Source organism: Tubulanus polymorphus, chromosome 3 (genome assembly GCF_964204645.1).
Source record: "Tubulanus polymorphus chromosome 3, tnTubPoly1.2, whole genome shotgun sequence".
NCBI lineage: Eukaryota > Metazoa > Nemertea > Palaeonemertea > Tubulaniformes > Tubulanidae > Tubulanus > Tubulanus polymorphus.
The window spans coordinates 18,830,096-19,398,849 of record NC_134027.1 but is presented as its reverse complement, the minus strand read 5'-3'; the positions used below and the strand labels follow the sequence as shown (position 1 = coordinate 19,398,849).

At 37.9% G+C, this 568,754-nt stretch overlaps 10 protein-coding genes, 2 long non-coding RNA genes and 39 other non-coding genes across 56 annotated transcripts; 44 read left to right on the top strand and 7 right to left on the bottom strand.

Moving 5' to 3' along the window:
* Positions 1-764: 764 nt before the first annotated feature.
* On the top strand, positions 765-13,581 carry LOC141902532 (ATP synthase subunit epsilon-like protein, mitochondrial). Its single transcript, XM_074790306.1, has 3 exons — positions 765-885; positions 6,613-6,755; positions 13,444-13,581. Exons 1-3 carry the CDS (start codon positions 854-856, stop codon positions 13,446-13,448), a joined length of 180 nt encoding a protein of 59 aa, XP_074646407.1. The 5' UTR covers positions 765-853; the 3' UTR covers positions 13,449-13,581.
* A 6,349-nt stretch (positions 13,582-19,930) lies between these two features.
* On the bottom strand, positions 19,931-187,105 carry LOC141902145 (voltage-dependent calcium channel subunit alpha-2/delta-3-like). The gene is made up of 39 exons (XM_074789785.1): positions 186,737-187,105; positions 185,717-185,798; positions 104,812-104,934; positions 100,584-100,664; positions 85,092-85,254; positions 84,568-84,699; positions 82,869-82,923; positions 78,794-78,944; positions 78,105-78,179; positions 76,301-76,393; positions 74,955-75,074; positions 73,346-73,480; positions 70,831-70,929; positions 64,732-64,821; positions 63,121-63,153; positions 62,078-62,134; positions 61,656-61,694; positions 61,173-61,253; positions 60,792-60,866; positions 60,620-60,697; positions 57,859-57,888; positions 55,703-55,777; positions 55,092-55,153; positions 54,924-54,994; positions 54,785-54,839; positions 46,707-46,834; positions 45,262-45,367; positions 44,894-44,977; positions 43,026-43,144; positions 41,036-41,208; positions 40,531-40,593; positions 40,373-40,443; positions 38,877-38,955; positions 38,595-38,647; positions 35,667-35,722; positions 28,470-28,686; positions 26,942-27,054; positions 25,254-25,339; positions 19,931-25,095 (listed from the first exon to the last, which is right to left on the bottom strand). The coding sequence occupies exons 1-39, from the start codon at positions 186,841-186,843 to the stop codon at positions 25,000-25,002; spliced, it is 3,606 nt and encodes a 1,201-aa protein (XP_074645886.1). The 5' UTR covers positions 186,844-187,105; the 3' UTR covers positions 19,931-24,999.
* A 4,440-nt stretch (positions 187,106-191,545) lies between these two features.
* Positions 191,546-194,384, bottom strand: LOC141902810 (uncharacterized). The gene is made up of 5 exons (XM_074790707.1): positions 194,225-194,384; positions 193,469-193,591; positions 193,136-193,210; positions 192,378-192,512; positions 191,546-191,870 (listed from the first exon to the last, which is right to left on the bottom strand). Exons 2-5 carry the CDS (start codon positions 193,475-193,477, stop codon positions 191,751-191,753), a joined length of 339 nt encoding a protein of 112 aa, XP_074646808.1. The 5' UTR covers positions 193,478-193,591; positions 194,225-194,384; the 3' UTR covers positions 191,546-191,750.
* A 4,777-nt stretch (positions 194,385-199,161) lies between these two features.
* On the bottom strand, positions 199,162-199,840 carry LOC141902940 (uncharacterized). Its single transcript, XR_012618982.1, has 3 exons — positions 199,754-199,840; positions 199,540-199,660; positions 199,162-199,226 (listed from the first exon to the last, which is right to left on the bottom strand). It is a non-coding gene; the product is annotated as an uncharacterized LOC141902940 (long non-coding RNA).
* Positions 199,841-217,330: 17,490 nt separating this feature from the next.
* On the top strand, positions 217,331-227,043 carry LOC141902757 (uncharacterized). Its single transcript, XR_012618939.1, has 3 exons — positions 217,331-217,483; positions 221,545-221,600; positions 226,988-227,043. It is a non-coding gene; the product is annotated as an uncharacterized LOC141902757 (long non-coding RNA).
* Positions 227,044-238,513: 11,470 nt separating this feature from the next.
* LOC141901706 (uncharacterized) lies at positions 238,514-247,801 on the bottom strand. The gene is made up of 3 exons (XM_074789127.1): positions 247,750-247,801; positions 244,027-244,104; positions 238,514-242,368 (listed from the first exon to the last, which is right to left on the bottom strand). Exons 2-3 carry the CDS (start codon positions 244,042-244,044, stop codon positions 240,500-240,502), a joined length of 1,887 nt encoding a protein of 628 aa, XP_074645228.1. The 5' UTR covers positions 244,045-244,104; positions 247,750-247,801; the 3' UTR covers positions 238,514-240,499.
* A 1,337-nt stretch (positions 247,802-249,138) lies between these two features.
* Positions 249,139-297,590, top strand: LOC141901690 (sodium/hydrogen exchanger 8-like). The gene is made up of 16 exons (XM_074789105.1): positions 249,139-249,711; positions 252,348-252,508; positions 259,581-259,661; positions 259,744-259,802; positions 260,493-260,576; positions 269,546-269,647; positions 272,228-272,406; positions 272,693-272,831; positions 273,191-273,296; positions 276,111-276,227; positions 280,519-280,601; positions 282,387-282,498; positions 286,099-286,241; positions 292,507-292,578; positions 293,154-293,297; positions 293,913-297,590. The coding sequence occupies exons 1-16, from the start codon at positions 249,458-249,460 to the stop codon at positions 294,054-294,056; spliced, it is 1,980 nt and encodes a 659-aa protein (XP_074645206.1). The 5' UTR covers positions 249,139-249,457; the 3' UTR covers positions 294,057-297,590.
* Positions 297,591-298,961: 1,371 nt separating this feature from the next.
* Positions 298,962-352,524, bottom strand: LOC141901127 (GPI-anchor transamidase component GPAA1-like). 3 transcript variants are annotated; one of them, XM_074788221.1, is made up of 13 exons: positions 352,438-352,524; positions 345,286-345,460; positions 342,848-342,932; positions 335,160-335,265; positions 333,844-334,003; positions 333,593-333,694; positions 328,540-328,736; positions 326,639-326,838; positions 325,315-325,468; positions 323,837-323,914; positions 310,628-310,824; positions 302,818-302,994; positions 298,962-302,527 (listed from the first exon to the last, which is right to left on the bottom strand). In XM_074788221.1, exons 2-13 carry the CDS (start codon positions 345,455-345,457, stop codon positions 302,257-302,259), a joined length of 1,899 nt encoding a protein of 632 aa, XP_074644322.1. In that variant the 5' UTR covers positions 345,458-345,460; positions 352,438-352,524; the 3' UTR covers positions 298,962-302,256. The 3 variants fall into 3 exon arrangements, with proteins under 3 accessions (XP_074644322.1, XP_074644323.1, XP_074644324.1); XM_074788222.1 differs by having other exon boundaries at positions 352,352-352,510; XM_074788223.1 differs by lacking the exons at positions 298,962-302,527; positions 302,818-302,994; positions 310,628-310,824 and adding an exon at positions 321,914-322,022.
* A 12,775-nt stretch (positions 352,525-365,299) lies between these two features.
* On the top strand, positions 365,300-365,418 carry LOC141902976 (5S ribosomal RNA). The gene has a single exon (XR_012619016.1). It is a non-coding gene; the product is annotated as a 5S ribosomal RNA (ribosomal RNA).
* A 506-nt stretch (positions 365,419-365,924) lies between these two features.
* LOC141902980 (5S ribosomal RNA) lies at positions 365,925-366,043 on the top strand. The gene has a single exon (XR_012619020.1). It is a non-coding gene; the product is annotated as a 5S ribosomal RNA (ribosomal RNA).
* A 508-nt stretch (positions 366,044-366,551) lies between these two features.
* On the top strand, positions 366,552-366,670 carry LOC141902970 (5S ribosomal RNA). The gene has a single exon (XR_012619011.1). It is a non-coding gene; the product is annotated as a 5S ribosomal RNA (ribosomal RNA).
* Positions 366,671-367,182: 512 nt separating this feature from the next.
* LOC141902986 (5S ribosomal RNA) lies at positions 367,183-367,302 on the top strand. Its single transcript, XR_012619026.1, has one exon. It is a non-coding gene; the product is annotated as a 5S ribosomal RNA (ribosomal RNA).
* Positions 367,303-368,312: 1,010 nt separating this feature from the next.
* Positions 368,313-368,431, top strand: LOC141902966 (5S ribosomal RNA). Its single transcript, XR_012619007.1, has one exon. It is a non-coding gene; the product is annotated as a 5S ribosomal RNA (ribosomal RNA).
* An 844-nt stretch (positions 368,432-369,275) lies between these two features.
* LOC141902977 (5S ribosomal RNA) lies at positions 369,276-369,394 on the top strand. The gene has a single exon (XR_012619017.1). It is a non-coding gene; the product is annotated as a 5S ribosomal RNA (ribosomal RNA).
* A 508-nt stretch (positions 369,395-369,902) lies between these two features.
* Positions 369,903-370,021, top strand: LOC141902975 (5S ribosomal RNA). The gene has a single exon (XR_012619015.1). It is a non-coding gene; the product is annotated as a 5S ribosomal RNA (ribosomal RNA).
* A 508-nt stretch (positions 370,022-370,529) lies between these two features.
* On the top strand, positions 370,530-370,648 carry LOC141902965 (5S ribosomal RNA). The gene has a single exon (XR_012619006.1). It is a non-coding gene; the product is annotated as a 5S ribosomal RNA (ribosomal RNA).
* Positions 370,649-371,156: 508 nt separating this feature from the next.
* Positions 371,157-371,275, top strand: LOC141902964 (5S ribosomal RNA). Its single transcript, XR_012619005.1, has one exon. It is a non-coding gene; the product is annotated as a 5S ribosomal RNA (ribosomal RNA).
* Positions 371,276-371,782: 507 nt separating this feature from the next.
* Positions 371,783-371,901, top strand: LOC141902963 (5S ribosomal RNA). Its single transcript, XR_012619004.1, has one exon. It is a non-coding gene; the product is annotated as a 5S ribosomal RNA (ribosomal RNA).
* A 512-nt stretch (positions 371,902-372,413) lies between these two features.
* On the top strand, positions 372,414-372,533 carry LOC141902989 (5S ribosomal RNA). Its single transcript, XR_012619028.1, has one exon. It is a non-coding gene; the product is annotated as a 5S ribosomal RNA (ribosomal RNA).
* Positions 372,534-373,038: 505 nt separating this feature from the next.
* Positions 373,039-373,157, top strand: LOC141902962 (5S ribosomal RNA). Its single transcript, XR_012619003.1, has one exon. It is a non-coding gene; the product is annotated as a 5S ribosomal RNA (ribosomal RNA).
* A 748-nt stretch (positions 373,158-373,905) lies between these two features.
* LOC141902960 (5S ribosomal RNA) lies at positions 373,906-374,024 on the top strand. Its single transcript, XR_012619001.1, has one exon. It is a non-coding gene; the product is annotated as a 5S ribosomal RNA (ribosomal RNA).
* Positions 374,025-374,532: 508 nt separating this feature from the next.
* Positions 374,533-374,652, top strand: LOC141902985 (5S ribosomal RNA). The gene has a single exon (XR_012619025.1). It is a non-coding gene; the product is annotated as a 5S ribosomal RNA (ribosomal RNA).
* Positions 374,653-375,159: 507 nt separating this feature from the next.
* Positions 375,160-375,278, top strand: LOC141902959 (5S ribosomal RNA). The gene has a single exon (XR_012619000.1). It is a non-coding gene; the product is annotated as a 5S ribosomal RNA (ribosomal RNA).
* Positions 375,279-377,858: 2,580 nt separating this feature from the next.
* Positions 377,859-377,977, top strand: LOC141902958 (5S ribosomal RNA). The gene has a single exon (XR_012618999.1). It is a non-coding gene; the product is annotated as a 5S ribosomal RNA (ribosomal RNA).
* A 508-nt stretch (positions 377,978-378,485) lies between these two features.
* Positions 378,486-378,604, top strand: LOC141902957 (5S ribosomal RNA). The gene has a single exon (XR_012618998.1). It is a non-coding gene; the product is annotated as a 5S ribosomal RNA (ribosomal RNA).
* Positions 378,605-379,112: 508 nt separating this feature from the next.
* LOC141902956 (5S ribosomal RNA) lies at positions 379,113-379,231 on the top strand. Its single transcript, XR_012618997.1, has one exon. It is a non-coding gene; the product is annotated as a 5S ribosomal RNA (ribosomal RNA).
* Positions 379,232-379,739: 508 nt separating this feature from the next.
* On the top strand, positions 379,740-379,858 carry LOC141902955 (5S ribosomal RNA). The gene has a single exon (XR_012618996.1). It is a non-coding gene; the product is annotated as a 5S ribosomal RNA (ribosomal RNA).
* A 512-nt stretch (positions 379,859-380,370) lies between these two features.
* LOC141902954 (5S ribosomal RNA) lies at positions 380,371-380,489 on the top strand. Its single transcript, XR_012618995.1, has one exon. It is a non-coding gene; the product is annotated as a 5S ribosomal RNA (ribosomal RNA).
* A 507-nt stretch (positions 380,490-380,996) lies between these two features.
* Positions 380,997-381,115, top strand: LOC141902953 (5S ribosomal RNA). Its single transcript, XR_012618994.1, has one exon. It is a non-coding gene; the product is annotated as a 5S ribosomal RNA (ribosomal RNA).
* Positions 381,116-381,627: 512 nt separating this feature from the next.
* Positions 381,628-381,747, top strand: LOC141902987 (5S ribosomal RNA). The gene has a single exon (XR_012619027.1). It is a non-coding gene; the product is annotated as a 5S ribosomal RNA (ribosomal RNA).
* A 505-nt stretch (positions 381,748-382,252) lies between these two features.
* On the top strand, positions 382,253-382,371 carry LOC141902952 (5S ribosomal RNA). The gene has a single exon (XR_012618993.1). It is a non-coding gene; the product is annotated as a 5S ribosomal RNA (ribosomal RNA).
* A 748-nt stretch (positions 382,372-383,119) lies between these two features.
* On the top strand, positions 383,120-383,238 carry LOC141902948 (5S ribosomal RNA). Its single transcript, XR_012618989.1, has one exon. It is a non-coding gene; the product is annotated as a 5S ribosomal RNA (ribosomal RNA).
* Positions 383,239-383,746: 508 nt separating this feature from the next.
* On the top strand, positions 383,747-383,866 carry LOC141902981 (5S ribosomal RNA). The gene has a single exon (XR_012619021.1). It is a non-coding gene; the product is annotated as a 5S ribosomal RNA (ribosomal RNA).
* Positions 383,867-384,375: 509 nt separating this feature from the next.
* On the top strand, positions 384,376-384,494 carry LOC141902996 (5S ribosomal RNA). The gene has a single exon (XR_012619035.1). It is a non-coding gene; the product is annotated as a 5S ribosomal RNA (ribosomal RNA).
* Positions 384,495-386,180: 1,686 nt separating this feature from the next.
* On the top strand, positions 386,181-386,299 carry LOC141902971 (5S ribosomal RNA). The gene has a single exon (XR_012619012.1). It is a non-coding gene; the product is annotated as a 5S ribosomal RNA (ribosomal RNA).
* Positions 386,300-386,807: 508 nt separating this feature from the next.
* LOC141902984 (5S ribosomal RNA) lies at positions 386,808-386,926 on the top strand. The gene has a single exon (XR_012619024.1). It is a non-coding gene; the product is annotated as a 5S ribosomal RNA (ribosomal RNA).
* A 748-nt stretch (positions 386,927-387,674) lies between these two features.
* LOC141902969 (5S ribosomal RNA) lies at positions 387,675-387,793 on the top strand. Its single transcript, XR_012619010.1, has one exon. It is a non-coding gene; the product is annotated as a 5S ribosomal RNA (ribosomal RNA).
* A 506-nt stretch (positions 387,794-388,299) lies between these two features.
* Positions 388,300-388,418, top strand: LOC141902974 (5S ribosomal RNA). The gene has a single exon (XR_012619014.1). It is a non-coding gene; the product is annotated as a 5S ribosomal RNA (ribosomal RNA).
* A 508-nt stretch (positions 388,419-388,926) lies between these two features.
* Positions 388,927-389,045, top strand: LOC141902973 (5S ribosomal RNA). The gene has a single exon (XR_012619013.1). It is a non-coding gene; the product is annotated as a 5S ribosomal RNA (ribosomal RNA).
* A 748-nt stretch (positions 389,046-389,793) lies between these two features.
* Positions 389,794-389,912, top strand: LOC141902968 (5S ribosomal RNA). The gene has a single exon (XR_012619009.1). It is a non-coding gene; the product is annotated as a 5S ribosomal RNA (ribosomal RNA).
* Positions 389,913-390,421: 509 nt separating this feature from the next.
* Positions 390,422-390,540, top strand: LOC141902961 (5S ribosomal RNA). The gene has a single exon (XR_012619002.1). It is a non-coding gene; the product is annotated as a 5S ribosomal RNA (ribosomal RNA).
* A 509-nt stretch (positions 390,541-391,049) lies between these two features.
* Positions 391,050-391,168, top strand: LOC141902978 (5S ribosomal RNA). Its single transcript, XR_012619018.1, has one exon. It is a non-coding gene; the product is annotated as a 5S ribosomal RNA (ribosomal RNA).
* A 509-nt stretch (positions 391,169-391,677) lies between these two features.
* On the top strand, positions 391,678-391,797 carry LOC141902983 (5S ribosomal RNA). Its single transcript, XR_012619023.1, has one exon. It is a non-coding gene; the product is annotated as a 5S ribosomal RNA (ribosomal RNA).
* A 509-nt stretch (positions 391,798-392,306) lies between these two features.
* LOC141902941 (5S ribosomal RNA) lies at positions 392,307-392,425 on the top strand. The gene has a single exon (XR_012618983.1). It is a non-coding gene; the product is annotated as a 5S ribosomal RNA (ribosomal RNA).
* Positions 392,426-392,933: 508 nt separating this feature from the next.
* Positions 392,934-393,052, top strand: LOC141902967 (5S ribosomal RNA). The gene has a single exon (XR_012619008.1). It is a non-coding gene; the product is annotated as a 5S ribosomal RNA (ribosomal RNA).
* A 511-nt stretch (positions 393,053-393,563) lies between these two features.
* Positions 393,564-393,682, top strand: LOC141902982 (5S ribosomal RNA). The gene has a single exon (XR_012619022.1). It is a non-coding gene; the product is annotated as a 5S ribosomal RNA (ribosomal RNA).
* Positions 393,683-394,190: 508 nt separating this feature from the next.
* On the top strand, positions 394,191-394,309 carry LOC141902979 (5S ribosomal RNA). Its single transcript, XR_012619019.1, has one exon. It is a non-coding gene; the product is annotated as a 5S ribosomal RNA (ribosomal RNA).
* A 1,629-nt stretch (positions 394,310-395,938) lies between these two features.
* LOC141902455 (uncharacterized) lies at positions 395,939-399,126 on the top strand. 2 transcript variants are annotated; one of them, XM_074790188.1, is made up of 3 exons: positions 395,939-396,062; positions 396,756-397,481; positions 397,563-399,126. In XM_074790188.1, the coding sequence occupies exons 2-3, from the start codon at positions 396,758-396,760 to the stop codon at positions 398,183-398,185; spliced, it is 1,347 nt and encodes a 448-aa protein (XP_074646289.1). In that variant the 5' UTR covers positions 395,939-396,062; positions 396,756-396,757; the 3' UTR covers positions 398,186-399,126. The 2 variants fall into 2 exon arrangements, with proteins under 2 accessions (XP_074646289.1, XP_074646288.1); XM_074790187.1 differs by having other exon boundaries at positions 396,756-399,126.
* Positions 399,127-402,849: 3,723 nt separating this feature from the next.
* On the bottom strand, positions 402,850-457,223 carry LOC141901587 (protein polybromo-1-like). 2 transcript variants are annotated; one of them, XM_074788917.1, is made up of 38 exons: positions 457,111-457,223; positions 451,806-451,924; positions 450,718-450,963; positions 449,615-449,788; positions 449,023-449,139; positions 448,780-448,947; positions 447,592-447,683; positions 442,023-442,274; positions 441,866-441,935; positions 441,647-441,748; positions 441,132-441,173; positions 439,730-439,798; positions 439,499-439,570; positions 433,093-433,287; positions 432,795-432,923; positions 432,217-432,416; positions 431,548-431,680; positions 427,071-427,238; positions 423,256-423,396; positions 422,985-423,079; positions 422,845-422,887; positions 422,230-422,748; positions 419,291-419,467; positions 418,746-418,913; positions 417,790-417,935; positions 416,416-416,588; positions 416,010-416,107; positions 415,856-415,927; positions 414,688-414,888; positions 413,233-413,376; positions 412,178-412,388; positions 411,672-411,866; positions 408,566-408,756; positions 408,056-408,272; positions 407,127-407,273; positions 405,115-405,223; positions 403,175-403,405; positions 402,850-403,100 (listed from the first exon to the last, which is right to left on the bottom strand). In XM_074788917.1, coding segments are annotated over exons 2-38 (5,607 nt in total). In that variant the 5' UTR covers positions 451,905-451,924; positions 457,111-457,223; the 3' UTR covers positions 402,850-403,099. The 2 variants fall into 2 exon arrangements, with proteins under 2 accessions (XP_074645018.1, XP_074645019.1); XM_074788918.1 differs by lacking the exon at positions 441,132-441,173.
* A 283-nt stretch (positions 457,224-457,506) lies between these two features.
* On the top strand, positions 457,507-484,040 carry LOC141901336 (guanine nucleotide-binding protein-like 3 homolog). The gene is made up of 16 exons (XM_074788520.1): positions 457,507-457,563; positions 462,130-462,182; positions 463,948-464,005; positions 464,080-464,159; positions 465,700-465,921; positions 468,699-468,834; positions 470,534-470,637; positions 474,465-474,609; positions 474,699-474,786; positions 475,015-475,126; positions 476,915-476,980; positions 478,604-478,746; positions 479,373-479,509; positions 483,185-483,342; positions 483,638-483,824; positions 483,911-484,040. The coding sequence occupies exons 1-16, from the start codon at positions 457,545-457,547 to the stop codon at positions 483,994-483,996; spliced, it is 1,794 nt and encodes a 597-aa protein (XP_074644621.1). The 5' UTR covers positions 457,507-457,544; the 3' UTR covers positions 483,997-484,040.
* Positions 484,041-488,868: 4,828 nt separating this feature from the next.
* Positions 488,869-513,860, bottom strand: LOC141901335 (uncharacterized). Of its 2 annotated transcripts, XM_074788518.1 has the most exons (10): positions 513,770-513,860; positions 504,431-504,480; positions 497,617-497,775; positions 495,755-495,923; positions 494,947-495,016; positions 494,277-494,409; positions 494,137-494,160; positions 493,360-493,442; positions 493,204-493,280; positions 488,869-492,905 (listed from the first exon to the last, which is right to left on the bottom strand). In XM_074788518.1, the coding sequence occupies exons 2-10, from the start codon at positions 504,451-504,453 to the stop codon at positions 491,745-491,747; spliced, it is 1,899 nt and encodes a 632-aa protein (XP_074644619.1). In that variant the 5' UTR covers positions 504,454-504,480; positions 513,770-513,860; the 3' UTR covers positions 488,869-491,744. The 2 variants fall into 2 exon arrangements, with proteins under 2 accessions (XP_074644619.1, XP_074644620.1); XM_074788519.1 differs by lacking the exon at positions 494,137-494,160.
* Positions 513,861-568,754: the final 54,894 nt, after the last annotated feature.

The following is a 568,754-nucleotide window of genomic DNA, read 5'->3' as shown; positions in this document are numbered from 1 at the left end:
GCTACCGGTACTGTCGATCGGTATTAAACAAACCTTTGATGACTGCGGTCTGTCCTATGTATGGATGCAACAATATATGCAAAGTTCTAGGGCGTTCTCAAGATATGTAAGACAAATTCTACGTGACCAGTATGCACAAGAGACTATTTTCAAAATCAATAATAATCCGTTATATATTAATTTCAGGGAATACAAAAACGATATTAAATTTGAGAATTATATTAACCAACTAGGTGATTTATTGTGTTTTTAGTTTTTTTCAGTTTAGAATAGGATCCCACCTATTACCTGTACATAGATTTTCTAATCTCCATATACCTAGAAACGAAAGAATGTGCCCAATCTGCAATGTTTTTGGGGATGAATTACATTTTCTCTTTGATTGTAAGATTCTTACCGAACTTCGCAATACCATTCCGAAGTTAGAAACATTTAGAAACTTTGATATATTAAAAACTCCAAATTTTCAATTAGCACAATTTATAAAAGATGGTTTAGATGTATATAGATCCCCCCTGTAGTCTGTCAATTGTAAATAGTACCCTGTATTTGTATATATTGTAAATACTCTTGTTATGTTTTTAAAATATTTTTTTTTTTCTCTCGATATGTAAATATTTGTAAACAAAATCTTTTTTTCCTCCACGTACCATGGAAATGGTTGGAGAGTAATAAATTATCTTATCTTATCTTATCTTATCGGACATTAGAAACTTTCTACCTTTTGCCCGTAACTTGGCCTAAGTCTTTATCGTTTTTTGTCGGTAAATAGCATGATATCCGCAAACCTTGACCTTTCGGCCATCTCGCATTCTCAATTATTTGGGCTAAATTTACGATTAAATTATCGAAAATGGTCGCATTCTGGCGTCAAGCTGGTCTCACGTAAGTTTATAATGTCAGATCTATCTTCAAACAGTTCATATGAATTATTTTCTCTGCTTTTAAAGAGTGTAGACTCCTTATTTTATTGCCGTTTTGCCGTTCTTTGCCCCTCTCTCTGACTCTGGCTGGCGTTGCCGTTGTAAAACCCGGAAATCAACCGAGTGAAGTAAAGCATAGGCGCTTAAAATGTTCAGTTCAGTTCAGAAAATGTTGCAGGATAACCCATGTGGGTCTTTAAAAAATTTATATATCACAGAAATAATGACGCTATTGCACTTTCATACCCCCCTACCAAAAATTTCCTGGCTGAAGCACAGGGGTAGGTAAATTCATGTCCGCGCGGGGCGCCACTATCGATTGGGACGACCATTATTGATTAGGAAAAGTGTGATGCGCGTTTTACTACGCGTTTTGACATGTCGTAGTAAAATCATTTATAAAACCTGTCTATCAATGCAAATGAGCTAAAATCTTTTGGAATCAACCAATAAGATCGATCTTTATCACTTGGGGGTTGGTTTACTTTAGTGTATAAATCCACATTTTAGTCGAAGAAAATAGAAATCGAAATATAGCCTTTTTCAAGAGCAAAATTTGTCAGCTTAGGACCCGGAATAAGCGACGAATCATCAGGAATCGGAAGGTTTAGGATCTTAAATTCAAATACTGAAGACCGCATGATTTTATTTCGTTTCGGGGCTGAGCGATCGCTGCCGGAAAAGTCGATGTCTAAGTTTTGCGTTGAAGCGAGCGATACAAATTGGCGGCCGGCACTTGTTATTGAATGACGATGCGCCGCGCTGCTCGTGATGAGATCAATATTCAACAATTATTCATCGGTCTAGCGGTGAATTATTGTATTTATTTTCCGATTCATAATTATTCATCACTATATTTCTGAATATTAGGACAGATTTAGCGAAATGATCGGCAAAAAAAATTTTTTTGCGCGCGGATCGCCACTACGCTCCCGTCGGTAAAGCGGCTGTTGAAAGAGGGAGGCGTCTAATGTGATGAATTGAGGCTTGTGACGGGCAAAAATAGAGGCGCGTGATGGGACAGTGAGGCTCCCGAGGAGATTTTCCAAAAGCAGCAAAATTTAAATATATATAAAATATTGTTGAAATTTAGCTCAGAACAAAACAAATGGATTATTATTTAGTTATTATTAGTAGTATTATTACTATTGCTTGGTTTATGTTTCTAAACTGATTGATTTTATTATGATATCATGAATATATTTCAAATTTCAGCGTTTTGAGCTAGGCCAAGCCTAATTTTCTGCTTTTCTTAATTAAAATTCATTTAGCAAATAGGCCTAATATATAAAATTGGTATATTTAAATCAATTTGCCATAGGAGCCTATGGCTATAGACCTAACTGACAGGCCTTGATAATCATGTTTATTCATTTCAAAAATTATGTAGCGAAAACAATAATTTCATCTGAAATCATATCAATATTTCTCAATATTTCAAATTTTTTCTTGCCGTTACCATGGAAACCTAATAATAATAATCTATATAATAATAGATATTCCTAGATAAACTTAGGGCAAACATAAACTATTGATAACTAGTTATTCTATCCCCTTTCTACATCATAACTTTTGATCTAACATCGATATTTTCATTATTTTACCATTTTTTGGCTGGTTTCCATGGAAACCATAGGCATTTGGAATCAGATACAAATTTTGGGTCTTTCAACTGTCACCTGAAAGTGCTATGAGTGTATTGCTCTTTAAATTTCTAGAGAAAAAGAGATATTGAAGTTTGTTTACATGAAATATTGCCTTCTTAGATCACAGTTTTTGTGTATTGAAACATGAAGACACTTTTCGCTCAAATTTTCAAATTTCAATTTGCGATATCTCGAAAACTACTGAAGATAATTCAAAAATTTAAAAAGCATATTGTTATTTGAGCCCTCCCCATTCCAACAAGCTCTCTTTCAGTAAGATTGGAGCTATTTGAATTTTTTATGGATATAGCTAACAGGGGCTCGTATCAGAGTTGTAGGTAATGTAAAAACGATAATCTGTTAATCCAATGTATATAGTATATATAAAATAACAAGGGGGCTAACGACGCTCACAAACTACTCAACTTCAGTCACTTACTTTTTCGTTATTTCTTATCCGATTTCTATAATCCAGGCATGATATGAAAGCTAATAGCTTCCTGCTTCCTGCTTCCTGCTTCCTGCTTCTAACGAAACTAATCCCGTTAACTTCCAATGAATAGTTCACGAATTATGTGTCTTTGAACGCGAAATTCGGACCGAAATCGCCTGGACCGAAAATGCTATGACGCCGGTTTTCGACGATTTTGTGCCATGGATACCAGCCTCCTGAAGGATTCAGGTGACTGGGTCAGGACAGCTGATGCCGGGAGAATATTCCATTGGGCTTTTGTTTTTGGAAAGAAAGAGTACTTGTAGCAGTCACGTGTTGCTCTTATGGTCATGAGACGGAGGGTTGGCCACGACCTGTAAGGCGCGTGGGTTGGGTCACATTCGCTGGTAGTGGGACTGCCACAAGGCCATAAACAATTTTATATATGAGTGTTAGGCGGCCTATAGCTCTGCTCTCTTCGAGGGTCGGCCAGCCGAGGGTGGCGAGCATGGCACTAACACTGGCTTGGGGGCTGTAATTGTAAAGGACCCACCGTGCAGCCCCGCGCTGTACTTGTTCAATGGTGCTGATTTGCGACTTGAGATAAGGGTCCCATGCAGCTGCAGCATACTCGCGCTGTGGGCGAACCAGGGCCTTGTAAGCAGTCTCTCTGATTTTGGGGTTTGGTGTTTTGCTGTTGCGTTTGATGAAACCTAGGGATTTGTTTGCAGTGTGGATATACGTGATACATGATGGTTCCACTTTAGCGAATGGTCGATGTCCACGTCTAGGTATCGTGCATGGTGCACCAACTGTAGTGTATGGCCATGTAGCATGTAGGATGTAGGGATGGGCTTTCGTGCAGTTATATGGATTACTTGGCATTTGGTGGGATTAAACTCCATATCCCATAGGTCCTCCCAGCCCTCAATCCTAAGGTAACAGTGAACCCTGTTTGCTGTTTAAGTTTGCAGAAACCATGATGTCAAACATAACCATCTGTTAAAATTACACATATGTTATCATTATTTTCATGTGTAGCTATTGATTTTAAGATGTTCTGAGGAAGGAAAGTTAAATGCCCAAAAACGAAATTTATTCAATTTAATTTATTGAGACATATATTTGTTCAGACATTTTCAGGTGGTAATTAGTGTGGCCGACATGTCGGTTAGAATCGATGAAATGGGCCCCAAATTATCAGAATTCTGACATGAAATATTTTTTTTTTTTGGTCAAAAGTAATTGGCAACAAACTGTGCGAGCTGTGATGCGGCGACGGCCCCCACGGCTAGGGCACTGATGATGATGATTAATTTATTTAGATTCTCCAGACCTTCCTGATTAATAATATGCAGAAATGAAAAATTTTTGGAGGGGGGTACGAAAGTGCAATAGTGCCAAAATAATAACTGGATATGGGCTTTGACTTAGTTGTTTGTGTGTTATAAAAATGATAGGTCATCTACGAACGAGACCCTTCTTTTATCGCTCAGGCTATTTTTACGTCATCGTAGACGGACGACAGCTATATTTACAATGTTTCATTCTGATTGGCTAATTGACTTGCGCGACTTAGAAAATGTGGAAGAAAGTGTGGAGAATGGAGGTTTTAGTTAGATGAAACTGAGCGGATGGAGCAAGACTCTAACCAGGGCCAGTAAATTACTAGCGCAGCATCATACCACTAGACCATCGAGCTCGCTGAAAACCAACCGAATGTTTCAACTACATATAGGCTAGCACCTAGGGGTAAAACTGGACCCACTTGTTACCCTCTTGACACTAATCCTCTCCCCTCTGGACCGTAATCCTAAATTAAATATAAGCCCTCGTAAGAATAGAATTTATGACGGCTTTATGACGTCGTAAAAATAGCCACTTCATTTCTTTATCCGTGATGTTGCAGTTCTGTTTTACCCACGATCCAATGTTCGCCTCGTTTATAAAGAGAGGCAGAAAATGCTCCTATCTCTATTAGGCTAATGAGCGTTCTGTAAGAGGTAATAATCAAAGGCCTCTTAGGATTCCTGTGTTGCCAGCTGTCTCAATAGCAGGGTCCGATCTGAGGAATGAAAGCCACTTGCCCGGGGGCCAGCATATCTGAAAATTTGCTTGCCCCCTGCAAAAAATACTTGCCCTTCGCAGGCAGTCCGATTGGTGGCACTGTCATCTGTTGTATCGAGTGGGAAAAAAGCTTTGTGACATAGAATTGCACTAGCCCGGCGGACAAGTGATGATGATTACCTACTTGCCCTGATGAGAATATATTTGTCCCGGGCAATCGGACAAGTGCTTAGATCGGACCCTGCAATAGCCTACTTGTTGGTAAATATTTAAGCATTATGGAGATAGGAGCGTTTCCTGTATTAGTATAGGTAGGCTAGTGGCACACTATGAATCATGGTAAAATCCATTATAAAACATGGCAGAAGATTGAAGTAGGAATAACATAATAAGCTGGTGAATTATTAAATATTTCTCCATCAAAGCCCCTATTCAAATGCCAGTGATAAAAGGCATAATTCGTTATGGGTGGGAAGATCTCATGTGGGTTCTTTGATCAGTCAATTTTTCTCCCCCTTGGCGGCCATCTTAGTCTCATCATCATGGATAGATATTGTAAGAGGTTTTTTAAGGAGAATAACTGATTTACACCTATACTGGGTGGTCACGATATTTGTTCACCCAGTGCTGAAAGTGGCCAGTTCACAGTGCTTCATATTCTCTGCGTACCGGTATGGTACGTACTATGTACATACAAATAGCTCGCGTGAACCACTCACCCAGTTGCGTAGTCGTTTTTTCATATCAAAATTGCCGACTGATGCTCAGTCGGCACTTTACTGCTCCTCAGTAACTACATGTAAGATTTAGATAAATTTATTTATTTTAATGTAGTTACTGTTATAATAACAGCAAGGTCAGCGTACAACATACACTGACCTTTCTGTTATCTTTTCATTTATTATTACACTTTGAAGATTATATTTGAAATTCAAGTGGCTAAAAATTGCCACCAAAAAATAATATTTTAGTTCCTCTAAAGTCTTTTACACGCGTGAATAAACCAATTCTGCTAATTTTAAGATGTTTTGTGTCATTCTCTCTCAGGAACTTTCGTAATTCTTTAAGGGAGCATTCATTTAGTATGTACGCATTGATTCATGGATTTTGGCCCCTTCCCCCTTTGATCAAGGTCAGCCATTTTTCCTGTGTCTTGGAGTGCTGGCCTCCTTGACCCCTCCCCTACATGTGTACATACTAAATGAACGACCCCACATTTATATAAGGCTAACTGATGTATTCTGCAAATTTATATCATATATTAGGGGATTATATTTTTTGCCCCTTCCTGCCATTTGTAATTTTGTAAATTTGAATGTGTGAACGTGTGATGTCTGATATGTGTTTTGAATGCGCGTGGGGGACGATAGGTGTCTCAAACCCGACAAGCAACCTTGCTTTAAATTAGCACCTACCACTGATATTGGAACATCCTTTATAAATATAAAATTTGTTACCATTCCTTGTGGAAATGAACTATATATCTTCGCTGCTTCGAAGTAGTCAAATTTTTTAAGGAATTCCTTATTGCATCGGATTTCAGTTATGTCCAGTTCTCATCAATCTGTGCTAGAGTTGTTCGTCAAAGTTTGAAACAACAATTTCAAGAGGCAAAGAAAGAAGGTGTGGCACATGTGAAAGTTACAAAATGGGAAGCCGGGAAACCTATAAAAAATGGGAACAATGGTAAGTGTGTTGTCACATAGGCACTAACTACTTTGCGATACAGCTCTGACACACAGACACTTGCATGAATACAATAATGAGTCCAAGTCTTTGAGTGAAGCGCCAGATGGCTTTTGCTTTCACGTTTCATCTCTCCTTAGACTGAATTTTGGAAAGTGTTCAATTGTATTGGGACAATTCCCTCCAGGACAATTGCCCCCAGTAAAATTACCCCCAGTGTATTTTGAAGTCACAATCAATAGCTAAGTTGTAGATCGCAATGCTTTCTTTGATTTGGTGATTTACTAGGTCATTGGCTTCCTCATACGTTCACCAGGGGGCACTGGAATAGTGAATTTGAAGGTCATTAGTTTCTGTATATGCTCACTAGGGGTCAATTCTATTATCACGTCCGGATATCAATCCAGATAATCCGCTGAAAAATTCGAGGAATTGGGGAGAACATCTGTGCCATCAGTTAATGGTCTGGTTGCGTGTCGAATTCCAAGTCTAGGCTGGTTGCCTGTCTAAATGCTTAAAAGCTTTGTTTTTTTTAGCCCACTTGGGACTTAAGTCCCAGCGGGCTATTGCGTTCACTTTTCGTCGGCCGTCTGTCCATCGGTAGATGGAATCCGATTATTTTGGGAAGTTTTGAAGACGCTTCGATGTAATGCCTTGATATTTGGGTTACACATGTATCTACCCTAGACACATCTTCAGCCCAAAAATTGGCCCTGACAGAATCAAGATGGCTGACTGGCAGCCATTGTTGTTCGCCAAAATCAGCACTTTTTACACATTTTTGAACTTTTTGAGGGAAATTTTGAAGACGTTTTGGTCAATTTACCTTGATCTTTCATATGTATTTGAATCCCCCAAGGGCCCATCAGCGTAAGAAAAATTGGGTCAATTGGACGCAAAATGTCCTGTGACCCTTTTTGTGCCCAATAATGTCAATTTTGGCCAGGATCCTGAGTCCTGTAGCTTCCTACTGGTTCGCCATTACTCATTGCAATTTTTGATGGGTATTCTTTGGAAAGGGGTGTTTTATACCCAGGGATCCCAATCTTCCGACTTAAAAAAAATGTTTATGGTCTCTGAGATCGATAAATTTGATAGCGTACATCTAGAAAATCGTTACTGTACTGCGTACTGAAGTACAGTATTGTAGGCGGCCACGTGCTGACACGATATGAATAAGAAAATAGTGGAACAATGTACGATAGCATTCATACATGCGCCTCACACTGCGTTAACGTGGGCTATTGATCAGCGCACAGCAGTAATGATCAGACTGACGTGCGCGTGATGCATACATATTGTCAATCAAAACTATTCAATAAATCAATACCAATGGATCCAAATTGTCGACTGCCCGTAAATGTATTTTTTTATATTCGAATAAAATTAATTTTAACTACTGAAAAATCTTTCTACCGAGAAAAATGGCTGCTGCTTCAAGGATTTGAACCCGCTTTCAATTGTTTGTTTGAAGATTTCAACCACCAATCCGAATCTTCGATACATCTTCGATGTTATAAATCAAACATGGCTTCCACATCAAACTGATATTAATTTTTGCTAGATTCGGACCCAAGATTTCTCGGATGCCCGGAATTGCCTCAAATTTCAAAAATTTTCGAAGGGTGGCTTCGCGCCTACGGCGCTTAGACGACAGAATGAGGCCAAATTGATTTCCAATTTTTTGGTAACTACTGTTGGGATCCCTGATACCTGAGATTTTCCACAGTTTTTCCACATTATATTGATACCTAAGCATATTGTGTTACCACAATCAATTGGAAAGTTGAAGCTCATAACGTGTTCTATGATTTTGGTGAGTTTCAAGGTCATTGGTTAATGTATATTGCCACCAGGGGCGTTGAATAATACAATTCTATTTCTATGTTATATTTGTACCTATGCATATTTTGTTACCACAATTAATTGCAAGTTTGTAGCTCATGACATCGTCTATGATTGTGGTGAGTTTTACGGACATGAGTTATTCCGTATGGTCACCAGGGGGCGTTGAATTGTAGAATAAACTCTGTATTTCCTTATTATATTAGTACCTAGGCATATTTTGTTACCATGATCAATTGCAAAGTTGTAGTTTATGACATATTCTATGATTGTGGTGAGTTACAAGGTTATTGGGTTTTAAATATGGTCACCAGGGGGCGTTGGATAGTAGAATAACTTTGCGTACAATTCGTAGACCGGACTGTCCTTGTATGTCGAAGTTGTTGTTATGTTATAGAATTTATAAATAGTGTAAATTTATGTGACAGTTATCCAAATGTAAATAGAGATATCGTTGGCTCGCATGTAAATTCTCATACGGTAGATACATACCCTGATGTAAATAGTAACAATCATGTACCTGATGTAACTCCTAACAATTTCATTTCTGATGTAAATAAGCGAAATGTTAACACTTCTGATTTAAATAAGCAAAATGTAACTAGTACAGCAAACGCAGCGAACATAAGTGAAATTCCTTGTATCAAATCATCATTAAAGTTTTCTACGCTGAATGTATGTGGCCTTATAGCTAAACTCGATATCCCAGAATTCTGTGAATTTATTAGCAATAATGACATCACATGTCTAACTGAAACTCACTTAGATGATTTAGACGGTAATTTAGGTTGTAGCTTGCCCGCCTCCCATATGGCGCACTTTAAAAATAGGAAAAAGTTTTCAAAAAAAGGATCAGGTGGCGTCGGTATCATATATAGGAAGTTCATGAAAAATAAAATAAAACCAATTTCGACTGACTCTCAGTTTGTATCTTGGTATTTATTAGATAAAGATTTATTTAATCGCGACAAACATGTACTTTTAGGTGTAATTTATATTCCTCCAGAAAATAGTCGTTATTATTCAGGAATAGCTATCAGAGAAATTGAAATAGAGTTATTGCAATTGAAAGTTGAGTATGATTTCAATGTGTTAATTTCTGGTGACTTTAATGCTCACACCGCTTGTATGCCAGACTTTTTGGAACCTGATAATCAGATAATTCAAGATGATAACTTAGACCCTATTGTTGACTCATTGATTAATTTAGGCGTTCCCACTACTAGAAATAATCAGGACAAAAGAAAGAATAATACAGGCTATCAACTAATAGATTTGTGTAAGAACCATTCACTAATTATCCTCAATGGCAGATGTGGCAATGATCAGACAGGTAATTATACTTTTAGGAACACTAGTGTCATCGATTATTTTGTGTGTGATTTAGAACTGTTTGGTTATGTTGAGGACTTTGAAATAATGCCTTTTGACCCATTATTATCTGATGGACATAATCCTATTAATCTGTGCGTGTATACGAATTCTAGGGACACCATTGCTAGTGATAATGAAAGGGGCAATGAACACTCGAACTTTAACACTTCAATTAGATGGGTCAGTACTAGATCAAATCAATTTTTTCCTGAATGTAGAATCAAGATTACGAGATAATGATTTAGATAAGTTACTGTTGGACGGGTTGCAAGATCTAGGAAATCAATCGCCAGATGACATTAATGGATAGATTACCGATAGATTTGTATCTTCTTTATTATCAAGTGTTGATGAGTGTAATTTGATGTACCATAGAAAAAGTAGGAAAAGTAATAACTGCAAAAAACCGGTCCGCAACAGATGGTTTGGCAGGGACTGTAGAGATGCACAGAAGAAATATAATTATATGAAAAAAAGATATAGGGGTTGCCCTACCCCTTCCAATTTTGAATCCCTTAAGAACTTGTCTAAAAACTATAAAAAGGTCATCCGAGGAAATAAGAAGAAACAAAAGGATGAATTTATTAAGGAATTGAGAGAATGCGAAATTAATAACCCAAATAAGTATTGGTCGATGCTAAAATCTGCGAGCGGAACAAAAAATAATGAGGCTAATATAGATATTGATATCTTTCTTGAACATTTTATGAGATTAAATGATTTGAATAATGTTAACAATGAAACCAATGACGGTGATGAGCCCCCAGACGTGGGTGACCATCCTGTCTATGACAATTATATTTTGAACAGTGATATAACCAGTGATGAGGTAATTAAGGCTATTTCTTTACTCAAAAACAATAAGGCCCCAGGCATTGATGGAATCACGAATGAGCTGTTGGGGTTTAGTCAGTATCCGTTTTTGGTTGATATATTACAAAAATTATTCAATTTAGTTCTTAAAACAGGATATGTTCCAGAGATGTGGTCTATAGGCGTCATCAAACCCATTTTCAAAAAGAATGGCGATCCCTCTAATCCTGATAATTATAGAGGTATTACCTTAGTTAGCTGTCTTGGTAAATTATTTACAAGTATCCTAAATCAAAGATTGTCAACATTCCTAGATACGAATCACATTATAAGTGAAGCCCAGGCTGGCTTTAGATCGAAATATTCCACCATTGATCATATTTACATGCTTAAAACAATCGTAGAGCTGTATCTTTGTCAGGGAAGAAGACTTTTTTGCGCCTTTGTTGATTTTAAGAAAGCTTTCGACTCGATTTGTAGGGTAACGTTATGGCGAAAATTAATTGCTAACAGTGTTAATGGAAACTTTTTCAATGTGGTCAAAAATATGTATAACTCCATAAAATCATGTGTTGAATTAAATGGTGGCACGTCACAATACTTTGCAGCTGATAGAGGCTTAAGACAAGGCCAAAATCTCTCACCTATCCTCTTTACGTTATTCTTAAACGACATTGAAGAATTTTTCATTGATCGTGGAAAACCGACTTTGTCATTTTATAGAAAAACTAAATTTGAATCGTGATCAGGATATTGATACTTTACTGAATTTATTCATAATACTGTACGCAGATGATACAGTTATTCTTGCTGAGGATGAGAAATCTCTTCAGCTACACTTAGATACCTTATTTGAATATTGCGCGGCTAATGGTCTCACTGTTAACTCAGAGAAAACTAAAGTACTAGTATTTGCGCGAAGTAAATCCCGGATATAAACGATTTCGAAATTTATGTTTGGTGATCAAGAGTTAGAGGTAGTTGAAGATTATGTTTATCTCGGAGTAAAATTCAATTGGAATGGTAACTTTGCTAAGGCAAAAAAGTATCTTTACGATAAAGCTATCAGAGCTATGTTTTCGATCGTTCAAAAAGGCAGATGTTTGAAATTGCCCATAGATGTTATGTTTAAATTATTTGATACGTGTGTTGCTCCAATAGCCATGTACGGGTGTGAGATCTGGGGATACGAAAATCTTGATTTATTAGAAAATATTCATTGCTTCTTCTGTAAAATCTTAATGAAAGTGACGAAATATTCACGCAACTTACAAGTTTTATCAGAGCTAGGACGTTACCCTTTGAATATAGATGTTAGACGCAGGATGATTAACTTTTGGGTGAAAACAGTATCTGGAAAGCAAACCAAACTTAATTCAATACTCTATAAAATATCTTTCAATTTATTTTTAAGGGATAAATTTAAGAGCCCTTGGTTATCATATATAAAGAAAACGTTTGATGACTGTGGTTTGTCCTGCATTTGGACGCAGCAATTCATGACTAACAGTAAATCTTTTTCAAAACGAATAAAACAGATACTCCGTGACCAGCACCTTCAAGGAACTGTATCTGCCATAAATACTAATCCGATATACACTAACTTTAGGCAATATAAAAATGATATTAGGTTAGAGAAGTATATAATAGAACTTGGTGATGACTTAGGAACTAGTTTATTTGAATTTAGGGTCGGGTCCTATATTTTACCTGTGAACAAATCTTCAAACCTTCATTTAGACAGAGCCGATAGAATATGCCCCACTTGTAATACTTTAGGTGACGAATCCCATTTTCTGTTTGACTGTACCTTACTTAACGAACAACGCAAAAACTTTTTGAATTTGAATACCTTTAATACCCTTGATATTCTGAAAAACCCAACGGTCAACTTAGCTAAATTCATTAAGACCGGCTTAGATGTATATAGATCCCTCCAATAGTATATATAGTATTGTAAATAGTTGATGTATATAATAGTATATATAGTATTGTAAATAGTTGATGTTTATATATATTTCGTTACGTTTTCATTCTCTAAATTTTAATCACTTCAGTGTTGTTTTGTAAATATTTGTATATACACGTGTAATAGTTTTCCTCCATATACCATGGAAATGGTTGGAGTGTAAATAAATCGTAATCGTACTTAGTATTTCCATATTGAATTGGTATTGAGGCATATTTTGTTATCACAATCAATTACAAAATTCGTAGCTGCTGATATATTCTATGATTTTGGTGAGTTTCAAGGTCATTTTTTTTTTGTATATGGTCACCAGGGGGCGCTGAATATTGAAATTGTTGAATTGTTGAGCATTTGAAACCACTTCCCAAGTGGGCATGGTGTCCCTGGACCCCTAGTTTATCATCTTAACCGCACGGCTCCACTCAGCAACTAAACCACCTCGCCAGAATGTCGAATCCTGAGACGTCCGGATGATCACTTGATCGATAAAAGAGTGAAATTGAACCGGATTTGTAATTTGTAATGGAGGCGACCCAAGGGGCATTGAATTTATAGATTATCAGATTGTCAAGCATTTCAGACCACTTTCCAAAGTCCCTGGACCCCTAATTTATGGAATTCTTTCCGACTACCTATGACTTAATTTGTTTCAAAATTATGAATTAATGATTATATTATATTTTATAGCCTAGAAGTTGCTGGTTGAGAATGATTCTACCGATCTTGGTGATAAATGATATAGTTTTTGGATTTGATTTGTTTCTAGTTGTTCAATTTTATAAATACGTGTAGTATAAAATAAAGCTGAAGTTTGTGTAACTGAAACTGTGGTTTTGGTATCTATATTTCTCACATATCATTCTACTGAAGACTTCCATTACTGGGGCGGATCAAGCCTACGACTTTTCCACTTGAGCAGAACTCATGGATGAACGAAGCTAAAATATGATAGGATTCCCTTATTCTAGATGTGTGAAAATTTAATTTTCCCACTAATGCTGAGATTACATTTGAGGTTGGCAAATTTCAAAATTTTCTCGGGCTTGGGGCTGCAATACTGGACTGAGCATTACTCCAGAACTGTGAGGCTGATTAATTGTCCGATTAGAACTATAAATGAAGTAACTTAATTTAACAGTTACTTATGCCCCTCGGCCAGATTTTTGCTATTGTTGGATTGTTGGATTCTTGCATTGAAGTTGATGATGGACAAGTGGATCAAAGTGGAAAACTTGCCTCTGATAAAGGTCTGTGACGCCAGTTTCTCTGCCGACCCACGCAAGAAAAAGACGCATTCATAAGTGAATCATGGTCCCGAACTTGTCATAATGAATATGGTCCAGTTATGGGCAGGGGCGGATCGGAGCTATAATCAACTACCTTCAAATTTCAGAAGGGCACTACATGTATTTATAATTATTAATAAAAGGGCAAGGATGTAACACAACCTGACGACAATGTCATATGAGCGGCATGGACGGCGAAACCAAATATTGGGGGTTTGGGGTCCTGAGATGCAATTTAACCCTATGTTAACCCGGGTTGCTAATTTGCAACAGCATTTTTGGGGTCGGTTGGTACCCTTTTTATTAATATGTGTCCATTATTAACCAATGTTGTAGAATCGCTTGATAATGGACAAGTGGATCAAAGTGGAAAACTTGCTACCTTTTTATTAATATGTGTCCATTATTAACCAATGTTGTAGAATCGCTTGATGATGGACAAGTGGATCAAAGTGGAAAACTTGCCTCTGATAAAGGTCTGTGACGCCAGTTTCTCTGCCGGCCCACACAAGAAAAAGACGCATTCATAAGTGAATCATGGTCCCGAACTTGTCATAATGAATATGGTCCAGTTATGGGCAGGGGCGGATCGGAGCTATAATCAACTACCTTCAAATTTCAGAAGGGCACTACATGTATTTATAATTATAATTATTAATAAAAGGGCAAGGATGTAACACAACCTGACGACAATGTCATATGAGCGGCATGGACGGCGAAACCAAATATTGGGGGTTTGGGGTCCTGAGATGCAATTTAACCCTATGTTAACCCGGGTTGCTAATTTGCAACAGCATCTTCGGGGTCGGTTGGTACCCTTTTTATTAATATGTGTCCATTATTAACCAATGTTGTAGAATCGCAACATAAAAGTAGTTCTTTTAAAGGGTAACTGACACTTTTTTTTAAATTTTAAAATATGATGTATTCTATTGATCTATACACTCATCTTCAACCGTTCTGTTCCAAAATGTTTAGTTAACGCGCAATTTGTGATTTTGTAACAAGATTTTTGACCTCATTTCGTTGTTTAAACATCGCTTACTGTTCAGCGTCGGCTAAATCAGCAGGTGCGCGCTGCAACGTCATTACAGGCAGAGCTGAGAAATAGCGTCCATAGAAATGCGTTGAATTTTGAGGAAACTGCGTGTATTTTCTGTTATATCTCAATGCCAGATTGTTTTACAGCTTTGAAACTGGCCAGGGAGGTAAAAGGATCTATTGTCTATTGCATAAACCTGTTTCAAAGAATCAATGAGTAATTTGAATAGGCTAAATCGATCAAATTGAAGATGCAGATTTCAATCCGCTGCTATGAAGCTATTTTAAAGTACACTATGCTAAGCTCTCAGCACTGTTACTGCTGCTCCATAGTTCACCAATAGTGCAGCACCACAAGCATACTACAGTGTCTTATTTGATCACGGATTTCGATCTCGCTAAAGAATAAATAGATTCATATTCGTTTACTATTTACTATTTTTCAAAGTCATTTAAGATAAGTAGGCCTAGTTTGAAAACTAACACTTCAAAACTCTACAAAAACTTTCATAAATTTCTACAGCTTTGACAACAAATATTCAAAGGATTAATGTTTTTCGATTAAAGTTACACGCTGCAGAAGAGTGTTGATAGATTACATCACAAATCTTTCACAAACATTATTTCTAAGTTTTAAAATAGGATGGATGAGGAAATATTCTTATTTTGTGACCAAAGCCGCTACCAATACGAGGTATATTTCAAGAAAAGAATTGGAAATTATTCTTGCGGCTAATTCTGTCTAAGTTTCATCATCAGTTCATAAGTGAAAATATTCTTAGATTGGAAATTATTCTTGCGGCTAATTCTCTCTAAGTTTCATCATCAGTTCATAAGTGAAAATATTCTTAGATCTAACCATGATCTTACTTACTATCACTAAATGATATTACAAAACGATGATTTAAACATCCATGTTCGCGGCCCTGCTGTCTACTAGAAAATGCCATGGATGGCTATTCAAATCCTATTTTTGCGCTTAGTTTGAACGGATATGGTCCGTTCAACAGCTAATTATAATCATAAATATGTAGACTTTCAAAATCAAGAGGCATTTTGTCTCAATTCGAATGCCAAATAGGTATAAAATTAAGTTGAATTGCTCTTGTAGCTTATTTCCTATTCATTTCTACAGACATCATTTCCGAGCCGTTACTTTAGTGACATAGTTCTATTAATAGACACAGTACCACGCGTTCAGCAGAAGCAAAGTATACACTGAACAGGTGCGCGAACATCAAAATCATCTATTCTGACTAGATTGAAAAGATTTTTCCAATTATGAAATCACCTAGCCTTATTGTATACTATAATATATCGTTTAGTGTAAAAAGTAGAAAATCTTTAAAAAAGTGTCAGTTACCCTTTAAGCCCCAAGAGATGACAGCACCTTACAATACCTTTCACTGGTTGGCATTGCACAATCACTGCCTCCATGACCTAAGTGTGTCAAATTTTTGAAGGCAAGTTCTGCTCGATTTTAAGCAAGAAGTTGTTGTTTCCTTGAAAAGATCAGATGTTGATATTGAAATATAAAGCCTAAAGAGTGCATATCTATTGAGTTCAATTTTCTTTACATTTGAAATCTGTAATGGTCCATGAATTTTGGTGTGCAAATTACAACATTGGGTGACGGGGTAAAATAAAATTTTTACCAATATATTTTTAATTGACGTTTCCCCCTTTAAATCTATTTCTATTGATTAGAGCCGTTTTATCCTTGCATTCACAGTACTTATTTATAAGATTTCATGATGAGGAGGTACGTTTTTCATGTGAGAATTTTTTTCATCGGTTCTCGGGTTACGACGTATAAACGATGCGATTGAAGACATGACGAACCTCCGTCGATGACATAATGGTCAACTTTGTTTAAATTCGACGAAAAACTGTTTTTGGCGGGAAAATTCTTTGCCCTTGCGCATAACCTCGCAATGACCTCGATCGAGGGCGTCGTCTCTACGAGCGAATGTGATTGGCTGTTTTTGGGATATACGTGGAATTCCGGCGCTACTAAAATAATTATGGGAAAGCCATTAATGGCGAACGTTTCATTGGACTGGTGCCGTATATGTGCGAATTTTAATGCTCCTTACTGGTGAGAATATAATTATTTCACATATCGCCAAAGGTATTGTTTCATTTTAATACCCGGTGATTGGTGATTGAGATTGAAGTGAAGCGAACGTTCACTACACAAGGCATCCACTTGCGCAAGAGTGCTTGCTAAACATTAAACTGTTGCACACACAAACACACGCTCGCTCATACAATTCAATTCAATTCAATCTTTATTCAGCATAAACATTAATGAAACATTGTTTGCAACTGATACAAATTCGGTAAAATCAAGTATATACATAATAGGAGATAAACCAATAATAAAATGAAGCATAATTAACACTAATTACAGATGAGTTAAAACATAATTGAAAATATACAGAACATTAATCGAAGAAATATTAGGACAATGGCAGACCGAGTTTAATAAATTTGGCTAGCTGAACAATGCTGGTTGTAGGGTTTAGGTTGTCGAAAGTGGAGATTAAACTATTAACGTCTAAGATAGCTATATTTAATTCCTTTCTCAGATTGGCAACTCTTTTACAATGGAACAAAAAGTGACATTCATCGTCCAACACATTACAAATATTGCACAAACGATTTTCCTTTTCTATACTGCGGTGTCTACCTTTTTCAATAATTAAGCTGTGAGTAGACGTCCGTAATTTAGCAACAGCATTTCTGAGGTTATAATCTTTTAGCACTAATAAATATTTTTCTAACTTAAAACTTACTTTAACTGCTTTATAAAAATTATAACGGGAATGATCACTTGATCTTATGTCCTTATGCCAGAGATCCACAAAGATAGCTGACAGACGCTTTCTAATACCCAGAATAATGCTATTCGAATAATGCCCCAAGTTGTTCCAAACATTTGAGTACCCTAAATTTGATAGAATTGATTTAACGGTAGATATATAATTGAATTTGCCCTCCCTGTCATCTTCATATTGTTCTAGAAAAGACAAGTAGATCAATGATTTGCTATTACCCGACGACATAACTGACCTCCAGTACTTCAAAGCTGACATAGTAATCTCAATATAAAGTGGAACCTCTCCCAAATCACCAAGAATAGGTAAAATTGGAGCCTTAGAATGAAGACCCATTATGAACCTAAAAAATCTTGACTGCAGCTTTTGCACTACCCATTTGTTATATGGTAAACCCATATCCGTGAGTGACCCATTTGGTTTCTTTAGAAATGACATATAGGGCACAACTCCCCAAACTTCACTACCATACATAACTATCAGTTTGAGTAAACTGTTAAAAAGCTGTAGTTGTTGTAGAATACATAAATCCTTGAAACCAGGCATTTTAGTTAGATTGAAAAGCCCTCTTAAACCCTTACTCAACAGTGAGTCTTGTAGCAGATTGAATTTGCCATTACAATGGATGTTGAAACCCAGATAGTTGCAACTTTTAACACAATCTATAACATCATCGTTAAAAATGTAGCTATTTGTGCAGTCTAATTTACCTGCTTTGTTAAATTCAACAATACACGATTTAGGAACATACAGACTACTATAATGGTGATGCTGTAGCGCTGCTTGGCTCGTGCACGTTTGGTATATGGGCGGCCATCCCCGCCAAAAAGACAAACTTCCTGTGTTCGTGAAAATGACATCAATGCGCCCATAATGATATGATAACAGGCTGAAAAATCGTCGTGGCAGAAGATGAGCGCTGTGTTTTCTGTTTGATAGAATTTGTAATAAATTGTAATTTCTTGTGACCTGAAAATACTAAGCAGCAAACTATAGGTATAGTTCGAGGTCTGAATATTGTAGTGGTAAATTCCAGGTTTTAAAACGATATAATACTGCCCCGGTGTTCTAGCTTCCGCGGCCATACATTGGAAGAGGTTTCGTTCCCAAGACTCAATATTCAGCCACCCTCTGATATGTGACATCATATAAATTTTATTTGAATATTTTTTCATACTGTGAAAAAATATTCTTTTGAAAATATAAAATAGTTTCCCTGCCGCGCCTGCCTGTACCCTACGAAATTTTGGACGTAGACCATAAACAAATGTTTATCTTTGGTCTTATTTGACTACAAAATAATACTGTAAGAAAGATAAAATACATTATAAACTTCTAGAACTTTGAAGTCACGAATTAATAATTTTCAAGCAATGCCCTTACTCCAAACAACCTCTAGCTTTCAAGGTAACCCACACTTTGCCCATGGGCAATTTATTAAAAATCTTGTCACAGTATCAGCCCAGAAAAAAAGTGTTCTTTTTAATTTGTGCCTTTTTAACTGGATATGGTGCGCCGTTTTATCTGTCTTCAATCTTCTTAAGAGAAAGATTTTTTTCATCAAAATCTACCACTTCCGATTTTTAAAGGCCATTTTGGAAATTTATATTGCCTTCCAGATGACATGGAAGGTATGCTGGATCAGCCAATGAGTTCTGCAGTTGTGAGTAAGGTGAGCGTTTAAATTAGTTTCTTATCAGCGAGTCAAATCTCAACTCATATACTGTGGAACTGGGTCCATAATCAATGTATTTTGTTTACCAACCGATATTTTGTATGCATCAATGAAAGTGAGTACATCAATCCTTTGAGTACCAATCATTGGACGATTACTCCAAGATTAATCGCAGATCATCGGGTAATCGAACGCAGCAAATCAATGTGTTGGCCAAGAATTAAACAAATATTACCTTTTATGCCGTAAAAGTGAACCAACGAATTTCCTTGTGTTTGGTTAAAATATAAATATTTTATTACGTTTTTATAAATAGAAACAAATTTGGATTTTGAAAACAAACATTCGCATTCACGCCAAAACAGAGCAACATTCTTCAAAGATTATATATTAAATATTAATGTATAACTTGATCTAGAAGATGAATTGACGACCATATAGAGATTTTAAAACTACAAGGAATATAGTGATAGCAGTTACTATAGATAAGGTAAAAGGTCAGGCACATAAAGAATGAGTGACATGCCTTGGAGGCAATTATTTGAGTACTATTCTGCTTTTTTGAAATAATGTACCATAGCTGGAAACTGATATCCACAGCACCATAACCAGACAGTTTCTAGACCTCCCCCTCCCAGAAAACAGATGTATGGAAAAGTAGGCAGTTTAAACCTTTCCAAGAGAATTTTATACTCGGATGTTGGTGGAAAATGCAAGCCTTATGATTTGTTGACAGAATGTTGAAGGGTGCCAAAATTTCCAGACCCTGTCTCGAGATAGGAAAATGTGATTTTGTACCCCTCGTAACGATATAAATCCTTGTATATAATCCCCCATCACAGAAATCATGAATGGTTCTCCTGATCCTATCCCACCACTCACTAGAAGAAACATGGTTCATGATTTTCCCTGCACATGATGCTCGAGATGCCATACAGTACTACCGGTAATTGGATCTCTTGGTATCTTGGGCATGAGCCACATGTTGAATATACATGGAGATTAGGCTACCATTTAGAATTGCTTTTATAAGCATCACATAAATGGTTGGTAAAGTTACAATCCATGCACAGTATAAAGTCTAAAAACTCTGCTTAATTCCCCGCCAGATTATGACATACCGGTAATTTAGTTGGCCAACATAACATCATGTGAAATTTTATCATAAATCCAGATTTCTAGTAAACTGGATGGATTCCACTGCTTCCAAATGACCCGGATTAAGCAAGTTCTCCGAATATAATTATTTCATTCTACACGGGCCCACTTTCAAATACAACTCTAATCTCATTCTTTCAAGTACCATTGAAGAAATTGTTGAGGTCTAACTTTGAAACAAAATATTTTATTCAGCTATTGTTTCAGATTGAACAAGTTAAAAAAAAACTTTCGTATAATTTGTCTCTGAATACCAATACAGTCAGCAATTGCCGCGATCACACTAGCGTCTTTTGCCCTGGCCTTGTAGGCCCGAGCCAACAGTTCACATGGGTGCTAAATGGGCCTGTACCTTTATGGCCCGACCAAAAACCTTGGACGAGGCCTGAGCTAAATTTTAGCATGAGTCAAATTACCGCTGTTGATTGCTACTGGTTCTGGAAGCAACTTACTAAATGCCCCGACAAAGCAAAGTATCGAGTGAGTGCTTTATGTGTGAACTCTTGATAAGTAATAGGCCAAGTTTTACTCGAGCCTGATCCTCATCGAATGGTCTCCATGTGATCACGGCTAATCTTTTAGCTTGTGACTACCCCCTACAATTCACCATTGTAGTGTAAAGTGGCCCATTTCTGGATATTGTGGTGATAAGTTACTAAAACATGTATCTGGTATTTACAATCTATTTCAACAAAATAGCATCAAAAATGGTGAGGCCCCAACTCTTGACCATCAAAAATTAGAATGAATGTAGAACTTGCTTAATTCGGATCTTTCAACCCAAATTTTCTCCTAATTTGGATAAAATATTTGGTCCACTTAACCTGTTAAGTTCATTATTCGGATTTTACTTTTAATTGGAACAAATCTGGGCAGTCCCTAATAATCCAATTAAGTGAGTTCTATTGTAATACATCAATTGTCTTGAAAGGGTGGGTCCAGGCCATAAATTAGTACATGTATTAGTAACTAGTTAAGTAAGTATTAAAACTGGAACTTATAATTTTCTTCTTGATTCTATAAAACAATTTCATACACAAACATGGAAACCTTCTATGTGACTGATATAAATTTCGATACTATCATTTAATTCGTTTACCTAAACATGTTATCATTGGCTGATTATAACCTTCTTTTTACAATGAAACAAATTCAAAACCATCAGCAGTGACATGCAATACTGCTAACAATATTCTATTCACATTGACATATAGGCAGTGATTTATTTTTATCTTGTAATGATAGGAATGTAAACGATGGGCTAGCAAATTGGCAGAACCAATGTTCATTTTCGCTGCGATGCAGAATCTATACATTTTAACAATCCAGCGGCATTTAAATTCAAGCTACAGTCTTTCAGAAACATTACAGCAACAGTATGGGCTGATAGTTCAATGTTCCTTTCAGGGAGTAGCGTCAAAGAAATCAATTTTCATGAGTAAATGAAAGATGAACACCCTTATGCACACAAAAACATGCAGTTTCAATTCACATAGTTTATAAAGTATATTTGAGAGTCACACTAACATTTACACACAATGTTGAGCAAATTCATTATAAGATAACATCAGAATTTGTGTTGTAATAAAATTTAGAAATTGAGGCAAAAATAGATTCGTTATAGGTTATGTTTCTTAAAATCCCTTTTGTCCTCAATCTTACAGGTCTAATTTGTGTACAATTCATAAGCCAAATAATAACATAGAATAATACACTAATAATACATGCCAGCATCAACACTCTTGTTTGATATCTACTGTGCTAGAGAGGACAAAGGTGGATTACTACAGTTATCAAATACTTTGGATGGTTGACTGCTGGTTAATTGCTGTATACCCATTGCTTCTTGCTTAAAATATCCCTAAACGCAACAAAGCCATTTCCATCAAAAATAAAATCATTCAGAAATAAGCAACTATATAAATTTGTACATCAATGACCTTCGCTACGATAAGTTTGAATATTAACGCTATTTATCATATGTGGTACAAATTCATTTGAATCTTGGCCGTGAAAGAATTCAAGTTGATTCAGAGAAGCTACAAACAAGCCAAATAATATTTATAATTTTACATCATAAGTTCAAGGTGGGATTAATATACATGTTACTATATACAATAAAATGAACTTTACAATATTAGAACTTTGTACTTTCACAAGCAACTCCGTCTTCTCACTCATTGCTAACTTTGACTAGCCAGGGGAAGAACCTATAATTTGAAAAAAAGACCATGCTGATTAATATTAGATTTTTCACAACCTTTTGAAAACGCTAGCTCTGATGTCCAGCAATGCCTACATGTATTTACACCGAAAGCTAAATATCCAGTTGGCAGCACAGCCATGAAATCATTTTGATCATACAAATACAAATGTACTTATTATGGGGAACCTACGACCTCCCGTGGCTATCGAGGAATCCACTTGTGGCAGGCAAGGACGCAACAGGTTTGCTAATAGTTACTGTCTTCCGTGTTCGATTTCTTCTATATTTCGATGAAAACTGAATGAACTTTTTCGTAAATAAGTCAATAATTAATCAAAACTACAACGAATTCATTGTATAATTGGTATGTCCTGTGATAATATATGCATTCGGGAGACTAAAAATTGAGTTCAAAGTTCATAGAAAATGAACTGCTTTAGATAACGTAAGACTGAGTGCACATCACGGCATCTGGTGGGATAGCTGGTGTCGTGGTTCCCCGTGGTGTAAGCCTTGGCTGCCAGCTCATTTTGAACGCTATAATAGCATTGTAGAAGATTTTCCTAAATCACAATACATAAAAAGTTTTCTTTACAGAGTTCACATTCTTCTGAGATTCTATTCATTTTGATTAATTTCTTAAACTTAACATATAATCACTGACTTGGCCGCGCAGCAGCAAGTCACTTAAGTTCATATTTTGATTCTTTTCATAACAAGCTTCGGAAGCTATGATAACACAGGAAGAGAACTCCCTACAAAAAGCACTCCGAGATAATGACATGACTACAACTTTTACATTCCCTCAACCGGAAAAAATTCCAACTCAGGAAAATGTTTCTCTCACTGTGTACCAAGATGATCATGCATGAGTGTGAAACGAACATGAAATCAGGACGTGAAACAATGAATATACAGCAGTGATTTATATAGAAAATATTGAGGTATTTACATACAAATGTGTGTTAAACTCTTGCTCGATTTCAGAAGCGATGATCTCGATTCGTCAGATGATCACCTTTCAACCAACTTAATAATGGTACAGCAAAGTACAGTACAGATATAGTAGTTTCACTAGGGCCAGCAAAAAATGATGCAGATGATATATTCACTGCAAATCACCGGTGTAGTCAGTCAACCCTGACATATCTCCATCCCTGCTATAGTGCCAGGTTTTTCTTGAACTAGTCAAGATGAACCCCCGATTCCACCAAAATTTCTAAATCACTGATGTAGGCGATATTGACAGCAGATATATCATACAATCTGAGGCGGGCCAAACATTTGATTTATCCAACCTACCATTAACATCCAACTTAAACAAATCATTCTATGAAAACAAAATATACATTTTTCGAAAATAATGATCTATCATGTTGACTACAGTACATAGTAACATACAAAAATTTTTTTCTTCAATCACAATATACAACAGGTTACATTTTCAGAGGCACTGATCTTAAGCTTTTGTCGAGTAGCACAATATATCTTCAGAAGCCAGTTCACAGTAAGGGGGCCAGTTTCATAGACATGGGTGAAACTTTGACCTCAGGGAAAACTGCAAATGTTCATGGTTTCACATTGTTGCTTAGGTGGTCATCCTTGTCCAAGCATTTGTCCCTAGGGATACCTTTGACACACACTCTGACACACATCTGAGTACAAGACTGAATCCAGTCACGAACAACTAGAACTGGTAACTAACTACCATTTCTATTGATGCAAAGTTTCTTTTTCAATAAAAATAGATAATACATTGAACCGATCACAGTCCAGCACTTCACACCAGATTTTATCTCGATCAAGTTGAGCAGGAAGCATTTTTATCCTCATTGGAATCATAACATAGCATCGACAACGCATTTTCAAAACATCTCTATCCGTAAAACTGTAAATTGTATTAGCTCATGTCGCATCTAACGCAGCTCATGTCTAAATTTTGAGGTCAAGTTATGATAATTTATACCCTGCATAGTTGATCAAAATAACATGATAGATAATACTATAGAATTAGACATTGTTCGTAGAAATTAGATATCAGTGAATGGACACCAAGGCAACGGCGATTGATAAATAAAAAACGGCTGCAGCAGCTGACAAATGGCTGCTCATACTGCATGGCGCTTGGGCCTCCTACAAAATAGAAAACAAGAATTAGTCAAAAATGAATTGTGTGGCATAAGGTTAGTTCGAGTGCACATCTAGCTCGAAAGTTTCTGTAAAATGAACAAATCTTAAGGAAATAACAGAATAATAGAATTCAAGAAAACTTTTGTCTTAAAAACACTTACATTATCATGAGATGCGTGGCATATTGCACTGGTTTTTTTGGTTAATAAATTCTCTTGTAATGTGTCACAAGCAGTAGCATTTACTAGTAATGATCAATTAAGGAGTTAACAAAATTCCACCTGTTTGCTAGCTGAAATGGTTTTCGCTGTCTGCCTAATAATGACTAGAATGCTAAGAATGACTATAATTCTCACAGAACTTTAGTAGCTACTAGGAAATATAGTTTTCATTACGACATATATGAAGCCACTTAACAATGGGTGGTGCCCATGGGTTGATCAATAGGGAATCAAATTCACAAAACTGGCATTTGTAGACTATTCCAAGTGGTTGGACATGGATTAAGTTAGGGCTTAGCCACCTGCCATTAGTGCATCAAAAGCATGCACAGAGTTGGGCTTTGGACAGAGTTCGTGTTATTTTGAATTCATAGATGAGATCCGTTCAATTAAGGCAATGGCCGATCCAGGGGATCGGTGCTCACCCCCTAAAAGTCACAGATGAAAAATCTGGATAAACCTTTCCACTAGAAATGTTTAAAAAATATATATTCGGCTTGTTAACCTTGGAAACTAGAGTTTATCGAAGAGCCCCAGGGTGTTTATGCATTAGCATATGCATTGCACACATGTAAATACTTGATACCCACCAATTATGTAACCTTTCGACCACGACAGTTTTAGTAGTATTCGTTTACACGGATTTTTTACAACATCTTAGAATGTCAGATACAGTTTGTATTTGGCGCACCAACTCGACAATGACCACCACATATTCTAAAAAGACTCCGTCTACTGATGAACGTCCTCCATCAACCGAGTCTTCACAAGATGATCACCACGAAAAATTCGAATATGTGAGTTATCATCCGATGAAGCGTGCGACATTGGATTATTCTGTGAACCTCATCAATTAGGAGACAATGAAAACTGTTAGTTATTTCATGAAAATTTCAAACACATTAAATCTTACAAATTTCAAATAACGATGTCAGAAGCAGTCTATTCGCCATAAAGCAATGGGGCCTACTGCGTATATACATCGAGCTTTGTTGGGAGAATATATCAATTTTTTCTTCCAGCTTCAATAGTGGTATTAAGTGTCATGAAATGCTAGGATATTGGCGACTTGCAGGCAGATGAAAAAGTTGACATACGGCTCACAAAATGCTTCAAAAATTCAAGATTTTCTTGGGAACGGCCCCCAAACCCCCCTTTGACGGCCGTACTTGGCGAAAATTTGTCTATGAAAAATCATCATTCCACTTGTGCTCACCCCCAGACGATGACCCTGGATCCGCCTGTAAGGGACCATAAATGTATCTGTTTTTATCAAGTTTCCCAATAAACGGGTTTCCATGATCCATACCATATAGACCATTGTATATTTGAAATTGGTAACCTTCCCAGCTACCTCATGCCCAGGGCTCCTGGTCTAATTACCCTAGGCAAATTTGTCTTTTAAACTCATGTGATAGATTTTGAAAATTGAGATGCTTTAAGAGTGTTTCCCTGCATTCTGGAATTGAATTATGTCATATAAAAAAAAATTCTATTTTGAGAGGGGACCTTAAGAGGGAGTTCGAAAAAGCTGGGTTTTTATGATAGTGAGATGAAATGTGAATTTCTAACCATAATGATCAAATTAAACACATAAATTAGATTTGTATCACTTAATAAAAGGATATTTTTCATTTCTTCTGGTTCTAAACTAAATTGGACTATAGCACATTCTGTACATACTGCATCCACCACAACTAAAAGAAGATTCGTGTTTGGCACTCTGTGCGAAATCCATGACCTATTACAAAAATGTAAATAAACAAACAAAAAACACAATTGTTAGACAAATACATCAGAACCAAACAAATAGCATAGTAGGTGCTAAATTTGATTCAATCCTTAAGGGATTTCAATTTGGTTTCAATCCCATGATTATTTCAAATGATTTTTAAATGATACAAGCTTACTCAATGATAAAAGCTGAATGTAATCATGATATAATGCCATTAGATAATGCCAATTTAGAAGTGATAAATAGTATAAAAGAGATAATACAATTAATCAGAAGTGGCTCCCCAAGGTAAGCTATTTTTTCACGGTGAAACCGCGCAGTTGAGCAGATCCGTTGACGTCACGAATCACAACTGTTCATCAAGAAATCAGAATGCATAAGGAATCCTGTTATGCTTTGTTTGTTATTCATAATAAAACTGATTTCAAGCATTTTATCTACTTCCATTAGATAAAGAGTAATTCTTGAATTCTGAATTTGATCCTTTTAATGTGTAAATGACTATTAAAATCTAAACAATCCCAAGCAGTTTTTGCATGTGAATATTTTGTCTTTGAACATGTACGAGTACGATATGGCCAGGCCCATACATGTGCATGTAACATGGATACAACAATTAGATACTTATCATCATCGGGCACATCTTTATATGTAAAGTTATTATCAATTGTGCGGTCACCATCGCTATTTATTTCAGAGTAAGAAGGCTCATGAGCAGCTGAGCAACTGTGAAAAAATTTAAGGAGAAATTCCATCAGCTCAAAGCATCATACAGGTATAGCATTCATTAAGACAGATCTCAAAACAGTTGTCTATGAACTTTGTCTAAATGTTTGACACTTTCAATGTTTCATGTGTGATTCACAGGGGAAATCTTGGTATTGTGATGATATTGAATTATAAAGCAAATTGGTTTCCATAACATGAATACGGGCAAATTACCCGTTGCGGGCATTTTTTATGGAACGCCATGCATGGTAGTACAGTACTACCAAGACTTTTTACTAGATGCAACGTCTTTATGGTTCTCTGATCATAAGAACTGGTAGTGGCATTACAACTCAACTCTAAAAGCCATTTTCATAATAGGCTTTTTTAAAAGATAGTTTTGAAAATGTAGTCACAATATTTCAAAACAATATAATTTCATTTTTCATTTCGCAAGACCAAGTTCTCACACAACTGTTAAAACCTATCATTATAATCTAAAGCCACCCAGATATTCAAGCAGCAATGAAAGCAAAAATCTCAACACAAGATTCTGGATAGTTATCAATATATATGTAGAGGCAATCATTTTCAAATTATAATTTAGCGGTGCATAGAATTATACTAAGAGGTGTTGTTAAATGATATTTTCAACGAAATGAAATCTTTTTAGAGATTTATCAGGATCTGAGTATCAACCATTCTTTACGTACTTATCACACCGTTCTCGGCAATCCATGATGTAACCTTCTTGTGTTTGCTTTTTGAATTTTTTACTATTATTTATTTTCACTAAATCTATGGTCGTAGTGCATGGTTTGCTGCCAATCAATTTTGGCGGATTTGGTTGCTCTTGGTAATTCGACCAGAATCTTGACTGTTCTTCCTCATAATCTAACCCAGTATCATTCGGTTCATAAAAGTCACCACCTTTAAATTTGAGAAAAACCACAAATAAAACATCCCATATTCCACAAACTACTGTACAAAGTTCATAATTTTCAGATGCCAAAAACACATCAATTTCATTGATGTATTGGTCAATCAATTTGATTTGAATGATCAATTGATTCGTGAATCAACATTTTCCATCAGTGATTTCATTTTTTTTTATTCCGAATGTTTTTATGGGGTCACCTTAAGCCACCAATATTAACATTCAAGTCAAGGTTTAACCAAAACTTAAGTCAATTCACACTATCTTATATCGAGTGCCAGAAATATTAAGACAATAATCTTCATAATAATCAAAACCTTGAAACCAATCAATGATCACATTATATCTTTTCCATTATGAACCAGTACAGATCACCAATTAATGAAAGAAAAGTAACCATTAACCAACACCAGCAATTCAGGTTTCACAAAGGTCACTTAAGATATTCTATCTTGGGATATCTCACATTTCAACAAAGGTTAACCATAAACTATAGCAAGTGCTCTTTATGAAACCGTGGAGCCTGAAGTGAAATTTAATGATTAATTCATTACTTAGAATAGTGCAAGATTTTCAACAAATACGTAAACGCCGAATACAACAAAAAACAACAACTAGCATGGAAGTGTGAAGAAACCTCCAGATTTAACCTTTTATTCGAAATTATTTGAAAAAAACTGACAACAATAACCAGATGATTTGAAAACTGATGATTTCAGCCATGACTTCATCCAGTAGCCAGTTTTTCACAATATTAAATCTTTTGGCTAAATCTAGTGGGAGTTTATAAGCCGGCTCTTAAGTCATGACTGTGCAACCACATAGGCACTAGGGTAACCATAGTTATAGATGCGGCAAAATTATATTGATTAGGTATGTTATTGACATTCATCTAATCAGTTACGATTGCCCAAAATCATCAAAGGGAAGGTGTATACAGCTCCATATTTTGACCCAATTCGACAAATACAAAAACCTGCCACCTATACCACCACCTGTCAGTAACATCCAGTACTGAAAGCATTACCTAGCTGTTTTATTACCGGCCCGGTCATTCGGAGGACTGGTGTCGTCAAACAGCGGCGTTAAATATGGCCCATTTTCATATGGAGTTGTTGCATTTTGTTCTAAGTATAGTGTTTCGTTCCAAGCGTACATATATCGTGTCATATTCTTGATACAAGAAACAGGGCCACGAATAACGTGCTCATGATGGTGACATCCAGCAGCCATTACTACAAATATGTGTCAGGAAAAATACATGCTACAACAGACATTACAGACAACATTCCACGGGACATTCACTAAATATATGAACACCTAAAAATTCCACATTTTCTGAAATTCCTGACATAGCTGAATCTGATGGTTTTGCAAAGCTGAGTTCTTGGAAACCCTTTTCATATGCTGTGTGATATTTCCACTCCAGAAATTAGATATTTTGAAACCAACAGTTTCACCCTCATTGATGTGTCTATGAGAATATCCTGGTTCGTTGGCTTTTGGTCATAGAATTAATTCTTCACTCATTGGATAACTCATAGCCAGGCCTTGTAGCAACCAGGAAAATAGGAACAGGAAAAGTCACCTGAAATGCTTGACAATCAGACAATATTTCAACATTCATTGTCCCCTGGTGAACGTATATGAAAACCAATGACCTTGAAACTTGCAAAAATCATAAAACATGTCATAAGCTACAACGTATGCAATTGATCGAGAATGTGGTGACTTAAAGGGCAAATGCCATCAAAATTGTACATTCCGCGATTTCTAAATCAGAAGAAACTTAAGTACACATATAACGACCTGAGATGTGACTTATTGATAAAAGGAGCACGAATTAGCCGTAATAGTTAGCGGAATAGTCATGTATTTATCCTTCAATCCGTACGTATAGTTCATATTTATGATGTTAACTATGACAATCAACACAAGCACATGTGCGGGCCAGTACGCGAAGCCTATGTATAATCGATAAAATAAACACCATTTGTTCACGTTATTCACTGACTTACAGCGCTACTCACTTATATACGATTATCATGTCATATACAACGGTAGCAACACTATACAATGGTAAGAGTTTATTAATTCAAATCACTCCCAAAACGATAAAATATCGCATGAAATGTCTAGTGAAATGACTGGAAGCCGTGAGCGTTTGTCAGAGATGACGTCATAAACACGCATCCGCCAAGATAAACAATAACAGTGAGCCCGCACTGAAATTGCCAATTTAATAGTCATATTTCTCAGTAATGGGTGAACTAAAATTCAAACCAATTCCATATTTGATATTTGTGAATACATCACATTTGAAAATGAATTTTACACAATATTCCATTTTGATGGCATATGCTCTTTGATATGCATATTCTGAATATAATAGGAAACTATTTATTGCCCCTGGTGAACAAATTATTGAACATCAAGATTATAAAGTTAAAACTGGTCGATATTTTCCTCTCAAGCACAGGGACTTGACGCAAAAGGAATTTGACCCCAGTATCCTAAGTACTATATATAAAAAGACAAGGGAGCCAACTCTCTGTCAGAACGGTCGATAGGTAGGCCTATGTCACTTCAACAGTTCGTAACTTCGTTATCAATAATCCAATCTGCTTCGAGTAAGATTAATCTTAAAGATAACGAATTTCTGCGTTAGACCGAGTGAACGAAAAAATCGGCAAAATCCGACTGTACCGCACCAGCCTGCAACTAAATATGACCATGATTTTTCAAAATGAACGGTGCTTTCGACCAAAAAATTCTGAACCGATTTTTATTAACGAGGACTTTTTGGAAAGATTTGACCCTGCACTAACTTCTGAATATCATTATTTCCGTTTTAATTGATAATCCTGTTCATAGGGAATATAAAACCGGGGCGAGATTGAAAAACGGCTCCTCTCATTACCGCGGTCGCCGCATGGTGGCGCCAGCTGATGAGTACCGTACTCAATGCTATAACACGATGCTTTCTCATCACATTTTTGCGCATTTTAGGAATAACCACAGTGTGCAACAAATATACTTAGATTAATTACATAAATGTAAGATATTTTGTCTAATTTGCGATGTGTTTCCGCATCAAAAGTTTTTGATTTGAATTCTCGATTTTCGTATTGAGCACGGTTCTATGATTAATGGCAGCCGTGTCACGATTTTGAAACCCATTTTCAATCTCAGTCACATTTTTCGTTCGCTACAGGCAGGATTATCATATGAATCAGAAATAACGATATGCAGAGGTAAGATCAGAGTCTAAGTCAGATATGAAATGAATTTTTTATTTAACATAAAGGTCACAAGGCAGCCATCTAGTTTCCAATTTAGCCAATCTCTAGGCCCAATCTAGGCCCAAGAGGGATACATATACAAACCAAACCTCAAGACAAATTTATTAAAGCGACTTCAAAAATTCTAATGAAAAAATGTGTGAAAGTGTTGTCAAATTAAAATGTCCCCAAGTTGGCCATCATGATTCCAATAAACTGAATTTTCTGACTTATCATGTTACTAGGAAATACTCTAGATACATGAACCAAATATCAAGGCCACACATCAAAGCGTGTTGAAATTCCTAAAAAATTCTATTCAATCTACAGACCAATGGAGAAATGACGAAAAGTGAACACAATAGCTGCTAGAGCTTCCCCTAAGTAGGCTAAAATGAGCATGGTAAACTGAGAAAATCCCGAGAAATGATTCAATGAATTGAATCTCGGGTAGCACTGCTCAAGAGAAAATGAAAAACATTATAAACTCAAAAATCTATCTATCAAATGAGGACGACACGTGCATTATTTTAGTTCAGTTTTCTATTATGCTTTTTTTTTTAATACATAGGTATATACATATCTATGTAGATCAGCGCTTCTATCAGTATATCATGAACTCTTTTCTCATTTTACCAGTATCTACAGGTATCAAAATCATATTCGTGCAGTGAAAATTTGTGACGAGTAGTTATTTTTTTCGCACAGTACACACAAATTTACCCAATCAGTCGTTTTATAGACAAGAACTAACTGAAATTTCTGTCTAGTTGCCATCAGTTGAAAACGATGAAAACTTGTATAGTAACTAGTCCCGTTAGTTATGTATCATAAGACCGCTTTTTCAAAATATCAAACTAGATACCAGCTATTTTCATGGTTTTTCATTTTCACAATGAATGAACAATTTCTGAGTTAAAACTGGTCAATGAAACATTTTCTACGGGCCAGATGGATTTAAGACCAGAACACACTTTCTCATTTTTTGCCGGATTGCTGAACTGACGATAGGATTAACGTGATGGGCGAAATATCAAACACTGTTGATATCATCCAACAAAACCAGCCAGACTTACTCAGTTTTGCCCAGTGATCAAACTAAAATTGAGAAAGTGTGATTTATGTGTATGTCACAACACTCAGGACGATACAGTTTACAAATCAACAGTTCAATTCATTTTACCGGTTTTACAGTTTTGACGTCCGATCTTCATACCGGTAAACTCAACGCTTGGTGGAGGGCAGGCTTAAAATGTGCAAAATTTCATAAATCATAATAATAATAATAATAATAATAATAATAATAATAATAATAATAATAATAATAATAATAGTAGTAACAATAATGAGACATGATAGTACGGAGCCCCCGAGGTGACACGGTGAGAAATAAGTTGGTTTTTTTTTTCATGGGAAACGTTGAACGAAATGTTTTCCATAGCCACGAAATAAAAAATATTCACTTCATACCATGTCTACCTTCAGGGCTCCGTATGATAGAGTACTATACGCATATCATTTCAAATATTGAAAATTTGCAGGCATCATAATATCTCACTGTCAAGAGTTTCAATTCCTAGGAAAAAATTATCAATCTTAAATTACAAGTATTTTGATGATCTAAAGTCTAGATGGAAGTAGACTATCAATGAACGATTCTTGATTGAATATTACGAATCTGGTGCCATGAGCAACCACAAATGTTGGACAAAATTAGTTTGGTCTGGAAAATAAACTTATCAATTTAACCTGGACGAGGTCTTGGACCATGAGGTTAGTTCACTGTGACTACAGCAACCATAAGTAAGTTGTGATCTTACGAGTAAACTACAACTTTCCATTGAAATCTTGTATCGTTAGATGGAGTAAAGTGAGTGAATAATATTGAATATTCCTTCCATGGATACATACAGGGAAAACCCCACTTCCCATACCAGGCATACAAACTACAAGCATTATAAGGCTGTCATGGTATATTGATCAAAATAGTCATCATTAGCCAGAAGTGTACCAGTACTATGAATAAATCATCTAACACTTCAGCAACAATTTGGAATATTTTAGGATAAGTTAATACGCCAATAGATTATTGAAAGCATTGTTAAAACAAATTCATTTTAGTGGGCTAAAATGTACTTTATTGCCTAGGTCAATGACGCTCAACAATTATCCTTGCTTAGATCTTATTTGTAGGGTGACTTTCTATAAGATATCAATAAACATAGAACAGGAAGTCAGTCTGAGTCCTGTTTGGATGGTTCTTAACCCTATACACTTAAGTGGAAGGGCTTAGTACTGTGGCAAAGCTTCGACGCCTGAGAGGTATAATGGTCTTCAATACAGTAATCTCAACAAAATAATGATTTTCTAATATTATCGAACTTGAAAGTACTCATGTGCTTTCTCCATGGACCCTAGAAACATTCTTACACTAGGTATGTACATTGAAACATACATGACAGTGAGATAATAAATTGAAATACAACTTGACCATATTTTCTAATGCTGTTCATGCTTCAAATGCTTAGCTCCCTGGGAGATTTGAGATAAGTAAACTTTTTACCTGAATTACATCTCCACCCACCTTCACTAACACCCTCGGCATTGTTTGACACGGGTGGACGACATGCTTTAAATAGTGGTCAGTATCAGTTTACATTATCTATCATTGTTAACTATACATCTAATCATAATCCTCCAACTGCCACCCATGTCCACTGATCATGATGTTTTGGCAAAAGTACTAAATATTTAAAAAACCTGCCTTGGGCCAATTCTCACAGAAAATATTGTAGCTATTGGTTATTTGGTGCATGAAATTAATCTGTTCAGCTCAAACATTTTCATGAGACTGGGCCATTAGATAGACAAAACAGCAGTCGAAGGATTAATTGAAAAGAAACCAACAGTCTTAACAATCATACATGTCATGTACTACAATTGATTTGGTTGCATCAATATCAATATGATTGGAAATACCATGTTATTTCAATGAACTCATACACACAAACCTTAAAACCCGTCACAATCCCAGACCTTGTGAAGAGCTACAATTTTGTAATCGCTGTCCAAAAATATACGACACATAGCAATATACAATATAAATTGAGAATTTGCATCATTTAAGTATTCAATGTCTACTGGTGAAGACAATAGACCTGTTAATCTCAATTGTGCTAGAGATGTTTTCCTTCGATGCACGCCTTAAATATAGATAGCCTTTTTTCATTAAAACATCGATGAACAGTGTCTGTTCAAACAACAACTTGTTGCTTAACCAGAGGACTGATCGAAAAACCTGTCCTTCCCTAAGTATACCTATCTCAAAAATCAGAACATGGGAAACCAGTAAGTTGTAACATGTCTCAAGGCAGGCTTTGATCAATATGTTACTGGTTGCATATAGGTGGTTAGTAACGTGATTGCCTGTGTGACAGGTGCGCAATAGGTCTGCCAATCGAGGCAGTGCCCTGCTGTTGAAGCACCATGGACTGCAACAACCAAGTGATCGTTGTGTTCCAAAATGTTATCACTGAAACTCACTGTTGTGGAACAAAAATTTTCAGATATTTTCAATACACTGTGGTAGGGACAGCTGTGGGAAAAATTTATTCACCTTAACTGAATCTAATCATATGCAATGCTATTTCTAATCAAGTTGGATTCAAGTGATATTATTTTTTGTTGCTTACCTGTAGTTTGTGTTCCGCTATTCCACCACGAATACAAATTAAACTCTAACAGTAATCTAAATAAGAAAAAGAACAAACACAAAAAATGTTTTTATGGGTTTATTTTTGTTTTTATGCCATTTTTTTACATCAGTTATATATATTTCCTTAGGATCTACAAAACAGTTAATTTTCTTTACAAGAAAGGGACACCGCGCCACTTGATGAAATGCCTGACAATCTGACATTTTCAATATTCAATCTCCTGATGAACAGATACAACTATCAATGAACTTGAAACTCACCACAATCATAAAACGTGTCCTCATTGATTGCGGTTACAAAATATGCACAGTATGTATGGGGCATTTTACCAATAGGAATTCATCTGATGTATATCCACCAAAAATTTAAATGAAAAATGGCAAACCATTGGTAAGTTACAGGCGTCGAAAATTTACATTTTTGGGCAAAAAATGAAGATTTGATCAATGTGTTTTCATAATTTCCTTTTAAAATGTCAGCGAACAATAATAGCGACCAGTTTGCCAGCTTGATTCTGTATCAAAGGTATAGCGCATTCGGCCATTAAATGTAAAAGATGTTTTCTAGTGGGACCAGTCAGCAGATTTGAAAATGCCAGTGAATGCAAAGTGTGGGTTTGAGGGATGCCAGTGATTTGGGATCAAAACCGGAAATAGAAAAGTAGAAAATTCTTTAATTTCAAGCGATTCCAGAGCATCTGGGTCTTGTCTCGTGGGACAAAGAGACAAAAATAAACCCACCATATTTCAACCAAAGTTAGCTCACCCCATCTGCAAAAACATCTAACCTCCGAAAATCATTTTGAATGAAATTTTCATATCATGAAAATGGACCTGCTTTTCAGTATATTTACCAAATTATGAATCCAGAGACACCATGCCCACTTGAGTAGTAAAAAATTCTCAATCTGAAAATTCTCAATATTCAATACCCCTGGTGAAGATATACCAAAACCAATGACCCTGAAATTCGCTTCTTTCAAGCGTTTTCAGAACATCTGGGTCTGTCTCATGGGACAAAGAGACAAAAATAAACCCACCACATTTCAACAAGGTCAGCTCGCCCCATCTGCAAAAACATCTAACCTTCAAAAATCATTTTGAATGAAATTTTCATATCATGAAAATGGACCTGCTTTTCAGTATATTTACCAAACTATGAATCCAGATACACCATGCCCACTTGAGTAGTTTAAAATTCTCAATCTGAAAATTCTCAATATTCAATGCCCCTGGTGAAGATATATCAAAACCAATGACCCTGAAACTCGCTACAAGTCAGTGGTAGTCAGCGGTAGATTAGAAACTCGTATTACTGATACCGGAAAGTGATAAATCACTAATAACTTAGGTCTTAACTGTGATATGACCAAAATCATTTTCTTTCAGCGGGAGTTTAAGAACATAATTCCTCTAGTCAGTCTTAATATCTGTGATAGTATTGTTTTAAAGAGCTATCAAAATAGAATATGGTGTAAAAGTTATTTTCAAATGTTATATATTCACAAATATCAAATATGCAACTGGTTTGAATTTTAGTTCAGCCATTTCTGAGAAATACGACTTTTAAATCGGCAATTTCAGCACGTGCTCACTGTTATTGTTTAGGTTAGCAGGTGCGCGTTTCTGATGTCATCTCTGACAGCGCTCACAGTTTCCAGTGATTTCACGAGACATTTTATAGGGTATTTAATAATCATTTCAGAAGTGTCTGAATTTTGTACTCTTACCATTGTATACTGTTGCTACTGTTGTATATGACATGATAAGCATATGTTAGTGAATGGGGCTGTAGGTCTGTGAATACGGTGAGCAAATGATGTTTATTGAATCGATTATACATCTAGCTAGCGCGCACAAGTGCTTGTGTTGTCATAGATAACATCATAAATAGCGCCACGGCGGGTATAGTTTGTTAACTATACGCACGACGTGAAGGGTAAATAAATGACTAATTTACAGCTCATTATAGATACTTTTTTTTTCCATCAGACAGATCTCAGGTCGTTATATATATATACTTAAGTTTCTTCTGGTTAAGAAATTGCGGAAAGTACAATTTGGTTAGCATTTGCACTTTAACCCTTTCAGTGCGTCTACACCGCAGTGCGGTGTACGAATCAGTGATGGATTTTGCAAGTACACTGCAGTGCGGTGTATTGATTTAATTAGTAATTACTAATTATCTCTCTTGAAAGATGGCAGCACCTGTCAAACATAGTGAAATATTAGTAACTAACGGTATACCGCGCCAGGGTGTAGACGCACTATAGTGCTATTCCCGTTATTCAACACACTAGGGTGGGATTTTTCAGAATTTTCAAATTATCTTCAGCACTATAGGGTATTAATTAGCCAGCACTGATGAAAGGGTTAACAAGCCTTTCAGTCGGAGATTTGGAGGTGTATCTTGACAATATTCTATCACATGGAATCACATGCTTCAAGTATTTGCCAGTCAGTTTCTTTTTCAATATATCGCCTAGGTAAAATTTGTAAATTCCTAGACCAGACAAGGACTGAACGTCTGATCCAAGCATTAGTTATGTCAGGTCTTAACTACTGTAACGGTTAACTAATTGTGGCAATTTTTTCTATTGTTTTAAAGAGGACATTTAGGAATGGGCTAACTAGTCTCTTACTTGTATCAAATGTTCAGAAATCTTACTTGAGAGTGGCCCGAGTAGTTTCATCTTTGGCGTTTAAATACACACTACTTTAAAGCCATCAGCAGCTTATCTCAAGTAAGATTTGTTAGTTTTGATCCTTGAATTTTGGGTTTAAACATCTAGTGTTCATGTAGATTTGGTCTTTACTGACTTGGGAGAAGTCAACTGTACATAATAATCTTGTGCATTGAAGACTAAATTACCGCGTAAATGATGAACACCATCAGAATACTTACATTCCCACTTCTTGCACCAGCCAGAACACTGATGAAAATAACTTTTTCAGTGGCTGAAAGTGAGCAGATAATCATCATACACCTTTTATGAATCAGTTGAAGCTCACAATATCCGTGATAAAACGCTGATAGTAAAATCCCATAATAAATGTTTGAAAATTCGAAATATTTCTAATTTTTTATAAACTTATTAAACATTTCTTCATTTTTGTGGGATTTTACTATCATATATCTTATGTGTTCTATGCAAATAGTTGACATTGAGGAAAGATCAAGACTTACATTCATAATGCGATTTGCAGAACCAGTTGATTCACTCTTATACATATAACACATTGCTTGGTAATCTTTCGCTCCAACACTGAATAAATAAGAACACAATGCTGGTGGATATAATATAAAACATCATTTATTCTTAAATGCAGAATTAGATCGACACGAATACTCTTAAATGGTGATCTTCTTACTGTCAAATGCAAATATCATGAACTACTATCTTGCAATTGACTGTGGTTACAAAATGTGCATGGCTGCTAATATTAATGTAAATATAGTAGACTCTGCCTAAACCGGTACAGTTGGGACTTTCGTTTTTCTACCGAATTAGGCAGTTACCGGTTTAAATAAAACGCAAAGATCAATGGATAAAAGTAGGGAATCACTGATCCTAACAGCGGTTAAATGGCATTACTTATTCATATGATCAGACTGTAGTGGATCACCAATGGTTTGCTTCTTTATATAATATACCAGACACTAGTCCTCACGTTTCTCTCAAATTCAGCGCACTTTCCTCAGTTTCGGTTCATTCATGATGCACTTGCGTAATGCAAAATATGGCCAATTGAGGTCGTGAGTGTACATTAATAGAATATAAGGCCTTATGTGAATATGTAGTATTGTATAATACGGTACTGTAGGTGAAGAGCTGTTACAGTTTACTGGTTAAGGCGCAAAATAAACGAATATTCTACCTGATAAGACCAATCACCAAATGGGAGCAATACCAGACAAGGCGATATTTATGTATGGGTATCGGCAAAAACCAGATGGCGCTACAATACATCCAGTTCTACGTAGTGAAAATTAGTTCATTTTCAATTAACTATGAACTGGATTTTTAGGCTCCCAAATGGAAATGTTGTCAAATAAGTCATCAAATAGATATAAGATTTACGTTCTCAATAAGTGTATGGTATAGTTTTATTAGAAATTGATTTACAGTACTAATGAGAGAAAAGTTGACTCAAATTTAATTGAAATGTAGAAGAAATTGAAGCGTGGTAACCAAGTAACCACTAGCGAACCTGGCAGATCCTCGCCTGCCATACGTGGAATCCTTGATTGCCACAGTAGCGGTGCAGGTACCCCATTGAAAAACAGTAGCTAACAGTAATCTTAATTTTCATTTTACAGAATAGAATGGATTACCGCTTAGACCATTACCAGTTTAGGCGGAGTCTACTATATCATGTTATTCCACTTTTCCAAACGCTAAGAATTCACACCAAAAATGAGACATCAAGATTATTGGTCAAAGTGTTTCAAATTTCTCTTGAAACTTCGAAATCCTAAGCATTCATTAAGTGCACCAGAGAAAAAGGATGGGGGATCTTCGCCATGTATTGCATAGTACACTTGCGGAGGGCCATTTAGGAAATCATAGGAAAGAGTAGAGTACTTAAATGAAAAATCATAATGATCAATTGAACCAAAATTTTTGAGTTTACTTTTCCACAGAAACTAGGTCTTGGCTCAAGAATTTGTTCTATTCTTACGTTTTGTAAACACCTTTTTCCATCATGCTCACCATCACATCACCTTGAGCTTGACCAAAAAAACTGCCAATCTATAAAAGGGATCTTCCATGAACAAGAAATGAACAGAACTTATACTTCAATTGATGATATTCTATTAATTGAATATAGAAACTTACACTCAGCAAATCAGTGGAAAATACAATATATCCATTTTCATCCAACAAATAACAGTTAATGAACTAAAATTTAGAAAATATCAAATTTTCTTTAGGAGAATTATACAAATAAACATTTAGAAAACATCAAAATCAATCAGCATATACAACAACAGATTTACAGATGATCAGTGTATTAATATATCACTAGAGACTGACGATAGGTCTTGGTGAAGATTCGAAATGTGAGATAAAAAATACCATAGATGTTTATCATCGTAATCATTTATACAAATAATGATGCCAATGTTAGTGTTAGAGTAGTATGCAGTGAAACATTTTCAACTGTTTATATCTTTTTGACTCGTTTCCACTGGTTCACAAATTTGTGTGTGGGTTTCATATATCGCAACCATCGTGTTATCAAGGAGCAAGTTTTTCTATCGAGTCTATAGAATGGTCTGGTAGAAAAATTTGTAAAAATTCACTTAAAGAGAGGCTTAATATTGATACAATTTCAACTTACGTTATTATTGATACAGTTTAGATTTACATCCGAAGAATAAGTAGTGCTTTGTCCAAATATCAAAGTCGAATTGGGTAACAGTGATTGTTGCATGCCAAAAACGCCAAATGGAGCTTTATCTGCCACCATTACAGGTATTGTTCCCATAATAACCAATGATTCTGTAGAACCTGCTATAATAGAAATTGTTAAGGTTGGAAAAGAAGAGATTCTTTGACTGTCTTCACTGATGTTCACAGTGCGGTAATCTTAATTGGTCACAACCTGCAGGCTTTGCACCACAAACAAATTTGCAAAATGTGCTAAAGAGGGAGCAAATCGATTTCCCCTGAAGCACAACAGTTTGCAAAATGACCCCATTTGGCGTCGTAAATGTCACTTGTCGATGCCTGGCTTGGTTCCCTCATTAAAAGCGGCAGGGGCAGATCCAGGCTCGAAGAAAGGGTGTTATCTTTGAATGCAAAGGGCACTTATTGGTCGTGGTTTGCATCCTAGCAAGCACCGAAGACGCGATGTGCTTTGAGGGGGGATGGGGCAATGTTACGAGGCCCTGCTGAAAACTTTGAAAATTTAGTTCATTTGTATGCAATTTTTGCATATTATCGTTTTAAACAGAACTGCAGACTTTTGTCACAGATCAACGTCGTATGGAATTTTTCACCTGTGATTTTCAAAAGGACATTTCATCAGAAAAGGGGGGTGATGGTTTGAATCCCCAAACTCTGGATCCGCCCCTGAGTGGCAGCCAGCTCTGAAAAGTCTACAACTGACAAGCATTATTGGACAATGGCCAGATGAGCAGATTTAGCCACTGACTGTTTTGGTGCAGACATAAATTTCTGACAGAAGCAATGGGAAGTTCGCAAGAACCCAGGGGCCGGTTCCATAGACAGGACTTAGACCAGTCTAAGACAAACTTAGTTCTATAGCCAATCTAACAACTTAAGACCAGTCTTAAGGTTTAAGACCACTTTTGGTCTTAAGTCTTGACTATGGAACCGGCCCCTGGGGTTCACGCACAGAAGGTTGAAAATTTGGAGAATCCATTTCTGAGCTGGCCAACATGGAAATCGGAATGATATTGTAATTGACTGATCTCTCTAGTCGATCTAACTGGCGTCAGAGGGAATGCATATGCCTGCATACGTGACTATTCCGGAGGGAAGGCATTGACCCTCCACACTTCTGAGTCCATAGATAGGGATACAAAAGTCTCTTATCTGATCGGCGATGCTCTGGAATAGAACCCATGTCATTGCCAATCCTAATGGGAAAATGCATCGGCTATCACATTATTTATTTTCCAGATGGGCCATTACCGGGGAAATGTCCTTCGTCCTTGGGTTTGGTCATTTAAAACCTTTGAATGTCCACATACAAATTGAAAGATGACAGATCTAAAAGACCATTGGCCCCCTGTGGCCTATGGGACCTTGAATATTCATGAAAACCAGGGCAGCCACGTGAGGTTTTGCAGGGGTTCTCTTGTGATCAGATGACACCCGACTTGGTCCGGAACGACAAACACAAAGGATGGTCGTCCCAGGCCCTGAAAAGATGCCCATATCCCTAGCCATCCTGATGTTGGTCCTAGCATTACATGAATCATACAAAAATAAAGATAAAATTCAATATGATATAATATACTTGTCAAATTCAATATTATGACTTTACAAGAAAACACCTTGGTACAACGCCAAGGAGTAACAGGATCGCTTACTATACACTAACAATGCTAATCGTACAACCTTGGATTAATCATTTGAGATCGCATGGATTGCTGTAAATATTTTTGGTAAAATTGAGTTGATGGAGCTGGGGGTTCATCCAATTGATTGAGGACTGCATGAGTAGGGAGAATGACAAGATCTAGCTTTATAGTAAAGATTTGAAGGCAAGTCTTGAAGCCAATTAGATTGAACCTAGGATTAACCTAATCTTGTTTATTCTTATATATAGTTTTCACTTGTAAAATTCCCATAATACCCACCAGGTGTCGGTTGTATCAGAGAATACGTTGCAGTGGGATTTCTTGGTTTTTCATTGTTGAGTATGGTTTTCTTATAATAAAGTTCATCAATAGTGTTCGAATGCGTTTTCATCCAAGTTCTGCAAAAAATATCCATAAATTCTCCATATAATACAAAGTAGTTTCATAGATCGAAACAATGTACTAAACTTAAGTTTGGCCTATCAGGAAACAACTGACCAACATACTCTATTTGTAGAAAGTTTTTTACAACCACTTTAGAGAAGTTTAATAGAAAGAGAAATCTTAACCATAGATTCCAAATAAATCACGGATATAGCCCCATACCCTGAACCCTAGGGTTAAGCAGGGCTATCTCCCACCTCTATGGTTAAAGTAGACATGGTTAGTCTGGCACAATTCATCAGAAGAGCATAGAAACAAAAATGGGTCCAAACCAAGCTTTGAATATGCATGACCCTAATCTCATTAACTAAGACTCCCAGTCCCCAGTAATCTGAGCCAATATTTGACTGTATCAAGTTGAGTAATTGAAAATGTTGACGCTACTGCTACCGCTCACGGCGTCCAAATCTAGTGGGAGAGCGAGCTCTATCCCCGGAGCGACGATCAGAATCAGACGATGAACGTACCGGATGTTTTGAACCGGACGACGTCTGGACCGGACCGGTGGCCGAACCGGACCGAACCGGACCGATGCCCGACCCGGACCGGACCGGTACCGACCGAACCGGTGCGGGCCGTTCGCGACTACCGCGGCGCGCGCTCGGTTCCATGTAGTCTGAACATGTAGTCTGAACCGGCCGAACCGGCCGAACCGGTGAACGACCAGAGACCGGTGAATGACCGGAGACCGGTGCCGGTGAACCAGCGTTCCTCCCCGGTGAACGGAGTTGGGAAGCCGATCGTACCTGAACGACCGGCGACCGCTCCGCTTTACGATAAGAAACAGGATTAGAAACGTCGGTTGGCACATCGGCCGAAACCGACGAATCCCTGCTAACTCGACGATGATCTCTAAGTTTAAGAGCCTTATCGGCCCGAAGCCAAAGGTCCTCGGACCACACGACGCAAATATTGCAAGGATTGCTCCTTGCACATATTTGACCGGATTTGCGCCTGCACGACGCACATGAATCGTGGTTGTCCCAGGCGCCAAACAAATGCCCGCATCCCTCCCCGCCACGATGCTGACCCTTAGGAGGGGGTGGCATAATTATCCTGTTACAAATCAAAACAATTCAATTCAATTCAATCAAATTATATTTGTAAATAAAATTCTTACGGAAAAAAAGAAATCAGGGATAACCCCCAAACCGAACGGACTCACCGTTACGAGAGTGAAAACTCCCTAATATCCTAATTCCCAGATTTTTACGGCGAAAAAATCCAACGCGTTCTACTGCGAGAACGCCAAGAAAAAAGATGGCGGATTTCGCCGGTGGCTAAATGCAATACCGCAGGGCCGGGTCGTATAAAAAAACCATTGGCGATAAATCCAAATTTAGAAAATATTGGCAAAAACCATAGGAAAGGGTACAGTACTCGATGGAAATATGAACTAATCCACCCGACGATGATCTCTAGGGTGAGATCGAAATGTTGTGTATTTTATATTTCAGATTGTTTGAATAAATAAATTCTCGATTTTAAAATTCTTTTAATTTGTACATAGCGGGTTTCTATCTTATGATCTAATTCATTTCTAGAGTCAAGTTTAACCAGGACTGTGTACCTGGTTCAAAGAAGGCAGGTTTCAATAACTTGAGTCTAACTATAGAGTCTATGACTTCAATTCCGATTAGATTTGGATCAATCATTTTATCAATTGCAGGTCATATTGTGACCACACTCCTGTGCTAACTTACGGTAAAGTTGATGTTTCGTTAATATAGTCATAGGTTCTCGTAACTCCAGCCCTAGTTGCAACAAAGACCCTCTCCACATTGTACCTGAAAAGATGAGAACCAATATTACAGTACTGCATACACATACACATTATTTCAACAAGAAACACAGACATTAGTTATAGAAATCAAATCATTACAGGGGATGGTCTTGCATAAAGTCAGCTAGTAAATCTATTTAATTAAATTTCTTCCATAATTTCATTCATGAAAATAAACTCTAAAACTGAAATACTTCATTATTTCAGTTAATCCGATTGCCTTAATTAATGGTGATCCTGTTACTGAAACAGGAACCAGGGGCATGACAGCCTTCAGTCGATATTTACTTTTCGGCTTCTACTTGATGACTTGGCCATTTACTTTCCATCGATTCAGTTGCGTACAAATCAAAGAGCATACTCTTAACCAAGTGCATTCCAGGGTAGCCAGTACCTGAAAATATACATTGTAAAGAAGATTTAGCATTATTTCATATTTCCTAGCTCCAGTTTGATCACATGAGAATTTTCATAGCTTCATCCATACAGATGTACATTTTAAATCATTTCATAGACATGTCATATGATATACGTAAATATATTAAGGATCAATAAGTGACCAGTCTAGATGCAATCTAGACGGAATAATGACATCCACTCGAAAAATCATATTCAAAAAGACATGAAAATTTATGAAATAGAAATTTAGAGGCACGAAAACAATTTTTTCACAAAATAAATGCCCATTGTATCAGTTGTTATTTAGAAAAGCCAATATTGATAAATAGTACCTCCTAAATAACGCATCCAGGAAGAAAGACACTCTAAATATTTGGATGGATATATGAAAGCTGTGGGTACTGGAGTGTGTAATGGGTAGTGTAGTGTGATCTGTGTGCATTTGTGGCCAGCACACGGATCACATTGTTCAATGGGGTTTGGTCCAGGACTCGCGAGATTTTCAACAACACGGAAGTAACGTGTAATAAATGATGACTTGAATTGCATGACAACCTACCACCCCTCATTATCGTTGGAAAACTAAACGTTCGGCACTGACTAAAAATTAGTAATAACATTTTAGAAATGGCCAGAATTTTAACTTAGGTTCTATCTCATTTTTATTTTACAATTGCGATTGGTATAATTTTTTTTTAAACGGCCGTTAAGGCTTCATGTTTCGTCTGCAATTCACTGCAAATAGTTACGCAACTACGCACATTTAAGTGTTTTTGGCAGCTGTACACTCAATCGGCACCGTTCGTGACTAGCTTCACTGCGGAATTATCATTAATTAACATCGCCATATCATATCATCAACTTATATTGTGCCTTAAAACCCTAACAGCCGAAATAATTGAAATGCACACACGATTTCTATCATTGAAAATTGAGAGAGTGGCCATGTTTGTGTTTGCTGCTTCGCGTAAATCCCGCGCGGTGGCGCAACCGCGCGGAGTGGGGCCGATACGTCTAGTTTTTCATGTAAATTTGGGATGTAATCTCGGGAGCATTAAAAAAAGCTTAAAACAATTCAGCTGTACAGTTACCCAATGGAACTCCAGTAGAATCTGCCTCTGGCAGCGTCGGGACTGTAAATAGTTCACCGATTGACTTTATATCAAGTTGAGAATCAGGAAAAAAGAAGTTTTTAAAATTTCAATGACTTGAGGAGTTTAGCAGAGGAGTGTGCTGTTCATTCTTACATGGAAAACAATTTGCAAAAACAAGCCTTGTGTCTTAGTATTTGTAAAATAAGGTTAAAAGATGCAAAATCTACAAAAAAAACTTACGGTTACATCTTTCGATTATGACATTATTATTTTTCTTGATTTCTTGGACATATTTTTTGAATACTTCAACATAATTGTTATTCGGATTACTGTGGAGTGTTTCTTTAAATTCCAGCTCACATGGCTCCCTGAATTCATAGAAATAAACATATATATATATATATACAGATTAATAATGGCTAAGCATAATGCCGAAACTTATTTTTTCAGAAGTGTGCAGTTACTGGTATCTTAACTGCTGAAAAATAATGGTTGACATCTCATCTGCCCCAATTCACACACCAAGTTTCGGAAAAAAATACATTAAGATTGAAAGCTTATACTGAATGGCCGCTTTTATTAGGGTTTTCTGTTACATCACAGAAAACCCTATTGACATTGGCGTGTTTCTTATTAGGGTTTCTGCTGCCTCGGCAGAAACCCTATTGGATTCCTGCTGATTATTATTTTAACATATTTTCCACTGAGTTTCATCACATAAAAATCATCTTCTATTAGATTTGACTACTAACAACTTTGAAACGAAATGTTAAACTCTGATAATAATATAACAGTCTCTTTCTGCGCGTAGTTTCTATGGATGTACTGTGCTTCCTATTTTAAACTTGAAGTTACTTGAAGATAAAACTGGTGGAAATAGCAATCATCAATCATGGCGCGCATACTGGCGCGAATCTGAAAGTTTGTGACGTCATTTCATAAATAAATAAAGAAGGAAGGCTCTGAGAATATCCAAATCACAGGTTACTGTGAATAACTGGGGTTCGACCATTCACAAGTTAAGAATGTACTTCCTTGTTTGTGAAGTAAGTTTATTCATACTGTTATTAAAAGCAGTTCCTTTTAAACAATCTATAATAGTATAGTTTTGTTGGTGGATATCAATACTTCGAAAAATCACCAGCGGTTTATTTATTTTCTGTACTGGTACGCGTTTTCTTAATTGAATTGAATTGGTTCGGTCCAAAAGGCGAGTCATACTAGTTAGCGTCAGAAAATGTCAGCGTCGGTGATACCTTGTTATCGTCGATATTAAACGGTCTAAAGTCAGTTTATACATCACATACATTACAAATTGGAGGTCCCTTGTACATGTACATCACATCGTGACGCAGCGGCGATGGTAATGTCATAGAAGAACAAAGTCAGTTGAAAATACCTACCCACTGCACCGATAAAGAATGATTGCTAGCCAGAGACCAGTGACAGTCAGTAATGGGGAGTGATGGTACCGTTCGTGATTATGTTTTTATAATGGTTATTGGACGTCAATTTCATATGTGAATTGTAGTCCCCATCTGATCGCTTGACTTGTCAGACTGACTTGTCACTCCTCTACTAAATAGTAACACTATAAGGCCTTCCCTCCTGCATGTTTACCCTATAGGCCAAATTTGTGCTTTGGGCCAAATTCGGTTTTCTTATTGTCCAAGGGAATGGTAAAAACACCGTAGCTTCGTTCTTCTCGATGTTATTTCCCTGAAAACCTGGCACATTAGTACTTTGCGCGTAGTAGCACATGTGGGTCAACATATCCATGTTGTGAGTTGACCCCTAGGTGGCACTCAAAAAAACGGAATGTAACGAACTGATTTTGGGTGAAATCTTTGCTCGCATCCCTGAACGACATTCTATCCAGAAAGGCAGAAACCTGTTATCGCTGCTTGCAGCTATATTTATTATTATTTTATGTCACACTATTTTCACTAAAAGAACAAAGGCTTTGTTACCTTGCCGCTGCTGTCGATACAATCCGTATGATATCGTTCAGCTCACTGAGATCTACAAATACTCCGCGTGTTTTTGCACAAATCATCGTTACAAAAGCACTGTCGGGCCTTAAACATCGACAATTTAGCCCCATTCAAAGAGCCGACATGTTTTTCAAAGTCGTCTTTCCGAAATCTACCGCACGTTTCTTATCACGTCGATCATCAATTCAAGCATAAATTAACAAATTTATTACCCAAAGATTGCACATTCAGTCGCAGTTTAAAAAAACTAATTTTAACAATAGCTCTTTTCCTCATCAAATCATATTACCATTACACAGGAAATTTACTACTTTAGATTTTAAAAGCACTGTCGAGCCATTAACATCGACGAATCAACTTGTGTCACTACATCGTCGTTCCCGGGATCAGCTGCGAGTTTCTCCTCATCATGAGAATCAAATCGAGTACAAATTAATTTATTACTACCAGTGATTTGGCCGCGGGCATCAAGCAGTAAGTTTAACAATACCTATTTTTCTTTACCAAATTAACCGTGTATTTACTAAGATAAATCATTCGAGTACCGGGGAGTCGTAGGCCTAAACTAAACACGCCGAAGAGATATAGCGGAGAAAAGCTGCTGTGTAGACGAGGTATCTAAATAAAAGAATATATTACTTTATTGGGCCGCGGGCTTCAACCATTTATCAATACTCTATATTTCCTACAGTACATACCGATCTTTGTCAAATGCACAAGGTATTTACAAAATACAAGTATATAACACACTCCTATCCGTAAGCCGGACTCACACTTGACATTCGGAGTAAGCATTCGCCGTGGGGAAAGGGAGTTCGCTGTGTCGCTTGAAGTGTTTATCGGGTTGTACGCGACTTTAAGGCTTTAGGCCTACTGGTACTGAGCTTTACTGTCTCAAACAAACACAGTATATTTGTTGCGTTTATTAACGGACTCATTGGATTGAACTTCAAAACAAAATTTACGATATATAGGAGGGTTGTAATTCAATAGGCCTACGACCAATCTGTCCGGATGTTAGGCCTAAGCATATACATAGGCCTACATAGGCTAGTAGCCTCTACAAGGTTGAGGCTAAGTTCACTGTAAAGGAGGAATCAGATTTATTAAAATGCATGTTAATTAGTGATTAACTGGTTCTGACTTGCAACGATCAATCACAATTATCAATTTTATTGGCAAAAATGAAATTTTTTTGAAAATTTCGTCTGAGCAGACAGCTTTATAAGCCAGAATTTTCATGTGTGTTTTTTCATCATAAATGAAACTGGTATTTCATTAATTCCTAATGACTAAAGCCGGGTGTAGGTCGGCCTTGCGACGGCTTGGGACTCACAGCGACCGCCAGCGACGATTGTGTCGCAACGACTCATCGACCTACGCCCTTGCGACGGGTTGCGACTGTCAGCAACGCCAGTCACAAGGAGTTGCACGTGTTCTACTTTCTACGACTGTCACAACCGACCTACGCGCTCTTGCGACTGGCAAAAACTAGTCGTATCGTAACCGACTTGCACCAAAACTTGCGGAGCCCAAGAAATATCTTCTTTTTTTTTTTGTTCAATAGAACTTTCGCTCGAAAATTCTTTCGTCGGAACAAAATTTTTTTCGTTCGAACCAATAATATTCGGTTCGATTGAACCAATTTGGAAAATCGTTAGAACAAAGTTGAACAAACTTTTTTTTGTCCAAACGAAAGGTCTTTCGTTTGAACAATCGTTCGATCGAACAGAATCGTTTTAATTTGAACAGAATTTCCTTGTCAGAACATTAAGTTTTTCGTTTGAACAAGTATATTGTAGAAAGTTTTTTCTCCGAATCAAAAGTATTAAGCATTTCGTTAACAACAACAGAATTGTTTTCATTCAAACATTCGTTTGAAAAAAATTGTTTTCGCTCAACCAAATTTTTTTGCCGGGACAAAAAGTTTTTCATTTCAACAATAACATAGCTTTTTATTCGAACACATTCTTTTGTCAGAATGAAGAAAGGTTTTGGTTCAAACAAAAAGCGTATTGTTCAATCAAACAGAATCGTTTTCTTTCGAACAAGATTTTCTTGTCGAAACATTAAGTTTTTTGTTCGAACAGATATATTGTTCGATCGAAGCATTTTTCGTTCCAAAAAGCTAAATTCTGGTGGAACTAAATAGTCTTTTTGTTACAATGAGTAATCTTTATTCGAACAAAATAATCTTCTCATTTGAACACAAAGGTATAATCTGAACATAGGTTTACTTTGTATCCAATATCCATATTATCCCATTCAGGTTGAAGCCCATCTTCCATGTTTCTGACCATGAACAGAACACAGCTTGCTTATGTCGTTTTGGAAATATACTCTGTCCGGTACATTTTGAATTTCTCTGTATATCATCTATCAGGAGAGCGAAGAGAAGACGACTGAGGATACTACCTTGCGTGACTCCACTAGTTAGACCGATTTATTCCAAGATGAGACAGTTTCGTTGAATTCGGCCACCTGTTTTCGTTCAGAGAAATATGCTGAGCCATTTAAGCGACCCATCATTGATACTGTTTCCAAATAGCTTATTTAGTAATCGCTGATGTTGGACCTTATCAAATGCCTTTTTGAAATCCATAAAGGTTAATTGAGGCCTAACAGTCCATTTTCCAGAGTCAAATAACCATCTGGTCCAGTCATCCATGGTTTCAAAGTAGGCCTCATTGACTGTTTGTCAACCGTCCTTTTATAAAACCGTTTTGACAGTTGAACAGGATTCTAACTTCCCTTCGATTTTTATGGCATGTTGCGGCTGCATCAGCTTACACGCGATCGTCGACACAATATTCAGACAAGATCAAGAATACTAACAAGGATGTGCAGAAAACCCGTTATCGCTGCTTTGCAGCTATATTTTGATTTGCTTTTTCCTGAATTTTCCCTGATTATTCCCTGACATGCACATCGCTTTCCCTGACATGATCAGCTGACAATCCAATCAATCAACAGAGCCAAACATGTAAAACATAGATGGAAACATGGTTTGATTTCATGCGCTATCTAGCAATCTAAACAGATATCCCTTACATTTTACCAATCTTTAGCTTCTTTACAAAATTCCCCGACTTTTTTAAAGAAAAGAAACTTCACTGACTTTCAGGTAAGTGGCCACCCTACTATCAATCACTTGCCGGTTCAGGCTGGTTGGAAGATTGTTTGAGTGAACTAAAATCGCAATTTCAAAATATAGCTGCAAAGCAGCAATAATGGGTTTTCTGCACATCCTTGTTTGTATTCTTGATCTTGTCTGGATAATGTGTCGACCACGATCGCGTGTACGCGATGCAGCGAAACCATGCCATGAAATTGAAGTCAATTAGGCCTACTTTGAAACCATGGATGACTGGACCAGATAGTTATTTGACTCTGGAAAATCGAATGTTAGGCCTATTAGTATTTTTGGATTTCGAAGAAGCATTTGATAAGGTACAAAATCAGCGATTACTAAACAAGCTATTCGGAAACGGTATCAATGATGGGTCGTTTAAATGGCTCAGCAGATTTCTCTGAATGAAAACAGGTGGCCGAAATTAAAGGAACTGTCTCATCTTGGAATAAATCGGTCTAGCTAGTGGAATCACACAAGGAAGTATCCTAAATCGTCTTCTCTTCACTATCCTGATAGATGATATACAGAGTAATCAAAAATGTACCGGACAGAATATATTTCCAAAACGATCTGAACAAGCTGTGTTCTATTCATGGTCAGATAGTCGGGCTTCTACCTGGAAGGCATGATATGGATATTGGATACAAAGAAAACCCAGGTTCAGATTATACCTTTGTGTTCGAATGAGAAGATTATTTTGTTCGAATTAAGATTATTTATGATAACGAAGAATATCTAGTTCCACCAAAATTTTGCTCTTAGGAACGAAATACGCTTCGAACAATATATCTGTTGGAACAAAAAACGTAATGTTGAAAATCTTGTTCGAATAAAAACTTTTTATAATATTCTTCTTCGAAAGAAAATCTTAATGTTCCGACAAGAAAATTTTGTCCGAATGGGAACGTTTCTGCCCGACCGAACAATTGTCTGAACAAAAAACCCTTCGTTTGGGCAAAAATGTTTTTTCGAACAAAGAAAAGAACTTTGTTTTAACGATTCTTTCAAATTGGTTCAATCGAAAAAACTTTTATTCCGACGAAAAAACTTTTCCAGCGAAAGGTCTTTTGAACGAAAAAAAAAAGATCTTTCTAGGGGTCCGCAGTAACTTGAGTCATTAGGAATTAATGAAATACCAGTTTCATTAATGATGAAAAAACTCAAATGAAAACTCTGGTTTATAAAGCTGTCTGCTCAGACGAAATTTTCCAAAAAATCTTAATTTTTGCCAATAAAATATCGTTGTTAATTGTGATTTATCATTGCAAGTCAGAACCAGTTAATCACTCATACATGGATTTTAATAAATCTGATTCCTCCTTTACGGTGAACTTAGCTTTAACCTAGTAGAGGCTACTAGTATAGCCTATGCAGAACTATGTATATGCGTAGGCCTAACAACCGGACAGATTGGTCTTAGGCCTATTAAATTTCAACCCTCCTAAACATCGTATTCCTACACCATATTTAACAGGGATAGGTCCATGGGGTATTCAATTCGTAAAATCGATTTCATTTTCGGATTATGAAGAAAGAAATCGTTTGTAGGCCTACTTCATGTCGCAGCAATGTTGCCGATTTTTTTATTGCAAATTTTGTTTAAAGTTCAATCCACGAGTCCGTAAATAGTCACAACAATTATACTATGCTTGCTTAAAACAGTAAAGCTCAGTAGGCCTCGAGGTCGCGTACAACTCAATAAACACTTCAAGCGACCTACTGTCTGTCACACCTACTGTCCATGCGACGTTTTGGTCCGTTTATAATTTTGTTAATAATCGGTTTATCTCTAAATATTATGCATCAATTTGTTCAGTAAGGAATTTGCATTCAGAAATAAATCATGAAGTGGCAGAGATTTCTTTGTATTTTCATCTATCAGCAATAGTTTACCTTGCATACACTCGCGTAATGCTGAAAAACGGCTTTTATGGCCCATCACGTGGCGCACCTACTGTATTTTGATATGCTAATGAGCAGGTGATGACGTCTCTCTAACGTTTCCGAGCGTCCGTGGAGCGGATTTTTCAGCATTACGAGAACGTATGCAGAGTAAAATATCGTTCATAAATGAAGACAAAAACAACTTCAGTAAAAATTGTTGTTTATTTCTGAATGCAGTTCTCACTGAACAAATTGATGCATAATGAAGGTAGATAAACTGTTTATTAACGAAATACGGACCAAAACGTCGCACGGAGAGCAGGTGTGACAGACAGTAGAAACGATCTCCTATCCACCGCGTATGTAAATGTACTGATGAAGAAAATGGGTAATTGTTAAAATTTACTGTTTGAAAACCGCGGCTGAATGTGACGTCTTGCGGCAATAAATTTGTTTATTTTACACTTGAATTAATAATCGAAGTGACGAGCAACCTCCGGTGGATTTCGGGATGACGACTCAGAAAAACATGTCGCCTCATGGGGCTCAATTTTCGATGTTTACGGCCCATGTTACACATTCATGTTAATACGCACGGAGTATTTGTAGATCGAAGTGAGCTGAAGGATATCATACGGATTGTATCCGCAACATTGGCAAGGTAACAAAGCCTATGTTCTTTTACTGAAAATAGTGTGACATAAAATAATAATAATAAGAAACACGTGAATCTCAATAGGGTTTTCTGTGAAGTAACAGAAAACCCTAATTATGTACTTCCATTAAATCAAAAAATGCTGTTATTTCAACCACCAATCACGCAACCATATCTCTACTTCAATTTCCGATTTCACAATCAAACCCCCTGTTTTGCTCCCAGCAGGTGTGGTGGGTTTGTAAGGGGCAACAATCAAGTCAAATCAAATCAAACGAACTCTACTATATCCTGCTGAAGAGAAATTTAAGGGCAATAAACCTCCATTCAATAGGGCTGAATATATCTCACCTGCCCCGATCATTACAAGTTTCATAGAAATTCATCAAGAACGGTAGGTATCATGCTAACAAGAAATTTAAGAGAGCACACTATGAAACTTTAATCAAATTCCTATATTTTCAAAAAGGGCACTCTTCAGAAGTGGGGTGGTTGAGGGGCGGTTGGGCTTGAGAACCACCCCCCTAGATCGGCCACTTATAAAATGACATTGATTTCAATAACATCACAATTACTAAGCATATAGCCATAAAAATACCATTCGTGGCTTTTATATAATACAATTAATGTTTCACTGGAACTTAAAACTTACCAGTCAGCCAGATAGATAAGGGACTGAGGATGAAAAGTTTTTAGCCAATTTTCGTCTGGAATACGATTTTGAAAAACTTTGAATGTATCATGAAAATAACTGATTTAAAATGACAAGAAAGCTTTTCTCTGTTCCTTACTGTAATCTGCTGTATTCTTTATGGCTTCAATAACATACTGTCCATATCCAACTGGTAAAGCTATTCCAATGCTATCAATAAAAAAAGGTACGTGAAGATCTGTCGGGTATTTCGTATAAGTTAGGCTGATTGTATCATCAGCTCAAATCAAATGAAATTTAAACATACCTAAATGGTGTGTCTTTAACTTTCTTATAGAAATATACATTCTTCTGAATCGTAATTCTTCGCTAAAGATAGAATGGCAAACTAACTTGAAATGAGAGGAAAGCTTTCCTTAAACTGGGTAAACGTTTGACGTTCAACCTGTGTGTTTATTCTGGGGATAACATTTCCACTTGAAAATACTCTCATTGTAGCAATTCAGTATACACTGAATAAGGATTTTATAATTCTAGGTCTGGGAATATCTAGCAATTATAATTTTCACTATGCTAATTGTCGTTCCTTACTGGCCCTAGTACACTTAGCTTTACTTCCATCATTGATTGGTCTTTTTCTGTAAGATTGCTTGCCTTTCTAATTGACCCAGCCAACTTCATCGTTGAAATAGTGCTAGTATTTAAAGTCATCATCACACTGGCAATTTTGGACCGAGTAAAACAGGCCAAGAACCAGAACCAATTAACAATCATAAGGAATAATTTAACCTGTGCAGACATTTGGCACTGGTCTGGTCTGACGTTTTCGATCAGGCTAAATTTGGCGCTTGGAAAAATGCTTGCTGGATTACATTGAAAAGCCTTATTAACGGAGATAATTACAAATTGTTGTAATACCTGATCATCATAAAGCAGTTTTATTCTTTGTGTCATTGATCTCACTGAAACTGCATCAAACATACTAGTGCGCAGCTGAAAAATAAATATTTGAACTAGAATTTTGCATTCACCTATCGAACACATCCCCCGGACATCCCCAAAATATCCTACCAAACCCCGTTCACATACACATTGTTTTTTATGAAACTTTACATGCAGTTATTTCATATCTCATCAATTAATCCCATGAGATATCACTGCTCTTTGCAAAAGAATTCACAGTTACAAGCAAACATATGTACACATTTTTGGAATCAAAGAATGACGAGTCAACCATCTTGGATGACATCGTGACTTACATACACCTACTGATACATAATGTTATACAGTCAGATCGGCTTTATCCGGATTTTTGTCTTATCTGAACAATATTTGCAGTCCATTTGTTCATTAATATACACAAACAAAAATGAATCTTATTACGGATTTCACGTAAACTGGATGAATTTTGTTGGTTCAAAATTATCTGCATTCAGTGGATTCTACTGTATTACATTCTCATGTAAAGAAGATTCGTGCAGGAGCCGTGTTAACCGGGTTTAGATTCACCTGATGAAGCTTCTATACATTAGTAGTGAAAGCTCATACGTCTAATAAATAGTTAACCTATATAGTACTACCGGTCTCATGGTACTACTACTCTGGTCAGCCATCGAATGCAATTGAATGCAATTACTGTGTATTAAGAGTTATTGCATAACTTTATAGTACTGCACACCATTTACATTATAATTGTGTAATTCAAACTAGGGGTCCAGGGACACCATGCCCACTTGGGAAGTGGTTTCAATTGCTCAACAATCCAACAATTTCAATATTCAACACCCCTGGTGACCATATACAAAAACCAATGACCTTGATACTCACCACAATCATAGAACATGTCAGCAGCTACAATTTTGTAATCGATTGTGATAACAAAATATGCCCCGTTACCAATTTAATATGGAGATATTGTTATTCTACTATTCTACACCCCGGGTGACCATATGCAAAACCCTTTGACCTTGAAACTCACCATAATCATAGTGAATGTCATGAACTACAATTTTGCAATTGATCATGGTAACAAAATATGCCTAGGTACCAATCTAATAAGAAAATACTAAGATATTCTACTATTTAACGCCCCTGGTGACCATATGCAAAACCCAATGACCTTGAAACTCACCCCGATCATAGAACATGTCATGAGCTACAACTTTGCAATTGATCATGGTAACAAAATATGCCTAGGTACAAATATAATAAGGAAATACTAAGTTATTCTACTATTCAACGCCCTCTGGTGGCCATTTACAAAAAACCAATGACCTTGAATATACAAATACCAATGGCTTAGGTATCAATATGTGGAAAAACTTTTTTCCCCCTACGAAAGAGTAGCCTACTGTTGACACCAAGATGGCCACCAATCGCATGATAATAGGCTGATCAAAAATACCTGTCTCATGTATTAAAGATCATTTTCCATAGAATACCCATCACAAATTGCAATGAAAAATGACAAGCCAGTAGGAAGCTACAGGACTCAGAATTCGGGCCAAAATTGCCATTTTTGGGTACAAAAAAGGTCATAGGACGGCCATCTTGGATCTGTTTGACCCAATTTTTCTTATGCTGATGGGCCCTTGGGGGAATAAAATACATACAAAAGATCAAAGTAATTGATCAATGCATCTTCAAAATTTCCCTCAAAAACGTGTAAAAAGTGCTGATTTTGGTGAACAACAATGGCTGTCAGTCGGCCACGGAAGATGTGTCTAGGCTAGATACATGTGTAACCAAAATATCAAGACATTTTATCGAGGCGTCTTCCCAAAATAACTGGATTCCGTCTACGGACAGACGAACGAACAAACGGACGAACCACAGACGAAAAGTGAACGGCATAGCCCTCTGGGGCCAGTTGCACACTCGTGACTTAAGTGTTGGTCTTAAGTGGTCTTAAATCCTAAGAATGGTCTTAAGTTGTTAGATTGGCTATAGAACCAAATTGGTCTTAAGTCTAAGCCATGACTATGCAACCGGCCCCTGGGACTTAAGTCCTAAGTGGGCTAAAAAGGAATTCAAAGGTTCAAACAAACAGTTCATAAACAAAAACATATACATACCGTCATGTTGTATTCAGGGAGGCCCTTTATCTGTAAGATATGTGACAAAAGTGTATTCTCGACAATTTTTACATAACAAAATAAGGGTTGTTGTGAAGGATCGGTTTTAACTTTAACCAGGGTTGAACTGTTATTAACTTATACTTGACTTAAGCCTTTTTAGTTTATGTTGGCCTATAACTCGGTGTGGGTCTAAAGACCATGCCAACTGGGTGAAATGCTTGAAAATCTGAGAATTTCATGGTAGACCTTGTCATCAGCTAGTATTTTGCAATTTATTGTGGTTACAAAATATGCAAAGGAGCAATGAACATTTTTACATTTCAATAATAAACTACCCTTGTGGGGAGAACAAACAAGTGGCCCACGGGCCTTAACTGATGGTATCGCTACACTCAGCCACGGCACGAACCCCTGCCATACTAGACCGGGTGCGGCACCAATCAGATTACTCGTATATCCGTTGAGGTAGACTTCACAGTTAGAACTATAAATGGGAAAACCCGCACTAAAATGAAATGAGATATCTGATTGGTTGATAATGACATCATCTAAGCTGTGGATGTAGCAGCACACTCGGTCTAGAGTGGCAGGGTTTCGTACCGTGGCAATCTCGATGCCATCAGGTTTGAGTCCCTGCTGAGGGAGAATGTACAAAGTCTAAGCGTCAGATCCGAGGATGTTGCTATTGATATTTCTTGTCCACTTCGGGCAAATCGCAGCTCACATAGCGTTTATAGAGGGCTCAATGACATAACTTATGAGCCATAACACAGCAGCCGTCTAGATGTGCGTATACATGTACACCTCACAGCAACTACTGCCGGCCATGCCAGTCCAGCTCACCGAATGATTATGAACTGAGAAAACAGTGTAAAACGTCACATCGCGGCTATATCATCGCGATTTGGTACCAGTCTAATCAAGAATGAACTGCAGCGAAGGCAGACACATTGTAAGTTAATAAAGTTGCAGTAAACTCCCTTGTTATATCTCGTTTATGATTATGCCAATTCCCTACTCCTAAGATACCAATTCAACACTACTGCCACGCCTGCAGCTAGTACAAAATATTGCTGCTCGTTTAATTACTAGGACCAGAAAGTCTGAGCATATCATGCCTGTTTTAATTGATCTTCACTGGGTTCTATACATCAGCGAATTGATTATAAAGTTTTACTTATGTTCTTAAATGTATGAACAATATTGCCCCATTTTATCAACACAAACTAATATTGCCGTACCAACCTACTAGATCTCTTCGATCAGCACAAGATTACACCAGACTCGCATGTTCCTTAACTCCTTTGCGGCTCTAGGGCTTTCAGGTTTTATGTACCTATCGTACAGCTTAGAATTAAATTAACATCATTAACGTTTATTTTCCGTTTCGTTAATGTTTAAAACGGAAATAGATTGGCGTTTTGGAAAGAAATTAAACGCGTACCGTACATTGTTGTATCGGTTTTAAAACGCTTTCAAATCGCGTGTACAACACGTTTCAATTGGAACGATAAACGAGAACGCTACACGTTCAACACGAAAACGATGCGCCATTCTCGTTAAGTTAATTCTATGCTGTACCGTACGTAGTCTATGGAATTCCCCTCCCGAGTCAATAACGGAATGCATATTGAGTCAATAAGGGAATGCATATCAGTTAATTTTTTCAAATCCAATCTCCATACTGATCTTTTTAGATTAGCTTATTTTTAAGCTATTTTTGCTGATTGTGTGGTTCGTTTGTTTTAAAAAATGTCTTTTTATTTTCTCATACTTAAGAAATCTGATCTATCTGTACAGTATTTGATTATGCAAATTGGCATAGCGCAGCGTTCATCCGCGCATCAAAAGAAAGTATTTTTCATCAATATAACCTCTGATATGCCCAAAATAATCATTTGAAATTCAAATATGTTAAATTGAATTTACCTTTTAATAGAATACCCACAAACATATGTAATTGCCTCGACGATAGTATGGTAAAGGTGCATTGTGCTAAAGACTCGTTGATCATGACAGTATAAGATTTCCCATGCCCAAGCCCACAAAATGAGGGCAAAAAAAGGTCACAGGATGGCCACCTCGTTTCCGATACACATATACATATGCAACATCAAGAAAATTGACTGAAGAGTCCTGGAAATTGATTTCAGTGAACAACAATGGCTAGCAGTCACCCATACTGAATCTGATCATGCCAGTCCTTGGGTAACAGATAAGTCAAGGGCAGATACATATTGATATACCAGTATTACAAAATTTGATTTCCCATATTGCACATCATAACTGAAATATGATACATGTGTTCACTGAAGCAACACTTACGACTCTAACACTATGAAGTAACACTGACGGTGCTCAATTAACCCATTAGCACTCAAGCCACCCGAATCCGCCTGGCAATTTTTTCGTATGCTGCACAAAAACAGTTATAGTGGGATTCGAACCCAATAGCTTATGATTAACTAGACACCTTAAGTCCTCGAAATACCGAACAGAAATCAACATCTTTCTATTTGAAAATTCTCGAGTATTTGGCGCAAGAACATGACAGATCTGAGTGCTCACTTTAAATCCAAGTAAGTTTGGATGAATTTTGGGGGCCAAAAAGACACGATTTTGGCCCACCTCATCTTATCTTATATCATATGAAAGCCTCAACTATTTACTACAAAAAACACAAACTTGTAGTGCATGAAAATAAACACAATGCCAACATGTTCAAATCAGAGACCGGTTTTATGAAAAATGGCCTTACACTATCGTATTGCAACCTCTGTTCAACTTCAGCTAAGTCAACGCTATTATAATTAGGCTTTGGTTTTCCATCTGCTTGCTAAAAATGCATACAAAAACATATAATTACACAACTTAAATGATGATTCAATTAAAGATATTTCAATTGCTGCTGTTGCAAATATTTAACTTACCAAAGGGCGAAAGTCAGGATGGAATAATACGTAGCCATTATTGGCTATGCCAAATGAATAAGCATTCACGCCCAACTAAAATGTTAATACGTGAACCATTAATATCAGCAACAAAACATAATATATATTCAATTAAAATTCAATGAAAGCACCTTATCAAGCAAATTTTTGTGCCATGTATAACCTTGTTGCGTATAAATCATTTGTATCATGTTTAAACCAAGGGAGCAACAATTTTGGTAAGATTTTGATGACTTAATTTGCATAATCTGAACCTATTCAAGTCCACTTAGTAAATTTGAAGCCTCCTGAATGAAATTGAATCATCTGGAATTTTCTATATTCTTGACTTTTATAAACACTATGAAAATTCATGAATACCTTGTAGTTAGGAAGCAGATTGCTGAATTTCTTTATTGGAACATCAGTACCGGTAACGCCCAACAAAATTCCAGGATTTATCTAAAAACAATGACGGAAAACATGTATACATGCCAATATTCTATCATACATCCTGGCAGATAACATCGCTCGATGTTATATCTTAGTACCATAAACAATGAATTTGTTAGCACAATGTAGAAACCCTACTCAGCACATGTTTGTACATACACATGTCCATACATGTGCATGTATGTAGGCCAGTTGAAACATGCAACAACATTTGAAAAAAAAATTCACAGACACCAAATACCAGTTCCGCAATAATATACTGATGTAATGATATATTTTTGACCGAGTCAACCCAGAACTGCGGAACTGGACCGTTAAGTTTCAAATAAATAAATGTTTACAATGTTTATAGATATATAGATATGAATATAAAACCGCAGCCCAGCCCGTTAAGCGCATTATTGTACGTACTTTAGGTGGTTTTGATTTCTCACAATCACAATAATATTTCTGATAGAGGAAAAATAAACAGCTAATTAAATTAAACACTATCAATACACTAAAGTATTACAAGCAAATTTTCCACCCTGCGTCAAAGGTAATGGTACCTGGCTTATGACTTGTGAGTGGAATTATTAGAAAATCAAACTCTTAATTAGAACTTTATAATGTGAATAGGATCCAGTCTCACAAAAAAGTAATAAAATCAAATTTTTGGTTTGATTCCTATTGCTTACTTCATGTATTCATTAAATGGTTTGTACTTAACCGTTCTAAGGTTATACTTTTTATGGAACTAGACCCTAAGTTCTGATAACATTAACTCAAAAGAATTTTCAAAATCTTTCTAAACCCTATGATTCAAGTTAATTTGATTTGATTTCAGTACTTACTGTTGTATTTTTGATATTAAAAACAGGCATAGCAACAGAGGTCATCAGACGTTTTGACTGTAAAAAAAGAACAAAAAGATATTTACAAAAAAGGCACGTGATATAATTTTGTCGCCATCAATTCTGTATGAACCAAATATTCCAAAATATAAGTCCACTTCGTGTTGCGGTCGCCCAAGAATTTTAGCCTAAGAATTCACCCCGGGATTATTTATGTAACCCGTCTAAAAGTGGACATCAGTTTTCAGTATCATATCTCAGAAAAACAAACAACAAGGAATCGGGACAACTATGTCAGTGAGCTAGTTGATTATGTTATTTCCTTGAAAGATGACACAAGCTGTCAGTCTAGCGATTAAACAATACTAGAGATGATTTGGTACTCTATGAAAAGCATAAGCAGGATAAATCATGAATAATATAGAAATCGATACAATTGTTCATAATCAAATCTCAGAAATAAGCCAGACTCTCAGCGACTGCCCCCACACCACACCACACACAGCGTGTGTAGGATTATGCTTGTATGCAAGAGGAGAGTAGGGTTAGCTGTAAAAATCCCTAATTCTTCAAAGTATCGGATATTCCGATATCATGGATTTCCCAAACACTGGAAATTTTGGCTATACCTGGGAAAAAGAGAACATCACCATTGGCCTCGTACTGTCTTAAGTAACGCTATCGAGAGTTTCTGCAATATTTGAATAGCCAAGTTCGCTTTTTTCTTAAGTAAAGTTCTAAGTAAATCAATATAATAAAAAAACCTAGACCTATAGCTTTGACAATGCAGTTTTAAATACACTATCGCCATAAAGACCAATACTCTTTTAGTTACTCCAAGTATCCTAGGTTCCATATAGAATCTTTGCAAAAGTTGTTTTTTAAATACAAAGTGGATGTACTGCCATTTTGAAATTATTGCAGATCAGCCAGCTACAATCATGTTGTGCATCCCCAGATTTTAGAGAACTAAATTTGTCAATGCATTTTGAACACTACTCTAGTATTCTCAATAACTTAAGAGTAACATCAAAGTAACTTGCCTTCAAGGAAGCTATCACTTCACTGGGAGTTTTCTGTAAATGAATGAATGAAAAAGAAATGTTTTCATTAATTATAAATGAGAAAGACATTGGTTATTTCTTTGAATCCAGTAAGTTGATTTTTTAGTAAGTTGATTTTCAGACAGAAGCAAAAGAAAGATAATAAAATACCAGTCAAAAACAAACCATTCTACCAAGAATTTTCAAGCAAGTAAAAAATGAGTTTGATTCAAGTCTCATTGGATCAAAAAAGATGGACGAGCAAAACAGCTCCACATAGAGTTTAGGGAATTCATTTTTGCAGTCAAAATATATGTAAGACAATAGCAACTCGAATCGAAGAACAGTGGCACAAAATAACTAACTTATGAGACAATGAGTCAAACCTCTAAATGAAAAAGAAAATAAACAAACACCTAGTTGTAATTCATTGTGTCCAGTTACATGTGTTATCCACTTTAAAATCATTTCCTCCAGTAAAGATCTAAAAACTTTGCCCATGAACATCAGCAGTCACTAATCTGAGAAAGAACAATTACCTTTCAAATTTGTGTTTCTTAGTAGAAAACAGTCAGGATTCAAAGTAGTAATGTTTGAGACACTCTCAAATAGTAAAAGTCGGCACTTTTTATTGGAAAAATTGACACATCATTGAAAACTTCCAGTCATTACCGGTACTTATGTTTTTGTCATTGTTCATATTTGTTAGATTCATATCTAAAACTCAAAGTATGGCAAGCTAAAGCCAAAACTGACATTCACCATTGTACAAGATTGCTAACTATATTTCAAAATAACATGATTTTTGTAAGTTTTAACAATTGCCACAATTGCCAGGGAACTAGGATTTTTAATACATAGCTAAATAAGGTTACTTGCAGATTTGACTATGGTCATCACCCTTGAAATAAAACTAAAAACTTGCTTAAAGGGCAAATGCCATCAAAATTGTACTTTCCGTGATTTCTTAACCAGAGTATACATATAACGACCTGAGATGTGACTTATTGAAAAAAGGAGCACGAATTAGCCTTAATAGTTAGCGGAATAGTCATCTATTTATCCTTCACTCTGTGCGTATAGTTCATATTCAACCCGCGGGTGGCGCTATTTATGATGTTAACTATGACAATCAACACAAGCACGTGTGCGCGCTAGTACGCGTAGCCTATGTATAATCGATAAAATAAACCCCATTTGTTCACCGTATTCACTGACGCTACATACTTATATACGATTATCATGTCATATACAACGGTAGCAACACTATACAATGGTAAGAGTTTATTAATTCAAATCACTCCAAAACGATAAAATGTCCCATGAAATGTCTAGTGAAATGATTGGAAGCCGTGAGCGTTTGTCAGAGATGACGTCAGAAACACCCACCTGCTAAGATAAACAATAACAGTGAGCACGTGCTGAAATTGCCGATTTAAAAGTCACATTTCTCAGTAATGGCTGAACTAAAATTCAAACCAGTTCCATCTTTGATATTTGTGAATACATCACATTTGAAAATGAATTTTACACAATATTCTATTTTGATGGCATATGCTCTTTAAAGTAAGTAATTAATGAATTTGCCAACTACTAACACATAGAAATTACCTCCACCAATATTGGACTATGGTAGGATTCAGCATATTCTGGAGGAGTTACTTCCTCTTCAGCACTTACCCCATCCGGTTTATCCATTATCTATAGAAAAAGAAAGTATAAAAAATTCATTAAAAACCTATATCATTAGAAACCTATTTCAACTTTCCATATTTCTTACTCAGTTCTTCTAATTGAAACTTATATACAATTGAATTGTTGTATCAAACGCAAATATTTGTACTGGCTGTTTTAAGGTCCGATTTGACACGTAAGTCTATTGTAACAAGAGCTTCAAGGGACACTACCATGGCCAGCCTGTATCTATCGCTTTGAATGAAATGATTAAATTTGTGGGATATAGTTGATGAAATACACTATCTTCTTCAATTTAATTTACAGAATCCAATCATATTTTTTCAAGTAATACCGTTGACAGGAATAGATATTTCAAATCAATTTGGTTTTTTTCCTTAGTCTCAATGATTTGTGTGATAAATGGTAGATAGAATTAAAGTTGGATTTGATGTTTTATGTTGAATATAATTGAAGTGAATTGGATTTTAAATTTTTTTCAATGATTTGTGTGATAAATGGCAGATAAAATTAAAGTTGGATTTGATGTTTTATGTTGAATATAATTGAAGTGAATTGGATTTTACATTTTTTTCTGCATAGAATAAAATTGAATTTGCAATCCAAGGGCATTTACGTAGCATATCAGTCATCCACGCCTAAGGCACTGACATGAGAAAAGTTGATTCACCAAACCCTTGAACAATTTTTGAAGATAGATTTTCTGTGATGCTAGTTAAAAAATCCTCCCAAAAACTAAATCAACAGAGGATTTTGACAGTAATCGAACTTGAAATACAATTTTCAATTGTAAAGGCACCAGCACACCAGTGCATTTTGCACACGCATTTTCTGCAGTTCTAGGTTCATACACATTTAGCTCTGATTATAGGCCCCACACATGACCTAAAAATGCGCTCAGCAAATGGTGCTGCGGTAAGTGAGCATGCACCATAACAACCATATTTACTACATATCAGCACCATTTAAAAGCTACTTTTCATCGTTCTTGTCAAAATCTATCTGGAAAAAACTAAAGGAGTTTTTCTGTTCTATCACATCTACATCAAGATTGAGGATCTTGCAAGCGGAAAACTATGATTTAATCAATTCAAGTAACCCCATATACATACAGTAAGTGATAGTCATGTTATGAATCACCAATTTTAGAACGTAATGCCATGTTAGATATTTGGCGAACAGCAAAATGCGCTGGAAAAATCACCCGAATGAAAACTGCGCTGCATAGTTTGCATCCAATCAGCATTATTCGGCTTGTATGCGGGGCAGTAAGACAAACTCAGAATTAAAACAGCAGACAAAGTTGTGGGTACACTACTTGAACACCTGCTTATATCTGAAGCTCACCCAATTCAGGTACATTCGTAGGGGAATAGGTTCATGTCGCAGAAACAACTGATAACAATCACTTCGTAGAAGCCATTACGTTCAAACTTTGACTAAGCAGCCGGTTCAACATCCATATCCAATCTCATTCATTTTTTGACTGATTTATTTTGATGGCAGAGTCAAAAATAGCCAGACATTGAAGAATTTTAAACCTTAGCTTTTCAACAGGTATTCATTGTAAACCAATCTCAATGTTCAATGCAAGCCATAATATTTTCACCTGAAATCGATCCTTACCTAAATTTAGAGAGACAACCTATTTCGAAACATTTATGACTTCAAAAAAGAGCAAAAACATGACAAATGAAAGATTTATAGCACACAGAGATAAAAATTATGAGTAAAGAGGAAGATTTTGAAAAATTACTTTTAACAAAATTAAAAACCTCTATTCAAGAAGTTGATTTGATTTGTTAACAGAATACAATGAGTTTATGGACCATAGAATCAACACTTTCTTTGTGTAGTCAGCATCTCAACGAGCTTTTCAAAAGAACTTTGATTTAGATCAACATTTACAAGACTCAACAATATATAAATGCTAGGAGAAACACTGAATTTTGTCTCATAGTTATAAAATAAAATAACACCAGCTAGATGATAGCTTTAGATTTATACCACAGAGAATCATTGAAAACTAACTTTCTGTGAGTTTATTGATCTTGCAGTGAATCCCTGTTAAAATAAAGATACAACGTTATTATTCACGATAATCCCAATAGCGAAACTTGCACGTGACATAATTGTCAAAATAAAAACTGAAAAACTGCAACTATTAAAGATCTGGTTGAGATATGAGGCATGATTCCTTAATTCCTCGGTAATGCTTTTTTTTAATTACCAGGAATAAGGATTTTTCAGGTAAAAGGAAAAATTGTAAAAAAAGAAAAAAGATTTGGTCACACACAATTATGGAAGGGAACAGAAAAAAAAGAAAGCAGTTTTCTATCTTAAGCATTTTCCACATATCGATATGATCTTGGAAGCACTATGAAGAAATTTTTGATGTATTTAAGATGGAGCGTTTTTGAGTAGATGGAAGCTAAGGCTGCGATCAGTGTTTTCTGCTACATTCACAGAAAAGTCTATTGCCATTCTATTGATAATTATTATTACGTTTTTGCGACTTTGGCAATGTGATCTATACTTCTTACAGCCTTAGTGATAATAGATAAAACATTTCCATAGAGTTTCAGTCGTCTTGACCACCTATATGACTTAGTGGGTATTGTTCCGCATGAAAATTGTTTAAAGTTAATGACCTCAACCAATAGCGGGCATTTAATACTGATAGCCAAAAACGGTTTCTATTTCGCCTTTCTCAATTTCTTATAATTCAACACGGCACTTTTAGACATTTGGCACAGTGGAGTAGTTTATTCAAAGAGTAAAACAATTCTCTGACGCCAGCTGCAATATATAACAAGACACCCATGGACATCCATGGAAAATATAGCTAACGTCAATTATATTTGTCTTGCTTTTTCATGAACTCTAAATATGACAAATATACATGTTACATCCACATTTATGATAAATGATTATTCAGAATTCACAGCTATACCCCGAGATTTTAAAAGTTGTCAAATTTGAAAAATAAAACTTTTATCTGTTACTTCGAGAGGTTTCAATTGTGATAGGAACATATTGCAATATGATGTTTTTAACACAGGAACCAAAACTTCAGTTTTTCCTTCAGCCTGGCAATAATAAACAAGATTTCTGAATAAAATCGATTAGTATGGAATTGAAAATCTTTATTTTTCGCTTTAAAAAATTGCATTGAATTGGAATTTCAGCGCATATAGATTTGATAAATTTACATTACATTGTGACAGTTCAAAGGCCTAATGATACCAGGTAGGTATGACTAGAGTAAATTCACTTGGAGTCAAATCAATACAAATTTATTGAGCGCACAATTATAAATTCCGGTCGTTATATTAGGTACAAATCACAATTGAAATTGAATTTCCTTCCACTAAGACACATGAAAAAATAAGAGGCTGCATAAGTAACAATCCGATGCAGGTAATTTAGATTAATTCAATTGAGTAATCTTGAGTACCACAGCGCAGGCTGGGCTTTGAATAACAGTATCATTTCTAATCGCTAATCATATTAATACGTATTAAGTTCCAGCCTTTGCCAGTTTTAGTTTATTGATTTCATATTCTGATGTGGCAGGTATGTTTCTACCATGAACGGCGTCCAAGGAATAAATGACCCGATTAATTTATTTGTTAAGAAGTTTTATAAAGAGCTGTCTAAAAAAATTTGCACTTCCTTAGAAATCATGGATGAAAAAGCAAAAATTGATTTGAATGATGGGAAACCACCTTTTGCTAGTCATGAAATAAAAAATTGAGTTTTCATGTATTTCTCGAAAAAGTTGTTACCCTGATTTTTTCAGAATTCGGGGTAGCATAATTGTGGAACTTGACCCTATTCATAGGATATGTATTTGATGCTAAGTAAATCGACTTGCAATTTGAATTATATTTCTAATGTTAAACATGATGAGCTGGCTTCTGGAGGTTTGACTCAAAAAATTAAATTTGCTTGCTTTGAGTTTAGTATTTGAGATATACTAGAAATGTACATATTAATGCTTCATGCAGTCATTACAGGTCATGAACAGAAAAAAAATTTTCCATACCAAACATATGAGTTGAAAGATAATTTCTGTGCAGTATAGAAACACAAATTTCAGAATATCATGATAAACTTAAAACATCACATTAGCAGGGATGTAATAAAGGGGGTTAAAGATAAGAACTCTCACATTTCTCAAAAAGATAAGGTTAGCCGGAAATGAAATATCCTGTCTTCAGATACAAAATTGCTGTGATGTGCTGCTTCTGAAGTGACTCCTTTAAGATGTGTGAAGTCCAAACAGGACACCAAAAATTCATTTGAGGACAATAATCAAACTGACAAATATGATATTTTCAATAATGGTCAAATGATTACATCATTGCCTAAAAATTTCCATAAGCTGTGAAATGCTTAAGTGCTTCTAGATACATGCCTGAATTAGAATGTGGCAATGCCAAATGTCTTCCAGGGGAAAGCAGATAGTAATGGAGCAAGACATTGAAGACAGGTGACACATTGTATACTTCACAGAAATGGCCGAGCTTGATTTATTGTACATAAACTAAGAATTGTCGGTTCGAGTTCAGCATCAGTACACCCATATACCAAGTTTCACTCGCGATTACAACCATAAGACAAGAATAAGAAATTCAAATAAGATGGCCAATAACCTCCATTTTTAATGGTGGTGAACATCTCACCTACCAAAAACCTCACACTTAATTTATAAAGAATTACAGACTGTATCGTGCTAACAAGAAATTCAAGATGGCCCTCCTTGTGGCCATATTAGATGGTCAGGGGCCAATAACCTAGATTTTCAATGTTGGTGGACATCTCACCGGCCCCACTCCGCACAATAACTTTTAGGGATATCGATCAAGAATTGCAGGCTTTATCATGGTAACAAGGTCTCAAACGGTCAAACGGTCAAAATAAGATGTCTCCCCACCTGGGAGATACAACAAATGCTGTCCATTACACTGCATCCTGTGATCAGGATGTATATGCTGACTACATCATACATTAATGCTCTCAAAACTCTGTGGTGTCTAATAACACATTGTTGAGTTCAACTTCGATTTTTGGACCCTCGGCAGGCCGACTTTATCTGCCATGAAATAATAATACTTATACACGCACTGATCGACATAATGAAAAACTAAACAATTCTGCTGTAACGATATCTCAAATTGAACCTAAATTTTGCTATTTTAGTTTGCCAATGTAGTTGGTTGAAATTTGTGATGACAGTTTCAGCATTGACGGAGAGATTGAAGTTTCTCCAGAAACATAGCCATGGATAGACAACTCATTATTTTGAGACAAAAAGCATTCCAAATTCATATTGGTTTAGATGCTACAAGTTACTTCATGTTTTCTTGAGCCTGCCACATACTAGCAACAAATAAAATTCACCTGGGCTAGGTTTCATGGACTGAGTATCGAAGTTTCCCCAAGGGGTAAACCTGAATTGGCTGACAACCACCATAGAAAGGATGAGAAACCATGGTTATAACTGACAAATTTCAAAATGCTCCCAGGTATTATTTTGCTTCCACTACGCTGCTATGAACCCAGCCCAGATGTGCAGGTAAAAATTTCAAGTGTATTTGTCATCAATGATGCCGATATCCAACATGCTAGATATTTTTTTCACAAAAACAACAAGTACAGTAACTGTGCAGTAATATCAGTGAACTGGATACCGGATTTAGTTTCAACGCACATGACATATTCGTTGATTGATTGATCACAATGCCCTATAATAGTTGCAGGTGCAGTATGCTAAGCCAAGTAGTTGTTGCTAGTATGTGGGAAACAAGTTTTCAGTGTTAATCTCACTGATAAATATTCTGGAGGATTTGTTGAGCAACTTTACCAAAAAATTTGGGTTATGCTTTGGGCTATGTAGTAAAACTGGCCCTGCACCTGAAATTTCAAAGCGAACAAAATTACCAATAAGAAAATAGAACAAAAAACTATTACCATTAGCCCTGCCACCATTGATCCACTAATCCATCTTACCTGTCTGAAAAATGGCAGGTCAGTCCATTTATGATATTTAACACTTTTATCTTTGGCGACTTGTCGTGCAAATGGAATGGCTAATCGTTGAAAGTAATACTGAAATTATTATCACAACAATGTGACAAATACAGACGGACAGTGACGAAACAGAGAGCAAGTAGACACGCAAAGTGTCAGACAAACACCAAGTTCCACGAATACATTCTGTGGAGCTGGGTGCAAATTTATTGAAATCTTCATTGACCGCAAATCCATCATATCTAAAACAGAGTGAATATTACTTGTATAGTAGCCCTATCATGCAGATTGCAAGATGCAAGAGACATGACCAGGCTTAGCTCGATGTAAACCAAATGAACAAGATGGATCTCGTAAACAGATCAGTTATAAGCCACGATCACATGAGTTTGACCCATGCCAATGATCACATGGCTGCCAAGCGGGTACGTCCCTGTCTGACACAGGCCAGGCTTGGCTCGACCAAAAACATCACACCTAACTCGTGCCAAATTATAGCGCGGGTCTAACCATTCCAAGTGAATGTTAACTGGTTCTTGAAGTAACTCTTCTTGAAGTGAACTACGTCCTCTCTGACAAAATCTAACTAAAATCTGGTAAAGGTCAGTCCAATCACGGCTTTAGAACCTTGAACAGCTTTGCCACATCTTTTGACTTGATATATTGTCAAGGATTTTTGTGTCATGTTGACAGCATTTAATACGAAACCCATCCCCACACTCAGCTGTGGGAAATTGCAGGCTTTAGTAGACGTCATAACGAAGCCACAAAAATACTATATCTAACTAGGAAAGCTTTTTATCTGCAGCTAAATCTTTTATAAAATCTAACGAAATTTTCCGACCAAAGAAGATTTCAATGTGAGGTGCTCATAATATATTCGTAAATAAAATAGCTATGTGGATTGAAAATGGTTAAATAAACAGGATTCAAATAGGAGGATTATGAGGATGCTAGGCACATAAATCAGAGAACATCAATGAAATGGGCTAGAATTCTTCAATTTGATAATGCGACGGGAAGAAAAACCATAAATTGAAATTGATTTTACTGTATATCCAGTTTTACAGCATTGTCAACCTGTTCATAATGCTAGGTTTAACAAGACTCGAGATCGAGTTTTATGTAAGGATGTAACTAAGACTCGTTTCACACTATGGGTTCAACTCTAATTCTAGATCCAGTTTCTTGGTTTTTGAAAATCAAATTCAAACCAGTTCATTTTTCAGTATTGTAAATGCTTAACGGGTTTTATTTCTGCAGCAGAGATTTTGATAAATGAGTACGTGAATTACAATGACTAGCTTCCTCACAGGAATAACAAGACAGACTACATGACAAATATAGATATTTGATCATGCTTATGCAAAATGTGCTGAAAGACAACAAGATACATTTGACAAGAAAATCTTACCACATTGTCAAAATAAACGTAGGTCCATTTCTGATCATGGCTACCGTGGATAACCATGGGCCTACTCATTACATGTATGTAATGCTATACATGGGAAATACAAATATATACATACATATATTGATGATTCTATACCATTTAGAATGTTATAAACACTACATGACCCATATGGGATATTCAACCCCATGATTAGTTACCTCAGATAGCTCTTGGCCATTAATGGCAGCCATATTACACAGGGGATAATACTGATTGGGATTATGTTTGGGTAGCAGATATGTCCAAATATCAACATACTACATCTAAAGACCGAAAAACTGGAAAGACACCAAATTTCAGTTTTTCACCAGAGTCAGACATTGCAAACTACACCAAAATGTTGCATGTTACTCAATAAACGAATTGAATTGTTGTTGATCTTTTCAGTTCAAAAATTCGTTACAGGCCCACCCCTGCTCAGCAAGGAAGGTTTCCCCTGATGCGAGAAAAGTTGAACATAGCTATCAAAAAATGCACTTATTGGGGACACTTTTTCATTAGTCCTTGTATGAAATCCAAAATACATGTATGCGCATTTTTTCAAACTTACTTGATTCGAGGCCAAATTGCAGGAACAGGCAAAACTTTGTTCTATTTTGATCCCAATATGCCAAAAGTTGTGAAATTGCTCCTCTTTGCTTATTTCAAACCCAGGAACGCCGACTAAAACTATGGGCCTTTGGCGTGCGCACCTTAGTCCACTTCAGTGAAAATCCAAAGAAATGGCTGGCTAAGGGCCTGTGTAAACAGACGGACTCAAGAGTTCATTGTTTTACATATAAGACCAGTTTTATAGACTCGTAATAACTTAAATCCAGTGATTAGGTTAAATGAAATTAAATTGATTAAATATCAGGGATTAAGTAACACCAGGGCCGGTTCTACAGTTGTGAGTTAAGAGTTAATTCTGAGTTAAAATCAGTTCATTTTCAATGAGTTTACTCTGAGTCAAATCTTAACTCAGAACTGTGGAACTGGATCCAGTTTATGAAATTGACTGGTGTATTTCTTATTCAGTCTATGAAATTATTAAGTACATACCTGAACATTCTCTTCCACATCTGCGAGTGTTGATATATGCGTATAGAAGCCTTTGTGTTTACAAGCCATCCATCTTACATTGCGAATATCAACAGCATTCACCTCACGTCCAATCAAATATGTAAACACACGGATCTAAAATAATCACACAACATTCTCACTATAGTAAAGCAGAAGTGTAAATCTATAAGTTCAATCTTCTCTAGTTTGGATGAAAAATGTCCTTCTATATCAGGATTCAGTGGTGAGTCCATGAGATCATGGACTTTTGATTTGACTCGGTGCACAGTTCAAAAGTTTTGGGTTTGATTTGGCTCTGAATTCAGTTCCACAGTTGTTAGTTCAATAAGAGTTTAGAACGTGGTCAATTATCCTCGACCAATCAGATCGGCATATTAGCTTATACTTCGTGTAGAAACTTCCATGAGCTCTGCCGGGTAGTAACAGCCCGGTTCTATTTCATGTAGAAATTGGTCATGTGACCAACCCCCTTCTCTGAAAATGATAGGAACACGTGGGTTTCGAGACTTCTAAAAACGTAATCAAAACCTACGCCTTTACCACCTGAGCTATGAAGGATTGATATAGCTATAGTTTTGGTTGGGTAGTCACCTAATCATTGCGTGTAATATCCGCTACATAAATGTAATTTCATATTTTTTCTAATAAACATGCATTATATATTCATTCTTACTCTCATTGATTTATCAACCACATTCACATCTTTTACTCACAACTATATTATGGATTACTTTAATCAAGTTTAATCACCTAATTAATTAGGGATTGATTAAATCAAGTTAAATCACCAAATCATACCTACATTGAATAACTATAACTACATTAGATTATTCTTGTTCTATCAGATGTTAATATTTCTATGATTATTATGATTATTTGATTATTTTATCATAACTATATTTAAGTTTGATCATTTAGTCAGATTATTAATCTATAACTATACAATAATCATAAATATATCGGGGATTCATTTCAGCAAGTTAAATCACCTGATCATTTTTTCAGAAGGCCAACAGTTTATCAAAAACTGAGTAAAGTATGCAATGGGGATATACATTTCAATATAGTAATAAGGCTATAATCATTTGATTGTTGTCATATTGAAATTTGATTTCCTAATCATAAGTATATTAGCGATTTATTTAATCAAGTTTAATCACAATATCATTTGACCATAAATCATCATGGCAAAATCATTGAGCAATGATATATTTTTCAGTAGGAATTAATAGGTTAGTGGTAGAAATAAAGATATACATTTCAATGGTAAGGCTGGTACGATGAATTATGATTTAAGCGTGTGATATATGTCTTGGCCGATTGACCGGGTTCTAAGCCAGTTAGAAACCTCAGTCACATTGCTACGTGAATAGAACATCTCGCGCTTGCGCGTTCGACTTGTTTTGCGACCTTGGTTTCTAACCTATATGTGGATCCAGTCCCAAAGTCAAAGGTTAACAGTTATTTGGCATTGGATGCAGTTTCAAATTTATAGGTTTAATTTCACTCTGGATGCAGTTTCATTGGGATCAATTTGTCTTGGATCCAAATTTTTCAAAAAATATCTGGTATTAAAAAATGAAGAGACCTTCTTATTTTCTGGCTTGTTCAGCGTATATTTTTCGAAAGTACTAGCGAAACTGTCTGGAGCTCCATCAGTAATGATCATAATGGCCTGATTACAGTTGGCACTGTCTGGTTTCCCTTTCTGAAACACAAGCATATCAATATAAAATAACTATTTACATCGTGCAAGAACATGTTTGTCTTTTAACATCAAACAAGTGACCTATACACGTATAATACATGTACAATGTAATAGCCAGGTGGGCAAGTTTCAGGCACGAAGCCACTTCCAAAGACCCTTCGAGTTAAACCATCGAAAATGAACTGGTCTTAACCCAAGAAATAACCCAAACTCTGGATTTGGTCCCACAGCTCTTGATTATATTTGAATCAAAATTAGAATCATTTAACAGTTAGAATGTAACACGTTCGCTGCCGGCTTGATAATATAGTGCCACCCTTGATTGCCGCACAAGTATACTCATAGTTTGTTCACATTGCCAGCCGATCAGGAACTGAGACAACCCCATGTGCTGTAGTGCAAACACTGTAAATAGGAAGAATCAGCTTCAAATATATTCGTAGTGGCACTGGTGACAGAACCGGATGAACGAATATATTCATAGCCGTCAGCAAATGTGTTTACCCTTTGAACACTATAAGCTCCCTCAACAATGTCTACCCAAGACGCTGGATGACTTTTTGTTTAATCCAGTTAATCACTGCTATCATTTTCAAATTCATACTCATCAGAATTCTTATTCTTAATTTGTCTCGTGACAGTTTCTCATATTTCATTTAATTTTTTATGTATTTTTGATTTGATGCAAATAATTTGGCTTGAAATACTCGAAAGATTTTTTACATAAATGATTTTCATGATGTGTGAGTGAAAACCAATGTTTTTCTTGTCTATTTAGAACAAAGATCGCTGATTGGTCGTAATGGACAAGCATCACATATGATTATAACAGGGGAATAGGTAGGTAGACCAGCTCATCCTGACTGACCATGAAAAATTTAAAAAATCAAATGCAAATCCTGTGCCTAGCAGAATAATCATCAGAAACGGCTACACAATGATAAAAGGGCATCTTTGATAAGGTGCATAGCTAACCCAATCAGAGGTACATAAATTTTCAAATTAACTTGGCAGTAAATTTGTTGGACTTCTTCATATAAAAAGCAGCCTTAGTTGAACTTCTTTATTGAATTGTAAAACCTCCATTCCTTTAACATCCGATTTAAAATGAAGTTACATATTCATTGTTGTATCTAGATTTCATTTGTTTGTACCAGCAGAATAATCAGCCTGTTGATTGAGGCTGGTTACCAGGGATCATCATCATTTCAATGAATAATACATACAGCAGCCATTAGAAGTTCATACGCCTGAGAAATAGCTTCCTCCCAGTTTGCCATATCACACGTCCAAATATTATCCAAATTTCCTTTAACTCTCTGTAAAAAGAAACAATGAGAATGAATATGTGAAATTAATAAGCACTCAACGTTCGACTATGGATGTGCCGTTTTTATCTGAGGTGAACCCGTTTCTTCGACTCTCTTTCTTCTCGGACAACAACACCCAGAATCTGACATTGAATTAAAACTCTACCAATAATTTCTCAAATTCTATTAAAGATAAGTACAAATTTCACCATACATGAACCCTAACGATCAATCTAAGTTGATCAAGAGCCATTATTTCCATAGTTGTCGAATAAACACTATAATCCGTGTATACTGTAGATAAATGAAGAAATCCCACACTTCGAATTTAAAATTATACGATCAAATTTATTATTATGAAACCACAACGTTTCGGCTGTTGACTAACAGCCATCATCAGGTGGAATGACCAGAAAAACAAGTAACAAAGCATATAAACTCACAGGATCTAAAACAGAAGCAGTGTGTCAAAACTAAAGATAAACAGACCAAGCAATAAATTTTTTTGCCTAATTTCTAATGTGGGGGGCTAGAAATCTAGATGAAGACTAAATTCAAACCACATCCAATATGCCGCATAACTGGTGGCAGAGGGTCCTCATTCTAGTTCGGCACATTGAGAAGCTGCCGAAATAACTGGAGCGAGCAAGCTAGCAGTTAAGATTGAGTTCATTTAAAGCTGGGCGCACACTAGGCGATTTCTCGGCGATTTCGACAAAATCGCCGAGAAATCGCGTAGTGTGCGGTCACTGGCAACCATTGTCGGCCGACAAATCGTCGCCGGCGACAAGATCGCTCAGTATCTGGCATGCTAGATATTCGGCTATAAGATCGCCGAGGATCGGCAGCGAATCGCGTAGTGTGTGGCTACTAGCGACGAATCACTTCGAATCCAATTGAAAACAGCCAATCATCGCCAAGATAGAAATCATGTGCATTCACAAAATGGCGAACCCCCAGAGCCAAAAATGAAATTCGGCCATTTTGTAATCATGTGGCACCACTTCACGACCTGTGATTCATCCTCGATTGTCAGGGTTAGATTTCCACTCGTCGGGGCTCACGTCAACAAAAACCCTGGCCGCGCACCCTTCATAATAATGGTTAAAAAGCCCAAGATTTCTTGGGCGGACAGGTTAACACTTATTGCCCTCCAGTCTATATATCTAGCCAAACAGATGCATTGATTTTTCCCGGCAGGTTTGTTCTATATAGTTACCACGCATCTGATTGGTGGACTGAAATATAGACTGGTGGACGCTGTCCAGCCAAGAAATGGGCAATGTAATATACTATAGATAATAAGGGTTTGCGGCCAGGGTTTGTGTTAGCGTGAGCTCCAGTGGACGGGAATCAAGCTCCGGCAAGTGAGGATGCCTGCGATTCGGTGATAAAAATCGTCTAATGTGCGGTCGCTGACGACGGAAGGCGATTTTCATAAAAATCGCCGACGATTTAAATCTTTCTACTGGTAACTAAAAATCGCCTAGTGTGCACCCGGCTTCATTTAAGTAGTACACTGATGCTACTTTCATTAAAGTTGAATCAATAACTAAAATAATTTTTTTCTGATAAATCTTCAAATTATGACTTGGAGCTGAAGCCAGTTTTAAAGGCAATTCTCTGACACAGTAAACATTTATCATGATAGTTTACTTAAATATTGCTTAAAAAAGTTGGGGGTTAGGCGAAAACTACCAACACTTCCCTTGTTACTTACCAGTTTATTATCCGGAGTTGCTGGTATAAGTCGATCTTTCGCACAGGGGTCGATATAATGATAAGTCTTATTGAACTAAATAAATAAATCCACATATCATTGTTAGAACATTTGAAGATGTCATCTTTAGAATTCATTTTCATGACCTCCACAATGTTTTTAGTAGGAGTTGATTTCTCTGTTAAGCAATTTGATTTTGAGAATATCTATCTTTGTTGAATATGAACTTGAAATTATTCTGCTTTCAAAGGTATCACCTGATGATATAGGTATTTTATGATTAAAAGGTCTAAGAAAGAGTAAGATCTACTCACAAATAGTAGTAGTCAGGTTTGAGGCACATTTGGTTAGAGCAAACCGATTAGGTTGTATTGCAAAAATCGATAGGGGAAGCCATTTTGCTTGAACCGCCACATTTTTTTCCGTAAACTTGAATAGTTTGAGTCAAACCACTAAACCTTCTGAGGAGCGGCTTTTTTGGAGTAGAGACTCAACCAAGATTACAGCAGATTCGAGCATACAGAGAACTAATAATTTACAATCTCACTATGCCAAAAATCTAAATCGTTGTATAAACGATTACCTTGCCTACACCAGTTTCAATGGCCTCTCAACTTAGTACACCGAAACCCAATTGGTTTATTCAAAAAAAAAGCGCCTCTGGTTACTTTTTGGATGATATATCTTACAGCAATGATATTAAAGTAGTCATTATCACTAAGTGTATCGAGAATTTTACGGACTGTGGCTTTTGCAATCTCCAAACGCAGTCCTGTCATACTACCACTTGAATCTACTATCAGCACAACATCCTTTGGTGAAGTTGCTGCCTCGATATACCTGCAAGATATCATTAGACTAGCAAGTAAATAAAAATATAGTTGCAAAGCAGCGATTACGGATTTTCTGCACTGCTAGTTGAAACGCCTGTACCATGAAGCATACAAAGTTTTGTGGCAATCAATCTTTAACAGTTCATAAAAATGGCTATTTTTGGGGGTACCACCTACGGGTAAAACATACATTAGATTTGTGGATCAATATGGGCTTCTATGTACAAAGTACTGATGTACATGCCAAGTTTATTCAAAATAGCTTTAAGGATACCGAAGATACGGTTCTTTCACTGCGAATTCCCCTAGTGGCAGCTGAATGAACTACGTATTTATGCCAGGTGGTATGTTGCACATATGCACTTGTACATATGTACCAATTTTTGATATATGTAATAAAAGCTACCGATTTTCACGCGAAAAACTGATGTGGAAATTTTTTTTACACATTTTATATTAGGAACATGTGTATAAATTTTCATTCTAATCCCTTTATCCAATTAGTAGATATAGACAAAAATCTGTTTTTTTCCACATTTTGTAGGCGGCACTACTGGAGAACTGTATAAGTAACACAGTCAAGCCATCAAGTGTCTAGTCAAGGGCCAATGAATGCAATTGGAACCACTATTCTATCTCTAATGGTTTAGGAGCTAGAAGCCAAATACCACCTTTGAACAAATTATGGTCGCCATATAGTTGACAGAGGCAATCATGAAGTGGGGGCCCACAAGGTGCCAGGCGGGTTCATCAGTGTGAATTCAAACAACAATGTCAGATTTATTATTGAATTCAATCAAAATACATCCAGGATCAAGGCTGGAAATAAGCCGTCGGTCATGGTTATTGACCAACAAAATTTTATTGAGATGTCACACAACAGTACTATGACATTGTGCATTGCTTCCATCATGTGTTCGCAGTGCATACTAATAGTTCCAACTGCAGTGCATGATGGGAGCAGAAATGGTCCCTGCATATAGTATATCATATCATTTATTACCTGAATAATTTATATCAACATAAAATGAATCACAATAATGATTATATTAATAGGATAAATTATGATTTTTTGTTTTATTTTTTATATGCTGCAATAAAATAACAGCAGGGGAGCCTGGAATAAAGGAAAGCTTGTAGATTTAGACACCCTAGTAAGGAAGAAAAGACATAACACACAAACGCACAGACCAACTCACACGCACAAACACACAATCAAAGCACGCCACTGACTACATAGTTTAGTGAATACTCAAGTGGAGAGATGTATAATGTATTCAATATAAGATTTGAATTAGATGCAAATTGATCATATGAAAATGGCGACTAAGTAAAGACAGAGATAATTCTACTGAAAATCGGTCAAAAGAGGTAAGATGATGTGATGTAATCTAACGAGCTTTAATGCAGGTCGATGGCCTCAATCTTTTCTATTGTTAAAATTTCAATTCAGTTTTGAGTTTATTTCAATAAAGAATTCATACATTATATTCCATGACTTCAATTTTATTAGTAAAAAACATCAATCTTATTAGTGAAATAAAGGACCATGGGTCCAGAGGCCAGTTGCACAGTCGTGAACGAAAGTGGTCTTATATCTTAAGACTGGTCTTAAGTTGTTAGATTGGCTATAGAATTAAGTTGGTTTAAGACTCGTCTTAAGTTGAAGCCATGATTATGCAACCGGCCCCTGAAGGATCAACTGAGAATATTTTACTTCTGAGCAAAAAAATCGATTTGTTCTCGGATTTACGATAAGGTATAAACAGCTAATAAAAATGAAATAATGAAATCATGGTGCGCTGTGAAGCATGTTCAACTTGGATGATATACATGGTAATGGGTTTTCCCTCTGACTCGCTAGCACATGGCAGAACAATCAATACTATGTTCTTGATGAGGATGTCCACTGGGAAAGCCCTTCTATAGGGCATTCCAAGTAATGCCTTTCGGAAGGGCTTTTCCTGTGATATCATCAAGAGAAAGGTTAAGCATTGAAATTTTGCACACTTTCTCCCAGTACTTCCAAACAGCTTAGAGCTGATGGATCCTAATAACAAAGGGATTTTATATCACCTTATTCCAATTTTTTTAGCTTTTCCTAATTTGACAGGCACTAAAATTCTATTGACCAGCACCGTCTGTTATATGGCACACACTCTGAAAAAGTTTTTTCCAGCCTTGTGTATCCATAATTTCTCAATGGATGATGAATGAAAATCATGTTTAATATGAATCCTAAACATGAGTTGCATGTGGGAGACTAAAAATCTAGATGAAAATAAACTGAATTTTAATCAGTTTGTCCTATTGTTACACACGCCATCTGTATCTGTTGGGATAGCTGGTGGCACAAGGTCCTCATAAGTAAGCTTAACAAAAACAGTCTTGGATCTTTTTCTTTTGGTCCTGTTGACAATCTGCACATTGGAGGATTGGCAGTGCCAAAAGATGCCTGAAACTCTGGACCAACTAACTATTCATGAAATATGAGAGAATCAAGTGACATGCAGCCAAAATCATTGAACAATACTTATGCATAAAGTCGGATCTTTTTTGCTTTGGTTAAAGCATTCTATCATGCATAAATCAAATTTGTTCTACTGGTATTCAAATTTCATCCACATCTTTCCATTCTTCCTATCTCCATATAACCCATTTCCTTCACAGCTAGCCATTCCTATCTCACCTCCTCTAAATTCATCTCCCTTACATTTCTGTCATCCTTTCTACCTTCCTCAGCTCTTCACTCTCCTCCCTTCCCTTCACCCACTCTCCCTCTTGCACTCTCTTGCTTTTGCTTACTGTCAAGTCCAATTACCGAAAGAATTCATATATGCAACCAATACGAGATATTAAATGAACATAAACTATATATAATAGCTGGACAGTAACCTCTAGTGTATACATCCCTGCATGCCATGAATCCGATGAGTCTAATTATCCCGACAGCGCGGAGAATACATCAACTAAATAATACTGCATCTACTAACACCAGCATCAGCAACCAACAACTAAATATATCACTTATGATACAAACAGAAAATTGCTTCCAATATCGTAAACAGAATTTCAGTAGTTATCAAGAGATTTGAATATGAATTGGACATTGTCGAAAATCGATTAGCCAAATTCAACCAAATAAGAGAGAATAGAATTAATGTACATGTATTTCTAGATTGGGAAAGTCCTGGAATAAATTTCACCTCCAGAATAGAGACTCAACCCCATTTACTCAGGGAATATTCAACTATGTATGTATCTTTCTGGAATTGCCATGTTTTGAGATGTCCAATTTATTCTAAAATGTGTTTTAGTGTGAACTTAATATTCACCTTTTCAACAGGAATTCAGAAAATTGTCAAGCTGTCAGGAACGTATAGCTTCCTCTGAATATAATCAACAATTCATAAAGACTTTATGGTAGTCTTTATGAATTTATGATATAATCTATCTTGGCTTTGACCTTTTTTCTTTTCTAGCTCTACATTTAATCTTTGTGATAATTTGCTTACAATAAATCAAATATTTGAGCAACTGGTCCCTGTTCACGCTTCTATTTTTGCTAAATCACAGCACATAAGACTACATTTGCTTGGCAACAAATTCATTTTCTGTCAAGGCTTGCTTGATAACAGATTTCATACATATTATGCCCAACAATAGATCAGATAACTGATAACAGCAAAATAGAATCTTCTTTTTCTGATCATCCCTGACAAAGTTACCCTGTGAAGAGCATGAAGTGCAAGATTATACATTGGAACATTAAAAAATATATACATATATCCATATACCAACAATATTGCCATACTTTTTTCAATATATCTTCTTGAAAATAGCAGGTGCAAACACTCCCTTTAACCACCACAACCTGAGGCACAACTAGAAAAAAGATACAACACCAAAAGTAGTTGATATGTTCACTTACCATGGCTGCATTCGGGCATCGTACAAATCAATATCAGCATAATGCCATTTCATTCCTGAATGATTCAGTCATTTAAAATAAAATTGTTTTCATTGTTAGTAGTAGGGACTAATATAACGGATCCGATATCTCATTTTGATGACAGAAAAAGAGCACACTCAGAAGGCACATCAGCCGATCGATTAAAGTAACAGGCATAGGTGTCTTGCTGGTTAGCTGGATAAGTCCACCAGGTAAAAATCCCACAGGTAATATTCCTAAGGGTAAAAATCGCCAAGGTAAAAAGACCCCATTCTTTAAAGTAGAAATCTCTCACCTTTTAAATGGAGTGCATATGGATGAGGTTAATTTATTGGTATTGATATATTCAATTTATTCATATTTTACTGTACGGTAATGTATCAGAATATCATGAACATAAAAAGTTTTTGTACAATTTGAATTGAAAACTACAAAACAAAGTTCATTAATACTCAAATTTATTGCACAGCTGAAAAATGTCACGAGTTAAATGTCACGAGTTCATCGCACGGTTCAATTGGCCTATTACAAGTGAAATGTTTCATTAATTCTAAAGATATATTACATCACACAGTGCAATATATCACCAAAGACAGGGTCAAAAAGAGTTCATCACACAGTCCAAATATATCACAGTTTGAATTTTAAAAAGTTCATTCACTCTACATTTCATTTGTTCTTAATTCTCACGATAGCAAAAGAGCCAGAAAAATACTAACATTATAATGAATAAATAGAATTAGAGAAATATTGTATTAATCTTGCCTTGATGTTCTTAAAAAATTGTCAAGTTGGGATTTTTACCTCTTTAATAAAGAATTGGGGATTTTTACCAAGGAGACCTACATTTGTCTTACATGGGGACAGCATGGTATCAAATGCAGGGCTTGAATCCCAAATTTTGGCATCCCCTAACTGGCATCTTTTGTACTTAGGTCAACAAAGTACTTGCCCACAACACTCCATAAATCGGATTTGTTTGAAATTCTGATGACCCTTGTTAAACAACACTTGTTTTTCAAAATAAACAATTCCATTAAGTATACATGTTTAGAATTGACGCCGAACAAGAAGCTACCAAATCAGTTTTAGAAGAGTAGACAATGATTTTCATAATAAAAAGCATACTTCGACCATTGGTAAAAAATATTCTTACTTTTTAGATCACAGTTGAAATTGATTGTCAAATTCTTAATTGAAAATGAATTGAATTCTGTCATTTCTAACAATAGCAAAAATGATAGTTGATGAAGCATTGATTTTAAATCCTCGAACAATTCGAAACAAAGCAAGACGGTATTTCATTTGGTACCCAGTGCTGAATTTTTGGGATGCGTTCAAGCTACAAAATTAGGAGTATCATCAAAATTAACTGAATTTTTTGAAAGTTTGAAACAAACTGATGAATAAAAGTCAATAAATCATTTTGGTTTGCATCACTAATCAATACAACAATTCTTCCTATTTGACATTTTCAAGTTTTTCGTTTTGGAATAATACCCCAAAATTAATTCAACCCCTGAGAGCCTTTCATATTTATGTAAACGAGTTTCAATAAGACGTATATATATATATATATATATATATATATATATATATATATATATATATATATATATATATATATATATATATATATATATATATATATATATATATATTCAAATTGGTTACATACCTGGATAAATACGGAAAAACCCTGATGCACTTCCAAAATATTGCCATGATAAACCGGGGTCATTTTTATAATTTTGGATAAACACGTTATTCAATCCATCTGTCCAATTTACACCATTTACCACAGGATCGGCTATAGAACGAAATAAAAATTCATTATAAGGTCAGTTACCATGGATATCTAAAATAGCCGCTATTATGCCGGCCGTGCACATAACTGGCAGACCCGCATGACGCGATCTCATCTCCCTGAAACATTCAGACTGAATAATATCGAAAAACACCTTCACGCGTTTTGCCATGAAAATGATTCTCCAAAGAACATTTCAAAATTTGTCATTTGTTTCCATGGTGTTTCATCTATGATAGTTATCACCTTAGCCTGTAGATATCCCCAGGGATGAGCGTGATACTGGCACAAATGAGAAGGCTTTCTTTGAGTGACAGTATATTGTTGTAAGGGTCCTACATTTGGTTGCCTGCATAGCCTGATTCAGTGACCAGGGCTTAGATAAGTGTACTTACATTTATCGTAGACATTAGTGGGTACATGAACGGTACTTTGGTTATCATTAGTTGGTATGTAGTCGAATTTTGGATTCTCAACAAGGTCCAATGCAAGGGAATCAGGCATCAGATCACCATTTTCACACCTATCGTTTATTTTCTTCGCGTTGTAGTAAATAAACTACAAAATAAAGAAAACACAAAATATTCGCATATTTTCATTACAGAACCATGACACATTTAAGCCCATAAGTCAGGCAAAATGGGGAAGTAGATTGGGGAACCCTAATGGGTGCCAGGTGAAATTCCATACATCCACGTTCACATGTTAAAATTTCTTATTGATAAAATGTAGAAGATGAAAGATCCACTTCCAGTTGAAATTCCTGCATACCAGGTATACCAGCATACAGCACCACTGACATGTCACAATCAAAATTAGTTCATCTTCAACTTGCTTTGATCAGAATTTTTGGCCGTCCAATCTAAAAATCTTTTATATAAACTCAGAATGATAATTAGGGTGCATGTAAGACACAAATTGATTGAGTTTAAGAAGTTAAGCAATGTGGCACAGTAAAATGGTGAATTTATCTCGCTTAAAAAGCCACATTACATGATAAGGATAGTTGGTGGTATACCCATTACGGAGTTGGCTGCAAGACCTCAATATCAGGTAACATGTCTCTGAGTCAAAACTGTGTATGACAAATGCGATGATATTTCAAGAAATGTGGTTCTTTATTTTTCTTACGCCATGTAAATCAACTTTTTACTAAGACCTTGACATTGATATGTACATTTTACTCCCTATCTTCTAAGTGCAGTTATTGAGTCTATCAATGAAATACTGTGTCTACTATAGCATTTAACTGTTGCCTATAAATAGTTCAGATCAATAGCAGGTTATTTGTCTTCTGGTCAAAACTGATATTTCATTTAACCCAGTCAGATGATGGAAACACAATTGATGATATTTCGAGTAATGATGTCCTTTATTTTTCTTATTCCATATAACTCCTTTATTTTTCTTATTCCATATAACTCAACCTTTTACCGAGACAATGAACTGAAATCTATACATCTCGTTATTCAGCTATGAGCTACTGAGAATATTACAACTAGCAAATGAAGTTCAAACTAGAGCATCGATTTGAAATCCTTCCCACATATCCGAAAGTCATGTATAAAACTTACAAATAATAATCTGTACCCAGTTTTAAAGACATGGGCAAAAATCATCATTACATGATTATATCTGTTCAGAATTGAGCCTCCTGAACTATTACAATACAATTCAATATTCATACATCATAAAATCTCACACGATTATGGGTGATATAAAATGTGTACTTAAAAAGGAAAATGTTTAAAATTTGTACATAATAAAATAATAATAATAACAATGAAAGAGAAAATTAGCATTAATGCAAGTAACCAAAATCAATTTTTACTCTAATTCTCTTTTAACTGGATTACCTGTCTCATTAATTAATGAATTGCAGATATTGCACTATTTTAAAACAACTCCACTGGCTTCTAGTTTATAAACGTATTGATTTCAAAATATTATTAATGACATACAAATGTCTAAATAATAAAGCACCTATTTATCTGAACTTTTAACTCCATACATTTCCCGTCGTCAACTACGCCCAAGTTTGGATAGGTCAATCCTCTGTAAACCATTTCCTCGGAGGAACATTGGCTTTAAATCTTTTAGTCATGCGAGTCCTACTTTATGGAACTCATTGCTGAAATCTATTCGTGATAGCGAGTCACTGTCAATTTTTAAAAAGAGGCTAAAAACTCACTTTTTTAATGAAACTTATGATTGAAATGTTGTTATGGCTCTGTATAATTTTATATTTTAATCCTCCCTATTACTTATCCTGTTTTATGTAAAGTATTACGAGTCTGTAATGAGAATAACACTATATAAGAATAAACATTATTATCATTATTATTATTATTAGAAGGTTAATATGGAATTACGTATTCAAGGCCTTAAACCCTCGAATAGAACTTTCATGTTTGCCTTGATGCATGAAATTAAATTCAGAATTCAAGAATAACTTCTATCTGATAGATTGAAGCATAAAAATACTTGAAATCTCTCTAATAAGAGTGATGATAGGATTTGGTATCCATTGATTCTAGGTCTAACACCATCCTCCACTAGTATCTGGGTCAACAGCACGATTCTTGACATCAACGGATCTATGCATGGTTGTAGTGAAAACATAGCTTACCACTTTGAATTGGCTATAGTCTCCCAGGGCGACAACATTTTTTGTTAACTGTGATTTCAAATGTTTTTTCTTTTAATGTGAATTTGTGCATAATTGAAAAGTTAAGGAAAAGTGCGGAAAAATTGTAGATTTTGAGGGGTCATGTGAACGTCAATTTTTCCATAAAACGATGTGAATCTATGATATGAGTGTCTATGATCAGTTAAATTGATGGCTGGTCGGCTGCCGAAGGCTTCGTAAATGTGAAATGTGTTTCTCAGATTTCTTGCATGAAACTCTGTGAATTTTTGCAGTATGCTGCGTGAAAATATGAATCAATAACCCCCCCCCCCTATTGTCTTCCCTGGTCTCATAGAAAATACCAATCATTTTGAAAATTGCTTCATTGGATAGCGATATAGACTGGGAAGAACTTTCATTGAATATTGATGGGTGTTATAGGCTGCTCTATTTACATGAACCCATTAAACCCAATGGCAACAGAATGAGATGTCTCGACGTGTGTGCAGACAGTCCCTACAGCAGATGCGTCAAATGTAGATCCGTCGACATCTTTGCTCAAGATATTGCAGTGACACCCCTATTAACGATGGAGAAAAATGGAACCAGCTGTCCGATTATTCAACATCTTCATATGAGAAACCTGTGGGGAGAAATACTTCAGTAGGTCAATCATCCTCCCCAGCACGGATTCAAACCTGATGGTATTGAGACTGCCACGGGCCGAAACCCTGCCCGATTAGCCCGAATGTGCAGCTCAGAAATCCAGGGCACTCAGGCTAGTGTGGCAGGATTTCGTGCCATGGCTGAGTCTAGAGATGCCATCAGGTTCAAATCCATGCCGAGGGAGGATGCAGGTTAACAGGAGTATATTAAACTGTTTAGTAGAAATTCTGAAAATTAATCCGATAATGACCTTTAATAACCTTTAGGCTGCATCATTGGTATACCCATAAACATTGTGCCTAGATCTATGATTATGATATGATTATAATTAAACGTAAATAGATATGATTGATCCGGCCCACACTTCTTGCGTTAAAAATGCTATTAGCCGCGTTCATACTACGTTTTTCTCAGTAAAAAAAAAACTAAGTCCATTCAAGAATGAACCAAACCATTTTTGAACGACCTAAAAAACAGATCGTCAGTTATAAATTTTAGACCGGGCAATCTCTTGTGTGAATAGAAACTTAGCTCTGATTGCCAATCAAATTGGTCTGTACCAGGTACAGGCTGGAGTAACTAGCGAGAATGTGGCTACTATCGATTCAATTCAATCGGAATTTTGTGTTAGTGCTTTTTCTTTGGCAACATTGTCAATTGCTCTAGAATATGTGGTTTCCATGTCATTGTTAACCCGGCCAAATTGGAAAATGCAAATCAGGTATGAATTTGTCGGGAAATGCACTGAGGATTCCTTCCAACAAGGGGTCCCCTTCATAACAACATTCAAATTATCAAGTGGGAACTTGATTTAATTCATTTGATGATTATAAAGTACAAACATAAATTCATAATAGGTTTATACACATAATACATTATATATGACAATTATAAGGACCTTGGAAATGATTACATGATTGTCAAGCCGATTACTCATTTCATTTTAGATTGGTTCTTTTTTCAAGGTCTTATCATCATCACTGAAGTCAAGGACGATATAAACTAGGAAGCGAAAAAACAAACGAATATTCCCATTTGACAATTTCCATAAATCTCAACCGGAATTGTCTCTCATATTCAGCCTCGCAACGGCTTTGATGATGATAGCGACGAAATTAATGAAGTGAAAACAATATGATATTCCAGTCTCTCTCTTTCTCCCCCTCTCCTCCCTCTCTCCCGCTCTCTCTCGCTCTCTCTCTGTGTGTGAAATGACAAGAGATGAGGAGGATAAGATTGAACATGTTATTTACATTAGACATGATACAGCTGATGAAATAACCCTCCTTGATAGACTTTGTCGACACACCTTGTGCATCCCCATGACATGTCTAAATGTCAGGAATGGTGTTTCAAGTTTCAAGAGATGTGAGGTGTAGCAAATTTTGAAAACTTTCATCAAACTCAGATGACTATTCACCATAGGCCTATCTGTAAATTTTCATTGGAATATGCCGCCAAAACTACCAAACATAACAGAAAAAGTCGATCCTGTATCTACTTTAATATTCAGTGACCAGCCAAAAAGTCTACTCTAAAAATGAAATGTCTATATATATATATATATATATATATATATATATATATATACATATACAGACTGCTATTTCGAAGTGGGTGATCAAAAATCAAATGCCAAGATATCGCCATTTTCAACTGCAATGTTGTTCTATCAACATATTATCTATTGATACGGTGAATTTTCAAAAATTGATTCTGCACAATCATATCTATTTCTGATCATAACTGTCACTACATTACTGAATATCTTTACCGGGCCAGGCCAAAATCGATCATGCTCTGATGTCATTCGCTGGCGTTTCGTTAAATTACAAATTCGATACCAAGAACTATTCTGAAAAAGAAAGCAGCGCATGAAAACGACACAATATCATTGAGTTTAGGCTTCACGAGAAATTTCACGCTGATCTATAGCACAAGCAGCTTTGAAAAATGTATCACGCTGAAACTTACGACGCTGCAAAAAAAAATTTTTCAGACTTAATTTGAAACAGCTTCAAAAGAAATTGGCATAGCTTCCGAGCAAATTTCTAGCCAATGCTCTAGACTGATGAGTTGATTTTTAACGGCTAACGAACTAATTAACCAGCTACCCGACGCTATCAAAATTGTGCCGGTATAAAATAATGGATCAGCTAATTCAATTATGAGCGTCGTTACTTTTATCGCTTGCTTTCATACGCCAAATGACTATTAAATTGAGCCTGCAGTCGATGACAAGTAGTAAAGTAGTAGCTTTATAACGGAGTGAACCTATGTTAGTGCCTGTTCAGAGTTCATCAACTAATACTCGAACATCCCTTTCTTTTCTAAAGAAAAAATTGGAGCCCATAAACCTGGCGACCGCTTGCACCACTTAGGGCTTAGATATAAGACCAGTCTAAGACCATCTTAGTTTTATACTGAATCTACCAACTTAAAGACTACTTTTGACTTAAGACACTACTTTGCAAGTGAAACATGAAAAGTCAAATAGTCATCTAGAAAAGCTATATTTTTTACTTTGAAGTCTATATAGCCACAGACGTGATGTGTATCTATATATTAGATAATTATGTTATTTCATTATCAATTATCTCATTTCAATCAAATCTCTAGTTACTTTCATCTGAGCGATGAAACCTGATATCAGTCTATAGGCCCTGATGTGAACCTTCTCGCATAGTAAAGCTCTACGTGTCTACTCTGAGGAGCCTGAAGTGAACTAACTGATCCGGTAGACTCATCAAAGTCCTAAGAAATCCATCATATTTGATTTAGAAGTTGTAAAACCCTTAAACTAAGGTTTCAGTGAAAAGTATTTCAGGGTGATTTACCTACATAGGTAAGAATAATTCAAATGCAAACAACTGAAAAATTGGACCTCGTACTAAGTAGGTTTTTCAACTCAAAAATGGAATGTCTTCATCTACCAATACGCAATATATAATTCTGTAATTTGATCATTTTATCTTTCCCTTCTGCAAAAATGAACAGGTTCTTTGAATTAATGAAGTAATGATGTTGTGAGGGCACTGATGTAAAAGTGGAAAACCAAATAATTTTCACAGAATGGAATCAGTTGCACAGTCAAGGCAATATCTTTAAATGTGTCCAATCTAACAAAACAACATAACACTTTAACCCTTTGACATCACATTCGGCAGGGGATATTAACTGATGGAAATATGCAGATGACTAGGCAAATATATGAATTCATTGATATTGAACATGTTATATTCATATTACCGGTACACTAGATTTGACATACCGAGCGCACAGTTTAGATATAACATGGTTCTAGATAATTGAAAATGAAAAGTGAATTAGAAATCTATCTTTAAAAAGTAAGACATAGGCAGTTAAAGCAAGAGCATATATACATGTATGTATTAACATTGGAAATGAAATTTATTTACACTAGGAGACACTTGGAAACAACATATTTCAAGATTACTGGACATTAGAAAATGATCGCGCAATTAGATAGAATATAGATCATTTGCTTGTTGTAATCTGAAATATCAAATCAAACAATTATATGAATAGTTTATGAGAAGCTTTTGACAAGCTAATTTTCTGCAAATTATAATATCAAATCAACAATGAAATGAATAGTTCACGAAGATTTGACACACTAGGTTCTTATAATTAATCGAACAAAAAGTTTGGTTGAAAGCATTAGATTCAAAATCTTGTTTTTGTTGTTATTATTTTGAATATGAATATACAAATATAGTACATATATCTTTCTGGCATTTTTACCTCTGGCATTATAACACCCCTGGCATTTTTACCTCTGGCATTTTCACTTCTGGCATTATTACCTATTGCATTTTACCTCTGGTATTATAACCTTGTACAGAATTAAGTCTGTTCTACTTCTACTTGTACATTCTACAAAATTGGTTTATCTAATAAGACAATTATATTGGATACAAAATATATGGTCTACATTATGGTAACCAAAATTGTATGGTCACTTAAGGAGCCTTTTTATGTCAAAATCACGTCTTCTATGGCTTAAGGTAGCCTAATTGGATCGCATGACCTTGCAAAGTGGCTCAAAAATTCAAGTAAATGGTAGACCATTACCAACAAGTGCATTATTCCTTTAGGCTCTTATGCCTGACAAAGAGCTTTCTCGATTAAAAGTGATGAAAACATCAAAATTGAATCATTGACCTGGCGTGGGTAAAGATAAGTTGTCAAAGGGTCAAGATTCTAAACCTGTTAGCATGGAGTGCAACTGTGCTGGTTATCAGTGAATTGAAGCTACTTACTATCAGAGCTGCCAACCTGGATTTTATCTTTTGCTGAGCAATGTCCAAGTTAATCAGTATTTTCAAAAATGTTCCAGTAGGTGTAAATTTTCAAACCAGAAGACATTTTAAAAATCAGTATTGAAATCTGTATTAGGGTAAGCCATGTCAAACTAAATTTTTGTTTCACAACTTCTGACACTATACTATTGCGCCATCTTCATCTTAGTGAAGATGGGACACTAGTACAGTGTCATATTGAGAGCATAATTTGAGTTGACAAGTATGATTCTGAAAGATTAGGAAAAACGATGCAATTTGCCATGGAAATTGATTTAGTTTATCTGTAACTTATCAAATTTTTTCAGTATTCTTAGATGAATAAAAATCCGTAACAATTTTCTAAAATCAGAATGCCGTATTTTCACATAAAGGTTATGGACAAATCGCAATGATTGGTAGCTCTGTATAATCATCGCCAAGTGATTGTGATAGACTTTGGTAGTCTTCATAGTGAAACTGAGCTTTACAAGGAAAGACAGAAGTCACAGCTTACCACGCATGAAAGCTTAGCAATTTGAATAAAATAAAAAACTTCATATAATTATTTATATTCAGTACAACTAAAATCGACATTCAGGGAGCTGCAATTAAAAAAGTGAGCACTCAAATTGCTGTACATTTGCCTGTATAGCGTTATAGATTTGATTGTGTGAAGTCATATTCTTATAGCTGAACACAACGGAAGTTGGTGGAAGTTGGTAAGAATAATGTTCTCAGTGCGGAGACTTTCAGCAGTATATTTATAGACGGTTTCTAAGCAAACAGGAAATCTATAAAATGATGAAAGTGGTTTTTTGTTTGTTCACATTCGGCATCAGTAATAATGCAACATTATCAATAACTTCTACGACAGATGGAAAGAGGAAAGAGAAAGCAGAGTGGAGCGAACATAAGAATGGGAAACTAACTAAGAGAAGCTGGAACAGCTAGGGAAAAACAGACCAAGAGGGTAGGGGAGGGAAAGGAGGGAAGAGACAGGGGATGGGAGGGGAGGGGAGGGACAGACAGAGAGACAGATGGAGAGAGAGACAGAGAGAGTGACAGCGATAGAGAGAAGAGGGTGAGATATGGTAACGTAGGAGGTTGACTGAAAAACACCATCTACTTATAACAATGAAAGGAGTGTTTAGATGAACAGGAAGGTGTTCATCATAGCAGGAAACACTAGGGAACAATAGCTAATGCATACAGCGAGAAAATGGACCGTGTTCTATCGAAAAAACAATGTGATAGATAGACTGAATTGGGCACATGAGAGACGGGAAGTGGACCAAAGTGACAATAAAACCACTAGGGAATCAAAAACTAAGGATCACTGTAGCGGCGGGAAAGATAACATTAGACACGTTGTCAGTAAATAACAGCCGCAGATAAAATGTCATCGGAACAAAGTAAGACACATCAACGATGACCTTTTCAGTAGTTACTGAACGCATTATAGTCGCAGCGATTGCAGCCATTTTCCTAATTGATGACTGTGAGAAGACATAATACTGGCTATATACAACATGGAGCTCTTCCCAATCTGCTTTTAGAAGGTAGATTCTAACCCTATCATAGTTACACCTAACTGGCTATTCAAGATTAAGGTTACTTATACATGTATTTGGAAATGAAAATTAAGGCCGGAGCTGCCAGGTTCACAGTTTATAGTAACTTCAATTTCTTCAATTTGCTCTTCATCTGGCTCAAGTGAAATTCATGAAAACTATACCAAACAGCAGAGTTGAAAGTGAAATATATATTGACGCTTCTAAAATCATAGATCTGCCCATGTTACATCTTTTTGCAGCTCACATATATACATTAGGAGAGCCTAAAATCCAGATCAAAGTTGAATGAAAATGATTTAATCTTTCACAAACGTGTGACACACCATATATATCACCCTATCTGGTGAGATAGGCTTATGCCGCAGTTCCCCATTTGTGTGCATTAATCATTATCACTGAATGAATTTACACATAAATTTCAGTGAACGCAAAGCTCTTATTGATCCGAGCGACACTGTTTTGAAAGTATTAGGAAGTGAAATGAAATGCAATCTTTTATCTATTTTTATTTCCTCAATTTTTCTTTCATTTCATTTTGAGCAAAGTCATCGCTTTTTATGAAAATTAGGAAAGATAGTGGGGAACTGCAATACCAGCTAGCCTACCAGATGGCAAGACAAGCATTCATCCTGGATCTTTAGACTCCAGAATGCATACATTACCACATGACCCATCAAATATAGTTCATCAAGTTCATTTTATTACTCAGTGATTGGTTAAGTTTTCATTAACAATTGATTTATTGAGAAAAGTCCCATTTGATCTTTTTTTTTTAATTTGGAAGGGATTAACTGACTTAGGGACTTGAGCCAATCTGGTGGATCTATAACCCTTCAAGTGTGTTTACACAGCAGTGCAGCGTATAAATTGTTGATGAAATTCACTAGTACGCCACATCATGGTGTACAAATAAGTTAAGTTATTAAAAGTTATTACATCTATTAAAAGATGGCAGCACCTATCAAACATGCTGAAATATACCAACAGTGTAGACGCATCTGAATAACAGCGGTATACCCATTATGCAAGGTACTGGGGGAGGAATACGTCTTAAATTCTTAACTTATCGTGACTTAAATTCTTAACATTTCTTGTAACTTGTCAACTGCAAAAAAGTTTGAATTGTTAATTTGTTTATGGGTACTTGTTTGTTCCCTCTTTTCAGTGTTGTTGTATTGTTTGTACCTGTAACTTTATTGACATATATAGCCTATTTGTTCTTGAAACTAGGAGTATCAATAAATAATGAATTGGTCAAATTTGTAAGTCAAGGTCGCTGGGACAGATAATTATTTTTGTTAAATGTATTGCAGGTACATTACTACATACCACACTGAAAATGTGTGCCAAGTTTCATCAAAATACGTAACGTAAGAATAGTTATCCATGCAAATATCACTACATACGAAGATGCCAAAATGGCTGCCAGTTAGCCTGTAAGGTCTTAGCCATCATACCTACTAAGTTTCTGGTAATTCCATCTCATTTATACAGTGTCTTACTGCACAAACAAAGATATTTGAGCAGTCTGCATGCTGGCCATTGTAAAAAAAAGAGGTAAACTTGATTCTACTGGAGCCTACCCATTATGCAGCGTTCAATGACAATCCCGTATCCCCACAAGTCGGGAAGTCGACACTAGACACCATTTTCATACTTGTCAGAATTGGACATTAAAGTGTTCATATCATAACCATGAACGACAGGTTTTCACTAGATCATAAAATCATCGAAGGTTAGGAATTGACACCTGGACATTGTTACACGAGATTCACCAGAGTTCCTCCGAGTAATTAAAGGATACCCTGGCAATAATTTTCATCATTCGGTGCAAGATAAAATAATCAATTGGTATCTTATAATTGTTATCATCGATTAAGATTAAGAGACGTTAAGAAAATTTATCATTTGGCAGAAAGTCGACATTGGTGAAAATTATGGTCGACAAAATTGCTATTGTCTGAAGTCGAATAGGTGTCTATATCTGACCGAAGGTAGAGAATTGTCATTGACTGCTGCATTACACCAACCAAGTGTCAAGAAAATTGCACATCATGAGAGGAAGAGCGAACTGATCCCGCTGTATAAAAACAAGAACTCCACCCCATCCTGCCGGGGCGAGACAAGAGATTAAGATTGGCTTATCATTTCTTCTCGCTTAACATTTTTCATTGCTTCTCGCTTAACATTTTTTTTTTTTAACCACCATGCTGGAAAAAATCGATACCTTTTTTTCTTTATTTTTTGCCAAAGAAAACGTGTCGAATGAGTCGCTCATTATGAGATCTTAATTGGTATTCATCGACCATAGGATGAAGAATTTTTTTTCTATCAGGAATCAAAGCCAGTGAAACGAAATACGAAGGAGAATCAATAGTAAGAAGCATGTGAATGGCTAGGCCACAAACAGAGACGCATACACAACAGAGAGTGAAAGAATATGTATTGATTACCATTACTGATACAAATAGATCAATAATTACACTGTCAGCCACTTTGAAACCATTTACACTCATGTTTCAACAGAGACAATTGAAAATGGATTCACACCAGTTCTAGAGTCACAGTTATATGCTCAATTTTATTCTAGAGATACATTTCAACACTGGCACGTATGAATATGGAACCCAGTTTGACTCCACATCCAGTTACATAGTATTGTTATTTATCTCTAGAAAGACCAGCTCCACAGTTGTAGGTTTCAATATTTGGCTATGGGTCTATTTCTAGAGCATTAAATGCACTCAAGAGTCAAGCACAACAATTTTGAGGTGAGTTGTGTGCATGAACAAAAAAGTTCTTGATTTCTCTCTAGTTAAAGAGAAATAGAATATGTTCTATTTCTCTCGAATCAGTAAAGAAATCGAGAGAAATCTAGGCAATTAACCTGCAGTATATTCGCACGCTTCTTTCTTTCTGATAAGAGAGGGCATATATTTCTGCTATAATAAAACAATAAACCTCTAATAGGATCTCATCAAATCGAATTTTAGTGACTCTCAACACAGGGGCTTGTAAACTGGCTTGGATTTTATTTCCGGGTTGTTGACAATCTCTTGAGAATGGTGCTAAATTTGAAATGCAAATAAATTCAAAATATCATGGAAATACCTTATGTTTATTTATTTATCCAACATTAAGTTCTGATAAACAATTGGTCCTTAAGGATCATTATCAGGCGGTCGCGATGCTGTGCTATATAAAAATAATTGGGGATGAAACGACTTCACTTTTGCCGCGACCGTATTGATGCGGCGGAAACCACTACGCATGCGCGGCAACTTTCCGAAGTCTATGATCAGTTCAGGTTTAATTGATTTATCTCAAAAACCTATGTCTAGCCAAGACAATCACACTTCCAAGGAAAGTATCAATTTTTGAATTGATGTAGAAAAGCTATAATATGTACTTTGACGTTATATTTGTCAAAATACAGTTCCAGCTCGATGACCATACCTATAATTTCCACATTACAATCGTGTTTTCATAAGTAGCACACACAGCGACTGGAGCTGGCAGAAACAAATACCTCAGATAAATCTTTTCCCTTGGTCTTATCGATTTGAATGCAGAATAGAATTGAATTTTCTGAAATTTGCTCGATAAAACATAATTGAATTGGATTTTATGTTTAATTTGTGCAATAAAGTAAAATTGAATTGGATTTGATATTTTTGCAAAATAAGATTTGATTGAATTTGCAATTCGTGCACATGGATAATTAGCATATAAAGGTCATCCATCCGATTTGAGAAAAGCTTTTTTCCCGGACTTTGCATAAATGTCAATGATATTTTCTGTAGTGCAAATGAAAATATCCCTTCCAAAAACCAAGTCAACTAAAGATTTCACAGAAACCGATCTTGAAATGCAATTTTAGATCTTAAAATAAAACCCGGAAGTAAAACGGTAGACGATACTGCAGGTTCACGTGAACACCTGCTGATCTCTGCAGCTAAGCCAATCACAGAGGAGTCTTTGCTTTCTGATTGGCTTTTCAAAACAGATATTTTTGCGTTTAGATTTTTGCGAAAAAGCCCATATATTTCAACGAGGCCCTTTTTTAAAATTCAGCTTCATAGGGGTTGGAGAATGTTGGATAATGCTCGAATGAATGATTTGTATGAATATATGTTCAGTTGCACAGTCAAAGAGCCTTTGCTCTGGAAACAATGTAATTTAGATTCGCTCCATTTGTATAGTAATAGGCTCAGCCTACCGCTGTCCTAGCAAAGTATTTCCGTGATATTTTGAATTTATTTGCATTTCAAATTTAGCACCATTCTGGCGAGATTATCAACAAACCGGAAATAAAATTCGAGCCAGTTTACAAGCAACTGTGCTCTCAAATAGTTGGTATATGAGACTGGAGATATATGAGCCATGGTGGAGTTGTCTTATCTTTTTCGTGATGTTCTTTTTTTATTGCTATTTCAATTATGCGTTCTTGTTCATCTACGTCCGGGTAAATGATCTGCTGTATCTCAGTCTGATCGAGTTGTGTAAATTATGTTGTATGTGTGTGAACAAGAATTTTGACAAAACCGTGTTTATTTTTGTAACTGGACCAAAAGTTGAGCGATCAAAAAGTTGAAAAGTTGTCTCAACTTCCCTTCAAAAAGTTGTTTGTGTAAACCTATCATAAAAGATAACATGTATCCAGCTGGTGCGTTTATGTTATTCAGGACAGTTTCAGTACCATTGCCCCAATGAACTATAGGTTCAGCACTGAAGTTTAAATTAACTACAATTTATTAATTGACAGCAACAATTCTGGCTTAGGTTATAGAAGTCACCTACTTTTATTCTACATAAGATTAGTCAACTTTTTCTTTAACCCCTCTGAGGGATGAGCTGAACTATTCTGAACCAGAAAAAGAAGCACGCTATTTCCGAGAACTGACAGCGCAGCCAGTCTGCTCATACAAAAATATGATTAAGGCAATTTCGACCATCTTAAGACATGGGCATACGATACACTTCTCGGCAGCGCTATAAAAATTTATCATTGATTCTCACAAATCTTACTAATATAAAGGGTGACCATCAATATAAAATACATTTGCCTCACAACCAATTATCATACACAGCGAAAGGCTGAAGCGTGAAGCATTTTCATGAACCAGTTCCATAATGTCTTAGCTTGAAGTTAAAACTTTTCGTTTCACAAGATAAACAATCTCTTTAGTCGAGTTACACTGAATTATTGAGGAAATGAAATTGATTTTAAGAATTCAGCCCTTTTAAACCCAGAGCCAGGTGTCACAAAAAAAGCTTTATCTTAAAATGGTTAGTGTTACTGGAGTCTTACCAACGAAGTTACCAATAGCCAGCAATAGCAACTTACCCAAATTCTTGTTCAACTATCATTTGAAATTCGATAAAGGCCATACATAAATTTATAGCTGATATATATAGCGGATCAATCTATATTCATGATGAAATTTAGAAACAATTTTCAGTGAAGTTGTCATAAACACTGTTTTTTGAGCGGGTCGTTATATCCTTAGGCAGTTGATGATTTTATGATGTTGAAAATGATACATCTTGCCAGCAGTGTGGAGCTGTTTGTAAGGATCAAATTATCATGCCGAGAATATACGACATATGAAACGGTGACATCTGAAAACGTCGCCCACATTTCCAGTAAATTATACAGAATTAAGTGATGAATTTTCTCTGAAATGTAAAACTTCGAAGACTGAAGGAGATACAAGCTTTCATATGCGAAAGTTCACGTTAGTGCCTGCTTGTCCGTGTGATCTTGGTGTGATCTTGGATCAGTTTCACTAATTTTGATGTTTTGTGCGCATAATGTTTTAGATGTTTTCTACGGACACTTGAAATCTATATCGAAACATTACGCAGTACATGACGTATTGTACGTACATTTTGTAAATCATGAAATGTGTTCGTGAAGGAGCTTCCTGACGGCAGGAGAAGAGTCTGCAAGATGTAAAAGGCCTTAGAAATTTTGTGTTTTGTTAGCCTTTATAGGCAGGTTTTATAGGCAATCTGTGTCAAACTGACCCACAGTTCACATTTGGCCCATGCCTTAGAGAGCATGTTCACACGTAAATCACTCAATCATCACCAAAATGCTATCATCATTGATGAAATGAGTTACTTTCAAGCCAGTTGGCATTCACACAGTTATTTGATCTATGCGAAAATTTGGCACGGACTTGCTCCTGGGACCAGGGTAAAAAACGCTATAACATGTTATCACATTAACACATTTGTACCTCCTTCTTAAAAATTCTACTTCAGCTTGTTATTTATCAGGTAAGTCTGGAGAACTAATTGGAACCAACCGGACCCAAAAACAAACAAAATTTTGTGCGAAAATTTTGATATTTTCATCCCGATTACATCAATTGAAATCAACCGTCAGGATAAGAGCATTCAACTTGTCCAACGAATAACCATCTCAAAATGTTTTGTACATTGTAGAAAAATATACTTCATCGCATTGAAAAATACAATTCGCATTCTCTTTAGATTTGGGCGAATAATAAAAACAAAGATTTTTACAGCTTAGAGAGCGAGAAACCGCTGAAAACCGAGAAATTCACTCCTATGGTTCAGTCACCTGAGCCAGTTTCAGTTCCACTGATATGTCGTCATCGATTTGATCTCATTTTGGCATTTGTTTTAGACAAATTAAAGATGATGGCAAAGTGCTGAAAGTAAAACAAGTGTTATGATACAAACCTTCTCTTTTAACTCAGGATTTTCGGTGAAATTTGTATTTTCATATGCTTTATGTAGTTTTTCTGCTTCAGTAACGATTCTCTGAAATGGATTTAAAGAATTCTATTTTACTAACTCAACTTTAAACTAGGGATCACGGGATGCCGTGCCCACTTTGGAAGTGGTAGAAAATGCTCAACAATCTGATTATTTGAATATTCAATGCAGCCTCCTCAACCATGAAACTGCAAAATCATGGAATACATCCTGGGATACAACTATGCAATCACAAAATATGCATAAGAGCCGATATGAAAGAACATAAATCTTATTTTAAGCTAAGCGTACATCGACAAAGTTGTGCCATGTGTTGTTGATTATGGAGCGCTCATATCAACAGATATGACAGCAACTGAGTACAACTAGTTGCTTAAAAGTAGAACATAGGCAACTGGCTGGAACTGGAGATAGATGGACGCTAACCAGGCGTAAGCTCGCTCACATCGACAAATTCGAGCAACTGATTTGTATCCAGCCAGTTCCTCTCATGTGCCGGAAATTGCCCGGCAACTAGTTGTCTCCAATCGCAATGTCGATGTACGCTAAGTTTTAGAATTCAATACCACCTGGTGATTCCGATTGGTAGAGTAGATACATCTAGGGTTGACAAAAATACAAATCAAATATAAAATCAAAGCATATTGAAACTTTGCGATATATGTTAATATCTTAATTCTGTCTACGGAAGGATAGCCGATGGACGATGGACGAAGATAGTACCCAATAGCCCTCAGGAGCCTTTGAGTGAGGTAAAAATCAACTATAATTGGTCATAATATAATTGAAATTATTCTAAGCAATATTTACACGCATTTGTGATTTACTTGTTACTCTATAATCAACAGCCGCAATCACATGGGAAAAATCCTTGACCTTGTCAAACTGGCCCCGTGCAGACCCTGCTTAATAAGAGAGCGCATTCACATGTCAATCACTCCTTACTTAAAATGATATCAGACGATTATTTCCACAACCAGTAAGCATTCATACGGAATAACTTAACAAATGCTAAAATTTTGCATAAACTGGTACCAATATTTTTTTTTGGCCATCACCAGTGCGAATGGTTTGGCCGAGCCAAATTTGGCCAGGGTAAAAAAAATGCTCATGTGACCACAGTTCTAATGATATTATCTGAGAAAAGAGGTTAGAATTGTAGAGTATGCTAAATCAATCACATATGCACGATTTCATACCCAAATATGCATTTGTTTTATGAACATCGAACTGAAACTGTAAAAACTAGACTTATGCCTTGTGGCCTGAAATATATGTGCAACACATGTTCACGATATTCAAATTTCAAATACTGCCATCAGTGACATCATTATCATCATATTCATATATCAGTTCAAAACTTTGCCAGGGAACGTATCATTCTACTGGCTACATCTCTCAAACACATCTCGATTGAAAAAAAACCAATAGGGGTGGATATCTGACCTGCCCCAATCCTAATACCAAGTTTCATGAAAATCAATGAAGAATTGTAGGTTGCATCGTTCTAACAAGAAAATTCAAGATGGCCACCCAGGCGGCAATATTTCAAGGCCGATGACCTTCATTTTCAATAGTGGCATACATCTATAGCATCTTGTTGTTTTGTTTAGAAATGTAATTGTTAGTCGTGTTTGTAAAGTAATTAGTCATATGTTCTTTCTGTCTTTGTTTATGGCATGTTGTTGCTCAAATTGTCTACTCACTGTCTGTCACCTTTGTTTTTCATACCTAAGTCTTTGTTACTATGCAGGATTATATATATATATATATATATATAGATATAAGAGTCAGTTGAAACAGAAGGAGGGACACAACGCACACTTTTGGTTGGCAGTTTGTACTGAGCAGTTGCCGACCAAGCATTTGAATAAAAGATATTTTATCAAGATGGAATTGATGACTTTGGATTTATTTTGACGAGCTAGTTCCCGAGTGCACTGAAAAATCCTAGTTGTTACACATCTCACCTCATTAACAGAATTCTATGAAAATACATCAAGAATTATAGACTGAATTGGACAAACTTGAAATTCAAGATGGCTGCCTTGGCAGCATCTTGAATTTCAAGAATTCAATCTTGAATGAAGCATCCAGGAAAACAAATATGGCCGCCAGTCGGCCATCTTCGAACCAACCACAAAATAAAATGTAGGGTGCACAAATAAAAACAAACATATGTTCAAAGTTAAAAGAAAAGAAACCAGTAGTTGAGTTCTCCGCACAGGATTGTGTTCACACACAGATGATAGATGATGGATGAGCTGGCTACTGTATACCCCCTACACTCCATTGCTGGGGGTATAAAAAGTTGTGACAAACGGAATGGCAGATAGGAAAGTCATTTAGGCCCCACATCTTTTTCATAGCTCATCCCACATCTATGGTTTTGCCTATGCTGCAGCTATGGGGGAAGGAAGAATGGGTAAGACAAGAATTATATTCACATCAAAGGCCTGCAAGTCACTTTGATATATAGTACTAACAAGTGTGTAATCACAAGTTCAATGATTATACCATTCATTTTCATGTAACATTGTTCAACAATTAATCAAGATAATTTGATCATTTTACAGTCGGTACGCACAAGTATTCAGTAGTTCAAATAATAGTCTAGACCAAGCTGAATGATGAACATAGATCTATGTTACTCAATCTCAGGTCGATCAATCTAAATCATTTATTCTATAGATTCCTTTCTCTACAGAGTGTTACATGAGGTTTGTTAGGATCCATCCAAAAATACCATTGCCAGATGAGATTAGAGATGTTTTCGGTAATTAGGGATACTGAATGTCTAGTCATGGCCCCAGTCACAAGTCATGTTTTGATTTAACTCACTTAGGCCTATAGGCCCATTTCCAATTTACTATATAACTCTTAACCTGGTTTGTGTGGATGTGTGGATGTGTCCTGGTGGTGCGAATGCAGAGACAGTGGTGGTCGATTATGGCGTTGTGTTACCACAAAATGGGTATGGGAGTTTTTGTAATCAATTAAAACAATGCTTTTCGTCAACATGATTTCTAGCTTTCTAAATACATAACCTCTTGCCACCCCAATCCGTAATTATCTTATCCCTAAAATTCTAACTCAATTAACCTATGAACCCTGCCAACATCAAAAGATGCCAACATCCACCATGCCTATTACTCAAGCCACCCAAATTCGCCCCGACTCTATCTGCAACACAAAACGGTTACAGTAGGATTTGAACCCATAAGGATAAACTTGATATCCAAACAGGGATGAATGCGGCCATATATATTCTTCTAAGATTTTAGAGTTAAAAGTCATGTCAACAAACAAAACACGGGAACAAGTTTTTCATTAGCTATATGTTGACAAGGACGAGCTGAAAAACTAAGATTTTAGCCACAGACCATATGCCACATTATGAAATACCTTATCAGGTAGGGCAGGATGGATTTCGGGGGCAAATGGTCACGATTCTGTTGGCCCACCATATCAAATCTTATGTCATAAAAGTCCTGCGTGGTCAATAGTAGGTAACGCTTTTAATAATAGAACATCAACTGGAAATGAGCTATGTTCATCCCCTGAATTGTCTGAGGAATAAGAGACACTGGGTCGTGAAATTCCCAGGTGCTAATGGGCTTATCTTTTTAATTTCTAAACTTTCAAAGCTAATTTTTTTCTAATCCCAAATTATATGAAGTGGGCTTTTATATATCATATTACCTGGTATTCCCAAAAAATCATGGAACTATGCTGCACAGGTAATGCGCAGGCACAGCAAAATGACCAATTAGAAAAAAATGCTCCTTCCACCATCAACTGCTCCGCAACTGCACCCACAACATGGAAACAGCTTTAAGGAAGTACTGTTGGACCTCATTACAAGGAACTTCAGGGGACCAAAAAGTATATTCGTTATAATCGATAGTTTGTTATATCCAGTATGAAATCATCAAAATTGTCCTATTTGTGATGACATTCTAAGTTTGTAATAACCCATAAATTGTTAATTCGAGGTCGTTCAAAAGAGGTTCATTCATCAGCATTGTTACATTTTGGATCTTTGTAATTCATCATTTTGGGTAATGGGTATCAGCTAGACTACAGCCTTGCCAATTGTCCTTTCCCCTTTTATCATCTAAACTACTGTATGAATTTATGAAAAAAATGTTACTGAAAAAGGAGATGCATATCATTATTATACAATACTAACCCTTATGGCTTGGACTTTCTTATCCAAGTCTTTATTCAACTCCTTTTCAGCAGTATCCACTAACACAGTGCCATCTATTCTGTTGACTTTTAACTCATTCCGATCTTTTAAATCTTGTAAGTGCTGAAATGATATAAGAAAGTTGCCATGATTTATCAATATCTCCCAACATTCTGAAACCCAGCCAGAACCCGAAGGTATGCCAGGCTATTTTAATTGCTTTTTAGAAAATAATGGTACAGTTTATTAGCTGGAGCCTGAATGGTTCTCACAGAAGCAAGCTTGAATGTCATCATGTCCGGCATAATTGAATCATATAATCAGAAAGGTTTCTAAAAAAAGTTTAACCCTTTCAGTGCGTCTACACCGCAGTGCAGTGTATGAATCGGTGATGGATTTTGCTAGTACACTGCAGTGCGGGGTATTGATGTAAATAGTAATTAGTTTTTATCTCTATTGAAAGATGGCAGCACTTGTCAAACATAGTGTAATATTAGTAACTAAGGATATACCGCACCGCGGTGTAGGCTATACGCATTATAGTGGTATTCCCGTTATTCAACACACTAGGGTGGGATTTTTCAAAATTTTAAAATTATCTCCAGCATTATAGGGTATTGATTAGTCAGCACTGAAAGGGTAAATTAAATGAAATTATATAAGGACCAGATACCTTCAAGTGGGATATAGTAATAATAACAATAATAAAATGTTCTTGTTATGCGCTTTTCCGCGTACACAAAGCGCTACCTTCGTGAAATACTTCAAAAACAGATGTGTCTTCATAGAGTTGGGAAATAATGAAAACAATGACATGAATTAGTTAAATTCTTAAATCAGCTGCATTCTTAACTAGGGTCCAGGGATACCACTTGGGATGTGGCAATGAAATGCACAACAATCTGACAATTTCATTATTCAAAGAGCTTGAAACTCGAATACAGAATACGTCATGGGCTACAACTTTTCAATCAATTGAAGATACGAAATATTCAGGTGTACCAATGTAAATTGAATTAAATATCATGAAATTACAATCCTCAATGCCCCTGGTTGACATACACAGAAACCACTGTCATTGAAACTGATCACAATTATAGAAAACTTCATTATCTACAACTTGCTGAATGCAACGGCATCATACCTGATTCCATTGTGCTACCGAGGCCCCTATGCAATTTTACTATTCACTGCCCCCTGGTGAACTTTCAGAAACCACTGCCCTCAAAGCTTACAACAATCATCGAACATGTCATGAACTTTGCAATTAAGGCCCCAACGAATGGATGGACAAAAAGAAAACGGATTAGCCAACCTTTTCTTATCATTCACTTCATTCGTGATTAAAATGGAGAAGAGATCCAGCACAGATGAATTTGAAGGTCCACTGAAGATTGTGCTTCTGCAAGATCATCGTTTACATTACAAGTGAAATTTTCAGTTGCCACACTAACATTGTCAGGACCTCATTGAAAATGTGAACAACATTTTGATCCGTAAACGACACAGCAAATTAACAATATTTTGGATGAGTAAGCTTATGATTACATCCAGGCCCAGTTCGATGAACAGTTTAAGCTTATAAGTGGCTTTAACTGTTATATATTTATCACCCTTTGCTTGTCTTTTTTAATGAAAAATTACAATTTACCAATAATGAAAAAATAATATTTGGGCTTACATGAATATTCTTCATAAACGTTAAATATCCTATTGAGTTAAGAGCCCATTTCAAATTGGTATTTAGATAACGTTTTTATGTAGTCTTCTATGGCGGAATCCATTATCCAATGTCAGAATTGGTTTCAGAGAAACTAGCTAGCGCGGCAGTAGAAATCTACTTGAAATCTATTGATTTCCGATTTGTTCCGGGTTAATGCAGCGAATGGAAATGTTAAAAATACCGGTCAATGGAATAAGCAACACACTAACAAGGTGATTTTACGTTACAACTCTCGAGCGAGTTAAAATCAATTACATATTGTAGTTATAATCAGAACAAATTACTCCAAGCTTAAACCTTCAATGATTCTTGGAGAAAGACTTTATTCTCGTGCCAAAACTAGTTGATGACAACATAAGATCTGCTGAGAGAAAAGATAACAGATATTACAATGCAGCAATCGAGCAAATCAGCACCGCTTTTATGAAGTGATCGCTACCATATTGATTGGATCTAGGGCAATCAAATATATCGAGTAAAGTCATGAGAATGAAAAGCCTAGAGCACATAGCAAGAAAAACCTTCAAACAAGAAACAAATTTTGTTTTCATGTGTTTCAATGATTTGGTTCGATTACTTTTGCAAACGAGAAACACCATAATAAACTCACAGCCCACCGCTAGTGATGAGAAAAGTAGTAATTGTATGACATTATCAAAATGGTGGTGATCAGATCAGCTCATTGTCATTGATTGGTTATTGTATGCCATTTTGTAAAGCTATTCTGGATCACAAACAGCAATCAAAGTATTGTTGTTTGTTTTAAGAAACTAGCAGTGTTTCACAAAAGTGTCTCTTGTTTTGGACCACAATCAAGAAAAGAAACATGCAAGAAAAAACAAATGAAATTGTGCTCTGCGCACTGGGTTTAAAGCCAAATGCCCAATGAGACATACTGAAACATGCAACAAAATGATTGATGTTCTCATTTGTTTCACCCAAATCCTTGAATATTTGGCAGTTAATGTGCATGCACAGAAAACGAACAGAAGTGAGCAGCGAGCAGTCATGTATCACATCAGTATTCTCCATTGTAATAAAATTCTCAGGGGCGGTATGTACGCGAAAACGAGCGCCGAAGGTATGAGCACTTATTAGGATAGAGGGGGTCAATTTCCTATTTGTAGTTCCTCAGATCGATTTTCCCAGCATTTGGGATCATAATCAGCTAGTGTAGATGGCGTTGGGTGAGCGCTGAAGTGCTGCTCCTCAGCTCTGCCCAAAGTTACAATTTCAAGGCCTCTCCAGGGCCCTTGACTCGGATGGATGTGTTTATTTGTGTAGTGAATATTCCAATACTGTGCTGGCTGAAAGACTTTACTGTTCTCATCACTGGAGAGTGTTTAAACTTATTTGGACTTTTTGGATTTTCAACATTCAGATAATTCTACTACCACCAAATTGGATTACATAGCCTTGTGATAATGGACAATTTACGTTCGATCACGCGATTACTTGACTATAGTCGACTTAATATATCAAACCAACTGGAACATAAACTTCGTTCACTTAATATCTACAGACGCATGTCAACGAGATTGAAAGTCAGAGGTTTAGGCTCTAAACCTTTTCATGGGACATTACCTGGACATTCAGTGGATAGTAAACAAACTTTGAGTGGATTCAAACTGGGTGTCTTCAATGCTCAATCTGTCAGGAATAAACATGATCAGATCCGCCTTGCTGTGACTGAATATGACATTGAACATCTGTGTCTGACTGAAACCTGGTTATCTACATCTGACAAGGATGCCTTCTTTGCCAGATCACTTACACCCCCCGGATATAACTTTGTGAATTTCCCACGTTCTGGAAATACTGGATATGGCAGTGTGGGTCTCCTTCTCAAACAAGGACCCACCATTCAGAGAAAGGAACTCTGCCTACCAGGCAACTCATTCCAAGCCTGTAGTATCAAGCTGTCAGCTGGATCTAGAGTTCTCCACATTGTCAATTTCTATCGACCACCACCCTCGCTTAAGAACAAATTTACTGTTACTGGATTTATCGACGAAGTATCACCACTTATGATTGAACTCAGTTCTAGCCCAGGAGAACTTGTACTTGTTGGAGATCTGAACTTTCACTTTGACGTACCAAATTCACCTGATACCATTCAGTTTATGGAGTTGATCCAGTCCCTTGATCTCAAGCAACATGTAGATTTCCCTACACACAGGTCGGGTCATACATTGGATGCTGTCATCACAGCCCAGACCAGTAACATCGTTCAGGCTTTGTCTCAGTGTGATATGTTATCTGATCATCTTTTGTTTGTTTGCGACATTGCATTTCCAAGAGCTCCACCAACCAGAAAGGTTATTTTGACCAGGAATATGCGCGCCATAAATTCCTTATCTCTAGGTATGGACATTGCTTCATTAGCACCACCTGCTGAAGGCATAGGGTTGTCTGAAGTGTGCCACTACTATCACACAGCCCTTGAAAACATACTAGACATGCCCCGCTCAAGAAGAAGGTCATCAATGTTAAGCCTTCTTATCCATGGTTCAACGATGAACTGCGTCATGCTCGTTCCACTAAAAGGGCAGCCGAACGGAGGTGGAAGGATACTCGACTTACGATACATTTTCAAACGTTTCATAGCGCGCGCAACCACTACAACATACTTATTGCCAAGGCTAAGCGTGACAACCTGAACAATAGAATAACTGATGCTGGTTCAGACACAAAAGCCATGCAACGCGTGTTCAATGAAATTCTTGTAAAGGACCGTACTTGTAGACTGCCAACGCATACTGACGATAAGGCCAAACTAACTGATGAATTTTCCGACTTCTTCATTGGCAAAGTCAAAGACATTCAGAATCGTTTTGATCAAATGCGCCCAGCAAGAGATGATCCACTATCATCCTGCCACCTTAATACACTTGATGAAGCTTCCGCAAGTGAAGTACGCAAAATCATAGTTTCTTCACCATCAAAGTCATGTGGTTTGGACATCTTGCCTACATGGCTAATTAAATATCCGGATGTCATACCTTCAATTGTAACAGTGTTTACCTCTATAATCAACCGCTCACTGTCTGATGGCTCTGTTCCAAAGTCATTAAAACTGGCTCTGATTACACCCATTCTCAAAAAGCCAACATTGGATGCTGATGTCTTTAAAAACTATCGTCCAGTAAGAAATCTTACGTTTTTGTCTAAAGTTATTGAGCGAGTGGTGGCTGCTAGATTATCTAGATACATGGAGGTGAACAACTTGCACGACCCCCTACAGTCAGCCTATAAGTGTAATTATAGCACCAAAACTGCAATACTCAGGGTTCAGAATGATCTCAGGTGTATGGTGGACAGTCATGGCTGTGCTCTACTTGTGCTCCTCGACTTAAGTGCTGCTTTCGACACTGTGGATCATGACATTCTCCTCACTCGCATGGAGAGTCTTCTTGGAATATCTGGTAGTGCACTTAGTTGGTTTCGATCCTATTTGAGTGAGCGCACACAAGCAGTGGTTATTGATGGTTGTCGATCAAACCCAAAGGTGCTGGACTGTGGTGTACCCCAGGGCTCGGTCCATGGCCCCCTTCTGTTCCTTGTCTATGTATTGCCGCATATGCATCTGTTTACTAGTGATATTGTAAAGCGACAAGGCTTTGCAGATGACAAACAAACGTATGTTGCCTTGTCTTGCAAATTTGATGCGGATCTATCCCAGCAGCTTAAAGAACTCAGGACACCTTGAACAGGGTTCATACATGGCTCTTTGAAAATAAACTCATGTGTAATCCAGATAAGTTCGAGGCCCTTCTCGTTGGAACTAAGCAGAGTTTGTTTATTCACATACGACCTCTAAATGTCGGCGGCGCCTTTATCCCAGTGCAGAAAGTACCGGTGAGAAACTTAGGTGTGATGTTTGATTCGTCCCCCATGGACAGCCAAGTCAAAAGTGTGGCTCGTTCCGCCTCGTTTCATCTTAGGATTATTGGTTCTGCTCGACGCTTCCTGACGTAAAACTCAGCAAAAATGTTAACGCAGTCTTTAGTTCTGTCGCGATTAGACTATTGCAATAGCTGCTTGTATGATATCAGTGATTATCTTCTTCATAGACTCCAACTTGTGCAAAATAGAGCTGCTAGGATTATTACACTCACTAAGTCATGTGATCACATCTCTCCGATTCTCCGTTCACTTCATTGGCTACCAGTACGCAAACGGATCTTATTTAATGTTGCTTTGCTGGTTTTTAAGTGCCTCCATAACTTGGCACCCTCTTACCTCTCCAGCCTGTTAACAGTTTACAGACCAGTCCGAACACTTCGTTCCGGGTCGCAGAACCTTTTGTTAGTCAGATCATGTCGTCTTAAATCATTCGGCGGACGTGCATTTGAGACATTTGCACCTACAGTGTGGAACTCCCTTCCGCAACCTCTCCGTGGTATTGACTCTCTGCCAGCATTCAAAGCACAGCTCAAGACATTTCTGTTCAAGTCACCATCTTCGTCTGGAGAGCGCCTTTGATAATAGCCCTGCTATTTACAAGGCGCGATTGAAATTTACAATCCTATCCTAATATCCTAGTTTAAGTTCGTTAATTTTCATATCCTTTGACTAGAAAGTGATCGTCGGCAGTTTGCTTGAAGCACTTGCCTGCCGGTAATTAGTAGTCTTACACGTGCATAAAATATTTTGATGTTCTTCCATGTATATAATTTAGATTTGTCAATAAAGCTCAGCAAGCATTGAATTTCTTTCCATTTGGTAACCTATTTTTAGAACTTGAAAAGTTGAGGCCGCTTTCGTATTCAGCGGCTGAGCGCTGCAGTGTCGGGACCTTCGCGCGCATTTTTCTTTTTTTTTAGCATGCTGGAAAATCCCAGTATACTTATAGGCCTACTTAAGCAGCGCCACGTGGCTTCGTGGCGAGCCATTTCTACAATTATTGAGGTATGTTTATATGGCGTGAAGCTTTGTCTGACTCGCTCTATTTTTTTACAGTTATTGACGTACCGGTAGTGTCTCAACTTATTGGGACACAGTAGATCAATTTTTTGTAGGGGCGCTTGACTTTTTTAGAAGGGCGGCAAAAAATAACAGGGGTGTTTTTGAATTTTCAAGGGGTGGCCCTCCCCTCAAAAACCCCTTATGGAGAACACTGCACATGACATCAAAATGGCACCCAATACATCAACCACAATTTTAAAGAACAAAATGATCCTGATGGAAATGGGTATTGTTTCTCCTTTCGGAGCAAAATCAGAAGCAGTGATGAAACAAGCCAGAAATACATTTTCTGTAAGTTCATGTATGTCATCACCCCAACCACTAAATCACAAAGAAGAGAAGATGGGACGACTCTTGAGATGTTGCCCGCACACAGTAAGCAGCCAACAGGACTCAAATCCGCTTGTCAATGTGAGCAGGGAAAATACGCACTTTCCATGATTTATCATATCGAGAAAACAAACTGTTTCCCCGTTTTATCACGCTGCCTGATTTCTGTAATTCTTTACATTCGCTGGAGTTGTCATAGGAATATTCACTGAATACAGAAAGCAACAGAATATATCATGTAATAAACTCACAGGTGCTTCAGTCTGAAACGTCAGTTCTGTTAATTATAAGACAGCCTGACACATTTTATTAGTTTTTATTACAGAACTTCAGGTAAAGATAATGCATCCATTCGGAACATAGTCAGCAGGCTTATTTGACAATCAGTAAATGTATGTATGTTGCAAATTCAAACCAGATTAGGAATGAAGAGAGCAACAAACTAATCATCGCCACCCATGAATCTACAACCCCGTTCTTTAGAATGGTATTAACTTTAACTCGATTGAGATAACCCATAAGTAAAAGTTATCAAAATGGGGTTTCTACATTGGACACTTGCAACGCTTCATGCAGGTAATTGAACCTCTGGCAATGTCACATCATCTATCCTACCAGGTCAAAAAGTTAATCTTCCAATGACTTTCATCTAAACTTCTAAACTTTCACCCCTGCATATCAATATATAAGAAAGATCTTAAGACCCAAGCATGTAGGGTGTCATTCGATGCTTATGCAGTTCATATTCATAATTTGTAACTATGGTAACAAACATGAAGTCTTTTTGATGATAATAATAAAAGCTTCAATAATTAGAAATTAGTTTACCATGATTGGATCAAAATTTTATACGAATACCGCAATAAGTTGGAAATCTATTAATATGATAATTATGTAGACTAGGTATGTAGTAATAACCCTAGTTTGCTTCATTCTTAATTTTCTAATTAATGTTTTCGTTCTTGGCATGTAATATTTTCGTTAACTCAGTATTCCTGAAGATGACCATTACTTCACCGTCCATTGAATTGTACTGTTTATGATATGGCCTTAGTTTTCGCCATTTTCTTTAGGATTTGACCCAGAATAGGATTGGGGCTGTTCTTTTAAAATTCTCAATCTAAATTATTTCAAATAGGTTCAAATTCAATGCATTTCTAGAGTATGTTATGGGCTACAACTTTTAATTGATTTCAGTTATAAATATGCATAGGAATGAAGACAAATTGAAATACCATATAATCATATTATTCAATGCCCCTGGGTCCAGTTGCACAGCCATGTTCCAGATATAAGACCAGTTTATCATTAAAGACCATCTTAGTTCTACAGCCACTCTAACAATTTATGACCAAATTCATTATTTGGAGTCAAGACTGTGCAACTGGGCCCTGGTGCGTTAATTTTGGCCACTGTTCCCGGGGCAATGAAATAATCCCTGGACCTAATTATTGCCTATACACATAATGTCATAAATACTCCCTGTATAGTTACAAAAATAGGGGACATAAAAAGTGCCAAAATGGCATTCTGGGGGGATAAAACTGAAGACAAATGTTAGGCTACATGCTGGGTTTTATCATTTTGATCATTAAAATCAGCATAAAAATACCAGTCGTTTCTAAAAAAAGTGAAAATATCTTTTCATTCCCCTGGGCAGCATCCAAATTGGGAAACTTCACAATTAAACTCATTTGACTCCACAAAAAAAATGGTAACTATGCAACCATGGCAACTAGACAACAAAGAAAGAATGGCAGCCTTGCTTTTCTGAAACTTCAAGGTTCCTACATTCTAAGATTCATGGGACCAAGCTTTAACTTTGTATGCACATTCAATTCCCAATATAGGCCTACTCCAGGGGCTGGTTTTATAGACACCAGTTTTAAAGACTGATAATCATGAATTGAGTTAGCCCCTGGGTTAGAGTTAATACCACTCTATAAAACTAGCCTTGGACTATAACCCGTATTGTTTTATTATTCTGCATGAGAAAAAATCTCAACAAATAATCACAATTTAGGAACCAATGCCATTCTATGCAATCCTCAAGCATTGAGCATTCGCCTTGATATATCAATGTTATGCTGAAATACGGGGTATAGTTAAGCAAGCATTATTTGTACCTGCTACCACCGCATACCTAGACTTATGTGTAGATGATTAAACACGTTGAATATCCCAATTTCAGCGGTTTATGAAACAAATTTCAGCATTATACACCGGTTCGCAAGAGGAGTCGGAAACAATATGGGGTCTTCCCAATTGGCCCCTGTCCCAATTCCCCCATTTCGCCTTTTGTCATAAAAGAAGAGAATGATGACTGAAGAAACCTCCGCCTACAGCCATACCGGTCTAATCGGTAATCTGTTCAAACCAGTAGAAAAAGATCTGTCCCTACTGCAAAAAATTTTGAAAAATCGGCAACAGTTACGCGACCACTATAGGCGGAGTCTACTGTATCAGTTAAACCTACTAGCGACTGGAAACAGCAATCACAGAGTAGTGGTACATGTTTCCCAATTTGTGATAAAAAAGCTAAAAATTGAACAACCATGATTACATTTTGTTCGATCAAAAGGACTTTCGCATTTTCAAAGGATCATGTTGATCCTAAAAAGGTAATAATCCAATAATTTGGCAATACAAATAAAGCAATTCAACATAACTCCATCATCAAAGTTTTTAGTAAAACAATAATCAACAACTTGGTACTCGCTCCCCAATTTGAGCCCTTTGGCTGCGTCAGGTTTTTTTCCACGCCACACGTCGCCATATTGGGTAAAATACAAATTAACTTTAATTTGTCCTAAGTCATCTAGGCCTATAAGAGGCTATCATCCAATGTAGCACTCACAAAATTCTCCAGACAATGAAAACTAGGTTACTGAAATCAACAAGTGTCTGCATCCAATTCAATACAAATTATTGCCTTATTGCTCAAAAATAATCAGACCGCCTACTTTACCGACAGATGCTGCCTTCTGGTGTAAAAATCAAATACTATACGATTCGTGTGCAACGCTTTAGTCAATTATGCATCGGAGTTTAGATGACGATGAACCAATGTATGACGGGAAGTGCCCATCAACCGCATGACAAATGTAAAATGTATGACGGGCGGCAGTAGCAGCGAAAGGGTTAAAAATGATGAAGATCTTAAGGTTGTTTTGAAGATATGCTTAGTTGAGTAGAACTGATTGAGTGATAAAATAAACATGACGTTTCAATAGATTGTGCGAACAAATTACACACGAACCCTGGAGTTCAATAAACATTACTTGACTTACAAATTGAAGTCACGGATGTGAAAACGTGTAGATGATCTAGTCAGCGCATGCCACACTTGACTCAAGTGACCCAACTAATTCAAATTTAATTAGATACGAATCATTACCACTCTTATCCCTCAGTTGGAGATTTGCAATTATCGGTTGTTCAAATTGAATTGGGTTGTTACGATCCCAAGCCAATATCGAATACCTCACTTAAATATCACTACATCGATTTCAATCAATACGTAAGTCCAGAGGAGAAAACATGTTTACCAATTATAAACAAACAAGTACTGGTATATATTCCTGGATATAGTTCATCATCTATTGGTTACTGACAAGTTGATTAGTGACACAACCCGTGCCTACAGAAAAATGAAACAAATATTTTATGAGATATTCCAGGGGCCAACTCTATTTCTGCCTGCAAAACCTCCAACGGGATTCTCTGGACATAGCGTTGTATCATGTGATCTCTACAAACAACCTCACCAAAATGAACATTTCAGAGGCCTCTAAAAGATTGTGTGACCAATATGAGTGCAATCTGATGCTCAGTAGCGTTGGAGGTACAGCGGCGAAAGCTGCGGCATTGATTTATTGAATGGCGTTTTTTTTCTTTGAATACCATGTTTTTGAAGATATTCAAGTAAATGCACTGCAGCAATACATCAGAACACATCAAAAATTGGCAATTGGCCGCGGCATTAAACAATTGCTTTCAACATGCCTGATGCTCCAGATATCCCATTCATAATGGAGTCTATCCCCAGACAGTTTGCACAAGTTTAAAAGGGGGCAGATTTACTTAAGAAATGAGCCAAAGAGGATCCATACGTTCCAATTAACCGTTTTATTTAGTATTCAAATTCAAACATTTTTCATTGTTTCTAAGCATACCATTTCATAGTAAAGAAACCCAGCCAATAATGCGCCTAATAATGATAACAATAATAAGCCTAATAATGATAATAATGAGATGCATAAGGACTGCCTATTCAATCATGTATGAAATGTATGTTCAAAGAAAGTTTGGATTTCCCAACAGAGGTTTCAACCCCCAATATTTCAAAGATAACAGGGCCTGGACTATCCCTTACTCAGAATCTAAATGACCACTTATAAGAGAACATGGATTTAAGGGCTCATGTCAAGAATATTAACCTGGTCAAATGAGTTCTGAATGTTTCATCCACTAAAAAACCTCAAATGACTTTCTATATCAAATTTGGAGCCAAAAGAGAAAAAACCCTGCAGCGAACCTCCACATGCAACATATGTTGTCACATAATATTTTGATAGCATTAGTAAATATAGTGATACAAGTTGACAGCATAAATTAGATCAGAGTTGAAAGGTTTCATAGGCCTAATCTTATTATCTTCACTTCGCTTTGAAGTCAACTTGAACTAATACATGGAATCCATACAAAATACAAGCCATATCGATGAGGACAATAACACGAAATGATCAGATCATACGACACAACGTGACAGAAATAAACCCACATAGCAAACAGGCTATCTGAAAAAACCGTTAAGGCTGTGCTTAGCATTTCTGATCCGTAAAAAGGAATTGAGAGGTTTAAAAGGGCAAGGCATCCCAGGTATATGGGTAAAGTAGATTGGACGGTTTGTTGGGGTAGAAATTAGAGGTATATAGATACCCAATACCCAGGGATATGGGGTCTAGTAGATTAGAAGAAAGGCTTGCTGACATCATAAGAGATAACCAGGTACATTGGGTACATGTAGTAGACGGTTAGCGGTAAAAATCATCTGGGTAAAAATCCCCTCAGTAAAAATCCCCAATTCTTCATAAGGTAAGAATCCCCTTATTTTGAAAGCAGTTTAAGTAGATACAATCTAAGGTCAATTAATTCATAATAGATTGTCAGGTTTCTAGATATACAGTTTCTAGATATCAAGTTTCCATAATAATATGAGAACTGAAAAATTTGAGTGTGGATTAGGAGACTATATGCGGAAGGCTGTACAATCTCAGGACTGAGACATCTCCATATTATACGGTAATGTATATGGGACAGCTCATTTGACAGGGCTTTGTTATATAGATGATATTCTGGCAGTTTGAAAGATCATTAGTGTGAATATGGATGTCACATGTAGTAAGATACGCAGATTATACATTGCGACCAAGCTTACTTTCAACACTTTCAACTCATGTTAATGATATGTTTTACCGGAACAATAAAGAGCATTCTTCCGCTGGAGACAACGACAATGACCTGCAGAATTACATACATACATACATACATACACAACTACCACAATGGAACCATTAGTTAATGAAATATGTAAATCGACAATGTGGTTTCAACATAGTTATTGTTCATTAGTTTTTACTGCGATAGCCCGTGCTGTGCATCATTATTAGACTTCACTGAAATTGCCCCGCCATTCATTAACTTTTTGGTGATAGACCCATTTACTGTTCACAATGTTTTTACCGTAATGGCCCCTTTACTGTTCATCAGTTTTTCTGAAATGGCCCCCTTCACTGTCCCCCAGTGCTGCTCGTTTATTTCTACAGCAATGCCCCCCTAAATTCCGCCATTAATTTTCACCTTATCAAATGAATAAACGCGTAACTGAAAGTGAACTCTCAGGCTCAATAAATTGCAGCGTTCTATGCTAAGTTCATTTACAGGCAGACATTTAATAGTCCATCAATCAATCATTGTGAAAATGTAGTGTTTTGGTATTTGCTGTATCACAGGACTATAGATCAATGCAGCTCGCTAGACACATGTATGTATATATGTAGACACATTGATGATGTTGTTGTGTTGAGTCAGCGATGAAAGAATGTTGAACATGATTGATTTCATAAAGTTTAATAATATACAGCATCATATCCGCCGATGAATTATAGTCACGTGACAGACAAAGAGAGCGAAAACGCAGAAATGATTTCACATAATGTCAAGGTTATAACAAAGGACACAGACTGATTAAGTGTCTCAACCTCCATCTCTTAAGGCTCATGAAGAATCCACAAATAAATTCAATTTAATTTCCAATGAATTATCAAAATAAGATACAAATTGAACCAAGACTAAGGAATTACTTCTTTAAAGAAATATATGGCAATGTTAATTCAGTTTGGCTGTTTTGTATCGTTAAAAGTTATTGGGGTACCAGCAAAGTAATTGAGGCTACCGAGGATTTTGCGGTGATTCGCATCAAGTTCAAATTTCATCGAAAATGAAATAATTTTCACAACAAATAACTGTATTATATCGCGCCATCTAGCGAATGCCGGTAGGCCTACCGTTACCCCATCGCCTATGAGACAAGTAGCCATCTTTGTTCAATTTTATCGCATGATAGAAGATTCAGTTTCCAGTGATTGTGGTCACCATAAGCAAGCAAGCAACTGCTAGGAGATGATACCCACCCAGCTAGTTGCACTCAGTTGCTGGAAATAAAGCACAGCTGACATAAGCCGTGCCATGATTGGTTTCTTCCAAGTCATATCTGCATCCGAGGCGTCCTACTCCACATAAAGCTAGCTATAAATCGTTCAGTTTCTCCTCTCAATTGTCTTTCCTGTTGCTACACGACCAACCTAGCTCCCGCTCATCTATCTCAAAATCTCATTAATTACCAGATCAAAAGAATTATACTTAAAAGAGTCCTTTAATCATCTTATAACATAACTACATGTACTTCCTATACGAAATATCCGCTGTTGTGACTAAATACAATTTATTAGCTAACAGCTATATCAGTTTACTGAGGAATTTAATAAGCTGGTATTTTTGTTTGTTAAGCTCACTTGAAGGGATCCGATTGATATCCGAACACATTAGCATTCAATGTTCAATTGTGGACACTGAAATGATGAGTCCATGCTTCAATATACCAGAAATCCGTCAGTCAAGTAGGCCGCACGCGCACATCTGATGTTCTCTAGTCGATTTGCAATCGCTTGGTTACGTATAGTATGCTCACCACGTGACTGATAGTTTTGAATCCTTAACAACAGTCGATGAAAAAAAACCAAGAATGGCATATTTTATGGGCGCCAACATTATAAGATTCTGGATGACAATTGTAGCCCCACGGTGCAGAGTGTAATTAGGTTGGTTTTGAGAAGTGCCAGTCGGGCAACAAATATCGACAAGAAACCATCAGATGATAGATTCACAGTGTCCCCGTTCATTGACTACGTAGATGAAAATGAACTTTATATCCCTCCTTTGAAATGAGGAATTTGGATTGACAGTAGGCTTCTTCATCCACGTCGCACTTTCTTTTCTGCGGATCAAGAAAAACAAAGTATCGTCTATACGAGTGAACAATGAAGGATTGATCAAGCAAGAAAAGGAACTTCAATCAACAAATTTACATCGAAAACAAGTAACACCCATGAGAGACGTTTAAGCATGAAACCAGTTAATAAGCAAGTTGTTTTGAATGAAACTATTTTCATTAGGTCAGTTGATATACGATTATTGCTCAAAAGATCCCCTAATGGAGGAACTGATCTGCAGATCCAACCACATCGTCTTCATCTTACAAACTGATGAATAAGGTGTCTACATTTTGAGATCCAATCTGCGGTATAACTGGGGCAGGTTTATGTTAACTGCAACTCAACACCTACTGACCCAACTGGCTTTATCAGCGACTAGCGGGAATGAGCGACCTTTGGTAGGACACCAGGTGCCGTCATATTCACTCGACACAAGCCAGCTTAAGACTTAACCCGTCGCCTACCAACTCGTTGACAGGGTGGCGTAAGTGTTGACTCCTAAACCCTGACTCCATAAGCTGCATTCAACTATGGCTAATCAGTCCATTCCAATTTTAGACGGTACCTCAAATGACCAATTTAGAATGATTAGTACCAGAGCTATATGTTCACATGTTTATAATCCACTGTTCCAATTGGTCCATGACAGGAAAATAAGATCAAAGATTTTCTATTCACACAAATAGAAATGGTCCATTCTAAAATTATGAGCAGATTTGTATTGGTCTAAATTGGGCTGTTGTAAAATGGAACGGACCAATTTAGCGCAGACTTTTTTCACTTGGTCCTTCTCAGCGACGTCGTCATTGGTCTGACTGGTCCGACGCTCCTTAGACTTATTTTCCAAAAAATGAAAAATAAAAATTTTGTTAAAATCCCTAAAACAGCAATGAAATTGAGACCATTTGACAAATGATTACTCTAGGACGAAGTGTTCTCTTCCAAATTGGAACGGACTGAATAGCAGTGTTCTGAATAGCAGAGATTTTGCAAGTGTTCCACAACGGAATTTGCCAAATCTAGACCGATCTAAAAAACGTAGCATGAATGCAGCTAATGTAGAACAGTCGAAATAATGTACGCAGTGTGAATGTTACTATTGCCTTGATTTCAATGGGGGGGGTCCTACGTATATCCCCTCATTGCAAGGTGTCTATACACAAGAGATCCAGTCTGCAGTGAGGTGTAACTGATTTCACGTATAACATGAGACTGTCAGCTGTTTAACTCTCACCACATGAAACCACTACTTCATCGATATTTCTTCCCTCCTTCCACTCATTATATCAACATCCGACAACTTTCAGGTCTGCGAAAAGCCGGCGAAATCACTCGACATTACTGACTCTATAGCCATTCTCATTAGATTGAGATTCTACTATGATCGAATCGTTCATTCGGCAACTGCTGCGAAAACGATGTCTTCGCATAAGGATATTCTCTCAAGAATGTCACAACCAGTCGGCGACGACAACAAAAGTACAAATTGAGCATTTTTGCGTCGGACAAGTAGTAGAGGAACATGAATACACGAGACGAAGTCAGTAAAAGTTTCTACGATTGAATTGCACGATGTGCTTCAATTCGATTCTGAAACTGATGATGCGAGTAAATTGAAAGTAAATATTGAGGAACACTCGATGTTCTCTACTGAGCAGAGTGGCAGAAATCTCAGAATAACTAGAGATAATATGAATTCGAGATATTATGATATTGCATAGGTTATACTTGTAGGTGTTCATCTGGGAGAGGATAGCCTCAAATTTTATGAATCAATCATGGGAGCAAATAAACGAGCCCCCTATAAATCCTACTTCATACGTATTTACTTCTTTTTTGCATAAATCCTAGCAGAATATTTTAAAAACAAGACTAGGAATAAGGTAAATAGAATATAACACATGCAGTTTGTTTTAATATAGTCTAACAGCGAGCAAAATAACTTAAAAGCTAAGCTTCTGGCATATATCACCAAACAGAAAAAATAATCATACAAGTAATACCATTCACACTCAAATTCACATAAAATCTACACAATTTCGAAAGATTTAAGCTTCAAGATGAAGAAAAAACCAAAATAGGAAGAAAAGCATTTTGTCCAAGTTAATCATCTTTCAAATCTTGATTTAGAGGCTGAATTTCTAATGTCCGGTTCAAGATTGGTCCGGGTTATTGGACCAATAATTTCAACAGTGAAATTCATGAATTCATGAGATGCAGATTCAAATGTTACCAGAAATATTCACCTCAGATAGCCTTATAGTTATAGCGAAATAATCTTTTGAAACATAACAAATAAATGAAAGATAATATCGGGTTCAAGATTGGTCCGGGTTATTGGACCAATAATTTCAACAGTGAAATTCATGAATAGAAATAAACTGAACAACCAAGCAAACTATGATTTTTGATTGGCTGATAATGATATCACGGCAATGCTGCACAAACGTACTGTCTATTCAGGGAGGGTTTTCTACATGGCAGAACCTAATGATGCCATCAGGTTCTAATCCCTGCTGAAGGAGGATAAACAATAAAAAATACACCATCCAGGCAACTCATTCATCTCTCAAAAAACTTGGACAGAAAAGATCGACCTGATTTCGGATATTTGCCAAAGACTAATGAATCACCCAAGCAAAAATAAAAGTGATCAATATATAAAACAGTTGACAAAACTAGTTGACCTTTATCCTACGCTTTTCAGCGAATAGCCATCTTGATATAGATGTCATATAGATGCCAAACATGCAGACATTGGCATGACTTTTAGTATTTCCGTTGATATTTTCTTTTTCCGAATTCAGTACATTTTTCCAGTAACGATTCCTTCGACAAAATTTTCAGTATCTTCACCAGTATTTTCTCATTTTTAACATGGTTTTTACTTTTCACGTTTTTAGTATTCAGTTCAGCAGATCAGTAATATTTTGTTAGTACAAAAATACATGAATAGATGATAGTGTCGGCGCATGGTAGGTCAAAAACCAGCAACGAGCAACTAGAGGGATGTGGCTTGCGACAAGTTGGTATGCATCGAGTTGTGTGGTAAGCCGACTTGTGTTGAGATATGATGACAACTGGCAGCGCGGCTACTAGCTGATGACCCCAGTTGCATCACTATCCGTCTTGTTGCAGCCCGACATAAGCTAGTCATAATGAAACCATTGCCAAATAGTACCATCAAACTAGACTGGACAATGCTACACTGTATGGACCATACCTGTAGACCAGTACACTCAGCAATGAGCAGAAAAGTTAGTCTGTTCTCTTGATGATTGACATTTTGATATGCACCATGGAAAAAACTCTGTTTGACCTGGCTGGACAATGTAATGGACTTTACCCTGCCTGTCTCATCTTTTGCTTTTTACCCTCAACCAGCTAAATGCCACTCAACGGTCATTAGCGGGTTCAATAATTCGGTTTTCCCAATAGAGGGTGGAGAGACCCGAGAAAAACCTTCAACAACAAAAAAGATTGTTCATTGTTTGTATTAGTCTTCAGAATAGCGTTTAAGCAAGTTCTAGTCCAAACAACATTAGTAGGGAATTAGTAGAGTATCAGCATAGAGACAAAATCTATATTGCATTATGACTAGTATCAGAGGATAGAAATGGAATACGGATGTCGGGCATTAAAGGAAGTGAAATGCTTCCAATACACTCCATCAAATCTTACACCCCTGATTAATTCCAGTCTAAGGACACAAATCCAATACTTTCAAGATCAGGTTGTATCTCTGTCGTATCCTCGCAAGCCGGAAACTTGAAAATTGTCCGTAAACGCGTCATTCACCGAGACTCAAATTCTACAATGTATATTCAGTATTTGTATCAGTGTCTTGTATTTTCTATATATTCAGTAAAGAAAATCAATAGCGCAGTCCACTTCCCCCCCCCCCTGAGTTTGAACGAACAAATATATCAATATTTGGTTTGAGGCCATTAAAATAATAAAACACCAATGAATAAAATCGATGTGAAAGACGATTGGCTGCGAGCAGAAATCAATAACGCGAAAGACGTATTGAAAGAAATAACGGTGACAGCGTATTATAGTTTTCAAAGTAATCCATACCGGCATAGAAATATAGAATATACCTACGATTATGTATTGAATAAAGGAAAGTCCTTAGATGCAGATTCAAATGTTACCAGAAATGTTCACCTCAGATAGCCTTGTAGTTATAGCGAAATAATCTTTTGAAACATAACAAATAAATGAAAGATCAGAAGTGTATGAAATGGTCCCCTAGCAAAATAATTGCAAAATAATTGCGTTTTATGTCAAATTAGCCTCAGAGAATACATTGAATTCTTATCAACAAATAATATCCGTTTTTTGTGATTTTTCTCATTCTTATTCTCCTATTTCATCATGTCACAATAAGATTTTTTATAATAACATTATGTCAACTCTTGAACATTGCATTTTCGAAACCTTAACGTATGAAATTCATTTAATGAAATGCATCATAACCATTATTATTACATTTTTTTCTATTTCCAAGAGACCAAGATCTTACCACGGGTTCATTTTCAAAATCGGTTAAAGTTACAACTAAATTATTCCTATCTTTTCACTTTATCCCAAATGAAAAAGGAGGAATATGAAACGTAGAGATACACCACAGTCTTGACATGATGCATTGTATCAACTATAAAACGCTCCAAACCAAACGATTAATTTCATTCATCCTAAATCATTTCAGGATTTACACAGCTTCACCACGAAAAGGAACAAATGCCTCGACACAATGTATTGATAAGTATTGTCAATCAGTTGAAATATTATACATGTATCTATGGTCTGAACAGAGACATATAATGTGCTCCCATGGACAAAAAAAACAGGTCGCAGATTGACGATAAAAAAGGCACTCCAATGATCAATAAAAAGAGAAAAGATCAAGCAATAAGATGCGAGAACACTGCTAATGTTGACAGTGTCTCCAAACCTTCATAAAGAACAGACGAAGAATGAATTCTATTATTTACAAAGATCTTCACGACTTGAATACGCAATGATAAGCCAGCACATATTGATCCGTAACAATGAGACACAGAGGGAGGGAGGGAGGGAGGGAGGGAGGGAGGGAGGGAGGGAGGGAGGGAGACTAGCGGGGAGAGAAAAAAACTATTCACCGAACAAAAACTGGGAAAAAACACGTAACCTAAAACCAATATTAATTCCATACCGTAGTGGCCACACATTTCCACAGCGCGCACACACAAGAGAACACAAACTTCTTTGATGACAAAACAAAAACAATCACGGAAAGAATGAAAATCGATAAAATACATCAGCAATGTTCGGTCTCACAGAGTCGACCAGATACAAGCGTATAGAAAATTGGCTGAGAAAAAACATCTTCTTTCGCTGGTAATAACCAGCTGGATTGTTTTTATACGAGAGCGATGGAACAGTTATGGATTATTGTCGCCGATCTGCGAGAAACAAAGACGGTAAAAACAATTGTGGGGTTTGAGTACAGTAAGGTCTAATGAGGGACTGGGTAAAAGAAGCTCTTGATCCCATACGGGTGCATACTCGAGACATGTACACCAGGGGATTTAAGGGCTTGTAGAATACTAAAAGCATCTTATCTAAGTTTCCATTCATCAGATTGCTCACAAAATGAAAAACTCTTGTCATCCCAGAATGATCAGCAATGTGGCCCGTGAAGTGATAATAGCGCAACGAAATACCCTCAACTTTGATATTATCAACATGGTACAATACCTCTTCTATATCTACAATTTTTTGGAGTTTTCAACAAGTTGGCAGAGTTAAGTGCTTTCAGGGGACAAACAGTTAAGTTTTGTTGGGCTACAACGTGATGGATACTGAGGCAATATTGGCACAAGGTGAAAACTGCCTATATACAGTATGACAGTATGCCACCTGTTGCCGTCATATCTTGCTGATCTAGTTGAGCTATAGCCAGTTGCATTGTCGCAGCTTAGATATTAAGACCAGTCTAAGACCATCCTATGTTTGTAGTCAATCTAACAAGTCAAGACCAGTCTTAAAATCTAAGACAACATTTGGACTTAATCACAACTGGGCCCTGAGTTTTAATCGTTTCCTAAATATCAATCTGGTTTAATCCGTTGATTTGCTTTTGCTATCACTAGCTGATGTTATCATACATTGTCTTGTTCATGCATTTTTCACACATATATTTCAGAAATATTCTAGATATATAGTTTAGGCACAATGAGTCTAAACTATGTATTAGTTGATATCAAGGTGAGCTACAATACCAATGGTCTTTTATTTCATATTTTTACTAGAATGGTGTAGGCCTTTTCGATGCTTTTGGCACAAGCAGCCTTCTTTGTTCTATGTCGTTAGGCTATTCAAACTATCACGTGACATTCTTCAGTCGATTCAGATAAAAGTGAATCTAGTGATCCACATAAGCGGGCGAAGCATATGGCTGAAGACATATCCAGCTAGTTGCATTCAGTCACTCCGAATGAAGCGCAGTCGACATACGCTCGGCTACGATCAGCTTTCTTCCTAGGTGCATCAGTTAACTGTTGCATTGTAGCCCGACATAAGCCTTCGTACTTAGAAATGAGTATCCCTTGAGGTACCAAAACGTTGATGGTATAGAAATGTCAAACTACCGAGTGGGCGGCCATGTTTATTCATGCCTTTAATTCGGTTCGAGATGTCAAAAGTTTCAGATGTTGGAGAGGTTGAAAATACAGGTTTAAATTCGATAACTTCGTTATTAAGCCATCATATTACTACAAGTCATCACTATTTCTTAGTCCCATTTAGTATTTACTATGTAGATAAGAAGTGTAAATGATTTAAGTCATTTGGATAAGTTATAAGCAAACTGATGGTCCCAGCTATGACGACTTAAGCAACTTTGAAAGTAATGTGAAAGTGGTCGGAATTGTCTTCCAGGGTTCTATTACCCAATGCATCCAAGGAATCATTTCTAATGAACAGCTTTCTAATCGCAATCAAGCTGATGTACGGTTTCTGTTGAAAATTCATCAGAGCCAGTTTTGAAGCAATAAATCCGTCGAAAACATAGAACTGTCGATGATTTGTTCAGAAGCGTATTGTACGTAGGAAGCATCGAAAAGGAAATCAAATGCTATACTAGCACTTTAAACTCGATGAGGCTATTTTGGATTTCTTGATCACACGAAGCCGAGGCAACGAAAGAACTTAATAAAGGTTAAGCTGGAGACACGCACATGATGCGCATAGGGGCAGACCTGCTAGGAAAGAAGTGTCACTATTAATGCATTCCTATATTGACTTTTGATCTGGCAAAAGGCAATGGTATGTATCTAGCTTTACTAAGTTATTCATCAGCAAGTGCTCGAATCAAGAATATGCATTCATACCATCATAGAACTTTTAGTAATATTCCCTAACAGATAGGCTTGTCCAATCGGATCATCCATCTGGCCACTAATTTCCTAACAAATGATTGAAACTCACTAACATTAGAACTGTCCTTCGAGTTTCTAACTGGGATTTCAAACCCGACATTTGAGGCCAAATTGAGACCAATCATGACATGTGATAATCAGAACAAACTGAGTTATAAACAATGAGTTATCTATCCAACCTGGTATCACATACTGTAGGTATACATGCAGAACTGGAATTATAGATTAATTGATTATATATTGATGTATTGATAGATGATTGGTGAATGTGGAAGCATTCAATTTCCTCCACATGAGTATAAACACAGTAATCAGTAAGAATACGCGCAGCTACCACAACTATTAACCTTGTCTGACTGACCTGTGAAGCAATACAAAGTCTAGCAGTCTGCACCATCATACCAGTACCCATGAACCTCATGGACCATTAAACTAGTACCAGTATAACAGTACCCATGTACCTCATGTACAATACCAGTATCCATGTATATCATGTACCAATATACCAGTACCCATGCACCTTAGCTACAATACCAATATCCATGTACATCAAGAACCAGTATACCAGTACCCATGTACGACAGATACAATACCAGTATCCATGTATGTCATACAGATTATTCCAGAACCCCTGTGCCTACGCCAAGACACTGCCCCTGCCCTTATACCAGTGCCCTTGCAAGCAGGTACCTCTGTAAGTCACATTTATCTTGAATAGCACATTCTACCTCTACATTATTAACAAATTAGCCGAGATCTAGTTTTGCAGAAAGGGAACTATTTTGACCATCTCGCAACAAATCAATAATTATGAACTACAGAACGATTATGTTGTAGGCCTACATTAATAGATCTACCACTCTGTAACGCCACCAGTACCATTATGTACTACATATCTGGGACTAGTACTATTGTACCACTCTTGTTGGTATGAAGCACGATCTGTCTCAGATCATGAAGTCGTCTTCCAATAGAAGATTGATTAGACCAGTACTGCTGGTACTGGCAGAACACTGCACAGTTTGCGTGTGTCTGTGTCTTATAATCCAACATGAACACCGTAGTGTTTGGCAACATGACACTAAGAGGATTTTCAGTCGGGGAAAACATTTCTCGTGTTGCTCGAGTGAAGGACGTACATGATAAATACTCTACAGTACCAATTAACACTAGTAATTACGTATATCGGAAATCAAGGGGAGACATAATGAGAATAAGGAAGTAAAGCTCATATACACATATCCTGGACTTACACATAATAATCCAGGGTGTAAAAACTGGTTATTTATGTAGTAATCGTACTACTTAACTGACTCTTCATTTTTCATTAGGTTTAGTCTTTTTGTTATCGGCAAACGACGTCGTTGTGCGACGTCGAATTTGATTTCGACGAACGCGTTTTTTAATGAGCGCCTAGCCGTCGCCGTTGTATCTGCGGAGAATCGTGCAACGCTTTTACGTTTTATTATTGATAATTAGCATTAGTAATTTGAACATCATCGAAGCCAATCGATTTGCCTACATACACGCACGCAGACATTGTCGGAGGCGATGATTTTGTTCGGCGAATGACATCTTTAAAATCGTCGCAATTTCTTCCTTGACTTGGCGTACGTGTCATTCATTAAACTGGATGTAACACACAGATGTAGAATATCGTCGATCCGCGGCCTATGTTATATCCTACATGACAAAATAAGAACACTCTACATGCGACAATCTAAGTTAATCCGATTTTGGTCATATCAAAGCTCTTACGGTCTTAGATCTCGTATGCAAAAGCAGTATTCATACAGGTCTATTTGATGTACTGTGTTAGTTAGGCATTCACTCGTTATTGTGCGTATCGCCCTGTTGCTATTGAAACCAATAATGGGCCTTGTTTCATCTTCAAAATGCCTTCATCTTAAATCTAGGGATTAATTCGGATAGTCCTGCATTTAACCCTGGCCACTAAAGGAGTATATTGGAAGTTCATTAATAAACCTTAGGTCATTTGGGCTCAAACACCAAATATCCAAACATCTAGAGTCCAGCGATATCAAACCTTAATTTACCCTCAATCTATGAATAAATAATTGAAAAAAAACCCTGATGTTATTCTATCCAGTAAATAAAATGAGTCACTGAATCCCCAACTTTATAGTCATTTACACCCAAATAATTACTCTGAGTCAATAAAGCTTGGAATGAAACATTGGAGCCATCGAAACTCGAATACCCTTACTTCGGGGACTCAATTTCTGCCATTGTGAGATTATGAGTCAAAACAAATCCTACATAAAACCTGACTGCGATTATTAAACCAAGCAGTAAATCTGACAGTAGTGATACTGACACTGTGTTGTATAAGCTATGAATCTCAGAGGGCTCGGGGTATATCATATGTTATAGTAGTAGTGGATAGATTCAACAAGACATTTGTAAGAATTATTGAAGTTCTCATTGATGTTCGCTATAAACAACATAGTGGATTACTGGACTTGTGGGAGATATGCATGCCGTCATCCTCCGTTACTCATAAATAATACATATTTCGTATTTTTTGCACTATGTGATTACCAGGGGACTGTTTTATACTTGAAATATTTACTGAACAATTCTGAACAACTATCGGCAGCAACCTTATTGTGGCGGATTCTGCGATGATTCACCAGGTATGCTAGTGGTTAATGGGTTACTGTGCTTTGATTTCTCTACATATCAATTAAATTCGAATCCACTTCCCTCATTAGTAAATCAATTAAAAGTGAAATCTTAACGATGCACGGAGAAAGCAAATCTTCTATCCGATCAATTGTTTGATCTTTTTCGCTTTAGGAAGCCTCAAAGTTCAGATCTAATTGAAAATGAACTAATTTTCGCCACGATTAACGCAACGAATTATTGCGCCATCTGGTTAGTGCTGGTAAATAATAAATTTGTTATAGAGAGTCCATAGTTAAACGGACAGAAACTTGGTCCTGGTGGAAATGCCCATGTCACATCAAATGATGTGAAAATAGATAATGAAGGACTCAGTGATATTTCATGACATACACCATATACTGCAATGCTACGAAGTTATTATCAAATACATTCAAAAAAATTCCGTCATGGGGATCTTGATGATGCGAGATAAGTAGAGGGAGTGGGGAGAGGGAGCTCGATCAGTAGATATCAATGGGAAAAAGTGTAATAGTGGGATTAATAAATGTCACGTAATAACATACATCTTGAGAGTAAGCCTAATTCCTTCAACATTACGCAGACACACTGGAAGAAAGCTACATGGAAATTAAATTCAAATTAATCTGTTATAAGCCCTTTTCATGTGTTCCTCCTACATTGACTATCAATACTGCTTCATTTTCTAAAGGTTTTTGGTTGGGTATCCAAACCTTATCTGTTGAATTGTCAAAAATCAAAAAGGAAGGAACTCAACGTGATAAAAAAATATCACTCAATGATTAGTAAAAATTCACAAATATGGTGATATTCATAACAACAAAATGCAAAGGATTTGAAATGGCCTCTTGGCAAACAACCAAATCAAAATCAATAAAGTAATAATAGTTGATGTTTCAAGCATAGAATTGAGTTGAAGGTAGATGCAAAATTTTCTATCCGTATCACTGAGACTCTTTTACGAAATGGACATTTCCACTTCTGGAACAGCAGACTAGTTTGTAAACAATTAACTCATGACCAAAGACCTTGCCAAATCATTCTAGTTTTGTCAAGGCCAGCGCACTCTAACAAATCACTATAGTTTTGTTATCACCAACCCTGAATTTTTTTCCAAGTAACACATATCTAAATTTTAAGTATTTTCAATAATTTCTAAGGAACCAACCGGTTCAACTGGTTTAACTGGTAGTTTTCATGAAAAATAAGTAGTTTCCTTAACTGAACACAAAAATCAAAATTTCATCTATCAAAATCAAATGATTTTTTGGTGGGACCTTCTTCTGTACGTTCTGTCTCAAGTTCAGAATCGTGTGTGTCCACTAGGCTCAGATTGAGATGATGGATTGAAGAAAACTCGGGATCAGACATGACAGAATTATCCTCACCAGACGCCATTTTCAATTCTACATAGATGGCAGTAGCTGCCAAAACTTCATAATAGCGAGTCACAAAGCAGTCAGTGTTCCGCCAAAGATCGTTGAAAATTTATTCTGGCGTGATTTACCGCAAAAGCAAGTAAATGAATCATATGACGACTTAGATTCGTGTAATAAATGATATCTATTCAATAATAATAATAATTTCACTTTCATTGACGTAACCATTCCGGGAAAAACAGAATGGTTGGCAGGTCTGGAAGAGTCCGGTAATGAACACGTAATCCACATTGAATATTCACCGATTATATGATCCGCTCCTCCACCAACGCGATTTACCAATCAACACTTAAATTTCCATACGAGATCTCCCAAGCATGTCCACTGATTATGCCGACGCGTTTGAACAAAAATCAGCGAAAAGTATTGAACATTTTTCATACTGGGGACGTGGCATAATCTATCAACCGAATGGATTCGTAGCTGAAACTTGCCGTCGGGAAGATCTGACATGGTAATGAAATCCACGACTGAATTCGCAATTCTTGGATAAATTTGCCTTGTGTCTCCCTGATGTGTTTCACCGGTAATAGTTAAAGGGATTTCCTAAACGCAATGTACATCAATTCACTCTTCTTCAGCACCGCATCTGAAACTTATTCCCTGTATATTAATCTGGAACCATTTCTGCGAAATTCCTTGAAATTCATTCCATTGGTTGGAATTAGCTCAATTCAGTTTAGCGTTCTAGTCGAGTCAAAATGGTTGATTCTTGAATATCTAACTCAACTTAGATTTTAAACCCAACTTGTTATCATTAAGATATTTTCATACACCCGCAAAGCTACTCTTTTGGCTGCAAAGTGACAACCATCATTATACCTCAATCTATTAATATCAACACAACCAACCCGCATAATCTGGATCACTTTAGAAGTATGAAATAAATCCGGTTTATGAAAAACCTGCATGTATAGGTGGACCGTGACTAAAATCCAGAATATATCAAAACGCAAATCAATTGAATCTGGATTAAGCAGCATCTACTCACAGCTGTGGAACTGGATTCTGTATTAGTACAAAACACTGCGAAATTTGCTACCGTCATCCTCAGGGATAGTCTACTGGTTGATGAGTTTGAAGCCCAGTGAATTAACTTTTGAATATAGTGGCCCAGTGGTTTGAATTATTGGCTGCTGGTCCCAACAATGCAGGGTTCGTGGGGTCGAATCCTAATGGCGACAGTGTCTACATTAAAGATTCTTCTCTGGTCTCTCTCTCTCTCGTTAATTGGGAAGATATAAACATCGAATAATGCTGTATGCGGGGGTTCAGTGGATTGAGGGTAAAAAGATGGAAACCAGGCTATTTGATCAGGGTCAATGGGTTTTCAAACCCTGCGAATGGTCAATAATTTAAACTGCTATCTCAAATGCCAGGCAACATACAATGTAAAAGATCCGTGTAATTGAGACGAATATAGCTACAGGTTTTTTCCAGACGCAGCACGGTGTCATATTCCTCCAACTAGCAATATCTTCAGGATGTGAAGTTGCCTAGTTATTTGGGTGAAGTAGAGCACATAAGGATTGAGTTCGACAATATAAAAGGCAGAATTATGAGCAGTTTCTGAATATCAGGTACAAGGAAATCTTGCCACAATGCAGGTAAATATCACTTTAAACAGATTGACCCAGGAAGAAAGACACTCTAAATATTTGGATGGATATATGAAAGCTGTGGGTACTGGAGTGTGTAATGGGTAGCATAGTGTGATCTGTGTGCATTTGTGGCCAGCACACAGATCACATTGTTCAATGGGGTTTGGTCCAGGACTCGCGAGATTTTCAACAACATGGAAGTAATGTGTAATAAATGATGACTTGAATTGCATGACTACCTACCACCCCTTATTATTGTTGGAAAACTAAACGTTCGGCACTGCCTAAAAATTAGTAATAACATTTTAGAAATGGCCAGAATTTTAACTTAGGTTCTACCTCATTTTTATTTTACAATTGCAATTGGTATAATTTTTTTTTAAACGGCCGTTAAGGCTTCATGTTTCGTCTGCAATTCACTGCAAATAGTTACGTAACTACGCACATTTTAGTGTTTTTGGCAGCTGTACACTCAATCGGCACCGTTCGTGACTAGCTTCACTGCGGAATTATCATTAATTAACATCGCCATATCACATCATCAACTTATATTGTGCCTTAAAACCCTAAAAGCCAAAATAATTGAAATGCACACACGATTTCTATCATTGAAAATTGAGAGAGTGGCCATGTTTGTGTTTGCTGCTTCGCGTAAATCCCGCGCGGTGGCGCAACCACGCAGAGTGGGGCCGATACGTCTAGAATTTAACCTCATGGGGCTTGCGAGATAAGCGGTAGGTGTGTATGATGAACTAGGGGACCAGGGACACCATGCCCATTTGGTGAAATGCCCGACAATCCTACGATCGCAATATTCAAACAATGAATTTATCAATCATAGAGCATGTCATGAGCTATAACTTTGCAATAGATTGGGGCTATGCACGGGCCAACATGAATGGAAATACCATGTGATTCCGCAATTCAATGCCCTCTGATGAAGATGAACAGAAACCAACAACCTTAAAACTTAGAACAATCATAGAACATGTCATGAGCTACAACTTGGAAATTGATTGCGGTTATGAAATATGCAGAGGCACCAATGTAAATAGACAAATTGTGTATAATGTAATATCTAACTCCTTATGGAAACAAGACCGAAACTTTCCGTATGGGCTTCACTCAACATTTCCAAATACACATATTCTGCCATTTTGATAGAAACTTCAGGATGTTTCTAATCCTACTTTAACTCCTTTAAGTTTTCAGAGATAAACCCTTCTGATATGACAAGCCGTTACACTACACAATATCAATACTATGCAAGTATCAATCTGCAATGACAGGACCATTTTATCCCAATTGGTTTATTCTTAACAAGAGCCATAGGGCTTCCACCAGCCTAAAGCCACGATCACACTTGCTTTTTTGCCCGTGTCAAATTTGGCTTGGATCAACAGTTACTATTCACATGAAAAACTGTTTGGGTGCCAAATGAGCCAAATCTAAGCACGGGTCAAATCATATTGCGTGTGAATTCGCATTGTTGGAGCACTGTTTAGTATCGAGTGAGTGGTTTACATGTGAACACACTCTCTAATTAGGCCTGATCCTTGCTAATTTGGTCTGGGCCAAATCGTCTTCGTGTGATCGCAGCTTATAGCTACTAGCACTACTAAGCACTACCGGTGAGTATTACCGTCTGTTTCTTTATGAAAACTGATGCCAATATTGTTCATAATTTACACTCGTGGTTTTAAGTAACAAGACAGTCGTGGTTGGCAGTAATGAATACTTCAGATCAATTTGTTGGTTCCCTTTAGTCGTCCCAATAGCTTGTATGATTTATGCCGAAGCTGTACCATCTATGATAAACTGGCTGATTATCAAATCTGTGATCCTTAAGTGGAAAAAATGAAGCTAAGGATAGGATTCTTCAACCGAAAAAACACACGAAAACAAATTTCAATAGTCCACTAGGGTAAAGTTGGGCTGAAACCAACAAAACTTTCATCAAAATGATACGTCTTAACCACAAAACAAAATTACGATTAGTTCTGATTATGATAACCTTCTCATTCTCAATCACTTCAACAAGTATGACACAAGGAGCTAGATTGAATAGTTAGCACGACATACATGTGAAAAAGACTTCTTAAAAAGAGTCAAGCAAACCCATGTATCAGCTCACACTATCAAGTATGGTAGGCACGGGTCAGTTCAAACTCTACACAGTGAAAAAGGGTGGGTCTACTATAAATCGCCAATACTTTTACCAGCTAGCTGGTCAGTCCCAACTCAAATAAAACTTTATCAATTTCTTATACAGTATCTGATCAACTCATCAGAATTTCTGAATTTAATTCATTTATATATTTGAAGATTTCGATGACGAAATTGAGAATTGGAAATTCTGAATTCATATTAGATTATTTGCTGAAGCATGACGCACTACGAGAGATGAGATATACACTTCATAGCATTTTACTGATTGCGTTTGCAGCGATGATCACTTCTGTCTATGCCTCTAGAGACAGAGCGGATATATCAGAATCCACTGCCATCCTTATCAAAGCAATATCAAGGGCTGAATGTATGTAAAGATTGTGCTTATGTCAACGCGGAGAAGCCTACAGCAATGTTCAGCATTGAGTGTTCCCTGAACTAATCTGTTTATTATTTAATAAAAGTCTCATTCGTCCAGTCACGACCCTTCAGTTACAAATTATCGACCAGGTGAGCTAAAGCTGTTCACCGTGTTTTCGGTCTTCGACCATGAAGCTCTGGCTGTCCATTTTTAAGGACATAATTGGTAGAGGTGAAGGTCGAAACCTTGCTCACGTAATCATATTTAACGTTGCAGTTCAGGGGCACGGTCCACAATCATTGGCTTAGATTTGAGGCCAGTCTAACCATAGCCAAACTAACAAAATAAGACCAGTTGTAAGATTAAAGACCACTGTCTTTTGGATATAATCATGACTGCGAAACAGGATCCAATGACGTACCACAAACTTATCTTGAACTGCGTATTTGGAAATTCCTACTGATCTGGAACTACAACTAAAAACTCTCTTGCTTTGCCAGGGTCATCTGTGTTGTCAGCAAGTATCTAACTTATTTATTGCCTACTTATATTACCATACTTGTATGGATGGATTTGAAATTATGTTTAGAAATGCATTAGGAAAAACTTCACCCGGGACAGAATTGATTGAAATGAGCTAACAAATGGAACACCCAACATTAGACATTATTCACCACACCTTCAAAAGCAATCTCTGAATACTCAGAAAAAACTTAATATCTGAGGGGTCGCAGATCAAGGCGACAAGTTGACATTCCATTCTAGAGATTATCAATAGCAGATAATGTAAGGCCAGGTAAAGGTCAGCCTTGCAACCTCGGTGCAATGCTGCTATCACCAATGACGAATATGTCCCAAAGACCAGTCAAACTCCTCAGTCGCAACTAGTCATACATGTTCTACTTGCTGCGACATGACGCAATCGCCTCTCCCAGTTGCAACTGACTGCGTTTCAGATGAGACTGACAGAGTCACACACCACTGCTGTGGATCGCATCATATTCCACCTAATTGCCAAGTTGCGTTACGTTATAAGCAATGAGGACTCTACGCACCCGCTTTAAGTACAAATTCTGTGGTTTCTTAGCTTTACCTGAATTAAATATCAAATTCATGACAAATCGAACTTGATGCCCGTTAGCCGTAGACAGGTGAAACTAATTTGGGACTTCGATACTGCAGTGTTAATAATCATTACTAGTTACGATCGTATTGATTTGAGCCGATTTATGAAGGAAAAATTTGATTTATTAGAAATGCAGCCAGACACTTTGACAATCAATCGTAATTTAGCCAAGCATATTAAATCAATGGCTACAGTTCATCAATTTCAGACCATATATCGATTCACTATGATATACCATAGAACCATACTGCGCGTGTATCATGCTGACTGAAAGCGGAGAGTACAACCAGATACAATTATATTCCTGACCTCGAAATCGTTCAATTAACAACTTCACACACTACGAAAGAAACTTAATCCTGAGCTGAAACCATTATCATGAATTCAACTTACCAATCAAAAAGCTTGTAGTACGATTAACTGCTATCTTTTTAACATTAATATTCATTTCATGAAGAGAAGATTTTTTGTAAAAATTACATGCGTCTTACAATTAACTGCTATAAAACCACTAGCCAAGTGCTGCTTACCACACTCGCCTGTGTACACGATCAGGTTTGATCCACTGTGAGAGCATGTTATTTGTTTCACTGTCACTTCTTAATCATTACAATTAAATGGTAGAATCACTGTCAGAAAGACTGATGGCAACATGTTGACCTTATTTGACAGGATAATAGCAGTTTTCAATAGAGGTAGGCCTCTCACCTGCCCCAGCTCATACAACTAGATTCAGTAAAATCATTTAAGTTTAAAGACTGTATCAACAGTGTTAATGAGAAATTCAAGATGGCCGCCATAGCGGCAGTATTGGATAGTGAATAGCTACCATCCTTAATAAGGTTGGACCTCTCAACTGGAGCGGCGAAAATGAAGTATGGCGCACACTGCCATTGATTTTCATAGAAGTGGAACTATTATCATAGTTATAGCCCAAAATGTACTTTTTTTAAATAGTCAGCCATCTTGTATGGCATTATAACCTAGATTCATATACCGGTATATAATGCCATGTTACATTCTCATGTGAAATATCAATGCTCTATATAAAATGCATTCAGTCATAGGCCAAATAATTGACATTTTTGGTACATAGATGGCTGCCAATCGGCCATCTTGGAGGGCATCATGACCTTGATGCAATACATAATGGCATCTAACATTCTCATGTGAAATATCAATGACCATCCAAGACGTGCCATAAACCTGGTAACAGAAAACAGGAGTAGACTAACATGCTTTTAATGATCTCTCTTAAGAGTCATAATCCAAGAGGATCAATGAACTATGAAGTATTTAGGGTGTATTAGTGGGTGGTTTTATGTATATTTGACCGATAATGACTCTTGGATAAGTCAAACTCAGGTCAGACATTCAGAATACTGATTACATAGTCCGGTATCCTGTCATCAATGGACTTAATACATATTAATACATATTGATTATGTTAAGGTACTTTGCTAATGATGATTAAGGAAGCGCTTCAGACCAGAATGTCGATTCAATTTATGGGTTCGGATTCACAAAAAGCTTCAAACATGAAACAAATTAGTTCTAATTGTTTTCCATCATCAGAAATATGATACAGAGGCAACAAAAATGTGAATTGAACTTAGAATAATGTTAATCCACTATCTCATGCACTTCAGCCACTATCTTTCACATTGCATTTCATGAGCAATAATCCTAGTGACCTTCACATAGGAAGTTAAAACACCTTCTTTGAATTTGTCTATAGCTGCGTTCACACTAGGATTTCAGTGCAGTACTAAGCGTTCACACTTTGAAATAATACGAGGCCAGTTCGCGGCTTTTTCAGTTCGATACTCAAATACACGGCTTATTAAGCGCGGAATGGGATTCGGTGTCGAAAACCCAATCTCAGTACGGCACTGAGCTGGTTGCGTAGTTTCTGTAGTGTGAACGCAGATTTGGCGCTTAGCTAGGTGCGTATTCTTCTACTGCTGCGTACATCTTCGTAGTACAATACACTAATTACACTCTGCTCTATCGGCACACCGTGTGACTACTATACTGGGCTTAAGATTTGGCCCAGGCCAATTTTGGCCCGACCAAAAACGTCGGACCAGGCCCGACCCTAATTTTAGTACAAGACAAATGATTTCGTTTGAATTGCAACTGGCACCGGAAATGATCCACTTCCCTTTGTTTGAGCATTGTTGTATCGAGTGAATGGTTTGCGTGTGAACGCGCTCTCTAATTGGGCACAGGCCAAATTTGGCACCAGCAAAGTACGGTACTCCATGAGCGCCGAATCTAGTGTGAACGCGGCTTATCAAACAAAACAGACAACTGTAGAAAAAATAATTGATTTACCTTCTATAAACAAGAGATACCAATGTCATTAAAAACACGAGTTACCAACGTGATTAAAAACACGGCATCAAAATTTCAATTAAAATTCAAATTTTGTACAACAGAGAATTTGTACATATTTAGAAAGTTTGTGGCAATGAATATCAAGGCACACTGAATCTATGCAGTCATGCTGTCCATATGCATAATTATCAGAGTGGACAGAAAGCTCATAAATATCCACTCAGGCAAGCGCTGACCTGATGCAAATTTCTCCTCGCAATTTTCTAAAATTAGTTAAGTAGGCTCAAATATGGAACATACCAAGCTTCCCACTGGCAAAAGTCTGTGCTAAACTGGCCCATTCGATTTTAAGTCATGATCTGACATGCTTAATTAGAGAGCAAGTTCATGCTTAGATCTTTTACTTGTTAGTAAAATGTTGTCAAGATGGCGTTGTGACAAGCAAGGTGATTCATTTGGCATTCACAGAGAATAAATTTGTACTGTGCTAAAATTTGACACAGGCCTAATCCGATGTTTTTGGTCAGGCCAAAATCATCCCGCATGAAACAGGCACATTTAGCACCACTATGAATGGTTGCTCGATCCGAAACTGGACTTAAATCAATTCCAGTGTTCAATATCGAAGACCAGGCTTGTAATTCTAAAACTTACACATAAAATTCAGACTGGCTTGCAAGTTTCAATCTGCATTAGGACCCTAACTCCTTGGCATTCGACACGCAAAAGTTTTCCCAGTTCTGTTCTATTCAGGCATAAGTGCCATAGTTAAAAGACACAACAAGAAATGAAGCCAATTGCGGAGATATCCCCCTGAGCATACACATCAATTCGCCTAGAACTTTCGACCTCCGTAGTAAGATTAAGTTTAATCTGGTCATATAATTATGGCAAGCCGATCACTACTGATAACCGCTATACACCGGAACCGGTGATGAGTTACCATACATCATTGATTCAGAATAAACTCATTACTGAGAGAATTTATCAAGTCATATTCAGGAGGTCAGTTGCGTGGCAGAGCAACTCTTCATAAATATTCAAGTGAAACACAAGACGCAAATTGTAACATGAAAAATTCTCACTGATCAAGGGCAAGGGGGTTTCCTTTGAACAACCGAAATTGCGGAAAATAGTGCCACATTTTTTATGCAAATCTCTTTGGGCTGTATTTTCATTATCTATGGGAGTCACAATCATCAGTTTAGAAGACTTTGATACATTTCAATCCTAGATAAAAGGTCCACTTCGAGGATGCCGCTTCAAATTTTATTATTATAGTTTACACATCTGTGGTCAGTTTTATAAAATCTTGAAATAGGGATTGATCCTGTAATTTATTTGTTCGGTAGATTTCATTTGTTTTGGTTGAGTATCTCTTGCAAACCCACCACACCTGCAAGTAGCGAAACACGGGAAATTACAGAAGTTTAATCAAAGTACATAATTGGAAATTCCGGTTCTGGTTCATTCAAACAATCTTCCAACCAGCCCGAACCGGCAAGTGACTGATTGGGGTTAACTTTGTTGGCTGCCGAATTGAATACGTTGAAATTTTTTGTGTTTAGTTTTAACCGCAAGTTGAACATATATACACATTCAAATATCAGTTATATTTTATTTCCATTACTGCTGTTAATATCAGATGCAGCAATCAGTTAGTTTCATGGTAGACAAACGCAATTATAAGTAAAAGATACACCACTTTGGGGAAACCGAGAGAAACATCATAAGTTATTATGAAAACGGAGCAGCATGTTGACACATTGGCAAATTGATATTCATTCGCAACTTCTTCCAAGCGAGATGGTTTATTTCACGCAGTCATTTCAATTCAAGCCAAACATTTTCGTTGAAGTTTCTACATTAGCGTAATTACTGCGATGGGCGAGTCTCGTGCTGAGAGACACTCACTGTACAGCGGTACCTGCTGCGATCTTATCTCGCGTGAAAACAAATTTACCTAAAACGTTTCGATTGAATAATAATTGGATGACTGATGAAAAAAGGGTTGACTTAAAAAGTAAGGTCGTCAGGCGTTGAAAGATTCGGCGATAACATAAATCAATAGTAATCAAATGTTTTGAATCTAGTCATATCACATTCCCCCTTTCATATATAGTTTTACTAAATTTGTACTAATTTGTACTAGAATTGTAGCCAAAGAGCACGTCACGGTGTAAGAGCCATGACTACACCGATACAATTTGGCCCGAGCCAAATTCGTACCGATCAGGTCCGAGTCAAATTTGGCCTGTGCTTGATTTGGTCCATTCTAAATTGTGCTCGTTCCTACAACAGGCCAATTCAGACTGGTCTAACTGGTGTCTGTGTGAATGCAGCAATACACTGAGATGTGACTGAACACAAGGATTCTTTTCGATGAATACTGCATCAGAGCTGGCGTAAATCCATCAAGTGATGCAGCACAGCATCATCAATGTAGATTCAATCGGTTAAATGTACTTGCAGCGCATTGAAAATCCCTGGAGAGATGCTCCACTGCCTCATCGCGTATCCTCATCACGTATACTGATAAACCTACTTACCTTCAGCAACTTACCAACAACAAACATACCCCAGGGCGTGACATTATTTACATTTCAGAGTTCGATTATAGCAAAAAATTAGCGCCATTCGACACGAGTCACGTACGTTCAATAGCTAACAAACGTGACGTTGATTTAATGGAACAACAAACAAAAATTCAGCTAACTACAGTCTATACCTGTCTCTACCACGCAATTATGTTCTATTGGTCTGAAATTATCAGTACCACAGAACAACTGATGCTACACCACGCATTTAAACGGGTTTAAAATGTTAAAACTGTATACACAGAGCATTAAAAACAAATAACGGAAAAATCATTTCTGTGTATTTAAGTGTGCGCCATTCGTCCCAAAAAATGTTCTGGCGTAGACAATGAAGTCAATGTTTATTCCGTGATATGTGCCAGGCTTAAAGAGCCCCACCAAGTGGTTGAAGGTGACCGACTATCAATTGTTGGAAGTTGATCCACGTGTAACAGTTATGACCAAACAAAGTAAGTGTATAGTGGTTACTTGGTAATTGTGCCTTAGACACATGGAAGTTTATGACACCAATCAGATTGTCTGTTGTGTAATTGCCAAGACAAATTATTCATGAATAATCAAAAATAGAATAACCCGAAATAGAAATAAAACATCATTTTTGATTGGCTGAACAGGCAGGGTTTGTTTCTGCGACAAAATCCCACAATGCAGTCCGGTTTGAATCCTTGCCGAGAAAGGACGACCCATGTCGAAACCAGCCTCTACTGAGACAGAGATGACTCCAATACGTAAATGTGAAACGGTATCCTCTGAACAACGGATTGATTAAAACACCGTACCCTCAACATTAACTACGATACGCAGCGTCATCGGCAAGAATTTTGATAAACATCTTTCCGTCGTCATCGCCATGTGAAATGATGCTGAACTTTCCTGCCGTGGCCGCGTTCATTTCTGAAAATATCGATCAATATTCCACTGGCGAGCGAGTTCAGCACTCGACGGGCAATAAAATCCCATCAACATACACGACAGTAAAAGACTATCTCTGCACATATCTTCCTTTTTAGACAAATTACTATGGACAGCAGCCCCAACTCGTACATAAAACATTGACACATCAAGAATGCTAAGTACTGAAAGAGCAGTTATTGGATGAGTCACCGTATATGTCGCAGTGTTTGTCAAGGTACATTAAGATTTATCAAGTGCGAATTGGTTTCCTAATCAGGTTTTTCTATCAACGAAAACGAGCCACATATTTATAAGACGAAGGTCTCCGAATTAATACATTTCAGCTAATAAACACTGGCTAATGAACAAATGCTCAATGCATTTTATTGATTTTCTAACTTGTCTATAAAGTATAATTAACCCAAAGCTATATCCAGTCGCGGCAAACGCGCAAGGGTTATTCAGTATGCCATCATCTCGTCTTTATTAGATATCGTTTAGATTCTGGATGGATCTGATCTGTAATGACCTATTCATGTCACTCCTAGTTCAAGATCTGCTCATACAGAGCTTGTCCAAATAGAACTTGTGGTGATTCGCTTTCCTCATGTGACCAAATCAGGCAATATGATTGGTCAGGACTTAGGTTCATAGCTTGCATCTAAATGGGTACACATCTAGAGGAAGTGAGTTTATTGTGTGTACATCTTAGCAAACCCAGAAATGTGCTGATTCTTAGGCATTTGACAGGCTACAATCAATAATCTAATTACTGAAGCCCATTTATAACAAAAATTGTAATTGGATAGCTCTGACTCGCTGTTCCATACCAACAATGATTCCGATTCGCTGGTTTAAAAAGCCAACCAGGAGCTCTTGATGATTGGCGGAATTGTCGCTGCCAAAAACACTTTGGATTACCAGCCTTCATATAGCTCATAGAGTTACTAATGGCTTTTGATGGAGCATGAAAAATGGTCCATCACCTGAAACACAGACTTTGCTGGACTCAAGTCAATTCTCAAAAGGGAATTGATGATGATTTAAATCAGTGAAACGCAGAAATTGGCTAACCCGAACATTTCCTACGTACCAACGGCATTTCGCACGCAACCATCAGAATATAAAAACTTAAATTTGCATCCAGCGTGCCATCCAAGCCTATTAGCGTTGTCTTCCTTAATCAATTTCCATCCAGAGGAAATGAAAGTGCTTTAGCTTTCTATACAAGTACCGCATAAATATATACCACGCCACTAATACGTAATGAACAATATTTGTCATTATTTTCAATTCGTATCATGGCTGTACAGATATAAAAACAATTTTCTTGTTTTTATTGCGTATAATGTTTATTGATGCACCGTTCATAAATCAATAGGAACGATAAGTCAGCAGTTAATGAGCTAGTGAAATAATCATTACCATCATAAACATAAATAGGCGAAAGATGATCTTGTTACTAAGGTGGTATTCAACATGATGACCCTAGAACCTACAGCAACCGATGAATAATTTTTATTAAGCTGCCTAAATCTCAGCTTCTTTGCATAATGGAAATTCCAATTCGAAGAAGACAATCTGCCCCCCCCCCCCACACCCTACTCCTAATACAAGGCTACTTAAACCCAGGCGACTTTAAGCCAAGACTAATGCTTATCATGTGTAGACGAATGTTATTGACATCTCGAGCGACAACAATACGGTCAAGAGTGTCTGCCTTTAATAACAACAAAAAGCTCCATTTGTCTTCGATTCCAGCAAGTACATTGCTATTAAGCCTTATATGGGTGGTGAAAAAAAATCGACTGCATTTACTTTACAAATTATATGCATGCGTACATATTCTTTCCGTTTTTTCGTGTTATACATGGAATGCTTAATTTCCTATCGGCGTAATATTCAACTGGCGTCAATAGCTGACGGATTTTTATCAGGAAATTAAATATAGACTTATTTCACACAACTGCGAGAATATAACAGGATCAGCGACAACTCCCGTGATAACCGGATCTCAGTGAAAATATCCATATCATATACAGCATCACATTTCACATTTTTTCAAGTAACAAGAGACATGGCGCCAAAAAAAGATTTAGATTTTTTTTCTAGTTTTCCAAGTCTTTTGGACGTCATGAGAAACTAAAACTAATGTGTGTAACCCGGGCCCAGTAGCATAGTCATGATTTAAGTCCAAAAGTGGTCTTAAATCTTAATACTGGTCATAAGCGGTTAGATTTGTTTTAGAACTGTCCTAAGGCTGGCTTATGTCGACAAGCAACACGACGCCTACCGACTCCTACCGACGTAACTGAGAGCAACCGCGATCGCAGCCCAGCTTATGTCGACTGCGCTCCGATTTGCAGCAACTGAGGCCGACTAGCGGGACATGAGATCCTCCCAGTTGCTTCCCTGCTTATGTCGGTTGCAATTACTAGCAACTGCAACAGCTCAAATGGTCACGTGATAAGCATTTTGAGAATAAATTTGAATTATTAGGAAATATATTTCTATTAGAAAGCTATTTCTTTAAGACTTTGGTCTTTCTGATTCTGTTTTGAATACAACGTGCTAGCGACATCATATAAAGATGGCCGCTCACACCATAATTCTACCAATTTCGTTTCTAGATCTTTGGTCCAGTCCTCTGCCGCGCTGAAGGTTTGGTTTACGTTTTGAACTAGTTGAATTTGAAAGTTTATGACTAACTATGAATGACGCTAACTAGCGTTGATAATTTGTACTATGTATATGCGGCTCTCATTGGCTGGAACCCCTGTGCTCAGTTTCGTCGCATTGCAGATGAGCTTATGTCGGCTGCGATCGACAGCAACTGTCCGCCTACCGTAGGCCAGAGTAGAACATGGGCAACTAGCCGGATACGGCTTGCGACGAGTCGCTAGGTGTCGGGTTGCCGTCGCAAGCCGGCTTATGTCAATTCAATTCAATTTAATTCAATAGATTTATTTGCATAGAATACAATATGTCGTCGAACCGATAGAGCAGCAACTGGCGGCCTCTCGTAGGCCGCTAGTTGCCGCTAATCGGCGATAAACCCAGTTGCGTCAGTAGGCGTCGCGTTGCTTGTCGACATAAGCCAGCCTTTAGACTGGTCTTCAATTGCAACTGGCCCTAGGGGTCAGTTTTTCTATTCAGTTCCACAGTTTGTGGTTTATATTTAATTCTCATGTAGTGATTCATTCATTGTCATTTATTTCAACTCTTCCAGCCGAATCTGAATTTAAAACGTCTCTTCACAGCTATCAATAATATAGATGAATTGATTACTTATTGTGGTTATATGTATTTCTACTGTTTTTAAATGCGTATACCATTTTCGCATAATCAAATGATTTCCATTCCACTGGTTTCATACCGAGCATTATTCTGTGGTGTCATCTGAATTGAATATAAATTGAATTAGCCCAAAGGCTAAGATTAGAAACTAGTCAATGAAACTGACCAGCCATGGATATTTTCGCAGATTTTTTCACGCTGTTTGCCGATAAAAATTGTTCTATGTGATCATTCCATTTGGATACAATAGAGATCATCCATACTAAATCCCATCGAGCTGGACTCGTGTTGACTGTAAAGTAACAAAACCCTGCATATCCCTAATCCTGCTTTTCATACGAAATATATAATTCCTCAGAGATGAAACTATGGCAGTTAAGAAATTAATGAACTTGCACGTAAGGATCAAAACGGAAGTGATCATGGCCCATGTTAAATTTGGCCCGGAATAACTGTTCACAAGGACACCAAATTTGGCCCGAGCCAAATTTTAGCACGGAACAAATGATTGCGCTAGAATCGCAACTTATTCCAGATACGACTCGTTTGAGTACAGTGCGCTCAGTCATTAACCACGGGCCAAGTTTGTGCCAGTCAAGAGGAAAACCTGGCGCAAGCTTAAAAACAATTCACGCTGGGTTTTCCGGAGTGGCGGACATTTTCCTTCCGAGTGAACGCCGCCCAATCAGGCGACTCGATCTAAAATCATTACCGCTTTTTGCGAGGACGATAAATGGGGCTGCGATACGAGGTGCTAAATGCAGAAATTGCGCATAAACCAAGCCAGTTAATAGCCGTGTATGAGAATTAACTAAACATGGAACCACCCTATGAATATACGCGGCAATAAATAGCGGTGTAAGCGAATCAACCTCGGAATCGACTTCACAATTTTCACATGATTGCTTCATTATTTAAGTGTCTCGCGGATCGTTTTCCAATTTTCAAAATTAACGTAGGCAAAGGCGATTACGCGAAATTCTACGATGAGAGGACTCCACCCACAATTCGGTATTGATCACATTTGTAAACCTGTTTGTCTAATCGGAAATGTACTATTATTCTCTATACAGACAGCATTCAGAAGCTAGCTCCACGACTTACGGTTAACTAAAGAGCTACACTAAATGAAAATTTCAACTTGTAGTTTAAATGAAAGCTCGATGTACACTTTTCAGCTACTGATATGCGATTTAAGCCTGCCCACTTAATATGGTGGGCGAAAACCACCAAAATATACCATACTTTGAAAGATGATGAAATGATGATGAAAAGATGATAATAAGACTTAAGATAAAAAGGCGAAACGATGAAATACAACTTACGAGATCATTGATCACAAGCTGATACTTTTTACACATTTAATGATTTGGTACATTTTCAAGCGCCTCCCCCCATAAACTTTGGGAGAGTACCCTTAATGCAAATAATATTGTCATAGGAAACTCATGGAGAAACTGCCCATCACCCCGATTCAAATGCTAGATAAGTCCATGAAAAGGTCATGGTGGGTATAAATTGGAGCCAGAGAACTGAGTCAGTCCCGGCCCATTGACACTCATCATGCAGGCAATCCATTCAGCTTCCATACACACTTGCGAGGTTAATTAATGCTGTATATTTGTGTAAAAAACAAAAAATGCATCATGACATGTGTCTCATATTTTGATATGAATAATGATGTGCCAGCATTGCTGGTTCAGCAAAACATCCTGGTTTCAAATACATCACACCACATTCGAGTTCTATGATAAGTTGTTGTCTCTATCACTTATTATATGTAACAACAAATATTGCTACATGCTGGTGCATCATAGCCTTTTAACTATCAACTTCCATCATTTTATCTTTTTATCATCAACTATTGGTCATTTCACCATTCCATCTTTTCACTTTTTTATCTTTTATCATATTACATCATTGTTGAACAATCTTTAGTCTTATTACCATCTTTTCATTATCAATTTATCATCATTTCACCATCTTTTCATCATCTTTCTGCTATATTTTGGTGGTTTTCGCCCACCGCAGCTTCAACCCCGATTAAAGGCAAACAAACATTCGGGCAAGTTGCTGCTGACTAAACCGGGCCCATGAAGTATCAAAAATATTTGATCTCCTACTCCATCTTATGACCACTAACTCCATCTTTTTCAGCGTATAATTGTCTGGTTTTGCCGCTTGATCTGGCAGTCATTATCAACTGGAAAATCTGAGTCTATACTGTACTTCGGAAATTCGTAGAAGCATAGCTGCTGCAGTAGCCTTCACTTATTTCGAGAGATGTATCTAAATTGTCCCGGGAGTGGCAGACATATAGAGCAGCAAATAAGCTCAGTCGTTTTTATAACTGTTATACTACTACTCAGTTGATTGCTGATATCCACTTTGCTTAGTTTCTGTATCAATAACATTCTCTCTCTCTCCTCACTCCTCTCTGCCTCTTTCTCCCCTCTCTGTATTCATCGCTTGCATTTTCATACATAATTCATTTAGAAATTTCGGACGCCGATGCATCAACATAACGGTCGAGCGCGTCAAGTCAACGGTCATTTCTATCATCAATAATAAATAAAAAATAGGATTGGCTCCTGCTTTTATACAACCGAACCCTCGGCGAAATAAAGAACCTATAACTGCAGGTGATACTGCACTGGTCTTAAACTGTTTCGTTCTCTTGAACAAAACCGAGTTTCAAAATTGTTATTTCGATTTTCAGACAGGCTTTATCCATTCCAGCCATAGGCCTATCGCCACCTTGACCTTCAAGAAAGCAATTGATTTCGTCATGTTCCACGGCTCCAAACGTGTAATATTTTCGTGTGGAAAACCCAGAGATTTTGGATTCCTTTATTGCGATACCTTTTTTCAGCAGGCCACACAAGTATGCTGCATCAATTTATTGGCGACAATGACGCTGAAAACTGTTTCCCGCATACAAGCAACAACTACACGGCTTCACACACTGCACCTGCCACAATTGTCGATCATAATATGTACTAAACGCATGCGCATTGATACTAAATCTTGTAAAAAATACAACTCCTGCCAAGTCATGAGCAGATCAGAATAGGCAGAAAGAAACAATGAAGTGCATAGACTGTCAAAGAGGCGAACAACTAACTTCCTTAAAAAACCTCCACACATAATGGAAATTCCAAAAATCGATTAAATTTCTTCATTAACTCAGTTCATGGTGAAACAATTTGAGAGTTGATCCTTTTAAAACAGGGCCCCAACGAGGAACCCAGCGTTGAGTTCAATTCAAACCTACGTTTGACCAAAAAATAATGAACCAACCCTTGTATTTCAGGACAAAAAGTAAAACATGCCCCAGAACACGCTATACCGAGAACATTTCTGCTAAATTGAATTTGTCCGCTGCAACGCGAACTTCACAACAGTAAATTAAACGTCGCTCTTTTCGTGAAGAGTTTCATCGATGGGAGGCAGCAAAAAACCAAGAACAAGAGAGATTGTGAGAGTGCGAGAGCCATTAGCGACTGGACAAGTGCTACATTCACTTGTACCATTACAATTGACTGCTTGCTATAGCCATCACGATATTAAGTGGTATAATAATAAAAACTGGATTTTGCAGCGAAGTTTCTCTGTATGTCATCGAGCTGATGCGTGCATGGTCAACACTCCGGGAACGTGGGCGTCAGTGTACAGCAGAAACAAGCAGCCATTTCACTGATCAAATACTGAACCACGTACCATATATTCAAACATTTGCTTTTTGTTGTAGGCCTATACATAAAACGATGCAATCGCAGCAATCTTCTTCTTCAATCTATAATCCTCATCATCATCATCATCATCATCATCATCATTCCATAGAAGAAAAATTTGTTTCTCTTCTATTCAAATAAACAGTCACTTGTGTAAGTCTATGTCTAGAAGCCATCCATGAACCATGATTTTCCCTTTTTGGTAGGGCCTTCGGGCAAAGGGGTATCCACAATTTATGTACATATACGATATATCAACTGGTGCTTCTCTAAGTACATACAGTGTTAAAATGCTCAGTGTAGAATCAAGGAATGTAACATTTCCTATATGTTCTAGTAACTAATAAACATGAAATGCTAAATAACGAAGATATCTACAATATCCCGGTTATCCACAAGCTGTGCTGCCTTCAGACACATGAACCTTAAAAACATATCTTGATACACATATTCCATGAAAAATCTTTTTACTAATTCGCGTGTAACCATTCATTAATCCACTGCGCCATATAACTAGTTTCTCTTGTAACTAAAATCATCAACCAAGTGAGATGAGGTCCGATGAATTACCCCCAATCTTCCCGAGCATTTTTCAGCAACTCTCCAATAGAATCTGAATAGTGAAAACTTTGTGAGGTTGAAATATCAGTCTTCTACTGTGTTCAGCGAATTTGATTTCTAATAAATCAAGATAAGGTCGGCAATATTTCATTTATGAATATGAAAAGTTGTTGTTGAAGAGAATAAACCCGGGTTTGATGAATTCTTCAACGATGCAAGTTAAGCGGATAGGTGGACAAAACGATATTCAATTGGAAACTTAGCCGAAGGAAAGAAGCTGTCCAGCGCACGATGATAAATTAGACTTACCAAGAGGGGATTTCAACATAACTCACCTTCGCCGGTTACGATACCCGGAGCTGTAAAGACGTGAGTTCATGATGAATGGGTCTCATAGGAACGAAACGAAAATGGAATCTAAAGGCAAGAATCGCTTAATGTAACAGAAACTCGTACCAGCTAGCGAATTAATTATATCAAAGAGGGAGGGAAGGAGAGGAAGAGAGCAAGGGATTGAGATAAGATTTGGAGAGAGATAAAATAGTGACAAAGGAGGGAGAAAGAAAATGAATTCTGCTGATCCAAATGTCGCAGATCGAAATTAAAACGACGATTGTAGTCGTCTTTCAGGGCAAATTCTATGATACAATCCACGAAAAATGTAGAATTTGCTGTATAAATTTATATGGAAAAACAATACTAGATATATATTACATGTGTGGCAAGCTTAAAGCATAAAATAGTATCAAGTCGATAACACAATAATATTCCCGTCTACCTACATAGGTGTTTTATTCACCACACCCATGGCAGACTGATGTCGTTTAATTGATAAAATCTGGAAGTCAATAATTGCAAAATTACCGCAACAATTCTAATCATTTCAATGCTGTCATACTAGATAAATCTGCTCGACTTTACCGGCATCCTCGTGACAAATTTAAAATCCATTAGTCGTACTGTTGTAACCCGAGGTGGATGAAAAATTCATCTTACACCATCTTACTCTGGCAAGCGGGGTGTCTTGAGTGACTTGTACAATAGTCAATTTTTTTTTCCATTAAGCAGAAATAGCAGCTGCAGTTTCTCTGCCGTATACTCCAAGATAGAAATATGAATTATACAGCAGTTAGTTTTTAACATGATCATACAAAAACTATTCGATATTTTGCTACAAGACGCCTTTTACTTACCCCCAGTATCCGATATATCATACATAATTTGGAAATCGATCTAAAGGCTGTATTTTGCGCATAATTACGAGATTCCGCGGGGTAATTAAAAATGTGCCAGGCGTGTAGTATCTAAGTAGTAATCAATATTGTGTCAGGCGTGTGTCCAGCAGAGTTGGAAGACTGGCCTTCGAATAATCAGGTTTAGACGAAAGGTCAGCCGTTGAATTGCAAACGAATTCAAATTTTCTGTAACCTTTCCTTACATCATTCATTTGTTTTATTCAGTCTTTATTGACACGATTTAGGTCAATAAAACACAACTCAAATAGAATTGTCAATCACTTGCGTCGCCATACCCTGCTTCCCTCTATAAAGTTCAAGTGTAGCCCATTCATAAAAATTCTTATCATGATCTTATTCAAAAGTGAAATGAAAAATGTAATTCTTTTGCTAAACGCACGCGTATGAAAAATGAATAACAGGCGCTCGAATTTTTTGACCGCGCTATTACCATTCGCTATGCATGTGACGTCACACGGGCTATACAGTGAATGCAACGTGCATTGAACACATGTTATCTGGGTAAGATTTTTCCTACTCGTGCCAAATGAATTCATGATTATGTATTGGTATCATCATTATTTTCATTAAAACTGTAATCATTTAAATATAATCAAGATAGGAAATAATTTTTCTACCATCAATAGGCGCAGTAGCGTGGTAGCCGGCAAGGTAAACGCGATGACGAGATTTTAAGAGTATCAGTAGTTTCCCTCTGAGAGACATACCGCAAGCTGATGAATGTACAATGCATAAAAAGCATCTTTTTAAGATGAACTGGGATAACTAAAATTTTGAATACCATAAATATCAACATTAAACTAGAAGTTCGCGCTGGCTTAAATGCAGCAAGTAGCCCTACGTCATCATCAGTATGATCTACATAGGTGTCAGATGAACTACACGGTGTGAAAGTTCCTTCAAATTTACACTTTTCAAACATTGATATTTCAGTAATCCATCACTCATTACAGCTAAAATTTCTCAAGAATGATTATCATGTGTTTATGTTACATTATCTATCGTTAAAAACTAAAGCTATTGTGGACTACACTTGATCATTAAGTGAAAATTGCTGGTCATCATAAAGAAATCTTTAACTAGCTCATCGAACAGTTGCATTCTCACAAGAATTCTAAATCCTTCAAAACTGCTATAACACCGTAGATATTTAACTAAATTTAGTCTAAATTAACAGAGCATTTTTAGGTCTAGTTATGAATTCTATTTCTTATTTTGCAAATATTGTCTTATTTTCATCGATGTTACTAAGGGGGCAGGATGGCAATCAGTTTTGGAGTGTTGGACTGTTTGTTTGTTTTAGAAATGTACTTGAAGTGTCAGTCAGTTTGTATTGTTTTGATAACTGCCTTCTGGTCTCTGCCACCCTTGATGTCTTATGTAATAGCATCCAGTTCAAAATGTGTTGAAAGAAATCAGAGATTCAGTTGTAGCTTTTGAGGGGGTTGGATGTCCAGCCTCGTCTCTCCGATATATTGAAGAAAATAAAGTAAAATTCACGGTTTGAAGTTTTAAGAACGTTTTCTCGTCGTTGGTTCCTGATCGTCGACTTAAGGATTTTTTACGTAGTTACCCTGGGCTTGCGAGGCGGAAATCTCAGGGTGCTATACTACTGTGTCTGAATTGGACTTTATCCAGTCATTTGAGAATTTTTTGACAAGACGACAGTAATCATAGTTCTTTACACAGGACTGTCCTAACAACAAAAGAAGATCAGGGGGATTTACAAACTTAGAGGGTCTGTCATGTAAATCACTAATTACATTGGACCACCAATATGGCGTAGTACCCTAAAAAAACCACATGGCTGCAAGATCTCTAAAGCACAAATTGAAAGGCCTCAAATATTTCTATCGCTACTTATCTAGCCCATAAAGAACTGATAAGAATCTACATTTTATTTAAGTTATTATCATTTACTTTGAAAATTTTCATTAACCCTCTTGTAATTCTGATATTAGAGACGTCTTTGCATATTCTGTTTTCGATGATAGTCACTATATTGCCGAGGCTGATTGGAGTTCAACCCCGGAAGTGAAAGTGAATCAAAAAGTTAATGATCCCCCAGTGGACCAACTACAGCCTATACTGAAAATGTTTACATCGTTTGAAAGGTTTATATAATCCCTATCAAAAATTGAATCACGCTATATTGAGCTGTAGCCATTGGAAAATGACTCCTATTTATACTGCAATTATGAGAACTTTGGGTCTGAGTGGTACATTGTTGAAAATTAATCCGACAACAAGAGGGTTTAGATCTATGATGAAAATATTCTAAATCAAGACTTTCCCATGCTGCGAAAATATCGTATATAGCCGGCTTTCTATTCAAAGTGAATGCAAAACACCCTGTTATATCTTGTCAAATAAGTAAATGACCCGGGGATTTTCTCTTTTTTTAAATATCTTATCCCCAGGCCAGACAGACTATCGATTATTGATATTGAGCAGGTAAAACTCTCTAATGTTGTAATGCTCTATTACACTTGTGCTTGTCTCTTGTAAAGCTTTTACTAGGAACATCATTTATCCGAGGATGTTACATTATAAAACCGATAAATTATGACTTCACAATCTTCGCGCAGCCTTTTAGTGTCAGCCGTTGAATGCGTTAAAATATAACGTTATTAAGTAATTCGATTTGTGCTTTTTTATTACTAATGTAGGAATATGATGACGATATCTTTGCCTTTCATCAGGCGACAACAATAACATCAATGCGTATAAGATTCATGACTATTTTGTGATCGTCATCGCTACATTCAGTAATGATCTATGAACATAAAACACTTTAGTATGGGGCCCCAGATTCAAGGAAACATATTTTTAATGTTTTGTCGGTAAAGTGCGCATAGCGAGCACTACCATAAACCAGCTACTTCCAAAACTGGGGTGAAATAATGCCCAGCGCTGGTTTCTCTGAAGGGCTGACATCGAGAATTGAATAACATCCATATGGGTTCAACCGAGCGAAATCATTGAAATGAACTATTCACGAATCAAAAACATTACTTAGATTCGATTCTCAGCTGTGAAAGTGGATCATTATTGGGGGATCCAGCGGTATGCGTTTCAAATTTGGCAATTTTCCAATCGTATGTACTATTTTAATGAGCTCGCAATGATGTATTCAGGCTTTAAATGTTACCTCAATCTTCTACACGATATTCTTGTTAAATGTTAAGAGCTTACCTGAAAAATATGAAATTAAAAACAATACATAAGTTTATAAATATATTTCATACAAAATCAATGTACAGTATAGGGCCTATATTACATGTATGTCAGGACTGAAGTTTGACTGGCTGAAACACAGATGTCATCCGACAATCCAATCAAATTGATGGAGAACTACATTCAGCATAGAAATTGCATAGGCCTATGTGTTGATGGTTTAACCAAAAGCCCAATGCATGAAACATAAACTTAACTGAAAATCATCACGTAAAGCACAAATAATTCCAATCAATAATTTCACTAACTTAAGTCCCCTAGCATCTTTGATGAGAACATAATAATCTTAAGACTAGTAAACAATTCAAAATAGAACTATTGAAATTTCATGGAAATATCTACGGTACCATCATATTCCCAAAATTCATGAAGCTGAATATATCGAATCCGCAACGAGAGAAACAAATAAAAGAAAAACATATCAAGCGCACATATATTCGAGCTGAAAAAAATGAGCTCATGGCGAAAACAGAACCGAGAAACATCAGTTGATAGAAGATTCTCGTCGAATCGGTTTGAAACATTCATATGTCAGCAGAGACAGAGGGAAGAACACAAACTGGTTTCAAAGTTCATACATTTATTCATTCACGAGTCATCGTCAACTGGGGACGAATTTAAATGTTCCTGCACTTAACCGAGTGAGACATTAAAGTGAGCCGGAATGTTTTATATGATTATCACGGGAATCACCGAATGTAAAGGGAAGGGCTGCATAAAATGACAGAGTAATAGCAACCCAGGGTCAATAGCTCAAAAGTTGGTTGGTACAAACATACTATCAGGAGCTAGTTACTAAAAAAATCGGTTAGAATGAACTGGTCAAATACCATGGTCTATGCAATTTCAATTGTACCTCAACGGTACAAAATAAATCTTATTTAGTTCGCTATGACTAAAAGAAGGGCTTAACGGCTCTTCACTAAAATTTCCACTAACGTCCTTCGATTTATACAAAAATTATGTTAATTGGACCGTCCATCCAACTATATCGGTAGTTCCCGATTTCAAAATCAAACTCCCCGTTTCGGCGGATAATCCCCAGTTTGCATCGGCGATTCGATACATAGTCTTCAATGAAACTCCTACACGCTCGTTATGAAATAAGCGATAACACACAGACATATTACCAGAGCGAATATTCAAGTGACATATAACACTAATTGTACATATGCACGGTAGTGAAACAGCGGCCTAATGAAAATCAATACATTCTACGCTCTTAAAATATTCAAATGAGCTACTTGAGATTTCGTTTTATCCGATATTTTATTGAATTATTCGCGAGTGTTTTTCGCAATATTTCGTCGCGTACAACACGGCCGAACCCGCAGGAGTTACGATTTTTGGTCGGAAAAATCCCTGTGGAGATGCGAAGCAAACTTAGAAGGCACTTTTTTCAGCGATACACAAGGCCCCCTTAGAGACCTTTTCAATTTACGTATTTTGAATGTCGTCGAGATAAAAATCAAGCAGACCAGTTTGCATTTCAATACTGGACATGGTGCTACATAGGCTACACCTAGGCCGCGTCCACATGACAACTGGTTGAACTGGTCTAAATGGAGTGTAAAATCTGAACGCAACACTAAATTGGCTACAGATTGGCTAAGATGTCGCCATAAGTATTTTACCGCAAAATCTATACCTAAATGATAGATTTATGAGTCCCTGGCAGTTTTTCATTTGAACAATTTTGATGATTGCAGTTTATCATACATCACTCAATATACATATCAATGTATGATAGACTCTAGGTAATTTTCAGAATAATTTAAACAGATATATATTCTGCGAGCAACACAAGCTGAGACAAAAGACAAACTACAATCCCTTAGCATACACATTAATTTCTAGACAATATAGAAATTATATACAAAAATTAAATCATTGCATTAATCAGCTTGATGACGAATTGGTGACAAATTTAATACAACTGAATTCATACCGCAAGAATAGGAATTTGACTAGTACCAGTTTCTGTCCACACACACACACACACACACACACACACAGATTTGTAGGTCCAAATTTTGGAACGGACCTACTTCGCTCTTTAAGGTCAGTCCAAATCAGACCGGTCTAGAATGGACGAGACCAAATTCTAAAACCTCTCTTTATTCTAATACCTCCAGTTTTTTGGTTGTTGGTATCACAAAGGTGAAAGCTATCCGTAGCTATCCGTATGTACGATAACAACAACTCGTTCACTCGGCCAATACAAATTCCTGAGTGGTTTCTATGGTGACTTGACTATAGCGGCGTTCACACGAGATTCTGGGCTTATGGAGGAGTGCCGTAGATGTGCAGTGCCAAATTTGCCAGAATACCACACTTACAGAACGAATCGCGTCCTCACTTGATTCAGCACTTTGTAAACCAGCTTTTGTTTATCTGTATTTACAATCCATTCTTAACCTGCTCTCCTGACTTCTGAATTGTCAATTCAGCAAACATCTACTATCAAGATCCTTGGTGATGCGAGCGAAATACATTTGGCACTGTATTTTTGTGGTAAACTAGTAAAGTGAGCATCAAATCATGGACGTACAACTCCCTATATATCTTTGTTCTTTTGAGGCAAAAATGATTAAAAACACTTCAACACTTAAATGAAGAAACAACACTCATCTTCGATTAGTGTAGCATACTACAGTATGTGGCTGGCTAAGCACCAAATCTATTTTCAAAATACAGCTCATTTGTATATGGCGATCAGATTTTCAGTACGGAATCACTTCCTGTACTTACTAAGCCCGATATTTCAGAAATGCATTGAATAACCCGTGAATTGGCCTTGAATAATTTAACCATGGGAACACTTAATACCAATGTACTGAAATCCTTGCACTTATGAATAAACTACGCAAATAAGTCAGGTTTTGGAACCTCTTAAAAATCCTATTCATCTGGAACACCATTTACAAAAGAGGTCTCCCCAAATTGTAACTAATCGTGTAGTTCATGGTTTTTTTTAATGGAAGATTTTGTCCCATCAAAATTATGCCTGAACCACAATAAGGGTAGCATTACGAACCAGATGGTCACGTAAATGAACACAATAGTTTATCTTCAATCAACATCAAACAGGAATATTTGGCTCCAATGAATCATTGTTGTTCAGTTTCATCGACAGGCAAAGAAAAATTGATTCATTTCAATCACTGACCTAATTTTCTAATAGCATGTTGACACCACGTTCAACTGTGACAATCGAGGATTCGGCTTGTGGCAAGCAAGAATCCACTAGGTGCGCATTCAGACAGGATACAGGATTTCCTCTCAGATATATCCGTAATTTCTCGAATTTTTCCAAAGATGAATAAAAAAATAAGCTATAAATGAATCATAAAGTCAAATCTGAGTTAATCAAGACATGATTTGCCTAATTTCTGATGTGAGCGGCATCGAACAGGATAGCTGTTGGCAATAACAATCCTCATTCGATGGCTCCCATCCGTTTTGTCCGCCATAAAAAGTTCTGGGTGAATTGACCGCAATTCGATGCCAAAAACGACTATCAATGAAAAATTAAGCCAACGGAAAAACAAATGCCAGCAGTGGCATATACGAGAATGTTCGAGAATGAGAAATAGCCTAATAGGGAAACGAGGTGACTGTGTGTATCAACAGAGGAATCAATTAGCAAGACTTAATCAAGATAACCAGGGGCAGAGGTAAATTGCGTTAGTGAAGTTATGGGTGACAGTAATTATTAGATCTGCCTTAAACCATTAGCAAATTACATGTAGCAAAGCAATCATTTCATAGATTCACTCCTCTCTAAGAAACCATATACAGTATGCGCGCTAAGTATGAATGGATAAGTGTTATCTCGGAATAACTGCAGCTGAGGCCAACAGATATTTCGATTTGAGTAATTTGGCCAAAAATTACTGCTCTTAGGTGCAAGGGCCCAGTTCATCTATAGTCCAATGTCTGTACTCAAAATAACCAAGGAAAAATGGCCAAGGTATTTGCCTTGGAAAAAATGGCCTTTCCTGAAATTATATGGTTTTCCACAATTGCAGGAAAAGCCACATGTCACGCAGGGAAGTATACGAAAGTAATATGCCATATGCCATCGTATGAGTAATTCAATAATTAAGTTCACAGTTAAAAATGAACTAGATTATTTCGATCGCGTATAACTGTATAAGCAACCACCTTTTAGTAGCAATTGTATCCCCGATAATGGTTCAGGAAAAATGTGATCGTATAAAATCATTCGTTGGAAAAAAAAAAACAAATTATCACTTTGAAAAATGCGCTGTGACATTCGAGACACAAGAACGAAATGGCAAAAATTAAAATCTCGTAGAAAATCAATTATAATCAGCTATTGGCTATAACTAACCCCATGCACTACTAGCATTGCAGCTTGATAACTTAGATCAGCATCGCCGAGTTGAAATCATTAATCTTACGTAGCCACAGGATATATGCTTGACACCACACTCTACTCCCTCCCCTCCCACTCTCACACTCCGTTTACACCCAATATCTATCAGCACAGCACAGCATAGTAAAAATAACCTCGGAATTGTCAGAATTTCAAGAAGAACCAGTTCAATCCGCGATTATGGAAATTATGTCCAGAGTCAAATCAAACCCACAACCATGGAACTAGATCTATAGTTAAATCAAACTCATAAGAAAATTGTTCCCAGACTATTGTACTCGAAATACTAATGTACAGTTTAATCGGATTCTCACGTCAACTAAGCTAGCTAAAGACTTTGGTCGTTTCTGCTAGGCGGGTTCAACAAGCCAAAATCATAATCCCAACGATCATTTATTGTAACCGTTTACCTCTAATACATGTGTGAAATCTGTAAATCTAAGTGATACTAGAAGTCTTGTTACAACAGTTATGTATACATATTTCTGTTTTCCTTCTCATTTCGTAATTCTTGTTGACTATAGTCATTTAATTTTGATTTAAAGACAATAAACATTAATTGGATTGAATTAACTGCAGAATATGCAATATCATAATAAATCCTCAGGAACTAGATCCACTGGCAAATTAAACCCACAAGTGAGTCCAGAAAATAAAACTGGCTAGAGAAAAAATAAGCCCTCAACCATGTAAGCGGAACGAGAGCTACATTGAACTGGGACCAGAGAGTCGAATTAAACCCACAAATGTGGGGAATTATGGAGTCAAGGTGAAAAAACCCAAGAGAAAACCTGCCAAATCAAGCACGCAATATGTGGATGTGGGTACAGACTCACTGCTGCAGCTTTTTGGTGGATGGAATTTATCTATGGATAAGAGCGTATTCAGAAAAATGTCAAAACGTATTTTCAACGAGACAATGCTCATTTGTGTTGGTAAATGGAATAAAGTAATTTGAAAAATTTTCCACTGATAATCTATTTGATCCAAAATGTCATCATCCTAATGATCAATAGTCGCGGTTGTGGCTCGGTGGCATTTATGCGATGCTGATGTTTGGGTTGCGCGATGCAGCCTGGTAATTTCAAGGTGAACTGCTCATCCGAAGTGTGCATCAATAAATAACGCGGAAGGTGATGATATCGGTTCATTGAACCAGTAGACGAAAACTGACTGGAAATCGTGGCAAGCCATGAATAAATTACGCGTCCCGCGAGAAATGAATAAACCCTGATGAAAGACCGGCCATACGGAAAATTCTGAGGGTTACTAAATTAAAGATCGCGCCATCGAAACGCCTGTCATCGACGCGCGAACCGACAGCCGATCAGTCAAAAGTTCAAAAATCACCGCGCTGATGCAGACAGCCGTGTTATAAGACCGCTGCAGTGGCACGCAAACGAAATCTATATCGATGACGGAACAAATTTCGTACTGTTGTCGCCGCAATTTGACAGAAATGTGTCAACAGATAATGTGTATATGTGGCATATTGTGGATGAGCTGATAGACAGCAATCCGCCGCTAAATGAGGTTTTTCACGATCGAAGCAATTCCAGAAACAAACAACCGGATAGTTTCGAAGACACATTATTAGCCGACACCTTTTCCAGTGGGTGGTTTCTAATAAAACAAAAGAAAATGGCTTCGTTCAGTGAAGTGAAATGGTGGTAGGCAGTGGGAGACCCCTTTTGCGCATAATCTCAAACTCAAGCGGGTACAGATCAGTTGTCAGGAAAGATATTCAAAAAAATTCAATGCAGGCTTAAACTGCAAATAACCCTCTTTAACCTCTGTGAAAATTGGAAATATAGCTTTAAGAGATAGGCCTACTTAGATATTTTAAAGTTAATAAATATTGCGATTTCTTTTACGCCCGGTTTAGATATGCGGTCCTTGGTTTCACATCGTCACTGTTCTCAATTGTTGCGTTCAAAAATTCCAAGAAACGTCAGCAAATATCTGCATTTCATTTCCTTTAAAATGGTGTATAAATTAATTTCGTCTTATGTTTTAAAAATGAGCGCAAATTATCGCAACAATGGGGACCTCGAGGGACTGCCACAAAATGGCGCCTAGAAACTGGAAACTTCTTTATTTGGCCAATGCCAAATCGTCTACGGTTGATCACGGCTTTAATCTTCAGAAATTGCATATCTGTTTTATCTCAACAGCATCAACTAGTACAGGCATGGCAAAAAAAAATTCAAAGTTGAATAACAATAGAATATCGCAAGTGCTGATACAGCACCAATGGCTAAATAATTTCATTAATATTACCAAGAGAATATAGGCCTAATGCGAAGAGCATTTTTTTTCGAAAAATTTCATAAACTATTTTTCTTTTATGCGGAGACGAAATTGTTTCCGAAAAAATTTCTAACCCAACGGCAACAAATAAGCACAATACATCAGAATGTTTTCAGTCTTGAATTTCACACTTCAATTCTCGGAAGTGAAATAAAACCAGCGCGCATCCATTTCGAACGCGAGCATTATTTATCCATTAATTGGCACAATTAGATAGACAAATAACAGAAGGGAATTCACTATTGGATCCCCCTCCCCGGAAAGCAAGTATTTATTTCACTCGCGGGATGAATATATTAACTATCTCTGTGGCATGTTAGAGCAAATTAATTGAAATGCGGCATTAAGTTAAGATAACGTGAATTCCACGATGCGAATAAAATTCCATTTGAATTGTATAAATTCATTAATTATCATTCACCGAAAAATGCCAAATCGTAATATGCGAAGCGAGGCAATGATTTGACACGTGGCAAGTTTATCGAGTACAGTAAGGGAAGTTTTTTCAGATGTTGTTGACACTTTCATTGCCAAAACTTCGGATATTCTCTCCCGTTGCTGATCTTCATAAAAGCATAAATTCTCCTTTTGTCAAATTGAGTATATAAATCGTTTTGTCTCCATTGTCCTGCCAGATGATTTCTAGTTGGGTTCTAGCCACTGCCAGATCTCTCAAGGAAGTGGCATCTAAAGGCTCCGGCACACAAGCCGAATAATAGCATTTTTGGCCCGGGACAACTTTTCACACAGGTGCCAAATGGGCCAGAGTGTTTGGCCAGGGCCAAATTTGGCCCGACCAAAAACATCAGACCAGACTGGAGCCAAATTCTAGCAGAGACGAATGATTGCGTTTGAATTGCAACTGGTACCGAAAATGACCCACTTCACTTTGTTTAAGCATTGTTTAGTATCGAGTGAGTGGTTTGTGTACGAGTGCGCTCTCTAACTAGGCACGGGTCAAATTTGGCACGAGCCTGATCCGTGCCAATTTGGCCCAGGCCAAATCGTCTCCGTGTGATCGCGGCTAATGTGGACGCAAAGTGTGCGCTACACAGTTCAGCTCGCATGCGGGTGATTTTTCCAGCGCATATTGTCATTCGCCAAATATCTAACATGTTTGATATTTTTCAACGCAGCGTAAAGTACGCTCTCGTGTGCGAACAACTCAGCGCATTTTGCGCTGAATTCATTATCAATGCGCATGCGTCATTACCCAAAAACTGATGATAGCAAATCGTGCATTAATTTCAGAATAGAAAATCCATGTTGATTTATTCCATGACTATCACTTCTGTATGATATGGGGTTACTTAAATTGATAGAAATACAATTTTCCCCAACAAGACCCTCAACAGATGAGTTTCTTTATATTTAACAGATTTGACAAGGATGATGAAAAATTGCGTGCAAAAGATGCAAGTAGTAAATATGGTTTTATGTTGCATGCACACTTGCCTCAGCTCTCATTGCTGAGTGCATTTTTGGCTCCTGTGCGGGGCCTATAGCCGTGTTCACTCGACAACTAGTTAGACGGGTCTAAGTCGGTCCATACCTGGTCCAGTCTAAATATAGACCAGACCAAATTTTGGTAAATGTTCACACGGCATTTTGACATGTGTTGATAAAATCGGCTGAAGTCTTGCTTCCAGATTCCAAGCACAGCAAGACATTCTTCATTTGCCAAATTCGATCCTCTGTCAGTCTAAACTAGACCGATCTAATTTAGAACGGTATTTTTGCCCGTGTGAACGCTTAACGGAGGTCTTAATTGGACCAGACGAAATTTAGACCGGTCTAAATTTCATTGAGTGAACGCGCCTTATATTTTGCGCTATATGCATACCGCAAAACGCATTCTATGCGGGCACATTAACATTGTACATATCTATAGCCGGGTTCACACTACTTTATTTAAAATATTTTAGAATGGTCTAAATTTGGCCTGTTTCAATTGGACCATCTATTTGTGTCTGGTTTGAGCCATTCTAAATTGGACAATTTCACTTACAGCCAAATTCTTACTTCTAGCCATGTACTTTCATCACAATGGTCTATGCCTATGACAGACCCTCGAAGTTTGTATAGCCGCGTCCACACTAGATTCGGCGCTTACGAAGTACCGTACTTCGCTGGTGCCGCGTTCACCAAAATACGGCTCTTATGAAGCCATTTACGTTCACACTACGAGTCGAGATTCAGCACTCAGTTAGCCCAGTATAGTAGTCACCCAGTGTGCCAATAGAGGGTAGTGTAATTAGTACTAAGTGTTTTGTACTACGAGAATGTGAATATGCGGCTAGCTAAGCGCCGAATCTGCGTTCACACTACAGAAAATACGCAGCCAGCTCAGTCCCATACTGAGATTGGGTTTTTCGGCGCGGAATCGCATTCCGCACTTAACAAGCCACTTATTTCAGTACGGAACTGAATAAGCCGCGAATAGGCCTCGAATAATTTCCTAGTGTGAACACTTAGTACCGTACTGAAATCCAAGTGTGAACGCAGCTTATGTAAATGGCAAGCTTTCAGCACAGACAGGCAAGCAAAATATGATGCCACCAGCAGCTTCTGCAGAGACAGTCCATATAACCAGGGAGGCTCTTTACAGCATGGACATACGTACATGTTTACAGCTAGTAGACAATAGCAAATATGGCAAATTGACCATAATCGTGTGGAGGATGAATTTCTTCTATTTACATAACCAATATTCCGTCACGAGTTCCTACCTCATTAATACGATTCCCAAGTTCATCCCAAAAGTTGTGATCATAATCAAGCAAATTATCTAGATGGACAAAAGGCCCCACCTGTGCCTGACCTATTTATCAATAATGCTGGGTGGATGATTGTCTACAACACAAACCCGCACTGAAATTTCCCATTACTTCTCAATTTAAACAAAAATGATGTAGATTCGAGTGACCATCAAACTACATGTGTGTATATCCATCTTTTGATTATCAATATCAAAATCAAAACCCGCATTTCATTACTGGCAGATATGCAGGATTTGTAAGGGATGCACCAAATGAGCATAATATCAAATCGTTCATTTGACTAAGAGGAACAACAATTCAAAGAAATCATTATATATTACATAAAAGAAATTATAGATGTATATCGTTTTGTCACAGAATACACGTGCTCATGTTTCATCATAGTGCATAATTCATAAAAACTACATGATGATGGCCTCGAGTACATAAAACCTGGTCCCGGAATATCTTACAATCAGCAAAATGAAGCATCTATAGGATTATGATGTTCGATCTGGCGGTTGTTGCTTATGGGCGATGATCAGCTGAGATTAATTTGCTGTCAGAAACATAGTTGACAATAATCGCTCAATTCTTAGAAAACAGCGCATGGCTCTACAACTCAACAGAACTCTAAAAAACCTGAGGCTGAGGCTAAGCTTCAGCCTTTAACCAAAATGAACAATTAAGATCCGACAGAATTAGGTGTACTAAACATCTAAAGCTCCATGTAAGCAACTGAACCCCGGGGGCAGAAATGAACAAGCATTACGTGAATACCCGCCATTTGTACCACTTCCACATATTTCAATAAACCACAATCGAGTTTACGAGACTGAAAAAGTGTAAGGTTAGATTCGACCGTAACATTGTCAAATACTTCTACGGCACTGTACGTATATATACCCATCCACGGGACGGGTTTAGATACGCGCTATAGCAACCAGAGTAACTCAGGGGTAACGTAGGGGTGCACAAAGCGAAGTGTTGGGTCTAGGAGTTGTCCCCAAATTTCTTTTTAATAAGATGCACCTGAGACGCATCTTGGGCATGGTTTGAGAGCATTACTTTTTCAACTCGTAAATTGAATAGCGATTTCACGCTTCTACCAAGGGAAACCAAAAATCAAGAGATTGTGAGGTGGTGCACATGCTGGATCCGTTGCTGATGGAAATAATTGTTGTTTCATTAATTCTGAAAGGAGCCAATTCTCCCACTGAACACGGGGTAGCCCTATCATAAAATAATCCGTAAAACCTTTTGATAATCCTTACTAAATATCGATAATTGATTGAACACTATGTAAATATCAGGCTTTCACAGTTACGTGATTAATTTGTTCAACGAAGGTTGAAGCTTTCAAAGATGTGAATTTGAAAAATTTGAAAATTTGAATTATGAAGGCTTATATAACGCCTACATTCTCCAGGCCAATCTCATTTATTAATCATATATTTTCAGAAATCCACTTCTATTTTTTTCCAAATCCCATATATACTAAATCTTATTATCTCCCATATCCCTGTATACGCTGTCAGGCCCGTAGCCAGACAAAATATATGTGGCTAGAATATCAAACTGCATCTTAAAATTTCTACACGTAAGGCACCTGTCGTTTACAGGGAACAATAAAAAAAGAGATTTTCATGTGAAAACTGATCTAAACTCAATTGACAAAACCAACACCGATAATAGAAATAAAACCAGCAAAAGGAACCAGTCGTGCTGTTAATGGGGAACCAGTCAACATTGAGATTGAATCGATGAAAGCAATCGGCGATAAAATTGACGTAGATTAACCCAATCTATTCTTTACCAATTTATTGGCAAATTTCTAATTTAACGAGAATTATTCGATGTGTGAAATCACTTTCTCTCTCCAGCTCTTTCTCTTTCTCTCGCTCTTCCTCTTTCTCGACGAGTGAGAGAGAGGCGATGAATTCAGTCAACGTCTTTAAAGAATTTGTATCCAATTAAGAGCGGCAATTTTATACACAGTATAGCTACCGCGGATTGGCTCTCGATGGAAACCGCGACGCAGTAAGAATTATCTGAATTCCTTCCATCGACAAATCTCTTTTCGCCGACTCTGAATATCTTTCGATCCGTGTTTTCCTTATATTTTCCGAACCGTCATCGGCCCTTAGAACTGCCACAGTAATCCGAGTAGTTGTCAGTTTTATAATAATGCGCATAGCGTACGAAACAGTCAAAACAAAGTCTCTGCAATACAGCAAAACTTGTTTCATTTTGCAAAATCATAAGACCCCTATGCGCATGATTGGCCCGATCACTGTGTGATCGTGGCTATTACCTCATCAATCGCTCCATGTGCAAAAACTAGCGATGTAAAGACTCTCTTTTGACAATGAAAAATTATGTAATTCTCATTTCAGTTCAAGATTTTTTTCTGTTTACAATTTTCTCATCTAAAAAGATTTGTATTCCTTTGAGGTTGCATATTATAAACAAGCAGTCTAACTGTCGGCTTGATACAGCTCGGCTGTGTTTTATTAACTTTATCATTCTTCATTTATCTAATGGCCCCCTATCGATAAGGGTACCCCCCAAGGGATTGGTTAAGGTATCCAGAAGAAGATTAGAGATGGGCACAACCCAGAAGGGCACCCCTGGGGGTCAAATCCCTAAACAAGGGGTCTAGAGCGTTTTAGTTTCATCCATTGAACATTAATATAAAATTCAGAAGAGATCCAATAAAAACTGTAGTATGAGTAATGATTCATAGTAACATAGACCCCACTCCAAGGACACCCCATAGGGTAAAAAAAAATGGCTCCATATTCCTGAGGCCCATGAACCATATCACATAGGCATGACAGAAAATTAAGTCGTGATCTGATAGAAAGCGCCTCCATATTGTTTTAGGTATTGACCCCTATATCAATGGGACAAAGTTTCATCCTGATTTAATAAAATCTGAAGGACTAATAGCAATTAATAGAGATTTAGGCCCCACACACTGTTGGACACTCCTTAAGAGATCAATTCCAAAAGCAACTCTTAGGCTTTGGTCCACAGATTATTGGTACAAAGTTTCATCGTTATGGAAAGATGAAATAGATGCAATTAGAGACATAGATGCATTTGGCACTAATGTTACAAATGATTGGACCTGTTGTTTTTCAGCGGTATATCAACTGTTTTTATCAATTGCATTTTCTTAGCGCGATGAAAGCAAATGTGATTGCTTCGTAAACCTGTCATGGATGCAATAAACAGAGCCACGGCGACCGAGTGGTTTGAGCCATTGGTCTTCTCCCAATTGTGTCTCATTAATCTAGGCATCATGGGTTCGAATATGGTGGCGGTAGAGTTCGCAAGCCAACAATGGTTCTTCTCTGACGTCGGAAAAAAAGAAACCCGAATCATGAAGGGGAATCGCATAGAGCGTCATGTCAAATCCACTACATGCTCCAATCTGGACGACTGGATTGGGATAATATATCTACTGACCAGATGGCAGTTTCTTTTTCATGAGAACAAAAACGCTGCAATTGTGTGTGTTTGAATAGGATGAATGAAATCAACTGACAGTAATTCATTTATAAATCTGCGGGAAATCAAATCAGACAGGTTAGATAGCAGCAGAAGAAGTGACAGTGAATAAGCGCTAATTGCCCAAGTCGTTGATACAACTCGTATGAATAGAGAAGTTACTCGAATGACAACACATGATGAACTCTCCTGTAACTAGCAGCGTTCACGCTAGATTCGGAGCTTATGAAGTACCGTACTTCTTCGCTGGTGCCAAATTCACCAAAATACGGCGCTTACACAGCCAGTTACGTTCACACATAGAGTCGGCAATTCGGCACTTAGTAAGCCCAGTATAGTAGTCACCCAGAGTGCCGATAGAGGGGAGTATAATTAGTGTTGAGTGTATTGTACTACGAAGATGTAAAAACGTGGCTAGCTAAGCGCCGAATCTGCGTTCACACTACAGATCGAGCTAGTGTAGACATGGTTAAACTGGCATGGCATCTTAGGATTTTCTTCGGCTGCTCAGAAATCTCTATTGCCTCCCTTGTTTTTATTACCATACATGTATTGTGCATGTTTCACCTTACCACGCTCATTATAAGTATGTAGAGTATGTAGATATCCATATGTGTATTTGTAAACTATGCAAGAAAACCATTAGTAATAACCATACATGAATTGGCTAGAAATACTGCAACCACATATACACTGCAACCACATATATTATATTTCATATCTTAATACTCATTAGCCACGTTCATACTGTGAGTATTGCTTTATTTATTTTGAGAATCAATTTGGCCACCAGGCAGCCATCTTGCATGCAAATACAACTGAAATTGATAAATCCTTTCGAAACAAGAGCCCAAAGGGGCACTATGGCCAGCCTGTCAGCTTTTCATAAAATGGCAAATGATGATGCATTTTGTGGGTTAAATTTGTCAAAATACACTCCCAGCTCAAGAGTCAATATCTAATAATTTACACAATACAATCGTAGAATACAAAAGTAGCACAGACAGCGACTGGATCTGGCAGGAACAAATACCTCAAATAAATCTTTTCCCTCGGTCTTATTGATTTTAATGCGGAATAGAATTAATTTTTTTAAATTTGCTCAATAAAACAAAATTGAATTGGATTTGATGTTTTAATTTGTTCAATTAAGTAATATTGAATTGGATTTGATATTTTTTGCGGAATAAAATTTGATTGAATTTGTAGTTTGAGCACATGACTAATAAGCATATCAAGGTCATCTATCCGATTTAAGAAAAAGCTATTTTTTCCCGGACGTTGCACAATGGTCAATGATATTTTCCGTAGTGCAAATAAAAATATTCCTCCCAAAAACCAAATCAACTAAAGCTTTCAGAGAAATCAATCTTGAAATACAATTCTAGATCTTAAAAAAAAACCCGGAAGTAAAATGGTAGACGATACCGCGGGTTCACCTGAACACCTGCTGATTCCTGCGGCTAAGCCAATCATAGAGGAGTCTTTGCTTTCTGATTGGCTTTTCAAAACCAATATTTCTGCGATCAAATATTCGCGAAAAAGCTCATATAAATTTTAACGAGGCCCTCTTTCAAAATTCAGCTACGTAGAGTTTGGAGAATGGATAATACTAATCAATATCTATATACATTTTTGTAACGGATTTTACTGTGTCAAAAAAGAAACCCTCTGCCTTCTAACAGATTCAGAATCTGCTTCAAAAGATTTTTACTTCACACCCATGGCACGAAGAAAGAGCGCATTTTCAATGACCACAAACCATAAATTTTTTATTTAGCTCGCAGTAAAAAAATCAGCGTTCAAAAATGCAAAGAAGCATTTGAAATATCCATACCTTATGCAGACGATGATATATATCATTATCGTTTTAACGTATACAATTATTGGCAACAGCAAAACCATAATTTAATAGAGTTGAAACTTTCATCAAGGCTGTAATTACTGGCATTTTCTTCTTAAATAAAACGTTTTTGTTTTTATGGGAGGAGCGGGATATGACCGGGGATTAATCAATCACCTAGAACAGCCTGCCTAAAACTGCTGACCGCTATATACCGACTGCGTATTGGTCTCTCTATAATTCACCATCGCTGTTATGAATAATGCTTATATTACGCAGTAGTAGACCGACGCTGTGGTTCTCTTGTGTCGTTCTCGAGTCGAATACGCCGCTTGAAAGGCGAGTTTCCGTCCTATTCAACGGCAGAAAATAAGGTGATGGTATTTTTTCGGTGCGCAAAATGCCATTTACGGCAGAAACATCTGAATGGACGTCTTATGGAAACTCAAATATATCACTCACACGCACACACAGCCTGTCGTGAACATAAATACGCTGCACACAATCAACTATTCCATTTACGCAACAAGGCCCCGTTTCATAACTTCTGACTTAAGCTGCGATCATTAAGCGCTTTTGGCCTATGTGCTAACTGTTCGCAACGGTGACAAAAACGTTGCACCAGGCCAGTCCTAAGTTTCAGTAAGGGTCAAATTATTCCGTGGTAATGGTTAACAGGATCAGGAAGTGACACATCTCACTTGCCACAGCATCGTTATGATATGATTTTAGTAATGAGTGAAAGACTTACAAAGACCAGTGTAACCGTGTCATAATATCAGCCGCGATCGCACAAGCATTTTTGGCATGGAACAGCAATTCACACGGATGCCAAATGTGCCCGAGCCTATTTGGCACGACCAAAAACGTCTGAGCCAAATCTTAGCACGAGACCGGAAGTACCGGAAATGACGCACTTCCCTTTGTTTCAGCATCGTTTAGTATCGAGTGAATGCGTGATTTGCGCATCAGCTCGCTCTCTAATTAGGCGTGGGCCAAATTTGGATCAAGTCTGATCTGTGCCAATAAAGAAGTTTCCAGTTTCTAGGCGCCATTTTGTGGCGGTCCCTCAAGGTCCCCATTGTTGCGATAATTTGTGCTCATTTTTAAAACATAAGTTTAGATTGAATATCACATAGTTCTGCAGTCCCTTTCTCGATGAACTAAATTTATACACCATTTTAAAGGAAATGAAATGCAGATATTTGTTGGCGATTCTTGGAATTTTTGAATGCAACAATTGAGAACAGTGACGATGTGAAACCAAGGACCGCATATCTTAACCGCGCGTAAAAGAAATCGCAATATTTATTGATTTTGAAATATCTAAGTATATCTTGAAGCTATATTTCCAATTTTCACAAAGGTTAAAGAGGGTTATTTGCAGTTTAAGCCTGCGTTGAATTTTTTTGAATATCTTTCCTGACGACTGATCTGTACCCGCTTGAGTTTGAGATTACGCGCAAAAGGGGTCTCCCACTGCGCACCGCCATTTCACTGAACACTGAGATTTGTGAAAAGAAATCTTTAAATGCAATTTGATTTCTTCACTTTTTCCATGGGGATATTTTGAGATTATAATCCGTATCTTGTTTGTACTGTATTTTGGCGGGGGCAATTAGTTTAGCTGGATTCGGGATCTGGTTTGTCCCGCTTTGAAGTTTGAACGGCCCAGTTGGGGAATTGTCGCCATGCAGCCCGTCCAGCCTAGCGCCGATTTTGTGTTCGGTGAAATCATGGGCCCAAAACGTTTTAGAGTCCATGGTGAAATGTGCCAGTCAATTTAAACGCTTAGGACATATTTCAACACATATCTCTCTCCGGTAATCCCTCATCCATGGGATCATACAATGAATTTACTGAATCTCAACCTTTTTGCTGGAAAACATCGACCAGATAACCTGACTGATATAAAATATCAATATTATATTTAAAAATGATCCTGTCCCCCATTTGATATTCTGTTTTAGGGGCTCAACGTCCAGTTGGGCTACTTAAAGCTGTGCCGCATATTCAAAAATATATAAAAACTTAGATTTTGTTCTAGTGTCCATCCATGAGTGGAACATTCTGTTGAAAAGCAAATTAGGCTCTCAACTAGGCCACCTATGCAACCAACACAGAACGTCCCCACTCTTACAAGAAATTCTTCAATTTCCCATCGCTACAAAACTCAAATTCCTCAAAGCACTCAAAGTCGATTTTTAAACATACGAAAAAAAAGGTAATATATAACCAGAAGAAGCAATATTAATGATATCAAACCAGTATAAAATCTTATTTTTGCGATTTCTTTTCGTAAATCTCAATGTTCGGTGAAATGGCGGTGCGCAGTGGGAGACCCCTTTTGCGCGTAATCTCAAACTCAAGCGGGTACAGATCAGTCCTCAGGAAAGATATTCAAAAAATTCTAAAGCAGGCCTAAACTGCAAATAACCCTCTTTAACCTCTGTGAAAATCGGAAATATAGCTTCAAGATATACTTAGATATTTCAAAATTAATGAATATCGCGATTTCATTTACGCGCGGTTAAGATATGCGGTCCTTGGTTTCATAGCGTTACTGTTCTCAATTGTTGCGTTCAAAAAATCCAAGAATTACCAACAAATATCTGCATTTCATTTCCTTTAAAATGGTGTATAAATTAAGTTAATCGAGCAAGGGACTGCAGAACTATGTGATATTTAATCGAAACTTATGTTTTGAAAATGAGCGCAAATTATCGCAACAATGGGGACCTCAAGGGACCGCCACAAAATGGCGCCTAGAAACTGGAAACTTCTTTATTTGGCCAGGGCCAAATTGTCTCCGTTTGATCACAGCTATTGACTCAGCGCCATCGTGGCTTATGAAAGCCTATTATACTCCCAGTCATACTTGGCCAGTCCTGCGGGACCTCCTACCCACAAGACTGCATCAGTGGAACGTTAATCTTATTCTACAAACAATCTACACACATGAAATCAGCCTCAGTAGCATACATATGCACAGTTGTCACACATTCACGATATATATACATATATATATATATATACATATATATATATACACACCATAAATCCCATCAGACTCGGCTGTGTATACGCATAACATACTATGTATGGTTAATGGCTCATAATATTTATTGCAATATGCATTTAGGACCTCTGTACGCATAATTATACCAACAATCCTGATCTATATATTAATGTAAGGCTAGAAAAATTGATACCTTGTTTCTCCACTTTGCTGAGCTTTTAAAGGTGACCCGGCCGGCCACCTATCTACCCTGTACATTATTTATTTTTAAATCGTGATCAATTTTACCATAACACCCCGCAGCTACAAAAATGAACTGATTACAATTTTTATTATATTTTACAAAAATTACCGGCCGCTGTGGAGAAACAAGGTATAATTTTTGTTAAGTGTAATGTGCACTATTCCACTGTAAGACAGCCACCCTTCTTCATAAGGACTAGCGAAATACACGTGCAAACCACAGGGATTTCATAGTCCAGAACTTCAACGATTTCACCCCAATGGCATTGCATGACTATGCTATGTTCCTTGCTGATACAAATTCAAACAGGTATCGCAAGAAACTCTAGCTACTGTATTTCCAACCAGTATGGTATCAGCAAGAATCTGCCACATTACTCCTCAAGACTGTCACAGCATAAACCCTGCCATTGTAAATCAACGCGCCGTTTGAACATCACCAATACGAAAGCGCTTTGCAATTAGTCGATAATTACCCTAAAGCAAAATTGATTGGGCTGAGGCAATTCACAATCACAAAGTACAATCCTTGAGAAGTGAGTAAAAGATTTTCATGTGTACATATTGCCTTAAGTTGAATATGGCATTAAAAATCAACAGGTTATCAAAATCAGCGTATTTCATTACCTTTTTGTTCGGCCGTATGCGCGCGCGAGTTCAATTTATTTCTTTTATTTTCTAATATCCTCAACCCACTGAGCGCTAGCGAGGCATTAATAGCATGTTCAATGTATCTTTTTTCCCAATTGAGAAGACCAAACAAGAAACTTCAACCAAGAAACTCCATCATCACCAGGATTCGAACCCATAAACCTGGATAGACGAGACCAATGACCAATGACCGCTTAAACCGCTCGGTCACTACGTCATGCGAGTTCAAAACCATAGTAGAGTTTTGTTTCAGTCCCTGCATTGGAATCTTCCTTAGACCAGTTTCAGCTCATTTTTCATAATGATTCAGTTAAACAGTTCTTGTTCAAGTTTGACTGACTCCTAACAGTTAAATGAGTTTCCATTCTAAACTAAACTATTGGACTAGAACCTAGCCCAAAGCCACAATTTTTCATATTCAACGCTTTTCTGCAAAAGATAACTATCCCGAGTCTACAAAACCGTGAGATGTCAAGTCTACTAGAACATAATTGGAAATCCTGGCAACTTATATAAAAAAGTTTTGTATTTTTATCAAAAGATTGATATACAGCCAATTTACAGTTTATATCTGCCGTTGTCAATCAATTGATGATTGATTAGCTGCGAGATTTGAATTCTAACTAATTACCATATTCTAATTAAGACTGCATGGAGGGAATATGAATTTGGAGTTATAGAATTTGACGCAATCGACTGCGCAACGTTCATGAAGGACTAGATGTGGCCAGAATTAAGGCAAGAATACCGATCGATAAAGTAAGAATAGATAAAGCCTTGATCACATGGAGATGATTTGGCCCGGATCAAACTGGCCCACACCAGACGTGAGTCAAATCAAACCCATGCCCAAATTAAAACGTTGCTTTGGTAAGCGAGGTGAGTCACTTCCAGAACTAATTACCATTCTTAGCAAATAATTTGACCACTGCTAGAATGAGGACTAAAATGGCATTTATGGTAAGACCAAATTTGGCCCTTCACGAACAGGCACTGACCTATTTACGTAGCAGTGATGTGAATGGTAAGCCTGAGCGTAATCTGGCAGGGCAAATTTTGACCACGTTTAAAAATGTTTGTGTGACCGCGGCTATAGTACCTATTAAGCCAAACAAGAGGGCTGGCTCAATACCAGGAACATTCTACAGTTCATAAACTTAAGCAGTTTTTTGCATCCGAAAATGAAAATCATTATTACTTTTTTCAATGTGTAGGCATATTGATTTCACCATGTTTCTAAAATCCAGGAAGAAAGACACTCTAAATATTTGGATGGATACATGAAAGCTGTGGGTACTGGAGTGTGTAATGGGTAGTGTAGTGTGATCTGTGTGCATTTGTGGCCAGCACACAGATCACATTGTTCAATGGGGTTTGGTCCAGGACTCGCAAGATTTTCAACAACACGGAAGTAACGTGTAATAAATGATGACTTGAATTGCATGACTACCTACCACCCCTCATTATGGTTGGAAAACTAAACGTTCGGCACTGACTAAAAATTAGTAATAACATTTTAGAAATGGCCAGAATTTTAACTTAGGTTCTATCTCATTTTTATTTTACAATTGCGATTGGTATAATTTTTTTTTAAACGGCCGTTAAGGCTTCATGTTTCATCTGCAATTCACTGCAAATAGTTACGCAACTACGCACATTTCAGTGTTTTTGGCAGCTGTACACCGTTCGTGACTAGCTTCACTGCGGAATTATCATTAATTAACATCGCCATATCACATCATCAACTTATATTGTGCCTTAAAACCTTAACAGCCGAAATAATTCAAATGCACACACGATTTCTATCATTGAAAATTGAGAGAGTGGCCATGTTTGTGTTTGCTGCTTCGCGTAAATCCCGCGCGGTGGCGCAACCTCACGGAGTGGGGCCGATACGTCTAGGTCACCAAGTGAGAACTGCTTATAGGCAGCCTTGAAATTTACGATGAAAACATCTGGTTGAATATCTATCAATAATAATATCGCGTATTAATGCATTGCGATATAATTTCTGAATACATGCTAATGTAATGGGCGCAATCCATTAGTAAGCATCATAGAATTTATGATCAGCTCATGCGCTGGATCCGGTTTCAAAGTAGCTGGATTCTAGTGGATTTAGGTCCGTTGTTCAGACTGCACAGCCCTGTTTGATAGCTGTGATTTCGTTGCCTGCTCACGGTCGTGAGGGTTCAATCAGGGCCTAGTACGACCAGTGTTCGAGCTTCACTGCATCGATGAACCACTAAATTAACTAAATCGCAGATGATAAGTTTTTTTCCTATTTCACTCATTTAGTTAAATCATCGTAATATAGGCCCTACTATTATATCAGTGGCACCATATTTGTTGGCAGTTAATACATTGAGAGCAATATCAATGTTAACAATACTTGAATTTGAATATGGATGCAGGCACCGATGGTGATATATACGACGAATCTCTTCCACAGAGACTGGCATGGTTACTGATACATAGTTTGGTAAATTCCTTTCAGAAGTGACTTAATTTTTTAAGTGACTCCATGACCCTCAGTACCTGCGATGATCGCCAAAGATCCTTACCGTAGTCCATCTGAAATTCTGAATAACTGAATCTGAATAACACCATACAAAAAAATTTCTTATAGCTAAATTCGATCAAAAATTTTAGCCCACCGCAGAAGATTTCTGTTGAATATGTAAATTTCTTATGGATTCCGCGTATTTTATAAAAAAATCAATGATTCAGCAAAATATTTTTCTAAATTCAGCAATTGAGTTATTGATTAATTCAAAGAAATTCTAATACCCCAGTTCGTCAGTGGCTTATGGGTGGCAAGGTATTAGGACGAGCAGGACATTCGATAAACTCCTGAAAAGATCTCTTCTATAAAGTTCTATCTACTGCCCTGTCCACTTCTTGCCGCAGCACCAGCAACAGCTCACTAAACAACAATTCCTGAGGAGATATATCGTCATCCGAATGGAATTAATCGAAAACTAATGACTACAAAAAACCCCGGATATGAGAGCCAACGTTACAACATTCTCATCAGTAATATTTTTCTCTAATCTGTTAGGCCTATACGCCAACCGCACAGTACTTAAACCTAAATTTCAAGCGCATTCAATATTGTAAATTGCTGTGTCATAAATTGACAAAAACTTTTATATAAAAAAAAACTATATGCTGTAATATCATATGTATTGACCTTTTTGGGCTAAAAGCAAAAAAATATTTACCTTGCCTTATCTCTTATTTGAACAATAAATTCATTCATTCAATAAAAATACGGTTCAATTAATTATGGTGGCCAAAATACAGACTGTTGATTAGTTCAAGTTCGAATAGCGAACAAGTTACAGCATGAGATTGGCCATGTAGAGAGAGAGAGATTACAGCTGCGAACATTATTGAAGTTTTGCGTCAATGGTCAGCTGGACTATTTAGTATTCTTCAGTGAATGCATCTCAGATCTCATCACACGGAACGACTCTCATAGCAAGGCTCAAGATGCAGGTCTATTTGCGGTAATGCTGTCAGAACCGTATGAGCTATTGTTGTAATGGAGATATGTCCTTTATTCTTTCAACTCATATATACGTAACGATGACCATATTCAAATGAGGGTATCTAACCAGGGATACGATGTCTTACTTTCATGGAGAATTTTTACAAAATCAATGAATAACAGTATGATATTGGTAATACTCTTGAGAAGACATTACTGGTGTTTTATAATATATATATACATATATATATATATATATATATATATATATATATATATATATATAGGCCTATGATGAAGGACTGTTTCGAAGCAACCGTTTATATAACAAAAATATGATTAATACATAAGAAAATAACAGATGAGAAAGCAGTCAATCCAAAGAAACGAGAGGCTGAGCTGCGCCATTACACTTACATATCCTGTTCCTCCTCTCTTAAAATTTCATTTCCATATATCACCTATCAAAATCGAACCAAAAAACGATTTCACATCGAAATTCCTACATTTTCCGCCCAATGGCCGCTAGGCTGTTGAGGTTGTTTTTCAGGTCGGCCCCTGGTAGCCATAATTTGAATCGAATCGACCCAATTTCAAATAGGGTTTTCGCCCAAGTGATACCCTACTTGTGTGCAAAGTTTGAAATAAATCAGTCAACAATTGCAGCCTCTAGGCTATTAACATCATTTTTCATGTCTGCCCCTGGTGGCCATTATGCAAATCGAGTCACCCCAATTCTAAATAGGATTCGGGGCAAAGTGATATACTACTTGTGTAGCAAGTTTGAAAACATTCGGTCAACAATTGCGGCCTCTAGGCTATTAAGGTCGAAACAGAATAAAAATATAAGGTAAAATGCAGTGTTTCAGTGATAAACTCGATTAATGGTGGTACGATACCTATAAGCCGAATACTGCTGAAGTCGCTTTGTGCAGCTGAATATTTACTGATGAACACATGCGATTGATGCTTGTTGACACACTGAGCCTGGTAAATACAACATTTTCAAGCGTAGAAATCCATCTCCATCATCACGTTTCAACATCACCGCATAAAACTCTATGAAATTCATTTATCAGATAGCGTTATACTGTTGGCTTAAGCCATGATCACGCGAGTGTTTTTTTTACCGAGTAGCACATACACCCTGGCGAAGCACTAATACCGGTGCCAAATGGGTGTGTGCCTGGTTTGAACCAACCAAAAATATCAGAATAGGCCTATGCCAAATTTAAGCGCAATCAAATTATTATATAGATCTGCAGGCGAACTCGTTCCAGAAGCGACTCACCTAGCTTGCCACAGCTTCGTTTGATAACATTTAAGTATTGGCACGAATCAGGCTTGAGCCATATTTTGCAAAGAGAGCATGCTAACACACAAACCACTCACTCGATATTTGCCAATGCTCAAATAAAGCGAAGCAAGTCATATCCGAAACCAGTTGCAATTCAAATGCAATCATATTTTGTCCCGTGCTAAAATTTGGTTCGGGTCTGGTTCAATCCTGCCAAATTTGGCACAGGCCTAACAGACTCGGGCCCATTTGGCACTTGTGTGAATAGGTGTTCCAGGCCAAAAACGGTTATGTCATCGCGACTTTTCTTGCAGAGGTAGAATGGATGTATCTCACCATCAAATACCCAAAACTACGAGCACCTATCTCATGAGCAGATTTTTCTGATCGTTCAAATTGGCCATCAATACAACTTACTCCTAATGATTCTAAAATATTGAGAACTCTCTGAAATATCGACTCCTGGCAGAGGGATAATGGATGTACCTCACAATCAAATACCCAAAACTACAAGCACCTATCTCATGAGCAGATTTTCCTGATCATTCAAATTAGCCGTCAACATAACTTCCTCCCAATGTTTCTTGAATATTGAGTCTCTCAAGTAATTTAACTTTTCATCTTATGTTCACGCATATTAAGAAACAACGTCTTAACACTAAAACATTCTTCGAACAACTGAACCGAACCAAATTACGTTCTTTTATATGAGGTGACCGTTCTACTGTGTATGAATCAAATCACGTTCTCCGCGAATTTTTATCAGTCATTTTCCACCGTCAGTTGACAGGTTGCTTCCTCGGTTAGCTCACCTACGTGCGCTGTTTATATCTACCTTCTATTACAAAGCGGAGGCGATTTTTTTTTTCGAAATCTCTACAACCTGAAACGTCGAGATTAGACACAGCGTGCAGTGATTGTAGAGCCGTTATAACGCAAAAACAAGAAAACTCAGTTGAAAGTTTATTGATGCCTTGAAAAATAACACGGATATATTGCGTAATATTGTCGAAAATAAATGATATAATCCAAATCATATAATATTAAGGATCAATGAAGTTATTTTGATTTGAATATATGAAATATATCTAATTTCAAAATAAAAGGCCAAAATTCACAATTGTAGGCCTATTTGTTATTTTGAAACGCCAATATTGATGACGTACCATACATCGACTAACATAATAACGCATACTAGGTATCAATGTATAGAAACATTATTGTATCGGTTTTTACAACGCCAAAAAAGTAGGGGGGTTTACTAAAACAGTAAGTGTTAGATCAATTACTTGGTAAGCACGATTACAGCAAAACTTTAATGACTAATGGTTATATAACGAAGGATTTAGTGGACCCAAAAGCCACAATCACATGGAGACAATTTTGCCCGAATTAAATATGGTCCGTGCCTAATAGGATGTCGGGTTCTGAGGGTTGTGAAGGGCGCTCAGTAATTCGCAGAACCAGAATAATTTGGCCGAAGAAAAGGAAAACCTGCCACCCATGGGTCTTTATCAACAGTTCAAAATAAAATGCTAAAGTTTATTTTCACACTCTTAACAGATTATGTCCTTAAGTATAATCGACCTCAACTGAAACCTCAGATGAAATACAAAGTAGCGAATCAATAGATATTATCTAAAAACCATCCAATGTGAATGAATCAGCTACCGAACATTGAGGAAACAAGACATTACACGCTATTAGACATTACTATAGGAACAACCCAACCGGTAACAACAAACTTTTTCGCTATTTCCGCCCTGTTCATCGGGAATGAGGTCACTCGGTATTTTCATCACGTTTTGGGGATATTACGTTATCGGACACTTTTTACGCATTTTGGACACATCGATAGCATTTGATTGTCTAACGGTACATTAAATGTCATTTCCTTAGTTATCTATTATACGACAGAAGAAGGGGGCCATTTCTCACAAGGGATAAGAGGTGTTTCATTGGTTGATAGTTCTCCCTGTGGTATGCGCTGGGTTAACTACCTAGTCGCCATGGTAGCGATTACACAGGGGACTACTGACAAAGAACATAAACCAAACAACTAATCTTCTCCTAAAATCAGCCTTATTCTCCCGGCTTTCATTTACGCAAATACTAAAGGTGATAACTATGACTGTCTGCTGATCAACCCTTTCAGTGCCAAGGACACCAACTGGTCATCCCTTTCAGTACTAGGGTCAGAAGTGTGAAAACCTGTTTATTGTCTATTGCTAACCTATTGAAAAGTAAGTACTAACGGACACACTGGTTAAGACAAATCAAAAACTTTACATTTTAAAAGCAGTTTGTCAGTAATATTTCACCTAAAATACACACTAGCTGGTATCCCAATAAAACCCATATTTCTTTGTTTATACCTGTGCCGATTGTTGGTAGATTGTATTAATTAAACTGTAAATCAGAATCAAACAATGCTAAGCAAAATATTGTATCAAACTGTAAATCAGAATCAAGGAATTCTAAGCAAAGTATTGCATCGAACTGTAAATCAGAATCAAGCAATTCTGAGCAATATCCTCCGAACCAAAACTTGCGACCCACAAATCAGAGTTTCTCAGTGGATGGTTCTTCTCCACAGCAGTTGGAAAAAGTTTTATCACAGAATTTCAACTAGAAGCCCTTGGGCTTTGACGCAACAGAAATATAAGCCGTTATTGCACGGGTCAAATTATTGCTTGTGGAAGCTAACTGGTTCTGAAATGACTCACTGCATCGAATGGTTTACGTGTAAAGGCGTCCACTAATTAGGCATGGGCCAAATTTGAATCGAGAATGATCCAGTGCCAAATCATCTTGCGATCGCGGCAACTGTCACCACAGAGGCAATGAAATATATAATAGAAGAGGTGACTATGCGCCTACTATCGTGCATAATCAGTCGAATGGATGGTAAAGTAAAGATAGATTAATGATTAGAATTGAATTTGTAGAGAATCCACGAGGGGAGGCTATTGCAAAAATCAAATCATACATCCGGCTTAACAGGTCATCGTAAAGCATCTAATCTTTCTACCTCATTAACACGGAAACCCTGCCTTAATTACTACACAATATGGCCATTAAACGTCATACTATACGTGACAATACCACAACAGTCCGTAAGCGAAGAGAATCACTCGAATTGTTCACCGCCAAGATTTATTTTCATTAATGACTAATACATCATCAATATGTTGATAATAATGAAAACCCCGCGCCAGGGAGAAGAGGCGAGGCGCTCAATTATATCCAGCAATGATGAATATATGTGAGAAAGTATGACATCGAATACTTTTGTCGCATTTGATCGTGCGGCAATTATTTGGCCCGGGCGAACAGGCACGGATCAGGCCTGAGTCAAATACGAGAGCGTGTTCACATGAAAAGCACTTCATTTGTTACTAAACAATGCTTGGACGGAGCGAAGTGAGTCATTTCCGGAACCAGTTGCAATTCATACGCAATGATTTGGCCCATGTTAAAATTTGGCTTGGGCCTAAACCAACATTTTGGTAGGGCCAAAAAGGCACAGACCGCAAGCCCCCTTAAAAAGCCCATGGGTTTTTCCATTTACAGTTTATCCATGAAATTTGCTTACAACAGGCAATCTGATTGGTGCCACAGGTTTTCATGCAGCCAATCTGAGCATGTACCCACACATTCGGGCTAGTATGGCAGGGTTTTGAGCCGTGTGCCGAGTCTAGCGATGCCATCTGGTATGAATCCCTGCCGAGGGATGATGGGGGGGAAGCATGTAGGAAAAAATGGCCAAGGTATTTGCCTAGAAAAAATGGCCACGGAAAAAAGGCCAAGGAACATTTATGAGAACTACTGACAATGTTAATCAATTCTAAGCTTTCAATTCAATGATATCATTTATTTTTCATGGGGCTAAAAACAATTAAAATCATAGCTTTTGAATTTGCCCTGTTAATAAAGCAAATACGCTTAGCCTATGTTTGATATTCTGGTAATGCAAATGTTAGTTATAACACAATATTCATAACACATATAACAATGGAAGATTTAACTAGTTTTGGCTCATTCTAAGTAGTTCTGAACCCTACAAACATTGTGGCTTGAACCCAGTACCCTTATTCCTTGAAATGGGAACACCCCTGAAATTGCCCGAAATGGTTTTAAACATATTTTGGCTAAACAGTCTTAAATTGCCGAAGCAGGCCATACAAGCTAGCACATAGGCCTACTTGATCTCATACCAGGCTACATGTCATGTGATCGTAAAGTCCACTTCAATGAACGATCACACGTGAAGTAAGAAAGCCCAGGCCAATATTCACATGCCACGAACACTAAATTCTGAAGCCAAATGCGTTACCACTGGAACGCAAACACTCCATGAGAATTGATTGTCAAATTGCGGTGTATGTATTGATAGCACTTGGATTGGAGCAAAAATATCCATCAGGCTATAATTATAGTAACAATTTCGATTAATCAGCAATGCAATATTGAAACTGCATCCAATATTGAAACTGCATCCTAAGTTATAATAAACCCAAAATAAGGTACTGGATCGAGAATAAGATTTTAACTGACAAATTGAAAAGTTAAATTAAAAATATAGCCACACCCGGCCCAAGGCCCGAGTGAAATTAGGCCCGTGCCTGATAAGAGAGCAAACCACTCACTAGAAACAAAACAATGCTCAAACAAAGCGAAGTGAGTCATTTCCACAAACAGCTGCAATTCAAATACAATCATTTGTACAAAACTAAAATTGGACCTGGTCCGATTTCGGTCATTGGAACAGTTGTTCCGGGCCAAAAATGCTGGTGTGATCGCGGCTTATGACTCTTGGATAAATCATTCAGTAAGCTACAACCACTGTTAGTGTTAGGCCTATATATAGCCTCAATAATGAGCTACACTTTCATCACAGAAAATGTGCCAAAAATTGGAGACGTCGTGCACGACTGTGTTTGATCGATTGAGCACATCGTTTTCTTAAAATATGCCCCGAGTATAGCTATTAAATGTTTATAATAACGACATTGCACGCCACGGCAAAGTTAAAATCGACACAATTTATTGCATACCTCAAAATCACGCGATACGTAAATCAATTCAAATTGAACATGATCCACCGAAATTTACAATAATCACCTTCATTACAGCATGAATTAAGTATCATTGCATGATTGGCTATATACCTATCGGTAAAATGAATCATTTGCCTTGATTTCTAATTCTAATTTTGCATTTAACAAACTTACGTACTTAACTCAAGCCATCTGTGCAAGTTAAACTATAGCCTTACGTAGCCAAGGCCTATTGCTTATGGTTGCAAATGACTGCTTGTTATCATCTTGACCTTGCATTTTTACAAGTTGACCTTGCATTTTTTACCGGTTAGGTACCTTGTAAGTAAGGCCTTTTTGATTGCTTATAGTACGGATCCACGGTCCAGATTTCTGCCAAGGAGACAAATTCGATTCTTTTAGTTGCATCCAGATTTCATAATGACTCTTGAAAATACTAAACTTTCTCTTGATGCCTAATTCACAAAATGCACAAAATCAAAACCCATTCTTGATGTTTAAGTTCGGAACCCTACGCCAGATCATACATCGAACTTTTATTTGAGAAATTCTGATTAAATATGTATACACACACACGCGCGCACACACACACACCGGAGAAACTGCTAAAAAACGATTATAAAAGGTGAATTAAGGTTTAGAAACTGAAAAATATATCACTTGAATAGATTTTCATAATTGAAAAGATGACACTGAAATCTTATGTGTAGGCTGAAGTAGGCCCTAATAAATTAATGATACCCGACAGAAAATCTACACTGTGCAGCAAAAACCATAAGATTCCCCTTCCCCCTCCCCAAGGCAATAATTAGACAACAGTTTTATGATCACCTTTATTCAACCTTAACCATTAGGCACGTTCACACGACGAAATTTAGACCGGTCTAAATTTGGTCCGGTCCAATTTAGACCAGACCAAGCGTTCACACGGTCAAAAATACCGTTCCAAATTAGACCGGTCTAGTTTAGACCGGTCTAATTTGGCACGGTCTAAAAGAGCAAACCAGGTCCGGACAAAATTTTGGACCGGTCTAAATATGTGTGTGTGGACAGAAACTGGTACCTGACAGAGGATCGAATAGGTCAAATGATGAATGTCTTGCTATACTTCGAATCTGGAAGCAAGACATCATCCAGGCGCAATTGATTATTTAGCAGATGGCGACATCTTGTGGGCCCGGTGACAATCGATTTTATCACCGCGTTTCAAAACGCCGCATGGACGTTCACCAAAATTTGGTCCGGACCAGGTACGGACCCATTTAGACCGGTCTAACTAGTTGTCGTGTGAACGCGGCTATGAAGTACCAGAATAAGCAGGGCACGGCGTATTTCATCCTAGAATATTTAAAGTCTCATTATTGCTGGATGAACAACATATAATAATACAATTGCATGATAGAATACGTAATGGGCAATAACCGAGATACTAAACATTGTTGTTTTATACTAAAACATTAACCTGCTGTCCGGTTGTTTAATGATGCAAAGATAATGTCGATTTGATGTATAGGCCCATACACACACACACACACACACTATATATATATATACACACACACACATGGCTATGTTACAAGGCATCTGATGATAATGGGCGCGGTCATTATATGTATCAGTATCTAGCTATAATAGGCGATCCATTGGTTAACACCTTATGTATAACATTTTAGGCTATATAGCCCAACATAGGCCCGTACATAGCTAAAACATATCCACTAAGACTAAAAGGCCTACGATGCGTCCTTCATTCAGCTAAAATCATTTATTGGAATTTTGATTTTTTTTTTGTTTTTAATGGCTACTTAAATTGCTATTTCCCAAAAACATGTAGAGTACCGATTATCGGAGAGAAAACCTGATAATTCATTCATTATTCATAAGCACACTCAAAACAATCATTGACATACTAAAATGTTAATAGATTTCATAATGATATGGTCTATTTAAACTGATTTAACAATCAGCACAGGACTTGACATCACTGATCACTGGATGGCTGCAGAGCAACTATTGAGTAACTCTGAACATAACTTGGCTCATTCAACTTGATCTTTTTTATCTTTCAACTACATTGTAACTGCTGATACCTTGAACTTTATTCAATAAAGGGGAAGCTCATTGAAGAGGTGGTCTGTGTATTCCCATATTAAAGCTGTGGACGGTCCGTTAAAACTAAACAGGCCCTATTAATAATTCTATAATTATATGACTCAAACTTTCCCTCGCGCTAAATATGACACTTCATATGAACTGAACAGTGGGAGGGTGAAGTGAAAATGAAGACTATGAATTATTAATAATGCCAGTTCGGTACATGGGACCATAGATTATGGTGTTATGTAGTAGTCAAGATAATAACACAGCAGATCTGCGCGCAAATGGTGTAGTGAACAATGAATTGATTCCATAATTTATAGCCTAAATTCAACTCGTAACAGACACAGGCAAACTTAAAATCAATAAACAGATTTTCAGGGACTGATCAAGCGCACTAGGTAGTCAAAATGAAAGTGCCCTAACCTTTTCCTATTTTGAGGTTGGATCAGGTTTGAAATCCCTCCTCATACATTTAGGTGATCCAAAGCATGAACCTTTACCTGCGTTCATAGCTACTACCATCATTCCTGGCATAGCCTATAAGCCTAAGCGGTTCTTATTTATTGCAATTTCCATATAGGCCTATATTAGCAAACATTTTAAAGGTGCTGCTCTATTAGCACTCCGATCAGGCCAGACATACAGACAGGAAAGGGTTAAATGTTAAATTAATTACACATTTTATTCCATCAATGCATCAGATACATCCTTAATTTAGTTATGTGCTTTGTAACTTAGGCCTATAAGGTTGTAATTTTCCATGAATAAAGAAGGAAAAGTAAGGAAAAGGAAAGAAAGAAAGAGAAATAATAAATTTCAACAATTCAGGGCCTGTGTCAATTGTCCAGTACGATAAGCCAACCTGTACAATGTACTCAGAGTAGGTAGGCTAGTTTTAATTGAGAAAATTTGTTTTTAATAAATCTTACCGTTTTAAGTGAGTCATAGCCAGTTAAAGTCTTTAGCCTTGTGTTCATTTCATTTCCGATCTTCTTCGCCCAATTTTGTATTCTGTAAAATGATTAATATCTTATAGGCCTAGCCAGCCTACTGCCAACATCCTAATTGACCCCAAAAAAATTAAAAATTCTTAAGTAAGCCTTCCCAAAATCAATTCAAGGTTTAGGATATTGCGAGGTTAGGTGACAATTTTGCAGATTTCAAGATTTCAAATTCTGTGCAAAGTGCAAGATTTCAAATTCTGACTTTGGCCCTAAAATCCATCAAAAAATTAAGCGTAGGCCTATTCTGCCAATTTGCCATTATTTTAGTATTATAGATAGACCCTAAATGCAAGATCTTGCCAATACCTAATTTCAAAAATCCTATCAAAATGAGCTAGGCTATAGGCTAAAGGCATCTAGGGCCTTAGGCCTATACAAAAATTATGGTAGCCTATTATTTTAAGCCTAAATTAGTAACAAAAAATTGTGATATTTGAACCCTGATGATCGGCACCACCTGCCAAAGGTTCCCTGCCACAGACATAGGTGCCTATTTCAATGTTCTAGGCCTACCACTCTGCCACTAGTCCATGGATGGTTCAACCACCAGGAACTTAACTATAGCTTTAACTGTAACCCTGGCTCTCATTGATTCATTATCAAAATATCATTTTTCCTTGTTAGCATTTGATAATCATCCACGTTTATCTTTTCAGCCAACAACACTCAATTAAATTGATGATCAACAACTAGGCCTAAATACCGGGTAGGCTACCGGTATCCTGGTTCTGGTATCATATCGTAGGCTTATTGAAATAGGCTAGGCTTATATTATAAATTCAACTTTTCAACTAAATAAATCAAAGCTTTACTTGAAAAATTAGCCTATTATTACTTAATTCCATTTATCTAATTTTCGTTTTACTGTTGTGATAAATTAGTAAGTGTAGGCTCTCTAAGACACGAGAGCGTACATGAATTGAATATTGACAAAAATAAACTTACTCCTTCCGAAAAGCTGCGTTGATGACCAACGGTTTGTTAGCGTACATCGCGCCAGGTAAAGTCACCAGTATTCCAAACAATATCGTAGTTATTACGGACACCTTCATCGTATTTTGAGTTGAGATCCAACAAGGCAAAATAAACTACACGCGCTAAGTAAAACTACTACTCTAAAAGATACAAGTGTCTCCGTTCTATCCCTCTGTCATATATTTATATGTATATATATATTCACCGATTTGGCGCAATGGAAATTGAGTATGTATATATAGCGGCGGGTTTATAATAGAGTATCGCGGCGTAATTCCATCTCTAAGCAGTGACACACAACAGCGTTGTGACAGCTGCTGCAGCTGCAGTACCACCGACCGTCACACCGTACCCGTTACACGCAGTAATAGGGGTGGCAGGCTGTATCGCACGCGCGCTGGGTTAAAATCCATTCTCCGGCGAGTAGGGGTGAGCAGGTGTTCAGCGGACTCGTTCGTCGCGTCAGGCGGATCCAGGGACACTGGACCGAGGGTAGCACAACTTATAACTTGAAGAATAACGTACTCTTAGTTTAAACTCATCTACCTCGTCTCGTAAAAATGCGACCTTTTTCTACTTTGGGCATCAAAAAAGGCACGAGATTTTCGCAACGGTAGCACGTGCCTACGTAGTCAGTAGGCCTAACCTGTCTGTGGTTTATTTTCACCACATCGGATATTTTCACAAACCACATATATTATGGTATAAGCCCATCCGATTATAAAAAGCTACCACCAACGATTAGATAACTAACAAGTGCCTACGCCACGGTCACGGGCGGATCCAGACCGTATTAGCCGTATTGCCCAATACGGTCTAGAATTTTTAAGTGCCCCTCGAAATTTCACCGGCATTATTTTTGACGGCATTATTTCAGCAACCGCTAATTCCGTGTCCGTAATCCGGGCATAATTATAAAATCAATCGGTATATACTGCTGCCGAGAAAGTGAGGAGAGATAATCATATTTGTAAAGCCTTTAATCATGATAAATTAAATAGGGCACTTTCCTTTTGCAAGGGGCACTCATGCTTTAGATGAGGGCACCTTGTCCTTGCCTTTTCAGGGAGGGCTAAAGGGGCACTCGTACTTTAGAAGAGGGCACTATACGCGGTAAAATGTTGAAGAAAAGGGCACTTTTTTGCCTAATTTTTAAAATTTTAGGGGCACTTTTGGTTTGGAAGATGGCACACGACATGAGGATAAATGTGAAGACGAGGCAATTTTTGCCGATTGTTAACAATGAAGGGGCACTTAGCCGTATTCTGTATAATTGCACTTTTAAAGATTATAGGGGCACTAGGCGAAGTTGGCGACAACCATTCTTTCATGGGTTCGCCAGCTTCATTTTTTATCCGCATCTGTTGAAATCTTGTCTCGAATTCGTTTATTCTGGATTGCTCTGCTAGACTCTAGAAGCCCTCTAAAAGCCTTTAAATGGTACCATATTTTCAAAATTTTCCGGGGGTGGGCCCCCAGACCCCCCTCTAAGGACTTCGAGCAAAATTGAAAAATATGTAACTAAAATAGTTTACTGTCGAAACTGAAATTAACAGATATCTATGGACATTCAGCATCATGAATGTCCCGGCGTACAAAATTGGCAGAATTTTCGAAAAATAGTTTACAGACAAAAAGAGTTAACCTTTGGTGGCTGATAAGGGCCAAATGCAATAATTTTTACACGACCTCGATTATAGAAAAACGCAAAACGAAGAGTAAAAACGAACGTTTTTATTGCGCCCTAGCAAAAACGAAATGCTCTATGATTTTTCATTTTTGCTCCATAATATTCGTTTTTGCTACTCCGCAAAAACGAAATATTATAGCGCAAAAACGGAAATATTCGTTTTTGCTCCATGATTTTTCGTTTTTGCTCTTATGAATTATTTGCATGTGACCTCGATTATAGAAAAATGCAAAACAAAAATCCAAAGAGCAGAAACGAAAGTTAGTTTTTGCTAGGGCGAATATTTTCGTTTTTGCGCTATAATATTTCGTTTTTGCGCGTTAAAGTTCGTTTTTGCGCGGTAGCAAAATCGAAAGTTCGTTTTTGCAAGGGCGCAGAAACGAATTTCATGGCGCAAAAACGAAAAAGCATAGAGCAAAAACGAAGTTTTAGTTTTTGCTCTGGTTTCGTTTTGCATTTTTCTATAATCGATTTTTTTCGTTCGACCTTTGAATTACACAAGGGTGCGGGATCCCATCGTACGATCGAATTGCCGATGAAAAACTCGCAGTACCGCGGAACCGGATTCTCGCAGAGAAGCGCGGAAACATCGCGGTAACAGATAGTTTTATGTGATTTATTCGGCGTTATTGATTCGTACAAATTCTAAAAAGTATAACTCAAATAGTTTACTGCCAAAAACTCAAAAGAATTATCAGGGTTTACAGATACCTGCTTGTGCGGTTCATTCAGCGAAATAAATTTTTTGTTTCAGTTTTTGAAAATCGCCCATAGAATTGGGTCGAAACGTCAAATTTTCATTCAGTTTTTTTCGATTATATGGAGGGTCTTTACTTCATTGATTTCAGATTAACCGTCATGGATACTGCTGCGTTCTCTTTGTAGTAAAATTATCGAACTATTTGAAGTAACTAACTCGAAAAATATGTGTACGGCATTCAGCGTCATAAAAGTTCCTGCGTATTGAATCTGGTAAAATTATCGAAAAAATATGTAAAACGAAGAGTTCACTGGAAAAAGAAATCTGCTTTTTCAGATATCTGTCCGAATACTCGATTTAGCGAGATAGATGTTATCTCTTCACGTGCAAAATTATCGAAAAAGGCCGATAATTTGCTGTCACAAACTCTGAGATTTTAGCATAAACTGTATACATGTACGAATATATATCCGTGTGGAACAGCCAGCGTTTCATTAGAGTTGTTGGGTACAAACTTCTAAGCATCGCAAAATTTTCATTAAAAAATCTATAAGTCAAACAATTAACTGTCAAAAACCCTGAAATTATCAGTATCAACAGATATCTGTCCATGTATAAAGGCTGGCTTATGTCGACAAGCAACGCCTACCGATGCAACTGGGTTTATCGCCGATTAGCGGCAACTAGCGGCCTACGAGAGGCCGCCGGTTGCTCCTCAATCGGTTCAACATAAGCCGGCTTGCGACGGCAACGCGGCGCCTACCGACTCGTCGCAAGCCGTATCCGGCTAGTCGCCCATGTTCTACTCCGGCCTACGGTAGACGGGCAGTTGCTTTCGATCGCAGCCGACATAAGCTAATCTGCGACGCGACGGCACTGAGCGCAGGGGTTCCAGCCAATGAGAAACCGCATATACATAGTACAAATTATCACCGCTAGTTAGCGTCATTCGTAATTAGTCATAAACTTTCAAATTCAAGTAGTTCAAAACGTAAACCAAACCTTCAGCACGGCAGAGGACTGGACCGAAGATCTAGAAACGAAATTGGTAGAATTATGGTGTGCGAGCGGCCATCTTTATGAATGTCGCTAGCACATTGTATTCAAAACAGAATCAGAAAGATCAAAGTCATAAAGAAATAGCTTTTCTAATAGAAATATATTTCCTAATAATTCAAATTTATTCTCAAAGTGCTTATCACGTGACCATTTGAGCCGTTGCAGTTGCTAGTAATCGTAACCGACATAAGCAGGGAAGCAACTGGGAGGATCTCGTATCCCGATAGTCGGCCTCAGTTGCTGCGAATCGGAGCGCAGTCGACATAAGCTGGGCTGCGATCGCGGTCGCTGTCAGTTGCGTCGGTAGGAGTCGGTAGGCGTCGCGTTGCTTGTCGACATAAGCCAGCCTTAATGTTCAGCGTCATAAACGTTGCTGCGTTCAAAATCTCTGCATGGTAGAATTATTGGAAAAATATATTACGTACTCAAATAGTTTACGGACAAAAACTCTCAAAATTACCAATATTAATAGTTCGTGCATGGTATTCATTCAGTGTGATAAATGTTGCTGCGTACAAGATCTCTTTTGTGTGGTAAGATTATCGAAAAATGTGAAACATAAATTTGAATTTCCACGTCATTCATGCTAAACGGGAATATCGATTGCTTGAGTTGCATCTACGTGCACACGTCTTCGTGAGTTGCTGTAACCGGCGATTATCGGTCGCCTATCTGCGCATGAGTTGGAAACACATGGGCGGCGTTAACAAAGGGGGGTCGGGGGATGTGAATGACCCCCTTTTTTACCCAAATTCCGTATATTTTATTCAAGCAATTTCAAGAATTCAGAAATGCTCATTTGCCTTCGGTGCTCGGCGAATACTGTACAAAGTATGACATCAAGTTCCGCTTAAATTGAAACAACATGAAAATTGAATCCAAATTTCGAAAAATCTGGACCCGATATTTTTCGCACTAACCTTTCGAAGGGTGCTTTTAAAAAAAAGGTGTTTGTTTGTTACCACTGAACCCCCACTCGGCACGGACCAGGCAACAGATGTACACTCGCAGTATGGGGTGAAGCCATCGATATTTGTTTTTAATGTTCTTCTTTTCTCTAGTTGTTTCCAACAGTTGACACCGAAACGATAAACATTTATCTTCACGCATATAAGGCGTTATCACAAGAGAAATCATCCGAGCTCAAAATACCAGCAGGTTGGTACGGCAAGATGTCCAACGCGCCCCTGAACTAGCTTGTGGAACTTACCAAATTAACATCAAATCAATGATTTATGAAACACCATTATCATCTATACTTTTATTTACATATATAAGATTCATATGCAATCGTTAGCTTGCATATATTGGTGCAATAACATCGCGCTAGATCCATGCCTACGTACTAGTGATATCTGAATACAGACAAAGTCTGACAAAGCATACACATAGTATCTACAATCGGCAAACCTGGTTTTTGTCGGTTGGCAAAATGCTAAATTAACATCAAATCAATGATTCATCGAATAACACATGATTCATATATACTTTAATTTACATATACATGTATATTCATAAGATCCACATTGAAACGCTTAGCTTGTATTGGTGCATGCACGAATGAGACTTTCAACGGTTTCACGTTTGTATCTGTTCCATTTAGTTTGTACTGATAAGTCGTTCTGTAATTGGTCCTCGCTCGGGTAGGGCGACACCTGAATAATGATAAAAATTACTTGAAAGTAGATTCATTTTGAATTTGAAGATTTCGACGTTTGAAATTAAATTGACCAGCATTATTAAGACACGAAAAATTATCTAATGAAAAATAGGAGTCATGAAATATACTTATTTACAAAATACACCCCAAAATTCACAATTGTACATTATTGTTGTTTTGAAACACCAATATTGAGGTCACATCGACTCACACAGTACCCCTTAAATAACGCATCATAGTGGCTATCAATGTATATAAACATTATTGTAACGCTTTTACGGCATCAAAAATAAATTAAACGACTGAATTTTGTATCAATCAGTAGGATGCATACTAGGCCCAACATCTTTATTTGGCCGGTCCCTTTAATTCAAGTCGCGCTGCTGTGCGTATCTGGTACACCATAACATGTCCGACAGTCGTTTTGATGTGTTTGTATTTGTCAATTCAACCAAGTGTCTTGAGGAATTCAGGCTGCAGAGATTGATAGAGCTGTCCTTACCTTTCTTCTTAAATCATAAAATGACTGCTGTTGACAGTGATTCTGGTAGAATTTCTTATCAATCAGTATGCATTCACATCCGTTACTAACCAACGATAAACTTGGCTGTTTGTCAAATAACATGCATTCTAAACCCTGAAAACCAGTCAGAATATAAAAAGCATAGATAAGCAACGGAGATGAAGCCAAATCCAGAAGCCCTATCACAATGATTGGAACCGAAGCAAGCCTGAAGCCAGGAATTGGTGAAGAGGGGTCGTTTTCGTGACAAACGGAACATTTTTGTCATCATCATTTTTTATTGAATTATAGAAAAAGTCCTAAGAAAATACAGATTGTAATACTCTAACACTTATCTCCCTATCTCAATATATTTTCATTCTAATTTTAGTGAAAGAGAAATTGAATGGAACATATTTCAAAGCCCGGTTCGTTCGAACAGATGAACCCCAGTTCACTGGCCACGGCTCAAGGTTCTGGCCTTTCCATGTGGACGCATTGCGTTCTCCACTTATTTGAAATGTAAATGCTAGATAAGGTGATTGAAAATGATTGAAATTACAATTTCAGTCATGCATAATTCATATATTCAGGGCAAATTGAAAGATAACGTTGATATTGGCCTTTCTTGGTCAGGAAAATGTTGAAAGATAGAGTTAAAAAGCTACAAGGTGATCCTACGATTTCCCACCATTAAAAACTTACTTTAAAAAAATTGGAAAAGTTGCATATATGCTGTCGAAGGTAGGCATACTTACGAATATGACCCCTTTGGTAAGAGTTTGAACCTTGACAAACTGTGGGTCCTTGTCTGCTGCTGTTTCTTTGTGATCCTTGAATTAAGGTAAGGAGAGATATAGTTAATAGATTCTTTTGAGACGGCGGTCCCTAGCGAGATTAGGTACGAATGATAGTTCGGATGAAAAACTAAAAATGAGTTTGATCGTCCTAACTTTCTTGGTTTTAATGCAATTCCTAGTCACCGTAATGGTGAAAATGTAGATTAGGAATACCTTCTTGTTTTGAAAGGCCCAATAAATCATCTAATTCGAAATGTCAGGTCATCTATCTATAGGTCGCAATGAACTTACTGTTGACATATAGGTCGCATCTATATCGTCTAAATACGTTCTCCGTTGACTCTGATCGTCTGCTATTAAACTAGCTGTGTGTAACACGTGTGAAATTTTACGTGAATTTTTCCTCTTCGGCACCTGAAATTAGAATATCGATCCTCAGTTTTCGCGGCTACACCTCTTTTTAAGTCCCCCTACACACTTTTTGCATTTTCACGGATGCTATGGCCCTTTCATTATTTCGCAGGTGTCCTCTTCACCTCGTCTCGCGAGCGAAGAAAGTATTCCTTTGCAAACTCCCAACAATAAGGCATTTTCGTCAAATCAAAAAATTTAAACTTATTTGGTTACGTAGAAAGATTTAAGCGTAGGCCTATCTGTCACGAGAATAGATTTATCGGTTTAGCAGTTATCAATCTTGCAATTGATTCTACATGTATTTCCATTTCAGGTAGCACAATTTCATCTAAGATGTTTAGTCTTACATCTTTAAACTCAATTTCCAACAGTCACCGGTTTAAACTCATACTACCAATCCGGCACTAACTTAAAGAATTAAAAAACAAAGGACTCAGACTTATATTAACTTTAACCTGGGGTTAACGATAACTCATTTCAAATGATGAAACTAACCCTGCGATCAATTAAAAACTACCACTTCCCGAAGATGGCGCATAGACTATTTCTGATTACAAGACTATTTCCAAGCCCTGCGGCAAAATCACGAATTGTGAGATACCAAACCCAGTAAATGTTAAGAAATAGTTAAACCTCTGAATCATTTTCAGTTTTGTTTTTGTTAGATTTCCGTGCGGTGTTCGCGCTCAGTGGACGTTGTTTGTTTTTAGTTCTAGGTGTGACATTATCTCGCGGTGAATTCGCAGCACTAGACGGTCTGATAATTGGATGCTGGAATCTATTCTGATGTTGATCTTTGTTATCCGCTGTTTTTTCATCATCGTGTCTGCTGCATGAAGAAAAGCTCTGACTGTTGACGTCATTACGTTTTGAAACGCGATTTATTCGATCGATTTCATCGGGATTTTTTTCGTGGATTTTGACAAGTTTTTTTAGTACGTCTATGCTGCCCTGGTGGAAATAAAAACATAAATCACAAAATGAGGTGCAAATATGTCGTAATACCACAACCTACATACAGTTCCACAATAGTTCTAGGTTTCATCAGATCAGTTATTAGTCATCAATCCAGTTTTTGATTTGACATTCAGATACAGTTCCACAGTGATTTGACTCTGGGGCACGTATCTGGTGAGTCTTATTGCTTAAGGTAAATCGCAAAAATATCGGATCACCTCATAAAAACGCCTCCGATTAAGAACTTTTCTGAAGCTTTTACAATGATAATCACCGATTTAACGATAAATATCCATTTTGAAATGTTTGTATCTCTTGCTAGCACGGACCCACGCCTGAAATAAAAATCACACAAGAAAAATGACACAATCACAGGCATTTAAAGGGTAACTGACACTTGGGATAAAAAAAACGATTCTACACAACGCAAAGCTCAATTTCTAATCATGACGTCTGGTACTATTCGCACACATATGAGTCTGATTATCGGTATCATCCGTTTGTCAAAATATCAGGCGCTTTATACCTACTTGAAATAGCTGAAGATGAAAGTTTTAGGGTCATCTTTCAACAGATGAATCGGCCAATTATCCAAAATAAACAAGCTCCTACATAAAAATGAAAATCGGTTTTCATAAAGCATTGGTAGTCATTGAAGTCCAAATTTCAATTAGCCTGGCATGGGCTAATATGGGCTTATAGCTGATGATAGTGTTATATGCTGGAATAAGGACTATTTCCAATAAGGATTCAACCTAGGGTTTGCGTAGGTACTCAGGATTCAGTTCCACATTCGTATGAAAATAAGTCTCTGAAATCAAATAATTGAAATAAACTTATTTGGGAGATAACTTCATTATGGAACTGACTCCATGCTCCACGCAATAAGCTAGACAGAGGTTATTCCTTACTTTAAGAATTCTTCGTGATCTGGATCATGAATGTTTCTAGTTCCTCCTGACATGAACACCCGTGCATACACCTAAAATTCGGTGAAAACTGATTTCAGGCATTTTTGTATTTTCATTTCACATTAATTTAATTCCACATGGTATGAAGATATGAGTGTCGAACCCACAATGAAAAAGAAACCCCTAAGTTTTAAAACATCTGAAAATCTATCAAAAACACAAAATTTCCTGTTTTTAAGTTATATACATTCATTCCTTAAAACGGTTTTATAGTATGGGGAGCTTTTGTTCTGAATTATGGGCATATGGGGTTGTTCAGTCGACTTCCCTGAACACGAAAATGACCGGTGCCCAATTTTCATTGTAACCGTCGTTTCCATGACAACCGTTTTCCTAAAAAATCGAAAATTCGGAGTTCGTAATATCTTTAAAATTTTTCAGACCTCCCCTCATCTCGTGTGGGGTTGACACTGATGCAATGCATTGCTATATATATATATATATATATATATATATATATATATATATATATATATATATATATATATATATATGTATATATATATATACATATATATATATATATATATATATATATATATATATATATATATATATATATATATAAGACCTACGTTATAACACATGGGCCCATGGGAAGTTTTAAGTGGAAGCTTAGAGTGGTGGGGTGCAGTTACCCCAATAGTGATTTTAATGTTTTGATATCTATCAAACAGCAATTGCGCGATTACATACGTCATCTGAAATACTGAGAAGTTCCGTGTATTCCCGGGTTATAACAGTAGACTGTCTATCGCTGTGATTCATTATAGCCAGTTCCTGAAATCAATGGCAAAGACAACTATATGAAATATCCGATAATGTGGCTCAGCTAAAAATTTCTGTTCTATTCACGACCCTCTTGCCAGAGTTCCCTTGGAACGTTGGTTGGCTTTTAGATATGTTTCGGAAAGGAAAATAAGGAAAACGCACAACTTTGTCGTGAAATTCAGAATCTTGTTACTCTATTTATCATTAAATCAAATTTGGGATACATAATGCTAAATGATTTTTCTTGTTATTTTCTAGTTATTGGGTGATTCCAAAACACAAAATGATTATTATTATCATTCGAAATAGGACATTGAATTGTATTCGAGCTGGTGAGTCGTATCATGACTTACCCCAAAACTTTGCCCTCGATACAGGAAACAGACTGTCTTTGCTTCGTTGTCTCCAGATTTCAGAACAGCGACTAAAACTGAAAATTAGACAGTAATCTGCGCTATCACTTCTATTTCTACGAAACATGTTCCCTTAGTTTCGCAGATCAGGACCAGTCACAACGCAGGCATTGGATTTGGAAATTCAACACTGGATCCAGTCAGTTCTGAAATTTTGATTTGTCTTTGCAGCTAGTTTTGTAGTCTTGGGTTTTATTTCACCTGGGACCCAGTTCCACAGTTATGAATTTGACTTAGATCTACACAGTTATGGGTCGGCTGAATTCAACTATGGATCCATGTACAGCGGGTTTCATGCATTTGAGAAAAATTTTTTCGTCATTCATTTAATGCGAGAGTCTAGACTGCTAAACTTCCAACTTCCAACAGTAGATTATGTATATCTGTATATAGATAATATATATGAAATGATACCTGATCCGTATAGGATGAAATAGAAGGCGTGAGGTGGATGTCCTTGACGTACAAGAATTCTTTTGGCATCGTAACTGAAAAATACGTGACAGGAGGTCAACAATTTTCTCCAAATCCCTAGCACAACTCGCAGTACACGGGAATCACGAAGATCAGTCAAGATTGTTCTTCGCGCATCCCATGATCTACAACTAAACGAGTGAAAGGGTTGTTTGTATACATCTTCAGGGAAATCGTGTACATCTTTATCATCCGGCATTGGGCTTGCTTGCCTCAATATCAACACGGAGTGAAAGAAATGACTTTGAAATTTCAAAAACTTTAAAATCAAATTTCTAATTATATATATTCAGACTGTTTGCGGAATGGAAACACGTACAAAATCCGACTTGAAATGACTAGGCGAATAGTCCAACGGTTCAGTACACGTTACCCAGAGAAATGCAGTTAAATCTCCATCAAATCCTTACCGCTTATAATAAATCCACAACTGTTCATGATTTATTCAAGACGCAAATAGAAATATTTTGTTTGCTTATTGATACCTGCGTGATAGCATATCGGGTTCGCGCAGTGTTTGAGTATAATTTAGTAAGAATATATCAGGGTCAGATTGATGAACCCTCGAATTTTCACATCGGCTTTTTCAGATTTAAGAATACGGGGATTTTTCACATTTTTACACATAGTACTACTAGATTTGTTTACATTTCATTCAGCGAAAGTGATTTCTGATCGCAATCCGGATACATTGAAATGAAATTTCCTAAAAGTGCATAAAATCTAGATATTAAATGGTTCCGGTATTAACTGTTTATCAAAACAAGAATTGAGATTGCACCAAGAACTGAACCCTAAATACATGCACCTAACAGACAAAATCGATCACATTTTGACAATTTTCTTGAATCGTTCACATTTTTTCAAGATAATTTCATAATTGTTTTAGCAGACATACTTCCTATACACCAATCTGACCCCCGAAGAAACTCACTGCAGATGACTCGCTTTTAACCACAAGGCTGACAAGGGCCATGAAAATATTTCCTGGCTAAAAAATAATTCTGATATGAAAAATATAAATTTTCATCGAAATATATGTGTGGGTAAAAATAATTCCGTTGTAAACAATAAATCGCCTTCTACGCATATACACACTTCTATAAATGTATATACGTACGAGTATTAATTTTTCACGACGGAATTCCGTTCTGAAAAAATCAATCACCTTCAAAATATATTTTTGAGGTGAAAATAATTCCGTCGTGAAAAATTAATTTCCATCGAAATATATTCCAAAGACTTGCTGCAGAAATAATTTCGGGGTGTTGTGATTTACATTTTTCATCGCAACAAAAATAATGCGGTATTGCGAACTATGAACAGTGCGCTGTAGTCACAATATTCTTATGGCCCTTATCAGCTACCAATATACAAGAGCACTAACTCGGCAAAAAAACCTTCAGCTTCGTTTTTTGAAACCGAGCCCAATATTTACCATTCAAACGTCCCATGTTTTGCCAGAGATTTTTGCATCCGTATTGGATAATCTGCTATAGCTGGAAGGTTCCTGAGAGCAATCATCGCCTGGAAGGAACAGTTTAGAAACGAGGATGACACGCAGTGTCATTGTCTGAAGGATTTAATCCAGTTCTTTCTGTGAAGATGATTATCCAACTAATCATCTTTTAATTGACATTTTCGGCTGCAGGTTGACACGGAAAACAATCATACAAGCAGATCATCTCGAAAAAATGTCACCGAAAAAAACCCCAGTTGTTTACCTCCTAAGGCAGCGAGCCAAATATTCATATTGCCGAAAATGTGAAAGATTTTTCATTCATGGAAGAGTCAATTTAATTACAAAATTCGTCTGTTAATCACTTGGATTGAAATTATCTTAACATCAAAATCACAGTATATCAATTCAACCCACAACCATGTCACCTACATCTATGGAACATGCCCTGTAAACCAGCAGCTTTATATTTTTGTAATCTATAATTTTCTGATTTTCACCATGAACCTACGTACGTAGTGCACATCTTCGCGTGTACGAAGTTCTGGGCGTTTCGTTAATATTCGTTTGGCTTCTTGTGACATTCTCATCTTAAAAGATAAAACAATCCTATTTTGCTTAATTATGTTCCTAAACCACTGCGTTTTGAAAAAATTGTTATTAGGCCCAACTTTCATTTTGCTTGTTTGTAAAAAGATAACAAAATTAGTGTTCCGCTAAAGACCCATCTAGAAAAGATTGACTGCCTTCATAGCTAAATCCTCCATGACATCTTTTTTGCAACAGTAGTGTCTAATCCATTGCCATTTTCACCTATGGACCGAATCACTGATTCATCATCAGGAGATTGTACAGGTGACGTTGTACTGTAGGGAGTTCTTTATATTATCACTTATTGGTTACCTGTGTCTTGGCTTTATAATCGGCCGGATCAAAGAACAACCCATCCTCCTTCTTGATACCCAATAACATCTTCTGATCAATTGAATCTATTTGCTTTTGATAAACTTTCTCGATATATTCCCTACACCATCGCGGATTGAAAAAAGTAAGAGTTAAGGTACTCACACGTCTGAGTTAGAAATTTACACCTGATCCAATTCTTAATAGAACTTACGGTCTTGATTGAAGAAATTCTTGGATAAATTTTGAAGCAGCTATAATCAATTTTGCAGCCAATCTAAATCTTGATAAGCATGACTCCTGTTGCGAGTATAAACAAAAAAGAAGACCTGATTATTACAATATTGACGAGGACTAGGAGTTCACATACGCAATCAACTCGGCAAATTAGTTGATGTCCATTTATAGCTTTAACCGGGTGTGAGCAAAAGCAAACTGGGCAATCTCGTAGTTTATTATTTCGTATCAACAGAATCAGGTGTTCAGATGGACATGGGAAACAGAGGGAGATGGAGTGAGAAGGGCGAAAAGAGAATATGGTATGTATAGAAAGTGGTAATACCACATATACCACTATATCAATTCTTAGACAGTGTTGTAAGGACGTATATTGTGTTTTTACGAAGAATCATGTCTAAGAAAATCTGTAGAAAATCATACGAAATCATTGCATAGTTTTTCACAGCGCGACAAATAAATCGAAATAAACTGAGTTGAAGGGGCAGAAGGAAGATATTGGAAGAGACGTGAGTGAAAATACACACTGATTCATGTGATTATTTGGTACGCGAATTTATCTGATGAACCTTCGCTCCGAATTCGCCGAAATGTACGTAGTTCTGAATAATACCTACTACGTTATATAAGTTAAGTAATAAGTCATTTGCCTTGTCTGTCAAAAACTTTAGGAAGAGTGCTATGCGGCAAACGGACGGGATAACGACGATGAGTCATCGGGTATATTTTGTCTCACAGTAATGTATCATAAGAAATATGTATAAGAAATATAATTGTCATGGAATAATCAACCACTTTATCTTCGGAACTATATTGACATAGTTGATTTTAAATCTCATCTGAAATCTAGCCTTTTTAGGGTTTTTTGGCTTATCTGTATTGTAAACCGCACTGAGACACAGTGTAGTGCGGTCTATGAATGCCTACTATTATCATCTAAAAAAATATCTTTCTGTGTTTATCTCAATCTGTCAAATTAGAGTAAACGTAACCGGCTGGTTTGTTGTATCGGCAGGCTGGCTGGGGACTAGCATTTACACCAGCGGTACAGGATTCCATCCACCAGGAACAACAAGGCATAGTCTTTATATACAGAATCATGAGTATAATGTGAGAACTAGGTGTCAGATAAGTTGTAGACATCAGGACTCACAAACTAACACCCAGGAAGAAAGCCACTAAATATTTGGATGGACATATGAAAGCTGTGGGTACTGGAGTGTGTAATGGGTAGTGTAGTGTGATCTGTGTGCATTTGTGGCCAGCACACAGATCACATTGTTCATTGGGGTTTAGTCCAGGACTCGCGAGATTTTCAACAACACGGAAGTAACGTGTAATAAATGATGACTTGAATTGCATGACTACCTACCACCCCTCATTATTGTTGGAAAACTAAACGTTCCGCACTGACTAAAAATTAGTAATAATAATTAATAACATTTTAGAAATGACCTGAATTTTAACTTAGGTTCTATCTCATTTTTATTTTACAATTGCGATTGGTATAATTTTCTTTTAAACGGCCGTTAAGGCTTCATGTTTCGTCTGCAATTCACTGCAAATAGTTACGCAACTACGCACATTTCAGTGTTTTTGGCAGCTGTACACTCAATCGGCACCGTTCGTACCTAGCTTCACTGCCATCTTCACCTGTCAAGGGATTCGAACCCACTACGCTAAAGCTGTTCCCTGAACCCCTTGACCTCACGAGTCGTTGGAGTCGTAACTAGCCGACCAGAATCCGGTCGTACCAATCACAGCGCTTGTAACAAACCGACAATAGACTCTGTTGGTTTTCCCGTTAAATGGACCAATCCGCGAACGTTTTACCGAACAAGGAAGTATTTCGCAAATCGATATATGACGTCATGCGCAACAGCGCCAGTAATGAAATCACGCTTCGTGAGGCCAGGGGGCTGGTGGAAGCGAGTTCGGGAGTGATACTGGACCCCTGGCAAGCGAGGATGCTTCACTGCGGAATTATCATTAATTAACATCGCCATATCACATCATCAACTTATATTGTGCCTTAAAACCCTAACAGCCGAAATAATTGAAATGCACACACGATTTCTAACATTGAAAATTGAGAGAGTGGCCGTGTTTGTGTTCTGCTGCTTCGCGTAAACCCCGCGGGGTGGCGCCACCGTGCGGAGTGGGGCCGATACGTCTAGTGACATGTTTGAGAGACGTAAATTAATTAATGATGAGCACTGACTAGAGCTAATTACTTTGAATTCATATTGAGTAGTCTGACATGTTGATTACGATAAAGCACATATTGATACTATATCCATATGTTATATTACATTATTAATACTATTATTATTATTATTATTATTATTATTATTATTATTATTATTATTATTATTATTATTATTATTATTATTATTATTATTATTATTATTATTATTATTATTATTATTATTATTATTATTATTATTATTATTATTATTATTATTATTATTATTATTATTATTATTATTATTATTATTAAGCATTTCATGTAGTAAGAGATGAAGAATGAAGTATTATGAACCATTCGATATGAAATTGTAAATATATGATTATGAAATATGTGACTTATATCAGAGTGACATAAATACGTTATTCAATAAGGCAATTTGATTCAACAATCTTGACAATATTGAACAAATTTGACTTCATTTTTCATCGGCAATAGATAATGAGAGGTGAATGAAAACCCATACGTTCAACATTATTATATATATTGATCGAACAATAATACATCATATTCATTAAAGTATCATGAATTCTACTGGGCGTCACCAGTTTGGACGGTCTTACAACAGCCATATCGCTCTGATGTCTCTCTCAAACAAGTCGGGGGTTTACCGTATGTTTTCACTGATATATTTGATCATCTTGTTTTTCCTGGGCGCCTTTGGAAATGCGAGTACTTTCCTGGTAATGATCAGTGGCAGATTTCGGGTGTTATCCTACGCAAACTATCTTATCGTTTTGTCTGTCTGCGATTTTGTGTTCAGCGTCAATTTCACACTAATGCCCGTGCTACAGTTTGCTTTCATGCGCATCGGACCAATGTTCGTTATCGATTCTCTGATCGGTTGTCAAATGTACGAATCGATTATGACGCTTGCAGGTTCCGGTAGTTCCTGGCTCATAGTTGCTATATCTTTAGAACGTGCGGCCGTTGTGCTCTTCCCTTTCTCGTCTCGTTTGATTTGTACACCTAGATTTGTTCGATGCGTTATCGTTTTTATTTTCATTATGAACGCATTAGTTATATACATCCTTCCTGCCGTAATGATGAGATTTTCAGATCGTTTTGGAGGTTGTTATTACGAATTATCTGACCAATTCCAATTATTTCTCATATTCGTTGTTCACGTTTACCTTTTGCCTCTAATGATTATCTTTATATCCAATTCTGTAATTACCGTGATATTGTTCAAAGGTTCAAATTTGGTTTCATCGGATAGGAAAACCGCAAAAGCAAAACGTACAACAATAATGCTTGTAACAGTTTCACTAGCGTTTGCCATGTTCACACTTCCATCTTCGATCCCCACATTTTTGCCCCTTTCTAAAGAACAAATCGAGTTCCTATTTGATATATCCACTCAGATACAAGTTTGGAACTACGTTATCAACTTTTACATATACCTTTTACTGGGACGAGAAATCCGGGAGTATTTCTGTAGGATTTCCACCTGCATTAAGTGAACTGAATTAGATCGTTTTGTCGTTTTGGTGTCAGCTTTTAGACGTTTTAGACGTCCTGACGTAACGTTTGTCGTGTGTATTTAATCTATTTTATCTATAGTAGCAGGTTTTCAAAGGAATGTATCTTTACATGCATGTATTGCATTTAGATTGCATATGTCCGATACAAAATGATTCGTTATTGCTATGGTTATAGTATCCAGTTTATTTGTCTATTTTTACCGGGTGGTTATCCCAATAATCGTCAATCAAATGAATTATGCCAAGAGAATGATTGACTCCCTTGCTTGAAGTTGATGTTGTTTTATAAAACTGACCCCGGAAATTTATCAAATGATTGTCACATATAAGACACTCCCCTGAAGGACATCCCCTGAAGATAATTTCTTCAAAACACTAGTCGGAGAAGTGAATTCAACGAAACACTTTGAAGTAGATTTTAAGTATTAGCTTGGCGATTACAAAAGATTTGTGTAACTAACTTTGTATGATTGTGCAAAAGACTGAGGTTAAGATATTTGGTATACACAGATACGCTTGGTTCAATGTCTGTCAACCTTCACCAATCGAAACTAATTTTTTTTTCAAATTATCAATTGTATTTGAATTCTGATAAAATTTCTCAATTTGATTGTTGATTGATAATTTTCTTCGTATGTAGAGCCCCTTCTTTTATTTCTTTTAGCCACACTTAATTGTGTTCATGACGAATTGTTAGTTAATCAAGTCATATCATTGACTTATTTGTCATATCATTGACCATAATAAGTTTGACTAATATTTATCTTTGAATCTATAAATCACTGGTCGTTCACTAATACGAGGGCTCGTGCTCACATGGTGGCGATTTATCACTTGATTTGATTCTGTGCAAGTGCGGTTACACAAGTCACGTGGAATGTCTAAATCAAAGAAATTACAGAAATGTATGGATTGGATTAGTTTTCTGTGTAGGAAGTGGTACATTTTGTTGATTTTCTTTTGCAGACCATTAATCTTCCATCGTCATGAATTTTCATCGACGGAATGGATTGCGATAACTTCCTGAACATGCTGCTTTCAACATAAGTAATCCACACGTCAGTAACCAGAATATTTGGCATGGAATTATCACGTAGAACATATTTTCATTTAATTAACATTCCTCAACAGAAATTAAATGGCCGTTAACGATAGAAAACCTTTATGATCACGGATATCATTCCATATCATTTCATATTCAATACTTCTAAACTGTTGTACATGTATTTTCTATTCAGGATAAGGACAAGCACCGCAATATGCCAGCTTGATTTCAAATTTCAGATTTTACAATAAAACGATTTTACTCGATTCATCGTAGGTTTAAGAAACATAAGTGAGAATTAATTAAATGAAAACGAAAATCAGTAATATGGCCAAATCTGATTCTTAATCAGTCCAGACGTATTTTGATTCGTGCAAACAATCAGAACATGTACGTACTTACCCTGTTACTGTTAGCCGAATTGTGACTACTGGTCTTTTCGAACCGCTTTCCGACTGGGTCCGGTCTCAGCCATCTTGTTGATGCCGAAACCGAATCACGCGAAGCCTGGGTTGTCCTACGTTTCAGACTTCCCCGCGACGATTCCGTTCTACCTTGAGAGGTTCGGGATTCACGCGAAGGTATCAGCGAACTTTGACGGCGGGTTATAAATCCCCCAGCAACTGGTCCATCTCCGGCCATAGTATTTTTCACCTCGGCTCGCGAGATTCTGGGCTGCTGTTTAGCAAATGTGTCTTCGACTTCGGAAATGCCCGCCGTCACCGTATCGTGTGCCTCGTGGGAAATTCCAGCAAACAAATCGACACCTAACCCTATAGCACTACGATCGACCGTGGCTATCTTACGTCTAGGCACTTCCTGTCTGGTATTTTCGTCTGAATTATTAGTCGCCGCCATCGTTTTACTTTGGAAATAATAATCAAATTTACAATTCGAATCTTAATGGTCAATTTTGAATTGTCTCAGTTCAAACAATAAATATTTAATGATTTATTCCACACATAACACGGCGAAGTACCGCTAGGAAGTGACCCGCGTCTTCAATTGTCAAGCGTTTTATTTGTCAGTGCGTATGCGCTTGTCCAAATACATCACTGTTAATGAATGTTTTATAGAGTTTCTGTGTAATCAAACTTATCAAATCCGTCTATCCGTACATACAGATGTTGAATAAACAAAATCAGGTTTTAGTTTGCTTTTTACCAGTACGTTGTCAAACACATAAAAAAATAAGTAATCAGCACCTATCAAATCTTATTCTCGCGGAACTGCATTTCATGGCTATATTTCATATAAGATCTTTAAGATCTGTTTTGCATCATACAACGTGATATAATTAAACTAAATAAGCCGATTGAAAGAACTAAATCCGACCGAAGCGAAGTTTCCCTTCGATGCATCAGTTTAGCAGTTGACAAACGCAATCCAAAATCAACCACTTTTATCTGTTCAAGCAGCTATTGCCATATCTTAACAATTGTAGGTTTTCTAGCTAAGCTTTAACATTCAAAATCACGTGAGTTCAATGGAGCCTTTTTCAACCAAAACAAAAAGTCGTTGGTAAAAAGTAAAACAAAATAATTGTTCATCAATATATTTTCGGGATAGTTTTGTATATATAATGCCTTTGCGTGGTATCGTGGTTTCTTTTATTAAGCTATTAAGATCATGCAAATTTACGCAGCGTACAAAATAAACTTTATTCTATTGAGGTCTTAGATAAAGACATTAAATACCACTGGTGTTAAACACATTAGTTCATAATAGCTTTTGTAAATGCGGAATATTATTTGTTTTCAATGAGACGTGGCTCTAACATGACAAGCCCCCTTCACTATCTTATTTTTCATTCACGAATAGGAAAAAGTCTAGATTCTATTTATTTTGGTCCTATTATATCAAACGCTTTCTCGATTTTTTTGTGTTCGAAAGAATTTTGGAATAGGTTTAAAGTCTGATACTGGGTCGTTAATGCGGTTTTATCAATAAGTATGTTTTACGTGGAACATAGTTTAAAGTGGACAATGAGCTCGTGTGTAGCCTGATGGATAGATAGATATTGCACATGACGTGGCATCTTCCCATGGCATGGATTCGAACTTGATGGCATCACTAGTCTCAGCCACGGCATGAAACCCAGTCACACAACACCGAGTGCGCAGCTACGTGCGCAGGTTTGTCGCAAGAACACTTGTAGCGCCAATCAGATTGCCCGTTGTATAATCGCTGAGGCAAATTTCGCGGAAAAACTACGAATGGAAAAACCCGGGCTAAAATAAAACTGGGTTTCTGAGTCATTGGTCAATGATGACATCATCTAACCCGCACGCTCAGTCTTATTGTGGCATGGGTTTCGTACCGTGTGGCAGTCTCGATGGCGTCATCGGGTTTCCGGGGAGGATGGTGATGTGATAGTTTGCCAAGCAACCTAATTAGGGGACTTGTAAACTTCAAGGGTATGTCATGTAAATCTCTTACCATGTTTGTGAATTATATTGTTGTCAAGTCGAAATAGCACATCTCTATAGGGATTTCCCCTATAAAGACATGTAGGGCTAGCAGTGCCTTCGCCCATTCTTCCAACATTTCAATCATCTGCATTTTGAGTAATACATTCCCCTGTGGACTAAAAAAGTCCATGGTTCCGTATTGCAAAAACTGTTAAGACTAGACCCGCATTATTTCCCGCGGAGCTGTAAGCGAATCGTGTAGTGATCTGATCTAATTTTAGAAATCTGGAAATCTGTGAAAACCTGTACCTTTTTAAACAACATTTTATTGAAATGTAATATGATAATGTGTATATCTTATGTAAACTGCTCTAAGACGCAGTGGAGTTAATATTATTAATATTATTAATATTATTATTTATTACATTTATTACTATTATTATTATTATTATTATTATTGTTGTTATTGTTATTGTTATTGTTATTGTTATTGTTATTGTTATTGTTATTGTTATTGTTATTGTTATTGTTATTGTTATTGTTTAGTTATAGTTATAGTTATAGTTATAGTTATAGTTATAGTTATTATTATAATTATCATTATCATTATCATTATCATTATTATTTAAATCATCGATGCATAATTTTAAGAAAAAATGAAAGAATGAATTTCAAATTTTCTATAAAGGACGTTGATAAGAGCCTCATATTAAACGACACGTTAATAGTCTGATTTTGATAATGTGGTACATACCCGCTAGGTCTCAGGGGAAACCCAAGGTAACGGTTGAAACTGCAACAGCTCAAAAGATCTTTACATCATCCGCAGGTGTGTGCTTGCAGTTAGATTCAAGAATTTGAAACTTACCCACAATTCTGTCCATGGAAAGTGACATACGTACAGAAGCGTTCATGCGACATTTGTAGGTTCGAGATTAAAACACCTGGTCTGGGTTCAACAGTTCTCAGTTAAAATTTGACTTACAGTTAAAACATTGAAAATGTCATCGCTAGGTTCGTACTTGACCGACAGCAAAGTATAACCGGGTCCCAGGTGTTATTAGAAATAACTAAGAAACTTATTCTAGGTTCGGTATTCGGTATTCTAGAAACGGTATTCTAGGTTCTCCCAAAAGTTGGTATTCTGGAAAGAAAAAACGGAGGCTAGGTTGCTAGTCCACAGTCGGATTACTCGATAATATCAGGGAGTTAGCCTATACTCTTGCTTTTAGATGGAATTGGTTAATATCTGTGAAATATTCAAATAGATTAATGGTTTAACATAATTGTCATCCAGTGCTTCAAAGAGGATATATAGTGCTATATATATATATATATATATATATATATATATATATATATATATATATATATATATATATATATATATATATATATATATATATATATATATATATATATATATATATATATATATATATATATATATATATATATATATCAATACAAAATGGAACTTCTAAAATAAGTAAATTCACATTACGCATATTATGTCTTCTTGATTTCGAACTGTTTTAGATAATGACTTGAAATAATGAATAAATAATTTCATATTGAGGTAGGCGCGTGGATATGAAATAATAGGTTTAACGTCTATCGATGTGAAAATTGTAAAAGAGTCCAACAGAATTAACCTTTCAAGAAACCCTTAGCAGTACGTTACCTTAGCAACGTTCAATCTTGGCCCGGCTAATGATGCCACATCCTCCCCCGCTAGGGATTCGAACCTGATGGCACCGCGATTGCCACGGTATGAATCCCTGACCCATTAGACCGACAGCGCGCTTAGGAGACGTCTATAGCCAGTCAGATATCTCGTTTTATTTCAGCCTGGGCTTCCCCATTTATAGTTCTTTCTTGATAAGCACAACGAGCAATCTGATTAATGTCGCAAGTTTTTGTGCGGCAAAGCTGCGCATACCGTACCTGCGCACTCGGTCTAGTGTGGCAGGGGTGAGTGTAGCGATGCTATCAGGTTCGAATCCCTGCCGAGGGAGGATGGTGTTGCCAGTTTACAAATCTGTCAACTTCAGATTCTTATCCTTCATTAAATCTAACGCACTTCTGTAGTCGGTGATGCCCCATTCTGTGCAGAAAGGTTTCGAAAGTGGAAGAAAACCCGACAAACGTCATCACGTAAAGCCGGGCGTAGGTCGGCCTTACTGTAATCAAATGAAGGCACCAGAACGCCAATACGCGAAGAATGCCGTATTTCCTAGAAAAAAATCTATTTTGGCGCACCAAAACAAAAGAATTTTCCAAACTTTCCGAACGGAAATGAATAAGAAAACAAGGAAATGAAAGATTGTTTCAGTTTATTAGTTCTGAGATAAGGTATAGAATATACGTAATAGGGAACGACAATGAAAATTGCATTTGTATGAGTAAAACTGAAACTCAAAATCGGTCATTGAAGAGAAGTAATGACACTTTTCACATGGGGTGGATAAAGCGCGTTTCATAATGTCCAATTCAAAATGAAGTTCGATTGAAGAAATCTTATGAGTAATAAAGACTGATATTCAGGGACGTAACCAGAAGAAAAAAAACAAACATTTTCGGCCCGGAAATATTCTTTAAATATTAAAGTGTACTGGCCTATAAGAAAATCTTTAAAAGACCTCCCCGATCATCCAACACCATCTCAATTCTCATGTTCCTTTTCCAAAACTAGGTGGTTACTCTGCTTCATCAAAAAGTAACCCCCGGTAGAAAGTCCTGGCTATGCCCTTTTTCAATACTTACCGTTACGGACTTTTACTATGAAACTTCCTCGTCCTTTGATGGTCCTTATGGAAGAAATATCAGACTTATGTAGTTTGCATGTGCCTCCGCCAGGCTTTCAATATGAGAGGCCGCAGTGCAACGTTTCAAGGCTAAACATTTTTTTCGCACAAAGATGAATGGAAAGTCTATGTTTTATAATCGTCGTATCCTTCACAGAGCCGATCTTATTCTGAAATTCTATGAATTTGTTTTTCAAAGTCTTCGGTATCGAAACCAATCGAAAATAAATAATGATTATAACAAAGTATTTTTCAGCCGACAAAATATTGTCTACGTATGGTCAATAAGTTTGATTTAGAATTTGATTATGTATCCTGATCCGTAGATGTATGTTCGACAATTTCATTATTGCTGATGGCGTTCTTTTTCATAGAAAGCATGGAAAACACAGCGGCATGCGATTTTCTGATCGGGACCAGTTACCTCGAGATTGCCACGAGGTTTCCCGCGGCAGTGATAAATCATTGGCAGCTCGTGTACTATCTAAGGATTTATTCTGACATGTCAATGCTATTCCACATCAAATCGTCATTTTTGATGTTACTCACGAGACATGTATCAAAATTCACTTGAATTAATTCCACAAACTTTCAATTCCAATCATTCTTATGGCATCAAATGTCCAATCATCTACGTAGCTGACTTCAGTTCAATTTAATTCAGTACAATCGGTAGTTCAAGACCTAATGCAAGACCTTAAAATGTCGGAGAATGAAATGAAACCTTTTGTCTTACTAATTGAATACACGTACCTACAATACAAATGACTGCTTAAACCACAAGGACAAGAATCCGACACATCTCCTTTTGTCGTATTCAGACCATAGATCCTTGTGAATTATTTTGGAGTTTATCGTGTCGTTGTTGCCTTCATATAATGTGGTTCCATTTCATATGCTTTGAAAAAACTTAAGTTTCTTTTTAAGCAATTCTATCTCAGGGGTATGGACAAATCAACAAAATTTGCGAAATCGGATTATTATTATAATATTACAGCGGTATACATCACAACGCAACTTCCTTTGTTATTCACTGCAGTTTGTGTCACCTTCAAGTGAAAGTGAAAATAAAAGTCATAGGGGACTTCCATATCATGATTGCAACAGCTAACGTCATATATTTCATTTTTGATTATGTCGTGTTATCAAGACCCAAAGCAATTAAGGGAGCATCCTCTAATTTCAATAGTTGCGTCAATTAGAATAACTGTCTAATTCTTTCTAACCCCCACCCATCCTCGCTTGCCAGGGGTCCGGTATCGCTCCCGAACTCGCTTCCACCAGCGGAGAACGGCTTTAACAGAGTGGGTTCGAATCCCTTGACGGGTGAAGATGACCCCTACCCCCCTTTGATTAGACACATGCCAAAGTTGGAACTATTGATTTTCATTCTGCATCTTCTATGTAACTCGTTCCTTTTGCTGCCTTTTGCGCCACCTGCATTCGCAGTCTCAGGACAGGTTTAACCGGTCCGCCATCTTCCGCGGAATATACGGATCCAATCAGATTTCGGTATTTCATCACGTGAACAATGTAACATGGCCGCCTTACAGAGTGTCTCGATTTACGTTCCATGGACCTCTTTAAAGTCATTTTTTATATCAAATGAACAGAGAAACTCCACTAAAACTGCCAGGTAACCTTCTACGGGCACCTGCACTGCGTGTGGTCCCGGAAATGTAGGTATACAATTCAGGATGTCTAAAACATACCCTTGCCTAAGGAACGGTTGTCAATCGACATGGGACTGAAAAAACGAAAAAAAAACACTATGCGATACGAGATACTAGTGACTGACTGACATCCTGAACTGAATCAGCCCATCTTCACCCATCAAGGGATTCGAACCCACTACGCTAAAGCTGTTCCCCGAAACCCTTGACCCCACGAGTCGTTGGAGTCGTTACTAGCCGACCAGAATCAGGTCGGGCCAATCACAGCGCTTGTTAAAAACGACATTAGGCATCTATGGAATTTCCCGGTAAATGGACCAATCAGCGAACACGTAGCGAACGCAGAAGTATTGTCGCGTGTTGATATATGACGTCATGCGCAAAAGCGCCAGTAATGAAATCGCGCGTCGTGAGGCCAGGGGGCTGGTGGAAGCGAGTTCGGAAGCGATACCGGACTCCTGGCAAGCGAGGATGGAATCAGCCAGGCAGCAAAGGCTACTTGTTTGTTCACTAAAGATGATTGATTGGTTATTCTGAATGTGACAATGGACAGCAGTCAATTCAGTGCTGTGAAAATATATAACACTAGGTAACTTCACTCTACAAAACTTGTCAACATTGTCATTGTAAGTGAATACTTATTTACAAATACTCAATCGATTGTCTATTGTAGATTATTGTGAGCGTTCTAATCAGAAGAGAGAAATGGAAGATACGCGTATCAAATTAGTTCAACGCACAGAATGAATTGTTATGCATGATGGTAAGTTTGAAAAACGGATGAGACATGAATTGAAAAGTCAATCCAGGTTTAATTGTTAGTGATATGTATATTGATTTAATTTCAGAAAGTAACGTCATGTAGTAATCAAAGAGAATAAAGAATCTAGCGCCCAGTTTAAAGATTTTGTGAATAACTGCACTAGTGAGGGTTCAATTTGAATTGCGATTGGATTTAGGCCCACTGTCAAGACTTGGTCTTTGTGATTCGAGTTAAGTTAGAGATATCGGTGTTATTCTGTTGTCACATAATTTGTAACGTCATACAATACGTATGTCACGCGCCTTGTCAGGGAGTCTGTATATTGGATAAGATTTTTTACTTGAAGTGGGCAATAAACATAGAATAGCAGTGAAAAAGAATTTGTTGTGATGGATTTCTAGCAAAAATCATGTTTGGTCCATGAGGAAAGGACAATATTGCGAATATCCAGTTGATCCGAATTACTGGTTTTACCCAAGTCTGTCCCAACTCACTGCCTGTATCGAGATTATAGGTAGAGATGTTGCGGTGGATCCAAATATCTGATCTCACAAAACACTGACAAGGAGTTCAACTATTGTAAACTTTATTCAGACTAGTCATTTTCACATCCTCATAAACATAACTATTCACTGAATATATTTCACATACGGTTGATAAAGAAAGTAAGTCCCCCTTCGCCAAGTTCCTTCGGAATGACTATCACAGCTGAGCCCTTTTTCTTACCTACAAAATGAATAAGTATCAATTGAGTAGTGGCTGTTTGAATTCGAGTAAATATCAGCGGATTAATTCGATACTTAAAATTTTAAATTTCCTTTTGTTTGCTTATTACATTTATGATTCATAGATTATCAGCTGATTTACTGTTCGATCATTCCAGTGCGATTTTGATATATTACTCCTAGTTTCGCTTATTCGATGAGACGCCATTTTAACCCGGAAGTAACTCGATACTGACATGTTTGACATGCATCGAAAATGTAAAATGGGGGATGGGATCAACCAGTCTATTTGCTGCCCTGCCTCTTCCTTATGTAAATATGATAATAACTACTAACACTTCTATCTGGTATGATCAAGCTTTTCTTTATTTTCTCTCTACTGCTTACACCATCTTGTTCAGCTTAATCTCCCCAACTCCTTTTTGTACTCTCTCTCATGTACTCTCTTTTGTACTCTCCCTGAACCAAAAACCTAAGACTTATGTACTAATATGTACATTCTTTACATTTCTATACCATGACCTCACCCGCTTCTAACCTTACCCTATTTTTCAATAGTTTGTTCTGACAAGGATCTTGCTCGTAAGTTTAAACTTAAACTCGATAAACCAGCAGATTCAGACGCTTGAAAATCGGATGAATTAGTTGCGAATCTTGTGGGAGAAACAATAGATCTTTCCTGCGAGACATAATGAATGAATGAATCATTACTCGTAGATACTAATCTTGGGTACCACGGTTGAATCTTAGATATGCATTTTGCAATTATACTGAACGGTGGAAAAGCATACCAAAACCAAGGTTTCCAAGAAAAGGTAAATGCATCAATCGCATAAGCCTCGGGGTCAGGATGCCAAAAAACAAATCTCTTGAGTTTGTTTATTAATGCGTGTAGCAAAAAGATCAATATCGGGAAGACCAAATTTCGAGACAATTTCCCTGGAAATCGCTTGGGTTAAGCATCCATTCTTTATTTGAAACCTTTTCTCGCGAGATTAAATCTGCATCAAAATTCTGCTAATATGAGTAGCAGTAATCCACCCCTTATTATTAACGACTAATTCCCAATCAAACGCGATAAATCATTAAGGACTAATGATTTCGTTCCACCTTGATTACTAATGCACGAAACAGTAGAGGAATTATCAGAATGAACAAGAATATGCTTACAAGTTCAGTCTTTTGAAAAACATTTCAGACCATATATAGCAGTATAAGCTCTAAAACATTAATATGAGATGAATTCTCAAGATCATTCCAATGACCTCCAGCACGTTTATCATCAAAAATTGTACCCCAGCCTGACTCTGAGGCATCTATAGTGAGTGTGACATCTGGTGGATGCCTTGAAATAGGGGCAAAAGAACCAGAAATATTGTTGATCCACCAAATCAATTCGTCTTTAGCTTGCAAAGATAAATACGTTTTGGCTGACAAATCACCAGCAAACATTTTCATTCCAACCACTTTATCTCTATCAAGATACCGATAATGTAAACGACCTAGTGGAACAGCTGGGAAAACTGAAACCTGGATACCAATTATTCTCGCAATTTGGTACAACATGGGTCTCAATGAATCAAGAAGTGATTGGCATTCACTCTGGATTTTCAAAACTTTATCAATTCCAATAAAAACTGACCAAGATAGCGAGTTAAGCCGAAAACCTAACCATTTCCTTTGGGTACTAGCTTCTTTTTCTGATTTTGTTTCATGTATCAAATATCCAGCATTTGTTAATTGAAGCTCAGTTTCTGAAGTATTAGCATTATTCTAATTGATCGAATTTCCTTTCAAATAGATATCATCAATATAATCTACTGAAATATGACCCTTTCTTCGAAGAGGTTCCAAAACCGGCTTTAAAAGCTTAGTAAAAAATCTGGGCGCCGAGGAAATGCCATTTGGTAAACAGGTATACTGATAGAGCACCCCTTTCCAATAAAACCGAAGATAAATCCTATCTTCATAACGAATTGGTATTGAATAATACGCATCTTTTAAATCTAGAGATGACATGAAACATCCATGCGTAAGGCTTAAACGTAGGAACAACACCTCACCGGCACTTGAAACTTCCCTAAAAATAAAGATACACAAGTCGAAGTCCTCCGCGCCAAAAACAAGTTAAAAGAGAACAAAAAATCCGAAGACACCTGGATACGGGGCGCCAAATCACACGTAGAGCGACTCCAAGAAATAGATACACGCAAGATCTTGGAGATGGTACCCAGAGGAAGAAAACTTTAAGTGGCCAGTAATGGTAGGCTTATCGACCGAAATGATAAACATGCCATGGTTAAAAAACGCTCAGATAACCCATTTACGTTTGGAGCTGAAAACCAAACCTTCGACGTACGAAGGGTGCCAAACGCCACAACTCCAGTAGGTACGAATGTATTCAGCGCCCGGCCTGTGAAAAGGCAGACGCGGAACGGAACAGGAAGAAGGCCCGATCAAAAAACGACCACGACTGTCATCCGGTGACACACAACAAAAGTACCGTTCACGCGCTCCGCATAGCGAGACTAATCGATTCGATCTATCAGCATCTTTAAGTTGGTCCGACAGAATATCACCAAACAAATCATTCCCAACCGGACTCGAATTGGTCCACATCGACTTGTACTTATTAATAAAATTCAGAGAATTAATATTCAGAGAATAATTAGCTTAAGCGAAAAGCATTAAGAAATCATACAACTTCGTACCTACTAATTTCCTGTCTAAAACAGATTTATCGGATAAAAGTTCAACAGCTTGGACAATAGCTGTCATGCCTCATGGCTATCGTTCTATAATCAATGCGAATTAATGCCAAGATGTCTATCAAACATCACAAACACATACTGGCTATTTTCTAAAATACGAAACTGTTATAGGCCTACAGAGTGTCCTGAAAAAATGTCACTCTGATTTGATTAGTTCAAACTAATATTATTAACAGATGAATTTGACAATTTGTTTCTAGAATGAAGCCATGGATGTTTTCATCATGCTTAAACTTTTCTTGGGAAATCCAATATGTCACCCTCTCAGTGGTGTTCCAGTTGTTGTTGTTGTTGTTGTTGTTGTGGTGCTTCTGAGACATGACGGGTTCAGGATCAGGGTGCCCAGTGCTGTGGTAGAATCTGGTCTGGTTCGACGTTTCGATCTCACCCTAGAGATCATCGTCACCTGACGATGATCTCTTCGTCACCTGACGATGATCTCTAGGGTGAGATCGAACGTCGTGTCTTTTATATATTTTAGATTGAATAAATAAATTTCTGGTTTTTAATTCTTTTAATCTGTAAATAGTGGGATTTTATCTTATTATCCGTTCACCACGTTTGAGTGTGGTTATCGTTCTAATCTGCATCTGATAGATTGGCTAATTTGGTTGCTGAGCGACAAACTGTCTGCCAAAGAAATCTTGGGCCGTAAAAGACCAATGAAGGGTCTGCGGCCAGGGTTTGTGTTGGCTATGAAATCCTGGCAAACGAGGATACATGTGAGAGATGGGCTTTTTGGCAATAACTTGATGGAAAACAACTCTTAAAATCATTAGCCAGGAACATAAAATCCCAAATCCTTCCAAAAACCTGCCACAGTTATTATCATTAGTTAAAAGTTAATGGCGTCAAAAGTCGCTTCTTTTTGGTTTTACTTGTTATAGAAATAAGGAAAGCTTTACAAAATCGGACATTATGTCGACTGGAAAGCACAACATCAAAATTGATGAATCAAAATAGACACGAAAATATTAGCGCGTGTGACTTAGTAGCGCGTGTGACTTAGTTTTTACGCGCTAAGAATATAATTACATGACCACGCAAAAACAAATCGTAGTTAACGCGCTAAAACAACTACTTCACGCGCAAAAACCGCCCTTGGTTTTTTGTCTGCGCTGGCCAGTGGGTTTAGAGATTTTTTTCGTTGTTGTGCGGGCGCAACAAGTAATCAACGCTAATTATTTGTTTTTCTGTTATCAATATTCAACTAGATTGTCAAATTAGTCACATGTAAACATTATTGCGACTGTTTAATACACGGCATAAAAAAATGTGTCCGCAATAATATCAATTTTATGTACAGTAATTTTGACATCCTCGCTTGCCAGGGGTCTGGGTATCGCTCCGCGAACTCGCTCCCACCTGTTCGGGGAACAGCTTTAGCGTAGTGGGTTCGAATCCTTTGACAGATGAAGACGTAATTTTGAATGATTTGAGAAATAAATTAGGGCTCGAAAATATCAAATCCAAGTAAAGCGTTATGGCATCGAAATGTTAAACGATGACCAGCGTGGATATAGAACCCTGGCAAGCGAGGGTAATTCTCAACAATTAATCAATACAGCCGCTACGCAATAGATTTGTTTACAAAGTTTGCCGACTGACCCACTTAGGGTGGTGTTGTAGCCTGCTGAATCGAACCGAAATATCTCACATGCGAATCCACTTGACCGATGAAGTCATCAAACTAATACGATAACGAAATAAATGACAGGTCAAACAACAAGTCGAACCGAAAGTTTAGGCACAGACGGACCTTTCGTAGAGAGAGAAGAAGGTAAGGTCAAAAGGATCGAAAGTCTTTGACTTTAGTTAGTTAAGAACTGTGGGGGGGGGAGGGTGGATTGATTTGAATTTAATTGATCGCGATTTACTTTTGAGTTTGATGCTGTTTAGTTTAGGGACCCTTTTTACTAGAATTCGAGGTGCACCTTAACTGTGCCTTGCACAACAAGCCAATCCTATTAAGCATAATCTTTTAGCTTCTTTTTTATTAATTGTTAACAAAGTTGTGTTGGAACCACTTTTTCTCTTGTACTGATAGATGGTGCATGTGTGTAATTGTAGGGTTTTGTTTTTCTCGGGGTGAGATTATTATCATTTCTAGCTGAATACGCATCCAATATCAGTAAACCTAGATATGTAGGCCTAATAGATGAAATCTAGGTGACAAACACTTCATCAAGGGCCAATTATTAAATTTTGTATTATGAAAGAAGAAAACGTGGGATTTTATTTTGTGTTTTCATCACAGTATGAAAGAGTCGAGGCATATGTTAATTTTGATATCATAGAATTAAAGTGTTTCAGTGTTTTAGCTTGGATTTTGTAGTTGATTGGCGTTGGAAGTGCAGCGGCGAAGGCCGCAGCAATTATATTCTGAATGACTTTTTCTTCTTTGAATAGCCTATAATGTTTTTGATGAATTTGAAGTAAGTTTGCCGCGGCAACATTGACCCACAGGGGTTTGGTGATGGGCTTGGATTTTATTCCCGGGTTGTTGATAATCTCGCGAGAATGGCGCTAAATATGAACTGCGAATAAATTCATAATATCACGGAAATACCTTGTGTTTATATTGTTTATTTATCCGCTATAAAGTTCCGATAAACAATTGGTCGTTAAGGATCATTATTAGATGGCCGTGACGCTCTATATAAAATCACAAGGGATGAAACACCTTCAAGTCGTGCCAGCCAGAAAGTTGGGACAGTCACATGACTTAACGCTTCTTATTTGACTGAATGCGAACCTGAAGCACGTAACTGTCCCAACAGCGGAGGACTGCATCCCTTGTGGTTTTATACAGCCTAGAGCGTCACGACCGTCTGATCCTTAACGACCAATTTTTTATCGGAACTTTATAGCGGATATATAAACACAAGGTATTTCCGTAATATTTTGAATTTATTCACAGTTCATATTAAGCGCCATTCTCACGAGATTATCAACAACCCGGAAATAGCCCATCGCCAAACCCCTGTGCATAGACCTACCGGTATGAGAACCAGTAAAAAATCAGCAATCGACCACTGCAATCAAAAATTGCTTCAAAAAATTGCAGTTCTTCGCAGTAATGCTGAGAACTGGCATATTAGTTAGCCTACAAAGAATTTGCTAATCAAAGGAATTTTGCAATTTTCAAGTCAGATGAACGATGCAGTTCAATCAAAGACTATTAAATTAATCAAACTAGCCTAAGACCCTGTAAAAATTACGAATTCAATCAATTCTAGAATCAGCGGAATTTATTTTGTTCAATATAGTAGTGGCGGTCTCTTTATGTCTTCAATAATGTAGAGGCCTATTGCCTGCACTTGCATTGCACTTTTCATAAATTGTCTCACATGCGTTTCTTAAAGGTTTACTTTGTGCGCACAGCAGGTGACATTTTGAAAACGTCATAAGCTGTAAAAGTGCTATAAGAGGTGTCGTGTGAGGGGTCTTGGCCTTTCTTCAATATTTTCAATATCGCCCTTGTTCAATATCGCCACATGTGTTCAATGTTTATGATGATATTTGCGTTGTGAACTTTCCATAGGGACCTACAATTATCGCATTGGCAAAACAAATTACGATAGGATATAGCGTAGCCTACGAAAGGATGATGTCTGATTCAAACAACGTTGGTCATTTGTTGGGAACTGAATTCAAGTAATATTGGCTGGCTAAATTCCAAAATCACACCTAGGTTTTTAGTCCACTTGGATCTTTAGTCCCTTGGCTATTGCATTCACTTTCTGTTTGAACATGGTGTTGTTTCGTCTTAAGGCTGAAACCAGGCTGGACAAGGCTGGTTACCGAATGGAGCGATAGTACTGGATTAGGCGAAATATACAATGGAACCTCGTTACAACGAACTTCATGGAACCAGATAATATGTGCGTTATAACTGAGAGTTCGTTATATCCAGTATGAAAATGATTGAATTGTCTTAAGCTTACTTGGGGAGTCACAATAATATTTGTAATATCTGATGAATCATTGTATCTGAGTTCGTTATAACGAGGTTGCACTGTATGTATTGAAAAACTCAGTAGTCCTAGCAAATGGAAATTTTGTATTTGTTTTACTGAATTGAACCTATTACCGGATAGACTGGTACCGTTGTAGGTGAAGTCGTTGTATCAATCGATTAAGCAATGGGTGGCTAGCTTATGTCTGGCTACAATACGACAGATACCGATGCGACTGGAGTTGAAATTAGCAAGTAGCCGCATACGGTATAGCCCACTGCTAGGTGCCATCATATTATCGTGACGCAAGTCGGCTTACAATGCAACTTGAGACACCCACACTCCTTTAGGGAGCATCTCAAAATTTTGACATCTGTTCCTATACGAGTAACTCTCTAAGTCCTGACGCACCCACCCCATGTCCATTCGTTGGACCCATATTTTGGAAGTGTTGATTCCGATGGTTGGATACAATCTAAGATAATAAAACATCGCGACATGTGGAAATATACTACATAATGACTCATAAACGTATTATCTTTATAAACTTTATTGACTAAAAGAAACGGAACTGTTACAACAAATAAATCCGTTTGAAACAATGTAATTTTCGCGTACGACAAAACTTCAAACCCGGTGGGTAATTGCCGAGTAATGACTCATTGCAATTCGCCACGACCTGTATGGAGATGCGGTTCGAATCCAACCGGTCGACAGTTCTACATTTAATTTCTTTTCGGGGTTGGTATCTACAGCCCACCCCTATAGGCGTGTTATTCGTATAGGAACATGTGTCGAAATTTTGAGATGCTCCCTTATCCTGCTAGTAACCCATCTTCCACTCCGAATGTTGGTAATAAATCCCTGTGTAATGCCTAATTCTTCGAAGTAGGTAAAAATCTGTGCTTGGCGATTTATAAAGAATATTTCAAAGCAATATATATCTCCGATGATAATTCCATTTCGGCCTATAATCATTTCTAGTGGGTTTCTTACTTTTTGCCATAATCATTACGGTAAAGAATCTGGATAAAATTTAGAATAGATTTACTTTTTATTTGGCATATTTTCAAGATTCGCGTTGTAATGTAGTAGAGTACGGAAAAGCGGGATACGCTTAACTCGAATGTGCGCACATGTCGGTCAATTTCTGAAGTCCTGGTCTATTTGGGAATAAGATAGTACAAAATGTATGATTAAGTCGGATTTCATAAGTCGGACTCGGATAAAATATCTCATCCAAATTAAGATATTGTAGTACATTTTCGTATGTATAGAAAATTTTAAGATCCGTCTTAAGTTAATGCGTGCCTTACTCATGTGGTCCATCCTTGTTAATCACTGTGTCGGTAAAACATAGAACTGACGAGTTACTTTTTACTGATATCATTTGCCAAGCAATTAGCTCGGTAGTACCATGGACTAAAAAACAAAGTCAATGGATTGGAAGTACTATGGATCGATCATCCTATTTGACCTTCCGATGCAGGAGTTGACATTTTTGCTGGTAGATTCACATGCGACGCTCACACGCACCGCTTGAAAAGGATTTTTCTCACGTGATAGGCTATGTAAATTAATAATTCTAAGAGAATTACGATTATTTATCCCAAGAGAAATGAAAATATATGGAATTCATCACATTTAAATATGCATTTCTTTATGGATGATGATGGGACCAAATCTTACAATATTGGAACACCGATACCTGCCTTGTAACGTACTGGGCCCAATTTATGATTACATTGCTCAAAATATCATTCTCATTTCCAATGAACTCAACAATTGAAAGTGATGGTAATTAGCTTTGTCAAACAGTAGTCCCGTGTTGTTTGGTTTTGATAAATCATTACTGACTCTAAATTCATATTTTCTCTTACAGTACTGTACGACTGGCGGTGTAATTCACTGGACGGAAAAGTGACAAGATGTTGTTAGGTAATGATCACATTTTATTGAAATTACACTGAGGCCATCCCAAAATAATGGTATCTTTGCACCGTAACCCAACTCGACTTCAAAAGTACCGAGTGAAAACTTTTTTCAGGGATTTATTGAAATCAATTTAATTTTTGACTATAGAACGGCCCACCGACCAACCCACTGCCGATGTATGCGCTACGTATGTTTGTAGCCAAGTGTGCATTGTGTGAAAACGTGCTTTGAAGTATGGCCGCCTAGTTTTCCAGGAAACTGGCTCTGGATAAAGTTAGAATTTTAAAATTATTCTTGAAATCTAGGCTATTAGTGATATTTCCCGTGCACAATGCCAATTTGTGATATTGTTTTCCATGTAAAAATGTGATGAATCATTTTTTCTTTGCCCTAAAATTTAGCCAAAAAAAATTCTTCCTAGCTACTGACTCATCCTGAAAACTTACAGTCAATTTTAGGGTCTACGGCAAGCTGACAATCAATTTGGGATGGCCTTATTAGCCATAATCACACATGCATTTTTGACCCTGGCCAAATTTGACCCGACTGAAAAATGTCTGATCAGGACCGTGTTTGATCTCGGCCAATATGACCCCAGGCAAAGTCGTCCCGGTGTGAATATAGATATTGATTCGAATTGGAGACATAGAGAAGCCATAGTCTTGAAACTTGTTTTTGATAGGTTTTTTCACGATGCAAAATTGGCATATATCGTCTGTCCATCTGTTGACAGATCTTTATTTGTAATGTTATTGTGACCGATTAAATGTCTTGGCCAATTCTTCCATCGTTCCGAGATGAGTAGTTAGTCGTCGCTGAACCATTCTCGCGTGCAAATCAGATGTTGCCGATAAATGACAACACGTTCTGGATTTAATTGACTTGCATTCGTTGAAGCAATGCCCCAAGACTTGCGGAGCTATTAATGTAAACATTTCAATCTAATTCAGAAGGGTCAACTGGAAAAATGGAATTTCGAATTAAAGAAGAGATATCTGATTTTATGTCAATGTAATAACTCAACATAAAATCGGCAACGCTTTATGTATAAATCAATTAATGTCAAGTTGAGATAATCATTGACAAAATCAAATTTTTAACCATTCATTTGCTATTCTGTCTGTCCGTAGATGTAAGCCAGTTATTTTGGGAAGTTATTTTTTGAAGACACTTCAATGGATTTTCGCAATATTTGGTTTACATATATCTACCCTAGACACATCTGTAGCTCAAAATCAAGATGGCCATCTGGTGGGGGTACTTTTAAAGTACATGTACGAAACAATGAAATTACGAAACAATGAAATTACGAAATATCAAACAAATTTACGAAATACAAAATGAAATTACGATATATGAAACGAATTTACGAAAAATGGCCATTCTTTTGCGGGTCCTGCTAAAGTATGAAATGAAATATGAAACGAAATTGTATTTTGCGAATCATGTTGTTGGATCCACGATGGAGGAAACGAAATAATGACCACATACTACAGATTCCGATGTTTATTTATCATATCAGGGAAGTGTTCAGGGAATTTATCATATCAGTCCCATTACACTTCCCTGATCATATCAACCTTGCCGGGGACCATCTCAAAATGTAAATAGGCTAAAAACCTTCCAGTTTAAGAACATATATTCTTGTGTAGTTTCAAAAGATTGTTTACATGTACCGCCAAAATTTTGACAGTCCGTGGTGTTATAACGAGCTTTAACTATAGTATGGTCGTGTTTGAAATGTGACCATTACGTTTCGTACTTCGTTTCATACTTCAGCACTACTCCCAAAAAAATTAACATCTAGTGATTTCGTTCCGCATTTCGTAGTTTCGTAATTTCGCTTCATGGTTTGTAATTTCGTTTCATATTTCGTGATTTCGTCTTTTCGAACTTTAGCGGGACCCATCTGGTGGCCATTGCTGTTCGCTGAAATGAGCACTTTTTACACATTTTGAAGTTTTCGAAGGAAATTTGTAAGACACTTCAATCAATTATCTTCATGTTGATCTGTCATATATGTGTACTCCATCATCCATCAGCCTAAGAAAATTGGGTCAGTCGGGCACAGGTCGCTGTCATGTGACCTTTCTGTGCTCGGAAATGTCATTTTGGCCTGAATTCTCAGACCTGTAGTTCCTAACGGTTTGCTGTTTTTCATTTGTAAATCGTAGTCTGAGCAACGCTGAAGATTATCTAACTAAATATAATTTACCATCATTAACAGGGTCCGTAGTGACCTGTAAACGCTTGAAAAAGCTCTGTTTGGTTTCAGCGGTGTGTATCGGATAGTTCAATTCTTTATTTAGTCGATTGTGTTTTTCATTCTCAAAATTCAATTGTGGTGTTATTTATTCTCCAAATGGCCTGAAATGTCCCTGATTAATTGAATTCATTTCTATGAATTTTCTCGTTCGAGGACCTTTTTGAAGCTATATCTAGCCATCTGTATTGGTTTATTTGATCTTACAATAGGGATTGTTCCCGTTATTTATTTGGCTGGTTAATTTCATTTAATGATTGAGTGTCCCTTACAGATCCACCTCACCTGCCGGGAGAAAAACAGGGTTTGATTTTGAAATCGAAAGTAAGAATATAGAAAATTGAAGTACAGATATGGTTGTGTGATTGGCGGTCGAATTAACAGAATTTTTTTGGTTTAAATCGAAGTACATAATTAACAGAATTTTTTTTGTTTAAATCGAAGTACATAATTGGAAATTTGGTTCCGGTTCATTCAAACAATCTTCCATTTAGTCTGAACCGGCAAGTGACTGATTGGGGTGAATTTTCTTGGCTGCCTAATTTAATACATCGAGATTTTGGAAATAGCTATATTACAAGGTTGAAGATCATTTTGTCCATTTGTATATTTTTTTTAATTAGTTTTTTATGTGTAAATAGTGCGATAGTTTACTGTAGTTTTTTCTCGGTTAGATGTTGATGTGGAAGTCCTCTAAGTTGATGATCCCGCGTGTTGACTAGATAGAAAGGAAGCACATTTCGAAACGCAAATTTTCCAGATGAGATTATGGTCCTGGGGTATCCGAAGCGTAATTGTATGACATCGACGGTGCAGCTCCGATGAGGATGGGTTTTTTCGTCGAGGGGTGCGCAGTTGGTACTTCACATCTGGTGCTGAATTTGCCTAAAAGTAAAAGTTTTACACTGGGAGCAGTTTTGTGTTTCTAATATACAGTGCATAGTTAGGTCTGTGGATGTATCACAATCAAACAGACAGTACCTAAGCTCATTGATAGACCGTCAGTAAGAAAGCGGCACAGGCACGTGAATATTAGATACATGTTTGTACTTACTTATATACAGTCTTGATCGGGTTATATTTACATTGTCAGGATTAGGTTTAGGTAGTGTTTAATGAGACCGATGTAATGAGGCCACCTTCCAGTCACCATTGCGCGCAGATAGACTGAGTTTACTATCCTGAGGCCAGAAACGGAGGCAGCGTTCCAGTTTGTTAACTGCCGAACAGTAAGATCAGTTGGCAGTGCAGTTTGTGACATGGTAGATATCGTCATAACATTCTATTCACCCTGCAAAGCAGAGCTGTGCAATATCGTAAACTGATTTGCACACTTAGCAGCAGTCAAGAGATATACAAAATAAAGAAATGCACGTTTGATGAAAAACTTAATTACTGCAAAAATATTTCCACAATACCAATTCAATACTTATTTCCACTCTCACGGAAGCGCATATACAGGAATTTCTCAGAACTCTAAAGGCTGGCTTATGTCGACAAGCAACGCGATGCCTACAGACTCCTACCAACGCAACTGAGAGCAACCGCGATCGCAGCCCAGCTTATGTCGACTGCGCTCCGATTCGCAGCAACTGACGCCGACTAGCGGGATATGAGATCCTCCCAGTTGCTTCCCTGCTTATGTCGGTTGCGATTACTAGCAACTGCAACGGCTCAAATGGTCACGTGATAAGCATTTTGAGAATAAAGTTGAATTATTAGGAAATATATGTCTATTAGAAAAGCTATTTCTTTAAGACTTTGATCTTTCTGATTCTGTTTTGAATACAACGTGCTAGCGACATTGTATAAAGATGGCCGCTCACACCATAATTCTACAAATTTCGTTTCTAGATTTTCGGTCCAGTCCTCTGCCGTGCTGAAGGTTTGGTTTACTTTTTGAACTACTTGAATTTGAAAGTTTATGACTAATTACCAATGACGCTAACTAGCGGTGATAATTTATACTATGTATATACGGTCTCTCATTGGCTGGAACCCCTGCACTCAGTTCCGTCGCATCGCAGGTGAGCTTATGTCGGCTGCGATCGAAAGCAACTGCCCGCCTACCGTAGGCCGGAGTAGAACATGGGCAACTAACCGCGTTGCCGTCGCAAGCTGGCTTATGTCGAACCGATTGAGGAGCAACTGGCAGCCTCTCGTAGGCCGCTAGTTGCCGCTAATCGGCGATAAACCCAGTTACGTCGGTAGGCGTCGCGTTGCTTGTCGACATAAGCCAGCCTTAAATTACTCAGGATGTTTCATAAAGTGCGAGGATGTTGGCATGTCAGGTTATATTGATGTAAAAAAGTTGTGGGTTTCGACGTGCCTACGATTGCTGCACTGTACTAATTTGCGTAATTGAACACCCAACAGATAGACCAGATTTCTTAAGAATAGAATAGAATAAATCTTTATTGATCTTTATTTAATAGCATTAATATACAACCAATATAGAAACATACAACAAATAGAATTAAAGATGCCGAGAATTCACACACACACAAGGTACAAAGAATGAACGATAAAAGTATCGAAACTGACTATATACTAGTAGTGTGTTCACACAAAATTGTGGCCTTACGAAGTACCGTACTGGTGTGGTACCGAATTTGCCAGAATACCGTGCTTACAGAGCGAGTTGCGTTCACATGTGATTCGACGCTCATTAAGCCCGCTTTAGTTATGCCGATAGTGAGAAAGATTTCAAGATGGCGTTACCACGTTATCATCGTTTAGGCCTACTGTTGTATATTTCAAATCCATTCTTAACCTTCTCTCTTGGGACCCTATTCACTAACGTTACGCTGCCATAAGCACTTGACCTGTGTCATGGTTCCCACAGAACAGGAGAAATGGGAAAGACTTGGGAATTTTGAAATGATAATTCCCAGTATGAAAATATTTGGGAGTATGAGAAATTTTCCTCAAATCAGGGAAATAGTTGGGAGAATCACTCAATGAAAAACTTGGGAATTTTGAATTCATGTAACTGGGAACGATGCCATGTGACAAGACACTTTCTTGCTTCCCAGTTAGTGCATTTTCCTTTTCAAAGAACCCAGGATGAGCATCCAGGAATTTGAATTACCCAGGTATATCTACATACGTTTGTTTTTGTTTTTAGAAGTGTCTGAGAATGCTGTTAGGAATTGTCTCATACATAATCTACATATAATCGATGACCTGATCGCTTATGCTGAAGAGGAGGTTTGGATTCGATGGCAAAAACGCAGAGTTTCGAGACCGGGTATGAATCCTTTATTAGCCTATATGTTCAAGAATGTTTGTATTATGAATCCTAACAAAACATATCCTTCGATGACAAATCAAAGAATGCTATTCATCAATGACTTGAGATTCCCATGAAGTGCAGTGTGGGGTCAATCAGTTTATTTTACTTGAGCATCGTTATTAGAGTGGATTTTTGTCGATTCAATGAGGACTTTACATTTGAATGTGGCAAGCGAGGGTCAAACTCAAACAATGATTTTCGGATTTCTTTGATTGATTTAAAATCTATCCATAATTTGTCAAAAACTAAGAATGATGAATAAAATTTGCGCTATGTATGAACCTTTACGATCAATGTGAGTTCATCTAGAGATATGATTTGCCTAAGTTCTGATGTGGGAGGCTAAGAAAATTTCGACCGAGGAGTCTAGCGGGATAGGTGGTGGTAAAGGGTCCTCATTGTCGAGAGATTCTGGGTTGATTCTTGCCAGAAGTGATAGATATAATTTTGTTATGTGATAGTTTGATGGATAGAATATGATAGTTTTTTGTGTGACCGGCAAATATATGTTATTTTAATTCTGACAACATATCTGGAATTTTGATTCATCAAAGTTCATCATTAGTTCTGACATTTCGTCTATGCTTGGAGTAATCATTTGAAATTGATTACTCCAAGGTCTATGATTAATGGCTACTGGGTTTTGATACATCTTTTGACTGGGAAAATAGGATGTGTTGACCAGTCAAATAGGCCTACAATAGTTAAAATAGGTAAAATACCGTAAAAATAATTTTGGTGGTTTACAAATATGAAATTTAGATTTCCATAGCATTTATTGAAATCAATATGTACTCAGTATATCTACGATTATTGGCTATTTAGTTTTGATAGCATATCCATGATCAGATTTTATGCATCAAAAATGTAGTTGTGATAGATAGATTTGATGTTTTCGTATTGCAAAATCTATGCGATACTTTTCATAAAAAATCCGAGATTTAATTTGTGGAACTAGACCCTGGTTCCAGTTTGATTTTTTTAAAATGAATTACCATAAGCAGTTGATAGTGGAATTTTTATAATTTTTTTCAGGCCAGTCGATGATTGTTGTAAATGAAGCGACGAAAAGGAGGTTAGAGGTAAGCATCCTAGATTGTTGTTTACAATTAGATTAGCAATAGTATTTCATTTGTATCATATAAAGTAAACCTTGTCATGTTCATTCAGACCTGCCAACCATTCTGTTTTTCCCGGAATCGTTAAGTAAATGAAAGTGAAATTACGGTGTTACTTTTTTTTTAAATGTTACGTATTTCAATTAGATTCAAAATCTGGGAAATATTTTTCCATAACGTTTTAATAAATATCATTTATTACGCGAATAAAAGTCGTCATATTCATTTACACGCTTTTGCGGTAAGTCACGCCAGAATAATTTTTTAACGATCTTTGGCGGAACTCTGACTGCTTTGTGACCCGCTATTGTGAAGGTCCGTCAGCTACCGCCATCTATGTAGAATCGAAAATGGCGTCTGGTGTGGATGATTCGCTCATGTCTGATGCCGAATTTTCTTCAGATCCATCATCTCAGTCTGAGCCTAGTGACACACACGATTCTGAACATGAGACAGAACGTACAGAAGAAGGTCCCGCCAAAAAAAACATTAGATTTTGATGGATGAAATTTTGATTTTTGTGTATAGTTAAGGAAGCTACTTACTTTTCATGAAAACTACCAGTTAAAAGGTTGGTTTCTGAAAATACTTAAAATTCAGATATGTGTTAATTGGAAGAAAATTTCAGGGTTGGCAGGTCTGCTTTTCGTTTCACTGATATTACCACCAGCAAATCCCATAGTATTAATTCCTGAATGAATCGAAAACATTAGATGCATTTGTATTATAAGTACATTACATTGTCTTTGATTGTGGTAAGTTTCATGTCATTGGGTTTTGGTCACCAGGGGGCGTTGAATAGCGGAATAACTTAGTATATCTATCAATATTCTGTTGGTACCTGGCATATTTTGTCACCACAATCTATTGCAAAATTGAAGCTCATGACATGTTCTGTAATTGTGGTGAGTTTCAAGGTCATTGGTTTCAGTATATGTTCACCAGAGGGTGTTGAATATTGAAGTAGTCAGATCGTTGAACATTCCAATGCACTTCCCAACCAATGCAGCCGTCAATGAAATGGATAACCTCCCCATTGAAGTGAAATCGAGTGGATGAGCTGGGGGGGGGGGGTTAATCCAATTCATTGATGGTTGCACAAGTGGGCATGGTGTCTCTCGACCCCTAGTTTTTTAAAAAAGTTCAAAATCCTCTCACCCACATAGCTGTACAATGTGCGGCAGCAGTCTTTGTCTGCGGGCATCTATGATCGTCTCAGTTTTGATTAAATGTGACAATATAGTGTGCTGTATTCTGTATTCATTGGGGTTGGCACCGTTAAGCTCAATTAGGAACAAACCATAATTTTCTCCAATGTGAACCCTAAAGCAGGGATGAGATGCATTTGTGAAAAATATGAACATTTCTGAAAAGTAAATTTTTGTACGAAAAATGTGAACATTTTGGTAATTATTTGAAATTTATGGACAATTTTGACATCAGAACATTTCTACGGTACAGCCTAGAAGTAACATAACTCATGACGCTTCCGGCCTTCGTCGGAGATCGTTGCGATTTCTTTTGTGATAAAACGAAATAGAAATGCTAATCAAACTAGTAACTACTGTGGTTCAAATTCAACTTGTATGGCACGCGCGCATCGAATGCACATATGTATTTATAGCAGCTCCCTTCTTTTCGAGTGCAACTTGTATTTGGATACCACATGATAAAATACATGGAGTTACATAAACGTCTATAATAGGAGCGTTCGAAGTTTCGTGGCTCCCATAAGTGTGCAGCGAAACGCATAATTCTGAAATGGATGTTCGTCCCTAACAAGTTGGAACGCGTTCGGAACTAATCGAAAACGAATTACAGAACGCGGTCTGAACGTTATAAAACTAAACGCAAACGAAAACGGAGTTAAGTTTCTTCTAGGCTGTATCGTATTTAGTTTTCCTTAAAGGCTGTATATGTTCTTTTATCTCTGGGCTCTGCTTTGACCCTAGATAGTACATGTGCGTGTTCATAGTCTAGTGTTAGTTGTTAATTTGTATACCCTTATTACAAAATTATTACATTCTTAGTTGCTGATTTGTATACCCTTATTACAAAATTATTACATTGTCTTAAACATGTTTAAACAGTATGTTCAATTAGTACGTACGAATGATAGGGAGAGAGGGGGTCAGAAAATGCAAGCAAATGCGTATGTGGGAGGGAGGGGTCTAAACAGTCCTAGTATGTACATGTAACAATATTATTTTACAATATGCTATAACTCAATACAACACTTGTTGTTGTTCTAATGACCACTATCATGGCCGCATCAATGGAATTTAGAAAAATTCAATGAGGATTCTGATCGTTCCAGTTCGACTCCCATTGCAGGGTCCAATCTTGGAAAATGAATGCCACTTGCCTGTGGGACAAGCATACCTGAAACTTCACTTTTGCCCCCTCAGAAATTGACTTGCCCTAGACAGGCAGTGTGACTGGCGGCACAATGATCCTTGTATTTTGAAAAAAGCTTTGAGACATAAAAATACACTAGCCTGATGGACAAGTGAAAATGATAAGCTACTTGCCATTTTGAGAATATCCTTGTCCCCTTCAATCAGCGAGTGCTTAGATCGGACCTTGCTATTGCATATTTCACTTGGTTTCATAGATAAAACGGCAGTTAACATAACATTAACAAGTTCCGTTTCTGAAAATTATAATGTGCAGGGGATGGTTAATAAAGTACTGTTCAGTACCAGTGAGGGGAAGGGGTTAAAAAATCAGTTATTTTTTTGTGTACGTACTAATTGAACAATCCATCAATGAAATCATGTTAGGTATATATCTCTTCGGGGTCATTCACTTATTATGTACGCATTAGGGGAGGGGTAAGTGCAATTGCATACTGTAATGCTTAATGTATACGGTATGAAAAAATGGTCGCTTTTGCGTACATGGGGGAGGGGGGTTGAAAAATTCAAATTTTATGCGTACGTAATAATGAATGATCCCTTAAGAAAGATTTGGGTCATAGAATTTTTGACACGAAAAAGATGTGAAAAATCCTGTATTTTGGGCTGAAAGGTGAAAATTTTAGAATCTTGCATCTCACCCTTGCTAAAGCTCAATCTGATTTATCTTAATGTGTAAATTTTACAATTTTTTGATAGGAAGGTCAAAAAATGTAGATCAAACTTATATAAAGATGAACTTATTTTGTCGTTTATACATCTGATAGTGCTGCCATCTGGCAGGATATCTCCTAGGTCAGTTCCCCATTGCTTCAATTTGTGAACATTTCAATAAGAATCAAAAATACTTTCTTCTGAAGTAAATCAATTATGAATAAAAACTATGTTATGCATCTATCTACACTGGGTAAAAAATCAATTTTGTATTATTTTGGAAGTTGGTATGGTAATACATGTATCTGAATGAAACTAAATGTAATTTTGACTACTGGTAGTTTCAACCAACTCGTTGGGCTGTTGGTTCATCATATACCTAATACCATGAGGTCTGGACCCATTGAATGCATTTACACTATAAGCTGGACTGATTCCAATAACTTTGGTTACCACGAGCATACCCATACTTTTTATTGGCTTCATATCCTCCGCAAATTAAGTTAGAATCACTTTTCATTTCAGAAAAATCCACAAGAATTGGGTGCTCACTTGTTATATCATAATAGGAATCCACCATTAATCGTTTGAGTAACTCTCTTGACATTATTTTTGCAGGAACTCAGTGGTGAAAAGCATTCAGTCACAAATGATTACAACAATTTTCCTATAGATCTTGGGGCTGTCCGCACCTCAGCGAATCTGGAAATTCATGTAGCCACGAGAGAAATAGTCGAATCAATGGAGAAAAATGATGAAAATAGTATTTCCGATGGTGCCATTGTTAGTGATGCATGTGGAAAAATTTCTGACACACTGAACACTGATGATATTTCATTGGAAACTGAACCCATGCCACCAGTAGAAAGTATTACGAAATCGAATGATTTTGCTAGTGATCAGTCATTCAACGATAGTGATTTGATGAGACCTGTTGTTCCACAAGAAAATAAATCAACCTGTACCCATGACAAACTTGCTACAGGGGGACACACTGGCATCGGCGATCATAATGATAGCGTGACCATGAATACATCAGAAGTTGAAATGACTATTGCTGAATCTGAGAAAAATGAAGGTATTGCCTTGATTGCAGAAGCTGAGATTAAAGAAGTGAATGCTGTTGATGGGGAGCCTATTTTTGAAAAAGCTGATTGCGTTGCAATGACTGGACCAGAAGTTGAAAAAATCAAATCTGTTGGTAGGGAGTTTACTTTTGAAGAGAATGATGTTGCCACGACTAAACTTGGAGTTAATGAAGTGATATCTGCTGATCAGGGGTCTTCTGTTAGGAATGATGTTGCCATATCTTCACCTACAATTGAACTGTCTGTTCAAAATGCAAAGGATGATGTTGCTATGACAACATCAGAACTAAATGGGTCTCTGGCTGAACCTGGTTGTGTAGAGCATACTCTAGAAAAGGATGATATTCCTGTTGAGATTGATCAAGATGATAGAATTGCTGTAGAGAAAAATGCATTCGAAATGATACCTGCAGCAAATGATGAACAAGAAAAGGATGGTGATTCTTCCCATGCTGTTTGTATAGCTAGCTGTTCAGTTAAGGGTTCAGTAGTTTGTAATGATAGTGATATTAACAATACTCAAGAAGATTCTGAGAAAGTTATTGATGAAGGAACAGAATTAAGCAAAAAAACTTTGTCGTCAGTAAGAAAAAGATGCAGAACATCGGAAGCTATCGAAGCCATCGTTACAACTGAAGGTGATGCAACCAATAGAATGGAACAAGAACAGCAGAATTCATCAAAGCTTTCTAGATTTTTAAGATCTGCAAAGGTTCGAATTGCAAATATGTCAACAACTGGGAAGTCTGATGTAATCCTTAAACCCCTTTTTTCAGACTCTGAAGAGATAACAGCAGCTCAGTCTAACGAATTATCTGCAGAGTTACCAGATATGTTTCAAAAATTGTCGGGCGAATTTTCTGAAAAGATGAATGATCAAAAACTTTCATCGGAGAATGAGGATGATTTAGAAGATGAAGAAGAAGAAATAGTACCAAAATTAGAATTATTCCCATGTGAATTTTGTGACCGAGCATTTACAAAGAAGAGATTAGCCGATAAACATGTACAACATCACAAAGATGGTACTATTTTGCCTATGTGGGTCAATAAATGTCCAAAGAAGGCTGGTGTTAACAATCCAATGCAAGGCAAAAGACAGCCTGCAAAAGGTAAACAAGAAAAAAAGGTTCCAAAAGTAGTGGCTCGAAAGAAAAAAGGAAGGCCATTTAGGAATTTGTTCACTAGGAAAAAAGAGACGAAACAGAAACCAGTGTCGACTGTGACTGGAATGAAGCGCAAACGTGGCCGTCCACCAAAAGAAAAGTTAGTAAAGAAATGTAAAGTGATGATTGAAGATGAAAAAACTCCATCAAATGATAACATGAATGATACTGAAGATTGGACGGATGCTGATTGTACCAATCTAAGTATTATGTCATCTGACTGTCCGGCGAGCCATGTTCAGGCAAAAACTGATGATTTCAACGAAACACCTTGTACTGATGTCACAGGAATTAAAAACACTGATGATGAAAGAGACATCATTACTGGTGATGTTTTAGCTAATAATGATTTTGTTAGAGCAAATATCGATGAGTGCAGAGCAGATAACAATGATATAAGACCATCTTTTATACACCTGAATACTGATGTCAATGCAGATAACAAAGATGTAAGAAACTCCACATTATGTGATGATGTCAGTCACAAAGATACCTATGATGTCGGTAACACTGATGTAAGAACTGCAGCATTATGTGACGATATTAGACATGTGAATACTGATTTAGTTAAGAACTCGGTTATGGACCATAATATCAGGGGGTCATTGAGTACTCATGATAATCTAGTCCAGTTAACAAATGTTGACCTAAGCAATGTAGTACAGCAGGCCGCCGATACTACTGTCAACGAGGCGACAACTAGTTACGAAGCAAGTAACGAAATTCAAAGACATCAGTGCAGTTTATGTGACAAACAGCTCTCATCATTCTTGGAGGTAATTGCACATTCTCTTCCCGGCGAAGATGAGAAGAACACCTGCGCTATCTGCAGGAAGAATTTCAGTTCAATCAGCGAGTTGAAAAAACATGCCAAATTATACTTCAAAAAGAAGAAGCCGAAAAAAGATGCGATGACCATATTGGAACAAGCTTCTCCAACCAGCGGAGGAAGCTCCTCTGCTTCGAGGAATTGCCCGTTGTGTATGCAGCGATGTTTGAATGTGCAAATGCACATCGATCAAAATCACACATGTAATGTGTGTCAAAGAGTCTTCGTTTGGAATTCTCAACTTCGTGATCATGTTATCATCACTCATAGCCACCAATATCCGCACGAGTGTCAAGTTTGTTTGAAAGGATTCCTTCGCAAAGGTTTAAAAGAGAAACACGAACAAGGATGTTGGGCTCGACAGTATAAAAGACAACTTATGCAAGCGAAGAAATGAGTCTCGCATGTATTTCATGTATATTTCAAATTGAAGTGTTACTTTTCGTAGTGTGGTTATGAAGTGGAACCTTATTAAAACAACCTCAGATGTCATGATTTGTACTCTATATCTGGTAAAAAGCTAGAATTTCATCCCAAAGTTTATTCATTCCATATTAGATAGAACAAACTACGGATTATGACCAAATGCATTTTCAAAATTTTCTGAAGTTCATTGTTGTGAGTATCCACCACGGCATTGCGAAGCCACATGTAGTTACCTAAAGCGTTCTGGGGCCAGTTGCTCAAACGTTGGTTAGGGCTTACCAGTGGATAGTTGACATGGTGACAATTGGAAGTCAATCGTTGCTATGGTATTTATCCACTGGTTATCTTTAACTTACATTTGAGCCACTGGCCCCAGTATGATATCTTACTTTTCGGGAAAGTGACCGGATCTCTTCACTTACATTCTCTCTCACAACCTCATGTGCCAATGGTGGGGGCCACACTTATTCTATCTATAGCTACAGTCAACCCTGCATAAGTCGTCATCGAATTAGACCTATCATCACATATCTCGTATGATTAATTTGGTCCCGATTTTCTTCTTTGTTAAACCTTATGAAATTAGGCTTATAACTCGTACTTCATAAGTCGTATTTTCACATAAGTCATATCAATTTTAGAAGCCAAATCATGTGATTCCATTCAAAATACCTCGTGTAAGTCGTAGCCCGATATGCCATAGCAGCGGATAGAAAATACGCTACAATATTGTCAGTGTAAGTGTTCAGACTGTTACAATCTAATTTTCATGTGACGTGGCGCACGTGGCTGCTTTAATTTAGTGATTGAGCGATGCTGGAATCTGAACGTCATATCGTATTTTCACAGGTTATTCGCGGAATTCGTATAAAACCATGACTTATAGATAACTCGTAAAAATACGACTTACACGTTACTCATACATCATGTAAGTCGTAGTAAAAGCGTCAGTCCTGAGGACTACGACTTATGCAGGGTTGACTGTATTGATATTCCATTGTTTTGTATTTCCACTGGATTGTATTTTATATATATATTATGGTCTTAGTGTCCTGTAGGTATCGATCTGTTCCTTCTTGGAGATGATTGAAGTCTGTACAGGGACCATCCATTTAGTACATACCGGTACGCAAAAATCTGCTGATTTTTGAACCCCCTTCCCTTGTACGCAGCTGTACTTTTTCTCTTAACCGCCCCCCTACTGTACATATGTGAACTGCTATTTTTGTATAAAGAATTTGACGTTTTTATATCATTGACTACAACACGTTTAGTTGTTTTCAGCGGATAGGCAGCGTCAACGGTACTGGGTATTATAATAAAGTGCAAATAAAATCATCATCAGTGTGCAAAAACGATTAATAGGTGCGTACGCAGAGCCATGTATCCCGCACCCTCCCCTGTACGGTTTTGTATGCATTTTCAACCCCTCCCCTATCGTGCATATGTATTAAATGGATGGTCCCACAATCTGCATAAATCCATTAACTAGTCGAACCTCGTCATACAACTGGGGGATTCGGTTTTTATTTCGATTCATTTTGAATTGCAGTATCAGTATCAGTATAATGGCTTTGATATTTCTAACGTAGTTTATGTCAGAGCTGGTTTCGGATAATACTAATATGAAGATACATTTGACTCAGCTCAAGTAGGATGTCTTAAACAATTGTGCAAGTATAACCTGGTATTAGAACCCAGGGCCCAGTTGCACAGTCGTGACTTAAGTCCAAAAGTGCTCTTAAATCTTAAGACTGGTCTTAAGTTGTTAGATTGGCTATAGAACTAAGTTGGTCTTAGATTTGTCTTAAGTCTAAGCCATGACTATGCAACGGGCCCCTGGTTACACAACAAACTTCAGAGGTTGTAACCTGTATGAAATCATACGTATGTTCATATTAGGAATGAAATGTTATGTTTTGACCCGTGCACAAGGGGGGTTGGGGATAACGAACAAACCGCCCAAAATTTTCAAAGTGCCCTTCAAAAGGTCAGATTTTTCGAAATTTGGATACAATTTTCATGTTTGTTTTTTAAAATGAAAAGTAATCCATTCTGAAGTGATTTATTCATGTACCTGGGTTCTTCACATTAAGATCTGTCTTTTTTTCAGTAGGAAAGTGCCCCTTATCACGGTGAAAAAGTGCCCTTTTATCTTGAAATAGAATTGCCCCTCAAAAAAGCTCAGCACGGGCCTACGTTCCATATATCTGAGATTGTTTCTACAGTGCAAACTCATTATATTGATTTATCTTACAAATGCGTACCCAAAATGAGAAAATTTGATTTCCTTCATACTGGATATAACTAAATTTTCCAATGAAGTTTTTTGTCCGGATGATCCCTATTTAAAAGTGTGCTGATAAAATCACTAATGTATGCCAATAGTAATTATTTGTAAGCGAGGGTCTGTGAACACTGGTGAAGCCTGGAAGATAGTCCTTTGGGATATAACAATAATATCTGCAAAAAGGGCACTTTTCCAAAGTTTCTGGGTAACTGTCCCCTACCCCTGCTGGGTACGGCTTTGGTTATGCGTAGACACAAATAAATGAAATCTATTGTATAGGCCTATAGCATATTAAGGCAACTGGTAATACATGTACCAGTTGTCCTGAAATGTAACCATATCCATGACCAATTATATTTTTATTCATTGAAGTCAATAATGAATCATGATAATTAAATTTAATTCAATCATAGTATCGTTTCATTGGCTACGAAACCTTTATTATCGACGATAATGTCATGTGAATTTGAAGAGTAGTATTAGACAAATTATTTTCGGCAACGGAATGAGTACTGCTACGTCGTATGAGAACACATATGCACGAGGGGAGGTTGGGTAAGGAAAAATGTATAAACTCTTCAAATGTCTAGCTAGTAGATTTATAGAAATGAAAATTGATATTACTACTGTATGGTGGACATCAGTGTATGCTAAATTTTATATAAACTTCAGATGATCATCATTACAGCAGGTTTAAATTGACTGATGCCTAGTCTGAATTCGACCATATATATTTGTTATTTTCGTTTAACACTACACGTATTCCGATATCAAGATGCTAGAATTGATAAGCTTTTTATGACATCATCTCAAAATACCTCTGTAGTGTAGTATATTCTGCTCGACTTGGTTAGGCATAGTCTCCAGTCTGATCATATTGCTAAGTATGATGATTTATTTGAAAATGTTTGCTTTTTATCCTATTGAGTTTTTACTGATTTACCCAGTTTGTCAGGGCGGATCCAGGAATTTGGCTTATTTGGTTCACACAATAGTCAAACGGATGTTGTTTGAAATGTTTTTTGAATTTGGCTTTCTGAGACGAATTCTGAGGTATCTTAAAAGTATTTACGATGGATTGCTGGCCTTTGTAATTTTTAAGTACTTCTTTCAAATTATCTTACCACAGCCTGGAAAGGTAGATTCCAAATCCAATTTTTTTCTGTAGGTTTTTATGGGGTGGGGGTTCACTGGCAAATAGTGAATACCTGGATCTGCTGCTATAGTTGGCAGTTTATTGATTTGACCAGAACTGCATATGTTGTTGACAGTTAACCATACATTTGTATAATGAGCGAGCATTTTATTGAAATACGGGTAAACTTTTAAAATAGACAATATACAATTGATTTTTCTTACGGATTGGACTGTGTATATGCATTTAAAATGATATGTATATATCGACATTTCATAAAGTTATTCAAACCGAGTGAACGCAATGTAAATAAACTACTTAAATAAATACTACAGTATTCCATTTATTAGAAACTTGACAATTTTTCTTTTTTGTACAAAAAAAATATATCCTGTTATTACATTTATGATAATCGACTGATGATATCATATAAGGAGAGAAACCTAATGATTATACATGTTTCTTTTATACGAGTATTTTGTTAATAAATTCACAAGGAAAGGCAAAAGTCATGAAAATATCTTCTTAATTAGTGTAATGCTGAGATAAGGTAATCCCGAAAAAGAATACCAGCAAACCTTTATACATGTAGCAGGACACACAGTGCAACCTCGTTATAACAGACTCGGATACAACGATTCATCGGATATAACAAATACAGTCTACCTCGGATGTAACGTAGCAGTCGCGACCAGATTATTTATACATTTTAACCGAAATACGGTATACGTACATGTATATACCATAGAAACTTCGTTATATCCGAATGCCATTAAAAAACCATGCATGCCTATGGTGTGCATAAAAAGCCTTCAATGTGTTGAATAATCAGAGAAGAAATAATTATTATTTGCCTCAAGTAATATCATACTTCTCTTGATAACTAAACACCTTTCTTTCAGAAGGCATCATGCTGCTTTAGAACACGCGCTACTGATTACAGCGTATTGTGTAGGGCTATGATACGCCTCTACATGTATGTAAGTGCTGTCATGGAAACTATCGATCACTCGGACATGGCACATGTGCGTATAGTAGGGCTATTGCAGTGTATTAACACTTTCGTTTTTATAAGTCGTATTTTTTCTCATTTTTTAATTTTTTCGATACGTTATATCCGAGGATAATTAAGGCTAAAAAAAAATTGATACCTTGTTTCTCAGCTCTGCTGAGCTTAAAACTTGACCAGGCCGGCCGCCTATCTACTCTGTACATTACTTTTTTTTAAAGTCGTGATCAATTTTACCATAACAGACCCGGCCGCTATAGAAATGAACTGTTTACAAAATTTATCATATTTTACAAAAATGACCCGGCCGCTGCGGAGAAACAAGGTATCATTTTTGTTAAGCCTAAGTTGATTTGACTAATTGGGACCAAATAATTTATACGATATAAGTGATCTACGTTATAAAAAATACGGTATATTCAAGGTTTTTCTAAAGCCTAATAGAAGGAAAAAATCGGGACCTGGGAAATAATATGATATAAGTGAATCTACGGTAAATCCAACGACGTTACATCCGAGGTAGACTGGATAGAATTTCGTCCCAAGTAAGGCAATTTAATTATTTTCATACTGGATATAACGAACTATCGGTTATTACGAATGTGTTATCAGGTCCCGTGGAGTTCGTTATAACGAGGTTCCACTGTAACAATATTTGCACTAAGGGCACTTTTCTAAAATTTCATTGGGGGCAATGGGGCAACTGAACCGACGAATAAATTCTGTGTACCAGTACACAAATAAACCCCAGTAATTCAATCACTGTAGACTTGTATATCTTAACAGGATGACTTTAGTAGGGGTAGGGTCCAGGGAAGTAAAAAGGGACCATATGAAATGTTACTGAAGGACAATGCAAGAAAAGACACATAACGATTTAGCCCTTATGGCCTTCGAAAATAGAAATGGTTTAAAATTTTGAGAAGAATTGGGTGGGATTTCCACGACGTTGAGCAATGAAATTAATCCAAAATCACAATACCATTGTATATCATTTTGCATGAGAAAATACCACTTCTGTTTGTTTTATATTTACCCACCTTTAGTGAAGAAGGTCACTTAGGATTTTTGAGGTAGACATTTGTAGGGAACAAATTTTGGGGGTCCTGACCCCCTTGGATCAGCCTCTAAATCTGCCCTGGATACCTGTTCTCCAATTGCTGCTAGATTGGAGAAGTTACAGGTTCAGGTCTACTCGGTTAACAAAAGGAATCATAGTATACTTAATATTTCAGCATTTACACCGCTTGCAGTCAATTTAATTTGATTTCTCTCGACTAGTGCCAGTATATCACTTTCTGTTATATCAGCTTTCTTCAGTTTATTTTGTAAACGTCGTTTTTCGATCCATTTTTTCTTGCTCTGAGCTGTGTTCGGTGGGTCGAGGCCCATGCGCGCACGACGGTTCCACGCTTTACCGGTCTGTTTGTGTTTGACAGTGCGCGTGTGTTTTTCGAGGTCATGTTTGAAGCCAGATTGGAACGAGCACAACGAACAACGAAACACAACGCCAGTCGGATGACAACGTTGTGTGTGCCCTTTCAAATTGGCCGCTACATTCGTGACATATTCGCACTGCGAGCACTTGTACTCATTTCCAATTACGTGGCGCTTTGCATGCACATTCAACGCGGACACTGTTTTGAATGTTTTCAGACATGTTTCGCAGACATGCGGACGCTCGGACGAATGTTTATTTTTGATGTGCATTTGCACGTAGTGTTCGACCAGAGATGTATAGGCACAGTTCGGACATTGATAAACAGTTTTTTCTGATGACAGAATCTTATGCTTCGCATACATGTGATATTCGAGATTTTTCTTATCGTGAGTCGAAAAATGACAGATTTTACATTTGATGACATGCTTCGCCTTTGGGTGAGCTTTAACTCTGTGCGTGCACAATTTCATTTTTGTCTCGAAAGTTTCTGAACAAACACCGCATGAGTGCTTGTGTGGCGTTGTGACTGAGTGCTTTTTCAATTTATGATATTTCAAAATCAACTGCCGATAACTCGTAAATTCCTCGCAAATTTCGCACGTAAGCAACTTTAGATTTGAAAATATGTCAGCATTGCAATTCTTTCCATGCGAGTCTTTCAGGTGATCGGCGTACACATCAATTTTCGCGTACGTTATTCCGCAGTATTCACAACGAAAATCATCGCACAAGTGAATGCGATGGACGTGATTTCGCAATGCAGTAACACTTTCCGCTCGGTATTGGCATACTTTGCAGAATAAACGCGATTCGGCTTCTGAAATTAAACCTTCGCAAACCGGCATTACAGTTTCACCATCGGTGAACAGATTCGCACACATTTTGCAATCTGAATCAACCTCTTGTAAATTCGCCGATGAGGATATATTCCTCTCGGCTGCTAGATTTTTTGTGATTTTTGTCGCTTTTTTACAACATTTACCGTTATGAGCTTTCCAGGCACGAAAAGAGGTGAACGAAGAGTCGCATTTCGCACACGCAAATCCGTTACTCGGAATATCTTCGCCGCTAACGACGTTTTCGATTACGCCAATATCTTGTCTGGGAAGCTTATGTTCAAGTCCTAAAGAATCTTTTGTTTCTATTAAGAGGCAGTTGGAATTGTTGACCAGAATCATCGGTTTTTCTATCAGATCCATTTCGGATATATCGTCATTGGCATCACTTTCATCGAGTTCATGAACGTCCATTTGGTTATTCTCAGTTTTACAGACATTTTCGAAAGATTTTTCACAAATTGACGAAAGATACGGGATTTTCAACTGAGCCGCTACATTCTGGAATACTAGAATATTTGTATGGTTTAGTTCTACATGTCCGGTGTAGAAAAATTCAACTAATTTCATCAACTGTTGTTGTGAAAGTCCACCAAGTTCAAATTTCATTTGTCCGTTCTTTTCGCAAGTCCGAAACTCACTCGCCAGTACATGACTCCACGCAGCTAGTAATACACGATGAACTTTTAATGCAAGGCCTGATGCAATCAGTTCTGCATCGCAGAGAAATCCAGTCCTGCGAAATTCATCGAAACATGACATCAAACCTTGAAGCTCATCATGATTGCATATGGCAGAATTAACCTGTGGAAAAAGTTAATTGATTAATTCCAGTTACATAAAGTAAATCCAACTTCCCACAGAGCTGACTATCAGATTATCACGTGCCCTGTACAAAATATTTGAAATTGTCCTACACTAATTTATGCGATCTCGACTAACTACAACTCTACCCATGAATTTGCTAGCCTTTATTCTGAGACAGAGCGACGAAATTTCGTCATTCAATGACTCAAGAGTAGGAAAATTTGTTTGCTGTACGCAATAATTTGAGGCAATCAGCTCCATGGCAAGCAGGGTCATCATGGCTTACTACAAATCAGCTTCCAGTTCCATAGTTGTGAGTTAAGATTTCACTCTAAGCAAATGATTGAAAATGAACTAACTTTACTCAGATTTTACTCTCTCACAACTGTGGAACTAGATCCAGCACAGACTACTTTCATTCTACACTCGCTAGTCAATCCCCCAAACCTCTGACTTAGTAAGTGAATTTTAGTCAGCAGAACCTATCAACAAGCACATTTAAATAGATTTTAAATACCGGGAAGACAAACTAGGGGTCCAGTTACACCATGCCCACTTGGGAAGATGTTTAAAATGCTAAAAAATCTAACAATTTCAATATTCAACGCCCCCTGGTGACCATATACAAAACCCAATGTCCTTGAAACTCACCACAATCATTGAACATGTCATGAGCTACAACTTCGCAATTGGTCATGGTGACAAAATATGCCTAGATACCAATATAATAAGGAAATACTCTTGCTCTTAAGTTATTCTACTATTCAACGCCCCCTAGTGACCATATAGAATAACTAATGTCCTTGAAACTCACCACAATCATAGACGATGTCATGAGCTACAACTTTGCAAGTGATTGTGCTAACAAAATATGCATTGGTACAAATATAATACAGAAATACTAAGATATTGTAATATTCAACGACCCCTGGTAGCAATATACAAAAACCAATGACCATGAAACTCACCACAATCATAGAACACGTTATAAGCTACAACTTTCTAATTCCTTGTGGTAACAAAATATGCTGAGGTATCAATAAAATGTCGAAAAACTTTTTCCCACCTACGAATGAGTACTGATGACACCAAGATGACCGCCAATTGCGTCATAATTGGCTGATCAAAAATACCAGTCCCAGGTATAAAACTTCCCTTTCCAATGAATACTTATCAGCAATTGCAATGAGAAATGGCAAACCAGTAGGAAGCTCCAGGACTCAGAATTCGGGCCAAAAATGACATATTCGGGCACTTAAAAGGTCATAGGACGGCCATCTTGAGTCCGATCGACCCAATTTTTCTTAAGCTGATGGGCCCTGGGGGATTCAAATATATACGAAAGATCAAGGTAATTGATCAAAGCGTCCCCAAAATTTCCCTCAAAAAGTTCAAAAATGTATAAAAAGTGCTGATTTTTGCGAACAACAATGGCTGCCAGTCAGCCATCTTGATACTGACAGGGCCAGTTTTTGGGCTGAAGATGTGTCTAGGGTAGATACATTGTAACCTAAATATCAAGACATTACATTGAAGCGTCTTCAAAACTTCCCAAAATAACTGGATTCCGTCTACGGACGGACGATGGATGAAAAGTGAACGCAATAGCCAGCTGGAACTAAAGTCCCAAGTGGACTAAAACATATCTTTCTCACCATCTTGTTCTTGTTCATATGATATTTTTCTCTAAATGATGCCTCCTCACTAACAAGTTTATATTTCCAGTCAGGATGCTGCATAAAAAATTGAACAAAATTAAATACCAAAGAGCCATCTAAGATCATCACTGTGTTTTTATGAGGTTGTTCTATTTATGCTATTGATGCATGTAGTTGACTATGATTAGTGATATAGGCCTAGCAAATAAATATCACATTTAGTATAAATAGGAGGGGCGCATGTTGGATCATGGCTTAATCTATTTCTAATGGCACCTTTTGTACTCTTTTGCACAAAAAATGCCCTAAATTCCAACAAATTGATAGCCGGCATCTCCTAGAAAGACATGGCCTGCGGAACTGGTATTGGCCGGACCAAAACTTTGCCGATCATGTTTCACTTTTTGACGTAAGCTACAGCAATGCCGATAATCACACTAAATTTTGCATAAAAACAAGTATCATCTTGCTGTGAATTTTGTCCCGATGTAAGGAAATTTATTTCAAATTTCTCGTGCCAGAATGTCATCAAAACGCATGTTCTGGTTATAAACATTTCAAGAGCTTTTTCAAAAAGAGGATCCCCAGATCCCCTACCAGGGCCGGACCAATGTGTTTCTCCTTCTAAGGCTCTAAATGCCCTAAAAAGGACACCATTTTCCTGTAAAATTCCAAAAAAGTCTCAACAAGAACTAAATAGTCACCTAAGCGCTGGTGGTAAGCTTTTCTAATCCGCCAGGCCTATACTAACGTTAAGGATAACAAGGGCCAAAACACGGTTGGAACTAGGAACACCACACGCAAATGTTAAAAATGTTCAATAAACAGAAAATTTCAATATTCAACGCCCCCTGGTGAATATATTAAGAAAGCAATGACCATAAAACTCACCACAATCATAGAACATGTCACTAGCTACATTTTGCAATTGATTGTGGTGACAAAATATGCCTAGACACCAATACAATATTAAAATACTAAGTTATTCAGTTATTCAATGCCCCTGGTGACCCTATACAAACTAGGGGTCCGGGGACACCATGCCCACTTGGGAAGTGGTTTCAGATATCAAAAATCTAACAATTTCAATATTCAATGCCCCATCCAATGACCTTGAAACTCACCACGATCATAGAACATGTCAGCAGCTACAATTTTGTAATCTATTGTGGTAACAAAATATGCTTAGTTACCAATATGATATGGAAATACGAAGTTATTCTACTATTCAATGCCCCCTGGTGACCATATGCGAAGCCCAATGACCTTGAAACTCACCATAATCATAGAACATGACATGAGCTACAACTTTGTAATGGTAAAAAAATATGCCTAGGTACCAATATAATAAGGAAATACTAAATTATTCTACTATTCAACGCCCCCTAGTGACTATATAGAATAACTAATGTCCTTGAAACTCACCACAATCGTAGACCATGTCATGAGCTACAACTTTCCAATTGATTGTGGTAACAAAATATGCATAGGTACGAATATAATAAAGAAATACTAAGTTATTGCATTGTAACGCCACCTGGTGGCCATATGCAAAAACCAATGACCTTGAAACTCACCACGATCATAGACCATGTCATGAGCTACACATTTCCAATTGATTGTGGTAGCAAAATATGCTTAAGTATCAATATAATGTGGAAAAACTTTTTCCACCTACGAATGAGTACTGATGACACCAAGATGGCCACCAATTGTGTTATAATTGCCTATTCAAATATTTCTGTCTCAGGTATAAAACATCCCTTTCCAAAGAATACCCACCACAAATGACAATGAAAAATGGCAAACCATTAGGAAGCTACAGGACTCAGAATTCAGGCCAAAATTGACATTTTTGGGCACAAAAAAGGTCAGGACACCCATCTTGAGTCTGATCGACCCAATCTTTCTCATGCTAATGGGCCCTTGGGGGATACAAATATCTATGAACAATCAAGGTAAATGATCAAAGCGTCTTCAAAATTTCCCTCGAAAACTTCGAAAATGTGTAAAAAGTGCTGATTTTGGCGAACAACAATGGCTGCCAGTCGGCCATCTTGAATCTAATAGGGCCAGTTTTTGGGCTGAAGATGTGCCCTAGGCCCTAACAGACTTACCCATGAAATATCTATATCATGATATCTCAAATTGAGGCTCAAGGAATGGCAGCCATCTTGTTTTGCGTGGATATTTCAACAGTAAGTCAATTTTAATAAAGTATCTAATTAAAGGTCTCCTTCTAGGCAAGTCATTCGAATGATTAAGAAAATTGATAATATGATCCTCTAGAATCTATTTGACTAACCATTGGTTGGTGGGTATTTTAGGCCTAGCAGCGGCAGTTATTTAACAAAAGGGTCAACTGGAATTGAAAAACCATGAACAAATGAATGACAACTGCTTTTCAGAGGGATATCCTAGTATTCAAGATGAGATATCAAAATATGAAATGACTACTTTATTTCCTAAAGGTGAAGCAGATTGGAAAAATAAAATTTCTTTTTAGCTCGACCGTCTGGTAGATTCTTAACAACCAATAGGCCTATTGTTTATCGGAACTTTAGAGCGGATAAATAAACAATATAAACACAAGGTCCGTGATATTTTGAATTTATTCGCAGTTTATATTTAGCGCCATTCTCGCGAGATTATCAACAACCCGGAAATAAAATCCAAGCCCATCGCCATCGCCAAACCCCTGTGGTAGTATGATACTTTAAATTAATATTTATTTAGGCCTAGGCCTAATGTCTATTTCAACCTGACTTGAGAGCATTCCGGGTGGCCTAGCTCACTCATTTTTGGGAGTACATACCTGATAAAGGTCTTAGTAGGACCAGCAGAATCAGAAAGGGCAGGCAGTCGACCTTAAACATCGTTTTTTAATCCACTTTAAACTGTATGAAGGATATCCAAAAAGTCTCGATTGAAAGGGGTTCATGAGAGAAAAGAGACTCCATGATTTGAAGTTTAACAATATGTCTCCGTACCTACCAACAGAAATTTGGTATGTAGGCATAGAAACATATTTTTAAACTTTCAAATCATGGAGTCAATTCTCTTCATTTAACCCCTTTCAGTGAAGACTTTTAGATATCCTTCAATACAGTTTCAAATGGATTAAAAAATGACGATTTAGGTTGACTGCCTGTCCTTTCTGGTCCTATTAAGACCTTTATCAGGTATGTACGTACTACCAAAAATGAGCGAGCTAGGCCCCCCAGAATGCTAACTGATCCTAAGGCGTTTTTACGAGCATCCGATTTTTGCGATCGATCGTAGGAACACATTTACGAGCACCGATTTTTGCGATCGATATCACGATCGGCATTTTTACGAACACGATTTTCCGATCGATTTTTGAAATCGACCAACTCGCTCGGCGAGCGATTTGGCGATTTGATTTCCAAGATGGCGGCACCGGGTAGTTCAAAAACATACATTTTTTTCCTCAACGTCGCCATATTTATGTCATGTGATTAGCCAAATCCATCGTCATTTTTACGAACGTTCGATCGAAGCAAATCGTTCACGAAATCGATCGCAAAAATCGGATGCTCGTAAAAACGCCTCTTAACCACTAGTCCCCTATTTTTGAATCTTACCCTCAAGTCAGGTTGAAATAGACATTACACGTAAAGCCGCCTGGGCGTCGTGGTGGAAAGAAAAGGTGAACAAAAATACATTTCGATGTCATACGGAAGACCTCAGACGACTTACGACATTATTAGATACAACGTGCGAGATAACATTTGATAAGAGTGTGCGTCCGTACGCGACCTACTACGCAGACTGGTTACCGATTGAAAGGGACAGGCAACCAGTCTAAGATATACATTGAGAAATGGATCGCTCCGAGAATATCCAAGTCAGGGAAAACATAATAGTACGATAACCACACCAACGGTGGTGAACCAAGATGATAAGATAAAAAACCGGGCCCTATGTACAAATTAAAAGAATTTTAATCTGCGATGAAACCTTCCATTCGGCTGAATTTGATCACATCTCCAACTCTCTCAAAAATAGGCTTACCCCGATCGTGAACATATTGGAAAATGCGAATTGTTAAATTTGTGAACAAAAAAATTTGAATCTTGAATCTTAATCGGTTTAGTGCGCCGCAAACCGATTTCAAACAAATGCTCATCAAATCCTGAGGCGCATTTCAGTGTTTGAAATCGGTTTGTATAAACCAGTTTATATCGGTTTATTACGTCACAAACCGGTTATAAATGCCGTTGAGTGAACAAATGCAACACTAGGAAAAGTCGGTTTGGGTCAGCTGCCGCAGAAATCTCATACGGCCAATGTTGAAACGTCGGTTTGATCATAGAACTATAACTTTCGTTCTTATAGTGGTTTGATGTAAACCGCTCGCAAAGCAGTTTAGTCGGTTTGCGCACAACGTTTAGGTTTATGCCTGAACAAAGACGCCGGTTTATGCAAACCGGTCTGTAAACCGGTATGAACAAAGACGACTCTTTTCCCACAAACCGCAAACCGTTCATCCTCGCTTGCCAGGGTCCGGTATCACTCCCGAACTCGCTTCCACCAGCCCCCTGGCCTCACGAAGCGTGATTTCATTACTGGCGCTGTTGCGCGTGACGTCATATATCGATTTGCGAAATACTTCCTTGTTCGGTAAAACGTTCGCTGATTGGTCAATTTAACGGGAAAACCAACAGAAGTCTACTGACGGTTTGTTACAAGCGCTGTGATTGGTATGACCGGATTCTGGTCGGCTAGTAACGACTCCAACGACTCGTGAGGTCAAGGGGTCGGGGAACAGCTTTAGCGTAGTGGTTTCGAATCCCTTGACGGGTGAAGATGCAAACCGTTTCGATTTGTGCAAACGTATCAAACGAATGCGCCTCTGGCAAGCGATGATGGGGCTAGCCTGATAGACTGGTTGCCGGTTAATATTGACGATATTCGAATTAGAAATAACTTGATTGTTACTGGAAATTATATCAAATTATTCATAGTCATGTGTGATCTTTCTTTAAGGCATCAACAATCTTTCAAGTTAAATTTCTTGTTGTATCAATAAATACAATAAATTGAATTTAACTGAACGGAATTGAAGGTCGCCGAGCGTGTAAGACACTTCCGGGTCTAGTGACAGCTCCGCAGTTTTGACTTCGAGTTTGGTAGAGTATTTGCGACGTATTTTCGCGTATGAACTCAAGAGTTGACGTATTTTCCGTGAATGAATTATAGTGTACGATGTCGGTATCTTTTTGTCGTTTCAATTAAACCGGTGAATTCCTGTCGATCTATTCTTAAATTTAGCCGTCCGTTGGCGTTGGCGTTGTCAAACTCGACTCAGAGTTAGTCAGAGTCATCGTCGTCGTCACGCACGTCGGCCCCCTCACAATTTCATAAAGAGACAAGTAAGAGAATTTTGATATTCCAATTATCAATCATGAGATTTGGATCTGCAATTTCCTTACGACGAGGTTTCGTTGTGATGATGGGGATCTTCGTAATTATCGAGCGACACAGATTATGTCACGTTAAAGCGGCGGCAGCTGCAACCAATGCTGCTGTCGGGGATACAAAAAAGAAACCACCGCTGCCGCCTGTGATGAAACCAGTTGCAAAGCATGAAAAGACTGGGCAAGTTTCTCAATCGGAAATCGCTGAGGCCTTATCTGACATCGATGGTGCGAATTCAAGGTAGGCAGGTGTCTTAATTACAGAATTGGGGTTCAGATTTTTTGCAAATTTTTCTTTCAATAACAGGATTCATAGTGGTCCTTGGAAATAGTGGAGTGGGAATGGGTCAAGTCAAAGGCCTTGAAAGTCATGGAGTAAGCCTATAGGCCACAGGAAACTGACAAAAAAAAATTTTGACCCCAGTATCCTAGTAGTCTAGTACCTAGCCGTTGTTCCTGAAACAACTTCTAGGGCGAAAGTGCTCATATAAGGTTAATTTTCGTCCCTCATTTTGAGGGACGTGGCTTTGAGCGTCTATTTCACCCCTTAAAACACCATCAACTTACCTCAAACTGACTGTTCTGTAATCAGATGGAAGTTAGGCTAACTATTGTTTGTGCATAAATTTGTAATCCTAAGTAGCTTTTGACAATCGTAGTAGCTCAAAACTTTTGACTAGTCGCCTCAAAAACAGTTGAAGTGAAGCAACATAACAAATATGGCGGCTTTTCGTGGTGCATGATGGGAGTGTAAATTACGGATTCGAACTTAAACTTGGTGCCAATGCAGATATTATTCTTGTTTCAAATTATTAAGGTTAAAATTGACAAAAATCTATGCATTTTATCAACAAAAAAATAACATTTAGAGTAATTTTAGAGAGACATATTGAATTTTCATATTTTATTAATTTAGTCCGTATTGGAAATCCCGATAGTGGCAATCAATTCAAATCAAATCAATAAATTCCCCGGTTCGCGATTTAAATCATCAAAAATTTATTATAAAACACGTTTTCAAAGTCAACAAGAAGGTAAATAATTTATTTATTTTCGTACAAAGGTTTGATTTGACACTGAAATCAGTTGTTGCATTGCAATTAACAGGAGTTAACCTCTATATGATACTTTAGCGTCAGACGTTGTACGGAACCGTAACAACGACTGGTATTCAGACTAAGTATCCTAGGTACTATTTATAACAAGACAAGGGACGGTCATCCTTATTACCGAGATGACGTATTTTACCGAGATGAACCGAGATCAACTGAGATGAAATGAAATAGCCTATAACATATTTATTTATTCCTTATCGATTTTAATAATTGAAATCATATTATATCAGTAATAAATGCCTGCTGGAGTGCATATTTTGTCGGATATTTTTGTAGAAAAATAACTTAACTTTACCGAGATGAGATCGTCGATCAATCAAATTCAATGAAATTTTATTGCTAACCGAGTTTACGTATTTGAAGTCAAAATTTTTTTTAATAAAAAAAAAATATGTAAAATATGACTCTAGAAGGTATTTATTACTGATATAACATAATTTCAAGTGTTGAAATCGATAAGGAATAAATAAATATGCTATATTTCATTTCATCTCGGTTCATCTCGGTAAAATACGTCATCTTGGTAATAAGGATGACCCACAAGGGAGCCAACTCTCCATCAGATCGGTCGATAGGTATGTCACTTCAACAATTCGTAACTTCGTTATTGATAATCCAATCCACTTCAAGTAAGATTATTCTTAAAGATAACGAATTTCTGCGTTAGACTGGGTGTTTGCATCCTCCCTTTGCAGGGACTCGAACCTGATGGCATCGCTACACTCAACCACGGCACGGACCCCTGCCATAAACGACCATGTGCGCAGTTACATGCGCACTATCCGAACAAAAACTGGCGGCACCAATCAGATTGCTCGTTGTATAATCGCTTTGGCAATCAATTCCAATATGGATTCCGTTTCGTCTCTGAGTAAATTCGAACTGCAAATATTTGAAGAAATCTGTCGTCGTTTCGGTTTGGAAAGTTTATCGAGTCATCAGATGTTGTGTTTGATAACTGTTTGATAACAAAGCACACGAGAACGAACAAACAAACCATGCTTCGACAACCCGGAAATCATATAAATGGGAAAACCCGGGCGGAAGTATGGACCAAATGAAACATGATTTCTGATTGGTTGACAATGACATCACGGTAAACCTGCGCATGTATCTGCGCACATGGTCGTTTATGGCAGGGTTTCGTGCCGTGGCAACCTCGATGCCATCAGGTTCGAGTCCCTGCTGGGGGAGGATGGGGTGTTTGAGAAAGATTTGAGTGCCTTTGAGATTGTTAAATCGTTCGATTAATCCCCAAAAATCAGCAAAATCCGTCTGTACCGCACCAGCCTGGAAGTAAATATGACCATGATTTTTTAAAACAAACAGCGCTTTCGACCAGAATTTCGGAGAATTCGGCCTAACTTATTATGAATGAAACTAGTAATATAAGGTAAACCCTTACTGAAAACTGCTGAAAAATGATCTCAGATGATGTGAAAAATCTAAATTTTCTGAGGGAGGGAAGACCACCCGACATTACTTCGTGCTTTTGGCGCTCAGCTGGCAGCTGGCACTGACAGTAACTTCACGCCTACGGCGTTTGTTATTTCTAAGTTATTAAGAGATTTAAGATTTTCTGACGTTTTAATGATGGCTTCTTATCATCCCTGCTAATACTAACCCTAAAATCTAAATCTAACCCTAAGTGTAAAATTTGATTTTTAGCCCACTTGGGGCTAGATCATCATATTGAGAGTATGACTGTCTCCGGTTGATTTTAGCATCAGCTAATGTCCATTATGGAAACATTGTTTTTCAGTTCATCATTGCCGGGTATTTCTGAAACAAACAATGTGTCAACTACACTAGTTCCAGTAACAACGAGCAGTGCTAAAGCTGATGTGGATTTACCGAAAAAAGGTTCTGCAGAAGCTGAACATCATTATACTATGAACCTATTCTTCATTTTACTTGTAGTTGGTAAGTTATTGTGAACCTTTGCTTTCTTTCTTAATAGCTTTGGGCTGTGATGCGATTGAAACCAATGCAACTGAGGAGAAAAATTGTCATGGTTGCGCTGGTGTCAGTTACCCTTGAATGATTTCAATTTGTGCTTGGTCACTAGTACTGAGTGCTGCTAGCTTGATCTAAACTCCTGCTTCTAGCTAGCTTCTGCACGTAACATTGGTCAATCACTTGGGACTGAAACGCGAAAATGATATTGAGGCCTACATTTGTTCCTTTTGGAGTTTTTTTGGACTTATACATTAGCAAAATCCATATTCAAAAATCAACTTAACGATTTGCGACGGTTCCACGTGAAGTGATTACAACGGGAGGTAAAATACTTGTAGCACCACCGTGGAGGTAATGGTTTGGCGTTATAGCCGTGAAATCATGAGGATCACTGCTGTTATAAGTCAAAGGACGGCTATTTATGACTGCCTCGACTTCTACCAAGGCTGTGCGCAATACTGATTCCTGTACGATCTGCCCCCCAAGTATTAACTTCAGGGCTTGCTTAGTGGTGCTCACCAATCTCTCCCAAGTACCACCGAAATGTGGGGCGTTAGGCGGGGGAAAATGCCAGCGGACCTCCTTCTGCAGAAGAAAATTATGTATTTGAGCTTGATTCCACCTACAGATACTGTCACGAAGCTCCTCCACCTCTATGAAATTAGAACCGTTATCACTGTGCAATTGTTTAGGAGGACCTGAACGACCAATGAAATGCCTGAGGAATAGAATAAAATCATCCGTCTTGAGAGAATCGGCCAAATCCAAATGAATGGCCCTAGTTGTGAGACAAGTGAACAAACATCCCCAACATTTGATCCTACTACAGCCGAGCTTCACACACATGGGGCCAAAATAATCTACACCTGTTGAAGCAAAGGCTGACAATATCGATAACTCGAGATGGTAAATCAGCCATCAACGGAATGGAATTAGGACAAGCGAATCTGCGAACGCAACACAAGGCCTTACAGGACCGGCAAACTGAGAGAGCCATGACGCGAGCCTTTATATGCTCAGGACCGCATTGTGCCAAATACTTGTGTATACTGGAAAGAATCAATCTAGTAACATGATAACCATAAGGCAAAAGAATCTGATGCTTAGTTTCGAACAGAATCTCTGCTTTAGGCAGACGACCACCTACGCTGATGAACTAACCATCAAAGAATGGCGTTAATGGCTGCAGAGAACTCTCCCTTGAAAGAGGCGATATCACTAGTGAACATTTGCGACTGCGCAAATCTCACAAGGTAGTCTTCGGCAACTCTTATCTCGGACGGCAGCAAATGTATACACGACGCACCTACAGGTATCCCAATACGGCGACCAGCCAATTTCCTAACAGCACGTAAAATCCAAGTGACGTGACGCTTCAACTCATACCAACCAGAGAACCTCTCCACATCAACAATTTCACCAAGATCCAAATGAGATAATGACTTAGGGTGACCTGTAGAAATGTGAACACACGTTTGAACATTTACGTGTTTACGAATATTCTCATCATCCTCGAAACAGAACCTGATATGATACTTTGATCTGGCCAACGACCGTCCCCATCTAAAAACATTGGACCGTTACCCCAGAACCGAGAACTGATAAGATCGCGAATGGAAAGTCCACGAGTACAAACATCTGCAGGATATATCTCCGATGGGACGTATTTCCACTGAACAGGGGACGAACAACTGTGAATCTCGACAAACGATTAGAGACAAACGTTTTAAACCTAGTATCGGAATTGTTGATGTATCTCAGCACAGTCTGACCAGAAAAGACACAATCCGCTGTCAAACTGGACAACTCATTTTTAAAAAGTTTATATAATCGAGTGGACAAAACTGCTCCCTCTAATACCAACTTAGGGATAGTAACGACTTGCTTAATTGGCGCAACATGAGACTTAGCAGCAATGAACGAATAGCCTACTTCATCATTGACACTAAATCGCAATTAACATACAGAAGCATAACCACGCTCAGAGGCGTCCGAAAACAAATGAAACTCCACAAATGATGGATTTGGAAGGAGACCAGGGTGATGCCTAGGAATTTGAAAACCTGACAAACCAACTCAGACAGCCAATTATTCCATCTATCCAACAATTCGCCGGATAACTGATCATCCCAATCCAGATTACACTTCCAAATCGCCTGAAGAAACCCTTGGCTATGAAGGTAAAAGGGGCAAGAAACCCAAACGGATCACAGATGGAAGAGACTACACTCAACACACAGCACTTCGTGGGGGTCCCTCCCTTTTGACGGGTCTAAAAACAAAACAAAACTCTGACTCTACACTCCACTTAATACCTAATGCCCTTTCAACAGGAAGTTCATCCAGAAACATATCTAACTTTGGATTTGTGCGCTCAGACTCATCAATCTGCGAAAGAATCTTCCTATCATTTGACAGCCATGAAATCCGCCTCTATCCAAATCCGAGTTACCTCATCAACCAAAGACAAAGCAATTCCAGCGTCCACTAATGATTTGAGAAAATCATCGACATAGAAATCATCTAAGACAGTTTGCATACATAATGAACTAAAATCATCAATATTGTCGTAAGCACAATGCTTAAAAGCGTAATTTGCACAGCAAGGACTATCTTTGGCTCCAAAAATATGCACAACCATTTTGTAAACATCCGGAGGTCTATCATTATTTAAATCATCCTGCCAGACAAACCTAAGACTATTGGAATCAGACTCAGGTACCCGAACCTGATGAAACATACATAGCTTTGATGTCCGAAACTATAGCAACCTCGTTAAACCTAAATGGCTGCAACACTCCAAATAGAGAATTAAGAAGATCTGTACCGTTCATCAACTGACTATTTAAAGAAATACCATTGCAAGTAGCAGCTGCATCAAACAAGACACGGGGCTTAGGCTAATGTGGATTTATCACACAGTGGTGAGGAAGGTACCAAGTTTTAGGACCTACTGCAGCGATCTCCAGAGGAGTTAACTTACGAGCAAAACCCTTACTAATATATCCGTTTATTACATCGCAATAACCAACCCTTAACCCAGGATTAGAATTCAACTTACACTTAAGGGTTTTGAACCTGCACTCGGCAATATGCCTATTATCAGGCATAGTTTCCTCAGGATCACGCCACAACATGCCCACTTCATACTGACCATCTACAAGTTTACGAGAAGAATCCAAAATTTTTCTAGACAATCTATCTTCGACGGAATCGCCCAACTTAGGATCATGTAAACCAGATGATTCGAACTTCCAAAATCTCTCTACCTGCGCATGAAGATCACTCCTCAGTGACGACAGTATTTAGCAATGAAATTAACAAACGAAGGATCATTCATGACAGAACAAACACCAACCTTCAACCAACAAGGGCTGAGAATCATCATCACTGGTTCAACTGGATATGGGCTTAGGAACGTTTGCACCAATCAAAAGTCTTACCATGGAAGGGTTAACCTCGGACAACGAAATGCCTTTTATGTGAGGGTAATCAAGATCAGCGATTTGAGCGGGACAATTCAACCCTCCACTGTGAGTCCATGCCTTTACCTCTATGGGACTCGAATTCGGATTGTAACCACGAACATTGAATGACACGAACTGCAATGTTTCTTTTTATCAGAACCCAATGTTTTAATTTTTAGCTTACAACGCTTACCTTTTAGCCCAAGATCCCGGGCTAATTCGCAATCAATCAAACTCGCAGAATCCAACATCGCATAAGATTCTATGATTCGGCCTTTATTACCGTGTATCACAACTGGGAGCAATTGAAAATTTACTTTCATATTGATCTCGCTTGAATATGTGTTACTATTTACGGGAGAAATATCATTTTCACCACTTTGTCTATGTGTAATTAACGACTGGGGTTTCGACTGTTCAGACTTGGAAGACCAACTACGATGGAGGGTGGAATGATGCTTCTTTCCACATGACGGCTCTTTGCATGTTGCTTGCGACAGATAACTTACAAGACGGTGACCTGGATAAAGACAATCAATACATAGATTAGCACTCTTGACAAAATTGAAGCGATCCATAACACTCTTTTCTAAATAACATTTGCACCTAGATAAGTGATGAGGCGATTGGTGACAAAATGAACAAGATTTAGTACCAGACTTAAGGTCTGTCTCTTTTCTAGACACTACAGTATTCATACTACTTGTCGACAGTCCAGAGTTACTACTACGCTTCTTGCAAGGAATGGCAAACGGACCGAAGTCAGAGTCTACACAATCTCGTAACCAGTTCATCATATCCATTAATGTGGGTTGATGTATACGTCTTACATAATCATTCTACTTACTACGTTTTTCCATGGGTATTCTACAAGACGCACGTTGAACAACTTCACCACTTCCCAATTCATACCAATGACCAAGACGATTCAAAGTAGTTACACAATCCCTTACAGAGATATAGAACTCTCGCAAGGCAAGTGAGTCATAAGAAGGGATTTGACTCCCATTGACATTAGCGTCAATTTACGCCCGTGCTATATGAATTCTATGGCCGAACGCAAACTTAAGCTCCTTGACACATTGAGCGTAATTAACTGAACTAAAACTAAGGCCCTCAATTAATCTCTTAGCTTCGCCCTTAACATGGGATTGTAACAGATCTAACCGCCTCACTGATTCCTGGGCAAGAATGGAACTGCTCTATGAATCTTGGCCACATAGGCCTAATTGGTGAACCATCAAATACGTGAACCTCAATTTTTGGCAAGTCTCTATCAACAATAAGCTTTGACATGCTGAATTCTAAACTTACTTTGGGTGCCAGTGGCAGGATCGTCTCTACTCCTAACTGCAACTCATCAATCCAGGGGTTGAATACTATCGACTGCTGCGGTTGATCATGTGTATCCATACTGGCTCCCATAGACTGCTGTGGTTGAGGACTCATCCTCCCTCTGCAGGGACTCGAACCTGATGGCATCGCTACACTCAGCCACGGCACGAACCCCTGCATCAGTAGACCGGGTGCGCAGTTACATGTGCAGCTTTCCGAACGAAAACTGGCTGCACCAATCAGATTGCTCGTTGTATAATCGTTGAGGCAAATTTCAAGGATGAACTATAAATGGGAAAACCCGGGCTAAAATAAAACGGGATTTCTGATTGGCTAAAAATCACATCATCTGAACTGCGCATGTATCTGTGCACATGGTCGATTATGGCAGGGTTTCGGGCCGTGGCAATCTCGATGCCATCAGGTTCGAATCCCTGCCGGTGGAGGATGTTGAGGACTAGGCGAATCCGGATGACTAGCCGAATCCGGATCCCCTGCATTCGCATTCAGCGGCGACGACGGTGATCTACTTACAAAAATTTTCTCTAACAACTCCACGGCGTCAGTAACTCTCTGCTGATAATCATCGAGCCAAGCTTCTTCGACTTCCGCATCGACGTCCAACCCTGCGGCCAGCTAATACTGCGAATGGGCTGACTGCAAAGTTTCAAACTGCGATAAGATTCTACTTCGCAGAATAGGTGCGGCTACAGCAGATGAGTCAGCAACTTTAGCTAGATTCCGAGTCAACCAGCCAGCATAACTGGAACTTGATTTTTTTTAGACTTTCTACCGACGACATGTTATTGGCGGTAAATTTCAACTCTTTGTCCGAGGACGAATCCAAAAACCATCAACGGAATACCAGACAATTTTTACTGGTTTATTAGAATATAATCATTAACTGCAATACAAATTACAAAACGTTAAGGTTTACAGAATATTGTTGTTATTTTCAAAAATCAATTAAATTGGACGGAAACAGAGGAAAACCAACCAACTAACAATTTATTCCACTTCTTCATATAACAAAACACTGCAGTGACCAAAACACTACGCAGTCACAAACCTAACTGAACAGAAATGCACGTACATAATGTTAAACCCGGAAAAACTCAAACCGCGAAATCAGAATCACAGCAGCGAAAAGAAACATATAACAATCCAAAAGCTCTGAAGCAACCAATAAACCCAAAGGTCCGAAACGGTAGAACGGTAGATCGTAGAATGACTTTTGAAATTTGATGACTGCTTAGCCGAAGGAGGTCGAAATTTCAATGTCACAATAGTGGCTTTTATGCTATTCAATTTCATAGTAATTTGTTAACTGATAACAAGGTTGGTTTTTGTACAAAATTTCGTCTTGCCTCAGGAAACCTGCCCAGACATAGGCTATCTTGCTCACAAAATGCAGTGTATCAGAACTCGTCTTCTGTGTCATACACTTGTGAGCTTTTTTTACGGCGCAAGATGTTTTCGTGATGATGTAATCAATATGGGATGTCTGAGCATGCACAGATAGCTCAACATGACAATCACATCTCTGAACTATTGATGCCCAATATATCATTCTCAAATATGATTATCACATTCTTAGAAAATCCAAAAAGATTTGAATCCATTATTATATTTAAGCACAAATGGCTGCTGTGTATAATTTTCAAAGCAAGAAAATTGACCTCAGCCGCGTATTTTCTGTAGTGTAAACGCAGATTCAGTGCTTAGCTAGCCCTTGATTTACATCCGCGTAGTACAATACACTCAACACTAATTACACTCCCCTCTATCGGCACACCTGGTGACTACTATACTTGGCTTACTAAGTGCCGAATTGCCGACTCGTGTGAATGTGATGACTGTGTAAGCACCGTATTATGGTTAATTTGGCACCAGCGAAGTACGGTACTTCATAAGCGCCGAATCTAGTGTGAACGCGGCTTTAGTTACATTGATTTTATTATCAATTAATGAAAACTCCTCCAATGAGGTAAAGACAATGCAACAGAGGATTCTGCGATGATCTGCAAGGTTTGCTTGTGGTTACTGCGCTTCAATTTCTTCCACATTTCAATTAGGGCCTGAGATGAATCAACTTTTCTCATTAATAAATCAATTTTCTGTTCGAGTCTCTCTAATGATTCTCAAATTCTGCACCATCAAAACACAAGTCAATTTTAAGAATTTTTAACTTGTTGAGGATATGTTCGTATAGGTTTTTATTTTCTAATTTGCAGCTCTGTGTATATTGTTAACACATCTATTGATCAAAACGAAATTCCAGTACCTTCCTGAAAGCATAGCTATTATATTATTAGGTAAGAAATAAGATTTCGGCTACCCATTTCATATCGGTAAAAATAGTTTTTTTACATAAATTTGTTTTGTTTTTCTTATTAGGTGCTTTCATTGGTCTGATATTACGACTTCTAACTAAGTTTGATCTTGGAAATTGGACGGTAATGAAATTCTCATTTTATGTCCATTTGTTGGGTTGTTTTTGGGAAGTCTTCAATTTTGTTTTGATGGATTATTTTGATATTTGGTTTATATATGCAACCTATCTGCGATCTATCTGCAGCCCAAATGTAGGTCATCGTCACAAGAAAAATAGGGTTTATCAGACACTAGATGGTCAAAACCTTTGCCCCTACAAAGCCTAGATTCAAAGACTTAGCTTCTAAATACAACATGCAGTTTGCCTTTGTTTTTAAACGTATCACAGGAGTTTTTGGATAAGTTATGCAATCATCGGCCATCTTAGTCATGTCAGTAATTGTTCTTAGATGGACAAGGTTTTTTGCGTAAGAATATCAATGGGTTTTAACTAGTAATTGGTGTCTTTGTATATCGACCAGGAGGTTGGATCAGGTTGGATGAATTCTGGAATTAGTTTCATAGTTCTCGTTAAAAGAGAGTAGAAGTAGTTCATTTCTAAAGTTCAAATGCTGAGTCAAATTATTAACAACTATGGACCTATTGGCTCAAGGGGTCAGTTGCACAGTGAAGGCTTGATTTTAGAGTAATCATGGCTCTCATAGTGGATATGATTACTAAAAACTCTTCTTATGGTTACTTTTTTGATTTTTTTATTATAAGAAAACTTATTGTTTTGTTTCTATTGATTTGTTATGCAATTTTTTTTCCAGAAAGAGGAAGCATTTTCCCCTACAATATTCTTCATTGTACTTCTGCCTCCAATTATATTTGAGTCTGGATATAATCTACATAAGGTAAGGCTATGAAACTGTAAATATGAATGCAGTAATGTGATTTCATTTCTCTGCAATATTGTCAGCTTTAACATGGACAGATCAGGCTCAGGCTAATCGTTCACAGTTCTCACAGATGCCAAATGGGTCCCTGTCTGGTTCACACAGGCAAGATATTGCCCAACCAAAAACATTGGACAATGTGCCAAATTTTAGCACAGGTCGAAATATTCCAAGTGAATGCTACATAACTATCGCCTTTTCTTACCACACCATCGTTTTGATAACAATTTACAGACATGAGGTTTTACTGAATAAACCGGGATTTCTGACTTCCTGGAGGAAAATTTCATTCTTCAATATAAATCGTGTAGAATCGCCCAATAAATTGGGAGTGACGGGGTGAACCACTCGGTATCATCGCAGTCATATCAGAAGATATGTATTGCAAAATCAAAATACACTTGCAGTGTAGAATTGTTTAGCGGAAGCGGTAATGATCATAGATGTGAGACTCCAATTTTTTTGACGGAATTCCGTTATTTTTTCATCTTCCTGGTAAAAAGAAATGCAGTGAAATTGTGTCTGAGAGCACTAAAAATTTGAAAAATTTCTCAATTTTTTCGGATATCAACTATTTTCCTTTTTTTTCCTTTGGCCACTTACATCTCTGAATAATGAAGTAACAATAAAGTTATGAATTGAATTAGAAGTGCAATGCGATATTCTATTGGGTCAGGTCTATCTGCTGCAAGGCGCATTACCACTTCTTGTTCCTGAATTTATTTTAGCTTGTTAGAAATATGGAATTTCGTCCAATCCTCTCCTGGTTGGGATTAAAACCTGTTGGCATCGAGACTCGCCACGGTATGAAGCCCTGCTACACTAGACATTATTAGCCAATCAGAAATCCTGTTTTATTTTAGCCTAGGTTTTCCCATTTATAGTTCTTCCATGAAATTTATCTCAGTGATTATACAGTGAGCAATCTGAGTGAGCAATCTGATCGGTGCCTCAAGTTTAATGTGGCAAGGGTTCGTGTCATGGCTGAGTGTAGCAATGCCATCAGGTTCAAATCCCTTCCCCAGGGAGGATGCCTATCTTCGATAAAAGGTCTAGGGACAAAGATAATTCTGTCCTTTTGTTATAATAATGGGACCACAGTTAAAGGAAAATGCACATTGGATGAATGCTGAGGTTCAGCTGAAACTTGGAACACGGAAGAAGTGATGCAAATAAATGAGTAGCAAAACTGCTGCTAAGTGGAGAGACGTTTATTCAATTCTCACTCTGAAAAAACCAATGGAGTTATCAAAGAAAAGAGCCAAAGCATTTACAAGATTTTACAACTCTTTTCTATGAAGTACGTTAGTTGTGTAGTTTGTTGGTGATGACAATTGAATAGCCAACTCATTAAAAAGAATGAAATGAAACTTTCTCTGAAGTACATTTGTAGTGTACATGAGTATTCCCGTCAAAAACGTTCCCTGTACTGACACGATTGCCAAGTTGCTTTAGCTCAGTGGCACCTGCAATAAACAACTTTTAGAGTAGGCTCAGCCATCAGCTGCGCCACCTACACTGACCATCTTTATGGCGTGTGGAAGATGCAATATTTGTCATCTTTGACTGTGATTATATAGATGCATGTTGCCATCTAGCGTTGCGGCCGAGAGGCTTCCACAAAAACCTTGTGGTCCTCTTGTTGTTACGTATTCATTGTCATCTAAAGAATACCGAATCTTTGAAATACTGCCTGTCTGTGCTACTGTGTTGCATCATGATTGCACTGTGTAAATTAAATTAAAACAGAAAATGCAGCAACAACTCAAAAATTGCATCAAATTCATGAAAAGCAAATTCTAAAAGGCTAGCCATCGTGTCCCTTGGGGCTCTTGTTTTTTAGTTGCAGCATTACCTTTCTTGCGAGCTCCCACTCTTCTAATGAATAACTCGAGGAATTTAATGATTGCACATTTAGTTTTAGGCCTAAATGAAAAGCGTTTTTTAATGTATTTAATAATAGGTCGGTCAAATAATGATTAGTTACAAATGATTTCTCAATTATTCAAAAGGGCCTAAATGCATTGAAATCATGATTTTGTCAACAACTTGTTAAAACTTTGAATTTTTTATTACTGGTATTTGATGATAATCTTCTCAATTTCATGGAACTGAAATTATGATTCATGTTCAATCATTTTGCCCCTTCGCATTATTGAAAGATACAATTGGTACAACATAGATTCGGTAGTATACATATGCTTCAGTCGAGTTTTGGGTTTCAAAGCTGTGATACACTTGGCGAATGGTGAAATTTCCGAAAATCCAAGCTTGCAACTAAAATCACCGATATCAAGCATATCAGAATTCGCTTTGCATATCAGCTCCAGCAACTAAATGGCCCCACAATCAACTTATGTGATTGAATATGATATTTTAATCATGTGATCAAACCAAATGGTAGCACCTAGACATGGGATAACAAAATACCAGGCATCCCGGTTAAAAAACTATTGTTAAAAAACTATTCCCAATCTAAAAAGAATTCGATTTCACAAAAGTGATCATTTATTTGTGTATTATATTAATTAATACAACTATAACTAATTATACTATAATAAATGATGATCACTGATCATCCTGGCAAAATTGTTAGCTATTTTTAGATGACAAAAATCGGCGCGGTTTGAGATGTAATCACCTAGTGTGTCCCCCAACATAACTGTCCGAGTCAAACATATTTCTGGACGAACGATTGAGCGAAGCAATTACTGAGTCTGGACAGACTATTATCATAGCAATATATGTAATGAAACATATATAACCATGAGGCGACCATAAATTATCTCTTCTATTGGCAATAATTATCATTTGGTCAGTCATTATTGCGAATCTTGGGAAAAGTCCTCATTGGGGATATCAATTATGCATGTTTGTCCGAATTAAGATACACCCTGGAGACAAATGTTTTTGTCGCAAATAATGTTAGATAGAATAGAACGATAACCACACTCAAACGTGGTGAACGGATAATAAGATAAAATCCCACTATTTACAGATTAAAAGAATTTAAAAACCAGAATTTATTCATTCAATCAAAAATATATAAAAGACACGACGTTTTGATCTCACCCTAGAGATCATCGTCAGGTGTGAGATTAAGATTAAAAACGGGGGTATATATACAGAGGAGGACAGGTTAATTGAGTAAATTGGTGAGTGAGTTAATAATTAGTGTTTGGCAAGGCATGAAGTAATATACTTAGAAAGAAGGGAATTATGCTTGGAACCAGTGTTCCAAACGTGATTGGCTATGCCACTAGCCGGTTTTTGATTTATTATATCCTTTTTGTGTTCCGAAATTCGAGTTTTTAAATCACGACTAGTTTCTCCAAAGTAAATTTTATCACAGCCAAAACAAGGAATTTTGTAAACTCCGCAGTCCAAAGGTTTAGATTGATTGTTTTTAACCAAAGTCTTACTAATTTTGTTTTCATACGTGAAAATGATTTGTTTATCCAATAAAGGGAGAGAGTGACGAAACTTTTCCAAAACAGGTACATACGGAACTACAATGAACTCTAAAATGTGTTTTTTATTTTCTGGAGGTTTAGAATTGAAGAAAGTACGTTTAGCCTTAGAAATAGCGATTTTCAAAATGTGATCAGGGTAAGCCAATTTTCTAAGAGAGTTGGATATATGTTCAAATTCAGCCTAACTGCGGAGTTTACAAAATTCAAGTTTGGAAATATTTGGGAATTTGAAAAATTTTTCCTCAAATCAGGGAATTAGTTGGGAAATTCATTACATTTCACATATTGCATTTGCCTAGGGTATCTTTCTTCAGCGATTCACCAGTCACCACTAAAATGTTGACTGTAGCATGACGATATGTGTTTATTTCCAATTGGTAAAATTGAAAAATCACCCATGAAATACTTTGGAAAAACCAAGGAACTTTGAATTCATTTAACTATGGGAACCATGTATCAAAAACAAAGGTGACACAGTCAGTGAGTACACTAAAAAAATATTCCGCGAAAAAGGGAAAATCACCAGCAGCTGGAGTTATCCCGTCGTATTTCCGATTTCTGCGGAATTAGATGTTTCTTGAAAAAACGTTAAAAACCGTTGGTTTAGATGATTTATAAGGGAAATTGACAGGACTTTTCAATCGTTGGTAATGACGTTCAGTTGACGATTTATTACGGTATATTCACGATAAAAATTGTTTTTCCCGCAAATACCCGGTAACAGTCCGATCTTTGAATTCCACTAGATCCAAATGCCACCATAGCCCAAAAGTTAAAATAAGAAAATGTTAAAATATATCTTAAAATCCGAATTTTCGGTTCTAAGAGGTAAACCAAAAATTCGAATTTAAAAATAAATTTCAACATTTTCATATTTTAACTTTTCGGTTTTCTGATTGTGGCACTTGGATCTATTATTCATTCACAACACAGTGTGAATCTCTACCTCGTCAATGAATTCCAATATTCTTCCTAAAGAGATTTGAACCTCTGATGACAAGTAAATAAGACATGAATGAAGAAGTCCCACGATATAGTTCTATACGATAAAATGCGTTAAAATGAAACCACAACATTTTGGCTGTCGACTTACCCCCATCATCAGACTTCTTTATTCATCTAGTTGCCACGGATAACTGTTTTATTTGGATTACAGGGATTACTTGTCAGCAGGTTCAGTTAAGCTACCTAAAAAAAGGAATCTAAAAGAATAACATCTATATACTAAGGGAGAAACAATTTATTTTCTTAGTTAAAACTTAAAAGATCAGAACAATCAAAAATACAATAAATCAATCCTTGTACCAGTTGAAATGGATTGGTTGCCTTGACCATCAACATCTTGAATTCTTAGCCACAGGTTTTCGACGAAGTCATTTCCGGTAGGTAATTGCTTTAATATCGATGCCAGAAGTTGCTACCCTGAATCCATAGTTGTGAGATTGAGTTAATTAGGGTTTTCTGTTTCTTCACAGAAAACCCTATTGAAATTCGCGTGATTATTATTATTTTTTTTTCCCTTTTCCACACAGTTTTTGTTAAAAGTGTAAAGGCTTCCTTACCTTACCGCTGTCGCCGATACAATCCGCATGATATCCTTCAGCTCACTTCAATCTCCAGATACTGCATGGGAATGTTGATAAATCCACGTTATAAAGGCACTGTCGAGCCGTAAACATCGGAAATTTGGCTCCGTTCAATTAGTAGCCATGTTGTGTTTTCTTTCAGAAATTTCTCTCTTCTTTATGAGGAAGAGCTATCGAAAAATTCCCTCTCTTCTCCACAATCAATTTCAAAGTCAATTTTATGAATTTATTGCTCAGCGGGTCCGAGTCCAAGAGTTTACGAGTCCGGCGTTCGCGTGTCTGATAGGTTTACGGGAATTTGTTTGTTACCTCTTTAATATTTTTGATTTCTTGTTATTCCGGTTATTTCATTTAAGTATATTGCTGATCAGTTCATGTAACCAAAAGCGTCAATAAACAGATTTTGAATTGATCAAGTTTAAATCAAGGTCGTTGAGTCGCTGAGGGCTATTAGAATTACGTTCGTCTCAGAGAGAAAACAAACGACAGAAAAGTATCAGGTGATTATCGATATCCTACTACGGTACACACAGTTGACAAACAGTGTTAGGCCTGTGCCGGTTGGTGCGTACTGGGAATAAATATACTGGTTGGTCAGTTGGTTCGGTTGTGAAGTGTGGAAGCTAAGAAAGCCTACCGCCACCGGTATTTATTTGTTTATAGGCCTATCATATAGTAGCCAATACCATTTTTTAAGTACGAAGTTGTTACGCGTACGTGACTGTACGGTGATATCCATAGGTTAACCGTACGTGAGTTCCCTAAAAACGCGGTACGTGAGTTCCTATAATCTGCAACAAGCATGCGTGAAAGAATAGAGTTTGGGTTAGGTGAGGCTAGGCTATTTGTAAATCAAATTTCATCCACCCTGCAGTTACGTTCTGTGGCACCGTGGTGGGTAAATCACTGGACTACAACTGGATTTTTTTTCGTTTGGTTTCGAATCCCAATATTGCAAGGCTGAGCGTCAACTCGCATACTCACATACGGCTAACCTGTAGAAATCACCGACCAGTCACGTTCAGGTAACAACAGCATTTTAAGTATTAAGTGAGTACGACAAGCCTACCATGCCTATGTACTACAAACAGAACTTTTTCCCTCTCTTCGGCCCTACAGTGATGTTACTATAACTGGTGCAATTATAACATGGATAGGATTTGGTCAGGACTAGCCTAAAGTCTAATTCAGTCTTTGTACTAATTCACTCGATAGGCCTATTTTTAAAACAATACAGTGAAGTATTCACACGCAGAAAGGCTAATTGATTTGAGCCATGTGATTAAATTTGGCCAGGCTTTCTCTGACCTACTGACATTAATAGTCAAACCAAAACGTTCATGTGGTCACGGCTTGTATACCAGAAATCATTGTAGGCCTGTACATTTTGCTGTTCGTAGGTTTGGTATACCGATTTCTCCATACTTGACTGATAAGTGCTACTGTACGCATTATGCAATTGTTCCAATGGGAATAGGGCCTATTTATTGGGCTTATTATTTCCTGCTTTAGAATACTGAAAGAAGCCCAACGTTCATTCAAATATCCAACATCGGTGAAAGTTTGATTACTGTATACATGTACTGTAGGTTTTCATGTATGAATATTTTGCAGTTCAAATGGGTATGATGCTGATTCCATGTCAAACGCATGAAGTTAGATGGTCAAGGACAGTCAACACCAAGATATCTCTCTTCGACCGATGTTGCACCATAGAAGATCTGATTCTTTCAACTCAAGGAAAGTGATTCAACATGATCGACATAACACTGGAATAGGTTTGCAGTAACTAACGGTTCATTTCATTTAGTCCTATGTCCTTTTTAGCCAATTTGGATTTGATTGTAATTGAAACTCTGGAACTGTTAACAAAAGACAAGTTGAAAAAACAGAAGTTATGCTTGATTCTCATGTTCAAATTTAATTCAAATTTAAATTTATTTTATTACATCAAATTTACAAAGCATATCATTGGTTCATACAGTAATAAAAATTAGGACAGAACAAATATTATTACAGAATTTCCAAAAAGGCAATGAATTTCTATAACTAAATGAACATTATTTTTCTAATAACTCGGATCAAGAGTGACTCTCCTGTTTATTAGGAAACACACGCAACTAGTGGAATAGGTTTGATTTACACACATGTTGCAGGTATCAATTGTTTATCACTATAGAATTTGTAATCTATAAAAGCCAAAATCAACATCAGCCGGAAACCCAGACCAGATCAATTCATAATTCAATGATTGAATCTACACTACAATATATGTATTTATTCAAATATTTCAATAAAAACATTAACTTCTTAAATCTATTCTAAATCATAGTACTTTCTTATCTGTAAATTCACTCAATCTATCGACTCAGCAGGTGCTTAAGATGAGTTCTTAATAGGACAGATCCATTTTTAAGGATGGTGATAATACAGTATCATGATGCCAAAATAAATGCCTGGTCAAATAAATTAATATTTGTGATTGTACGTCCGCGTATGTTCGGTTTCAAAGCTGAATCATATTTGACGTTTACACAGCATATTAGGTTCGAATCTGTCAATGCATTTTATTCTATGTATCGATATTTCAATTTACTACAATTCCCATCATTCTGAATGGCTTTGCAGAAAACCCGTCATCGCTGCTTGGCAGCTATATTTGTAAGTTGAAATCAGTTCATTTTCAATGGGTTAAATCTGAGTAAAGTTGTAACTCATATATAAGACCGTGAAACTGGATCCTGGGCCCCATTCCATCGATACAATTATCTGAGATAACACGATTGAAATTTATCCCCTTAGACTATTGCACATGCAGCATGTGTGGTAGTTTTCATATGCCCTTGCAAAATTTTTGTTTCGGGAAAAAAGTAAATAATAGGGCACACAATTTGTGCGCCATAATGCATTTCTGTACTAGGACTAAAGCAAAATGTGAATGAAAATAAATTGCCCAAAATCAAAAAAGACAATTTAAGGCATTTTCCCTTACTCAAAAGGGCACTTTTCTAAAGGAGACATTATTGTTGCTCTGTAGATTTAATCGAAAAAGGGCAAATTTCGCCAAAACTCTAAAAAAGGCACAAGCAAATTGAATGTGAAGGCAGATTTAGTGGCATGATAACAATAAATGTGCTGTAGTCACTGAATGGCCTTGGATCCGCGCATGCCCCTCAAAGGTCAAGAAGTATGTGTCCGGAAGTAGATTTAGATCTAGTGATGTTGGGAATTGTAGCAGCAATATTTTCTCATTTCCTAGTTCCAATTTAGATTGGAATACTGATATTATAAGTACGTATGATGATAATAAAGTACCCTCTTGTCTTTTGCAGCTGTTTCATCTACAATGAACTGTTTCATATACCAGTATATCAAATGTTTGCCATCTGAAATTGTTGTCAATATTTTATTGAGTATTGATTCATCCCAGTTTAGATCTTACTTTTACATTATCTTGTGATTTATGCCAGTGAAGCATTTTCAAAGTTATTCTGGACGTCAAACAGATTTTCTCTTTTCTTACATTAATTCTCGCCGCTGGTTGATAAAAGATTGTTTATGTACTTTGCGGGCTTAGTTCAGCCTTGTGATAGCATTCTCTGTGTGCTATCTGAATGACCTATCAATAAGCATTCAGTGTCCATCAGCAATCCTAGTTGCATTGTGTCTCATACTAGCTAAATTTACTTTCTCTGATCTAGTACCACATCTGTTGCATGGCAGTCAATGTGACTAGTTGCAACCAATCCTGTCATGTTGCAAGCAGTTGCAAGTTGATCTAAGCCTGCCTTTAATTCTTCTTTTCTATTTTGCTATTATATATTAGGCCTATCTCTAATAATTAAACTCTTGCAAATGCTCTTTTCAGGGAAACTTTTTCCAGAATATTGGTTCAATTTTGGTATTTGCTGTGTTTGGGACAATAATTTCTGCCTTGGTGGTTGGTGGAGGTGTTTTCCTTCTTGGCAAGGTAAGCCTGAATGAAAATTACACTACACATTGCCTAACCTGGTGCTGTATAACTTAATAAACCACTAGCTGGTGAAATTAATTGAAATTCATTTGGATATGCCGATTTCCATATCAACTCTGTATTCAGCCAACTATTAATGGTATGAACAGTAGGCCCTAAGGCAGTGTTGCTGTAATCGTACATAACTTAGAATGGTCTAGTATTTTAAAACATCACGTATTTTTTAGGGTAAAATTAATTCGAATAACCCCTTGAAAATACTACTACAGATTACAGATTTTTAATTTACACCTTAATTTCTTTGGGTTGGGCCCGGGTATCTTTAACTATGGCATGGATGGTATATACATACGCGCTACTGTGAAAATTAGTTTTAGCCCACTTGGGACTTTAGTCCAAGCGGGGCTATTGCCTTCACTTTTCTGCCGTTGTTCGTCTGTCCGTCCGTAGGCGGAATCCAGTTATTTTATGGATTATGGAAGACACTTCAATATGATGTCTTGATATTTGGTTTACACATGTATCTACCCTAGACACATCTTCAGCCCAAAAACTGGCCAGGTCAGAATCAAGATGGCCAACTGGCAGCCATTTTTGTTCACCAAAACCAGCACTTTTTACTCATTTGTCTTTTGTCATTTGTCATTTGTTTTTGAGTGAACTTTCATGACCCTTTGATCAATTACCTTGATCTTTTGTATATATCTGTTTACATCAAGCGCCTATCGGCATGAGAAAAATTGGGGGGATCGGACTAAAGATGGCCGTCCTGTGACCTTTTTTGTGCCCAAAAATGTTCATTTTGGCCCGAATTCTTCTGAGTCCTGTAGCTTCCTACTGGTTTGCAATATTTCATTGAAATGTGTGAATGTGTGATGGGTATTCTATGGAAAGAAATTTTTAATACATCAGACAGGTTGAAAATGAGCTAGAAAATTTTGAAAAACTCGTTATGGTAGGTGTTTATTATGCGAGGTTCTATATAATTTGTCATATTACATTACGATCTTATTTTAACATATCAGAGTGAGACAGGCTTTTGGATCGGTCAGATTTGATGCAGCCAGCATTCATCTTACGTAGTTTCATCAGTTCTCGTTCATATCTCCAGATATGAATGGTAATATCATGATATCAGTCATGCGCAGTGGGTACTCCTCCAGAATCTTGAAAGTAAAAAACATACTCATTGCGCATGCGGATGATTCGAACCCCATATATCAGTCAGAGCTCGTGTTCTTGTACGGGAAGGTTCGAATCCCGTATATCAGGACAGCTAACACTGCACATTAGACTTTGTATGAGAAGTATGTTTACCTGTCTTATATCACAAAACCCATGAACCAATCTTCAAAGAGAACGGAAAAGTGATTGAAAATCCAGTATCAAGAAATTGGAATACCGGTAAAAAACAAATGAAAGTTCCATTTGGATGAATATTGTTAAATTTCTTATTTTGTTGAAATGTTCTCGAATAAAAATTAACATGATGAAAATTTTTAATTGACGAGTGGATGGTCATTTGAACCCTACATGTATGCATTAGATAATTGAAAGCGAGTATAGAGATGATGACAACAATTTTACTCATCAGAAAAACCTTCTTTGTGGACATATTTATCGGAACACCCTAACAGACACCTAAAAAGAACCCTAATTTGTGCTTACTACCAAAAACTGTCTGAAGAATTTTTTACTGATATATGGGATTCAAACCACTGCAAGAAGTACGTAGAACATTATCGCCCTAATATATATGGGATTTGACCCATCCTATTAGTTCCTGTTGTAAATACCTGCACAATGAGGACGTTTTCCGACTTAGTCGATTTTCAAGATCCCACTGCGCATAACTGATATGGTGATATTTACTTTCGGGTGGAGATTTGTGTTTTTGTTCTTGTCACCCGGATTTGAGATTACCCTGTATCACCACCAGGGGAAGTTGAATGTTAAAACGTATTAGGCCTAAATGTTTTGGTTTATATTGGTACCTATGCATATTTTGTGATCACAAACGATAGCAAAGTTGTAGATCATGACACTTCCTTTGACTGAGGTGATTTTCAAGGTCATTAGGTTCTGCATATGTTCAGAATGCTGAAATTATGTAATATTTTGATTTATATTGGGATTATGCATATTTTGTTAACGCATTCAATTGCAAAGTTGCATACTCTACGATTGTGGCAAGTTTCGATCAAGGTTGTTGGTTTCTGTAATGTTCATTGATTTGAGGTTTTGCTACTTTGGTGCGTGATAAGTCGTTCATCGTGTTAAATGGTGCAACATCTGATTTGCTCAATGAAATCCAAAGCTATGTTCACACGTTTTAAGCAATTGTTCACCCTGCTGCCAAATGGGTCTGCCTATTTGCCAATTTTGACCAAACCTGCATCGCCTTAAACTGTGAAACTTCTTATTTGTTCTACAATATCTTAAAGTCCATGGATCTCTTTTTCCCATCCTCCAATATGAAAACACGCACGTTTGCCTGGCACATTTTCGAATACTCCAACTGAACCAGGATAAAAAAATACTGATTGCATGAATGCTGATAGTTGATTCTTATTTTAGGCGCAAGTTGCCTATCAGTTGGATTTGATTGAAAGTTTCGCATTTGGCTCATTGATATCTGCAGTAGATCCAGTTGCGACTTTGGCAATATTTCATGCAATGGACATCGAACCAGTATTATACATGTTGGTGTTTGGTGAAAGTGTTCTAAACGATGCAGTCTCCATTGTATTAACTACGTAAGATTTTTTTTCTTTTATAAGAAAGTAGTCGCTCAACTTTCTTAGGAAAATAATGACCATTCGGCAGAAAACATTATTCGAATTCTTGTGATTATCATTATCATTGAATGTTTTGGCTATGTTAGGAGACATACGGTTGAAACATACTTAAAAAATAACATATTTTGTACAATGTAATTGCATATTTTGCTTCATTTTGACATTTTATTGTGGACAATCTCAACATGTTAATGTCGGAAATGCATTTGAAAAATATTTTTTTGTGTTTTTTTATTCTTCCTAGTACTGTGATAGAGTCTGCTAGCCCCGCATTTGCTGATTTGAGCGGAGGAGCCTTGTTTTTTCAAGGTGTTGGTCGATTTTTATTGATGTTTTTTGGCTCGAGTGCAATTGGTGTGACATGTGGTTTGATCAGTGCTATGATATCCTTTTAAAGAAAAAGAGTTCCATGATCATTTCATCTGGTTTGTAAATTCAGTTTTAGACCCTTATGGTTAACTACCTAGTTCTCTGTAATAAGACGGTTTGCGATGACTTAAACATTTTTCACTGTCAAGTTTTTTCAGCTGTCTCTCATAAAGATTTTCAGAAAAGTCATGATTAGATTGAGTTCCATATTTTGAAGTTAGGTCATTTAATACTGTTGTCCTTTAGTTAAAAATGAACTGAATTCTACTCAACTAAATAACATCGAACTAAATTTGACTTTTAGTCAAATTCTATCCATCAACTATGGATCTGCATCCTGTTGTTAATATCTCTAAATCCTTAACTTCTGTACTTGTTAAAGTTTGCTGATTTACGAAAAACCCCGTCATTGGAGTTAGGAATGGTTCTTGTGTTCTCCTATGCTCCGTATGGTTTGGCTGAAGGATTGCATCTATCAGGTATCAGTATTTTTGTTTTTTTATAAATTAGGGTTTTCCTAACCATTTTTGTTATTCTCTCAGCTGCCAACTGTTCATGATTGTCAGTATTTCTTACTATTTTTATTCCGAGAAATACTGATTTGATGCATTCAGAAATTTGAAAGATGTTATTGAGGGTCTTAATGTTGATTACTAATTAATGAAACATTTTCATTCATATTTATGAAATGTTACTGAAAATGCTTCAGTTTCTTATTGATAGCCCTTTTCAGAGATTGGCAGCCCTGTTCTCTTGATTATTTATGTATGTATTTATTTATTATAGTGACATGCACATAATATCTGAATATGAATAGAAGTGAAGATATATGTAGTACCCAACCCTGATTTAAATTAATAAGTCACTTTATATGAAATGATTACCGGTACATTACACGAGTACACGTATTAAAACTTTTATATACCTTTCACATTCATTTCACTCAAGCGATAACCATTTTCGAATTCCTGGGTAGCAGAATTTTGGATACAATTTACAGGGTTTTTTTTTTCACAATGATCTGAACGCAAAAGTATCAGTTATAAATGGTTGTAGGTAAAAATCCCCTTGGTAAAAATCCCCTTAGTAAATATCCCCTGGGTAAAATCCTCTAGGTAAAAATCCCCAAATATTCGAAGTAGGTAAAAATCCGTCAAATTTGTAGTATGTTTTAATTGAAATAGTATATACTATAGTTGTATGCTCATGATATCCTTATGGTGTTCCACGGTAAAGTATAGATAAATTGGATATATGTATCAATAATATGAATTAATTGACCTTAAGATTGTATCTACTTACACTCCACTCAAAAGGAGGGGGATTTTTACCTACTCCGAAGAATTGGGGATTTTTACCTAGGGGATTTTTACCGCTAACTTTTATAAATGGCCAATCAGAGAGTCAGAGTCTCCTTTCTGATTGGGTTAGATGCAGTTACGTAAACCAAAGTAGTGTCTCTTGTATTTCTTCCTGTTTTTTTAATGATTATGAATAGGATAGTTTTTGGTGAACCGTAGGTTTGCCTATGCAAACGGTCTGGTGAAGCAGTTTTCATTGAAAATGAATAGAGTACTGGTGTGTCAACAAGGCACAGACATTGGCTGTGTAACCAATAGTGTTGATTTTTGGTGTCATGGTTTGGCTTAATGAGTTCTGAAGCCCACAAAAATTTCATAGTGATCGAGTTATTTTTAGGGGGCTTATTCTTGAAAAATACCTAAAAACCCTGCTTTTTAGCACTAAGTAATGGCACGTTTTCACATATGAGAATTGAAATATATAAAAGTTCAAACCTTCCTGGAAGTGTTGCCCTTTTTTGTGCGACTTATCTGGATTTACTTTTCGACCTACAGGCCCTCACTTTATAAACCCCCTAAATTTTCTCACTTCTATTTATCTGAGTTGACCTTGTTACCTGAGCTACATTGAATGTGATTGGCTGTTTGTTGGATATACAGGAAATTCCAGGAACTTCTGATGTAATTGGGAAAGCCCATTGGGAAAACCCAATGTGGAACCCAAAACAAAATGGCGAGCATTTCATTCGACTAGGTATTGTATGTTCGCTTATAATTTGTTCAAGTTTGATGTCTGTGAACTGTTTAGTTATTGGGAGGATATCTTATTTCCATCTCAGAAAATGTATCTTTGACATTTGTGCAAGGGTTGGGTGAAATAGCTTTTCTCAAATTGGCACCATCATCATGGGTGACTGTGATATGCTGATTCGATAAGCATGCACTTGAAATGCAAATTGAATCAAATTTTACTCAGACAAAAATATCAAATCTTATTTAATTTGAATCAACAAAATACATTAAAATACGATTTGATTTTATTCCGCATTCGCAAGGAAAAACAAATTGCTCCAAAATATTTGTGTTCTTGTCACCTGCCGGTCTGTGCTACTTTGCAAAATAGGTTGTTCTGTCTAAGTTACTTACAGAAAGTGTATTTTGTCACTTTTAACCCAAAAATCGTTAAGTGTCATTTCAAACAAGCCAGCCTATATTAACCCTTTTGCTACGTGTGACGTTTTGGAAACGTCATATGAGTGACACGTGCTGTGCGTATGACGTTGTAGAAACGTCATGCACCTATTGATTTATAACTCGAACGCGTACACAGCAAACAGTATGGAAACGCATGTAAGACAAGATAGTTAGCTTTCTAAACAACAGATGGCGAAAATGCGTCAGTAGTTGGTGCTGTCAGCCTGTTGAGCACATGGTAATTTGCGCGGGATTGAGATGGCTGCTCGAAAGAAAGTTTTCAGTGCTAATCAAGTTTTAGGCAAGATTTACGCCGACGACGACAGTGAAGATGACGATTTAGATGACGGGGGTGATTTCGGACTGGGCGGAGACGACTCTTGGGACGAACTGAAAAAAAAAAATTTCTAACCCATCCTGACCCCCCCCCAACACGCCCCCCCCCTACAGAAAAGGCTGTTGGTATGATTTTTTACTGATTTTCACTGAATAACATCATAATCTTCGATAAAAACGCGAAAAATCGGGGTTAAAAACAATTTGAAAAAAAATCGAATTTTTCGGAAAATACCTTACGTATGGGGCGGTGCAAGCGTGTACGAAGCGAAAGGGTTAAGGCTTACAAGACACATTGACATGTATGTAGTATGTCAATGTTAGATAGTACGATATAAAAGATTCATTTTTACTAAAATCAACTAGCTCTTTCGATGACGCTGGTTCAAGTAAGGATGTTTTCCTCAAGAAATGTGATTTTTTTTTTATGGTAACCTTCAAATGGTGTTCTTTAAATTTCAGGAATAATGGCTATTTTAATTACTGGTATAGTTATGTCACATTATACACATCAGAATCTGTCGCCGATGACACAAATCACTGTCCAGCAAACATTCCGAACTATAGCATTTATAGCCGGTGAGTTAAATGATTCTTAAGCAAGGAGTCCTTGATTTAATTAATACATTGGGGTTAAACCAAAATGAGGGCTTTTGATACATAGTAAACTCATGCAGAGAGGGTAATGTTGGAGATAGTGTATATGTTGAGATGAACTGAAAAAAATGAAGAAATTAATTAGATTTGAACCTTGAGCTGGCTCCTGGGGAAAAATTGACGGATTTATTCAATCTGCTTACTATCGGCCTTACTATAAAGAAAAGATACTGAAAGTCATCAAAGTTGCTCCGGACTTGTTACAGCTGTTAGGTAGTCAAGAGCACTTGACATGCCCCTTAACCTTACTCTATCCCTTATAGTGTAACAGGCCCCCAATTGAACTTTATTAGAATAGTAATACTTGTGCCATATATTGTATAGGTGGCCTGATCCGCAGTTTTATTGGCTCGCGTTAGCGAGCCTTTGTCAACGGTCCGGCGGATCGATAATCATTCATATGCTTAATACACTACGCCCAAAGCACACTCAAATGCAATTTCAGTGGTAGCCTGTAATTTCACTACTAATGGGCGAATTGAACGGATTAAGCAAAAACATATTTCATAATTTGTTTTTCTTTATGGTGCCCAAAGTTGAAAGCCGTGGATTTCATATTTTTTTGAGAAATTATCCAAAAAGTCTAAAAAATCGATTTATTTGAGCACGTTTTTTGGTTTACCTTTGTCATCAGTATGAGCTTGGCATTGAGCCAATTCATGTAAAATCGCGGTACGTTTTTTTATGTGAGCATTTTTTCATTGGTTCTCGGGTTAAACGACGTATAATCGATGCGATTGAAGACATGATGAACCTCCATCGATGACATGGTCAACTTTGTTAAAATTCGACAAATAAGTATTTTTGCTGGGAAAATTCTTAGTTCTTATATAATAATTGCGTATAAAATTGCAATGACGTCGATTGGGGGGCGTCGTCTCTAAGAGCGAATGTGATTGGCTGTTTTTGGGATATACGGGGAATTCCGGCCCTACTAAAATAATTATGGGAAAGCCATTAATGGCGAACGTTTCATTGGACTAGGTGCCTTATATGTGCGAATCTTAAATGCTCATTGCTGGTGAGAATATAATTATTTCACATATCGCCATAGGTATTGTTTCGTTTTTATACCCGGTGATTGTGTTGATAGAGATCGAAGTGAAGCGAACATTCACTACACAAGGCCTCCACGTGTGAGCAGGAGCGCTAACATTAGACTGTTGCACACACAAACACACGCTTATACACCCTACTATATGGTGATGCTGTAACGCTGCTTGGCGCGTGCACGTTTGGTATGATAACAGGCTGAATAATCGTTGTAGCAGAAGATGAGCGCTGTGTTTTCTGTTTGATAGAATTTGTAAAAAAATTGTAATTTCTTGTGACCTGAAAATACTAAGAAGCAAACTATAGGTATAGGTCTGAATATTGTAGTGGTCAATTCCAGGATTTAAAACGATCTAATGCTACGCCCCAGTGTTTTAGCTTCCGCGGCCATACATTGGAAGAGGTTTCGATTCCAAGACTCAATATTCAGCCACCCTCTGATATGTGACATCATATGAATTTTATTTGAATATTTTTTCATATGGTGAAAAATATTTTTTTGAAAATATAAAATAGTTTCCAATGCCGCGCCTACCTGAACCCTACAAAATTTTGGATGTAGACCATTAACAAATGTTTATCTTTGGTCTTATTTGACTACAAAATAATTCTTTAAGAAAGATAAAATACGATATAAACTTCTAGAACTTTGAAGTCACGAATTAAAAAGTTTTTTCAAGCAATGCCCTTACTCCAAACAACCTCTAGCTTTCAAGGTAAACCACACTTTGCCCATGGGCAATTTATTTATACAGTATCTTTAATTAACCAAATTCAATTATCCAAAATAACTTATGCGAAAATTCAATGCTCTATGTGTCTGAAGAACTTTATCTCGTCAAGATCCGATGCTTTGTTTGGTAGTTATGGGCTTTCAAAGACGAAACCCCCCCCAAAATCTCGGTTATGTATAATTTGTGTTGATCCGGTTTGAACTCCACCATGACGTCATAGCATTTGTTGAATATGTAAATGAGGTGGATCAGCAGGTGCTAAACAAAATGGCGGCCCAATTGAAGAGGTTCATATTCATCATTTCTAGCGTGAATACTGATGCTCAAGGCGTATGATATAACGATTCATTGTGTGCGATGTGTTCAATGATTCATCTAGTTTCGAAATCCCGTGCATAAGGTAACGTTGCATCAAGATATCTGACGAAATTCTGTTTTCAATTTGCGGAAATTTACTTCTGTGTTCGCCACACGGCTGATTCACTGATGATACTGATCAGCTGATAGCATTGACTTTTTTAAGATGAGTGTGATATATTTACACGACTGAAATAATTGTTTCATCATCATTAATTGAAGTGATTTTATTGACGTTCGCATTTAGGATCCTTTTTGGAGACTGATTATTTGTATAAGTTTGTTAATCGCAGCATAGTGATGAGCGTTTGCGTTGAAAACAGTCGTGCACAGTCGCATAGGCAATATCGCCTTATACTCTTCTGTTCACTGCCTGCATGTATCAGTTATAGATAAAGCGCGCCAAGGCGCAGGTCGCGAGTAACAACAATTCTGAGTAAAGATGTAAGCTTGCCTGCCTACTTAAAGCAATCCTATCGTGAAATTATTAAAAACCATGTCAGTCGTTAACATTGTCAGTAACCAGCACTGGCCTAAAATTTGCATAGACTTGGGAGGAGCCGTATGATAATGAAAAACCTCCGATGAAACCCAGGCTCTCACTTTGCCGGGTACTCATAGTTTTAGTTGTTTAATATGCCATTCTATGAATGTATAAGAACTATGAATATTATTTTGTTGAGACAAAAATTCCCAAGATCAATCAAGATTTCATTCTCGTTAAAAAGTCAGTTATCACTGACCAAAATTAAGTCCTTTTTGATATATTTTTCTTATTTAATTTTCAATGAAATAAATTTTGTTCGTTCTAGAAGCCTATACATGAAAAATTTTCAGGCCAGCCGTAGGCTGAGCCTATTACTATACAAATGGAGCGAATTTAAATGACATGGTTTCCAGAGTAAAGGCTGTTTGACTGTGCAACTGAGCATATATTCATACAAATCATTCATTAGAGCATAATCCATTCTCCAACCCCTATGAAGCTGAATTTTGAAAGAGGGCCTCATTAAAATTTATATGAGTTTTTTCGCGAAACCTGATCGCTAAAATATCTGTTTTAAAAAGCCAATCAGAAAGCAAAGACTCCTCTATGATTGGCTTAGCCGCAGAGATCAGCAGGTGTTCACGTAAACACGTGGTATCGTCTACCGTTTTACTTCCGGGTTTTATTTTAAGATCTAAAATTGTATTTCAATATCGATTTCTGTGAAATCTTTAGTTGATTTGGTTTTTTGGGAGGAATATTTTTATTTGCACTAAAGAAAATATCATTGACATTTGTGCAAAGTCCGGGAAAGAAAGCTTTTTCTCAAATCGGATTGATGACCTTGATATGATAATTAGCCATGTGCTCAAACTATAAATTCAATGAAATTTTATTCTGCAAAAAAAATATCAAATCCAATTCAATTTTACTTTATTGGACAAGGTTAAACAGCGAATCCAATTCAATTTTGTTTTATTGAGCAAATTTCAGAAAATTCAATCTATTCGGCATTCAAATCACTAAGACCAAGGGAAAAGATTTATCTGAGGTATTTGTTTTTTTGCCAGCTCCAGTTGCTGTCTGTGCTCTGAAAGCACAATTGAATTGTGTGAATTATTAGCCTGGGATTGACTAGTCTATCGAGCTGGGAGTGTATTTTGACAAATTTAACCCACAGAATGCATCATTTGCCATTTTATGAAAATTTTAAATTTCAAAAAATCTTATGAATGCATCATTTTATGAAAAGCTGACAGGCTGGCCATGGTGCCCCTTGGGGCTCTTGTTTACTTCACACTATGGTTTGGCGAGCCACTGGACCATTGGTCCTTCATGAAGGTTTTACGGATAAACAGCCTGTACATTATTAGGATATAAGAAGATTATTAAAGAATATTTATGAATCAGAGCAAAATTTTATGGGTGAATGCTTTTTTGCAATTCATCTGTTTTATCTCAACATGTCTCTTTTTTTAATGCTGGAGCTAGATTTGAAAGGGAATAGAAACTGGAATATCGTGGATCAGTGCCTGACAAAGTTATACCTACATCAAGTGTTTGTTGTGTTTTATTTTTACAGAAACTTGTGTGTTTGCCTATCTTGGATTGGCTATTTTTAGTTTCAAGCACATCGTAAAACCGTCATTTGTCATATGGAGCATAGTAAGTAATTGATCCGATGTAAAAAAATCTGGCCACAAATATTTTGCCACAGATGTTCACAACTATTGACAATCTCAGTGATCAGATCATTTTTATGGCTGGCTGGTACACCAGTTGTTTGATGGCTGACATGTTGCAAACCTGTTCAATTACTAAAATCGGCAAATGTTGATTGTAAAACACGGCTGTTACATTGCAACAACATATTGCTTTCTATAAGATTGCTAAGGGATCAATCATTTATTACGTACGCATAAAATCTTGATTTTCTAAACCTACTTTGTCAGTACCCCTGCTTTGCGTAACTACTATCCCCGAAAGGTTGGCCACTGACCGGGAAAACCAAGAAAAGTTAAGAAATCAGAAAAATCAGGAATAACCCAGGGAATTGAACAAATTTTGCAAAAAAAGAACTAGAAAATTCAGGATTTCAATGCGTTTCTGTATCGATGTTTATGTAATATTTAAAACAAAGAAATGTATCTATTCACTTACTGAGTCACTCATTCATACATCATATTACATTTTATGTATGCCTCACCTCTCTAACCCCTCCCCATGCAGACTACAGATATGTACACATTTGAACATAGTCTCCCTTCCAGGACCTCTCCCCATTCATGTGTTCATATGTAATCAATAGATGATCCTATTGAGTCAAAAATAATTGCTACATTGTATAGCGGTACACCGTATAGCATTTTTCATAATTTTGAATGCAATCAGCTCTGCTCAGTGTCTGTTGGACTGACCATTATACAGGGTTTGTAGCCTTGAAATCCTTGAATAGCCTTGAATACTACTATGTATATTCATGATGAATCATCATTCAGTTGTATGTTATTACTGCATGTATAGCGCTTTTCACGGAGATGGTGTCAATTGACTTGGACCATGGATCCCCCTCTGAAATCCCGCCAAAAAACATCTGCTTGGTGTTTACATCAGATTTGATTTTTGAAAAAATATTAACTTGATATTTCCATCTTAATTATTTGCAAAAAGTAAGTTTTCTCCCATCATTTGAATTCAACCCAATACAGTTTTCACACTTATTTTTTCCCCGTTATATTTCCAAGAAAGTCTGTACTTCAACCAATTAAAAAGTGATTAGTGTAGGCATTCAGTCACTGGCTCAAAATTATCAAATGTCTTGAAGTTGCTGTAGTTGGCCGTGTCAGTGAATATCAGTGAATTCGGGTCAGCTGTGGCGCAATGAACCCTGTTAAGGCTTTTTTTTGAATGGATGAAGCGAGTAAATATTGCCGTAAAGATGTTTTTCATGGTGGTAAAAAGCCTCGAATGTGCATCTCAAATGGCCTTGAATGGCCTTGAATTTTGGTTGGTCTTGAGGCTACGAACCCTGTTATATGGATAATCAAGACACTGCTTTTCATACAATACCTTTGTATGATACTACACCTGTAGAACTTTTTTAATACTGATAATTAACTTTTTTTAAACTGAAAGTTACCTGAAATGACTGGCCTTGAGGTTATGAACGCTGGCTCATTATTAGGCAACAACTCGGGTTAAGGTTTCAATATGTTCTAAGCCAATGGAGGAGAATTTGATCATTGCAACCTAGATTTTGATAGGAATGGTCATAAATATGATGAAGAATATAATATCCATAAGATTTCATTATTGAATAAATTAAATGTTCCTAGAAAAAATTTACATTGTATATGATTAGTAATGAGGCATAAATACGACACAGTCAATGATGATTTGCATGTCTGTAGTTTACTGTATTGTTCATTTTTCAGTATTGTCTTGTTTCAGGTGCTCATTCTAATCGGCCGAGCTATGAACATATTCCCGCTTTCGTTTGTTCTAAATTACTTCCGTGAACACAAAATTACGAGACGCAATCAGTTTATAATGTGGTTCAGTGGTGAGTGACTTTTCTATTTTTTTCGTAAAGATTTGTTCCATCCAGAGAATACCATTACCGTCCAATTGGCTTTTGGTGTGGTTTGGTGCTCTAATTGGCATTCGTGCAGTATCCTGTATTATGCTAATTAGCCATGCGTTTGGATTGTCAGAATAACAACATCATTTTCCCCTATAATCTGGCCACTTATGTTTCACAAACAAAATTATTGATTGCATTTATTGTAATCATTACCATCTGGCATCATCAATGCTTAGTGAAAAATGAAAGGTTTTTCAGTGCTGTACCAGGATGCCAATTCAATTGAATTATATTCAGTGGAAAATGATGGTTATTTGGAGATGTAACGGGGCCCCCGAATCAACTTTATTCTGACATGACGCAAATGAATGTGACAGAATGAAAATTCTGAAGTATTCATCATTTTCAATTCGTAGATATAACTGCAAAGCAACAATCACTGGTTTTCTAAACAAAATAAAACAAGTTTTATCATGGGCCTGCTACCAAGGCCATTATTGCTATCACCAACTGGACTTTTTAGCTTGGAAACATGATAACTTACGTAAGTTATGGACTTCGTAGGTTTCTCAAACTTTCAGAGATTATATACAGTTAAATCGGCAAGCTCCCTTTTATTTAGTCAGTAAATCGGTTGCTTTTTAGTGAAATAAGAAAAAAAAAAATCTGACTGTTTTTTCCATTTTTAATGGCCCGGTTCTTGTATCACTGCACTTAATACACCATTTGCGCAGTATCTTGTATTATACTGTCTAGCCATGTGTTTGTATTGTCACAATAACAAAATTATTCTCCCTCAAATCTGGCCACTGATCTTACAAAAACATAAATTGATGGTTGGATTTATTACAATCATACCCACCTGGTATCGTTTATGATCTTTGAACTATCACAATGTCGCTAAATTATTGTTAATCAAACATATTAGCAATTCTCACGAATTCTTACCAATTGCTACTTAGGGAGCATCTCACAATTTCAACACCTGTTCCTATACGAATAACTCTAAAAGTCCTGACGCACCCACCCACCCCATGTATTCAATGGACCTGTATTTTGGAAGTGTTGATTCTGATGGTTGGATACAATCAAAGATAAAACGTGACATGTGGAAATTTACTACATATTGACTCATAAATTTATAATATTTCAAAACTTTATTGAATTAGAGAAACAGAACTGTTAGAACAAAATCAAAACATTAACAAAATCTATATTTACAAATCCGTTTGAAACGACATAATTTTCGCGCAGTGCAACAAAACTTCAAACCCGGAAATACGGGTAATTGCCAGTTAAGGGTAATTGCCGGTTAAGGACTTCGCCGCTTTGCAATTTGCCACGAATCCTACTGGTCGACAGTTCTAAATTTGATTTCTTTTCGCAAGAGGTATTGACAGACCACCCCTATACGCGAGTTATTTGTATAGGAACAGGTGTCGAAATTTTGAGATGGTCCCTTACTCCAGTAACAAACCAACTAACTCTATAAACTCTATAAACCTGGTATATCGTAGTCCCTCACGCGGCTGAGCATATCAGCAAGCCTATGTTCTTTAGTTCTTGTTGGTTTACCTTTTCAGCAGTATGAGGTTGGCATTGAGCCAATTCATGTAAAATTGCGGTACGTTTTTTAATGTGAGCATTTTTTTCATTGGTTCTCGGGTAAAACGACATATAATCGATGCGATTGAAGACATGACGAACCTCCGTCGATGACGTGGTCAACTTTGCTTAAATTCGACGAAAACTGTTTTTGGCGGCAAAATTTATTTACCCTAAGAAATTTTGGACGTAGACCATAAACAAATGTTTATCTTTGGTCTTATTTGACTACAAAATAATTCTTTAAGAAAGATAGAATACAATATAAACTTCTAGAGCTTTGAAGTCACGAATTAAAAAGATTTTTCAAGCAATGCCCTTACTCCAAACAACCTCTAGCTTTCAAGGTAAACCACACTTTGCCCATGGGCAATTTATTTTTCAAATATGATTGTTTCCACTTATAAAATACTAAATTACATTTAAGCACAAATGTGTAACATGTATATTGTCATATTAACTCTTTGCCTCCCAGGCCTATTTTTCAGGAAATGCTGCGCTTTGGCGCTTTGCCAGGATTTCCGCATTTTTCAGAGATTCATAAAACAAAAACTAGAAGGGATATCTTCATCAAATTTGTTTTATTTTGTTCGTCTGGTCTTGCTTTTTCATGTAAAATAAGCAGCATTTCTACTAAGAGTGATAAAATCTGTAGCAATCACCAGTGCAGAGGGGGTATTTTGCAGAAAATATGCCCATTCATGCGTGTTCAGTTTAGATGACGGCACTAACACACTGCATAGAATGACCGATGATAGTCTGTTTTAGTAGTTAAAGGCATTAACCAACTGGTGTTGTGCGATGAATTCGCCATCTATCGTTAGAGTTAAGAAAGTCAACCGTACCAGTACGGTTTTGGCAGGCAATGAGTTAAGAGCTCATGAAAAAGCAAGAGAATTATAATTTAGCCACTCCACATTGTCTCAAGGTTCATGGACATGTTGCTTAAATACTTGGGTGTACAGATAATATAGGTGATTAGAGGGAACATTTTTTTTCAAAAGCTAGCAGATTAGCCCATTACACCTCCAAATAACCAGCATTTTCCACAATATAATTTAATTTAATTGGCATCCTGGTACAGCACTGAAAAACCTTTCATTTTTCACTAAATATTGATGATGCCAGATGGTAATGATTATAATAAATGTCAGTACAAGTCATCAGTGTAATGATGATCCCAGCTATAGTGACTTAACTGAATCTAACTATTGCTAGTTTAATCTAAATCTTCAGACATTCTTGTCTGCTAGTCTGTTTCTTTAGTGATCCATTAACATTCATAGGGACAGGGATGCCTTTTCAATAAATTTTTATCATTTCTCAGATCGATGCAAATCCGTTGAAAAAAATGGGGGAGGGGTGGATAATGGCATCTTAAGGATAGATTGGTATGACCATAAAAGCGTTTCTCGATCTATTTTTAAATGCGATCATTTCGTTAACGAAGTTTTATCTATCTGTTGCCCGGTCGTGTGTCTGTGGATATATGTATCTACATTATTGATTTTTTTAACGAGTGTTGCTCGCGTGTAGTGCTGAAAAACGGCTTTTGCGGCCCGTAACGGTGCGCCGCCTACATTGTTTTTCTTATGCAAATGAATAGATCAATTGATGATGAGCATTTTGACTTGTCTTGAAACTAGCAGTGTGTTAATGGTAAAACATCGGATGATGTTGTTTGATTCTCTGAGTGAAATTTCAATGTTAAAACTGCTGAAAAACGATCTGAGACGATGTGAAAAATCAAAATTTTCTGGGGGAGGACCACCAGACTCCCCGTTATAACTCCACGCCTATGGCGTTCATTATTTCTAAGTTATTACGAGACTTAAAATTTTCCGCCTTTTTTAATGATGCTCTGTTATCATCCCTGTAGGGAAGTCCTTTGAGCATCTTTTGTTTAATTGGTTTCGATACTATACATGTATGAATCTGGACATTTATTATAGAAAATATTAATATTAATTCCAGGATTGCGTGGTGCTATAGCATTTGCGTTGAGCTTACATTTAGAATTTGAAGCGGAGAAGCGGCATGTACTTGTAACATCTACTCTTATTATTGTTTTATTTACTGTCTTGTTTCTCGGTGGTTCAACTATGCCACTTATGAAGGTAAGTGTTTATTCTTTCTGTTACATTCTATTGTAGGGTATTTATTATGATTTGACTCTTTAATGAACTAATATTGAACTCAAAATCCCTTGCCTATGATAATTTGATTGACAGGCCAGTGTTGTTTCACTGCATATTTCCGAAAATGCAATGTATGTACATAACCATACTGGTACATATAACATAATAGCATGTTAAAGTATTTAATTATATTAATGATTGATTTTTAAGGGAAAAATATTGAAAATTTTTTAAACATTTTTCATTATATATTATATGCGATGCATGTACAAAATTGGCATAGGAAGTATGTACCGCATTTGACTAAGAAATTACTAAAATCTACTGGATACGTATGACTCGGAAAACAGAAATTGGACAAACATAACGGCTCCCAGTACATGTGTATTACAATAGCAATCGTTCAGAATTTGTCCACAAGCATTCAGGATTTTTCGCAAAAAATTACAAGGCATTTAGGAAGTTGAGGGAGTTTTCACCCTCGTAACGGTGAGTCCGTACGGTTTCGGGCTATCCCTCGTTTCTTTTATCGAAATAAGCTAATTTGATTAAATTAAATTAAATTAAATTTATTATTATTAATTGATTGAATAAATAATGCCGCCCCCTTCTAAAGGTCAGCATCATAGTGGGGAGGGATGTGGTCATTTATTCGGAGCCTGGGATGACCACGTTTCGTGTGCGGCGTGTAGGCATAAATCGGTGCAAATTTGCTCCAGGATTAATCCTTGCAAGACTTGCGAGGGTTAGTTCGAGGACCTTTGTATTCAGGCCGATAAGGCTCGGAAACTGAAAGATCTTCATCGCATTAATAGTAGAGATTCGTCGGTTTCGGTCGATGCGCCCATCAACGTCTTTAATTCTATTTCATATCGTATAGAAGAGCGGTCGCCGGCAGTACTTGCATGGTCGGCTTCCCAACTCCGTTCACCGGGGAGGATCGCTAGTTCCCCGGCACCGGTTCGGCCGGTTCGGCCGGTTCAGACTACAGGCTCTGAACCGAGCGCTCGTCGCGGTAGTCGAGATACTGGTAGCACAAGCCAGCCGGTCCGGCCGGCCGGCACCGGTCTGGTCCAGATGTCGCCCGGTTCTGAACTTCCGGTTCGAACATGTGCGTGCGTTTCGTCTGATTCTGACGGTATGAATCATAGTTATCGTCGCTCAGGGGATAGATCTCGCTCTCCCACCAGGTCCAGACGCCGTGATCGTAGTAAACGCGCAGGGTCTCCTTCACGCAGATCAGAATAAATTTTAAACCTGTAATCGTTGTCGCAACAAGTCGTTACTACAACTTCTACAACAGGTAAGCCCATTCCTGATTGTACGGTTAGAAGTTATTCGGAATTCTGACTCTGAATTCTTAGATGCTAGGGTAGGATCTGATTTTAATGAGGATCTGGTCCCAGAAGCGGCAATTTCTTCTGGTGTCGTTCCTGCCGCAAGCAATTTTTTGGTTGCCCCATACAAGGGAGACTTCCCTGGCTCGCAACGTATCTCCGTCCCTTTCAGTTTTATCCAAACCCGCAGGGGACATGCCATTTAGAGCAATGATCAGTGAGTTTTTTTTGTCGAACACGGAGCAACTCGCGCTAAGCCCACAGCAGCTCCTCTGGTTGGTGAGTCAATGGAAGCTTATCGCCCTCTGGACTCTGATCTTAATTTTTTAAGCGAATCGTCAGTGGTTTCAAGAGAATGGGCTCAATTATGTACGAAATTATGGTGTGAATGTTCCCCTGGAACGTTTTCTTTTCCCCCTCCAGAACGGGGTTTCAAATGTGGAAAATATTTGAGTTCAACCAATCCGCCTACAGGCGCATTTCGCTCAGCGTATTTACCAGGGTTGGTTCTTTTCAGGATATGGCAGTTGTTGACAGGCGAGCTTTGCAAAACTCTCGCCGCCGTCCATTGGGCCTCGGACCCAGAGTTAGTTGCCCTAAAACTAGAGGGAATGGACCAGATTATCCAATCTTTGGCTTGGTCTGTTTCACATGTCATTCCATTGTCGGTTCGGGGTCAGGCTAATCTTGTGTTAGCCTCCCATCAGTCAGTTATGGACTCCAGTTCCAAAGCTCGTCTACCAGATATGGTGTCCAATTCATTACTGAGAGCTCCATTGGGGACTTCTTCGCGTCTCTTCTCCAGTTGGTGTGCTCCTGTTTCTGCTGAGCTGAGGAAGATTCGAGAGGTCCAGACCAAGTCCACCATCTGAGCTCCATGGAAAAGCGTATCGCCCGGCGGCGCAAGGTTTCGGCACGGACTCAAACAGGATCAACTCAAACTTTTTCTCAGGCAGCTACAGATGCCGGTTGGGGAACTAGTGCATAGCTCTAACAATCCCGTCAAGCCTCGTCTGGTCATAACAGTTCCGATTCCTATCGGGGCAAGGGGAAGGCTCCAAAAAGGGGCTCTTACCTCTGGAAAAACTCTAAATGAATTCTCGGGACCAGTGGGAGGTTGTCTGCAGCAGGAGCCACCCACTGGTCTCCGTATCCTAAGGCGACCGTGCCTGATGAGGTCACCTCCCGACATGTGGCCAAAGCCAGGTCAGGAAGCTTTAATCTCTCCGGCTCTCAAGGAATTGGCCAAGAAGGAGCGATAGAACCAGTTTGCAACGGAACTTCTCCCGGCTGGTTTTCTCAAATATTCATGGTACCAAAGGCCACAGGGAGTCAACGGACGGTGATTGATCAGTCATCCCTCAATCGGCACCTAGACATTCCAAGGTTCTGGATGACCAAATCCAAGGACGTGATTCAAAGGCTCCGTCCGGGTCAATGGGCAGCTTTATTGGACCAGAAAGATGCTTATTTTCAGGTTCCAATTCACCCAAAATCTGGGTTATTTCTCAGGATAAAGTGGAAAGGCCGCCAGTTCCAGTTCAGGTCCCTTCCATTTGGCCTCAGTACGGCCCCGTGGGTTTTCACCAAGTTGGTCAAGTCCGTTCAGAAGGTACTTCAGTCCAGAGGTGTTCGACTGTTCGTTAACTTCGACGACTGGTAAATAGTCGCAAACTCAGCTCAAGAATGTCTAAAGGCAATGACCTCAGTCTTGGACTTAGTCCATCAGCTAGGGTTCTGCGTAAACAGGGAAAAATCTCAGTTGACACTGGCCCAACTGTTCACTTATCTAGGCATGGACTTTGATCTCCGAATCGGCAAAGTCCTTCCGTCCATGGCTTGAGTAGCCAAACTTCAAGTAACCATAGCGGGAGTTTCCACAACCCCGAGAACAGCTCTTTACTGGTCATGCCTTCTAGGCTCCATCAGCTCCATGGGTCTGGTGGTGCCCTTAGGCCGCCTCAGAAGCAGGCGCTTGCAACAATATGGGAAGGTCTTCTGGTCTCAGTCGAAGGGCAACTGGGAGACCTTGATTCCCGTACCTCCAACCGATCTAAGTCCAGATCTTCATTGGTGGGCGACAACCACGAATCTTTGTCACGGGGTTTCACTGGATCTGATAGAGGCCCCAGTTTGTGTATTCACAGATGCCAGTCACCAAGGGTGGGGGCGCATCTGGAGAACCGAGTCAAAGCCTGGAGCTGGTCTCGCTATAAGGCAACCAACCACATAGTTTCCTGGAACTGCTGGCGGTGTGGAAGGCCCTGAAGTTCTATCACAGGAGAGTGGAGGGTCACCACGTTTGGTTAGGTTTGGGCTTACCTTCAGAATCAAGGGGGCACTCACTCAAAAACCCTCACAGATCTGTCAGCCAAAATTCTTTGGTGCCAGGCAAAGGGCGTTTCCCTGACTGGCACATTTAGCAGGGAAAAGGAACGTGATGGCCAATGCTCTTTCTCGTTGAGGTCAGGCTATTGCGACAAAATGGGTTCTCCACCAAGAAGTAACCAATCGGGTCGAGACATGTTCGGCAAAAGATACGTACCCGCCCACAACAGTCCTCCCGCACTTGCTGGATCAAGTAGAGGGATCAGTCAATTGCAACATAGTTCTGGTAGCACCATGTTAGCCGGCTCAGAAATGGTTCCTACTACTTCTCAACCTACTGTGTGACAACCCCAGGATTCTTCCGAATTTCCCATCATTTCTGTCTCAGGGGAACTTTCGGCATCATCCGAACAGCCAGTGGTTAAATCTGCTCGTCTGGCCATTTTCCAGTGATCCTTGTTGGCTTCAGGCTATTCAGAACAGGCTGCCTCTTTTATCACAGGATCTAAACGGCCATCGACAAGTACCATTTACGATGCCAAATGGGGTCGGTTTGCAGATTGGTGTGCTACAGGGGAAATTGATCCATGCTCACCCTCTGTAGCTCAATTGGCAGATTTTCTACTGCATCTATTAGTAGTAAAAGGTCTGCAGGTTATAACTATTAAAGGTTACCGCTCTGCGATTTCCCATACATTGCGTGCTTCTGGACGGCCAAACGTAACAGCTGATCATCGGATATGCCAGCTTGTTGCAGGGTTTTCTGTTTCCCGGCCTCACGTACCGAAAATTGTTCCACCATGGGATCAGTCAGTAGTTTTGAAGAAGTTAATGGAGGCGCCATTTGAACCTCTTTCCGCAGCGTCATTAGCGAATTTGTCAAAAAAGACTGTAATCATGCTGTTCTTGGCTTGCTCGGCTCGTCATTCTGATATTCATGCACTTTCAATTCAACAAGGTCATATTGTCTTCGGGCCAGCGAAGGAATTTGTTTTGCTGCAGCCTTTGGAGTTTTTGGCAAAGAACCAACGGCCTAGCTCAGTCGGCCGTCAATGGCGAATTGAAGCCCTAAAACATCGAGTTGAACCAGGTCTTTGGGACAGGACATTATTTCCTGTATGGGCGTTGTGTTTTTATTTAGATCGCTCTGTTCCACAAAGTGATTCGCGGGAGGTTATTTATTCTGCTGCTGGATCACCTGGAGGGTGATATTTCTCGGGACACAGTGACCTGATGGGTCTCTTCACTGATCAAGGACATTTTATTGATGGAGAATCTTTCCTCAGAGGGAGTTGTTTCTAATCAAGTGAGGTCTATGGCTACTTCCTGCACAGCCTTTTCAGGTGCTCTGTTGGAAGAAGTCCGTCGGGCGCCTTTTAGAATTCTCCATCGACATTCACGTCCTTTTATTTACAGGATGTTTCAGGCCAGTTAGGCTCATTAGCGTCCTTGGTCCTGTTGTTATGGCTCAAGGTGTCAATTCTTTTGGATCGGACTCTTTAGCGTAGAATTTTTATGTTTCCATAATTAGGATCACAAGGGGTGTATCCATGTACATAGTTTGAGCTCATGTTCGCAAGTATTAATTTTGTAAAATTGGGGGGGGGGGAACTAAAATTTGTATTTCTGAGTAGTACTTACCCTTTCCTATCGTGGGAATCCCGCCCACCAGCCCCGCATAGCTGGATTTTTGGGTCTGCTATGGCATAAAAAGATGGCTGATTTCGCCGGTGGCTTAATGCAATACCGCAGGGCCGGATCATATAGAAAAACCATTGGCGCTCAATCCAAATTTAGAAAATATTGGCAGAAACCATAGGAAAGGGTAAGTATTACTCGGAAATACAAATTTTAGTAAAAAAAATTGTAATTTTAACATACTAGGGTGACACACGGCGTTATGTTTCTAGTTTCCACTTTCTAGTTTGTAAGATATCAAACTTAACCTAGTTGTCACTTTGTGGAAATACTGTAGCGCGGAAATAAGCTATGAATAGAATTCGGGAATGCCCCTTGGAAAATATCACTGAATACGTTGTCCAATGACCTGGTATCTCCATTGGAAAACCAATCACTATTCATAGTTATAGTGATGATTATTACTTATGAAATGTGTTCCCTGATTGAAAACACCAATGTTACGTAGCACATACCCCGCTAGTCCACTGGCGGACAAAATGGCATGCGTAATGCAACTTGAAATACTGGGATATGCTTAACCGCTGTGATATGTTGTGTGTCTTAATCAATCTGGCATTAATGCAAGCGAGCTACTGGGCCAAATGGTCCAATTTTGTCATTGCGTATGACATGCCCCAAATAGGATATCTCAAGTATAGTATTCTAGTATTTTCACTACGCAATGACAAATATGGAGGAGGGTACTCAAAATTGTGTAGGGAACTTCTCACAAACCACTATGTCTCTACAAATCTAAAGAATTCTAATGTAGTATACAGTATCCAGTAAAGTAGTCCAATAGTCATGACATTAAACTCAAGACTATCAAATTTGGTCCAGTATCTGAACCAGTTTAAATCATCATCTTTTTCTAATGTTATTTGATTTCTTTTATGTAGTTATGGAAGGCTGACAAAAGGAAAAAAGTCCGTCCAGGAAAGGAAGTATCTTTAAGTAAGACTAAAGAGATGGTAAGTGCATATGTTCACGTCATAATGCAAGACAAATTTATTATGTCATATATGAAATTGTTCCAACTATTCGTGGCTGAACCACCTGTTGAAAATTTACTTTGTTGATCCAGATGTTAGTCGCTCAACTTAAACACCTGCCTCTGAAAATCTTTTGAAAAATAGTCAGAGATACTATTTCTGAACATTAATTTTGCTTTATATTTTGATAGGTATCCTTATACCGTTTACATAATTCTATTCTCCCAGTTGCTTATAGATATACCATATTTAAAGATATCGTTATGTTTTAAGTCATAACTAATATTCATTTGAGTCAGTTTATGTATCTGATGAATATTTTTCTTGGAAGTTAATATATCTGATTGTGAATCTCAAATAGGCATTTTAAAATCCACTTTCCAGATTAAAGAGAAGATTTTTGAGATTTTCATGATGAAGTTGTGATTTAGTTCTTACCCCAGCCAGGAAAAATCAAAGAAATATCATCCATTGGTCTATAAATAAATCCATGTGTGTGATTGTTCGTGCGAGGTATTCTTAATATGATGTATTGGTATTTGTATTTTTGTCAGGGAGAAGCAGTTGATTCAGAATACTTGTCAGAACTAACCGAAGAAGAATATGAAGTGAATTTTGTGAAGCCGCAGTTGAAAGGGTTCATGAAATTTGACGTACAGTATTTAATTCCATTTTTTACTAGACGATTCACACAACAGGTTAGTTATCAATGAAGGGTTCAGCTGGACAAAATTTCAATTTTGCTTGAAAGTGTTCAATTGTATCGAGAGCCTTATTCAATTCACTATTGTGGAGCGGTGTGACCGAGTGGTGAGAGCGTTGGGCTCTGGGAAGCCAGGTCGTGGGTTCGAACCCCGTACATTACCGTAGTGTCCTCCGGCAAGACACTTATCCTCATTGCCTCTCTCCACCCAGGAGTAAATGGGTACCTGGCCTGATAGATGACTCCTGAGCGCTTGTTAGCAGTTCGGTGTTACTTCTCCCAGGGAGAGATGACTGACACATGTTAGAGTATAAAATTGGCCAGGGTAATAATACCGAAAAGGTATTATTATTATTATTATTATTATTATTATTATTATTATTGGATCCAATAGATCTTAACACATTTAAGTTGAATTGAATTAAACAACCATTTTTCAACTGCAGTCAAATCATTACTAGCACGCGATATTGAAGGTTCTGTTAAGAGTGTGGAGTGTGGGACTGAAAGGGTCATTGCTGTTAGAATTGAAGATGCATTGGGCTGTAGTATGTAATTCTAAAACTTGGTTTGAGTTCATACAATCATGTATTTTATGTTTGTATTACAGGAAGTAAGAGAAGGAAAAAGACAAATGAACAATTTAACAGACCAATGGTACAAAGATGTGAATGTACAATCTGATACGGATATCGAAGAAGAGATTGAAGTTGAGACAACTTGTTTAAATTCATCCAATCACAACGAAACGTGACAATCACCCCTATTGCTTTCGTAAAATTCTCATATCTCTACTCTAAAAGAATCAATGATATCTGAAGTTATTTTAACAATTGAATGTTGTACATATATATATTTTGATGGTGTTTTTACACAAAGCAAGTTCATTACACTGATATATCACTTTAAAGTTTTTTTTGTATTTATCCAAAGCAACCGGTCCCCTTACTCAAAGGTTAACACAAAGTCCCATAAAATGGTTCATAAGCTGCTTATCTTTGTTGTGGGTAAATTCTCCAGGGGCTTAAATGAAGTAGGGAGTATGGTTTGCAAAATGAATTGCCATTTGAAAAGAAATGCTTCATTCAGGGTGTTAAATGATTCAACAAAATTTGTGTTAAGTTAATGCATAAAAGATTCCTATCGATCAAAAAACAAATTTCAATGAACCCAGGTATGGGACCATTCATAAAGTGCATACTACTGATGGGAGGAGTCTGAAAAAAATCAACACAATTTGTGTTACTGAGCAAAGTAATGTTTCAGTAGTTAGTACGTACCTATTAACGTGTACTGTAAGTGTGATTTGAAGATAATCATGACAACAGCAGTGAATATACAGTATTAGGTCAACAGTGGTGTTGACCTTTTGCATTATTACCTACTTGTTGCTTGGTGTAAGTTCAGTGGTTTTCATAACTAAAGTCCGTGAAAATAATACTACTATTGCTATCAATGTACAATACCCAGGAATGAAGTTGGGAAGAGCCCATGAAGTGACGATATGTCCTCGATCAATTCTTTACTACCGTAAAAACTGGCATATAAGTCTACGCGAGCTTTTTAGTACGGATTCAGTGATTTACGGATATCAGTTCATCCGAGTACTATAAGTGCATAACCCATATGATATCCGATATAAATATTTATATTGCCTCTAAAAATCATGTGGCTAGAATTACGACAATAGGCAATACGAAACCAGGTACCATCATTTAACCCTTTCAGTGCGTCTACTGCAGTGTATGAATTGGCGATGGATTTTGCTAGTACACCAAACTGCGGTGTATTGATGTAATTAGTTTTTATCTCTATTGAAAGATGGTAGCACCTGTCAAACATAGTGAAATATTAGTCACTAACGATACACTGCGCTGTTGACGTACTATAGTGGTATTCCCGTTATTCAACACACTAGGGTGGAATTTTTAAAAATTTTCAAATTATCTCCAGCACTATAGGGTATTGATTAGTCAGCACTGAAAGGGTTTATGGAACAGCTTGAGACTATGACATTGATGGATCATTTAAGAATTTCTGACAGCTGATACGGATTACACAATAGGTTTACGTACAAATTGGACAACGGGACCATGTACTTGTCTACGGAATAAGTGAAATACGGATAAGTACAGATTAGGCACATCATTTTGAAGGGAATAACCGTGGTTAAAAACGGGACAAACTTATTTATACGAAATAAGCACTTATACGGTTTAACCGGGTATGGAATAACTGAGGTTGACTGTATCATGTATTTAGATTATTAAGAATTATTTATGATTATGAAGAATTATTGTAGACTGAACCTGTCAGAATTTAGGAGAGCATCCAAACCTTGAAAGCCCCTTAACCTGTGCTAGCATTGATGTTTTCTTCCACTCGGCTCATGTCATGTTCATTTATTGTGCAGGTTTGAAGGCAATTGGCTTGACCAGGGAGAATTAATTATCATAATTGTAAGATTGTTCTTCATTTCTTCAAATGAGTATGGTCGTGTAGTTTGTTACAGAAATTAACTCACATGACTGATTGATATTGCTGTTGTCCCAAAGGAAATTGTTGTTGAGGTTTCAATTGAACATGTAGGCACTGGATCTACTGGTAAATTTTCTGTTACCGGTATACTGTTGTGGAATGTTATTAGACCTTCTTCTTGCTCTTCAGTCGGTACAGTTTTTATTGTAAATTTCTCATAACCTTGTTTGTAGGTCATCCAAGATGGCTGCTACAATCATATTTGTCCATGAAATATGGATTTTCTAATGACTGTGTGTTGTATTTTGCTAACGGATGGAAAGATGAGGATCCAAAATGGCCATATTTGAGTGTAAAAATGCTTTTGAGTTTTTTAGGACCTTTCCTATGTGTGTGTGTGGATGTGTGTGAAATAGGTACTTCTAATGCTCTATAGTGTATGTATGATCTATAGTTTTTTTACTGGGTTTCTGATAACCTGAGCTGCAATCATGCGGAGATGATTTAGCCTGGGCCAAATAGCCACGGATCAGGCCTGTTTTAAATTCGGCCTGTGCCTAATAAGAGAGCGGGTTCACACGCAAACCACTCACTCGATACTAAATAATGCTTTAACAAAGTGAAGTGAGTCATTTCTGCAACCAGTTGCAATTCAAATGCAAAAATTTTACCTGTGCTGAAATTTAGCTCGGACCAGGTCCAATATGGTTTAGCCAACCTTTCTATGTGTGATTGCAGCTTTTGTATGTGGCATGTTGTTTCTTGCTTATGTAGGTCATCCAAGACAACATTTATGTGTGAAATAGAAATTTTGGACCTTGTTCCTACTCTACAATCTAAAGTTTGTGATAGGTTTTTCTATAACCTGGTATGCAAGTTATATGCAGGTGAATAATGCCCTATTATCATTTGCAGTCCCTACGAGGCATCAGCTTTTGCCGAGGCGTACTCCTTATGTATGTCCGGTTCAAATTCTTCAATCATTTCATTTAAAGAGATGCATGTTTATATGCGCCTTTACAAACGTTCCACCATTTAAAAAGTTGAAAAAATAGACAATCCTAGTTACGGTACATTGTGTCTAATCTAATTGCGTTGTCAGGTCATAACGTGAAAGTAAATAAACATGCATGATTGGTTAGAACCAAAGAAAGTATACAATGATATTCGAGAATAGGATCATGAAGTCGGATCTCTCCATGGAACATGGAATTTTGGGCAACTTAAGTTAAAATCTGATAAATGAAGGGAACAAATTCATCATTGCAAGTATAGAAAATGGTTCTAAACAGTACAACTTGCAGAAATTTAGCTTGAAAAAATCTGAAATGAGCTAGTTCTGCTATGATAACCTATAGTTTAATAGAAAAGTGGTTTTATTTCCAGATTTAACTAAAAATAAGGATTTGGCTACGTATCATTATTTTGTATGTTACAATTAGAGCGAGCTTTCATAATTCAGTGGTCATTAGAGCGAGGTTTCGTGTTAATCACAAGGGTTATTTAAGCCCACTTGGAGTGTGGCCCCTGGAATAATTTGCATCATAGGTAATGATTGACTTGTACTGAAAGATAATTTCATCATTCCAAAACTTGTAAAATAGAGCATAATATGCTTATTAACTTATCTCTAGTGTTTCTGCTATTCATCATTCCAATTGTATTCAACTTGTAAAAATAATTTTGGTGCCCAACGCCCGAGAAAAGTTTTTATATTCGAGAATTTTATCAATACTCTAATGTATTCTACTTGTAAATGTGAAATAGATAATGTTTTATCTTCTTGAGATGAATATTTATGTTAAATTGAATAAATGTCTGTGATGATAAATACATGAGCGTTCAAGTTTTGAATGAGGAAAGCAGTACTATGATGGTTGACTCCAGCTGATACAGCATTCCGATGTGTGGTGTGTATTCGGCGTGAATATTGATACTATGAAGAGTCAAAGGGTACCATAGAGAAAAATGTTGATTTGGAAAGATGTATTCTGATGGGCATCGTTTCTAGCAAAAATCCTGCCGTTCACCGAAAAAAACACTTGTAGTATTTCTACTGCCTTGGATATACTTGAATATACAGTCCCATAACACTACCATAGAGAACTGATAATCCGATAAAAATGCCCATAATGCGTTATTTTCTTGAATCTATTTCTAGCTGTGGCCATCTTAGAGTGCTCAATTTTCTTTAAATCTGGGGAAGGTTTGAGGCGACATACAGGTCTACCTGTCAGTATTTGGTTTCTTTCAGTTTTACTCGGCAATGAATAGCTGACCCCATCATTATCCTCGCAGCGTTCGGGACTGATTCATTTGAAAATAGCTCATAACAAAACCTCCCTGAAATTTCTGCTGACGCCTGTTGGAAATATTGTAATGCGTATTTCGATGATCATAGAAAGATTGCCACATGCATTTAACCATGTGGGCATAGTGTACCGGGCCTAGGGGCGGATCTAGCTTTTGGGAAAAGGGTTATTGCAAATATTCACAGGCGTTTGTCGCTCGTTATGATGCAGGCTTCACAGCAAATGCTGCAGGCGCCAACCACCAAAAGCATGGGGTTTTGGGTCCATCGCCAGAAAAGTTTGATACATTTGAGCACTTTCTTGGATGAAATATGCTCACAATTTTACCATTTTTCGGGAGGGGGAAAGTCTCTCAGCCAAAAATTATAAGTGGCCAAACACCTCCATGCTCTCCCCCGGGTCCGCCCCTGTGGACCCCTAGTTAAGTGTCAGATGTATCCAAGAAGATGCCTTGTAACAACATTGGTACAATCAAGTATTGAAGCATATCTAAGTTCTCTGAACCTACTGCAGCAAAATGGTGATTATGGAAATAATTAACCGATAGCTTAATATTCAATGAAGTTCATGGTTCAGGACGAGCAAAATGTTGCCAGTGGAGAGTAAAGATTGCCAGTACTCAGTATTTATTTATTATTTAAGACAAATAAATACCGGGTACTGGCAATCTTTTTAGTGTTCTCATCTGAATACCATATTTGGAGTTTCAATATTTTCATATTCCATACCAGTACTTTATGATTGAACTCATTGAAATCAAATGACACAGCCCTGGATAGAGTTGTAGGGCCACTTCTAAATTTTTGAGAAATAGAAATGATGTGAAATTGAAAATCCTCCAATAAACTCAATAAAAGCACACATCGATTCTAGTGATAAGCTTTTCTTCATTTATTTTGGAAAATTACAAACATTCACAAACTCTAAACATAAAACATGCTACCGTATGCATCCTGGAACCACTCCCGTGAGGCATTAACCATTGTTTCCCTCTTCTCAACTTTCACTTTCTGATAGAGTGATGCCAAAATGTTGTGTGATGTTTTAAAGCCCATTTGTTAAGTCAAGAAAAAGAATTAGAACGAGGGAAATTTTCCTTGGTACGAAAAATTGGATGAATGATGATAATGATATGAGGGATGGTTCAAGGCAGCAGATTGCTTTCTGCATGATCCTGACAAAGAATTTATGTGGCTTGTCTTAAATGTAAGCTGAGATTTCCTCTCACTTACATTTAGATGTAAGAAAGTGGACTGAAATGCCCTGTATCTGAATTTAAAACTGATACGGATTATTAAGATGATACAGTATACATGTTCATGTAATATATAGGAGTTAATAATGGTCAAGACTGTTCACTTGATAGAAACATTTCATACACATGATACAATAAATTGCCCATGGGCAAAGTGGTTCACCCTGAAAACTAGACCTTACTTGGCATCTCATCTTGTATTTTATCTATAAAAGTATTTTAGACTATTTGAAAAAATATTTTTCACAGTATGAAAAATTCCTTTTTCAAAATAAAGTCCATATGATATCACCAATCAGGGTGGCTGAACATCAAAAGCCTTGGCAACCTCTTCCGATGTAGAGCCGCAGAAGCTAACACCATCGGCATATGTAAGTGGATTGTTTTAAACCCCAGATTTTATCACTAAAATATTGACATCGACTTATACACCGAGTGAAATTATTTGCCGCTTAGTATTTTCAGGTCACACGAAATTACAATTCATAAAAAATGCTACTTAACAGAAAATACAGTGCTCATCTTCTGCTATAATTGTTTACATGATTATTCATGATAAATTATAAATATTCAATCAAAAAACTTTTATTTGAACACCACTTAATACACCACTTTCAACAGCACAGTATAAACCAACTATCAAGACATCAAAGCATACTGAGACTTGCCTTACGAAACTAGATTCCGACAACAGAAGAGTGAATGCAATAGCACCAATTGGACTTAAAATGTAACATTTACTCAGCCATGTGGCTTCGATTCCCCAATGAACTGATATGTTGCGTTGCTCAGGGAACAACCACAAGTTGACACAGAATGACAATGAATTTCAAAATCTTTAACTTGTAGTGAAGAATCATGCCACTGGGTACAGTTCCACAGTTGTGAGTTAAGATATAACTCATTGAAATGAACTTATTTTAACTCGGAGTTAACTATAACTGTGGAACCGGGCCCTGGTATTTACAAAGTTATAATGGTTTACCATGGTACCCAAACATTGTTGAACTTCACAGAACTTCAAAGATATTTTTGATGATGAGCTCATTCATCTATTACGTCCCCACTAAGGGAGGGGGAGCGGTAAGTGCAAATGCGCACTGTAATGCTTAATGTATACGAAAAAATTGCCTATTTTACGTTCAAATTTCATGTATAAATGAATGATCCGAATGGAAGTCATTTAACAAGAAAATTAATTTCAATAAATTATTTGACACCTGCGAAAAAATGTAGAATTTTTGGGATAAGCTAATGTGGAATTGCAAATTTGAAATCGAAGTTTTAAGAAATTTGGGGAATTGAGATTTGGCGATTGAGTAGATGATACAGGTCTTCCGACTGTAAGTAGTGGTTTAATCTCTTTATTGAAAATTGTCATTAATTGATAACTTGCGATAATTCATGTTTGCCTGTAAGCTGGTCTGCAACTTCATTGTCTCCATGGTTGAGGAAAGAGCTCTCTTGATGTCTGCTTTATCATGACTTTGGAGCATATAGTCCAGTGGCCTAGCCAGCCGGCCCGTCCCCGGTTTGGCTGTCACTCGATTCCTCTTGAGTCTGGGCTGAAGTAGACATTGTCATTTAAAATAACTTGTTTATGTTATTCTGTATGAATTACGCGTGTCTTGTATGTTGTATTTTCTTATTCTAAAATTTATAACTTTATTGAATTTAGGAATATGTAGGATCAAGGATCAATAAAGAATTGAATTGTCACCTAATACACATGCTATATGCGAACATATTTTCTAAAACATTTGAATATTAAAATTATATGTTAACACATTTTTATATTGACCGCTTGAAGCCGCCGATGAAATTCACGCCGGCCCTACACAGCTCGTAGATAGCTTCGTCATTCCACCAGCATCCCCATGTTAGAGTCTTACTTTTATATCAGACTTCCAAATCCTGTATACATCCGCCATTTTGACTGAATAATGCAATTTACTTTTCATTTCTATTTATGCCTGCCACTTCTGATATAATCATACATCCTTTGCTATAACAATACGCCTTCTAATGATATTCAATGCAATATTGAATTCGACGTTCACATAGAGCTCATTATATGGATCATAGGAAGCCATTCTACATCTTTGTCAATAATATTTTGCCAAATAGCTTGTATGTGTAAACATAGACCTGTGACTTTTTGCACATCGATTACGGTTGTCGTTTGTAAAATGACACTGAATGGTTAACATTGTTTAGGTTTCATAATAGTAAGGCGTCAAAAAAGAGAATATAGGAACATGGGTCTAGTAGGATCAACTGAGTACATTTTAGTTTTGAGCACAAAAATCCATCTGTTCTTGGATTTGCAATAATGTATGAACAGCTGATAAAGATGAAATCATGGTGCACGGTGTAAAGCATGCTCTACTTGGATGATATACATGGTAATGGGTTTTCCCTATGAGTCACATGTACATGGTAGAGCAGTTCTTGATAATGATGTTACTGTTATTTCCAAATGATGCCCTTCTGAAGGGCTTTCCTGGTGATGTCACGAAACAAGATCAAGCATCAATTAGAAGAATGAGGGAAAATTCATCGAAATTTCTATAAGGATCAACTCCTAATAATAATTCGCCGACCATCCCCTCCTAGTTTGAAGGCCCTCTAGTCAGTATGAAGATCAGATGGTCAAACAATATTCAATAAGAAATCTATTTCAAAAGACGTTTACTAGTCCCATTGTCCTATTAACTATAGACCCATTAGGGTTAGGGTGTAAGCGCTTGGCCCAGTTTTGAAACTTAGCGTGTTGAGGGGGTTTCTGATGTCATTTTCCCATTTTCAGATAGACCAGCCAATAATTGGACTAGGGGAATGTAACTTGTTTTAATTCTCGCTTCAAGAAACTGGTGGATCCTGACTCCAGCGCCACCACAATCTGCTCCTTAGTTACGATTTTCTTGCCACAATATACACCATAGTAACAGCCAGTTGGGAAATACGGCTAACGCTAGGTAAGAGTACAACCAGTTACCCAATAAATGAAAGTCAGTAACGCTCCAATATATCGAATGCTTCATTGTTATCCATGAATTCCCGATTAGTTCATTGAACGCAAATGTACTATAGATGGCGTTGTGTAGGAATGATGCGAAGAATATGATACTGATCGGTGAAATCAATAACAGCAGCATGCCTTGTACCGCTTTCAGGAATCTAAAATACAAGAAAGCTAGACTGAACAGTCATGAACATTGTCTTAATGAACTCGAATATAAATCGTTTACTAGGGCATGTCGAGACGGCAGTAACGGTAGTTCATACTACAATTGAGATATCCAAGATATATGCGGTCGAGATTTTTCCACCTTCTTCGTGCCATTGAAAGCCAGGGATGCTTCTATAAGACTGCATCACTGAGTGACTGATGAGTTAATATGTAGAGGATATTCAGGGTTTCCGAAAAACCTAGTAATGAATGGATATCAATTTACAGTTTTACTGACCTGTTTACATCTGGATTCAACAGTAAACTGACTGGTACCAATACAGCAGCTAGAAAGAATCCTAAAGATATATTCATCACTGCAACTCCGTATAGAATCAGTGCTTGATGTAGCAAAGCTAAGCATTTTAGTAATATCCAACTGTTTCTATACGTCTCGTCATCTAAGAACTTTTTCCTGAGTAGAAAATGAAAAAGAGACTACATTACTCAGAGCTTACAGAAATTCTACAGACTTCCATACATGAGAGACCAGATATTACTGATAGATGGCAGCACGTTCTTATTTCATTTGCATGTAATGGTTCACTTGGCACTCCGAGACTGAATTACCATTGAAATACTTTTGATGATTTTAATGGATCTTTTGGCCCAAAACTAGCTTGGAGACTGATCACAACACTTGTGGAATTATCCATGGATGACTTCAGTAGCAATGAAGCTATATTTCATATCAAATGGTATTGTAAGAAACTTTTAAATCAGATTGTAAACATTTCCAGACCACATGTACACATCTTAAGGTATAGCCAATATCAGAGTTTCAGTGGCGTTGGAACAGTAGCGACTTCAGCAGCGTAAATAATTTTTTTTTCTCTTTCTTTACCATTTTTACGACGAAATTTAAGTAAATTCACCGCAGCAATATTTGAACCTATCAAAATTTGCAATTGGCCGCGGCAATCAAAAATTTGGCTTCAAAAAGAGAGAAGGGCAGATCCAGGTCCAATTTTTTCTACATCACCGAAGAAAAGAAGGCACTTCCTCAAAATAAATTGCCCATGAGTGTGGTCTACCTTGAAAGCTAGAGGTTGTTTGGAGTGAGGGCATTGCTTGAAAAATCTTTTTAATTCGTGACTTCAAAGTTCTAGAAGTTTATATTGTATTTCAACTTTCTTTAAGAATTATTTTGTAGTCAAATAAGACCAAAGATAAACATTTGTTTATGGTCTACGTCCAAAATTTCTTAGGCTACAGGTAGGCGCCGCATTGGAAACTATTTTATATTTTCAAAGAAATATTTTTCACAATATGAAAAAATATTCAAATGAAATTCATATGATGTCACATATCAGAGGGTGGCTGAATATTGAGTCTTGGAAACGAAACCTTTTCCAATGTATGGCCGCGGAAGCTAAAACCGGGGCGTAGTATTAGATCGTTTTAAATCCTGGAATTTACCACTACAATATTCAGACCTCGACCTATACCTATAGTTTGCTGCTTAGTATTTTCAGGTCACAAGAAATTACAATTTATTACAAATTCTATCAAACAGAAAACACAGCGCTCATATTCGACGATTATTCAGCTTATCATACCAAACATGCACGCGCCAAGCAGGGTTACAAGCAGAGTGTGTTTGTGTGCGCAACATTCTAATGTTAGCACTCCCGCGCATGTGGAGGCCTTGTATAGTGAACGTTCACTTCAATCTCAATCCACACATTCACCGGGTATTAAAATGAAACAATACCTATGGCGATATGTGAAATAATTATATTCTCACCAGCAATGAGCATTTAAAATTTGCACATATACGGCACCTAGTCCAATGAAACGTTCGCCATTAATGGCTTTACCATAATTATTTTAGTAGCACCGGAATTCCCCGTATAATCCCAAAAACAGCCAATCACATTCGCTCGTAGAGACGACACCCCCCAATCGAGGTCATTGCAATTTTATACGCAAGAGCTAAGAATTTTCCCGCCAAAAATAGTTTTTAGAGGAATTTAAACAAAGTTGACCATGTCATCGACGGGGGTTCGTCATGTCTTCAATCGCATCAATTATACGTCGTTTAACCCGAGAACCAATGAAAAAAATGCTCACATAAAAAAAACGCACCGCGATTTTACATGAATTGGCTCAATGCCAACCTCATACTGCTGACAAAGGTAAACCAAAAAGGCAAATTATGGAAGTAAATCCAATTTCACAGTACAAGTCATTTTCAACCATTTTTATGGTTTTCTTATGAAACCGGACTACAGCGTGATGGATGTAATGAACTTTTAAATCCTATACAATAATGAAAATCTCAAAGTAACCTTGATATAGATATACACAGTCATTTGACATATGGATTACTTGTCTGGGGTCCCCTTATTTCTCGTGCACATGTAAATACTTTGACTAAACTCCAAAAGAAGGCAGTCCGAATAATAAGTAATGCTGCATATAACTTTCTCACATCAGGCCTCTTTAAAAAACTCAAAATTGATGAAATTGATATGATTAAACTTGATGCCCTTAAATTTGCCTATCAATACTATTATGAACAATTGCCTAATCCCATTCTCTTATTATTCTAAAAAAATGCGCAATCCCACAAATACGAAACTAGATCTAGTAATTTTCCCCGGACAGAGCCCCACAAATCAAAAAATGCCATTCGTTTTTAGCTGAAGTACCAATCTTGTGGCATAACACAAGTCCTAACCTTCGTAAGTTGAAGACACTTGAAGTGTTTATAACCTCCTATAACCGTGCTATAATCAATAAATACTAGAATTCACATATCAATCTATAGACTTCAATAAACATGCTTCTAGCACCCTGTCATGCATGTATCCAACCAGTGAGCAAGTATGCTTACATAAATAGTGTTACTCTGTAATTATCATTTCTAGTGATTATATATTATCTTATTATCACCACATATAATTCCGCATTATCAGGCTATTATTATTATTACTATTAACTTATTACTTCATTATCTATCTTTATTGTTATTATTATCATTATCATCATCATCACCATTATTATCATTTTATTATGGTTTTCTGTTACATCACAGAAAACCCTATTGAAATTCGCATGATTATTAGGGTTTTAGCTGCCTCGGCAGAAACCCTATTGGATTCCTGCTGATTATTATTTTAACATATTTTCCACTGAGTTTCATCACATAAAAATCATCTTCTATTAGATTTGACTACTAACAACTTTGAAACGAAATGTTAAACTCTGATAATAATATAACAGTCTCTTTCTGCACGTAGTTTCTATGGATGTACTGTGCTTCCTATTTTAAACTTGAAGTTACTGAAAGATAGCACCGGTGGAAATAGCAATCATCAATCATGGCGCGCATACTGGCGTGAATCTGAAAGTTTGTGACGTCATTTTATAAATAAATAAAGAAGGAAGGCTCCGAGAATATCCAAATCACAGGTTACTGTGAATAACTGGGGTTCGACCATTCACAAGTTAAAAATGTACTTCCTTGTTTGTGAAGTAAGTTTATTCATACTGTTATTAAAAGCAGTTCCTTTTAAACATTCTATAATAGTATAGTTTTGTTCGTGGATATCAGCGGTTTATTTATTTATTGTACCGGTACGCATTTTCTTAATTGAATTGAATTGGTCCAGTCAAAAAGACGGGTCATACTAGTTAGCGTCAGAAAATGGCAGCGTCGGTGATACCTTGTCATCGTTGATATTAAATGGTCTAAAGTCAGTTTACATTCAAATTGGAGGTCCCTTGTACATGTACATCACATCGTGACGCAGCGGCGATCGTAATGTCATAGAAGAACAAAGTCAGTTGAAAATACCTACCCACTGCACCGATAAAGAATGATTGCTAGCCAGAGACCAGTGACAGTCAGTAATGGGGAGTGATGGTACCGTTCATGATTATGTTTTTATAATGGTTATTGGACGTCAATTTCATATGTGAATTGTAGTCCCCATCTGATCGCTTGACTTGTCAGACTGACTTGTCACTCCTCTACTAATAGTAACACTATAAGGCCTTCCCTCCTGCATAGTTTACCCTATAGGCCAAATTTGTGCTTCGGCCAAATTCGGTTTTCTTATCTAGTCGACTTTTTTCCCAAACTAATAATAACCGAATATGCGCTTAAACTGTCACTAGGGAATGGTAAAAACACCGTAGCTTCATTCTTCTCGATGTTATTTCCCCCCAAACCTGGCACATTAGTACTTTGCGCGTAGTAGCACATGCGCATAGTAGCACATGTGGGTCAACATATCCATGTTGTGAGTTGACCCCTAGGTGGCACTCTTTCAAAAAAACGGAATGTAACGAACTGATTTCGGGTGAAATCTTTGCTCGCATCCCTGAACGACATTCTATCCAGAAAGGCAGAAACCCGTTATCGCTGCTTGCAGCTATATTTATTATTACTATTTTATGTCACCCTATTTTCACTATAAGAACAAAGGCTTTGTTACCTTGCCGCTGTTGTCGATACAATCTGTATGATATCGTTCAGCTCACTGAGATCTACAAATACTCAGCGTGTTTTTTCACGAATCATCGTTACAAAAGCACTGTCGGGCCGTAAACATCGAAAATTGAGCCCCAAAGAACCGACATGTTTTTCTAAGTCGTCTTTCCGAAATCTACCGCACGTTTCTTGTCACGTCGATTATCAATTCAAGCATAAATTAACAAATTTATTACCCAAGGATTGCACATTCAGTCGCGGTTTTTAAAAACTAATTTTAACAATAACCCTTTTTCCTCATCAAATCATATTACCGATACACAGGAAATTTACTACTTAAGATTTTAAAAGCACTGTCAAGCCGTAAACATAAGCCGTAATAGCCGTAATCGACGTGTGTCACTACATCGTCGTTCCGGGGATCAGCTGCGAGTTTCTCCTAAACATGAGAATCAAATCGAGTACATTTATTACTACCAGTGATTTGGCCGCGGGCTTCAAGCAGTTAGTTTAACAATACCTATTTTTCTCTACCAAATTAACCGTGTGTTTACTAAGATAAATCATTAGTGTACCGGGGAGTCGTAAGCCTAAACTAAACACGCCAAAGAGATATAGCGGAGAAAAGCTGTTGTGTCGACGAGGTATCAAAATAAAAGAATATATTACTTTATTCGGCCGCGGGCCTCAACCTCTATATCAATACCATCAATACTCTATATTTCCTACAGTACATACCGATCATTGTCAAATGCACAAGGTATTTACTAAATACAAGTATATAACACTCTCCTATCCGTATGAGAACTCACACTTGACATTCGGAGTAAGCGTTTGCTGTGGGGGAAAGGAGATCGTTCGCTGTGTCGCTTGAAGTGATTATCGAGTTTTACACGACCTTAATGCTTTAGGCCTACCGGCACTGAGCTTTACTGTCTCAAACAAACACAGCATAATTGTTGCGTTTATTAACGGATTCACCTTAATGCTTAAGGCCTACCGGCACTGAGCTTTACTGTCTCAAACAAACACAGCATAATTGTTGCGTTTATTAACGGACTCATTTGATTGAACTTCAAAACTAAATTTACGATATTTAGGAGGGTTGTTATTCCATAGGCCTACGACCAATCTGTCCGGATGTTAGGCCTACCCATACACATAGGTATACATAGGCTAGTAGCCTCTAGGAGGTAAAAGCTAAGCTCACTGTAAAGGAGGAATCAGATTTATTAAAATGCATGTTAATTAGTGATTAACTGGTTCTGACTTGCAACGATCAATCACAATTATCAATTTTATTGGCAAAAAAGAAGATTTTTTTGAAAATTTCGTCTCAGCAGACAGCTTTATAAGCCAGACTTTTCATTTGAGTTTTTCATCATAAATGAAACTGGTATTTCATTAATTCCTAATGACTTAAGCCGGGCGTAAGTCGGTCTTGCAACGGTTTGTGACTCACTGCAATACCATTCACTGCAACCGCCAGCGACGATTGTGTCGCAACGACTCATCGACCCACGCTCCCTTGGGACAGGTCGCGACTGTCAGCAACGCCAGTCACAAGGAGTCGCACTTGTTCTACTTTCTACGACGCAACACGACTGTCACAACCGACCTACGCACTCTTGCGACTGGCAGAAACTAGTCGCACACAGTCGCTGACAATCGTATCGCAACCGACTTGCACCGAAACTTGTTATGCAATGCGAGGATCGCATCGCGTAGCAAGGCCAACCTACGTTCGGCTTTAAGTTCATAAGACCTTTCGCTTGAACATTCATTTGTCGGAACAAAATTTATTTCGTTGGAACCATTAATATTCTGTTCGATTGAACCAATTTGAAAAAATCGTTAGAACAAAGTTGAACAAACTTTTTTTTGTCCAAACGAAAGGTTTTTCGTTTGAACAATCGTTCGATCGAACAGAATCGTTTTAATTTGAGCAGAATTTTTTTGTCAGAACATTAAGTTTTTCGTTCGACCAAGTATATTGTAAAAAGTTTTTTCTCCGAACCTAAAGTATTAAGTATTTCGTTCAATTGAACAGAATTTTTTTCATTCAAACATTCGTTCGAAAAAAATTGTTTTCGATCAACCAAATTTTTTTGCCGGGACAAAAAGTTTTTCATTTCAACAATAACATAGCTTTTTATTCGAACACATTTTTTGTCAGAATGAAGAAAAGTTTTGGTTCAAACAAAAAGCGTATTGTTCGATCAAACAGAATTGTTTTCATTCGAACAAGATTTTCTTGTCGGAACGTTAAGTTTTTTGGTCGAACGCGCGTGTTAAGGTCGTTTCGGAAATTTACTCGGTCTGGTATATTTTGGATTACTGTGTATGTCATTTGTCAGGACATTAAACAGAAGACGACTTAGGATACTACCTTGCGTGACTCCACTAGTTAGACCAACTTATTCCAAGATGAGGCGTTCCGTTGATTTCGGCTACAAGTTTTCGTTCAGAGATAACTGCTGAGCCATTTGAGCAACCTATGATTGATACTGTTTCCAAATAGCCTGTTTAGTAATGGCTGATGTTGTGCCTTATCAAATGCTTTGTCGAAATCCACCGTTGAACAGGATTCTAAGACTGTGCAGAAAACCCGTTATCGCTGCTTTGCAGCTATATTTATTACTATTATTTCTATAATTATTATTATTTTCATTTTTATATAATTATAATTATTACTCTGTTCTTGCACCCTGCACCCGAACGCACCATACACAGGGTCCAGTGCCTTAATCCTAAGCACAGCCAACTGGCTAGCACTGGATCCTTCATAACCATACAGTGCACAAAAAACCTGTCCAAATATGACATTGTATGTATGAATTATGAAAAATAAATACACTACTATACTACTATACTGTAGATTTCAACATATACTATACCCAGGGAGAAACACACTAGATAATAGGATGGTTATATCAAAGCTGTGGGTAGTTGGGTGTTGAATGGGTAGTATCTGTGTGTATTTGTGGCAGCACAAAGATCACAACGATCATAGTTAGTGTAGTTAATACCCAGTTTCAATGTTGCGCCATTCTCGCGAGATTTTCAACAACACGGAAGTAACATGTGGTAAATCATGACTTGAATTGAATTGTTCCGCACTGACTACAAATTAGTAATATAATTTTAGAAATGGCCATAATTTTAACTTAAGTTGTATATCATCATTATCTTTCAATTGTGTGCTATAATTTTTTTGTAAACGGCCATTAAGGCCTCATGTTTCGTCAGCAATTCACTGCAAATAGTTATATAACTACGCAAATATATGTTTTTGACCACTGTACACTCAATCGGGACAGTTTGTGACTAGCTTCACTGCCGCATTATTATTTATTAACATCGCCATATCACATCATCTCGTCATATTGTGCCTTGAAACCCTAACAGCTGAATTAATGGAAATTCATATACAATTTCTAACATTGAAAATTCAAAAGGTGGCAATGTTTGTTTCTGCTGCTTCGCGTAAATCCCGCACAGTGGCAGAGTGGAGTCAATGTTCCTCCAGAAATCCACAACCGTCTCATATATATGAACTACCTGCATTTGTTTGACATATGTGTGCAAAATAATTCAAAATAGTTACCTTTTAAACATCCACGGAAATAGAATACATGACAACCACAGTGCAATAATACCAAGAGTCAGCGCTTCAGAAATTTCCATCGAAAACGATTTGGCAGAAGTTGATAGGAATGACGGAATCATAAATGCCACCAATCCGTATAACTGACTCACTATCAGGTATGGAATGATGTTCAAAAATGGGTTTGGCTTCTGTTCCTAGAAATAAAATCCAATTATGACAAATAAAGTGCTGGTAACTAATCATTTATTAGAGAATTCTGGTCATGGATTTAAACCCTGTACATAACTACAATGTTGTTTTAGATATTTTGACTCTTCTTTCTACCTGAAAGCAATTGAGTAACTGCACATAGATTAATGATGGTAATTAGATGTTAATTTTGCTCTATACAGAGAGAGATGACTGTTAACCCTACCTCATTGATAATGCACACGAATATCACTGGTGTTGAGCAAAGATTGTAACAAGAGGCCCACGGGCCTTATAACTTCATGACGCAGTAGAAGAAGAATGAATCAGTATTCAAAGTTTTACAAAGTTTTACAAAGTTTAGATGGTATAGGCTACGTTGCAATAATGTTAATTTTCTGTTAATATATCCTTACATGAAAAGACAAGCCAATTTTAGCTGCCCCAAAGATCACACTACATGAAAAAATGCATCAAGAATTGGTGAAGGTATCGTGCTGAAAAGAAATCCAAGATGGATGGCAACCCTGGTGGCCATACTAGAACCCAATTTTCAATAAGGGGTAGACATCTAACCTACCAAAATTCTTAAACCTAGTATCATGAAAATGCATCAAGAATTGCAGGCCGTTTCGTACTAGAAATTCAAGATGGCTGACCTGGCGGCCATATTTGAAAGCCGATGACCTCCATTTACAAAATGCATGGACAGCTTACCTACCCTGATCCTCACACCAAATTTTGTGGAAATCCATCAAGAATTGAGGGCTGCATCGTACAAACAAGAAATTCAAGATGGCTACCCCAATGGCAGCCATATTTGATCACCAATGACATTTTTTTACAATAGGGGTGGACATCTCGCCAGACCCAATCTTCAGCTTTTTTTCAAAAAGATTCATCGCAAATTACAGGCGAATTACTGTGTCGAATGTATTCAATTCCATCGAACGTCTTCAACAGCTGATACAACCGCATCCGCGTCTGTCAATCATCATCTTAATTGATTCATATACTAAAATGCTCACTATGAAAAAATATGCGGTGAATCAATCCGGGATTTTTTAGTAGAATGTCAGACACTAGGTACCTTTGATTGTGTGATTTGAAGAAATGGAAGCTGCATACCTAGGGGTGCCCCCTTTTGGCCAAATCCAAAAAGGGCCCTGTACTTAGTAGGTATTGGTCCATAGAAGATTCATACCAAATTTCGACTTGATCTGATTAAAACTGTAGGACTAATAGCAATTTGAAGAAATAGAAACTCCACCCCCAGGGACGCCCCCTGGAGGACAAATCAAAAAAGTGGCTCTGTACCTTCATAGTCCCTGGTCCAAAGAACATTCACACCAAATTGATCCGATTAAAACTGTAGGACTAGTGGCAATTAGAATAGGAACTCAAACCCCAGAGGCGCCCCCTGGGGGATGAATCCAAAAAATGCTCCGTAATTTTATAGGCCTAGGTCCATATAACATTCATACTAAATTTGGAATTGATCTGATTAAAACTGTAGGACTAGTAGCGATTTGAAGAAATAGGAACTCCAACCCCAGGGGCGCCCCCTGGTGGACCAATCCAAAAAATGGCTCTGTAACTTTATAGGCCTATGTCCATAGAACATTCATACCAAATTTGGAATTGATCTGATTAAAACTGTATGACAAGTAGCGATTTGAAGAAATAGAAACTCCACCCCCAGGGGGCGCCCCTGGGGGACAAATCCAAAAAATGGCTCTATAACTTTAGAGGCTTAGGTCCATAGAACATTCATACCAAATTTGGCATTGATCCGATTAAAACTGTAGGACTAGTAGCGATTTGAAGAAATAGAAACTCCACCCAGGGGGCGCCCCTGAAGAAATAGAAACTCCACCCCCAGGGGGCGCCCCTGGGGGACAAATCCAAAAAATCGCTCAGTAACTTTGTAGGCCTTGGTCCATAGAACATTCATACCAAATTTGGAATTGATCCGATTAAAACTGTAGGACAAGTAGCGATTTGAAGGAAAAGTTGACGAACGAATGGACGGACAGCGACGGCTCACCCCCTAACCCATTAGGTCACTTCGGTCACAGCGGAGCTAAAAAGTTGATAAACCACCTCCAACTGTCTAATCATTTAAAAGTTTTACCTTCACGTGGAACTATTTCCGCCTTACCACAGGTACACTCTGCCGCCGTGATTCGCCCATTCAACGATAAAAACTTTCCTACGGTCTTACTATCGGCATTTTCTAATAATTTAGGGAAATCGAAAAAAGCAAAATTTCACACTCTGCATTAATAAGATTAAAGTATTTATTTGTTTGACAAATCTTCCTCTGAACTCCCACCAACAAGTCATAAGTGGCGACACGAAAATGACTTCATCGACTCACTACCATTTTATAACCTTCATGACTACATCATTAAGGCATAAATGAAGCAATATTCAACCCAAACATGTAGATGACTAGAAAGTGGCGTGACGCCATTTATGTCACCCGGTATGTTATAAGTTAAGTTTTCACACACAGTGAACAGTGAACAAGTACAATATACCAACAACATTTCAGAGAAAACTCGAATAATAACATGGCAAATTTCTGTAGGTGTGATCCTTAGACTGCTGACAAGAAAAATTTAACATAGCCACCACAATTTAAATGGTTAAGATAAATCGTTGCTATATTTATCAACTCATTCACTCCGAAATTAAAAATTGCGCGCAGCAGACGGAATTTTTGCCATTTGGGTTAACAAGGGATTCCCCTTCTGGTACTTCCCATGTTCAATAGTGTCTATGATGCGTTGCGTACGGGATTCCATGGGATTCCCTCACATAATTCATAATATTGTTTACTTGCAATCTGATTGGTTAAAATCACGTGTAGTTCAAATGGGGCAGTGTTTACATTTGTGACGTCATGAAAACCACTCTCAGCGGCTTTCCGTATGCAACGGTAAATACCGGCGAGCCGCTAACTGCGGCTTAACGTAGTCATTGAGTTAAAAGAATTAGAAGCTTGAGTATTATGGGGAAGTCTAATTCGAAATTAAAGATGTGCGTCTAGCCGCCATGGCAGCCATTTTGGGACCGTGAGAAAGCTGATTTGCAATTGATGTAATCGATGGACCTAGCAAATTATACCTACCAACTTTGAAGAAAATAGAACTACATTTGGTATTCAAATACCCACTGTGGCGGGCAAATTGGAAGAGCGAGGAACTTGAGAACCTCAATAGGTAGAATTAGTGGACGTACCAAATTTAAAAGAAATCACAGGTTATTTAATGGTCAAGAGTTCAGTGCCAACAAGAAATTCAAGATTCGTCTTGGCGGCCATATTGGAAGAGCGAGATAGCTTATTATCGGCAAATGTTGTCCACAGACCTACCCCATTACACACACCAAGTTTAAAAGCACATCACTTGATGCTTGGAATGAACCATATCAAAACTTGTGTTAAAACTTGTTCATATTTTCCTTTAAAAAAAACGTTTTTGATGGCCAACAAGACAAAACTATAGTGTGTTGGTTTATTTGCTATGACCACTAGTCGGCTAACTATGAAATTCAAAGTTCGCCCTTATTCTTACTTTCTCATATGAAGCTTCACCCAGAGTTGTTTAGCAAAACTATATGCCATTAACTGTTTGTTTTACTCAGTTAGTTGACAAATTAATAATTTGTCAGTTTGTAGTCATGTACATGTCTATGAGCAAAGTTCTGTCTAAAGCTAAGCATACATCGACAAAGCGACAGGAGACAACTAGTTGCTAGTGAGTTGCTCAGGGATGATAACAGACCAATGTTGAAAAGGCGGAAACGAGCGCCGTAGGCGCAAAGTAATTACGGGGGGTCCGGGGCCCTCTCCCAGAAAATTTTTTATTTTCACATCGTCTCAGGTCGTTTTTCAGCAGTTTTCCAGTTGAAATTTCACTCAGCAAAGCCAAAAAATCAAACAACATCGTCCATGTTTTACACAACACACTGCTAGTTCCAAGATGGCAGGGACATAATTGATGCAGAGACAACTATAATGTAACCAGGAAAAAAGACACTAAATATTTGGATGGATATATGAAAGCTGTGGGTACTGGAGTGTGTAATGGGTAGTGTAGTGTGATCTGTGTGCATTTGTGGCCAGCACACAGATCACATTGTTCATTGGGGTTTGGTGGAGGACTCGCAAGATTTTCAACAACACGGAAGTAACGTGTAATAAATGATGACTTGAATTGCATGACTACCTACCACCCCTCATTATTGTTGGAAAACTAAACGTTCCGCACTGACTAAAAATTAGAAAGAACATTTTAGAAATGGCCAGAATTGTAACTTAGGTTCTATTTCATTTTTATTTTACAATTTCGATTGGTATAATTTTTTTTCAAACGGCCATAAAGGCTTCATGTTTTGTCTGCAATTCAATGCAAATAGTTACGCAACTACGCACATTTCAGTGTTTTTGGCAGCTGTACACTCAATCGGCACCGTTCGTGACTAGCTTCACTGCGGAATTATCATTAATTAACATCGCCATATCACATCATCAACTTATATTGTGCCTTAAAACCCTAACAGCCGAAATAATTGAAATGCACACACGATTTCTATCATTGAAAATTGAGAGAGTGGCCATGTTTGTCTCTGCTGCTTCGCGTAAATCCCGCGTGGTGGCGCAACCGCGCGGAGTGGGGCCGATACGTCTAGTAGGTTCGAATCCCACATTGATCAATCTTCTTGAAAGCGACGAACACTTGCCCACGCAATAGATAATTGAATTAGACTTTATTTTCCAGCATCCTTTATTAATGAACTATTATCAGTACTGATATTACAACAAGCTAGATTTCCATAAAAAAAACTAAAATAGAACAGTGGGTTATCTTATGAATTTTCTAACGAAGTAAGGTTTGGAAAAATATTCTATAAAACACATGTATACATCATTACCAATCTAAACAAACTACATGTACCTAGTCAGTACAGTCAGTCGGCATCATTTTATTTAACAAAACACATAAATGTTTTTCCAATAGTGGACAAGCCAGAGATTACTTCATTTTTAATAGTCTTACAAGTTCCATCTGCTTATGTCTTTTAGCTTGTCGTTGTTTTGCACGCATAGCAGATACATGTGCCTCTCGGGCTTTCTTTGCAGCTGACATGCACTGTTCGCGGGATTTGCGTTTTGAAACTTTCTTAACCTCTTTAGCCTGAAGTTCCTCCATACAAGCCGCTTTCTTATCTTTTTCACCCTGCAATTCATCCTTGTATCGTTTAGCTGCAGTGTTCATATTTTTAACGAGATTTGGATACACAGGGTCATGAAGAATATCTTCTCTTTTGAAAAAGTCTACAGCTGACGTTTTGCCTAATCTGTATTTCACACTCTGGATTGCGCTGAAAGATTTGACATGAAGTCTATTGGTTGTGCTGTTCAGAATTTCGCCCATAATGCTAAACGAGCTCTCGACAACTGGGCAACTGAAACAGGTTAGTAAAGCAAATACCATGCGACAGAGGTATGGATATTTGCCCAAATCATGTACAGCAGCCCACCAGGAATCGATTCTAACTTGCTTTCCATCTTTATCAACTGCTGCTGGCAGACTGGACTCCGAGTGGAATTTATGCACTTCTAATTTATAACAGTTGATCTCCGTTTCATTAGCCAGAACATTCACGACTAATTGTGGGAGTTTTTTCATATATTTCAGTGCCGTTTCATGTCACTGGCATTTTGGGTCTATCGCCGAGATATACCGGAGAAGTTTATCGTCGATAGGCATTTTTTTAGCGAGGTACTGGGCAGTATTGAGATAGGCCCTCTCGACACGATCACGAAAGTCTTTGACAAACTGGGATGATTTATTTTCCCCCGCAATTATTTGGGATGCAGATTCGCCTATGAACATCTCAGTGGTTGGCAGGAGGTTTTCTGAGATTATCAGAGAAGACAACTTTCGATCCGATTCAGGAATCGCAGATGGTTTAACACAAAGGGAAATGAAATCCCTGAATAATTGACATTGCTCATCTTAGAGCTTGTGGACACATGGCTCTTCAACAGTTTGGAATAAGAGTACATATCTTTTTAGAACTGGCAATACCGCCGTGTAAAAATGCACATAAAGCTTAAGCTTTTTACGCTGAATGATGAGTTTATCGATAATTCGTAGCTTTCTTTCTTTTCCTTCCGCCGTCAGATTTTTCCATTTGGCGGCAGCAGCAACATATATTTTTTTAATCTCATCTTTCGTGGGTTCAGACAAGTTAAATTTGCGATATTCTACAGACCGCCAAATCTGAATATTAATAAGTTCGTAAAGGAATTTTCTACCATTTCAGATAAATTATCTAACTTTCATAGAGTGATTCTCATGGGAGACTTTAATATAAACATTTTGAACGACAAGTATATACCGACTAATAATTTTACTTCTTGTCTCTCCAGTGAAAATTTTGTTCCCCTTATAGATAAACAAACTCGTATTACGAGTACTTCTTCCACTCTGTTAGATAATATTTTTATAAACTTTAATTGTACTAGCAAATCAGGCATATTGATGTCGGACATTTCTGATCACATGCCAATATTCACTACTATTGATATGAAAATCACCCATGTGAAACCCAAATTTATCAGCTATAGGAATTATTGTGACAGAAATACAAACTTATTTAGAAGGCGGCTTATGACAGAAAATTGGCATGGGATATTACTCCAAAATGACACTGACCTAGCATATACCAATTTTATTGAAAAATTCAAACGGCTATATGATGACTGTTTTAATATTGAGCATAGAAAATTCAATATGTATAAAGACAGGAAAAATCCATGGATGACTAAAGGTCTCCTAGCATCTTTAAAACAAAAAAACTATTTGTACAGGAAATATATCCATAATAAGACCCCTGCATCTAGTTATCTTTACAAAAATTACCGTAATAAATTCAATAATTGTCTGAAAGAAGCAAAAAAAATATACTATATTCGAAAGTTCGAGGAATCGGCAAATGATCATAAGCAAACTTTAGAAACAACATAAGAAAACTATTAACTCTTGTGTGAATAAACAAAATACCAAAAATGAATATCCTGAGAAATTCAAAGATGTAGACGGGTTCTTAACAAATAATCAAGAAATGGACCAACAAAACTAATAATTTTTTTATAAATGTTGGTCCATGCTTGGCCAATGAAATACCTTTCACGGAAACAAAATTTGATTCTTTTTTAACCAACAGAATTTTCGAGAGTGCATTTTTAGTTCCAGTAACTACGAAAGAAATCGAAATGATTGTGAAGAACTTCAAATCCAAACATAGCTGCGGAATTGATGATATTAGTCAGAAAATCGTCAAAAACGTAATTGATCTTATATCAACTCCTCTAATGCATATTTTCAACTGTAGCTTAAACTCCGGAAAAATACCGGAGAGTATGAAAATGTCTGTTATCATCCCTATACATAAAAAAGATGATAAAGAACTATTCAACAATTATAGGCCCATATCTATACTACCCTGTATTTCAAAAATCCTGGAAAAAATAATGTACAACCGTATCAATCGTTTTCTACATCGACACAAAGTGTTAAGTGATTCTCAATTTGGATTTCGCCGAAACCATTCAACGGCAATGGCATTAACTTTTATAACTAATAAGATTATCGAAACGCTAGTTAGAGGAGAAACAACAGTTGGTATATTTCTAGATTTATCTAAAGCGTTTGATACGATTGACCACAAAATTATGTTATCCAAACTAGAACATTATGGCATTAGAGGAAGTGCTCTATTATGGTTTCAAAACTACTTAACTAATAGGCAGCAGTCTGTAAAATATAAAGATTGTATTTCTACCCCAAGAACTATAAGCTGTGGAATACCACAGGGCTCTATACTAGGACCCTTATTATTCATTCTTTATATAAATGATTGTACAAATGCTTCAGAAATTTTTAGATTTATCATGTTTGCGGATGATACCAACACTTTTGCTAGTCATAGAAACCCTGATATCCTTGAAAATATTGTGAATCAAGAATTAGGAAAGCTATTCATCTGGTTCTGTGCAAACAAATTATCACTTAATCTAGTAAAAACACATTATCTTATCTTCAGCAGAGCTAGAAAAAAACCTGACTTACATGTTTCTTTAAATGGTAACATCTTAAAAAAACTGCCTTACTCCAAATTTCTAGGTGTATATATTGACGAGGATCTCAATTGGAAACCACATATCCAGCAAACTTCTCAAAAAATCTCGAAACATGTTGGTATCATCCGCAGACTGGCAACATACTTGCCCACGAAGATTCTTATTGAACTATACTATACTATGATTTATCCACATATATACTATTGTAATATTGTGTGGGGAAACCACCACACTAACTTAAATAGGATTGTTCTTCTTCAAAAAAAGGTAATCAGAACTATAATTTAAATTCTAAAAGCAGATGACGTTAACAAATTACAAGTTGCCCAATTTATGTACATGTATGTATCAAACCTTTTACCAGATGTATTCAATGGCTTCTTCGAGTTAAACAGAAATCGCAGAACCCGCCACACAAACTATTTTGTACTACCCTTATGCCGAAATAACTTTAGCCGAAATTTCCTTAGTTACAATGGCCCAAAACTTTGGAATGAAATGAGTAATATTTTCAAATCATCACCTTCCCTAGAGATCTTTAAGTCAGCTTATAAGAAATTCAAAATTAGTAATTATTAATCATTATTAAGAAAAAACCCCAATGAATTAATCAAACAATGTAACTGTACCTATATCATCTTACTATTATATACCTATTTTTGTATGCCTGTAGCAGTAGAAAATCATGTGTGAATGCGAAAGTATGAATGTGTTGGTGAGAGTGAAGTGTGTATTTGGGTACCTGTTGCTACAAGTGAAAACTTTTAACAGGTTCACCCTGCTAATATATGTTAAAAAAAAAAAATTATGTAATTTATATTTAATTCATGTTTATGAGCAAAATAAAGAATGAATATATATATATGTCAACACAAAGAGCCAAATACACGATTTTGTCTTTCTGTATAAATGCATAGTACAGCAGAGTATATCCATCGATTTTGCGAATAAGGTCTGATGCCGCATCATGGACTGATAGCCATCGGGTTCCGACGTACCGCTCGGGCATCGAAAACCCAATGCCTAAGAGATCAAGGATAATTTGGAGCCAGTTTTCTATGTCATTAGAAAAATGCAAATCACTTGCAATATCGGTTATCAATTTCTCTATGAATCCATCAAATTCTTTTGTGAAATGTTTCGGAGCGTTGTGAGTGTGATGTATCGAATCACCGTCGATGTCAAGCAAATGCTGGGCCAAATTATCCTTTATTAACTTCTCCAAGCCAGTTTTACTACCTCTCATGACGTTACAGCTGTCGAGGAGGACAGACATTAATCGGTTATAATTTAAATCACGCTGCTGGAAAACCTCAACCAAAGCACTATAAACAGATGCGCTAGTGGTAGAAATAAGATTACATGAGGCCAAATGTCTGACAACAACTTGTCTCTCCTTCTCACTAAAGTAACTGACAAGGATCGACAGAACTTTTTTTGTGGATTGGCTTGTAGCCTCGTCGATGTTTAGTGAATAGAACGTATTTCTGAGTTCATCCGCTAACTGTTCTTAGGTGGTTTGCGCCAGACCCAGTCGCATCTTATATGAAGCCGCTAAACAACCCATAGACAATTTGCTTAATGCTGCCCGATCCATGGCAAGTATTTTTGCCAACTCAATCAATTTTGGAGACTGAGAAAACGGCAATGAGTTTTCAGCTAATATATGAAAGAACTAAAGCCTCCTGGCTTGCGACCTGGTCCGATATTGGGACTTTAGGTTTAGCGGTCGTCGTAACGGCCTGTTGTTCATTATTTGGATTTTGGAATATTGGGCAGATCCCTTAAGATCGTCCAACATCGGCTCCCGAACTACCTGAAAGTGAATGCAAATTCTAGTTCTTTATTCGGTTTGATTTTACACTTTAAGAAAAACTTGAAAATTGTCTAATTTTATTTACAAAAATAAACTTGTGTCGCATGTGAACGTAGGCCTACTTACCTGGAAGTACGTAATTAGATCTCCGTTCTTTGACGATGTCAACGTGTTTCTGTGTTTTAGCGTGGTTTTCAAGCGCAATTCGACCCTTACTTCTGTATTTTATTTCTGTTTGGCACCAGAGACAATAAGCTTTCCCCGGTATATCTATCTTCCTCACGAAGTCAGTGAGAGGAATCCCATCAACCGTTTTCTCCAGCCAATCCCACTTCCATTAGTTTTTTTAAAATTCTTTTTGGTCGATTGTCCTGGGGTCAATCGTCCCAACTCTCTCAACAATTTTCCACATGATTCTATATCGCAATGTCACACTACGCACACGTGTTTAAAATACAAGCATGTACGTATTAAAAACGACCACCACTCGGTGAAAAATCAATAATGTAGATACATGTACATATATCCAGACACGCGGTCGGCCAACCGACAGAGAAAACTTTGTTAGTATACAAATGCCGCTAAATGATCGCCTTTAAAAATAGATCGGGAAACGCTTTTATGGTCATGCCAATCTATCCCTACAATGCTGGACTAGAAAGAAACTTTAGAAGAGGACGTTCGTTTGTGAAACGCATGTAGACCCAGACACCTCCCACATTGATTGGAAAATTTGAATACCGGCTATTCAAGTGTCATCCTACTGCGTAATTCAAAAATTATTCTTTGGGATTCAAAAATCGAGGAATCAACCATAAATTCTGCCATAAGTTTTACATCTATTCAAAAAATTGAGTAGGAGGCCGGTGAAGGTTTTAACGTTTTAAGTTAGTTCTCATGAGACTGAATGCAAGTGGATTTAGGGGTTGGACTAGTCCTACCCTTCAGAATTTGAATGTGCCCGCCAAAAAGTATTTGAATAAATTTTCTAAGCAAAAATAAATCCAAATTGCATAAAATACCCCTTTTGGTCCTATATATTCGGAGGGCCAAAAGAACCCCACCAATGTTTGCCTTGTGATTAGATAACCATAAAATAAAAGTAGTCAGGAAGTATTAATGGCAAGAAAACTTGAGTAAAATATTTATTAAACACATTTTATAACAGGATATGATCTGTAGTCAAATGTGTGTCTGCCAGATGATGTTTCTTCTAGGCTGTTTATATCCTAAAAATAAAAAAAAAACAAAAACAACGACAATAGATATTTCAATACATGTCCCCTGGACAAGAATTATTTCAGAGAGAGTCTATAAAACGTGAATACTTGATTGTACAATCTAATGGCATAGCAGTTGGCTCCAGTTGAAAAATCATTGGACAAAAGAAAAAATCAAAAAAGTTTTGGCGCCATAAAATCTAATTTGTTGCCAGGTTTGTTTACACATGTGCGCGATGCACGAGGTTATATTATTGTTTACATCTGACGTCATCGGCAGATCGCAAGCCCCGCCCCACGTGTCAATCAAATGGCTTATAGGCAAAATGTTAAAAGAACCCTACTAAAAAAACTATGCAGTGTTACAATCCGGGATTTTCGGTACAGAATCCGACGCCAAATACCTTTCTCTTAAAGGTTTTTTGGTGTATATCGGATAAATAATAATTATGATATTCACTTCATAAAATTTGAAGTGGATTGCTTCTGATTCATGGCGGCTGTATTTAGTCACGTAGGTCAAACTGACAGCATGTGTGTACTGTAGTGTGTGCGTGTCGAGCGGACCATTGCGTATTCAATGCTGCGAATGTCTCTAGATTCTCACAGGGCCTCTATGCGCTCACAAAGAATTAAATTAAGTCACCATATATGTTGACACTCACCTTTAAAGAGACTTCGTACGGTCCTCTAAAGTTAACATCCACGATACAACGATTTTAAAAATGGCACTTCTGTCGATCACTATACCCTCTACGTCATAAGCAACACGTGATGTGTGATGTCACATAAACGGCGTGAAGAGCATTTTTTCAAGAGGGCACAGCAAAAACTAACCAACTATTTTTAACCAAATTCAATCCCTACTTGAAGACACCATTTCTGATGCGGAATTTGAGGAAATCTCTAACTAACTGGCTTTAAAAAGACCTTAAACGTCCGTCAACCAAATCGGAAGTGCGTCATCAACCGGCAAACCGATCACATAAGGACGTTCGTCTAACGAACGTCCTAAAAACCACAGTCATCATCCTAACCCCCCCCCCCCAATTTTTTCAACAAATATACATTGATCTGAGAAATGCATATCGCCGATCGGCGGAAAATTATCATCCCTTGTTGCTAGTGAGCGCATACCCCGCTCACATCGAAAAATCTAATGAAAACAGCAACTGCGTGGCTCATGCCAGTTGCTAGGTCCGTATCGCACACATCAACAGAAACTGAGATGTGTTATCTAGCAAATATTCTCGAGGGCATCTCAAGTCACGTGACAAATTGCTTTGTTTTTGTCAGTTGCAACCATGTGTTTTTGATTATGGAGTGCTCACATCGATGGATATGACAGTAACTGAGTACAACCAGTTGCTCAAAAGTAGAACACGGGCAACTGACTGGAACTGGAGATAGATGGACCAGTTGTACCAGTTGTAAGCTATCTCACATCGACACGTTCAAGCAAGTGATTATATCCAGCCAGTTCCTCTCATGCCCCGAAAACTGCCTGGCAAATAGTTGTCCAATTGCTGTGTCGATGTAGGCTAGGCTTAACACTAATTTGTGTATTTAACAGTTTCGTGAGAAATGTATAAATGTAACATCTTTAATGTAAGGGACAATCTGTGTTTGGACTTCTTACTAGCAGGACATTCAACCAACTGGGCAATATTCAACAAGTCGAAAGTAATGAGTATATCTCATGAACCAAAGCTTGACGAGTTGCTACGCGTTGTATTCTACGATCAACACTGAAATTAGCTTTGTGTTGCATTTATTGTTGTGAAAAACAAATCCAAGTGATAAATAGAATTTTATAGGTTTACCTTTTTTATATTCGTATCTCCACCAGCTTGATCATCTACTTCATCCTTACTCTCATCATTCAACCACAGAGACAATGCGTACTCACAGGTCAAGGAGAAAATCATTGAGTTTATTCAGTAAAAATTGCTTTATTTGGATTATTGGGATAAAAAAAATCATCATGTGTAAATCAATCCAGATGTCAGCGAAGACCATGCCCACTTCTGGTGGTCTGAAATGTTCGACAATCTGAAAATTTGATCGCCCCTCGTGAACATAAAGAAACTAATGCCCAAGAAACTTGCCACAATCATAGCACATGCCATAAACTACAACTTTGCATTTAAAAGTGGCAACAAGATATGCATAGACCCCTAAAATGTCTAAAAATCAAAATACTATGTAATTTCACCATTCAACGTCCCCCCAGCTGCAAGAAAATTGATCGAAGCTTCTTCAAAATTTCCAACAAAAACTTTAATAAAGGACCATGGGTCCAGTAGGATCAACTGAGTACGTTTTAGTTTTGAGCACAAAAATCGATTTGTTCTTGGATTTGCAATTACGTATAAACAGCTGATAAAGATGAAATCATCATGGTGCACTGTGTAGTAAGCATGTTCAACTGATATACATGGTAATGGGTTTTCCCTATGAGTCACAAGTACGTGGTAGGACAGTTCTCTATAATGATGTCACTGGGAAAGCCCTTCTAGAGGGATTCCCAAGTGATGCCCTTCTGAAGAGCTTTCCCTGTGATGTCATAAAACTAGGTCAAGCATCGATTAGTAGAATGGGAAAAAAATTATTGAAATTTTGCACATTTTCTCCCAGTGCTTCCAAACGGCTTTGAGCTGATGGACGAAACTGGCCATATCAATTCCACCATCTATTTTCCACCTATTGACAAAATATCAGCTGTGCATATCCAGTGGTTACAATTTGTGCCACCAAGAGCTAACAGAAAGTTACTCTCAGGACCATTCTATAAGGATCAACACTGTTGATCCTAAAAATGTGCAAAATTACTGATTTTGCCGAAAGACAATGGCCGTCACTCAACCACCTTGATTCTGCAGATGGTAGGGTAGATACATACACATACTTTAACATCTAGACCCTGAAAATATCTCAACCCTGCATCAAAGCTCATCCGACACTACACTAACTAGGTTCTGTCTAAAGACAGGTGGATGGACAACCGGACAGATGGACTGACTATGAATGCTCAGTTCTTTTAAGACTTGGGGCTTTAATAGAACTGCAGGGACAGACTTACATCAACACCATAGCGGCAGCCAAACGCATGGATTTCCATGAAAGATCTCTGAAGTTTCTAATCCTCACCTTTCATATTATTGTCATGTTAGCTCAGTCAGCGGATCCAATACATTAATAACAAAACAATAATAGCCAAATCAATAAGAATTTAAAGGCAGCCAAGTTAAAACTACTATACTGTTCGACTGATAAATGCGGAAGATCTGTAAAAGGATATTTTAAGTAATAGTCCAAGGGCCATCACACCAAATGGAGGCATGTAATTACCAATGGAAACATATCTATGAGTGGCCGGCAACAAGTAGAAAAAGAACGACTGGTGAAATCTTTCTAGTAAATTATTCAAACCTCGGAATATACCTTCGATCACCCTGAAAATATAAAACCATGACCTTCTGAGAGATGTTACTATTTAAAATCGACAATTACAGTACTATAAAAACTGCCATACAAGTCTATAAAAACTGCCATATAAGTCCCTTCTCTAAGAATAATTACCAGTGATGGTAATTGTTTCATGGAGTATTCGGGTCACAATCAGTTTGTTTTGATTGATGATTTATGTACTTCAGACAAAAACACGCCAACAGTCAGATTGGTACTGGAAACTATTTCAAGAATCATACACACATGCAATAGATAGCAAAAGTGGGCCGCACACTAGCATCAAAGCCGCAACAACAACTATGCCGTGGCATTGTGACATCCCCGCGGAAGATTTTTCCCACGCACTTGCAACAACGACGCAGCTGCAAGTGCGGCATCAGCCCCATTGTAGGTCTAGTGGTCAATCGATCAATTAATATCATCTCGACGCATGCACATTGAAACAAAATCCGGCTTAATCCTGCATGCGGTAAAAACGCCTGGAACTGTACCCAAAACCAGCAAAAATTATGTTTATCAATTTAAGATTTTACAGAAATCGAGCTCGAAATAAAATTTTCATAAATAAAACCCAGAAGTAAAACAATAGACGATACCAAATTCATGTGAACACCCGCTGATTTCTGTAGAGGAGGCTTTTTTCTTTGATTGGCTTTTTAAAACTGATATTTTTGTGTTCAGATTTTTGCGTAAAACCTTCTTTATATTTAAAAAGGCCCTTTTTCCAATTCTTTCTTCCTAGGAATTGGAAAAAGGATAACACTTTAATGCATGATTTGTATGAATACATGCTCAGTTGTTCAGTCAAAAAGCCTTTCATTTGGAAACCATGTCATTTATATTTGCTCCATTTGTATAGATAGCAATAGGCTCAAGCCCATGGCTGGCCAGATAATCGGAGGGTGAGTAACAAATCAAATCCACTGGTCCTCTGGGCCAGCTGAGGTTTTTCCTTAAATCTACCCCCGGTTACTGTATTAAAAGTTACTACAGTTACAAGTAGAACAAGGTGTATGAAAGTTCTAATCTAAAATCTTTTGTCAATGAAAACAAATCCAGCATATTTTGGTCAAACTCTTTCAGCAAAGATTCAAACGAAGGCATCATGAGGCACAGCAGCCTCGCCGAAGAACGATGATATTTCTTTTACTTACCTGCCCATAGGAGTGAAACCTTGTTTTGAAGTTGCCCGTCTACTTTTCACACCAGCTAATGTAACGGCTTCAATTCCGTAACGATGATATAAACCATGATTACCAGACACACTTCCTGATGCCTGGTGCCACATCATTGATAAATATGTCTTAAGTGAATGTTGAAATCCTTCTTTACTGTCCATGTTCCAATAATCACCCTGAAAATCATAATATTTCTGGGTTAGATTTGAAATATCTAATCCTTTTTTCATTTGATAACATAACTACAATCCAGAAATTTGGGCAGAATGTTTTAACTACAATCCAGAAATTTGGTCAGAATGTTTTGCATCAAACTTATGAAGTCAAATAAATAGCCTAAACTGAAATACGGGTCCAGTGACACTACGCCCACTTTGGGAGACGGCACTGAAAAATTCTTGATAATTTTACAATGAATCGACGTAGAAACCACTGAATTCAAGAACAGGTCATAGGCTTAAACTTTGCTAATCATTATGGTTATGTCATGACGACCCACCGCATTGTTTTGGTTATAGAATATGATAAGGTGCCAATGTAAATGGAAATACAGTATTATATCAATATTCAACTGGTAGGGCCTATAGGCCTACAGAAAAAAATTAAGTACATTGAAACTCAGCACAATCGTAGAATATGTCATGATCTACAACTTCGCAATTGATTGTATACCAAATATACCCAGATACCAATATAGATAGAGAAATTGAATGTATTTAGGGTCAACACTGAATTGTTATTTCCTTGACTTCTATTATTATGACACTTTTGCCGGGACACACTTTACTGACACAGCATTCTTTACGCTACTACGTATTTCCTACAATATCATCACATTATCCTCAAGATCACTATCTGTACTTGGAAGAATCAACGTTATAAAAGCATCGTCGAGCCGTATGTACAGACAAATATTAATTCTCTGAAATTCCCTCCATTTCGAATATGTATGCAGATTACATCTCCACATGGTGGTGAGAACAATGAACTAAGAAATTCCATTACTTGCAAACACACTTATATCCCCTGCACATCCCAGGTCCAACATTAACATTACTTTAATGAAAATTGCTAAGCAGTTATTTGGTATCTGATCAGTTATTTCCCGAAAATTAATGAAGACAATATCATAAGATATCATTGCTCTTTATGATTCAGTTACAAACCACCAGTCAGCCAACTTTGATGGTACTATGACCTAGTTCCATCTACCGATATATAATGTCATCTTACATTCTCATGTGAAAATCAATGTTCTACATAACATTAACATTTAACGATTTTATCTCAACTGGTTTTTGGGTTATTGCAAAAACACAAACCTCACATGACCACAGTAAAGCCAAAACCATAATACAGTACACTGCATAAACTAGTACAGTTGGGACCTACTGAATCAGGCGGTTACTGGTTTGAAGAACCACGAAAATCATAGGATAAAAATACGGAATTTTTTAGCGTAATGGTGGTCAAATGCCATTACTAATTTTATTCATCCTAACATAATATACCAGACATTAGTCCTTCAACAGACTTGACATTGCACGTTTCTTTTAAAATCTGCAACATTTTCCTTCTTTTCTGTTTACTCGTGGTGCCCTTGCGTAGTAAAAACTATAATGGCCAATTTAGGTCACCGGTGTGAAGTGGTAGTAACATAGGGCCTAATATGAAACACCAACATACATCGATTGTATAATACAGTACAGTAGGTGAAGAGCCGTTAGGGATTACCCGTTTAGGCGCAGAATGAATGGAAATGAAATCAAAATTCAACTGCACAAGGATAACTGAATAGAGCAATTCAATAATGCGAGAATAGCATCGAAAGAGTTGAAAAGTGGCTATAGTACTGTTTTACAAAGTGTTCTACTAACCCTGTGATGAAGTTTAGGTGTCATACGTTCTTTTTCGCACAACCTGACGCATAAATTTATGAGGTCTAAGTTTGGCAGCTGTCCGTTGAGTCCTTCACTTCGAATATCGAAATACCCAATATGAGAAGACTCAATTTCAATGTTAATGGCTGCCTGAATTGAACCAGCTCTGCCATTTATGTCTTCTGAATGAATATCTACAATTGACAGAGTGAAAATCAATAATGTACCAGTAAATCAACCTGACAATCCCTTAGTTCTCTGAGATGTGAAATAGAAAATATTCAATATTGAATTCAATCTAATTTTTTGGTGTTCTTGTGGAAAAGTTGTTTTTAAGAGAATTCCTTGGGTTGCTGAAAGAAATAACTAAGGGTCCAGGAACACCATGTCCATTTAGTTAGAGGTTTGAAATGCTCAACAATCATACAATTTCAATATCAAATGCCCAATGAAGAACAAATACAGAAACATTGAACTTAAACAAAATTTTCATGTGACCCGCATCGTATTTTAACTGAAAATAATCTTCTGTTGGCGTTCTGTCAGCTAGCGCCATCTGATAAACTTAAGAACTATCGCACAAATGGGAATGGCATGTCAACATCCAAGCACCTCAGTGAAGTAATAAGATGGGACCTTGTGTTCTGTCACCTCTCTAAATCAGTGCTCCATATTGGTTTATAATGGAGATTGCCGGATTTCTCTGGAGAACTGCACTGGCTTTATTTTTTTTGGTGTACCACTTTATTCCAAACACATATGATTATTTATCTTTTATGAACACCGAGAGGAAAAGCATATAGGCCCCATTCTAACTTATTTCAAAAAAGTGCCTGTTAATCATGAATATTTGAAAAATCATTTAATTTTGCCTCGGACAAATTAAGTTTTAATTCTGACTTCCTGAGCATTGTGATCAAGTACTCTATAAAGTCCAACACATTAATTAAATTTCTTCAAAGCGAAAATTATTTAGATTAATCATGCCGACTTCCATAAGCGAAATTTGGGTTAGTGCTGTACGTCAACTAAGTAAGACATCAAAGCGGATAAAAAATAGCTGGAAAGCCGTTAAAAGATCCGTAAATTGATGTTGAAGATGATAGATACGCAATTGAATTCCGATGGCAAGAATGGCTCTTGATATGGACAAAGGATAGGGATAATCTGTTTATGGAGGTATTGATGGACACTGATGGCAATTATTTTGATTTAGTAGACCTAGGGAGTACATTTAATCAATCAGAAATCAACAGTAACACCCTCAGTAACAGCTTTCATAATTCTGTATGCATCAAACAAATCTCTTGATATAAAATAGTAATAAATACTGATTATCAGGAACAGTTGGCAGCTCTGGAAGTACCCAGGATTCACCCAGACCCAATATCATGACACAAGTTTGTTGTTTCCATACCATATTTCTGTGAAATATATTGTTCAAATAAATTTCTTTTTTCATCATATCAATGAAAACCAAGGATCCAGGGACACCACGCTTGAGAAGTGGTTTGAGATGCTCAACAAACAGAAAATTTCAAAATTCAACACCCCTGGTGAACATATTAACCCTTTCGCTACGTGTGACGTTTTGGAAACGTCATATGAGTGACACGTGCTGTGCGTATGACGTTGTAGAAACGTCATGCACCTATTGATTTATAACTCGAACGCGTACACAGCAAACAGTATGGAAACGCATGTAAGACAAGATAGTTAGCTTTCTAAACAACAGATGGCGAAAATGCGTCAGTAGTTGGTGCTGTCAGCCTGTTGAGCACATGGTAATTTGCGCGGGATTGAGATGGCTCCCCACTTACGTACCTCTACCAGCGGAAAAGGATATCCCATATCAATTGAATTTCTTTCATCCACACCGTAGCATCAATCACCAAAGACTGAGATAGGCACTTGGGTGAAAAACTGAAAAAAAAAAATTTCTAACCCATCCTGACCCCCCCCCAACACGCCCCCCCTACAGAAAAGGCTGTTGGTATGATTTTTTACTGATTTTCACTAAATAACATCATAATCTTCGATAAAAACGCGAAAAATCGGGGTTAAAAACAATTTGAAAAAAATCGAATATTTCGGAAAATACCTTACGTACGGGGCGGTGCAAGCGTGTACGCAGCGAAAGGGTTAAGAAAGCAATGACCATAAAATTCACCACAATCATAGAACATGTCACTAGCTCCAATTTTGCGATTGATTGCGGTTATGAAATAAGCCTTGAGACCAATACAATATGAAAATACTAATTTATTCAGTTGTTCAATGCCCCCTGGTGACCATGTACAAAAACCAATGACCTTTAATTTCAACATATTCATAGAACATGCCACAGGCTACAATTTCGTAATTCATTGTAGTTACAAAATATGCCTAAAGACCAATACAATATGAAAATACAAATTCTTTCAGCTATTCAATGCACCCGGGTGACCTGAAATGTCGAGCTTTGACTGTGCAATTGTTTGTGGTAGCAAAATACAGTAAACCTCGCTTTAATCGCCACTTTAGGGACCAGCTTAAAAATGATGATTTATCCGATGAATTAAGTGCATTTGACTTTGTGACTCATATCACCAGTCTTGTGTCTATTTCTGGAAACGGCCTATGGATGTATTCGATGGGTTAGGTTATTTCCATACATTACCCATCATGAGGTGAAAATAAAAATTGGCGCATTTCATTTTGACTTTGTTACACGATACTTCGTTACTTTGGCTACGCATTGAAGTTAAGCCACATTGACGAAAGCTGTCAACTTTTCATTGGCAACCATTTTATTTCCATGGACGGTTTCTTTTTAATGAATTTCAAAATTTTTCACTTTCCTTTGCAAGTTTCTTACAAACTTTTTGGCGCCATTTTGTTGACCACTATACTGAGGCTCTAGTACTATGAACGTGTACGTGCGATGAGGAAAGTATAACAAGCATGTATGTATGTAACGATTTTTTGTGTATAGTTGCGTGCGTGATTAAACAGTGCTGTATCTGTTGTTGTATACATTCATTTGTGCAGTATTGACTGATGTTATTTTACGTATCAGCAACACTAACGGACCAGCAAAATAGTGACGATTTAAGCAAAACGATGACTTATATGAATTTATCAGTGCTCTAAGAAAAATGACAATTAAGCCAGAATGACGAATTACACGCTGACAGTTAGAGCGGGGTCAACTGTATGCCTAGCTACCAATCAAATATGAAAATACTAAGTTATTTTGCTATTCAACGCCCCCTGGTGACCATATGCAAGTACCAATGACTCAAAAACTCAATCAACATACAACGTCATAAGTAACAAATAAGCAAATTTTATATAATTCAATATTCCTGTCTATCATATTATTGGTTAACTTTTGTTCATTGACAGGCATAGGTGTAAGGATGTACGGTGGTCAAGTGTGTCACTCATATATCTGAATTGAAATCATGGCAAAATCAGAGTTAAACATAGTTTAAGTCCTCATTCGTAGTAGGGGGTACCTTTATTCTATGCAATAGGGGAACATTGCAGGCTGCCCTTAAAACAGACATGATTGTGTTATCATGTGCCGTTGCTCCAATGGAATCACGCGCAAAAAAGCACCCTACCCTTTTTTAATGCTCGATGAAGCACTGGGCAAACCATACGGAAGCTACAGGTGTCAGAATACAGGGAAAGAAATGACCTTTTTGGCCACAAAAAAGGTCACAGGACAGCCATCTCGTGTCCAGTCGACCAAACTTTCCTTATGCTGTTGCACCATAGGGGCTACAAACATATGTGAAAGATCAAGATAATTGATCGAAACGTTTTCAAAATTTCCCTTTAAAACTTGTAAAAAATGCCTATTTTGGCAAACACTGCCAGTCAGACATCTTGATTCTGACCAGTTTTCGGGCAGATGATGTATAAACCAAAGATCAAGACAATCCATTGAAGTGTCTTCGACACTTGCCAAAACTTGATTCTGTCTACAGACTAACGGATGACAGATCCCAAGTGGCTAACAAGTGTAGTTATCGATTGCAGTATGGAGTCAGATCGACTCTATTTCAGGGATGAGAATGCAGACCTGTAAAATCCGCGGGTTATTTTTCTTGAGTGACATACGCGAACCAGCTGACGGCGTAGCCGTCAGCACTAGCTAGCGCTGAAGGCGCGAAGCTATTTCGGGGGGGTTTGGGGGCCCTCCCCCAAGAAAATTTTAGAAATTAAATACGTTTTCCGAGCACTTAGAGCGATCTCGAACCCATGAACGACTATTATATTTTGGAAGGTAATGGCTAGTTCCAATGTGGTACATCCTCATTTGATGACATTCAGCATCTCATGCATTACGGGTCGAGCCCTGAATTATTGCAGTAAAAATGCGCCGATGAATGCTCACTAAAAATCATCACCAAGTAGTGTATAATATCCGAAAGCGTTCGCCACACACACGCAGCAACAGTAAGTAGACCTATATACGTTACTACTGTTGCTGTGCGTGCGTGTCTGCATAATCGATAAAATACATACAAACTCATCGTAGTACAAATGTACATACAAAATCACTGTGTTGCAATGAATATGCATTGAAATGCGATACTTTTACGTGACGATAAGTAAAACAGGCACTGAACGCTTTTACGGTTCACCTGATTACCGTTCGCGCCGGACCAATTGAGTGAGATCATCACCCCCCCCCCCCATACTTTTACATCATTTTTGGACTATTTGGAAAATTGATATTTTTCAATACTGAAATCCGCGGGAAACCGCGGATCCGCGGGGAATTCTCATCTCTGTCTATTTTGAGGATTACTATAGTCCTGAAATTTGCCTTGGCAATTTCAAATCTAAGATGGCCTGTATTGAATGTATGAATACACAATGAAAAGTATAAAATGTAGCCCTATATCATATCAAAAATTGAGTGTAGTTTGTTAATTTTTTATTTTAGGTTGAGTAGATTCTGAGAAATACAAAGTTAACTGGCGACACTAAATCGTCTCAGTAGTACAACACAAAAATGGCTAGTACTGAAAGGGTTAACGTCTATAATACATACATTTACTGTGAGTACTGTGGTATGCTTCCAGCCAGGCCTGTGTACCAATAGCCTCATGATCAGTCATCAGAAATATTATATCTTTTGCCCAGTACGTATGTTCTGAAATGACGAAAGCCATGCTTAAAATTTCCTATTCATTTAATGACAGACAAATATCAGATGCCAATCAAGATTACCGGTATACATATTGCTATTCAACTTTAACAAGACCTTTTGCTTATTAATTACTGTTTAACAAAGACTCTCACTCTTAAAGAATTTAGCCATAGCTAGAATTAAGCCAACGCCAGCCGCATTTGAAGGTAATGGCCCATCACTGTTTCTAATTACTGTACTCAAAACTACTGACTCCGTACTCGCCGATTTCGGTGCTCGTAAGATAGCGTAAATATTCTTCGCCGAAATAACCTGAGAATGAAAAAAAAAAACTTTCACTTTCATCAAATCTCTCGGATTAATCAATGCAGTTAGTGTAATGACGTATCAAAAAATATATCCTGCAGCAAGTTCTTAAATGTATTCTATTTCACCATCATTCATCATGATTTCTTAGCTATCACTTCTCAGCGATTTAAAAACATGACCTGAATGAAGATTCAATCAGTAAGAAGAAGGTGTTTTACAAATAATCTGTGCCCTGAATAGGTCACAAGAATTCTAATCGTAAATTTAATGGCGATAATGCGTTTTCAACCTTGATGGTTTTAAAACCGGTAGCCTACGATGAATCCTATGAAGTTTCCTTGAAAAATTCTTAAGTAGAGAGCCACTTAGAGATCATCACATGCGCTAGATACCGGTATTTAGATGGATTTGGAAAATGAGGTATCCGTGTGTCAAGTTTGGTGAAAATACAATGTAGCTCTAAGCATTATGAAAATAGTTCTTTCACTTTAGCGCACAGTTGCATTAGGATGCCGAAAAATTGCTAATTCAAACCCATAATACATTTTACCAAACAAATGTTTCATGAAACTAGGATTCGAACTCATGATCCTTGGATTAACCAATTAGGATTTATATGATAAGTATGCACGTCGGGAGGAGGGGGTTATGTCTGCTGTGTACAAGTCTGTACCGGGGAGATGGGTCAAATGATATGCAGTATATTCGCCGATATGTCTATTATCAATATAAAACTTACTGTGAATTTATCTGAAATCATGTTAAAATGAAATCAATCTTTTCTGCATCGTTACCTGCTTTTGATTTGTGCCTGAAGGTAGGCCTTCACGTACGTTGAACGCAACCCAGATGACACCGCATTTTTCTCAAGTGCGAATGGGGGTGGCTATGAACGTATGCTTGCGTATAGGAAAGGGGGGTTAAAAATCTTTTTTTTAAATATCATGCATACATTATGAATGAATTAATGGTGGATTCTAAAAACAAAGAGCAATCTGATGCTGGTTTCGGTCCAGTTTCTTCTTATTTTGGCTTTCGGGAGTGATGCCATGGCGCCGCGATTTAATGAGAAACAAGGTATTAACTTTGAAGAGCCTTATGCAGTGAAATGACATCACACCTATTTTTTTGATTAAATGAAGATCTTCGAAAAAATTACCTGATTTTCAGACAACTGAAGTGGGTAAACATAAGAATAATTATGTTCATAGACATCCAAACCAAACTGTCTGAGTTTATTGTGTATCCAATCAACTGGAACAGCACTGCAAATGTAAAATGTTTTGAAATGATTCAATCGGAATACAAGCAACTTGTCAATTTTTGAGTTTCAAGGTCTTATTTTTGTTTATGTTCACCCGGGGAAGTCAGCTGACTTTATTTTTGAATAATAATATTTTTGAAGATCGCCAATAAAGTGATTGATCAACCTGCATTTTTTATAATAAAGCGCCCAATTACTTTCCATGTGCAAATTTGTTATCACCTATGTACGTAGGGTTGTAGAATTTACAGTCAACCAATCGACAAGCCCGCTGCACTTGCATTGAGTATCAAGCACTGGATTTCACTAGTTTGTGATCTAGTGGTGTTACAGGAACTGCCACCAGAGTGGGTTAAAAACCTGTTCATTTCATTGTTGATTCTGGTGCCAAAATAATTGGTACATATCTTTGGGGATATACAATGTTTATTACATACCAAACCTCAATATGATTGATCAGAACATTTCAAAAATTTCCCATGAAAATTTCAAAAATTAGCAAATATGCCGATTTTGGCAAACCAGTCATAAGCAAGCCCAAGATAAAACAAGTACCGCTGCATAACAAAATGAACTGGGATGCCCTTAAAGCCCATTTTACTGTTTTCCAGGCGAGCTTCCTAAAGAACTGCGACAGAACAGTAGAAACCCTCTGGACTGACCTTAGAGCAAAAATCAGGAGGGCATCGGCAAAATTCATCCCAATGAAAATCCTAGGAACCCACCCCATGCTGGATAACCTGGATGATCCAACACATTAGACGTCTTATAAGCAAGAGAAATCTCTCAATCGTAGAGATAGAGAAATTAGGCAATAGCAAGCAACATAAAGACTTCACTAATCTAAGACATCAAATCCAGAGACTACTTAGACAGGCACATAATAAGTATGTCGCAAACCTCCTGAACTCAAGTGAGGAAAACACAACAATCTTTACACAAAAAAATTTTTCTCGTACCTGAAATCCCGTAAGCGAGACTCATTTGGAATCCCATCATTGAAAAAAAGATGGAAGGATGTTCAATGATAATATTGATAAAGCAGAAATCCTGAATAACCAGTTTCAATCAGTCTTTTCACCACGCTCACCAGCCAACCTGAAACAACTGTGCTCAGAAAGCCGCCCAAATAACTTTTCCACCATGCTGAGTATAACTTTCACAGTAAAGGGATTTGATCTCCAACACAGTTTCCGAGAGAAGATATCTTGCGAATCACAACTGATCTCCCTGATCGATGACCTTTCTCGTACCAACCAGGCCGGCAAACAGGTAGACCTACTAGACTTTAGTAAAGCCTTTGACAAAGTCAACCACTCCAAATTTCTCCACAAGCTCAGAAAACATGGTGTTGAACCCAAAACGGTCAACTGGATCAAAGGTTTCATTTCCCATCGCCTCCAAACAGTTGTAGTATCTGGTGACATTCCTCTCCTATTCTGGAAACATAAGGAGTTCCACGGGGCTCAGTCCTGGGCCCGATACTCTTCCTCATATACATTAATGACCCCCCGAACAAGCGAAGTGCAGTGTCTGTCCCTTTACGGATGACACTGCTCTTTATCTCACAATACTAAAGCCCATAGACCAGAACACACTACAGAGTGACCTTACAAAGCTTGATTGCTGGGAAGACCAATGGGACATGGAGTTTAATCCAACGAAATGCCAAGTAATCCATATAACTTCACATAAGCCCATCCCTACATCCAACACACTACATGGCCATTCACTTCAGTCGGTGCTCCACGCACGATACCTAGGCATAGACATCGACCACTCACTAAAGTGGAACGAACCATCATGTATCACATATATTCAGAACTGCAAACAAATCCCTCGGTTTCATCAAACGCAACAGCAAAACACCAAACCCCAAAATTTCCGCTGCATGGGATCCCTATCTCAAGTCCCAAATCAGCACCATTGCACAAATACAGTGCAGGGCTGCACATCACGGCCGTACGCTTGCAGTCATTTCTTTGAAAAACCAAGCAACGGGCACTGCGCGCATTGCCCGCACGCTTTTTCGTGGAGCGGGACCACTGACGCTTTGCCCCGCCCCATTTGCGCTGAGAACTCGTGCTTACAGGCCTTAAACACTAGCATTGAGTGTCGCTTATTCTCAGACCTTATTCCCAGTCAGGAGAGACAGGTTCTAAAGATCATAGAGTGCATCGCTAGAGGGTTTCCGATCCATATAATTGAGAGTCAAAATTGTGCATCACGCTTTGACGAAGAAATTAGTTCTAGGCTATAAATTGTGCGACTCGAATCATTTCTAAAAAAACTGCTTTTAGTTTGATGCAAAATGTCATTTGCTTTTAAAATGTGTAACTAGGCCAAATCAAAAGAATATTTCAAAAGCAAACTTTGCAGGGCAAAAAGCCATATTGGATTCAATTATTATTGCCAAACATTATACCTCTTCCATCATAACATTATTTATCCTATTTCAAGATCTAAGGCCTACAAGTAGAACGAGAGCCTACAATGGGTTCAAATCGGAATTTTAAGATTTAATTCATTTAATTCAAGGATTTCAATGTAGATTAAAAGACATGTGGCGTTGTAGGAGTTCATAGTTGTTTGATTATCCATCATTTGTAAGTAAAAGGCTATTTGAGGGATTCAAAACCAAAATTTGGTAAATTTTTCAGCTTTATTTCATTCAAATCCAGATGTTTACCATGACACGGTTCGTTTTGGGCGTTTGTCTGCGAGTTTGTAAACTGTCGGCAGAAGAAGTTTGATGATTCGTTTCATGTAAGTTAACTGCTATTTGAGGGATTTAAAACCGAAATTTAGTGAATTTTTTAGTTGTATTTTGTTTGATTCTAGGTGTTTTGTGTTGTTTTGTATCTTTAGCGAAATTATCTCGAAAAAGTCTCACGTCGAGGCAGGTGGTGGCCAGAAAAAGAAATATTCCTGGCAAATATTAAAAGACGCAAGGCAAACACATTTATTGTTCACTCTTTTTCCTATCCTTATTTTGAAATTGAAGTATCGTAATAAATAATTTATTTTTTGTCGATCAATTAATTTTGTTGTTTTCTTTCTTAATATACATTTGATTTGGAAGGTCATCTTGCTTAGGACTCAGTTTGTCATCGAAGCAATATGGTCAGGGCGGTCATTATATTGCGGACTTATCCAAATTACACTTACACAGCCCATCGTTTTTCAGGGTGTAAACTCCATCATACTCGGCATCATAGGGACACTGAGGAGTTGAGTTTAGCTATATGAGCCCTCGGCTTGATTCGGGCAAAAGACCCTAACTGACTTTGATTTTGAGTCTAGGATTTTCTAAATTGCTGAATGCTTTCTTTGGTTTTTAAGATCAATTCAAATTCAATCTTCAATACATAAAAATAAGTCAAATAAATTTTTAATTTATTGAAAGAAATTCTACTGAACACAGATTTTGAAATGACGGATATGTTGATTTATCCAGGCAAAAAAAATTAAAGCAAAATCAACTGATGATCATCAAGGTGAAGTTTTCATTTATCTTCAGATAATTTGTCTACTCCAGATGATTGAAGCAGGGTTCATAGCCTCCAGGCCCAACTTAATTCAAGTACTTTCAAGGACCTATTTCAACAAAATTCAAGTACTATTTTCTGAAAAATACCATATAAACATATCTAAGGCGAATTTATTGCAATGAAAATTCCTTTATTGCAGAAATTTTAAAGAAGTACAAACGCAAATCATCATAAAGAAACATCCACGCGTAGCAGAGCACTTGATAACTTTGGAATCTTTCAGCTTTATTTTAAGAAAGATTTACTACATGTATCAGAAATTAATAACTTTAAAACAAGAAATCTGTGGGCCTTTCAACGGAACTACAGGTAGACCTCGCCATCAAAAAGACATACTATCCAAAGCAAAAATAACAAAATTATACAAAATTAAATTACAGCTCATCGACCTATTTACAATCGATTAATTTGCTCCTTTTGAGTTTCGATGGCTGAAATTACATCGGCCAACTCATGTGACTTGTCTTTAGCCGAATTTCTCATGGTCACAGATTTTAAAATGAGCTCATGAGTTTCACTTTGTTTGCGAGATTTCACCTAGCTGCTGTTGAAATTGGTCTGCGTTGAATCCAACTTTTGTATGATTCATGCACCAACCAGGCGTCAGAGAAATGGCACTTTCCCATACTGGCCTATCTAATTTTGAATCCAACAAATTTCGATGACCGGCTTAAACGTCTAAATGATAACAGCTTAACGCTTAATCATGATCAGCTAGGGATACCCTGACATAAAAAAATCACTTTTCGATAGTTAATGCTCCAAAGATCGTCAAAATCAAGAACGGTCCTTATATTAATTTGAGGTCATTATTTACTACCAACTAGAAAGAAACTTTAAAAGAGGACGTTCGTTTGTGAAATGCATATAGACCTAGACACCTCCCACATTGATTGGAAAATTTGAATACCTACCCTTCAGAATTTGAATGTGCCCGCCAAAAAGTATTTGAATAAATTTTCTAAGCAAAAATAAATCGAAATGGCATAAAATACCCCTTTTGGTCCTATATATTCGGAGGGCCAAAGGAACCCCACCTATGTTTGCCTTGCGATTAGATAACCATAAAATAAAAGTAGTCAGGAAGTATTAATGGCAAGAAAACTTGAGTAAAATATTTATTAAACACATTTTATAACAGGATATGATCTGTAGTCAAATGTGTGTCTGCCAGATGATGTTTCTTCTAGGCTGTTTATATCCTAAAAATAAAAAAAAAAACAAAAACAACGACAATAGATATTTCAATACATGTCCCCTGGACAAGAATTATTTCAGAGAGAGTCTATAAAACGTGAATACTTGATTGTACAATCTAATGGCATAGCAGTTGGCTCCAGTTGAAAAATCATTGGACACAAGAAAAAATCAAAAAAGTTTTGGCGCCAAAAAATCTAATTTGTTGCCAGGTTTGTTTACACATGTGCGCGATGCACGTGGTTATATTATTGTTTACATCTGACGTCATCGGCAGATCGCAAGCCCCGCCCCACGTGTCAATCAAAGGGCTTATAGGCAAAATGTTAAAAGAACCCTACTAAAAAAACTATGCAGTGTAACAATCCGGGATTTTCGGTACAGAATCCGACGCCAAATACCTTTCTCTTAAAGGTTTTTTGGTGTATATCGGATAAATAATAATTATGATATTCACTTCATAAAATTTGAAGTGGATTGCTTCTGATTCATGGCGGCTGTATTTAGTCACGTAGGTCAAACTGACAGCATGTGTATGCGTGTCGAGCGGACCATTGCGTAATTTTCAATGCTGCGAACGTCTCTAGATTCTCACAGGGCCTCTGTGCGCTCACAAGGAATTAAGTTAAGTCACCATAGGGCCTATATGTTGACACTCACCTTTAAAGAGACTTCGTACGGTCCTCTAAAGTTAACATCCACGATACAACGATTTTAAAAATGGCACTTCTGTCGATCACTACGTCATAAGCAACATGTGATGTGTGATGTCACATAAACGGCGTGAAGAGCATTTTTTCAAGAGGGCACAGCAAAAACTAACCAACTATTTTTAACCAAATTCAATCCCAACTTGAAGACACCATTTCTGATGCGGAATTTGAGGAAATCTCTAACTAACTGGCTTTAAAACGACCTTAAACGTCTGTCAACCAAATCGGAAGTGCGTCATCAACCGGCAAACCGATCACATAAGGACGTTCGTCTAACGAACGTCCTAATAATCTATTTAGAATTATTTTGAAGTATTTTGTTTATTTCATCACAACGGCATTTGTATATACGCGGCGCGCGAATCGTAGTGCCGCCACGTGTCTACTAATAGATTTGTATACGCATTGTCAGCAGTGAGCCACGTGCCTAATACATTTGTACTGTATATATACACAAGTCAGCAGTGTATACGAGTCTATAGCATGCTAACAGCACAGAGTCACAGCACTCTCACACGTGGTTGGCAGTGCGCGGGCGTATTGAAATCAATACAACAAACTAATTGACAAAATTTGGACAACATTTAAAATTCAAGGACTTCCAATGATTTTTACTGAAATTTTGAAAATTCAAGCATTTTCAAGGCCTTGAAAATGCATTTTGTGATTCAAGCACTATTAAGCACTTTCCAGGATCGCTACGAACCCTGTGAAGCATTTTGGCTACACATTTTGAAACCTCAACGCTTGATCTACTCGCGCCAATTAGTCAGCCACAGTTGATTTTCATGCCATGTTACCTTTTTCCACCTGTAATTAAGCAATCAAATGTTAGCATCACTCAGTTAATATCACAGAGGAGCGAAATAAAGTATAGATATCTTATAAATCATGCGTTTGTTGTGAAAATCTATTACTACTGTCTCGTAGAGCATAGACACCTTCAAGCCATGAGGCATTGGTATTCTAAGGGCTATTCAGTTTACTCCAAAACAAGTCTATGATTAACATTAAAAAAGCTTCATATCAAGGGTATGTTGCAGGACACTTAACGCCCATGAATTATCATCCCATAATAACAATGGATCCAATTCTGCATGTACGTTAGCACCACTGATTACTAATCCAAATATTGTAAACATGGCATTAGAAAAAAACAATTAGGCAAAACGTCAAGTACTTACAGCATCTGAGACAGTTGCGCTTAAGTTAGTAGTTAGTTACGACTTTGACTGTCAATGTCGAAAAAGCCTGATTTGAAACGTACACTTGCGCAATGTAGTTTAAATATATTCCCACCAAATATATTCCTGCAAGAATCCGCAAAGGAATTGAAGATCGTAGTGACCAGTTCATTCCACGAATAATAGCTGGAAAGAATGTAATCAAAATAAATTGTCGCACACATGAGTGTAAACCAACCCATGTAGTTAGGCATTCCACTGACTGGCTCTACCACTATATTTAGGGCCTAAAGCTACTCTTGGCGAATCCCCAAAGCTAGGCCTTTAAGTAGGTAGCCAACAATCACCATTTCTTCACCGAGTACTCATTTGCTACCATATGTACTCATATTATTAAAGAAATCATGTTAAACATTCCCTGGTTAACGGATTCTCACCTTAAATTACATAAACTCTGCTGTCATTGTCATCGATCGGAGTTGTCAACTGAACGCGAAAGTAAAATCACGTATGAAAATTCCTACCATTTCTGTCCATATTACGTTGATTTGAACCAGAAATCATCAGGAAATGTAGCCAACGTAAATTGATTTACAAATAGAATTAATCAATTGTCTTATTTTAGGGATCATGGTTTCGTGAAATTCATTAAAGTCCTAAAACTCGTGACAAATTTAAGCCGAAAATGATTTCAACCATCCACCATGTCGTTTCATTAATAAAACAATTGTTGTACGCCGACTGTAGTTATTCCAGTTCAATTTCACGGTTGCTAAGGAGCGCATTAAAAATAATAGAGCTCATTAACCTAACGAATTGCTGAGTTGTACGGCCGTGACTAAAATCAATGGAAGTTAACTAATTTTAACACTTGAAATGTAATCTCAGAACAGGGACTAGGTCCTGGTAGATCAAATACGTAGGTTTTTCTATCTTACCCTTTTTGCTGTTTAAGAACACTAATGTATTCTTTAGTAAAACTGTCCGCATCAGCACCACCATAAAATTCCCCATCAACTATACCTACAATGACAGATTTCCCATTTTTATGAACATTCGAAGCTATGCCAATTCAGACAATTTCTAATCAGAGTGCTCACAATCAATTTTGATAACAAATTTCTTATTTTCACAGGTCTAAATGTTTTCATTGAGAATCTACTTATCAAATTGAACACGTGAATTTGTTTTTAGCACATAATTTAATCGAATTTTTCAAGGATGGTCAGGTTTTCTTGTTAACCCCCTCGCCCTTCTAGACATTGAAATTTTTGGATTCCCGCAAAAGAAAATTTAGTTCCGTTCACCAGGAAATGTTAAGCAGAAACATTTCACTTACAGCCGTTATTCAATATGTATATTGAATTTGTTCATTTACTTAGACCTTTGTTATCAGAAATCACTCAAGAGGCCATATCTGAACATCAAATTTTCATAATTTTCATGAGATAGGGCCCCAGACCAGTGTTCTGTTCCAAACAAATTAACTAGGGGTCCAGGGACACCATGCCCACTTGGGAAGTGGTTCCAAATGCTCAACAATCTAACAATTTCAATATTCAACGCCCCCTGGTGACCATATACAGAATCCAATGACCTTGAAACTCACCACAATCATAGAAAATGTCAGCAGCTATGATTTGGTAATTGATTGTGATAACAAAATATGCCTCGTTACCACTTTAATATGGAAATACTAAGTTATTCTACTATTCAACGCCTCCTAGTGACCATATTCAAAACCCAATGACCTTGAAACTCACCACAATCATAGAACATGTCACGAACTATAACTTTGTAATTGATCATGGTAACAAAATATGCCTAGGTACCAATATAATAAGGAAATACTAAGTTATTCTACTATTTAACGCCCCTGGTGACCATATAGAATAACTAATGGCCTTAAAACTTACCACAATCATAGATGATGTCATGAGCTACAACTTTGCAATTGATTGTGGTTACAAAATATGCATTGATACGAATATAATATAGAAATACTAAGATATTGCATTATTCAACGCCCCCTGGTGGCCATATACAAAAACCAATGACCTTGAAACTCACCACAATCATAGAACACGTTATGAGCTACAACTTTCTAAATGATTGTGGTAACAAAATACGCTTAGGTATCAATATAATGTGGAAAAACTTTTTCCCACTTACGAACGAGTACTGCTGACACCAAGATGGCCACCAATTGCGTCATAATTGGCTGATGAAAAATACCTGTCTCAGGTATAAAACATCCCTTTCCAAAGAATACCCATCACAAATTGCAATGAGAAATGATAAACCAGTAGGAAGCTACAGGACTCAGAATTTGGGCCAAAATTAACATTTTTGGGCACTAAAAAGGTCATAGGACGGCCATCTTGAGTCTGATCGACCCAATTTTTGTTATGCTGAAGGGCCCTGGGGGAATTCACATATATCCGAAAGATCAAGGTAATTGATCAAAGCGTCTTCAAAATTTCCCTCAAAAAGTTCAAAAATGTGTAAAAAATGCTGATTTTGGCGAACAACAATGGCTGCCAGTCGGCCATCTTGAATCTGACAGGGCCAGTTTTTGGGCTGAAGATGTGTCTAGGGTAGATACATGTGTAACCCAAATATCAAGACATTACCTTGAACCGTCTTCAACACTTCCCAAAATAACTGGATTCCGTCTATGGACGGACGGACGAACGCACGCACGGACGCCGGACGAAAAGTGAACGCAATGGCCCGCTGGGACTAAAGTCCCAAGTGGGCTAAAAACCAACCCACCAGCAAATTCTCCAGGCTACGGGCCTATATTGTATAAGTAAGAAGTTTTTATCATTGCATAGTTTTCAATACCCACTATGATGGAGCTACTGTTATTACCGATGATTCAATTTATCGATCATCTCTAACGTGGCATCATTCGATACAAGGGCATAGCCAAGAATAGATGTTTGTAGCCTTTGAACGAACACACCTAAGAAATCATAACTTCAGCCAAATTGTTGTTCGAGAATGGAGAATGCTCTGGCAGGCACTCAACATGAAAATCTCAGTCACCGAGTAAGCAGAGGACGCATAAACTCTAGTTTATACATGGTTGTACACATTTAAACTCCACCCTCATACATAGCTATAGCAGTGAGCTACCACTGTAAAACTTATTACTGTTGAGGAATTCTATATAAGGTGGGGAAGAAAAGCTGAGTGCATTACAACGTAGCCAGGACCCAGTTTCACAAAAAAGAAAGACTCATGCTTTTGATTAATTGGTATTGGTTACTTCATATTTTCAACAATTCTAACTAACATAAATGTTTTAAGCTTAAACTTTCCATGCAACTGAAGTCAGACCTTGTTTGGAGCTTTAATGATTTTCACTCACCTGGCAGCAAAGCATTTTCGGAGAAGTATGTACTGTTATTAAACGGCATATGAGCCATTAGTAGAAAAGCTACAAATCCTCCGATATAACAAACAGTACTCAATATACTATTATGATTATGCAGCAGTTCAGCCAATTTATGACGATTTTTTGTATCCGACAACAACCCCATTATCTGAAAACAAAATGGATTTCATGAATTTAGACATACTCTTTATTCATTATTCTCTCAATGGCAATACTGCAGGTGTTCCTGTGAAATATTAGGCCATTCCCTGCGATTATCATCCAAAAGTTTTTTTATGCATCACTTTGTTAGGGGTCCAGGGACACCATGCCAACTTGGGAAGTGCCACAATCATAGAACACGTCACGAGCTACAATTTTGCAACTGATTGAGGTAGCCTAACAAAGTATTCCTAAGAACCAATACAATATGAAAATATTAAGTTATTCAGCTATCCAATTCAACCTCACACATCCCCCAAATACGGTGACAATATACAAATTTTATTACAATTTCTGCCCGACAGAAAACACACACACATAGCTCATCTTCTGCTATAATAGTTTAAATGATTATTCATGATAAAAGAAGTAACTTAATCAAAAATCTAGGGGTCCAGGGAAACCATGCCCACATGGTTAGTGGTTTCAAATTCTCCATAATCTAACAATTTCAATATTCAACGCCCCCTGGTGACCATATACAAAAACCAATGACGTTGAAACTCCCCTCAATCATCGAACATGTCAGCAGCTACAATTTTGCAATTGATTGTGATAACAATACATGCCTCGGTACCAATATGGAAATACTAAGTTATTCAACTATTCAACGACACCTGGAGACCATATGCAAAACCCAATGACCTTGAAACTCACCACAATCACAGAACATGTCATGAGCTAAAATTTTGTAATTGATTAGGCCTATGGTAACAAAGTACGCCTAGGTACAATTATAATAAGAAGATATTAGATACTAAGAAACAATTATAATAAAAATAATACTATTCAATGCCCCCTGGTGACCATATAGAATAACTAATGACCTTGAAACTCACCAGAATCACAGAACAAGTCATGAGCTACAACTTTGCAATTGATTGTGATTACAAAATATGCATAGGTACCAATATAAATAGACAAATTGTAAATCATTCAATATTCAATGGCAAGAACAAAGAATCAGGCGATTTCAATTCCAATATGACAGTGCTAATGATAATCAAATATCAAGACTATAAGTAAAAACCTGTTAACTTTTTCCTATTAAAACTTTTTTCCACAAACGAATGAGTACTGATGACACTATGATGGCCACTATGATGCCTGATTATTGGCTGATCAAAAAGACATGTCTCATATACGTATTAAAGATCCCTTTCCACAGAATACCCATCACAAATTTCGATGAAAAGTGGCGAACCGGTAGGAAGCTACAGGACTCAGAATTCAGACCAAAATTTAAAATTTTGGACACTAAAAAGGTCACAAATATAGACAAAAGATCAAGGTAATTGATCAAAGCGTCTTCAAAATTTTCCTCAAAAATGTGTAAAATGTGCTGATTTTGGCGAACAACAATTGCTGCCAGTCGGCCATCTTGATTCTGACAGGGCCAGTTTTTGGGCTGAAGATGTCTCTAGGGTAGATACATGTGTATCTACCACTTGATTCTGTGGTGAGATTTTTTTTGTAGGCCTTTAATGATGGTTATCGTGGCTCATTGGAAGCAGAAAGTCTTCTAGCCCAGTTCGTATTGAAGCTAATTTCATATGAATCGGTTGAGAATTTTTGGAATTACAGTCAATTGAAATGGAGAGGTCATTCTTGGGTGGATGTAAAAATGAAAGGGGTGGCTTGGTTAAAGTGCAGATCCACGAGCTCTCGTGATTGAGGCAATCTACTGAATTACAAATCACTGTTCTAGCTTCAGAAAGTCTCACGGAATCCAATGCAGTGATTTATTTTATATCTTCACTAGACAGTAGATTTTTGGCCCGGTTTTTATATCAGAATCGTGACGATCTCTTAACCTTTTCAGCGCGTCTACACCGCAGTGCGGTGTATGAATCGGGTTGTGCTGTTATTAGTTAATGTTGATCTTCTTCTTGAAGCGTTTCTGTCGTCAAATACGCCGTCCATCACACATTGTTTATTTTACAATTCGAAGTGGATATTTACCGTAGGTCCTATACGGCAGAGTGTTTACATCCACTATTTTACTGTACATCATTGCTTTATATTATGATATTAACTAATAATAAAAGCAACTAAAAATTGCCCATGGCCAAAGTGTGGTTTACCCTGAAAAAGCTAGAGGTTGTTTGGAGCACGAGCATTACTTCTGAAAAATCTTTTTAATTCGTGACTTCAAAGTTCTATAAGTTTATATTGTATTTTATCTTTCTCAAAGAATTATTTTGTATTCCAATAAGACCAAAGATACACATTGTTTACGGTCCATGTACAACATTGAGTAGGCTACATATAGATGCGGTAAGGAAACTATTTTATATTTTGAAAAAATATTTTTCACAATATGAAAAAATATTTTTCACAATATGAAAAAATATTAGAATAAAATTCATATGATGTCACCAATCAGAGGGTGGCTGAATATTGAGTCTTGGAAATCTCTTCCAGTGTATGGCTGCAGAAGCTAAAATAGCGGTACGTAAAAAATCGGCGTATGTAAGTAGATTGTTATAAATCCTGGATTTTACCACTAAAATATTCAGACCTAAACCTACTTTGCTGTTTAGTATTTTCAGGTCACAAGAAATTACAATTTATTACAAATTCTATCAAACAGGAAACACAGCGCTCATCTTCTGCTATAAAAGTTTAAAGTATTATTCATTAGGCCATCCCAAAATAATGGTCTGTTTGCCCTAATCCGACCGACCCCACTTCAAAGGTGCCGAGTGAAAACTTTTCTCTGCGATTCATTGAAATAGATCTTATCTTTTATAAAAATGGCCGACCCACTGTCGATGTATGAGCTACGTATGTTTGAAGTGTGAAACTACGTATGTTTGAAGTGTGAAAACATGCCTTGACGTGTTGCCTAGTTTAAGTTTTTCAGGAAACTGGCAGTGTTCCAATTAGCTGCCACTCATTCTTAGTGACTACATTTAAGCTGGTAACGTAAAAGCGCGCATATATTCAATGTACTATTTCATTTTGAACACAGAGATGACTCTCTGGACGAAGTTATAATTTTAGAATTATTCTTAAAATCTAGGCTAAATACAAATTTCCCGTGCAAAATGCAGATTTGTGATATTGTTTCCATGTAAGAAAAGGTGATCAATTTATTTTTTTTGGCCAGAAATTTGGCAATTATTTGGGACGGCCTAAAGCGTATTTTCATGTCAAACGTGCACGCGCCAGCATGAAGCGGTACAGTATCACAATACCTATGGCGGATATGTGAAATAATTCTCACCAGCAATGAGCATTTGGAATTCGCACGTTTACGGCACCTGGTCCAATCAAACATTCGCCATTTATAGCTTTCCCATGGTTATTATAATAGCACCGGAATTCCCCGTATTATCCCAGAAACAGCCAATCACATTCGCTCGTAGAGACAACACCCCCCAATCGAGGTCATTGCAATTTTATACGCAAGATAAAGATTTTCCCGCCAAAAACAGTTTTTCGTCGAATTTAAACAAAGTTGACCATGTCATCGACGAAGGTTCGCTATGTCTTCAATCGCATCGATTATACGTCGTTTAGGCCGAGAACCAATTAAACATATGCTCACATTAAAAAAAACGTACCGCGATTTGAACTGGCTCAATGGCAACTTCATATCGCTGAAAAAGGTAAACCAATAAAAACATTTCAATGGGTTTAGGGTTAGGGTTCCGATGGGTTTAGGGTCCAGAGGGTTAGGTTAAGAGATAGAGGTTAGGGGAACCTATCAGAGAATCAATGTTTGTGTTTTCTTCAGGTTAAACCACCACAATTAATCGAGAGTAATCAATTGACATCCTAACAGAACCCCACTATGAAACTGGAAGCAGGAAAGCCAGATAACGCCACCTGTTGGAAGGTATTACAGTTATGGGAACCGAGAGGTTAGGGTTATGCCTGATTCATGTAGTTGAAACATTTGGTTGGTTTTCAGCTAGCTCGGTGGACTGGTGGTGTGATGATGCACTAGTAATTTACTGGCCCCAGGGGCGGATCCAGGGACCACTGTCAAGGGTAGCACAACTTATAACTAGGAGTCCAGGGACACCATGCCCACTTTGGAAGTGGTTTCAAATGCTCAACAATCAAGGTAGATACATCACATGTGTAATCCAAATAACAAGACATTACTTTGAAGCGTCTTCAAAACTTCCCAAAATAGCTGGATTCCGTCTACGGACGGAAGACAGACGAAAAGCGAATGCAATAGCCCGCTGGGACAAAAGTCCGAAGTGGGCTAAAAATGAATTAAACCTTAGATTTACAGTTTCATCTTCTTTTCTATCCACCCCTTAACTCTGGCATTAGTTTTCAATTTTCCAAGTTTTAACTAAATAAGACTTGATTTAATTTCTTTATTAATTCAATGCTATGGGCCCAAATCTACCGTACGATTTCAATATGAAATGAAAGTAGAGTTGATTTTCTTTCCAGTTTCATTGACAACACTGTGTTCCTTACTAATCACTAAGTCACTGACCATATTTTGAGTGTTTTCGTAACACCCGCACGTGAATGAGGTTGTTATCGAATCGCTAATGATTTCTTACTATGAAAAATTGAATCAAGCATTGACCATGGCGTCCGTCACTTATATATTTCATCTATCGAAGTGGATATTCATCTGTATACGGCAAAATGTCTTTTTTACCGTTTTACCGTACATCATTACTATATATTATAGTATCAACTAATGAAAGTAACAATTTCATTGGGTTTAGGGTTAGGGTTCCACAGGGATAGAATAAGTGTAAGGTACTATCTAGTTAAAACATTCACTTTGTTTTCAGCGAGCACAATGGTCTAGTGGCAAGACGCTGCGCTTGTAATTTACTGGCCCCGGTTCGAGTCTCGCTCTATCCGCTCTATTTTCTCTAACTCTGTTCCCCATACTTTCCTCAAATTTTTAAGTCGTGCATCTCCATGCACGAAGTAAATCACCCAATCAGTGACCATATAAACACTCTGGCGTATACGGTAAAATCGTTTTAGTCATGCATAGTTTTAGTTTTGCGTGTGTGGGTGTTACTAAAACTATACACTACTAAAACGAAGACTATGCACCCGAGAAAAATAATCGAACATTTTACGTTTCCTTATGTATGTTTATATCAAGTAGGTCCCTATTGCCTATACTCATCGACAGAGGTGGATGAATATACAGATAGCGCCCCTAGTTATGATTTCTAATGGTGCATAGGTTTTCGGTCTTCGTTTTAGTCATGCATAGTTTTAGTCTCGCAAAGCGCATAGGTCTTCGGTCTTCGTTTTAGTAGTGCATAGTTTTAGTAACACCCAAATTTTTGGGCAAAAAAACACGGTCATCCTTATTACCAAGATGATGTATTTTACCGAGATGAACCGAGATGAAATTAAATATAACATATTCATTTATTCCATATCGATTTTAACCATTGAAATCATATTATATCAATAATAAATGCCTGCTGGAGTCATATTTTACATATTTTGTCGGATACTTTTGTAGAAAAATAACTTTTAACTTTACCGAGATGAGATCGTCGATCAATCAAATCCAATGAAATTTTATTCCTAACCGAGTTTACGTATTTGAAGTCAAAATTTAAAAAAAAAAAAAAATATGTAAAATATGACTCTAGAAGGTATTTATTACTGATATAACATGATTTCAAGTGTTAAAATCGATAAGGAATAAATAAATATGTTATGCTGTGGTTTGTGAAAATAACCGATCGTGAAACTAAACCACAGACAGGTTAGGCCTACTGACTATCCATACGTGAACGAGGTTGTTTTAAAATGGCTATGATTTCTTAATCTTCGTCGTATGAAGAAAGCTGCAGAGACGAAATGTCCGTCACTTAGATTTCATCTATTACATATTATATGGTACTAAATTTAGGATACTGGGGGTCAAAATCCTTTTGTGTCAAGTCCCTGGACCCTTAGTCAGTAACCTGTCTGTGGTTTAGTTTCACAATCGGATATTTTCACAAACCACAGTCAGGAATGGGAAGGTCATTTTTGTATGAAATCTTCGTCAGCCAATTTGACTGACGAGTAATTTGCCTGGCATTTCATTGTCTCTTAAGATATCCGTCTAATTTTTGTTGTAATCGACGCACAACAGATTCGTAGTTTGTCTGATACCTATAACACCTCACCTGACGATCTTAATCCATGTGCAAATCGACCGTAAAGTGAGAGTAAATTTCCGTAGAGTCAACAGCTGCCATTTTGAAAATTACTGGAGGTGCTGGCACCTGTGGACTGAGGCCAGGACAACAGCACAAACTAACAAAGCGAAACGACGAAATTGAAAAATATTAAGAAATCAACACTTATTCACATTTTTCTTTTACCAGAATTTATTATTTAAATATTAATTAAGGAAAACACGAAGATTTGAAATATAGGTTGGAAAACCATCAAAAATAAAAATTGTCGTTTCGTCTTGGAAGTTTTATATAAATCCTTGTAGGTCCCCTTGTCTTATCATGCCACATGTGCAATACAGAGAAATGGCGGCCAATGGCGAAATTTGTGGAGAAATTAATCAATTTCTCAAAATAATGTTGATTAATCACTCGAAACATGCATAAAATTGGATTATTTCGAAAGGTACCTGTGTAAGTTTGTGAAATAAGCCATTAATTGTGGACTGAAGTGGATAGAAAGTATATTTTTGAAGTGTTACTTTTTTCAACCGTGTTTTGGCCCTTGTCATCCCTAACGTTGGTATAAGCCCATCCGATTATAAAAGCTTACCACCAACGATTAGGTAACTAACTACTGGACCCTGTGCCTGTGGTAAAGCCAACGGCGAACGTTGACGTTGTCGTTTCATTCAATTCATTTAGCCACGATATACCTCTACTAGCCGTCGTTCTCGAAACAACCGTTCTAGAGTAGAGGTAGGTAAGCCGTTCGATTATCTCAGATGGTATTCAGACAAACCTCAAACAGATTCGGCCTCCAGAGGGGAATTTTTGAATTAGCATTGCCCTTTTCACGCAGCCCTTTTCACAGACACCGGAAGTCAATTATTAAGACTCCACGCGACCTTTCAACAAAGTTCGTCATTATTTGTAAGACTGGTTACCGGTCTATCTTCTTCATAGACTGGTTACCGGTCTAGATTCCCGAAACCTGGACGATGCACTCCGGATGTCGTACGTTGGTTTAGATTAGATTAGATTAGATTAGATTCAACTTTTATTCTCCTGACTATGATAGTATAAGGAGGTTCATAGAATATAGGCTACATGTATATATAACAAAATATCAAAACATACAATAAGAAGTGAATAGATATAAATAGTATCGTTATTCTGGCAATAATTATGTGTTTTTCATTTACAATAAATAGGCTGTACGTAAAGAGAATCAATTAATATATTTCGTTTCGGATTCCGTTATATCGTTATTCAGATGTTGTTTCGTTCATCTGCGTTTTCGTTCTCCTATAATATATCGTTTTTCTCGTCGGCAGGCGCGGATCCAGACTATCGCACATGCAGCACGTGCGGTCGGTAGTCGCAGTTTTCAAATGCCCTTGAAAAATTTATGTTTCCGGAAAAAAGTAAATAAAAGGGCACACAATTTGTGCGTCATAAAAAAAATAATTGCCTTTCTGTACTAGGCCTAAAGCAAAATGTGAATGAAATAGATTGCCCAAAATCATAAACGGCAATCTAAGGCATTTTTTTGCTCAAAAGGGCACTATTCTAAAAAAGGAAATTATTATCGCTCTATAAATTTAATCGAAAAAGGCACAAGCGAATGTGAAGACAAATTTAGTGGCATGATACCAATGAATGGCACCCAAACTCAAACTCGCTCGTTGGGCATTAATACTGGCCCTTTTCAAAGTTGGTGCCCTTTTTTCACTGTGCTGTACTCTAGTCACTGTATGGCCCTGGATCAGCGCCTGGTCGACCGATGAACTTAAAGGCCGACTCAAATGGAGGTCCAAAAACGGCACCGGTTGGTACTTGAGATTTACAGTGCAGGCCATCTTCACCCGTCAAGGGATTCGGACCCACTACGCTAAAGCTGTTCCCCAAACCCCTTGACCTCACGAGTCGTTGGAGTCGTTACTAGCCGACCAGAATCCGGTCGAACCAATCACAGCGCTTGTAACAATCCGTCAGTAGACTTCTGTTGGTTTTCCCGTTAAATCAACCAATCAGCGAACGTTTTACCGAACAAGGAAGTATTTCGCAAATCGATATATGACGTCACGCGCAACAGCGCCAGTAATGAAATCACGCTTCGTGAGGCCAGGGGCTGGTGGAAGCGAGTTCGGGAGTGATACCGGACCCCTGGCAAGCGAGGATGAGTGCAGGCCACATCCCACTAGCGACTAGCAAGCGGTAGTTTGTTTAAAGTGTTTACTGGAACACATCTGGTTCACACCAGTATCACACAGTATCACAGTGACACATAAAGAAAAACTTTTTTCGTATATGTTTGATATCATTTGTAGATGTTTTTTGATAAGAATTCCTCCAGTAATAATGGAGTTGAACATAAAATCTGTAATTTCAATTTATTCAATTTTTGTCCGATTTTGATGAAATTTTCACACATTGTTACTGATGAGGAGTTAAGATGATATATAAATTTTCAGTTTGATACAACTTTCAGGTCAAAAGTTTTCTAACCCCCAAAATCACGCTCTAGAGAGCTGCAACTGTTTTGTTTATATAGGTTTATGACTACAGGTGACTGTGCTCTCTGTGGTGAGGTGAATAACTCCTCCCAGCTTGTCATTCAAAGATTTGAAAATTTGAAGTATGCACTAAGTAAATTGCTAATTTATGCATGAAGGAGGGCTTAAAATAAATTTTAAGCCATTGATATGACTATATTACATGTTTACACATATACCTGACAAAAAGGAGGGTCCAAATCGGTTAACTGACAGAGATATTAGGGAAATTCCAGTTTCAACGCTGGAGCTCTTGACTGCTCCATGGGTTCAGAGATACTGCCATGTCTGACCATGGACGTATAAACTAGATTTCCCATCTAAATTTTAGTTTATAAGTCCATGGTCTGACAGATGATGGGCCTTTTATACTTGAAGTCGGCCTTAATAACTGTACGTGACCTGCAGAGTTACAGTTGTGAGCCACCCTCACTTATAAACAAGATACTGTAGATAGTGGGAAGGCCGATCTCAATCTCAAGCATCCATACTCCTCGGCCTCACCTGGAAGGCTTACATGCATTAATTTCCCTACAATGCGTCGCGGTATGGTTCTGTCTTATAGGCCTAGATTTTGCTTCATACGCAGTATAGATTAGATCGTATGACAACTTTCTCCAATACAGGAACTCTTGGCAGCTTTATTCCGTTTTTGCTTCTTTCCGGTCAATATATCTTTCTGAGACTTCCTTTGACCATGGACGTATAAACTAGAGTAGTTAAACTAGTTTATACGTCCATGCTTTGACTCACAAGAACTAGAATAAAGTACGTAGTCCATTCTAATGAGAAATATTGGGAGTCTTTGCGGGCCCTTGAGATATTAGGGGACCAAACTGATCCTTATGAAGTTACAAAAGCCAATATTGTAATACGAATACCAAAGAAAGTCAATTTATTTCCACCGAAAAAAGTTGTTGTACATGTACGTTGTAAGTAATCAATAGGAACAGTTTTTATAGTTCTTTTCAGTATGGTACTTGTTGAAACAGTCATGGTGGTGCAGGCCTGGTTTATCAGCGCACGTACCACAGTAAAATTTTGTCTGTTTGCGAATGCCTACTGAGAAGTCTGAGCATACTCTACAAGATTTAGACGCTCTAGCCTCACACATAAGCCGATGGAATTTGCCGTTCAACCTTTCAAGAGGTGGTCCATGGGAGGGACGGCCTCTAGTCCGTGTTTCTGTCGCATCTTGGCGCGGAACGAGCTTTCCAACGAGATCTTCCCGAAATTTCAATATCGATTGATTTTTGTGGTCTTGGCCATTGTTTAGCTTCCACAGAATGTACGCGTTGGTAACAACGGACTCCAAAAGCCAGAAAAACACCTTTTTCCACCATTTTATGGATTTACGCGAACTGTCATAATATTTATTATACTGGTCATGCAGATCAACGCCTGACATGTGTTTGTTATAGTCTACTATAACACTCGGTTTCTGAACAGGTTCCTCGCGACCGCGCACATTTACTTCGACGCGTTCATCCCCCTTACTGTAAGTGGAAATTACCGAAACTACACGCTTATCATGCCAGTTGAGTACCAAAACATCTCCCTTGCGGCAAGCAACGGTGTCTCCTCGTTGCAAATGTCGCGAATTTTTTAGAGCTCGAGGAAGCCCCCTTCTATTCAACAAAATTGTACCAGTATAGTGGCATCCGTTTTCATACAATTTTTCAGCCAATTCGACACTACTATACAGCCGATCGCAGTAGATGTGGTGTCCGCGATGAAAAAACGGTCTCACGATATCCATGACTATTTGCGCGGTTCTAGATAGCCCCGGTTCGACTTTCAAGTTATCATCTCGGCCGCAGTATAAATTAATATTCAGCAGATAGCCTGTGTGCGGACAAGCCAGTGTTCTAGCAAGTAATCCCCATTTCGTGGGTTTTTTAGGGCAGTGTTGCTTAAATGCGACTCTACCCTTGTAACCGATCATCGATTCGTCCATTGAAACTTCTTGATACGGCACGTAATGACGTTGATATTTTTCGACGATTTTACGCAATAGCGGGGTAATCTTGTGTCCTCGTTCGCGATTTCGTTTCGGATCCGAATGACACACATGTAGCATTGTGTGATAGAGAATGAGAAAACGATCTCGCTGCATCGAATCGCGGAAAAATCTCACCGAATGTTGCCATTTTACGCTCCAGTACATCTGTACGGTCGGCAAACGCACTACACCCATTTGAAGCAAGATTCCTATGAACCTAAGGAATTCATCTAAGTTGATGTCACGCCATTTTTTGAGTCTGGAATGATTTTTCAGATTTCCGGCAGCTATCTTCTCGTTAGCGTATCGATTTATCTCGGTAACTATATCCTGTACAATTTCGTCCGTAAAAAACAGACGAAAATATTCAAGTGGGTCATCAACATCGACAATTGCATCGAGATTTGCGGGGCCACTCGGGCTTGGGGGTTTAAACAGCTTCAATGTTGGCCCTGGATCACTACCTGTAACTTGTATCCAATTATTTTCCTGAGAATCGGTATTCACGTTTCTAGCTCTGCCTACGCCTCTAGGGCGGCCACGCCCTTGTCTGCCCGGTGGATCTTGAACTTCGTCGCTTGATTCAGCATCAGCACTAGAGTATTCTGAAGAAGACTGCAGCATTTCGACTGGGTATTCATCATCTGATATGTCTGGAACTCCGTCGGTTGATTCAGCATCAGAACTAGAGTATTCTGAAGAAAGCTGCTGCATTTCGACTGGATATTCATCATCTGATTCGTCTGATACGTCTGATTCGCCCGCTAAGAATAAGCCGACATGTTTACGCGACGACATAGTGACTATGAATGATGCAAAGAAGGTCATTCAACGATGTACGGTATATTTGTTTACATGCGTTATCCTCGATGCATGATGCAGAGGTGTACTATACATGTGTGTTTGTTATCGATTAGTGGTGCCACGACGTACGTTCGTGGCGTTACAAAGTATCATTACTCACTCACATAGCAATTCGGCGAGCAATCGCTGTATGGTGCAGCCGATATAGGCTAAAATTAGGCGATTTTTTCACAAGAGAGTTTCCACCATCTTGTTCGCAGTGCGCACGCTCGACATTCTGGTAGTAAACACAATCCACGCGTGTGCACACTCGCTTTCTCTATGCATGGATAGTTCTAATTAGTTACTATGTTATTTTCTGTTTTTTCATTTTAACAAGTGTATTGTGTTATTGAATTTGTAACTTTTATACCGTGTTATACATCTGAAAATGTCCCTCTAGTACCTGTAATGGGTTCGAGTGTAAATAAAATAAATAAATAAAATAAATCATCAACATTCTACAAACAAATCGCGTCAAATATCGGTCAACCTTTTCTACGAGTTTTCATCTACATGATTAAATCAATTTCTGGTGACATATTTCGCATTTTTATTCGTGTATCAAGTGTACTTATCAGCAAACCGGGGGGGGGGGGATCTTTGAACATGATGAAAAAATTTTGAAATATTTTTGCCACCTCCATATTTCAACTCATACACTTTTTGAGGATTAGTCGTTAAGCAAAGAATGAACGCACGCGATTGGCCGCCCCGCTTGTGCTTGAAATGGGAAATTAGATCTCTTTCTATGATGAGTTGAGTTGAGAAAAAAGATGCAATCTAAATCATAATTCTTTCAATTATGGAAAATTGGAAAATGCCGTTTGGAAATAAACTGAAATTTTCATGCATTTAGTATTTCTCAAAAATTGATCTCTGCGGGGCAAATTTCCTTGATCGAGCAAGAAAACGCTACGTCTGGGTTTGATATGTCGGTTTTCCTTCTGACGAGTAGTACCGGGCCGTGCGCACGGGTAGGCCTATGTATCAGTGTAGTACACTTCTATTACGCGGGCACACGCGTACACTGGCCTACACTAAAACAGGGTTGATGTTAGTTAGTATAACCAAGATTAGATTAGATAAGATAAAACTTTTATGAAAGTATAAGGATCGAAGTTCATACAATATACATGTATATATAACAAAATATCAAAAGACACAATAAGAAATGAATAGATATAAATAGAATTCAAAGGAATCAATAATTATGTGTTTTTCATTTACAATAAATAGGCTGTAAAAGATTCAATTAATATATATTTACAATGATTAGTCTAGCAAAATCAAACAAATAACATCAACAGTTTCTACTTACAAAGCAAAATTTGAATCAATGATATGTACATATGTAACCAAGTAGCCTAGCCAGATTTAAATGACTTGGACGTTAAAGGACATCAATGGAGGTTCATACAAAATATTTTCCATATTATCAGTGAGGATATAACAATCGCGCTATGTTTCAAATTCTAATCAATTTATATATCACACTTGGACAAGAATCGTATATGGTGATGTTTTAAATCACCATCAGTGGCATTTGGCCAAAGCCTTGTATTTCAGAACATTTGGCGAACGCCAGAAAAAAGAGGGTATGTGTAACTTGCGTTCTTTTCGTTATGAATTGCATTCGAGTGAAACATGGAATTCATCACCTATATCTGCTATACCACATTTATTATCAAAATTCTCATATGTATACCGATCTACTTCCACAGGCAGCGTATGGTTATTTGAACGAAACGTCAGCAGGAATCTTCTACTTATATGCGGGAGTTCTATCAGATATTTTCCATATTATCAGTGAGGATATAACAATCGCACTATGCTTCAAATTTTAATCAATATATATATCACACTTAGACAAGAATCGTATAAGGTGATGTTTTAAATCACCATCAGTGGTATTTACCAAAGCCTTGTATTTCAGAACATTTGGCGAACGCCAGAAAAAAGAGGAAATGTGTAACTTGCGTTTAATGAATCCACTTACAGTGGTTTTGGTTCTGACCGTGTAGATGAGTTATTATTTCACACATTATTTTACTTATTTTACTTGGATTTAGATCGTTTAGGAGTCTGCACCAATAATTTACCATTTTAGTTTTCAATTCGATAATTCCACGACAAACGTAATATAAAACAAGATTTCGATAGGTTTCCGATCGAAATTTTGCGACTTTTTATCTATCACAACGGCGACAACTCGGAAAATTATACAGTACTCACTATCGCTATTGCCCTCCGGGACACAAACAGTGCGTAGATTCGTAGTATACGTTACCGAGCGGTATCGGCAGCTTGTCTCCTGGGCCGAGTGTCCGAGCGCGACGAGTCACATGATTGACTATTTTAGCCGGTTGTAGTTCCTCCGGATTCGAATAGGTAATTTCTAACGGCACTAATTTAGCTAGCGGCCTGTTTGTGATTCCGTTGGCGGTGCGTAGAGAAGCTTAAAATATCAGGATTCTCCCATACTTTAATATCGATGATAATTCCCATCTTCCACTTTACCCGGGGAGAATCATCACAAATATGTACAAAATTCCCCTTTTTAACCTTGATGCCATAATGAGCAACGGAACTTGTGAAGCGTTCACGCAGTGACGTAAGGTATTCCTTGCGCCATCTTGCCCATCTTCTCTTGTTGGAAAACAACACTCATGTGCTTCATGCGCGAGGCCTCAAACTTGCACTCGTCAGAAAGTCTGGATCAGATAAGTTTAATGCGGAAGTTTTTGGGATAAACCACCGCGGTTATAATCATGTTTTGTGATCCTGAAAATCCAATGAAAATACGAGTATAAATCTTTAATTGCAGATTAGGTTTATTCGATGAAACCCAAAGTCAGAATAACCAGGGAAGTGTGATGATCATCACACTTCCCTGGAATAACCCAGCTAGGCCTGAGCTGGACCTTGGTGACTCAGGATCCACCTACAAACCCAATCTAGCAAAGATTCATCTGATTGGAGAGGGGATCCTGGTACTTGGGCTCTGACAACGGATAGATGCCAGATTGCCAAGAAAACAAACTTTGTAATTAGTGTCACCATTAAGTATCTAGGCAAATGTAGCGGTTTGTTGACTTTAAGATACTATGAGAACAAAGCTTCTCAGACCAGAGTAACTAGGCTTGGCAGTCATAAATGGTAAAAAGAGAAACATGAAAATAATCTTAGATATAAAATGATTTTTAAAATGTTATTTTTCAAAAATGTAAATCTGATATTTGAAAAGCTATATTTATGGAGATCAAATCTATGTTACCATGACATAGTTATTCCAAAAATGAAACTGCCAAATCAAGAAAGTACATTTTGTAAAAATGAATATATTGGTTTGCTATATCAGTCATCTGATTCGAGTTCAACATGAGGTAGGTTTGCAATACGTCGACCGTAAATTAAATATGCAGGGGTTGTTCGGGGTCATCAAAATTTGACGACATGTATGTAAGAGGTCGATCGTTGACGACTGCTTCGATCTCTGTAAAAAAACACTGTTGATTGTTATCAATTCAGTGCTGGATACGCGTGCGCGACCTAAAACCTTCATCAGACAAGTCTTAACGATGCCAACTAGCTTTTCCCAATATCCTCCCATCTTTCCTGCATTCTGCAGGAATATAGATACGAACAAACTAACCCCTATGATTTCATGTACAACACTGAACTCAACTATTTTACGACTCAACATACACAATATAATGCCTGGTCAGGCATGAGGAGGCTTACAGAAATAAAGGCCAAATGTCGAGTTAATATCACATGCACATAAGCCAACCACAATTCAGGACACTCCTGGGGCCCAAAGATCAACACAAAAACACATAAAAGGCGATAAATCATATCATATCTTTAATTTTCTCATTAGCAATCACCGCAGCTTTCCTTAAAGTTCTAGAACGTAATGGCGTATTGACCTCGCGATTTTCAGATTTTCCGACAGGGGGCCTCCCACCACACACATTATGAATACTGTAAAAGTCAATCTCCAATGGATGAAGTTTATTTATCGGTCTATTCGTTACTCCAGAAGACGTATTAACAAAATGTGTAGATCTGCAGAAATATACCCCAATTCTCGAAGGGGAGTAAAACAGGCTTCAGAAGCTTGGTGAAAATTCTTGGAGCCGATGAAATTCTGTTTGGAAGGCAGGTATACTGAAAAAGTTGACCCTTCCAAATGAATCGAAGATATTTTCGATCACTACAAGCGATATTGACAGAATAATAGGCATCTTTCAAATCAAGAGAGGCCATGAAACAACCTGGAGTCATAACACTAAGAACTGATTTCAAAGAGTTCATTTTAAAATGATAATACTTGACATGTTTGTTTAAAAAAGTCAAATTCAAAATAAGTCTGAATGATCCATCTTTTTTTCGGAACGACGAAAATATTAGATAAACATTGACCCCTATCAGGTGAAGCCAATTCAATAATTCCATGACTCAAAAAATCTGATAATAGCGAGTCAATAGCAGAAGTTTCAACCTCATTAAATCTAATTGAACGCGGTGGAAAAAACTGAAAAGGAGGCATCGAATCCCATTCAATGTCTTAACCCAAAACCAAATTCAAAATTGATTTGTCAGAGGTTAAAGTCTCCCAAAAATGTTTAATTCGGCCAGCAACAGAAGATAACTGAGAACTTACTATTTTCTCTGATGTTGACCTCTTTTCCTATTTAGGGAGATTGAAAGAAGCATGCCTTCTATAAGGCTGGAATCTCCTCTTTCCATAACCTGTAGATCGATAGTTCCCACAACCTCGATCTACAATCTTCGTAACCATACGACTTGACCTCTCTATGTCTCGCAATTTGTCATCAAGATGATCCCCGAAATGTCTTTCCCAATAGAATTAGAGGGGAGCAAGATTGGCGCATAAACATCGTTAAATCCACGCTTCAATAGTTCCCGACGTCTTAAATTCTTTTCATAGTTGCTTTGCGCAAAGAGACTCAAGGAGTGATATAACGTCATACCTAAGGTCTTTTTGTCTAAAGGGTCTGGACCCGATAAAAGATACATTGCTTGTGTGATAGCAGTTATACCTCTTAGGTTATAATTCTGAATCTTCTGGCATTTTAAATCGAAAGCAGCCGACTCTTTATTTAACTTAGACCAAATTGGCTGATTTACTTAAGTGACGGCCAAACTCGGGATATTTTCAGGGCAAGCATACTGCCTAACGGATTTCTCCAATTTTTCAAACAAATCCTTCTTAATATCAGAATTTTCTCCACTAAACCCTGTCATCAGTTTATCAACGGCTTGTGCTAACTGTTGATTTTTTATCGGGGGTCCGACATTTTTAAGAACCTCAATCTCTGACCTGATACAGGTCATGAAGTCATTGTCCTCATGTAACTGAACGTTATTATTACGGTCTATATTTTGGGTAAAATAGCCGTAAATTGGTCAGACGTATTGAGCTCGTCACCCATATCACTGATTCTGTTGATCCACATCAAATCGATCATTATCATTTTGCAAATATTGAGACTCTAAAGCTTCAAGTCTTTTCCTCATCTTTAAAAACTCTGTCAAAACAGGATCGACATGACTTTCAGATAAAGTCTCTGGCTGAGCTGAACATGAGCTTTTTGACGTAAAAACTCGACGAGAAGTATTAGGAATTGCTTTCAATTTAGCAGCTTTGTCCTTATCTTTTTTATCAACACTTACAGCCTGAGTGTCCTTATTCGAAGACCCATAATAGTCAGACAGAAGGAGGAAAGACTGACTCCGTCCTTCATCACTAGCCTGTTGAACCGACATTTCGTCAGCCACGAGACCAGCAGAACAAGCTGACTCATCCTCATTGGCTACCGTAATGTCAGACCCAATGTCAAGCAACTAATTTATTGTAAGCCGCCATGGCAAAAACATACAAATTCAAAATACCTTACAACAGTAGGTAAAGAAAAAGTAAACAGATATAAAAAAAATAATATGTTTCACCTTACAACAGTAGATGACCACCGATAACGAACCGAAATAAATTTGATGAGAGCACTCTCAAATTACATCCATCACCCACAAGGAAGTTGGACCTCAGTGACTCCGGAAGTGATCTCTTCTCATGGAATCCCGAGCATTATGACGTAATGCTGGAGAATCAGGTCTATATATCGAATCGATAATGTCCGGTAGACGAGATTCAACTTCATGTTGTTCTGCTGTAGAAGTGTTGACTAAACACGTTTCGTTGTTCACTTCATTTTTGAATTCACCGGGTGTAGTTCGTTCTCGCTAATCCAACAGGACCGTTTAACCAGTCTTTACTGTTCATCAATTTAAACGCTGTTGTACCTCTAACCCGAACAACAGTAATTCCAATTAGCGATATTCGTTATTTTCCGAATTTCAGCAACGCGATTGGCTACAAATCTCGGTAGCGATTTCGCTGAATTCAACCAGGCTAGTACCACTTTACTGTCACTCCATAAGCGAACGTTCAGATCAGGAATTCATAATTATGCCACCACGTGACGACTGAGACGAGCAGCAACATGCGAAAAGTATTGACGCGGTACGGATAAACCAGAAATCTCCTGTATATCACGCGCGATGAAACTCCATTCGCAACATAAGTCCGGGGCCAAAACATTGTCCCAGTCTAGATCTAACTTACAAAGCTTCTGAATGAAGAGTTTCTGTGGTAGGCACAAAAGTAGTTGCTTGTAGTTGGTTTTAATAAATTCGTCGGTTCAGCTGCCAACTATCGTCCAGCTCGTGGCGCCATCTCTGCGAGTAGCAAATTATGAGTTTGACAGCTGTGATTTAAATCAGTGTCATTCTCTAGTTTTCATTCGGCCTAATCGGACGATGATCTGCTGAATCAACAATATATTTATTATATTCATTATCTAAATATATTTTCTCTTTATTTATCGCGTGGTGAGTGGCGAGTTAACCATATTTAATCTTTAGTCTAAAAGAGACACACTTCTTGGGCTGGATCTGTGGTAAAATTACCTTGTCGTTGTTATTTATAACGATGTGTTTTTGAGTTGTCCTCGGTCAAAATGGCTGGGGGTTTGATTCAATTCCCTTCCGGAAGTAAGGTAATTTTTGCGGGAAATTGTGATTAATCTGTGTATTTTATAATTTAATTGATTGATATGTCCACTACATCTATGTTAAACTCTGATTTAGATCTTAGTAATGAATAGTAATCAAATTATCGGAATGGTAATAATTTATCAATAATGTATGTTCCAACAATCTGTTATGTGATTTAATTGAGTGTCATTCTCTAGTTTTCATTCGTAAATATATTTTCTCTTTATTTATCCCAGTGGTCTCAGTCGGTGAGTTTTCCCATCGTCAGTCGTTGCCCCCAAGACAGAACCAAATAACTGATACAGTTTAAAGAGGAGTCAGCTATCACATTTCGCCTTGATTATTACCGGGGTCGTGAAACCCAACGGATCGAATATCTTCGACGCTTGCCGTAATACAATACGCTTGGTAACGCCATTATCTAATTCCGCGGTTTGAACTGGTTTTAATGCCAGATATTCCGTTTCAGTGTTCCAATGTAGACCTAACACATTCGTTTCTGTAACGGATTCTGCCACTCCGTCATTTGACGCAAGTTCTTTAATATGCCCATCATTACTGTTACAGCACCGTAGGTTAAATCCTCCATCACTCATTACACCGAACGAGACTTGAAGCAAAACTCTTCAGCCATATATCGATCTCAGACCGAAACTATAATGTTATCCACGTAAATATTCTTCATGATTATATCAGCTACCCGTGACGAGTGTAGCATCAAGTGTTTATAGATACTTGCATTTGAAATAAATGGCGAACTGCTGGCTCCGAACAAAACTACTCTGAATCAATATGTAATTAACTCGCTTGTAGGATCATTAGAATCTTTGAGCCACAGAAAACGCGTAAAATCCCTATCTGCTTCTGGCAACAAAATTTGTAAGAACGCTTTCTCAATGTCTGATGTTATAGCTGTACTGTGTAGACGAAAACGCATCAATATCGCTGTGATGTCGTTTTGCATACGAGGACCCGGTCCAGACAATCGTTTAAAGCGCATCGCAAAGAGCTAATCATTGTTTGTTTGCACTTTCAGCTAAATGCAGTAGCTATCAAAATTTCGTCGTCGGAAATATTCAAAAATCATTACTTTCTTTCAGCAGATTGGCTATTTTGTGGAAATATGACGTCATAGATTGAGTTGCTAAGTAGCTTAAGTAAGTAGTAGTAAGTTAATTGTCTACGGCTATATCACGTTGAAAGCACCGGTTCTCGTCCGATCACCGAAGTTAAGCAACGTCGGGCCTGGTTAGTACTTGGATGGGTGACCGCCTGGGAATACCGGGTACTGTAGACTTTTTTCGAATTTTCCTCGATTTATTTCGAAAATTAAAGCGCATCGTAAAGAGCTATTTCATTATTTGTTTGCGCTTTTAGCTGAATGTAGTAGCTATCAAAATTTCGTCGTCGGAAATATTCACAAATCAATACTATCTATCATCATATTGGCTATTTTGTGGAAATGTGACGTCATAGATTGAGTTGCTAAGTAGCTGTTCTCATAGTTTCCTCAACCTCATTTACCGTCAATCAATGAGCGACCGACTCTCGCATAAGGGAAAGGCGACACGCGTTCCTGAGGCATCTTTCAATGGAGCGAATTGAAAATACTCCGAGTATTTTCTCTCGGAGTGGCTGATGACCGATAGTAAATAAACCTTTTTATTTATTTATTCACCGACGGACCTCGGCAGGATCGCAATAAAACTGCGTTAAAACAAAGATTTAAAGTACATTGTCTCGCTATCTTGGCGATCCGATGGAGGAGGTATTATCAAAACGGTTAGATTTTTACGTTTAATTGTCTACGGCCATACCACGTTGAAAGCACCGGTTCTCGTCCGATCACCGAAGTTAAGCGACGTCGGGCCCGGTTAGTGCTTGGATGGGTGATCGCTTGGGAATACCGGGTGCTGTAGACTTTTTTTCGAATTTTCCTCGATTTATTTCGAAAATTAAAGCGCATCGCAAAGAGCTATTTCATTATTTGTTTGCGCTTTTAACTGAATGTAGTAGCTATCAAAATTTCGTCGTCGGAAATATTCACAAATCATTACTTTCTTTCAGCAGATTGCCTATTTTTTGGAAATGTGACGTCATAGATTGAGTTGCTAAGTAGCTGTTCTCATAGTTTCCTCACCTTCATTTACCGTCAATCATTGAGCGACCGACTCTCGCATAAGGGAAAGGCGACACGCGTTGCTGAGGCATCTTTCGGTGGAGCGAATTGAAAATTCTCCGAGTATTTTCTCTCGGAGTGGCTGATGACCGATAGTAAATAAACCTTTAATTTATTCAATCACCGACGTACCTCGGCAGGATCGCGATAAAACTGCGTTAAAACAACGAAATAAAGTATACATTGTCTCGCTATCTTGGCGATCCGATGGAGGAGGTATTATCAAAACGGTTAGATTTTTACGTTTTGTTGTCTACGGCCATACCACGTTGAAAGCACCGGTTCTCGTCCGATCACCGACGTTAAGCAACGTCGGGCCCGGTTAGTACTTGGATGGGTGACCGCCTGGGAATACCGGGTGCTGTAGACTTTTTTCGAATTTTCCTCGACTTATTTGGAAAATTAAAAGCGCATCGCAAAGAGCTATTTCATTGTTTGTTTGCGCTTTAAATTAGCTGAATGTAGTAGCTATCAAAATTTCGTCGTCGGAAATATTCACAAATCATTACTTTCTTTCAGCAGATTGCCTATTTTGTGGAAATGTGACGTCATATATTGAGTTGCTAAGTAGCTGTTCTCATAGTTTCCTCACCCTCATTTACCGTCAATCATTGAGCGACCGACTCTCGCATAAGGGAAAGGCGACACGCGTTGCTGAGGCATCTTTCGGTGGAGCGAATTGAAAATTCTTCGAGTATTTTCTGTCGGAGTGGCTGATGACCGATAGTAAATAAACTTTTAATGTATTCAATCACCGACGTACCACGGCAGGATTGCGATAAAACTGCATTAAAACAAAGAAATAAAGTATACATTGTCTCGCTATCTTGGCGATCCGATGGAAGAGGTATTATCAAAACGGTTAGATTTTTACGTTTAATTGTGTACGGCCATACCACGTTGGGAAGCACCGGTTCTCGTTCGATCACCGAAGTTAAGCAACGTCGGGCCCGGATAGTACTTGGATGACTGACCGCCTGGGAATACCGGGTGCTGTAGACTTTTTTCGAATTTTCCTCGATTTATTTCGAAAATTAAAGCGCATCGCAAAGACCTATTTCATTATTTGTTTGCGCTTTTAACTGAATGTAGTAGCTATCAAAATTTCGTCGTTGGAAATATTCACAAATCATTACTTTCTTCCAGCAGATTGGCTATTTTGTAGAAATGTGACGTCATAGATTGAGTTGCTAAGTAGCTTTTCTCATAGTTTCCTCAACCTCATTACCGTCAATCATTGAGCGACCGACTCTCGCATAAGGGAAAGGCGAAACGCGTTGCTGAGGCATCGTTGGGTGGAGCGAATTGAAAATTATCCCGGTATTTTCTGTCGGAGTGGCTGATGACTACGGAAGCCCCTAGGTGACATATGAGATAATTTTTTTCATAATTTCGACTTATTAAGTCGAATTTCGACATAATAAGTCGGAATTCGACATAATAAGTCGAATTTCGTGTTATTAAGTCGAATTTCGACTTAATAAGTCGAATTTCGTGTTAATTAAGTCGAATTTCGACTTAATAAGTCGAAATTCGACATGAAAATAAAACTCGAAATTCGACTTAATTAACACGAAATTCGACTTGTTATGTCGGAATTCGACTTAATAAGTCGAATTTCGACATAATAAGTCGAATTTCGACATAATAAGTCGAATTTCGTGTTAATCAAGTCGAATTTCGACTTAATAAGTCGAAATTCGACATGAAAATAAAACTCGAAATTCGACTTAATTAACTCGAAATTCGACTTAATTAACACGAAATTCGACTTGTTATGTCGAAATTCGACTTAATAAGTCGAAATTGTGAAAAATTTTCTCGTATGTCACCTAGGGGCTTCCGTAGATGACCGATAGTAAATAAACTTTTAATTTATTCAATCACCGACGTACCTCGGCTGGATCACGATAAAACTGCGTTAAAACAAAGATTTAAAGTACATTGTCTCGCTATCTTGGCGTTCCGATGGAGGAGGTATTATCAAAACGGTTAGATTTTTACGTTTTGTTGTCTACGGCCATACCACGTTGAAAGCACCGGTTCTCGTCCGATCACCGAAGTTAAGCAACGTCGGGCCCGGTTAGTACTTAGATGGGTGACCGCCTGGGAATACCGGGTGCTGTAGACTTTTTTCACATTTTCCTCGACTTATTTGGAAAATTAAAAGCGCATCGCAAAGAGCTATTTCATTGTTTGTTTGCGCTTTAAATTAGCTGAATGTAGTAGCTATCCAAATTTCGTCGTCGGAAATATTCACAAATCATTACTTTCTTACAGCAGATTGGCTATTTTGTGGAAATGTGACGTCATAGATTGAGTTGCTAAGTAGCTGTTCTCATAGTTTCCTCAACCTCATTACCGTCAATCATTGAGCGACCGACTCTCGCATAAGGGAAAGGCGACACGCGTTGCTGAGGCATCGTTGGGTGGAGCGAATTGAAACTTATCCCGGTATTTTCTGTCGGAGTGGCTGATGACCGATAGTAAATAAACTTTTAATTTATTCAATCACCAACGTACCTCATCTTCGCTTGCCAGGGGTCAGGTATCACTCCCGAACTCGCTTCCCACCAGCCCCCTGGCCTCACGAAGCGTGATTTCATTACTGGCGCTATCGCGCATGACGTCATGTATCGATTTGCGAAATAATTCCTTGTTCAGTAAAACGTTCGCTGATTGGTCTATTTAACGGGAAAACCAATAGAGGCCTAAAGTCGTTAGTTACAAGCGCTGTGATTGGTACGACCGGATTCTGGTCGGCTAGTAACGACTCCAACGACTCGTGAGGTCAAGGGGTTCGGGGAACAGCTTTAGCGTAGTGGGTTCGAATCCCTTGACGGGTGAAGATGACGTACCTCGGCAGGATCGCGATAAAACTGCGTTAAAACAAAGATTTAAAGTACATTGTCTCGCTATCTTGGCGATCCGATGGAGGAGGTATTATCAAAACGGTTAGATTTTTACGTTTTGTTGTCTACGGCCATACCACGTTGAAAGCACCGGTTCTCGTCCGATCACCGAAGTTAAGCAACGTCGGGCCCGGTCAGTACTTGGATGGGTGACCGCCTGGGAATACCGGATGCTGTAGACTTTTTTTCGAATTTTCCTCGATTTATTTCGAAAATTAAAGCGCATCGCAAAGAGCTATTTCATTATTTGTTTGCGCTTTTAACTGAATGTAGTAGCTATCAAAATTTCGTCGTTGGAAATATTCACAAATCATTACTTTCTTTCAGCAGATTGGCTATTTTGTGGAAATGTGACGTCATAGATTGAGTTGCTAAGTAGCTGTTCTCATAGTTTCCTCAACCTCATTTACCGTCAATCATTGAGCGACCGACTCTCGCATAAGGGAAAGGCGACACGCGTTGCTGAGGCATCGTTCGGTGGAGCGAATTGAAAATTATCCCGGTATTTTCTGTCGGAGTGGCTGATGACCGATAGTAAATAAACTTTTAATTTTTTCAATCACCGACGTACCTCGGCAGGATCGGGATAAAACTGCGTTAAAACAAAGAAATAAAGTATACATTGTCTCGCTATTTTGGCGATCCGATGGAGGAGGTATTATCAAAACGGTTAGATTTTTACGTTTTGTTGTCTACAGCCATACCACGTTGAAATCACCGGTTCTCGTCCGATTACCGAAGTTAAGCAACGTCGGGCCCGGTTAGTACTTGGATGGGTGACCGCCTGGGAATACCGGGTGCTGTAGACTTTTTTCACATTTTCCTCGACTTATTTGGAAAATTAAAAGCGCATCGCAAAGAGCTATTTCATTGTTTGTTTGCGCTTTTAGCTGAATGAAGTAGCTATCAAAATTTCGTCGTCGGAAATATTCACAAATCATTACTTTCTTTCAGCAGATTGGCTTTTCTGTGGAAATGTGACGTCATAGATTGAGTTGCTAAGTAGCTGTTCTCATAGTTTCCTCAACCTCATTTACCGTCAATCATTGAGCGACCGACTCTCGCATAAGGGAAAGGCGACACGCGTTGCTAAGGCATCGTTCGGTGGAGCGAATTGAAAATTATCCCGGTATTTTCTGTCGGAGTGGCTGATGACCGATAGTAAATAAACTTTTAATTTATTCAATCACCGACGTACCTCGGCAGGATCGGGATAAAACTGCGTTAAAACAAAGAAATAAAGTATACATTGTCTCGCTATTTTGGCGATCCGATGGAGGAGGTATTATCAAAACGGTTAGATTTTTACGTTTTGTTGTCTACGGCCATACCACGTTGAAAGCACCGGTTCTCGTCCGATCACCGAAGTTAAGCAACGTCGGGCCCGGTTAGTACTTGGATGGGTGACCGCCTGGGAATACCGGGTGCTGTAGACTTTTTTTCGAATTCTTCTCGATTTATTTCGAAAATTAAAGCGCATCGCAAAGAGCTATTTCATTATTTGTTTGAGCTTTTAACTGAATGTAGTAGCTATCAAAATTTCGTCGTCGGAAATATTCACAAATCATTACTTTCTTTCAGCAGATTGGCTATGTTGTGGAAATGTGACGTCATAGATTGAGTTGCGAAGTAGCTGTTCTCATAGTTTCCTCGCCCTCATTTACCGTCAATCATTGAGCGACAGACTCTCGCATAAGGGAAAGGCGACACGCGTTGCTGAGGCATCTTTCGGTGGAGCGAATTGAAAATTATCCGAGTAGTTTCTGTCGGAGTGGCTGATGACCGATAGTAAATAAACCTTTAATTTATTAAATCACCGACGTACCTCGGCAGGATCGCGATAAAACAGCGTTAAAACAAAGAAATAAAGTATACATTGTCTCGCTATCTTGGCGATCCGATGAAGGAGGTATTATCAAAACGGTTAGATTTTTACGTTTTGTTGTCTACGGCCATACCACGTTGAAAGCACCGGTTCTCGTCCGATCACCGAAGTTAAGCAACGTCGGGCCCGGTTAGTACTTGGATGGGTGACCGCCTGGGAATACCGGGTGCTGTAGACTTTTTTACATTTTCCTCGACTTATTTGGAAAATCAAAAGCGCATCGCAAAGAGCTATTTCATTGTTTGTTTGCGCTTTTAGCTGAATGTAGTAGCTATCAAAATTTCGTCGTCGGAAATATTCACAAATCATTACTTTCTTTCAGCAGATTGGCTATTTTGTAGAAATGTGACGTCATAGATTGAGTTGCTAAGTAGCTGTTCTCATAGTTTCCTCAACCTCATTTACCGTCAATCATTGAGCGATAGACTCTCGCATAAGGGAAAGGCGACACGCGTTGCTGAGGCATCTTTCGGTGGAGCGAATTGAAAATTATCCGAGTAGTTTCTGTTGGAGTGGCTGATGACCGATAGTAAATAAACCTTTAATTTATTCAATCACCGACGTACCTCGGCAGGATCGCGATAAAACTGCGTTAAAACAAAGAAATAAAGTATACATTGTCTCGCTATCTTGGCGATCCGATGGAGGAGGTATTATCAAAATGGTTAGATTTTTACATTTTGTTGTCTACGGCCATACCACGTTGAAAGCACCGGTTCTCGTCCGATCACCGAAGTTAAGCAACGTCGGGCCCGGTTAGTACTTGGATGGGTGACCGCCTGGGAATACCGGGTGCTGTAGACTTTTTTTGAATTTTCCTCGACTTATTTGGAAAATTAAAAGCACATCGCAAAGAGCTATTTCATTGTTTGTTTGCGCTTTAAATTAGCTGAATGTAGTAGCTATCCAAATTTCGTCGTCGGAAATATTCACAAATCATTACTTTCTTTCAGCAGATTGGCTATGTTGTGGAAATGTGACGTCATAGATTGAGTTGCTAAGTAGCTGTTCTCATAGTTTCCTCACCCTCATTTACCGTCAATCATTGAGCGACCGACTCTCGCATAAGGGAAAGGCGACACGCGTTGCTGAGGCATCTTTCGGTGGAGCGAATTGAAAATTCTTCGAGTATTTTCTGTCGGAGTGGCTGATGACCGATAGTAAATTAACTTTTAATGTATTCAATCACCGACGTACCTCGGCAGGATTGCGATAAAACTGCGTTAAAACAAAGAAATAAAGTATACATTGTCTCGCTATCTTGGCGATCCGATGGAAGAGGTATTATCAAAACGGTTAGATTTTTACGTTTAATTGTGTACGGCCATACCACGTTGGGAAGCACCGGTTCTCGTTAGATCACCGAAGTTAAGCAACGTCGGGCCCGGATAGTACTTGGATGACTGACCGCCTGGGAATACCGGGTGCTGTAGACTTTTTTCGAATTTTCCTCGATTTATTTCGAAAATTAAAGCGCATCGCAAAGACCTATTTCATTATTTGTTTGCGCTTTTAACTGAATGTAGTAGCTATCAAAATTTCGTCGTTGGAAATATTCACAAATCATTACTTTCTTTCAGCAGATTGGCTATTTTGTAGAAATGTGACGTCATAGATTGAGTTGCTAAGTAGCTGTTCTCATAGTTTCCTCAACATCATTTACCGTCAATCATTGAACGACAGACTCTCGCATAAGGGAAAGGCGACACGCGTTGCTGAGGCATCTTTCGGTGGAGCGAATTGAAAATTATCCGAGTAGTTTCTGTCGGAGTGGCTGATGACCGATAGTAAATAAACCTTTAATTTATTCAATCACCGACGTACCTCGGCAGGATCGCGATAAAACTGCGTTAAAACAAAGATTCAAAGTACATTGTCTCGCTATCTTGGCGATCCGATGGAGGAGGTATTATCAAAACGGTTAGATTTTTACGTTTTGTTGTCTACGGCCATACCACGTTGAAAGCACCGGTTCTCGTCCGATCACCGAAGTTAAGCAACGTCGGGCCCGGTTAGTACTTGGATGGGTGACCGCCTGGGAATACCGGGTGCTGTAGACTTTTTTTGAATTTTCCTCGACTTATTTGGAAAATTAAAAGCACATCGCAAAGAGCTATTTCATTGTTTGTTTGCGCTTTAAATTAGCTGAATGTAGTAGCTATCCAAATTTCGTCGTCGGAAATATTCACAAATCATTACTTTCTTTCAGCAGATTGGCTATGTTGTGGAAATGTGACGTCATAGATTGAGTTGCTAAGTAGCTGTTCTCATAGTTTCCTCACCCTCATTTACCGTCAATCATTGAGCGACCGACTCTCGCATAAGGAAAAGGCGACACGCGTTGCTGAGGCATCTTTCGGTGGTTTTTTTGCGCTTTTAGCTGAATGTAGGTGCTAACAAAATTTCGTCGTCGGAAATATTCACAAATCATTACTTTCTTTCAGCAGATTGTCTATTTTGTGGAAATGTGACGTCATAGATTGAGTTGCTAAGTAGCTGTTCTCATAGTTTCCTCACCCTCATTTACCGTCAATCATTGAGCGACCGACTCTCGCATAAGGGAAAGGCGACACGCGTTGCTGAGGCATCTTTCGGTGGAGCGAATTGAAAATTCTCCGAGTATTTTCTCTCGGAGTGGCTGATGACCGATAGTAAATAAACTTTTTTATTCATTTATTCACCGACGGACCTCGGCAGGATCGCGATAAAACTGCGTTAAAACAAAGAAATATAGTATACATTGTCTCGCTATCTTGGCGATCCGATGGAGGAGGTATTATCAAAACGGTTAGATTTTTACGTTTTGTTGTCTACGGCCATACCACGTTGAAAGCACCGGTTCTCGTCCGATCACCGAAGTTAAGCAACGTCGGGCCCGGTTAGTACTTGGATGGGTGACCGCCTGGGAATACCGGGTGCTGTAGACTTTTTTTCGAATTCTTCTCGATTTATTTCGAAAATTAAAGCGCATCGCAAAGAGCTATTTCATTATTTGTTTGAGCTTTTAACTGAATGTAGTAGCTATCAAAATTTCGTCGTCGGAAATATTCAAAAATCATTACTTTCTTTCAGCAGATTGCCTATTTTGTGGAAATGTGACGTCATATATTGAGTTGCTAAGTAGCTGTTCTCATAGTTTCCTCACCCTCATTTACCGTCAATCATTGAGCGACCGACTCTCGCATAAGGGAAAGGCGACACGCGTTGCTGAGGCATCTTTCGGTGGAGCGAATTGAAAATTCTTCGAGTATTTTCTGTCGGAGTGGCTGATGACCGATAGTAAATAAACTTTTAATGTATTCAATCACCGACGTACCTCGGCAGGATTGCGATAAAACTGCGTTAAAACAAAGAAATAAAGTATACATTGTCTCGCTATCTTGGCGATCCGATGGAAGAGGTATTATCAAAACGGTTAGATTTTTACGTTTAATTGTGTACGGCCATACCACGTTGGGAAGCACCGGTTCTCGTTCGATCACCGAAGTTAAGCAACGTCGGGCCCGGATAGTACTTGGATGACTGACCGCCTGGGAATACCGGGTGCTGTAGACTTTTTTCGAATTTTCCTCGATTTATTTCGAAAATTAAAGCGCATCGCAAAGACCTATTTCATTATTTGTTTGCGCTTTTAACTGAATGTAGTAGCTATCAAAATTTCGTCGTTGGAAATATTCACAAATCATTACTTTCTTTCAGCAGATTGGCTATTTTGTAGAAATGTGACGTCATAGATTGAGTTGCTAAGTAGCTGTTCTCATAGTTTCCTCAACCTCATTTACCGTCAATCATTGAGCGACAGACTCTCGCATAAGGGAAAGGCGACACGCGTTGCTGAGGCATCTTTCGGTGGAGCGAATTGAAAATTATCCGAGTAGTTTCTGTTGGAGTGGCTGATGACCGATAGTAAATAAACCTTTAATTTATTCAATCACCGACGTACCTCGGCAGGATCGCGATAAAACTGCGTTAAAACAAAGAAATAAAGTATACATTGTCTCGCTATCTTGGCGATCCGATGGAGGAGGTATTATCAAAATGGTTAGATTTTTACATTTTGTTGTCTACGGCCATACCACGTTGAAAGCACCGGTTCTCGTCCGATCACCGAAGTTAAGCAACGTCGGGCCCGGTTAGTACTTGGATGGGTGACCGCCTGGGAATACCGGGTGCTGTAGACTTTTTTTGAATTTTCCTCGACTTATTTGGAAAATTAAAAGCGCATCGCAAAGAGCTATTTCATTGTTTGTTTGCGCTTTAAATTAGCTGAATGTAGTAGCTATCCAAATTTCGTCGTCGGAAATATTCACAAATCATTACTTTCTTTCAGCAGATTGGCTATGTTGTGGAAATGTGACGTCATAGATTGAGTTGCTAAGTAGCTGTTCTCATAGTTTTCCACCCTCATTTACCGTCAATCATTGAGCGACCGACTCTCGCATAAGGGAAAGGCGACACGCGTTGCTGAGGCATCTTTCGGTGGTTTTTTTGCGCTTTTAGCTGAATGTAGGTGCTAACAAAATTTCGTCGTCGGAAATATTCACAAATCATTACTTTCTTTCAGCAGATTGTCTATTTTGTGGAAATGTGACGTCATAGATTGAGTTGCTAAGTAGCTGTTCTCATAGTTTCCTCACCCTCATTTACCGTCAATCATTGAGCGACCGACTCTCGCATAAGGGAAAGGCGACACGCGTTGCTGAGGCATCTTTCGGTGGAGCGAATTGAAAATTCTCCGAGTATTTTCTCTCGGAGTGGCTGATGCCGATAGTAAATAAACCTTTAAATTTATTTATTCACCGACGGACCTCGGCAGGATCGCGATAAAACTGCGTTGGAATGAAGTTTATAATAAACATATTGATAAACGGTTTAGTGATATTCATTGGAAATTACTACATAATACTCTTACAACAGCTTCAAAATTAGTACTTTGGAAAATAATAACTGATCCAAATTGTAAAATTTGCGGACGCGCGGCAACAAATGACCATGTAGTATACTCATGCACAGAAGCACAACAATTATATTCACGCATACAACCAATCTTTGAACGCATAATAGGCACACCTATACGAATCACTCGAGACATCGTCTACACAGGAATTACCAAAACAATAGAAAGAGACTTTTTCAAACGCACACTTGCGAACTATCTTTTATTTCTCGCACAATTCATTTTGTACAAGAATCATTACAATCTAGAACAGGGCTCTGGTCGCATCAACACTATAATTTATTTCAAAAACGCACTTATAGATCGCATAAACCAAGAAATAATACTGCAACGAAATCTTCATATTTGGAGTCTTAACAATATATTTATAAACCTAGACGTAAACGGACTAAATACAGTAAACAGAATCACAATTGACACTATCGATGTAGTCTATTAATTACTTAACCTAACGCCTTTTATTAGTTTAGTACACCTACATATCCTGACTTTGACACTTGAGGTATGTTCTGATTTAGAATGAACAGGGATGACGGTCTATCAATGCGCATAGAACTGTCTGACCACTTTTGTCCTATATCATCACATACGCATAGATACCTTATTGTTTCTGGTTTTGGACTGTAAACTCAGTCTCACTGCCGCGATAACTGGAAAGCTGCCTCCGTTTTGGCTTCAGGATAGCAAGCTCAGTCTATTTTTGTGCAGTGGTGATTGGAAGGTTGCCTCTTGACACCGGTCTCATTAAGACCTACCAAAAAAAACCTAATTGTGACAAATGATTAACTGGGCGTGCCGCCTTGGTGATCACTGACGGTCTTCCATTACGCTAGCACTGTCAGATAGCCGCCAGAGTGGCATGCAATTTTTTGATCATGCCTGTAAATAAAACCCGATCAAGACTGTACATATGTATCATTGTATTAATCAAACTCGCGTGCCTGTGTCGCTTTCTTACTGACGGTCTATCAATGCGCATAGCACTGTCTGTTTGATCGCGACGCATCCACGGACCTAACTATGCACTGTTTATTAGAAACACAAAACTGCTCCCCGTGTACAACTTTTACTTTTAGGCAAACTCAGCACCAGATGTGAAGTACCAACTGCTCCCCTTGACGGAGAAACCTATCCTCATCGGAGCGTGCACCGTCGATGTCATACAACTACACTTCGGATACCAGGACCAAACTCTCATCTGGATAATTTGCTTTTCAAAATGTGCTTCCGTTTTATCTAGTCAGCACGCGGGACAATCAACTTAGAGGATTTTTACACCAACATCTACCCGAGGAAAGGCTACAATAAACATTCGGACTATTTACACGTGGAAAACGACCAAAAAAATGTTAAAAATTGACAAAATGATCTTCAACCTTGTAATATAGTTATTTCCTAAATCTTGATGTATTAAATTAGGCAGCCAACTAAATTAACCCCAATCAGTCGCTTGCCGGTTCAGACTGCTTGGATGATTGTTTGAATGAACCGGAACCGAAACTTTCAAATTATGTACTTCGATTTAAACAAAAAATTCTGTAAACTCGACCGCCGATCACACAACTATATTTGTACTTCGATTTCCGATTTCAAAATCAAACCCCCTGTTTCTTTCCCGGCAGGTGTGGTGGGTTTGTAAGGGACACCAAATCAAAAAATCAAACGAAATTTACCAATCAAATAAATCACAGGGTCAATCCCTATTTTAAGATCAAAACAAAGAAATATAGTATACATTGTCTCGCTATCTTGGCGATCCGATGGAGGAGGTATTATCAAAACGGTTAGATTTTTACGTTTTATTGTCTACGGCCATACCACGTTGAAAGCACCGGTTCTCGTCCGATCACCGAAGTTAAGCAACGTCGGGCCCGGTTAGTACTTGGATGGGTGACCGCCTGGGAATACCGGGTGCTGTAGACTTTTTTTCGAATTTTTCTCGATTTATTTCGAAAATTAAAGCGCATCGCAAAGAGCTATTTCATTATTTGTTTGAGCTTTTAACTGAATGTAGTAGCTATCAAAATTTCGTCGTCGGAAATATTCAAAAATCATTACTTTCTTTCAGCAGATTGGCTATTTTGTGGAAATGTGACGTCATAGATTGAGTTGCTCAGTAGCTGTTCTCATAGTTTCCTCACCCTCATTTACCGTCAATCATTGAGCGACCGACTCTCGCATAAGGGAAAGGCGACACGCGTTGCTGGGGCATCTTTCGGTGGAGCGAATTAAAAATTACCCAAGTAGTTTCTCTCGGAGTGGCTGATGACCGATAGTAAATAAACCTTTAATTTATTCAATCACCGACGTACCTCGGCAGGATCGCGATAAAACTGCGTTAAAACAAAGAAATAAAGTATACATTGTCTCGCTATCTTGGCGATCCGATGGAGGAGGTATTATCAAAACGGTTAGATTTTTACGTTTTGTTGTCTACGGCCATACCACGTTGAAAGCACCGGTTCTCGTCCGATCACCGAAGTTAAGCAACGTCGGGCCCGGTTAGTACTTGGATGGGTGACCGCCTGGGAATACCGGGTGCTGTAGACTTTTTTTCGAATTTTTCTCGATTTATTTCGAAAATTAAAGCGCATCGCAAAGAGCTATTTCATTATTTGTTTGCGCTTTTAACTGAATGTAGTAGCTATCAAAATTTCGTCGTTGGAAATATTCACAAATCATTACTTTCTTTCAGCAGATTGGCTATTTTGTAGAAATGTGACGTCATAGATTGAGTTGCTAAGTAGCTGTTCTCATAGTTTCCTCAACCTCATTTACCGTCAATCAATGAGCGACCGACTCTCGCATAAGGGAAAGGCGACACGCGTTGCTGAGGCATCGTTCGTTGGAGCGAATTGAAAATTATCCCGGTATTTTCTGTCGGAGTGGCTGATGACCGATAGTAAATAAACTTTTAATTTATTCAATCACCGACGTACCTCGGCAGGATCGGGATAAAACTGCGTTAAAACAAAGAAATAAAGTATACATTGTCTCGCTATCTTGGCGATCCGATGGAGGAGGTATTATCAAAACGGTTAGATTTTTACGTTTCGTTGTCTACGGCCATACCACGTTGAAAGCACCGGTTCTCGTCCGATCACCGAAGTTAAGCAACGTCGGGCCCGGTTAGTACTTGGATGGGTGACCGCCTGGGAATACCGGGTGCTGTAGACTTTTTTTCGAATTTTTCTCGATTTATTTCGAAAATTAAAGCGCATCGCAAAGAGCTATTTCATTATTTGTTTGAGCTTTTAACTGAATGTAGTAGCTATCAAAATTTCGTCGTCGGAAATATTCACAAATCATTACTTTCTTTCAGCAGATTGGCTATTTTGTGGAAATGTGACGTCATAGATTGAGTTGCGAAGTAGCTGTTCTCATAGTTTCCTCGCCCTCATTTACCGTCAATCATTGAGCGACAGACTCTCGCATAAGGGAAAGGCGACACGCGTTGCTGAGGCATCTTTCGGTGGAGCGAATTGAAAATTATCCGAGTAGTTTCTGTCGGAGTGGCTGATGACCGATAGTAAATAAACCTTTAATTTATTAAATCACCGACGTACCTCGGCAGGATCGCGATAAAACTGCGTTAAAACAAAGAAATAAAGTATACATTGTCTCGCTATCTTGGCGATCCGATGAAGGAGGTATTATCAAAACGGTTAGATTTTTACGTTTTGTTGTCTACGGCCATACCACGTTGAAAGCACCGGTTCTCGTCCGATCACCGAAGTTAAGCAACGTCGGGCCCGGTTAGTACTTGGATGGGTGACCGCCTGGGAATACCGGGTGCTGTAGACTTTTTTCGAATTTTCCTCGACTTATTTGGAAAATTAAAAGCACATCGCAAAGAGCTATTTCATTGTTTGTTTGCGCTTTAAATTAGCTGAATGTAGTAGCTATCCAAATTTCGTCGTCGGAAATATTCACAAATCATTACTTTCTTTCAGCAGATTGGCTATGTTGTGGAAATGTGACGTCATAGATTGAGTTGCGAAGTAGCTGTTCTCATAGTTTCCTCGCCCTCATTTACCGTCAATCATTGAGCGACAGACTCTCGCATAAGGGAAAGGCGACACGCGTTGCTGAGGCATCTTTCGGTGGAGCGAATTGAAAATTATCCGAGTAGTTTCTGTCGGAGTGGCTGATGACCGATAGTAAATAAACCTTTAATTTATTAAATCACCGACGTACCTCGGCAGGATCGCGATAAAACAGCGTTAAAACAAAGAAATAAAGTATACATTGTCTCGCTATCTTGGCGATCCGATGAAGGAGGTATTATCAAAACGGTTAGATTTTTACGTTTTGTTGTCTACGGCCATACCACGTTGAAAGCACCGGTTCTCGTCCGATCACCGAAGTTAAGCAACGTCGGGCCCGGTTAGTACTTGGATGGGTGACCGCCTGGGAATACCGGGTGCTGTAGACTTTTTTACATTTTCCTCGACTTATTTGGAAAATCAAAAGCGCATCGCAAAGAGCTATTTCATTGTTTGTTTGCGCTTTTAGCTGAATGTAGTAGCTATCAAAATTTCGTCGTCGGAAATATTCACAAATCATTACTTTCTTTCAGCAGATTGGCTATTTTGTAGAAATGTGACGTCATAGATTGAGTTGCTAAGTAGCTGTTCTCATAGTTTCCTCAACCTCATTTACCGTCAATCATTGAGCGATAGACTCTCGCATAAGGGAAAGGCGACACGCGTTGCTGAGGCATCTTTCGGTGGAGCGAATTGAAAATTATCCGAGTAGTTTCTGTTGGAGTGGCTGATGACCGATAGTAAATAAACCTTTAATTTATTCAATCACCGACGTACCTCGGCAGGATCGCGATAAAACTGCGTTAAAACAAAGAAATAAAGTATACATTGTCTCGCTATCTTGGCGATCCGATGGAGGAGGTATTATCAAAATGGTTAGATTTTTACATTTTGTTGTCTACGGCCATACCACGTTGAAAGCACCGGTTCTCGTCCGATCACCGAAGTTAAGCAACGTCGGGCCCGGTTAGTACTTGGATGGGTGACCGCCTGGGAATACCGGGTGCTGTAGACTTTTTTTGAATTTTCCTCGACTTATTTGGAAAATTAAAAGCACATCGCAAAGAGCTATTTCATTGTTTGTTTGCGCTTTAAATTAGCTGAATGTAGTAGCTATCCAAATTTCGTCGTCGGAAATATTCACAAATCATTACTTTCTTTCAGCAGATTGGCTATGTTGTGGAAATGTGACGTCATAGATTGAGTTGCTAAGTAGCTGTTCTCATAGTTTCCTCACCCTCATTTACCGTCAATCATTGAGCGACCGACTCTCGCATAAGGGAAAGGCGACACGCGTTGCTGAGGCATCTTTCGGTGGAGCGAATTGAAAATTCTTCGAGTATTTTCTGTCGGAGTGGCTGATGACCGATAGTAAATTAACTTTTAATGTATTCAATCACCGACGTACCTCGGCAGGATTGCGATAAAACTGCGTTAAAACAAAGAAATAAAGTATACATTGTCTCGCTATCTTGGCGATCCGATGGAAGAGGTATTATCAAAACGGTTAGATTTTTACGTTTAATTGTGTACGGCCATACCACGTTGGGAAGCACCGGTTCTCGTTAGATCACCGAAGTTAAGCAACGTCGGGCCCGGATAGTACTTGGATGACTGACCGCCTGGGAATACCGGGTGCTGTAGACTTTTTTCGAATTTTCCTCGATTTATTTCGAAAATTAAAGCGCATCGCAAAGACCTATTTCATTATTTGTTTGCGCTTTTAACTGAATGTAGTAGCTATCAAAATTTCGTCGTTGGAAATATTCACAAATCATTACTTTCTTTCAGCAGATTGGCTATTTTGTAGAAATGTGACGTCATAGATTGAGTTGCTAAGTAGCTGTTCTCATAGTTTCCTCAACATCATTTACCGTCAATCATTGAACGACAGACTCTCGCATAAGGGAAAGGCGACACGCGTTGCTGAGGCATCTTTCGGTGGAGCGAATTGAAAATTATCCGAGTAGTTTCTGTCGGAGTGGCTGATGACCGATAGTAAATAAACCTTTAATTTATTCAATCACCGACGTACCTCGGCAGGATCGCGATAAAACTGCGTTAAAACAAAGATTCAAAGTACATTGTCTCGCTATCTTGGCGATCCGATGGAGGAGGTATTATCAAAACGGTTAGATTTTTACGTTTTGTTGTCTACGGCCATACCACGTTGAAAGCACCGGTTCTCGTCCGATCACCGAAGTTAAGCAACGTCGGGCCCGGTTAGTACTTGGATGGGTGACCGCCTGGGAATACCGGGTGCTGTAGACTTTTTTTGAATTTTCCTCGACTTATTTGGAAAATTAAAAGCACATCGCAAAGAGCTATTTCATTGTTTGTTTGCGCTTTAAATTAGCTGAATGTAGTAGCTATCCAAATTTCGTCGTCGGAAATATTCACAAATCATTACTTTCTTTCAGCAGATTGGCTATGTTGTGGAAATGTGACGTCATAGATTGAGTTGCTAAGTAGCTGTTCTCATAGTTTCCTCACCCTCATTTACCGTCAATCATTGAGCGACCGACTCTCGCATAAGGAAAAGGCGACACGCGTTGCTGAGGCATCTTTCGGTGGTTTTTTTGCGCTTTTAGCTGAATGTAGGTGCTAACAAAATTTCGTCGTCGGAAATATTCACAAATCATTACTTTCTTTCAGCAGATTGTCTATTTTGTGGAAATGTGACGTCATAGATTGAGTTGCTAAGTAGCTGTTCTCATAGTTTCCTCACCCTCATTTACCGTCAATCATTGAGCGACCGACTCTCGCATAAGGGAAAGGCGACACGCGTTGCTGAGGCATCTTTCGGTGGAGCGAATTGAAAATTCTCCGAGTATTTTCTCTCGGAGTGGCTGATGACCGATAGTAAATAAACTTTTTTATTCATTTATTCACCGACGGACCTCGGCAGGATCGCGATAAAACTGCGTTAAAACAAAGAAATATAGTATACATTGTCTCGCTATCTTGGCGATCCGATGGAGGAGGTATTATCAAAACGGTTAGATTTTTACGTTTTGTTGTCTACGGCCATACCACGTTGAAAGCACCGGTTCTCGTCCGATCACCGAAGTTAAGCAACGTCGGGCCCGGTTAGTACTTGGATGGGTGACCGCCTGGGAATACCGGGTGCTGTAGACTTTTTTTCGAATTCTTCTCGATTTATTTCGAAAATTAAAGCGCATCGCAAAGAGCTATTTCATTATTTGTTTGAGCTTTTAACTGAATGTAGTAGCTATCAAAATTTCGTCGTCGGAAATATTCAAAAATCATTACTTTCTTTCAGCAGATTGCCTATTTTGTGGAAATGTGACGTCATATATTGAGTTGCTAAGTAGCTGTTCTCATAGTTTCCTCACCCTCATTTACCGTCAATCATTGAGCGACCGACTCTCGCATAAGGGAAAGGCGACACGCGTTGCTGAGGCATCTTTCGGTGGAGCGAATTGAAAATTCTTCGAGTATTTTCTGTCGGAGTGGCTGATGACCGATAGTAAATAAACTTTTAATGTATTCAATCACCGACGTACCTCGGCAGGATTGCGATAAAACTGCGTTAAAACAAAGAAATAAAGTATACATTGTCTCGCTATCTTGGCGATCCGATGGAGGAGGTATTATCAAAACGGTTAGATTTTTACGTTTAATTGTGTACGGCCATACCACGTTGGGAAGCACCGGTTCTCGTTCGATCACCGAAGTTAAGCAACGTCGGGCCCGGTTAGTACTTGGATGGGTGACCGCCTGGGAATACCGGGTGCTGTAGACTTTTTTTCGAATTTTTCTCGATTTATTTCGAAAATTAAAGCGCATCGCAAAGAGCTATTTCATTATTTGTTTGAGCTTTTAACTGAATGTAGTAGCTATCAAAATTTCGTTGTCGGAAATATTCAAAAATCATTACTTTCTTTCAGTAGATTGGCTATTTTGTGGAAATGTGACGTCATAGATTGAGTTGCTAAGTAGCTGTTCTCATAGTTTCCTCACCCTCATTTACCGTCAATCATTGAGCGACCGACTCTCGCATAAGGGAAAGGCGACACGCGTTGCTGAGGCATCTTTCGGTGGAGCGAATTGAAAATTCTCCGAGTATTTTCTCTCGGAGTGGCTGATGACCGATAGTAAATAAACCTTTTTATTCATTTATTCACCGACGGACCTCGGCAGGATCGCGATAAAACTGCGTTAAAACAAAGAAATATAGTATACATTGTCTCGCTATCTTGGCGATCCGATGGAGGAGGTATTATCAAAACGGTTAGATTTTTACGTTTTGTTGTCTACGGCCATACCACGTTGAAAGCACCGGTTCTCGTCCGATCACCGAAGTTAAGCAACGTCGGGCCCGGTTAGTACTTGGATGGGTGACCGCCTGGGAATACCGGGTGCTGTAGACTTTTTTGACGCCTTATAAAACGTTACCATTATGAAACCTAAACAATGTTAACCATTCAGCGTCATTTTACAAACGACAGCCGTAAATCGATGTGCAAAATGACACAGGTCTATGTGTACACAAACAAGCTATCTGGCAAAATGTTATTGACATAGATGTAGAATGGCTTCCTGTGATTATATAATGACCTATATTTGAACGTCGAAATATTATATTGCATTGAATATCATTAGAAGACGTATTGTAATAGTAAAGGATGTATGATTATATCAGAAGCGGCAGGCATAAATAGAAATGATAAGTAAATCGGATTATTCGGTTAAATGGCGGATGTATACACGATTTGGAAGTCTGATATAAAAGTCAGACCCTGACGTGGGCATGCCGGTGGAATGACGAAGCTATCTACGATGTGTGTAGGGCCGGCGTGAATTTCATCAGCGGCTACAAGCGGTCAATATGAAAATGTGTAAACATATGATTTCAATATTCAAACGTTTTAGAAAATATGTTTGATATTAGGAGTATGCAGGTTTCGTGAGATTAGCAATTTATAATAGCATAGCTATCATATACGGCTCCGCGTCCTCTGATGGCATGTGTATGAGTGACAATTCAATTCAATTTTTTATTGATCCTTATTACATTGAAATTTCGGGATAAAATTCCCAAATTCAATAAATACCAAATTTTAAAATAAATTAATACAACATACATGACACACGGGTAATTCATACAGAACAACATAAGCATGTTATTTTAAATGACAATGTCTACTTCAACCCACCCAGACTCAAGACTCTAGGATATCGAGTGACAGCCAAACCCGTGGCCCGGGCCGGCTGGCTAGGCCACACGATATGCTCGAAGTCATGATGAAGCAGACATCAGAAGAGCTCGTTCTTCAACCATGGAGGCAATGAAGTTGCAGACCAGCTTAGAGGCATAAGTAAATGAAGTCGGTCGCAAGTTCGCGATCAATTATTGAGAATTTTTGATAAAAAAATTTAAACCACTACTAGAGTCGAAGACCCGCTGTATCATCTACCCAATCGCCAAATCTCATCATTCCCCAAATTTCTTAAAACTTCGATTTCAAATTTGCAATTCCACATTAGCTTAGCCAAGAAATTATACATTTTTTTCGCAGGCGTCAAATAATTTTCTAAAATTAATTTTCTTGTTTTCGAATTTTTCTCGATTTATTTCGAAAATTAAAGCGCATCGCAAAGAGCTATTTCATTATTTGTTTGAGCTTTTAACTGAATGTAGTAGCTATCAAAATTTCGTTGTCGGAAATATTCAAAAATCATTACTTTCTTTCAGTAGATTGGCTATTTTGTGGAAATGTGACGTCATAGATTGATTTGCTAAGTAGCTGTTCTCATAGTTTCCTCACCCTCATTTACCGTCAATCATTGAGCGACCGACTCTCGCATAAGGGAAAGGCGACACGCGTTGCTGAGGCATCTTTCGGTGGAGCGAATTGAAAATTCTCCGAGTATTTTCTGTCGGAGTGGCTGATGACCGATAGTAAATAAACTTTTAATTTATTCAATCACCGACGTACCTCGGCAGGATCGCGATAAAACTGCGTTAAAACAAAGATTTAAAGTACATTGTCTCGCTATCTTGGCGATCCGATGGAGGAGGTATTATCAAAACGGTTAGATTTTTACGTTTTGTTGTCTACGGCCATACCACGTTGAAAGCACCGGTTCTCGTCCGATCACCGAAGTTAAGCCACGTCGGGCCCGGTTAGTACTTGGATGGGTGACCGCCTGGGAATACCGGGTGCTGTAGACTTTTTTTCGAATTTTTCTCGATTTATTTCGAAAATTAAAGCGCATCGCAAAGAGCTATTTCATTATTTGTTTGAGCTTTTAGCTGAATGTAGTAGCTATCAAAATTTCGTCGTCGGAAATATTCACAAATCATTACTTTCTTTCAGCAGATTGCCTATTTTGTGGAAATGTGACGTCATATATTGAGTTGCTAAGTAGCTGTTCTCATAGTTTCCTCACCCTCATTTACCGTCAATCATTGAGCGACCGACTCTCGCATAAGGGAAAGGCGACACGCGTTGCTGAGGCATCTTTCGGTGGAGCGAATTGAAAATTATCCGAGTAGTTTCTGTTGGAGTGGCTGATGACCGATAGTAAATAAACCTTTAATTTATTCAATCACCGACGTACCTCGGCAGGATCGCGATAAAACTGCGTTAAAACAAAGAAATAAAGTATACATTGTCTCGCTATCTTGGCGATCCGATGGAGGAGGTATTATCAAAACGGTTAGATTTTTACGTTTTGTTGTCTACGGCCATACCACGTTGAAAGCACCGGTTCTCGTCCGATCACCGAAGTTAAGCAACGTCGGGCCCGGTTAGTACTTGGATGGGTGACCGCCTGGGAATACCGGGTGCTGTAGACTTTTTTTCGAATTTTCCTCGACTTATTTGGAAAATTAAAAGCACATCGCAAAGAGCTATTTCATTGTTTGTTTGCGCTTTAAATTAGCTGAATGTAGTAGCTATCCAAATTTCGTCGTCGGAAATATTCACAAATCATTACTTTCTTTCAGCAGATTGGCTATGTTGTGGAAATGTGACGTCATAGATTGAGTTGCTAAGTAGCTGTTCTCATAGTTTCCTCACCCTCATTTACCGTCAATCATTGAGCGACCGACTCTCGCATAAGGGAAAGGCGACACGCGTTGCTGAGGCATCTTTCGGTGGTTTTTTTGCGCTTTTAGCTGAATGTAGGTGCTAACAAAATTTCGTCGTCGGAAATATTCACAAATCATTACTTTCTTTCAGCAGATTGTCTATTTTGTGGAAATGTGACGTCATAGATTGAGTTGCTAAGTAGCTGTTCTCATAGTTTCCTCACCCTCATTTACCGTCAATCATTGAGCGACCGACTCTCGCATAAGGGAAAGGCGACACGCGTTGCTGAGGCATCTTTCGGTGGAGCGAATTAAAAATTCTCCGAGTATTTTCTCTCGGAGTGGCTGATGCCGATAGTAAATAAACCTTTAAATTTATTTATTCACCGACGGACCTCGGCAGGATCGCGATAAAACTGCGTTAAAACAAAGAAATATAGTATACATTGTCTCGCTATCTTGGCGATCCGATGGAGGAGGTATTATCAAAACGGTTAGATTTTTACGTTTTGTTTTCTACGGCCATACCACGTTGAAAGCACCGGTTCTCGTCCGATCACCGAAGTTAAGCAACGTCGGGCCCGGTTAGTACTTGGATGGGTGACCGCCTGGGAATACCGGGTGCTGTAGACTTTTTTTCGAATTTTTCTCGATTTATTTCGAAAATTAAAGCGCATCGCAAAGAGCTATTTCATTATTTGTTTGAGCTTTTAACTGAATGTAGTAGCTATCAAAATTTCGTTGTCGGAAATATTCAAAAATCATTACTTTCTTTCAGTAGATTGGCTATTTTGTGGAAATGTGACGTCATAGATTGATTTGCTAAGTAGCTGTTCTCATAGTTTCCTCACCCTCATTTACCGTCAATCATTGAGCGACCGACTCTCGCATAAGGGAAAGGCGACACGCGTTGCTGAGGCATCTTTCGGTGGAGCGAATTGAAAATTCTCCGAGTATTTTCTGTCGGAGTGGCTGATGACCGATAGTAAATAAACTTTTAATTTATTCAATCACCGACGTACCTCGGCAGGATCGCGATAAAACTGCGTTAAAACAAAGATTTAAAGTACATTGTCTCGCTATCTTGGCGATCCGATGGAGGAGGTATTATCAAAACGGTTAGATTTTTACGTTTTGTTGTCTACGGCCATACCACGTTGAAAGCACCGGTTCTCGTCCGATCACCGAAGTTAAGCCACGTCGGGCCCGGTTAGTACTTGGATGGGTGACCGCTTGGGAATACCGGGTGCTGTAGACTTTTTTTCGAATTTTTCTCGATTTATTTCGAAAATTAAAGCGCATCGCAAAGAGCTATTTCATTATTTGTTTGAGCTTTTAGCTGAATGTAGTAGCTATCAAAATTTCGTCGTCGGAAATATTCACAAATCATTACTTTCTTTCAGCAGATTGCCTATTTTGTGGAAATGTGACGTCATATATTGAGTTGCTAAGTAGCTGTTCTCATAGTTTCCTCACCCTCATTTACCGTCAATCATTGAGCGACCGACTCTCGCATAAGGGAAAGGCGACACGCGTTGCTGAGGCATCTTTCGGTGGAGCGAATTGAAAATTATCCGAGTAGTTTCTGTTGGAGTGGCTGATGACCGATAGTAAATAAACCTTTAATTTATTCAATCACCGACGTACCTCGGCAGGATCGCGATAAAACTGCGTTAAAACAAAGAAATAAAGTATACATTGTCTCGCTATCTTGGCGATCCGATGGAGGAGGTATTATCAAAACGGTTAGATTTTTACGTTTTGTTGTCTACGGCCATACCACGTTGAAAGCACCGGTTCTCGTCCGATCACCGAAGTTAAGCAACGTCGGGCCCGGTTAGTACTTGGATGGGTGACCGCCTGGGAATACCGGGTGCTGTAGACTTTTTTTCGAATTTTCCTCGACTTATTTGGAAAATTAAAAGCACATCGCAAAGAGCTATTTCATTGTTTGTTTGCGCTTTAAATTAGCTGAATGTAGTAGCTATCCAAATTTCGTCGTTGGAAATATTCACAAATCATTACTTTCTTTCAGCAGATTGGCTATGTTGTGGAAATGTGACGTCATAGATTGAGTTGCTAAGTAGCTGTTCTCATAGTTTCCTCACCCTCATTTACCGTCAATCATTGAGCGACCGACTCTCGCATAAGGGAAAGGCGACACGCGTTGCTGAGGCATCTTTCGGTGTTTTTTTTGCGCTTTTAGCTGAATGTAGGTGCTAACAAAATTTCGTCGTCGGAAATATTCACAAATCATTACTTTCTTTCAGCAGATTGTCTATTTTGTGGAAATGTGACGTCATAGATTGAGTTGCTAAGTAGCTGTTCTCATAGTTTCCTCACCCTCATTTACCGTCAATCATTGAGCGACCGACTCTCGCATAAGGGAAAGGCGACACGCGTTGCTGAGGCATCTTTCGGTGGAGCGAATTGAAAATTCTCCGAGTATTTTCTCTCGGAGTGGCTGATGCCGATAGTAAATAAACCTTTAAATTTATTTATTCACCAACGGACCTCGGCAGGATCGCGATAAAACTGCGTTAAAACAAAGAAATATAGTATACATTGTCTCGCTATCTTGGCGATCCGATGGAGGAGGTATTATCAAAACGGTTAGATTTTTACGTTTTGTTTTCTACGGCCATACCACGTTGAAAGCACCGGTTCTCGTCCGATCACCGAAGTTAAGCAACGTCGGGCCCGGTTAGTACTTGGATGGGTGACCGCCTGGGAATACCGGGTGCTGTAGACTTTTTTTCGAATTTTTCTCGATTTATTTCGAAAATTAAAGCGCATCGCAAAGAGCTATTTCATTATTTGTTTGAGCTTTTAACTGAATGTAGTAGCTATCAAAATTTCGTTGTCGGAAATATTCAAAAATCATTACTTTCTTTCAGTAGATTGGCTATTTTGTGGAAATGTGACGTCATAGATTGATTTGCTAAGTAGCTGTTCTCATAGTTTCCTCACCCTCATTTACCGTCAATCATTGAGCGACCGACTCTCGCATAAGGGAAAGGCGACACGCGTTGCTGAGGCATCTTTCGGTGGAGCGAATTGAAAATTCTCCGAGTATTTTCTCTCGGAGTGGCTGATGACCGATAGTAAATAAACCTTTTTATTCATTTATTCACCGACGGACCTCGGCAGGATCGCGATAAAACTGCGTTAAAACAAAGAAATATAGTATACATTGTCTCGCTATCTTGGCGATCCGATGGAGGAGGTATTATCAAAACGGTTAGATTTTTACGTTTTGTTGTCTACGGCCATACCACGTTGAAAGCACCGGTTCTCGTCCGATCACCGAAGTTAAGCAACGTCGGGCCCGGTTAGTACTTGGATGGGTGACCGCCTGGGAATACCGGGTGCTGTAGACTTTTTTTCACATTTTCCTCGACTTATTTGGAAAATTAAAAGCGCATCGCAAAGAGCTATTCCATTGTTTGTTTGCGCTTTTAGCTGAATGCAGTAGCTATCAAAATTTCGTCGTCGGAAATATTCACAAATCATTACTTTCTTTCAGCAGATTGGCTATTTTGTGGAAATGTGACGTCATAGATTGAGTTGCTAAGTAGCTGTTCTCATAGTTTCCTCACCCTCATTTACCGTCAATCATTGAGCGACCGACTCTCGCATAAGGGAAAGGCGACACGCGTTGCTGAGGCATCGTTCGGTGGAGCGAATTGAAAATTATCCCGGTATTTTCTGTCGGAGTGGCTGATGACCGATAGTAAATAAACTTTTAATTTATTCAATCACCGACGTACCTCGGCAGGATCGCGATAAAACTGCGTTAAAACAAAGAAATATAGTATACATTGTCTCGCTATCTTGGCGATCCGATGGAGGAGGTATTATCAAAACGGTTAGATTTTTACGTTTTGTTTTCTACGGCCATACCACGTTGAAAGCACCGGTTCTCGTCCGATCACCGAAGTTAAGCAACGTCGGGCCCGGTTAGTACTTGGATGGGTGACCGCCTGGGAATACCGGGTGATGTAGACTTTTTTTCGAATTTTCCTCGATTTATTTCGAAAACTAAAGCGCATCGCAAAGAGCTATTTCATTATTTGTTTGCGCTTTTAACTGAATGTAGTAGCTATCAAAATTTCGTCGTTGGAAATATTCACAAATCATTACTTTCTTTCAGCAGATTGGCTATTTTGTGGAAATGTGACGTCACAGATTGAGTTGCTAAGTAGCTGTTCTCATAAGTTTCCTCAACCTCATTACCGTCAATCATTGAGCGACCGACTCTCGCATAAGGGAAAGGCGACACGCGTTGCTGAGGCATTGTTCGGTGGAGCGAATTGAAAATTATCCCGGTATTTTCTCTCGGAGTGGCTGATGACCGATAGTAAATAAACCTTTTTTTTCATTTATTCACCGACGGACCTCGGCAGGATCGCGATAAAACTGCGTTAAAACAAAGAAATAAAGTATAAATTGTCTCGCTATCTTGGCGATCCGATGGAGGAGGTATTATCAAAACGGTTAGATTTTTACGTTTAATTGTGTACGGCCATACCACGTTGGGAAGCACCGGTTCTCGTTCGATCACCGAAGTTAAGCAACGTCGGGCCCGGATAGTACTTGGATGACTGACCGCCTGGGAATACCGGGTGCTGTAGACTTTTTTTTCGAATATTCCTAGATTTATTTCGAAAATTAAAGCGCATCGCAAAGACCTATTTCATTATTTGTTTGCGCTTTTAACTGAATGTAGTAGCTATCAAAATTTCGTCGTTGGAAATATTCACAAATCATTACTTTCTTTCAGCAGATTGTCTATTTTGTGGAAATGTGACGTCATAGATTGAGTTGCTAAGTAGCTGTTCTCATAGTTTCCTCAACATCATTTACCGTCAATCATTGAGCGACAGACTCTCGCATAAGGGAAAGGCGACACGCGTTGCTGGGGCATCTTTCGGTGGAGCGAATTAAAAATTATCCAAGTAGTTTCTGTCGGAGTGGCTGATGACCGATAGTAAATAAACCTTTAATTTATTCAATCACCGACGTACCTCGGCAGGATCGCGATAAAACTGCGTTAAAACAAAGAAATAAAGTATACATTGTCTCGCTATCTTGGCGATCCGATGGAGGAGGTTTTATCAAAACGGTTAGATTTTTACGTTTTGTTGTCTACGGCCATACCACGTTGAAAGCACCGGTTCTCGTCCGATCACCGAAGTTAAGCAACGTCGGGCCCGGTTAGTACTTGGATGGGTGACCGCCTGGGAATACCGGGTGCTGTAGACTTTTTTTCGAATTTTTCTCGATTTATTTCGAAAATTAAAGCGCATCGCAAAGAGCTATTTCATTATTTGTTTGCGCTTTTAACTGTATGTAGTAGCTATCAAAATTTCGTCGTTGGAAATATTCACAAATCATTACTTTCTTTCAGCAGATTGGCTATTTTGTAGAAATGTGACGTCATAGATTGAGTTGCTAAGTAGCTGTTCTCATAGTTTCCTCAACCTCATTTACCGTCAATCATTGAGCGACAGACTCTCGCATAAGGGAAAGGCGACACGCGTTGCTGAGGCATCTTTCGGTGGAGCGAATTGAAAATTATCCGAGTAGTTTCTGTCGGAGTGGCTGATGACCGATAGTAAATAAACCTTTAATTTATTCAATCACCGACGTACCTCGGCAGGATCGCGATAAAACTGCGTTAAAACAAAGAAATAAAGTATACATTGTCTCGCTATCTTGGCGATCCGATGGAGGAGGTATTATCAAAACGGTTAGATTTTTACATTGTGTTGTCTACGGCCATACCACGTTGAAAGCACCGGTTCTCGTCCGATCACCGAAGTTAAACAACGTCGGGCCCGGTTAGTACTTGGATGGGTGACCGCCTGGGAATACCGGGTGCTGTAGACTTTTTTTGAATTTTCCTCGACTTATTTGGAAAATTAAAAGCGCATCGCAAAGAGTTATTTCATTGTTTGTTTGCGCTTTAAATTAGCTGAATGTAGTAGCTATCAAAATTTCGTCGTCGGAAATATTCACAAATCATTACTTTCTTTCAACAGATTGGCTATGTTGTGGAAATGTGACGTCATAGATTGAGTTGCTAAGTAGCTGTTCTCATAGTTTCCTCACCCTCATTTACCGTCAATCATTGAGCGACCGACTCTCGCATAAGGGAAAGGCGACACGCGTTGCTGAGGCATCTTTCGGTGGAGCGAATTGAAAATTCTCCGAGTATTTTCTCTCGGAGTGGCTGATGCCGATAGTAAATAAACCTTTAAATTTATTTATTCACCGACGGACCTCGGCAGGATCGCGATAAAACTGCGTTAAAACAAAGAAATATAGTATACATTGTCTCGCTATCTTGGCGATCCGATGGATAGGTATAATCAAAACGGTTAGATTTTTACGTTTTGTTGTCTACGGCCATACCACGTTGAAAGCACCGGTTGTCGTCCGATCACCGAAGTTTAGCAACGTCGGGCCCGGTTAGTACTTGGATGGGTGACCGCCTGGGAATACCGGGTGCTGTAGACTTTTTTCACATTTCCTCGACTTATTTGGAAAATTAAAAGCGCATCGCAAAAAGCTATTTCATTGTTCTTTTGCGCTTTTAGCTGGACGTAGTAGCTATCAAAATTTCGTCGTCGGAAATATTTACAAATCATTACTTTCTTTCAGCAGATTGGCTATTTTGTGGAAATGTGACGTCATAGATTGAGTTGCTAAGTAGCTGTTCTCATAGTTTCCTCACCCTCATTTACCGTCAATAATTGAGCGACCGACTCTCGCATAAGGGAAAGGCGACACGCGTTGCTGAGGCATCTTTCGGTGGAGCGAATTGAAAATTATCCCGGTATTTTCTCTCGGAGTGGCTGATGATGGATAGTAAATAAACTTTTCATTTAATATTCAATCACCGACGTACCTCGGCAGGATCGCGATAAAACTGCGTTAAAACAAAGATTCAAAGTACATTGTCTCGCTATCTTGGCGATCCGATGGAGGAGGTATTATCAAAACGGTTAGATTTTTACGTTTTGTTTTCTACGGCCATACCACGTTGAAAGCACCGGTTCTCGTCCGATCACCGAAGTTAAGCAACGTCGGGCCCGGTTAGTACTTGGATGGGTGACGGCCTGGGAATACCGGGTGCTGTAGATTTTTTTCGAATTTTCCTCCATTTTTCAAAAATTAAAGCATCGCAAAGAGCCATTTCATTGTTTGTTTGCACTTTTAGCTGAATGTAGTATCTATCAAAATTTTGTAGTCGGGAATATTCACAAATCAATACTTTCTTTGAGTAGGATTGGCTATTTCGTGGAAATGTGACGTCACAGATTGATTTGCTAAGGAAATGTTCTGATTTTCCTCAACTATTATCATTTTTACCGTTTCTGCTGGCAAAATGCGGCTATCAGAACAGCTGCTATTGGAGAAACCCTTATCGTGGTACTACCAAATAGAAAAAGGTGACGATCAACGTCGCTTGGTGCTATACGAGCCTAAGATAAACCTTTTAGGTCTGATGAATGTTAATTCATCATTCTCTTTTGCCCTGGTAACCTTTATGACCTAAGACCGTCTGACAGGTTTAACATATTGTAGGATGTCTCAAAAAATGTATTACCGTAGCTTTAAGATTAATAATTCATTCACTATAATCGATTGATGTATTGATTGAATGAATGAATGAATGAATGAATGAATGAATGAACACTTTATTTTTCAAATATAATTTACAGCATAGTGTACAAGGCATAATACAAAACACAGTAAAATTAGACCTGGTGGGGCCTGTAGAAACTAACAAAACAGGTCCCTCAAAAGAGAAAAGTGAAGAAAAAAAGAGAAATGCAATAAAGAAAAAAATATGCTTACAGTAGACTTTTAACACACAAAATGCTCTCATAGTAAACTATGATAACAGCTTGATTAAGATGTAATCATTTAATAAGCCAGTTGTTTTCTGTAATATTTCAATAACAATAATTTTAGTTTGAATTAGAGGATAACTATAAAATATAGGCAAGCACAAAGTTGCTTTCTATAATTTCTCAGGGACAGTTTAGAATTTTCCAGGTTTTTAGATTTTCACTGATGTTATTCCAAAGTAAAGGGCCGGATACTTTTACTGAAAATGTTCTTCTTTGACTATTGAAAGAAAGTGTTTGTAAATCTTGACGTCGTCGAGTATTATGACTGTGGATTTGAAAATTTTGGCTCCAATGATTTTCGAATGATTTCGGTAATTCAGAGTGGACAAAAGTACCTAGCTGAAGTTTATTAATATCTTTGAGCTTGAGGATATTAAACCGTTTGAATATAGGGTCAGTGTGCGCCAAATCATAGGAATAGAAATTAGCCTAATAACTCTTTTTTGCAATACAATGACAGAAGTTTATTTTCGAAATTTCGTCCCCAAACTGAGTTAAGTTGTCGACCATTAACACAAAATGCCGTAATAATTTTTCAATAGCAGCTAGTCATTTATTAATAAACGTACACAATAAAACAATCTGTAGTATATAGTGCTTATGTCAAATGTATGCTTTAAGCACTATTTTCTGGCAGAATGCCTTCTCAGTGTCGATTACTTACTAGTCTGTATCTGTGGTGGTCTAGATATGGTAAACTTCAAGGATTTATTCACACAATTATATCTCCCCTGTTCCCATCTTACATTGTTGAAATGATCTTATCTAATCGATTTGATAAACGTTGATAAGAAACTTTGACCTCAAACAAATTGTACGCTCGCCGAATTGGCTGTGATTCAAGATAATTGCGGTTGCATAAAATGAGTGCAGATGAAAATATAGCATAATTGCGAGATAGCGTACATTCAAAGCGATACGTATCCTGTTTCTGTGATTAATTGCATGCATGGAAACGTAGAAATCATTGTCATCATTAGGTAAGTAGCATTAGGCCTCTAACTTCGGGTAAATACCTCATAGGCACATTTTTTTCAATTTCGGCGTCTCATTCAAGCTGTAGTTTTACACTTAGGGCCTTTTCGATTGCGATCTTCCAGAAGTGGGAACATTCTTCTCGGTTTAAAAATTTCTGGAATTTGGCTGAAATTTCCAAACGCAGCTACCAAGAAACAAGATCATTCCGATATCCCAGGAGGTTACGTTTTAAGTTTTTATACTAGTTAGCTCAGGGGCCATCCTCCCCCGGCAGAGATTCGAACCTGATGGCTTGGATATTGCCATGGTAGAAACCCAGCCATACTAGACCGAGTGTGCAGCTACATGCTGGAAATTACTCTGACCTTTAATCCATCTTATTAGTTTAAACAGGATACACTACATCTATAAGTCAACCCCCGATACATTCCCCACATCAGCACAGAACCATTTTGGCGGTATAGAGTATGGCGGTATATCGGGGGTGTTTTATGTACTTGTATGAAGATTGTACATTGATAAAACCTGGCGGTAATCGGGGGTGGCGGTATATGGGAGGGCCGGGTATATCATTTCCAGGTTTGAACATCAATGTATACACCGTATAGCAAAAAAAAGTCAGTTTCGACATTGAGACATTTTGGCATAGTCATTTTGGATATTTAGATTATATATTTTTTCAAAATTGATTGTAGAAATGGCAGCAGCGGATGATGATGACGTCACAGAAAATTTGAATAGAATTGAGGAAGAATTTCAGTGTAGCCTGTGTCTAAATCGTTTAAACAATCCGAAGATTCTACCATGTTTTCACTCGTTCTGCGCCGAATGTTTACAATCGTGGTATTTACACTGTCCAGAGCAGGCGATAATATGTCCCGAATGTCGTTTAGAGACGCTGTGTCCATCGGGCATAAGCGCGCTCAAAGATGACTTTCGTGCTAAAAGCGTCATCGATAATTTGCCTAAACTAACCGAGGTTACTAACGAACATAAAACCTGTACATCTTGTGATTACGAAAATGTTGCGATTTGCGGATGTTTAGATTGTTTAGATTTGCTTTGCCGAGAATGTCAGTTCGCACACCGTCGACTGAAAGTTACTCGTTTACATACAGTACTAGCCTGCAAGGAATTTAATATACAAAGTCGATTATTAGCGATAAAAAAAGCAACAACTATGAGTACAGGATTGCTTTTTACTTTTGGCGGGCAGGGCAATAATAAAGGGGAACTTCAGTCGCCGTCTTGTGTCAGTTACCACGATAAGTTTATTCACGTGTCAGATATGAATGGAGTGCACACCTTCGACCAAGATGGTCAATTTATCAAAACCACTCCAATGGAACGACTCATTGTTTGTACGTTTCTATGGAAACCAATCATTTGGAACAGACAATCACGAATCTTGCGCCTCTTATGTATGGCGCCGGAAATAATTGATATGGCATTTTTTACCAATGGCTGTATGGTATTTACGACTTCCTACTGCTGTCTTTCAGTTTGTTCCCAGATCGTGAATAATGATTTTTGTAATTTTGAAATTCGTAATATTGGTACGAAGATGTTGAACAGACCGTGGGGAGTTGCGGTAGACAGCAAAAATTTGATTTATGTGGTAGATAAGCACAGCGGGTGTATTTTCTGTTTTGAGGCTAACGGTGAATTTGTAAAAAAGATCTCATGTAAGGGCCAAGGGGAAGGTCAGCTTTTGAATCCGACATTCATTGCCATCAGTCCTACCGACGAAATATCAGTTACCGATACTATAAATATAAATATAACTCAATTCAAACATTCGGTTAAAATATTCGATAAGAAGGGACATTTTTTACTGCAGTTTGATTTATGTGAGCCGTTTTCACAATGCGTCATGAACCTACACAGACCTATACAGGGTAGTACTATAGCAATTACTGATCGTAATCTTATCGTTATTCTAGACCCTGAAACTAAAGTCGTGCAGTTATTTACTAATAAAGGAGAACATATAAAAACGGTGACTAAATTCGAGGGTTTAAAAGAACCCCGTGGGGTTTGTTTGATTGATGATAATATCATGGATAGGCAGTTGTTAGTTAGTGTTGACAAGGGCGACCATTGTCTTAAAGTTTTCAAATTTTAGAAAGAAAAATCTCAAAAACTGTATACACGTAGGCTATATATAGAAACGATTTAATGGAAAAATATAGCTGCAAGCAGCGATAACGGGTTTCTGACTTTCTGGGTAGAATGCCGTTCAGGGATGCGAGCAAAGATTTCACCCGAAATCAGTTCGTTACATTCCGTTTTTTTAAAGAGCCACCTAGGGGTCAACTTACAACATGGATATGTTGACCCGCATGTGCTACTACGCGCAAAGTACTAATGTGCCAGGTTTTGGGGGAAATAACATCGAGAAGAACGAAGCTCCGGTGTTTTTACCATTCCCTAGTGACAGTTTAAGCGCATATTCGGTTATTATTGGTTCCGAAAAAAAGTCGACTAGATAAGAAAACCGAATTTGGCCTTAAGCACAAATTTGGCCTATAGGGTAAACTATGCAGGAGGGAAAGCCTTATAGTGTTACTATTAGTAGAGGAGTGACAGGTCAGTCTGACAAGTTAAGCGATCAGATGGACTACAATTCACTTGAAATTGACGTCCAATAACCATTATAAAAACATAGTCACGAACGGTACCATCACTCTCCATTACTGACTGTCACTGGTCTCTGGCTAGCAATCATTCTTTATCGGTGCAGTGGGTAGGTATTTTCAACTGACTTTGTTGTTCTATGACATTACCATCGCCGCTGCGTCACGATGTGATGTACTTGTACAAGGGACCTCTGATTTGTAATGTATGTGATGTATAAACTGACTATAGACCGTTTAATATCGACGATAACAAGGTATCACCGACGCTGACATTTTCTGACGCTAACTTGTATGACCCGCCTTTTGGACCGGACCAATTCAATTCAATTAAGAAAACGCGTACCGGTACAATAGATAAATAAACCGCTGTTGATTTTTCGAAGTATTGATATCCACGAACAAAACTCTACTATTATAGAATGTTTAAAAGGAACTGTTTTTAATAAAAGTATGAATAAACTTACTTCACAAACAAGGAAGTACATTTTTAACTTGTGAACCCCAGTTATTCAGAGTAACCTGTGATTTGGATATTCTCGGAGCCTTCCTTCTTTATCTATTTATGAAATGACGTCACAAACTTTCAGATTCGCGCCAGTATGCGCGCCATGATTGATGATTGCTTTTTCCACCGGTGTCATCTTTAAGTAACCTCAAGTTTAAAATAGGAAGCACAGTACGGGATGTACATCCATAGAAACTACGCGCAGAAAGAGACTGTTATATTATTATCAGAGTTTGACATTTTGTTTCAAAGTGGTTAGTAGTCAAATCTAATAGAAGATGATTTTTATGTGACGAAACTCAGTGGAAAATATGTTAAAATAATAATCAGCAGGAATCCAATAGGGTTTCTGCCGAGGCAGCAGAAACCCTAATAAACATTTTACTAATCAACTTATATATCTATGAAAATCGCAAAATTATCGATATTGATGCAATTCCTCCTTCCTCTCACAACACCTTGATCCACTATTAATGCAACTCTTTAACTCCAGCAAAGCTCATTTCGCCCACCATTATGTCACTACGTTTTTTCTTGTTGTTTGTCCGTTTTCGTACACTAAAACACTGTAGGCCTACGCCCTGTAGCCTAATCTCGTCTAGTTGTTCCCACAGCATGATCGTAAAATGATGTATCTTGTGTGGTACACATTATTCGCAACGCTCCATGCGCGAAGGGTGAATTGAAAAAATCGTTTGTAAAGAGCGGCGCAGTTAATAGTTATTAAATCAAACATAGAACTGTCTTCCTGTTACAGTAAGTTTGTTCTACAGACTCGCTCAGATTACGTTTTAAAACTTCTTTTTAAAAGATTCTTCTGTTGGAGGGCTCCCAGACCCCAATCAGTGGGACGTCGCGCCTGCGCTGTCGACTCCTGCTCTAGAGATAAGGTCCCAATTTTGTGGAAAAGTACCCCCCACGCCAGCATTCCGCTACGGTTCTGAAACAAGGATTTTCGAGGTGGTTCGAAATGGACAGTATATGTATACATGAATACGTACCGGGGTTTTTTCATCTAAAAAATGGGGATTGTCCTTTTTTTGTTTGTACATGTATGTTAACGCAGTTAACACTTTCCAAAATGGTGAAAAGTAATGAAAATTCAAAGCGAACCCACACGTAGGCTGCCGCATTGATTTTGGTGACCGGCTGGTTTTCTTTGCAGAGGTATAATCATTTGAAATGTAAGAATGAAATTTATTCACCACTAATTTATGTAGCAAGTAACTCTGGACGTATCGGCCCCACTCCGCGCGGTTGCCCCACCGCGCGGGATTTACGCGAAGCAGCAGAACACAAACATGGCCACTCTCTCAATTTTCAATGATAGAAATCGTGTGTGCATTTCAATTATTTCGGCTGTTAGGGTTTTAAGGCACAATATAAGTTGATGATGTGATATGGCGATGTTAATTAATGATAATTCCGCAGTGAAGCTAGTCACGAACGGTGCCGATTGAGTGTACAGCTGCCAAAACACTGAAATGTTCGTAGTTGCGTAACTATTTGCAGTGAATTGCAGACGAAACATGAAGCCTTAACGGCCGTTTAAAAAAAAATTTATACCAATCGCAATTGTAAAATAAAAATGAGATAGAACATAAGTTAAAATTCTGGCCATTTCTAAAATGTTATTACTAATTTTTAGTCAGTGCGGAACGGTTAGTTTTCCAACAATAATGAGGGGTGGTAGGTAGTCATGCAATTCAAGTCATCATTTATTCCACGTTACTTCCGTGTTGTTGAAAATCTCGCGAGTCCTGGACCAAACCCCATTGAACAATGTGATCCGTGTGCTGGCCACAAATGCACACAGATCACACTACACTACCAATTACACACTCCAGTACCCAGCTTTCATATATCAATCCAAATATTTAGTGTCTTTCTTCCTGGATGTTAAACAATAGTTCAATCTAAAATGTTTGCCAGCTACAATCGTCTTGGGTGTTTTCCCGCGAATATTTTCGTCACAGCTTTTGTATCTACCCTCAACTTAATGTATGTGCATGAGGGCCAAGGAGGTTAACCTATCCTCTGTCATTGAACATCGCTTGAAGTAGTTTCGCCGACGTTAGGCACTGCTTCGCTCGCACACACGACGGGACTGGTGAATGAAATGATTTTTTGGTATAAATCTGTAACTAATGGAGCATTCTCCTTAAAAAAAACATCTATAGAATCAGTGAAATGTAAAAAAGAATACCATGATGAAAATGTTATTAAGGAAATAACGTAACCATTATGAAACCTAAACAATGTTAACCATTCAGCGTCATTTTACAAACGACAACCGTAAATCGATGTGCAGAACGTCACAGGTCTATGTGTACACATACAAGCTAATTCCGCAAAATATTATCGACAAAGATGGAATGGCTTCCTGTGATTATATAATGAGTTCTTTTTGAACGTCGAAATGTTATATTGAATTGAATATCACTAGAAGACGTTTTGTAATAGTAAAGGATGTATGATTATATCAGAAGCGGCAGGCATAAATAGATATGATAAGTAAATCAGGTTATTCGGTCAAAATGGCGGATGTATACACGATTTGGAAGTCTGATGTAAAAGGAAGATCCTGACATGGGAATGCTGGTGGAATGACGAAGCTATCTACGATCTGTGTAGGGCCGGCGTGAATTTCATCAGCGGCTACAAGCGGTCAATATAAAAATGTGTAAAGATCATTTCAATATTCAAATGTTTTAGAAAATATGTTCGATATTAGGGGTATGCAGGTTTAATGAGATTAGCAATTTACAATAGCATAGCTGTCGTATGCGGCTCCGCATCCTCTGATGGCATGTGTATTAGGTGACAATTCAATTCTATATTGATCCTTATTACATATAAAATTCCGGGATAAAATTCCCAAATTCAATAAAATTACAAATTCTAAAATAAGAACATACAACATACAAGTCATACGGGTAATTCATACAGAATAACATAAACAATTCATTTTAAATGACTGTCTACTACAACCTAGACTCAAGAGGATATCGAGTGACAGCCAAACCCACCGGACCGGGCCGGCTGGCTGGGCCACACGATATGCTCCAAAGTCATAATGAAACAGACATCAGATGAGCTCTTTCCTCAACTATGGAGGCAATGAAGTTGCAGACCAGCTTAGAGGCAAAAGTGAATTAAGTCGGTCGCAAGTTATCAATTATTGACAATTTTCAATAAAAAACTTAAACCAGTACTATACAGTCGCAGACCCGTATCACCTACCAAATCGCCAAATCTGTTAATTCCCCAAATTTCTTAAAACTTCGATTTCACATTTGCAATTCCACATTAGCTTATCCCAAAAATTCTACATTTTTTTCGCAGGCGTCAAATAATTCATCAAAATTAATTTTCTTGTTTAAATTTGTCAACTGTGTTACTGTGTGAGCCTAGTGTTCTGTAACCTGTTACATATGCTAAAAAATTACCAAAATCACGAAGGGCATATTCACCTAAAAAGGACGTTCGTTCGAGGCGTCTTCAAAACTTCCCAAAACAACTGGGTTCCGCCTACGGACGAATAGCCGGAGAAAAGTAAACGCAATAGCCAGCTGGACCAACGTCCCAAGCGAGCGAATAAGTGATCTGAATTAATGAGAACGATTTTAAGATATACATTTATATATTTTAGATACTATAAAACACACATTACAATCAGTGACTACAAACTTAAGTGGCTACAGTCAAACAAATGCATCACTAAATAAATAACTATATTTACAATGATGGAAATAAAATGAGATTATAAAATGAAAAAGGAACAAATTACAAACGTATCTATTTTATGATTCTAAAACACTACTATAAAAACAACATCCTCAGTTTATTTTCGTTGATGATGAAATGGCAGTTTCAGTAGTACATACAGAATCAATCTGGAAATAAATAAATCTCAATGGCAATATTAACTAGGCAACAGTAGAAAATTGGTGAAGAAACCTATATTTACCATAAATCCTCTATGTTTGTGTATCTGGAGACAGATAATGAATCTTTCAGCATCAGATCTCTCAAAGCCCACAAAGCGTTCAACGTATCACCATGGTTACTGGCTCCATTAGCTAACCACTGAACGGGTAGTTTACCATTGTTGTTCAGAGGTGTACTCTCGGGAATAGCGGTTAAATTCTTATCCCAATCGGAAACTAATTTACTGTCTTTACTCAATCCTTCAATGTACCTGAAAACACATAAGTAAGCGAAATCTCAGTGTTTTCCCCATTTACTGCACATTCGTTTTGATCTGTTGCCATGAATAAGGATCTACATTCAATTTCAAATTAAAATCTGTCATCAAACATGGGTAATCTCATAGAATTACTTATGATTTTATCGTTGTTCTATGTCCAATAAAGCTTTTAGGATATTTTATGAAATGGAATAGTTTATGAATTTCTTGTGATAGACAAATGTATTAATCATTTGAAAATGAAAAATGCTTGGACCAGGTAGAAAAATTCTACAATCTGAAAGGGGTCAACGGTAGAACTAGAGGTCTAGGAACACCGCCCACTTGGTGGAATCCTTGACAATCGAACAATTTCACTATTATACAACATCTTTTCATTGAAATTATGTAGTACGTATATATGAATGACTTAGCAACCCACCATAATTAACCATTAGCACTCTAGCCGCCCGTATCTGCCCTGCCTATTACTCCCTAAGCTGCCCAAATCCGCCCCGGTCCTTTTTTGTATGATGCATGAAAACGGTTATGGTGGAATGCGAACCCAATAGTGTATTGTAAACTAGACACCTAAGTCTTTGAAATATTCTGAGTTCTCACTTCACATCCAAATAACTTTGGGTGGATTTCGGGGGCCCATAAGGACATGATTTTGGTGGCCTACCTCATCAAATCTTATGAAAGCCTTGACAATTTACTGCAAAATAACATGAACTTGTAATGCATGGAAATAAACAGCAAATGAGCTATTTGGTATCGTGATGAGCGGGGATTTTTCCTTGAATTTTCTGAGGAGTAATTGACACTACAAAGTGAAATTCCTGAGCGCTAATGGGTTAAAGAGCATTTAATGAGTTACAATCTTGTAAGTGATTGCAGTCACACAATATGCATGGAGGTACTTATATAGTTAGATGGATCAATTGAATATAATTTAATACTCAACTGCCCCTCGTGGCAAGAACCAAAAAATTTGGGTAACCACAAATTCATGTGAATAGATGTGTCCTATAACAGTGCTTACAAGTATCAAATGAAGATTTATCTGTTGGATATTATCTTCTTACTATTCATCTACCAATGAGGACTGGCGAGATCATGATGGCTGCTGCTGCATTATATTGCGCATTGGGCCATTTTTTGGGCTGCGGATAGTGTCAAGGGTTGATACATATATGAACCAAATATCAAGACAATTCATTTAAGCGTTGCCAAAATTAAAACGTGGCAATGCCACGCATGTCTCCCTGGGGTAGGCAGACAGTAATGGGACAACAAATTGAAGACTGATAACAAATATATTGCAAACTTTATAGAAAACAGCCGAGGCTACAAAATTGTTCATCTACTTTGCATGAATTGTTGGGTAGAAGAATAGGCAAACCTTTCTCAACCTTCCTGCCAAGTTTCATGGAAATCCATCAAGAATTGCAAGCTGTATCAAACTAACAATAAATTAAAGATGGTCTAAATGGGACGGCACACACTAGCTGAAATAAGATGTATCCCGATCTTGTATCTGGATTGTCTGTAGACTGATGGATGAAAGGACCGACAGTGTAAGAGAAGTTGCCTGCTGCAATTAAAGTCTCAAGTAGGCTTTAAGTGATTACAAGTATAAGATAAGAAACCTTCAGCAACCAAGTTACTTAATTATCAAAGTGAAAGCTCACTCATGAGATTATAATTCGTTAACTTACTTGAGATAGGCTTCTGAATGCAACAAACGCTGTGTTTTAGGTGGCACTGATACGAACATCGGAGAAGGAGGACGTGGTGGAGGCATTGGATGTATAGGTGTTGAACCAGCTGCAAAATATGAATCAATTACAGTAATCAGTTCAACTGTCATTTGAACATAGTAAACCTTGCTTAATCCAGACAATATTTATGGTCCACCCATACAAAAAATTAGTGTGATGTTCAATGCAGATTTCATATAAACTGGATTGATTTGATCAGTCACAAATGATCTGGATGAAGCAGGGTCTTCTACTAAACATCCGAAATATTATGGCCAGTACTAAACACAATATTTTTAGCGGATAGCTATTATTACTGCAAAACAACAACAACGCTAAGCATGGCAACAAACAATACGGTTCACATTGCCATACCATAATGGCCTGTTACTGTGTGCCTCACATTTCATTATAAAAGTTCAATCAATTGAAATAAGAGGATAGCAAAATTTCCATAAAACAACGGGCAAATACCGGTATTGGAGATATCATTGTTGATAACAACCCCATCTTCTTCAGATTGATGATTGTGGGCAAATATAAGAATTACAGATTCTGATAAATCAAATTCTGATAACTGATAAATTAATCCAATACAATTCAACAACCTTTGCACTGCACAGTAATTGTAAGAAAAATTTCACATGAAAAAACAAGACATCAAGAGGATATCAATTTTTCATTCATTTTCGAAATTGCTCTTTGTGTAAGGTGCAGAAAAAATGAAAGTAGATAAGAAATTTTTGTTCTCAGGAACATGTTTCTGATTCTGTAATCGGCTAAACCCATAGATGGGTACCCAGGGCCATACATAGCCCAGATATTTTGGAAAAGTGCTCTTTTAGCCAATATCATTGTTATATCCAATAGAACTGCCCTTGTCGGGTTTCTTAATCGCTGCCCCCCAAATTCAAACGCTAGGTGTGGCCCTGGTATCACGATAATATTTGTGATGAAGAAAATTATCAATCATGAAAATTTACAAACTGAGAGCAAAAGAAAAAGAATTACAGTCAACCCTGGTTTAGTCGAACCGACATAGTGTTGGATTTTATAGAATTACTATACCGTGATGGTAATTCAGTAGCATGTTATTTCATTCAATGAAAACTAAAAATATTCACATTAAACAAGTAAGATTTTTGGATAGTTTGTTGCTCATTCTATGGGCAAAATGTTCAGTAGTTGAATTCTGATAGTTTGACTGACATTTCGAGCTGCAATAGATAAACTACTACTGTCCGCATATTAATAATATTCTCAGATTTTCTGGTATGGCAAACAATGCCATGTGGACGCTTGTTACATCAACAATATAACCCTCTGAGAAGGAATATAGCAACCATTAGCAAAATTGCTTGTTTGATTTCACTTATGTTCCCTTTAGATCAAACTGAAGCAGGTTTGACTGTAAAGAAAACATGTTATGATGAGATTAATATGTATCGATAAGTAAGGTTTATGAAGTGTTTCTGGTTAGTTAAGTGCAAGCATGATTAGAATAAGGAGAAAGGAAGAGTATAATTTTCAAAAATATCAAAATAGTGAAAAAATTATATAATTACAATCAAAGGTTTGTAGTAATTCTAATCAATTAAAACTATGCTCTCAAAATGAATAACAAATTAAGGTTAACAAATTTTTAGAAAATCTTATAACGAGCTGTGTTAATAAAGAGGTACCTTTAAGTTGAACTAGACTAGTGTGGAATGAAGGGATAGGTAGTGCTTCCGCAACAGGAACAACAGAAGGCAATTTCCTTTTTTTCAGTGATAGCATAGGCGTCAATGGCTGATCAGATAATGGCTTTGTTGAAGAAAGCAGAGGTGACACTAACCGTGTAGATAGTAATTCAGATGAAATAGCCTGAGAAAGCGTAGTTGGCGCTGGTGGAACAGATGAAGGGTATATACAATTAGCTGGTATATGACCTGTAGTTGGTTGTGGTACACCAATCGGGTGCATCATACCTGGGGCATTATTGTAGGGTATACCACCAGGGGGTATTGTGGTATTGAATCTTAACGGGCGTTGCACAACAATGCCTTGCATTGGAGGAACACTAGATTGTGGCATCATCATTACACCAGTCATTCGTGCTGGACCTACCATCACACCTTAGCAAACAAAAGAAAAAGAACACACAAAACACTGAAAACAATATTTTAAACAAGTTAACAGAAGCAAGTTACAATCTACCAATTAGGGTGCACTGACGTGTACCCACTAGATTAACCTGGAGCAAATTTTTTGTTAGAAGAGATTTCAATAATTCAACATCTGTTCACTGATGTTAGAGGGAACATTGATTATGTGTATGATGTAAGGGTGAGTGAGTGATGAGTGAGTAAAAGGGTGCATTGGAAAAAAGGTCAAATGAAATTGAACAGTGCAATCATTAACAAGAGACATATCATTTTTAGATGTATTTTATTCTGTATCAAAAATAGATGACATCTCAATATTTCTTAATAATATCTCAGCATCAGTGTAACATCTGTAACAAAGAAAAATAAAATAATCCTAGGTACAAAATGACAATAGAGATATCTTGGCACTCATCAGTTAGTGGAATCTTACCTTTGGTAATGCAAAATTCTCCATGGGCTTAACTTGAAAAAGCATGTACGTTAGTGGTAGTAGGTATCCACACTGGCTAAATTCACCTGAGTAAGGTGAATTTTTATCGAGGACATTATGTGATTCACACTACGAGACTGAATATCAGGCACAAAATAAAATGAATGAATTTCTGTTGAATATCAAGAACATGAGCACCATAAACCATACCGACAGAGGAGAATCATCGAAAAAACTCAACCCAACGGCTAAACTATGAAATAGACAGCACCAGTTGGTTCTATAAATACACCGTAACATTGAGAATATAACAAATTACCATTATTCTGTTGTGAGTTATGATTGTAATAATGAAAAGCAGGCATTGGTACACTATTTCCACCACTAGAGCTTGCTGTTTGTTGGGCCCAGTTCAAATAATCTTGGCCCGCTGCCAACTGTTGGGCTAACAGTTCTTCTTTTTCTTTGCGCTCTTCTTGATATTTCTTTGCACGGAAATTGTATTCGTCTCTCACATGATCTGGTAGGGTGCGCCACTGTAAACAAAGTGAGTGAATCAATCTTTACAAACCCATGTCTAACAAATACCATGATGTTCTCTTGATAAAAATATACTTTCTACTAATATAGTAATATAATTTGCTCTTAGATTGGTTGGGTCAGTTGCTTCACATCCAGTTTAAAAGTTGCATCTAGTATTAAAAATTTTGAACTGTTGATACAATAGACTCTCAACTATGCTTTCACTAAGGAACTATCTGAAATGATCTAGACTTTCCTAGCTTATATTTCTTAAAACATGGCCAAATCTTGATTTCTAATTATCTACCTTTTGACCTATAATGCGACTAATTTCACCGAAGTTAACTTCAGGGTTTTCGTGATAGGTCATTTTTCTATGTTCGCTAGCATACAGTATAAATCCGCTCGGGTCACGACGGACTCTATTCGGATCTTTATTTTTCTTCTTTTTACCACCAGTCGATGTTGAAGGTTGAGATGATCCATCACAGTCATCATCTGTACAATGAAAATCGAGTGGAATCAATTGAATGGAATTTCTAGTTATTTTGTAATTTCACAAGAAATACATAGAAATAACTTCACTAAAAACTCAAAAAGATCAATGGTTTTACATTTGATTCAAGCATTTAAAATCAATATTTTGATATTCAAAATCATGTCAAACATGCTAAATTATATCATACATAATATAAATGATTGATTTAGTAGTGAGTGTCATTGATAGAGGGCAGTAGTGTGCTGAGTTAGAAAAAGATTGTTCAAATCAAGTTAAAAATCATGCTCAATTATAACATGCCTTAATTTTGGCAACATGCTTTAAAATTAACCTTCTACCCAGATATAAAACAATATCAGACATATGGGATAAGAGAAATATAGAATCCAAAGCCATTGTTAACAAGGCAGAAAAGGTACCACCTCTGCGAACACCAACCTTAAAGATACTCAATGATTTGAACCATCTTCGAGAGTTAAAATAATCTATTTCGATAACTGATTCGAAGATTAGATTTACATCTTTTATGAAAAGGAGATTAAAAATGTGAGAAGAGGAGTATAAGAACAGAAACTAAATGTGTTTCACTGCAAACTTAAGAAATAAAATTTAATGTTTTTTTTGTACAATAAAATTTATCTCAAGTGAGTCTTCCAAAGTTATCGAGGCCTTCCAGGAACTCCACTAGCCTATATCGTTCATGAACTAAACCAACATAATTTTTTCTGTAGGTGATAATTTATCCTAACACATCAAAATCTTAACTGAACAACAACACTGAATATACATTGCTGTACTTACCCTAATAAATTGGACGTCAAATTCATAGAAGATTACGACAACGGCGCCACTTGTCTGATACGTCAAAATTTTGCCGCTTTCAGGTGTGTACAGTTTTTTAAATGAAAAATTGTGCAGTTTGTTGTTTTCTAACATCAGTGGAAACAGATATTCTTTAAAACGAATTTAATTTGCCCTCGAATTTGAGCAATACATTTTTTTCTTATTAAACTAGAATTTTCCAAATGCTGTAAATAAGACTGGGTTAAAAGCAGAAATGACATCCATGGAAGCCCTCGGGTTTTGTGAAACAACACATACGGTGAACACTGTCACAAATAGGAAAACTGAACTAGGCTATAGAGATATCATTCAACCTTGAAAGTGTGAAGAACCGACTACCATAATTAACTCAATGATCTAAAGAAAGATTCTAGATGTATACAACTTTGTAGTTTCCACATGGTGGTACCATGCTATAAGCTAAGAGTAACAAATATCCAGTCTATAAAATTGATGCGAAGATCTCAAAAGAATACATACAAAAATAGCTGGCTACATGCACTGGTTTTGCAAAACGTTTTTTTCCAAAATGTTTCATTGCTGGCAACTTACAGAATAAAGAATGATACCTCTATAAGAGACTACTACACACAACAGTGAAAAGAAAATATATAAATAAAAAAAAAAATATATATATATAACTGGTGGTATATACACTGGAACCTTCTTATGACAGGGAACAGCCAATCTATAGATAATTAGTGTTAGCTATTGTTATTCTATTGAAAATTATTTTTTCCTTTTCTTCCCACTCCACCGTAAAAACCAGCATATAAATAGAGTTTTCAACCTCTGATTTTACCTCTAAAATATTGACCTTGACTTATACGCAGAGTATAGTTTCCTACTTCATATTTTCAGGTCACAAGAAATATTGATGAATGGATTTTTATCACAAATTCTACGAAATACACAATGCATTTTTCAGATGTCCAAAACTTTCTACTGAGTTACTTCACTATTGCTTCTAGGGTGCTCGATAGTAAGACACCTATATCTTGACCTGTCAAGTTACGTATACTGGTACATAGGTACTTCGTGCTTGAGAAACATACAACAACCTAGAGGTGGTATAGTAAACACTAGACAGGACAGTAAACCAAAGATACGTCAAAGATTTTGATGAAAATCCTACGATATTTTCTGCCCAAGTGCAGTTTTTTAGCCTTAAATACAAGGCACTGATAAGGCCTCGCCCAATAAGCTGAAGCCATTCATCACAAAGTTTGATTAACCAATTTTTCTGATAGTTTGTTTTAATTGACTGATATAAGAGCCTCGTCAAATAATAGCACACCACACCCTGAGGTGTGAGAGTGCTGCCATACAAGGGCATGCAATGACTACCTGTGTGGTTGTGTGGCTATGCCATTAATAGACTCACAATACTATACCATACACAATAACATATATTATGTAATAGCCTATATACGCCGCATTATGACATCACCGCATTATGACATCACCGTAGGCAGGTATACACATATTTTACATTGCAGCAAGGCGGTGATAAAGCAAAGTAACAAAATAGTTCATTTGTTTCATTTATTTGTAGTAAGTAACGACCTCAAATCAAAATGGAGCAATCTTCTTCATTTCATCGATCTTTGGAAGAATTTGAGAGGATATGATTTTTTAGATCGGAAATATACTCGTTCAATAAGTCGACCATGATATTTTCTGGTAAAAATCTGAGGCTAGATTATTGGCTTATTTGCCAGAACAAACAGTCTTTAAGACCGTAAAAGAGGATAAATAAAGGTCTTTGGGACTGCCGAAAAAACCCATTGTCGCTGCTTTGCACATATATAAATGGATTGAATCTTTTATTTGGTACAAAATTTTAGGTGCTACATCCGAATTTGTTATAATGAGGTTCCACTGTATATCTATGTATGTATATATAGTTGGAAGGCAAGCTGGTAAACATGCATACTTTCCCCTCCCCAGTAAGTATGCATGCTTAGTCAACTGCATTTAGTTTAATCACATACACATCAGACAGCAAATTATCCTGATCGTATGAAAAATCACAAATTAACCCCTCAGTTCTAATCCATACACTACTTACCTTGGTGCTGTGGTGATTGTTGATACATGGGCGGCGCATTACCCTTTATAACGTGGTGTTGCGGAGTCATCTGAGCCTGATACTGAGTCGGGTACGGACTCTGATGGGTTAGTGGTGCCACCTGGCCATACGGAGGTGGAGGGGGTATACTATACGGTATTTGCGGATATCCAACTTGTGTATTAATTGGATAACCTGAAAACATTCATTATGAAACACACTTCACTACGCAAGTCAAGTCAGTTTAGCTGCCCTAATTGTTATGACATTTAGCTTTAAAATCTGCATGCATAAAAGAAATGTAATCGTACAAATAAAAAGACATGAATACAACAGCAAGCCATTGAATAAAAGAACAATTATCGAATCTAATAGTGAGAGAATAATTCTAATACTTACACATCACAACAACATTAATCAAATACAAAATCGAGTATACTATAATATCCTCTCAAAAGAGATCATGCACATTCAGTAGCTAGGAGACAGTGACAACAGATATTTACCCTGAAATTGACTGCTTGGAGTACTGGGTTGTTGAGAGGATCCCGGGGACTGACAATGATTATAATCCGATGCAGGCGTCTGTCCCGGATACATTGCCAAAGCTTCAGCAAATGCTCGTTCCGCTTCCAACTGTTTCTCCTTTTGTTCAATAGCAATTTTCTTAGCTTTCTCCTCGAATCTTTCTTTTTCATGTTTTGGAAGATTCCTCCACTGAAAAAAAAAACATAATCTTAATTTTGTTGTTAATTCTTATCGTTTTGAATATCAACTAAATAAACTAGTCACATGAAGCTATATTGAGATTTAGATAGGCCTATTTTCAAAAACTCTTGAATAACCATTTTCAAGAGGGGTTAACCTGCCACCAGCTAAGTTTCAAGAAAATCCCTTTAAATTTGTAGGTTGTATCATCCGACAAAGAAAGCCTAACAGGAGACATGTTTGTCACACACTGACTAAAATAAGATATCTTCCAGTCCACCAACATGCAGACATAATGAATCGACTTTTTTGGAAGGGTTCTCATTCAGTTCTCTAAACACTTAAGCCATGTTCACGCTGTATACTTTCATACAATAAAATCCAGTAAGAACAGCAGCAGGATCAAACTGAACGTCAAAAAGGTATAATACAAATGTATCCACTACACATTCCCATTCCCGATGTTCTTTTCCGCGGCAAGTTCAGATAGAGATAAGATGAAAACATTCACGCAGACCAAACAAAACAGAAGTGCCAACCTTGAAGTATAGTTCTTAACTAACCAACATTAAATAGAATTTCCTCTCCCCTGGATCAAATGATCATGGTAAACCTTTATTCCTCATCTTCCAGAGGCCAACCACACCACCATGGTTATCCGTTTAAGGGCAACTACTGTTGCATTCACCAGATTACTTGTTTTGTACTTGTCTAGATTGATAGCATTCTGATATATTGATACATGATTTAAGCTCCATGCCAAGATAAAGGGGCAGTGACAGTGTAAACATGGCAATATTTGCTAGTCTCTTCGTCACTCTGATTCTAGATGATTAACGGGAACACGCAATACCTTTGTGCCAACTATTTTACTAATATCACCGAAGTTTAGGTCTGGATTTTCATCTTGAATTGTTTTTCGACTTTCACCAGCAAACACAATGTAACCACTGGGGACATGGATTTTCTTCTTTTTCTCTTTATCTCCTTTATCTTTCTATAAAAAACAGAATTAACACATCAAATCACAGCTACATTAAAGATTAAATCCTGTGATATCAGTTCACGAGTGACAAAATATTCAAAACAACATTGAGGTATACAACATGATCAAATGTTTTCTTTAACGGGATCAATTCACAAACACTTATATACATAGGCTTATTCTAATTCTAAAGCTGCTTTACCATGAGGTTGCTGTGGACACAGGCACAGGAATTGTATTGCAATGAAACAGGCACAGACATCCTAATTTTCATATGGGTTTCAAATTCCATCAATTCTTGTCATGCCGCAACGGTGAAATGTCTGTTCTCTCCATGCTTCACTGATCTATTTACTTTAAAAGGCAAACTAGGCAGGCCCTGTTATTGTCTTTAGTAAGCGCAACTAGCGATTCAGTTTGTTCTTCGGAGAGTTTTGGGCTTATGGTGAACTACAACTGTACTCCACTGAATATGTAGTGAACACAGTTTTTTATTATCGGGGGAATTCCCATAAAATGACGACGCGATACAGCATGCAGAAAAAATTGCTTAACAACTGATTGGAAAAATGAACTATGCCTGTGTACCTACTCCGCAGGTGTGTGCCGTAAAAACAGCTAAATACATTGGATAATTTTTTCCTGCCTGCACCTACATCTGCACTGTTGATAAGCAGCTTAAGAGTTAATTACATTAGCTTACATTGGTGGTTTAAACGAGAGCGATCTCGTACAAAACTCCAATTATTAGAGTCAAGCTAACATTAGAAATCAATAGATCCAGATCCACAGTCGTGGAATGACAATGGACCAAGTGAAAAAGGCCTTACATGTGAGTGAGATTATAATTAGTTTGTCAACTAGTGCTGGAGACGTACATACAATAACAAAATTAACCAGAGCCCGGTTTTATAAACTGGTATTAACTTTTACTCACGGGCTAAATAAATTGAAAACACATTGAGTTAAAACCCCTGGGTTAATGTTGATACCAATCCATAAGAAACATGGATTTCATAAAGTTTCCCCAAAGGCACTTCTTCATCAGAATGAACAGAACTTTCGATTAGAGTTTAAATTGACGATATGCTGTCAAACAATTGTGCACTATGTGTAAGATGTCTTTGAACGTGCTCATACAAATCTGAGGCCAGAAAATTATTAGCCGGAAAAGATGGTTCATAATCTATTTGCCTGAATGGAAAGACAACCTCGCCTGTACGTACTCAGTTTCAAGAGTACCCATACTCACTGCAGCTAACATTTAGTACACACAACATGTATTGCAAACATGCCAAGTATTTAAAGGATTTAATAAATTACATTTGACTTTACCCCTCCTTTCTTGGCAGTAGATGGTTTAGAAGATGGTTCTGGGGTAGAGTAAGGCTCACACATAGCGTAGAGTGGATATGATTCTCCAAATTGCCCTTCGCTGTCCATTGTATTCTCCCCATCAAAATCCATCAGGTCACCCTGAATATAACTGTCTTCAGAGGCTTTCATAAGTAACGGACTTGGTTCCTAGGGATATAAAATAATTCGATATGACTTACAAATCCATTGACTAATAACAAACTTGTCATTCTCAATGATTTCAAAAAAGCTAGGAGTTCAGGGACATCATGCCAACTAGGATAAAATGCTTGACAATCTGAAAATTTCAATATTAAAACCCCCTAGTGAACAGAAACCAACTACTGTACAGCTTAGAATTGAATTAACATCGTTAACGTTTATTTTCACACATTTTTTAACGTCTCGTTGACAACGGAAAATGATTGGCGTTTTGGAAAGAAATTTAACGCGTACCGTACATCGTTGTAACAGTTTTAAAATCGCTCGTACAATGCGTTTCAATTGGAACGATAAACAAAAACACTACACGTCCAACAGGAAAACGATGCACTATTTTCGTTAAGTTAATTCTAAGCTGTACCGTACCTTGAAACTCACTACAATCATAGAATATGTCATGATGAGCCACCAATTCCCAACGAATGGTGTTTTTGAAATTAAAATTGTATTCTTAAACGCCCCATTGTGAGAATGTGAATTTTACTGTATACCTGCAACCATCACAGGAAAATTGTGATAGTTGGCCTCTCTGCATCTCCGTCCATTACCCAATTTTCTTTACAATGATGGGCCCCAGGGGGATAAACATACATATGAAATATCAAAACAGATATTGAAGTATCTTCAAAATTTAGGTAAATAATGCATAAAAAAGTACTGATTTTGGGCAAACAACAATGGCCGCCATTTAGCAAATATGAAGGTCCAGTTTTTTGGCGGCAGATGTGCCTAGGGTAGATACATCTATAAATATATCAAGACAATCTATCTAAGCATCTTCAAAACTCCCAAAATCGCTTGAGCGATTTTGTCAACAGACAGATGAATGAATGCACAACGATGAACAGTGAACCCAATAGAGTGCTTGGACTAAAGTTCTAAGCAGGCTAATAATAATGAATTATTTTCTAACCTTTTTGGGTGTAATCGGTTTCTTGAAGAAATAAATCTCATCCTCCACACATTTTACTGACAATTCATAAGCCTAGAAAATAAACAGAATAAAGCCTTGTGATAAGAAACTTGTATGTAGATACGATTTACTGACTATAGGGAGTAAAACATACCTTCAATCCTTTACTCAGTTTCCGAGTAAGTTTTTCAGCTTCTACATATTTCGATTCGCAAACATAAACATCACGTTCTAAAAATTCTGTTGGTCGACCTTAAATATTCCGGAGTCAGTTTGATATAATCAGCAAAGTGAAACATCAGTTGTGGGTTGATTGTCGGATGGTGCAGACATTGATTTTCTATTAGGTCATGATTAGTTAAATGTAAAGATGCTTTTGGAAAACAAGAGCTCATTTTTTCTTACTCCTATTTCTACAGCTTTATCTAGTGTTTTGATGAAAAATCTCATCTTCTTTTAGGACTACCCAATTGAAACCTACAAAAATTTAGTCACTCCCTCCCTCATCTTGCCGTTTTTTCTAACTCCCTTCTATCCAATTCCCTTCCATTGATACTCACAGGTTCCATAGTCACGATAAGCTAGTACGCAACATTTACAGATGACTGCAATTAGCGGAGTGGTTGTCTCTAATGAACTCTGAAATACTTCTTTCTTATAAAACAATCTTGTAGGTGGATGGTCCACATCATTCGGGAATATAAAGTATGGGCCACTGAAGAAAGCATTATCCCTAAAATATACACAATTCATATGTCTAATAAGTATGTATATATATTCCATAAGGTTAAAAATCTGTACCTACTTTCATAATGGGTTAGGAGTGAAGAGGCTATAATGACACCATGTCTAGCAGACTTAGTATAGCCGCGTTCACACTAGATTCGGCGCTTACGAAGTACGTACTTCGCTGATGCCGAATTCACCAAAATACGGCGCTTACACATCCAGTTACATTCACGCTAGGCAACTCAGCACTTAGTAAGCCCAGTATAGTAGTCACCAAGTGTGCCAATAGAGGGGAGTGTTATTAGTGTTAAGTGTTTTGTACTACGAGGATGTAAATATGCAGCAAGCTAAGCGGGGAATCTGCGTTCAAACTACAGAACATATGCAGCCAGCTCAGTGCCGTACTGAGATCGGGTTTTCGGCGCAGAATCACATTCCGCACTTGACCCTTTAACCGGCAAGTATTTTTCGGCCTATGACTGATTTGGACCTTGCAAGGGGAAAACTTACTAACTCAGTAGATATGAGGGATAACCTCGTATTGTACATATATTATGAAAGCTCTTTTCACAAGCTTTTGAATGACACCAAGTTTGTGAACTTTGGGGGTTACCTTCAGGGTCTGACCCCAAGGTCAGGACCCAAAGGTCATCCAGATTATCGGGCCATCCTTGATCAAGCACTGTCATCAGATCCATCCCAATACAAATTATCATCAGAATCTTTCATAACTTTGTCCAAAATGTCAGCCAAACTCACTAGAGAACGTCTTTAGTGCATTGGCCATTACTACTAACTGACACTTGGTTTCTATTCCCCCTACTACATGCCAAATGTGTGATATATCACTTTCCTGCTTTGTTAGTCACTGTAGGCAACAGTCTGGTGTCAACATCTACTCACAGGATAATGAGTTAGAGTGCTTCACTGCAATCAATACTTGACTATTCTATTCACTATAACTGGTCTATTCAAATCGGTCACTAGCAACCGATTGCGAGTTAAAAGGTTAATAAGCCGCACATTTCAGTACAGAACTGATAAGCCACGAAAAGGCCTTGAATGATTTCCTAGTGTGAATACTGAAATCCTAGTGTGAACGCAGCTTATTTTCAATGCTTAAGAAAAATTTTTAGCAGCTGTTTGTAACTTTAGTGTGCTCTGCTTTGAAAATCAAATAGCACAAGACTACACAGGGTACTTACCCTTTGTCAGTCCAAAGTTTATCAATACGTGCTATAAAAGGTCTGTTGTTAGATGATCTGACGTAAACACTATCTCCTAGTTTAAATATTCCATATTGTTCATAAGGTATAATGCCATCCTCGTTCTGACTCCTCAGTGGTACATTCTACAATGAAATGACAACTTCTTTGAGGACAAGTTCTGTTAATGGTGGAACCCCCTAAGTAAATAACAAGGTCAATCCCTATCACACGTATAAACCTAGAATTTTGTCAAATGAATATAATACTGGATACAACAAGCTATTGGATAAAATGAGGATATTTACACTGAGTTCCAGTTCTCAGTTAACTTTGACTCTAGAGTTATAATTACCGGTAGTTCATTTCAAATTTTTAAACTCGTGGGACAAATCTTAATTAACAACTATTGAACCGAGTCCCATACGACAAAGTAATCAAAATTACTTTGATTGAACATATTCTGGTTTAGGAAAGCAATTCCAGAATACATTCAGTGGAAATCCCAATCGCAAATACTCTACAATGCCTTGTATCAGTTATGTATAGCCTAATCTCAAAAACCCGGTTCTTGGTAAAAATTAGACTCTATAGAGTTGAAATATTGAAGGTGAACTATTGGTTATTTCAATTTTTATGTACAAGCAAAGATGCAAACGTCATATTTGCAAACTAAACAAAGAACTATGGAGCTGGGTCCTGAATAGTATTCTAGAATTGGTAGATTTCCATAAGCAATTATGTTATCATGATTTAGCTTGATTATGAAACTGGCTATATTAACAAACTTTGGTTAAGCCTCATTCCAGAGTAAAAGAAATGCAGGTCTAAGGCATGATTATGGGCAGTTAAGAAATAGCTAAGAAAATATCCTGTAGAATGAAGCTTCTGCTAAAACTATATCAAAAGTCATTGAATCCTGCTGGTAACATTTCAGTAAATATAAGGTCACCTACCTCTCTAATCTTATCAATAATCTGAAGTATTTCAGTTTCTTTATTATCAACAGTTGTCTTGGCGAGTTCATTATTATTATCAGCAAATACAGAGGCAACACGAACTATTGGTAATGGTGTATCACGTAGTAATAACGATATATTCTCATTCTTAGCTATCGACCAATTCTAAAAAAGAATTTAAAAGAAATTAGCATGGATCACAATTTCAACCAGAAAGTACTTTCCATGACAGGTTTCAATCAACATTACTAATAACTGTATTCTGCCATCACAAAAACTTCTTCAGGGATGTTTTTTTGAATGAACTTGCGACTTATCTTAGGTACTCATCTCAAGATATCTTAGGTTAATGTTTAGACATAAGATCACAACTTCATCAATACTAAGCAGGTACCGATCTGCAGTGTAAAAACCTCGCAACAACTGACATTGACCCTCATTCATCTGTGAACTGGGCCCTGAAGTTCAGTTTATTGAAATCTACAGCATCTTAGATAAGAGATCATTATAATGTGAAATTTATTAATATGAATTGAAAATACCTTGATCTTTTTGAATGATTTCAGTTTTGTCGAATATCTCGATTCACAAACAAACACATCTGCATCATTAAAATTCTCCGGTTTCATCTTGAAATAATCCTTCACTGACATCACGTAACATTTACCCAAAACTTTACTAATTGGCGAACTGTCGTAAAGATCTCCTTTAAATACCTCCTGAAATAGGAACACCAAATGAATATGAAAACATTGACTGTGGGGCTTTTTGTACAGCGGGTCTATCAAGCTCGCAAAGCATTCAATATCGTGCTTAATTTAGTATGAATTTGAAACTACTTATGCCATAAACTTATAGGTATTCTTCAGTATGATACACAGTCATCAATCAGTAATTCTATCCTTAATTAGTTGAACAAGGTGTTTTGTGCTTTCTATAAGCATGGACCACATGTACATAATTCAATGATTTCATATATGCAGTCAATCTCAATTACAGTCAAATCTCGTTATATCCATAATACCGCCAAATTCACCAATTTGCCAAGAATTTCCTTGTGCACAGTTCATTTGGTATCTATATGTATGTAAATAGCTCTCATTATACAACCTTTCACCCACTGCCATAACGCCAACGAAATCCTACAACAGTCCTATTCAAACTTGAAGAAAAAACATTTGTTGTACTGCCAATGATCTTTCATCAATGATTTTTTCCGTCTGTTATGTTAATAATCAATTTATTTTCAGCAGTATCACATATCTACTGTATAATCTTTTTTCTGTTATCAAAATGAAAAACGTGAAGAGCTTTTCCCTTCCATAACTGATGTCTAATTCTGGATTCTAATTTTGCTAGAGATTAGGAGTCCTGATTCTTGAAGAATCTACGGCAAGGTACATTTTTCAAATTGCTTGTTACTTGATGTTGTTGAGCGGTAAAGATAAACATGTTGTGGGGAACAAAAACCTTCCCCCAGTAAGCTGTGCCCTTTCCAAAAAGTCAATCACGGTAGAGCTAGTGCTATGAAACTATATGCACATCCTACACAATATAACAAACCTCTGTTCTTTTTAAGAAAATGAATTATTGAATACTTTTACAAAATCAAGGAGAATATTCATTTGATCTTAATCTACATATGGTAAGCATCTGTAAGAAAACGTGTGTCATTGATGTTATGTCCAACAATCATGTAGTTTATACTCAAGCAACTCTCGGGATCATCATTTTGTTATACTGCCACTTTTGTTATACCGCCAAAATTTGACGGTCCCGTGGCTGGCATTATAACGCGTGTTGACTGTATTTTGTCACATATTTCTCACACCATTATGTGGTACTAAACCACATGTATACAATTCAATTTACTAATGTAAATCATAATTTGGAATACGAGGTAAATGAAAAAGCCATGGGTGACAGAAAACTAGGGGTCCAGGGACACCATGCCCACTTGGGAAGTGGTTTCAAATGCTCAACAATCTAACAATTTCAATATTCAACGTCCCCTGGTGACCATTTACAAAAACCAATGACCTTAAAACTCACCACAATCATAGAAGATGTCAGCAGCTACGATTTTGTAATTGATTGATATAACAAAATATGCCTCGTTACCAATTTAATAGGAAATACTAAGTCATTCTACTATTCAACGCCCCCTGGTGACCATATTCAAAACCCAATGACCTCGAAACTCACCACAATCATAGAACATGTCATGAACTACAACTTTGCAATTGATCATGGTAACAAAATATGCCTAGGTACCAATATAATAAGGAAATACTAAGTCATTCTACTATTCAACGCCCCCTGGTGACCATATTCAAAACCCAATGACCTTGAGACTCACCACAATCATAGAACATGTCATGAACTACAACTTTGCAATTGATCATGGTAACAAAATATGCCTAGGTACCAATATAATAAGGAAATACTAAGTTATTCTACTATTCAACGCCCCCTGGTGACCATATAAAAAAACTTATGTCCTTAAAACTCGCAACAATCATAGATGATGTCATGAGCTACAACTTTCCAATTGATTGTGGTTACAAAATATTCATAGGTACGAATATAATAAAGAAATGCTAAGATATTGTATTATTCAACGCCCCCTGGTGGCCATATACGAAATCCAATTACCTTGAAACTCACCACAATCATAGAAAACGTTATGAGCTACAACTTTCTAATTGATTGTGGTAGCAAAATACGCTTAGGTATCAATATAATGTGGAAAAACTTTTTCCCACTTACGAATGAGTACTGGTTACACCAAGATGGCCGCCAATTGCGTCATAATTGGCTGATGAAAAATACCTGTCTCAGGTATAAAACATCCCTTTCCAAAGAACACCCATCACAAATTGTAATGAGAAATGGCAAACCAGTAGGAAGCTACAGGACTCAGAATTCGGGCCAAAATTAACATTTTTGGGCACTAAAAAGGTCATAGGACGGCCATCTTGAGTCCGACCGACCCAATTTTTGTTATGTTGATGGGCCCTGGGGGGATTCACATATATCCGAAAGATCAAGGTAATTGATCAAAGCGTCTTCAAAATTTCCCTCAAAAAGTTCAAAAATATGTAAAAAGTGCTGATTTTGGCGAACAACAATGGCTGCCAGTCGGCCATCTTGATTCTGACAGGGCCAGTTTTTGGGCTGAAGATGTGTCTAGGGTAGATACATGTGTAACCCAAATATCAAGACGTTACCTTGAAGCGTCTTCAAAACTTCCCAAAATAACTGGATTCCGTCTACGGACGGACGGACGGACGGACGAAAAGTGAACGCAATAGCCCGCTGGGACTAAAGTCCCAAGTGGGCTAAAAACAAGAGAAAGCATGAAAGTTGTAGTATAAAAAAGAGAGGTATAATAAAGGAAGGAGAGTTTTAAAAAGAAGAAGAAACAGAAGTGCCAGGGGGAAGGATGATGGGTGGTGAATATGTAGGTATTATTTCATACCTTTTTAAGGAATTTACGAGTTGCAGCATGGTAAGTTTCTTTTGGACGATAAAACCAACAACCATAAACGATCAACTCATCAGTGTTTGGATCCTTCAATAGTTTCTCTATATGCATTATGTGTGGTTCTAAACTATTATCCCTTGGTTCAAGGTAAACGAAATCTCCAACAGAATACGTCATCTCTTTAAAACTGACACTCGACTCCCCTTCTCCATGTAATTCAGCCTTCTCTCTATCATCATTCCCTTCCTTCTCTTCATCCTCTTTCTGTTCTCGTGGCAACTTTTCAAACTTTTCCGCTTCCAGGTCATTGTTTAAATGCTTCTCAGTGAATCGTAATCCAGGAGTTGATAGCACTTCGCCGTTTTTACAAAGTTCATCTCTTTTTTTAATGAAATGCATTTGTAATTCGATAACATCCTCGTACAGTTGGGAATCGGTTCGACTAACATTTCGAGCATGTTCGAACACCTCAAACATATCTTCCTGGAATCGATCCAGTCTTCGATAACGTCCCTGAATAGGTAATAATAAATACGTATAGTCTAGCTTAGTGACATGGATGGAGAAGCTGTAGAAAATTAGCGCATTCAAATGATTTAAATTAAATACCTTGTCCAAATTCTTCTTAATTTGATCAAATGTCAATTTTGCTCTGAAATGAAAAATAGTAATGTGCTGTATCATATTCTGTTTTTATAGAATCTATCAAAATTTGTTGAATAATTCCACTATTCAACCTCGATACTCACAAAGGAGAATTCTCTGACTGGCCTTCGGCAGTAGGTGGCACTGGCGGTTCAGTTAAATCGCCAAATGAATCAATATAACATCTACCATCATTATCCTTAATACACGATAATAAAGTATATTACTTAAATTATGTAAATTATCTTAAGAATTTCATCACATGGAAGTAAAATTCCTTCAAATATACATTCAGGAATTCAGCTTGTGTAATAAGAATAAGTATTTACAGAATCATTCTTTATGAACATTAGATAAATAGCCAAATTGACAAACCTGATGATTATACACAGATATGAATAAATTGATGAGTAATTCTTGTACAATACTCTGGGCATCAGGTACTTCATTGCAATCATCATCTTCCGTTAATTCTGATTTCTTCTCCAAACAGACTCTTTGCAAGGCCAATGCATCCTGAATTATATGAATAACAAATACTGAGCAAACAATGAAACCACTTATATGATATATACATGTAGTCAACATTGCATAAATCAACTGCAGACAATATTGGGCCGGGCTAGTGGCGCCCACAAAAATCTGCACCAAGGTGATGGAAAACAACAAGCCCCTATAGGCATCCTACCAAAGCAGGAAGGGCTCATAGCCTTGGTCGACAGTCTTCATAGGAAACGAGAGAACTCTGCCATTAAGTCGCAAGTGACCAAATTGGCTAATGCGTCAGGCTATTTTGATGCGCGATGATCTCATCACTGCAGCAAAGTCCATAGAAATATTCATGTCATCATGTAGGTCACATATATATTCGTAGGTAGTATACATACATTCTTTGTTTCGCATCCCAAGCTAATTCAACATATGAATATGTAGCTTCTAGATAACAGATTGAAGATGAAAGTTCTAACAGTCCCAGCATGGTTCAGAAAGTGACAACTTGAGCAATGTTGACTGTTCATAGTTATGAATCATCCAAACAATTATATTCAACACATTGGAAATTAATTTATCACTAGCATAAAACAGATGGAAACCACAGTAATGTTTAGCCCAGAACTTCAAACTTCTCAATTCACTGGCCGTGAATTTAGTAGGGCATTTCAGACTGTATAAATCATGATATAGGCTAACTAGGGTAGGTGTCAAAATGTTGGTCATGGATCTCCATCGTTATTACAGCATTTTAGGACATAGATTGGTTTTATGGCCCCTAATAAATTGGCATATTTGTTTGCTACTTATAGTTCTGTTACTCCCTTGCCGCCAGAGATAAGGTCCTACGCCTACTGAAGATATGTGCCCATGGGAGCCACTGGGAACAGAACTATATGTTGCAAACAAATATTAGTGATTAATAATCATTCTTTTTTTAGAAATAAATCTATTTCTTATGCTGGAGGCGAACTATTGATCTATAGTCTGGCAGCCTAGTGCTGTACCAACTTAGCCGCTGCGACACAGGTAGTTGCTTTTATTTCATAACAATGTTCCAGCAGATGCCTGAAATACATCTGCAGGGTTCATTGGGGGCCACATAATTGATTTCAACTAAGAGAATAGCTGTGCCTATCAGTGTGCAAAAAATCACGAAGATACATACCTCCTAAAATCCAATATTTACTGTCATTAACAACAAAGATTGAAACAAAAAATGATTCAATTGTAATAGATAGAAATCGAAATAAATTGCCCATGGGCAAAGTGTGGTTTACCTTGAAAGCTAGAGGATGTTTGGAGTAAGGGCATTGCTTGAAAAATCTTTTTAATTCGTGACTTCATAGTTCTAGAAGTTTATATTGTATTTTATCTTTCTTAAAGAATTACTTTGTAGTCAAATAAGACCAGAGATAAACATTTGTTTATGGTCCAAAAATTCGTAGGGTACAGGTAGGCGCGGCAGGGAAACTATTTTATATTTTCAAAAAAATATAAATCACAATATGAAAAAATATTCAAATAAAATTCATATGATGTCACATGTCAGAGGGTGGCTGAATATTGAGTCTTGGGAACGAAACCTCTTCCAATGTATGGCTAAAACACCGGGTGTAGTATTACTATTAGATCGTTTTAAATCCTGGAATTTACCACAACAATATTCAGACTTCGACCTATACCTATAGTCTGCTGCTTAGTATTTTCAGGTCACAAGAAATTACAATTTATTACAAATTCTATCAAACAGAAAACATAGCGCTCATCCTCTGCTACGACGATTATTCAGCCTGTTATCATACCAAACGTGCAGGCGCCAATCAGCGTTACAGCATCACCATATAGTAGTCTAGTATGACCGTGTATTTGTGTGTGCAACAGTCTAATGTTTAGCACTCCCGTTCCGCACACGTGGAGGCCTTGTGTAGTGAACCAGGGATGAGAACGCCGACCTGTAAAACCCGCGGGTTATTTTACTTGAGTGACATACGCGAACCAGCTGACAGCGTAGCCGTCAGCACTAGCGAGCGCCGAAGGCGCGAAGCTATTTCGGGGGTTTGGGGGCCCTCCCCCAAGAAAATTTTAGAAATTAAATACGTTTTCCGAGCACTTAGAGCGAGCTTGAACCCATGAACGACTATTATATTTTGGAAGGTAATGGCTAGTTCCAATGTGGTACATCCTCATTTGATGACATTCAGCATCTCATGCATTACGGGTCGAGCCCTGAATTATTGCAGTAAAAATGCGCCGATGAATGCTCACTAAAAATCATCACCAAGTAGTGTATAATATCCGAAGGCGTTCGCCACACACATGCAGCAACAGTAAGTAGACCTATATACGTTACTACTGTTGCTGTGCGTGCGTGTCTGCAACCGATCGATAAAATACATACACACTCATCGTAGTACAAATGTACATACAAAATCACTGTGTTGCAATGAATATGCATTGAAATGCGATACTTTTACGTGACGATAAGTAAAACAGGCACTGAACGCTTTTACGGTTCACCTGATTACCGATCGCGCCGGACCAATTGAGTGAGATCATCACCCCCCCCCCATACTTTTACATCATTTTTGGACTATTTGGAAAATTGATATTTTTCAATCCTGAAATCCGCGGGAAACCGCGGATCCGCGGGGAATTCTCATCTCTGGTGAACGTTCGCTTCACTTCAATCTCAATCAAAACAATCACCGGGTATTAAAATGAAACAATACCTATGGCGATATGTGAAATAATTATATTCTCACCAGCAATGAGCATTTAAAATTTGCACACACTAGTCCAACGAAATGTTCGCCATAAATATTTTAGTAGCGCCGGAATTCCCCGTATATCCCAAAAACAGCCAATCACATTCGCTCGTAGAGACAACGCCCCCGATCGAGGCCATTGCAATTTTATACCCAAGAGCTAAGAATTTTCCTGCCAAAAACAGTTTTTCGTTGAATTTAAAAAAAGTTGACTATGTCATTGATGGAGGTTCGTCATGTCTTCAATCGCATCGATTATACATCGTTCAACCCAAGAACCAATGAAAAAAATACTCATATAAAAAACCTACTGCGATTTTACATGAATTGGCTCATTGCCAACCTCATACTGCTGACAAAGGTAAACCAAAAACTATTTAAGTTAATTCAATATGTATCTTCATTTCAAGACAGTTAAATTGTTTCATAGAAATTATTTTGTTAAAGGAATTATTATTCAAGCAGAATTGTTAATAACAAAACAAAACAAAAACCCATGCGACTAAAGAATAAAAGTGGTAATAATAAATTCAAACTGTTTTTGTACATGGCTTTATCACATACCGGCACTAGAAATTATAACCAGTCAAAAATCTGTCATTACAGAAGACAAAATATTTTTCATGATCCACGGCCAGCTTCAACATTCAAACATAAATGGAATCAAATTAAAGCATATCTTCCTGCAAAGTAATTCTAACATCAATGTACTCCCTGGTCCCATTACCAGCTTCAATTTCAACTCTTTATTCTAAGGTGGCAGTGTCCCCCTCCAACCAATGAACATTATTTGTTGTGCCACTTTTGTAACCTCCCGAGTTCTGTGTCTCTGTCGACCAAATATTTGCCATGAGCTTTTGTTGTAAAAACCATCAAAACAAAACAGAACACGTACGCAATAATGGCAGTAAACATATCGATCAGTCTTACCTTGTAAATTTGTGAATCTGGTTCATTAAATTTGCAGGCATTGTCGAACATGAGTACAAAATCTGCCACAATATCATCGAGGTTATCGTATTGTCGAGACGAGACACGTTGAGATATACGCTGCATGTCGATTGGTTTCTTTATTATCTCATAGTACGATGGATATTCCTATATAGTAAAGTTTATAGCCATGTATTAGCCAGAGTTCCAATACATGCCAAAAACCTTCACATCCTACTTCCCAACCTTTAACCAAATCGAAAACAATCGCTCTGCTGCCTATCTAGCAAAATCATCAGCTCAGTTGATATATAATTAATTAACTTCACGAAACTTTCTAATACTTTTATTTCACTTTTACTTATAAATTTCTAATAAAAATGGAATGGATACCTTGAATGAAAAAAAAAAGACAAAAAAACAAAGAATATTGTGTACTTTATGATGCATTTTGGAACCAGTAATGACTAAGGTCAAATTAAAAGGTCATTGGGCAGCTTAATGTTTGAAATTCCTGTCACAGTTAAGTACGTTATCGTCAACCTAATTAAGCACTGATCATTATTTAACCAAATTTTGGAAATACTCATTATAAAAATTGAATGTTATGAAAAAGAGCTCCCTGCATAGTAAACCAAAGCGAACACCTGTCGATAGTGAAAACCTCCATTAAAGTAAAGAAACGCTATGATTTGTGCAGTCCCAAACTTTTCTTCTCTAAATTATGCACTTCAGTAACAACTACAGTGACCAACTAATGTACAGTGAACAGTGAAAAATATTTCTAGTTTTTTGGGATAAAAGGTTCAATCGAACTCAAAACAGATAACAATGGTTACATAGTGCCCACATGGCTCCTTCGTCAAAAATTGGCCTTTTCAAATCACTCATTCTAGTCAGGTACTGCTCAAAACTTACTGTAGCCACGATCACACACGAGTGTTTTTGTTCCGTGCCTGTGCAAATTGTCTCCATGTGATCGCAGCTTGTGTGTAAATGTCACCACTTGTTTCTTGTACAACTAGCAAGACGTATCGGCCATATCCCGCGGGGGACTTGCGTGAAGCAGCAGAGAAAAAACATGGCCAAATTTCGTATATTCACAATGTAAAGAATATGGTATGAATTTCAATTATTTTAGCTGCTAGGGTTTTAAGGTACAATATAACTGTTTGATGGGATATGGCAAAGTTAAGAAATGATATGAATGAAGCTAGTGAGGAACTGTCCTGGTTGAGTGTGCAAATAACATATAAATTTGCATAGTTACGTAACTATTTGCAGTGAATTGCAGACAAAAAAAACTTGGTTTTATTTGGACTGTAATCTATCGTTTCTACCGAGTTAACCGAATACCAAATCAAGCTTCCAAAATTTTCTTTAATTGTTTTCTTGAAGAAGTGCACTCAAGACAAGCGGGCAGACAGAACCACATAATCAATACCATATCATCTTATCTTTGGCCAAACAACATGCCGTATAGGCCCCCTATCATCAGAGATTTTAGGTGGCAGTTTAACAATAACATTTTTATGAACCCCCTCCTGGGAAAAATCCTGTATCAGCGCCTGACTGTACATAAGTTGCTATTGCCTTGATTTGTTCATTATTCCATTCCCTAATTTCTCATGTTACATCTCCCTCAATATAACTTGACTTGACAATGATCGTTGTGATCTGTGTGCTGGCCAAAAAAGCACACAGATCACACTACTTCTGATCTGACCCCTAGCTACCAACTGCTTTGTTACAACCTTTCAATTATCTAGCGTTTTTCTCCCTGGATTAGTCATTAGCCACGATCACACGTGTATTTTTGGCCCGGGCCAAACGTCGGACCAGGCTCGAGGCTAATTTTAGCACTAGACAAATGATTGCCAAATGAGCCAGAGCCTGTTTGGCCCGGGCCCAATTTCGCCCGAGCAAAAACTTCGGACCAGGCCCGAGCCTAATTTTAGCACCAGACAAATGATTGCGTTTGAATTGCAACTAGCACCGGAAATGATCCACTTCACTTTGTTTGAGCATTGTTGAGTATCGAGTGAATGGTTTGCGTGTGAACGCATTCTCTAATTAGGCACGGGCCAATTGGCCCGAGCCTGATCGGAGCCAATTTTGCCCAGGCCAAATCGTCTCTGTGTGATTGCGGCTAATGTACTACACAGAAAACTTATTGCAATCATAACTAGAATCAGTTCAGCATTAGGGCTTATTTGTAGACTCAGGATTCAGGATACTAGGTGTCGCATCATAACCTGACCCTCCAATAGTAGACACTTAGTGGTTTGTCCCACTGGCATTCACTACAGAGGTTTCACTGTATTTCAGTGTGGTTCAGTTGAAGGGTTCACAATGAAGTCGATGGTTCTACCCATTAAGGCTAGCTTTATGTTGGGCTGTGACAGATACCAATGGGTTTATTGACAACTAGCAAGAACAAGTAGAATATGGTATGCTGCCAGTTGCTGTATTAGCCACTCAACCTAAGCCACCTTACAATGCAACCTGATGCCTACCGATTCGTCCCAAGCTGTATGCCGCTAATTCCCATGTTCTACTTACCGTATCCTCCCAGTTGCATATGAGCCCAACCAACCTCCGTCCTACTCTAGAAACTGGCAGCAAGATTCTAGCCAATCTGAGATGTGCATATACACAGGACAATGCCTACTAGTGGTGTTACAAATTAGACAGTATACTTCGTGCAAATGTAATCAAATATCAATGAGCTTTTTTATTAGAATAAGAAATGAGAACTTAGCCTGAGAAACAAAAGCCCTGATCACACAAGACGATTTGGCCCAGCCAAATTGGCACGGATCAGACACGAGCCAAGCTTGGCCTGTGCTTGATTAGAGAGCCCATTCACACGCAAACCACTAACTCGATACTAAACATCGCTTAAACAAAGTGAAGTGGTCACTTTGTTTAAGCGTTGTTTAGCATCGAGTAAGTGAAGTGGGTCATTTCTGGTACCAGTTGCAATTCAAATCATTTGTCTCGCGCTAAAATTTGGCTTGGGCCTGGTCCGACATTTTAGGTCGGGCCCATTTGGCACTAAAAACGCTCGTGTGATCGCGGCTAAATATTCTACATATGTGAGATTAATGAATTGCATCTATCAACTGCTAAATGTTTTAATCTAATTTGTTCGTCTTATATTCTAATCAATACTTTATTTTCATATACTAACTAAACGCTAATTGAAATTGCTTATGAGACGAGGCGAGCACAGTTTCCTTCCTTCAATATCAATTTAACTGGTCACATGACTATCTAGTCAGTTCAGTTGCCGGTGATCATAGGTGACATAAGCTGGGAAACAAGTGGGGGTATCTCATATAGCGCTTATTGATTGAAATCAAGCACAGCCGAAACAAGGTGGGCTAAGATCACATATCATGATGCAGCCAGACATAGGCTAGCCTTAAGGTGTCTGCTACAGAGATTATCAGTACACAAACGTTGATACACATTCTATAATTCGTTCTGCTGCTGGTGTTCTAATGGGCTACATAACAATCCTCAATATTCACAGATCTTGCTGGTCTATATCTATACCCAATTATGCCATTTTAGAAATTATGCCTTATCATATTAGATATGAGTCGAAGTAGTAAGATATATTTTCAACATTTCACCACATTGTTGTATAGATATTGCGGCTTTTTACCCAGAAACTAGCAAAAAAACACTGTCATTGGTTAACGAGAAGCAATGCCTATCAATTCATGCCAAGTTTTATTTTTAATCTTTTATGATTTTAATCTACTTCAATGCATTGAATGAGAATAATCCTCAAATTTAGGATTTAATTTCTTTTAGCTGCCAATGTTTAAATACGACTTTAAGTAATGGTTGTATAACTGATTTAAATCGGTACCCCATTGAAAAAGGATGTATGGCAGATACTTTTATAATTCTGAATAACATTACATCCCAGAAGTATGCATGGATTACATAAGCTTTTACTGCCGACTTATTGATGAAACATTCATTAAACATTAACAGCTAAAGAAAGATATCTCAAAATGAAAAATTCTGTGACTGGTCATTCTGGTCATCTATGTACATTTAACTAAACACATGCAAATAATAATGACACAACAAGCATGGAAAATACAAGTACCAGTGATCTCTCTAGTTAAACTTAAAAACATCAACATGTTGACTATTCCAATTACTTGGGAATTTATGTTCCTTGTTGAAAATAACAAATAAAGATATAAAAGTAAAGTGAGATCATAAAAAAAACTTTCTCCTAGAAATATCTTATGTAGCATGCTTATATACCAATATTTCAGAACCATTCATTAAATCTATTACAGACAGTAAAAAATTCTTTACAAAATTGAACGAAAAATGTGACATCAAATAAGTGACACCGAGCAAATGAAAATAAGAGATTAAAATCAAGCAGTTTAGCGGTTAATATTCACATCAGACACATATAAAGACAAACAAGGTTTCAACTTACATTTTTCGTAGGTAATCTCATGAAAGGCGAGGATAGAATTCGACCTCGAGAATCTGTGTAATCTTTCACTGAGTTGTATAAATGATGCAGTTTTGTTTCGACTGTTGAATTACTCAGAGATTTCAACTTCGGTCTAATAAAAGTTTGACGAGAATAAATTACATTTTACCAGATAAAACATTTTCAGAGTTTGAATTATAAACTATTTCACCACATCATGTGACATGGGAACACTGAACCCGAACAGAAAAGTGCTGGGTTTATACTCAATGTGTAATGTTATAGCGGAATGTCCAATTGTCCAATATATGGCTGAACATACAGCAACTTACACGCCAACATTTGATAACCACTTTCAGTACATTCAGTTGAAGATTTCCTCTTTTTTTAGGAAGTTAATGGTCTCTAAAGCAGGCTGAAAACGCACTCATTGGGCGCATTAATGTCTCAGGGCACATAAACGTCAATGGGCACAAGAAAGGTCAAAGAACGGCTATCTTGTGCCGAGCGACTCAATTTTTCTTGTGATGATGGGCACTAGGGGGACATATAGTGATAAGAAACACCAAGAAAATTGATCGAAGTGTATTAAATTTCCATAGGCCGAAATCTGTCAAGGGACAGTTTGCTTCCGCAACTGCTTTAATAATTTCTGTTGCAAATACATACCCATCCATTTTACGACCCATAGTACGAGCCATTCCCCTAACAATGTCAGCATGCAACGGACTCAAAGATCGCACCTTCTTCTTCAAGACCTTCTCCAAAGTTTCGGCATCTCTATAAACTTGAGAATCTTCCTCATTATAATGCCGTGCATTGTTGAACATCACTTCGAAATCAGAGATTAATTCCTGCTCACTGTGATACTGAAATATGAATACTTTTTCCTGATTTTCATATTCTTTCATCTCAAGGTACAATGGCATAACGGTTACTGATCAGGATATTTAAAAACAGACACTTTTCTTGATTTTTCACACATTTTTTGTGATTTCAAAGATTTTTTAAATTGTCCACATGTTTTAACAATTTTGAACAGAAATCTGTTTCCACAATTTTTTTCATCTGACCCCTGTACCTAATATGAACTGTTTTATTTGAATTAATTCAAGTCAGAAAGGTATTCTTTAATGGCCGGATAGTCAAAGATATCCTGGGTGGACTGTTAAACCTAGCAGGTGCAAGCTCCATGTTTAGACCAAAGCTGTTAAAATCTCTCTCAGCCCTTGCAACATTTTACTGACCTTGTCTTCAACTATTTTCCGCTCAATCATGCTCATGTCCATCGGCTCCGAAATAACTTGATAATAATCCGGATAATCTTTTTTAGATGGTAACTCCATAAATATACCTATCAGAGCTCTATTATTCTCCTATGAACACACGAATTAATATGAATCAGTAAAGAATTAATGCCGATGAGAATCTATGTCTAGTTGCTTCTATAGATAGCTGATATAGATAACTCACCATTCATAATTGATATGTAATTTCAAGTTTGATTTACACTTAAGGAAAGTCTGTACAGAAAAACCTGCCTACCTCATAATCATGAACAGTTTTGTAAAGTAGCCACAATCGTTTTCTCAATGTTTCTAATTCCTGACCCGGTTTACGACTGACTTTCTTTGCCGATCCATCGCCACGCGATCGACCTTTCGTTTTCGGTAACCGTGGTGTCATCATTGCCGATAATCCTGGCTGAGTCGCACTTGTATCTTCTTCATCCATTTCATTCTGCAATACAACAGTTTCTAACGTCTTAAAACCTCAATTACAACAACAAAGTGATACAGTAAAGCTGGCCTTCAAGTTGTTGTAATCTCATCAATGAAATTGGATAAGCAATTCAGTCAAACCTGCTTGCGATAATCTAGATCAGTTAATCAAGATTTTGATCTAATGAGGTACGTTGTCCACTGATATATACTGAATAACATTCGTCCAAAAGATCCGGATCAAGCGTGTTCTACCATTAAAGTTAGGACTCAATAAAGATGACTTATTAAATTTGATGACTGTATATAATAACACATTTTTTTTCAAAAGCAGATTAGTCTCTTCTAAGATGGAATCTGACATGATAATTAAATTTGATGCAATGAAATAAATCAAAATAGACGGGTACTTGAGAGAAATGACTGAGATTTCAAATAAATTCTTAAAAGGGGAACACATGACATTCCATAGATGTATAAACATAATGTCATATCGTTGTACTACATCAAAGTGTTAGATTTAAGTATCGGATTACAGACTGCAGTTTGTATTGCCCATAAAGACTGACTAGGCAAGGTAAGAGCTAGTTTCAGCTTACCCTAAAACTAATTATTACTGTCAAGTTTTGATACAATGTCTATGATTGGCTGGAGAAAGAGTTTGGATCTCTATTCATTAACCGGTAGTTTCAGACAGCAAAGTGAAAATGGGGCCTGCTTTGCAAAAAAGTCAGATCTCATACAAGGAAAAAAGAATGGAAAAATATCTTCCAGTGAAGGAGCATGACAAAATATCGCAAGCAGAATTCATTCATAAAAGAAAATCCGCAGAAATAAAGAGATTAAGATATTATTTATAAAAACATGTGTGCAGGATAAAATAAGCAGTTTATCGAGAGATACACTACAGATTATGATTACTGTAAATAAATGTTACACTAGAAAATGAATGACTTCGACAGTTTGTTACTCATGCGTACATATTAACGTACATGCCAGAGGCTCATCCAAGTAGTAGAGACTTCTGGCACTTGAGGTTACTAATCTACACACAAATTATATGGTCTGGTAAACCTATGTAATACGCCAGTTTACAAAGAAAAGAAGATATCTTTCAGGCAAATATCATAATCCAGCAAATCATCCTTGACTTATCCAAATGACAGGTTTTGTGGATGTCCAACTCATTCATATAAACTCTCCAGCGCCCAATCATCTGTGACTTTGGTCAGGAACACTGACCATGTCCTCAAGGCTACTTAATAATACTGATTGTACGTAATCCTGTTACACTGGCGCATTCATCCGTGTATAGTTATTAGTTTCAGATAATTACCCTTTATAGGATATATACACCACGAATGTAGGTAAAAATGTCCCGGGAAAAAATGCCCCATAAGGGAGAAAAAAAAACGTCCCAGTCTATCATTACTAATTTAGTAAATTTCACATAAAAATAACACCAATGAACAAACCTGTTGTGTAAATTGCACACTAACCATAAAAAAGAATTCATTGAGTGACCATGAGAATTATTTTGCCTATTGAGAACATGTGAACTCATTACATGATCTTTCAAATTTAAGAAGATGTTATATTTATAATACAAATCATCACATCAAAGTAGAGCCATTTTGTAATAATGTTAAAATTGTTATTAAAATGTATTACCAAGTTTGTTCTCTAGTGTTATTATGAAGTGAAATTAACTACATTACCAAGTTAGTAATGATAGACAGGGACATTTTTTCTGGGGACATTTTTTCCTGGGACATTTTTACCGTATACCATTTACCACAAATGATCATCAATACGGCAAGAATTCTATGATTCAACCCATGTCAGATATGTTGAAAAAGTGCATAATGCATGCTTACAAAGTTGATTAGTCTTGTCTACCAGCTCATTTAGTTACAAATAAAAATAATTATTGTGGGATCCTCTTTATACTATAATCACAACACAGATATACGGCAGTGCCTTATCAATCGTGACGGTCTAGTTTTAATTATAGATGACAGCATGTACCAGTATTTTCTTTCGTAGGTTAGAAAAAGCAGAAGTTATGACCATTTTGTTTCATGAAATACATTACACATCCCCACATATTGGAAGATGGAATAATTGGAGTTTTATATTGCATAAGAAAAATTGTTACAAGGCTATTAATCAAGCGATGGACAAATTTCTTACGACATATATCTGACTTGGGCCAACTATACATGATTGGTTTATGGAAAATTCAGCCATACAGAGATCACTATTCGGTTTACATCCGGCAAATGACCATTATTCTATCTGCTTTGTGCCATTCATTAGAATAGATTACCCTAATAGCCATGGTCACATTTAACACATGTAGTGCTTCATCTAGCCAAAAAAGAGGGGTGGGTGGCCCAGCCACCGAAAATAGCCGCTCTCATGCCCTTCAGATGTACCCTAATCCTGTCCTTGTGCCCTTGACACTTGGTCAGTCCACCCTCCCGCCTCCTTAGCCAATTTTTTATCAACAATTTATACTTGAATAGTATTCCAAGAGGCAAGAAAACAGTCAAAAGTAGGTAATTAGCAGCTTAGAATGGTGTCAGCTATTCATCTTATCAACATTCCATTGTGTTCCTTATTTGGCCAGTGTTGTATTATCTTTAGACACCTGTTTATTAGCGAAGTGTGTGCTTGTTCTCAATGTATGCTTATGTAATTGCTATGAATAGTCTACATACAGACACACTAGCCGCGATCACACAGAGACGATTTGACCCGGGCCATTGGCCCGGATCAGGCTCGGACCAAATTTGGCCCGTGCCTAATTAGAGAGCGCATTGACATGCAAACCATTCACTCGATACTAAACAATGGTCAAACAAAGCGAAATGGATCATTTCTAGTGCAATTCAAACGTAATCATTTGTCTGGTGCTAAAATTTGGCTCGGGCCTGGTCCGACGTTTTTGGTCGGGTCAAACAGACTCTGGCCCATTTGGCACCCGTGTGAACAGTTGTTCCGGGCCAAAAATGCTCATGTGATTGCGGCTACTGACTAGTGTATCCTTAGCCGCGTTCACACTAGATTTGGTGCTTATGAAGTACTGTACTTGGTTGGTGCCGAATTCACCAAAATACGACGCTTACACAGCCATTTATGTTCACACGACGAGTCGGCAATTGGGTGCTTAGTAAGGTCACTATAGTAGTTACCCGGTGTGCCGAATGAGGGGAGTGTATTTAGCCGTAATCACACGGAGACAATTAGGCCCGGGCCAAATTGGCACGGATCAGGCCGGGCCAAATTTGGCCCGTGCCTAATTAGAGAGCACGTTCACACGCAAACCATTCACTCGATACTAAACAATGCTCAAACAAAGCGAAGTGGATCATTTCCGGTGCCAGTTGCAATTCAAACGCAATCATTTGTCTAGTGCTAAAATTTGGTCCGACGTTTTTGGTCGGGCCAAATTTTGCCCGGGCCAAACAGGTTTAGGCCCATTTGGCGCCCGTGTGAACAGTTGTTCCGCGCCAAAAATGCTTGTGTGATCGCGGCTTTAGTGTTGAGTGTATTGAGAGTATATCACGTGGATGTAAATACGCGGCTAGCTAAGCGCTGAATCTGTGTTCACACTACAGAAAATACGCAGTCTGCTCAGTTCGGTATTGAGATCAGGTTTTCGACGCAAAATCACTTTCCACGCTTAACCCTTACAATACCACTACCGTATGGCATACGGCACAAATTGGCAAGCTAGCAAACCCGTACCGTATGTGATACGGTATCACTTAACCCTTCTTCTAGAAGGGCATATCTATCAGTATCAGTCGGTGCTGCCATCTGCATAAAATCCAAGATGGCAGCAGCCAGGAAAAAACAATTTGGCTGGATGAAACGGTTCAGCAGCTCGTATATGATGCTGACAGATATTATGCTGGGGACTTGGAATTTGGTAGTGAACGAATTGAGAGTGACAACGAATATGACAGTGCAGTTCAGATGACGAGACTAAGTCAGAAAATAGGTTTAGTGCCGGCAATGATTTTGATGATGAAAATGAAATCAGTGACAATTTTTTAGACCCTGTTGATCCGGTTGTCATGGCAACGGACACCAATAACAATATTGAAGAACCAGAAACTGCCCATCCTCAAGGTCACATATATCCAAATTATTTGTCTTATTTGTAAGCCTAAAGGTTATCAACACCATGGTACATAATATATCAGTGTCAAATACATAGCTTACAATTTTAAAAATTCTTTTGCTTTGAAATTTTTACTACATAAAGTAACGATATATGGCATACAATTTCAGTTAAAATTGAATAGATCAGTGCATTTTCTTGGGAGACAGAGCAGTTTATCTGAAACTTTTTCGTGAATTTTCTTTCATGGCGGCCATCTTGGAGTATGTGACCTTGACCTCAAGTTGACTTATGTCCAAATTATTTATTTCTACTTTGTTGGCCCAAAAGTGTAGCATTTTTTCTGCGTATAACTTACACACATACAGACTGTAGATGAAATCACTGTACGCAAGCGTATTGTGTTACAAGCCAGATTTTATTTTGAGCATATATATATATATATATATATATATATATATATATATATATATATATATATATATATATATATATATATATATATATATATATATATATATATATATATATATATATATATATATATATATATATATATATATATATATATAAAGTTCTTGCTGGTGTAGTGCCCTTTTCTGTTGGTACCCATCTGGATCTGCCCCTGAAAGTTGCGATTACATAGATTTACCACAGCTACGTTTTGTTAACTCTGCACACAACAATTAGATTGACGAAACGATGTATTATTAAAGGTCACTGAGGAGACAACATCGAAAAATAACATTACATTGAATTCTTACCTTGAAGAATTGTGGAATAAACGACGGAAGAGGTTGAGGAAAGAGAGGAGGTAAATCCTCGATAACGCTATTAGGCTGAGGACCGGTACCATACGAACTCGAATAATAATGCGGTTCCTTTAATTTATCAATAACAACGTTTCGTTTTTTGTTTGTTTTGTTTTTGGGGGTTAGAAAGGAGAAATATAAACAAATATTTGATTAGTCACTATAAAATAAAGGATTTTTATACATGCTACAACTCGTTATAAGTAGGGATGTAGGTTTTATCCATTTTGTTAATTGTTTCGTTCAAATATCAAGCATTAATTTGGTTATAAGTTCTTCCATCTTTCATCATTTCTAGAATTAATTTGTCTTTTTTTTTCTTGTGACTGTATCTCATGTAATTGAAAAAAATCACAGTCAGGGATGAGAATAAAGTTGATTCAAAAAGCAAGAGAGACCGCAGCAATATCACATTCAGACGCACATACCGCCCAATCTAAAAGTTTTATTTCTGCTATGAATTTTACAGGGAGATTTGGGGAATCAAAAACGATTTCATTTCATGTCAGAATTGTGATATTTCATCTAAATTCAAATTGACATCAAGTATGAGAACGTTCATCTTGTCATACTGATTACCAATCAAAAAACGTCTTGTATACCATTGCAATACATTTCAATTGAATTGAATCGACAGATTTCACAGATGATCGTTCACATCTTGAGAATATGACAATTGAACCAACCCTGTGATTTCTCTCCGGATAAGAGTGATTTAGAAAACCCAAATAATTTGACAGGCACAATTGTCGGAAACTCAGGGCTCGTCTACTCTGTACAGCTACAGCCTACTGGCAAGTCCCTCATAGCTCATTGATATTTTGTAAAAGAACTTGCATAAGTAATTGACTTATTGTGCTCTATGAAAATTAAATCAACACCAATAAACAACAGGAAAGTGGGAAATTCTCATCCCTGATAGCACAGATTTTTCATTTAGCTCTACTATTTCACGTTACTTCTTAGAGCATATTGGTCAGATCCTGTGTCATTCGCTCACTGGACTTAGAATCCATTGACAAATTTTCAGAACTAAGTAAATATAGAGGGAGAAAGTTGATCTTAGGAATCTAGATATGGCATGGTTTCATAGAAAAGTATTAAATTCAAACATTAAGATAAGTTGCTATCCCACAGAGACAATTTGGCACCGGTGTGAACAATTGTTCTAGAGCAAAAACGCTTATGTGATCGCGGTCTGGAAGCAGATTATGCTTGCTTATCTAGAAATGATAAAAGATGTTACAAGCACTTGAGTCAGATATACTATTTGAATAAACCCGTACATTTTGTTTTTCAAGCGCCTCACGCTGAGCGCTTTTCCATTCATCGTATTTAAACTTCATACGAATTAACGCCTATAGAAAGAATCGCATGAATAATAAATAGCATGGTATAATAGACCCTTGACCAATAAAGGGCACTGAAACTTGACTCATGATTTCTTAAATGATATTTGACAACAGTAGAATCACAAAAAGTTTATTAAACGGTTTGAAATCGAATAACATACTAACCTTAACATCCACTTTCTCTTCTAAATCTTTCTTCTTTAAATGCATTACTTTCTGCAGTTTCACAGCGTCCTTCAAGAAAAAGATAATTTTTTCAGATTCAAGGAGGCATTTGCAGTTTGGAAATCATCCACAGATGTGTCTCGAAACGTAAATGATCTAACTTGATAAAATTCTTTGAAAAAAAAAGAAATTCATGAAGTATTGAAAGAATAAATATACAGTCATTAGAACACAATATTTGATATTCAGTCATAAGATTATATAACTATACATTTTACTAATGCCTTACAGGAAGTTGCATTTACAATTTGTAGTATGCATCTTAGATAATATGATTGTCTAATACCTCATATTCTAATTGCCAAAACCATTTAGATTATAGAAACATATTAACTCTTTGGAAGCCATTTTGCATTATCAATATTATTGAGAAATGGCAGCACTTCCAGGCCCCAAGGGGGTGCGTTGGATCCTGAGTTCCACTAATTTTGTAAAAGAAATATTCACTAACATTTGCTGGAAATATCTCTAAAACGCATCAAATTTTTAGAATTTTTTGGAGATAGGACCCTTCGCACCCGTGGCACTTGCTGCTGCCAGCTCTTTCATCAAATAAGTTCCGCCATATCCTAATTCGCACCCACCCAGAGTGACTACTATTTGTTGAACTAATGCTCAAAGCCACAATGCAGAACAGCTCAAATGTTTGGTCATCAAACATTTGTCATTTTTTGTGATCAAATGTTTGGTAGCTAACTGAACCAACAACGTGAGGAATTGTTTGAATACTAGTATGTAGCAATTAACATACAGGGGCAGAACTGAGGCATTTTTTTCAAAAACGCTACAATCTAACCAACCCTAATTCACAGGAATATGGGAATAATGCCTAACTTGCAGAATATGTCCAATAAGTCCATTCAGATTTCAAATGAAACAATTGTTTAAGATATAATGGCAAACACATAGCCCCCACCCAAAAAACTGGAGTGGATTTAGTGACTAAACATTATTGGAAATTCACTCAGGAAATTTTGGCTCATAAAACATTTCAAAAGTTTAACTGCAGGGCTTTTCAAATTTTTGAGTGCCTTAAGTGAGGCACCCTGGATCCGCCCCTGATATAAGTTTATCGATATCATTAGAAACCATCTCCAGATGACATAAGTGTATACCGTTTTAAGGTAAAGCCAATATCTGAGTTTGTATTACATGCTCCGGGAAAGTTTGTTTGGCAGGGGCCATCATTGGGCGATCAAGTTGGCATCAAAAGAGTTAAATATGTAATCCATAAAATACACATAATTTTCCTGCAATAATTTTTCAATTGTCATTAATTTCACTAGCCAAGTTTATTAAACAGATACAGACGAAATAATAATAAAATAGATAAATTTCAAACCTGTGCATTATATCCAACTTGGCCTCTCTTCGTTTTTATTTTCTGGGAAACGTTATGAAAAAATAATCACTCTTATATACAACATACAATTATCAATTCAATCTTACGACGGCTTGTCCCACTCATTCTAAACCCGACTCATTCCACAAACCCTCTCATACTAAAACCCTTTCAACCGAAGCCCGACTCTCATTCCAAACTAGTGAGGCTATACCAACCACACAAACACTAATCATTCAGCTCATCATGTAGCTCATACCAGATTGGTACTGAGCCAATTTGGCCTCAAACAAGACTAAATCACCATGCGTTTGATTGGGAATTTAATATAAATTATTTTTAGGCCTAAAATAATTAATTCTTCCTCAAAACTCTTCATAGGTGATAACTCTACTCATGAACTGCATGCAGAGCTGGTAGTTTAGCCTGTGCGATAGGTCTAAGAGAATTAAAGAGGCCAAGTTTTAGATTTATTTAAAATAGAAGATCAACTGGTCATCTTATTTCAGATTTACCTTGAATATTCTGCTTTCGTCAGCATTGTAGAGTCGAGCATTATAGAAAACTAAATCTAAATCCATTACTAAATCATCCAGACTATCATTATACTGTCCTTGCTGTAACAATAAACATGATTTACCTTTTACAGACCATGCCCTAATATTGCAGTGCTCCTACCCAACGTATGACATTCAAATGTAAACATAATTTTTAGATGAATGATTGAAACCTACTCTGATTTTTTTGGAAACATTCATCATTGAAAGTGGGCGTTTTATCTCTCGATAATAATCCGGATAATTCCTGAAATTGGTCAAAAATAAAATAAAATCGCTAAACACCAGTACCAAAATACGATATATGGCAAAGAGTTTGTTGGCCAAGTTGTACCTTCTGCTTGGAAGTTTCATGAAAGGTTCTGATAGCGTTTGACCCATTGAATTCTTGTAATTTTTCACAGTATTGTAAAGAGCCCAGAGTGGTCCATCATCGCCTTCATACATAGAACTCTCAGTCCCAGAATCATCGTCCTCTTCAGTATGCGAGACAGATTGACCAAGATCATCTGGAACATCACTATCCGATTGATATTCTAGTGCTGCACAAACTGCAGATAATTTCTGGGCCCCTTGTTTCTTTGCTCTGCAAATACAAAAAGGTTCAATTAACAACTTGTTTCCACGTTCCCAACCATCTATTGCCTAGTTCATATATACATGTAATTTACATAAACTAGATGATTAATCACTGGTAATCGCAGTTATAAGTCAACCATATGAACTAGGCCACTTACACTGTTTCATAATTTACAACACAGATGGGAATTTGTAGACCAGTTTTATTTTAAACCCTGCAATTACCTCTATTCGCTTTTAGTTAACAAATTCCTAGGGTTTCCAAGTTTAAACTGATCTAGAGATTCAGCACCAAGACCATAATCTAGAGCAGTGATTTGCGACTGGGTGGTCAAAGTTGCGGTTTAGGAATGATCCGTAGCACCAACATCGACGAATCTAATGACTGAGCTGCGATACTGCACCAGCCTCTTCATCCATCGCGAAGAGAGACAGCCACAACCACCGGGGGAAATTAGAGCATCATGACGCAATACGAGCAAAACGCTCATTCTCCCCTCCCGATGCCCCTGCATAGGCGAATCACTGCGGTCAAGCTGTGACAGTTAACCATTACTCATATCATAAAAAATACTAGTTCACCTGTTTGGTGTTTTCTATATGCAAAATAAGAAAATTGCGTAAAATTCATCCACATAATCATACGCACGCTTTATTCACCACAACAAGCACTGGTGCACCAAAAATCAATTTTAAAATGCAAAATATTTTCAAATTAATATTTCTATTCTTACGATAAGATTTGGAATACAAGTTTGGCAAGGAAAATGTGTTACATGTACTAAACAGTCTATCAGCAGGACTCCGCACCTCTGATTGGTTGTTGTGACGCATAGGGAACCCCGTTAATGAGGAATGTAGTTACACTGATATGGCTAGACGCCGACTGTTGCTATGCAATAAGTCTGCAGTAAATGAATAAACACACGCCACACTGCCATACAACTCGGCGACAATTTTGGTCTAACTGTAAAAATCTAAGGCTTTCAAGGACATTGTCTGCAAACCTTTCAGATTTAAAGACTCCCACTGACTTTCCCAGCACAAAACAAGGAATTAAGACCCCTAGGCCTACGGTACCGATCCTTGGTGCAAGGTGCCCATTCACACCAAGTGATGTAGTCATTCGCATATTAATTCACCTTGTAAAATAAATTCATCCGAACGAATTATTGATAAAATATAATTCAACAAGAAAATTATTTCAATAAATTATTTGACGCCTGTGAAAAAAATGTAGACTTTCTTGGGATGAGCTAATGTGGGATTGCAAATTTGAAATCGAAGTTTTAAGAAATTTGGGGAATTATAAGATTTGGCGATTGGGTAGGTGATACAGGGCTTCGATTGTAAAAAGTGGTTTGATTTTTTTATTAAAAATTGTCAATTTCACTTTTGCCTCTAAGCTGGTCTGCAACTTCATTGCCTCCATGGTTGAGGAAAGAGCCATTCTGATGTCAGCTTCATCACGACTTTGGAGCATATCGTGTGGCCTAGCCCAGTCGGTTTGGCTGTCACTTGAATCCTGATTGACTGAGTCTGGATTGAAGTGGAAATAACTTGTTTATGTTATTCTGTATGAATTACGCATGTGTTTTGTATGTTGTATTTTCTTATTCTTAATCAATAAAGAATTGAATTGTCCCCTGATACACATGCCATCAGAGGACGCAGAGCGGTATACGACAGCTATGCTCTATAGATTGCTAATTGGGATGATCGTTCTCATGAAACCTGCATACCTCTAATATCGAACATATTTTCTAAAACATTTGAATATTGAAATCACATGTTTACACATTTTTATATTGACCGCTTGTAGCCACCGATAAAATTCACGCCGTCACGCCAGCCCTACACAGATCATAGTTAGCTTAGCTTCGTCATTCCACCAGCATCCCCATGTCAGAGTCTTACTTTTATATAAGACTTCTGCATCGTGTATACATCCGCGATTTTGAACGAATAATCCGATTTATCATTTCTATTTATGCCTGCCGCTTCTGATGTAATCATACATCTATTACTATTACAATACATCTTCTCTTGATTTCAATGCAATATAACATTTCGACGTTCAAATATGGCTCATTATATAATCACAGGAAGACATTCTACATCTTTGTCAATAATATTTTGCCAAATAGCTTGTATGTGTACACATAGACCTGTGACGTTTTGCACATCGATTTAGGGTTGTGATTTGTGAAATGACGCTGAATGGTTAACATTGTTTAGGTTTCATAATGGTAACGTTTTAAAAGGCGTCAAAAAATCTTTCTAATATTATTGTGATCAACTTCTATCACCATTCAACCCAATATAATATAGAAGTTATTTCATTATGCAATGCCCCCTGGTAGCCATATACAAAAACAAATGACCTTGAAACTTACCGCAATCATAGAACATGTTATGAGCTACAACTTTCCAACTGATTGTGGTAACAAAATATGCTTAGGTATCAATATCAGGGATGAGAACTAGGGATTATGAAAAAGCCCGACTTTTGATGAAAATCTCTGTTAATTACTGAAAAACTGCAACATAGGCATTAAGCTCAAAGTGGGGGTTCCCAGCATGATTTCCTGAACAGCCTTGTTTCAATTCTAGATGGCCGCACAAACTGGTTATTTTTTCACAGTAGTTTATATTGGCAATACCAGATGGCAGCACATAACGAAAATCTTTTACTCTTGTGAGCCGAAACATAATGCCAGACACAGCAAACCTTCCACCCCTCCATCAATTTCTCAACGGATCTGGACAATTTAGAAAGCTTGTTTTTTTTAATTTCTCATCAGAAAAAAGCGGGAAACCGCCAAAAAGCGGGAAATTCTCATCCCTGCAATATAATGAAAGAAAGAAACTTTTTAATAGGACGACGACGGAGAATAGAAATTAAAAGTGGAACCCAGGGTGAAGACGAGTTAGGTTGGTTGCTAAGGCTGCTTTTCAAACACATTTGCAAGTCAGGTCCAAACGAAGTTCCACTGTTAGACAAACAGTTGAACATATAATGCAAGTTTAAGGTATTACAGAGATTTAAGGCAAAACGGAATAGTTAGCATCCCTGCAAGTTTGAAAACTAGAGGGAAAAAGGTTCAGAGGCTCGAAATATTGTAAGCTCGATCAACAAAATCGTTGTCAGTATGGATTGATCTTGCCTTACATACAATTAGAGAGGTTGAGAAACGAAGGTATCATTTTAGCCATCGGTGCATGTTTAATCAAAGTTATACTTACCATGACCATCGGATACAGTCTGCTCTCGGCACAATCACCAAGAACCCATGACATAGGCCAATGACCATGCAGTCCATGGGGTACAAGCTTCACATCCATCTGTTAACACAGTTATTTGAAGCTGTTCACAGACTGAACCATAGGCCAACTGCTAACTGTACCCTTAGGCCCTGGAGCTAGTCAAACGATCGACCAAGTGGAACAGAATGAATATTTACCAGCAGTCTCATTAGAATTCTTACATGATATCTTAAAGATTGATTATGGGAATCTTTGACTTGAAAAATGTTTGATAGATCAAGGAGAATGATACAAAACAAACTACGATGAGGGTGTAGGCCGGTTATACACATAATCGGGCTCTAAAAACGGATCGCTGACGCGAAAGTCCAAAAGAATTAATGACGATAAATCATTTTACTAGTAATAGTAAGATAGTTTTCAGCGTTGCTTGACATACGAGTATCGATTCAACAGCATCTAATGTTGAATCGATGTAGCACGTGTACTCGCCGAGTCCATATCACCAATGCGTAAACATTCAATTAATCCGCTGACATACACACCAAGAAAATACAGAAATTTCGGGCAATAAACCACAATACGGAAATAAACAACTAAATCATGGAATAGGCCTGTGTAAAGTGTCGTTTTAAAAATGTATGCGTGGCGCTATTTTAAGTGCGGACTAATACAGATTTACTCCCAGACAGGGTCGGCACTACTTCAGAATTTCAATTTTTTTATTTCGGCAATATTTAATTAACCAAGATACAAAAATTGACCATATACGAACTCAACCTTCCTTTTTTCATATTTAAGCGACTGTGAAAGTTCCAGATGCGTACGTGGCATTAAACGGACGTAATCGTTTGACGTCACGGATTTCACGATAACAATAGGACGTTGTGTACTACGTACCGTCGTCCTAAAAACTAAGGAGGCCGCTAATTGCGTGATAATTGGCTGATCAAAAATACCTGGCCCAGGTATTAAAGATTCCTTTTCAAAGAATACCCATCACAAATTGCAATGAAAAATGGCAAACCAGTAGAAGCTACAGGACTCAGAATTTGGGCCAAAATTGACATTTATGGGCACAAAAAAGTCATAGGACGAGCCTTCTTATGCTGATTGGCCTTTGGGGGATCAAATATAAACGAAAGATCAAGGTAATTGATCAAAGTGTCTTCAAAATTTCCCCCAAAAACTTGAAAACTGTATAAAAAGTGCTGATTTTGGCGAACAACAACTGCTGCCAGTCGGCCATATTGATTCTGACAGGGCCAGCTTTTGGGCTGAAGATGTGTCTAGGGTAGATACATGTGTAACCCAAATATCAAGACATTACATTGAAGCATCTTTAAAACTTCCCAAAATAACTGGATTCTGCCTTTTGACGGATGAGGGACAAGAAGTGACACAATAGCCCGCTGGGACTGAAGTCCCAAGTGGGTAAAAAAGAAACACTGAATCCAAAGATGTGTAACCCAAATATCATGACACTACATTGAAGCATCTTTAAAACTTCCCAAAATAACTAGATTCCATCTATTGACGGATGAGGGACAAGAAGTGACACAATAGCCCGCTGGGACCGAAGTCCAAAGTGGGCTAAAAGGAAACACTGAATCCAAAGATAATGCCTCAAGCAGCGATTATAGGGTTGAGAATAAAAATTAGCCTATTTGTATATACGTGCATCAGTGGTAGACACGAGGTCTGCATATATTATAGTTATTATACATGGCTGTGTGAATTAATAATCGCCTGAGCGAGTCTAGCGCAGTGACTCAGCAGTTATACGGCACTCTCACTCTCTCGCGCATACATTGCCCTTAGATCGATAAATAGGGATATGAAACCGAAAGCCGATCATCCAGTCTATGAACACTACGGTTCACTGGTACCAATCGTATGACAAATCATCCCTTTCATGACTAGTCTGTCAACGCCCTAACCCCACAATTTTTTCACCTTATTTACACTGATCTCAAGAACCATCTATATGTAGGCCTACTGGTAAACATAAAGGGCAGAATTCCCACTTTGGTTGGAGAATGGTCCCTAGTAATTACCTGAACCGAATTCGTTCGCTGGTTTTTGTCATTCCTCTGTGTTCTAAATCTACACGTTTCGATGAGATAAGTTTCTTTAATGTTAACGCATCCTAGAAATTATATCAATCATCATTACTTATCAAGAAAGTAGTATCACATCAAACCTGCTTAATGCAGATGAATTTAATCCAGATTTTAATCCCCATATCAATTTAAGTGTAAGTATACGTATTCAAAATATATTTAATTTTTTACAGACACCAATGACCTTGAAACTCACAATGATCATAGAACATGTCAAGAGCAACAATTTTGCAATTGATTGCTAATTCTACTGCAAAAATTCAAAGAGAAAAAGGGTTTCTGCCAAACAAGGGGAGAGGAGTGGGGCCCGATCGAGTACCATCGTATATATTAAATCAAGGTTTTTCAATATCAGGTGTTGAAGCCGATAAGCGTGGACTTATTATCACTTTTATCAACTGATTTAGAAGAGCCGGCCTAAAAATTGCTTTAAATTCCGAAATATCGGTAACTTAAGTTTTGAAGTGGGCTGCTGGATCACCAGGAACCAGTCAAACGAAAAACCGAAAACATGGAATCGGCTGTTTATTATTGCCAAAAATTTACATCAAACTAAACAGATACAAATCATCCTCACTTACGATGAACTTGCTCCATTATTTTTACGAGTACAGCCAATTTCTCCCCAAAGCTGAATATCAACCACACCCTTAATACAAATACATATATATGGTAACTTGAAAGTAATATACAGCCGATTCAGTTTTTTTCATCTTCACCCGTCAAGGAATTCCAATCCATTAAGCTAAGCCGTTCCCCGCTGGTGGAAGCAAGTTCATTTATGATACTGGACCCCTGGCAAGTGAGGGTTTCCGTTTGACTGGTAAGCTCATGATCCCACTTCAAAACTTTTAGTTACTAATAACTCGGAATTTAAAGCAATTTTTTAGCCGGCTCTTCCAAATCAATTGATAGAAATAGGTCCAGGTTTATCGGCGTCAATATCTGATATCAAAACATCCCGGTTTTATGATGGTACACCATGTGGGGGCCCAAATCCGCTACCCCATGTTACAGAAATAGCATGATACTTCACATTTCTCAAAAATTGCCTGGCCACTGAAACTTGATATTCGAAGCAGTTACAGATAAACCCAGTGTCCAGATAACGTGGCTGCCTACCTTATAAATAAGTGATCCCGGTTCATTAAATGTCCTAGCATTACGACACATTAGGAGCAAATCCTTCTCCACCTCATCTACACTGTTGTACTGATGATCTTGAATTTTCATTGCAATCATTTTTAAATCAATTGGTTCTTTAATCATGTCATAATATTCTGGATAGCGCTGTAAAAGAAAACAAGCCAACTTAACGTCTTAATGTCGTAGAGCAGTTGATGACCACCTAGGTGGAACACTCACACTACGAGGCGGCAGCAACTGGAATGGATCACTAATATTGCGGTCTCCGTCTTTTGCTGTGAAGACGCATCCAAATAATTCTTCGATATTTTCTTCATCAGCTGGTGAAGGTCCAGACTGTAAACAAAACATTTGAATTCAATGATTGAACTGACTTATAAGAAACACAACTTCAGGGACAGCAGTGTTAAAGTTAGTTATATTCACAAAGTGGAATGCAGATGCCGTTCAAAGGTTAATTTGAAGCGTTAGTTATGGACAGCAAAGCAACTCTGATAAACAGCATCCATCTGTTCAACCAAAGGTTCACAGCTTGACAGGCGAGTGATCTAATAAATTCAAGCACTGTTTTAGACTTTACTTCAAGGTTGTATATCTATTTAATTGCAAAAGGTGAAGAATATTGCAGAAGATAAAGACTATGCAGCACTGAGAACCCAGCCTACATGTTTAGTTATCACATTCACTGCTGAACGCATCAAATTTAACGGATTTGATTTGTTAGTTGCGGATTAACTGATCAGCTAATAAGCAAAGATAAGACAGTAATAGACAACACTCAGTTTACTGCAGAGGATCTAAGATTTATTACCTCCGATACATCATTGTTTCCATCATCCTCATCGCCATCATCATCAATATTTTCCTCCTCATCATCATGACCACTCACCTCTGTGCCTGCCGAACCTTCATTTAGCAAATCATTTTTCCGTTCCAGAAACACATCCCAAAGTTCACATGCATCTTGATATTCCGGGGAGATTTTCTGTGAAAAATTCAGGTCATATTTTTCATAATTTGACTCAAAAGTTCCCTCTTCCAATTTCATCGCACTGACTCAAGGAATGTTTAATCGGCGAAATTAAATTGGTTAACTTATGAATAATTCAGCCGATTTTTCCATGTATGTGAAACTTATAGGCCCTACCATATTGGTTACACACAAAAGTTCAGTTTTATTTTAGATCAAACATCAAGTCTCAGAAATTTAGGCCATCAGGTATACTTTTGACACTGTTCGAAACTGCCAATGTTAAATACAGTTCAAGGAGGTTTTTAAGATGAAATAGAACATCACTCATTCTCCAATAATAATCAAAGATGCTGGAAATTTTTTGAAAGTTAACAAAATTCACATACAGATAAGGCATTACTGCTGGCAGTTTCCAACCCATAACTGCTATATAGCAAAAACTCTTGATTTCCGGAGTGTTTGAAACTAAAGGTACTGCCATCGTTCAATTAAGATTTCAATTTACTAAATGACAATTATAGGGATAGAGCACACTGTGAGATAGATGCAGTGTGTTATACATTTTTACAAGTACGTAATATCATTGGGCTCACAATCGAAAGCTTAATTTTTTACATCGAGATGGCCATGGTGTATGGCCATCATTCAGCTAGACCAAGCTAGCCAAACCAGGAGAGCACACTGGAACTGCGAGAGAAGTCGTATGATTAGACACCAAATTGTAATCTCATGACATGTAACAAAGCGACAGGTTACGAAAACCAGTCAGGTCATCATCAGGAGTGCGCAGTGGCTGGCCTTTATTTGGCCGATGGATCTTCTGATGACATGCGTTGATGGATTTCTATGTACAAAACTCGGCTTTGTAAGTTAGATTGAAATATTTTACTGGAGGCTTAGTTACTCAACACTGATTGAAACGTAAGATTTCGAAAAAATACCTTGTAATACGCTTTTGCGTTGGTGATCAATAGTTCAACATCCTGCGACAAATTTTCTAAGTCTTCATACTCATCGTTTTTAAGTTTACTCTGAATTTTAAGTAAGTCAATTGGCTGTGTAACGACATCATAATAATCTGCTGCAGTCCGGCGTTTAGGAACTCGAATAAATGTCTCACAACACAAATGACCATCTTCTGATTTATAATTCCTGATGAGATCATACAATTCCTGGCATGCATCGCTCTGTTTAATACATAAAAATATAATTCAACCTAATGATTTTAATAGAACAGGAAAGCAACAGTTTCCAGAATGGATCATCTTAAATTCGTCACTTAAGGTGCGAGCCCTTATCGGGAGAGGGGGGTTTGGGGGCACTCCCACGGAAAAATCTTCTACTGTCGGTCACACCTGCTCTCCGTGCGACGTTTTGGTCCGTAATTTTGTTAATAATCAGTTTATCTACCTTTATTACGCATCAATTCGTTCAGTGAGGAATTTGCATTCAGAAATAAACAACAATTTTTACTGAAGTTGTTTTTGTTTTCATTCATGAGCGATAGTTAACTCAGCATACGCTTGCGTAATGATGAAAAATCCGCTCCGCAGAAGCTCGGCAACGTTAGAGAGACGTCATCACCTGCTCATTAGCATATCAAAATACAGTAGGTGGCCCCACCTGACGGGCCATAAAAGCCGTTTTTCAGCATTACGCAAGAGTATGCTAGGTAAACTATTGCCGATAGATGAAAAAACAAACAAATCCAGTGCCAGTTCATGATTTACTGCATTAAAGTAAAATAACACAAGCCAATAAATCAAGAACTTAATTCAAAAATTGATAAAATGCACTGAAAGAGAAATCTGGATTTATTAGGCTATAACAATTTCAACAATCCGGAATTTCGGTAATCTGGCATCAGAGAAGCACGTCCAACACTGGGGTACCATCAAAAGCTACATCCTGGTAAACCTGGACCCTTTCCTGACAAGGAACAACTAGGCCTAGGCCTATTCAATAATTGCCTAAATCTCAAGAAATTTCATCCCATGTTAAATCAAAGGGCAAAAAATATATTAATTACCCAATCAAACTGAGCTCGCCTCCTTCTCTTGATAGTAGGTGGCACCTCTGTATCATCACTTCGACTATCAGCTTGCGAGCCTCTTCTGCGTTTAGGCATCTTCGTGACTCATAAACAACCTAACATAACATAAATCAAAAATAATCGTAGGTTATTATCTTATGTATCTCTGGTCCACTTCCCCCGCTGAGCGTTAGATGTGAAGAGCGTAAAGGAGGCTCATAGATAAGTTGATATGTAGTTGTACCGTCTGCTGCAAGTGTAACTCGCCGGATCATTATACACCGAGAATATATCACAACATTGCATTGCATTGCATTGTCAGTTCTCAGCTACAACATCGCGGAGACAGGGCCAGTCACGCATGAATCACAATGAAGGCCAATGTATGTACATGTTTATATTCTTAACCTCTTCATTACCACTTGTGACGTCTCCCACCATGCATGACGTATTTTTTACGTTGCAAATATATGCGTTTACTACAGTTGCTGGTGTGGAGTCACTACGATTTGGTATTAAGACTTTAACAAATCAATAAACTAGGGGTCCAGGGACACCATGCCCACTTGGGAAGTGGTTCCAAATGCTCAACAATCTAATTATTTCAATATTCAACGCCCCCTGGTGACCATATATACAAAACCAATGACCTTGAAACTCACCACAATCATAGAACATGTCAGCAGCTACGATTTTGTAATTGATTGTGATAATAAAATATGCTTCGTTACCAATTTAATATGGAAATACTAAGTTATTCTACTATTCAACGCCCCCTGGTGACCATATTAAAAACCCAATGACCTTGAAACTCAACACAATCATAGAACATGTCACGAACTATAACTTTGTAATTGATCATGATAACAAAATATGCCTAGGTACCAATATAATAAGGAAATACTAAGTTATTCTACTATTCAACACCCCCTGGTGACCATATAGAATAACTAATGGCCTCAAAACTGCCACAATCATAGATGATGTCATGAGCCAAAACTTAGCAATTGATTGTGGTAACAAAATATGCATTGATACGAATATAATATAGAAATACTAAGATATTGTATTATTCAACGCCCCCTGGTGGCCATATACAATAAATTGCCCATGGGCAAAGTGTAGTTTACTTTGAAAGCTAGAGGTTGTTTGGGGTAAGGGCATTGCTTGAAAAATCTTTTTAATTCGTGACTTCAAAGTTCCACAAGTTTATATTGTATTTCATCTTTCTTAAAGAATTATTTTGTAGTCAAATAAGACCAAAGATATACATTTGGTTACGGTCCACGTCCAAAATTTTGTAGGGTACAGGTAGGCGCGGCAGGGAAACTATTTTACATTTTCAAAAAAAATATGTTTCACAATATGAAAAAAATATTCAAATAAGGCCATCCCAAAATAATTGTCTGTTTGCCATAACACCGACTCAACTTTTCAGGATGAGTCGGTAGGTAGGTAGAAATTGTTTTTTGCAAAATTTTTGGGCAAAAAAAACAAATTTATCACCTCTTTTACATTAAAAACAATATATCAAATAATCTACGTTGTGCACAGGAAATTTGTCTAATAGCGTAGACTTCGAGAATTATTCGAAAATTATAACCTCGTCCAGAGCATCATCTCTGTGTTAGAAATGAATAAATTGCTCATGCCTAACGATATGCTTTTTAAATTTTTGAATTATCGCAAATTGAAGTTTGAAAATTTGAGCGAAAAGTATGGAAGCCCTGAAACGACATTACGAATTACTTTTACGAATTACGTTTTACGAATTAGGTTAACGATTTACAATATGAGCTCCCTGCATTTCAAGGTCAGGTCAAGGTCTTATACAATTACGTTTTACGAATTACGTTTTACGAACGTTTTCCATTGACTTTTTGGCTATTGAGTTTTTCGGAAAACCCCGGCTTTGCAATGAAGTCGAATCATGACGAATAATGAATCTGACTGAATTTATTTTGCATTTCGAAATATATACATGTATGTATCAATCGTGAAATTGAGGGAGTTTCGTAGTCAAAAAATGGCTTATGATAGGCCTAATTTCAAATGATTAAAAGTATAGAGATTCAGCCTGCATACGCTCGGATTCATTAATTAATAAATTACAAACACTGACACTGTCCTGTTTGGCAAGGGCACGATGATTAAGACGATACAAAACTTGAAATTATTCGGGGTTCATGGAGATAAAAAGGAATTGGACTCCATATCGGTGCGGATACAATTGTTCAATTGTAACAAATGATCAGAATAAGTCTTAGCTTTTAATAATGAAAATATATATTCATATTTGAAAGCAAAGCGTTTGGGCTGCAATGTCATCCATCATCGTTATTAGTTGAGGAAGCATTCGGCAAAAAATTACAACCGATCACACTACAGGGCTGCCTTCTGCCTGCTACCCCAAAGTTATTCACGACACAGAGAGTGCAACACAACCTTGACCTCTTGTGATAAATTGAACCGAAATGTAGTGGTAAATCGTTGCCCAAAATGTTAGTCATAAAACGTCATTAGTAAAATGTAATTCGTAAAACGTAATTCGTAATGTCATTTCAGGGCTTCCATAGAAAAGTGTCTTCATGTTTCGATACACAAAAACTGTGATCTAAGAAGGCAATATTTCAAACAAACTTCAATATCTCTTAAACTAAAAGAGATAGACTAAAAATTTAAAGAGCAATACACTCATAGCACTTTCAGGTAAGGTTGAAAGACCCAAAATGTATATCTGATCCCAAATGCCTATGGTTTCCATGGAAACCAGCCGAAAAATGGTAAAATAATGAAAATATCGATGTTAGATCAAAAGTTATGATGTATGAAATGGATAGAATAACTAGTTATCAATACTTTATGTTTGCCCTAAGATTATCTAGGAATATCTATTATTATATAGATTATTATTATTTGGTTTCCATGGTAACGACAATAAAAATAGTGAAATATCGAGAAATATTGATATGATTTCAGGTGAAATTATTTTTTTCACCACATAATTATTAAAATGAATCAAACATGATTGTCAAGGCAGGTCTATATTGCAAATTGATTTAAATACACTAAATATAAATATTATTATTTGTGAAATGAATTTTAATAAAGAATAGCAGAAAATCAGGCTTGGCCTAGCTCAAAACTCCGAAATTTGATATATATTGAGGATATCAAAATAAAATCAATCAGTTAAGAAACATAAACCAAGCAATAGTAATAATACTAATCATAATAACTAAATAATAATCCATTTGTTTTGTTTTGAGCTAGATTGCAACAATATTTTGTACATAATTCAATTTTGCTGCTTTTGGAAAAATCCCCTCGGGAGCCTCACTGTCCCATCACGCGCCTCTATTTTGTGCCCATCACAAGCCTCAATTCATCCCATTATATGCCTCCCTTTTTCAACAGCCGCTTTACTCACGGGAACGTAGTGGCGGTCCACGCGCAAAAAACTTTTTTACAGATCATTTCGCAAAATCGGCCCTAATTCAGAAATATAGTGAGAAATAATAATGAATCGGAGTATAAATACAATAATTCACCGCTAGACCAATGAATAATTGTTAAATATTGATCTCACCGCGAGCAGCACGGCGCATCGTCATTCAATAACAAGTGCCGCCCGCCATTTTGTATTGCTCGCTTCAACGCAAAACTTAAACATCCACTTTTCCGGCAGCGATCGCTCAGCCCCGACATGAAATAAAATCATGCGGTCTTCAGTATTTGAATTTTAAGAGCCTAAACCTTTCAATTCCTGATGATTCGTCGCTTATTATGGGTCCTAAGCTGACGAAATTTGCTCTTGAAAAAGGGTCTGTAAAGTATTTCCTATAGGCTACGCTCACGCTTCGTCAACTACGTTTTCTTTTATATTACTAAAGATGTTTCACAAATTGATAGTGTCTCACAGTGGGATGGAATAATAGGATAGGCTATATAACTGTCATATCACTAATGTCTATTTATTAATTGATGAGACCTGTTTTTCTTGGATATTTTGCTCACTTTTTGGGGTACATACCTCATTTATGTCTTAACATAATGCCAAAAATCGCGGACAACAACTGAATATCCGATATATTTCCAGTTCTGTACCAATTAGATGGATTGGCTAAAAGACTCCTTAAGTCCAGTTGAATGAGAGAGAAAATCCTCCATTTTGTCAAATTTCTTGGATTTGAACATTGTTACCATGCCTACGCCACCCTGATTTAGTTGTTGAGACCCCACAAGAAAAATAACTTCATTTCGTAGGCATGGTGACAATGTAAAAATTCAAGAAATTTGACAAAATGGAGGATTTTCTCTCTCATTCAATTGGACTTAAGGAGTCTTTTTGCCAATCCATCTAATTGGTACAGATCTGGAAATATATCGGATATTCAGTTGTTGTCCGCGATTTTTGGCATTCTGTTAAGACATAAATGAGGTATGTACCCCAAAAAGTAAGCAAAATATCCAAGAAAAACAGGTCTCATCAATTAATAAATAGACATTAGTAAGTGTCATATAAAATAAAAGATTTAATTTTAGATTGAAAAACGAAGTTCGTGTTTTGGGGTCATCCTTATTACCGAGATGACATAATTTACCGAGATGAACCAAGATCAACTGAGATGAAATGAAATATAACATATTTATTTATTCCTTATCGATTTTAACATTTGAAATCATATTATATCACTAATAAATACCTTCTTGAGTCATATTTTTCCCGATATTTTGTAAAAATTTTGACTTCAAATACGTAATCTCAGTTAGTATAAAATTTCATTGAATTTGATTGATCAAAGATCTCATCTCGGAAGTTATTTTTCTACAAAAATATCCGACAAAGTATGTAAAATATGACTCCAGCAGGCATTTATTACTGATATAATATGATTTCAAGTGTTAAAATCGATAAGGAATAAATAAATATGTTATATTTCTCGGTTGATCTCGGTAAAATACGTCATCTCGGTAATAAGGATGACCGGTGTTTTGTGAGGTCGCCATATGTGTGGAGCCAGCGGCCACTATCTTTTCAAACGTATCACTATCACTACCAAGACGTTTTTTCTCGGATCTATTGCAGAATAACCACTCAAAACACAAATACACTATCAAACCCCAGCAACTGTATCCCAAGCCCATCGGCGAGCGCCTGTGTGTGTTGTGTGTGTGTGTGAATCGAAGTGAATGTGTGTGGGATTCGATTTGATTTTGGAAGCAAACGTTACGCCTTACTCTCACCTTGACATTTTTCCACTCAATAAAATGACTTATTAAAACAGTATCATATGCTTACCTTGACCCTATTCTATATGTTCAGAGGGCATGAATTATCCGATATTACGAATGATAAGCAACGAAATATACACCCAAGCTTGTACAAAGATGAGAAAACAACCGAGAACAATAACTAATACTCGAGACTCCGCAGTAATGGTCACTCATCGACCAGGAAACAATTTATCCAAAGTAAAGACTTTATCATATTGAGACGAAACGATACCAATTCATTTTGAACAGGTGCTTTTTATGGCAATTTTTGCCACATCTTTTGATTGAAAAATAATTTCGCAAATATCATTTGAAAAAGGTTAATGGACGGGTGGTGATTCGTTCTGAGAACGCGTTCCGGACGCGCGCCCGCTTTTATGACGTGCCCCTGACGAAACCAAAGCTGCCACGGAATGTCACCGCAGTGAAAAACTACATCCGCATGCAACAAATCGCAACATGGTCGCTCAAATGCACAGTGAGTATAAATGTGGAATTTAGCCGTTATATTAGCGGCATACTGCCCACCTTAGGTCGGAATTACAGTGCTTCATCACACAGGGACTGGTCACAATTTGATAATGGTTGGACGATACCAGTATGCCAGTAGTATCCCTACAGACACTAAGTGACGGACGCCACCGCACCGGGTCATCCTAGTCTCTAAGTTACTCTAAGGTTCCCATACCCCAAGGCCGCCGGAAGCCTTGGGAACGGTGAAGATCCTGGAATACCAACCCCGAGAGTGATGACCCCGAACGCGTCGCTTTTTTATTAGCTCCTGGATCGCCGGGCAGTGCTTCATCTAGCCAAAAATAGAAGGTGGTCCGCCCCGCCCCCGAAAATAGCCGCCCTTGTGCCCTTCGTGTCCCATGCTCGCCCTTGTGCCCTCATCACTTGCCGTAGGTCCGCCATCCTGCCCTTGTCAGTCACGAGTAATGAGTAAGGGCTTTCAAAATAAGCCGACGCATCCGACTGTTAGTAAGTTTTCTGCGACGGCTATGAAATATCTCGTATGATATCAACGATAGTAGCTCATGTGATCAGTGGTTATATTCAAATGTACTGCAGTCAGTGTGCATCGTGTGAAAACGTGCCTCAGACGCGTGGCCTAGTTTAAGTTTCCAGGAAATTGGCTGACTTCCAAACTACTGCCAATCACTGCCGTTGTAAAGCTGGTAGTGTATATTCGATTTTTGAACACATCGTGATACTCTGGATCATTTTATCTAGACTATTAGACGAATTTTATACATACAAGGTGAAAAACTTTGTTCGGTGAACTCACAGAGAGACTCGCACAGACAATTAGTTTGAGTAGCCTAATAGCAATAATGTGTTCTGAAGCTGGCTGCTTAACAATTATCAACAGTTACTTGCCAATCACTAACACTATCAATTTAAACCAATTAATTTGATATTTCTAAGATTAAAAATATGCAATTTCATGTAGGCCTATACACTATTGCTGGCTCTTTTTCGCTGTATTTGCTACCTGAGATGGCTTTTGTCTGCAACTGGTTTTCCAAATCATTTTGAAAGCCCTATCTAGATTAACTTTTGTTCATTGACAGGCATAGGTGTAAGGATGTACTGTGGTCAAGTGTGTCACTCATGGCAAAATCAGAGTTAAACTTAGTTTCTAGTCCTCAATCGTAGTAGAGGGTACCTCGATTCTATGCAATAGGGAACATTGCAGTTTGCCCCTAAAACAGACGTGAGCGCGTTATTATGTGCCCTTGCTCCGATGGAATCACGCACAAAAATGCCCTTATTTGAAGTCAGCACCCTGCCCTTTTTTAATGCTAGATGAAGCACTGCCGGGGTAATGTGCTGCTCCTGACCTTTCTTGGGTCACATGTCCGGAGGGGACCTTCCCAAAAGGGAGGTTTCTTTCGAAACTGAAGCCGAGCGGTTAGCACCGTCCTGTACCGAAATCAAAACCGATTTCCCGGACGAAGACGCCAAAGGCTTAGCTGCTTCCTTTTTTGGTTTACCTTTGTCAGCGATATGAAGTTGGCATTGAGCCAATTCATGTAAAATCGCAGTACGTTTTTTTATGTGAGCATTTTTTTCATTGGTTCTGGGGTTAAACGATGTATAATAGATGCGATTGAAGACATGACGAACCTCCGTCGATGACATGGTCAACTCTGTTTAAATCCGACGAAAAACTGTTTTGGTGGGAAAATTCTTAGCTCTCGCGTATAAAATTGCAATGACCTCGATCGGGGGGGGGGGCGTCGTATCTACGAGCGAATGTGATTGGCTGTTTTTGGGATATACGGGGAATTCCGGCGCTACCATACTAAAATAATTAGGGGAAAGCCATAGAATGGGGAACGTTTCATTGGACTAGGTGCCGTATACTTGCGAATTTCAAATGCTCATTGCTGGTGAGAATGTAATTATTATCCGCCATAGGTATTGTTTCATTTTAATACCGGGTGATTGTTTTGATTGACATTGAAATGTAAGCGAACGTTCACTACACGAGGCCTCCACGTGCGCGCAGAGTGCTATAGACTGTTGCACACAAACACACGCTCGTACAGTATACGCTACTATAGTGATACTGTAAAGCTGCTTGCTGGCGCGTTTGACATTTCATCAACAGAAGAGCGCTGTATTTTCTGTTCGATTGAATTTGTAATAAATTGTAATTTCTTGTGACCTGAAAATACTAAGCAGCAAACTATAGGTATAGGTCGAGGTCTGTATATTGTAGTGGTAAATTCCAGGATTTAAAACGATCTAATACGCCAATTTATTACTGCACCGATATTTTAGCTTCCGCGGCCATACATTCAGCCACCCTCTGATATGTGACATCATATGAATTTTATTTGTATATTTTTTCATATTATGAAAAATATTTCTTTGAAAATATAATATAGTTTCCATGCCGCGCCTACCTGTACCCTCCGAAATTTTGGATGTGGACCTAAACAAATGTATATCTTTAGTCTTATTTGACTACAAAATAATCCTTTAAGATAGATAAAATACAATATTTAAACTTGTAGAACTTTGAAATCACGAATTAAAAAGATTTTTCAAGCAATGCCCTTACCCCAAACAACCTCTAGCTTTCAAGGTAAACCACACTTTGCCCATGGGCAATTTATTTAATTATGGTACCGTGAGGAAAAATGGAACCCTTTCAAACATCAATCGGAAAATTTTTTTCTGCCAGAAAAAAATCGAATCAAATACAGCAGGAAAATTCATATGTCAATACAAAAATTGATTTCTCCTGCGAAAAATATTTATTTGTTTCTGATCTTCCGGGAATATCGAGTACCGTGAATCTACGGCTCAAAATAAACAGTGCACGTGGCCAGCGGCACCGAATTCCTTATTTCCTGAAAGAATGGGCGGAGACTAATGTTTTTGCCGACCGCGATGTTGCCGATCAGCGGGCCGCCACACTGCCGTGAAATTTTGAGTAAATCGCACGACTCTAACGCATCTCTAAGCGCAGTTTTAGGGTCATAAAAATCATATGAAATAAACGTTTCTTCAGTGCCGTGGCTTGGGATTGACTGCTCCGCGCGCGAGCACAATTCTCCGGGATTCGAACCTGCGGCGCCGAACCAGCGGGCGTTGTTTGTTATTTTGAATTCACTTCTGTTGCTAAAGGAATTTCAGCTATTTTCAACTCGTTCGATCAACGCGGTTCATGGTTAAACTATTCAACAACCGAATCTTGTTCTAAATATCACAAAATGAATAAATTCTGAAATCACCCGATCCAAAAGTTGCCGGATTTTAGTTATTTCGCTGCCGGATTTTAGCGTGATGTTTGATATTTGGTTTATGCATGTATCTACCCTAGACACATCTTCAGCCCAAAAACTGGCCCTGTCAGAATCAAGATGGCCGACTGGCAGCCATTGTTGTTCGTCAAAATTAGCACTTTTTACACGTTTTTGAACTCTTTGAGGGAAATTTTGAAGACGTCTTGATCAATTACCTTGATCTTTCATATATATTTGAACCCCGCCCCCTGGCGGCCATCTTGGTGTCATTAGTACTCATTCGTAGGTGGGAAAAAGTTTTTCGACATTATATTGATACCTAAGCATGTTTTGTTACAACAATGAATTAGAAAGTTGTAGCTTATAACGTGTTCTATGATTGTGGTGAGTTTCAAGTTCATTGGTTTTTGTATAGGGCCTATGGCCACCAGGGGGCGTTGAATAATACAATATCTTAGTATTTCTATATAATATTTGTACCAATACATATTTTGTTACCACGATCAATTGTAAAGTTGTAGCTCATGACATCGTCTATGATTGTGGTGAGTTTTAAGGGAATTAGTTATTCTATATGGTCACCAGGGGGCATTGAATGGTAGAATAACCTAGTATTTCCTTATTATATTGGTACCTAGGCATATTTTGTTACCGCGATCAATTGCAAAGTTGTAGTTCATGATATGTTCTATGATTATGGTGAGTTACAAGGTTATTGGGTTTAGAATATGGTCACCAGGAGGCGTTGAATAGTAGAATACTTTAGTATTTCCATATTAAATTGGTAACGAGGCATATTTTGTTCACGTCACAATCAATCACAAAATCGTAGCTGCTGACATGTTTTATGATTGTGGTGAGTTTCAAGGTCATTGGTTTTTGTCTATGGTCACCAGGGGATGTTGAATATTGAAATTGTTAGATTGTTGAGCATTTGAAACCACTTCCCAAGTGGGCATGGTGTCCCTGGGCCCCTAGTTCATTTGTTCCGCTTATAATCTCTAATTTAGACTACCAAATTTTGATGCTGATTAAAAATACACTCTTAGGAAAGTCCATATTATTATATTATATTATTATTAAAGTCTATTACTCAAGTCCATATTCAGTTAATTTCTTTTCTTGTTTTCAACTATTTTTGTTACTTTTAAGCCCGGTCAGAATCAAAATGGCCAACTGGCTGACATTGTTGTTCGCAGAAATCAGCACTTTTAAACATTTTGTAAGGGCTTCTGCACAGAGATGACAAATTTCAATATATGTATTCATTTGTTTGATTGTAGGAAAGAAAAGCAAGCGGCAGTCTTGTCGACTACGCTACAAGGTTGAAAAAAAGGTGAATATTTATGTGGACCTGTCTCATCGATAAGTCACTCAATTGTGTAAAATAATATATGCAATTGTAGAACTACATGCAGTTTTGTCTATCGACTCGGGGATAATTTATTCATTACATAGCCCTATGCATAAAATTCCTATGTCTCACTCCCCCTTGACCGGAAAATGTAACTAATCCTGATTTTTTTTGGTTAGTAAGATCGTATCCATTGAATGAGGCCAATCCTGGGTTATACGGGTAAAAATCTGAGGCTAGAAAAGTGGCCTGTTGGCCAAAAAAACTATGGCCTTTTGGCCAGTACCAAACGCATCAGTCGAATTTCATAAGTGGGACTTGGATGAAATATCTCGGTCCAATTGTGAGATTGTTGTAAATTTTCATATGTCTCGATCAAAATTTCAAGATCTGGCTTCAAATGTCTAATGTCCATTTATTAATGGATGAGACCTGTTTTTTCTGGGATAGTTTGCTTACCTTATGGGGTACATACCTCATTTAGGTCTTAACGGAAAGCCAAAAATTGCGGACAACAACTGAATATCCGATATTATTCCAGTTCTGCACCAATTAGATAGATTGGCAAAAAGACTCCTTTAGTCCAGTTGAATAGGAGAGTAAATCCCTCATTTTGTGAAATTTCTTGAATTTGAACATTGTTACCATGCCTATGCCACCCTGATTTAGTTGTTGATACCCCACAAGAAAAATAACTTCATTTCGTAGGCATGGTGACAATGTTCAAATTCAAGAAATTTCATAAAATGGAGGATTGTCTCTCCTATTCAACTGGACTAAATGAGTCTTCTTGCCAATCTATCTAATTGGTACAGAACTGGAATAATAGCGGATATTCAGTTGTTGTCCGCGATTTTTCGGCAATCTGTTAAGACCGTTATGAGGTATGTACCCCAAAAAGTAAGTGAACTATCCCTGAGAAACATGTCTCATCCATTAATAAATGGACATTAACACATAAGCAGCTCAGCTTCATTAATCATTAGTGTTAGCAGAACTTGAAAAAGAAGTAACTTTATACTGATTTGATTCAAGTTATTGCCACGAAATTAACACGCGGTGGTAGAAGTCATGTTGTCGTGCATGTATAGACGAAACGTTTATATACAATATGCTTAGATCAGAGACAAAAAAACTTTTCGATCATCCCATGTGACCTTCCAATGTAAATGAATTGGCTGTATAACACGTGGGTTCTACATGCCGTTGTCATGGCTTGCCATTACACTGATTGGCTTGTAGCTGACTTGCGATTTTGGCTGATAGATTGGTGCGCACACAATACAAGTCACACATGCATTGTATGAATAGGATTTTTGTCAGGCCAGGCTATAAATCATAATTCTTAAAAAATAGAAAATGTCCTTTTATTCCTAAAGATGAAAATTATAAGGTAGGCTATTTATCGTATCTTTAAAGGCATTCCTTTACATGTGCATAACTTCTCTTACCGAAAAATGGCAAAATTTAATTTGGATACGCGTCACTCGGTATGCACAGGTTGGACCAAAAGTTACGGTCTTTTTGTGATCCGACCTATGCGTACCCTACTGTACATGGTAGCCTAGATCAGAGTTAGAGATATGGATACTTGACTCATCATCTATGTTCCCCTAGTTTGAAGTAAGTCTACAAAGTGATCTCACTAGGATTCCTAGTTCCATTTCCAGGTCCAATCCCAGATACATTAGCCCTGATTGGAAACCAAGAAAAAGAAATCATGCGAACATTTATGATTTTCTTTTAGATTCGCCAACACAATAAAAAAGTCAAGAAACTTGCTGCTAAAAAAACCACTAAAATAAGTAAGTTGTCATGCGGTATGTCAGATATGCCTATAGCATTTTTCATATCTAAAAGGTATATATTTATATTCTAGGAAAGAAGGATCCTGGCGTTCCAAACAAATGCCCATTTAAAGAAGATATTCTCAAAGAAGCAGAAGATAGAAGAATCCGCGTAGGTTTCATAACGTAACTTGTGGGGGACAACTAAGGAAAATTTTGGCCCTTTCGGATGATCAGTTAACTAGTAACTTCTAGCAACTGTTCAAGTAAACGGATTTTCTGAAAACCTTCCATATGAAACACCTTCTGGTGAAGAGTGGGAGTGCTGAATGCTTTTAAAAACCTCTGATTTTAGTCTGACTGGTCTCTTGAGATTAATGTAAATTTGATGTAGAAATTGCGGGGGAAGGGGCGGTGAGGCTGTTGTCGTTGTCTGTCCATCCAGGCTATACAAGCAAGTGCGGTCAATGTCTGTTTAACATCAACCTTTTTTAATGCCACTGCTTATTTGATTAACGCCACCTTATCTCTGAAAGCAAATTTGAACAATCTACCCGGTAACTGAAATTCAATGTAGAGGCCATTCTTTATATCGCCAAAATTGTTATGATGCCAAGCTTTTCATTAGCCCCCCAACAGTGGCATTATAAAGGGTAGAGCCTTTTTAGCCCATCTAGTCCCAGCATATCAAATTTGGTATGGATATTCTATAGGCGAAGGGCTTCTACAACGTTGAGCAGTTTTTCAATTTGACTCCCAAAGAGTGCCCTAGGGATGGTGCCAAATTGCCACTAGTCAAATAGTATTTAACAGATCCTTACCAAATTTAGTAGGGATGTTTATGGGCCAGTACTCACCCAAGTTAGATTTGATCCCTCAAGGGAACCAACCCTTTGCAATGGGGCCATTAGATTAATGAAGTCAACAAAATAGAGCTATGCTATTATCTGGCGATGGGTTGCTTGTTAACACGTTAGCTGCCACCTAGCGGTTAAGGTCCTGTCGCCATTGCCAACGCTAATTTTTGACATTATACAATTTATATGCTGCCAGTTTTATTTGTACATTGCTAAATCAATACACTGATCTATGTTAGTGTAAAAAACCAACAACGAGCTAACTCGTCACTGGCAATGGTGAAGAGATTCTCAATTTTATCTTTTCCTCATTGCCAGTGAAAAGTGTGGAAAATCAAATAGAAATCTATAAGAATAAAAGTTTCATTGTAAAAGTGATATAGAATGATTTTAGTCATTATATTCTTTTGAAATATTAGCCAGAATAGAAGCTAAAATTCATTGCCTTCTGAAGAGTTTAATGAAAAAATTTCAAGTGTGCACCAGACTTGAGTTACCCCCATTAATAATATCTTAGTCTCTCCATACTGCCAGACAATTGTTAGCTGTTTTCTCGCCTCTGCCAGGTCATTCATAACTCTATAAAATGACATTGAATCGATGACGATATAACTCGTCATGGCAAACTGCGGTGCACCCACCATGAAGATATTGGCGGCATCGAACGTGTTTACAGCCTATGCCCTTTTTCATTTCTTAGTGATCCTGTCAAAGCTAGCCCCTACATCCGGGCCCTGATGAATTAAACGTCATTACTTTGCTTTGGATGAAATTAGCACTTTCAGTATTTCGTATTAAGAATGTACTCACCATAGAAGTTTTCCATTAGTAAATTTATATTATATATTTTTTCAGCTTGAAGAGGAAAGGGAACAAGCAAAATTGAAACGAAAACAAGAACGTCAAAACCTCATAGATAAAAAACGAAATTTGACAAGTTTAGTCAGTGATGCTCAGAAACGGGCTTCAGCATTCGAGAAAAAACAAAACCAAAAAACACCTGCTGGATTAGATGATTTTAATAGCGGCAAATCAGTAGAAACTTCCAGAAAAGCATATTACAGAGAATTTAAAAAGGTTCATAATGTTTAGTGCATAGTTGTAATTTCCTAAGGCCTTGTAATTGTGTTAGTTCATGGCTACAGGACAATCAGTAAGTCATGTCCAACAAAATAGTTATTATGTAACAATGTAACTGTCAAGAGCACAATCATCCCAATTTTTTACCTTCATGACGTAGTCATGAAGGTTATAAGATGGTAGCGAGTCGATGACATCATTTTCGCGTCGCCACTTATAACTTGTTGGTGGGAGTTCAGAGGAAGATTTGACGCTCTTAAAAGAGACGCTCTTAACCGGCAAAACCATGGTCTGTTTCGTGTTATCTTTGACCTACGTGACTGACCTTGCTTGAGCATTCACTGCCGGCGCGCCGCTTCAAAGTTATGAATAAAGTATTATATAACTGATTGGTAATGACATACAACAAATTACAGTAACCTTTAAAGAAAGGTACCTAGTGTTTGACATTCTACTGAAAAATTCTGGATTGATTCACCGCATAGTTTTTTCATAGCGGGCATTTTAGTATATGAATTAATTAAGATGATTGACAGACGCGGGTGCGGTTCTATCGGCTGTTGAAGACGTTCGATGTGAACAATAATTTTAACCACGTGCGCGATGAAAATAGGGACATCAACCTAAGAAGCACTGAATTTTTTAATTACATGTGATTTGAATAGGCATCTGTGCTGGTTTTTCAAAAAGTCCGATCTTAATTGACTCCTATTGTATAGGCCTAAGCCTGGCCCTCCGGAATTGAATTGAATTCGACACAGTAATTCGCCTGTAATTTGTGATGAATCTTTTTGAAAATAAGCTTGAAGATTGGGTCTGGCGAGATGTCCAATCCTATTGTAAAGAAATGTCATCAATGATCAAGTATGGCTGCCATTGGGGTGGCCATCTTGAATTTCTTGTTTGCACGATGCAGCCTGCAATTCTTGATGGATTATCACAAAATTTAGTGTGAGGATCAGGGTAGGTAAGCTCTTCATGCCTTTAGTATTTGGCAGTCATCGGCTTTCAAATATGGCCGCCAGGTCAGCCATCTTGAATTTCTAGCACGAAACGGCCTGCAATTCTTGATGCATTTTCATGATACTAGGTGTAAGAATTTTGGTAGGTGAAATGTCTACCCCTTATTGAAAAATTGAGTTCAATTATGGCCACCAGGGTTGCCATCCATCTTGGATTTCTTTTCAGCACGATGCCTACACCAATTCTTGATGCATTTTTAGCCCACTTGGGACTTTAGTCCCAGCGGGCTATTGCGTTCACTTTTCGTCCGTCGTCCGTCCGTAGACGGAATCCAGTTATTTTGGGAAGTTTTGAAGACGCTTCAATGTAACGTCTTGATATTTGGGTTACACATGTATCTACCCTAGACACATCTTCAGCCCAAAAACTGGCCCTGTCAGAATCAAGATGGCCGACTAGCAGCCATTGTTGTTCGCCAAAATCAGCACTTTTTACACATTTTTGAACTTTTTGAGGGAAATTTTGAAGACGCTTCGATCAATTACCTTGATCTTTCGGATATATGTGAATCCCCCCAGGGCCCATCAACATAACAAAAATTGGGTCCGTCGGACTCAAGATGGCCGTCCTATGACCTTTTTAGTGCCCAAAAATGTTAATTTTTGCCCGAATTCTGAGTCCTGTAGCTTCCTACTGGTTTGCCATTTCTCATTGCAATTTGTGATGGGTATTCTTTGGAAAGGGTTGTTTTATACCTGAGACAGGTATTTTTCATCAGCCAAATATGACGCAATTGGCGGCCATCTTGGTGTCACCAGTACTCATTCGTAAATGGGAAAAAGTTTTTCCACATTATATTGATACCTAAGCGTATTTTGATACCACAATCAATTAGAAAGTTGTAGCTCATAACATGTTCTATGATTGTGGTGTGTTTCAAGGTAATTAGATTTCGTATATGGCCACCAGGGGGCGTTGAATAATACAATATCTTAGCATTTCTCTATTATATTCGTACCTATGCATATTTTGTAACCACAATCAATTGGAAAGTTGTAGCTCATGACATCATCTATGATTGTTGTGAGTTTTAAGGACATTAGTTTTTCTATAAGGTCACCAGGGGGCGTTGAATAGTAGAATAACTTAGTATTTCCTTATTATATTGGTACCTAGGCATATTTTGTTACCATGATCAATTGCAAAGTTGTAGTTCATGACATGTTCTATGATTGTGGTAAGTTTTGAGGTCATTGGGTTTTGAATATGGTCTCCAGGGGGCGTTGAATAGTAGAATAACTTAGTATTTCCATATCAAATTGGTAACGAGGCATATTTTGTTATCACAATCAATTACAAAATGGTAGCTGCTGACATGTTCTATGATTGTGGTGAGTTTCAAGGTCATTGGTTTTGTATATGGTTGCCAGGGGGCTTTGAATATTGAAAATGTTAGATTGTTGAGCATTTGGAACCACTTCCCAAGTGGGCATGGTGTCCCTGGACCCCTAGTTTCATGTAGTGTGATCTTTGGGGCGGCTAAAATGGGCTTGTCTTTTCATGTAAGGATATATTAACAGAAAATGAACATTATCGCCACATAGCCTATACTACTTAACTATTTTTAAACTTGTTACATCGTTACAATGTCAATATTTCTGTAAAACTTTGAATACTGAATCTTCTTCTACTGCGTCATGAAGGTATAAGGCCTGTGAGCCTCTTGTTATTATTTCGGGTTAACATGTTGTGGTTGCACTAGGCCTTACTTGGAATATTACACACAATTGATGGTTGTTTTTATTTTGCAGGTGATATCCGCATCAGATGTGATTTTACAGGTGTTAGATGCCCGCGATCCTAATGGCAGCAGATGTCAGGAGGTTGAAGAAGCTGTTATTAATGCCGGAGCTAAAAAGCGACTTGTTCTAGTTCTCAATAAAATCGGTACAAATATAATGCTTGGTTTCGTAGATAGGATTTTCATTATACAATGGCCAGGCTTTTGGATGGTTCATATTAGGCATCAAAAGTTTGAACCCGATATAATGACTGGTACTGTTGAACATATAAGATATTTGAAATAAATTGGTATCCTATAATCAAATTACTTAGAACCGTACTTTATCAAGGACAAAATTATAAAAAATCAAACCTCTAGTAGGTATTAGGGTGTTCATGTTTCTTGTATGTGTCAAGAATATTGTTGGGCCAAAAATTTGATATTTAGCATTAGCATTAACCCTTTCAGTACTGGCCATTTTATATGTTATAATACTGATATGATTTTTGGGTGAAAGTAGTGTCTCCAGTTAACTTAGCATTACTCAGAAACTACTCAACCTAAATAAACAAACTATACACCAAATTTGAGATATGAATCAGGGCTACATTTCAGAATAATTTCCCATGGTTCAGATTGGTGCATTGAGGTCATGTGACCAATGTCAGCCATCTTGGATTTGAAATTACCATGGAATCGCAGCCTGGAAAAATAGTAATCCTCAAAATAGAGCCATATTCCATATAGAAATAGATAACTACACTTCTTCCCTATAATATGATAACAAAAGAAATTTATTTGAACAAAATGTTGCATAGAAATATGGTACGGAAATATAGCACTCGACTGTGAACAATATCGTATCGGTGGGGTATTGTTTGATCTGAGTAACCCCTGGGCACCTCAGACTGCACTGATGATGATATAATCTGTCATATGTATTCTCCACTTCTTCAGAATCAGTCTATGTAAAGATTGAGAAACATTTTTTGCGTTATTTTCTTAAAATGAAATCCTAATTGCTTATCATATATGTATCTAGGTCACTAGACCTAAGGTACCCCCTAGACCTACTGAATCAAAAAAAAAAGATTGCTATCTGTATTCATCAATACCTTCATAAACAGATTATCCCTCTCCTCAGTCCATATCAGAGTAATTCTCGCCGTTGAAATTCAATGAGGACTCTACGTTCGACTGTGGCAATAGAGGGTTCCACTTGTGGCAAGCGAGGATGCAGCGAGGATCCACCAGGTTCGCTAGTGTGCACTCAGACATCAACCTCTGGATTCTTCTCATATTCGATTAAAGTCTATCCATAATTTCTCAAATTCTTTGAATGGTGATCAGTAAAAACCACCTTAAATATGATCCTTAAGATCATCTGAGTTTATCAAAATGAGTGATTTGCCTAATTTCTGACGAGGGAGGCTAAAAATCTAGAAATCTAAAACTTTTAAAATCTCTCATAAAATCTACCGGAGCACCACTTGGTAGATGTTTGCTGCCACCAGGACGCGTTCAAATACTATAGGATTCGAGTCCCGACGTAATTATCTAGCGTAAAGAGACCCCCTTCGGGGAATGGGGTGCGTATATTCTGTATATGTTTTACTGGCTTCCCGGATGGGGGTGCTTACTGAAAGGGTTGATTGTTAAGTGTGTATCAATTTTATCAACTAGATTACATAAAGCAGTGAGGTTCTACGCATTGATCTCTTCATTGCCTTGATTGATATAATGCATTCAGTAGTATTCAGTGTTTCTATTTTAAAAGAGAATAAACTGTTTTGAATATTGACAGAATTCCTTTGCTTAAACTTGTTTTAGGAATTTGTTTAATGTTCTACTTCTGTATTATAGATTTGGTACCGCGTGAAATTGTTGAGAAGTGGTTGAAATATTTGAGGAATGAATTCCCAACCGTTGCATTTAAGGCTTCGACGCAGGATCAGAAGGAAAATCTAGTGAGTTTAAGAACTTATTTAGTTACGTCTATCAATTGTATTACATGCGCTAACTTATTTCAAATCGAGCCCGCAATGGTATCCTGGAAATAATTCAGTTCATTGGACCTGACTGATCCTAATCTCTACTATATTGCATACCTAAATGTACGTTATATATCCTCAATATTTTGTTTTAAAGGCCGACTTAAATGAGGCTCCAAAAACCCACCAGTTGGTACTTGAGATTCTTCAGTGTAGCACCTCCTACTCAAAGTGAACCGGCGGTCTAGTTGATATATGATACACTTCCTCATTACAACTGTCAACACAAATTAGTGTGTAGACTAACAGGGGCATTTATTTTCTTCTAAGCAAAAAGAATTAATTCAAATTTTCTATATATACCTCTTCATTCATTCATCTATTTACAATACATCTTATTTATGAATTTCTTCCAAATCTCTTTTCTATAATATGCAGTAGTTGATTTATAGCCCACTTGGGACTTAAGTCCCAGCGGGCTATTGCGTTTACTTTCGTCCGTCGTCCGTCCGTAGACGGAATCCATTTATTTTGGGAAGTTTTGAAGACGCTTCAATGTAATGTCTTGATATTTGGGTTACACATGTATCCACCCTAGACACATCTTCAGCCCAAAAACTGGCCTTGTCAGAATCAAGATGGCAGTCTGGCAGTCTGGCAGCCTTTGTTGTTCGCCAAAATCAGCGCTTTTTATACATTTTTAGCTCGTGTTAGCGAGCCTATGTCAACTGTCTGGCCGATCGATAATCATGAGTCCTTTTTAGGCCAGCCGTAGGCTGAGCCTATTACTATACAAATGGAGCGAATTTAAATGACATGGTTTCCAGAGTAAAGGCTCTTTGTCTGTGCAACTGAGCATATATTCATACAAATCATTCATTAGAGCATTGTCCATTCTCCATCCCCTATGAAGCTGAATTTTGAAAAAGGGCCTCGTTAAAATTTATATGAGCTTTTTCGCGAAAATCTGGTTGCAAAAATATCTGTTTTAAAAAGCCAATCAGAAAGCAAAGACTCCTCTATGATTGGCTTAGCTGCAGAGATGAGCAGGTGTTCACGATAATCTGCGCGGTATTGTCTACCGTTTTATTTCCGGGTTTTATTTTAAGATCTAAAATTGTATTTCAATATCGATTTCTGTGAAATCTTTAGTTGATTTGGTTTTTAGGAGGAATATTTTTATTTGCACTACAGAAAATATCATTGACAATTGTGCAAAGTCCGGGAAAAATAGCTTTTTCTCAAATCGGATGGATGACCTTGATATGCTAATTAGCCATGTGCTCAAACTGCAAATTCAATCAAATTTTATTCAACAAAAAATATCAAATCCAATTAAATTTAACCTTATTGAACAAGGTAAACAGCAAATCCAATTCAATTTTATTTTATTGAGCAAATTTCAGAAAATTCAATTCTATTCCGCATTCAAATCAATAAGACCAAAGGAAAAAGGAAAGAGGCCAGCTCCAGTCGCTGTCTGTGCTACATTGAGCTGGTAGTGTATTTGGACAAATTTACCCCACGGAATGCATCATTTGCCATTTTATGAAAAGCTGACAGGCTGGCCATTGTGCCCCTTGGGGCTCTTGTTTATATATTTTTTTCTTGTTTTATTATCGATGAAATGAATTTTTGCATACCAGTAGCCTACATGACAGATTTTTACTTCACACCAGTTTGGCGAGCCACGGGACCATTGGTCCTTTATTGAAGTTTTTGAGGGAAATTTTGAAGATGCTTTAATCAATTACTTTGATCTTGATATGAAATGCTTAATAATGATAATAAAAGTATTAATAATGTAATATAACTTATGAATATAGTATCAATATGTGCTTTATCATAATCAACATGTCACGCTACTCAATATGTATTCAAAGTAATTAGCTCTAGTCAGTGCTCCTCATTAATTGATTAACGTCTCTCAAACATGTCTCTAGGTGTTAGTTTGTGAGTCCTGATGTCTACAACTTGTCTGACACCTAGTTCTCACATCATACTCATGATTCTGTATATAAAGACTATGTAAAGTTATGAAAATCATTCTCATTCCGGGATGCAATAAAGATTGTACATATAAGGTTTAACTGCCTTGTTGTTCCCGATGGATGGAATCCTGTACCGCTGGTGTAAATGCTAGTTCCCCTGCCAGCCTGCCGATACAACAAACTAGCCGGTTACAGTGTCCCTGGACCCCTAGTTTATGTGAGCATGTGATTCAGTGTTTTTGTCGGGAAGATTCTTGGCTCTTGCATATACGATTGCACTGACCTTGATTGGGGGCGTTCTCTTTACAAGCGAATGTGATTGGCTGTTTTTGGGATATTCCGGAAATTCTGGGAATTCTGGCACTACTGACATAATTATGGGAAAACCACAAAATGGCGAGCGTATCATTTAACTAGGTACACGTGTGAATTCCAAAAGATGAAAATATTGCATAAAAAAGATTTTGACTTCCACTCTGCAAACCCAGTGTTCTCCGTTGTAAAAATGAATTCGTAGGGACGGTACGTACTCAGAAAACGAGCGCCGAAGGTGCGAGCACTTATCGGGAACGGGGCTCCGAGGCCCTCCCCGGAAAAATTTTCTATTTGTAGGTGCTCAGATGCATTTTCCCAGCATTTGGGGTCATATTCAACTAGTTTAAGTTCGGTAATTTTAATAGCCTTTGGCTAGAAAGAAGTGATTGTCGGCAGTTTGCTTGAAACACTTTTCTGATGGAGATAGGTAGTCCTACGTGCATAATCGATGTTCTTCCATTCGTATAAGCCTAACTAGATTTGTCAATAAAGCTCGGCAAGCATTTATTTATTTCTATTTGGTAACCTAATGTTTGAAAACTATTTTGGTAATGATAATAAAAGTTTTTCTACGGGCAATCAGACTTGAAAAATTGAGGCCACTGGTTTCGTTAATTCAGAGGCTGAGTGTAGCGGTGTTTAACTTGTCGTGACCTTCGCGTGCATTGATTTTTAAAAAAATTTTTATTTTTAACATGCCGGGAAATCCCAGGATATTTATAGACCTACCTGAGCGGGGCCGCGTTGCTCCGTGTGTGAGCCGTTGCTACAATTATTGACGTATGTAATAAGTTTTTATGGCATGAAGCGTTTGTCTGACTCACTATTTATATAATTATTGACATACCGGTAATGTTTGTTTGTGTGTAGGAGAGTAATCGCTGGTGACATCAAATCTAGATCGCCACTGAAGGGTTTTCAAATGTTGGCTACAGGGGTGGCTAATCTTTCATAGGGGTGGACATGAAAATTAAATGGGCGGGTCGCCCCTTAAAAACCCCTTAATGGAGAACACTGAAACCCCACTGACAAAAATGTATGTGGGTGACAATCTTCAGACCTCTTGGTTTGAACCTGCGTTCGCCTAAAACTGCATGTTTCCTATTATAATAACCCGTGATCAATGCAGCTTTCGGGCGCCACAATTGACCTTGAACTTGCACTACCGATGTGGATTCTTACTTGAAACTGCGTTAAAGTGTAGACGCTGCGTGCTGCGAATATCATAACCCGGGTTCAACGAGCGAGTGTAGACATGGCTTCTGCCAATTTCTGGGAAAGAGCCCCCAAACCCCTGGCCTGCCTTGTTATCCCAGTTTATTATACATTCGTAGTAGCTGAATCGTACTTGAAGGTTTTCAAATGATTCTTATTTCGGACTAACTTGACTACCAATACTAAAGGGCAAATTCCATCAAAATAGAATATTGTGTAAAAGTTATTTTCAAATGTGATATATTTACAAATATCAAATATGCAAGAGTTTTTTCATTTCAGTCACAGGCAAAGATGCCTTTGCATAGAATATCTGAAGAGATGATGAAATCTAGTCGATGTCTAGGAGCTGATTCCCTAATGAAATTACTCAATAATTATGCAAGGAATCTAAAACTAAAAACTTCAATATCTGTTGGAATTGTGGGTAAGCGGCACTTGCATTTGATAGACAAAATTCTGTCGATACCTGCCTTTTTCAAGGAATTACAAATTATCTTTTGTATTTCATTAAAGGTTTTCCAAATACTGGTAAAAGTAGTATAATAAACAGTTTAAAACGTTCTAAAGCGTGTAATGTTGGAGCTACCCCTGGGGTTACCAAGTGAGTATATGAAAACCTAGTTTAACTGAAATGTGTTTGCTCTACATAGGCTTGCTTGTATATCCAGGATTTGCCATATAACATTGAAATATGAAATAGATTAACTCAGCGATGGGGTCATTGAAATGTCGGACCTTTTTTCGGATCACACAATTTGTGCATGTTGAATTGACCAAAGTTCATCTACAATTCTGAACTGCAGAACTGATCACTATCTTTTATTTTTAGACAAGTTCAAGAAGTGCAGCTTGATAAACACATCAAATTGTTGGATAGTCCCGGTGTTGTCATGGTAACTGGTACATCAGATACTTCGATAATATTACGGAATTGTGTGAAGGTAAATATGGATATGAATTCATCTTCATCTTTGAATTCATGCATGTCTATTTTTAGCCCACTTGGGACTTAAGTCCCAGCAGGCTATTGCGTTCACCATTATCCGTCGTCCGTCCGTTCGTCGTAGCGTTCGTCGTAGCGTTCGTCCGTCCGTAGACGGAATCCAGTTATTTTGGGAAGTTTTGAAGACGCTTCAAGGTAATGTCTTGATATTTGGGTTACACATGTATCTACCCTAGACACATCTTCAGCCCAAAAACTGGCCCTGTCAGAATCAAGATGGCCGACTGGCAGCCATTGTTGTTCACCAAAATCAGCTCTTTTTACACATTTTTGAACTTTTTGAGGGAAATTTTGAAGACGCTTCGATCAAGTACCTTGATCTTTTGGATATATGTCAATCCCCCCAGGGCCCATCAACATAACAAAAATTGGGTCCGTCGGACTCAAGATGGCCGTCCTATGACATTTTTAGTGCCCAAAAATGTTAATTTTGGCCCGAATTCTGAGTCCTGTAGCTTCCTATTGGTTTGCCATTTCTCATTACAATTTGTGATAGGTATTCTTTGGAAAGGGATGTTTTATACCTGAGACAGGTATTTTTCATCAGCCAATTAAAATGCAATTGGCGGCCATCTTGGTGTCACCAGTACTCATTCGTAAGTGGGAAAAAGTTTTTCCACATTATATTGATACCTAAGCGTATTTTGCTACCACAATCAATTAGAATGTTGTAGCTCATAACATGTTCTATGATTGTGGTGAGTTTCAAGGTAATTGGATTTAGTATATGGCCACCAGGGGGCATTGAATAATACAATATCTTAGCATTTCTTTATTATATTCGTACCTATGCATATTTTGTAACCACAATCCATTGGAAAGTTGTAGCTCATGACATCATCTATGATTGTTGCGAGTTTTAAGGACATAAGTTTTTCTATATGGTCACCAGAGGGTGTTGAATAGTAGAATAACTTAGTATTTCCTTATTATATTGGTACCTTGGCATATTTTTTTACCATGATCGATTGCAAAGTTGTAGTTCATGACATGTTCTATGATTGTGGTGAGTTTCGAGGTCATTGGGTTTTGAATATGGTCACCAGGAGGCGTTGAATAGTAGAATGACTTAGTATTTCCATATTAAATTGGTAACGAGGCATATTTTGTTATCACAATCGATTACAAAATCGTAGCTGCTGACATGTTCTATAATTGTGGTGAGTTTCAAGGTCATTGGTTTTTGTAAATGGTCACCAGGGGGCGTTGAATGTTGAAATTGTTAGATTGTTGAGCATTTGAAACCACTTCCCAAGTGGGCATGGTGTCCCTGGACCCCTAGTTGTGAGTTTCAAGCACATTTGTTATTCTATATGGTCACCAGGGGGCGTTGAAAAGTAGAATAACTTAGTATTTCCTTATTGGCTTGGTGCCTAGGCATATTTTGTTACCATGATCAATTGCAAAGTTGTAGTTCATGACATGTTCTATGATTGTGGAGAGTTTCAAGGTCATTGGGTTTTGCATATGGTCACCAGGGGGTATTTCCATATTGAATTGGTAACGAGGCATATTTTACATAATCAATAACAAAATCATAGCTGCTGACATGTTCTATGATTGTGGTGGGTTTGAAGGTCATTGGTTTTTCTATATGGTCGGGGTGTTGAATATTGAAATTGTTAGATTGTTGAGCATTTAAAACCACTTCCCAAGTGGCCATGTTGTCCCTGGACCCCTAGTAGTTATAGACCAAAACTTTATATAAAAACCATTTTGATTACAGATTGAAACTTTAGAAGATCCAGCCACTCCTGTGGATGCAATACTAAAGAGATGCTCAAAAGAAAAGGTACGAAAAATATGCCTCTTGGAATCAACCGAAAAAGCCTACATGTGATTATTTGGATTATGTTTTGCCCATGACACATAGCTACTTACTTTGTTTTCAAAATAAGTACAAAGTAATTCAATGGGGAATAGGGAATGGTCCTGCCAAAATTAAGCTACTTATGGGATGCAAACATCCTTGATTATATTGGAATTATAATTCCCCCCGCAACGAAGTGAAGTGGGGGTATACTGGAGTCAGGTGATCCGTCGTTACGGTAACACATATGTTTGTCGGGATATGTAGTTGTGCATGTGCGTTTTATTTTGTAATTGGATTCCAAGATATTTGTTTTCTTGGACACTTAATACATGAAAAAGATAAACTTCTAAAGTAGTTAGTGGAATGCTAAGCCCCTGTGCAAAGTTTCAAGGTCACATGATATTCCATGTGGCCAACAGGGGGTGCTCCATACACGAAAAAGTGACAACTTCAGATCACTTGTAAATGAAACATATTTCATTATGTCTCCCTGGTGGGGACTGGGGCACTCGAGATTTCCTCCCCTATTGAAAATGAAGGTTATTGGCCATCAAATATGGCTGCCAGGCCAGCCATCTTAAATTTCTAGTTTGCACAATACAGCCTAAAATTCTTGATGGATTTTTATAAAATTCAGTGACTGAGTCGGGTAAGATGTTCAGCCCTATCGAAAATTGAGGTCAGCCATCAAGTATGGCCACCGGGGGGTAGCCAACTTGGATTTCTTGTTTAGCACAATACAGCCTGGAATATCTGATCATTATCCATGAAACTTGATGTGACAGTTAAGACCGGTTTGTCTGTGTTCGACTTTGATTCTTACAAAGTGGGGGAGAGAATTGTGGGGGGGGGGTATTGTAGGCGCAAGGCGTAGTTTTAGTTATTATTATCATTATTAATCAATAAATACAGGGACAGTCATAATGTGCCCAGTTGCCTTGGATATGATCCGTTATCTTTTATAGAAATTTATAGCATTCTTTCCTGACAAAAATTTCAAGTTTGGATGAAATCTTAGTGAAATCTTAAGTTGATTTGGTTTTTGGCAGTAATCTTCGCACTACGCAAAATTCATCCTTTATGATTTGTTAAAAAAAGAAACATTTAAGAAAAACGGCTTTTTGCCAATTGGATGGATGACCTTGATATGCTAATTAGCCATCTGCTCCAATCGGAAATTCAAACTTCTGTAACAAAGATAAATCCAATTAGATTTTATTTTTGGAACAAAATTACATCATATCCAATTCGATTTTATTCCACATTCAAATCAATAGACGAAGGGAGAAGATTGATCTGAAGTGTTCCTTTCTGCCGTCCTTGCTACTTGTAAAACCCAATTTTATGGTGCAAATTATATTGAGCGGAGAGTGTATATTTAAAAATGAAACCCACATATTGCATCATTTATGAATAGTGAATGTGACGGCTGGCCATAGTGCCCCTTGGTGCTCTTGTTTTAATCATTCAACCAATTGAGGGCATAATTTTAAGTATGTAGGCTTGAGCTTTCTCTATTGTCAAAGACACTCAGCCACCATCAGATTTGCAAGACCAATGGCGTACAACTAGTGGTTATTCAATTACTGTTTATATTTACAGATAATGTTACATTATAGAATACAGGATTATACCGACGTCACTCAGTTCTTACAGTTAATGTCAATTCGGTTCGGTTTACTGCGTAAAGGTGGCGTTCCAGACACTGTTAAAGCTGCTAAACGAGTATTACAAGATTGGATCACGTAAGTTCAAATTCAGTCTCAGGTTATTGATTCTCATTGGAGAGAGGAATTGGCAAGAATCTTATGTTTAAATTGAGTTTCGATAAAGTGGTTGATGGAAGTTACCGCTTATGGTGACTTATCCCTGGAGTTTTCAGTCTTAGATAAGGTCATTTTAAGCAATTTAGCCGGTTGATTCATGTAGGGATCGGCTTGGCTTAATACATGCACCTGGCTATGCAGTGTATTATCGACCTGACTATATTGCATATGTCCCTGTCGGGTAGTTTGTATTCATTTGGAAGATGGCAGCACCAGTCAGGTGTTGTGTAATTTTAGGTTTTAACAATACACCGCACCTTGGGATAGATGCAGTTCAACCCTACGTATGTCTTGTTTAATGCTGCACTGTGGAGTAGATGCAATATAGTGATCGATATGTCCATTAGAAACCACACTGCAATGAAATTTTTTCATAATTTTCACAAGCAATGTAGGGAAAAGTTTCAGCCCCAAACTTGGTTAAATATGGGCTTGCTTACTATCTAGTTTTACAAATACATAACTTCATCATCATAGTATAGACTATTCCCGCGTTTATGTAACTGCCAGTTGTGATTAACTTTGATTTTTTGTATTTTTTTTAGAGGAAAGATCACATTTTATACTCATCCACCTGAGCAGCACACATTACCAACACACGTCAGTGCTGAAATAGTTCAATCGATGGCGGAACAGTTTGATTTAAGTGTTATTGAAAAACAAGAGGATATGACATTAGGAGGTCTGTCACTTGAAAATAGCCTTGTTTCTCATCAATGTCATGCATTGTAGAGTATTACAACCCACTTGGGGTATAGCCCCAGTGGGCTATTCCGTTCACTTTTTGTCCATTGGTTCATCTGTTCAAGGAATCCAGTTATTTAAGGATGTTTTAATACGGATGGATTCTCTTGACATTTGGTTTGCACATATACATATCTACCCTAGAAACATTTGCAGCCTGATAATTGATCAGAATCTAGATCAATCTAGCCAATTGACTGCCATTATAGTTCACTATTGGCATGGTATTTCAAGTAGATATACTATTGGCATCAAACAGTAGATGGCTGGAACTTAGATCATCCGAGTAGAACTTAGGTCATCCAAGATGGCCACATATTGGTATGTGAAATAGCCATTTTGGAGCTTGTTCCTGTTTCATAGTCTACAGGTTTATACAGATTTTTGGTAAGTGGATTAAAGGCATAAGGAGTATGAACTCTACTGTTTTTGTTGTGTGTAGGTCATCCAAGATGACTGCCACAGTTATGTCGGTGTCTTGAAAAGCCAATTTGGAGATTGTTACTGCTGTATTAGTAAGGTGTAAAATTTCAGATTGATTTTTTAGTCCACTTGGGACTTTAGTCCCAGCGGGCTATTCCGTTCACTTTTTGTCCGTCCGTCCATCCGTAGACAGGATCCAGTTATTTTGGGAAGTTTTGAAGACGCTTCAAGGTAATGTCTTGATATTTGGTTTATACATGTATCTAACCTAGACACATCTTCAGCCCAAAAACTGGCCCTGTCAGATTCAAGATGGCCGACTGGCAGCCATTGTTGTTCGCCAAAATCAGCACTTTTTACACATTTTCGAAGTTTACGAGGGAAGTTTTGAAGACGCTTTGATTAATAACCTTGATCTTTCATTTATATATGAATCTACCAAGGGCCCATCAGCCTAAGAAAAATTGGGTCGATCTGACTCAAGATGGCCGTCCTATGACCTTTTTAGTGCCCAAAAATGTCAATTTTAGCCAGAATTCTAGGTCCTGTAGCTTCCTACTGGTTTGCCATTTCTCATTGCAATTTGTGATGGGTATTCTTTGGAAAGGGATGTATTTTTGATCAGCCAATTATGACGCAATTGGCGCCCATCTTGGTGTCATCAGTACTCATTCGTAAGTGGGAAAAAGTTTTTCCACATTAAATTGATACCTAAGCATATTGTGTTACTATATTCAATTGGAAAGTTGTAGCCCATAACGTGTTCTATGATTTTGGTGAGTTTCAAGGTCATTTGTTTTTGTATGTGGCCACCAGGGGGCGTTGAATAATACAATAACTTAGTATTTCTATATTTTATTTGTACCTATGCATATTTTGTTACCACAATCAATTGCAAAGTTGTAGCTCATGACATCTTCCTTGATTTTGGTGAGTTTTAAGGACATAAGTTATTCTATATGGTCACCAGGGGGCGTTGAATGGTAGAATAACTTAGTATTTCCTTATTAGATTGGTACCTAGGCATATTTTGTTACCATGATCAATTGCAAAGTTGTAGTTCATGACATCGTCTATGATTGCGGTGAGTTTTTAAGGAAATTAGTTATTCCATATAGTCACCAGGGGGCGTTGAATAGTAGAATAGCTTAGTATTTCCTTATTAGATTGGTACCTAGGCATATTTTGTTACCATGATCAATTGCAAAGTTGTATTTCATGATATACTACGATTGTGGTGAGTTTTTAAGGTCATTAAGTTTTGCATATGGTCACCAGGGGGCATTGATAGTAGAATAACTTAGTATTTCCATATCAAATTGGTAACGAGGCATATTTTGTTATCACAATCAATTACAAAATCATAGCTGCTGGCATGTTCTATGATTGTGGTGGGTTTCAAGGTCATTGGTTTTTGATGGGTTTCGTCGTCAGACGAACCCATCTATGGCATCGTCGTCATGTCTGTCTGTCTGTCTGTCTGTCTGTCTGTCTGTCTGTCTGTCTGTCTGTCTGTCCGTCTGTGGATGTTTCTTTATGACACGATTTAAGCTGTTTGTGTGGACCGACAATTCTGTAATTTCACACAGGTATTCTCTACTTGATGTAGATGGTGCAGCTTGGTTTATATTTGATTCCGATGGTTATAAGTGCTCTAATTTGGTTAAAAGATAATTAACGTTACTCGCTAGTTCAAGCCGCTGTATAGCGCGTTGCTAAGACGACGCTCGATCGACATACTGGTACTCGCTGTGTAATACTGAACACGTATATACCTGTAGATATTGATCGTACTAGCACCGGTTTTAGATCGGTCTTAACACTTCTCGGAACTGCTGTGCTAAATGCTGAGAGGCCGAATCTATGCGCAATCATTTAATGAGCTCGTCACATTTGATAGTGAATGGATAAATAACCGGTGTCAATAACGGTCGCTACTCCCCATCAGTATAACTCATCAGTATAAGAAATAATTCTTTCGAGTTTTTTTTTTCAATCCCCGAAGTTGTTGTTACTATGTTGACCTCGCCGTTTTATAAGCTTACCGATGATTCTTCTAGTATTTTCAGGGTCACAAGACATGACGAAGTCGCCAAGTTTTGTACAAATTTCAAGAAACAAACAATTATTTAGGCGGCACCTGATCTATTCATTAATTATGATAAATAATGTTTATTTCATTAAAAATTTGTTTTATTCAAACACTACTTTCATCGCACATAGCGTGATCGGTAGGCCCTACTATTCTACGGTAGGCCATGGACTCTTTCATGTGGTAGGCCTATTACAAATGATACAATCCGCGTGTCCGTGAATAAGTGACACGTGGTGGGGCGGGTTGTGAGGAGCATCGAAACTAATCCGTCACAAATAATAGATAGAAAGCAATACCTTAAGAGGTTAACTTTTATTAACATCATTACCAAATCAAAACCTGCACATCCTATCATAAATAGAAATTCTAAGAATTTATTTCAAAGAATAATAAATTACGTCTAAATATTGGGATTCGAACTTGTAGCATCGATTCAGGTGCCTTTCCCAAAGCGAGTATCCCGCGGGGAAAACCCATTACTATTTATATCTAGAATCGCCTTTTTGACAGCGAGTTCGGTGAATGAAACAGAAACAATTACACAGAAACCCATCATGGAAAGTTTCTTTCTGGTTGTATATGGTCACTAGGGGGGCGTTATGTTTTGAAATTGTTAGATTGTTGAGCATTTGAAACCACTTCCCAAGTGGGCATGGTGTCCCTGGACCCCTAGTTTCATACTTGAATTGTGGTTTTTAGATGTGAGGAAGATGAGCCCTATTATATTTGACATGTATAGGTCATATAGGTGAAATAGGTATTATAGACTGCGTTCTTGCTCTACAATCTATAGGTTTTTTACTGATTTTTGTTTGACTTGATATGTGTATCAAAGGCAGGAGAGGATACACCCTTGTTTTTTTGATGCATATGATATCCAAGATAGCCAGCATAGTCATATTGAAACCAATTTTTTGACATGAAACTTAGTGTCAGGTATATGTACCCTATTGCAATTTTGCATTCTCTACATTACTCTGACTCACTGGCCGAGAGGAATTCTTAACATGTGTCTATTTGAACTGTCTAATGTGTTTTTGTTTTGCAATTTAGTTTTTAGAGGTAATTTTAAAGTTTCCATATATTTTTGTACAGGTTTGAAAACATTAAGTGCCAATGACATTGTTCTGGAAACTGAGGGAATAACACATGGTATTATTGATGAACCAAATGATGATGATGAGGAAATGATAGAAGATGAAGAGGAGAGTGAATATGAGGATATGGGTGATGACACTGATGAAACGAAGGAGGTAAAATGATTGAAATCTTTGTTTAAGTTTTCCAAACTGAACTGAAAAAAAAACAAATGCACACGGGAAAAACGTTTTTTTTTTTCCTCGAGAAAAATGTTTTTGCTATTGCTGTGTTCATCAAAATCAATAAAGAAAATGTCACACAGGAAAAACTACTTTTTTCGAAACAAGCACTGCTTGATTTGAGCAAAATATTTTCTAGGCGAATCCTCGTTTGCCTCAGCATTGTTGCCAGTACCTCATTACAATCATCCTTTTATTTCCATTCACATGTTATTTTTATCATTGAAAGCTGGAAGGTGTGACTGTTGCCATGAAACCTGCTGCAAAGGCTCAATCTATAGCTAGTAACCGAAGCAACAAAAAATTGACGGCTAAGCAATCGATAACTGTAATCGATGAGATGAAAGCCAGCGGACAGTTGAATCGAGCTAAAAAAGAAGAACTCAAAAGAATGAAGAAAAAACGTAAAAAGGCTGGTAGGTCACTACGGAAACCAGTTAAATTGTTGGTTAACGAAATTAGGTTGTGTGCTGGTGCTGACGATTTTAATTCTATTTTTCAGATGCACTGGGAAATAAATTGTCTGATGCATTAATGGGTGCCATGGAGTTAGGAGAAGACTATGATTTCAAATCTGATTATAAATAAAAGTTTAAAATAAAAATGAATCAACTGACTATGAGGAACGTCAATTCATATTTTACTTTTGAAGTGGAAAAAGTTTGCAATGGTATGAAATTTTCCAATTTGAGATACCGGTACTGTCAGTATCACAGTTCTGTCCAGGCCCAAAGCCAGCCAGCCATGTGTTTGGGGGCTTTCGGTTTTCATGAAAGTGGAACTTTTTATAAGGCACACTCACTAAAAGCACATAGTGTTAGTTGCGGGTCCAGACAATTCTCAAGAAAATTTTGGAAAAAGACAAGCAACCAGGAGCAATTTCACGGCTTATGATCATAGGGGAAAAAATGGACGAGATGCTTTCAGGTCATGAAATGACTAGTCCCAAAAAAATTGCTTCATTTTCCTGCAGTTTGGACTCGATTCAAGTAAGTAAAGGAAGCACATTTTGGAGAACTAACAAAAGAATTTCACTGAGTGGATCTTTTCAAAAATTTGATGCTCCAATTTTTTCCAGGCTGAATCGGGGTGGAGCCTCATCAATAAGCGGGGGATGTTTATTCAAACCCCCTAATTACGGTCCTGCCATCCGAAATACTGTAACTCATCTCACCCCGTTCCATCCTAATGTATGCTGAATAATTGTACAGTAGATTTCGTTGAAATTGGATCTTTTGGTAAAAATGTGTCCAACTTGATTGATATGCGAGTTGGATGCTGTTAATTTCATTACAGTGTCACATAAGATATTTCAGAAAACATCAAAGATGAACTGTTATCCAAGTTCATCAGAGCCGACTTGGGTAGTCTACTGAATAACCCTATTTTGTTGAACCCATGACTCAAGCAGTGTCCCTTGTCCATTGAATCCTATCCTGCCAAGTACAGGGCCGTCGGAAGAAAAATTTCAGTGGGGCGGCTATCGATTTTATTGATGATCTGATAAAAGTATGTGATTGCCGGGTAGTTAGTTACCTAATCGTTGGTGGTAAGCTTTTTATAATCGGATGGGCTTGTGGTTTGTGAAAATATCCGATCGTGAAACTAAACCACAGTCAGGTTACTGACTAATTGCCGGGCAGCTGTATTTCAAAAGGGTCTAAGGGTCCTCCCCCAAATTTTTGGCGAACCGTAGGTTTGCCTATGCAAATGGTCTGATGAAGCAGTTTTCATTGAAAATGAATAGAGTACCGGTGTGTCAACAAGGCACAAACATTGGCTGTTGAACCGATTGTGTTGATTTTTGGTTTCATGGTTTGGCTTAATGAGTTCTCGAGCCCACAAAAATTTCATAGGGATCGAGTTTTTTTTTTAGGGGACTTATTCTTGAAAAACACGCAAAAACCCAGCTTTTTTGCACTAAGTAATGGCACGTTTTTATATATGACAATTTTCATGCTTGCAATTGAAATATATAAAAGTTCAATCCTTCCTGGAAGTGTCGCCGTTTTTAGTTCGACTGATCTCAATGTACCTTTCGACCTACAGGCCCTCACTTAATAAACCCCCTTAATTTCCTCGCTTCTATTTATTTGAGTTGACCTTGTAACCTGAGCTACAATGAATGTGATTGGCTGTTTGTGGGATATACGGGAAATTCCGGGAATTTCGGCGCCTCTGATGTAATTGGGAAAGCCCATTGGGAAAGCCTAATGTGAAACCCAAGACAAAATGGTACGGAAGCCCCTAGGTGACATAAGAGATAATTTTTTTCATAATTTCGACTTATTAAGTCGAATTTCGACATAATAAGTCGAATTTCGACTTAATAAGTCGAAATTCGACATGAAAATAAAACTCGAAATTCGACTTGATTAACACGAAATTCGACTTATTATCTCGAAATTCGACTTAATAAGTCGAATTTCGTGTTAATTAAGTCGAATTTCGACATGAAAATAAAACTCGAAATTCGACTTAATTAACTCGAAATTCGACTTAATTAACACGAAATTCGACTTATTATGTCGAAATTCGACTTAATAAGTCGAAATTGTGAAAAAGTTATCTCGTATGTCACCTAGGGGCTTCCGTAAAATGGCGAACATTTTATTCGATAAGGTATCGTACGTTTGCTTATAATTTGTTCGTTGATACGAATATAAGCGAGTACGCTATTCAATTCAGTTGCAATTCTGAACTAGCAAGTATGACGATACCAATGACAGGGTTCGTAGTGGGTCTTCCAAGCCATTTAAGAAAAAAATCATAGCCGGTATTTTTTTTATTTCTAGAAAAAAAAGTCCGTATGTTTGTTATATTTTTGACATTTTGTGGATGGAGGTATTCTGACTTGTGAAATTACGGCCAATCTAATACTGCGTCGCTAGTACATTTGTATATACGCGCGTCAGCAGTCAGCCGCATGTGTGCGAATATAGGTTACAGTATGGCTGTGTGTGTTAGTAATCACCTGAGCGAGTCTATATATAGCACAGTGACTTGGCAATATACACAGAACTCTATCACATCCGCAGGGTCGTCATTAGTTCCAAGACGAATTTGTCGATGACGTCATATATAAATAATAACATAACCACGTGCGTCCTGGTACGCGCTCTTATCTGTTAGAGCAGATGGAAATGTCTATTTCAACTTTGGAAATGTCTATTTCAACTTGACTTGAGAGAGAGCATCAGACGGTGGCCTAGCTCAGTAGGCCTTGATAGTAAATACCTGATAAAAAGTCTGATCAGGACTAGAAAGGACTGGCAGTTGACCTAAAACATCGTTTTTTAATCCATTCTTTACTGTGAAGGATTGCAAAAGACATGTCGGTCTGAATCGAACTCTACTGAGAAGGCTTAATCGAGAAGAAAAATAAAGAATGTTTTGTTTCGTGTTTTATGTTGTTTTTTTCTGAAATCTCTTATGATAAGCTATCAGTTAGTTCATACTACTGAAATAGGACAGGGTTTCGAATTTTCAGTAGACCCAGTTTCACATATCATACTAAATTTAAGATGAATTGAAAAACTTTGAACTATTCTATGATTCCGGCTATTGTTGAATGGGTATCTAAAAACACATCAATAGTCTACTAGCAAGAGTTATTTGATTTTATCATTAAGTCTTGCAAGAAAATAAACATTACTACTTCTACGCAAGTAAATAATTCATTTTGTTTATTTACAAACTAATGGTTATTCGTTTTTGAATAATGTTGAACAAAGAATCATCAAAAGATGATAACGAAGGAAAGGATTGCGGCAATTTGTTTATGATCATACAATTCGGCGCACAGAATTGGTTCACCAAGAACCTTAGTGTCTGATGTGGTTACACAGGATCGTAGAGCAACGTAGATACACTGTGGAGACGGCCACTGCCAGGACTGGGTGAAAGAATTGGTTGAATAAAGTCTTTGTATTTAAATCTGTTCCTCACGCACGTGGTTATGTTATTATTTACCAATGACGTCATCGACAAACTCGTCTTGGAACTAATGACGACCTTCCCCAGGCGCATATATTGTCAGCCTCACATCTTCAATCCAAATTAATTTATATTTAGTATAACATTTTTGACAATATATGCACTAAATGATTTAATGGTCAGCCACAGGGCCATTGGACCTTTATTTTTAAGAGCTGAGATTAATCAAGCTGAGATTGGTTCTGAATGAATCTGGCTATGAAAATCATGATATTCATTACGAGAGTAAATACAGTGGAACCTCATTCTAACGAACTGCTGGGGGATAATAAAAAGTTGGTAATATCCGATATTCGTTAGATCCGTTTCACATCATTTATGTATGAAAAGAAAACATCCCTGGTGTGATGAAACACAAACCAACTGGTTTCATTGGAGTAGGCCTGCTATAATTTAAGTATAAATACTGTCAGCTAATAAATCGCTAATTGACAACTGTAAGGGGTGCGATGGAGAACGAGATCAAGGAAATGAATGTAACAGCGATATGCCGGTTAAAACGTCAGAATAATTATAAAACTTCCCTTTTTCAATTGCTCTGATGATCGTTTTCATAAGCACATGAGCATATCACTGTAAACAGGCTGTAACCGACTTACTACCGTACTACAAATAGTAGCAGCCAGCAAGGCATTTTTAATCTGTATCACTAATCTAAGATAAATAAAGCAACATTGTCTCTCGGTTTGAAACTGACAATAAATAAACAAGTGTGACCGATCTTGGCGATCTTTAGAACCGATGAAAATATGTAATAGGACTCCAAAACTAAGGTTGTTATAACTGAAAGTTCGTTAGAAAAGGGGTTGTTGTTTCCGATGAGATCTAACTGTAAATGAGAAGGATTTGGCCGGGGATATTTTTTTCGTACGTAACAAGCAATGGTTTCGTTAGTTCCGAGGTCGTTAGAACGAGGATCTACTGTAACATGAAAAAAATATTTTTAGTTCAGCAAAAAATTGGGACGGGTGTGGCCGCCCCCGTTCCGATGGCGCTGAAGTATCAGTATAGAAATAAAAAGCTCAACCAGAGACTTATGGAAGAGGTGCGGGAGGGAGGTTTTTTGCCAATGCCGTGAACAAATATGTATGCAAGGAGAACATCTGCAAAGAAACTTCATTTAGAATTAGGAAACTCCATAGACCTATAAAATCAAATTATATTGTCACATTTAATTGAAACTTTTCATTTTCGCTATTTTCATGCTTCCTTGAAATAAGGTAAATGAAATGAACCTGCTGCTGTTTTTGTCACTAAAATGTGGATTACCAGTATGTGAAAGATCTGCAAAAAAAACTAGTCGCATATTGCACAGCTATGCGGGCAAGAGATATTTATAAAAGAGACAATTGATGTTTTTTCTGTTTTTTTTTAAATGTTTTTGGGCCCAAATCGAGGAGTGTAGATGAAACATTAAATCATTCAACGAAAATATATTGTTTTTTACAACACTTTATTCATATTTTCTAATTAGCTACTCGTTTTTCACATAAACGAATATTCTATATAATTGTTAGTTACTATAATTGTTATCATATTTTCTGATATGGTTGTTTATTCATTGTGTATATACAATACAGTATGAGATTGTGTAACACGGATAAACACCATTTAAAGCTTTAAATACAGCACAAAATACATACATTACATACACATATTGAAAACAGTTCTACATGGAGAGGTGGTACGACGGCTCGCTGGCTATTGAAATATAAGCCACCGTTCAACATAATGTCATATATTTTAAGGTCCCAGCACTAATTCTATAATGATTGTTAGCACCACACACTACAGTAGACCCTGGTCAAGTTGGATTTAACCAACTCAGATGCTTGTTGAAATATTTTTGTGACACTGTATGTGGGAATATGTGACTTCATATTCAGATCAATCCAAGTCTGACTACTTGTTGGGTACCAAAAGGCCCCACTTGAGATGGAGTTTACTGAAGATGCAAAACCATTTCATCCAGTATAGATTCATTAAAATTGTCATCTTATTTAGGATGAAATTGTATGTTTGTAGTAACTAAAAAAATCGTTTTATCAGAGAAAGGGGTTCAAATGTATGCATATAAAGAAAGGACTTCACATTTTGTTATCAAGGGATGAAGGAATCTGCTTTTACGTAGAACTATCTTCGTCGTTATTTACAATATATCTTAACAAAGATATAAGTTTAGGGGCACTTGAGCATATTTTTCACCTGATCGTGACCTTTGTTAAATCACCCAAAAAATTCGCCAGTGTGCTGCTCATCACAAGGATGACAATTTTTTTGCCAGGCAGCGTATCGACCGTATTTGATATTGCCTGTTTATTTACATCAGCAATTGGTTTCGCTTGCCAATTAGCTTGTCTGCCTATACTTGGCATATTGTTGAGCAACCAATAGGATGCATTATTGATATAATGTGATTAGTTAGTATGGCTGCTATAAACGGTTGCCCAGTCACAATATCATAATCGATCGCTACATTTGCCGATTCGTAATTGCTGCCGAATTCAATTGTCACAATCAGGCAAAAATTTGCTCCTGTGCCCCTCACTTCACTACCAGTTACGAATGGTGGACAGACATAACCTATAAACTGAATACCGGCAGTATTATTTGATTAAAACACACAATTCATAATCATATTACATGATTTGTGTGACATCCACGTTGTATCGCATGATAATATTGACCAAATATATTCCATGATTATTGGTTACTGGTAGAGCTTTTGAGTAAAATCGGGGCAAAAACAGGAGATAAAAGAAAAAGAATTTGTATCAAAGGCACATACATCAATATACATATATATCATAGGAAGATCTATACAAGTTATATTTGACATATATATCTTTGATTTTGTGTGAATCAAAGATATATAAGATATATATCAATCATAAATAAGTTAAGTTTAAAATCTGACTGAAACCTATTGAAAAATATATATTATTTTCTCTAGAAATTACAGCATTTATATCAATTGATTATTGTCATACATGAATTTAATTACAGTTTGTTGATAGATTCTACACGAGAGTTGTTTGATAGTAAGGTCAATCAACCCTTTGAGGTTCACATACATATCTTTATACATGTACCTTAAAATCTTGCCTAGATTTGGATGCGTTTTGAATACCAAGATATTCTATAAAATCTGTGATATGGTCCCAAACGAATGTATTTGTTGACAGGGAGATCTGCTGAAACTGATAGGAACAGGAAGGTAGGTTCATGATGAATGTCCCTGATTCAGCACAAAATTATTCTTTAATTTTATTTCTAATCTCTTGATGGTAAAGTTTTTAACCCGTGTTGGCAAATCAAAGAGATTCACGAAATTAGTGTTGAAGAAATGTGCTAAAAATGACAGATAATGAATAGTCATACAATTCTACGCAGTTGCAAATATTAATAGCATAATGAATAAATTAAGAAATACATGTAATTACGACATAGTCCAGTGAATATAAGTTATGCTTATATACAAAAATTTACCTTCGACCCATATAGTCAAAATCCAATTGACTTTATCGATCTATAGCTTAAATACTCAAAATAACTAATGAAATTAGTTGATCAAGTAAATCAACTAATTTAATGGATCATATCAATCAATGTCAAATTTATTATGAAAAAAAAAAACCATAGAGGTTACCCTGAGATAAACGTAAGTCACCATTACAAATGTATGCAACTTTACAAAATAAGGTAGAAACTTTTAATAATACAATGCTTGGAGTAAGAATAAATATACCCTCTAAGAATTAAATCAGGCCAGGATTATGGCTAGCTAGCTAGCTTACAACAGCTACCATAATAAAAACAAGAGACATGCGATCACATACGCAGAACACTGAGTAAACTCAATACATAGCCCAGCAAAAAAACATATCTAAAAATTTAAAATCCCAACAAAGATTTAAAATAAACAACAAAAATGTAAGACTAAAATGTAAAAGTACAGAATACACATGCATAAACTCTTTGATACAGCTTACACGAGTTATAAGCTAAGAATGATGAAGAGTCTGTCTGGTAGAATGGTTACACAGCACATAGTATTATAACAGTATACTCTGCTTGCCTCAGATCTCGTGGTACCAATTAGTTCTCTCCAAGGTATGCAAATTGCCAGAGCAGGGATGGCTCACAATTACAATGACTTGGAATGAAAAAACTATACGATGATCCAAGGCAATAGAATCCAGGATAAACAGAGCCTACTGTATATTCATTTTTTTTCTTTAAGGTTTGAATACTTGTTGAAAATTTCAGGTAGAAAATTTGATGGCATCTCAAATTACCTTTGTTGATTATTAGGCAGTGTAGGATGTAGGAGCAGTCTTTTACATGGGAGGTCCTTGAGGATATCCGGGATATGTAGGGAATCGAGAAAATCCAGCTTGTGTCGGATTACTACTCAAAAAGGATTGACTCGATGTTGCAAACTGCTGACCTTGCACGCCGAGGCCCCCTGGAGGATACATCTGTCCCATATAACTCTGCGCAGGGAAGCTGGGAAATTGTCCATACGGGGACGGGTAACCCGGGATACCACACTGATACTGGGATGGTATGAAATGAGGAGGAAACGAAGCGGCGGATATTGACGAATCAGGTTTGTTAAAATTACCGGAACAGCCTTGCGAGAATGTACCCGGTTCCGCTTTGATCATAACAGGTGATGTAGTCGTACTCGGGACAACAGTACTGTTAGTTGTTGTCGTTTTGGGAGATTTAGGAGATGGTGATGAAGACAACGATGACACTGAAGAAGAGGATGCGGCGGAGGAGGAGACGGCTGTTGATTGATGTTTACTACTATTACCGTTATAAGTAGTTGGATTATGTGATGTTTTCGGACTAGTTTTTTGTCGCCCGTTGAATGCAGCTGATGTCATATTGCTGTTATTGGATGGTGAATGACCGTTAAGCGTTGGAGAGTGTTGATTATTGAAGTTAGACGACGCCGGTGTATTTGAGTCGGTATTATTGCTCGTAAATGACGCGGGGTTGCTACTAAATTGGGGGTACCCGGGATCTGGTATTTCTTGTTTGATTCTCACTGCACTACCCGTTGCGCTGTTATTGTAACCATGTGATGATCCATTGTTGAATAATCCGGTTGTCGATGGCATATTAAATGCTGAACTACTCGAACCGTTCCAGCATTGAGCGCCACCTGGTGGTGGGAATGGTTGCATCTGGTTTTGTGGTATCATACCGTATGGAGATTGATCAAAGTTTGGTTCAGATTTTATGTAAGGAACAATTTGAGGATTCATAGAAGCTGCCTGTTGCTGCTGGTCGGCTGGTTCGGTCTTCTCCGTTTTCACTTTCACTTTAAGTTCAAGATCAGGGAAGCACACCTCCGAGTCGTCAAGGTCGGGCAAGTCACCACGGAGATGATCGCGCAATTTTTTTAAAGAAGCATAAAACGGAACTTTATCAATGGCTCGCGGTAATTGTGAACATCTGGCGCTCGACGACGGCATCACATATACAACCTACAACATCAATGGTTACTTTTTAAAAATAGGAAACACATAGGATGACTGTGATTTATATAGAGGTCTTTCAGCCATGTGCTATGTCTGTACAAGGCAGACTATTGAATGTTGTAAATCCTTGTATTATCTGTTGTTGTTCAGTGATGTCACGTGGGAGATCCTGATGCTTTTATTAGACGTAAGGGCTTTTAAGCAGAGAGATGCATCTACATCGTAAGTAACTTCATTAAATAAACGGAATATTACTCATGGTTTACTTTTCATGAAGAGGTGCTGCCATCTTGGAAACACTTACAGTATTAGTTCCTGGGAGTTTTTCTGGCTGTTTTCCGATGTAGAAGTTCTTGTGTCCGCAAAATACTTCATAAATGCCTGAAAAGAAATTCAGAAACTACAGTATCAAGACCGGATCATTATCCATAAACCTAAGTCATTAGTTCACCATTCGTACCTTTGCCATTGAATACAGCAATTTTTGGTTGATATGTTTTGATTTTTTCCTGCAAAATTTCGGCACCTTCTTTAATCTCTTTCCTACAAACAACATGAACACCATTGAAAATTAGAAGACTATCACGAGAGTTGGGTCAGCAGGGAGTAAAGCCTTGTCAGACATTTACAACATTCATTAAAGATACAACTACCGGAGTAAACAGCTAAATACCGGTAAAAGATATTCCACGTAGGACTAGGATAAAAAAATAGAATGGCCTCGATTTTGCTCGAAATGAGAGTTTATTGGGTAATTAGGCCTAAGACTTTTCTACTGTTCAATGCAATTGCCTGAAATTATTAGTATGAAGCCGACCACAGGTCCTAAAACATAATGTATCGAAAGATGATTAAGTTTTTGTACATAAATTCAGATTATTCTTTCAATTAAGCCAACCATTTAAATCTCAATCCAGGACTAGCGTATATCATCAACATTGATATGTCTTTCTTAAAGTATTAAGGGAGGATACTACGACAAAGTCTATGCAGAGGAACATAGAGTGTGGAGGAATTTTTCTTTGGTGTTTTGTTGCAAATTCCACCTACAGATGCATTCAGTACTAGACTAAAGCTTAACACTTAGCCATGCGTCCACTGGGGTTATAAAACTACGATATATTTTTCATTAATCGAAGAGTGAATAATAATACAAAAAGCAGCTGTCGGAGATAAGAGTAAATAACATAGCAAGAGAACAATATGATAATGAAATAACATCAGCGACGTTTCGTACCTGGTCAGCCGGTAATGTTGATCTCTACAAATATAAAATCACACAAACTGTACTGAATGCAACTATAGATGGGACATTCACTCGCCGCAGTAGGATACAGTTCCCTGTGTCTCCCCTTACCCTGTCCCACACACACTTACCGAGTCAAATCAGCACTACCCCTGGTTGTCCGAGCGACGATATTTGTAAAACCAATTCCATAATCTAACAGTTTATAATCATCATACGCAGTCATTGGTTCCAGAATCAATCCACTTAAATATAAGCATTTCCCTTCAAGAGAAATATGATGAAAAAAGGTCAGACAACGATTTGATAGTTGATTATCAAAATACATAGGCATGGCCAACTACTCATTTTTCACACTGAATTTTCAAAATTTATCATGGGGTTGCTCAAGATGAGTAGAAACTATTCGCAAATAGTTCCTACCATTAATACCGGTACATCATCCCTCGGCAGTGATTTGAACCAATGGCATTGCTCGACTCAGCCACGGCACGAAGCCCTGCCTGACTAGCCCGAGTACACTACCATGTGGCGCCAATCAGATTGCCTGTTGTTGAATAACTGTTGAGGCAAATTTCATGGATTACTATAGCTTGGAAAAACCCAGACCAAGATAAACGTGATTTCTGATTGGCTCATAATGACATCAACTAAGCTGTGAATGCAAGATTTGAATTCCCACTGAGGGAGGATGCTACCGATGAAAAAGGCACTTTAATACATCTTTTGAGGATGATAATGATTATGACTTCACAATAGGGCCATATGTCGTCAAGTCATAATTCTAAAGCGGATACTTACAGAAATGATTACCAGGACCTGCGTAATGGTGTCCGACGTAAGCTGCCATCAAACCTGGATTAATACCAACCTAAAAGTAAATCATGATAACCAGTAAATAAAGAGACAAAAATTTCAGTTGTAAATGTGACGTAACTGTATACCTATTAACCGAAATATCATATAAATGAATTCTAATATTTAAGAATTCTGGTCCAGTGCAGCACAATATAGCGGTCTATTGGCATAGGCCTATAATAATGATCATTGCCTTAACAATACAATAAAATCCAATAAATCTTATTTGCATTGAACATTATTAATATATCATACAAAGAATTAATGATATAACAATATACAGGCCATGCAAGGGCCAAAGGCTGCGCAACATTAGCAAAAGAAACAAAAATTCAACACTACAATATGATATGGCAACCTCAACGAAAAATTCTACAATTATAGCAATCAGGGTTATTTCATTGAAATAGGTCTTAAATTTCACACTTGGTTTTCAGGCGAATGATTATGTGTGGAGATGATATTGAATTAATAGGTTTAATCTTGGACTAATCGTTCAATGATTACTACAAGGTTTAACCTAAGGGACATTTACTTAACGATTGCTTACATAGGGTAGATTTTTGTATGGTAGCAAAATGACGAGAAAGTACTTCCGGTAAGAATAATTCAATGAAAAGTGAGATGGCAAGGAATGAATGGTATTGTCGTGAATAGAGTCGATTTTATAATGAGGTCGGATATTTAAGTCATTCAATATTAGTTCTTTGTGAGGAAGTTGAACATGGAATCCCGGTATAACAATACTTACTATAACTATATCTAATCCCGGTTTAAGATGATCCGGGAGTATTCTTCGCGCAACCTCATCCTCAGGCATGCCATTGAATCGATCACGCTTTTTTCGCACAGGTAGAGTATTTGTAACTTTTTCCTGTTTTATTTTTGGCACTTTTGTATCCGGGACAATTCCATTATCTCTGTGTAATGAAACACAGAAAATTAATTAACGATCAACAATGCATCAATATTGATCGGTTCGAATTCGACAGGTTTTGAGAGGATACATTTGATAGAGATTTCATACATACATACATTAATACAAACCCTGACTACAGAAAAATTGAAAGTCAAACTCGCTTAAGTCATCATAGTTAGGACGATCATGTTGACCATCCGATGACTTAAGGCGCGTTCACACAACGGAATTAAGACAGGTCTAAATTTGGTCCGGTCCAATTTAGACCGGACCAAGCGTTCACACGGACAAAAATACTGTTTAACGGTCTAAAAGAGCGAACCAGGTCCGGTCCAAATTTTGGACTGGTCTAAATCTATGTGTGTGGACAGAAACTGGTACCGGGTCCGGTCTAAATCGTAGTTCTGAATCTCTAGGGAGCGTCCAGTTATTACGTACCTCAAAATCTCCCGTTGTTCTGATTCCCCCTCCCCCCTTGTACCACCTTTGTACCAAATTCACTGACCCCCTTCATAGGAACTTACCATGGTACCCATGACCACCACCCCCCCCAATTATATTGATGCAAAGAACACAAATCAAAACAAAATATAAAAAACATAAATACCTGATTCCAACTGTGTGAAAGATCGATACCGGTACCTGGTATGGGGAATTCCCAGTTGAAGTCTACTACAAGTCACTTGAACAAGTCACTCAAAGCTGATAAAACACCAGTATCGGCTATTTTCATTCGGGTTTGGGTGCATAAAGTGCGTACCAAGATTGACTAATACGCCCTCCTCAAAGTACGTACCTTTTTTGCTGACCCCTCCCCCCATGTACCACTTTGTACCAAAATTCAGTAACCCCCCCTCCCAATAAGAGGTACGTAATTTTTGGACGCTACCCTATGGTAGATGTCGAAACCTCTGCGGTAGAGTGTGAGTCCAGTTTATCAACTTTTAAATGCTTTTATTACCGTTTATGTAATTATTTTTAACTACTGTTTTTCCTCCCTATCCTTCCTATACTATGGAAATGTTTGGAGTGTAATTCGTATGTCACGATCATCATATGTTTTCTTCCGTGTTTTGAATCGTGTTTAAACGACACTAGACTTTCCTCGTGATAGAACAAAATCGAATTCACAAAAACGTCTAAACCTGACAGGGGATCGACTTGGTCAAGAATGGTCAAGAATCAAGAATGTCCTGCTATACTTGGATTCTGGAAGCAAGACTTCATCCAGGCCCAATGAATTATTTAGCAGATGGCGACATCTTGTGGGCCCGGTGACAAGCCATTTTATCAACGCCTGTCAAAACGCTGTGTGAACGCTCACCAAAATTTGGTCGTGAGAACTTGGCTTTATATTCAGTAAATTGAACCAGTTATAGGCCTATTCAATAATAGTGACGACTTCATCATGGTCGGCTGTATCTTGTGAAACAAAGAGAGCTCTTTCATACATAGGCCTAATTGTTCCATTCGTGAGTGGAATTTCAACCAATACCAAAAATATTTTTGGACAAGAAACAATCGAAACAATATCGAAAGGTGATTGACAAAATATCAGTTAGAAAGGTGGCGCTTACTGTTCAAATTGATGGCATAATTTACAATTTACACATATTTCTCGCACTAGCAGAAAAGGACAATATTCAATCAATAAATTCTCAAAGACCTAAAGGCCTACAATATCATTGACTTACATGGTTGGTTTTTTGCGGCCTCTTTTTCTGTTGGGTTTATCTGTTTGTCCAATATCTGGGGCTAATATAGATGGCACTGCCGGATTACACGTGCCTAATGGTTGAGTGTCACACGGGTAAAAATCCTGCGGTTCCGGTTTCATATAGTTAGTTGGCATACTGCAAAATAATCAAACATGAATTTTAGACAGCAGTCTCATGCAGCTGAGTGTCGAGAGTCGTTGTACTACATGTATCTCCCTCTATCTCCCTCTCTGCGGTGAATTCACGGAAATGTAATAATACAAATAAAAGGCTTGGTAATAAAACTGAATAGAATGTGATTGATTGATTGAATAGTTTATTGGTCTCTCTCTCCCTTCTATTTATACATGGCTTCAATTTATCTAGTTTTTACTCTCAAGTATACACTACAGGGGTTGCTATTCTGTATGTAGAAATATCTCATCTAATTTCTCAACCTCCATTCTCACATCTTTATTACCTCCCCTACCCATATTCAGCTTTTGAACCTCCCCTCTCATATACATTCATTTTCTCTCCTCATTCTCATGCTCATATCACCCTCAATCCTACCCCTCCCATGTTCCAATCCTCTTTCCTCCCCACTTTCAAGTTCACCTCTCTTCCTCTCTGCTTCCATCAGTGACTATCACTCTATCCAGTTCCTTTTTCCAGACCTCCCTTTTCTGTTATAAATTATCTAGATCAATTCTTACAATTCATTATCATGATACAGATTTCTGTGAATTCTCTACGGCACCTTGTATTTTTGTGACATAAAGCGAAATGATTCATATATGAATTCAGAAATCATCAACCAAGAGTCATGAGAAGTATTTCACATGACATCGACACGCGTCATATTGGCCATCAAGCGCAAGCCTAAGCCACAGCTGACATCTTACGGCCAATAAGCAACAAGGTTCATATGTACTCTGGTCATTCCAGAATTTGAGGAGTACTGGACAGCATTCAAAAGGAGAAAATATCGAAAGTTGTTTTACAATGGTAATATAAAGCATTCTGAAAATTCATGGGTATTTTGCAGGCCCAAAACCATAGAATGCAAACGTATACATTGACCACTGAAACATTCATAAAGATCTTTCCAAAATATAAGTAGTTTCAATTAGCTTATGAGTCAATTTTAGAGGAGATTCGGGGTCATTTGTAGTATGAAATAAACCCTAAACAGTGAACAATACAATGACATCGAATGAAGCAAGATACCATCTTCATGAAATCAGACCAGACTACCTGATATCATAAATTGTAGTAGCTTTCAACAATAAATAGTACAGGGTGGCCGCTTTTATTCGACTAGCTTCTTCCCTGACTATTCGCAGAATCAAATCAATTAACACAGTCAAATAGGCAGGCTAAGACATAGACGGAAACTGTTTGATTTTACGCGCGATCTAGCAATCTCAAACAAACTCCCCGATTTATGAGGGTATTTTGACATTTTTGGTAGTAGTAGGTTCTAACAAGAGTAGAAACTACTCTTTAAAAGTAGTCAGGTTCGTAAAATTTTAGCAACTTTGATTAGGTTTCAAAACCACCAGTCACCAGTCTATAAAGTGTCTACAGTTTGTTGTTGTAGCAGGACCGGTACGTTACTTTGTAGCAGAGAGAACCCGCTTGCAGTGCAGAGAACCACTCCAGAATAATCAGCTTTATAATAAATTGCCAGTCGAATATTTATGGCTTTTATCATAATGATATTTTCTAGTGGGAGCGAGAAGATAGAAGCTTCTTCTCTGCTCTGTCAGTCTACATAATATCAAATACACCTTATTTCATTACATTTCGTATCATCAATATCTAAAAAAATGGGACCAATTTCCTAATTAAAATGTGCACTAGCGTTGTATAGTATCTACTGTATATGGTTGTATGAGAGAGCTATTCTCTTATTCCATTATCTTGTAAATCTGGAATTATTGATTTTTCTGCAGACAAATAGAAATCAAAGGCAATTACAGCAATGAATAAACGCCTGGATGGATTGGAGCCTACAGGGGTTTTAATAATGCTGACAGAAACAACATAATATCCATATGAAATACACACACATCTCAAATGAAAGGCATTTCTTAACAATACAACAATTCAATCTGTTATCAGTAAACCCTACCTAACCAAACTGAGATAGGAATGATACTAACCACATTTGGAAATAAAATAAAAAGAACTAATTTTTCTGCACATATAAAACGTTTTCGGAATGAAACGCGTCAGCATAATTAGGCAGATGAATTCGAAGGAAAAAGACCTGCGTACAATATCCAATGAAATTACACACTAGGTTTATTTGCTATGCAGAGGGAACAAGTTTGATTCCTCGCAGCAAGCGGCACGGTGACCTTCGCGGAAATACTACAACGAAGAAAAAATATGAGTCCCACAACGCTCATTGTTACCCCATAGGCGGACAAAATATACCACCCGGATACTCATGTAGAATGTTTGTTTATGCCATCTATTCAATCATCAGCATCATCATCGTATTGACATCACTCAAAATATATAGCATTAATTATAAAACCCGATCTCGTACCCCCTTCTCCCCCTTCTGGCTGGTTGCTAATAGTGATTGAACCCCCCTAACATCTATATTGCAGACTCCGATCACTCATAATTTTCAGTTTCAATTCAAATATTTGTATTGAAAGCTTTTTTCTTGTTGCCATGGCAACAGTTCACTGAAATGTCATGGCCTTTTGATGAGTTAGTTGTCAGAGACTGGGATAGATAGAAAAATAGAGAAAGAGAGAGAAAGAGAGAGATAATTTCAGAGTGAACTTACAGAATAAAATTGAAGAGGAAAGAGAAATAATGTGAGCACCAGTGAGAAAGACAAAGGACAGAGGAAATAGGCTAATCAGAGGGATAGCAGATGGGAAGGAAAGAATGGAGGCAGAGAAGTGGATAGTAGAATGGAGGGAGAGAATGGGATAGGAGAAGAAAGGTAGAGATAGCAGAAGAGAGGGAAAGGGATAGCCTAATGGAGGGAGAGAATGGGATAGTAGAATGGAGGAAATGAACTGGATAGACAGAAGGGAGAGAATGGGATAGCAGAATGGAGGGAGATAACGGGATAGCAGACGAGAGGTAGAGAATGGTATAGCTGAATGGAGAATGGAGGAATTGAATTGGATAGTCAGAAGGGAGAGAAGTGGATAATTGAAAAGAGGGTGAGAATGGGATAGCCGGAGATGGAGAACGGAATATCAAAAGGGAGAGAAAAACGGGATAGGATGATATAATTGAACCCAAATGCATGCAAAGATTTAAATACTATTGAGTTGATAAGAAATTATAGGATACCAGAGGATATTCTTGTGAATTGATATCCCAGACACATTTTAACTGATCAGTCCATATCCATCTCTCACCGAGAACAATCCTACCAGATAGGAAACTTCACATTCACATAGGAACTGAAGACTGAAGAAAAACCTACAATAAGAAGTAGAACTGAGGATTTTGAAGTTTCTCCACGAATACTACGAATAAAACACGAGAAACGGCTTATAGCTTTTGAGCTGAAGAGTCAAATCCTCCATCAGTTTTATTTCTTATTGTCGACTTCTTCAATTGAATTAGACATTCACTTGTCTATAGGCCTCTGCATCCTAGGCGGTGACTTGACATTTTGTCGCCGATTTTTTGTCGTAAGCAACTAATTCAAACAACGACATCGCCCAGTTTGTGGTCACTGGCAGCTTAAAAATCTTTGCTGACAACAAGATCACTCGTACGTAGCATGCTAGATATTTAGTGACAAGATTGGCAGCAAATCGCTATCAGTTGCCTAGTGTGTGGTAGCAACAAGTCTCTTCAAATGCTAGAACAAACAGCCAATCAGCACCGAAATCAAAATCATGCGCGGTTCCAAAAAATGGCAACCTCCTCAAGTGAAGTTGTTGGTGCCACTTTGTGTCCTGCGATTTGACTATAAAAAAAGTGTGACGGGTAGAACTAAGACCATTAAAATATTAATAGAATAGAACCATGACCTAAATGATAAAACTGACAGCGACCCCCAATTCAAAACGATGAAATAGTGGGGGCCTATGCTCCTATACAGGGGTCTCTACAATTCTATTGAGTGCAGACCTGCCAACCCTGAATTTCTTTTCCAAGTAACACATATCTAAATTTTAAGTATTTTCAGAAATTTCTAAGGAACCAACCTTTTAACTGGTAATTTTCATGAAAAATAAGTAGTTTCCTTAACTATACACAAAAATCAAATTTCATCAAAATCAAATGTTTTTTTGGCGGGACCTTCTGTACATTCTGTCTCATGTTCAGAATCGTGTGTGTCACTAGGCTCAGACTGAGATGATGGATCTGAAGAAAACTCGGCATCAGACATGAGCGAATCATCCACACCAGAAGCCATTTTCGATTCTACATAGATGGCGGTAGCTGACGGAACTTCACAACAGCGGGTCACAAAGCAGTCAGTGTTCCGCCAAAGATCGTTAAAACTTATTCTGGCGTGATTTACGGCAAAAGCAAGTAGATGAAAAATATGACGACTTTTATTTGTGTAATAAATGATTTTACTTATATGTTATGGACAAAAATTTCCCGAATTTTGAATTTAAATGAAATACGTAACATTTCTGGAAAAATGTAACACCGTAATTTCACTTAAATTTACGTAGCCATTCCGGGATAAACAGAATATATAGCAGGTCTGTGAGTGGTTTGGCTCATCGAGATGATTGAAAATACAATCTTTTTTCAATGGAGCTTTTGTGCCAGTTTTCAACTCCACAATAGGTTTCTACACATTGATTTTAAATGAGCATACAAACAGATTTCCACACTTTGATTTTAAATGGGGGTATACAAACGATTAATTTTCTAACTCTTTAAAATTGCAACCAAAACCAGGGTTAAAATGAGAGTATACCTACATTCAGGAACAGGTTGATTTCCAGGCACGATACTTGAAAAGATGCCAAAAATGTATTTTGCAAGTTGCTGACAAAATGGCCGAACATCTAAAGCAAGAAGCTTAAGAAAATAGTGTAGATGCTTCAATGTTTTGACCTGGCTCAAAATCAAGGGCTTGGGATATTCCAACTCTGGTTGAAAATATGCTAGCATAACTGTAGCTTTAATCTATAAAAAACATGTGAGGTCCGGTCTTTAGCTTCATCTTCAATAGCAGAGAACTATGACAATGACATTCACAACCGTCACTTTAGTGCAGGACAGAATTCAAATTTCATTCACGAGAAATGTTTAACTCGTATTTAGAAATGACAGTTTAAATCAATTTTGATTTTATTTTTTGTTAAGGGAACGATTGACTGAAAAACCTTTTAAAGAACATTTCTTACGAACAAAGACGACGCATGATGAACTGAAAACCACTTAAAGACTTGTCATAAAAAATTCGAACATCATTCAATTTCTCTTAGTCTTTCATGTGTGTATTGTGTGTCATATTGAACGATCTTACAATGAAACAAGCTGCGGCAGTGGAGTACTGAAACCATTGAGAAAATGAAAATTGAACTTTTTAATCAATACAGACTGAGAGAGAAAAAGAAAAATGACGGAATAATCAATAAATCCCTCGCATAATTAATTACATTTCTATGCTATAATATTAACTGAGAGAATCGAGGATCTAGAAACTGCGGAGGAACAGCGTAGGGGCTGTAGGGAGTCATAACGTATCCAACAGCAGACCTAACTAAACCAGTTTTCATGAAGCCTTTTAGATTTTTTTCAAAACTGGGCCCAAGGATGCACTCCTTCACAAGCTCAGACAATCGAATGACCTTCAATCAGATTCAATTACTGATCACAAAACCATTAGGAGTAGCCGAAACCTTAATTTCATGAAGGCGGTTTGTTTCACATTTATATGGAACCAAAACTCAGATTACGGAGTACACATAACAGTAGATTCTGGGGCAAGACCAGCAATTAAGATTACCGGTATTTTAGTTGTATAGCTAATCTAACTACTTGAGATGAGTTTTAAGAATCTAAAATTGGCATGTGCAACTGGGCCTCTGAGACAAAATCAGTAATTTAATTTCTTTTCCAGAAATCCAAGCATTGCCAATTTGAAGAACGTACAAAGACATGAAATGAAATATATGCATGTGTACAGGGATAATTATGATTATAGGTTATTTCATATCAGACATGGCGATGTTTTCGAGAGCGATTTGAAAAGTAATTTATGCAATCAACAGAACAGAGTATAAGGCAGTATCAATAACTCTACACACAACCAACCCCCCAATTTACAATCTCATGAATATGATTAGAGAACATCACAGAGAATACCATACACCTGATCCTATCAATTCATAATTCAGCCTGCAGCAGCAGCAGCAGCAGCAGCACAGCAGCAGTACTGACACACACATAGCTGTAACAGTAAACTTGCAGTAGGCCTATCATTCTTAAAATGACCTAAACTCAAATTCTAAAAGTAACTGCCCTGCCCAAAGTCAGGTGTACATGAGGTAGCTAACCAGTATTCAGCTTGATGTTAATTGCATATACCGGTATTCAGTACCTCAATTTCTTATTTTAAAGTCAAACCCACTGTTTCCACATGCGAGCAGGCGTTGTGGGTTTGTAGGGGCCCCAAATCCAATCAAATCAATCAATCAAGTAAATAAGAGGGACAACTCCCTATTTCAGAATGAAAGAGAGAAGTGAAAACTGGTGTATATAAAAACCAGCTCCATAGCTAAAATCAAAACCAATTAACATTGTATCTATTGACGTGTATAGAAACTGTATTGACGGTATTTATACTTACAAATATGGACTTGAATCCATCATAACTGTAAAATTCCAACTGATGTAAATCTGCAATCAAGAAACAGAAAACATAATTCACTAAATAAACTATTTAGAATACAAGGGATCATACTGGAACACTCCATCATGTTATATCTTCGCTTTACCTCGGGTTTGTTGATACCGCTTTGTTATGATACAATTCATGTGATACTTGAGAAATATCATAGTGATACCGGATCAACGAGAGATACGCATTACAATCATACCTCGCCCAATGTTAGACCAACAATTGTCCAAAAGTACGTACGATAGACTGCACTAGTGCAATCCGATCTACGTGGATGACCGTTTAAATCGGATGTTTGTTGAAATATTTTTGAGATTCTATACTCTATAGGCCTGCATGAAATGCTACGATATTACCCAATTCAGACAATTTTCTTACACTGTTGAAAGGTACGACGGCTACGTTACCCTCCGAACTGTTTGCCCCAACGTTAATATCGGATAAAAATTGACTACAGTCAGTGCTCTTTGTCTCTTGCTTTTTACTCCAGGTATAACTATTTTATTCTAAAAATAGTAATAATAGGAATAGAGATCAGCAGCAGTCAGCGTATAAATTTTATGATTGCAAATCTCATTCATCATATAAAATATCAAAGACTCAACTGAAAATGAGTAAACAGCTTTTACCCTAATCAGTCTAATGACGAACTAGCAACATGCTCTCATTTCAGATACATTACTATAACCTAATCCACTTCTGAAAGAACAGAATACCAACGACTGATTTATACTCAGTAAAATTTAAAAAAGAAAAACAATATCCTTCAATGCAATTTAACCACCCTAACCTCAGTCAGGAAACCCGCCATCAATTCCACTCTGAACGCGGAATATTCCTGATCAGAGAACATCCCTTTCAAAGAACAATGATTCAAGAACCCTCAAACAAAGAACCATCTCAACATACCCGGGCTTCATTCAGAGAACCAACAGATACCGTGATTATGTTGTATTATAATGGATTGTGTGTTGTCAATGATAGTTTACTGGTAAAAGGGTTGTAGTATAGTGCTGTGACTGATATTATCAAGGGACATCCAATTTCTGATAACATTAGATTATACCCACACTTCACATCAGTACTCACTGATAGCAGTGATGGGAAAAATTACTGAAAACCATCTCAATGAATACAGCACTGCACCCTCCCAAAAGATACCTAAAACTACGCTGGCTTCTGACCATTTAAATGCACGAATCAGAATTTACTGGCAGTTCATTTACCACGAAAAATCTATATCGATAAACTGCATGGGAAAAGAAAATGAACTGTGACTCTAGAAGGGATAATGTCCGACCTTTGCTTTATTTCAAAATTGTCGACTGAATTGGTTTCGTCAGTATTTCATGGCAACATCTAACCAAATAGAAACATTTCAGGGTTGTACAAGTACATGGATGATTTAACTATGCACCGTTGTAATATTGCGATTTTGTCAAGGTTAAAATCCTGATCCTGATGTAGAAATATTCCATAAGAATGAATGATAGAGATACGCTGAGTAGTTAGTGTATATTGATTCTGTAGAGAATGACTCATCCTGTACCACCTCTCTCTCTCCCGCTCCCATCAATGACTCAATTCAATTCAAATTCCTATTTACATTTCTAATTATATCAAACATTTTTCATTATACATTCATTGAATTGGTGCTCTCTCACTTACTGACAGTACGATCAAACACAGTAATATTTTCCTAAATACTACATATGTTATCCATCGCGGGATTAGAAGCATAAATTTTTCGTAAACTCTATAACAAAATACTAATATTGTAAATGATTCATATAGATTCATTATATAACCATTATATAACTATTGGTTGAAATTGCATAAAAATTCATCTCTTTTAGTTCAGACCTTTGCCATCAAATTTTGATGGCAATTCTTTTCAGTGTGAATTAGATAGAATCAGTAACATTCAGAAATTGGCCAACATGTAATAGATTTCGATTATTTTCCATGTTGGTCAATCTATGAATGTGACTGATTCTATCAAATACAATATCATAGGCCTATTCAATTGTAAGGATATTCTGGTCATGAAATCATCTATATCTGCAATAGACCAATCGGTTCAATATGGGGTAAAATGCATTGTTCCACTTATCTTAGGCCAAGTTACTGAATCTGCAGATAGATAAATTACAATTTTCCATCTGAAAATCCCCTCCACTCCATTTGAGTTTATGTAAAAGGCCGCGACGAATAAGAATACAAAAACTACATCAAAATTTCCATTAATATTGGAGAAGATTTAAAAGATGCGTCACGATCTAAAAATTCATTTTTGATAAAAATAAATTTTCACATCAAAGAGATTTCGTGCGGTTGTGATGTTTAATATTTGATGAGGAATCCAGAGCTGATAGTAACATTAACAGGATAGATCTTCTCTCATTTACTGTGTACAACTGAAGATGTGAATGCATCGGACAGAGCTTTCAAAAATATTCGCACCAAATTTGATTTAGGAACGCTCGTGAACATATGACAAGCTCAATATTTCTCTTTTCCAAACCTCAGCGCTTAGCAACCAAAAACAATTTCTTGTTAGCGTAGCATTTACTAGATTACTACACTATTTACGAGCATAGATGGAGAATATACATTCAGGGAACTTCGAAAAAAAAGGTAGACACTGAAGTCTAAAAATAATTTCTACACAATTAAATGTTGAATAGACTATACGTTTCATTTCTCTCTTACCAATTCATTTGTACGAATCCATTTAACTTTTCAGACAACACACGATTCATGTGAAATTTGAATAATGTTATTTGCAGAAGGTACAGTGCAAAAACTATAATTTCAACCCTGCACATCAAATGTTATATCAAGTCTCTATTACAAATCTATCAGCCCTCATACCAGCCTTCATCCTGCAGCCAGCTTTTATATTGCAATCTATATAACAGATAAATGGCACAGAAATGAACAACAAAATGAAAAACGGCATCAAAATTTGTTATTAACAAATCACACAAGTTGCCATGGCAACTCATCTGTTGCTATACTTTATGAGAGAGCAGTCAATTACTGATTTGAACTGATGGAAAAATTCAAGTGTAGCTTGTGTTTTTCATCATCATCTATGTGTCTCTTAGATCTCATCCAATTTCTGTAGATAATTAAAGTACGTTCAGCAAATCAATTTATGCTCAAGACTATTCTCTCCAATGCTTAAAACCGACAAAAAAGCTAACATTCACACCGATGACATTGGCAGTCACCAAAATGATCGACAGAAAAAGATGTAATATTTCATGTTTATTTTCATGAAATAAATTACTTACAAAAACTTCAAATGGAACCGCACCCACGATATCAACGCTTAACAACAATTATTTAACTATCATACATTTCGTGTAGAATCCTTCAATATATCTTCAGAAATTCACTTGAAAATTTTTTATGTGCAGTTAATCTTTGATATAATGCCATGGGTCCGGTTTCGAGGAACCCACATACTTCACATACAATAACGTTTATGGATCGAAATTATTATTTGAATTAGATTAAAATCCGGATTGAGCTGATCTGAATTAAGCATGTTGACGCTATATAGACTGTGACTAGTTTGAATGAAAAACCTTTTGAAAATCATGTGAAAAATATCTAGTCGGAGTAACAACGTGTTCAAATCTTTAAATCCAACTTTTTTTCCCATTTTGATCAATTTATTCATGACATGAATCCAGGTACGCAAAAAGATCCATCATTTGATCATCGGTTTTTGAAATGTATAAGCTTGTTTACATGAGCCAGAACAAAAATTTCTAATTACCTTAGGCCCTACTTTGATTTGAAAAAAGACCAACTACTATTACAATAGACTACGCTCAAGTCGGATCTTTTGGAACCGTAAAAATGTATCCAATTTGAGTGATATCTGAGTCGGATGGCATCTTTTTCTTTATGAATAGTTACACAAAAAATATTTCAACAAACATCCGAGTTGAAGGGATACTACTTGATCGGATCCAACTCGGGCAGAGTCTACTTTTTGATCTCTGTATTAAAAATCAACCCCCCCCCCATTTTATCAGGTGTGGTAGATTTTTCTATGGAACACGCTAAATGAGCATAAAATCAAATCAAATCAATGAGGGAAAATGACTCGTATTTCAAGAGGAAAAAAATAATAAAACAATTTCATCTCTGTTGTGAATTCATTTCAAAAATTTTGGTTCGTTTTAAGATGATGCAATAAAATCTGCCACACAATTAAAGATTTAAAAAAAACGCTGCACGACTACCAATCAAATCATATACACAACGCACGCTGAATTTCAAAGGATGGATTTTGATTATCAAGGACACCATAATAACACACAGATTTGCACAATCAACATAAACAGCACTCAGCATTGCCATGCTGCACCGTTAACATTAATACACATTTCAAATTACAATATATCCACAAACAGAGAGTTCTATCTATATCCGTCTATCTCTCTCTCTGCAACATCAATCAATGTGACAAAATTGATACATCAAATTATCTCATTAACTCTTCTCCCAACATCGGAGGAGGAGAGACAGGCTACGGGTATTTTATAATTCTCAATTGTTTAAGTTGAATAAATCATTCTATTGTCATACAGAGAGTTATGATTCTAAACTCATCCAGCCCTGCAGCCGACGGGTGGGGGACGATTTCACAGGTTAACCTTATTCACAAACTAGAATCATATTTTTGCACATCATATAATATCTTGTTTCTCTATCTTAGGAACTTAACATATGTGCAATCATACTATGCGGGCAATAAATATATTCAATAATTTCAGATTACTGAGAGGATTTTATCAATACTGAAAATTTCTTGCCAATCAGGCCAAGTCACTGATTACGGGCTTGTAGGGGGAGGGCCAACCCAGTTTATCAATGCACATTTGCCTGGTGTCAGCTTAAAGAAAATTTTAGCATCAATTCAATATTCACCGATTGGTTACCCCTTCTAGTTCTCATTCAAAAAAAAAGCCTCTCGACATATTTCAATCGGAAAATGAAGCAACGTTATTCTGGGGACTGGTGATTTGATGAACAGAAAGGATCTCTCTCATCTGTTACATTTCAGAAGCAGTGAGCATTTAGTTTTTTGAAGAACAACTGGTGCTCCTATGACCCTTTACTAAAACTATAGGCCTACGCCTTTTCAGAATTTGCAAGTTCCGATTTCATGAATATTGAATGCCCTTGTGACAGGCTGGCTAGGGGCCTGGATTATAGAGAAAACAGTACCTTGGTACTTACAAAACCTATTGTACATTTGATAGGAATAATGGAATGTAAGAAAATATCTTTTCACTTGCAAGGCATATGCATATTGGAATAGCTATCCAACCTTAATATTTAGTGGGTGAAATATTCTTTCATACATCGATTGTTAAGCATGTCCTGTGCATCCATTTTATTTCAAATTAACGAACCTTTGAGACCATAATTTCGAAAAAAGAATCATTCATGTAATAGCAAATGTAGTAGTCTTGAATGTGATTTCAACAAAGTTTTTCTATACGGTTAAAATGGATCGACAATCGATAAGCCTTATAATTTGGCTTCCAAATTGTTCTGATCAGTATAACTTTCTTCAGGTCTCCATAAATTCCCAAAATTGACAAGAGTAATGGCCACAAAATTACATTCATTCAGAATCAAATGGACGACATAAGTTTAGGCATAGCCCTAGCCCTAGATGAATTGGGCCTTTTCTATTATGACCTCTTCTGGGTATTAACTGAGGTACGATACAGTACAGCGTGAACTCTTGAAAACTTAAGACCTAAGAAGCAAAAACGACCCGGCAGCCATGACATTGGACCTAATAATCTAAGAAGCAGTCTGTGAGATTTCGTCAAGAAATCCATTTATCATAATATTAATATCATTAATCACAGGGTCCCTACAGATCAGTCATTCCTCGATATAATCAGCTTTCAAGGAGTTTCAAAGGCGAAAATCTCAAATTTCAAGGAAGTCTTAGCATCACTTTCAAACAGTCAACCTCAGTTGATTTGTATCTCTTGGGACAGTGGCTTTTTCTACGAATTAGACATTATACGGATCATACGTAATTCGTATTTTTATTGAATCATGTACAATTCATAAAATTAACGATTTATCTTTTAATTAATTCATATAAACCACAAATAAAAATCTGCTAAAAATTGCTGTCACTGGCGTTGGAACAAGCGCTGCGTGCCACCGCCATACATCATTTTAGACTTAACTGGCGGGAAAATGTTGCATGGCCGCGGGTCGCTCAGTACCAATGACTGACAAGTAATTGATAAGCTTGCCAATCACTACCAGTAAACGCGGAACAATGGGATAGGGCTACAATTTACGAACTAGGCCTGTCCGATGGAAATTAAAGGGAATACTGAAGGAAAAAATTGGAACCTTTCATTTTTATACGAATTAGGTAGTTATACGAATTCACCAATGACGAATTAAGCGAGGTTGACTGTATATGTAACTTTCGAACTGATCTAGGAGTCAACAGTAATTGGGGGATTATCCTAATTACTGTTAAATCCTAAATTAGTACTGTATATCTCAAAATTGAAGGAGTTTCCGGCATTTTGCTCAAAACAAAGGAGTTTCAACCTTTATAAGCATTTTCTGTTAAGAAATGGCTATCAAGGAATCAAGGCTTCCTAAATTAGGGTTTAGGGTTCAGGTTTAGAGATAGGCCTAAATGTTATGCTTCAATTTTCAGCCTCTTGCAACGAGCTTCGGTAGTAAAGCGGTGGGACCTGGATTCGAATACTACTCCGTTTTAAGTAGCTCTTTCCTCAAATTTTCTTGAGGGCACCAGTGCGCATGCAATGGTGTTTAGTTCATTTACAGCGGCATTACTATAGCCTGTCCCTTCCATTATGACAAAGACCACAGGCATCTTTTACAGAACTCTCATTTCATGCACATACCCACTTAGTGAAAGCGATGAAATTCAAGTCCGAAACAGGCCCATAGCGCAACTGATTGTTAATTGCCATTGTTAAGTACCTGTAGGCCTATTGGACCGGGGGTGGTGGCTGCACATTAGGCAACACCGGAGTCAAGATTTATGAAAATTCCTTATCCAGATTTTGGTCAGTTCGTCATAACCCTCTGCCCCCACGCTACAGGCTTGCAAGAAATAGGAATCAAAGCCTGGCGGTGTGTAGTGTCATGTCAGGAGTTGGTAATGTCAGATTTAATTGGCACCTCTCATGAATGATGCGACCTATTGCAAACTCGTCGAAGGCAGCTTTCAAAAAGGATTTTTATCGCCAAAAAGGGCAAAACAAGCAAACGCAAAGGGTTTATTTCAATATAGGCCTATAGACCATCGACCCTGATAGGCTACACATATGGCCTATATGCCCGTAGTAGTTTGAAGGTTGTTCGTTCGAATGGACAAACCCCAATGCCTTTGGGCTTGTTTGTTGAATTGAAAGTTTGACTAAAAAATGTTTCCACCAGGGATTCCGGGCAGTGGTTATGTTAGCTACAATATGAGTTTAATAAATTACTTGATTCTGATCAGAATTTATGAAAAGAAAAATCATAGAAGAGGGAGGCCTATATCTTATATTCTTCAAGCTCTGACTAGCAACACCTCTATCTTGTCTCTGAATAAAAATGGGTCAACGTTAGTTGGGGACTAGCCTCAATAATCAATAAACTATGTGAACTCGTTTGAGTAGCAATCGTTTAGACTATCAAGTTTCAGGTGTTTACATGTTTGGCATCACATAATGTCTATTTGTATAAATGATATTAGTGTGGCTTTTCATCTGATGCAGTAGTTTTATATATTTTCAAAATATAAAATTCCAGGCGGCGGCTAAATTCGGAGCGGGCGCTCATGAGAATCATAATTTATTTCATATGGACTTAGTCACATTTTCTATACCTGAGAACATATTGGATTTGATAATTCTAAATTGCAGACCTGGCAAAGATTTCAGGGCTAGGTTTGTAAGGTTATACCATCCTTGGTTAAGCCTATTTCGAGAGGATCCTGAGGATTAGGGGTTCCGTTTCCTCAAATTCATTCCTCCAATCTTCTAATAGCATACCTCAGTGGCACGATGTGACTTTGCCAATCCAAATGAGTTATCGACAAAATAACATTGATGATTAACAAGATGCCCAGTCGACAAAATATCCACCTGCTCTATTTTCTAGTTTAAACTGCATTGACTGAACTGAATCTAGGCCTAGTCTAGTACTAACAATGTCTAGGGCGAAAGTGCTCATATAAGGTAAATTTTCGTCCCTCATTTAGAGGTCTATTTCACCTCTTAAAACACCATCAACTTACCTCAAACTGACTGTTCTGTAATCAGATGGAAGTTAACTATTGTTTGTGCATAAATTTGTAATCCTAAGTAGCTTTTGACGATATCGTAGTAACCCAAAACTTTTGACTAGTCGCCTCAAAAAACAGTTGAAGCGAAGCAACATAACAAATATGGCGGCTTTACGAGTTGCATGATGGGAGTGTAAATTACGGATTCGGACTTCAACTTTGACACTGATGCCAATGCAGATCTTATTCTTGTTTCAAATTCTTATATTACAATTGACCAAAATTTATGCGTTTTATCAACAAAAATTAACATTTAGAGTAATTTAGAGAGACATAGGTCTATTGAATTTTCACATTTTATTAATTTAGTACGTATCGGAAATCCCGATTGTGGCAATCAATTCAATTCAAATCAACAAATTATCCGGTTCGCCATTCAAATCATCAAAAATATTATTATAAAACTCGTTTTCAAAATCAACAAGGTAACTAATTAATCTATTTGAGTACTAAGGTTTAATTCGACACTAAAATCAGTTGTTACATTACAATGAACAGGAGTTAACCTCTAGGCCTATATGTTATTTTAGCGCCAGACCTTGTAGTAGGGAACTGGTATTGGTAACACCGACTGGTGTTCAGACTAGATCTCTACTTCTAGGCCCAGAGATATTCACGTGAGGAACGGATCTGCACTTTAACCCAGGAAGTTTTGATACAGTAGTACATTTATTGATACAGAAATGAAGGCAATAATAGGACAAGTGACTAGCTAGGCCAACTCAGAACTCACATTCAACACACACTGCAGTGCCAGTAGTGCTCACCACACCACAACAAACCAACCAACAACTTATTTAGTAACGAAAACAGCCAACACAATGATATCTATAAAATGATCGCCGACAACCGAATTGAAGGCTTAACATTGAATTAAACATTGCAAATCGAACGATAAAAAGTGCATTAATACATACCTGATGAGTAATTATTGATTATTAGACGGCATAAGTATTTATTTTGATGTTATACGATAAGAATTGAAGGCTTTGTGCAGATAATATAGACTGCTTCCCTAAACAATAGCTTAATACGTTACACCGTTTGTGATTGGTCAAAATACGTGGTATTTCACTTCTTCGACCAATTAGAGCTCGCTTAACAAGTGAGTCTTTAGTCGCATGCCGCAGTCGATTCGGTTCTACCCGAAAGTTCAGGGGCATAGTTTTACTTTTAGTAAAACATACGTGATCGATATCCTGACTGAGGAGGCAAGATAACTGCACGCAGTCCAATCATCACGTTCGACGTGGTCGTTACAGTACGCAATACAGTTGAAAGATCGAAAGATAGACTGGTTGCCTGTCCCATTCAATAGATAGAGACCGGTAACCAGTCTACATGGAAAGATAAAGTGTTCTCGAGTACGCGACGACGTACCGTGACGCAGGTCCTAGTGTAACGGATTTCCCAGACACCGGGTAACCATTTGACACCCCGGTCAAAATCGCTAATAAAATACTCATCAGAACAGACAACTCCTGCAGCTGTGTCTGCACCGGTAGGCCTCCGTACGCCCGGCGTCACGGTACGACGTTCAATAATAACAAACATGTCTTGGAGGCTCCGACCACTCGGTCCCGGACCGAGTCCTCCATCCTCGCTTGCCAGGGATCTGGTATCACTCCCGAGCTCGCTTCCACCAGCCCCCTGGCCTCACGAAGCGTGATTTCATTACTGGCGCTGTTGCGCGTGACGTCATATATCGATTTGCGAAATACTTCCTTGTTCGGTAAAACGTTCGCTGATTGGTCAATTTAACGGGAAAACCAACAGAAGTCTACTGACGGTTTGTTACAAGCGCTGTGATTGGTACGACCGGATTCTGGTCGGCTAGTAACGACTCCAACGACTCGTGAGGTCAAGGGGTTCGGGGAACAGCTTTAGCGTAGTGGGTTCGAATCTTGACGGGTGAAGATGTACTGTGGCATGTTATCGTCAACCGCGACGCATTGGGGGCAGCACTTAACGGTTAAGTTAGCGCGCACAGTGATAATCCTACTATGGCATGCGAGTAGGCCGAATGCATTAATTTCTTCATCCTCGCTTGCCAGGGGTCCGGTATCACTCCCGAACTCGCTTCCACCAGCCCCCTGGCCTCACGAAGCGTGATTTCATTACTGGCGCTGTTGCGCATGACGTCATATATCGATTTGCGAAATACTTCCTTGTTCGGTAAAACGTTCGCTGATTGGTCAATTTAACGGGAAAACCAACAGAAGTCTACTGACGGTTTGTTACAAGCGCTGTGATTGGTACGACCGGATTCTGGTCGGCTAGTAACGACTCCAACGACTCGTGAGGTCAAGGGGCTCGGGGAACAGCTTTAGCGTAGTGGGTTCGAATCTTGACGAGTGAAGATGTACTGTGGCATGTTATCGTCAACCGCGACGCATTGGGGGCAGCACTTAACGGTTAAGTTAGCGCGCACAGTGATAATCCTACTATGGCATGCGAGTAGGCCTAATGCATTAATTTCTTCATCCTCGCTTGCCAGGGGTCCGGTATCACTCCCGAACTCGCTTCCACCAGCCCCCTGGCCTCACGAAGCGTGATTTCATTACTGGCGCTGTTGCGCATGACGTCATATATCGATTTGCGAAATACTTCCTTGTTCGGTAAAACGTTCGCTGATTGGTCAATTTAACGGGAAAACCAACAGAAGTCTACTGACGGTTTGTTACAAGCGCTGTGATTGGTACGACCGGATTCTGGTCAGCTAGTAACGACTCGTGAGGTCAAGGGGTTCGGGGAACAGCTTTAGCGTAGTGGGTTCAAATCCCTTGACGAGTGAAGATGCGAGTCCTCATGTCTACGCGGGTTTCTTCGTCAGTGGGTCCGCTCGTCCTTCACTTGAAGGCGAGTAATACGGCTGGGCGAAGTTCCTCTCCTCTTTATCGTCTTATTCTTGGTAGCATGTTGAACCCCCCACCGTCCGGAATTCATACGATGCGCAAGCTGACCTCCTAGAGCGGGCAGGACCTCCGCTGACCTCAACGTTAGAACTACAGTCGTTTGAAATGAGTATTAATGATTATTTTTGAGCTCGAGAATGAACATATACAATAAACTGGCACTTGCTGTCTGGGAACGAACATGTTACACAAAAACCGGCGGTCCGAGAAATAACGACCGCAACTGTTTCCCGGGAATGACGATATAACATATAATTAAAATGTGGTACATCAGACACTAAGATTATTGGTGAATCGAACGACTGTCCTGGCACGGACACCCGGCAAAACGATTAGGTTCTTACATTTTTAAATCTTGGATCGTGTCTAGAGCGGTTACATGCTAGCACTGCAGAGCGACTTTTTAAGTTCCGCGGACGAGCGCAAGGGCTTTCTCCCCGAACTCACGCACAGCGCACCTTAAATAGCCCGCGGCTGTCCGGGAACCGCTTTCATTAGCTGGAACACAAGTCCGAACACGCGTGATTGGCCGCGCGTGTCACATGATTTCACAGTTGGCTTGATTCCAGCAACAATGAGAGCGGGACCGGGCAACCGCACGCCGGCTAAAAAGGTCACCACGGACACGCGAATGGAGATAAATAATAACATCACCGACTAAGGTAACGTAGACGATACTAAACAAATTAGACATATAAGAATTCCCGAAGTAATGGAGTTATAGGGGATTCCAACCCTACGCGCGTGACAAGGATGATAAAATAATATTCAATACAATTAAGAAAGGGGTTAATAGTATTCAGGAAACCCGGAAATAATGGAGCCGCAGCCGGAACATCAACCAAAACGGGTTAAACAGCAGAACCGGTCGCTCCGGATCTAATAAAATGTACAGCTATATTCCAAACAGTCTTAAAAATAGATAATAGAAATAGTGGGGCGGTGAAATCCGGAAGAAAGGTGATTGAAAATTTTTGCGAAACCGGAAATTTTCACTACATCCCCCCCTCCCAGCTTTCACGCACCCCCGCCTGAAATTTAAATCTTCGGTCTTCTCGCGATCTTCGATCTTCTTAGTGTTCTGCGATCAAACAGGCGACGCAGTCTACAGGGGCATCATCAAAACCAAATACACGCATGTCACCCGTCTCCAGTGGGTGTACATGGACTTCCCCGAACGGTTCTGACGACTTCCTGACCGGCGGCGACCAAACTATTCCGGCAGAGTGCGTGCCATCTTTACACAGAACGGACATTCGGCTGGAACTCGCGGAATTTCGCGGAACGTTGCTGGACGACGGTGAATGGTTGGATGTACATGTGCTAACACCCGCCGCGAGGTTGGAAGGCGTCGGGCCTCTTTCACTGGACATGGTTCGTCTGAGTCCAAAACGTTAGGCTGTGCGATCTCTGGTTGGCTCGCCTTCGGTAAGGCGGTAGGTACATATGTTAGTGTTAAATTTTCCCACCAATTCTGATACTGCGCCCCCAGATCTTCGGGTGAATATGGGGTGACATCGTTCTCTTTCTCCTCTCCCTCTCTCTTTTTCTCCAGCTAGTCCAACTCCGGCTTCCTCTTCCCCTCTAAACGTTTCCTCTCCTTTCCTCTCTTTACCTCCTCTTCTGCCTCAATCCACCTCCTAACTGCCTTGATGCCTCCTTAGCTTTTTCCTTGGCCTAGGCTGAATCTTTTTCGCGGGCACATCTTGATAGTTCCAAGCTTCGCTTTACTTTGCAAGAACTCTCCTTCTCTGTTCGAACCTTTTTTTCCCGTTTGTATTTCCCATTAAGCCGATCTCCGCATCCGTTTCTTTCTCATTCTCTTCCTTCTCTGCTGGTTTCACCACCTGGTCTCCTGCTCTCTCTTCCAATTTTTCTACTATCGTCAGCTCGTCTTCTTCGATTTCCGTCTCCTGACGCTCCCGAGGACGACTCGACCTCCTCCACACGCGGCTTCTCTTCTTTTTCCGGCTTCTATTCTTTCTCGTCATCCCTTACAACCACTTTCCGTCTCTGCTTCTCATCCACATCGCCGACGACTGACCTCCGCTTCGGGATCGGATCTAGAATAGTGACGTCCGGCGGGTTGTCCCATTTCTCCATTACCAATCGGGAGACGCATTTCGAGGAACCGTGGGCTCGCCTGGCGTGACGCTTGACGGTGTCTCCACAAGATCCAAAGGTTCCGCATTCTTCGCATCGGAACACGATGCCATCGTGCGCCAGCGATTCGCACCCTTCCTCGTGTCTTCTGAGGCTGTCTCGGTTCTTGTATTCGTAACGGCAACCTCGACATTTATGCAGAGACCTAAAAGACAAAATAAGATTTTGTGTCGATTATGATGGGATGGTAAGGATATAACATAGTCGTTCCCGGGTTGGTATCGTCTACATAGTGAAATTCAGGACATCGGGTTTTAGGGCGAGCCCGTCTACTCTGTCGTCTCAGTGTACTAGAGGTTGCCTCGGGCTCCTGGTCGCCGGTTCTCTCCTCTTCCGGCGTAGCGATACGAAGGGCCTGATGACGCCTAGGTACGGTTTCAAACGGTCAAGGTGCACCAGCTTGGCCGGTTTTGACCAGGTCGGTCTTGAATCTCATACAGTGCGTCTGAAAAGCGTTTTGTCACTGTAAAAGGTTCAGTCCAATTCAGTTGAAGTTTGCGACTGGGGTTTCCGTCCAAAAGCTTGGGCTGGTATAGCCATACTCGGTCTTGGGAATTGTACGGATTGAATACGTATTTAATACATTGATAGTTGAAATATATAGAATAAATTAAATTAAAAGGTGCTGTTTTAATCCTCTAATTCTTTTAAATCATTAACTTTTTTATTGTTATTCTTTCTGTGATTGTTTCCATTTAACTTCTTTAATTTCTTGCTCAATTTTATATTTTCATTCATCAAATCCTTACTAATATTTTCATAGTAAAAGAAAAGCGCAGCCAAAATTAATCCTCCTGCTACTAAATAATGCTTCAAATCACTTTTCCCAGTTGGAATGCTGAAATCATCCATTTATTTAAAGAAAAAAATTAAAAGTAATTTGAAATATCTTATTTTGAATATGAATATTTAGAGTTGAATTATTATTTTTGAGTGATGATATTTGAAATTTTCCAATTACTCATACAGCTTAATCTTATTTCAATATAGAATTATTATTCTTTTCATAATTGATATGTTAAACTGTTTGATAATGTTTTGATTTATGTGATCCTAAATATTTGCCACCACAATAACAATACACTTTTTCATTAGGATTGAATTTTCTAAATTCATCATCTAAATTACATTGAACTGCAACATCTTTGAATGATTTTTCATTATCTAATTCACATTGAATACCAATATTTGATGAATTTTCATTATAGATGATTTTTTTATTATCAAAATTGAAATAATATAATTATTGTCTTTTTTCAATTCTTAAGTTAATCAAATCATTGTAATCTTTAGCGAGCATTATATAACTTTTTCTTTCATTGAAAGGAGTTTTAAGAATATTTATTATGTTTTCATCTAAAGTTTCTTTAAAATTTAAAACTGTATTGAATACTTTAGGATTTTTAACACCATTATCAAAAGTATCAATTAGTTCAGTAATTAAATATGTTTCATTTGATGATATTTGATTAATCAAAGTAATGTTATCAGTTTTATAATGTCTTGCGGACACTAAATTTGTTGCTGAGATATAATTTTTAATGTTAAACTGTGAAAATAGTTTATTGGTTTCTTTTATTTCGATTTTGAATTTGATTTTAATTCCAACAACTCGTTAATTACTCGTTACTTTTTCTCACACATTTTATGCTCGCACTTTACTCACACTTTACTCACACTTTTTATATTGAAAATTAATTTTTTATTATTCGAAATCTATATTTGATCTTATTATTCTAGATTATTATGCTAACACTTTACTCACACTTTTTAAATATGAATATTTAAAAAGTGTGAGTTTCCCTATTACTCCGAGTATTTCCGGCGAGTACACCGGTGCGCTCTCCGGCTCATTCTCTCCCTTCACCAACAACCACCGTTGTATTTCTGCCCTCCGCTTCTCCTCCAACTTCTTTCTCTCTAACTCCCTCTTCTCCTTCGCTTCCTCTTCTGTTTTCCTTCGTTGTTCAATCTCGGCCTTCCGCACCTCCTCCGCTCTCTTTTTCATCTCAAACTCGTCTCTCTCTCGTGCTCGCCGATTGAGCTCCAGACTCCTCTCCACTAACTGTTTTTGCTTCTTGTCGTTACTACTCTTCTCGAACAGACTTCTCCCGAGCTGACGGCAACCATCTCCTTTCTTTCAGTCTCCGGGTCGCACGATGCGTCGTTGGGGGTTGTTTCATCCGTTGCAGTTGGCGTAGTGTCCGTAGTTCCACCAGCTGCCGTAGTCGAGCCGTTCGACTTTCCCACGCGTTACCCTTCTTTCCTGTTCTCAACCATTCCTTCTTTCATTTTCTCTTCTTTCTCCGTCTCGTCCTTCGTCTTTCTTCTCTTCTCCTCCTGTACTGCTCCCACAAACTCCACCTTCCTCTTATCCCCTGCGTATTCGACACTAACTTCTGGTGGCGTGTCCCACCCTTCCTCTGTAATTTCAACAACACACTGTGATGTACCGTGGTAACGTCTGGCGTGGCGTCGTAGCGTGTCGCCTCGGGAGCGGTCCACTAGTCCGCGGGGCCAGTAGTCCGCGGGGCCAGTAGTCCGCGGGTCCATTAGTCCGCCGCCTGGCCAGAGACATCAGAGGTAGACAAGCTCAACGGTTCTACATATTTCATATTATATTTCCGTTTATTCGGAAAAATGTATATAGAAGCCATTATCTCCTCTAGCAAAGTGTGATTTAATAGAAAATTAGATCGTCTATAGGTAGAACTTGACACTTTATGCAAAGTAGACGAGTAAATATTCTAAGGAATGAGTTTTTTTTATTAGAAACACTGCTGATTCAGCCATGATAAAAATTAAAAAGTTAAGATAGACAAACGTCTGCCTATACAAACGTCTGCCTATCATACAAATTATTTGGATGGATAATTCTCGCATAAAAAACGTCTTCGATCTTAGATAAATTGAATAAAAAGACAAAAAACGGTGCAAAATGTACACCAAAACAAAAACTATATGAGACAAAGTCTGTCACAAAAATCAATTACTGGTATAGAACTACCATGAGACAAATTTGATTGCTTCCGAAGTCTTTCACAAAAATCAACTACCGGTATAGAACTAACAAACAACATGAAAGTGTCACATCAATATTACTTCAGAAGTCAACAACCGCATGAGAAACAGCCCTCCGGTAGTATCTACGTCTCTGTCTCCATTCTCGTATTCCGTTTTAAGGCGGCGCAGGCGATTTTCGAGGTTACGCCATTTACGACGGCGAACAGTCGGTTGCCCGCCTCGATTCATCTGGGAAATGCTTTCAGTTATCTGGACCTGCAGATCTTTCAAATGTCGAATGAAAATCCATAAATTCGGGTGTCTCACCTCTACTCTGTCATTCCAGGACCTGTGAAACGCTGAAAATACTATAGATAATGAATATATGGTTTTTGAAACTGGGCACGTTTGCTGAGCTATATTTTATATGGGTTCAGGAAATTTGCCATGACTGCCAACAAAAAGAAAATCTATAAGTTTCTAGCCAAGATCACACCCCGCACTACCTACCCAGCGAATATGGTAGTCGGAATAATTATTGAAGTTATGGGACCAGCTATCGTACATTCCCAAAAGATTGGAAATCGATCCTGGAAATTTATTTTATCAGAGAACCCTGGGGTAGCTTAGTTTCATAATTTTATTTAAAAAAAGCCACAAACCTTCAGCATTATTGTTTGTGCGACAGGACATGTTTCTTTCGTAAACGTTCCACAGTCGAATTGGAAATTGACCCTGTATGTACGTATTCTCTACATAGAACAAGAAGTCATTTAATGCAGGATACCGTCTAATCATTCTTGCAGTTGAATTTCTATTTTGAAGCAAACGAAAGTTATTTCGGACTAACGCAACAGGCAAGAATCCGATTGACATCACCTTCCGCACTATCTTCCGATATGTGTTTCTTTCTCTATACGGTCTGACAAGACCAAGAGTCTTGATACGGCGCCATATAGCTTGGTTGAAATGGAAGTAACAACCGCCGACATTAGCTCTGGGTAGTTCCGTTTCCACGGCTGTAATCAGTGCAAGTTCGAAATCACAAACGACCAACCTTGGGCGCCACCTATGGTTCCTTATTCTTCTTACTTCGCGCTTCAGAACCTGTAGAATCTGGCGATAATGGCCAATTTCCCGATTTACCATTAGTGCGATAACAAGGGGCAATACTCGCCCATGGTAATCGCCAAGTACAGTAAAAACTTGTACATATGGTCGTGGTGCCGTTCGAAAAGTTCCATCCATGTATAATGTTTTGCACGCTCTCAGTACTCGCAAATTACGGTCAGATGCAAGCATTAAAATGCCCCAATCATTATCCTGGTGCAGTAGAAAACGGTCATTCCAGGCAGTGGCCCATGCACCAGCAACGTTAACGTCTTCAATGTCATGCGGTATGGGAGGCATATTTCGAGTTTTTGTGCGCTTCATAGCAGATCGCAATGAAGGAAATGAGGGAATCTCACGGTCTCCACCACCCTGGCCTCGGCGTATACGTACAGCTTCTTCGTCATATACCCTTTTGACTGGTTTTGTTGGATCGTTACGTATTGTAGTTTTCACTGCGTTAGAAAATTCACCTTTTTCGATTATTAATTCATCTGTTCCGTGGGTATGAGCGTCGGGCCGTCCGATGACTTGGATATTTGCATTATCTTGCTGGCGATCAAATATATTGGTTTTTATATTTGACCGGCACTCGGATCTCCAGCATCGCCACAACATAGTTTCTCTCTGTTTCTTATTGTACTGATATTTGAATCCCTCGTAAATTAAGACTTTGCCCCTTCCATGAGCTCCGCATATTAATCGTGGTCGCTGAGCCATTGTTCATCAGTTTATGCCGGGTGTTACAATACTACTGAGTGAGAAATTATTACAGGCCACTTTCCCACGATAGGATCGAGACATCCAGAGACACCGTATGGCCAATAGGCGACTTTCCTTATAAGTTATATAAAATATGGCCTTGAGCCATACAAAATTAATTGCTTGGTTCTCATCAGAGACATTGAAAAAAGTTGACGAGGGAGGGCTAGTCTTTTTTAATATTTTAGTATAGACTCCACTTTTCGACATTGACACCACGGGGAGGAGTCTTTTTATTTGAATATGAACCAGTTCAAACTTTTTTATCTAAATTTCAGGAAAGTGAGGAGGGTACATTTTATAAATAATGAGAACCAAGAAATCAATTTTGCGTGGCCTATCGGGCGTGGATTGAAAATATTGACAAGGATAAATGACCCGCGGACTAATGGACCCGCGGACTAATGGACCCGCGGACTAGTGGACCCGCGGACTAGTGGCCCCGCGGACTAGTGGACACCCGGACTAGTGGGCCGTTCCGGTCGCCTCGGTCGCTGACTCGACCGCACTTCTTACATTTGTATTTAACGCCATCGTGCGTCACTGCTTCGCACTTTTGCTCATGACTTTGAGGTTTTCTTCGGGTCCTGCTAAAGTACGAAATTACGAAATTACGAAACTACAAAATTACGAAATGGAAATTTTTTGCCAGTAGTGCTAAAATACGAACCGAAATACGAAACAAAATAGTCACATTTCAAACACACGCCCATACTATGGTCAAAGCTCGTTATAACGCTATATCGTGCTCTACCACAAGAAAGTTACATTGTACAGGATTATCCCGTTCTTGGACACGGGCCGACATATCTGAACCTGTCTAGTATCGATCATTTAGCTCAGAAAAAATTTATGTACAGGGTAGATTAGCGGCCGGTCGGTTCAACTTTTAAGCTCCTCAGCAGAGGAGAAACGAGGTATCAATTTTTTAGCCTAAACACTGGAGGATATATTTTAAGGCACACTTCATTCTCTAACCCGTAAATTATTAATCGCTACCTTCTAGTTGTATATGAGCATGCGCAGATCATTCTCCCTGATGGGATCGCTAACCTCAGTCGCGGCACGGAACCCTGCCACACTAGACCGGGTGAGCATGTTTAAGCCAGCTCCACGAATCCGCTGCTATAGCGCAAAAAATTACAAAATTTTCGTTTCGTATTACATTTTATACTTTAGCAGGACCCGCGAAAAAATGACCATTTCGTTTCGTAGTTTAGCATTTCGTATAGTATTTCGTTTCGTACTTTAGCATTTCGTAATTTCGTTTCATATTTCTTAATTTCGTAGTTTCGTACTTTAGAAGTACCCGTTTTCTTCAGACCGAAAACTGTCCCGACAACCACGACATTTAAAATTCCATGACCTGCAAAATAAAAAAAAAAGACAAGAGCGATTGAGTGACGTGTACTTTGCTATTCAGCCAGTGGACAGCGCCTACAAGTAGAGATAATCTGGGCGTTGGCGTTTTGGGCAGGTACGGCCGCTGAGTTTACGTCTAGCCTCTCTATCGTCTGTCATCGTCATTTCGTCTGTTTCGGGCACGACTGTCAGTAGAGATCGGTATTGCACTCCTAACTACGGTTTTAGTCGATCAAAGTGCACGATCTTTGGAGCGCTGGACAGCTTGTCATGACCTCATACAGGGCGTCTGAGTCGTTTCATTACGGTATACGGCCCGGTCCAGTTCAACTGGAGTTTGCGGGTTGGATTTCCGTCCGTCAATTGGGGTGGTAGAGCCAAACCCGATCGCTAGCGTTGTAGGGTTTCCCGTGCCGTTTTTGGTCGTAAAGTGCTTTCTGTCGCGATGTGTTCTTCAGGAGCGCCTTCCGAGCATCTCTGTGTGCCGTTTCCATTCGGGTTCGTACGCTGGCAGTGTAGTCGTTTATCGATGGATACCGATCGGAGGGAGTCCGACGATCAAGTCTCTAAGGGTAGATCGATCTCTCTCAGAAGCATCAGGTAGTTCGGCGACGCTTTCGTAGTGGTGTGACGGGCCGAACGATAAGCCATCGAGACGAAGGGAAGTTGTAAGTCCCAATCAAAAAGGTCGTCAGTCGTTGTTAGGGACAACATTGCTTTAAGGCTCTGATTGAAACGTTCCACCATGCCGTCGCTTTGTGGACGGTAGGGGCTGCACCTGGTTTGATGCATCCCCAGCAGGGTACAAATTTCGCGGAAAAGGTGGGACTGGAAGTTCGAGCCTTGGTCTGAGTGTTGCTCCCTCGGCACTCCGAAACGACTAAAGAATTCGGTCACAAGCTTGTCAGCTACCGTCTTGGCCTCGATGTCCGGTACAGCGTAACATTCCACCCATTTTGTGAAGTAGTCAGTTATGACTATGATGTATTGGTTCCCTGCCGTGGTTTCCTGCAGAGGGCCCATGATATCGACCGCTACTCTTTCCATATGGGGGATCCAACATTGTACGACTGCAATTCCGCCTGATATCTTTTCGGTGGCGGTTTCTTCCTGGGACACACCTCGCATTGTTTTACCCACAGATCGATGTCGTCACGCATCTCTGGCCAGGAGTACCGTTGCTGCACCTTGGACAGCGTTTTCTCGATTCCTTGGTGACCCCCGACGCTGCCAGAATGAAGTTGGTTGAATACGGTCCGGCGGAATGGTGGGGGGACAACTAGTTGGGAAAACCCAGCTCGGTGAGGTCTACACTCGCGGAAAAGTATGTCATCCTTGATCTGAAGTAAGTCCCACTCGGACCAATAGCGTTTCGCTTGAGTGCTTTTTGGTGATACGTCTTGCCAATGAGGTCTTGGTTTTCATTCGCGCTGAAGTTCAATGAGCCACCCCAGATCCTCGTCGTTTTCAGCTCTGTCAGGTCCCAAGGCTCGGGGATTTCGCCGAATGTCGAGTTAGTCACTCGGATATGCCGACGTTGCGGCGAACGAGCTGCAACGTGTAGTTCGGTGTCTATCGATTCGTCGTCCGAACCGCGTCCTCCGTGTGCTGGACCACGTGAGGTAGCCAATTTTGTCGCACTGACGACAGGGAATGCGTGGCAGTCCGTCAGCGTTTCCGTGCTGTGTTCCCTTGCGGTATTAGATTTGTAATTGGAATGACGATAAAGACTCCAGCCAGCGAGCAATTTGTCCTTCGGGCTCCTTGAGGCTCATCAGCCACCGGAGGGCGCTATGGTCGGTTCGTTTCAGGAAAGTCTGGCCGGTCAGGAAGTGTTTGTAGTACTTAACGAAGTATACTACGGCCAGCAACTCCCTACGTGTTACGCAGTAGTTCTGTTTGGCCCTATTTAGCGTCCAACTTCCGTAGGCAATTGGTCTTTCCTCGCCCTCCTGTACTTGGCTCAAAACGCCGCCAATATTAAAAGCACTCGCGTCGCAGTCTAGGACATTAGGGTCAATAGCATTCGGGTAGGCTAGGATAGGTGCGCTAGTCAACCTGTGTTTCAGATTGCGAAACGCCGACTCGTGTTCCTCCGTCCAAACGAATTTCTGGTCTTTGGCGGTCAGATGATGAAGGCTGCTGGCTATTTTTGCAAACCCCGGGACGAATCGTCGATAGTAGGTGGCGAGACCGAGAAAACTTTGGACTTCTCTAACGTTGGAGGGTGTTGGCTGCGCTGACTACGTGACCGAGGAAGGCCACCGACTGTTGAAACAGGGAGCATTTCTGAGGTTTCAATTTGAGCCCCGCTTCTTCCAATTTGGCGAGGACTAAGTCCAGCCTTTCGATCATCTCATCTACGGTGTTGCTGAATATCAATATATCGTCTAAGTAAATTAGACAGACCTCCCACTGTAGACCGACAAGTACCATTTCCATAAGTCGTTCGAACGTTCCAGGAGCTCCGGACATACCAAACGGTAAAACGGTAAACTGCCACAGGCCACTCTGGGTGCTGAAAGCGGATTTCTCCTTGGCACTTTCATTCAGTTCAACCCGCCAGTATTCGGAGTTCAAATCTAGGGTACTAAACCACATGGCTCCACCTAGACATTCTAGCGACCGATTAATGTTGGGGATGGTGACGCTTTCAATCGTAGTCACGTCGTTTAGACGCCTGTAGTCTACACAAAACTGCGTGCTTTCGTCTTTCTTAGTCACTAGGACCGCAGAGGACCATGGGGAACGGGGCCCGCCTCGCCGGTACATGTCCTGTACCAAGTCTTCGGTCTCCTTCCGTTTACTGAGTGGCGGTAGCCTGGGTGGTTGTCTTATTGGCGCGTGGTACCCTGTATTTACTTCGTGTTGCACGAGGTCCGTTTTTCCCAGGTCCTCGTCAGTCCTGGAGAAAGCGTTCGAGTGCTTAGTTAAAAGCTCCGCAAGCCGCGTGACCTCCGTCAGGTTCAAATGTTCGATGCTGGTTTCGTACAGTTGTTGCACGTGACCGGGGACGCTTGTCTAAGGGTCTCCGTCTCCTGGACAAGTGTTTTCTGTATTTAAGTCCATCGAGCGGATTGTTGAAACAGCGGTTAGTCGACCAAGCACTGTCGATCCAGGGAGAACAATTGATTCAACTCCCAAGTTCATGAGACGCAGACAATTTGCTGTGTCCCCAGTTCTGGTGTCGATTAACCTTCTGGCAATTGCCAAGTCACCGCCCTCATATCTGGAAGTTCCCTCGACGACGCCTAGCATCGGTATCCCTCGATCGCCCGAAACGGTTACAGGAATTGTAGCTTGGTGACGTGGGGGTATCTCTACGCTGTCCAGTGTTCTCGCGAGGAATCGGGTTCGATTAATCTCTTCGGATAGAGGACAATCTCTTCGTTTTCCCAGATGAGAAGTGAATTTCCGAAGTCGAGGAATGAGTTAGTTCTCTTCAAGAAATCCATGCCGAGAATTCCATCTTCTCCGATGCCCGCGTCGATAATACTCATCCGAAACTTCCGTTGTCCAAACGTCAACGAAACCGTCGCTCATCCGTCAACAGAGAGATCGCCACCGTCGGCCCCGAGTAGCCTGGGAGTTGTTGGTTTGAGCCGAGGTCGGTACGATTCTGGTATAGCGGTGTATGCTTTGCTCGAGATTATTGCCCACTGGGTCGTGTTGGGGCCGATCGATCTCGCTTAGTATCTCCGTTTGGTGCCCCTTGGAACCGGAGCGTTGTCGTTTCCCGAACGCTGTCTCCAGCTCCGGGAGACTCTCGCCTGGCTTTCTGATTCTGGCTCTGAGTTCGGCCGTATATAGCTCCTCTCGGACTTGAAATCTCAACCGCAACGCTGAACACAGGCTTTCAAAAATCTTCGCGCTCTTCGACTGTCAGTTCCCGCAAAACTTGTTGGGCCTTGCCCTTGAGGCTGACGGTGAGATATGTCGCTTTTTCATCGTCGTCGCTTCGGTTCAGACTGGCCACGGACTCGATGTGGACCTCGAAGTCTGTCCAGCTCGCATTTCCATCGTATCTATCTGGCACCGTTTCTGGTCGACATGGTTCCGGTCTTCTCGCTCGTGGCGCACTTGCCGGAAGTCTAAACTGCACGTGGGATCCATCTCCTCACTCGGGATGATCGTCGACCTCATCGTTTTCTACGATCGCGATGCCCATCTCCTCGTCGTCCGATGACAAGTCGTCTTCGTGTTCGGGTCCGTCTCCACCTTGAGGAAGGCTGGTCACCGTAAACTCAGCCTCTCCGTCCATTTCGGTCGTCTCTTTAGAATTGTCCGTCATCTCGTCGTCCCCTATTTCGTGCCTCTTCACCGTTGGCGGGTACGTCCGGGTCCACTCGTCCTCCTCTTGAAGTAATTCAGCTGGAACCCTCTGCCGGATAAAATGTCGGTAGCGTGACTCCGGCCTCTCCTCAACTGACCGGATTCCTCGTGCCCTAAAAAGTTATGACTCTAACTCTCTTCCTCACTCCAAACGTCCACGACAACTCAAAAACGGCATTCTTAATTTGAAATAGTAACTGTGTGTACATTTATTTTGCAGACGGATTAAATCCGGCGTTGTACCTCGTGATAATTTCTAAATATACATTATTATTATATGATCACAGTCGTTCTACATCAAGCTGTAAAGTTTAATAATTGTTTATCTAACCACAAAATTATTACTCCCGAAGTCCCACAGGGGTCTATTTTAGATCCCCCGCTGTTTCTTATTTATATCAATGACTGTCCATCCTCTTGTAAGCCTTTACAATCAATACTATTTGCAGATGACAGCAACTTTTTTACAGTGATCGAGACCCAAAAAAAAATTAGAGCATACATCAAATTCGGAACTATCAAATTTATTACAGTGGTTTAGAGCCAATAGATTATCTGTTAATATAGATAAAACTCAGTATATGGTATTTGGCAATAGGGGCCACCTAGGACTTAATATCTTTCTTGAAGATAAAATCATTAATCGTGTTGATAGTGCGAAATTTTTAGGTGTAATTTTCTATCGTAATTTAACATGGAAAGATCATATATCGTCTGTCTGTAAAAAGGTTTCTCGGGGGATTGGAATAATCAATAGACTCAAAAACTTCCTGCCATTCGATATTCTCAAAAATCTCTATCATTGTTTGGTCCACTCGCATTTGCAGAATGCAAATCTTGTTTGGGGTAACGCCTGTACATCATATTTACAACCTTGATTTAAACTACAAAAAGGGCCCTTAGAACCATTACTCAATCTTATTGGCTTGAACACACCTCTCCAATATTTCGCAAACTACAAAAACTGGAAGATATCTACAAATTCCAAATTGGTTATTCTGTCTTCCAACAGGTTAGCCATCGCCTACCTGAAATTTTCAATCATTTCTTTAACTTTAGAACCAATATTTATGTAGGCCGACTCGCAGGCCGCGGGACCTACATATAGCATTTGCTAACTCCAATTACAAATACAAGTCTGTCAAAATCCAAGGGGCCAAATTCTGGAACAGTTTAAGCACAAGCCTTAAATGCCCTCAATCTCCATCAGCTTTTAAAAATAGTCTTCATCATTTCCTTAGTTCTAGATATTGATTGATACCCTTTGCGTGCTACTAGCTTGTTCTTCCATTTTGAATGTATGTATGTAACCATTTGTTTGGAAACGTGTGCACATGAGAGTGAATGAGGGTGTGCATGTGGGAGTGAATGGACGAGGGATTAGGACTAGTTTAAGCCAACTTTGGCTTTCCCTAATTCCTCGCATAATCTATTGCTACAATGATTGATTGTTATTATATTTTCATACTGTATCGTATTGTATAATTACACATCTTTGTATCAATCAATCTATTATGAAAAATAAACTAAACTATACTATGACTATTTACACTAGGCTCCCGGACAACGAATCCGCGGGTTCCGGGGACAACCATGTCCGCCGGGGACAACGTCGATCGCAGGCCGGACATCAATAAGCAATGAACCCGGGGATAATTTACATGTTCTATCGCAAGGCGAGCATACGCGGTGTCCAGAGGTGGACACGGGATCACGCGGACGACGGTTCTTACATTTTGACTTAGCTGGAAAGCGTAACTGATATCGACTTAGCGTCCTATTCTGGCGGCGCTTGAAGTAGCCCGGACAGTCCGAGTGAACGGTTTGTTGTTGAATCTCGCGCGCCGCTCGCCTTTTATAGAGCGCGATTGTCCCCCCGCGCTCTCATTGGCTGGAACATTGGTCACGCGTGCCACGTGATTTCGAGGTTCCAGCTACAAAAGGTCGCGGCGGACACGAGAAAAAACAAAACAAAAACTATTATAAAAAGGGTAAATAAATGCTATATACATAAGCAAAAAAATATGTTCTAGGAAAAATAGTTAGAAGGGTCGAACCCCCGCACTCCGAAAGGTATACAAAATAATTATAAATACAATCCAACCAGAAGGGTTAAAGAAAATACACAAGGACCCGGAAAAACCGGACATTAGGGCATTAAAGAAAAAGGGCATTAAACAGGATATATACACAATAAACACGGAGCGTTGAAATCCGGGAGAAAGGTGATTTGAAATAAGCGCCAAAATTTGGCGAAACCGGAAATTTTACTACAGTTTTCTTTCGTGTCCAATATCCATATCATGCCTTTCAGATTGAAGCCCATCTTCCTTGTTTCTGGCCATGTACGGAACAAAGCGTGTTAAGGTCGTTTTGGAAATTTATTCGTTCCGGTACATTTTAGATTACTGTGTATGTCCTTTATCAGTACATTAAAGAGAAGACTACTTAAGATACTACCTTGCGTGACTCCACTAGTTAGACCGACTTATTCCAAGATGTGGCGTTCCGTTGATTTCGGCCACATGTTTTCGTTCAGAGATAACTGCTGAGCCATTAGAGCGACCTATTATTGATACTGTTTCCTTAAATTTATGTAATGGCTGATGTTGTACCTTATCAAATGCTTTGTCAAAATCATAAAGAGTAATTATGGCCGAACAGTCGATTTTCCAGAGTCAAACAGGTCCATCTGGTCCAGTTTTCCATGGTTTCAAGTTTGTCTAATTGACTTTTTGTCGACCTTCCTCTTATAAAATTGATTACTAATTAACCGGGCTTATTAGCCATTGAACGGGATTCTAAAACTGTGCAGAAAACCCGTTATCACTGCTTTGCTGCTTTATTATTAGATTTAGTTTTTTCTTTATTACTTTTTATATTGAATTTTGAACTTAAACCTAGCACACCAATTGATATAGCTGTTTCCAGACCGCTGGGTTTTGTGTCGCTGGGGTTTGTGAATTTTGCATTCGGGTGTCGAGTTTAATCCTCTATTCGGTCACCGATTTATTACTGAATTTACTTCGTGCCCTACGCACAGTTTTGTGGTAGTACACACGTAGGTTGGTAGTTGAGAAGTACTCATTTTACTGGTAACAGCGGATATAGTTGTAAGTTTCGCAAATTTGTTAAATCTCTCATTTCTGTATGATGAATTCTAATTTTCATGACGTAAATGTGAGCTTCATGTGCCATTTCATTTACTTGGTATTTGGCGTAGTTTGGCCTAAAATTTGGTCTAGTTAGTAAATTTAATGTGCTATAATTTGCCGTAAATAGGCACTTGTCTTTAAAGTAATGTAACTATTTTGTAATGAAATACTTATTATTGCTGCTTTTTGTAATTTGTAGTCAACGACTTTTCGATTATCGACGCTTAAAATTAAAACAAGTCCGTTAACTAACGGTTGGTTGTTTGTTCGTTTGGTTTCTTTCGGATTGTCCCATATCGTTGGAGACAAAAGTTGAAACTATTCGTCGAAGAAGCTACACCTATGTCTGTCGTGACTGAATACAGTACTGTTAGTATTGATGTATTATGTCCATGTTGTATTGTGAATATCTTATGAATACAAGTTGTCACTGTACGAGTTTCATGGTTACGTGAACATATCATATCATGTGAATTTGAGATTTTGGGGAGTAATGAACGGAAATGTCATATAGTTCGAACGTGTGTTTGTTGAGTTGCTTTTCGTCAGGAACCGAGGAAATACAAGTCCGTCAACACATTTTGGTCCCTCGAACCGCGAGAAGTGAGAAATGCTACCAGTTAATCGTTAAACGTTAGAAGAAGACGAAGAGTTAATTCAACAAATTCGAAGAATTCAGAAAATTGAAATTTGTCAACATGGCGACAGAATTCGACGTCGAAAAGGAGAAAAATATCCGTAGAGGACACAGAGGTCGGTGCACAACGTTATTGCGAGAATGCGAATTTTACATTAGTAAAGGTAACATCATTAAATCTAATTCGACCCTACTGAATTTACGACGCAAGATTAAACAATTAGAAGAAATCGTTCAGAAAATTGTGAATTACGCAGAATTCAAAAAGGAGTATTCGCTCGAATCTTTCATAATTGAGAGCGACGAATATAATTCGAATTTATCTAGTGCGATATATGAGATGGATCTGGCGGTTAAAGAGTTATCGTTTCAGTCGCGTAGCGGTGAGAACTTTCAAAAAACCTCAGAACAAAGTTCTATGAAATATTCGATAAAGTTACGGAAAATTCAGTTGATGAAATTTGGCGGGAATGTCCTAGAATGGAAAACTTTTTGGGACCTGTACGAATCCTGCGTTCACAACAATACCAATTTGAATAACATTCAAAAATTTTCGCACCTAAAAAGTGTTCTGTTCGGTGATGCGAAGTTAACGATCGACGGCCTTCCTTTAATTCATGAAAATTATCAAACGGCAGTAGATCTGCTGACTGATCGCTTCGGTCGTCCTCATAAGATCGTAGAAAATATCATTGAAACTTTAATAGATATTCAAAGACCAAATTATACGGTTAAATCTATGCGTCGATTTTACGACACAATTGAATCTCACATTCGCACTCTTGAATCTTTGAATAAGAAACCCGATTCCAACGGAACTATTCTCGTTCCCATTTTGATGAAAAAGTTACCAGTAGAAATAAAACGAGATTTAGCAAAAACACATGGGGATTGTGAATGGGATATCAATGATCTTAGGACTTTTATTTTGAGGGACGTAAAAATAATGGAATCATGCATGACAATCGATCAGTCAGATGGAACGCCCGATTACGGTACTGCTACCCAGTTATTATGTTCAGGCAACGGTGTTAACGGTAATAGGCAACAGGGTAGAAATAGGTATTCAATAAAATGTTCTTATTGTATGAATGGTCATTATTCGACAGATTGTCCTGTGGTCAAAGATCTTCAATCGAGATTAGACGTAATAGCAAAGAAATGTTTGTGTAATAATTGCTTGAGGTATAATCATAAAGCCGTAAAATGTAGATCGCCTAAACGATGTTTGAAATGTATGAAAAAACATCACACTAGTATTTGCAATGAACGTTTTAACACGTGTTCCGGTTCACAATCGAATAATTCATCTGTCGCTCCTTTTGGAAATAAATTAGCTCCATTGTTTAAGAACCATTCCGAAGAGTTTAATAGTCGGGAGAACGTAACTAATTCAGGCAATTCTAGTAATCAGTGTATAGCTACGTCTCAGTCCTGTGAACAGTCAAAATGTATATTGTTAAAAACTGCTATTGCCGATGTTTGCAGTGAGAATGGAAATTTTTCCACCGCTCACATAATGTTTGACGATGGTTCGACACATACGTTCATTTCAAAGGGGCTTGTGCAAGATTTAGGTTTACACCACATTGGGCAGGTAAATCTAAATATTGCAATATTTGGTTCTAACGAACGTAAATGTAGAATTTTGGATAAAGTCAGAAGTTATGTGTAATGATCACTCTAAATTTGCGATTGAGGCATTGGTGTTCCCAAACATAACCAACCCATTAAAAGTACCGACTGATTTATCCAAAGGTCTCGGTTTGAATCAAGACGAATTAACTCACCCTCAGAGTCATGTATCAGGAAACTCAGATATATTTGACGTTACATTACTTATAGGCACAGACTACTACTATAATTTTATTGACGGAAAGATTAGGCGAGTATCTAACGACGGTCCAGTTATCGTTGACTCCAAATTGGGCTACATTTTTTGCGGCCCCTTAATCGACGACTCCGCTGCCAACTATTTTATCAGCAATTACTGAATCTAACAAAACCGACTTAAGCCAATTTTGGGCTTTGGAAACTATTGGAATTCAACCTCCATGTGACTACAATGTCAGTTTTCTTGATAACTATTGCGAGAATTCCATAACGTTTTCAGATGGTTTATACTACGCTCGACTCCCATGGAAGCATAACCATCCACCATCACCTAGTAATATTGAATTGGTGGCGCGGAACACGTTCAACTATCAACAGACTGGCTTTATCACCACATTTATTTCAGGTTTACGGTGACATTATCGACGAACAACTTACACGTGATTTTATCGAGAAGATAGAATTTCCATATTTTTCCGATATTGTTCATTACATTCCACATCACCCAGTCTACTATGCCCGTCCACATAGTGTTTGATTGCAGTTTTTCTCAATCACCTAGTATGCCTTCTCTCAATGACTGCTTGGAGTCTGGTCCAGCATTACAAAAGGACATCGTAGACATTCTTATAAGATTTCGTCTTGGTCCCTACGCAGCCATTACCGATATTGAAAAAGCTTTTCTTAGTGTAGGGCTTCACGAGGATGATAGAGACATGACTAGATTTTTTTGGTTGAGAGATCGTCATGATCCAAAAAGTGATTTCGATATCTATCGTTTTAAACGGGTATTGTTTGGTGCCACATCAAGTCCCTTTATACTCAATAGCACATTGATACATCATATACGTAATTCAGATTCTCCAGTTGCTCAGAAAATATTACATGACGTATATGTTGACAACATTGTTTCAAGTTTCTTTTCGGAAGATGAATTAGTTAAGTTTTACTTGGCTTCTCGTGAATTAATGACTATTGTCAATTTTAATCTCCGATGTTGGTTATCCAGTTCGGACACAGTGATGCAACTAGCTAACAACGACGGCGTAAAGGAATCTTCCACTACAGCTAAGGTTTTCGGTATTCCTTGGAATGCTATCGAAGATACGCTCCTTTTTCCTGTAAACGACGTTTTCTATTCTGAACCTACTACAAAGCGTTCTATATTACAACAAATCGCAAAGGTTTTTGACCCTTTGGGCTTAGTAAGACCTGTCCCTATACGGGCTAAGATACTTCTACAAAGGTTATGGTCTGCAAAGTTTGATTGGGATTCACGTTTCTATCGGTACTGAGTGGAAATCAATTCAGCAAGATATCCATGATGCTATGTCTAATTTGTTTATACCGAGACAGTATTTTCCAGCGATTTCCACTACTCCTGATGACTGTAACATTCATGTTTTTGGAGATGTCAGTCAGAAAGCCTACGGTTCCACTGATAATTTGGTCTCCAATACAAACTCAGTGTTAGTTTTGTCTCAGTCAAGGGTTGCTCCGATATATCCAATGACTCTTCCGAGATTAGAACTGATGGCTGCTACGACATCAGCAAGGTTACGAAAATGGGATGTAATTGTGACGTACATTATTGGACAGACAGTCAAATTGTACTAGGCTGGCTTAAATCCCCCCTACTAAAGCCGGTTCTATCTTTATTTCGAATCGAGTTGGACACATCAACAATTTAACCGCTGGTTCTCTCTGGCGATTCTGTCGCTCAGCAGATAATCCGTCGGATTTATTGACTAGAGGCTTGACTGCAAAAGATATAAGAGACTCTGAATTATGGAAACAAGGCCCTTCTTGGCTACTTTCCAGGACTGATTGGCCGACTGATATTTCTGTGAATTCAGTACTTTCTGATGAGATAACAAATGAGGTGAGTTAGGCAACAATGTTCACGACGACGACATCAGTCTAGAACTCATTATGAAACGCTCCATTTTGGAGTGGGTGCTACATTAACAAAACTTCGAGACACCTACTGGGTTCCGTTTGCGCGACAAATGATACTAAAAGAATACTATAAGAAGATGTGTAACATGACGCATCGTAGCATCATTACCGTACCGTTTGCCTGACCCACCACCCCTCCCACCATGCCGCGTAATTGATGTGCCAGCTTTTTTATCACACGGGAGTTGATTTCTTCGGTCCTATGTATGCCAAAAGTAATTCTGATCTTAAAAAATATTACGGGTGCCTATTCACCTGTGCCGTTACTTGTGCTGTCCATTTGAAACTCGTCAGTTCATTGTCTACGCCTGATTTTATGTTAACTTTTCGTAGATTCGTTGCACGACGGTCATTACCGAAGATTTTATTATCTGACAATGCATCAACTTTCGAATGTGCAGAGAAAGAGTTGATGCGGTTACTTCGATCGCCAGATTTAAGGCACGAGTTAACGACACAGGGCATACAATGGTGCATTATAGTTAAACGAGCCCCCTGGCATGGTGGATTTTGGGAGAGCATGGTGGGATTAACTAAACCGGAATTAAAAAGGGTTTAGGTCGTTCACTTTGTTCTTTCGATGAATTACGTACTTTGTTAACTGAGATAGAGGCCTGTTTAAACGATCGGCCGTTAACTTATGTATCCGGTGATATAAACGATGAAAATCCGCTAACACCTTCTCATCTACTCATCGGCAGGAAATTATGTGTATTACCACATCTAGAATTCGATCTAGATGACTACCAGCCGACTATTACTGATATCGTCGAAAGAAAACGCTACTTAGAATCTGTGTTACGCTCGTTTTGGATACGTTGGAAACACGAATATTTAGTGTCGTTGCGAGAATCACATAAGAAATCCGGGAGTTCTAATTACATAGTTCCAGGAGCGATTGTTCAAATTCACGAGGACGGAACATCTCGTTTAAAATGGAATCTCGCTATTGTAATATCCGTTCATCCGGGAGCGCGATCCGCAACGCTTAAAACCGCCAAAGGTGTTACCTCACGACCAGTATCGAAGTTATATCCTTTGGAGGTATTCGCAGCGGATGTTCGAAATTGCGTCAAATCCGAGGAAAAGAGTGGCGACGTTGAGATTAAGGAACGACCTGCGAAATGTTCCGCAGCGGCGGCTGCAGAACGTCGTATCAGTGATATCTTGTGCCGGGAGGACTCTGAAATCTAAAACTGTTTGTAAATATACTTGATTTGTTAAACTCAAATACAGTACTGTTAGTATTGATGTATTATGTCCATGTTGTATCGTGAATATCTTATGAATACAAGTTGTCACGTGTCGCGTCAGCTATATATAATCTTCACTGTACTAGTTTCATGGTTACATATCATATCATGTGAATTTGAGATTTTGGGGAGTAATAAATGGAAATGCCATATAGTTCGAACGTGTGTTTGTTGAGTTGCTTTCGTCAGGAACCGAGGGAATACAAGTCCGTCAACCCATTGTCTACCGACCTGCTCAGGAAATCGCGGGCTAGTCACGGGTTAGCGGGTTGGCTCACGAAGAGTATCGCCAGGGTGGAAACAGTATCGCGTCCAGGGGTCGATATCCTGGCTCAAAAGATTAAGAAGCAATTCAACACTCTTCAGAAAGTACAGGGCGAATTTGTTGTACAGCTGGAGGAGAACGAAATCGAAAACGAAGAAACCTGGTTCGAGGCGTACCACGATAAAACTATGAAAGCTCTCCAAGACCTTGCGGAGAAGACTGCTGAATCGTCACCGCCGCTGAATCCGAACGCGACAGCATTTACAGCAACGACGCAGTCTATGAGAGAGTCGACTCGGTCAACGGCACAGTCTACGCAGTCTTCCGCGTCCATATCATAGTCCAGTTCGTCAGTCACTTCCGATATCGACGGTTGGATCGACGAGTTGGTATCCGGCAGTGAAACAGTCATCCGGAGATGATGTAAGTATCGAGTTAGCTCTATCCCAATTATATGTTGACAGAGACTTGCCGAAAGTTGAATTCCCCGTTTTCGATGGATCCCCTTTACTGTGGCCGAGGTTCATCGAATTGTTTCATACCCAAATCCACGACAGGCCGGGTATCAGTGATGTCCGTCGAATGGATTTGTTGCAATCCCACGTCATGGGCGAAGCCAAGAAACTGATTCAAGGAATGGGATACTCGGCGACCAATTATGCAGATTGTTTAAAAGAGTTGAAATCTGCATCTGCACATCGTGTAGGTATAAGTAGGGCGTATATTGATGCTTTAGGTGTAGGTGGGGGCCAAGTACCTTCCTATGACTCTATAGCCCTTCGAGACCTTTATATCGAAGTCCGGGATTGTGTAGCCACGTTGATTCGTTTAAACTATCAGTATGAAATAGAGGTAGCGGTGAAGTCGTGTTAAAGGCATCACGTCGTATTCCGATGGAAAAACGATCAAAATGGAATGATTACGTAAAAAGGTATCAAAATCCGTCGCTAGTTGAAATGATGAACTGGTTAAAAGATTGTGTTGACTCAGACTGTGGTCCATTTGTGATTCCAAATAAAAAAACAAGCTACACAGAACGTCAGTGTTAGAAATACAGTTGGTTCATGTAATAATGTTAATAGTAAACAAAATGTTTGTCCTCTGTGTAAACAATTGCATCACCTTTCAAAGCGTAAAGAATATTTAGTTAAGTCAGTCTCGGAAAGGTTTCCGTTTGTAAAAGGTCATAACCTGTGTATCAATTGTCTTTTTTTCGGGTCATGTTATTGCAACCTGTTCTTCGAAGGGTACATGCAGGGAAACTGCGGTAAAAAACACCATACAACACCGTTCATGGGCCTCACCCATTGCACGCCCACCTGCGATTGTTCAGACCAAAACTTAGTTAGAAACTACCGTCGAACCAGACAAACCTAAATCCGCGGTGAATCAGATTGGTGTGTTGTCAGAATCGTCTTCGAAGGAAAAAATTCAAATGTTACCGGTTATAGTATATGGTAGAAACGGAAGGCAGATTTCCACACATGCTTTACTAGATTCTGCTAGCAATGTAAGTCTCATTGAATCGGACCTAGCGCGGGAACTGGGTTTAAAAGGTAGGGAAGGTGAACTCACAATATGTACACTTAATTCCGAGGGTAGTGAACGCTCCCGGTTAGTATCACTTTCTAAGGGCAGCCAGTATGGTAACCAACTTATTAATGTTGTTGGCGCCTGAACACGTCATGGGCACTTTAATTGTTCGTCACAGACTAAAAGAGATTTTAGTTATTTCACTCATGTCCCTCTCGATGAGATTTGTCATACATTTGTCAAGGATATTGATTGGTGCCAATGTTCAAAGGGCACACCTGCAGTTGGAGGTTCGTCCCGGTCCTGATGATTCTTATCTATTCGCAATTAAAACCCCTCTTGGTTTGAGTCTTATGGGAGGTTCAGATGAGCAGGGCGCGTATCTAGTTATCTGGCTAAGGCTTATGCTCAGGAAGAGAAGGCTCAAGTGGAGCTGTTCTGGAAGGTGGAGTCTACTAATTTGTTTTCCCCTACTTTAGGTGATTCAGTTGAAGACAAAAAGTCTCGAGTTGTTAAATAGTTCATGTAAGATAGTCAATGGTCATTATGAGATAGATGCTCTGGCGGGATCCACATCTCCAAATGCCTGATAATCGCCATGTGGCTAAGGTGAGGTTTAGGAATTTGAAACAGAAGTTGAGTAAGGATTCCAATCTTATGTCTGGGTATTGCGATACCATGAATGGTTATATTTCGAATGGGTTTGCTCGAAATTTGACGCCTGATGAGGTTACTCGTACTTCTAATAGGACTTGGTATCTTCCACATCATTGCGTTATTAACCCAAACAAGCCTAAGCCCCGTGTACTCTTTGATGCTGCATCCAAATGTAAGGGTGTTTCCTTAAATAGCATGTTGATGACCGGTCCTGATTTACTCAACAGTTTGTTTGGAGTTTTACAGCGTTTTCGTTTAAACTCGGTCGCCATGGTATCTGATATTGAGGTCATGTTTCATCAGGTACGGGTCCCAGAGGATGATTCAGATTCTTTGAGGAGGTTTTTGTGGCAGGATGATTTGACTCAGGATTCTGAACCCGACTCTATTTTTGGAGCGGCCGATTCCCCTTGTATCGCCCATTATGCCCTGCAACGGTCAGCTATCGATAGTCAGGATTTTTGTTCGTCTTTATGTACAGATAGCATCTTAAATGATTTTTATGTAGATGATGAGTAATGTGAGGGAGGTTTTGTCTAGGATTTACAAGGCGAAACGTGCTAAACCTATTTGGACTTGGATAACTTACCCGTCGAGCGGGCCCTAGGAGTTCGATGGAACGTGGAGTGAACGTGATAGTTTCGTATTCAAATCGTTTAACAAGGAGGGACCCCCCACAAAGCATTGTGTGATTAGGTCGGTTAGTTCCATCTTTGATCCAATCGGGTTTCTCGCTCCTTTCACTTTTCGCGCAAAAACTTTGATGCAGGATGTTTGGAAATTTGGTTTGGATTGGGATGATGAATTAAGTGATGATTTATTGTCGAAATGGACCGACTGGTTATCTGACCTGGAGTTTCTTCGTGAATTTAAAGTTCCTAGGTATCATCCTGCGTTAGTATTTCACCCCCAGTGTGTGAAGCTTCATTTCTTTTCGGATGCGTCAGAAAGTGGTTTTGCTACCGCATGCTATTTACGTGGTTCGTTTGGTTCCGGAGGTTCATGTTCTTCTCTGGTGGCGTTTCGGCAGAGGTTAACTATCCCTAAGTTGGAACTGGAGGTAGCTGTCCTCTCTGTTCGTCCGTACCAAACATTGACAAGGGAGCTCAGCTCGTTGCATATTTCTCGAGTCATGTTTTGGACTGATTCTATGACGGTCCTACGGTATATCAACAACTTTACAACCCGGTTTAAAGTTTTCGTGGCCAATCGTCCGTCGGAGATCCATAGTTGCACATCACCTGATCAATGGCAGTTTGTTCTCACAAATCTGAATCCAGCAGATCCTTGTACCCGTGGAATGTCGGCCTAGAAGGTTTGTAATTCGGATTTTTGGCTCTCTGGTCCTGCATTCTTGAAAGATAAATCCATGTGGCCTGATCAACTTGGTGTTTCAGGGTCTATTTCAGAGGATGACGTGAATGTTCGCAGGACAAAGTGTGTGAACAATGTGGATGTCGTACGGAAATTGGTCGTAAGTGACTTAGATCTTACCGGTCTTATCGATGTTAATCGGTTTTCTTGCTGGATAAAACTAAAGTGTCATGTTGCTGGGATACTACGAGCTGTTCGTAAATTTGCAGGAAGTCGATTGCAGTTTCCCAAAGTTTGTCCTAGTGAGTTTTTGCTTCCTTCCGAGGTCCATCAAGCAGAAGACTGTCTAGTTAAGTTTGCCCAGTCTGAGAAATTTCCAGATGAAATTGCGTGTTTGGCATCAGGGTTTGTAGTGTCTAAGATGAGTACAATTCAATCGTTAGCCCCGTTTAGCGATGGTTCATTTCTGAGAGTTGGAGGACGCTTGTCAAAGGCTCAATTGCCGTTTGAGGCAAAACATCAGAATCTTCTGCCCTTTGGACATCATGTGACACGTCTTATCCTTAGAAGTATTCACGATTGTAATGCTCATTGTGGTCCGGAGCAGATAATATCGGAGGTTCGTCAAAAATATTGGCCCATTAAAGCGCGTTCTATGGCATATAGTACGCGTAGGCTCTGTTCTGATTGTCGTCTTTATTATTTGTGGCCTGAGGTTCCGATGATGTCTGATCTTCCTTCGTCCAGGGTTTCCGGTTACACTCAGCCTTGTTGTTTTACTGGTTGTGATTATTTCGTTCCTATAGAGATTAAGCAAGGACGTTGTCGTTTAACGCGATGGGGATGTTTGTTCACCTGCTTGGTCACCAGAGCTGTTCATTTAGAGCTGGCTGAATCCTTGGAAACCGATGACTTCATTCTGGTGTTAAGAAATTCTATTGGTCGTAGGGGACAGCCGCAGCATATATATAGTGATAACGGCACAAATTTGTAGGTGCGGAAAGAGAATTACGGGATGCTATAACTCGTTGGAATCAGGGGAAGGTACATAACTTTTCGTTGCAGAGGAACGTGCATTGGCAATTTTCCCCTCCCCAGGCCCCACACTTTGGAGGAGTATGGGAAAGGTTGGTAAGAAGTACTAAACACGCCCTTAAGTCCTGTTTAAAAGGTCAGGTAGTGAAAGATAGTGTCTTGCGTACTTATCTAATCGAGGTCGAGGCTGCGGTCAACAGTCGCCCTTTAACGTACAGTAGTTCAGACCCAAACGATTTTAAAGCAATTACGCCCAGTCATTTCCTCTACGGGGGCGCTGTTAGTGTGAACCCTCCAGCAGAGGTAAGTTCTTCTGTCGTTAATAGTCGTCAAAAATGGCGGCAGGCTCAGGTAAAAGCTGACCATTTCTGGAAGGGATGGACCAAGGAGTATTTGCAAACTCTAAATAAGCGTCAGAAAATTGAGGTAAGAAATCTTCGTATCGGTGACGTTGTAGTTCTCATCGACGAGAATTTGCCCCGTGGTAAATGGCCCCTTGCCCGTATATTGGAGGTTTATCCGCATGAGGATGGGGTGAGGACCGTCAAAATTAAAACTCGAAAGGGCGAATATGTTCGTCCAGTAGCCAATAGCCAATGTTTGTCTTCTTGAGGAGTCAGAGTTGTGATTATATCTAGTGGTAATGTAAATATTTGTGTGTTATCTTGCTGCTAGTTAAATTAAGGTCGTGAAAACTAAAATACGTAGTGTTAAAGCGTGATTTTCTCGATTTGTCGATATTGAACGATGGTTTATAGCATTCGTATGATGTAAAATATTATTCTAGTTTATAACTGCAACTTAATTGCGGTCTGTGTGTACACAAAAATTAATCTTTTGAAGTTTGAGATGTCAAGGGGGCGCTGTTTCCAGACCGGTGGGTTTTGTGTCGCTGGGGTTTGTGAATTTTGCATTCGGGTGTCGAGTTTAATCCTCTATTATCGATTTATTACTGAATTTACTCCGTGCCTTACGCACAGTTTTGTGGTAGTACACACTTAGGTCGGTAGACGAGAAGTACTCATTTTACTGGTAACAGCGGATATAGTTGTAAGTTTCGCAAAAATGTGTTATATATCTCATTTCTGTATGATGAAATCTAACTTTCATGATGTAAATGTAAGCTTTATGTGCCATTTCATTTACTTGGTATTTGGCGTAGTTTGGCCTAAAATTTGGTCTAGTTTATTAGTAAGTTTAATGCGTTATAATTTGCCATAAATATGCACTTGTCGTTACTTGTCTAGTAATGTAACTATTTTGTAATGAAATACTTATTATTGCTGTTTTTTTTGTAATTTGTAGTCAACGACTTTTCGATTATCGACGCTTAAAATTAAAAACAAGTCCGTTAACCAAACGTGGGTTGTTTGTTCGTTATATCAATATTATCAACTTTATCCATTTATTTCACACACAAAAAATAATGTATAAATAATTTGTAAATTCATATGCTACAAATATAACAATAATCGTTCCACCTAAAATCCAAATTATTTCATATTTCTTCGGTTCATTACTGGTGTATAATAATCTGATATTGTTGGTTTATATACCTGTAATTTTTTTTTACTTGTTACTATTAGTAATTGTTTCAATATTAGTAAGTATTTATTTCTTATGAATTGTTAACTCAGTCAGATTTTTGAATTTATAATCTACTGATTTAGCATTGGAAGTATCTTTGATTCTAGCTAGGAATAATTTGTTGTTCTCACTGTGTACTTGTTTACTCTCCATTTTAATAACAAATTTTTTATCAAAATTGATTTCATTAATATAATATTCATAAATATTATTTTCATATCTATGGAATTACTGGAGTAATTGGATAATAGTTTTTTCAAAATTAAAGGTTGAAAGGTCGAGAGGGTGTATATTCCCAAAATTGTAATTTTTTGAAATAAATCAGTTGTGAGCGTATAGCAAATGCGGAGCGAACAATTGATTTATTTTAGAAAATTACAATTTTGGAATATACAACCTCTCGACCTTTCGACCTTTGATCTGAAACAACTATTATCCAATTACTTTCATGAATGTATCACAACTCATACATTGGACATTCATATGTTGCAGCATTCTCAAAGCTTTTGCTGGCGCTAATCCAGCAAATAAAATAGAGGCTCCAAGCGAAATGTTTCTGACTCTAGTGTTGCCTATCTAAATTAAATTAAATTAAATTCTATTTGCTTTGCGAAATCTGGACTGACACTGTTGCTTTGCAGGTATTGCAGTGCCATTGGTGGTATTGATGGTACAATCGGTCTCAGTGAGGCACACAGGACGGATTCGAAAAAAAGACATCAAAGCACTTCCGGACACTAAATAAAATTTCTCCCCATGTTGCAATGACTCAGTGCTAAAATAAAGATTTTGTCGTAATCAATTTAAATTCCAGCATAAATTTTATCATCGTCACCGCCACCACCACCATCACCATCCCCCTCATCGTCGTCGGCGCCGCCGCCGCCACCGCCACCACCATCACCATCATCATCGTTTTAAGTGTTAGTTTCACTATCAAAATTCGTATCCGTAGATTTTCATCGAGGAACTGGTGGATACTGTGTCGACACCTCTCTCGTTTTTGGTTTTACTGAAATACCTGTAAGGATACATAATTACAGATTGTACAAAGAGTTTGACAGAGCAAAAATTCCAATTAGGCTGATTACCTTCGTTTATAAGTTTGTGGTTTCCTTTCCTTGAAATTGGCTTTGAGTGCCGATTGAATTTGAAGAAGTCTCATTCTCATCCATGTTATTTGTGGGATATTCAACATCGGATTCTACGGGTGGTGACGTTGGGGTAGGCCTCTTTGCTGGTGGGTGAGTAAGTGAGGTAATCAACTGAAATGAACGAAACGAAATATTTATGGTCACTGTCATTAAAATTCAACGCATTTCACTTCAAAACTTTCAGGCTACCTCTGAATTCAATATCTATCACTTCTCAAATTTACTGCAGAAATGAGTAGGCCTAGAATCAAGTCATGGCACCCTGGTTTAACAATTCAGTCAACACTATCATTTTGTAGCCTGAGTTAATCAACATTTGATTTCATAATCTGTTTTAAGAGAAAGTTAAAATGTTATTTACCCTTCTACGTGCAAGTTTGTGAGGCTTATCTTTTCGAGGTTGATGGGGACGGAGTGAGTCAGTTTTGCGCTTGAAAATTGTTGGGATGGCATCACCTTTCAGAGATTTTTTGTTTGTAGCCGATGGAAACTGCTACCCAGTTTTAAACCGAAAAACAATCACGACTTTCAAGCACTCGATCCATACGGGAGTGATGGACTAACCCAATCTTGCCGTGTACGTTTTTATCTGGCATTTCCATTCGTTATACCGAATTTTTTTCGTAGTAGGGTTTGGAAAATTGTGTAATGATATCGATGTGAGTGAGAGCAACCGTATTCCACACACTTTTTACCATGATAAATGAGCTATATCGTAGTTTTATTCATGAGTTTTGACAGCTGTCTACGTGTAGTATATAGTTTCTTCCGGGTTCTCCGCTGCGCGAACAATCAACCTACTACGTCATTAGGTCACATGACAAGTCATTGACAAGTGCGGTATTTTCAAAATAACAACTATGATAAAACCATTAATTACTCATTAACCGTGAGTCTTTTTAATCTGATATATCGCGCAACTTTATTAAGGTGGTTTTATGTTATGAATTATGATTTGTTATATGATAAGTTTTATGATAAGTTGATTAGCAACTTCTAGTACTCCTTTAACAGTCTATTTCTTGTATCATATAATTTATCATTTAGGTCGTGAATATTTCTATCATTTTTTAATCTCTTATCATTTTTATACTTATTATTGCATATTTCACAACACTTAATATTATTTAATCTATCTGATTATATTTTAATTTATATTATTCTTTAATGCTATATATTTAATATTACAAGTATCATAAAATTCTAATAACTGTTTTAATGAGTAAATTGAAACAGATAATAATCCTGACATCATAATAATTGACTTAATATTTTCTTGATTTTTATATATAAAATGTAATATTTCTAATACCTTACTTTCACTCATTTAATTGAAAAAATTCATTTAATTAATTCATTAGTTAATCTGTTTCAATAACTTTTTGATTATATTTTTTATGCCCGTTTCCATTCAACATCTTTAATTTCTTACTCAATTTCATATTTTCATTAATCAGATCTTTACTAATATTCTCATAATAAAAGTATAGCGCAGCAATATAATCCTCCAGCAATTAAATAACTTCCGGTTGGAATGAAACCATCCATTTATTTAAGAAAAAAAAAATTAAAGATTAATAAATATTTAAAAGTTTTTAATTTGATATTTTATAATCATTTTTAAAACATTAAACTTTTAAATGATTAAATCAGATAACAATTAAACTTACAGTCTAACAATTTAACATTTCCACAGTCTAACGATTTATCATTTCAACAATTTAGCAGTTATTCATTAACTAATTTCAAAATATTAAACTATTATATATTTGAAACATACAGCTTAATCTTATTTCAATATAGAATTATCATTCTTTCCATTATTGATATGTTTAGTTGTTTGATAATGCTTTGATTTATGTGATCTAAGTCTAATGTGATTTAAGTCTTTACCTCCGCAATAACAATATATTTTTTCATTAGGATCACATTTTTTAAAATTCATTATCTAAATTACATTGAATACCAATATTTGATGAATTTTTATTATAAATAATTTGTTTATAATCAAGCTTGAAATAATAAAATTGTCGTTTTTCAATTCTTAAGTCTATCACATCATTGTAACCGTTAGAAAGTATTAAATAATCATTTCTTTCATTAAAAGGAGTTTCAAGAATATTTATTATTTTTTCATCCCATTCTAAACTACCTAAAACTGTATAAAATATTTTAGGATTTTTGGCACCATTATCTTAAGTCACCGTTATCTGAGTTCAGTAATTGAATATGTTTCATAAGATAAATTCAGTAATTGAATATGTTTCATAAGATAAAGATCATAGACTTAAAACAGGGGTATATATACAGGGGACAACAGGTTAATTGAGTAAATTGGCGAGTGAGTAAATAATTAGTGTTTGGCAAGGCATGAAGTAATATACTTAGAAAGAAGAGAATTGTGCGGAGAAAAGCCATTATTTAAATTGGTACTAATATCTGAGTGACGAATAATTAAGGCTGACTCAGCTATGTGGCGTTTAGTGCGATTGCTGGAAGTATAAATAATTTCGGCTTTATCAAAATAACAAGAGATCCACGGATCTTTATATCTCGGGCGCAATAAGTAAAATGAAAAAATTGAGGGACCATTTAGACGTTGAACTAATCAGATGTGGGACCATTGGGATGTGGAATGAATTGTGGGGCTAATGAACAGTTGATAAAGGAACAGTGTAAATACGTAGTTGCGTACACATCACTATTGGCAATATGGCAGTAAAAGACATTCGCCACGCACCAGAGTTTGCTATGCCCGGTTCACGCACACAACTTTCTGATTTCTGTGCTATTGACCCAAGTAGAAAATAAACATAGTTGTGTCAAAATGCACGCTCATACACGCAGCTTTAATCACAAAATCCCAAGGTAGTGAAGAAACAGATGAACCATCTACAATAAGTACAGAAGACAGCGTAACAATAATAAGTTCAAAAAATGCCATTTTGAACAGAAAGTAGGTCATAAGTCAGCCATCTTGAATTGGAGAAGTTCCGAGAACAAGACAGTTCCTTTTCATATTATCATACACATAGGCCTACCATAAAAATGTCATTGATATATCCCAAACGGTTTTCGAGTTATCGTGTATACGGAAAGTTCCTGTGTCAAAAGTAGATGGTGTCGGCCATCTTGAATCGGAGAAGTCCCCAAAACAATAAGGCCTTACATCATACTATCATACACATCTAATATAAATTTCATGAAATTTTCTCAAACGATTTTTTAGTTATCACGTACACGTGTCAAAAGTAGGTCATAATTCGGCCATCTTGAATATTAGATTCCCTAAAAGAGTTCCCCACCATACTACCATACATGCACATACCATAACAATTTCATGAAATCATGTCAAACGGTGTTTGATTTTTCGTGTACACGGAGAGTTCCTGTGTCAAAAGTAAGTCATAAGTCGGCCATGTGGAAAGAGGTCCACAGTAAATTGGAAATGGAAAGCAATATGAATCGTCGACGCATAAAACAGACAAGGGACGCTTAACCTGGTCACAATTGAAAAAATACAAAGACAAGTGAAACCTATAGTGAATGCCGATTACGCAGCCTATTAAAGATTTTATTGTGCACTGGTTAAAATCGGATAACAAAACGATTGTCAACCCCAAACCCTATCACTGTTTTCCGTTCTTTTGATATTAAAATAGGGATCGGCCATTATTTATTCGGTTGGTAAAATTCGTTTGATTTTTTTTTTATAAACCCACCACACCAGTTTGATTTAAAGATACCAGTTGCAGACAAAGAAATAGCAGTTGCAAAATCTTTTCCCCGACCACTGACACAGTGCTTTTTTCACAGCAATATTTAGCTATCTCATAATTAGTTATGTTGAGGTTACATGAAATTGCATATTTTGATTTTTAAAAATATCAAATTAATTGATTTGCTAGTGTAATTGACTGCAGTGATGGCAATTAGTAACTGTTGATTGGTTAAGCAGCCAGCTTAAGAGCACATTGATGCTATTAGGCTACCCAAAAACTAATTGTCTCTGTGAGTTCACCGAACAAAGTTTTCACCTTCTGCATCTGTGCTCAAAATGAGACAATTCATCGAATAGACACTACTCCTTAAACACAGGCAGTCGCTAGTATGATTGGCAGTTGTTATATGAAGGGAGCCCATTTCCTGGAAACTTAAACTACTAGTAGGCCAAGCGTCTGAGGCAAATTTTCATGCGATGCACACTGACTGCAGTAGGCCTACATTTAAATATATCCACTGATCACAGCTTTCATACTATCGTTGATATCAGACGAGATATTTCATAGCCGTCGCAGGATTCTTACTAACAGTCGGATGCGATGACCGACGGCTTATTTTGAACGAGTATTTTGAAAGCCCTGTAAATTAACAGTACACCACAGGCACTCGCCGATGGGCTTGGGATACAGTTGCTGGGGTTTTTGATAGTGTATCTGTGTTTTGAGTGGTTATTTTGCAATAAATCCGAGAAGAAATGTCTTGGTGGTACTGATACGTTTAAAAAGATAATGGCCGCTGGCTCCACACACACACGGCGACCTCACAAAACACTAACCAACTTCGTTTTTCAATCTAAAATTAAAACTTTTATTTTATATGACACTTACTAGTGATATGACAGTTATATATCCTATTATTCCATCCGACTGTGAGACACTATCAATTTGTGAAACGTCTTTAGTAATATAAAAGAAAAGGTAGTTGACGAAGCGTGAGCGTATAGGAAAAACTTTACAGGCGTTGAGACGGCAACTAACTAGTCACCGAACGTCGTTCAACCGCTGAGTGACGTCATAACGAAATCCCGCTTTATTTGAATATAGAAGGGGAATACTTGTAGCAGGTGCCCGTGTGACCTAGTGTTGCCGTCTCAACGCCTGTAAAGTTTTTCCTATACGCTCACGCTTCGTCAACTACCTTTTCTTTTATATTACTAAAGACGTTTCACAAATTGATAGTGTCTCACAGTCGGATGGAATAATAGGATATATAACTGTCATATCACTAGTAAGTGTCATATAAAATAAAAGTTTTGATTTTAGATTGAAAAACGAAGTTTGTTCAGTATTTTGTGAGGTCGCCGTGTGTGGATCCAGCGGCCATTATCTTTCTAAACGTATCAGTACCAAGACGTTTTTTCTCGGATTTATTGCAGAATAACGAATGAAAACACAAATACACTATCAAAAACCCCAGCAACTGTATCCCAAGCCCATCGGCGACTGCCTGGTGATACACACGCCACGGCGATTGATTGGATAAATTGAATTGAAACACATCGCGCGAGTAAACGCACAATTCATGATAGTTTTACGGTCTATATGACAGTGTACCTTAACTTCTTCATCCTGTAAACTATATCATCAGCACTCTACGATATAAATAATTACTTACTGCGTAAAATAAACGCTAAATCGAAAGAAAATCTAACAGTCTGATGTCAATCAGCGCGGCACCGGGTCTGGGCCAATTCGATTGTGCGCGCCACGACGATGTAGCGGATCGATTGAATCTCCGTTTTTTTCATAATACAATAGGGAGACGGAAACAATACGAAGACTATGAAATTTAAAATAAACATATAATAAGACTGTCCAATGACTGGGAAATGAGAAAGTAAATCCTATGAAATGGCACACCAATATTCGAGCAGATTAATAGACCGGTTTGTCTGCGTCGTATTATCGAATATGGCCTTACGTTGATCGATTGCGGGAGATCAGCTAACTGCAGGGAGCATTTATTTTACATTAATTTAACGATGTACAACGGCCTTCTAGATGTTTTATGAAACAAAATGCTCCTTCGAATTTTTTAAAAAATCGCCACAAATTCGTCGATTGCTCTAAAATGAACGCGAAATTCAAAATTCCATTTCTCACAGATTTTAGCCGCATGATCAAGGTACATGTTGAACATAAACGTAGTAGATTGCATGACTTCGTGTCAAAGTTATAACCTCATTTGTTAGCAAAAATTCGATTTTTGGACCCGTTACAACATCTCGGGCTTCGCCCGAGATGATAAAAACGATGACCAGTGTTCCAAACGTGATTGGCTACGCCACTAGCCGGTTTATGATTTATTATATATATCCTTTTTATTTTCCGAAATTCGAGTCTTTAATTCACGACCAGTTTCTCCAAAGTAAATTTTATCACAGCCAAAACAAGGAATTTTGTAAACTCTTTGTCCAAAGGTTAAGATTGATGGTATTTAACCAAAGTCTTACTAATTTTGTTTTCATACGTGAAAATGATTTAATTATCCAATAAAGGGAGAGAGAGACGAAACTTTACCAAAACAGGTACATACGGAACTACAATGAACTCTAATGTGTTTTTTTTTAAATTTTCTGGAGATTTAGAATTAAAGAAAGTACGTTTAGCCTTAGAAATAACAATTTTCAAAATGTGATCTGGGTAAGCCAACTTTTAAGAGAGTTAGATATATGGTCAAATTCAGCCGAAAGGAAGGTATCATCGCAGATCCGTAGTGCACGCAGTATATTTGCGTTCATCAGCCTGCCACGAGCTCTCATCACACCTGATGCATCTGATTCCGGATCTACCTAGTTGCAGCAGCTTGCTTGACGACGGTAGTTTTTTGCAGACTTCAAGGCAGCATACTCCATAGGGAACTTCTGTCGCTTATCAGTACCGGGTACTTAAAATCAACAATTCAGCCTCGTTGAATTCTCTAGCAGATAACGGACCATCACGACAAACTTCCAACTTAACCTTTCGGTGTGTAGAAACGAAGTTGTTGATAAAGCGAAGCATCCATGCTGTAATTCGTATATACTCGACCCAGGACGACTTCTTGGATGGATCTGGCAGTACAGCACGTCTAACGGATATAAGACAAACGTTCTTCTTTACTTCAGGGTCATCAACGCTGACGAGCTCTTCTGTCGGAATGTCTTCAGGCCATGATTCGACGGAGTTCCATAGAAAACTTGGACCAGTCAGCCAAGTACAATCCGTTGTTAACTTAGCAGCCGAAACACCTCTTGAGCAATCTTCTGCAGAGAGTTCTCGCAGCCCGGTATGTTGCGCCATTGATCAGGTGTAGTTGCGTCGTGGATCTCGGATATTCTCACAGCAACAAAGACATGATAACGCCTGCTCTCATGCATTATGTAGCCTAAGACGACCTTGCTATCGATCCAGTTGACAGTTTCGTCGATTCGACATGTAACTTCTTTTTTGGTAGCTTCAGCCAAACGAACAGCGAGGACAGCAGCTTGAAGTTCGAATCGGACAATTGACATCATCTTTAATGTAGCTACATGGGTTTTACTCATCACGAAACTGCAGTGTAGATCACCGTCGGGCATTACTATGTGACAGTGGTATTGTTGAGTTTCAACAGCAGTCTCAATTCATAGGCAGTGCTGCCATCTTCTAACGATATCATAAACTATTCCGCATTCATTATCCAACTCATTCAACAGTGCCATCTTTCGTGATAAAACTTTCGAACTTTGTTCCAGCGTCAGCTTTCATATAACTTTTTGTACTGAGATTGAACCTTAGGAAAATTACGACTAATGCGCGTCAGTTGCTCGTAAGTATTTGCTTTTGCGAGCAACGACTGCCGCTGAAGAACATAATTCAAAGTTAATGTTACATTTTTATGGGAAACTGTCACGTATAATGTCCTTTTGTAATTATTTCGGTTGAATAATGATATTTTTATGGGCAACGCTGTTGCGCTAACGACAAATTAACGGGCTTTGGCAATGTCGTTCGCTAATGAGATGGGTTGGAGAATTGACTATATATACTGGGGTTTTTGGACCGTGGGGGAGACCGCTAGGAATTTTTAGATCGTTGAGATCAGTTCGTGAAATAAAAGTAATTTTGAAGACAGGAACTCTGTGTGTTGCGACTCGTTTATTCGTGGACGCTTGTTAACATTCTATCACTCAAGTGGAATTCAAAGATCCCGTTAGTGACAAATGGTGGAGAACCTGGCGGGCATTTTACTTGAGTGAGGTATCGAGCTATTTAACAAACCAACGGAAACAAAGATAATTCGCTGGAACAACACAGGAAGTAGGAACTCGAGAAAACGCACGGAAAATGGATTTTGGTAAATATTGAACAATACTTGTTATTTAATTTTGATTTCGTCGTGTGCGTAGAACAATTTTCTGTGGATAGACCGAATATTTTGCTGTCTCCTTCGGTCTATCGTACATTTAATTGACTTAATATTGAAGAACCTAGAAATTATTTGATTGAATTTGTGTATGCCGGTCGAAACGAGGTCTGGAATGGACCGCGCATTGGCAGATAGACTAGCTGAAATGACAGCCAAAATTGACGATAAGCCAATGGGCATGACTCGTCTACAACCGCCACAGTTTACCGGTACGGTAAGCGAAGACGCTAATATTTGGTGGCGGCGGTTCACCCAATATTCTACTTTCATGGGCTGGACCAACGAAAAGAAACTTAAAGCAGTGGGGCTGTTTTTAGATGGACTTGCTTCGGCTTGGTATTGGACCGTGGTCGAGGCAAGCAAGTCAAAAGACGCAACCGTTAAGACAACGGCGAATAGTATCTTATCAGATATTGACAACTTTGAAAGGGAATTCAAAAAGAAATTCGATTCTGGATCAATGAAATGGGTGCGTGAGCAAAGTTTAATGAACAGAAAACAATTACCGGGGGAATCGTTGGACGTCTATCTTCAAGACATCCAAATACGTTCGGCGGCTCTTGAAAAGAACGATCATGATTTAATGGTCCTATTTATCAATGGCTTGGCGGACAATTTGAGAGCGTTTGTCGTATCTAGATCACCAACAACTATGGACGAAGCCGAACAATACGCGCGCTTGTATGAATCCGTGTTGGCGCTGCAGGCGAAACCGCCTCCAATTGCCGGCATCATATCATCCACTGAGAACCGAAATGAAATTTCGGATCTCAGGGATGAAATCAGGAATTTGAGCCGGGAAGTCTCGAGACTTCAGGTACAGGTCCGGAGGCAGGATAATAACCTGCCGCCACGAAATTTCAGATCTGCTTCCGGATCTGTAGTTTGTGGTAGATGCAATCGAGTTGGGCATCACGAACGTAATTGTTTTAGGCAGAACGGTAGTTATCGGCCGGATAGACGGTTTAATAATTCTAACAATAATTTCGGTAATCGTTCCAACGACAATCCTAATAGATTCAGGCCGGGAAACAACCCCAGGCCCGGATTTTAGGGGATGATTCCGAGCCATTAGAAATTAAATCCCCATCTCATTGTGGTAAGAGTAAACTGATAAAGAACGAAATATTTCCAGGCTTTACTTCCAGTACAAACGATCAGACTATTAATTCTATTCCAATTTTAGCAACTGTTGCATTAGCAGTTCCTGGAAAGATTCATGGTAATTCCACCAGTTTCCTTGTTGATACTGGCGCGTGTGTTAGTTGTATTAGCCAATCACTGTATGATTCATTGAATGAAAAGCCTTCGCTAATTCCAGGAAAATATGCAAATGCGCACACTGTCAAGGGTGATTCATTTCGCTTGGCCGGTATTGTAGAATTAACGATCGAGGTCTCCGGGAAACCATTTTCTCACGAATTCTATGTGGTTCCAGGATTGGTTCAAGATATTATCTTAGGTGTAGATTTTCTGGAAAAATATAAAGTTTTGATTAGTTTTGAAGACAAACGAATTTTCATAAAGGGTGAGACTTCGGTTGCTATAAACGGAATCCATAATATGTGTGGTGCTGTAAAATTGAAAGTAATGACTGATTTATCTATTCCAAAATTATCACAAGTTATTCTACCGGTTAAATTATGTGAATCACTTCCAGACGGAACCACTGGAATGATAGAGGGATATCCTGGTTTATTGCACAAATACCATGATCAATTATTGGTTGGTAAATCATTATGCACAGTAACGGCTAATACAGTACCGATGCTCGTGTTGAATTGCACTGATGATGATATAATTATTCATTCGGATCAAAAATTAGCATTTTTCTTGCCACAATTTGGTGATAAAGGAAAACCTGCTTTTGATATATGTAGCGGAAATAATGGGGAATCGAAAGTAGATTCGTCGAATCAAATTGTAACAGTGAATGGTTTGGAAATTAAACAGACCGCTAAACCGTTTTTATCCGCTGATGAATTACCGGGTAGTCCTGATATCGATTTAGAAGATTCAGATTTAACTGATGTACAGAAAATTGAGTTAATGAATTTATGCATGGAATTCAGGGACGTTTTTGCTAATAATATTCGAGAAATTGGCCGTACAAATCTAATTACACCAAAAATTGAAATTGAAGGGCCACCAATTAAATCACGACCCTATCGATTGGCTCCTGTTTTAGAAACGGAATTAGAAAAACAATTAGACGACATGATGGAAATGAAATTGATTGAAGAATCATCGTCCGAATGGAGTAGTCCTTGTATTCTGGTTAAGAAGAAGGACTCTACATATCGGTTCGTTGTAGATTTTAGAGCCTTGAATTCTCGAATGCGTAAAGATCATTATCCACTTCCATTAATTGATTCATTGTTGAGTAAGTTAGGTCAGAAAAAGCCGGTTATTTATAGCAGTTTAGATCTTTTCTCGGGTTTTCATCAGATCGAAATTGATCCTCAGAGTCGGGATTATACTAGTTTCATAACACCGCGTGGTTTATATCGGTATACTGTTCTACCTATGGGATGTAGTATTAGCCCTGCAGTATTTTCTAGATTAATGTCAAGGGTTTTACACAGACTAACGTACGATATATGTCTTGTATATTTAGATGACATAATATGTTTTGGCTCCAGTTGGCAAAATCATTTGGATAACTTAAGGCAAATTTTCGAAAGACTTAGACAGGCTGGCTTAAGGCTGAAGTCTAGAAAATGCGAATTTGGGAAGAAAGAATTGAAATTCTTAGGTCATATTGTTACACCGGAAGGTGTTAAGGTTGACCCCGAAAAAATTTCGGCTGTTGTCAACTACAAAGCCCCTAAAACAGTTAAACAGATACGTAGTTTTGTTGGGCTTGTGTCCTATTATCGGGCTTTTGTGAAGGGTTTCTCCGAAATAATCAGACCTCTCACGGCTTTAACTCAGAAGGGTAAACCTTTTAATTGGACCGAGGAATGTCAACAGGCATTCGAAAAATGCAAACAAATTTTGACTACAGCTCCAGTCTTAGCATATCCAAATTTCAATGAAAAATTCATATTATACACTGACGCTAGCAATTATAGCGTTGGATTCGTTCTTTCTCAAGGAAAAGACCCAGAGCGAGTTATATGCTATGGGACTCGATTATTCAATAAAGCCGAACAAAACTATACTGTCAGTGAGAAAGAATGTTTAGCGGTAGTTTATGGTGTAAAGAAATACGAGCCCTATTTGTATGGCCAGAAATTTGAAGTAGTTACGGATCATAGTGCCTTGAAATGGCTAATGACTATGAAAGATCCGAACGGTCGTTTAGCTCGCTGGGCAATGAAATTGTCTCAGTATGATTTTGATATTGTTCATAGAGCGGGGAAGAAACATTTAAATGCAGACGCTTTGTCGAGACCGGTATATTCAATCCCAACAATTATTGGTAGTAACGAGGATGGATATCCGTTTCAAATTGAAATTGGTGGTAAAATGAATGAAAAAACAAATGATTGTAAAACTTGTACTTGTGATTTTCAGTGTGGATGTGTAGATGATATTATTGATATTAACAATAAGGGTTTTTCCTTATCTTTTGAATCGCCTCCTGATGCCTATAACGCGCGCGATGACGCACGCGTAATGATAACTAATAATAATAATGAATTAAGCGCTGAGGATATATTAAGGAGTAATAGCTCCAATGAAAATGATTGCAAGGCTGTGGTCAACGCTGGACGTGACACAGACACCTTGTACCCCATGGGGATAAATAAAAATGAAGAAGAGATAAATGAAACTGAAATAGGGATTAATGAAAATGTACAGGGGAAATATAATACACGCAATGGAATGAACGGAATGAACCTACAACTAGGAACTAGTGGTCTCTATGCTTTAGAGACTCCTAAAAATATTCCTAATACTCAGGAACATGATACTGATGGTGGTAATGAGGAGATACCTCAAAGAGATGGGGTAGACCCTAAGGGCACTATAGATGAGAATATAACCTTACAACCAGAGGAACTTTTACAGATGCAAATGGAAGATGATGATTTGCGTCCGATGATTAATTATTTATTAAAGGAAGAACTACCAGAGGTCGATAAATATGCTAGAAAGATCGTTATATCTAGTCCAGATTACTATCTGGATGAAAACGGTGTTCTGCATCATTTATGGGTAAATGGGGCGAACGTCTGTCATCAATTAGTAATTCCGAAACCATTAAGATCAGAAATACTTTATGCGCTACACGACGATACACTGAGTGGGCATTTTGGCATTTCACGTACCTTGCATAAAGCGAGACAGAGATACTTTTGGAATAGTATGTATAAAGACATAGATTATTGGGTTAAAAGTTGTGAAGATTGTGCTACGAGGAAGAAACCTCCAAAATCAGCTAAAGCGCCATTGATTCCCATCAAAGTAGGTGGACCGTTTGATAGAATAGCTATGGATATATTAGGGCCCTTGAAGAAATCATACGAAGGGTACCAGTATATATTAGTGTGTACTGAATATTTAACCAAATGGACACACACATTTGCATTAAAAGAAATCGACGCTATCACAATCGCTCGAGTCATATTTGATAAAATAGTTTGCGTACATTCGTGTTTTAAAACTTTATTAACAGATCAAGGTGCGAATTTCAACGCGAAATTGATACACGAATTATGCAAATTATGCAACGCGTCTAAAATCAGAACGTCTGCATATCATCCCCAAGCGGATGGTTTAGTTGAGCGAGGCAACAAAAATATTTGCAACAGTCTGTCTCAATATACGGATAAACATCATAGAGATTGGCCAGATTTCCTTCCAAGCATCACGTTTGCTCATAACGCGTCTATTTGCGAATCCACTGGATATTCGCCGTTTGAATTGATTTATGGCAGGAAGGCAGTTTTGCCGATCGATGTGACCTTGCTCTCTACTACACCCGATTTGACAGGTTCCTATAAAGAATATTATGATAATGTTGTGAGCAAGATCAAGGTCGTTCATGAGATAGCTAGACAGAATATCGAAAAAGCGCAAGCGCGTATGAAAGGCTATTATGATCGGGGTAGTAAGGAACCGGATTTTCAAGTCGGTCAATTAGTTTGGCTTTACAACCCTTTCGTCCCGAAAGGACATTGTAAGAAATTCGTGCACCACTATTTGGGACCTTATAAGATATTACAGCAGACTTCGCCAGTGAATTATAAACTCGTTCATACGAGAAAGAGTAATGATATTCCGAAAATAGTTCACTGTAATCGAATGAAGTTATACGTAGACCCAAGGGACAGACCAGTCGATTTACCATCAGATAAGAACGAATCGTTACCTGACCCCGAAGCGGATGAGAGGGGTCAATCCGATTCTGATGATTCCGGGGATAATTTGGAAGATGAAGATGATATCTATACGGTAGAAAAGATCTTGAAATCGCGTTTTAACAAAGGGGGCAATGAACAATTTCTAGTCAAATGGAAGGGTTATGGCATGAAGGATTGCACATGGGAATTCGAAGATAGTTTTATTGATAAAACGCCCTTGGAGATATTTCGGAAGCAAGGAAAGGACAAACGACGGAAGTAGTTCCAATTTCTAAGCACGTTGTACTCATCATGTGTCCTGTACTTTTTCAGGGACCACACTAGTTATGATTCTTATCCAGGGATCGTTAGCGACCGACACCGTAATACGCCCAGGATATGGCGTGTTACTTCAAAAAATCGGTGTGGTGGACAATGGTGCGAGTGCGTGGAAGCACACCTTTGTAGTCCCCTTTTTGCAAGTGCCGAAATATAAGGCCGTAATTCCGGACTGTGATTTTCATAAAGGCGGGGATGAAATGTGTAAGGTCGGTTCCAATTTGATGTCATCTATGAGGGATCACCATAATGAATTGGTTGGTCAGATAGTCAAAGATATTAATACGATTAAAGATCTCATTCCGGTAACTATAACTAAAGCCGAGATAACCAAGTCGAGACGCCCGAAGAGAGCTTTAGCCCCGTTTATGGGAAAGTTCATGAAAAACCTCTTTGGCTTAGCGACCGATGAGGATCTCGCAAAGCTTTCGAAGCACATCACTGACGTGGAAAATATGGCTAAGCTAAATACGAAACAAATAAAAACGATTTCAGACGACCTGACTTCGTACATGTCATCTGCGGATGCTCGCATAACCAACGTCGTCGCTGGGGTAAAGAATAACTCTAGAAATATGGACCAGTTGGCGAAAGATGTTGCGTCTAATTTTCAAAACCAAAATTATTACAATAGATTAATTTTACTAGTTATCAAACAATTAATGTTTGACTATCAGTCCATGATAGATTTAACACGTACCACACAACAATGGCTTTTGGCAACTCAGACTGTTTTAGAGGGCTATCTACCCATGAAGTTTGTATCCCCAAAAGATTTAAAAAGGGTTTTGCAACACGTGCGAGAGGAGTTACAGGCCAAATTTGTTGGTTTCACCATCCAGCATAACGAGTTAGGGTTTTATTATCAGGCCCAAGATATTGTATTCACTAAGACAGACAATAATTTGTATATAACAATTAATATCCCATTATCCTCGACCAACGCCTTCTTCGGCTTATACAACGTGATGGCTTTTCCTGTACCTTGCAATTCCTCGTCGACTCGCAGTACGTTGTTAACTGGGTTACCTGATTATTTTGGTATAACTGACGATGGCCAGTTTTATACTGAGCTTTCGTCCAAATTCTATTCATCTTGCTCAGGAAAATATCTGAAATCTTGTTCGACTGCGATGTCGATGAAGTCGCGAAATATTCCCAGTTGTGCATTGGCGATTTATAGGGACGAGCCTAAGTTGGTATCGCAATTGTGTGATATCAGATACGAGCCGACGTCTGCGTTGTTCGAAGGCGCAGTGCAGGTCAAAGACAGTTTATACTTGATGTCGGGAAAGCCAGCGACATGGGATTTAACCTGTCCAGGGAAACCAGTCCAAGCAATTAAAAGTTGTTTGTTTTGTTTGTTATCAGTGCCGTGCAAGTGCCGATTAACGTCTAATACTTTTGAACTTAGCCCACGAATTACGGCTTGTGCGGGTGATGTCGCACCTGTAAAATATTATAGCATGAATCTTCCGGTGGTATCACAAATTTATAACCGGGAACAGCTAGATAATATTTTTGGGGGCACTACGGTTACAGATCCTATAAAAACGGAACTCCCTCATTTTAAGTTAAACATGGCTAACTGGTCCGGTCTAGTTGATAAAGATAAGAAGTTTTCTTTGGATTTTAAACGGATGGTATATCACATTAAGAATGACACCGCTATGTATGCATCGAAGGCGGATGCTTTGGCCGCTAAGTCAGACGAGTCTCGCGAAGACTTCGAATGGACAATTTCCGATACACCAGGTGTCTTAAATATAGTGGCCATCGCTCTGTCTTCGGCTAGCATGCTATTGTGTTTTTTTATCTTCATTAAAACCAGGAAGGTTTTGGGGATGATGGCGGTGGCATCTGCCATGCCTCTAGCGAAGGCATTTACCGTTGTTTCAAATAAATCGTATGAACTAACGCTGGATTCTCTTGATAGGGGTGCCAACGAAACGGTTTTAGTTAAAGTAGTGACCGAACGATTTGACCTTTCAGATATTCCCATGTTGGAAGTTATATTTGTTTTGGGTTCCTTTCTAGTCTTACGGGTCTTGATCATGGATATCGTTCGGTTGATTCGCGCGATCCTGAGATGTTGCTCTCCGTGGAGTAGTGTTGACCGTTCTGATTTACATTGTGTTATTTATTTAGAGATCTGTAATGTTAATGAGTCGATTATGATACCGTTGGGCGATTGTCCATATCATCCGACAGAGATAGAATATTCTTGTCTTATGTTGCCAGATCCAGAAATAGTGGGGTTGTATGGTCCTTTTTCGCTATTACTTAGATTTTCGATGTACAGTGAGGTTATAGTGGATGGCCAGAAGGTGATGGATTTGCCTTCGAAGGTCACAATTCCTTGGCTTAAATTTAGTTCTGTAAGGAGGATCCTAGCGGAGGATTTTTGCCAGTTTTTTTGGATTGAATTTAATGGAGCGAGGATTCCAGTCAAAGGCATTGCGGATTTCCTGAGGGATCCGGCCGTGAAAAAGGAACGGTGCCTCGGAAGGCTCCGCAGAAACAATGATTCTGATTGGGAGGCCGAGATTGCGGCTCACGAAGCAGCCACTAATAGAAACATTCCGGCTATATCCCCGCGGGTTCCTTCGCCACCGAGTGTTCCGAATCCATTGGTACCCCAGAGGGGCATCAATTTACTGTACCCCTCGTTGTTATCAAGACCTTAAGATGTTGTAGAGAGGTTCATTCCGTACATTTTTGGGAGGGGGGATGATTTCGATATAGGCGATAATGTCTATATGTATTGTTTCGATAATTAGACGATGATATGAAATGGATTATAAAGGATGATAAATAAATATATTTGTCATAGTAAGAGGCATATTATAATGAAGAGGCGCAATGAGTACTCGATTTCGATTGTATGTTTGTAATAGTGTAGGTCAGGCCTGCGTATTTTACTTGAGTGAATAAATTGTAGTGGAATATGAAATGATATTATATGTTGAATATTGTATTTATCTAGGCGAGCGTTTAGGCAGCATCAGAGCTCTTGCGGTGCAGAAGTGTTTTGAGAGGCTGGGTGCGGATGACCCGTTCGGCCTTCACGTAATGTGCTAGTAACCTCTTACGTGACTCTGATGTAGGCTGCTTTTAGATTAAAAGTTACGTATGTACGTAAATTGTAGTGTGATTATTGTAATGGAATTAAATTGATGTTTGAGGATGTGCGTGTGATATGGTAGTGATTATGAAGTTATATCTGTAATGTTTACATTTAATGGCTTGTATTAGATATCTAATTGATAGTGTCTCTTATAATCATGTATGGTTATTGGTATTTACGATATATAATGATGTAGGTGTATAACGTATATGTGTTAAAAAAAAAAAACAAACAAACATTCTTTGTGATGTGTTTAATGTCTTGGTATAGTGTGCTGTGTTCACCTATTTTCGTATAATGATACCTACTATTATATATTATGCACATGGATTGTGGATTTCATCTTATATTCTTATAGATATTGTTCATTTTAAACATATAAGTATAATGTATAAGAAAATAATTACTTACCGTTTGTACGGTTGTGTTGGTCGCTTGTAATCCATGGCGTATGCTGTATCTGCCGTTGCGCGCCGGTATGATGCTTTGCTACTCTTAAGGGCCATTAGTCAAGATTTATGACTCTGTATCCAAGCAACCATTATTATCGGATGTTAATGTTTTACATAATGGTGTTGTAGTTGTATCGATGAATGGAAATTTTTTTCCTGTCTCATATCATGATGACCTTATGTCATTTTTTACTTAACATTTGACTTGTATTTGTATTATCCAATTCTAGTCCCTGAGGACAGGGCCTTTGCGGAAGGGGGGTATATGTGACAGTGGTATTGTTGAGTTTCAACAGCAGTCTCAATTCATAGGCAGTGCTGCCATCTTCTAACGATATCATAAACTATTCCGCATTCATTATCCAACTCATTCAACAGTGCCATCTTTCGTGATAAAACTTTCGAACTTTGTTCCAGCGTCAGCTTTCATATAACTTTTTGTACTGAGATTGAACCTTAGGAAAATTACGACTAATGCGCGTCAGTTGCTCGTAAGTATTTGCTTTTGCGAGCAACGACTGCCGCTGAAGAACATAATTCAAAGTTAATGTTACATTTTTATGGGAAACTGTCACGTATAATGTCCTTTTGTAATTATTTCGGTTGAATAATGATATTTTTATGGGCAACGCTGTTGCGCTAACGACAAATTAACGGGCTTTGGCAATGTCGTTCGCTAATGAGATGGGTTGGAGAATTGACTATATATACTGGGGTTTTTGGACCGTGGGGGAGACCGCTAGGAATTTTTAGATCGTTGAGATCAGTTCGTGAAATAAAAGTAATTTTGAAGACAGGAACTCTGTGTGTTGCGACTCGTTTATTCGTGGACGCTTGTTAACATTCTATCACTCAAGTGGAATTCAAAGATCCCGTTAGTGACAACTAAACGGAAGTATGCGACTGCACCAAAGGCCTTTGTAGACGCATTACAAAACAGGTGAAGTTCGCGGCGACCGGGTTCATCTTCCGTTGGCTTGTAGCAACGGACAATGTGAACATCTGGTAACGACTTTAAAACATCTAACCATAACTTCCAATCACGTACATCTTCTTCCAGGTAAGTCAGCATCCCAATCAAGCTTTCGAGTCCAAGATAGTTGAATGAGTATCTTGGCTTGGAGAAGAAACGGTGCGGCGATACCAAATGGATCGAAAATCGAAGATACCAATCGCAGTAGAATTCGTCGCGTCAACGCAGCATCGAACACACGAACTATTATACCAATAACATCATTTTCAGCGTCCCATAGTACGCCCAGCACTCGCTCTTTAGGTAATTGACCGTCGGGTAACTTCTGGACATCAATGGCAACATCAGATGGAGCCATCGCAGCAAGGACTTCACGGCTATTGCTGAAATATTTCGTAAGCCGAAAACCGCCAACGGTAACTGTAGAAGAGACCTGTGACAACATCCCTATGGCTTCAAGAACTATCTTGACTGATTTGAGGAAGTCGTCCATATAGATCGTTGAGATCAATAGCGGCCTCACAGTCAAAAGACCCTAAAGTTCGATTCACGGTTGTTGCAACTTTTATATGTTCATCTAGATAAGATATAGAACCAACATTAGGTTCAGGTGACCAACTAGTTTCAGCTAGTTGCAGAAATTCTGGGCCATTGAACCATCTATGAGATGATGTTAAGGTGGCCGCAGAAAGTCCGCGGGCACAATCATCAGCGGGATTTGAATTTGAAGAAACGTACTTCCACTGCTTAGGTGATGAATTTTCACGAATTTTGCTCACACGATTCGCAACAAATGTCTTTAAACGCTTCTTTTCATTGTATATATACCGTATAACAGTCTGAGAATCGGTCCAATAAACAACATCACGGATCTCAAGGATGTTTAACGGGAGCAAGATGCGTTTTAGAAGCAAGAAATGAACAGGAAAAAAGCTCACCCGTGTTATAACACAAATAACCAAACACAGCCGAATGCTCGTTCCGATGCATCACAGAACAGATTTAGCTGCTACGTTTCGGCAGAAGGCGACAAGAACAAATGATGTCGAGCGATTCTCAAATCGTATAATAATAGCAACTCGTCTTGCCCACGCGCATCAAGTTTCAAAAAGATCACCGGATATCTTTTTATCCTAACCTAAACCACAATGCCACATATTCTGAATCAAACATTTAGCCTTTAGCGTAAATGGAGATAAAAATCCCAAAGGATCAAACACAGAACATACAGCGCTTAAAATCCCTCGCTTGGTAGGTGTGACAGGTTTAATTGCCGGTCTATAAACGAAACAATCAATCTGTTGAGCATTCCACTTAATTCCTAAAGTACGTTCAATTGGTAACTCGCTAAAATCTAAAGTCCAAACAAACACCAACCGAGTCTGGTTTTTATTGCTGCAGGCTGCTGGGAGGTGCCTTCCCTAACCTCTAATTGGACGTGCACTTGAGGCACATTTGCACCAATTAGAATCTTAACCTGACAAGGCGAATAGTCCGTAAAGGACAAACCATTCAAATGTGATAGATTATTGAGAAAAACCTCAGAAAACGTCTGAGCGGGACAATTTATATTGTTATGAGTAGTCTAGGCTCGCGAAATGTTAACATCTTTCGAATCTGGATCATTGCCACGAACGGCAAAAGTAACACACCTAGATATACGTGCAACACTAAAATTGAGGGTACTTGTTGTAAATAATTGTTTTTCACCTGGTAACCCAAGCTCATCAGCCAAATCTTCATGAATTAAGGTAACATCGCTACCGAAGTCTAACAAAGCATGTGTGGCAATACGACGTCCATTTTTTTTCCCTGAACTGTGACCGGCAACACCTGAAAAACACATTGTTACAATAAGTTTCAGTTGAAATTGCATTTTGGATAATTGCAGAATCACCACGTTCTAAGGACTAATTTTGACGCGATTTATCAGACGACGGAATATTCAACATGGATCTATTTGGAATCTGACTACTCTAGGACGGAAGATGTAACACGGTATGGTGCATTTTCCGCAAGCTGCCTCTCTGCACCGTATAGCAAAGCACAGGCAGCAAGAAAATGACCTGTTTTCAAACAATTGATACATAAACGATACTTTTTTCACAATTGTGAATCGATCAATGACAGACTTATCTTGATAAGCCTTGCAATTATTCAAAGAATGGCTATCCGAACAAACGATACATTTTATAGGTTCATGCTCTGGAATTAAATACATGTGGTCTCCGTGGACCATTAACGACATTCACAGGATTACTAGATTTCCTAGGTTTATTTTGCAACGAGAATGGTCCAAAATCTGCCTCGACAGAATCTTGAAATCAAATAGAGTGGGATAAGTAGTTCTAGAAATTCGACGTACAAAATCATTCCATTTAGAACGTTTATCAACTGGGATACGCCTAGTAACTTAAAATAACAAATCACTGCTCCAAATTTCTGACATATAATTCATTTGTTTCAATGTGATGAGGGAATTTCTAACAGAAACATAAAAGCTACGCAACGAACTGAAATCGTATGGATTTACAACAGAACTCGTAGAAATTGAATCAATATAGGCGCTGGTTCCTCCGCCGTGTAGCTTGGCTTGGCAGGTCAAGGGTTGCCAACATTTCGGTCGTGCATCAATCACGGTGTTCTAGAGCGGTAGACGTTGAGGATGAACCTGGCTGCGCTCCGTTGGACTCTTTCCAACTGCTCAATGTCCGATTTCATGTATGGGTCCCATATAACGGATCCGTATTCGAAAATTAAGCGAACCAAAGCAATGTAGGCTGTACGTTTCTGTTCCTGTGGAAACCTTCTTAGATTACGGCGGAGTAATCCTAATGTGGAATTGGCTCTACTAGTGATTTTGTTAGTATGGGTATGCCATTTGAGTTATCAGTAATCTGGACGCCAAGGTACAGTGAGCTGGTAATCTGTTTGAAGATAGAGTTGCTGATAGTGAAGTGATAGCTGCGCTTATTCTGTATGGACAGAATCTGACACTTCTTTGCATTGAAGCTCATCCACCATTACTTGACGATCGCGAGGAGTTGGGTTACGCACGAGAAACCTGCTCTGAAACCATGGTTGAGAAGGGTTAAGATGTTATTGGCTTCTAGGTGACACATGATATGTCGATATATGATATGTTCGAGGAACTTACAGGTGACTACTGTAAAAGATACCGGCCTTTAGTTCCCGGAGTCGTGCTTGTCTCCGCTTTTGAAGATACTCGATACGGTGGCGGTTCGCCTATCGTGGGGTAGGGTACCAGTGTCCAGTGAGCGTTGGTAGATGTACTGGTGCTAATTCATCAGCACAATTCCGTAGCACAAGATTTGGTATACCGTCTGGGCCGCTTACCTTTATGTTTTTCAGCAGCTTGGTGACGTCTTTGTTGTCTCCTGTTATTTGTGAGATCTCTTCTTATTGAGGTTGGATAACTGGTGGTGGGGATTTGTCATTATCAAAGACCGATTTGAATTGCTTAGCGGTTAGCTCGGCTTTACCTTTCGCATCGCTCACGTGTTCCGAGCCTCTGCGAAGTGGGGCTGCCCCTATGTTGTCTTGTGTTTTCCGCTTGATATACGGCCAGAACGGTTAAGTGTTATTTTGTGCTAAGCTCTCTCCGATCGTTGAATTTAGATATCTCCACTCAGTCTCCCGTATTTCCCTGCAGACAACTTTCTGGTGTTGACGATAATTCTTCCAGTTTCCAGTCCTCTTGGCTTGGGAATATAGCCTGCATTTACGTTTCATCTTCTTCCGGATTGATGAGTTAAACCACGGTACGTTTCTGATTTGACGGCTTATCTGTTAGGTATGTTGGTATTTATCGAGCTCAGGAGATAGTGGTTTTGAATCGGGTCCATAGAGTTTCAGCATCCTCGCCTTGGTTAATATCCAGTTGAATCTTATCAGAGATCTGAGATTTTAGTCTTCTTTCAGCTGGTTCCAGTCAGCTTTGTGGAACTGGAAACTCAAGTCCATTATAGCATTAAATAACTCAAGCAGAGACTTATCACATCGGACTGGTATTTGTAATTAATCTGCCAATATAGGACTGATTGAATCTTACGACATTACGTGCGGACATACCGACAAACCGACGAACCGACATACCGACAAACCGACATACCAACAAACCGACGAACCGACATACCGACAAACCCAGGCGTGGATTACCCTTATATAAATACCAAGTACAGTAATAGGTTGGAGCTGAAATGCTCCGAAATTCCCTACGAAAAAACCTAACCGGAAATGGAAGTTCTCCGAAACCGATATCAGTGGTAGGCTAGCTAATAAATATGACCAAATTTGACCAAATAACGATCGAGCGACATATCACTGGCCAGAATATGGACATTCAGTTGAAAATGTTCAGTATGAACGAATGATTTATACACACCGCTGGAAACGTATTTAATCCCAGAACGCATACAAATACGACGGGATTAGCTGGCAAAAGTATATTACTCAACCCGACAAAACTTCGAAAATATTCAATGATTAATAATATTCAACAACTGATGGAAATACTGTCAAAATTAAAAAAGCATTTTTGACGTGTCAATCGACGCGTCAAACGACGTGTCAAACGACGCGTCATATTCACTTTATTCAAAATTTAATCTTATTTCATTATACATTTTATAAGCATCTATTGTTTTTTTTCTCTTCTGGTTGCTCTGTCTGTCCTTCGCAGGGGAGGATCTCTAGGGACTGTCTTGTATTAGGCGCGAACGGAGGGTGGGGGATCTGGGGGTTATCTTCAGACTGATATGTATTTCGATGTGCATAATTGTGCAATTTCCTGCATTTTAGAACTAATACAAGAGGAAATGAGTAGATTATTGCAACACAACTCTCAAGCCGGGCTCGACAGTATTCGGGAAATAAGAGATAAACGCTCGGAACTTTGAGGGGAAGCGGCCCTGGTCCCTCGGGTCTCGCAGTTCCTAGATCAGCCGCTGCTTCGAAAGCTCTTCGTTTCGCGGCAGATTTTACAATTCAATGTGTTATTGTTACATAATATACATTACAGACTGGTGGCCGCTTAGTAGCAGCAACCTGTCTAAAGAAACCTGGGCAATAACTAGACCATCGAAGGGTTGACCATTGAAGGGTTTATGTTAGCGGTAGGGAATCAAACCTTTGCAAGGAATGGATGAAGGTCTCTGAATTCTTGCATGGATTACACCACGAAACGTAGTGTCTGATAAGGTTCGTATAGAGCGAAAAGGTGAAGCCAAAATCAGTCGACCTTTTTGGGAACAAAAAAGGTGACCTTTTTGGGAACAAAAAAGGTAACACACAGCCGACTTGTGTCCGACAGACCCATTTCATAAGCTGATGGGCACTTGGTAGATACAAATATAAGAATGATTGATTAATCAAAGCATGGCTGCAAAATTTCCCTTGAAAATTGAAAAATAATGAGTAAAAATTGCTGATTTCGGCAGGCGGTCATCTTGATTCTGATCAGGTCAGTTTTTGGGTACAGGGATCAGCGACGGGGCATT

Excerpts from the sequence above, each read along its gene's own strand:
- LOC141902532 (XM_074790306.1), top strand. The coding sequence starts at position 854 with ATGGTCGCATTCTGGCGTCAAGCTGGTCTCAC. Across the intron at positions 886-6,612 it reads TGGCGTCAAGCTGGTCTCAC|TTATGTCCAGTTCTCATCAA; the intron begins GTAAGTTTATAA and ends ATCGGATTTCAG.
- LOC141902145 (XM_074789785.1), bottom strand. The coding sequence starts at position 186,843 with ATGAAGGTGTCCGTAATAACTACGATATTGTTTGGAATACTGGTGACT. Across the intron at positions 100,665-104,811 it reads AGAAAGTCCAAGCCATAAGG|AGAATCGTTACTGAAGCAGA; the intron begins GTTAGTATTGTA and ends AATCCATTTCAG. Across the intron at positions 57,889-60,619 it reads AGAGGTTGCAATACGATAGT|ATAAAGGGCCTCCCTGAATA; the intron begins GTAAGGCCATTT and ends CATATCTTACAG.
- LOC141902810 (XM_074790707.1), bottom strand. Across the intron at positions 192,513-193,135 it reads TTACCAAAGGGGTCATATTC|GGTTTAGAATGCATGTTATT; the intron begins GTAAGTATGCCT and ends ACTGGTTTTCAG. Across the intron at positions 191,871-192,377 it reads TTTATGATTTAAGAAGAAAG|GTGTCGCCCTACCCGAGCGA; the intron begins GTAAGGACAGCT and ends ATCATTATTCAG.
- LOC141901690 (XM_074789105.1), top strand. The coding sequence starts at position 249,458 with ATGAGATTTGGATCTGCAATTTCCTTACGACGAGGTTTCGTTGTGATG. Across the intron at positions 272,832-273,190 it reads GTGGTTTGATCAGTGCTATG|TTGTTAAAGTTTGCTGATTT; the intron begins ATATCCTTTTAA and ends TAACTTCTGTAC. Across the intron at positions 293,298-293,912 it reads CTAGACGATTCACACAACAG|GAAGTAAGAGAAGGAAAAAG; the intron begins GTTAGTTATCAA and ends TTTGTATTACAG.
- LOC141901127 (XM_074788221.1), bottom strand. The coding sequence starts at position 345,457 with ATGGGGTTGTTGTCGGATACAAAAAATCGTCATAAATTGGCTGAACTG. Across the intron at positions 326,839-328,539 it reads CACCTAAACTTCATCACAGG|GGTGATTATTGGAACATGGA; the intron begins GTTAGTAGAACA and ends TATGATTTTCAG. Across the intron at positions 310,825-323,836 it reads GAGATACGAATATAAAAAAG|GAACAGAAGCCAAACCCATT; the intron begins GTAAACCTATAA and ends TTTTATTTCTAG.
- LOC141902455 (XM_074790187.1), top strand. The coding sequence starts at position 396,758 with ATGGCAGCAGCGGATGATGATGACGTCACAGAAAATTTGAATAGAATT.
- LOC141901587 (XM_074788917.1), bottom strand. The coding sequence starts at position 451,904 with ATGCCTAAACGCAGAAGAGGCTCGCAAGCTGATAGTCGAAGTGATGAT. Across the intron at positions 427,239-431,547 it reads TGAGATTACCTACGAAAAAT|GAATATCCATCGTACTATGA; the intron begins GTAAGTTGAAAC and ends TTTACTATATAG. Across the intron at positions 407,274-408,055 it reads TAACTCACAACAGAATAATG|GTGTGATGGTAGGTCCAGCA; the intron begins GTAATTTGTTAT and ends TTGTTTGCTAAG.
- LOC141901336 (XM_074788520.1), top strand. Across the intron at positions 483,343-483,637 it reads ACACTGATGAAACGAAGGAG|CTGGAAGGTGTGACTGTTGC; the intron begins GTAAAATGATTG and ends TATCATTGAAAG. Across the intron at positions 483,825-483,910 it reads GAAAAAACGTAAAAAGGCTG|ATGCACTGGGAAATAAATTG; the intron begins GTAGGTCACTAC and ends TCTATTTTTCAG.
- LOC141901335 (XM_074788518.1), bottom strand. The coding sequence starts at position 504,453 with ATGATGGATTCAAGTCCATATTT. Across the intron at positions 495,017-495,754 it reads CGGGATTAGATATAGTTATA|GTTGGTATTAATCCAGGTTT; the intron begins GTAAGTATTGTT and ends ATTTACTTTTAG. Across the intron at positions 493,443-494,136 it reads CAACATTACCGGCTGACCAG|GAAAGAGATTAAAGAAGGTG; the intron begins GTACGAAACGTC and ends TGTTGTTTGTAG.